This window comes from Heptranchias perlo, unplaced genomic scaffold (genome assembly GCF_035084215.1).
Source record: "Heptranchias perlo isolate sHepPer1 unplaced genomic scaffold, sHepPer1.hap1 HAP1_SCAFFOLD_49, whole genome shotgun sequence".
In the NCBI taxonomy this organism is placed as follows: Eukaryota; Metazoa; Chordata; class Chondrichthyes; order Hexanchiformes; family Hexanchidae; genus Heptranchias; species Heptranchias perlo.
The window spans coordinates 46498-608888 of record NW_027139505.1 but is presented as its reverse complement, the minus strand read 5'-3'; the positions used below and the strand labels follow the sequence as shown (position 1 = coordinate 608888).

The following is a 562391-nucleotide window of genomic DNA, read 5'->3' as shown; positions in this document are numbered from 1 at the left end:
ACAGACACATTTTAAAGCGGTGACAGGACAGAAAGCCTGAACACGAACTCTGGAGATTTACACCATCCTCGTCGAGCGGTGCCTCCACCCCATGTGAGAATTTGATATTCAGTAAACAGGGGTGGGAAACTGTCCGTTCTCACTCTGTATGCATTTATTTTTAACTGTGACACTGGCTCTTTTTACTCACTGAGTTGTTTTGTGCCCGGTACAAATTATTGAACTGATCAAAGACTGATCGAACACACAGTTAAGCTCAGGAAAGGGTTAACACATTCGCAATGGCCGATTATTGCTCTCTGCCGGGCAACTGGAAAATCAGCCCATGGTTTCCCGAGGCCGGACTGAACGTGATCCAATGACAGGATGGGAGCAAAGTAGGAGCGAACACTTATTCCTGATTAATTATAATTAATTCGTTCAATGCGAATTAGATGGGCGAATGGAGCAGGGACTTCTGTTTTCTCTAAAATATATTATTGAGGATGTTATTTGTTAAACTGGCTCAATTGAAGAAAGAAAGGCCGCTCCCTTCAGACAGAAACAAAGTTCAGGAATGTTTTAAAGGGAAACCTGTTCAGGGCTGAAACCATCTTTCACACAGATCGTTGCTTGCTGATCGTTAATCTTGGTAATTTGAAATTATTCTTTTAATATCAACAGTTAGGAGGGTCCGATCACAAAACTTTAAATTTAAAAAAAAACTAAATTTACCAGCAGTCGGTAGCCCCTTCACGAATCTTTATATAAAAAGTAACTACTGAAATTAACAACAGATAGGAGAGTCCATCAATAATCCATACTTAAAAAGTAACAACTCAATTTACCAGCAGGTAGGAGGGTCCATCACTAATCTTTATATAAAAAGTAACCAGTTACATTACCAACAGTGAGGATGGTCCATCACTAATCGGTATATAAAAAGTAATTACTTAAATTACCAACACTAATTTTTATATAAAAATGTAACTGCTGCATTTCCCAACAGGTAGAGGGTCCATCATTGATTTTTTTCCATCGAAAGTAAACACAGAAATTACCAACAGTTAGGAAGGTCCATCACTCATCTTTATATAAAAGGTAACCACTGAAATTACCAATATGGAAGAGAGTCCAACAATAAACTTTATATAAAAAGTAACCACTAAGATTACCAACAGGTAGGAGTGTCCATCAATATTTTTATACAAAAGTTACAACTGGAATTACCAATGGGAAGGAGGGTCCATTCCTAAACATTATATAAAAAGTAACGAATGAAATTACCAACATGGAGGAGGGTACGACAATAAACTTTGTTTAAAAAGTAACCACTAAGATTACCAACAGGTAGGAGTGTCCAACACTATATTTTTTTTAAAAGTAACAACTGGAATTACAAATAGGAAGGAGGGTCCATCACTAATCGTTATATAAAAAGTTACTACTGAAGTTACCAACAGGTAGGAGCATCCATCAGTTATCTTTGTACAAAAAAATAACGACTGAAAATGCCAACAGGTCGGAGTGTCCATCACTAATTTTTATATAAAAGTAACAACTGGAACTACCAATAGGAAGGAGGGACCATTACTAATCTTTATTAAAAAAATGTAACCACTAATGTTACCAACAGGTAGGAGTCTCCATCACTAATTTTTATATATAAGTAACAACGGGAATTACCAATAGGAAGGAGGGTCCATCATTAATCTTTATGTAAAAAAGTTACCACTGAAAATGCAAGCAGGTCGGAGCATCCATCACTGATCTTTATAAAAATAGTAACTAATAAAATTACCAACAGGAAGGAGGGTCCGTCACAATTTTTTATATAAAAAGTAACTACTTATATTACCAACAGGTCGAAGAGTCCATACTGATCTTTATATAAAAAGTAACAACTCAATTTACCAACTGGTATGAGGGCCCATTGCTATAATTTAAATAAAAAGTAACTACTGAAATTAACAACATGGAGGAGGGCCCATCATTAATTTTCATATGGAAATTAACCACTAAAATTATCAAAAGGGAGGAGGGTCCAACACTAACTTTTATTTCAAAGGTTGCTAGTGAGATTACCAACAAGTAGGAGGGTCCATCACTAATCTTTATATATAAAGTAGCAAGTCAAATTAACAACAGGTAGTAGGATCCATCACTATTCTTCATACAAAAAGTAACTCCTGAAATTGCTAACAAATGGTGGGGTCCATCACTAATCTTTATACAAATTTAACCACTGAAATTAACAACATGTAGGAGGTCCAACACTAATCTTTATACAAATGGTTACTACTGAAATTACCAAAAGGTAGGAGCATCAATTACTTATCTTTATATAAAAAGTAAGAAGGAAAATTACCAACAGGGAGGGGGGTCCATCACTAATCTTTATATCAAAAGTAACTGCTCAATTGCCAACACGGAGCAGGGTCCATCACTAATCTTTACATAAAATGTAACTACTGACCTTACCAAAGAGGAGGAAGGCCCATCACTAATCTTTATATAATAAGTAACAACTCAATTTAACAACCGGTAGGATGCTCAATCAGTATTTTTTTTCTAAAAAGTAACTACTGAAATTAACAACAGGTAGGGGGATCCATCACTAATCGTGATATAAAAAGTAACGACTGAAATTACCAAAACGGAGGAGGGTCCATCACTAATCTTTATATAAAAAAGTAACGACTGAAATTACCAACAGTTAGAAGAGTCCACACTAAATATATATATATAAAGTAACAATTAATTTAACAACAGGTAGGAGGGTCCATCACGAATCTTTAAATAAATAGTAAGTATTGAAATTACCAACAGGCAGAAGGGTCCATCACTAAACTTTATACAAAAAGTAACTTCCGTAATTACCACCAGGTATTGGGTGCATCACTTATCTTTAATTAAAAAGTAACTACACAAACTACCAACAAGGAGGAGGATCCATCACTTATCTTTATATGAAAAGTAACAACACAAACTACCAACAGGTAGGAGGGTCCAGCACTAATCTCCACATACAAAGCATCGACTGAAATTACCAACAGGTAGGGGCGTCCATCATTAATCTTTATATAGAAAGTAACTGTTGAAATTACCAAATGTTAGGAAGGTCCATCACTAATTTGACAAAAAGAGTAACTGCACAATTTAAAATTGTTATTACACTAGTTTCAGCGAATAACTTGAACTATAGTTTGAAGAAATTACTTACTGAGATTAATCGCTTTTACATTTCCACAGTGTGGAAAGGATAGTACAGTGACTGATAGTTTGATTAGTTGCTCTTGCCTGTGTGCACACACAGAGTGAGACACGCGCAAAAGTGGAGAACTATGATTGTAAAATAGCCGTCGAATCTACAACTTATATAATTGTGGTGCTTTCTGAGATTGTAATACCCCTAAAATAAATCCAAAAATAAATGTGCAGCACCTGTTTAAAGTTACACAATTCATAACATTATACATTGGTGTTAATATTCGAAGAACGGTTTAAAATTCCTCACCACCTACAGTGCTCATTAGTCAGGTGCTGATTCCATGAGAGATATGGTAACTATATGCAAATGGTACCACCAACCAAAACACATCTCCATGAACATACGGACAATGTCACTACCCATCGAGAGTAAAGAAATCACACCCAGCTCCATTTGGGTTTTGGAGATAGATATCAGGTGCAAAAAAATCACAGAATTTAACATCAAAACTCAACAAATCAAAAAAATTAAAAAACAAATCTGTGAGTAAAATAATACAATAGCGCCAGACTGGGTAAAACTGAATGAAGGATCATTTAATTCATCACCTCGCTCCATATCGCCCTCCAGAACATTCACTTCCTCAGGAATAAGTCTGGTGCTTGCCTGCAACGGAAGTAAATCTTCCCAATTGGTGCTCCCAGTGCAGAATCTCGGCCGTCTGGAACTGGGTTCTGGAAATCAGCGGGAGTCATTCGGTTTCACTGGGCAGCTGTCTGTGCCGCACCTGATTTGGAGAGTTGATCGTAACAGTCGGGAAATGCTCGATCCTAGAGCTAACAGCTGTTGTACTGATGGGGAAGGAGGGACTTGATATCACATTTAACAAGGCAACGTTCCTCCCTCTCATTTTAATATTTCAGTCTAACCCTCCTATTAATATACTTATTACAGAGCATCACAATCTTGGAACGCCTGTCACCACCATGGCTGAAGGTCCAAACAGGGGAGAAGAACCAACATCTTCAACAAGAATGAAAATAGACACCGGTAGGTTCAGAACAATCTTTAAAATATCAATTGTGTCCTGATAAACGGTCCAGATCATGAACAAGTTCCTGTTGCTCAAACAGGAAGAAGAAACCGAGCATATAGAGTGCAGATAAAACAAAGTGAGTGACCATCTACGGGGCCAGTGAAGTCACAGTTGGAGGGATCTCAGTACTGGAACTGTCCAATAGACACCTGATGTTATGGACTGTAAGGCGGACAGAAACAATGACTCAGATTGGTCTTCCTGAGTAACAGTTTGAAACCAGGGAGCAGTGGGAGGCAGCCCGAGAGGTGAGAGGCAGGTGGGGCACAGGAATAGGAGAGCGAGAGTAGTGCGAGATTCTATAGTCAGGGGAATAGACAGACTCTTCTGCAGACCTGAGTAGGTCCAAATGGTAAGTGGCCGCCCGGGTGCCAGAGGGATGAATTTCCTGAAACAGGTGGGACCATCTCTGGAAAGGAAAGGAGAGCGGAAAATAGTCATGGTCGGAACCAATGACACGGTTGGAATTCCGTTTATAAAGGGAACATTAAAATTTGAGCTCCAGACTAAAAACCAAGGCCTCAGGGTGGTGATCTCAGAATTGTTTTGCACTGGGCCCTCACTGAGGACAATATGAGGCAGGTGAATGTGCGGCAGCAGGGCTGGAGCAGCGGGGAAGGGTTCATGCATATGGTGAGTTCAGGGAGAAAGGAAGGGACGGTTACGATCTGAACCAACCAGCAAAAACGATTTGACAGACTGGGTATATGGAGCAGTGGGAGGGTTTCACCTGATAAAACTGGAGCGTGTGAAATATCCGGATCAGAGACTAGAGAGTGGAAATAATAAAACTGTTGGAGCAGGAACAGAAGATTTATGAATTCATGAAAGGTTATTCGCAAGACAAAAGGAAGGAGGCTTTTGAAGTAGTGACAGAAGATGTAACTTGATATCTAAAAATAAAAAACAACGAGAACGTGTCAACATTCCAATGAATTGGAGTTCAGATTGTGTGTTGTGTCAGTGAATCTACAAATCATCCAAACACGTTTGGAAAGTCAGACTCATGAGCGATGTGATCCAGTATGTATAAGACAGGGCTGGATTGCATGAACTTTTTTGGGAGATGCAATATTTCCTTCAATTTCTAAAATTGATGGCAGATGTGAAAATTTTGGTTTCAAAGAATCAAAGTATCACAGTATCAAACTATCTACAGTAAACGTATTCCATACAAAGGTGTCGATACAGCATCTTCAGCGAGACTGAGGAGGATGTGGAGCCATATTTCGAGACAACTGTGGAGAAGGATTTGGCTCTGAATTTAATAGCCGAGGTGGATTATTCACTGAGCTCAGAGAAAACGCACCCGAGGCTGTTAAAGGAAGTCAGAGAGCAGATCGGAGGGACTCTGACCACCATTTTTCAAAACGCACAATTTTTAGAACACAATTGTTAATGAAAATATCCAGGTGGACTAAAAGAGTCCAAGTAATGTCTGTGTTAAAACAGGGAGAATGTTGCAGTCAGATAAATTGAGACCAATTAGACAACGTCATTTGTGTCAAACTTCTCGAAACTGAAATTTCACATCGAATTATGTATGATTCAGTCAAGGCTGGAACGGATTAACTGTAGATATTTGACATTGTATTTGACCAATTTGATACAGCCTTATTGAGACGTGACTATATCGATCAATGGATTGTAAAACCTGCGGTATATATGGGTTTTCAGAAGGGATTTGATAACGTCGCTCACAGGAGGCGGCAACCGTTTGGTGTAAGAGGAAATGTAACCGCCCGGAAGGAAGGTCGATCATGTTTTTAGTTTTCTCCATTGTTGTTCACAGACCGAACACTGCGATCACTGAGGCCTTGACAAAGTTTGACGGTTACCAACTGTTCCAGTTGACGAAATTCTATCGGGACAGACCAGAACAGGCAGTTGAAGAAGGGGTGGACGGAGTCAGCTCGTTGTCAACATACGAGAGGCATTTCAGTGGACAAGAACATCGGGTAAGTGGGAGGGGATCGGGATGAGTTTGGATTATTTAAACATCACAGAACTGACAGGATATCAGAACTTCGAATCATAGAAGGTAACAGAAGAGAATGGATCAAACTGCAATTATTGGGAATCTGAAGCAATGAAAGGCAGTGGTGAAAATACCCAGCGGATCGGTCAGTATCGGTACAAAGGACAGGGTAATTGTTCGGATACAACTCTTGAGTGGACCGAAAACAAAGTAAAACAGTTTTAGTGGAACTGGGAAAAGGGCAGATCGGAGGCGATAAACAGGCCTTAGAGGGAATTTCATGAGTTGACTGAACTGGAATCCAGTTCAGGAAATTAAGGAACTAGGAGGTGACATGAAAATGTCTGCGGAGTAAATGAGAGACATTTCAAGATCAAAAATGTTAAAATGCCTAAGACCCGAACAGGGAAAATAACCAAACAAACTGTGGAGAGCGCGAATCCGATGCCGTGCAGGGTTTTGTTCTCACCCATTCATCACCGGGGGTTAATTCTCCCTTCAGCGGACTCACAATCCGGACAGTAGAACTTGCGGTGGAGCGTCACTCCCCGGGAGAGCACTTTAGGAAATTGCATGCCATTAGCCCATAATATTTGGTCAATTACTTTTAATTGAATCGAGGTGAATGGAAGTGAAAATGTGTCAGGGTTGCAATGGAAGGTCGAACTAACACCACCTGCTGAAGGTGGAAATCGTGGCAATCGAGTCATAGAATCATAGTAAAGAGGAGCAGGAGTAGGCCATTCGGCCCTTCGAGCGTACTCCGCCATTCAATAGGATCATAGCTGGTCCTCTATCTCAATACCATATTCCCGCTTGTAGAAGTTTTTACAGTCCGCTTTTATGTTCCTTGCAAGTTCACTCTCATACTCTATTTTACCCTCTTAATCAATCTCTTGGCTCGTTTTTGCTCAATTCTAAACAGCTCCCAATCCTCAAGCTTGCTACATTTTATGGCAAATTTATGTGACTCCTCTTTGGATCTCATCCTATCCTTATTTTCGTTGTTAGCCATGGTTGGGCCCCTTCTCCTTTTGTGTTTTTGTGCCAGAACGGAATGTATAACTGTTGCAATTCATGCATTCGTTCCTTAAATGTTAGCCATTGCCTATCCACCGTCATGCCTTTTAATGGAGGTCCCAAATCTATCATATCCAACTCACTCCTCATTCCTTCGTAGTTTCCTTTGTTTAGATTTAGTACCCGAGTTTCGGATTGCTCCACTTCACTTTCGATCTTAATGAAGAATTCTATTCTGTTGTGGTCACTCTTCCCTAAAGCACCCCGCACAATAAGATTATTAATTAACCGCTTCACAGTGCACAATACCCAATCTAGGATAGCCTGTTCCCGAATTGGCTCCTCAACATACTAATCTAAAAAAAAACATCTCGCACATACTCTAGGAATTAATGCTCCAAAGTATTATTGCTAATTTGGTTTGGCCAGTATATATGTAGATGAAAGTCACCCATGATTAAGTGGGGATTGAGGGATATGGCGCCTTGTTGTCTATAGGTGCTTGAGGGATAAGGGAGGTAGTTTTGGAATGAGGGATTTTTTGTGAGCATGGGTAGGTTGGGTTGAGTGACATGGGGAGAAGGTGTAGAGGTGGGGATTGAGGGAATTGGGTAGAATGTGGGTAGGTGGGGATTGGGTGCGTTGGGTGCGTTTGTGTGATCTGTGGAGATGGTGATTCGGTGCGTTTGTGGGATACAGAGGGAAGGTGGTTGGGGGGGGGGGGATTGTGGACGATGCTGAGAAGTTGCGCAGATGAGATTGAGGGATATGGGGTTAAGGTGCGTTGTGTTGCTTGAGGGATATGGGGATGTGGTTAGTTGGGATTGACTGACTTGGTGAGAAGTTCGGTGGATGGGATTGAGCGATATGGTGAGAAATTGGACAGGTGGGATTGAGGAATAAGGAGATAATGTCGGTAGGAGGGGATTGAAGGAAATGTTGTGAAGGTGGGTAAGTGGGGTTGTGAGATATGGTGAGACATTGGTTAGGTGGGGATTGAGAGTTTAGGGGAGAAGGTGGGTAGGTGGGGATTGAGGGATAAGTGGGGAAGTTGGGTAGGTCGGGTTTGAAGGATGTTGTGAGAAGGTGAGTCGGTGGCATTGAGGGATATGCGTAGAATGTGCTTTGGTGGGGATTGAGTGATATGTGGGGAAGGTGGGAAGGCGGGGATTGAGGGATATTGTGAGAATATGGATAGATGGGGTTGATTCATGTGGCGAGAAGGTATATAGGTGGCTTGGTGCGATTGAGGGATATGGTGAGTGTTTGGGTAGATGAGGATTGAGGGCTATGGGAGGTAGATAGGATGGATTGAGTAACCTGGCCAGACGATGGATGGTGTGGATTGAGCAATATGGGGAGAAGATAGGTAGGTGTGAGTGAAGGTTATGAGGAGAAGGTCATTAGTTTTGGATTGAGGGATATAGTTTGAAGGTGTGTAGATGGGGATTGAGGGATGTTTTGATGATATGGGTATGTGGTTTTGAGTGTTATGGGGAAAAGGTGTGTAGTTGTGGTTTTGAGGGATATGGGGTGGTGGTCAGATGGTATTTAGGGATATGGTGAGAGGTTGGGTTGCTGGGGTTTGAGGGATATGGTGTGAAGTTGTTTAGGTGGGATTGAGAAATAAGGAGAGAATGTGGGTAGGTAGGGATTGAGGGATATGTGGGACGATAGGTAGTTGGGAATTGAGGTATATGCGTAGGTGGGGATGAGTGATATGGGGAGAAATTCGTTCGGTAGGGTTGATGGATATGGTGAGAAGGTGGTAAGTTTAGTTGAGGGATATTTTGCGAAGGTTTGGGTGGTTGTGTTGACTGATGTGGGGAGAAGATCGGTCGGTGGGTGTATCTCCCTTTTTCCCTGTCCCCCTCCCTCTACCCCTCTTTCTCTCTGTGTGACTCACTCTCCTCGCTCTCTACTCGTGCACTCCCTCTACTCGCTCTCTCGCCCCTTTCTCTCTCCCTATCTCTCTCTAGGCCTCTCTCTCTGTTTCTGTCTCACTCTCCTCGATCTCAAATCGCTCTCACCCTCTGCTCCCTGTCTCTCTCTCTCCAGTCTTTGACCCATCCCCAACTCTCAATCTTTGTCTTCCGTTTCTCTGTCCCCCCCAGTTTGCCTCTCTTTCTGTCTGTTTCTTTATCTGTCTGTCTCTTTCTTTCTCCCTCAACCCCACTATATCCCTGTTTGTATTATTCAGACTCTCAAAGTTTGTCTCTCTGTCTCTCTGTCATTACACCGCCCCCCCCCCCCCCCCCATCCTCATTTTCCATCTCGGTGTCTCTTTGCCTCTGCTCTGTGTCTCCATCTTCCGTTCTTCACTCTCCCCCCTCACTCTCCCCCTCTACGCTCTATCTCTCTCCCTCTCCACCTGCACTCACCACTTCTCTCATCAACTAACTCTCTCCCTTTCTCTATTTCTTACCTTCAATTTCACGCTTCCCCTTTACTCTTTCTCTTTGCCTCTGCCACTGCACTCTGTGCCACTGCACTCTCTGCCATTATACTCTGTCCCATTACAATCTGTGCCACTACACTCTGTGCTACTACATTCTGTGCCACTACAATCTCTGACCCATCCCCATCTCTCTCTCTCTGTCTTGCTTGTTTCTCTGTCTCCCTTGTTTCTCTCTCACTATCTGCCTGTTTCTTCCTCTGTCTGTCTCTTTCTTTTTCCCTCACCCACACTATTTCTTTGTCTCTATTATGCTTACCCTTATAATCTGCCTGTCTCTCTGCCACTCTCCATGTCGTCATTCTCCTATCTCTCTGTGTCTGTCTCCCTGTCTGCCTCCCTCTAATCTGTCTCTCCTTCTCCACTTTCCATCTGCACTCTCCACCTCCACTCTCCGTCTCCACTGTTCTTCTCTGACATATCCTCGCCTTTCCCTTCCTCCCTCCGCCCTCTCTGTCTGTCTGTTTCTCCCTCTGTTTCTGTCTTTCATTCTTTCTCCCCCAACATCTGTCTGTCTCTATAATTACATCTCTCTCGCTGTCTCTCTCTCTCTCTCTACTGATTCTCTGCCTCTCCATCCCTATCTCTCTGTCCACCTCCCCATCGCTCTCTCTCCCATCCCCACCTCCGTCTCTCTCTCTCTCTCCCACTCCGCCTCACTCTGCGTCTCTCTCTCTCTCTCCGTCTCTCTCTCTTTCCCTCAGCAATCTCTCCCTCTATCCCCGTCTCTCCTTCTCTGTCTGTCTCTCGTTCTGCCTCCCCTATTTATCTCTATCTCTTGCTGTCTCCTCTCTCTCTTTGTCCCCTGTCTGTCTCTCTCGTTCTCTCTCCCCAACTATCTGTCTCTGTCTTTATTTCTCTCTCTCGCTCCCTCTCACCATTTCTGACCCTTTTTGCGGATGTCTTTCTTTCTCTTGCCCCTTTCCATGTCTCTCTGCTCTGTCACTGCTGGTTAGCAGCGCCGCCTGCTGGAGGTTGTGGTCGGTGATGACATTGATCAGGAACGAAGGAACAGGATTGGCGATTGAGCCCCTCAAGCCTCTTACGCCATTCAATTGGATCATGGCGGATCTCTGAATTAAGTTCATTTGCCCGTCTTCACCCCATAATCCCTGAACACAGGGTTAATAAACCTCAGATTAAAAATTAACAATTGAGCTAACATCAACTTCCGTTTTCAGAAGAGTGTTCCAAACATCTACCACCCTTTGCGTGTAGAAGTGTTTCCGAACTTCACTGTGAAAGTCCTGGCTCCAGTTTTCAGGCTGTGTCCCCTCGTCCTCGATTCCCCAACCAGCGACATAGTTTCTCTTTATCTACCCTATTAGTTCCTCTTAATATCTTGAAAACTTCGATCAAATCGCCCCTTAATTATCGAACTTCCAGAGAATACAACCGTAGTTTGTGTAATCTCTCGTCATAATTTAAACCTTGAAGTCCAGGTATCATTTTAGTAAATAAAAGGTCCAAACTGAGTTTTAACAGCTCGGTAAGTTTTAATGACTGCCGAACAAGTAAAGATAAACTTTTAAAAACGACGACTCTAATATTTTTCCTTATTTTATTAGTTTTTGGTTATTGAAGAAGAATTAAAATTGCAATATTATTTTTTAAAACTTTTCCCTTCTGTCTCTTCAATTTAATTCAATTATTTCTTTGGTTTTTTTTATATGTACAATGCCATACAGAATGCTAACTTGAAAGGAATGAAGTCTGCTTGTTTGTTTGAGCAATGCAGCCTGATTCTGTGGGCGGGACTTCTGGTCCTTACCGATTTTGTGGGCGTGTCTTCTCCTCACATACCTTTCCAGCTTCGCAGCAAATCACGCTGCTCAGAGGCTGGGTTGAAAGTTTTTGTAAAGTTCAAATTCAAGTAATTCATCGCCACAGAGCCTACAGTCAGCATTTTTGTTAATTTAATTCGCAGGAGCTGCAGTGAGCGTTGCCTCACCGCTCGCAGCGATTTCTGGCCCAATGTCTCCTGCCGCTCTGCCAATTTCCGAACCAGGTCAATCATTTCCCATCACTTCCATCAGCTTCAACTTTAGCTCACAGTCTCTTCTGAGGGACTTTATCGAATGCCTTTTGGAGGTCCATATAAACAACATCCATAGACATTCCGCTGTACACTACTTTCGTTACCTCATCAAAACAAAATCCATGCTGGCTCTTACTGATCAGCTAAAAATGTTGAACGTGTTCAGCCACTATCCTTAATTATAGACCCGAGTACTTTCTCAAATAACAGATGTTTGGCGAACTGGTCTATAATTCCCTGGTTTCCTTCTGTCACCTTTCTTAAATAGTGGAGTAACATGTGCAGTTTTTTCAATTTAGATAAATATTCATGCACCGTTCGGCTGTTAATTAAATCTGACTCATTACTCATTATTAATTCCAGTATGGCCTGCCCCATTGTTGGTCCTCGGACATATTATTGCAGAAAGCTTTCCTGAACATACTCAAGAAATTCGTTACCTTTCTGACATGAGCTGGTCTGTTTTTTTTCCCAATCTATATGAAAGTTAAAATCTTTCCCCATGAAAACCACTCTGCCTTAGACTTAGCTACATGCTTGTCTAATCTCCGCATTTATACATTCTGCCGCTTCACAGCTGCTTAACGGGGGTCTATACACAACTCCCACTTTGGGCTTAAATCCTTTTCGATTTCCGAATTCTACCCATAAAGTTTTCACTGCCTGTTACCTCTCGTCACCTCCTCTCTTATCAATGAAGCAAATTCAACCTTAATCACTCTGAATACTCCTCCCTCTCTGCCAGTTTTCCTATCATTCCTGTGGATCTTATAACCTGGTTTGTTCAGTTCCCATTCCTGACTGTTGTGCAGCCATGCCTCAGTAATGGCTACCATGTTGTATCCTGTAGGTTGAATTTGTGCCCGCATTTCATTCAATTTGTTATTTATACTGCATGCGTTTGTATAAATAACGCTTATTTGGGCCACACACCCCACCCATATTGTAATATTGTATTTCTCACACATTCCTTATTTCTCTCTTCCGATTTAATTACTTTACATCTTTCAGTTTTTCATTCACCTGCAGTGCCTAAAGCAAAATTTCTGACTATCACTCTACTCTCTTCCTTTTTGTTCCAGAATTATTATTTATATTGCTTTTCCAAATGATCTCAACCCCGCCATTTACTAGTTTAAAGCCCGATTCATCCTTAGCGTTGGGACCCTGGTCCCAGCCCGGGTCAGGTGGAGCCGGTCCCAACGGTACAATTCCTTCCTGTCCAAGTACAGGTGCCAGTGTCCCACGAAATGGAACCTCTGCTTCTCACACCACACCTTCATCCATGTGTTCACCGCCCTAATCTGCTTATCGTTGCGACTATTTGCACGTGGCTCAGATAATAATGCAGATATTCTAAACCTTGAGTGCCTGTATTTTTAAAATTTTGCTCCTGATACTCTCAATGTCTGGACTGTGATCTCCTCTCTCATCGCTGGACTGTGATCCCTTCTCTCAGTTTCTGGACATTTATCTCTCTCAGTGTCTGGACTGTGCTATCCTCTTAGTGTTTGGACTTTGATCACCTCTCTCGGATTCTGGACTGTGATCACCTCTCTGAGTGTCTGGACTGTGATCTCCTCTCTCAATGTCTTTACTGATCTCCTCCCTCAGAGACTGGACTGTGTTTTGATCTCTCAATGTCTGGACAACGATCTACTATCTCTGCATCTGCACGATGATGGGGCCTGGAAATGATGCCACCCATGATACAATAGCCGCACTCAGCATTGATCTGTGAAGGAACTGCTCGAGTAACCAAACACCAATGAGAGACAGAACCTTCCGGTGTGAACAGAAAGAATTTTGTAATAACATTACTGACCAACATAAATACTGTCACGGAATTCATGCTTTGGAAAAGAGGCATGGGAAATAACCAACCACCTCAGTTTAAACTGTTCCTAGAACAGGTATAAAATGGGTTAGATATCGAGTAACGCTCCCTCTGCACTGTCACATCAAACACTCAAAGGGCAGGTGAAGTAGGAGTTAGATACAGAGTAAAGTTCCATCTACACTGTTCCATCAAACAGTCCCATTGCAAGTACAACGCATGTTAGATAAGAGTAAAAGACCCTCTTCACTCTCCCATGCTCTGTGTGTGGGTCTCAATCCCAACCCGGGTGATATCTACTGACGGAGAGCGAGATGGAGCCTGGGCCTTTTCCAGAGATCACTGTCTTCCGCAATTCGAGGCATTCTCCCGTCCATCGATGCTCTGCTCCAGTCTCTCAGTCCGATTGGTGTTAAGATACAAATTGAGGTTTTTGTCGTCATTCTTCCTGGAACAAATCCGCTGAAATAGCAACAAGTGGCTGTTTTTTAGCTGCGAACAGCTGACAGGCATTTCAAAAACATCTCCTTGTGGCTCTATTTACTTATCCCTCCTCTCTTTCTCGATATTCTGTTCCTCAAACTCTATTTCGTTCTCTGTCTGTCTCGCTCTGTCTCTCCCTCTGCTCTCTCTTTCTCCCTTTACCTCTCTCTCTCTCCAGCTCTTACCTTCTACAGCACAGAAACAAGCCATTCGTCCCAAACGGTCCATGCCGTTGCTTATGCTGCAGATGATCCTCCTTTCACCCTTCCTCATGCAACCTAATCAACATATCCTTCTATTCCCTTTTCCCTCGCCGGTTTATCGAGCTTCCCCTTAAAAGCATCTTTGCTCGTCGCCTCGACTCGCTTGTGGTAGCGAGCTGCTCACTCTCACCACTCCCTGGGTAGTTTCTCCTGAATTAATATTGGATTTATTAGTGACTATCTTAGATTTATAACTCCTAGTTCTGCTCTCCCCCGCTGGTGAAATCAACTTCTCGCCGTCTACCCCATCAAACCCGTCTTTAAACTTAAAGACTTCGACCTGGTCACTCCTCAGTCTTCTCTTTTCCAGAGAAAAGACCTCTAGCTTGTTCTATCTTTCGTGATAGTTATAACCTCTCAGTTCTATGATATTGTCCCAGTACATTGTCCTAGATGCACTCGAGAAATGTATTGCTTTTATGCCCCAGTCAATAGGAAAATTAAAATCTCCCTTCATAACTGCTTTGCTTTAGCGGCAGGCTCCTCTTATCTCTGTATTTCTGTCTGTGCTCAGTACTGCACGTTTGAAATATTTGTTTCAATAATTGAAAGCTTTTCCTGCCCCAGTTCACCTCAGTGGGTTGTGATCTCCAGTGCGACCGAACCGTCTACGTGTTCAGGCTCTGGACAGCAATTTGAGTCTATGATCCAAGACTGAGAGCACGCTACTTTTAAACAGGCACAGAATGATCCGGGACTGACAGCACACCCCTCTTAATCAGATACAGAATGATATGGGACTGACAGCAAATCCTTTTTAAAAAGACACAGAATGATCCGGGACTGACAACACACCCCTTTTAAACAGACACAGAATGATCCGGGACTGACAGCTCCAACATGAAAATACTTCTCCGATGCGCTGTTCTCAGTGTATTTGCTTCCAACTTTTGCATTTCCCATTCGATCAGTCAAAAATAAAGAGCATAATCTGCGCTCTTCAAAACATGAACGCTCATGACCCTGAGGGGGATCGAACCCGCCACTTTTGCAACATTAATATCATGTTTTGCCCAACTGAGCTAATTGGCCACTGTCAAGATATAGCTTTTGTGTTTTTATTTTACTTTGCGTTGATGGCGTTCGCGGGAAACAAATCCCCTTTAGCTGCCAATCAAACAAACCGTTGGAGGGAACTTGCTGCATCGAACCAACCACAAGCCGTCTGCACCTGTCAATCAATCCCCCCTCCTCCCCAGAGTCACTGTCTGCAGTCTGGTCTGCAGTTCTCAATCAACCCACACCTCCCCACGGAGACTGCCTGCGGTCAGCAGTCTGCAACTGTTAATCAATCCACCTCCTCCCCAGAGACACTGTCTGTGGTCTGCAGCTGTCAATCATCCAGTCACCTATCCACTCCATCAAGTCCCGTCATAATTTTATATTCCTCAATTAAATCTCTTCTCAGCTTCCTTTGTTCCATAGAAAACAACCCGAGCCTATCCAATTCTTTCTCATAGCTAAAATTCTCCAGCCCTGGCGATATCCTCGTTAATGTCCCCTTTACCCTCTCCAGTGCAATCACAGATATATGGCAATGTGATGATTCCCCCTCCCTTGAATGCTCTGAACTCTCTCTCTCTCTCTCTCATTCTACTCTCTCTCTCTCTGACAAGTTTATATCACTCGCTTTGTCTCTCCTGTATATATCTCTATCTCTCTGTCTGTTTCTCTCTCCATCTCTGGCCCTCTATCGGTCTCTTTCCCTCTCACCTTGTCTTTCACTGTCTTCCCCTCGGTCTCTGTTTCTCTTCTTGTGCTCAACTTCTCTCTCTCTTGCCCCTGTCTCATCCTCTCTTCTCTCTATCGATTTCTCTCTACTCTCTCTCTCTCTTTCTTACCTTATTCTCTCTCTGTACTCTCTCTGTCTCTCTCCACTCTCTCTTTCTCATGCCCTTTATTCTCTCTCTCTCTCTGTCTGACCTCTCTGTGATAATGAAATAATTGGCAAAAGATCTCCAGGGGAAATGTGGACACATTTTTTCAAAGAGGTTTGTTATGACATGGAATGCATTTCCTGAAAGAGTGGCGGAACCACATTCCATCGGCATTTTCAAAAGGCAATTGGGCATTTCCTTGAAGAGGACTAATTTGCAGGCTTATGGGAAAAAAAGCTGTGCTGTATGACTAAACTTTCAAAGAGCAAGCACAGGCATGACGGGGCGAATGTATGCTAAGATTCCAGACATACTTTGACTGTGCAGCTGAGAAACAGGCCATTCCGCCCCTCATGCCGGTGTTTATGCTGCACAACAGCCCCCTCCCACCCGACTTCATCCAACCACATCAACATATCCTATTCCGTTCTCATCTCATAGAAACATATAGTATTCTGAGGGGACTTGACAGGATAGATGGTGACTCCACTGATTGGCAATCGAGAACAATGGGGAATAGTCATTCTCCATTCACCAGATAAGTGGTCGGCCATTTAAGACTGAGATGAAGGCACTTGGTTGAACAACTCATCCAAATGACAGCAATTCAGAGAGTGCAGCACTCACTCAGTAGTGACCCTCCAGCATTGCAGAGCTCTCTCAGGACTGGCCCTCCCACAATGCAGCACTCCCTCAGTACCGAGCATCCGACAGTGCAGCAGTCCCACTGTATTGACCATCATTCAGTGCAGCACTCCCTCAGTATTGACCCCCCAACAGTGCAGCACTCCCTCAATACCGACCTGCGACAGTGCAGCACACCCTCAGTACTGACCCTATGAGCATGTCGCGCTCCCACAGTGTTGGTACCGGGAAGTGTCGGACTCTGATTAAGAGGCTAAATTCTCTGGAGTGTGTTGGGCTTGAGCGCACGACCTTCTGACTATGAGGCCAGAGAGCGACCAACTGAGCATCGGCTCGTAATGACCATGTCAGGCTATTGCTTGACTCGTCTGTGGGTCAGATCTCCCAACTTTGGCCCCAGTTCACACATGTCAGTGAGAAGGACTATGCAGGCCCGTCTGAGCTGGGTGTACCTGTCTGATGCCGAGGCCGTATTTCAGAGGGCAGTTACGTCAACCAGAGTGGTGTGGGATTGCGGTCAGAGTTTAAAGGAAAGGATGAGTGTTCGGATCAAAATGCTCCGAACAGCTCTTTATACCCCTGGAGAAACTGGAATACTCCTGGGAATGAGTCTGAGTATCCAAACTCTCCTTAATGACAGGAGTATCTTCTGAACTCCAGAGAAGATTGGGAGGTGGAAATGAGGGACATGGGGAGAAGTTCGTTATTTAGGAGTGAGGGAAAAGTGGAGCAGTTGATTAGGTCGGATTGAGGGATATGACGAGAAGGTGGGTAAGTGGGAGTGAGGAATATGGGGGAAAGGGGGTAGGCGAGGATTGAGTGATATGGTGGGAAGGGGCTACGTGGGGATTGAGGGATATGTTGATACGGTGGGTAGATGGGGTTGAGCGATACGGGGAGAAGATTGGTAGGTGGGAATTGAGGGACATGTGGAGAAGGCGAGTCGGTGGGGTTCAGTGATATGGGGAGAAGTTGGGTAGGTGGGGATAGAGGGGGATCGTGAGAAGGTGCCTTTTATGGAGCGTCATAAAGGAGGAGAGTGAAGCAGAGAGTTTAGGAAGGGATTTGCAGAGCTTCGGGAGCAGACAACTGAAGGCACGGCCTCAAATGTTTGAGTGCAGGAAATCGGGGATGCGCAAGAGGCCAGAAAGGGAGGAGTGCAGAGATCTCGGTGGGGGTTGATGGGGTTGTAGGTTTGGAAGAGGTTACAGAAATAGGGGGAGCAATGGCCGTGGAAGGATTGGAACATAACGATGAGAATTTTAATATCGAGGCGTTCAAGGACCTGCAGCCAATGGAGCACAGGGGTGATGATTGAACGGAACTTGTTGCGAGTTAGGATATGGGCCAGCAGAATTTTGGATTCGCTGAAGTTAATGGAGTATGGAAAATCGGAGGTCGGCCAGGCGAGCATTGGAATAGATGAGTCTCGATGTAACAAAGGCTCGGACGAGGGTTTCAGAAACAGATGAGATGAGGCAGGTGCGGAGACGGGCGATGTTACGGAGGTGGAACGAGGCGGACTTGGTGATGGAGAGAATATGTGGTCGGAATCTCAGCTCAGGGTCAAATTGGACGTCAAGGGTTGTGAATGGTCTATTTCAGCATCAGACGGTGGCCAGGGAGAGGGATGGAGTTCGTGGGTTGGGCCTGTTATGGGTCACATGACGTGGACTGGCAGTGATATACCCCATGGTACAATAACCACACTCAGCACTGACCCGTGGGTCATCTACCCGTGGAACACGGATCCATGCGAGAGGTAGAAACTTCTGAGGTGAACAGAGAGAGTTTTATAATAACAGGGCGGAGAAACATAAAACATTGTCACGATGTTTAATACTTCGGAATGTGAGGAATGAGGAATATCAACAAACTCTGTCTCAACTGTTCACATGTTAGAAACAGCAGGGGTTAGATACAGAGTAAAGCCCCCTCTGCACTGTCCCGTCAAACACTCCCAGGCATGTGCAGCACGGGTTAGATATCGTGTAAAGCTCCCTCGACACTGTCCCATTGAATATTCCCAGGGTAGGTGCAACAGTGGTTAGATATTGAGCAAAGCTCCCTCTACATTGCCCCTTCATACTTTCGCAGGGCAGGAACAACAGAGTTTAGATACAGAGTAAGGATCCCTCTACACTCGCCCATGCTCTGTGTGTGGGTGTCAACCAAACACCGGGTGAGATTTACTAACCGAGAGCGGGATGAAGCCTGGGCCCTCCGCAGAGAGCACTGCCTCTCCCCATTGTCGGTGATTCAACCTCCCTGTGCTGTGATCCTGATTGTTCCTCTCTCTCGTTCTCTCTCTCTCTCTCACTCATTCACTCTACTCTCTCTCTCTCTGACCAGTCTCTATCAATCGCTCTGTCCACGTCTCTCCCTCTCTCTGTCTATCTCTTCCCTGTTTCCCCCCTGTCTGTTTCTCTCCCTTTCCCTGTCCTTCTGTCGGTATCTCTCAATCTACCCTTGTCTTTCTCTGTCTTCCCCTTTGTGTCTTGTTCTCTTCTTGTGCTCTCCTTCTCTCCCTCTTGCCTCTGTATCATCCTCTCTTCCTCTCACTCTGTCCGCCTACCCTCTCTGTCTCCTTCTACTCACTCTCTTTCTCTCTTCCTCACCCCACTCCTCTCTCTCTCCCTGTCTCTCGCCCACCTACTGTCTCTGTCTGTACCCTTTCTGTCTCATTCTACTCTCTCTCTCTTTCTCATCCTTATCTCCACTCTCTCTTTCCTCTTGTCTCTGTCTGTACCCTCTCTGTCATCATCTGCTCTCTCCCTTTCTCACCCTACTCCCCTCACTCTCTATCTCTCTCGTAATCTGTCTGTAGTCTATTAGTCTTCTTCTAATCTCTCTCTCTCTCACTCACTCTCTCTCTCCCTATCACTCCTCTCTTAGACAATAACATAATTTGCAAAATGTCTCGATTGTAAATGAGGAAACATTTATTCACTGAGTTTTGTTTTGTTAAAGAATGAAATTCCTGAAAGAGCGGTGGAACCACATTCCATAGGCACTTTCAAAAGGCTTGTCCTTGAAAAGGACTAATTTGAAGGGTTATGGGTTAAACGCTGGGTTGCAGGACTACATTTGGCAGTTCTTTCAACAAGATAGCACAAGCATGCCGTGCCGAATTTGCAGTAACTTTCCTGAATTCCGTAGACTGCACAGTTCAGAAACAGGCCGTTCAGCCCAACAGGTCCATGCCGGTGTTTATGCTCAAAACGAGCCCACTCAAACCCTTCTTCATCTAACCACATCAACATGTCCTTCTATTTCTTTCTCATCTCATTGAAACATATAAACTAGAATATAAGATTCTGCGGGGACTTGAAAGGATAGATGCTGAGAGATTGTTTCTCCTGGCTGGCGAGTCCAGAACAAGGATTGTCGTCTTCAGATCAGGGCTCGGCCATTTAAGACTGAGATGAGTAGGAATTTATTCAATCAGAGGTTTGTGAATCTTTTGAATTCTCCACCCAGAAGGCTGTGGATGCTCCGTCGTTGCGTGTATTCAAGGCTGAGATTGATAGATTATTGGACTCTTGGGAATCGAGGGATGTGGGGAACCGGCGGGAAAGTGGAGTTGAGGTGGACGATCAACCATGATCTGATTGAATGGCGGTGGAGGCTCGAGGGGCCGGATGGGCTACTCCTGTATATTCTTATATTCTTGTGTTCTTTCTCTCTCATGTGTTGAACTAGCTACCCCTTGAATGCATCGTTGCCATTCGTCTCAACTACTCTTGGTGGCAGCGAGCTTTACATTCTCACCAGTCTCTGGGTAAAGATGTTTTTATTGAATTCATTGATCGATTCAATTCGATTTATTCGTGACTATCTTATAATAATGATCCCTGGTTCTGGTCTCCCCTGCAAGTGGAAACATCTTCTCTACGTCTACCCTATTAAGCACATCAATTAAATTAAATAGTTCTATCAGGTCACTCCTCAGTCTTCTCTTTTCCGGATAAAAGAGCCTCAGCTTGTTCTCCCTTTCCTGACATGTGTAACCTCTCAGTTCTATGACATTGTTTCAGAAAACTGCCCTAGATGCACTCTGGAAATTTATTGCCTTTATGTCCCAATCCATTTGAATATTAAAATATCCCTGCTTAGCTGCTTTGCCTTAGCAACAGGCTCGTCTGATATCCATATTTCTGTGTCGGGTCAATACTTCCTGTTGGAAGTACCTGATTCATGTGATGCCCCAGTTCATCACAGTTGGTTGTGATCTCCAATGTGATCGAGCCGTCTATGGGTTCAGGCTCTGAACAGAAACTTGATCCTCTGATACGTGACTGACGGCACACCAATTACAAAGAGACACAGAATGAACTGGGACTAACAGCACATCTCTTTTAAACAGACACAGAATGATCCGGGAGTGACAGTTCATCCCTTTTAAACAGACACAGAATGTTTGGCTAATTGATCTACAATTCAATGGTTTCCTTCTTTCACCTTTCTTAAATAGTCGGGTAACATGTGCAGTTTTTCAATTTAGATAAATGTTCATGCACCGTTAGGCTGTCAATTAAATCTGACTCATTGCTCATTATTAATTCTAATATGGCCTGCCCCATTGTTGATCCTGGGACATATTATTGCAGAAAGCTTTCCTGAACATACTCAAGCAATTCGTTACCTTTCTGACATGAGCTGGTCTGTTTTTCCCAATCAATGTGAAAGTGAAAATCTATCCCCATTAACACCACTCTGCCTTAGTGCATGCTTGTCTAATCTCCAAATTTATACATTCTGCCGCTCCACAGCTGCTACAAGGAGGTCTATACACAACTCCCACTTTGGGCTTAAATCCTTTTCTATTTCCTAATTTTACCCATTAAGATTTCACTGCCTGTTTCCTCTCGTTATATCCTCTCTTATCAATGAAGTAATTTCAACCTTAATCACTCAGGATACTCCTCTCTCTCTGCCAGTTTTCCTATCGTTCCTGTAGACCTTACAACTTGGTTTATTCAGTTCCCATTCCTGACAGTTGTGCAGCCATGCCTCAGTAATGGCTACCATGTCGTACCCTGTAGGTTGAATTTGTGCCCGCATTTCATTCAATTTGTTGCTTATACTCCATGCATTTGTATAATTAACGCTTATTTGGGCCACAGACCCGAACCATATTTAAAATTGTATTTCTCACACATTCCTTATTTCCCTCTTCCGATTTAATTGCATTACATCTTTCACTTTTTCATTTACCTGTAGTGCCTAAAGCATAATTTCTGACTATCACTCTACTCTCTTCCTTTTTGTTCTAGAATTGTCATTTATATTACTTTTCCAAATGAGCCCGACCCCCCATTTACGAGTTTAAAGCCCGATTGATCCTTAGCGCTAGGACCCAGATCCCAGCTCAGGTCAGGTGGAGCCGGTCCCAACGGTAGAATTCCTTCCTGACCTAGTGCAGGTGCAAGTGTCCCACGAAATGGAACCGCTGCTTCTCACACCACTCCTTCATCCATGTGTTCACCTCCTTAATCTGCTTACCCCTGCGACTATTGCACGTAACTCAGGTAATAATGGAGAGATTATAACCCTTGAGTGCCTGTATTTTTAAAATTTTGCTCCTGATACTCTCAGTGTCTGGACTGTGATCTCCTCTCTCATGGCCGGACTGTGATCTCTTCTCTCGGTGTCTGGACGTTTACCTCTCTCAGTAACTGGACTGTGATCCTCTCTCTCAGTGTCCAGCTTGTGACCTCCTCTCCCAATGTCTGGACTGTGATATCCTCTCAGTGTTTGGACTGTGATCACCTCTCTCAGATTCAGGACTGTGATCTCCTCTCTGAGTGTCTGGACTGTGATCTCCTCTCTCAATGTCTGTACTGATCTCCTCCCTCAGTGTCTGGACTACGATTTACTCTCTCTGTGTCTGAACGATGATGGGGCCTGGGAATAATGCCACCCATGATACAATAGCCTCACTCAGCATTGACCTGTGAAGAAACTGCTCGAGTAACCAAACACCAGTGAGAGACAGAACCTTCCGGTGTGAACTGAAAGATTTTTGTAAGAACAGGGCTCACCAACATAAACACTGTCACTGACTTCATGCTTTGGAATATGAGGCATGGGAAATAACCAACCATCTCAGTTGAAACTGCTCCCAGGAAAGGTATAAAATGGGTTAGATATAGAGTGAAGCTCCCAAACACTGTTACATCAAACACTCACAGGTCAGGTGAAGTAGGAGTTAGATGCAGAGTAAACTTCCATCCACACTGTTCCATCAAACAGTCCCAGGGCAACTACAACGCAGGATAGATGAGAGTATATCTCCCTTTACACTGTCCCATCAAACACTCCCAGAGCAGTTGCAACACAGGTTAGATAGAGATTAAAAGTCGCTCTGCACTCTCCCATGCACTATGTGTGGGTCACAATCACAACCAGGGGTTATATCTACTAACGGAGAGCGGGATGGAGCCTGGGCCTTTTCCAGAGATCACTGTCTTCCGCAATTCTTGGTCATTCTCCCTTCCATCGATGCTCTGCTCCAGTCTTTCAGTCTGACTAAACTTTCAAAGAGCCAGCACAGGCATGACGGGGCGAATGTATGCTAAGATTCTGGACATACTTTGACTGTGCAGCTGAGAAAAAGGCCATTCCGCCCCTCATGCCGGTGTTCATGCTGCACAACAGCCCCCTCCAACCCGACTTCATCCAACCACATCAACATATCCTGTTCCTTTCTCATCTCAGAGAAACATATAGTATTCTGATGGGACGTGACAGGATAGATGGTCAATTTGCTAAGATACAAATTGAGGTTTTTGTCTTCATTCTTCCTGGAACAAATCTGATGAAATGGCAACAAGTGGCTATTGTTTAGCTGCCAACAGCCTCACGGGGATTTCAAAAACGTCTCCTTGTGGCTCTATTTACTTATCCCTCCTCTCTTTCTCGATATTCTGTTCCTCAAACTCTATCTATTTCCCTGTCTGTCTCTCTCTGTATCTCTCGTGCTCTGTCTCTCCCTCTAGTCTCCCTTTACTCTCTCTCTCTCTTTCTCTTAACCTCTGCATAGACTGTACAGCACAGAAACACGCCATTCGTCCCAAAGCGTCCATGCCGTTGCTTATGCTGCAGATGATCCTCCTTTCACCCTTCCTCATCTAACCTATTCAACATGTCCTTCAATTCCCTTTTCCCTCTTGTGTTTATCTGGCTTCCCCTTAAAAGCATCATTGCTTGTCGCCTCGACTCGCTTGTGGTAGCGAGTTGCTCACTCTCACCACTCCCTGGGTAAAGGAGTTGCTCCAGAACTAATTATGGATTTATTAGTGACTATCTTAGATTAATAACTCCTGGTTCTGCTCTCCCCCGCGGGTGGAATCATCTTCTCTCCGTCTACCCCATCAAACCCGTCTTTGAACTTAAAGACTTCGACCAGGTCACTCCTCAGTCTTCTCTTTTCCAGAGAAAAGACCTCCAGCTTGTTCTCTCTTTCGTGATAGTTATTACCTCTCAGTTCTATGATATTGTCTCAGTAAATTGTCCTAGATGCACTCGAGAAATTTATTGCTTGCATGTCCCAGTCAATTGGAAAATTAAAATCTCCCTTCATAACTGCTTTGCCTTAGCGGCAGGCTCCTCTGATCTCTGTATTTCTGTCTGTGCTCAGTACTGCATGTTGAAATATTTGTTTCATTAATTGAAAGCATTTCCTGCCCCAGTTCACCTCAGTGGGTTGTGATCTCCAGTGTGACCAAACCGTCTACGGCTTCAGGCTCTGAACAGCAACTTGAGTCTATGATCCAGGACTGAGAGCACACTACTTTCAAACAGGCACAGAATGATCCAGGACCGAGAGCACAACCCTTTTAAATAGATACAGAATGATCCGGGACTGAGGGCGCACCCCTTTTAATCAGATACAGAATGATCCGGGACTGAAAGCAAACCCTTTATAAAAAGACACAGAATGATCCGGGACGGACAGCACACCCCTTTTAAACAGACACAGAATGATCCGGGACTGAAAGCAAACCCTTTATAAAAAGACACAGAATGATCCGGGACGGACAGCACACCCCTTTTAAACAGACACAGAATGATCCGGGACTGACAGCTCCAACATGAAAATGCTTCTCCGATGCTCTGTTCTGAGTGTATTTCCTTCCAAACTTTGCATTTCTCATTCGATCACAGTCAAAAATAAAGAGCAGAAACTGCGCTCTTCATAAAATGAACTCTTATGGCTCTTATGGGGATCGAACCCGCGACCTTAGCGTCATTAATACCATATTTTACCCAACTGAGCAAATCGGCCACTGTTAAGAGAAAGCTCTTGTGTTTTCATTTTACTTTGTATTGATGGCGTTCCCGGGAAACAAATCCTCTGTCGCTGCCAATCAAACAAACCGTTGGAGGGAACTTGCTGCATCGAACCAACCACAAGCCGTCTGCACCTGCCAATCAACCCCCCCTCCTCCCCAGAGACACTGTCTGCAGTCTGGTCTGCAGCTGTCAATCAACCCACACCTCCCCACGGAGACTGCCTGCCGTCTGCAGTCTGCAACTGTTAATCAATCCACCTCCACCCCAGAGTAACTGTCTGCAGTCTGCAGCTGTCAATCACCCAGTCACATTCATCCACTGTATCTGGTCGCGTCAGAATTTTATATTCCTCAATTAAATCTCTTCTCAGCTTCCTTTGTTCCAAAGAAAACGACCCGAGCCTATCCATTTCATTCCCATATCTAAAATTCTCCAGCCCCGGCGATATCCTCGTCAATGTCCCCTTTACCCTCTCTAGTGCAAAGACAGATTTCCGGCAATGTGATGATTCCCCCTTCCTTTAATGCTCTGATCTCTCTCTCTCTCTCACTCTCTCTCTCTCTCATTCTACTCTCTTTCTCTGACAAGTTTTTATCACTGACTTTGCTCACCGATATTTCTCTCTCTCTGTCTGTATCTCTCTCCCTCTCTGGCCCTCTGTCGGTCTCTTTTCCTCTCCCCTTGTCTTTCTCTGGCTTCCCCTCGGTCTCTGTCTCTCTTGTGCTCAACTTCTCTCTCTCTTGCCCCTGTCTCATCCTCTCCTCTCTCTGTCGATGTCTCTCTGCTCTCTCTCTCTCTCTCTTTCTTACCTTATTCTCTCTCTGTACTCTCTCTTTCTCTCTCTACTCTCTCTTTCTCTTGCCCTTTATTCTCTCTCTCTCTGTCTCACCTCTCTGTGATAATGAAATAATTGGCAAAAGATCTCTCGGGAAAATGTGGACATATTTTTTAAAGAAGTTTGTTATGACATGGAATGCATTTCCTGAAAGAGTGGCAGAACCACATTCCATCGGCATTTTCAAAAGGCAATTGGGCATGTCCTTGAAGAGGACGAATTTGCAGGGTTATGGGGAAAAAGCTGTGGTGTATGACTAAACATTCAAAGAGCCAGCACAGGCATGACGGGGCGAATTTATGCTAAGATTCGAAACATACTTTGACTGTGCAGCTGAGAATCAGGCCATTCCGCCCCTCATGCCGGTGTTCATGCTGCACAACATCCCCATCCCACCCGACTTCATCCAACCACATCAACATATCCTATTCCGTTCTCATCTCATAGAGACATTTAGTATTCTGAGAGGACTTGACAGGATAGATGGTGACTCCACTGACTGGCAATCCAGAACAATGGGGAATAGTCATTCTCCATTCCCCAGATAAGTGGTCGGCCATTTAAGACTGAGATGAAGGCACTTGGTTTAACAACTCATCCAAATGACAGCAATTCAGAAAGTGCAGCACTCACTCAGTACTGACCCTCCAGCATTGCAGAGCTCTCTCAGTACTGGCCCTCCGACAATGCAGCACTCCCTCAGTACCGACCATCCGACAGTGCAGCACTCCCACTGTATTGACCATCATTCAGTGAAGCACTCCCTCAGTATTGACCCTCCAACAATGCAGCACTCGCTCAATACTGACCTGCGACAGTGCAGCACTCCCTCAGTACTGACCCTATGAGCGTGCAGCGCTCCCACAGTATTGGCACCGGGAAGTGTCGGCCGCTGATTAAGAGGCTCAATTCTCTGGAGTGTGTGGGGCTTGAGCGCACGACCTTCTGACTATGAGGCCAGAGTGCTACCTACTGAGCATCGGCTCGTAATGACTATATCAGGCTATTGCTTGACTCGTCTGTGGGTCAGATCTCCCTACTTTGGCCCCATTTCACACATGTTAGTGAGAAGGCCCGTCTGAGCTGGGTGTACCTGTCTGATGCCGAGGCCGTATTTCAGAGGGCAGTTACGTCAACCAGAGTGGTGTGGGATTGGGGTCAGAGTTTAAGGGAAAGAATGAGTGTTAGGATCAAAATGCTCCGAACAGCTCTTCATACACCCGGAGAAACTGGAATATTCCTGGGAATGAGTCTGAGTATCCAAACTCTCCTTAATGAGTGGAATACCTTCTGAACTCCAGAGAAGATTGGAAGGTGGAAATAAGGGACATGGGGAGAAGTTCGTTCGTTGGGAGTGGGGGATATCAGGAGCAGTTGATTAAGTCGGATTGAGGTATATGACTAGAAGGTGGGTCGGTGGGTGTGAGGGATATGGGGGAAAGGGGCGAAGTGGGGATTGAGGGATATGTTGATACGTTGGGTAGATCGGGTTGACCGACAGGGGGAGAAGGTTGGTAGGTGGGAATTGAGGGATATGTGGAGAAGGCGAGTAGGTGGTGTTGAGTGATATGGGGAGAAGGTGGGTTGGTGGGGAGAAAGGGAGATCGTGAGAAGGTGCCTTTTCAGGAGCGTCATAAAGGGGGAGAGTGAAGCAGAGAGTTTAGGAAGGGAATTGCAGAGCTTTGGGAGGAGACAACTGAAGGCACGTCCTCAAATAGTGGAGTGCAAGAAATCGGGGTTGCGCAAGAGGCCAGTATGGGAGGAGTGCTGAGATCTGGGTGCGGGGGGGTGGGGTTGTAGCGTTGGAAGAGTTTACAGAAATAGAGGGAGCAATGGCTGTGGAAGGATTGGAAAAGAACGATGAGAATTTTAAAATCGAGGCGTTCCTGGACCGGCAGCCAATGGAGCACAGGGGTGATGATTGAACGGAACTTGCTGCGAGTTAGGATACGGGCCAGCAGAATTTTGGATTCGCTGAAGTTAATGGAGTATGTAAAATCGGAGGTCGGAAAGGCGAGCATTGGAATAGATGAGTCTCGATGTAACAAAGGCTCGGACGAGGGTTTCAGAAACAGATGAGATGAGGCAGGTGCGGAGACGGGCGATGTTACGGAGGTGGAACTAGGCGGACTTGGTGATGGAGAGAATATGTGGTCGGAATCTCAGCTCAGGGTCAAACAGGACGTCAAGGGTTGTGAATGGTCGATTTCAGCATCAGACGGTGGCCAGGGAGAGGGATGGAGTCGGTGGGTTGGGCCTGTTATGGTTCACATGACGTGGACTGGCAGTGATATACCCCATGGTACAATAACCACACTGAGCACTGACCCGTGGGACATCTACCCGTGGAACACGGATCCATGCGAGAGGCAGAAACTCCTGAGGTGAACAGAGAGAGTTTTATAATAACAGGGCAGAGAAACATAAAACATTGTCACGATGTTTAATACTTAGGAATGTGAGGCATGAGAAATATCTACAAACTCTGTCTCAACTGTTCACATGTTAGAAACAGCACGGGTTAGATACAGAGTAAAGCCCCCTCGACACTGTTCCATCAAACAGTCTCAGGCATGTGCAGCACGGGTTAGATATCGTGTAAAGCTCCCTCGACACTGTCCCATTGAATATTCCCAAGGTCGGTACAACAGGGGTTAGATATCGAGCAAAGCTCCCTCTATGTTGCCGCTTCATACTTTCGCAGGGCAGGAACAACAGAGTTTAGATACAGAGTAAGGATCCCTCTGCACTCGCCCATGCTCTGTGTGTGGGGGTCAACCAAACACCGGGTGAGATTTACTAACCGAGAGCGGGATGAAGCCTGGGCCCTCCGCAGAGATCACTGCCTCTCCCCATTGTCGGTGATTCAACCTCCCTGTGCTGCTGTGATCCTGATTGTTCCTCTCTCTCGTTCTCTCTCTCTCTCTCTCACTCATTCACTCTACTCTCTCTCTCTCTGACCAGTCTCTATCACTCGCTCTGTCCACGTCTCTCCCTCTCTCTGTCTAACTCTTCCCTGTTTCTCTCCCTGTCTGTTTCTCTCCATTTCCCTGTCCTTCTGTCGATATCTCTCAATCTACCCTTGTCTTTCTCTGTCTTCCCCTTTGTGTCTTGTTCTCTTCTTGTGCTCTCCTTCTCTCCCTCTTGCCTCTGTCTCATCCTCTCTTCCTCTCACTCTGTCCGCCTACCCTCTCTGTCTCCTTCTACTCACTCTCTTTCTCTCTTCATCACCCCACTCCTCTCTCTCTCCCTGTCTCTCGCCCACCTACTGTCTCTGTCTGTAGCCTTTCTGTCTCATTCTACTCTCTCTCTCTTTCTCATCCTAATCGCCACTCTCTCTTTCCTCTTGTCTCTGTCTGTACCCTCTCTGTCATCATCTGCTCTCTCCCTTTCTCACCCTACTCCCCTCACTCTCTATCTCTCTCGTAATCTGTCTGTAGTCTATTAGTCTCCTTCTAATCTCTCTCTCTCTCACTCACTCTCTCTCTCCCTATCACTCCTCTCTTAGACAATAACATAATTTGCAAAATGTCTCGATTGTAAATGAGGAAACATTTATTCACTGAGTTTTGTTTTGTTAAAGAATGAAATTCCTGAAAGAGCGGTGGAACCACATTCCATTGGCACTTTCAAAAGGCAATTTGGCTTGTCCTTGAAGAGGACTAATTTGCAGGGTTATGGGTTAAACGCTGGGTTGTAGGACTACATTTGGCCGTTCCTTCAACAAGATAGCACAAGCATGCCGTGCCGAATTTGCAGTAACTTTCCATAATTCCGTAGACTGCACAGTTCAGAAACAGGCCGTTCAGCCCAACAGGTCCATGCCGGTGTTTATGCTCAAAACGAGCCCACTCCCACCCTTCTTCATCTAACCCCATCAACATGTGCTTCTATTCCTTTCTCATCTCATTGAAACATATAAACTAGAATATAAGATTCTGAGGGGGATTGAAAGGATAGATGGTGAGAGATTGTTTCTCCTGGCTTGTGAGTCCAGAACAAGGATTGTCGTCTTCAGATCAGGGCTCGGCCATTTAAGACTGAGATGAGTAGGAATTTATTCAATCAGAGGTTTGTGAATCTTTTGAATTCTCCACCCAGAAGGCTGTGGATGCTCCGTCGTTGCGTGTATTCAAGGCTGAGATTGATAGATTATTGGACTCTCGGGGAATCAAGGGATGTGGGGAACCGGCGGGAAAGTGGAATTGAGGTGGAAGATCAATCATGATCTGATTGAAAGGCGGTGGAGGCTCGAGGGGCCGGATGGGCTACTCCTGTATATTCTTATATTCTTGTGTTCTTTCTCTCTCATGTGTTGAACTAGCTACCCCTTGAATGCATCGTTGCCATTCGTCTCAACTACTCTTGGTGGTAGCGAGCTTTACATTCGCACCAGTCTCTGGGTAAAGAAGTTTCTATTGAATTCATTCATCGATTCAATTCGATTTATTCGTGACTATCTTATAATAATGATCCCTGGTTCTGGTCTCCCCTGCAAGTGGAAACATCTTCTCTACGTCTACCCTATCAAGCACATCAATTAAATTAAATAGTTCTATCAGGTCACTCCTCAGTCTTCTCTTTTCCGGATAAAAGAGCCTCAGCTTGTTCTCTCTTTCCTGACATGTGTAACCTTTCAGTTCTATGACATTGTTTCAGAAAACCGCCCTAGATGCACTCTGGAAATGTATTGCCTTTATGTCCCAATCCATTTGAATATTAAAATCTCCCGACTTAACTGCTTTGCCTTGCTACAGGCTCCTCTGATCTCCATATTTCTGTGTCGGGTCAATACTTCCTGTTGGAAGGACCTGATTCATTTGATGCCCCAGTTCATCACAGTTGGTTGTGATCTCCAGTGTGATCGAGCCGTCTATGGGTGCAGGCTCTGAACAGAAAATTGATCCTCTGCTACGTGACTTACGGCACACCAATTACAAACAGACACAGAATGAACTGGGACTGACAGCACATCCCTTTCAAACAGACACAGAATGATCCGGGAGTGACAGTTCATCCCTTTTAAACAGACACAGAATGTTTGGCTAATTGATCTACAATTCAATGGTTTCCTTCTTTCACCTTTCTTAAATAGTCGGGTAACATGTGCAGTTTTTCAATTTAGATAAATGTTCATGCACCGTTAGGCTGTCAATTAAATCTGACTCATTACTCATTATTAATTCTAATATGGCCTGCCCCATTGTTGACACGACGACATATTATTGCAGAAATCTTTCCTGCACATACTCAAGCAATTCGTTACCTTTCTGACATGAGCTGGTCTGTTTTTCCCAATCAATGTGAAAGTGAAAATCTATCCCCATTAACACCACTCTGCCTTAGCTACATGCTTGTCTAATCTCCAAATTTATACATTCTGCCGCTCCACAGCTGCTACAAGGAGGTCTATACACAACTCCCACTTTGGGCTTAAATCCTATTCTATTTCCTAATTTTACCTATAGAGTTTTCACTGCCTGTTTCCTCTCGTTATATCCTCTCTTATCAATGAAGTAATTTCAACCTTAATCACTCAGGATACTCCTCTCCCTCTGCCAGTTTTCCTATCGTTCCTGTAGACCTTACAACTTGGTTTATTCAGTTCCCATTCCTGACAGTTGTGGAGCCATGCCTCAGTAATCGCTACCATGTCGTACCCTGTCGGTTGAATTTGTGCCCGCATTTCATTCAATTTGTTGCTTATACTCCATGCATTTGTATAATTAACGCTTATTTGGGCCACAGAACCTAACCATATTTAAAATTGTATTTCTCACACATTCCTTATTTCTCTCTTCCGATTTAATTGCATTACATCTTTCACTTTTTCATTTACCTGTCGTGCCTAAAGCATAATTTCTGACTATCACTCTACTCTCTTCCTTTTTGTTCTCGAATTGTCATTTATATTACTTTTCCAAATGAGCCCGACCCCCCATTTACTAGTTTAAAGCCCGATTCATCCTTAGCGCTAGGACCCAGATACCAGCCCACGTCAGGTGGAGCCGGTCCCAACGGTAGAATTCCTTCCTGTCCTAGTACAGGTGCAAGTGTCCCACGAAATGGAACCGCTGCTTCTCACACCACTCCTTCATCCATGTGTTCACCTCCTTAATCTACTTACCGCTGCGACTATTGCACGTGGCTCAGCTAATAATCGAGAGATTATAACCCTTGAGTGCCTGTATTTTTAAAATTTTGCTCCTGATACTCTCAGTGTCTGGACTGTGATCTCCTCTCTCATGGCTGGACTGTGATCTCTTCTCTCGGTGTCTGGACGTTTATCTCTCTCAGTATCTGGACTGTGATCCTCTATCTCAGTGTCCAGCCTGTGACCTCCTCTCCCAATGTTTGGACTGTGATATCCTCTCAGTGTTTGGACTGTGATCACCTCTCTCAGATTCTGGACTGTGATCTCCTCTCTGAGTGTCTGGACTGTGATCTCCTCTCTCAATGTCTGTACTGATCTCCTCCCTCAGTGTCTGGACTACGGTCAACTCTCTCTGTGTTTGAACGATGATGGGGCCTGGAAATAATGCCACCCATGATACAATAGCCTCACTCAGCATTGACCTGTGAAGGAACTGCTCGAGTAACCAAACACCAGTGAGAGACAGAACCTTCCGGTGTGAACTGAAAGATTTTTGTAAGAACAGGGCTCACCAACATAATCACTGTCAGTGACTTCATGCTTTGGAATATGAGGCATGGGAAATAACCAACCTTCTCAGTTGAAACTGTTCCCAGGATAGGTATAAAATGTGTTAGATATAGAGTAACGCTCCCAAACACTGTCACATCAAACACTCACAGGGCAGGTGAAGTCGGAGTTAGATACAGAGTAAAGTTCCATCCACACTGTTCCATCAAACAGTCCCAGGGCAAGTACAATGCAGCATAGATACGAGTATTTCTCCCTTTACACTGTCCCATCAAACACTCCCAGGGCAGTTGCAACACAGGTTAGATAGAGAGTAAAATTCCCTCTGCACTCTCCCATGCACTGTGTGTGTAGGTCTTAATCCAAACCCGGGTGATATCTACGAACGGAGAGCGAGATGGAGCCTGGGCCTTTTCCAGAGATCACTGCCTTGGGCAATTCTTGGTCATTCTCACTTCCATCAATGCTCTGCTCCAGTCTTTCATTCCGATTGGTGTTAAGATACAAATTGAGGTTTTTGTCTTCATTCTTCCTGGAACAAATCCGCTGAAATAGCAACAAGTGTCTATTGTTTCGCTGCCGACAGCTCACAGGCATTTCAAAAACGTCTCCTTGTGGCTCTATTTACTTATCCCTCCTCTCATTCTCGATATTCTGTTCCTCAAACTCGATCCATTGGCCTGTCTGTCTCTCTGTGTATCTCTCGTGCTCTGTCTCTCCCTCGAGTCTCTCTTTCTCCCTTTGCTCTGTCTCTCTCTTTCTCTTAACCTCTGCAGAGACTATACAGCACAGAAACAAGCCATTCGTCCCAAAGCGTCCATGCCGTTGCTTATGCTGCAGATGATCCTCCTTTCCCCCTTCCTCATCCAACCCAATCAACATATCCTTCTGTTCCCTTTTCCCTCGTGTGTTTATCTAGCTTCCCCTTAAAAGCATCTTTGCGCATCGCTTCGACTCGCTTGTGGTGGCGAGTTTTTCACTCTCACCACTCCCTGGGTAAAGGAGTTTCTCCTGAATTAATATTGGATTTATTAGTGACTATCTTAGATTCATAACTCCTAGTTCTGCTCTCCCCCGCGGGTGGAATCATCTTCTCTCCGTCTACCCCATCAAACCCGTCTTTAAACAAAAGGACTTCGACAAGGTCACTCCTCAGTCTTCTCTTTTCCAGAGCAAAGACCTCTAGCTTGTTCTCTCTTTCGTGATAGTTATATCCTCTCATTTCTATGAGATTGTCTCAGTAAATTGTCCTGGATGCTCTCGTGAAATTTATTGCTTGTATCACCCAATCAATGGGGAAATTAAAATCTCCCTTCATAACTGCTTTGCCTTAGCGGCAGGCTCCTCTGATCTCTGTATTTATGTCTGTGCTCAGTACTGCATGTTGAAATATTTGTTTCATTAATTGAAAGCTTTTCCTGCCCCAGTTCACCACAGTGGGTTGTGAACTCCAGTGTGACCGAACCGTCGACGGGTTCAGGCTCTGAACAGCAACTTGAGTCTATGATCCAGGACTGAGAGCACACTACTTTTAAACAGGCACAGAATGATCCAGGACCGAGAGCACACCCCTTTTAAATAGATACAGAATGATCCGTGACTGACAGCACACCCCTTTCAAACAGACATAGAAAGATCCGGGACTGACAGCACACCCCTTTTAAACGGACACAGAATGATCCGGGACTGACAGCTCCAACATGAAAATACTTCTCCGATGCTCTGTTCTGAGTGTATTTCCTTCCAAACTTTGCATTTCTCATTCGATCACAGTCAAAAATAAAGAGCAGAAACTGCGCTCTTCAATAAAATGAACGCTTATGGTTCGTATTGGGATCGAACCTGCGACCTTTGCATCATTAACACCATATTTTGCCCAACTGAGCTAATCGACCACTGTCAAAAAATACCTCTTGTGTTTTCATTTGACTTTGTATTGATGGCGTTCCCGGGAAACAAATCGTCTGTCGCTGCCAATCAAACAAACCGTTGGAGGGAACTTGCTGCATCTCACCAACCACAAGCCGTCTGCACCTGCCAATCAATCCCCCCTCCTCCCCAGAGACACTGTCTGCAGTCTGGTCTGCAGTTATCAATCAACCCACACCTCCCCACGGAGACTGCCTGCGGTCTGTCGTCTGCAACTGTTAATCAATCCACCTCCTCCCCAGAGAGACTGTCTGCAGTCTGCAGCTGTCAATCACCCAGTCACTTTCATCCACTCTATCTGGTCCCGTCAGAATTTTATATTCCTCAATTAAATCTCTTCTCAGCTTCCTTTGTTCCAAAGAAAACGACCCGAGCCGATCCAATACTTTCTTATAGCTAAAATTCTCCAGCCCCGGCGATATCCTCTTCAATGTCCTCTTTACCCTCTCCAGTGCAATCACAGATTTCCGGCAATGTAATGATTCCCCCTCCCTTTAATGCACTGATATCTCTCTCTCTCTCTAATTCTACACTCTTTCTCTGAAAAGTTTTTATCACTGACGTTGCTCACCTATATTTCTCTGTCTGTCTGTATCTCTTTCCCTCTCTGGCCCTCTGTCGGTCCCTTTTCCTCTCCCCTTGTCTTTCTCTGTCTTCCCCTCGGTCTCTGTTTCGCTTCTTGTGCTCAACTTCTCTCTCTCTTGCCCCTGTCTCATCGTCTCCTCTCCCTGTCATCGAATCATAGAATCATAGAAGTTACAACATGGAAACAGGCCCTTCGGACAACATGTCCATGTCGCCCAGTTTATACCACTAAGCTAGTCCCAATTGCCTGCACTTGGCCCATATCCCTCTGTACCCATCTTACCCATGTAACTGTCCAAATGCTTTTATAAGACAAAATTGTACCGGCCACTACTACTGCCTCTGGCAGCTCGTTCCAGACACACACCACCCTTTGAGTGAAAAAACTGCCCCTCTGGACCCTTTTGTATCTCTCCACTCTCACCTTAAATCTATGCCCCCTCGTTATCGACTCCCCTACCTTTGGGAAAAGATTTTGACTAACTACCTTATCTATGCCCCTCATTATTTTATAGACTTCTGTAAGATCACCCCTTAACCTCCAACTCTCTCGGGAAAAAAGTCCCATTCTGTCTAACCTCTCCCTATAAGTCAAACCATCAAGTCCCGGTAGCATCCTAGTAAATCTTTTCTGCACTCTTTCTAGTTTAATAATATCCTTTCTATAATAGGGTGACCAGAACTGCACACAGTACTCCAAGTGTGGCCTCACCAATGCCCTGTACAACTTCAACAAGACATCCCAACTCCTGCATTCAATGTTCTGACCAATGAAACCAAGCATGCCGAATGCCTTCTTCGCCACCAGATCCACCTGTGACTACATTTTCACGAGATCTCTTTGTTCTATAGCTCTCCCCAACGCCCTACCATTAACGGAGTCGTTTCTGGCCCGATTCGATATCCCAAAATGCATCACCTCACATTTATCTAAATTAAACTCCATCTGCCATTCATCGGCCCACTGGCCCAATTTATCAAGATCCCGTTGCAATCCTAGATAACCTTCTTCACTGTCCACAATGCCACCAATCTTGATGTCATCTGCAAACTTACTAACCATGCCTCCTAAATTCTCATCCAAATCATTAATATAAATAACAAATAACAGCAGACCCAGCACCGATCCCTGAGGCACACCGCTGGACACAGTCATCCAGTTTGAAAAACAACCCTCTAAACCACCCTCTGTCTTCTGTCGTCAAGCTAATGTTGTATCCAATTGGCTACCTCACCTTGGATCCCATCAGATTTAACCTTATGTAACAACCTACCATGCGGTACCTTGTCAAAGGCTTTGCTGAAGTCCATGTAGACCACGTCTACTGCACAGCCCTCATCTATCTTCTTGGTTACACCTTCAAAAAACTCAATCAAATTCGTGAGACATGATTTTCCTCTCACAAAACCATGCTGACTGTTCCTAATTAGTCCCTGCCTCTCCAAATGCCTGTAGATCATGTCCCTCAGAATACCCTCTAACAACTTAACCACTACAGATGTCAGGCTCACCGGTCTGTAGTTCCCAGGCTTTTCCCTGCCGCGCTTCTTAAACAAAGGCACAACATTTGCTACCCTCCAATCTTCAGGCACCTCACCTGTAGCGGTGGATGATTCAAATATCTCTGCTAGGGGACCCGCAATTTCCTCCCTAACCTCCCATAACGTCCTGGGATACATTTCATCAGGTCCCGGAGATTTTTATACCTTGATGCGCGTAAAGACTTCCAGCACCTCCCCCTCTGTAATATGTACACTCCTCAAGACATCACTATTTGTTTCCCCAAGTTCCCTAACATCCATGACTTTCTCAACCGTAAATACCGATGTGAAATATACATTCAGGATCTCACCCATCTCTTGTGGTTCCGCACATAGATGACCTTGTTGATCCTTATGAGGCCCTACTCTCTCCCTAGTTACTCTTTTGCCCTTTATGTATTTGTAGAAGCTCTTTGGATTCTCCTTTGCCTTATCTGCCAAAGCAATCTCATGTCCCCTTTTTGCCCTCCTGATTTCTCTCTTAACTCTACTCCGGCAATCTCTATACTCTTCAAGGGATCCACTTGACCCCAGCTGCCTATGCATGTCATATGCCTCCTTCTTCTTTTTGACTAGGGCCTCAATCTCCCGAGTCATCCAAGGTTCCCTACTTCTACCAGCCTTGCCCTTCACTTTATAAGGAATGTGCTTACCCTGAACCCTGGTTAACACACTTTTGAAAGCCTCCCATTTACCAGACGTCCATTTGCCTGCCAACAGACTCTCCCAATCAACTTGTGAAAGTTCCTGTCTAATACCATCAAAATTGGCCTTTCCCCAATTTAGAATTTTAACGTTTGGGCCAGACCGATCCTTCTCAATAGCTGTCTTAAAACGAATGGAATTATGATCACTGGTCCCAAAGTGATCCCTCACTAACACTTCTGTCACCTGCCATTCCTTATTTCCCAAGAGGAGGTCAAGTTTTGCCCCCTCTCGAGTCGGGCCATCCACATACTGAATGAGAAATTCCTCCTGAACACACTCAACAAATTTCTCTCCATCCAGGCCCCTAATGCTATGGCTGTCCCAGTCAATGTTGGGAAAGTTAAAGTCCCCTACTATTACCACCCTATTTTTCTTGCAGCTGTCTGTAATCTCCTCACATATTTGCTCCTCAATTTCCCGTTGACTATTTGGGGGTCTGTAGTACAATCCTATCAACGTGATCTCTCCCTTCTTATTTTTCAGTTCTACCCATATAGACTCAGTGGGCGAACCCTCGGATATATCCCCTCTCACTACTGCCGTGATGTTCTCCCTAATCAAGAACGCAACTCCCCCTCCTCTCTTACCTCCTGCTCTATCTTTCCTATAGCATCTGTACCCTGGAACATTGAGCTGCCAGTCCTGCCCCTCCCTTAGCCATGTTTCAGTAATAGCTATAACATCCCAGTCCCATGTACCCATCCATGCCCTGAGTTCATCTGCCTTGCCCATCAGACTTCTTGCATTGAAATAAATGCAGTTTAATCTAGACTTCCCTTGTTCTTTGCCCTGCTTTCTCAGACCATCTGTCCGGTCATGTTTTGTACACTCTCCCTTGCTGCCTTTTGTTTCTGTCACCACTTTATTTCCCACTGACTTCCTGCATCGTTTCCCATCCCCCTGCCATGTTAGTTTAAACCCTCCCCAACAGCACTAGCAAACACTCCCCCTACGACATTGGTTCCATTCCTGCCTAGATGCAGACCGTGCAATTTGTACTGGTCCCACCTCCCCCAGAACCGGTTCCAATGGCCCAGGAAGTTGAATCCCTCCCTCTTGCACCATCTCTCAAGCCACGTATTCATCCTAGCTATCCTGTCATTCCTGCTCTGACTAGCCCGTGGCACTGGTAGCAATCCTGAGATTACTACCCTTGAGGTCCTACATTTTAGTTTAACTCCTAACTCCCTAAATTCAGTTTGTAGGACCTCATCCTGTTTTTTACCTATATCGTTGGTGCCTATATGCACCACGACAACTGGCTGTTCACCCTCCCCCTCCTGAATGTCCTGCAGCCGCTCCGAGACATCCTTGACCCTTGCACCAGGGAGGCAACATACCATCCTGGAGTCTCGGTTGCGTCCGCAGAAACGCCTGTCTATTCCCCTTACAATCGAGTCCCCTATCACTATAGCTCTGCCACTCTTTTTCCTGCCCTCCTGTGCAGCAGAGCCAGCCACGGTGCCATGAACCTGGCCACTGCCACCTTCCACTGGTGAGCCATCTCCCCCAACAGTATCCAAAACGGTATACCTGTTTTGGCGGGAGATGACCGCAGGGGACCTCTGCACTGCCTTCCGACTCTTCCTCTGTCTGTTGGTCATCCATTCACTATCTCCTTCAGTAATTTTTATCTGCGGTGTGACCAACTCACTGAACGTGCTATCCACGACTTTCTCAGCATCGCGGATGCTTCAAAGTGAGTCCATCCGCAGCTCCAGAGCCGTCAAGCGGTCAAACAATAGCTGCAGCTGGACACACTTCCCGCAGGTGAAGGAATCAGGGATACAGGAAGGATCACTGAATTCCCACATCCCACAAGAGGAACATGACACGGCTGTGGGATCTCCTGCCATGACTAAACCCTTAAGTTAGCTTAACAACAACTGCAATGTCAAGAGAAAAAAAAGGAAAGAAAAATTACTTAACACTCCCTTTAAGGAGTTTACTCCTTTAAATTGTTCTTAATTTAGAGAATGTTAACTACACTCGGGACCTCGATGTCTCTCCATTCTCTCTCTCTCTCTCTCTTTCTTACCTTATTCTCTCTCTGTGCTCTTTCTGTCTCTCTCCACTCTCTCTTTCTCTTGCCCATTATTCTCTCTCTCTCTCTCTCTCTCTCTCTGTCTCACCTCTCTGTGATAATGAAATATTTGTCAAAAGATCTCTCGTGGAAATGTGGACATATTTTTGAAAGACGTTTGTTATGACATGGAATGCATTTCCTGAAAGAGTGGCGGAACCACATTCCATCGGCATTTTCAAAAGGCAATTGGGCATGTCCTTGAAGAGGACTAATTTGCAGGCTTATGGGAAAAAGCTGTGGTTTTAAGACTAAACTTTCAATGATCCAGCACAGGCATGACGGGGAGAATGTATGGTAAGATTCTAGACATACTTTGACTGTGCAGCTGAGAAACAGGTCATTCCGCCCCTCATGCCGGTGTTTATGCTGCACAACAGACCCCTCCCACCCGACTTCATCCAAACACATCAACAGATCCTATTCCTTTCTCATCTCATAGAAACATATAATATTCTGAGAGGACTTGAAAGGATAGATGGTGACTCCACTGACTGGCAATCTAGAACAATGGGGAATAGTCATTCTCCATTCCCCAGATAAGTGGTCGGCCATTTAAGACGGAGATGAAGGCACTTGGTTTAACATCTAATTCAAATGACGGCAATTCCGAGAGTGCAGCACTCACTCAGTACTGACCCTCCAGCATCGCAGCGCTCTCTCAGTACTGGCCCTCCGACAATGCAGCACTCCCTCTGTACTGATCATCCGACAGTGCAGCACTCCCTCAATAGTGACCTGCAACAGTGCAGCACTCCCTCAGTACTGAACCTATGCGCGTGCAGAGCTCCCACAGTATTGGCACCGGGAAGTGTCGGCCTCTGATTAAGAGGCTCAATTCACTGGAGTGTGTGGGGCTTGAGCGCACGACCTTCTGACTATGAGGCCAGAGAGCGACCTACTGAGCATCGGCTCGTAATAACAATGTCAGGCTATTGTTGACTCGTCTGTGGGTCAGATCTCCCTACTTTGGCCCCAGTTCACACATGTTAGTGAGAAGGACGATGCAGACCCGTCTGAGCTGGTTGTACCTGTCTGATACCGAGGCCGTATTTCAGAGGGCAGTTACGTCAACCAGTGTGGTGTGGGATTGGGGTCAGAGTTTAAGGGAAAGGATGAGTGTTAGGATCAAAATGCTCCGAACAGCTCTTAAAACCCCTGGAGAAACTGGAATACTCCTGGGAATGAGTCTGAGTATCGAAACTCTCCTTAATGAGAGGAATATCTTCTGAACTCCAGAGAAGATTGGTAGGTGGAAATGAGGGACATGGGGAGAACTTCGTTAATTAGGAGGGAGGGATATGTGGAGCAGTTGATTAGGTCGGATTGAGCGATATGACGAGAAGCTGGGTCGGTGGGATTGAGGGATATGGTGGGAACGGGCTCAGTGGGGAGTGAGGGATATGTTGATACGGTGGGGAGAAAGGGTTGACCAATAGGGGGAGAAGGTTGGTAGGTGGGAATTGATGGATCTGTGGAGATGGCGAGTAGGCGTGGTTGAGTGATATGGGGAGAAGGTGGGTAGGTGGGGATAGAGGGAGATCGTGAGAAGGTGCCTATTTTGTAGCGTCATAAAGGAGGACAGTGAATCAGAGAGTTTAGGAAGGGAATTGCAGAGCTTCTGGAGTAGACAACTGAAGGCACGGACTCAAATGGTGGAGTGAAGGAAATCGGGGATGCGCAAAATGGCAGAATGGGAGGAGTGCAGAGATCTGGGTCGGGGGGGATGGGGTTGTAGGGTTGGAAGAGGTTACAGAAATAGGGGGAGCAATGGCCGTGGAAGGATTGGAACATAACGATGAGAATTTTAAAATCGAGGCGTTCCGGGACCGGCAGCCAATGTAGCTCAGGGGTGATGATTGAACGGAACTTGTTGCGAGTTAGGATACGGGCCAGCAGAATTTTGGATTCGCTGAAGTTAATGGAGTATTGAAAATCGGAGGTCTGCCAGGCGAGCATTGGAATAGATGAGTCTCGAGGTAACAAAGGCTCGGACGAGGGTTTCAGAAACAGATGAGATGAGGCAGGTGCGGAGACAGGCGATGTGACTGAGGTGGAAGTCGGCGGACTTGGTGACGGAGAGAATATGTGGTCGGAATCTCAGCTCAGGGTCAAATTGGACGTCAAGGGTTGTGAATGGTCTATTTCAGCATCAGACGGTGGCCATGGAGAGGGATATAGTCGGTGGGTTGGATCTGTTATGGGTCACATGACGTGGACTGGCAGTGATATACCCCATGGTACAATAACCACACTGAGCACTGACCCGTGGGACATCTACCCGTGGAACACGGATCCATGCGAGAGGCAGAAACGTCAGAGGTGAACAGAGAGAGTTTTATAATAACAGGGCGGAGAAACATAAAACATTGTCACGGAGTTTAATACTTAGGAATGTGAGGCATGAGGAATATCAACAACCTCATTCTCAACTGTTCACACGTTAGAAACAGCACAGGTTAGATACAGAGTAAAGCCGCCTCTGCACTGTCCCATCAAACACTCCCAGGGCAGGTACAGCACGGGTTGGATACAGAGTAAAAACCACTCCACAGTGTCTGATCAAACATTCCCAGGGCAGGTACAGCACAGGTTAGATACAGAGTAAAGCCCCCTCGATATTGTTCCATCAAACAGTCCCAGGCATGTGCAGCACGGGTGAGATATCGTGTAAAGCTCCCTCGACACTGTCCCATTGAATATTCCCAGGGTAGGTACAACAGTGGTTAGATATAGAGCAAAGCTCCCTCTACATTGCCCCTTCATACTTTCGCAGGGCAGGAACAACAGAGTTTACATACAGAGTAAGGATCCCTCTACACTCGCCCATGCTCTTTGTGTGGGTGTCAACCAAACACCGGGTGAGATTTACTAACCGAGAGCGGGATGAAGCCTGGGCACTCCGCAGAGATCACTGCCTCTCCCCATTGTCGGTGATTCAACCTCCCTGTGCTGTGATCCTGATTGTCCCTCTCTCTCGTTCTCTCTCTCTCTCTCACTCATTCACTCTACTCTCTCTCTCTGACCAGTCTCTATCACTCGCTCTGTGCCCGTCTCTCCCTCTCTCTGTCTATTTCTTCCCTGTTTCTATCCCTGTCTGTTTCTCTCCCTTTCCCTGTCCCTCTGTCGGTATCACTCAATCTACCCTTGTCTTTCTCTGTCTTCCCCTTTGTGTCCTGTTCTCTTCTTGTGCTCTCCTTCTCTCCCTATTGCCTCTGTCTCATTCCTCTCTTCCTCTCTCTCTGTCCGCCTTCCCTCTCTGTCTCCTTATACTCACTCTCTTTCTCTCTTCCTCACCCCACTCCTCTGTCTCTCTGTCTCTCGCCCTCCTACTGTCTCTGTCTGTACCCTCTCTGTCTCATTCTACTCTCTCTCTCTTTCTCATCATAATCTCCACTCTCTCTCTCTCCTCTTGTCTCTGTCTGTACCCTCTCTGTCATCATCTACTCTCTCTCTTTCTCACCCTGCTCCTCTCACTCTCTTTCTCTCTCGTAATCTGTCCGTAGTCCATCAGTCTCCTTCTAATCTCTCTCTCTTACTCACCCTCTCTCTCCCTGTCACTCCTCTCTTGGACAATAATATAATTAGCAAAATGTCTCGATCGGAAATGAGGACACATTTTTTCACTGAGTTTTGTTTTGTTTTCGAATGAAATTCCTGAAAGAGCGGTGGAACCACATTCCATCGGCACTTTCAAAAGGCAATTGGAGATGTCCTTGAAGAGGACTAATTTGCAGGGTTATGGGTTAAATGCTGGGTTGTCGGACTACATTTGGCAGTTCTTTCAACAAGATAGCACAGCCATGCCGTGCCGAATGTGCAGTAAGTTTCCAGAATTCCGTAGACTGCACAGTTCAGAAACAGGCCATTCAGCCCAACAGGTCCATGCCGGTGTTTATGCTCAAAACGAGCCCACTCCCACCCTTCTTCATCTAACCCCATCAACATGTCCTTCTATTCCTTTCTCATCTCATTGAAACATGTAAACTGGAATATAAGGTTCTAAGGGGGATTGAAAGGATAGATGCTGAGAGATTGTTTCTCCTGGCTGGCGAGTCCAGAACAAGGGTTGTCGCCTTCAGATCAGGGCTCGGCCATTTAAGACTGAGATGAGTAGGAATTTATTCAATCAGAGGTATTTGAATCTTTTGAATTCTCCACCCAGAAGGCTGTGGATGCTCCGTCGTTGCGTGTATTCAAGGCTGAGATTGATAGATTATTGGACTCTCGGGGAATCAAGGGATGTGGGGAACCGGCGGGAAAGTGGAGTTGAGGTGGAAGATCAACCGTGATCTGATTGAATGGCGGTGTAGGCTCGAGGGGCCGGATGGGCTACTCCTGTATATTCTTATATTCTTGTGTTCTTTCTCTCTCATATGTTTATCTAGCTACCCCTTGAATGCATCTTTGCTATTCGTCTCATCTACTCTTTGTGGTAGCGAGTTTTACATTCTCACCAATCTCTTGGGAAAGACGTTTCGACTGAATTCTTTATTCGATTCAATTCGATTTATTCGTGACTATCTTATAATAATGACCCCTGGTTTTCTGTTCTCCCCTGCAAGTGGAAAAATCTTATCTACGTCTACCCTATCAAACACATCAATTAAATTAAATAGTTCTATGAGGTCACTCCTCAGTCTTCTCTTTTCCAGTTAAAAGAGGCCCAGCTTGTTCTCTCTTTCCTGACATCTGTAACCTCTCAGTTCTATGACATTGTTTCAGAAAACTGTCCTAGATGCACTCTGGAAATGTATTGCCTTTATGTCCCAATCCATGTGAGTATTAAAATCTCCCTTCTTAACTGCTTTGCCTTAGCTACAAGCTCCTCTGATCTCCATATTTCTGTGTCGGGTCAATACTTCCTGTTGGAAGTACCTGATTCATTTCATGCCCCAGTTCAACACAGTTTGTTGTGATCTCCAGTGTGATCGAGCCGTCTACAGGTTCAGGCTCTGAACAGAAACTTGATTCTCTGATACGTGACTGACGGCACAACAATTACAAACAGAATGAACTGGTACTGACAGCACATCCCTTTTAAACAGACACAGAATGATCCGCGGGTGACAGTTCATCCCTTTTAAACAGACACAAAATGATCCGGGAGTGACAGCACATCCCTTTTGAACAGACACAGAATGATCCGGGAGTGACAGCACATCCCTTTTGAACAGACACAGAATGATCCGGGAGTGACAGCACATCCCTTTTGAACAGACACAGAATGATCCGGTAGTGACAGCACATCCCTTCTCAACAGACACAGAATGACCCGGGACTACCATGGCCAACATGAAAATGCTTTTTCAATGTTCCATCCAACTAAGCTAACCGGCCACTTCCGAGAAGATTTGCTGGCACTTTCAGTTTACTTTGCAACGTTGACGTTCCCGGGAAACAAATCATTTGCAGCTGCCTATAAAAGGAACAGCTGGAGGGTAGAACTGAATGAAAATGTACAAGAAAGTTCTGAACATCTCTAAACTCTGTAACATTGTATAACATGAATCTGAAACATCTCTAAACTCTGCAACATTGTATAACACATTCCTGAAACATCTCTAAACTCTGTTACATTGCATAACATCGGCCTGTAACATCTCTAAACTATGTAACATTGTATAACATAGGACTGAAACATCATTAAATTCTGTAACATTGTATAACACAGGCCTGAAACATCTCTGAACTCTGTAAAATTGCATAACATCGGCCTGAAACATCTGTAAACTCTGTAACAGTGTATTATATATCCCTGAAACTTCTCTAAACTGTAACATTGTCCAGCATAGACATGAAACATCTCTTATCTCTGTAACATTGCATAACGTAGACCTGAAACAACTCGAAACTCTGTAACAATGTATAGCACAGGCCTGAAACATCTCTAAACTCTTGACATTGTATAGCATCGGCATGAAACACCTATTATCTCTGCAACATTGTATAACACAGTCCTGAAACATCTCCCAACTCTGTAGCATTGTATAACATAGACCTGAAACATGTCTAAACTCTGTTACATTGTATAACATAGACCTGAAACATCTCTAAACTCTGTAACATTGTATGACATGGACTTGAAACATCTCGAAACCCTGTAACAATGTATAACACAGGCCTGAAACATCTCTAAACTCCGTAACATTGTATAACATAGACCTGAAACATCTCTAAATTCTGTTACATTGTATAACATAGACCTGAAACATCTCTCAACCCTGTAACATTGTACAACACAGGCCTGAAACATCTCTAACCTTGATGCTGCTCTAAATCTGACCTGTCTCTCCTGCTCGCTGCTCGACACTTTAATATCCCACTCGTCCAGTTTCTATTCCACCCGCCCCTCTCGGGCAGTCAGCACCAGCGCTCGAAATACCGAGAGCAGCACTTTCACCACACACAAACATTACAGGCACATGCACACACATACAAACATATACATGCACATGCATTCATATAAATGCACACACACGCACACACATACAGGCACATACACATGTACACACGCATATACACACATAGAAAGGCACAGACACACACATAAGTGCACAAACACAAACATACACATATACACATAAAGTCGCATACATACACTTGCACACAAACATGCACTCAAACAGGCACATATACACACATAAAGGCACATACACACAAACGGGCTCATACACACATATACACATACATAAAGCCACATATACACATACACATACAAACACATAAAGGGACATACACACACGTACACATACATACACATACAGACAAATACACACATAAAGGCACATACACACATAAAGGCACATACACATACATCAAGGCACATTTGCAGACAAACACAAACACAAACATAAAGGTATAGAATCATAGAAAGTTAAAGCACAGAAGGAGGCTATTCGGCCCATTGTGCCTGTGCCGGGCGGTAAAGAGATATCCAGCTTAATCCCACGTTCTAGCAGTTGGTCCATAGCCCTGTAGGTTGCGGCACTTCAAGTGCTCATCTAAGTGATGTGATTTAAAATGAGTTGAGAGTTTCTGCCTCTACCACCGTTTCAGACAGTGAGGTCCAGATCCCCACCACCCTCTCGGTGAAGTCTTTTGTCCTCAACTCCCATCCAATCCTTCCACCAATTGCTTTAAATCTATGTCTCCTGGCACTGACATCTCTGCTGATGGAAATAAGTAATCTCCATCCAGTCTATCTAGTCCCATCATTATATTATATACCTCAATTAAAACTCCCCTCAGCCTCCTTTGTTCCAAAGAAAACAATCCCAGTCGATCCAATCTTTTCTCATGACTAAAATTTTCAAGCCATGTCAATGTCCTCATAAATCTCCTTTGTACCCTCTCTAGTGCAATCACATCTTTCCTGTAATGTGTGACCTGAACTGTATGCAGTATTCAAGCTGTGGCCTAATCAATGATTGATACATTCTATTATAACGTCCCTGATCTAATATTCTATGCCTCTGCTAATAAAGAAATGTATTCCATATGCCTTCTTAACCACCTAATCAACCAGTCCTGATACCTTCAGGGATCTTTGGATATGCACTCCAAGGTCCCTTTGTTCCCCTAAGACTCTCAGTATCCTCCCATTTATTGTTTATTCCCTTGGTATGTTTGCCTTCCCCAAATGCATTATTTCACACTTCGCTGCATTGAATTCAATTTGCCACTTTTCTGCCCACCTTAACAGTCCATTGATATCTTCCTGCACTCTAAAGCTTTTCTCCTCATTGACAACTACATTTTTTTTATCACCTGCAAACTTCGTGATCAAGCCCCCCACATTCAAGTCCAAACCATTACCATATACTACAAAAAGCAACGGACCTATTACTGAGCCTTGCGGAACACCACTGGAAACAGCCTCCCCGCAGCAAAAACACCCGTCCACCATGACCCTCCACTTCCTGCTGCCGAGCGAATTGTGGATCCAATCAATCACTCTCCATGGGATCACATGGGTTTTTACTTTTTTGACCAGTCTGCCATGTGGGACTTGGTGAAAAGCTTTGCTAAAATCCATGTACACGAGATCAAACGTGTTACCCTCATCGACCCTTCTTTTTAACTGCTCAAAAAATTCAATCAAGTTAGTCAGACACGTCCCTACCTCAACAAATCCATGCTGAATGCCCTTCATTAACCCATGCCTTTCTAAATGACGGTTTATGTTAGCCCTCAGAATCGATTCCAATAATTTGCCCATCACCGATGTTAGACTGACTGGATATATAATTCTCTCTATCTCTTTCTCCCTTTTTAAACAATGGTACAGCGTTAGCAGTCCTCCAATCCTCTGGCACACACCTGTTGCCAGGGACGATTGGAAAATGATGGTTCGAACCTCCGCTATTGCCTCCCTTGTTTCTCTTAACATCCTGGGATCTATTTCATCCGAGCCTAGTGATTTATCTACTTTCAAAGATGTCACTCTCCTGAATATTTCCTCTCTCACTATGTTTATCCCATCCAATATTTCACACTCCTCCTCCTTAACTTCAATTCCTGCATCGTTCCTCTCCTTTGTGAAGACACAAGCAATGTCTTCATTAAGAACCAGACCCACATTTTCCACCTCCACACAGAGGGTACCTTTTTGATCTCCAATAGCCCGTACTTTTTCCTTAGTTATCCTCTTGCTCTTTATGCATTTGTAAAATATTATTGGGTTTTCCTTAATTTTAATTGCCGCTATTTTTCTTTGCTTTCCAAATTTCCTTTTTAATTTCACCTATTTAATTTCATTTCACTTTCTATATTCCTCTATTCTTTCTGCATTATTGAGCTCTTGGTGTCTAACATAAGCTTCCCTTTTTTGCTTTATCTTACCCTGTATGCTCTTTGTCATCCAGGAGGCTCTAGATTTGACAGTCCCACCCTTTATCTTTGTGGCGACACATTTAATCTGAAACCCTTGCATCTCCCCTTTTATTGTCTCCGACTGCTCTGACACTAATTTACCTTCAGCTAGCTGTTTCCATTCCACTTTAGCTAAATCACTTCTCAGCTTAGTAAAATTGGCCTTAACCCAATTTGAAACTTTAACTCCTGTTCTATCTCTCCTCCACCCTGCTTCATCCAACCCTATCAGCATACCCTTCTATTCATTTCTCCCTCGTGTGCTTATATATGGATTTTAAAGTGATTTGGGTGTCCTTGTAGATGAATCACAGAAAGTCAGCATGCAGGTACGACAATCAATTAGGAAGGCAAATGAAATGTTAGCCTTTATTGCAAGGGGGTGGATTAAAATAGTATGGAGGACTTGCTGCAATTGTAAAGGGCTCTGGTGAGATCACACCTGGAGTACTATGTACAGTTTTGGTCTCCTTACCTAAGGAAATATACACATGCCTTGGAGGAGGTGCAATTAAGGATGAGTCGGTTAATTCCTGCTCCCTTGATTCATCTCTGTTTGTGGAAATACGCTTCGCAGAACAGCAGGTCGTGTTTGCCAGCTGTTCAAAAATTTCAAATTCGAAAATGAATAAATAGATTCAGTTACAGAGTCAAGCAGTCAAAAATAAGGAAAAAAAAAGGTCCAGAAGATTTACAGAGAGAAGCAAATCAGAGGCACGGATAATTCATGGATAAAGAAGAGTGCGTATATGTCACTTGAAGATGGAATGCAATAAAATTAGTTCAGGAATCGAGGCGGCATGAGATGTGGAGGCAGAGGTGCAGCAGAAGTTAGAACCAAAAGCAGGCTTCCCTCTCGAGCAACGGCACAATCTTGCAAGTCTCCAGCCCACTGGTGGGCCTTGCACATCCTGAGCAGCTCATTTGCGAACTAGGTTTGCAGAAACTGTGATCAGCTCATGAAAAGTACAGGCTGGGCTCAGTGCGAATGTGTTTGTGTTGGGATAGTCTTGTTGCATCAGGGATCTTAACTTAGAATGAAGACATGGACAGAGAGAGAAAGTGGGTAAGTGACAGACAGACAGGAAACAGTGACAGGTGGAAATAATTGAGAGAGAGAGAGACAATTAGAGAGAGAGAAGAGAGGGTAGGAGAGAGAGAATGAGGCAGAGTGATAAAAAGAAGGGAGGGAAGGTATAGCAGCATAGATGGAAAGGAAAATAATGAGGGAGACAGAGAAAGAGGAGTGAGAGACAGGAAAGCGGCATTGGTGGTGAGAGACAAAGAGGCAGAGAGAAGAGAGAGGAGCGATACAGATTGAGTGAGGGGGAATGAAAGCTAGGCAAAAAGGGGGAACGAGTGATGGAGAAGAGAGGAAGGCAGGAAGTGTTAGAGAGACCAGTCAGAGTGAAATAAGCGAGAGGTAGAGAGAGAGAGAGATTGAGAGTAAGAAAAGAGAGATCCTGTAAAGGTGAATGAAAGAGAGAGAACGAGGCAGGGAGTGACAGGGCCAGAGATAAATAAACAGAGGCAGAGAAATCAGAGGCAGATAAATCAGAGGCAGAGAAAGATGAATTTGTCAAAGAGAGAAATAGTGAGAGAAAACGATACTTAGGGATTAGGCAGAGGCAGAGAGAGAGACAGAAGGTGGAACATGTTTTATCCCTGCTTCCCGACACAGTTAAATATTTCTTATATTTTCTTTATTCTTCTATAATAAGAGCGATGTTTGGATCATAATCACAGATTTTGAACCGAAAGAATTTTGTTCAGTAAGTACTGATTTTGAGACAGTTACTAATGCCAGAGCAGGTTCATCCAGCAGCATCGAATTATACTGCCAGCTTCACATGGGTCTCTGGTCAATCGACATCTGCACTGTCCAATCAAAATCTCCCAGGGCAGTTACAGCAAGGGTTAGATGGAGAGTGAAGCTCCCTCTACACTGTCCCCAACAAATAATCCCAGGGCAGGAACAGGACGGATTAGATACAGAGCAAAGGTTCCACTAGACTGTCCCATCAAACATTCCCAGGGCAGGTACAGCATGGGTTTGATTCAGATAAAGCTCCCGCTTCAATGTCCGATCAAGCAATCTGATGGGCCTGATGTAATGTGTGTCTCCTTCCAATCTGCCTGAAAAAACCCGATCAAGTGAGATATCTTCAACACTGAACGGTGAGAGTGCTGAAACTCTGGGACAAGTAACTTTCTGAATGTGGTATCAAGCACCTTCTGAGATTCCCTACTGTGGTCTCCTCTTCCCATTACCTACGATTCCCACATCTTCCCGCAGCTTCATTATAACCCCGAACACCCTATCCTCGGACTCAATGGTCTTAAATTGAAACAAGACACGATATGAAGCAGTGATCAATGCAGTGAGTTTTATTTCTGAGTGCAGCCCATTATTCAGACAGCAGTAATACAGGGTCAGGGGGTTATGGGATCGACACAATCCAACAGAGCCTGCTTCCCGTGAACGATGGTTTCATTCAGTGAGAACTTGGAGAGCTCGGGCTGATGAGATTCCATCATGGATCTTTCACTACTTCGGTCTGCAACATTGGAACCCATCCGGGCAGAATCTCCGCAGTGTCTCCTCGTTTGTGTTACAGGGGCCCTCATGACACTTGTCTCCAAGATCGCTGCAGGAGAAGTAGGATACTAAAACCAAAAATGAAGAGTTAATTAATTGAACGTTCTGGACAGAGAGGGAGGAAGAACAATGAGAAAACATGAAGATGAGACTGTCTGTGTTACTGGGACTGACTCTGGACCACACGTGAACCTCAGCTCATTTGTACTTCATTAAACCTCACACTGACCCCTCCCCCGCCTGCAGAGTCTCAATATTTGTTCTCAAGGGCAGCCCAATAGGTTTTCCACAGAATGAAGCCCACCATTCCCGCTATCTGAGATGAGAGACGAAGAAAACAAATATCTGACATTTATATGCAGCCTTTCCCGTCAACGAAAGGGCCCAAAGTGTTTCACAGACAAATAATTATTTCTCCAGTGCCGACACTGTTTTGTAGCCAAATTGCACACAGCAAAGTCCCACAAACAGCAAATGAGACTTGAGACTGTGCGGGGATTCTCGTTGTGTTAGTCGAGAGAGTGATGTTGGTCCAAGACACCAGGAGAACTCCCAGCTCTTCAAATAATTCCACCAAATGTTTCCTGCTCCATGAACAGGGAGGCAGGGTCTCCGTTTCACGATTCATCCAAAAGTTGACACCTCCAACAGTGCAGCACTCCCCCAGTGCTGGGCTGCATGTACTGCAGTGGGACATCAACCCAAAACTTGTTCACTCAACTCCCAACTGAGGGAAACTGAAACCCAGCTATTGAAAATTGATCGTTTCAACGCTTGACTCCTCTACTTAGTTCTTGTCCTCATATTCAGATCTCTATGAAGGCTGCAGAATTATTAGGATTCAGAAACCTGTTTTGAAACCCTTTTGATCCAATCCCCTCTCCTCTTGTTATGACAATCTGACTCATGTCTCAGGACCGGTTCCACAGACGCCTCCAGTATCGCTCCCAATTCACCATTCTTCATCTGTGGGTCTGAGCAGTGGGTGTGGGAGAAAGGGGCTGAAGCAGTTCCTGATCCCGTTCGCACGCTCACACTTTGTAGCAGGGAGCACTGATCGGGAGCAGGAAATGTGAGTTTCCCCTTCCGTGGTACCTGATTCTGAGGCCAAATACAGATTCTCCCAAACAGGCCAAAGCGCCGGCTGTGATCCACTAACTCGACACCGGCCAGTAATTTGTGTTTTAATTCCTGGTCTGTTTAGATCATTACACAACACCCACCATTCCCAATACCTGCTCAGGTGCGTCCTAAACAATCGATGGATTTAACTATCCAACTGGTTCAGATTAAATTCTTCAATCATTCTAACAATAATATTCATTTAACCAATCAAACCGTGAGCTCCAGTCAGAGAATAAAATAGTTTAAACAAAACTTGGTGCTGAGAGATCAGAGAAACTTACGTCGGGAAGCTACGCCACTTCCGCCAACTCTAATGAGCAACGGTAGAGCAGTGATGGACTGAGTCAACACCAGTAATCCCAATACCAAGAGCAGGACTTTCATCATCTTCCGCTGAGTTCCTCAGAGTCAGGATCAGACAGCTGGAGTACACAAGTTCTGTATCTGGACACAGCGAGTTTGCTGTATTTATAATCACGTACACGGGGAGGGACTCTATGAAAATATAAGCAGAAAACGAATTTCCCTTCTGTGCGTCTGTGAATCAGTTGGCAGTTCTCTATCTTTCAGATCAAAAGTTTGTGTTTTTGGCCCCACTTCAGGTTTTAAAACATGAGCTCATCTGACAGGATGTGCCACGCACACAAGCAGGACATTTAACCCTTAACTCCACCCGAAGTCCCTGAAAATATCCTGAGAAAAGTTGTTTGCTTTCTCTGTGACTGTTGATCAGTTGGCAGCTGGACTAAGTTGGCAGTTCTCTATCTACCAGATCACAAGGTTGTGAGCTGTGGCCCAACTCATCGGCTTAACATGTGAGTTCAGGTGACAGAATGTGACAGGTACACGAACAGGACATTTAACCCATCAACTCCAACTACAATATTCTCTCCATCTGAATTCTAGAGATAACCCGTCGCTCCTGCTCGCTCCCCTTGCTCGATTATATTTCGCAGTCTGATCTAGGTTCCACCGGTGAATAGACACAGAATGTTCCTGGACTGACTGCACATCGCTTTTAAACGGACACAGAATGTCCCGGGACTGACAAAACACCACTTTTAAACAGACGCAGAATGATCCGGGACTGATAGCACATCCCTTTGAAATAGACATTGAATGATCCGGGACTGACAGCACATCCCTTTTAAATCGACACAGAATGATTCGGGACTAACTGCCCACACCTTTTAAACAGACACAAATGATCCGGAACTGACAGCACATCCCTTTTAAATAGACACAGAATAGTTCGGGACTGACTGCACACACCTTTTAAACAGACACAGAATGATCCAGGACTGACAGCACACACCTTTTAAATGGACACTGAATGATCCGGGATTGAATTTAAGGAGGAGTGTGAAATATTGAATTTTATAAATATAGTGAGAGAGGAAGTATTCAGGGGATTAGCATCTTTAAAACTGGATAAATCACCACGGCCGGATGAAATGTATCCCAGGCTGTTAAAAGAAACCTGGGAGGAAATAGCGGAGGCTTTAACAATCATTTTCCAAACGCTACTGGATACGGGCGTCGTGCTGGAGAATTGGAGGACTGCTAACGTTGTACCGCTGTTTAAAAGGGAGCGAGGGATAGACCGATTATTATAGGCCAATCAGCCTAACCTCAATGGTTGGCAAATTATTGGTATCAATTCTGAGGGACGTGATAAACTGTCACTTCTAAAGGCATGGATTAATCAAGGAGAGTCAGCATGGATTTGTTCAGGGGAGGTCGTGTCTGACTAACTTGATGGAATGTTTCGATGAGGTGACAAGGAGGATCGATGAGAGTAGCGCGATTGATGTCGTCTACATGGATTTGATCAATGCTTTTGACAAGGTCCCACATGGCAGATTGGTCAAAAAAGTAAAGGCCCATGGGATCAAAGGGAATATGGGAAATTGAATCCAAAATTCACTCAGTGGCAGGAAGCCAAGTGTAATGATCGACAGGTGTTTTTGCGACTTTAAGGCTGTTTCCAGCGTGGTGCCGTCGGGCCCGGTACTGGGCCCTTTGCTTTGTGTCGAATTCATTAACGATTTGGACTTGAACGTAGGGGTCATGATTAAGAAATTTGCGGATGACACAAAGATCGGCTGTATAGTTGATAGTGAGGAGGAAAGCTGTAGAGTGCAGGAAGATATCAGTGTTCTATTCAGGTGGGCAGAAACGTGGCAAATGGAATTCAATCTGGACAAGTGTGAGGTAATGCATTTGGGGAGAGCAAACAATGCAAGGGAATAGAGAAATAATGAAAGGATACTGAGAGGTATAGAGGAAGTCAGGGAACTTGGAGTGCATGTCCACAGATCCCTGAAGGGAGCAGGACAGGTAGATAAGTTGGTTAAGAAGGCATACGGGATACTTTCCTTTATCAGCCGAAGCATAGAATATAAAAGCAGGGATGTTATGCTGGAACTGTAAACACACAAGTTAGGCCACAGCTTGAGTACTGCGCACAATTCTGGTCACCACATTACAGGAAGGATGGAATTGCACTGGAGAGGATCCAGAGGAGATTTACGAGAAAGTTGCTAGGACTCGGGAATTTTAGCTATGATGACAGATTGGATAGGCTGGGGTTGTTTTCATTGGAACAGAGGAGGCTGGGCAGTGCTTGCCCCCATTTTGTCCGGGCCGGACTCCCCGCTGGCCTCCATTTCGTCCAAGCCGGCTGCCGTAACTGCAGCCGTGTTGCCCCTGTGCAAATACACTTAAAAATATATAAATACATCATAAATATATAGGTAAAATATATATATATTATAAATACAAGTTGTTGTTGATGGTGGTGGTGATGGTCTGAAGATAAAGACCGCCACTCTGGCATCACTTTGGCATGACTGGATGCAACTTGGGAACCCTGGCTGCACCCTGGCATCATTCTGGGTTCACTGAAGGATCACTGGGGACACTCTGTTGGATACTTGCCGCCATCTGACCAAGATGGTGTCGGCGCACCCGCATTTTTTCCAAAATGTTGTCCGCGCTGTCCTCCATTGTGTCCAAGGTGGTGGCCACGCTGGCCTCCATTCTGTCCAAGATTGTGGCTATGCTGGTCTCCATTTTGTCCGGCATGGCAGCCGCGCCAGCGGCGCTTTTTCCAAAATGGTGGTCGCGCTTGCCTCCATTTTGACCGGGCCGGACTACCTGCTGGACTCCATTTCGTCCAAGCCGGCTGCCGTACCTGCAGCCGTGCTGCCCCATTGCAAATATACATCAAAATATATAAATACATCATAAATATATAGGTAATATATATATATTATAAATACAAGTTGTTGTTGTTGGTGGTGGTGATGTTCTGAAGATAAAGACCACCACTCTGGCATCACTCTGGCATGGCTGGCTGTAACTGGGAACCCTTGCTGCAAACTGGCATCATTCTGGGTTCACTGCAGGATCACTGGGGACATTCGGTTGCCAGTTGCCGCCATCTGACCAAGATGGTGGCGGCGCAGCCGCCTTTTTTCCAACATGTTGGCTGCGCTGTCCTCCATTTTGTCCAAGGTGCTGGCCAAGTTGTCCGTCATTCTGTCCAAGATGGGAGCTATGCTGCCTTCCTTTTCGTCGGGCATGGCAGCCGCGGCAGCGGCGCTGTTTCCAAAATGGTGTTCGCGCTTGCTCCCATTTTGTCCGGGCCGGACTTCCTGCTGGCCTCCATTTCGTCCATGCCGGCTGACATAACTGCAGCCGCGCTGCCCCTGTGCAAATACACTTCAAAATATATAAATACATCATAAATATGTCGGAAATATATATATATATATATATATATATTATAAATGCAAGTTGTTTTTGTTGTTTTGGGTGGTGGTGATGGTCTCAAGATAAAGACCGCCAATCTGGCATCACTCTGGCATGACTGGGTGCAACCTGGGAACCCTGGCTGCACTCTGGCATCATTCTGGGTTCACTGCGGGATCACTGTGGACACTCTGTTGGCTGCTTGCCGCCATCTGACCAAGATGGCGGCGGCGCAGCAGCCTTTTTTCCAAAATGTTGGCCGCGCTGTCCTCCATTTTGTCCAAGGTAGTGGCCAAGCTGTCCGCCATTTTGTCAAAGGTGGCGGCCAAGCTGGCCTCCATTTTGTCCAAGGTGGCGGCCAAGCTGGCCTCCATTTTGTCAAAGGTGGTGGCCAAGCTGGCCTCCATTTTGTCCAAGATGGTGGCTACGCTGACCTCCATTTCGTCCGGCATGGCAATCGCTGCCGGTGCTTTTTCCAAAATGGTGGTCGCGCTTGCCCCCATTTTGTCCGGGCCGGACTCCCCGCTGGCCTCCATTTCGTACAAGCCGGCTGCCGGACCTGCAGCCGTGCTGCCCCTCTGCAAATACACTTCAAAATAGAAAGAAATATCATAAATATATAGATAATATATATATATTACAATTACAACTTGTTGTTGTTGTTGGTGGTGGTGATGTGATGATGAGGACCGCCACTCTGGCATCACTCTGGCATTTCTGTGTGCAACCTGGGAACCCTGGCTGCAACGTGGCACCATTCTGGGTTCACTGCCGGATCACTGTGGACACTCTGTTGGCTACTTGCCGCCATCTGACCAAGATGGCGGCGGCTCAGCCGCCTTCTTTCCAAAATGTTGGCCGCGCTGTCCACCATTTTGTCCAAGGTGGTGGCCAAGCTGTCCTCCATTTTGTCCAAGGTTTTGGCCAAGCTGGCCGGCATTTTGTCCAAGGTGTTGGCCAAGCTGGCCTCCATTTTTTCCAAGATGGTGGCTACTCTGGCCTCCATTTCGTCCGGCATGGCAACCGCGCCAACGGCGCTTTTTCAAAAATGGTGGTCGCAATTGCCCCCATTATGTCCGGGCCGGACTACCCGCTGGCCTCCATTTCGACCAAGCCTGCGGCCATACCTGCAGCCGTGCTGCCCCTCTGCAAATACACTTCAAAATATATAAATACATCATAAATATATAGGCAATATATATCTATATATATATCATAAATACAAGTTGTTGTTGTCGGTGGTGGTGGTGGTCTGAAGATAAAGACCGCCACTCTGGCATGACAGGGTGCAACCTGGGAACCCTGGCTACACCCAGGCATCATTCTGGGTTCACTGCGGGGTAACTGTGGACACTCTTTTGGCTACTTGCCGCCATCTGACCAAGATGGCGGCAGCGCAGCCGCCTTTTTTCCTAATTGTTGGCCGCACTGACCTCCATTTTGTCCAAGGTGGTGGCCAAGCTGTCCTCCATTTTGTCCAAGGTTTTGTCCAAGCTGGCCGGCATTTTGTCCAAGGTGTTGGCCAAGCTGGCCTCCATTTCGTCCGGCATGGCAACCGCGCCAACGGCGCTTTTTCAAAAATGGTGGTCGCGCTTGCCCCCATTTTGTCCGGGCCGGACTCCCGCTGGCCTCCATTTTGTCCAAACCGGCTGCCGTACCTGAAGCCGTGCTGCCCCTGTGCAAATGCACTTCAAAATATATAAATACATCATAAATATAGAGGTAATATATAAATATTATAAATACAAGTTGTTGTTGGTGGTGGTGGTCTGATGATAAAGACCACCACTCTGGCATCACTCTGGCATGACTGGGTGCAACCTTGGAACCCTGACTGCACCCTGGCATCATTCTGGGTTCACAGCGGGATCACTGGGGACACTCGTTTGGCGACTTGCCACCATCTGACCAAGATGGCGGCGGCGCAGCACCCTTTTTTCCAAAATGTTGGTCATGCTGTCCTCGATTTTGTCAAGGTGGTGGACAAGCTGGTCTGCATTCTATCCAAGGTTGTGGCCAAGCTGGCCTCCATTTTGTCCAAGATGGTGGCTAACCTGTCCTCCATTTCGTCCGGCATGGGAGCAGCGGCAGCGGTGCTTTTTCCAAAATGGTAGTCGCGCTTGACTGCATTTTGTCCGGGCCGGACTCCCCGCTGGCTTCCATTTCGTCCAAGCCGGCTGCCCTACCTGCAGCCGTGCTGCCCCTGTGCAAATACAACTCAAAATATATAAATACCTCATAAATATATAGGTAATATATATTTATATATACATATATATTTTAAATACAAGTTGTTGGTGCTGGTGGTCTGAAGATAAAGACCGCCACTCTGCCAACACTCTGGCATGACTGGGTGCATCCTGGGAACCCTGGCTGCACCCTGGCATCATTTTGGGTTCACTGCGGGATCACTGGAGTCAATCTGTTGGCGACTTGCCGCCATCTGACTAAGATGGTGGCGGCGCAACCGTCATTTTACCAAAATGTTAGCCGCGCTGTCCTCCATTTTGTCCAAGGTGGTGGCCAAGCTGGCCTCCGTTTTGTCCAAGTTGGTGGCAACGCTGGCCTCCCTTTCGTCCTGCATGGCAGCCACGCCAGCGGCGCTTTTTCAAAAATAGTTTTCGGGCTTGCCAACATTTTGTCCGGGCTGGACACCCCGCTGCCCTCCATTTCGTCAAAGCCGGCTACCGTACCTGCAGCCGAGCTGCCCCTGTGCAAATACACTTCAAAATATGTAAGTACATCATAAATATATAGGTAATATATATATGATATAAATACAAGATGTTGGTGGTGGAGGTGGTCTGAAGATAAAGACCGCCACTCTGGCATCACTCTGGCATGACTGGGTGCAACCTGGGAACCCTGGCTGCACCCTGGCATCATAGTGGGTTCTCTGCGGGATGACTGGGGACACTCTTTTGGCTCCTTGCCGCCATCTGACCAAGATGGTGGCGGCGCAGACGCCTTTTTTTCCAAAATGTTGACCGCGCTGTCCTCCATTTTGTCCAAGGTGGTGGCCATGCTGGCCTCCATTTTGTCCAAGGTGGTGGCCAAGCTGGCCTCCATTTTGTCCAAGGTGGTGGCCAAGCTGGCCTCCATTTTGTCCAAGGTGGTGGCCAAGCTGGCCTCCATTTTGTCCAAGATGGTTGCTGCGCTCGCCTCCATTGTGTCCGGCATGGCAACCGCGCCAGCGGCGCTTTTATAAAAGGTCTTCGCGCTTTCCCCATTTTGTCCGGTCCGGACTCCACGCTGGCCTCCATTTCGTCCAAGCCGGCTGCCGTACCTGCAGCCATGCTGCCTCTGTGCAAATACACTTCAAAATATATAAATACATCACAAATATGCAGGTAATATATACATATATATATTTTATAAACACAAGTTGTTGTTGTTGGTGGTGGCATTCTGATGGTAATGACCGCCAATCTGGCATCACTCTGACATGACTGGATGCAACCTGGGAACCCTGGCTGCACCCTGGCATCATGCTGGGTTCACTTCAGGATCACTGGAGACACTCTGTTGGCTGCTTGCCGCCATCTGACCAAGATGGTGGCGGCGCAGACGCATTTTTTCCAAAATTTTGTCCGCGCTGTCCTCCATTTTGTCCAAGGTGGTGGCCAAGCTGTCCTCCATTTTGTCCAAGGTGTTGGCCAAGCTGGCCTCCATTTTGTCCAAGATGGTGGCTACGCTCGCCTCCATTTTGTCCGGCATTTCAGCCGCGCCAGCGGCGCTTTTTCCAAAATGGAGGTCGAGCTTGCCCCCGTTTTTTCCGTGCCGGACTCCCAGCTCGCATCCAATTCGTCCAAGCCGGCTTCCGTACCTGCAGCCGTGCTGCCCCTGTGTAAATGCACTTCAAAATATATAAATACATGATAAATATATAGGTAATATATGTATATTATAAATACAAGTTGTTGGTGGTTGTGGTGGTGGTCTGAAGATAAAGACCGCCACTCTGGCATCACTCTGGCATGACTGGGTGCAACCTGGGAACTCGGGCTGCACCCTGCCATCATTCTGGGTACAATGCAGGATCACTGGGGACACGCTGTTGGCTACTTGCCGCCATCTGACCAAGATGATAGCGGCGCAGATGGCTTTTTTCCAAAATGTTGACCGCGCTGTCCTCCAATTTGTCCAAGGTGGTGGCCAAGCTGGCCGACATTTTGTCCAAGATGGTGGCCAAGCTGGCCTACATTTTGTCCAAGATGGTGGCAACGCTGGCCTCCATTTGGTCCGGCATGGCAGCCGCGCCAGCGGCGCTTTTTCCAAAATGGTGGTCGAGCTTGCCCCCATTTTGTCCGGGCCGGACTCCCAGCTGGCCTCCATTTCGTCCAAGCCGGCTGCCAGACCTGCAGCCGTGCTGCCCCTGTGCAAATACACTTCAAAATATATAAATACATAATAAATATACAGGTAATATATGTATATTATAAACACAAGGTGTTGTACAATACAAGGTGGGGTGGACTCAGGACATATCTTATATTACATTCTGTATAATACAAGTTGGGCTTGACTCAGTACAAATCTAAAATTACTTTCTGTACAATACAAGGTGGGGTGGACTCAGTACATATCTCATTTTACATTCTGTACAATACAAGGTGGGTTGGACTCAATGCATATCTGATATAACATTCTGAATAGTACAAGGTGGGGTGGACTCAGTACATATCTTATATTACATTCTGTACATTACAAGGTGGGGTGGACTCAGTCCATATGTAACATAACATTCTGTATAAAACAAGGTGAGGTGGACACAGTCCATATCTTATATTACATTCTGAACAATACAAGGTGGTTTGGACCCCGAACATATCTTATATTACATTCTGTACATTGCAAGGTGGTGTGTTCTCAGCACATATCTTGTGTTACATTCTGTACAATACAAGGTTGGGTGTATTCCGTACATATCTTATATTACATTCTGTACAATACAAGGTGAGATGGACTCAGTCCATATCTTAAATTACATTCTGTGCACTACAAGGTGAGGTGGACACAGTACATATCTTATTTTACATTCTGTACATTACAAGGAGGGGAGGACTCAGTGCATATATTATATTACATTTTGTGCAATACAAGGTGGGGTGTAATCAGTACATGTCTATTGTTACATTCTGTATATTACACGGAGGGTTCGACTCAGTACATATGTTATATTACATTCTGTACAATAGAAGGAGGGGTGTACTCAGTACACATCTAGATTATATTCTGTACAATACAAGCTGGGGTGGACTCCTGACATATATTATATTACATTCTGTAGAATACAAGTTGGGGTGTACTCATTACATATCTTATTTGACATTCCGTACAATACAAGGTGGGGTGGACTCAGTACATATCTTATATTACATTCTGTACTTTACAAGGTGGGGTGAACTCATTACATATCTTACATTACATTCTGTATAATGCAAGGTGGGGTGGACTCAGTACATATCTTATTTCACATTCTGTACAATACAAGGTGTGGTGCACTCAGTACATATCTTATATTACATTCTGTACAATAGAAAATGGGGTGGATTCGAAACATATCTTATATTACATTCTGTATAATACAAGCTGGGGTGGACTCAGAATATATGTAAAATTGCATTCTGTACATTACAAGGTGGTGTGTACTCATTGCATATCTTATATTAAATTCTGTACAATACAAGCTGGGGTGTACTGATTACAAATCTCATATAACATTCTGTACAATGCAAGGTGGGTTGGACTCCGTACATATCTTATATTAAATTATGTACATTGCAAGGAGCTGTGTTCTCAGCACATATCTTATATTACATTCTGCACAGAATAAGGTGGGGTGGACTCAGTATATATCTTATTTCACATTTTGTACAATACAAGGTGGGGTGTACTCAGTACATATCTTACATTACATTGTGCACAATACAAGGAGGGTTGGACCTCGTACATATCTTTATTACATTCTGTATAGTATAAGGTGAGCTGGACACTGTACATATCTTATATTACATTCTGTACATTACAAGGTGGGGTGGACCCAGTTCATATCTTATATTACATGCTGTACAATGCAAGGTGGGGCGGACTCAGTACACATATAATATACCATTCTGTAAAATACAAGGCCAGTTGGACTCAGTACATATTATATTATGCAATCTGTACATTACAAGTTATGGTGGACTCAGTACATATCTTATGTTGCATTCTGAAAAATATAAGGTCAGGTGGACTCAGCACATATCTTATATTACGTCCTGTACAATACAAAATACAAGTTGGTGTGGACTCAGCACATATCTTATGTTACGTTCTGTATAATACAAGGTTGGGTGGACTCATTACATATCTTATCTTGCATTCTGTACATTACAAGGTGGGGTGGACTCAATCCATATCTTATATTACATTCTGTGCAATACAAGGTGAGGTGGACTCAGTGCATATCTTACATTACATTCAGTATCAGACAAGGTGAGATAGACTCAGTCCATATCTTATATTACATTCTGTAAAGTACAAGGTGAGGTGGACACGGTACATATCTCATATTACATTTTGTACAATAGAAGGTGGAGTGGGCTCAGTACATATCTTATATTACATTCTGTATATTACAAGGAGTGTTGGAATCAGTACACATCTTCTTTTACATTCTGTACATTACAAGGTGGGGTGGACTCAGTACATATCTTATGTTACGTTCTGTATAATACAAGGTGGGGTGGACTCAGAACATATCTTATATTGAATTCCGTATAATACAAGGTGGGGTGGACTCAGTACATATCTAAAATTACATTCTGTACAATACAAGGTGGGGTGGACTCAGTATATACCTCATGTTACATTTTGTACAATACAAGGCAGGGTGTACTCATTGCATATCATGTGTTACATTCTGTACAATACAAGCTGGGGTGGACTCAGTGCATATCTTGTATTACATTGTGCACAATGCAAGGTGGGTTGGTCTCCGTACATATCTTATGTTACATTCTGGACATTTCAATTTGATGTGTACTTAGTACATATCTTATATTACATTCTGCATAGTACAAGGTGAGGTGGACACCGTACAGATCTTTTATTACATTCTGGTCAGTACAAGGTGAAGTGGACCCAGTACATATCTGATGTTACATTCTGCACATTACAAGGTGGGGTGGACTCAGTACATATCTTATATTACATTCTGTATAATATAAGGTGAGGTGGACTCAGTCCATCTCTTGTATTACATTTTTTTATTTCAAGGTGTGGTGGACATGATGCATATCTGCTGTTACGTTAGAAACATTACAAGACGTGGTGGACTCAGTCCATATCTTAAATTACATTCTGTACAATACAAGGTGAGGTGGACTCCGTTCATATCTTATGTTACGTTCTTTAAATTATAAGGTGGGGTGGACTCTGTACAAATCTTATATTACATTCTGTACATTACAGGGTGGGTTGAACTCCGGACTTATCTTATGTTACATGCTGTACATTGCAAGGTGGTGTGTTCTCACTCCATATCTTATATTACATTCTGCACATTACAAGGTGGGCTGGACTCAGTGCATATCTTAGATTAAATTTTGTACATTACAAGGTGAGGTGGACTCAGTACATATCTTATATTACAATGTGTGCATTACAAGGTGGGTTGGACTCTGCACATATCTTACATTGCATTCTGCGCAATATAAGGTGAGATGGACACAGTCCATATCTGAAATCACTTTCTGTACATTACAAGGTGGGGTGAACTCAGAACATATCTTATATCACATTCTGTACAATACAAGGTGTGATGCACTCATGTTTAATCTAAAATTACATTCTGTACAATCCAAGGTGGTGTGAACTCAGTACATATCTCATGTTAAATTATGCACAATACACGGTGGGGTGTACTCATTGCATATCTTACATTACATTCTGTACAATACAAGCTGGGGTGGACTGCTCACATATCTGATCTTATATTCTGTACAATACAAGTTGGGGTGGACTCAGAACTTTTCTTATATTACATTGTGCACAATACAAGGTGGGATGGCCTCAGTACATATCTTATATTACATTCTGTACAAAACAAGGTGAGGTGGACTCAGTCCATATCTTATATTACATTCTGTATAGTACAAGCTGAGGTGGGCACTGTACATATCTTATATTACGTTCTGTACATTACAAGGAGGAGTGGACTCAGTACACATCTTATCTTACATTATGTACATTACAAGGTGGGGTGGACTCAGTACATATCTTACATTACAGTCTGTATAATACAAGGTGAGGTGGAAACCGGATATAACTTATCTTTCATTCTGTACAGTAAAAGGTGGGGTGGACTCAGTGCACACCATTATGTGCAATGCAAGCTGGGGTGGACTCCTGACAGATCCTATTTTACCTTTTGTATTAGTCAAGGCGAGTTGGAATCAGTACATACCTTCGATTACATCCTGTACAATACAACTTTGGGTGGACTCAGTACATGTCTAATGTTACGTTCTGCATAACACAAGCTGAGTGGACTCTGCACAAATCTTATATTACATTCTGTACATTACAAGGTGGGGTGGACTCAGTACATATATTATTTTACATTCTCAACAATACAAGGTGAGGTGTACTCATTACATATCATATATTACATTCTGTACAATACAAACTGGGGTGGACTGCTTACGTATCATATATTACATTCTGTACAATACAAACTGGGGTGGACTGCTTACATGTCTCATATTACATTGTGTGCAATACAAGGTGGGTTGGATTCCGTACATATCTTATATTACATTCTGTACATTTCAAGGTAGTTTGTACCCAATACAAATCTTATTTTACATTCTGTACAGTACAAGGTGAGGTAGACTCAGTAAATATCTTATATTACATTCTGTAAAGTACCAGGTGAGGTGGAATCAGTACATATCTTATCTTACATTCTGTAACATACAAGGTGAAGTGAACACAGTCCATCTCTTACATTACATTCTGCATAGTACATGGTGAGGTGGACATGTACATATCTTATGTTACATTCTGTACATTACAAGGAGGAGTGGACTCAGTGCACATCTTATCTTACATTCTGTACATTACAAGGTGGGGTGGACTCAGTACATATCTTACATTACAGTCTGTATAATACAAGGTGGGGTGGACTCAGCACATATCTCATTTTATATTCTGTGCAATACAAGTTGGGCTGGACTCAGTTCATAACTTATATTATATTGTGCACAATGCAAGGTGGGTTGGTCTCCGTTCATATCTTATCTTACATTCTGTACAATTCAAGGTGGTGTGTACTCAGTACATATCTTATATTACATTCTGTATAGGACAAGGTGAGTTGGACACCGGATATAACTTATCTTTCATTCTGTACAGTAGAAGGTGGGTTGGACTCAGTGCACAACATTATGTGCAATGCAAGCTGGGGTGGACTCCTGACAGATCCTAATTTACATTCTGTATTATTCAAGGCGAGTTGGAATCAGTACATACCTTCGATTACATTCTGTACATTACAAGGTGGGGTGGACTCAGTACATATCTTATGTTACATTCTGTACATTTCAAGGTGGTTTGTACCCAGTACAAATCTTATTTTACATTCTGAACAGTACAAGGTGAGGTAGACTCAGTAAATATCTTATATTACATTCTGTAAAGTACAAGGTGAGGTGGAATCAGTACATTACTTATCTTATATTCTGTAACATACAAGGTGAAGTGAACACAGTCCATCTATTATATTACATTCTGCATAGTACAAGGTGAGGTGGACATGTACATATCTTATGTTACATTCTGTACATTACAAGAAGTGGTGGACTCAGCACGTATCTTCTACTTCGTTCTTTACAAAAAAAGGTGGGGTGGACTCAGTGCACATCTTATATTACATTCTGTACATTACAAGGTGGGTTGGACTCAGTAGATATCTTACATTACATTCTGCACAATACAAGGTTGGGTGGACTCAGTACATATCTTATGTTACGTTCTGTATAACACAAGGTGAGTGGACTCTGCACAAATCTTATATTACATTCTGTGCATTACAAGGTGGGGTGGACTCAGTACATATATTATTTTACATTCTGAACAATACAGGTGAGGTGTACTCATTGCAGATCATATATTACATTCTGTAGAATAAAACTGGGGTGGACTGCTTACATATCATATATTACATTCTGTACAATATAAACTGGGGTGGACTGCTTACATATCTCATATTACATTGTGCTCAATACTAGGTGGGTTGGATTCCGTACATATCTTATATTACATTCTGTACATTTCAAGGTGGTTTGTACCCAGTACAAATCTTATTTTACATTCTGTACATTGCAAGGTGGTGTGTTCTCAGTCCATATCTTATATTACATTCTGCACATTACAAGGTGTGCTGGACGCAGTGCATATCTTATATTACAATGTGTGCATTACAAGGTGGGTTGTACTCAGTACATATCTTATATTACAATGTGTGCATTACAAGGTGGGTTGGACTCAGTACATATCTTACATTGCATTCTGCGCAATATAAGGTGAGATGGACACAGTCCATATCTGAAATTACTTTCTGTTCATTTCAAGGTGGGGTGAACTCAGAACATATCTTATATTACATTCTGTATAATGCATGGTGGGTTGGACGCAGTACATATCTTATTTCACATTCTGTACAATACAAGGTGTGGTGCACTCAGTATAATCTAAAATTACATTCTGTCCAATCCAAGGTGATTTGAACTCAGTACATACCTCATGTTAAATTCTGCACAACACAAGGTGTTGTGTACTCATTGCATATCTTATATTACAATCTGTACGATACAAGCTGGGGTGGACTGCTTACATATCTCATATTACATTCTGTACAATACAAGTTGGGGTGGACTCAGTACATATCTGATATTACATTGTGCACAATACAATGTGGGATGGACTCCGTACATATTTTATATTAGATTCTGTATAAAACATGGTGAGGTGGACTGCTTACATATCTCATATTACATTATGTACATTACAAGGTGGGGTGGACTCAGTACATATCTTACATTACATTCTGTTTAATACAAGGTGGGTTGGACTCAGCACATATCTCATTTTATATTCTGTACAATACAATTTTGGCTGGACTCAGTTCATAACTTATATTATATTGTGCACAATGCAAGGTGGGTTGGTCTCCGTACATATCTTATGTTACATTCTGTACATTTCAAGGTTTTGTGTATTCAGTACATATCTTATGTTACGTTCTGTATAACACAAGGTGAGTGGACTCTGCACACATCTTATATTACATTCTGTACATTAAAAGGTGGGGTGGACTCGGTACATATATTATTTTACATTCTGAACAATACAAGGTGAGGTGTACTCATTACATATCATATATTACATTCTGTACAATACAAACTGGGGTGGACTGCTTACATATCATATATTACATTCTGTACAATACAAACTGGGGTGGACTGCTAACATATCTCTTTTTACATTGTGCGCAATACAAGGTGGGTTGGATTCCGTACATAACTTACATTACATTCTGTACATTTCAAGGTGGTTTGTACCCAGTACAAATCTTATTTTACATTCTGTACAGTACAAGGTGAGGTAGACTCAGTACATATCTTATATTATATTCTGTAAAGTACAAGGTGAGGTGGAATCAGTACATATCTTATCTTACATTCTGTAACATACAAGGTGAAGTGAACACAGTCCATCTCTTACATTACATTCTGCATAGTACATGGTGAGGTGGACATGTACACATCTTATGTTACATTCTGTACATTACAAGAAGTGGTGGACTCAGCACCTATCTTCTATTTCGTTCTGTACAAAAAAAGGTGGGGTGCACTCAGTACATATCTTATATTACATTCTGTACATTACCAGGTGGGTTGGACTCAGCACATATCTTATATTACATTCTGTACATTAGAAGGTAAGGTGGACTCAGTGCATATCATATATTACATTCTGTATAATATAAGGTGAAGTGGATTCAGCACATATCTTATCTTATATTCTGTCCAATACAAGGTGGGGTGCACTCAGTACATATCTTATATTACATTCTGTGTCATAGAAGATGAGGTGGACTCAGTCCATATCATAAATTACATTCTGTACGATACGAGGTGGGCTGCACTCAGTACATATCTTATGTTACGTTCTGTATAATACAAGGTGGGGTGGACTCAGTACATACCTTATATTGCATTTTGTACATTACAAGGTGGGGTGGACTCAGTAGATATATTATATGACATTCTGTACAATACAAGGTGGTTTGGACTCAGTACATATCTAAAATTACTTTCCATACAATACAATGTGGGGTGGACTCTGTACCTATCTCATATTACATCCTGTACAATTCAACGAGGGGTGTACTCATTACATATCTTGTAGTACATTCTGTACATTACAAGTTGGAGTGGGCTCAGTCCATATCTTATGTTGCATTTTGCACAATACCAGGTGGGGTGGACTCAGTACATAACTTTTAATTACATTCTGTACAATACAAGGTGGGGTGGATTCAGTACATATCTTATATTACATTCTGTACATTACAAGGTGGGGTGGACTCAGTCCATATCTTATATTACATTCTGTACGTTGCAAGGAGGGGTGGACTCAGTCAATATCTTGTATTATATTCTGTGCATTTCAAGGTGGGGTGCACTCAGCACATATCTGAAATTACATTCTGTACATTACAAGGTGGGTTGGACTCAGTACATATCTTTGATTACATTCTGTGCAATACTCGGTGGGTTGGACTCAGTGCATATCTAAAATTACATTCTATGCAATACAAGGTGGGGTGGACTTACAACCTATCTCATATTACATCCTGTACAATAGAAGGATGGGTGTACTCAGTTCATATCTTATATTATATTCTGTATAATACAAGTTGACGTGGACTCAGTCCATCTCTTATATTACATTCTGTATAGTACAAGGTGGGGTGGACTCAGTACATGTGATATATTACATTCTGAGCATTACAAGGTGGGGTGGACTCAGTACATCTCTTATATTACATTCTGTACAATACAAACTGGGGTGGACTGCTTACATATCTCTTTTTACATTGTGCGCAATACAAGGTGGGTTGGATTCCGTACATATCTTATATTACATTCTGTACATTTCAAGATGGTTTGTACCCAGTACAAATCTTTTTTTTACATTCTGTACAGTACAAGGTGAGGTGGACTCAGTACATATCTTATATTACATTCTGTACAGTACAAGGTGAGGTGGAATCAGTACATATCTTATCTTACATTCTGTAACATACAAGGTGAAGTGAACACAGTCCATCTCTTATATTACATTCTGCATAGTACAAGGTGAGGTGGACATGTACATATCTTATGTTACATTCTCTACATTGCAAGGAGCGGTGGATTCAGTACATATCTTACATTAAATTCTGTACATTACAAGAAGTGGTGGACTCAGCACATATCTTCTATTTCGTTCTGTACAAAAAAGGTGGGGTGGACTCAGTGCAAATCTTATATTACATTATGTACAATACAAGTTGGGGTGGACTCCTGACATATCTTATTTTACATTCTGTACAATACAAGGCAGGGTGCACTCAGTACATATCTTATATTACATTCGGTACATTACAAGGTGGGTTGGACTCAGTAGATATCTTACATTACATTCTGTACATTACCAGGTGGGGTGGACACAGTACATATCTTGGGTTAGATTCTGTACAATACAAGGTGGGGTGGACTCAGCACCTATCTTATATTACATTCTGTGCAATACAAGGTGGGGTGTACTCAGTATAAATCTAACATTACATCCTGTACAATACAAGGTGGGGTCGACTCAGTGCATATCTTATGTTACATTCTGTACATTACAAGGTGGGGTGGACTCAGTACATATCTTATATTACATTCTGTATAATACAAGATGAGGTGGACTCAGTCCGTATCTTAAATTACATTCTGTACAATACGAGGTGGGCTGTACTCAGTACATATCTTATGTTACATTCTGTATAATACAAGGTGGGGTGGACTCAGTCCATACCTTATATTGCATTCTGTACATTACAAGGTGGGGTGGACTCAGTAGATATATTATATTACATGCTGTACAATACAACGTGAGGTGGATTCAGTACATAGCTTCTAATACATTCTGTATAATACAAGGTGGTTTGGACTCAGTACATATCTAAAATTACATTCTGTACAATACAATGTAGGGTGGAGTCAGTACCTATCTCATATTGCATCCTGTACAATTCAAGGAGGTGTGTACTCATTACATATCTTATAGTACATTCTGTCCAATGCAAGGTGGCGTGGACTCAGTCCATATCTTATATTACATTCTGTACATTACAAGTTGGAGTGGGCTCAGTCCATATCTTCTGTTACATTTTGCACAATACCAGGTGGGGTGGACTCAGTACATAACTTTTATTACATTCTGTACAATACAAGGTGGGGTGGATTCAGTACATATCTTACATTACATTCTGTACGTTACAATGAGTGGTGGACTCAGTCCATATCTTGTATTAAATTCTGTGCATTACAAGGTGGGGTGCACTCAGCACATATCTTATATTACATTTTGTACATTACAAGGTGGGTTGGACTCAGTTAATATCTTTGATGACATTCCATAGAATACAAGGTGGGGTGGACTGAGAACCTATCACATATTACATCCTGTACAATAGAAGGAGGGGTGTACTCAGTTCATATCTTATATTAAATTCTGTATAATACAAGGTGACGTGGACTCAGTCCATCTCTTATATTACATTCTGTTTTGTACAAGGTGGGGTGGACTCAGTACATGTGACATATTACATTCTGAACATTACAAGGTGGGGTGGACTCAGTGCATCTCTTATATTATATTCTGTACAATACAAGGTGGTGTGGACTCAGTGCATATCTTATGTTGCATTCTATACATTACAAGTTGGGGTGGACTCAGTCCATATCTTATATTACATTATGTACAATACAAGGTGGGTTGGACTCATTACACATCTTATATTACATAATGTACATTAAAAGGTGGGGTGGACACAGTACGTATCATATGTTACGTTCCGTAAATTATAAGGTGGGGTGGACTCAGTACATATCTTATATTACATTCTGAACAATACAAGGTGAGGTGTACTCATTACATATCATTATTTACATTCTGTAAAATACAAGCTGGGTTGGACTGCTTACATATCTCATATTTCATTCTGTACAATACAAGGTGGGGTGGACTCAGTACATATCTTTTATTACATTCTGTACAATACAAGGTGGGGTGGACTCAGTACACATCTTATATTACATTCTGTACAGTACAAGCTGGGGTTGACTGCTTACATATCTTATGTTACATTCTGTACAATACAAGTTGTGGTGGAGTCAATACATATCTTATATTACATTCTGTGCATTAAAAGGTGCTGTATGCTCAGTACATATCTTACATTACATTCTGCATAGTACATGGTGAGGTGGACACTGTCCATATCTTATATTACATTCTGTACATTACAAGTTGGAGAGGACTGCTGACATATCTTATGTTACATTCTGTACTGTACAAGATGGGGTGGACTCAGTAAATGTCTTATATTACATTGTGCACAATACAAGGTGGGTTGGACTCCGTGCATATCTTATTTTACATTCTGTACATTGCAAGGTGGTGTGTTCTCAGCACATATCTTTTATGATATTCTGCACAATACAAGGTGGAATGGACTCAGGACATATCTTATATTACATTCTGTAGAATACAAGGTGGGGTGGACTCAGTACATATCTTATATTACATTGAGTATAATACAAGGGGGGTGGACTCAGTCCATATCTTACATTACATTCTGTACAATACAAGGTGGGGTGGACTCAGCATATATCGTCTATTACATTCGGTATAATACAACGTGGGGTGGACTCAGTACATATCTAAAATTACATTCTGTGCAATACAAGGTTTGATGGACTGCTTAAATATCTTATATTACATTCTGTTCTATATAAGATGGGGTGGACTCGATACATATCTTATGTTACATTCCGTACAATACAAGGTGGGATGGACTGCTTACATATCTTGTATTACATTCTGTACAATACAAGGTGGGGTGGACTCAGTACATATCTAAAATTACATTCTGCTCAATCCAAGTTGGGTTGTACTCATTACATATCTGACATTATATTCTGTACAATGCAAGCTGGGTTGGACTGATTACATGTATCATCTTACATTCTGTACAATACAAGGTGGGGAGGACTCAGTACATATCTCATATTACATTCTGTATAAAACAAGGTGGGGTGACTCATCACATATCTTACATTACATTCTACCAATACGAGGTGGGGTGGACTCAGTACATATCTTAGATTACATTCTCTCCAATACAAGGTGAGGTGGACTCAGTACATTTCTTATATTACATACTGTACAATACAAGGTGAGGTGGACTCAGTACATATCTCATATTGCATTCTGTACAATACAAGGTGGGGTGTACTCATTGCATAGCTAATGTTACATTCTGTACAATACAAGGTGGGCTGTACTCAGTACATAACTAAAATTACATTCTGTACAATACAAGCTGGGGTGGACTCCTGACATATCTTAAATTACATTCTGCCAATACGAAGTGGGGTGGACTCAGAACATATCTTATGTTACATTCTGAACAATACAAGCTGGGGTGGACACCTGACATATCTTATTTTACATTCTGTACAGTACAAGGCTGGGTGTTTTCAGTACATATCTTAAATTACATTCTGCCAATACGAGGTGGGGTGGACTCGGAACATATCTTATGTTACATTCTGTACATTACAAGATGGGGTGGACTCAGTACATGTCTTACATTACATTGCGCACAATGCAAGGTGGGTTGGACTCCGTGCATATCTTATATTACATTCTGTGCATTACAAGGTGGGGTGGACTCAGGACATATCTTACATTACATTCTGTACATTACAAGGTTGGGTGGACTGAGTACATATCTTACATTACATTCTGTACAATACAAGGTGGGGTGGACTCCTGACATATCTTATTTTACATTCTGTACAATACAAGGTGGGTGGACTCAGTAAATATCTTATATTACATTCTGTACATTACAAGGTGGGGTGGACTCAGTACATATCTTATATTACATTATGTACATTACAAGGTGGGGTGGACTCAGTACATATCTTATATTACATTCTGTACATTACAAGGTGGGGTGGACTCAGTACATTTCTTAGATTACATTCTGTACAATACAAGGTGGGGTGGACTCAGTACATATCTTATATTACATTCTGTACATTATAATTTGGGGTGGACTCAGCACATATCTTATGTTACGTTCTGTTTCATACAAGGTGGGGTGGACTCAGTGCATATCTTATGTTATATTCTGCACATTATAAGGTGGGGTGGACTCAGTCCATATCTTATATTACATTCTGTACTATACAAGGTGGGGTGGACTCAGTGCATATCTCATGTTACATTCGGTACTTACCAAGGTGGTATGTGCTCAGTACTTATCTTACATTACATTCTGCATAGTACAAGGTGAGGTGGACACTGTAGATATCTTATATTACATTCTGTACATTACAAGGAGGGGTGGACTCAGTTCATATCTTATATTACATTCTGTACATTGCATACAGGTGTGGACTCAGCCCATATCTTATTTTACATTCTGTACAATACAACGTGGTGTGGAGTCAGTATACATCTGCTATTACATTCTGTCCAATGCAAGCTGGGGTGGACCCCTGACAGACCTCATTATACATTCTGTACAATACAAGTCGAGGTGTTCTCAGTACATATCTGATATTACATTCTGCCAATACTAGGTGGGGTGGACTCACTAAATATCTTATGTTCCATTCTGTATAATACAAGGCGAGGTGGACTCAGTACACATCTTATATTACATTCTGTACATTACAAGGTCGGGTGGACTCAGTACATACCTTGGATTTCATTCTGTACAATAAAAGGTGGGGTTGGCTCAGTAAATATCTTATATTACATCCTGTACAATACAAGGTGGGGTGGACGCAGTACATATCTTATGTTACGTTCTTTATATTACAAGGTGGGTTGGACTGCTTGCATATCTTATTTTACATTCTGTACAATACAAGATGGGGTGGACTCAGAACATGACTTATATTACATTGTGCACAATACAAGGTGAGTTGGACTCCGTGCATATCTTAGATTCCATTCTGTGCATTACAAGGTGCGGTGGACTCAGAACATATCTTATATTACATTCTGTGCAATACAAGGTGGGGTGGACTCAGTACATATCTTATATTACATTCTGTCTGATACAAGGTGGCGTGGGCTCAGCACATATCTAAAATTACATTCTGTACAATACAAGGTGGGGTGAACTCAGTACATATCTCATATTACATTCTGTATGAAACAAGGTGGGGTGTACTCATCACATATCTTATATTACATTCTGCACATTACAAGGATGTGTGTTGTCAATACATATCTTATATCACATTCAGTATCGTACAAGGTGAGGAGGACACTGTACATATCTTATATTACATTCTGTACATTACAAGGAGGAGTGGAATCAGTACATATCTTATATTGCATTCTGCACAATACAAGGTGGGGTGGACTCAGTACATATCTTATGTTACATTCTGCACATTACAAGTTGGGGTGGACTCAATACACATCTTATATTACATTATGTACAGTACAAGCTGGGGTTGACTGCTTACATATCTTATATTTAATTCTGTACAATACAAGTTGGGGTGGACTCAGTACATATCTTATATTACATTCTGTACATTACAAGTTGGGGTGGACTCAGTACATATCTTATATTACATTCTGTACATTACAAGGAGGTGTGGACTCAGTACATATCTTATATTACATTCTGTACAATACAAGGTGGGGTGGACTCACTACATAGCTTACATTTCATTTTTGATAGTACAAGGTGGGGTGGACACTGTACATATCTTATATTACATTCTGTACAATACAAGGTGGGGTGGTCTCAGTATACATCTGATATTACATTATGTACAATACAAGGTGGGGTGGATTCAGTACTTGTCTTATATTACATTGTGCACAATACATGGTGGTTTGGACTCAGTACATATCTTATATTACATTCTGTACAATACAAGGTGGGGTGGACTCAGTACATATCTTCTATTACATTCTGTATAATATAAGGTGGGGTGGACTCAGTACATATCTTATGTTATATTCTGTACATTACAAGTTGAGTTGGACTCAGTACACATCTTTTCTTACATTCTGTACAGTACAAGCTGGGGTTGACTGCTTTCATATCTTATATTTCATTCTGTACAATACAAGTTGGGTTGGACTCAGTACATATCTTATATTACATTCTGTACAATACAAGGTGGGGTGGACTCAGCACATATCTTCTATTACATTCTGAATAATACAACGTGGGGTGGACTCAGTATATATCTAAAATTACATTCTGTGCAATACAAGGTTGGATGGACTGCTTACATATCTTATATTACATTCTGTTCTATATAAGATGGGGTGGACTCGGTACATATCTTAAGTTACATTCTGTACAATACAAGGTGGGGTGGACTCAGTACATATCTCATATTACATTCTTACAATACAAGATGGGGTGGACTCGGTACATATCTTAAGTTACATTCTGTACAATACAAGGTGGGATGGATTCAGTACCTATCTAAAATTACATTCTTACAATACAAGGTGGGGTGGACTCAGTACATATCTCATATTACATTCTGCACAATACAAGGTGGGATGTACTCATTACATATCTTACATTACATTCTGTAAAATACAAGCTGGGTTGGATTGCTTACATATCTCATATTTCATTCTGTACAATACAAGGTGGGGTGGACTCAGTACATATCTTTTATTACATTCTGTACAATACAAGGTGGGGTGGACTCAGTACACATCTTATATTACATTCTGTACAGTACAAGCTGGGGTTGACTGCTTACCTATCTTATGTTACGTTCTGTAAATACAAGTTGTGGTGGAGTCAGTACATATCTTATATTACATTCTTTGCATTACAAGGTGCTGTATGCTCAGTACATATCTTACATTACATTCTGCATAGTACATGGTGAGGTGGACACTGTCCATATCTTATATTACATTCTGTACATTACAAGTTGGGGAGGACTGCTTACATATCTTATGTTACATTCTGTACTGTACAAGATGGGGTGGACTCAGTAAATGTCTTATATTACATTGTGCACAATGCAAGGTGGGTTTGACTCCGTGCATATCTTATTTTACATTCTGTACATTGCAAGGTGGTGTGATCTCAGCACATATCTTTTATGATATTCTGCACAATACAAGGTGGAATGGACTCAGGCATTTCTTATATTACATTGTGTATAATACAAGGGGGGTGGACTCAGTCCATATCTTACATTACATTCTGTACAATACAAGGTGGGGTGGACTCAGCACATATCTTCTATTACATTCGGTATAATACAACGTGGGGTGGACTCAGTACATATCTAAAATTACATTCTGTGCAATACAAGGTTGGATGGACTGCTTACATATCTGATATTTCATTCTGTTCTATATAAGATGGGGTGGACTCGGTTCATATCTTATGTTACATTCTGTACAATACAAGGTGGGATGGACTCAGTACCTATCTAAAATTACATTCATACAATACAAGGTGGGGTGGACTCAGTTCATATCTCATATTACATTCTGCACAATACAAGGTGGGATGTACTCATTACATATCTTACATTACATTTTGTAAAATACAAGCTGGGTTGGATGGCTTAAATATCTTATATTTCATTCTGTACAATACAAGTTGGGGTGGAATCAGGACATATCTTATATTACATCCTGTACATTACAAGGTGGTGTGTACTCAGTACATATCTTACATTTCATTCTTTATAGTATAAGGATGTGGACACTGTAAATATCTTATATTACATTCTGTACATAACATGGAGGGATGGACTCAGTACATATCTTAAATTACATTCTGTACATTACAAGGAGGTGTGGACTCAGTACATAACTTATATTACATTCTGTACAATACAAGGAGGTGTGGACTCAGTACATATCTTATATTACATTCTGTACAATACAAGGTGGGGTGGACACACTACATAGCTTACATTTCATTTTTGATAGTACAAGGTGGGGTGGACTCTGTACATATCTTATATTACATTCTGTACATTACATGGAGGGGTGGACTCAGTACATATCTTACATTACATTCTGTACATTACAAGGAGGTGTGGACTCAGTACATATCTTATATTACATTCTGTATAATATAAGGTGGGGTGGACTCAGTACATATCTTATGTTATATTCTGTACATTACAAGTTGAGTTGGACTCAGTACACATCTTTTCTTACATTCTGTACAGTACAAGCTGGGGTTGACTGCTTACATATCTTATATTTAATTCTGTACAATACAAGTTGGGTTGGACTCAGTACATATCTTATATTACATTCTGTACAATACAAGGTGGGGTGGACTCAGCACATATCTTCTTTTGCATTCTGTATAATACAACGTGGGGTGAACTCAGTATATATCTAAAATTACATTCTGTGCAATACAAGGTTGGATGGACTGCTTACATATCTTATATTACATTCTGTTCTATATAAGATGGGGTGGACTCGGTACATATCTTAAGTTACATTCTGTACAATACAAGGTGCGGTGGACTCAGTACATATCTCATATTACATTCTTACAATACAAGATGGGGTGGACTCGGTACATATCTTAAGTTACATTCTGTACAATACAAGGTGGGATGGATTCAGTACCTATCTAAAATTACATTCTGTACAATACAAGGTGGGGTGGACTCAGTACATATCTTTTATTACATTCTGTACAATACAAGGTGGGGTGGACTCAGTACACATCTTATATTACATTCTGTACAGTACAAGCTGGGGTTGACTGCTTACCTATCTTATGTTACGTTCTGTAAATACAAGTTGTGGTGGAGTCAGTACATATCTTATATTACATTCTTTGCATTACAAGGTGTTGTATGCTCAGTACATATCTTACATTACATTCTGCATAGTACATGGTGAGGTGGACACTGTCCATATCTTATATTACATTCTGTACATTACAAGTTGGGGAGGACTGCTTACATATCTTATGTTACATTCTGTACTGTACAAGATGGGGTGGACTCAGTAAATGTCTTATATTACATTGTGCACAATGCAAGGTGGGTTTGACTCCGTGCATATCTTATTTTACATTCTGTACATTGCAAGGTGGTGTGTTCTCAGCACATATCTTTTATGATATTCTGCACAATACAAGGTGGAATGGACTCAGGACATTTCTTATATTACATTGTGTATAATACAAGGGGGGTGGACTCAGTCCATATCTTACATTACATTCTGTACAATACAAGGTGGGGTGGACTCAGCACATATCTTCTATTACATTCGGTATAATACAACGTGGGGTGGACTCAGTACATATCTAAAATTACATTCTGTGCAATACAAGGTTGGATGGACTGCTTACATATCTTATATTACATTCTGTTCTATATAAGATGGGGTGGACTCGGTTTATATCTTATGTTACATTCTGTACAATACAAGGTGGGATGGACTATGTACCTATCTAAAATTACATTCATACAATACAAGGTGGGGTGGACTCAGTTCATATCTCATATTACATTCTGCACCATACAAGGTGGGATGTACTCATTACATATCTTACATTACATTCTGTAAAATACAAGCTGGGTTGGATGGCTTAAATATCTTATATTTCATTCTGTACAATACAAGTTGGGGTGGAATCAGGACATATCTTATATTACATCCTGTACATTACAAGGTGGTGTGTACTCAGTACATATCTTACATTTCATTCTTTATAGTACAAGGATGTGGACACTGTAAATATCTTATATTACATTCTGTACATAACATGGAGGGATGGACTCAGTACATATCTTAAATTACATTCTGTACATTACAAGGAGGTGTGGACTCAGTACATAACTTATATTACATTCTGTACAATACAAGGTGGGGTGGACTCAGTATACATCTGATCTTACATTCTGTACAATACAAGGTGGCTTGGATTCAGTACTTCTCTTATGTTACATTGTGCACAATACAAGGTTGGTTGGACTCAGTACATATCTTATATTACATTCTGTACAATACAAGGTGGGGTGCACTCAGCACATATCTTCTATTACATTCTGTATAATACAACGTGGGGTGGACTTAGTACATATCTAAAATTACATTCTGTGCAATACAAGGTTGGATGGACTGCTTACATATCTTATATTACATTCTGTTCTATATAAGATGTGGTGGACTCGGTACATATCTTAAGTTACCTTCTGTACAATACAAGGTGGGATGGACTCAGTACCTATCTAAAATTACATTCTTACAATACAAGGTGTGGTGGACTCAGTACATATCTCATATTACATTCTGCACAATACAAGGTGGGATGTACTCATTACATATCTTACATTACATTCTGTAAAATACAAGCTGGGTTGGACTGCTTACATATCTCATATTTCATTCTGTACAATACAAGTTGGGGTGGACTCAGTTATATCTTTTATTACATTCTGTACAATACAAGGTGGGGTGGAATCAGTACACATCTTATATTACATTCTGTACAGTAAAAGCTGGGGTTGACTGCTTACATATCTTATGTTACATTCTGTACAATACAAGTTGGGGTGGAGTCAGTACATATCTTATATTACATTCTGTGCATTGCAAGGTGCTGTATGCTCAGTACATATCTTACATTACATTCTGCATAGTACATGGTGAGGTGGACACTGTCCATATCTTATATCACATTCTGTACATTACAAGTTGGGGAGGACTGCTTACATATCTTATGTTACATTCTGTACTGTACAAGATGGGGTGGACTCAGTAAATGTCTTATATTACATTGTGCACAATACAAGGTGGGTTAGACTCCGTGCATATCTTATTTTACATTCTGTGCATTGCAAGGTGGTGTGTTCTCAGCACATATCTTTTATGATATTCAGCACAATACAAGGTGGAATGGACTCAGGACATTTCTTATATTACATTCTGTAGAATACAAGGTGGGGTGGACTCAGTACATATATTATATTACATTGTGTATAATACAAGGGGGGTGGACTCAGTACATATCTAATATTACATTCTGTACAATGCAAGCTGGGTTGGACTGATAACATGTCTCATCTTACATTCTGTACAATACAAGGTGGGGTCGACTCAGTACATATCTTACATTTCATTCTTTATAGTACAAGGTGGGGTGGATACATGGAGGGGTGGACTCAGTGCATATCTTATATTACATTCTGTACATTACAAGTTGAGTTGGACTCAGTACACATCTTTTCTTACATTCCGTACAGTACAAGCTGGGGTTGACTGCTTACATATCTTATATTTCATTCTGTACAATACAAGTTGGGGTGGAATCAGGACATATCTTATATTACATTCTGTACATTACAAGGTGGTGTGTACTCAGTACATATCTTACATTTCATTCTTTATAGTACAAGGTGAGGTGGACACTGTACATATCTTATATTACATTCTGTACATAACATGGAGGGATGGACTCAGTACATATCTTAAATTACATTCTGTACATTACAAGGAGGTGTGGACTCAGTACATATCTTATATTACATTCTGTACAATACAAGGTGGGGTGGACTCAGTATACATCTGATCTTACATTCTGTACAATACAAGGTGGCTTGGATTCAGTACTTGTCTTATATTACATTGTGCACAATACAAGGTGAGTTGGACTCAGTACATATCTTATATTAGATTCTGTACAATACAAGGTGGGGTGGTCTCAGCACATATCTTCTATTACATTCTGTATAATACAACGTGGGGTGGACTGAGTACATATCTAAAATTACATTCTATGCAATACAAGGTTGGATGGACTGCTTACATATCTTATATTACATTCTGTTCTATATAAGATGGGGTGGACTCGGTACATATCTTATGTTACATTCTGCACAATACAAGGTGGGATGGACTCAGTACCTATCTAAAATTACATTCTTACAATACAAGTTGGGATGTACTCATTACATATCTTATATTACATTCTGTAAAATACAAGCTGGGTTGGACTGCTTACATATCTCATATTTCATTCTGTACAATACAACGTGGGGTGGACTCAGTCCATATCTTTTATTACATTCTGTACAATACAAGGTGGGGTGGACTCAGTATAAATCTGACATTACATTCTGTACAATACAAGGTGGGTGGACTCAGTGCATGTCTTGTATTATATTGTGCACAATACAAGATGGGTTGGACTCCGTGGATATATTATATTACATTCTGTACATTGCAAGGTGATTTGTTCTCAGTACATATCTTATATTATATTCTGTACGATGCAAGATGGAATGGACTCAGTACATATGTTATATTACATTCCTTGCATTACAAGGTGTGGTTGTCTCAGGACATATCTTATATTACATTCTGTACATTACAAGGTTGGGTGGACTCAGTACATATCTTATATTACATTCTGTACAATACAAGGTGGGGTGGACTCAGTACATATCTAAAATTACTTTCTGTACAATACAAGGTGGGATAGACTCAGTGCATATCTCATATTACATTCTGTATAAAACATGGTGGGGTGTGCTCAACAAATATCTTATATTACGTTCTGTACAATACAAGCTGGGTTGGACTGCTTACATTTCTCATTTTACATTCTGTACAATACAAGGTGGGGTGGACACATTGCACATCTTATATTACATTCTGTACAATACAAGCTGTGGTGGACTGCTTACATATCTTACATTACATTCTGTACAATACAAGTTGGGGTGGACTCAGTACATGTCTTATATTACATTGTGCACATTACAAGGTGGGTTGGACTCCGTACATATCTTATATTACATTCTTTACATTACAAGGTGGTGTGTACTCAGTACATATCTTATTTTGTATTCTGTATCATGCAAGGTGAGGTGGCCACTGTACATATCTTATATTACATTCTGTACATTACAAGAAGGATTGGAATCAGTACATATCTTATATTACATTCTGTACAATACAAGGTGGGGTGAACTCAGAATGGGCGACTATTACACAGGGGGGGAATATTACACAGAGGGGAATATTACACAGAGTGTGGGAGAAATTGAACAGGGAGGGGGAGAGATTGTACAGGGAGGGGGAGAGATTGAACAGGGCGGGGCGAGCTGCTAATTCAATCAAGAGAAAACAGTTAAGGGATAAGCTGTTGACATTTCGCTCACAGCAACTGACAGAACATAAGTTGCAAAATGTCCAGAGCAGGTGTGTGCGGGCCCAGGGACAGGAGAGAAAACAAACCCAGGGGAGGTTTGGAGCCTGCAACAAACACCGAGCAGCGCAGACAGATAGTGCGTCACAGGTTCGAGGCATTCAGAGGAAAGGCAGGGGTGAAACAAGCTGCAGACTTGGATTAGGGAGAGATTCTGTGCAACTGGGGGAGTGTGAGAGAGGGGGAGAGAGAGGGAGGGAGAGAGAGGGAGGGAGAGAGAGGGAGGGAAAGAGAGGGAGGGAGAGAGAGGGAGAGAGAAAGGGGGAGAGAGAAAGGGGGAGAGAGAGAGAGGGCGGGGGAGAGAGGGAGAGAGCGGCGGGGGAGAGAGGGAGAGAGAGGGCGGGGGAGAGAGAGAGAGGGAGAGAGAGGGCGGGGGAGAGAGAGAGAGGGAGAGAGAGAGGGGGTTGAGAGAGAGTGGGGGGAGAGAGAGGGGGGTGAGAGAGAGGGGGGAGAGGGAGGTAAAAAGAGAGAGTGAGAGAGGGAGTGGGAGGGAGGGAGTTCTGGGCTCTTGCTGTGCCTTTTTAATCCCTTACATTTGTATTTTAATCAATTCTCTCTCTCTCTCTCTCCCCTCAGGAATCTTTTTGATGAAATGCTGCAAGGAGAAGATCCAGAAAGAGACATTTTGTGAGGAAGAGTAGGAGTGGGAAAAATCCTGGGCCAAGAATAGTTCTCTCCGCTGCGGACTGACTGACTGAGACCTTCACCGCAGCCTGGACCCGATGGGGGGCACGTGAGTGATGTCTGGCTTACTCTGGGGTCACTGGGTGCACACTGGGATCACTGGGATATTCAGGGGACACTGGGGGGATCACTGGGACATTCAACGGACACTCGTGGGGGTGGTCACTGGGACATTGTTGTGCCAGTTCTTGTTGTTGTGTTTGTGGTCTGAACATCAAGACCACCACTCTGGCATCACTCTGGGCTGACTGGGTGCACCCTGACATGATTCTGGGTTCACTGCGGGATCACTGGGGACACTCTGTTTGCTACTTGCCGCCATCTGACGAAGGTGGTAACCACACTGTCCATTTAACAGTGTATTTAATGATATATAAACCCACCATTTACCCACACTGTCCATTTAACTGTGTATTTAATGATAAATAAACCTACCATTTACCCACGTTGTCCAATTAAAAGTGTAATTAATTACATATAAACACTCCATTGACCCACACGATCCATTTAACAGTGTATTTAATGATATATAAACCCACCATTTACCCACACTGTCTATTTAACAGTGTATTTAATGATATATAAACCCACCATTTACCCACACTCTCCATTTAACAGTGTATTTAATGATATATAAACCCACCATTTACCCACACTCTCCATTTAACAGTGTATTTAATGATATAAAACCCACCATTGACCCAAATTGTCCAATTACCAGTATATTTAATTATATGAATCATTCGTCTGAAGGTTTTTGTTAGAATGAATAAAACTCCGCTTCAATCAGCGATAGATTGAAACAAGCTGTGGAGGGAGAGTTCACATGAAGATAAATGTTCGGGATTGTTTGTTTCCGCCGCTTCAGGCTGTGTCTCCGGCCCGAATGAATCCTCAATCCTGGTCAAAAAACAAGCGGGGAATTAGTGAGAAAGGGGGAAATATCGCAATCTATCCCCGGGATTGATCACAACAATCCGTCCCTCGGAATTATCACCACAATCTATCCCCGGGATTGATCACAGCAATCCGTCCCTCGGAATTATCACCACAATCTGTCCCTGGGATTGATCACAGCAATCCGTCCCTCGGAATTATCACCACAATCTGTCCCTGGGATTGATCACAGCAATCCGTCCCTCGGAATTATCACCACAATCTGTCCCTGGGATTGATCACAACAATCCGTCCCTCGGAATTATCACCACAATCTGTCCCTGGGATTGATCACAGCAATCCGTCCCTCGGAATTATCACCACAATCTGTCCCTGGGATTGATCACAACAATCCGTCCCTCGGAATCATCATCACAATCTGTCCTCAAACACTTTCTCTCTTCGGAAACTTTCCACCCGGGGAGGGGCTATGTATTACCGTCTGTGAACCTCCTCAAAATGTGAGCAATCCAATCTTCATATCAGGAATGATCCATTCCGGATTTAACAATGTAACTGGTGAATCTGCTGAATATTTACTATGATATTAAGCGGAACGGATAGGGTGGTTAGAGAGAAACTCTTTTCGCTGGTTGGGGATTTTAGGAGTCGGGGGCACAGTCTAAAAATTAGATCCAGACCTTTCAGGAGCGAGATTAGGAAACATTTCTACACACAAAGGGTTGTCGAAGTTTGGAGCGCTCTTCAGCAAATGGCAATTGATACTAGCTCAATTGCTAAATTTAAATCTGAGATAGATAGCTTTTTGGCAACCAAAGGTATTAAGGGATATGGGCCAAAGGCAGGTATGTGGAGTTAGATCAAAGATCAGCCATGATCTTATCAAATGGCGGAGTAGGCACGAGGGGCTTGATGGCCAACTCCTGTTTCTCTGTTCCTTTGCTCCTAAATGTAACTTTGGAAAGTCAGTACTGATTCTCCCACTGATTGAGGTGATTGATGCTCAGCGGTAGTTTAATTCGGCGGTTAAATGGTTAATGTCCTCACCGACAGACACAGCCTCTCCTCAGCTCACTGACGAAACACTGGCTATTGGCCCCTGGGTTGAAGCGCAAACATTAGAAAATCGATGGGTCTTCAGTAAACAATGTCCCTGAAGCAAATGTAACAATTTATTTCGAACCAAATATCTGTTTTACTGAACTGCCCTGGAACAAGAAGAGAAAAGGTAAAATGTACAACTGACTTTGTTCACAATTGACTTGGCAGCGAATTGTCAACCCGGTTCGATTTGATTCCACCAGAAGGGCCGCTCCCTGTTCTGAAACAAATGAGGAATGTTTGTGTTGAAATCCATCCTGATGTTTGGCAGCAGCTTTCATGGAGGGCGGAGCTCTGAATCTCACATAAGAAGGAGCAGATCAAACTCCCTAGTTTTGAACTGTTAAAATAAAGCAAATAACTTGTACTCGATTGATTACAATGAAATAACAAGGATATAATTTGCAAAATCTGCACGGATATTGAGGACGGAAAATCCTTGCGGGATCAAGGTAAGGTTAATGTGGTGTCAATGTCTTTTTTAATTAACTTTTTCTGCCTCTTCCTCTTTTCCAAAGCCAATTTCCCGCGGTCAGATATGTTCCCCTGGCGGACGGAGCTCTCTAATCCTCGCGGATGGAAATATTCACGAATTGTTCGCTCAGACACTGACTGAAGGCCCGCTATTTCACACAGCGAATTTGAGGGCTTATCCCTTTATGGACTCCTCCAATCTCCCCACAGACACATTTTAAAGCGGTTACAGGACAGAAAGCAGGAACACGAACTCTGGAGATTTACACCTTACTTGTCCAGCGGTGCCTACTTCCCATGTCAGGTGTGGGAAACTGTCCGTTTTCACTCCATATGCATTTATTTTTAACTGTGACACTGGCTCTTCTTACTCACTGAGCCGTTTTGTGCCTGGTACAATATATTGATTTGATCAAAGACTGATCGAACACACAGTTCAGCTCAGGAAAGCGTTAACACATTCGCAATGGCCGAATATTGCGCTCTGCTGGTCACCTGGAAAATCAGCCCATGGTTACCCGAGGCCGGACTGAAGGTGATCCAATCGCAGGATAGGAGCAAAGTAGGAGATAAATCTTGTTCCTGATTAATTATAATTAATTCGTGTCATGCGAATTAGATGGGGAGAATGGAGCAGGGACTACTGTTTTCTCTAAAATACGTTGTTGAGGATGTTATTTGTTAAACTGGCTCAACTGAAGAAAGAGAGGCCGCTCCCTTCAGACAGAAACAAACTTCAGGAATGTTTTAACGGGAAACTTGCTCCGGGCGGAAACCATCTTTCACACAGATCGGTGCTTCCTGATCGATAACCTTGGTAATTTGAGAAGTTACTTTTAACATCAACAGGTATCTTTACAAAAAAAGTAACAATCCAATTTACCAACAGTAGGTAGACCCATCACTAATCTTTATATGAAAAATAACAACTCAATTTACCAACAGTTGGTAGTCCCTTCGCTAATCTTTATATAAAAAATAACTACTGAAATTACCAACAGGCAGGAGGGTCCATCAATTATCTTTATATAAAAAGTAACGATTGAAATTACGAACAGGGAGTAGAGCCCATCACTAATCTTTATACAAAATGTAACTACTGAATTACCAACAAGTAGAAGAGTCCATACAATAATTATATAAAATGTAACAACTCGATTTAACAAGTGGTAGGAGTGTCCATCACTAATCTTTATACAAAAAGTAACGACTGAAGTTATCAACAGGGAGGTGTGTCCATCATTAATCTTCATATGGAAAGTAACAACTCAATTTACCAACTGAAAGGAGGGTCCTTCACTAATCTTTATATGAAAAGTAACTACTGAAAATGCCAAAAGGTCGGAGCATTCATCCCTGATCTTTATATAAATAGCAACGACTGAAATTACCAACAGGTAGCAGAGGCCATACAAACCTTAAAATAAAAATAACAACTCAATTTACCAACTGGTAGGAGGGTCCATCACTAATCTTTATATAAAAAGTAACCACTGAAATTAACAACAGGTAGAAGAGTCCATCACTCATCTTTACATAAAAAGTAACGACTGAAATCACCAACAGGGAGGAGGCTCCATCACTAAACTTTATATAAAATGTAACGACTGAAATTACCAACAGATTGGAGGCTCCATCACTAATCTTTATCGAAAAATTAACCACTGAAATTAACAACAGGGAGGAGAGTCCATCACTAATCTTTATATAAAAACGAACAACACAATTTACGATCCGGTCGGAGGGTCCATCATTAATCTTTTATAAAAAGTAACCACTGAAATTGACAACAGGGAGGAGGGTCCATCACTAATCGTTATATAGAACGTAACTATTGAATTATCAACAAGTAGAAGAGACCATACTAATCTTTTGTTGAATATTAACAACTCAATTTACCATCTGGTAGGAGGGTCCATCACTAATATTTATATAACACGTAACAACTGAAATTACGAAAAGGTAGGAGGGTCCATCACTAATCTTTATGTATAAAGTAACAGTTGAAATTACCAACAGGTATGAAGGTCCATCACAAATTAAATATAAAAAGTAACTACTGAAATTTACAACATAGAGAAGGGTCGATCAATAATCTTTATATAAAACGTATCAACTCAATTTACCAACAGTTAGGAGGGTCCATCATATTTTTTGTCAAAAGAGTAACCACTGAAATTATCAACAGGTAGGAGGGTCCATCACAAATATTTTTGTAAAAAGCAACAATTGAAATTACCAAAAGGCAGGAGGACCCATCACTAATCTTTATATAACACGTAACAACTGAAATTGCGAAGAGGTGGGAGGTTCCATCACTAATCTTTATGTATAAAGTAACGGTTGAAATTACCAATAGGTATCAAGGTCCATCACCAATCTTAATATCAAAAGTAACTACTGAAATTAACCACAGGGTGGAGGGTCCATCACTAATCTTTCTATAGAATGTAACCACTGAAACTGCCAACAGGTAGGAGCATCCATCACTGATCTTTATATAAATAGTAACTACTGAAATTGCCATGCGGGAGGAGGGTCCATTACTTATCTTTATATAAAAAGTTACTACTGAAATTACCAATAGGTAGATGAGTCTATACTAATCATTATATAAAAATTAACAACTCATTTTACCAACTGGTAGGAGGGTCCATCACTAATCTTTATATAATACGTAACAACTGAAATTACGAAGAGGTAGGAAGTTCCATCACTAATCTTTATGTAAAAGGAACGATTGAAATTACCAATAGGTATCAAGGTCCATCACTAATCTTTATATAAAAAGTAACTAGTGAAATTTACAACAGAGAGGAGGGTCGATCATTAATCTTTATATAAAACGTATCAACTCAATTTTCCAACAGGTAGGAGGGTCCACCATATTTTTGTATGAAGAGTAACTACTGAAATTATCAACAGGTAGGAAGGTCCATCACGAATCTTATTGTAAAAAGCAACAACTGAAAATACCAAAAGGGAGGAGGGCCCATCACTAATCTTTATTTAAGAAGTGACAACTCACATTTCCAACGTGTAGCAGGGTCAATCACTCATCTTCATATGAAAAGTAACTACTGAAATTAACAACAGGATGGAGGGTCCTTCACTAATATTTCTATAGAATGTAACCACTGAAATTGCCGACCGGTAGGAGGGTCCAACACCAATCTTTAGATAAAGAGTAACTATTGAAAATGCAAACAGGTCGGATCATCCATCACTGATCTTTACATAAATAGTAACTACTGAAATTACGAACAGGGAGGAGGGTCCATTACTTATCTTTATATAAAAAGTAACGACTGAAATTACCAACAGGTAGAAGAGTCCATACTAATCTTCATATAAAAAGTAACAACTCGATTTACCATCTGGGAGGAGTGTCCATCACTAATCTTTATACAAAAAGTAACTGCTCAAATTACCAATAGGTAGAAGAGTCCATCACTAATCTTTACATAAAAAGTAACTACTGAAATCACCAAAAGGGACAAGGCTCCATCATTCAACTTTATATAAAATGTAACTGCTGAAATTGCCAACAGATTGGAGGCTCCATCACTAATCTTTATATAAAACGTAACTACTGAAATTACCAACAGGAATCAGGGTCCATCACTAATCTTGATATAAAAAGTAACCACTGAAATTAACGAAAGGGAGGAGAGTCCAGCACTCATCTTTTTCTAAAAAATAACAACGCAATTTGCCATCTGGTAGGAGGATACATCATTCATCTTTATATAAAAAGTAACCACTGAAATTAACGACAGCGAGGAGGGTCCATCACTAATCTTAATATAAAAAGTAACGACTGAAATTAGCAACAGGGAGGAGGATCCATCACTAATCTTTATATAGAATGAAACTACTGAATTATCAACAAGTGGAAGTGTCCATACTAATCTTTTGTTAAAAAATAACAACTCAATTTGCCATCTGGTATGAGGGTCCATCATTAAACTTCAAATAAAAACTGAAATTAACAACAGAGAGGAGCGTGCATCATTTATCTATACAAAGCATGTAAACAATGAAATTACCAGGAGGCAGGAGGGTCCATCACTAATCTTTATATAACACGTAATAACTGAAATTACGAAGAGGTAGGAGGCTCCATCACTAATCGTTATGTGTAAAGTAACTGCTGAAATTACCAACAGGTATGAAGGTCCATCACTAATCATTATATAAAAAGTAACAACTCAATTTACCAACTGGTAGGAGGGTCCATGACTAATCTTTATGTATAAAGTAACTGCTGAAATTACCAACAGGTATCAAGGTCCATCACTAATCTTTATGTAAAAAGTAACTACTGAAATTTACAACAGGGAGGAGGGTCGATCCTTAATCTTTACATAAAACTCATCAACTCAATTTACTAACAGGTAGGAGGGTCCATCATATTTTTTGTACAAAGAGTAACCACTGAAATTATCAACAGGTAGGAGGGTCCATCACGAATCTTTTTATAAAACGTAACAACTGAAATTACCAAAAGGCCTGAGGGCACATCACTAATCTTTATTTAAAAAGTGGCAACTCACATTTCCAACGGGCAGCAGGGTCCATCACTAATCTTTATATCAAAAGTAACTGCTGAAAGTAACAACAGGGTGGAGGGTCCATCACTAATATTTCTATAGAATGTAACCACTGAAATTACCAACAGGTAGGAGGGTCCAACACCAATCTTTATATAAAAAGTTACTACTGAAAATGCCAACAGGTCGGAGCATCCATCACTGATCTTTATATAAAAATTAACGACTGAAATTAACAACAGGTTGGAGAGTCCATCACTAATCTTTACATAAAAAGTAACTACTGAAATCACCAACAGGGAGGAGGGTCCATCACTAAACATTATATAAAATGTAACTACTGAAATTACCAACAGATTGGAGGCTCTATCACTAATCTTTATATAAGAAGTAATCACTGAAATTAACAACAGGAAGGAGGGTCCATCACTCATCTTCTTTAAAAGTAACGAATGAAATTAGCAACATGGAGGAGGGACCATCACTAATCTTTATATAGAATGTAATTACTGAATTATCAACAAGTAGAAGAATCCAAACTAATCTTTTATTAAAAACTAACAACTCAATTTACCATCTGGTAGGAGAGTCCATAATTAATGTTTAAATAAAAACTGAAATTAATAACAGAGTGGAGCATGCATCATTTATCTCTAGAAAGCATGGAAACAATGAAATTACCAAGAGGTAGGAGGGTCCATCCCAAATCTTTATATAACACGGAACAACTGAAATCACGAAGAGGTAGGAAGGTCCATCACTAATCTTTATGTCCAAACTAACTGCTGAAATTACCAACAGGTATGAAGGTCCATCACTAATCTTTATATTAAAATTAACCACAGAAATTACCAAAAGGGAAGAGTGTCCAACACTAATCCTTATATAAGAAGTTACTACTCAAGTAACCAAGAGGTAGGAGGGTCCATCACTACTTTCCATATCGGAAGCAACCACTGCATTACCAAGAGGTAGGAGTGTCAATCACTCGTCTTGATATGAAACGTAACAACTCAAATTACCAACACGGAGGAGGGTCCATCATTAATTATTGAATAAAAAGTAGCAACTGAAATTACCTACAGGTTGGAGGGTCCATCACTAATCCTTATATAAAAAGTAGCTACTCAAATTTCCAACAGGAAGTAGGGACCATTATTAATCGTTTTATGAAAAGTAACTATTGAAATTACCAACAGGCAGAAGGGTCCATCACTTATCTTTATATAAAAAGTAACTACTGAAATTGCCAGCAGGGAGTAGGGTTCATCATTAATCTTTATAAGAAACGTAACTACTGAAATTACGAACAGGGAGTGGAGTCCATCACGAATCTTTATATAAAATGTAACGACTGAATGACCAACAAGTAGAAGAGTCCATACAATCATTATATGAAAAGTAACAACTCAATTTACCAAGTGGTAGGAGGGTCTATCACTAATCCTTATATAAAAAGTAACTACTGAAATTTACAACAGGGAGGAGGGTCGATCATTAATCTTTATATAAAACGTATCAACTCAATTTTCCAACAGGTAGGAGGGTCCATCATATTTTTTTATATAAAGAGTAACTGAAATTACCAAAAGGCAGGAGGGCCCATCACTAATCTTTATTTAAAAAGTGACAACTCACATTTCCAACGGGGAGCAGGGTCCATCACCAATCTTTATATAAAAAGTATCTGCTGAAATTAACAACAGGGTGGTGGGTCCAGCCCTAATATTTCTATAGAATGTAACCACTGAAATTACCAACAGGTAGGAGGGTCCAACAACAATCTTTATATAAAACGTTACTACTGAAAATGCCAAAAGTTCGGAGCATCCATCACTGATCTTTATATAAAAATTAACTACTGAAATTAACAACAGATAGGAGGGTCCATCACTAATCTTTATATAAAAAGTAACTAATCAAATTGCCAATAGGTAGAAGAGTCCATCACTAATCTGTACATAAAAAAATAACTACTGAAATCACCAACAGGGAGGAGGGTCCATCACTAATCTTCATATGAAAATCAACGACTGAAATTACCAACATGTCGGTGGGTCCATCACTCATCTTTATATAAGAAGAAACTACTGAATTTACAAACAAGGAAGAGGGTCCATCACTAATCTTTATTTTAAAAAACATCGACTGAAATTACCACCTTGCAGGTGGGTCCATCACTAATTTTCATATAAAAAGTAACTATTGAAATTATCAAAAGGGAGGAAGGTCCATCACTAATTTACATAAAGTGTAACTGCACAATTTAATCTTGTTATTATATTAGTGCCAGCGAATAACTTCAACTATAGTTTGATGAAACTACTAACTGAGATTAATCGCGTTTACATTTCCACAGTGTGGAAAGGATAATACAGTGACTGATAGTTTGATTAGTTGCTCTTGCCTGTGTGCACACACAAAAGGAGGCACACGCACACGTGGAGAATTATGATTTTAAAATTGCCGTCAAATCTACAACTTATATATTTGTGGTGTTTGCTGAGATTGTAAGACCCCTAAGAATAATCCAAAAATAAATGTGCAGCATCTGTTTAAAGTTACACAATTCATAAATTATACATTAGTGTTCAATTAGTAAAATTCCTGACCTCCTACAGTGCTCATTAGTCAGGTGCTGATACCATGAGAGATAAGGTAAATTTATTCAAAAGGAAGTACCAACCAAAACGCATCTCCCTGAACACACGGACAATGTCACTACCCATCGAGAGCAGAGAAATCACACCCAGCTCCATATTGTGTTTGTCGATAATTATCAGGTTCAAAAAATAAAAGAATTTAATATAAAAACTCAACAAATCAAAAGAATTAAAAAAACAAATCTATGAATAAAATAATACAATAGCGCCAGACTGAGTAAAACTGAGTGAAGGATCATTTAATTCATCACCTCGATCCATATCACCCTTCAGAATATTCACTACCTCAGGAATAAGTCTGGTGCTGGCCTGCACTGCAAGTAAATCTTACCAACTGGTGCTCCCAGTGCAGAATTTCGGACATCCAGAACTGGGTTGTGGAAATCAGCGGGACTCATTGAGTTTCACTGGGCAGCTGTCTGTGCCGCACCTGATGTGGAGAGTTGATCGTAACAGTCGAGAAGTGCCCGATCCAAGAGCTAACAGCTGTTGTACTGATGGGGAAGGAGGGACTTGATATCACATTTAACAAGCCAACGTTCCTCCCTCTCATTTTAATATTTCAGTCTAACCTTCCTTTAATATACTTATTACAGAGCATCACAATCTTGGAACGCCTGTCACCACCATGGCTGAAGGTCCAAACAGGGGAGAAGATCCAACATCATCAACAAGAATGAGAATAGACACCGGTAGGTTCAGAACAATCTTTCAAATATCAATTGTGTCCGGATAAAGGGTCCAGATCATGAAAAATATCCTGTTGTTCAAACAGGAAGAAGAAACCGAGCATATAGTGTGTAAATAAAAGAATGTGAGTGACCATCTACCGGACCCTGCGGTCACAGTTGGAGGGATCTCAGTATTGGAACTGCCCAATAGACAACTGATGTTATGGACTGTAAGGCGGATAGAAACAGTCACTCAGATTGGTCTTCCAGAGTAACAGTGTGAAACCAGGGAGCAGTGGGAGGCAGCCCAAGTGGGAGATAGGTGAGAGGAGGTGGGGTGCAGGAATAGGAGAGCGAGAGTGGTGCGAGATTCTATAGTCAGGGGAATAGACAGACTCTTCTGCAGACCTGAGCAGGTCCAAGTGATACGTTGCCGCCCTGGTGCCAGGGGGAAGAACTTCCTGGAACAGGTGGGACCATCTCTGGAAAGGAACGGAGAGCGGAAAATAGTCATGGTCGGAATCAATAACACGGTTCGAATTACGTTTATAAAGGGAATATTCAAATTTGAGCTCTGGACTGAAAAGCATGGCCACAGGTTGGTGATCTCCGAATTGTTGTGCACTGGGCCCTTACTGAGGACAACATGACGCTGGTGAATGTGTGGCTGGAGGGCTGGAGCAGGAGTGAAGGGTTCATGTTCTTGGGACACGAGGGAGAGTTCAGGAAGAAGGGAAGGGACGGTTACGATCTCAAGCAACCAACAAAAACGGTTTGACAGACTGGGTATATGGAGCAGTGGGAGGGTTTCACCTGATAAGACTGGAGCGTGTGAAATATCCGGAACTGAGACTAGAGAGTGGAAATAATAAAACTGTTGGAGCAGGAACAGAAGATTTATGAATTTTTGAAAAGAGATTACCAAGAAAAAAGGAAGGAGTTTTTTGAAGTAGTGACAGAAGATGTAACTTGATATCTAAAAATTAAAAAAAACGAGAACGTGTCAACATTCCAGTGAATTGGAGTTCAGATTGTGTGTTATGTCTGTGAATCTAAAAATCATTCCAAACATGTTTGGAAAGTTAGACTCTTGAGGGATGTGATATGGTATCGATCAGACAGGGCTGGATTGGATGAACTTTTGGCGAGATACAAAATATTGCCTACAGTTTCTAAAAATGATGGCAGATATGAAAATGATGGTTTCAAAGAATCAACGTATCACAGTATCAAACTATCGACAGTAAAAGTATTCCATACAAAGATGTCGATACAGCATCTTCAGCGAGAGTGAGGAGGGTGTGGAGCCATATTTCGAGACAACTGTCGAGAAGGATTTGGCTCTGAATGTAACAGCCGAAGTGGATTAGTCACTGAGCTCAGAGACAACGTACCCGAGGCTGTTAAAGGAAGTCATAGAACAGAAAGGAGGGACTCTGACCATATTTTTTCAAAACTCACAATTTTTGAACACGCAATTGTTAATGAAAATATCCAGGTGGACTGAAAGAGACCATGTAATGTCTGTGTTAAAACAGGGAGAATGTGGCAATCAGATAACCAGAGACTTATTAGACAACGTGAGAGGGGAGAGATACAAAAGGGTCCAGAGGGTCCAGAGGGGCAATTTTTTCACTCAAAGGGTGGTGAGTGTCTGGAACGAGCTGCCAGAGGCAGTAGTAGAGGCGGGTACAATTTTGTCTTTTAAAAAGCATTTGGACAGTTACATGGGTAAGATGGGTATAGAGGGATATGGGCCAAGTGCAGGCAATTGGGACAAGCTTAGTGGTATAAACTGGGCGACATGGACATGTTGGGCCGAAGGGCCTGTTTCCATGTTGTAACTTCTATGATTCTATGATTCTATGATTCTATAACGTCATTTGTGGGCAAACTTCTCGAATCTGTAATTTCACGTCGAATCATTTATGATTCAGTGAAGGCTGGAACGGATTATCTGCAGACATTTGACATTGTAGTTGACAAATTTGATACAGCCTTATTGAGACGTGACTACATAGATAAATGGATTGTAACACATGCGGTATATATGAGTTTTCAGAAGGTATTTGATAACGTGGCTCACAGGAGGCGGCACCCGTTTGGTGTAAGAGGAAATTTAACCGCCCGGATGGAAGGTCGATAATATGTTTAGTTTTCTCCATTGTTGTTCACAGACCGAACACTGCGATCACTGAGGTCTTGACAAAGTCTGCCGGTTAACAACTGTTCCAGTTGACGAAATTCTATCGGGACAGACGAGAACAGGCAGTTGAAGAAGGGGTGGACGGAGTCAGCTCGTTGTCAACACACGAGTGACATTTCAGTGGACAAGAACATCGGGTAAGTGGGAGGGGAACGTGATGAGTTTGCATTATTTAAACATTACAGAACCAACAGGATATCAGAGCTGGTTGTCGTGGTCCATATTGGTACCAACGATATAGGTAAAAAAGGGATGAGGTCTGGAAGGTGAATTTAAGGAGTTAGCCGATAAATTAAAAAGCAGGACATCAAAGTTAGTGATCTCAGGATTAGTACCGGTGCCACGTGCTATTGAGTATAGGAACAGGAGAATAGACAGGGTGAATGCGTGGCTGCAGGGATGGTGTAGGAGGGAGGGATTCCGATTCCTGCGACATTGGGACCGGTTCTTGGGAAGATGGGACCTGTACAAGCGTGACGGGTTACACCCGAGCAGGACCGGTACCAATGTCCTCGCGGGGGTTTTTGCGAGTGCTGTTGGGGAACGTTTAAACTAGAGTGGCAGGGGGATGGAAATCTGAGCGCGGAGTCAGAAGGGAATAAAATTGAGAGCAGCAAGAGAGGGGAAGACCCAGGGGAAATCTACAATACAAATAGGACAAACAGTTGTTCAAGAACAAGTGAGAGGGAAAAGCGTAGAGCAGCGGAAAGGAAGTGTACGACAGATTTATTAACAACGAGAAAGCGTATGGCGATTAACACAGCATCAAAGCTGTGGCAGGGGGTTGGGAACCTGAGCAGGGAGACAGAGGAAAGCTTGTCAGGAAGGGGCACAATGTATGGAGTAAAAGGTAAAGTGTTAAAAAAGGAAAAAGCAGGAACTACGTGTCACAAAACATATTTGAAAGTTCTTTATCTGAAAGCACGTAGCATTCGTAACAAAATGGACGAGTTAACGGCACAAATAACTACGTATGGGTATGATCTTGTGGCTATTACAGAAACATGGCTGCACGGTGACAACGACTGGGAATTAAATATGCCAGGGTATTTAACAATCCGGAAGGACAGGCAGGAAGGAAGGGGATGTGGGGTGGCTATGATAATAAAGGAAGGAATCACTGTAATACAGAGAAATGATATTGGAACAAAGGATCAGGACAATGAAACAGTTTGGGTGGAGATAAGGAATAATAAGGGGAAAAGAACACTAGAGGGCGTAGTATATAGGCCTCCAAATGGTAGCAACTCTGCTGGAAGAAGTATTAATCAGGAAATAGTCGGGGCATGTAACAAGGGAACAGCTATAAGTATGGGGTATTTTAACTATCATATTAACTGGACAAATCAAATTGGGCAGGGCAGCCTTGAGGAAGAGTTTATTGAGTGTATTAGGGATGGATTTCTTGAGCAGTCTGTAACTGAACCTACAAGGGGACAAGCAACCTTGGACCAATCCTGTGTAATGAACCAGGATTAATTAATAATGTCCTAGTGAAGGATCCCCTTGGAATGAGTGACCATAACATGGTTACATTCCATATCCAAGTAGAGAGTGAGAAGATTGGTTCTCAAACAAGCGGACTGAGCTTGAATAAAGGAGACTATGATGGTATGAGAGCGGAATTGATTAAAGTGGACAGGGAAAATAGATTAAAGTGTAAGGCGGTACATGAGCAATGGTGTTCATTCAAGGAGTTACTTTACAACTTTCAAAAAAATATATATTCCACTGAGGAAAAAAGGGTGTAAAAAAAATGATAGCCATCCGTGGCGAAGTAAAGAAATTAAGGGTAGTATCCGACTAAAAGCAAGGACATATAAGGTAGACAAACTTAGTGGGAGGATAGAAGATTGGGAAGTCTTCAAAAGACAGCAAAAAGTTACTAAAGGTTTGATTAAGAAAGGGAAGATAGATTATGAAAATAATTTAGCTAAAAAATATAAAAACCGATAGCAAGAGACTCTATTGTTATATCAAGAGAAAAAGGGTGGCTAAGGCAAACGGGGGTCCCTTAGAGGATGAGACCGGGAAATTAATGGTGGGAAACATGGAGATGGCAAAAATGCTGAACAAATATTTTGTTTCAGTCTTTACGGTAGAGGACACTAAGAATATCACAACACTGGACCAACCGGCGGCTCGAGGCGGGGAGGAGCGAAATACGATTAAAGTCACCAAGGAATTGGTACTCAGTAAATTATTGGGACTCAACGCGGATAAATCCCCTGGACCTGATGGCTTACATCGGAGGGTCTTGAGGGAAGTGGCAGTAAGGATTGTGGATGCTTTGGTAATAATTTTCTAAAATACACTGGACTCGGAAAAGGTCCCGGAAGATTAGAAAACTGCTAATGTAACACCTTTATTTAAAAAGGGTAGTAGGCAGAAGGCTGGAAATTATAGACCAGTTCGCCAAACATCTGTGGTTGGTAAAATTTTGGAGACAGCAGCAGAACATTTGGATAAACATAATTTAAAAGGACAAAGTCAGCATGGCTTTACGAAGGGGAATTCATGTCTGACAAATTTGCTTCAGTTCTATGAGGTCATAACGTACAGGGTGGATGAAGGGGAACCAATGGACATAATGTATTTAGAATTCCAGAAGGCATTCGACAAGGTGCCAAATAAAAGATGATTGCTCAAGATAAAGAATCACTGGATTGGGGGTAATATTCTGGAATGGGTGGTGATTGGTTATCTAACAGGAAGCAGAGAGTTCGGATAAATGGTTCATTCTCGGACTGGCAACCAGTAGCCAGTGGTATTCCGCAGGGGTCGGTGCTGGGTCCCCAATTCATAACAATCTATATTAACGATTTGGAGGCTGGGACCGAGTGTAACGTATCAAAGTTTGCAGATGATACAAAGATGGGAGGGAAAGTGGAGAGTGAGGAGGACATAAAAAACCGACAGGGGGATATAGACAGGCTGGGTGAGTGGGCGGAGATTTGGCAGATGGAATACAATATTTGAAAATGTGGGGTTATACACTTTGGCAGGGAAAATCAGAGAACAAGTTATTATCTTAATGGCGAGAAACTGGAAAGTACTGCAGTACAAAGGGATCTGGGGGTCCTCGTGCAAGAAAATCAAAAAGTTCGTATGAAGGTGCAGCAGGTGATCAAGAAGGCCAACGGAATGTTGGCTTTTATTGCTAGGGGGATAGAATATAAAAACAGGGAAGTATTGCTGCAGTTATATAAGGTATTGGTGAGACTGCACCTTGAATACTGCATACAGTTTTGGTGTCCGTACTTAAGAAAAGACATACTTGCTCTTGAGGCAGTACAAAGAAGGTTCAATCGGTTAATCGCGGGGATGAGGGGGTGGACATATGAGGAGAGGTTGAGTAGATTGGGACTCTACTCATTGGAGTTCAGAAGAATGAGAGGCGACCTTATTGAAACATATAAGATTGTGAAGGGGCTTGATCGGGTGAATGCTGGAAGGATGTTCCCAAGGATGGGGGAAACTAGAACTCGGGGGCATAATCTTCGAATAAGGGGCTGCTCTTTCAAAACTGAGATGAGGAGAAACTTCTTCACTCAGAGGGTAGTTGGTCTGTGGAATTTGCTGCCCCAGGAAGCTGTGGAAGCGACATCATTGAATAAATTTTAAACAGAAATCGACAGTTTCCAAGAAGTGAAGAAATTAGGGGTTCCGGGAGGCGGGCAGGAAATTGGACATAAATTTAGATTTGAGGTTTGGATCAGATCAGCCATGATCTTATTGAATGGCGGAGCAGGCTCGAGTGGCCGATTGGCCTGCTCCTGCTCCTATTTCTTATGTTCTTCTGTTCTTATGTAACTTAGAATCATAGAAGGTAAGAGAAAAGAAACAGGCCAAACGGTAAAGAAATTGATCAAACTGCAATTATAGTGAATTTGAAACAATGAAATGCAGTGGGGAAAATACCCAGCGGATCGGTCAGTATCCACACAAAGGACAGGGTAATGGTTCGGATACAACTCTTGAGTGGACCGAAAACAAAGTAAAACAGTTTTAGTGGAACTGGGAAAAGGGCAGATCGGAGGCGACAAACAGGAGTTCGAGGGAATTTCATGAGTTGACTGAACTGGAATGTCCTTCAGGAAATTAAGGAACTGAGAGGTGACAAAAATTCCCTGCGGAGTAAATGAGAGACATTTCAAGAACAAAAATGTTAAAATGGTGAAAATGTCAAAGATCCGAACAGGGAAACTAACCAAACAAACTGTGGAGAGCGCGAAACCGAGGCAGTGGAGTGTTTTGTTCTCCCCCATTCATCACCGGGGGTTAATACTACCTTCAGCGGACTCACAATCCGGGCAGTAGAACTTGCGGTGGAGCGTCACTCCCCGGGAGAGCACTTTAGGAAATTGCATGCCATCAGCCCATAAAATGCTGTCAATTACTTTTAATGGAATCCAGGTAAATAGAAGTGAAAATGTGGCAGGGTTGGAATGGACGGACGATCTGACACCACCTGCTGAAGGTGGAAATCTCGGCAATCGAGTCACAGAGTCATGGTAAAGAGGAGCAGGAGTCGGCCATTCGGCCCTTCGAGCCTACTCCGCCATTCAATAGGATCATGGCTGGTCCTCGATCTCAATACCATATCCCCGCTTGCACAAGTTTTTACAGTCTGCTTTTTTGTTCCATGCAAGTAATCTATTTTTCCCTCTTAATCAATGTGTCTGTGCGCAATATAGCGCTGATATTACTGACTGTATCTTTGCGCAGTATAACGCTGATATTACTGACTGTATCTGTGTTGCTTGTAGAGCTGATATTACTGAAAGTGCCTGTGCTCAATATAGCGCTGATATTACTGACAGTGCTTGTACTGAATTTGGAGCTGATATTGCTGACAGTATCTATGCTGATACTATACAGCTTAATGATGACAGTATTTGTGAGAATTATAGGGTTCTCACACTGACGGTGTCTGTTTTGATTCCACAGCTGGTATTACTGACAGTATCTGTGCTTAATATAGGGCTGATATTACTGACTCTACCTCTGCTCAATTTCGCCCTGTTATTACTGACAGGACCCCTGCTCAATATAGGGCTCATGATTCTGGCACTATCTGTGATGATGAAAGAGCTGGTGTAATAAAAATATTCATTCAATTACATAGAATGTTGCAGCTCAGGAACAGCCCATTTTGCCCAACAGGTCTTTGCCTGGATTTATGCTCCACACGAGCGTTCTCCCACACTACTTCATCGCACCCGAGCAACTTATATTTCTATTGCTCGACCCCTCACGTATTTAACTGTCTTCCCTTGAAATGCATCTGCACTTTTCGCCTCAACCATTCCATGTGGTAACGAGTTGCACATTCTCACCACTCTCTGAGTAAGCTGTATCTCCTGAATACTATCTTGGATTCATCAGTAATATTTGAAATTCATGGCCTCTAGTTTTGGACTGCCCTCAAGGGGAAACATCTTCTCTAGGTCTACCCGAAGGAACCCCTTCCGAATATAAGAAAAAAATCGATCAGGTAATCGATCAGTCTTCTCCTTAATAGAGAAAATAGACACAGCCTGTTCAGTCTCTAATGATATTGTTACAGAAATAATGCATTAAACAAGTAACGACAGGAATGAAAGGAAAGCAATGCCGGACAGGAACAATCCAGGCCATAATCTTCTCCCTTAGGACCGGATTAATGCAGGCAATCTCGTCACAATAAGAACATAAGAACATAAGAAATAGGAGCAGGAGGAGACCAATCGGCCCCTCGCGCCTGCTCCGCCATTCAATAAGATCATGGCTGATCTGATCCTAACCTCAAAACTAAATTATGTCCAATTTCCCGCCCGCTCCCCGTAACCCCTAATTCCCTTTACTTCCAGGAAACTGTCTCCAAATATAGAGCACAGTTTAATTCTGACTGGACACAGGTTGGAACAGTGGGTCTGTTTACTAAACTATATTTAACAAAGTTTATCTTCGATTCTCTCGCATCGATTATCTGATCTTAACTACCCTGGAATTCTGCGAAGTTCACCACACGGACTGCAGCGCTTCAAGAAGGCGGCTCACCACCACCTTCTCAAGGGCAATTCGGGATGGGCAATAAATGCCGGCCCTGCCAGCGATGCCCACATCCCATGAACGAATAAGAAAAATAAAGAACAGATGGAGCTCAGCCTTAAATAAAACCAACCAGTCACAGCCCATTTGGTTCGGGTACAGTGCAGACACATCCGTCCGAGGAGAAAGTGAAGCCACCCAAAGCGAGACTTCCATGGATGACTAAAGGGATAGAACTTAAAATTAAACAGGAAACGGAGGCTCATGGCGAATATAAGGTTCATAATACAGTTGAGAACCAGGCTGAATACAGAAAGAAGAGATGAGATCTAAACAAAAGGTAATAAGAGGAGCAAAAAGACAGATTCAATAGTAACTTTCAAAGGGGAATTGAATAAAAAACTTGAAGGGAAAAATTTACAGGGCAATGGGGAAAGAGCAGGGGAAAGGGACTAATTGGATAGCACTTTCAAAAAGCCAGCACAGGCATCGAGGGCCGAATGGACTCTTCCTGTGCTGTAATTACTGTGATACTACGATACACACATTTAAAGGCAACGTTCAAACCATCCAGTGATGAAGCCATTGTGCAGAATTTATGGTCAACCTTCACATTCACCAAATGCCGGAATTCATAATCCAGCACATAAACGAACATAGGAACAGGAGTAGGCCATTCAGCCCCTCGATTCTGTTCTCCCATTTAATTAGATCATGGCTGCTCTGTACCTGAAATCTATTTACCTGCCCTTTATTCCATTTCGCTTGATAACCTTACCTAAAAAAATCTGCCGCTATCAGTCTTCAAAATTTCAGTTGACCCAAAATCCATAACCTATTGGAGGAAGGAATTCCACATTTCCAGTAAACTTTGTGCGAAAAAGTGCGTCACTATTTCACTCCTGAACGGCCGAGCGCTAATTTTAATATTGTGTCTCTTTGTTCTGGACTCCTCCATCAGAGGAAATGCCTTCTCTGTATCTAATGATTGTGAGGTATTATATTTTGGTTCGTAAAAAAAGGGTCACATACTGCTTGGATAATAAGTGTCTAAATAGTGTTGAGGAGCAGAGGGTTCTGGTGGTACAGATATAGAAATCACTAGCTGTAGCGATGCAGGTTAATAAGGCCACAAAAAAGCAAATCAAGCACTGAGTTTTTTCCAGACTTGTTAAGCAGAGAAGTTAAGTTTAGTTTGTAAAGAATCTCGATTAGGCCACACTTGGATTATTGTGAACAGTTCTGGCCTCCATATTATAAAAAAGGATATAGAGGCACTGGAGAAGGTGCAAAACATAATTACTTGGATGATACCAGAACTGAGAACGTATACCTGTCAGGAAAGATTGAGCAACATGGGGCTCTTTTCCATTGCAAAAGGAAGATGGAGTGGTGGCCTGTGAGAGGTCTTTAAGATGATGTAAGGGTTTGAGAGTATAGACTTAGTGAACATGTTTCCACTTGCGGGAGAAACCAGAACTCTGGACCATAAATATAAGATAGTCATAAATAAATCCAATATGGAATTCAGCAGGAATGTTGTTAACCAGAGAGTGGTTGGAATGTGGAACTCACTACCACAAGGAGTAGTTGAGGCGACTGGCATTTAATGGAAGTTAAATAAAGTCATTGTGGCGAAAGGAATAGAGGGGTATGCTGATAGGGGGAGATGAAGGGAGGAGGTTCGTGTGGAGCATGGACCTTTTCTGCCGAACGACCTGTTTCTGTGCTGTTCGTTCTTTAAAATTCTATATAATTGCTTGTGGAATCTTTTATCATTTTAGAAATTTCATTTAATGCACTCTGACTACATGTGTCTCCGGCCCGAATGAATCTTCAATCCTTGTCAACAAACATGGGCGGGGGGAGGGGGGGGATTAGAGAGAAATGGGGACATATCGCAATCTGTCCCTGGGATTGATCACGACAATACGCCCCTCGGAATTATCACCACGATCTGTCGCTGGAATTGATCACAACAATCCGTCCCTCGGAATTATCACCACAATCTGTCATCAAAATCTTTCTCTCTTCGGAAACTTCCAACCCGGGGAGGGGCTATTTATTACTGTCTGTGAAGCCCCTCAAAATGAGGGCAATCCAATCCTTATACCAGGAATGGTCCATTCCGGATTTAGCAATGTAACTGGTGTATCTGCTGAATTTTTACTGTGATCAATTTAACTGTTAAAAATCAGTACTCATTCCCACATTGAATGAGGTGATTGATGCTCAACGATAGTTTAATTCGGCGGTTAAATGGTTAATGTCCTCTCTTGCAGAAACAGCCTCTCCTCAGCTCACTGACGAAACACTGGCTCTTGGCCCCAGGGTTGAAGCGCAAACATTAGAAAATCGATGGGTCTTCAGTAAACAATGTGCCTGATGCAAATATAACAATTTTTTTCTAACAAAGTATCTGTTTTACTGAACTACCCTGGAACAAGAAGAGAAAAAGTAAAATTTACAACTGACTTTGTTCACAATTGACTTGGCAGCGAATTGTCAACCCGGTTCGATTTGATTCAACCAGAAAGGCCGCTCCTTGTTCTGAAACAAATGAGGAATGTTTGTGTTGAAATCCATCCTGTTGTCTGGAAGCAGCTTTCACGGAGGGAGAAACTCTGAATCTCACATAACAAGGATCAGATCAAATTCCGAAGTTGTGAACTGCTGAAATGAAGCAAAGAACGTGTGCTCGATTGATTACAATGAAATAACAAGGATATAATTTGCAAAATCTACACGGACATTGCGGGACGGAAATTCCTTGCGGTATCAAGGTAAGGTTAATACAGTGTCAATTTGTTTTTTAATTAACTTTATCTGCCCGTTCCTCTTTTCTAAAGCCGATTCCCCGCGGTCAGATATGTTCCCTGGCATCGGGAGCTCTCTATTCCTCGCGGATGGAACAATTCACTAATTGTTCGCTCAGACACTGAATGAAGGCCCGCTATTTCACACAGCGAATTTCAGGGCTTATCCCTTCAAGGACCCCACCAATCTCCCCACAGACACATTTTAAAGCGGTGACAGGACAGAAAGCCTGAACACGAACTCTGGAGATTTACACCATCCTCGTCGAGCGGTGCCTCCACCCCATGTTAGAATTTGATATTCAGTAAACAGGGGTGGGAAACTCTCCGTTCTCACTCTGTATGCATTTATTTTTAACTGTGACACTGGCTCTTTTTACTCACTGAGTTGTTTTGTGCCCGGTACAAATTATTGAACTGATCAAAGACTGATCGAACACACAGTTAAGCTCAGGAAAGGGTTAACACATTCGCAATGGCCGATTATTGCTCTCTGCCGGGCAACTGGAAAATCAGCCCATGGTTTCCCGAGGCCGGACTGAACGTGATCCAATGACAGGATGGGAGCAAAGTAGGAGCGAACAATTATTCCTGATTAATTATAATTAATTCTTTCAATGCGAATTAGATGGGCGAATGTAGCAGGGACTTCTGTTTTCTCTAAAATATATTATTGAGGATGTTATTTGTTAAACTGGCTCAATTGAAGAAAGAAAGGCCGCTCCCTTCAGACAGAAACAAAGTTCAGGAATGTTTTAAAGGGAAACCTGTTCAGGGCTGAAACCATCTTTCACACAGATCGTTGCTTGCTGATTGTTAATCTTGGTAATTTGAAATTATTCTTTTAATATCAACAGTTAGGAGGGTCCGATCACAAAACTTTAAATTTAAAAAAAAACTAAATTTACCAGCAGTCGGTAGCCCCTTCACGAATCTTTATATAAAAAGTAACTACTGAAATTAACAACAGATAGGAGAGTCCATCAATAATCCATACTTAAAAAGTAACAACTCAATTTACCAGCAGGTAGGAGGGTCCATCACTAATCTTTATATAAAAAGTAACCAGTTACATTACCAACAGTGAGGATGGTCCATCACTAATCGGTATATAAAAAGTAATTACTTAAATTACCAACACTAATTTTTATATAAAAAAGTAACTGCTGCATTTCCCAACAGGTAGAGGGTCCATCATTGATTTTTTTCCATCGAAAGTAAACACAGAAATTACCAACAGTTAGGAAGGTCCATCACTCATCTTTATATAAAAGGTAACCACTGAAATTACCAATATGGAAGAGAGTCCAACAATAAACTTTATATAAAAAGTAACCACTAAGATTACCAACAGGTTGGAGTGTCCATCAATATTTTTATACAAAAGTTACAACTGGAATTACCAATGGGAAGGAGGGTCCATTCCTAAACATTACATAAAAAGTAACGAATGAAATTACCAACATGGAGGAGGGTACGACAATAAACTTTGTTTAAAAAGTAACCACTAAGATTACCAACAGGTAGGAGTGTCCAACACTATTTTTTTTTAAAAAGTAACAACTGGAATTACAAATAGGAAGGAGGGTCCATCACTAATCGTTATATAAAAAGTTACTACTGAAGTTACCAACAGGTAGGAGCATCCATCACTTATCTTTGTACAAAAAAATAACGACAGAAAATGCCAACAGGTCGGAGTGTCCATCACTAATTTTTATATAAAAGTAACAACTGGAACTACCAATAGGAAGGAGGGTCCATTACTAATCTTTATAAAAAAAATGTAACCACTAATGTTACCAACAGGTAGGAGTCTCCATCACTAATTTTTATATATAAGTAACAACGGGAATTACCAATAGGAAGGAGGGTCCATCATTAATCTTTATGTAAAAAAGTTACCACTGAAAATGCCAGCAGGTCGGAGCATCCATCACTGATCTTTATAAAAATAGTAACTAATAAAATTACCAACAGGAAGGAGGGTCCGTCACAATTTTTTATATAAAAAGTAACTACTTATATTACCAACTGGTATGAGGGCCCATTGCTATAATTTAAATAAAAAGTAACTACTGAAATTAACAACATGGAGGAGGGCCCATCATTAATTTCCATATGGAAATTAACCACTAAAATTATCAAAAGGGAGGAGGGTCCAACACTAACTTTTATTTCAAAGGTTGCTAGTGAGATTACCAACAAGTAGGAGGGTCCATCACTAATCTTTATACATAAAGTAGCAAGTCAAATTAACAACAGGTAGTAGGATCCATCACTATTCTTCATACAAAAAGTAACTCCTGAAATTGCTAACAAATGGTGGGGTCCATCACTAATCTTTATACAAATTTAACCACTGAAATTAACAACATGTAGGAGGTCCAACACTAATCTTTATACAAATGGTTACTACTGAAATTACCAAAAGGTAGGAGCATCAATTACTTATCTTTATATAAAAAGTAAGAAGGAAAATTACCAACAGGGAGGGGGGTCCATCACTAATCTTTATATCAAAAGTAACTGCTCAATTGCCAACACGGAGCAGGGTCCATCACTAATCTTTACATAAAATGTAACTACTGACCTTACCAAAGAGGAGGAAGGCCCATCACTAATCTTTATATAATAAGTAACAACTCAATTTAACAACCGGTAGGATGCTCAATCAGTATTTTTTTTCTAAAAAGTAACTACTGAAATTAACAACAGGTAGGGGGATCCATCACTAATCGTCATATAAAAAGTAACGACTGAAATTACCAACACGGAGGAGGGTCCATCACTAATCTTTATATAAAAAAAGTAACGACTGAAATTACCAACAGTTAGAAGAGTCCACACTAAATATATACATATAAAGTAACAATTAATTTAACAACAGGTAGGAGGGTCCATCACGAATCTTTAAATAAATAGTAAGTATTGAAATTACCAACAGGCAGAAGGGTCAATCACTAAACTTTATACAAAAAGTAACTTCCGTAATTACCACCAGGTATTGGGTGCATCACTTATCTTTAATTAAAAAGTAACTACACAAACTACCAACAAGGAGGAGGATCCATCACTTATCTTTATATGAAAAGTAACAACACAAACTACCAACAGGTAGGAGGGTCCAGCACTAATCTCCACATACAAAGCATCGACTGAAATTACCAACAGGTAGGGGCGTCCATCATTAATCTTTATATAGAAAGTAACTGTTGAAATTACCAAATGTTAGGAAGGTCCATCACTAATTTGACAAAAAGAGTAACTGCACAATTTAAAATTGTTATTACACTAGTTTCAGCGAATAACTTGAACTATAGTTTGAAGAAATTACTTACTGAGATTAATCGCTTTTACATTTCCACAGTGTGGAAAGGATAGTACAGTGACTGATAGTTTGATTAGTTGCTCTTGCCTGTGTGAACACACAGAGTGAGACACGCGCAAAAGTGGAGAACTATGATTGTAAAATAGCCGTCGAATCTACAACTTATATCATTGTGGTGCTTTCTGAGATTGTAATACCCCTAAAATAAATCCAAAAATAAATGTGCAGCACCTGTTTAAAGTTACACAATTCATAACATTATACATTGGTGTTAATATTCGAAGAACGGTTTAAAATTCCTCACCACCTACAGTGCTCATTAGTCAGGTGCTGAATCCATGAGAGATATGGTAACTATATGCAAATGGTACCACCAACCAAAACACATCTCCATGAACATACGGACAATGTCACTACCCATCGAGAGTAAACAAATCACACCCAGCTCCATTTGGGTTTTGCAGATAGATATCAGGTGCAAAAAAATCACAGAATTTAACATCAAAACTCAACAAATCAAAAAAATTAAAAAACAAATCTGTGAGTAAAATAATACAATAGCGCCAGACTGGGTAAAACTGAATGAAGGATCATTTAATTCATCACCTCGCTCCATATCGCCCTCCAGAACATTCACTTCCTCAGGAATAAGTCTGGTGCTTGCCTGCAACGGAAGTAAATCTTCCCAATTGGTGCTCCCAGTGCAGAATCTCGGCCGTCTGGAACTGGGTTCTGGAAATCAGCGGGAGTCATTCGGTTTCACTGGGCAGCTGTCTGTGCCGCACCTGATTTGGAGAGTTGATCGTAACAGTCGGGAAATGCTCGATCCTAGAGCTAACAGCTGTTGTACTTATGGGGAAGGAGGGACTTGATATCACATTTAACAAGGCAACGTTCCTCCCTCTCATTTTAATATTTCAGTCTAACCCTCCTATTAATATACTTATTACAGAGCATCACAATCTTGGAACGCCTGTCACCACCATGGCTGAAGGTCCAAACAGGGGAGAAGAACCAACATCTTCAACAAGAATGAAAATAGACACCGGTAGGTTCAGAACAATCTTTAAAATATCAATTGTGTCCTGATAAACGGTCCAGATCATGAACAAGTTCCTGTTGCTCAAACAGGAAGAAGAAACCGAGCATATAGAGTGCAGATAAAACAAAGTGAGTGACCATCTACCGGGCCAGTGCAGTCACAGTTGGAGGGATCTCAGTACTGGAACTGTCCAATAGACACCTGATGTTATGGACTGTAAGGCGGACAGAAACAATGACTCAGATTGGTCTTCCTGAGTAACAGTTTGAAACCAGGGAGCAGTGGGAGGCAGCCCGAGTGGGAGAGAGGTGAGAGGCAGTTGGGGCACAGGAATAGGAGAGCGAGAGTAGTGCGAGATTCTATAGTCAGGGGAATAGACAGACTCTTCTGCAGACCTGAGTAGGTCCAAATGGTAAGTGGCCGCCCGGGTGCCAGAGGGATGAACTTCCTGAAACAGGTGGGACCATCTCTGGAAAGGAAAGGAGAGCGGAAAATAGTCATGGTCGGAACCAATGACACGGTTGGAATTCCGTTTATAAAGGGAACATTAAAATTTGAGCTCCAGACTAAAAACAAAGGCCTCAGGGTGGTGATCTCCGAATTGTTTTGCACTGGGCCCTCACTGAGGACAATATGAGGCAGGTGAATGTGCGGCTGCAGGGCTGGAGCAGCGGGGAAGGGTTCATGCATATGGTGAGTTCAGGGAGAAAGGAAGGGACGGTTACGATCTGAACCAACCAGCAAAAACGATTTGACAGACTGGGTATATGGAGCAGTGGGAGGGTTTCACCTGATAAAACTGGAGCGTGTGAAATATCCGGATCAGAGACTAGAGAGTGGAAATAATAAAACTGTTGGAGCAGGAACAGAAGATTTATGAATTCTTGAAAAGTTATTCGCAAGACAAAAGGAAGGAGGCTTTTGAAGTAGTGACAGAAGATGTAACTTGATATCTAAAAATAAAAAACAACGAGAACGTGTCAACATTCCAATGAATTGGAGTTCAGATTGTGTGTTGTGTCAGTGAATCTACAAATCATCCAAACACGTTTGGAAAGTCAGACTCATGAGCGATGTGATCCAGTATGTATAAGACAGGGCTGGATTGCATGAACTTTTTTGGGAGATGCAATATTTCCTTCAATTTCTAAAATTGATGGCAAATGTGAAAATGTTGGTTTCAAAGAATCAAAGTATCACAGTATCAAACTATCTACAGTAAACGTATTCCATACAAAGGTGTCGATACAGCATCTTCAGCGAGACTGAGGAGGATGTGGAGCCATATTTCGAGACAACTGTGGAGAAGGATTTGGCTCTGAATTTAATAGCCGAGGTGGATTATTCACTGAGCTCAGAGAAAACGCACCCGAGGCTGTTAAAGGAAGTCAGAGAGCAGATCGGAGGGACTCTGACCACCATTTTTCAAAACGCACAATTTTTAGAACACAATTGTTAATGAAAATATCCAGGTGGACTAAAAGAGTCCAAGTAATGTCTGTGTTAAAACAGGGAGAATGTTGCAGTCAGATAAATTGAGACCAATTAGACAACGTCATTTGTGGGCAAACTTCTCGAAACTGAAATTTCACATCGAATTATGTATGATTCAGTCAAGGCTGGAACGGATTAACTGTAGATATTTGACATTGTATTTGACCAATTTGATACAGCCTTATTGAGACGTGACTATATCGATCAATGGATTGTAAAACCTGCGGTATATATGGGTTTTCAGAAGGTATTTGATAACGTGGCTCACAGGAGGCGGCAACCGTTTGGTGTAAGAGGAAATGTAACCGCCCGGAAGGAAGGTCGATCATGTTTTTAGTTTTCTCCATTGTTGTTCACAGACCGAACACTGCGATCACTGAGGCCTTGACAAAGTGTGACGGTTACCAACTGTTTTAGTTGACGAAATTCTGTCGGGACAGACCAGAACAGGCAGTTGAAGAAGGGGTGGACGGAGTCAGCTCGTTGTCAACATACGAGAGGCATTTCAGTGGACAAGAACATCGGGTAAGTGGGAGGGGATCGGGATGAGTTTGGATTATTTAAACATCACAGAACTGACAGGATATCAGAACTTCGAATCATAGAAGGTAACAGAAGAGAATGGATCAAACTGCAATTATAGTGAATCTGAAGCAATGAAAGGCAGTGGTGAAAATACCCAGCGGATCGGTCAGTATCGGTACAAAGGACAGGGTAATGGTTCGGATACAACTCTTGAGTGGACCGAAAACAAAGTAAAACAGTTTTAGTGGAACTGGGAAAAGGGCAGATCGGAGGCGATAAACAGGCCTTAGAGGGAATTTCATGAGTTGACTGAACTGGAATCCAGTTCAGGAAATTAAGGAACTAGGAGGTGACATGAAAATGTCTGCGGAGTAAATGAGAGACATTTCAAGATCAAAAATGTTAAAATGCCTAAGACCCGAACAGGGAAAATAACCAAACAAACTGTGGAGAGCGCGAATCCGATGCCGTGCAGGGTTTTGTTCTCCCCCATTCATCACCGGGGGTTAATTCTCCCTTCAGCGGACTCACAATCCGGGCAGTAGAACTTGCGGTGGAGCGTCACTCCCCGGGAGAGCACTTTAGGAAATTGCATGCCATTAGCCCATAAAATTTGGTCAATTACTTTTAATTGAATCGAGGTGAATGGAAGTGAAAATGTGTCAGGGTTGTAATGGAAGGTCGAACTAACACCACCTGCTGAAGGTGGAAATCGTGGCAATCGAGTCATAGAATCATAGTAAAGAGGAGCAGGAGCAGGCCATTCGGCCCTTCGAGCGGACTCCGCCATTCAATAGGATCATAGCTGGTCCTCTATCTCAATACCATATTCCCGCTTGTAGAAGTTTTTACAGTCCGCTTTTATGTTCCTTGCAAGTTCACTCTCATAATCTATTTTACCCTCTTAATCAATCTCTTGGCTCGTTTTTGCTCAATTCTAAACAGCTCCCAATCCTCAAGCTTGCTACATTTTATGGCAAATTTATGTGACTCCTCTTTGGATCTCATCCTATCCTTATTTTCGTTGTTAGCCATGGTTGGGCCCCTTCTCCTTTTGTGTTTTTTGCCAGAACGGAATGTATAACTGTTGCAATTCATGCATTCGTTCCTTACATGTTAGCCATTGCCTATCCACCGTCATGCCTTTTAATGGAGGTCCCAAATCTATCATATCCAACTCACTCCTCATTCCTTCGTAGTTTCCTTTGTTTAGATTTAGTACCCGAGTTTCGGATTGCTCCACTTCACTTTCGATCTTAATGAAGAATTCTATTCTGTTGTGGTCACTCTTCCCTAAAGCACCCCGCACAATAAGATTATTAATTAACCGCTTCACAGTGCACAATACCCAATCTAGGATAGCCTGTTCCCGAATTGGCTCCTCAACATACTAATCTAAAAAAAAACATCTCGCACATACTCTAGGAATTAATGCTCCAAAGTATTATTGCTAATTTGGTTTGGCCAGTATATATGTAGATGAAAGTCACCCATGATTAAGTGGGGATTGAGGGATATGGCGCCTTGTTGTCTATCGGTGCTTGAGGGATAAGGGAGGTAGTTTTGGAATGAGGGATTTTTTGTGAGCATGGGTAGGTTGGGTTGAGTGACATGGGGAGAAGGTGTAGAGGTGGGGATTGAGGGATATGGGTAGAATGTGGGTAGGTGGGGATTGGGTGCGTTGGGTGCGTTTGTGTGATCTGTGGAGATGGTGATTCGGTGCGTTTGTGGGATGCAGAGGGAAGGTGGTTGGGGGGGGGGGGGGGTTGTGGACGATGCTGAGAAGTTGCGCAGATGAGATTGAGGGATATGGGGTTAAGGTGCGTTGTGTTGCTTGAGGGATATGGGGATGTGGTTAGTTGGGATTGACTGACTTGGTGAGAAGTTCGGTGGATGGGATTGAGCGATATGGTGAGAAGTTGGATAGGTGGGATTGAGGAATAAGGAGATAATGTCGGTAGGAGGGGATTGAAGGAAATGTTGTGAAGGTGGGTAAGTGGGGTTGTGAGATATGGTGAGACATTGGTTAGGTGGGGATTGAGAGTTTAGGGGAGAAGGTGGGTAGGTGGGGATTGAGGGATAAGTGGGGAAGTTGGGTAGGTCGGGTTTGAAGGATGTTGTGAGAAGGTGAGTCGGTGGCATTGAGGGATATGCGTAGAATGTGCTTTGGTGGGGATTGAGTGATATGTGGGGAAGGTGGGAAGGCGGGGATTGAGGGATATTGTGAGAATATGGATAGATGGGGTTGATTCATGTGGCGAGAAGGTATATAGGTGGCTTGGTGCGATTGAGGGATATGGTGAGTGTTTGGGTAGATGAGGATTGAGGGCTATGGGAGGTAGATAGGATGGATTGAGTAACCTGGCCAGACGATGGATGGTGTGGATTGAGCAATATGGGGAGAAGATAGGTAGGTGTGAGTGAAGGTTATGAGGAGAAGGTCATTAGTTTTGGATTGAGGGATATGGTTTGAAGGTGTGTAGATGGGGATTGAGGGATGTTTTGAGGATATGGGTATGTGGTTTTGAGTGTTATGGGGAAAAGGTGTGTAGTTGTGGTTTTGAGGGATATGGGGTGGTGGTCAGATGGTATTTAGGGATATGGTGAGAGGTTGGGTTGCTGGGGTTTGAGGGATATGGTGTGAAGTTGTTTAGGTGGGATTGAGAAATAAGGAGAGAATGTGGGTAGGTAGGGATTGAGGGATATGTGGGACGATAGGTAGTTGGGAATTGAGGTATATGCGTAGGTGGGGATGAGTGATATGGGGAGAAATTCGTTCGGTAGGGTTGATGGATATGGTGAGAAGGTGGTAAGTTTAGTTGAGGGATATTTTGCGAAGGTTTGGGTGGTTGTGTTGACTGATGTGGGGAGAAGATCGGTCGGTGGGTGTATCTCCCTTTTTCCCTGTCCCCCTCCCTCTACCCCTCTTTCTCTCTGTGTGACTCACTCTCCTCGCTCTCTACTCGTGCACTCCCTCTACTCGCTCTCTCGCCCCTTTCTCTCTCCCTATCTCTCTCTAGGCCTCTCTCTCTGTTTCTGTCTCACTCTCCTCGATCTCAAATCGCTCTCACCCTCTGCTCCCTGTCTCTCTCTCTCCAGTCTTTGACCCATCCCCAACTCTCAATCTTTGTCTTCCGTTTCTCTGTCCCCCCAGTTTGCCTCTCTTTCTGTCTGTTTCTTTATCTGTCTGTCTCTTTCTTTCTCCCTCAACCCCACTATATCCCTGTTTGTATTATTCAGACTCTCAAAGTTTGTCTCTCTGTCTCTCTGTCATTACACCGCCCCCCCCCCCCCATCCTCATTCTCCATCTCGGTGTCTCTTTGCCTCTGCTCTGTGTCTCCATCTTCCGTTCTTCACTCTCCCCCCTCACTCTCCCCCTCTACGCTCTATCTCTCTCCCTCTCCACCTGCACTCACCACTTCTCTCATCAACTAACTCTCTCCCTTTCTCTATTTCTTACCTTCAATTTCACGCTTCCCCTTTACTCTTTCTCTTTGCCTCTGCCACTGCACTCTGTGCCACTACACTCTCTGCCATTATACTCTGTCCCATTACAATCTGTGCCACTACACTCTGTGCTACTACATTCTGTGCCACTACAATCTCTGACCCATCCCCATCTCTCTCTCTCTGTCTTGCTTGTTTCTCTGTCTCCCTTGTTTCTCTCTCACTATCTGCCTGTTTCTTCCTCTGTCTGTCTCTTTCTTTTTCCCTCACCCACACTATTTCTTTGTCTCTATTATGCTTACCCTTACAATCTGCCTGTCTCTCTGCCACTCTCCATGTCGTCATTCTCCTATCTCTCTGTGTCTGTCTCCCTGTCTGTCTCCCTCTAATCTGTCTCTCCTTCTCCACTTTCCATCTGCACTCTCCACCTCCACTCTCCGTCTCCACTGTTCTTCTCTGACATATCCTCGCCTTTCCCTTCCTCCCTCCGCCCTCTCTGTCTGTCTGTTTCTCCCTCTGTTTCTGTCTTTCATTCTTTCTCCCCCAACATCTGTCTGTCTCTATAATTACATCTCTCTCGCTGTCTCTCTCTCTCTCTCTACTGATTCTCTGCCTCTCCATCCCTATCTCTCTGTCCACCTCCCCATCGCTCTCTCTCCCATCCCCACCTCCGTCTCTCTCTCTCTCTCCCACTCCGCCTCACTCTGCGTCTCTCTCTCTCTCTCTCCGTCTCTCTCTCTTTCCCTCAGCAATCTCTCCCTCTATCCCCGTCTCTCCTTCTCTGTCTGTCTCTCGTTCTGCCTCCCCTATTTATCTCTATCTCTTGCTGTCTCCTCTCTCTCTTTGTCCCCTGTCTGTCTCTCTCGTTCTCTCTCCCCAACTATCTGTCTCTGTCTTTATTTCTCTCTCTCGCTCCCTCTCACCATTTCTGACCCTTTTTGCGGATGTCTTTCTTTCTCTTGCCCCTTTCCATGTCTCTCTGCTCTGTCACTCCTGGTTAGCAGCGCCGCCTGCTGGAGGTTGTGGTCGGTGATGACATTGATCAGGAACGAAGGAACAGGATTGGCGATTGAGCCCCTCAAGCCTCTTCCGCCATTCAATTGGATCATGGCGGATCTCTGAATTAAGTTCATTTGCCCGTCTTAACCCCATAATCCCTGAACACAGGGTTAATAAACCTCAGATTGAAAAGTAACAATTGAGCTAACATCAACTTCCGTTTTCAGAAGAGTGTTCCAAACATCTACCACCCTTTGCGTGTAGAAGTGTTTCCGAACTTCACTGTGAAAGTCCTGGCTCCAGTTTTCAGGCTGTGTCCCCTCGTCCTCGATTCCCCAACCAGCGACATAGTTTCTCTTTATCTACCCTATTAGTTCCTCTTAATATCTTGAAAACTTCGATCAAATCGCCCCTTAATTATCGAACTTCCAGAGAATACAACCGTAGTTTGTGTAATCTCTCGTCATAATTTAAACCTTGAAGTCCAGGTATCATTTTAGTAAATAAAAGGTCCAAACTGAGTTTTAACAGCTCGGTAAGTTTTAATGACTGCCGAACAAGTAAAGATAAACTTTTAAAAACGACGACTCTAATATTTTTCCTTATTTTATTAGTTTTTGGTGATTGAAGAAGAATTAAAATTGCAATATTATTTTTTAAAACTTTTCCCTTCTGTCTCTTCAATTTAATTCAATTATTTCTTTGGTTTTTTTTATATGTACAATGCCATACAGAATGCTAACTTGAAAGGAATGAAGTCTGCTTGTTTGTTTGAGCAATGCAGCCTGATTCTGTGGGCGGGACTTCTGGTCCTTACCGATTTTGTGGGCGTGTCTTCTCCTCACATACCTTTCCAGCTGCGCAGCAAATCACGCTGCTCAGAGGCTGGGTTGAAAGTTTTTGTAAAGTTCAAATTCAAGTAATTCATCGCCACAGAGCCTACAGTCAGCATTTTTGTTAATTTAATTCGCAGGAGCTGCAGTGAGCGTTGCCTCGCCGCTCGCAGCGATTTCTGGCCCAATGTCTCCTGCCGCTCTGCCAATTTCCGAACCAGGTCAATCATTTCCCATCACTTCCATCAGCTTCAACTTTAGCTCACAGTCTCTTCTGAGGGACTTTATCGAATGCCTTTTGGAGGTCCATATAAACAACATCCATAGACATTCCGCTGTACACTACTTTCGTTACCTCATCAAAACAAAATCCATGCTGGCTCTTACTGATCAGCTAAAAATGTTCAACGTGTTCAGCCACTATCCTTAATTATAGACCCGAGTACTTTCTCAAATAACAGATGTTTGGCGAACTGGTCTATAATTCCCTGGTTTCCTTCTGTCACCTTTCTTAAATAGTGGAGTAACATGTGCAGTTTTTTCAATTCAGATAAATATTCATGCACCGTTCGGCTGTTAATTAAATCTGACTCATTACTCATTATTAATTCCAGTATGGCCTGCCCCATTGTTGGTCCTCGGACATATTATTGCAGAAAGCTTTCCTGAACATACTCAAGAAATTCGTTACCTTTCTGACATGAGCTGGTCTGTTTTTTTTCCCAATCTATATGAAAGTTAAAATCTTTCCCCATGAAAACCACTCTGCCTTAGACTTAGCTACATGCTTGTCTAATCTCCGCATTTATACATTCTGCCGCTTCACAGCTGCTTAACGGGGGTCTATACACAACTCCCACTTTGGGCTTAAATCCTTTTCGATTTCCGAATTCTACCCATAAAGTTTTCACTGCCTGTTACCTCTCGTCACCTCCTCTCTTATCAATGAAGCAAATTCAACCTTAATCACTCTGAATACTCCTCCCTCTCTGCCAGTTTTCCTATAATTCCTGTGGATCTTATAACCTGGTTTGTTCAGTTCCCATTCCTGACTGTTGTGCAGCCATGCCTCAGTAATGGCTACCATGTTGTATCCTGCAGGTTGAATTTGTGCCCGCATTTCATTCAATTTGTTATTTATACTGCATGCGTTTGTATAAATAACGCTTATTTGGGCCACACACCCCACCCATATTTTAATATTGTATTTCTCACACATTCCTTATTTCTCTCTTCCGATTTAATTACTTTACATCTTTCAGTTTTTCATTCACCTGCAGTGCCTAAAGCATAATTTCTGACTATCACTCTACTCTCTTCCTTTTTGTTCCAGAATTGTTATTTATATTGCTTTTCCAAATGATCTCAACCCCGCCATTTACTAGTCTAAAGCCCGATTCATCCTTAGCGTTGGGACCCTGGTCCCAGCCCGGGTCAGGTGGAGCCGGTCCCAACGGTACAATTCCTTCCTGTCCAAGTACAGGTGCCAGTGTCCCACGAAATGGAACCTCTGCTTCTCACACCACACCTTCATCCATGTGTTCACCGCCCTAATCTGCTTATCGTTGCGACTATTTGCACGTGGCTCAGATAATAATGCAGATATTCTAAACCTTGAGTGCCTGTATTTTTAAAATTTTGCTCCTGATACTCTCAATGTCTGGACTGTGATCTCCTCTCTCATGGCTGGACTGTGATCTCTTCTCTCAGTTTCTGGACATTTATCTCTCTCAGTGTCTTGACTGTGATCCTCTCTCTCAGTGTCCAGCCTGTGATCTCCTCTCTCATTGTCTGGACTGTGCTATCCTCTTAGTGTTTGGACTTTGATCACCTCTCTCAGATTCTGGAATGTGATCTCCTCTCTGAGTGTCTGGACTGTGATCTCCTCTCTCAATGTCTTTACTGATCTCCTCCCTCAGAGACTGGACTGTGTTTTGATCTCTCAATGTCTGGACAACGATCTACTATCTCTGCATCTGCACGATGATGGGGCCTGGAAATGAGGCCACCCATGATACAATAGCCGCACTCAGCATTGATCTGTGAAGGAACTGCTCGAGTAACCAAACACCAATGAGAGACAGAACCTTCAGGTGTGAACAGAAAGAATTTAGTAATAACATTACTGACCAACATAAATACTGTCACGGAATTCATGCTTTCGAAAAGAGGCATGGGAAATAACCAACCACCTCAATTTAAACTGTTCCCAGAACAGGTATAAAATGGGTTAGATATCGAGTAACGCTCCCTCTGCACTGTCACATCAAACACTCAAAGGGCAGGTGAAGTAGGAGTTAGATACAGAGTAAAGTTCCATCTACACTGTTCCATCAAACAGTCCCAGTGCAAGTGCAACGCAGGTTAGATAAGAGTAAAAGTCCCTCTTCACTCTCCCATGCTCTGTGTGTGGGTCTCAATCCCAACCCGGGTGATATCTGCTGACGGAGAGCGGGAAGGAGCCCTGGGCCTTTTCCAGAGATCACTGCCTTCCGCAATTCGAGGCATTCTCCCGTCCATCGATGCTCTGCTCCAGTCTCTCAGTCCGATTGGTGTTAAGATACAGATTGAGGTTTTTGTCGTCATTCTTCCTGGAACAAATCCGCTGAAATAGCAACAAGTGGCTATTGTTTAGCTGCGAACAGCTGAACAGGCATTTCAAAAACATCTCCTTGTGGCTCTATTTACTTATCCCTCCTCTCTTTCTCGATATTCTGTTCCTCAAACTCTATTTCTTTCTCTGTCTGTCTCGCTCTGTATCTCCCTCTGCTCTCTCTTTCTCCCTTTACCTCTCTCTCTCTCTAGCTCTTACCTTCTACAGCACAGAAACAAGCCATTCGTCCCAAACGGTCCATGCCGTTGTTAATGCTGCAGATGATCCTCCTTTCACCCTTCCTCATGCAACCTAATCAACATATCCTTCTATTCCCTTTTCCCTCGCCGGTTTATCGAGCTTCCCCTTAAAAGCATCTTTGCTCGTCGCCTCGACTCGCTTGTGGTAGCGAGCTGCTCAATCTCACCACTCCCTGGGTAGTTTCTCCTGAATTAATATTGGATTTATTAGTGACTATCTTAGATTTATAACTCCTAGTTCTGCTCTCCCCCGCTGGTGAAATCAACTTCTCGCCGTCTACCCCATCAAACCCGTCTTTAAACTTAAAGACTTCGACCTGGTCACTCCTCAGTCTTCTCTTTTCCAGAGAAAAGACCTCTAGCTTGTTCTATCTTTCGTGATAGTTATAACCTCTCAGTTCTATGATATTGTCCCAGTACATTGTCCTAGATGCACTCGAGAAATGTATTGCTTTTATGCCCCAGTCATTAGGAAAATTAAAATCTCCCTTCATAACTGCTTTGCTTTAGCGGCAGGCTCCTCTGATATCTGTATTTCTGTCTGTGCTCAGTACTGCACGTTTGAAATATTTGTTTCAATAATTGAAAGCTTTTCCTGCCCCAGTTCACCTCAGTGGGTTGTGATCTCCAGTGCGACCGAACCGTCTACGTGTTCAGGCTCTGGACAGCAATTTGAGTCTATGATCCAAGACTGAGAGCACGCTACTTTTAAACAGGCACAGAATGATCCGGGACTGACAGCACACCCCTCTTAATCAGATACAGAATGATATGGGACTGACAGCAAATCCTTTTTAAAAAGACACAGAATGATCCGGGACTGACAACACACCCCTTTTAAACAGACACAGAATGATCCGGGACTGACAGCTCCAACATGAAAATACTTCTCCGATGCGCTGTTCTCAGTGTATTTGCTTCCAACTTTTGCATTTCCCATTCGATCACAGTCAAAAATAAAGAGCATAATCTGCGCTCTTCATAACATGAACGCTCATGACCCTGGGGGGATCGAACCCGCCACTTTTGCAACATTAATATCATGTTTTGCCCAACTGAGCTAATTGGCCACTGTCAAGATATAGCTTTTGTGTTTTTATTTTACTTTGCGTTGATGGCGTTCGCGGGAAACAAATCCCCTTTAGCTGCCAATCAAACAAACCGTTGGAGGGAACTTGCTGCATCCAACCAACCACAAGCCGTCTGCACCTGTCAATCAAACCCCCCTCCTCCCCAGAGTCACTGTCTGCAGTCTGGTCTGCAGTTATCAATCAACCCACACCTCCCCAAGGAGACTGCCTGCGGTCTGCAGTCTGCAACTGTTAATCAATCCACCTCCTCCCCAGAGACACTGTCTGTGGTCTGCAGCTGTCAAACATCCAGTCACCTATCCACTCCATCAAGTTCCGTCATAATTTTATATTCCTCAATTAAATCTCTTCTCAGCTTCCTTTGTTCCATAGAAAACAAACCGAGCCTGTCCAATTCTTTCTCATAGCTAAAATTCTCCAGCCCTGGCGATATCCTCGTTAATGTCCCCTTTACCCTCTCCAGTGCAATCACAGATATATGGCAATGTGATGATTCCCCCTCCCTTGAATGCTCTGAACTCTCTCTCTCTCTCTCTCATTCTACTCTCTCTCTCTCTGACAAGTTTATATCACTCGCTTTGTCTCTCCTGTATATCTCTCTCTCTGTCTGTTTCTCTCTCCATCTCTGGCCCTCTATCGGTCTCTTTCCCTCTCACCTTGTCTTTCACTGTCTTCCCCTCGGTCTCTGTTTCTCTTCTTGTGCTCAACTTCTCTCTCTCTTGCCCCTGTCTCATCCTCTCTTCTCTCTATCGATTTCTCTCTACTCTCTCTCTCTCTTTCTTACCTTATTCTCTCTCTGTACTCTCTCTGTCTCTCTCCACTCTCTCTTTCTCATGCCCTTTATTCTCTCTCTCTCTCTGTCTGACCTCTCTGTGATAATGAAATAATTGGCAAAAGATCTCCAGGGGAAATGTGGACACATTTTTTCAAAGAGGTTTGTTATGACATGGAATGCATTTCCTGAAAGAGTGGCGGAACCACATTCCATCGGCATTTTCAAAAGGCAATTGGGCATTTCCTTGAAGAGGACTAATTTGCAGGCTTATGGGAAAAAAAGCTGTGCTGTATGACTAAACTTTCAAAGAGCAAGCACAGGCATGACGGGGCGAATTTATGCTAAGATTCCAGACATACTTTGACTGTGCAGCTGAGAAACAGGCCATTCCGCCCCTCATGCCGGTGTTTATGCTGCACAACAGCCCCCTCCCACCCGACTTCATCCAACCACATCAACATATCCTATTCCGTTCTCATCTCATAGAAACATATAGTATTCTGAGGGGACTTGACAGGATAGATGGTGACTCCACTGATTGGCAATCTAGAACAATGGGGAATAGTCATTCTCCATTCACCAGATAAGTGGTCGGCCATTTAAGACTGAGATGAAGGCACTTGGTTGAACAACTCATCCAAATGACAGCAATTCAGAGAGTGCAGCACTCACTCAGTACTGACCCTCCAGCATTGCAGAGCTCTCTCAGGACTGGCCCTCCCACAATGCAGCACTCCCTCAGTACCGAGCATCCGACAGTGCAGCAGTCCCACTGTATTGACCATCATTCAGTGCAGCACTCCCTCAGTATTGACCCCCCAACAGTGCAGCACTCCCTCAATACCGACCTGCGACAGTGCAGCACACCCTCAGTACTGACCCTATGAGCGTGTCGCGCTCCCACAGTGTTGGCACCGGGAAGTGTCGGACTCTGATTAAGAGGCTAAATTCTCTGGAGTGTGTTGGGCTTGAGCGCACGACCTTCTGACTATGAGGCCAGAGAGCGACCAACTGAGCATCGGCTCGTAATGACCATGTCAGGCTATTGCTTGACTCGTCTGTGGGTCAGATCTCCCAACTTTGGCCCCAGTTCACACATGTCAGTGAGAAGGACTATGCAGGCCCGTCTGAGCTGGGTGTACCTGTCTGATGCCGAGGCCGTATTTCAGAGGGCAGTTACGTCAACCAGAGTGGTGTGGGATTGCGGTCAGAGTTTAAAGGAAAGGATGAGTGTTCGGATCAAAATGCTCCGAACAGCTCTTTATACCCCTGGAGAAACTGGAATACTCCTGGGAATGAGTCTGAGTATCCAAACTCTCCTTAATGACAGGAGTATCTTCTGAACTCCAGAGAAGATTGGGAGGTGGAAATGAGGGACATGGGGAGAAGTTCGTTATTTAGGAGTGAGGGAAAAGTGGAGCAGTTGATTAGGTCGGATTGAGGGATATGACGAGAAGGTGGGTAAGTGGGAGTGAGGAATATGGGGGAAAGGGGGTAGGCGAGGATTGAGTGATATGGTGGGAAGGGGCTACGTGGGGATTGAGGGATATGTTGATACGGTGGGTAGATGGGGTTGAGCGATACGGGGAGAAGATTGGTAGGTGGGAATTGAGGGACATGTGGAGAAGGCGAGTCGGTGGGGTTCAGTGATATGGGGAGAAGTTGGGTAGGTGGGGATAGAGGGGGATCGTGAGAAGGTGCCTTTTATGGAGCGTCATAAAGGAGGAGAGTGAAGCAGAGAGTTTAGGAAGGGATTTGCAGAGCTTCGGGAGCAGACAACTGAAGGCATGGCCTCAAATGTTTGAGTGCAGGAAATCGGGGATGCGCAAGAGGCCAGAAAGGGAGGAGTGCAGAGATCTCGGTGGGGGTTGATGGGGTTGTAGGTTTGGAAGAGGTTACAGAAATAGGGGGAGCAATGGCCGTGGAAGGATTGGAACATAACGATGAGAATTTTAAAATCGAGGCGTTCCGGGACCTGCAGCCAATGGAGCACAGGGGTGATGATTGAACGGAACTTGTTGCGAGTTAGGATACGGGCCAGCAGAATTTTGGATTCGCTGAAGTTAATGGAGTATGGAAAATCGGAGTTCGGCCAGGCGAGCATTGGAACAGATGAGTCTCGATGTAACAAAAGCTCGGACGAGGGTTTCAGAAACAGATGAGATGAGGCAGGTGCGGAGACGGGCGATGTTACGGAGGTGGAACGAGGCGGACTTGGTGATGGAGAGAATATGTGGTCGGAATCTCAGCTCAGGGTCAAATTGGACGTCAAGGGTTGTGAATGGTCTGTTTCAGCATCAGACGGTGGCCAGGGAGAGGGATGGAGTTCGTGGGTTGGGCCTGTTATGGGTCACATGACGTGGACTGGCAGTGATATACCCCATGGTACAATAACCACACTCAGCACTGACCCGTGGGACATCTACCAGTGTAGAACACGGATCCATGCGAGAGGTAGAAACTTCTGAGGTGAACAGAGAGAGTTTTATAATAACAGGGCGGAGAAACATAAAACATTGTCACGATGTTTAATACTTCGGAATGTGAGGAATGAGGAATATCAACAAACTCTGTCTCAACTGTTCACATATTAGAAACAGCAGGGGTTAGATACAGAGTAAAGCCCCCTCTGCACTGTCCCGTCAAACACTCCCAGGCATGTGCAGCACGGGTTAGATATCGTGTAAAGCTCCCTCGACACTGTCCCATTGAATATTCCCAGGGTAGGTGCAACAGTGGTTAGATATTGAGCAAAGCTCCCTCTACATTGCCCCTTCATACTTTCGCAGGGCAGGAACAACAGAGTTTAGATACAGAGTAAGGATCCCTCTACACTCGCCCATGCTCTGTGTGTGGGTGTCAACCAAACACCGGGTGAGATTTACTAACCGAGAGCGGGATGAAGCCTGGGCCCTCCGCAGAGAGCACTGCCTCTCCCCATTGTCGGTGATTCAACCTCCCTGTGCTGTGATCCTGATTGTTCCTCTCTTTCGTTCTCTCTCTCTCTCTCACTCATTCACTCTACTCTCTCTCTCTCTGACCAGTCTCTATCAATCGCTCTGTCCACGTCTCTCCCTCTCTCTGTCTATCTCTTCCCTGTTTCCCCCCTGTCTGTTTCTCTCCCTTTCCCTGTCCTTCTGTCGGTATCTCTCAATCTACCCTTGTCTTTCTCTGTCTTCCCCTTTGTGTCTTGTTCTCTTCTTGTGCTCTCCTTCTATCCCTCTTGCCTCTGTATCATCCTCTCTTCCTCTCACTCTGTCCGCCTACCCTCTCTGTCTCCTTCTATTCACTCTCTTTCTCTCTTCCTCACCCCACTCCTCTCTCTCTCCCTGTCTCTCGCCCACCTACTCTCTCTGTCTGTACCCTTTCTGTCTCATTCTACGCTCTCTCTCTTTCTCATCCTAATCGCCACTCTCTCTTTACTCTTGTCTCTGTCTGTACCCTCTCTGTCATCATCTGCTCTCTCTCTTTCTCACCCTACTCCCCTCACTCTCTATCTCTCTCGTAATCTGTCTGTAGTCTATTAGTCTCCTTCTAATCTCTCTCTCTCTCACTCACTCTCTCTCTCCCTATCACTCCTCTCTTTCAACAAGATAGCACAAGCATGCCGTGCCGAATTTGCAGTAACTTTCCTGAATTCCGTAGACTGCACAGTTCAGAAACAGGCCGTTCAGCCCAACAGGTCCATGCCGGTGTTTATGCTCAAAACGAGCCCACTCAAACCCTTCTTCATCTAACCCCATCAACATGTGCTTCTATTTCTTTCTCATCTCATTGAAACATATAAACTAGAATATAAGATTCTGCGGGGACTTGAAAGGATAGATGCTGAGAGATTGTTTCTCCTGGCTGGCGAGTCCAGAACAAGGATTGTCGTCTTCAGATCAGGGCTCGGCCATTTAAGACTGAGATGAGTTGGAATTTGTTCAATCAGAGGTTTGTGAATCTTTTGAATTCTCCACCCAGAAGTCTGTGGATGCTCCGTCGTTGCGTGTATTCAAGGCTGAGATTGATAGATTATTGGACTCTCGGGAATCGAGGGATGTGGGGAACCGGCGGGAAAGTGGAGTTGAGGTGGAAGATCAACCATGATCTGATTGACTGGCGGTGGAGGCTCGAGGGGCCGGATGGGCTACTCCTGTATATTCTTATATTCTTGTGTTCTTTCTCTCTCATGTGTTGAACTAGCTACCCCTTGAATGCATCGTTGCCATTCGTCTCAACTACTCTTGGTGGCAGCGAGCTTTACATTCTCACCAGTCTCTGGGTAAAGATGTTTTTATTGAATTCATTGATCGATTCAATTCGATTTATTCGTGACTATCTTATAATAATGATCCCTGGTTCTGGTCTCCCCTGCAAGTGGAAACATCTTCTCTACGTCTCCCCTATCAAGCACATCAATTAAATTAAATAGTTCTATCAGGTCACTCCTCAGTCTTCTCTTTTCCGGATAAAAGAGCCTCAGCTTGTTCTCCCTTTCCTGACATGTGTAACCTCTCAGTTCTATGACATTGTTTCAGAAAACTGCCCTAGATGCACTCTGGAAATTTATTGCCTTTATGTCCCAATCCATTTGAATATTAAAATATCCCTGCTTAGCTGCTTTGCCTTAGCAACAGGCTCCTCTGATCTCCATATTTCTGTGTCGGGTCAATACTTCCTGTTGGAAGTACCTGATTCATGTGATGCCCCAGTTCATCACAGTTGGTTGTGATCTCCAGTGTGATCGAGCCGTCTATGGGTTGAGGCTCTGAACAGAAACTTGATCCTCTGATACGTGACTGACGGCACACCAATTACAAAGAGACACAGAATGAACTGGGACTAACAGCACATCTCTTTTAAACAGACACAGAATGATCCGGGAGTGACAGTTCATCCCTTTTAAACAGACACAGAATGTTTGGCTAATTGATCTACATTTCAATGGTTTCCTTCTTTCACCTTTCTTAAATAGTGGGGTAACATGTGCAGTTTTTCAATTTAGATAAATGTTCATGCACCGTTAGGCTGTCAATTAAATCTGACTCATTACTCATTATTAATTCTAATATGGCCTGCCCCATTGTTGATCCTGGGACATATTATTGCAGAAAGCTTTCCTGAACATACTCAAGCAATTCGTTACCTTTCTGACATGAGCTGGTCTGTTTTTCCCAATCAATGTGAAAGTGAAAATCTATCCCCATTAACACCACTCTGCCTTAGTGCATGCTTGTCTAATCTCCAAATTTATACATTCTGCCGCTCCACAGCTGCTACAAGGAGGTCTATACACAACTCCCACTTTGGGCTTAAATCCTTTTCTATTTCCTAATTTTACCCATAAAGATTTCACTGCCTGTTTCCTCTCGTTATATCCACTCTTATCAATGAAGTAATTTCAACCTTAATCACTCAGGATACTCCTCTCCCTCTGCCAGTTTTCCTATCGTTCCTGTAGACCTTACAACTTGGTTCATTCAGTTCCCATTCCTGACAGTTGTGCAGCCATGCCTCAGTAATCGCTACCATGTCGTACCCTGTAGGTTGAATTTGTGCCCGCATTTCATTCAATTTGTTGCTTATACTCCATGCATTTGTATAATTAACGCGTATTTGGGCCACAGACCCTAACCATATTTAAAATTGTATTTCTCACACAATCCTTATTTCCCTCTTCCGATTTAATTGCATTACATCTTTCACTTTTTCATTTACCTGTAGTGCCTAAAGCATAATTTCTGACTATCACTCTACTCTCTTCCTTTTTGTTCTAGAATTGTCATTTATATTACTTTTCCAAATGAGCTCTACCTCCCATTTACGAGTTTAAAGCCCGATTGATCCTTAGCGCTAGGACCCAGATCCCAGCTCAGGTCAGGTGGAGCCGGTCCCAACGGTAGAATTCCTTCCTGACCTAGTGCAGGTGCAAGTGTCCCACGAAATGGAACCGCTGCTTCTCACACCACTCCTTCATCCATGTGTTCACCTCCTTAATCTCCTTACCCCTGCGACTATTGCACGTAACTCAGGTAATAATGGAGAGATTATAACCCTTGAGTGCCTGTATTTTTAAAATTTTGCTCCTGATACTCTCAGTGTCTGGACTGTGATCTCCTCTCTCATGGCCTGACTGTGATCTCTTCTCTCGGTGTCTGGACGTTTACCTCTCTCAGTATCTGGACTGTGATCCTCTCTCTCAGTGTCCAGCCTGTGACCTCCTCTCCCAATGTCTGGACTGTGATATCCTCTCAGTATTTGGACTGTGATCACCTCTCTCAGATTCAGGACTGTGATCTCCTCTCTGAGTGTCTGGACTGTGATCTCCTCTCTCAATGTCTGTACTGATCTCCTCCCTCAGTGTCTGGACTACGATTTACTCTCTCTGTGTCTGAACGATGATGGGGCCTTGGAATAATGCCACCCATGATACAATAGCCTCACTCAGCATTGACCTGTGAAGGAACTGCTCGAGTAACCAAACACCAGTGAGAGACAGAACCTTCCGGTGTGAACTGAAAGATTTTTGTAAGAACAGGGCTCACCAACATAAACACTGTCATTGACTTCATGCTGTGGAATATGAGGCATGGGAAATAACCAACCATCTCAGTTGAAACTGCTCCCAGGAAAGGTATAAAATGGGTTAGATATCGAGTAAAGCTCCCAAACACTGTTACATCAAACACTCACAGGTCGGGTGAAGTAGGAGTTAGATGCAGAGTATAGTTCCATCCACACTGTTCCATCAAACAGTCCCAGGGCAACTACAACGCAGGATAGATGAGAGTATATCTCCCTTTACACTGTCCCATCAAACATTCCCAGAGCAGTTGCAACACAGGTTAGATAGAGAGTAAAAGTCGCTCTGCACTCTCCCATGCACTATGTGTGGGTCTCAATCACAACCAGGGGTTATATCTACTAACGGAGAGCGGGATGGAGCCTGGGCCTTTTCCAGAGATCACTGTCTTCCGCAATTCTTGGTCATTCTCCCTTCCATCGATGCTCTGCTCCAGTCTTTCAGTCTGACTAAACTTTCAAAGAGCCAGCACAGGCATGACGGGGCGAATGTATGCTAAGATTCTAGACATACTTTGACTGTGCAGCTGAGAAACAGGCCATTCCGCCCCTCATGCCGGTGTTCATGCTGCACAACAGCCCCCTCCAACCCGACTTCATCCAACCACATCAACATATCCTGTTCCTTTCTCATCTCAGAGAAACATATAGTATTCTGATGGGACGTGACAGGATAGATGGTCAATTTGCTAAGATACAAATTGAGGTTTTTGTCTTCATTCTTCCTGGAACAAATCTGATGAAATGGCAACAAGTGGCTATTGTTTAGCTGCCAACAGCCTCACGGGGATTTCAAAAACGTCTCCTTGTGGCTCTATTTACTTATCCCTCCTCTCTTGCTCGATATTCTGTTCCTCAAACTCTGTCTATTTCCCTGTCTGTCTCTCTCTGTATCTCTCGTGCTCTGTCTCTCCCTCTAGTCTCCCTTTACTCTCTCTCTCTCTTTCTCTTAACCTCTGCATAGACTGTACAGCACAGAAACACGCCATTCGTCCCAAAGCGTCCATGCCGTTGCTTATGTGCAGATGATCCTCCTTTCACCCTTCCTCATCTAACCTATTCAACATATCCTTCAATTCCCTTTTCCCTCTTGTGTTTATCTGGCTTCCCCTTAAAAGCATCTTTGCTTGTCGCCTCGACTCGCTTGTGGTAGCGAGTTGCTCACTCTCACCACTCCCTGGGTAAAGGAGTTGCTCCAGAACGAATTATGGATTTATTAGTGACTATCTTAGATTAATAACTCCTGGTTCTGCTCTCCCCCGCGGGTGGAATCATCTTCTCTCCGTCTACCCCATCAAACCCGTCTTTGAACTTAAAGACTTCGACCAGGTCACTCCTCAGTCTTCTCTTTTCCAGAGAAAAGACCTCTAGCTTGTTCTCTCTTTCGTGATAGTTATTACCTCTCAGTTCTATGATATTGTCTCAGTAAATTGTCCCAGATGCACTCGAGAAATTTATTGCTTGCATGTCCCAGTCAATTGGAAAATTAAAATCTCCCTTCATAACTGCTTTGCCTTAGCGGCAGGCTCCTCTGATCTCTGTATTTCTGTCTGTGCTCAGTACTGCATGTTGAAATATTTGTTTCATTAATTGAAAGCATTTCCTGCCCCAGTTCACCTCAGTGGGTTGTGATCTCCAGTGTGACCAAACCGTCTACGGGTTCAGGCTCTGAACAGCAACTTGAGTCTATGATCCAGGACTGAGAGCACACTACTTTCAAACAGGCACAGAATGATCCAGGACCGAGAGCACACCCCTTTTAAATAGATACAGAATGATCCGGGACTGAGGGCGCACCCCTTTTAATCAGATACAGAATGATCTGGGACTGACAGCAAACCCCTTTTAAACAGACACAGAATGATCCGGGACTGAAAGCAAACCCTTTATAAAAAGACACAGAATGATCCGGGACGGACAGCACACCCCTTTTAAACAGACACAGAATGATCCGGGACTGACAGCTCCAACATGAAAATGCTTCTCCGATGCTCTGTTCTGAGTGTATTTCCTTCCAAACTTTGCATTTCTCATTCGATCACAGTCAAAAATAAAGAGCAGAAACTGCGCTCTTCATAAAATGAACTCTTATGGCTCTTATGGGGATCGAACCCGCGACCTTAGCGTCATTAATACCATATTTTACCCAACTGAGCAAATCGGCCACTGTCAAGAGAAAGCTCTTGTGTTTTCATTTTACTTTGTATTGATGGCGTTCCCGGGAAACAAATCCTCTGTCGCTGCCAGTCAAACAAACCGTTGGAGGGAACTTGCTGCATCGAACCAACCACAAGCCGTCTGCACCTGCCAATCAATCCCCCCTCCTCCCCAGAGACACTATCTGCAGTCTGGTCTGCAGCTGTCAATCAACCCACACCTCCCCACGGAGACTGCCTGCCGTCTGCAGTCTGCAACTGTTAATCAATCCACCTCCACCCCAGAGTAACTGTCTGCCGTCTGCAGCTGTCAATCACCCAGTCACATTCATCCACTGTATCTGGTCGCGTCAGAATTTTATATTCCTCAATTAAATCTCTTCTCAGCTTCCTTTGTTCCAAAGTAAACGACCCGAGCCTATCCAATTCATTCCCATATCTAAAATTCTCCAGCCCCGGCGATATCCTCGTCAATGTCCCCTTTACCCTCTCTAGTGCAATGACAGATTTCCGGCAATGTGATGATTCCCCCTCCCTTTAATGCTCTGATCTCTCTCTCTCTCTCACTCTCTCTCTCTCATTCTACTCTCTTTCTCTGACAAGTTTTTATCACTGACTTTGCTCACCGATATTTCTCTCTCTCTGTCTGTATCTCTCTCCCTCTCTGGCCCTCTGTCGGTCTCTTTTCCTCTCCCCTTGTCTTTCTCTGGCTTCCCCTCGGTCTCTGTCTCTCTTCTTGTGCTCAACTTCTCTCTCTCTCTTGCCCCTGTCTCATCCTCTCCTCTCTCTGTCGATGTCTCTCTGCTCTCTCTCTCTTTCTTACCTTATTCTCTCTCTGTACTCTCTCTGTCTCTCTCTACTCTCTCTTTCTCTTGCCCTTTATTCTCTCTCTCTCTGTCTCACCTCTCTGCGATAATGAAATAATTGGCAAAAGATCTCTCGGGAAAATGTGGACATATTTTTTAAAGAAGTTTGTTATGACATGGAATGCATTTCCTGAAAGAGTGGCGGAACCACATTCCATCGGCATTTTCAAAAGGCAATTGGGCATGTCCTTGAAGAGGACGAATTTGCAGGGTTATGGGGAAAAAGCTGGGGTGTGTGACTAAACTTTCAAAGAGCCAGCACAGGCATGACGGGCGAATATATGCTAAGATTCGAAACATACTTTGACTGTGCAGCTGAGAATCAGGCCATTCCGCCCCTCATGCCGGTGTTCATGCTGCACAACATCCCCATCCCACCCGACTTCATCCAACCACATCAACATATCCTATTCCGTTCTCATCTCATAGAGACATTTAGTATTCTGAGAGGACTTGACAGGATAGATGGTGACTCCACTGACTGGCAATCCAGAACAATGGGGAATAGTCATTCTCCATTCCCCAGATAAGTGGTCGGCCATTTAAGACTGAAATGAAGGCACTTGGTTTAACAACTCATCCAAATGACAGCAATTCAGAGAGTGCAGCACTCACTCAGTACTGACCCTCCAGCATTGCAGAGCTCTCTCAGTACTGGCCCTCCGACAATGCAGCACTCCCTCAGTACCGACCATCCGACAGTGCAGCACTCCCACTGTATTGACCATCATTCAGTGAAGCACTCCCTCAGTATTGACCCTCCAACAATGCAGCACTCGCTCAATACTGACCTGCGACAGTGCAGCACTCCCTCAGTACTGACCCTATGAGCGTGCAGTGCTCCCACAGTATTGGCACCGGGAAGTGTCGGCCGCTGATTAAGAGGCTCAATTCTCTGGAGTGTGTGGGGCTTGAGCGCACGACCTTCTGACTATGAGGCCAGAGTGCTACCAACTGAGCATCGGCTCGTAATGACTATATCAGGCTATTGCTTGACTCGTCTGTGGGTCAGATCTCCCTACTTTGGCCCCATTTCACACATGTTAGTGAGAAGGCCCGTCTGAGCTGGGTGTACCTGTCTGATGCCGAGGCCGTATTTCAGAGGGCAGTTACGTCAACCAGAGTGGTGTGGGATTGGGGTCAGAGTTTAAGGGAAAGAATGAGTGTTAGGATCAAAATGCTCCGAACAGCTCTTCATACACCTGGAGAAACTGGAATACTCCTGGGAATGAGTCTGAGTATCCAAACTCTCCTTAATGAGTGGAATACCTTCTGAACTCCAGAGAAGATTGGAAGGTGGAAATAAGGGACATGGGGAGAAGTTCGTTCGTTGGGAGTGGGGGATATGTGGAGCAGTTGATTAAGTCGGATTGAGGTATATGACTAGAAGGTGGGTCGGTGGGTGTGAGGGATATGGGGGAAAGGGGCTAAGTGGGGATTGAGGGATATGTTGATACGTTGGGTAGATCGGGTTGACCGACAGGGGGAGAAGGTTGGTAGGTGGGAATTGAGGGATATGTGGAGAAGGCGAGTAGGTGGTGTTGAGTGATATGGGGAGAAGGTGGGTAGGTGGGGAGAAAGGGAGATCGTGAGAAGGTGCCTTTTCAGGAGCGTCATAAAGGGGGAGAGTGAAGCAGAGAGTTTAGGAAGGGAATTGCAGAGCTTTGGGAGGAGACAACTGAAGGCACGTCCTCAAATAGTGGAGTGCAAGAAATCGGGGTTGCGCAAGAGGCCAGTATGGGAGGAGTGCTGAGATCTGGGTGCGGGGGGATGTGGTTGTAGCGTTGGAAGAGTTTACAGAAATAGGGGGAGCAATGGCTGTGGAAGGATTGGAAAAGAACGATGAGAATTTTAAAATCGAGGCGTTCCTGGACCGGCAGCCAATGGAGCACAGGGGTGATGATTGAACGGAACTTGCTGCGAGTTAGGATACGGGCCAGCAGAATTTTGGATTCGCTGAAGTTAATGGAGTATGGAAAATCGGAGGTCGGCCAGGCGAGCATTGGAATAGATGAGTCTCGATGTAACAAAGGCTCGGACGAGGGTTTCAGAAACAGATGAGATGAGGCAGGTGCGGAGACGGGCGATGTGACGGAGGTGGAAGGAGGCGGACTTGGTGATGGAGAGAATATGTGGTCGGAATCTCAGCTCAGGGTCAAACAGGACGTCAAGGGTTGTGAATGGTCTATTTCAGCATCAGACGGTGGCCAGGGAGAGGGATGGAGTCGGTGGGTTGGGCCTGTTATGGGTCACATGACGTGGACTGGCAGTGATATCCCCCATGGTACAATAACCACACTGAGCACTGACCCGTGGGACATCTACCCGTGGAACACGGATCCATGCGAGAGGCAGAAACTCCTGAGGTGAACAGAGAGAGTTTTATAATAACAGGGCAGAGAAACATAAAACATTGTCACGATGTTTAATACTTAGGAATGTGAGGCATGAGAAATATCAACAAACTCTGTCTCAACTGTTCACATGTTAGAAACAGCACGGGTTAGATACAGAGTAAAGCCCCCTCTGCACTGTCCCATCAAATACTCCCAGGGCAGGTGCAGCACAGGTTAGATACAGAGTAAAGCCCCCTCGACACTGTTCCATCAAACAGTCCCAGGCATGTGCAGCACGGGTTAGATATCGTGTAAAGCTCCCTCGACACTGTCCCATTGAATATTCCCAAGGTAGGTACAACAGAGGTTAGATATAGAGCAAAGCTCCCTCTATGTTGCCGCTTCATACTTTCGCAGGGAAGGAACAACAGAGTTTAGATACAGAGTAAGGATCCCTCTGCACTCGCCCATGCTCTGTGTGTGGGGATCAACCAAACACCGGGTGAGATTTACTAACCGAGAGCGGGATGAAGCCTGGGCCCTCCACAGAGATCACTGCCTCTCCCCATTGTCGGTGATTCAACCTCCCTGTGCTGCTGTGATCCTGATTGTTCCTCTCTCTCGTTCTCTCTCTCTCTCTCTCACACACTCATTCACTCTACTCTCTCTCTCTCTGACCAGTCTCTATCACTCGCTCTGTCCACGTCTCTCCCTCTCTCTGTCTAACTCTTCCCTGTTTCTCTCCCTGTCTGTTTCTCTCCATTTCCCTGTCTTTCTGTCGATATCTCTCAATCTACCCTTGTCTTTCTCTGTCTTCCCCTTTGTGTCCTGTTCTCTTCTTGTGCTCTCCTTCTCTCCCTCTTGCCTCTGTCTCATCCTCTCTTCCTCTCACTCTGTCCGCCTACCCTCTCTGTCTCCTTCTACTCACTCTCTTTCTCGCTTCCTCAACCCACTCCTCTCTCTCTCCCTGTCTCTCGCCCACCTACTGTCTCTCTCTGTACCCTTTCTGTCTCATTCTACTCTCTCTCTCTTTCTCATCCTAATCGCCACTCTCTCTTTCCTCTTGTCTCTGTCTGTACCCTCTCTGTCATCATCTGCTCTCTCCCTTTCTCACCCTACTCCCCTCACTCTCTATCTCTCTCGTAATCTGTCTGTAGTCTATTAGTCTCCTTCTAATCTCTCTCTCTCTCACTCACTCTCTCTCTCCCTATCACTCCTCTCTTAGACAATAACATGATTTCCAAAATGTCTCGATTGTAAATGAGGCAACATTTATTCACTGAGTTTTGTTTTGTTAAAGAATGAAATTCCTGAAAGAGCGGTGGAACCACATTCCATTGGCACTTTCAAAAGGCAATTTGGCTTGTCCTTGAAGAGGACTAATTTGCAGGGTTATGGGTTAAACGCTGGGTTGTAGGACTACATTTGGCAGTTCCTTCAACAAGATAGCACAAGCATGCCGTGCCGAATTTGCAGTAACTTTCCATAATTCCGTAGACTGCACAGTTCAGAAACAGGCCGTTCAGCCCAACAGGTCCATGCCGGTGTTTATGCTCAAAACGAGCCCACTCCCACCCTTCTTCATCTAACCCCATCAACATGTGCTTCTATTCCTTTCTCATCTCATTGAAACATATAAACTAGAATATAAGATTCTGAGGGGGATTGAAAGGATAGATGGTGAGAGATTGTTTCTCCTGGCTTGTGAGTCCAGAACAAGGATTGTCGTCTTCAGATCAGGGCTCGGCCATGTAAGACTGAGATGAGTAGGAATTTATTCAATCAGAGGTTTGTGAATCTTTTGAATTCTCCACCCAGAAGGCTGTGGATGCTCCGTCGTTGCGTGTATTCAAGGCTGAGATTGATAGATGATTGGACTCTCGGGAATCAAGGGATGTGGGGAACCGGCGGGAAAGTGGAATTGAGGTGGAAGATCAATCATGATCTGATTGAATGGCGGTGGAGGCTCGAGGGGCCGGATGGGCTACTCCTGTATATTCTTATATTCTTGTGTTATTTCTCTCTCATGTGTTGAACTAGCTACCACTTGAATGCATCGTTGCCATTCATCTCAACTACTCTTGGTGGTAGCGAGCTTTACATTCGCACCAGTCTCTGGGTAAAGAAGTTTCTACTTAATTCATTCATCGATTCAATTCGATTTATTCGTGACTATCTTATAATAATGATCCCTGGTTCTGGTCTCCCCTGCAAGTGGAAACATCTTCTCTACGTCTACCCTATTAAGCACATCAATTAAATTCAATAGTTCTATCAGGTCACTCCTCAGTCTTCTCTTTTCCGGATAAAAGAGCCTCAGCTTGTTCTCTCTTTCCTGACATGTGTAACCTTTCAGTTCTATGACATTGTTTCAGAAAACCGCCCTAGATGCACTCTGGAAATGTATTGCCTTTATGTCCCAATCCATTTGAATATTAAAATCTCCCGACTTAACTGCTTTGCCTTTCTGCAGGCTCCTCTGATCTCCATATTTCTGTGTCGGGTCAATACTTCCTGTTGGAAGGACCTGATTCATTTGATGCCCCAGTTCATCACAGTTGGTTGTGATCTCCAGTGTGATCGAGCCGTCTGTGGGTTCAGGCTCTGAACAGAAAATTGATCCTCTGATACGTGACTTACGGCACACCAATTACAAACAGACACAGAATGAACTGGGACTGACAGCACATCCCTTTCAAATAGACACAGAATGATCCGGGAGTGACAGTTCATCCCTTTTAAACAGACACAGAATGTTTGGCTAATTGATCTACAATTCAATGGTTTCCTTCTTTCACCTTTCTTAAATAGTCGGGTAACATGTGCAGTTTTTCAATTTAGATAAATGTTCATGCACCGTTAGGCTGTCAATTAAATCTGACTCATTACTCATTATTAATTCTAATATGGCCTGCCCCATTGTTGACACGACGACATATTATTGCAGAAATCTTTCCTGCACATACTCAAGCAATTCGTTACCTTTCTGACATGAGCTGGTCTGTTTTTCCCAATCAATGTGAAAGTGAAAATCTATCCCCATTAACACCACTCTGCCTTAGCTACATGCTTGTCTAATCTCCAAATTTATACATTCTGCCGCTCCACAGCTGCTACAAGGAGGTCTATACACAACTCCCACTTTGGGCTTAAATCCTATTCTATTTCCTAATTTTACCTATAAAGATTTCACTGCCTGTTTCCTCTCGTTATATCCTCTCTTATCAATGAAGTAATTTCAACCTTAATCACTCAGGATACTCCTCTCCCTCTGCCAGTTTTCCTATCGTTCCTGTAGACCTTACAACTTGGTTTATTCAGTTCCCATTCCTGACAGTTGTGCAGCCATGCCTCAGTAATCGCTACCATGTCGTACCCTGTCGGTTGAATTTGTGCCCGCATTTCATTCAATTTGTTGCTTATACTCCATGCATTTGTATAATTAACGCTTATTTGGCCCACAGAACCGAACCATATTTAAAATTGTATTTCTCACACATTCCTTATTTCTCTCTTCCGATTTAATTGCATTACATCTTTCACTTTTTCATTTACCTGTCGTGCCTAAAGCATAATTTCTGACTATCACTCTACTCTCTTCCTTTTTGTTCTAGAATTGTCATTTATATTACTTTTCCAAATGAGCCCGACCCCCCATTTACTAGTTTAAAGCCCGATTCATCCTTAGCGCTAGGACCCAGATCCCAGCCCACGTCAGGTGGAGCCGGTCCCAACGGTAGAATTCCTTCCTGTCCTAGTACAGGTGCAAATGTCCCACGAAATGGAACCGCTGCTTCTCACACCACTCCTTCCTCCATGTGTTCACCTCCTTAATCTACTTACCGCTGCGACTATTGCACGTGGCTCAGCTAATAATCGAGAGATTATAACCCTTGAGTGCCTGTATTTTTAAAATTTTGCTCCTGATACTCTCAGTGTCTGGACTGTGATCTCCTCTCTCATGGCTGGACTGTGATCTCTTCTCTCGGTGTCTGGACGTTTATCTCTCTCAGTATCTGGACTGTGATCCTCTATCTCAGTGTCCAGCCTGTGACCTCCTCTCCCAATGTCTGGACTGTGATATCCTCTCAGTGTTTGGACTGTGATCACCTCTCTCAGATTCTGGACTGTGATCTCCTCTCTGAGTGTCTGGACTGTGATCTCCTCTCTCAATGTCTGTACTGATCTCCTCCCTCAGTGTCTGGACTACGGTCAACTCTCTCTGTGTTTGAACGATGATGGGGCCTGGAAATAATGCCACCCATGATACAATAGCCTCACTCAGCATTGACCTGTGAAGGAACTGCTCGAGTAACCAAACACCAGTGAGAGACAGAACCTTCCGGTGTGAACTGAAAGATTTTTGTAAGAACAGGGCTCACCAACATAATCACTGTCAGTGACTTCATGCTTTGGAATATGAGGCATGGGAAATAACCAACCTTCTCAGTTGAAACTGTTCCCAGGACAGGTATAAAATGGGTTAGATAGAGAGTAACGCTCCCAAACACTGTCACATCAAACACTCACAGGGCAGGTGAAGTCGGAGTTAGATACATAGTAAAGTTCCATCCACACTGTTCCATCAAACAGTCCCAGGGCAAGTACAATGCAGCATAGATACGAGTATTTCTCCCTTTACACTGTCCCATCAAACACTCCCAGGGCAGTTGCAACACAGGTTAGATAGAGAGTAAAATTCCCTCTGCACTCTCCCATGCACTGTGTGTGTAGGTCTTAATCCAAACCCGGGTGATATCTACGAACGGAGAGCGAGATGGAGCCTGGGCCTTTTCCAGAGATCACTGCCTTGGGCAATTCTTGGTCATTCTCACTTCCATCAATGCTCTGCTCCAGTCTTTCATTCCGATTGGTGTTAAGATACAAATTGAGGTTTTTGTCTTCATTCTTCCTGGAACAAATCCGCTGAAATAGCAACAAGTGGCTATTGTTTCGCTGCCGACAGCTCACAGGCATTTCAAAAACGTCTCCTTGTGGCTCTATTTACTTATCCCTCCTCTCATTCTCGATATTCTGTTCCTCAAACTCGATCCATTGGCCTGTCTGTCTCTCTGTGTATCTCTCGTGCTCTGTCTCTCCCACTAGTCTCTCTTTCTCCCTTTGCTCTGTCTCTCTCTTTCTCTTAACCTCTGCAGAGACTATACAGCACAGAAACAAGCCATTCGTCCCAAAGCGTCCATGCCGTTGCTTATGCTGCAGATGATCCTCCTTTCCCCCTTCCTCATCCAACCCAATCAACATATCCTTCTGTTCCCTTTTCCCTCGTGTGTTTATCTAGCTTCCCCTTAAAAGCATCTTTGCGCATCGCTTCGACTCGCTTGTGGTGGCGAGTTTTTCACTCTCACCACTCCCTGGGTAAAGGAGTTTCTCCTGAATTAATATTGGATTTATTAGTGACTATCTTAGATTCATAACTCCTCGTTCTGCTCTCCCCCGCGGGTGGAATCATCTTCTCTCCGTCTACCCCATCAAACCCGTCTTTAAACATAAGGACTTCGACAAGGTCACTCCTCAGTCTTCTCTTTTCCAGAGCAAAGACCTCTAGCTTGTTCTCTCTTTCGTGATAGTTATATCCTCTCATTTCTATGAGATTGTCTCAGTAAATTGTCCTGGATGCTCTCGTGAAATTTATTGCTTGTATCACCCAATCAATGGGGAAATTAAAATCTCCCTTCATAACTGCATTGCCTTAGCGGCAGGCTCCTCTGATCTCTGTATTTATGTCTGTGCTCAGTACTGCATGTTGAAATATTTGTTTCATTAATTGAAAGCTTTTCCTGCCCCAGTTCACCACAGTGGGTTGTGAACTCCAGTGTGACCGAACCGTCGACGGGTTCAGGCTCTGAACAGCAACTTGAGTCTATGATTCAGGACTGAGAGCACACTACTTTTAAACAGGCACAGAATGATCCAGGACCGAGAGCACACCCCTTTTAAATAGATACAGAATGATCCGTGACTGACAGCACACCCCTTTCAAACAGACATAGAAAGATCCGGGACTGACAGCACACCCCTTTTAAACGGACACAGAATGATCCGGGACTGACAGCTCCAACATGAAAATACTTCTCCGATGCTCTGTTCTGAGTGTATTTCCTTCCAAACTTTGCATTTCTCATTCGATCACAGTCAAAAATAAAGAGCAGAAACTGCGCTCTTCAATAAAATGAACGCTTATGGTTCGTATTGGGATCGAACCTGCGACCTTTGCATCATTAACACCATATTTTGCCCAACTGAGCTAATCGACCACTGTCAAAAAATACCTCTTGTGTTTTCATTTGACTTTGTATTGATGGCGTTCCCGGGAAACAAATCGTCTGTCGCTGCCAATCAAACAAACCGTTGGAGGGAACTTGCTGCATCTCACCAACCACAAGCCGTCTGCACCTGCCAATCAATCCCCCCTCCTCCCCAGAGACACTGTCTGCAGTCTGGTCTGCAGTTATCAATCAACCCACACCTCCCCACGGAGACTGCCTGCGGTCTGTCGTCTGCAACTGTTAATCAATCCACCTCCTCCCCAGAGAGACTGTCTGCAGTCTGCAGCTGTCAATCACCCAGTCACTTTCATCCACTCTATCTGGTCCCGTCAGAATTTTATATTCCTCAATTAAATCTCTTCTCAGCTTCCTTTGTTCCAAAGAAAACGACCCGAGCCGATCCAATACTTTCTTATAGCTAAAATTCTCCAGCCCCGGCGATATCCTCTTCAATGTCCTCTTTACCCTCTCCAGTGCAATCACAGATTTCCGGCAATGTAATGATTCCCCCTCCCTTTAATGCACTGATATCTCTCTCTCTCTCTCTAATTCTACACTCTTTCTCTGAAAAGTTTTTATCACTGACGTTGCTCACCTATATTTCTCTGTCTGTCTGTATCTCTTTCCCTCTCTGGCCCTCTGTCGGTCCCTTTTCCTCTCCCCTTGTCTTTCTCTGTCTTCCCCTCGGTCTCTGTTTCTCTTCTTGTGCTCAACTTCTCTCTCTCTTGCCCCTGTCTCATCGTCTCCTCTCCCTGTCATCGAATCATAGAATCATAGAAGTTACAACATGGAAACAGGCCCTTCGGACAACATGTCCATGTCGCCCAGTTTATACCACTAAGCTAGTCCCAATTGCCTGCACTTGGCCCATATCCCTCTGTACCCATCTTACCCATGTAACTGTCCAAATGCTTTTATAAGACAAAATTGTACCGGCCACTACTACTGCCTCTGGCAGCTCGTTCCAGACACACACCACCCTTTGAGTGAAAAAATTGCCCCTCTGGACCCTTTTGTATCTCTCCACTCTCACCTTAAATCTATGCCCCCTCGTTATCGACTCCCCTACCTTTGGGAAAAGATTTTGACTAACTACCTTATCTATGCCCCTCATTATTTTATAGACTTCTGTAAGATCACCACTTAACCTCCAACTCTCTCGGGAAAAAAGTCCCATTCTGTCTAACCTCTCCCTATAAGTCAAACCATCAAGTCCCGGTAGCATCCTAGTAAATCTTTTCTGCACTCTTTCTAGTTTAATAATATCCTTTCTATAATAGGGTGACCAGAACTGCACACAGTACTCCAAGTGTGGCCTCACCAATGCCCTGTACAACTTCAACAAGACATCCCAACTCCTGCATTCAATGTTCTGACCAATGAAACCAAGCATGCCGAATGCCTTCTTCGCCACCAGATCCACCTGTGACTACATTTTCACGAGATCTCTTTGTTCTATAGCTCTCCCCAACGCCCTACCATTAACGGAGTCGTTTCTGGCCCGATTCGATATCCCAAAATGCATCACCTCACATTTATCTAAATTAAACTCCATCTGCCATTCATCGGCCCACTGGCCCAATTTATCAAGATCCCGTTGCAATCCTAGATAACCTTCTTCACTGTCCACAATGCCACCAATCTTGATGTCATCTGCAAACTTACTAACCATGCCTCCTAAATTCTCATCCAAATCATTAATATAAATAACAAATAACAGCAGACCCAGCACCGATCCCTGAGGCACACCGCTGGACACAGTCATCCAGTTTGAAAAACAACTCTCTAAACCACCCTCTGTCTTCTGTCGTCAAGCTAATGTTGTATCCAATTGGCTACCTCACCTTGGATCCCATCAGATTTAACCTTATGTAACAACCTACCATGCGGTACCTTGTCAAAGGCTTTGCTGAAGTCCATGTAGACCACGTCTACTGCACAGCCCTCATCTATCTTCTTGGTTACACCTTCAAAAAACTCAATCAAATTCGTGAGACATGATTTTCCTCTCACAAAACCATGCTGACTGTTCCTAATTAGTCCCTGCCTCTCCAAATGCCTGTAGATCATGTCCCTCAGAATACCCTCTAACAACTTAACCACTACAGATGTCAGGCTCACCGGTCTGTAGTTCCCAGGCTTTTCCCTGCCGCGCTTCTTAAACAAAGGAACAACATTTGCTACGCTCCAATCTTCAGGCACCTCACCTGCAGCGGTGGATGATTCAAATATCTCTGCTAGGGGACCCGCAATTTCCTCCCTAACCTCCCATAACGTCCTGGGATACATTTCATCAGGTCCCGGAGATTTTTATACCTTGATGCGCGTAAAGACTTCCAGCACCTCCCCCTCTGTAATATGTACACTCCTCAAGACATCACTATTTGTTTCCCCAAGTTCCCTAACATCCATGACTTTCTCCGTGGATATACATTCAGGATCTCACCCATCTCTTGTGGTTCCGCACATAGATGACCTTGTTGATCCTTATGAGGCCCTACTCTCTCCCTAGTTACTCTTTTGCCCTTTATGTATTTGTAGAAGCTCTTTGGATTCTCCTTTGCCTTATCTGCCAAAGCAATCTCATGTCCCCTTTTTGCCCTCCTGATTTCTCTCTTAACTCTACTCCGGCAATCTCTATACTCTTCAAGGGATCCACTTGACCCCAGCTGCCTATGCATGTCATATGCCTCCTTCTTCTTTTTGACTAGGGCCTCAATCTCCCGAGTCATCCAAGGTTCCCTACTTCTACCAGCCTTGCCCTTCACTTTATAAGGAATGTGCTTACCCTGAACCCTGGTTAACACACTTTTGAAAGCCTCCCATTTACCAGACGTCCATTTGCCTGCCAACAGACTCTCCCAATCAACTTGTGAAAGTTCCTGTCTAATACCATCAAAATTGGCCTTTCCCCAATTTAGAATTTTAACGTTTGGGCCAGACCGATCCTTCTCAATAGCTGTCTTAAAACGAATGGAATTATGATCACTGGTCCCAAAGTGATCCCTCACTAACACTTCTGTCACCTGCCATTCCTTATTTCCCAAGAGGAGGTCAAGTTTTGCCCCCTCTCGAGTCGGGCCATCCACATACTGAATGAGAAATTCCTCCTGAACACACTCAACAAATTTCTCTCCATCCAGGCCCCTAATGCTATGGCTGTCCCAGTCAATGTTGGGAAAGTTAAAGAGTTAAAGTCCCCTACTATTACCACCCTATTTTTCTTGCAGCTGTCTGTAATCTCCTCACATATTTGCTCCTCAATTTCCCGTTGACTATTTGGGGGTCTGTAGTACAATCCTATCAACGTGATCTCTCCCTTCTTATTTTTCAGTTCTACCCATATAGACTCAGTGGGCGAACCCTCGGATATATCCCCTCTCACTACTGCCGTGATGTTCTCCCTAATCAAGAACGCAACTCCCCCTCCTCTCTTACCTCCTGCTCTATCTTTCCTATAGCATCTGTACCCTGGAACATTGAGCTGCCAGTCCTGCCCCTCCCTTAGCCATGTTTCAGTAATAGCTATAACATCCCAGTCCCATGTACCCATCCATGCCCTGAGTTCATCTGCCTTGCCCATCAGACTTCTTGCATTGAAATAAATGCAGTTTATTCTAGACTTCCCTTGTTCTTTGCCCTGCTTTCTCAGACCATCTGTCCGGTCATGTTTTGTACACTCTCCCTTGCTGCCTTTTGTTTCTGTCACCACTTTATTTCCCACTGACTTCCTGCATCGTTTCCCATCCCCCTGCCATGTTAGTTTAAACCCTCCCCAACAGCACTAGCAAACACTCCCCCTACGACATTGGTTCCATTCCTGCCTAGATGCAGACCGTGCAATTTGTACTGGTCCCACCTCCCCCAGAACCGGTTCCAATGGCCCAGGAAGTTGAATCCCTCCCTCTTGCACCATCTCTCAAGCCACGTATTCATCCTAGCTATCCTGTCATTCCTGCTCTGACTAGCCCGTGGCACTGGTAGCAATCCTGAGATTACTACCCTTGAGGTCCTACATTTTAGTTTAACTCCTAACTCCCTAAATTCAGCTTGTAGGACCTCATCCTGTTTTTTACCTATATCGTTGGTGCCTATATGCACCACGACAACTGGCTGTTCACCCTCCCCCTCCTGAATGTCCTGCAGCCGCTCCGAGACATCCTTGACCCTTGCACCAGGGAGGCAACATACCATCCTGGAGTCTCGGTTGCGTCCGCAGAAACGCCTGTCTATTCCCCTTACAATCGAGTCCCCTATCACTATAGCTCTGCCACTCTTTTTCCTGCCCTCCTGTGCAGCAGAGCCAGCCACGGTGCCATGAACCTGGCCACTGCCACCTTCCACTGGTGAGCCATCTCCCCCAACAGTATCCAAAACGGTATACCTGTTTTGGCGGGAGATGACCGCAGGGGACCTCTGCACTGCCTTCCGACTCTTCCTCTGTCTGTTGGTCATCCATTCACTATCTCCTTCAGTAATTTTTATCTGCGGTGTGACCAACTCACTGAACGTGCTATCCACGACTTTCTCAGCATCGCGGATGCTTCAAAGTGAGTCCATCCGCAGCTCCAGAGCCGTCAAGCGGTCAAACAATAGCTGCAGCTGGACACACTTCCCGCAGGTGAAGGAATCAGGGATACAGGAAGGATCACTGAATTCCCACATCCCACAAGAGGAACATGACACGGCTGTGGGATCTCCTGCCATGACTAAACCCTTAAGTTAGCTTAACAACAACTACAATGTCAAGAGAAAAAAAAGGAAAGAAAAATTACTTAACACTCCCTTTAAGGAGTTTACTCCTTTAAATTGTTCTTAATTTCGAGAATGTTAACTACACTCGGGACCTCGATGTCTCTCCATTCTCTCTCTCTCTCTCTCTTTCTTACCTTATTCTCTCTCTGTGCTCTTTCTGTCTCTCTCCACTCTCTCTTTCTCTTGCCCATTATTCTCTCTCTCTCTCTCTCTGTCTCACCTCTCTGTGATAATGAAATATTTGGCAAAAGATCTCTCGTGGAAATGTGGACATATTTTTGAAAGACGTTTGTTATGACATGGAATGCATTTCCTGAAAGAGTGGCGGAACCACATTCCATCGGCATTTTCAAAAGGCAATTGGGCATGTCCTTCAAGAGGACGAATTTGCAGGCTTATGGGAAAAAGCTGTGGTTTTAAGACTAAACTTTCAATGATCCAGCACAGGCATGACGGGGAGAATGTATGGTAAGATTCTAGACGTACTTTGACTGTGCAGCTGAGAAACAGGTCATTCCGCCCCTCATGCCGGTGTTTATGCTGCACAACAGACCCCTCCCACGCGACTTCATCCAAACACATCAACATATCCTATTCCTTTCTCATCTCATAGAAACATATAATATTCTGAGAGGACTTGAAAGGATAGATGGTGACTCCACTGACTGGCAATCTAGAACAATGGGGAATAGTCATTCTCCATTCCCCAGATAAGTGGTCGGCCATTTAAGACGGAGATGAAGGCACTTGTTTTAACATCTAATTCAAATGACGGCAATTCCGAGAGTGCAGCACTCACTCAGTACTGACCCTCCAGCATCGCAGCGCTCTCTCAGTACTGGCCCTCCGACAATGCAGCACTCCCTCAGTACTGATCATCCGACAGTGCAGCACTCCCTCAATAGTGACCTGCAACAGTGCAGCACTCCCTCAGTACTGAACCTATGCGCGTGCAGCGCTCCCACAGTATTGGCACCGGGAAGTGTCGGCCGCTGATTAAGAGGCTCAATTCACTGGAGTGTGTGGGGCTTGAGCGCACGACCTTCTGACTATGAGGCCAGAGAGCGACCTACTGAGCATCGGCTCGTAATAACAATGTCAGGCTATTGTTGACTCGTCTGTGGGTCAGATCTCCCTACTTTGGCCCCAGTTCACACATGTTAGTGAGAAGGACGATGCAGACCCGTCTGAGCTGGTTGTCCCTGTCTGATGCCGAGGCCGTATTTCAGAGGGCAGTTACGTCAACCAGTGTGGTGTGGGATTGGGGTCAGAGTTTAAGGGAAAGGATGAGTGTTAGGATCAAAATGCTCCGAACAGCTCTTTATACCCCTGGAGAAACTGGAATACTCCTGGGAATGAGTCTGAGTAACGAAACTCTCCTTAATGAGAGGAATATCTTCTGAACTCCAGAGGAGATTGGTAGGTGGAAATGAGGGACATGGGGAGAAGTTCGTTAATTAGGAGGGAGGGATATGTGGAGCAGTTGATTAGGTCGGATTGAGCGATATGACGAGAAGCTGGGTAGGTGGGATTGAGGGATATGTTGGGAACGGGCTCAGTGGGGAGTGAGGGATATGTTGATACGGTGGGGAGAAAGGGTTGACCAATAGGGGGAGAAGGTTGGTAGGTGGGAATTGAGGGATCTGTGGAGATGGCGAGTAGGCGTGGTTGAGTGATATGGGGAGAAGGTGGGTAGGTGGGGATAGAGGGAGATCGTGAGAAGGTGCCTATTTTGTAGCGTCATAAAGGAGGACAGTGAATCAGAGAGTTTAGGAAGGGAATTGCAGAGCTTCTGGAGTAGACAACTGAAGGCACGGACTCAAATGGTGGAGTGAAGGAAATCGGGGATGCGCAAAATGGCAGAATGGGAGGAGTGCAGAGATCTGGGTCGGGGGGGGATGGGGTTGTAGTGTTGGAAGAGGTTACAGAAATAGTGGGAGCAATGGCCGTGGAAGGATTGGAACATAACGATGAGAATTTTAAAATCGAGGCGTTCCGGGAACGGCAGCCAATGTAGCCCAGGGGTGATGATTGAACGGAACTTGGAGCGAGTTTGGATACGGGCCAGCAGAATTTTGGATTCGCTGAAGTTAATGGAGTATTGAAAATCGGAGGTCGGCCAGGCGAGCATTGGAATAGATGAGTCTCGAGGTAACAAAGGCTCGGACGAGGGTTTCAGAAACAGATGAGATGAGGCAGGTGCGGAGACGGGCGATGTGACTGAGGTGGAAGTCGGCGGACTTGGTGACGGAGAGAATATGTGGTCGGAATCTCAGCTCAGGGTCAAATTGGACGTCAAGGGTTGTGAATAGTCTATTTCAGCATCAGACGGTGTCCATGGAGAGGGATGGAGTCGGTGGGTTGGATCTGTTATGGGTCACATGACGTGGACTGGCAGTGATATCCCCCATGGTACAATAACCACACTGAGCACTGACCCGTGGGACATCTACCCGTGGAACACGGATCCATGCGAGAGGCAGAAACGTCAGAGGTGAACAGAGAGAGTTTTATAATAACAGGGCGGAGAAACATAAAACATTGTCACGGAGTTTAATACTTAGGAATGTGAGGCATGAGGAATATCAACAACCTCAGTCTCAACTGTTCACACGTTAGAAACAGCACAGGTTAGATACAGAGTAAAGCCGCCTCTGCACTGTCCCATCAAACACTCCCAGGGCAGGTACAGCACGGGTTGGATACAGAGTAAAAACCACTCCACAGTGTCTGATCAAACATTCCCAGGGCAGGTACAGCACAGGTTAGATACAGAGTAAAGCCCCCTCGATATTGTTCCATCAAACAGTCCCAGGCATGTGCAGCACGGGTGAGATATCGTGTAAAGCTCCCTCGACACTGTCCCATTGAATATTCCCAGGGTAGGTACAACAGTGGTTAGATATAGAGCAAAGCTCCCTCTACATTGCCCCTTCATACTTTCGCAGGGCAGGAACAACAGAGTTTACATACAGAGTAAGGATCCCTCTGCACTCGCCCATGCTCTTTGTGTGGGTGTCAACCAAACACCGGGTGAGATTTACTCACCGAGAGCGGGATGAAGCCTGGGCACTCCGCAGAGATCACTGCCTCTCCCCATTGTCGGTGATTCAACCTCCCTGTGCTGTGATCCTGATTGTTCCTCTCTCTCGTTCTCTCTCTCTCTCTCTCTCACTCATTCACTCTACTCTCTCTCTCTGACCAGTCTCTATCACTCGCTCTGTGCCCGTCTCTCCCTCTCTCTGTCTATCTCTTCCCTGTTTCTATCCCTGTCTGTTTCTCTCCCTTTCCCTGTCCCTCTGTCGGTATCACTCAATCTACCCTTGTCTTTCTCTGTCTTCCCCTTTGTGTCCTGTTCTCTTCTTGTGCTCTCCTTCTCTCCCTATTGCCTCTGTCTCATCCTCTCTTCCTCTCTCTCTGTCCGCCTACCCTCTCTGTCTCCTTATACTCACTCTCTTTCTCTCTTCCTCACCCCACTCCTCTGTCTCTCTGTCTCTCGCCTTCCTACTGTCTCTGTCTGTACCCTCTCTGTCTCATTCTACTCTCTCTCTCTTTTCATCATAATCTCCACTCTCTCTCTCTCCTCTTGTCTCTGTCTGTACCCTCTCTGTCATCATCTACTCTCTCTCTTTCTCACCCTGCTCCCCTCACTCTCTTTCTCTCTCGTAATCTGTCCGTAGTCCATCAGTCTCCTTCTAATCTCTCTCTCTTACTCACCCTCTCTCTCCCTGTCACTCCTCTCTTGGACAATAATATAATTAGCAAAATGTCTCGATCGGAAATGAGGACACATTTTTTCACTGAGTTTTGTTTTGTTTTCGAATGAAATTCCTGAAAGAGCGGTTGAACCACATTCCATCGGCACTTTCAAAAGGCAATTGGAGATGTCCTTGAAGAGGACTAATTTGCAGGGTTATGGGTTAAATGCTGGGTTGTCGGACTACATTTGGCAGTTCTTTCAACAAGATAGCACAGCCATGCCGTGCCGAATGTGCAGTAAGTTTCCAGAATTCCGTAGACTGTACAGTTCAGAAACAGGCCATTCAGCCCAACAGGTCCATGCCGGTGTTTATGCTCAAAACGAGCCCACTCCCACCCTTCTTCATCTAACCCCATCAACATGTCCTTCTATTCCTTTCTCATCTCATTGAAACATGTAAACTGGAATATAAGGTTCTAAGGGGGATTGAAAGGATAGATGCTGAGAGATTGTTTCTCCTGGCTGGCGAGTCCAGAACAAGGGTTGTCGCCTTCAGATCAGGGCTCGGCCATTTAAGACTGAGATGAGTAGGAATTTATTCAATCAGAGGTATTTGAATCTTTTGAATTCTCCACCCAGAAGGCTGTGGATGCTCAGTCGTTACGTGTATTCAAGGCTGAGATTGATAGATTATTGGACTCTCGGGAATCGAGGGATGTGGGGAACCGGCGGGAAAGTGGAGTTGAGGTGGAAGATCAACCGTGATCTGATTGAATGGCGGTGTAGGCTCGAGGGGCCGGATGGGCTACTCCTGTATATTCTTATATTCTTGTGTTCTTTCTCTCTCATGTGTTTATCTAGCTACCCCTTGAATGCATCTTTGCTATTCGTCTCATCTACTCTTTGTGGTAGCGAGTTTTACATTCTCACCAATCTCTTGGGAAAGACGTTTCGACTGAATTCTTTATTCGATTCAATTCGATTTATTCGTGACTATCTTATAATATTGACCCCTGGTTTTCTGTTCTCCCCTGCAAGTCGAAAAATCTTATCTACGTCTACCCTATCAAACACATCAATTAAATTAAATAGTTCTATGAGGTCACTCCTCAGTCTTCTCTTTTCCAGTTAAAAGAGGCCCAGCTTGTTCTCTCTTTCCTGACATCTGTAACCTCTCAGTTCTATGACATTGTTTCAGAAAACTGTCCTAGATGCACTCTGGAAATGTATTGCCTTTATGTCCCAATCCATGTGAGTATTAAAATCTCCCTTCTTAACTGCTTTGCCTTAGCTACAAGCTCCTCTGATCTCCATATTTCTGTGTCTGGTCAATACTTCCTGTTGGAAGTACCTGATTCATTTCATGCCCCAGTTCAACACAGTTTGTTGTGATCTCCAGTGTGATCGAGCCGTCTACAGGTTCAGGCTCTGAACAGAAACTTGATTCTCTGATACGTGACTGACGGCACAACAATTACAAACAGAATGAACTGGGACTGACAGCACATCCCTTTTAAACAGACACAGAATGATCCGGGAGTGACAGCACATCCCTTTTAAACAGACACAAAATGATCCGGGAGTGACAGCACATCCCTTTTGAACAAACACAGAATGATCCGGGAGTGACAGCACATCCCTTTTGAACAGACACAGAATGATCCGGTAGTGACAGCACATCCCTTTTCAACAGACACCGAATGACCCGGGACTACCATGGCCAACATGAAGATGCTTTTTCAATGTTCCATCCAACTAAGCTAACCGGCCACTTCCGAGAAGAGTTGCTGGCACTTTCAGTTTACTTTGCAACGTTGACGTTCCCGGGAAACAAATCATTTGCAGCTGCCTATAAAAGGAACAGCTGGAGGGTAGAACTGAATGAAAATGTACAAGAAAGTTCTGAACATCTCTAAACTCTGTAACATTGTATAACATGAATCTGAAACATCTCTAAACTCTGCAACATTGTATAACACAGTCCTGAAACATCTCTAAACTCTGTTACATTGCATAACATCGGCCTGTAACATCTCTAAACTATGTAACATTGTATAACATAGGACTGAAACATCATTAAATTCTGTAACATTGTATAACACAGGCCTGAAACATCTCTGAACTCTGTAAAATTGCATAACATCGGCCTGAAACATCTGTAAACTCTGTAACAGTGTATTATATATCCCTGAAACATCTCTAAACTGTAACATTGTCCAGCATAGACATGAAACATCTCTTATCTCTGTAACATTGCATAACGTAGACCTGAAACAACTCGAAACTCTGTAACAATGTATAGCACAGGCCTGAAACATCTCTAAACTCTTAACATTGTATAGCATCGGCATGAAACACCTATTATCTCTGCAACATTGTATAACACAGTCCTGAAACATCTCCCAACTCTGTAGCATTGTATAACATAGACCTGAAACATGTCTAAACTCTGTTACATTGTATAACATAGACCTGAAACATCTCTAAACTCTGTAACATTGTATGACATGGACTTGAAACATCTCTAAACCCTGTAACAATGTATAACACAGGCCTGAAACATCTCTAAACTCCGTAACATTGTATAACATAGACCTGAAACATCTCTAAATTCTGTTACATTGTATAACATAGACCTGAAACATCTCTCAAGCCTGTAACATTGTACAACACAGGCCTGAAACATCTCTAAACTCCGTAACATTGTATAACATAGACCTGAAACATCTCTAAACTCTGTAACATTGTATAACACAGTCCTGAAACATCTCTAACCTTGATGCTGCTCTAAATCTGACCTGTCTCTCCTGCTCGCTGCTCGACACTTTAATATCCCACTCGTCCAGTTTCTATTCCACCCGCCCCTCTCGGGCAGTCAGCACCAGCGCTCTAAATACCGAGAGCAGCACTTTCACCACACACAAACATCACAGGCACATGCACACACATACAAACACATACATGCATATGCATACATATCAATGCACACACACGCATACACATACAGGCACATACACATGTACACACGCATATACACACATAGAAAGGCACAGACACACACATAAGTGCACAAACACAAACATACACATATACACATAAAGTCGCATACATACACTTGCACACAAACATGCACTCACACAGGCACATATACACACATAAAGGCACATACACACAAACGGGCTCATACACACATATACACATACATAAAGCCACATATACACATACACATACAAACACATAAAGGGACATACACACACGTACACATACATACACATACAGACAAATACACACATAAAGGCACATACACACATAAAGGCACATACACATACATCAAGGCACATTTGCAGACAAACACAAACACAAACATAAAGGTATAGAATCATAGAAAGTTAAAGCACAGAAGGAGGCTATTCGGCCCATTGTGCCTGTGCCGGGCGGTAAAGAGATATCCAGCTTAATCCCACGTTCTAGCAGTTGGTCCATAGCCCTGTAGGTTGCGGCACTTCAAGTGCTCATCTAAGTGATGTGATTTAAAATGAGTTGAGAGTTTCTGCCTCTACCACCGTTTCAGGCAGTGAGGTCCAGATCCCTACCACCCTCTCGGTGAAGTCTTTTGTCCTCAACTCCCATCCAATCCTTCCACCAATTGCTTTAAATCTATGTCTCCTGGCACTGACATCTCTGCTGATGGAAATAAGTAATCTCCATCCAGTCCATCTAGTCCCATCATTATATTATATACCTCAATTAAAACTCCCCTCAGCCTCCTTTGTTCCAAAGAAAACAATCCCAGTCGATCCAATCTTTTCTCATGACTAAAATTTTCAAGCCATGTCAATGTCCTCATAAATCTCCTTTGTACCCTCTCTAGTGCAATCACATCTTTCCTGTAATGTTTGACCTGAACTGTATGCAGTATTCAAGCTGTGGCCTAATCAATGATTGATACATTCTATTATAACGTCCCTGATCTAATATTCTATGCCTCTGCTAATAAAGAAATGTATTCCATATGCCTTCTTAACCACCTAATCAACCAGTCCTGATACCTTCAGGGATCTTTGGATATGCACTCCAAGGTCCCTTTGTTCCCCTAAGACTCTCAGTATCCTCCCATTTATTGTTTATTCCCTTGGTATGTTTGCCTTCCCCAAATGCATTATTTCACACTTCGCTGCATTGAATTCAATTTGCCACTTTTCTGCCCACCTTAACAGTCCATTGATATCTTCCTGCACTCTAAAGCTTTTCTCCTCATTGACAACTACATTTTTTTTATCACCTGCAAACTTCGTGATCAAGCCCCCCACATTCAAGTCCAAACCATTACCATATACTACAAAAAGCAACGGACCTATTACTGAGCCTTGCGGAACACCACTGGAAACAGCCTCCCCGCAGCAAAAACACCCGTCCACCATGACCCTCCACTTCCTGCTGCCGAGCGAATTGTGGATCCAATCAATCACTCTCCATGGGATCACATGGGTTTTTACTTTTTTGACCAGTCTGCCATGTGGGACTTGGTGAAAAGCTTTGCTAAAATCCATGTACACGAGATCAAACGTGTTACCCTCATCGACCCTTCTTTTTACCTGCTCAAAAAATTCAATCAAGTTAGTCAGACACGACCCTACCTTAACAAATACATGCTGAATGCCCTTCATTAACCCATGCCTTTCTAAATGACGGTTCATGTTAGCCCTCAGAATCGATTCCAATAATTTGCCCATCACCGATGTTGGACTGACTGGATATATTATTCTCCCTATCTCTTTCTCCCTTTTTAAACAATGGTACAGCGTTAGCAGTCCTCCAATCCTCTGGCACACACCTGTTGCCAGGGACGATTGGAAAATGATGGTTCGAACCTCCGCTATTGCCTCCCTTGTTTCTCTTAACAGACTGGGATACAATTCATCTGGGTCTAGTGATTATCTACTTTCAAAGATGTCACTCTCCTGAATATTTCCTCTCTCACTATGTTTATCCCATCCAATATTTCACACTCCTCCTCCTTAACTTCAATTCCTGCATCATTCCTCTCCTTTGTGAAGACAGGAGCAAAGTATTCATTAAGAACCAGTCCCACATTTTCCACCTCCACACAAAGGGTACCTTTTTGATCTCGAGTAGCCCGTACTTTTTCCTTCGTTATCCTCTTGCTCTTTATGCATTTGTAAAATATTATTGGGTTTTCCTTAATTTTAATTGCCGCTATTTTTCTTTGCTTTCCGAATTTCCTTTCTAATTTCACCTATTTAATTTCATTTTACTTTCTATACTCCTCTGGGCTTTCTGCAGTATTGAGGTCTTGGTGTCTGACATAAGCTTCCCTTTTTGCTTTATCTTACCCTGTATGCTCCTTGTCATCCAGGAGGCTCTTGATTTGGCAGTCCCACCCTTTATCTTTGTGGCGACACATTTAATCTGAAACCCTTGAATCTCCCCTTTTATTGTCTCCGACTGCTCTGACACTGATTTACCTTCAATTAGCTGTTTCCATTCCACTTTTGCTAAATCACTTCTCAGCTTAGTAAAATTGGCCTTAACCCAATTTTAAACTTTAACTCCTGTTCTATCTCTCCTCCACCCTGCTTCATCTAACCCGATCAGCATACACTTCTATTCATTTCTCCCTCGTGTGCTTATATAGGCATTTAAAAGTGATTTGGGTGTCCTTGTAGGTGAATCATAGAAAGTAAGCATGCAGGTACGACTATCAATTAGGAGGGCAAATGATATGTTAGCCTTTATTGCAAGGGGGATGGATTAAAATAGTATGGAGGACTTGCTGCTATTGTAAAGGGCTCTGGCGAGATCACACCTGGAGTACTATGTGTAGTTTTGGTCTCCTTACCTCAGGAAATATACACATGCCTTGGAGGAGGTGCAATGAACGATGAGTAGGTTAATTCCTGCTCCCTTGATTCATCTCTGTTTGTGGAAATACGCTTCGCAGAACAGCAGGTATTGTTTGCGAGCTGTTCAAAAAATTCAAATTCGAAAATGAATAAACAGATTCAGTTACAGAGACAAGCAGTCAAAAATAAGGAAAAAAAAGGTCCAGAAGATTTACAGAGAGAAGCAAATCAGAGGCATGGATAATTCATGGATAAAGAAGAGTGTGTATATGTCACTTGAAAATGGAAGGCAATAAAAATAGTTCAGGAATCGAGGCGGCATGAGATGTGGAGGCAGAGGTGCAGCAGAAGTTAGAACCAAAAGCAGGCTTCCCTCTCGAGCAACGGCACAATCTTGCAAGTTTCCAGCCCACTGGTGGGCCTTGCACATCCTGAGCAGCTCATTTGCGAACTAGGTTTGCAGAAACTGTGATCAGCTCATGAAAAGTACAGGCTGGGCTCAGTGCGAAAGTGTTTGTGTTGGGATAGTCTTGTTGCATCAGGGATCTTAACTTAGAATGAAGACATGGACAGAGAGAGAAAGTGGGTAAGTGACAGACAGATTGGAAACAGTGACAGGTGGAAATAAGTGAGAGAGAGAGAGACTTCGAGAGAGAGAGAGAAGAGAGGGTAGGAGAGAGAGAATGAGGCAGAGTGATAAAAAGAAGGGAGGGAAGGTATTGCAGCAGAGATGGAAAGGAAAAGAATGAGGCAGAGAGAGAAAGAGGAGTGAGAGACAGGAAAGCGGCATAGGTGGTGAGAGGCAAAGAGGCAGAGAGAAGAGAGAGGAGCGATACAGATGGAGTGAGGGGGAATAAAAGCTAGGCAAAAAGGGGGAATGGGTGATGGAGAAGAGAGGAAGGCAGGAAGTGTTGGAGAGACCAGGCAGAGTGAAATAAGCGAGAGGTAGAGAGAGAGAGAGATTGAGAGAAAGAAAAGAGAGATCCTGTAAAGGTGAATGAAAGAGAGAGAACGAGGCAGGGAGTGACAGGGCCAGAGATAAATAAACAGAGGCAGAGAATTCAGAGGCAGAGAAATCAGAGGCAGAGAAAGATGAATTTGTCAAAGAGAGAAATAGTGAGAGAAAACGATACTTCGGGATGAGGCAGAGGCAGAGAGAGAGACAGAAGGTGGAACATGTTTTATCACTGCTTCCCGACACAGTTAATTATTTCTTATATTGTTTTTATTCTTCTATAATAAGAGCGATGTTTGGATTATAATCACAGATTTTGAACCGAAACAATTTTGTTCAGTAAGTACTGATTTTGAGACAGTTACTAATGCCAGAGCAGGTTCATCCAGCAACATCGAATTATACTGCCAGCTTCACATGGGTCTCTGGTCAATCGACCTCTGCACTGTCCCATCAAACTCTCCCAGGGCAGTTACAGCAAGGTTTAGATGGAGAGTAAAGCTCCCTCTACACTGTCACCAACAAATAATCCCAGGGCAGGAGCAGGACGGATTGGATGCAGAGTAAAGGTTCCACTAGACTGTCCCATCAAACATTCCCAGGGCAGGAACAGCATGGGTTTGATTCAGATAAAGCTCCCGCTTCAATGTCCGATCCAGCAATCTGATGGGCCTGATGTAATGTGTGTCTCCTTCCAATCTGCCTGAAAAAAACCCGTTCAATTGAGATATCTTCAACACTGAACGGTGAGAGTGCTGAAACTCTGGGACAAGTAACTTTCTGAATGTGGTATCAAGCACCTTCTGAGATTCCCTGCTGTGGTCTCCTCTTCCCATTACCTACGATTCCCACATCTTCCCGCAGCTTCATTATAACCCTGAACACCCTATCCTCGGACTCAATGGTCTTAAATAGAAACAAGACACGATATGAAGCAATGATCAATGCAGTGAGTTTTATTTCTGAGTACAGCCCATTATTCAGACAGCAGTAATACAGGGTCAGGGGGTTATGGGATCGACACAATCAAACAGAGTCTGCTTCCCGTGAACGATGGTTTCATTCAGTGAGAACTTGGAGAGCTCGGGCTGATGAGATTCCATCATGGATCTTTCACTACTTCGGTCTGCAACATTGGAACCCATCCGGCAAGAATCTCCGCAGTGTCTCCTCGTTTGTGTTACAGGGGCCCTCATGCCACTTTCCTCCAGGATATCTGCAGTAGAAGATCAAATCTAAAACCCAAAATGAAGAGTTAATTAATTGAACGTTCAGGACAGAGAGGGAGGAAGAACAATGAGAAAACATGAAGATGAGACTGTCTGTGTTACTGGGACTGACTCTGGACCACACGTGAACCTCAGCTCATTTGTACTTCATTAAACCTCACACTGACCCCTCCCCCGCCTGCAGAGTCTCAATCTTTGTTCTCAAGCGCAGCCCAATAGGTTTTCCACAGAATGAAGCCCACCATTCCCGCTATCTGAGATGAGAGACGAAGAAAACAAATATCTGACATTTATATGCAGCCTGTCCCGTCAACGGAAGGGCCCAAAGAGTTTCACAGACAAAGGATTATTTCTCAAGTGCCGACACTGTTTTGTAGACAAATTGAACACAGCAAAGTCCCACAAACAGCAAATGAGATTTGAGACTGTGCGGGGATTCTCGTTATATTAGTCGAGAGAGTGATGTTGGTCCAAGACACCAGGAGAACTCCCAACTCTTCAAATAATGCCACCAAATGTTTCCTGCTCCACGAACAGGTGGACAGGGTATCCGTTCAACGATTCATCCAAAAGTTGACACCTCCAACAGTGCAGCACTCCCCCAGTGCATGGATGTATGTACTGCAGTGGGACATCAACCCAAAACTTGTTCACTCAACTCCCAACTGAGGCAAACTTACACCCGGCGACTGAAAATTGATAGTTTCACCGATTGACTCCTCTACTTAGTTCTTGTCCTCATATTCAGATCACTATGAACGCTGCAGAATTATTAGGATTCAGAAACCTGTTTTGAAACCCTTTTGATCCAATCCCCTCCCCTCTTGTTATGAAAATCTGACTCATGTCTGAGGACCGGTTCCACAGACGCCTCCAGTATCGCTCCCAATTCACCATTCTTCATCTGTGGGTCTGAGCAGTGAGTGTGGGAGAAATGGGCTGAAGCAGTTCCTGATCCCGTTCGCACGCTCACACTTTGTAGCAGGTAGCACTGATCGGGAGCAGCAAATGTGAGTTTCCCCTTCCGTAGTAGCTGGGTACTGAGGCCAAATACAGATTCTCCCAAACAGGCCAAAGCGCCGGCTGAGATCCACTAACTCGGCACCGGCCAGTAATTTGTGTTTTAATTCCTGGTCTGTTAAGATCATCACACAACACCCACCATTCCCAATACCTGCTCAGGTGCGTTGGAAACAATCGGTGGATTTAAATATGCAACTGGTTCAGGTTAAATTCTTCAATCATTCTTACAATAAAATTCAATTAACCAATCAAACCGTGAGCTTCAGTCAGAGAATAAAATAATTTAAACAAAACTTGGTGCTGAGAGATCAGAGAAACTTACATTGGTTAGTTCCGAGACTATTGTAAACTCTGATGGACCTCTGTTCAGCATTGATGGACTGAGTCAACACCAGGACTCCAAATACCAAGAGCAGGACTTTCATCATCTTCCGCTGAGTTCCTCAGAGTCAGGATCAGACAACTGGAGTGCACAAGTTCTGTATCTCGACTCAGAGAGTTTGCTGCATTTATTATCACATACACAGGGAGGGGCTCTGAAAATATACGGACAAAACGAATTTCCCTTCTGTGCGACTGTGAATCAGTTGGCAGCTTGCCTCAGTTGGCAGTTCTCTATCTTTCAGATCACAAGGATGTGTTTTTGTCACCACTTCAGGTTTTAAAACATGAGCTCATCTGACAGGATGTGCCACGCACACAAGCAGGACATTTAACCCTTAACTCCACCCGAAGTCTCTGAAAATATCCTGGGAAAAGTTGTTTGCTTTCTGTGTGACTGTTGATCAGTTGGCAGCTGGACTAAGTTGGCAGTTCTCTATCTACCAGATCACAAGGTTGTGAGCTGTGGCCCAACTAATAGGCTTAACATTTGAGATCAGGTGACAGAATGTGACAGGTACACGAACAGCACATTTAACCCATCAACTCCAACTACAATATTCTCTCCATCTGAATTCTAGAGATAACCCGTCGCTCCTGCTCGCTCCCCTTGCTCGATTATATTTCGCAGTCTGATCTCGGTTCCACCGGTGAATAGACACAGAATGTTCCTGGACTGACTGCACATCGCTTTTAAACGGACACAGAATGTCCCGGGACTGACAAAACACCACTATTAAACAGACACAGAATGATCCGGGACTGACAGCACATCCCTTTTAAATAGACACAGAATGATCCGGGACTGACAGCACATCACTTTTAAATAGACATTGAATGATCCGGGACTGACAGCACACACCTTTTAAACATACACAGAATGATCCGGGACTGACAGCACATCCCTTTTAAACATACACAGAATGATCCGGGACTGACAGCACATCCCTTTTAAACATACACAGAATGATCCGGGGCTGACAGCACATCCCTTTTAAACAGACACAGAATGATTCGGGACTGACAGCACATCCCTTTTAAACAGACACAGAATGATTCGGGACTGACAGCACATCCCTTTTAAACATACACAGAATGATCCGGGACTGACAGCACATCCCTTTTAAACATACACAGAATGATCCGGGACTGACAGCACATCCCTTTTAAACATACACAGAATGATCCGGGACTGACAGCACATCCCTTTTAAACAGACACAGAATGATTCGGGACTGACAGCACATCCCTTTTAAACAGACACAGAATGATTCGGGACTGACAGCACATCCCTTTTAAACAGACACAGAATGATCCGGGACTGACAGCACATCCCTTTTAAACAGACACAGAATGATTCGGGACTGACAGCACATCCCTTTTAAACAGACACAGAATGATCCGGGACTGACAGCACATCCCTTTTAAACAGACACAGAATGATCCGGGACTGACAGCACATCCCTTTTAAACAGACACAGAATGATTCGGGACTGACAGCACATCCCTTTTAAACAGACACAGAATGATTCGGGACTGACAGCACATCCCTTTTAAACAGACACAGAATGATCCGGAACTGACAGCACATTCCATTTAAACAGACACAGAATGATGCAGGACTGATAGCACACCACTTTTAAACAGACACAGAATGATCCGGGACTGATCGCACACCACTTTTAAACAGACACAGAATGATCCGGGACTGACAGCACATCCCTTTTAAATCGACACAGAATGATTCGGGACTAACTGCACACACCTTTCAAACAGACACAAATGATCCGGAACTGACAGCACATCCCTTTTAAATAGACACAGAATAGTTCGGGACTGACTGCACACACCTTTTAAACAGACACAGAATGATCCAGGACTGACAGCACACACCTTTTAAATGGACACTGAATGATCCGGGATTGAATTTCAGGAGGAGTGTGAAATATTGAATTTTATAAATGTAGTGAGAGAGGAAGTATTCAGGGGATTAGCATCTTTAAAACTGGATAAATCACCAGGGCCGGATGAAATGTATCCCAGGCTGTGAAAAGAAACCTGGGAGGAAATAGCGGAGGCTTTAACAATCATTTTCCAAACTAGACTGGATACGGGCGTCGTGCGGGAGTATTTGAGGACTGCTAACGTTGTACCGCTGTTTAAAAGGGAGCGAGGGATAGACCGATTATTACAGGCCAATCAGCCTAACCTCAGTGGTTGGCAAATTATTGGTATCAATTCTGAGGGACGTGATAAACTGTCACTTCGAAAGGCATGGATTAATCAAGGAGAGTCAGCATTGATTTGTTCAGGGGAGGTCGTGTCTGACTAACTTGATGGATTGTTTCGATGAGGTGACAAGGAGGGTCGATGAGACCAGCGCAATTGATGTCGTCCACATGGATTTGATCAAGGCTTTTGACAAGGTCCCACATGGCAGATTGGTCAAAAAAGTAAAGGCCCATGGGATCAAAGGGAAATTGAATCCAAAATTCACTCAGTGGCAGGAAGCCAAGTGTAATGATCGACAGGTGTTTTTGCGACTTTAAGGCTGTTTCCAGCGTGGTGCCGTCGGGCCCGGTACTGGGCCCTTTGCTTTGTGTCGAATTCATTAACGATTTGGACTTGAACGTAGGGGTCATGATTAAGAAATTTGCGGATGACACAAAGATCGGCTGTATGGTTGACAGTGAGGAGGAAAGCTGTTGACTGCAGGAAGATATCAGTGTACTATTCAGGTGGGCAGAAAAGTGGCAAATGGAATTCAATCTGGACAAGTGTGAGGTAATGCATTTGGGGAGAGCAAACAATGCAAGGGAATAGAGAAATAATGAAAGGATACTGAGAGGTTTCGAGGAAGTCAGGGAACTTGGAGTGCATGTCCACAGATCCCTGAAGGGAGCAGGACAGGTAGATAAGTTGGTTAAGAAGGCATACGGGATACTTTCCTTTATCAGCCGAAGCATAGAATATAAAAGCAGGGATGTTATGCTGGAACTGTAAACACACAAGTTAGGCCACAGCTTGAGTACTGCGCACAATTCTGGTCACCACATTACAGGAAGGATGTAATTGCACTGGAGAGGTTCCAGAGGAGATTTACGAGAAAGTTGCTAGGACTCGGGAATTTTAGCTATGATGACAGATTGGATAGGCTGGGGTTGTTTTCATTGGAACAGAGGAGGCTGGGCAGTGCTTGCCCCCATTTTGTCCGGGCCGGACTCCCCGCTGGCCTCCATTTCGTCCAAGCCGGCTGCCGTAACTGCAGCCGTGCTGCCCCTGTGCAAATACACTTAAAAATATATAAATACATCATAAATATATAGGTAAAATATATATATATTATAAATACAAGTTGTTGTTGATGGTGGTGGTGATGTTCTGAAGATGAAGACCGCCACTCTGGCATCATTTTGGCATGACTGGATGCAACTTGGGAACCCTGGCTGCACCATGGCATCATTCTGGGTTCACTGAGGGATCACTGGGGACACTCTGTTGGATACTTGCCGCCATCTGACCAAGATGGTGGCGGCGCACCCGCCTTTTTTCCAAAATGTTGTCCGCGCTGTCCTCCATTGTGTCCAAGGTGGTGGCCAAGCTGGCCTCCATTCTGTCCAAGATTGTGGCTATGCTGGTCTCCATTTTGTGCGGCATGGCAGCCGCGCCAGCGGCGCTTTTTCCAAAATGGTGGTCGCGCTTGCCTCCATTTTGACCGGGCCGGACTACCTGCTGGACTCCATTTCGTCCAAGCCGGCTGCCGGACCTGCAGCCGTGCTGCCCCTGTGCAAATACACATCAAAATATATAAATACATCATAAATATATAGGTAATATATATATATATTATAAATACAAGTTGTTGTTGTTGGTGGTGGTGGTGATGTTCTGAAGATAAAGACCAGCACTCTGGCATCACTCTGGCATGGCTGGCTGTAACTGGGAACCCTTGCTGCAAACTGGCATCATTCTGGGTTCACTGCAGGATCACTGGGCCATTCGGTTGGCCAGTTGCCGCCATCTGACCAAGATGGTGGCGGCGCTGCCGCCTTTTTTCCAACATGTTGGCTGCGCTGTCCTCGATTTTGTCCAAGGTGCTGGCCAAGCTGTCCGTCATTCTGTCCAAGATGGTGGCTACCCTGCCTTCCTTTTCGTCGGGCAAGGCAGCCGCGGCAGCGGCGCTGTTTCCAAAATGGTGTTCGCGCATGCTCCCATTTTTTCCGGGCCGGACTTCCTGCTGGCCTCCATTTCGTCTATGCCGGCTGACATACCTGCAGCCGCGCTGCCCCTGTGCAAATACACTTCAAAATATATAAATACATCATAAATATGTAGGAAATATATATATATATATATATATTATAAATACAAGTTGTTTTTGTTGTTTTGGGTGGTGGTGATGGTCTGAAGATAAAGACCGCCAATCTGGCATCACTCTGGCATGACTGGGTGCATCCTGGGAACCCTGGCTGCACCCTGGCATCATTCTGGGTTCACTGCGGGATCACTGTGGACACTCTGTTGGATGCTTGCCGCCATCTGACCAAGATGGCGGCGGCGCAGCAGCCTTTTTTCCAAAATGTTGGCCGCGCTGTCCTCCATTTTGTCCAAGGTAGTGGCCAAGCTGTCCGCCATTTTGTCCAAGGTGGCGGCCAAGCTGGCCTCCATTTTGTCCAAGGTGACGGCCAAGCTGGCCTCCATTTTGTCAAAGGTGGTGGCCAAGCTGGCCTCCATTTTGTCCAAGATGGTGGCTACGCTGACCTCCATTTCGTCCGGCATGGCAATCGCTGCCGGTGCTTTTTCCAAAATGGTGGTCGCGCTTGCCCCCATTTTGTCCGGGCCGGACTCCCCGCTGGCCTCCATTTCGTACAAGCCGGCTGCCGGACCTGCAGCCGTGCTGCCCCTCTGCAAATACACTTCAAAATAGAAAGAAATATCATAAATATATAGATAATATATATATATTACAATTACAACTTGTTGTTGTTGGTGGTGGTGATGTGATGATGAGGACCGCCACTCTGGCATCACTCTGGCATGTCTGTGTGCAACCTGGGAACCCTGGCTGCAACCTGGCACCATTCAGGGTTCACTGCCGGATCACTGGGGACACTCTGTTGGCTACTTGCCGCCATCTGACCAAGATGGCGGCGGCTCAGCCGCCTTCTTTCCAAAATGTTGGCCGCGCTGTCCACCATTTTGTCCAAGGTGGTGGCCAAGCTGTCCTCCATTTTGTCCAAGGTTTTGGCCAAGCTGGCCGGCATTTTGTCCAAGGTGTTGGCCAAGCTGGCCTCCATTTTTTCCAAGATGGTGGCTACGCTGGCCTCCATTTCGTCCGGCATGGCAACCGCGCCAACGGCGCTTTTTCAAAAATGGTGGTCGCGCTTGCCCCCATTATGTCCGGGCCGGACTACCCGCTGGCCTCCATTTCGACCAAGCCTGCGGCCATACCTGCAGCCGTGCTGCCCCTCTGCAAATACACTTCAAAATATATAAATACATCATAAATATATAGGCAATATATATATATATATATCATAAATACAAGTTGTTGTTGTCGGTGGTGGTGGTGGTCTGAAGATAAAGACCGCCACTCTGGCATGACAGGGTGCAACCTGGGAACCCTGGCTACACCCAGGCATCATTCTGGGTTCACTGCGGGGTAACTGTGGACACTCTTTTGGCTACTTGCCGCCATCTGACCAAGATGGCGGCAGCGCAGCCGCCTTTTTTCCTAATTGTTGGCCGCACTGACCTCCATTTTGTCCAAGGTGGTGGCCAAGCTGTCCTCCATTTTGTCCAAGGTTTTGGCCAAGCTGGCCTCCATTTTTTCCAAGATGGTGGCTACACTGGCCTCCATTTCGTCCGGCATGGCAACCGCGCCAACGGCGCTTTTTCAAAAATGGTGGTCGCGCTTGCCCCCATTTTGTCCGGGCCGGACTCCCGCTGGCCTCCATTTTGTCCAAACCGGCTGCCGTACCTGAAGCCGTGCTGCCCCTGTGCAAATGCACTTCAAAATATATAAATACATCATAAATATAGAGGTAATATATAAATATTATAAATACAAGTTGTTGTTGGTGGTGGTGGTCTGATGATAAAGACCGCCACTCTGGCATCACTCTGGCATGACTGGGTGCAACCTTGGAACCCTGGCTGCAACCTGGCATCATTCTGGGTTCACAGCGGGATCACTGGGGACACTCGGTTGGCGACTTGCCACCATCTGACCAAGATGGCGGCGGCGCAGCACCCTTTTTTCCAAAATGTTGGTCATGCTGTCCTCGATTTTGTCAAGGTGGTGGACAAGCTGGTCTGCATTCTATCCAAGGTTGTGGCCAAGCTGGCCTCCATTTTGTCCAAGATGGTGGCTAACCTGTCCTCCATTTCGTCCGGCATGGGAGCAGCGGCAGCGGTGCTTTTTCCAAAATGGTAGTCGCGCTTGACCGCATTTTGTCCGGGCCGGACTCCCCGCTGGCTTCCATTTCGTCCAAGCCGGCTGCCCTACCTGCAGCCGTGCTGCCCCTGTGCAAATACAACTCAAAATATATAAATACCTCATAAATATATAGGTAATATATATTTATATATACATATATATTTTAAATACAAGTTGTTGGTGCTGGTGGTCTGAAGATAAAGACCGCCACTCTGCCAACACTCTGGCATGACTGGGTGCATCCTGGGAACCCTGGCTGCACCCTGGCATCATTTTGGGTTCACTGTGGGATCACTGGAGTCAATCTGTTGGCGACTTGCCGCCATCTGACTAAGATGGTGGCGGCGCAACCGTCATTTTACCAAAATGTTAGCCGCGCTGTCCTCCATTTTGTCCAAGGTGGTGGCCAAGCTGGCCTCCGTTTTGTCCAAGTTGGTGGCAACGCTGGCCTCCCTTTCGTCCTGCATGGCAACCACGCCAGCGGCGCTTTTTCAAAAATAGTTGTCGGGCTTGCCAACATTTTGTCCGGGCTGGACACCCCGCTGCCCTCCATTTCGTCAAAGCCGGCTGTCGTACCTGCAGCCGAGCTGCCCCTGTGCAAATACACTTCAAAATATGTAAGTACATCATAAATATATAGGTAATATATATATGATATAAATACAAGTTGTTGTTGGTGCTGATGGTCTGAAGATAAAGTCCGCCACTCAGGCATCACTCTGGCATGACTGGGTGCAACCTGGGAACCCTGGCTGCACCCTGGCATCATACTGGGTTCTCTGCGGGATCACTGGGGACAATCTTTTGGCTCCTTGCCGCCATCTGACCAAGATGGTGGCGGCGCAGACGCCTTTTTTTCCAAAATGTTGGCCGCGCTGTCCTCCATTTTGTCCAAGGTGGCGGCAAAGCTGGCCTCCATTTTGTCCAAGGTGGTGGCCAAGCTGGCCTCCATTTTGTCCAAGGTGGTGGCCAAGCTGGCCTCCGTTTTGTCCAAGTTGGTGGCAACGCTGGCCTCCCTTTCGTCCTGCATGGCAGCCACGCCAGCGGCGCTTTTTCAAAAATAGTTGTCGGGCTTGCCAACATTTTGTCCGGGCTGGACACCCCGCTGCCCTCCATTTCGTCAAAGCCGGCTGTCGTACCTGCAGCCGAGCTGCCCCTGTGCAAATACACTTCAAAATATGTAAGTACATCATAAATATATAGGTAATATATATATGATATAAATACAAGATGTTGGTGGTGGAGGTGGTCTGAAGATAAAGACCGCCACTCTGGCATCACTCTGGCAAGACTGGGTGCAACCTGAGAACCATGGCTGCACCCGAGCATCATTCTGGGTTCACTGCAGGATCACTGGGGACACTCTGTTGGATACTTGCCGCCATCTGACCAAGATGGTGGCGGCTCAGCCGCCTTTTTTCCAAAATGTTGGCCAAGCTGGCCTCCATTTTGTCCAAGGTGGTGGCCAAGCTGGCCTCCATTTTGTCCAAGGTGGTGGCCAAGCTGGCCTCCATTTTGTCCAAGGTGGTGGCCAAGCTGCCCTCCATTTTGTCCAAGATGGTGGCTACGCTGGCCTCCATTGTGTCCGGCATGGCAGCCGCGCCAGCGGCGCTTTTATAAAAGGTCTTCGCGCTTTCCCCATTTTGTCCGGTCCGGAATCCACGCTGGCCTCCATTTCGTCCAAGCCGGCTGCCGTACCTGCAGCCATGCTGCCTCTGTGAAAATACACTTCAAAATATATAAATACATCACAAATATGCAGGTAATATATATATATATATATTTTATAAACACAAGTTGTTGTTGTTGGTGGTGGCATTCTGATGGTAATGACCGCCACTCTGGCATCACTCTGGCATAACTGGATGCAACCTGGGAACCCTGGCTGCACCCTGGCATCATGTTGGGTTCACTGCAGGATAACTGGAGACACTCTGTTGGCTGCTTGCCGCCATCTGACCAAGATGGTGGCGGCGCAGACGCATTTTTTCCAAAATTTTGTCCGCGCTGTCCTCCATTTTATCCAAGGTGGTGGCCAAGCTGTCCTCCATTTTGTCCAAGGTGGTGGCCAAGCTGCCCTCCATTTTGTCCAAGGTGGTGGCCAAGCTGGCCTCCATTTTGTCCAAGGTGGTGGCCAAGCTGGCCTCAATTTTGTCCAAGGTGTTGGCCAAGCTGGCCTCCATTTTGTCCAAGATGGTGGCTACGCTCGCCTCCATTTTGTCTGGCATGGCAGCCGCGCCAGCGGCGCTTTTTCCAAAATGGAAGTCGAGCTTGCCCCCGTTTTTTCCGTGCCGGACTCCCAGCTCGCATCCAATTCGTCCAAGCCGGCTTCCGTACCTGCAGCCGTGCTGCCCCTGTGTAAATGCACTTCAAAATATATAAATACATGATAAATATATAGGTAATATATGTATATTATAAATACAAGTTGTTGGTGGTTGTGGTGGTGGTCTGAAGATAAAGACCGCCACTCTGGCATCACTCTGGCATGACTGGGTGCAACCTGGGAACTCGGGCTGCACCCTGCCATCATTCTGGGTACAATGCAGGATCACTGGGGACACGCTGTTGTCTACTTGCCGCCATCTGACCAAGATGATAGCGGCGCAGATGGCTTTTTTCCAAAATGTTGACCGCGCTGTCCTCCAATTTGTCCAAGGTGGTGGCCAAGCTGTCCTCCATTTTGTCCAAGATGGTGGCCAAGCTGGCCTACATTTTGTCCAAGATGGTGGCAACGCTGGCCTCCATTTGGTCCGGCATGGCAGCCGCGCCAGCGGCGCTTTTTCCAAAATGGTGGTCGAGCTTGCCCCCATTTTGTCCGGGCCGGACTCCCAGCTGGCCTCCATTTCGTCCAAGCCGGCTGCCAGACCTGCAGCCGTGCTGCCCCTGTGCAAATACACTTCAAAATATATAAATACATAATAAATATATAGGTAATATATGTACATTATAAACACAAGGTGTTGTACAATACAAGGTGGGGTGGACTCAGGACATATCTTATAATACATTCTGTATAATACAAGTTGGGCTGGACTCAGTACAAATCTAAAATTACTTTCTGTACAATACAAGGTGGGGTGGACTCAGTACATATCTCATTTTACATTCTGTACAATACAAGGTGGGGTGGACTCAGTACATATCTCATTTTACATTCTGTACAATACAAGGTGGGTTGGACTCAATGCATATCAGATATAACATTCTGAATAGTACAAGGTGGGGTGGACTCAGTACATATCTTATATTACATTCTGTACATTACAAGGTGGGGTGGACTCAGTCCATATGTAACATAACATTCTGTATAAAACAAGGTGAGGTGGACACAGTCCATATCTTATATTACATTCTGAACAATACAAGGTGGTTTGGACCCCGAACATATCTTATATTACATTCTGTACATTGCAAGGTGGTGTGTTCTCAGCACATATCTTGTGTTACATTCTGTACAATACAAGGTTGGGTGTATTCCGTACATATCTTATATTACATTCTGTACAATACAAGGTGAGATGGACTCAGTCCATATCTTAAATTACATTCTGTGCACTACAAGGTGAGGTGGACACAGTACATATCTTATTTTACATTCTGTACATTACAAGGAGGGGAGGACTCAGTGCATATATTATATTACATTTTGTACAATACAAGGTGGGGTGTAATCAGTACATGTCTATTGTTACATTCTGTATATTACAAGGAGGGTTCGACTCAGTACATATGTTATATTACATTCTGTACAATAGAAGGAGGGGTGTACTCAGTACACATCTAGATTATATTCTGTACAATACAAGCTGGGGTGGACTCCTGACATATATTATATTACATTCTGTAGAATACAAGTTGGGGTGTACTCATTACATATCTTATTTGACATTCCGTACAATGCAAGGTGGGGTGTACTCATTACATATCTTATTTGACATTCCGTACAATACAAGGTGGGGTGGACTCAGTACATATCTTATTTCACATTCTGTACAATACAAGGTGGGGTGGATTCGATACATATCTTATATTACATTCTGTATAAGACAAGCTGGGGTAGACTCATAATATATGTAAAATTGCATTCTATACATTACAAAGGTGGTGCGCACTCATTGCATATCTTATATTAAATTCTGTACAATACAAGCTCGGATGGACTGCTTACATATCTCATATTACATTCTGTACAATGCAAGGTGGGTTGGACTCCGTACATATCTTATATTAAATTATGTACATTGCAAGGAGGTGTGTTCTCAGCACATATCTTATATTACATTCTGTATAAGACAAGCTGGGGTAGACTCATAATATATGTAAAATTGCATTCTGTACATTACAAGGTGGTGTGTACTCATTGCATATCTCATATTACATTCTGTAAAATGCAAAGTGGGTTGGACTCCGTACATATCTTATATTAAAAATTATGTACATTGCAAGGAGGTGTGTTCTCAGCACATATCTTATATTACATTCTGTACAGAATAAGGTGGGGTGGACTCAGTGCATATCTTATTTAACATTTTGTACAGTACAAGGTTGGATGTACTCAGTACATATCTTATATTACATTGTGCACAATAAAAGGAGGGTTGGAATCCATACATATCTTATATTACATTCTGTATAGTACAAGGTGAGCTGGACACTGTACATATCTTAAATTACATTCTGTACATTACAAGGAGGGGTGGACTCACAACATATCTTATATTACATTCTGTACATTACAAGGTGGGGTGGACTCAGTTCATATCTTATATTACATTCTGTATAATGCAAGGTGGGGCGGACTCATTACACATATAATATACAATTCTGTATAATACAAGGCCAGTTGGACTCACTACATATTATATAATGCATTCTGTACATTACAAGTTATGGTGGACTCAATACATATCGTATATTACATTCTGAAAAATATAAGGTCAGGTGGACTCAGCACATATCTTATATTACATCCTGTACAATACAAAATACAAGTTGGTGTGGACTCAGCACATATCTTATCTTACGTTCAGTATAATACAAGTTTGGGTGGACTCATTACATATCTTATGCTGCATTCAGAACATTACAAGGTGCGGTGGACTGAGTATATATCTTACAATACATATTGTACAATACAAGGTGGGGTGGACTCAGTACATACCTTATGTTACGTTCTGTTCCATTCAAGGTTGGGTGGACTCATTTCTTATCTTATCTTGCATTCTGTACATTACAAGGTGGGGTGGACTCAATCCATATCTTATATTACATTCTGTATAATACAAGGTGAGGTGGACTCAGTACATATCTTACATTACATTCAGTATCAGACAAGGTGAGGTGGACTCAGTCCATATCTTATATTACATTCTGTAAAGTACAAGGTGAGGTGGACACGGTACATATCTCATATTACATTTTGTACAATAGAAGGTGGAGTGGACTCAGTACATATCTTTTATTTCATTCTGTACAATACAAGGTGCGGTGGACTCAGTAGATAGCTTATATTACATTCTGTATAATATTTGGAGGGGTGAACTCAATACATATCTTGTATTACATTCTGTGCATTACAAGGTGGGGTGGACTCAGTACATATCTTATATTACGTTCTCTATAATAGAAAGTGGGGTGGGCTCAGTACATATCTTAAGTACCATTCTGTTCAATACAAGGTTGGGTGGACTCAGAACATATCTTTTATTACAATCGGTACAATACAAGGTGGGGTGGGATAAGTACATATCTTACATTGCATTCTGTATGATACAAGGTGGGGTGGACTCATTACATATCATATACTTCATTCTGTACATTACAATTTATGGTGGACTCAATATATATCTTATATTACATTCTGTAAAATACAAGGTGGGATGGACTCAGCACATATCTTATATTACATTCTGTATAATACAAGGTGAGGTAGACTCAGGACATATCTTAAATTACATTCTGTACAATACAAGGTGGGGTGTACTCAGTATATATCTTATAATACATACTGTACAATACAAGGTGGGGTGGACTCAGTATATATCTTATGTTGCATTCAGTACATTGCAAGGTGGGGTGGACTCAGTCCATATCTTACATTACATTCTGTACAAAACAAGGTGGGGTGGACTCAGCACATATCTCATATTAAATACTGTACAATACATGGTGGGGTGTACTCATTGCGTATCTCATATTACATTCTGTACAATACAAGCTGGGTGGACTGCTTACATATCTCTTGTTATATTCTGTACAGTAAAGTTCGGGTGTACTCAGTACATATCATATATTACATTCTGTACAATACAAGGTGAGGTGGACTCAGTCCATATGTTATATTACATTCTGTATAGTACAAGGTGAGGTGGGCACTGTACATATCTAACATTACATTCTGTACATTACAAGGAGGGGTGGACTCAGTACACATCTTAGATTATATACTGTACAATACGAGGTGGTGTGGACTCAGTGCATATCTTATATTACATTCTGCATAATACAAGGTGGGGTGGACTCAGTGCATATCTTATATTGCATTCTGTACAATACAAGGTGGGGTGTACTCATTGCATATCTTTTTTTACATTCTGTACAATACAAGCAGGGGTGGACTCAGTTCATACCTTAAATTATATTGTGCAAAATACAAGGTGGGTTGGACTCCGTACTGATTTTATGTTACATTCTTTATATAACAAGGTGAGGTGGACTCAGTCCATATCTTATATTACGTTCTGTATAATACAAGGTGGGGTGGACTCAGCACATATCTAATATACCATTCTGAACAATACAAGGTGGGGTGGAATCAGCACATATCTTGTATTACATTATGTACATTACAAGGTGGGGTGGACTCAGTACATATCTTATATTACATTCTGTGTCATACAAGGTGGGGTGGACTCAGTACATATCTTGTGTACCATTCTGTATAATACAAGGCCAGTGGGACTCAGTACATATCATATATTGCATTCTGTACATTACAAGTTATGGTGGACTCAGTGCATAACTTTTCTTTCATTCTGTACAATACATGGTGAGGTGGGCTCAGTACATTTCTTATATTACATTATGTATATTACAAGGAGGGTTGGAATCAGTACATATCTTATTTACTTTCTGTACATTACAAGATCGGTGGACTCAGTACATATCTTATATTACGTTCTGTATAATACAAGGTGGGGTGGACTCAGCACATATCTAATATACCATTCTGAACAATACAAGGTGGGGTGGACTCAGTACATATCTTATATTGCATTCTGTATAATACAAGGTGGGGTGGACTCAGTACATATCTAAAATTACATTCTGTACAATACAAGGTGGGGTGGACTCATTGCATATCATGTATTACATTCTCTACAATACAAGCTGGGGTGGACTGCTTACATATCTCATATTACATTCTGTACAATACAAGTTGGGCGGGACTCAGTGCATATCTTGGACTACATTGTGCACAATGCAAGGTGAGGTGGACACCGTACATATCTTTTATTACATTCTGGTCCGTACAAGGTGGGGTGGACCCAATACATATCTGATGTTACATTCTGCACATTACAAGGTGGGGTGGACTCAGTACATATCTTATATTACATTCTGTATAATATAAGGTGAGGTGGACTCAGTCCATCTCTTGTATTACATTCTATATATTACAAGGTGAGGTGGACACTGTACATATCTTATATTACATTCTGTACATTACAAGGAGGGGTGGACTCAGTACATATCTTATGTTACATTCTGTGCATTACTAGGAGGGTTGGACTCAGGACATATCTTATATTTCATTCTGTGCATTAGAAGGTGGGGTGGACTCAGTACACATCTTTTATCACATAATGTACAATACAAGCTGGGGTGGACTCCTGAAATTTCCTATTTTACATTCTGTACAATACAAGGTGAGGTGGACTCAGTACATATCTTACATTACATTCTGTATAATACAAGGTGAGGTGGACATGGTGCATATCTGCTGTTACGTTCGAAACATTACAAGACGTGGTGGACTCAGTCCATATCTTAAATTACATTCTGTACAATACAAGGTGAGGTGGACTCCGTTAATATCTTATGTTACGTTCTGTAAATTCTAAGGTGGGGTGGACTCTGTACAAATCTCATATTACATTCTGTACATTACAGGGTGAGTTGGACTCCGGACATATCTTATATTACATTCTGTACATTGCAAGGTGGTGTGTTCTCAGTCCATATCTTCTATTACATTCTGCACATTACAAGGTGGGCTGGACTCAGTAAATATCTTATATTACAATGTGTGCATTACAAGGTGGGTTGGACTCAGTACATATCTTACATTGCATTCTGCGCAATATAAGGTGAGATGGACACAGTCCATATCTGAAAATAATTTTTGTACATTACAAGGTGGGTGGACTCAGTACATATCTTATTTCACATTCTGTACAATACAAGGTGTGATGCACTCAGTATAATCTAAAATTACATTCTGTACAATCAAAGGTGGTGTGAACTCAGTACATATCTCCTGTTAAATTCTGCACAATACAAGCTGGGGTGGACTGCTTACATATCTCATCTTACATTCTGTACAATACAAGTTGGGGTGGACTCAGAACATTTCTTATATTACATTGTGCACAATACAAGGTGGGATGTACTCAGTACATATCTCATATTACATTCAGTACAAAACAAGGTGAGGTGGACTCAGTCCATATCTTATATTACATTCTGTATAGTACAAGCTGAGGTGGGCACTGTACATATCTTATATTACATTCTGTACATTACAAGGAGGAGTGGACTCAGTACACATCTTATCTTGCATTCTGTACATTACAGGGGGCGGTGGACTCAGTACATATCTTACATTACAGTCTGTATAATACAAGGTGGGGTGGACTCAGCACATATCTCATTTTATATTCTGTGCAATACAAGTTGGGCTGGACTCAGTTCATAACTTATATTACATTGTGCACAATGCAAGGTGGTGTGTACTCAGTACATATCTTATATTACATTCTGTACAGTACAAGGTGAGGTGGACACCGGACATAACTTATCTTTCATTCTGTACAATGAAAGGTGGTGTGTACTCAGTGCATATATTATATCACATTTTGTACAATACAAGGTGGGGTGTAATCAGTACATATCTAATATTACATTCTGTATATTACAAGGAGGGTTCGATTCAGTACATATGTTATATTACATTCTGTACAATACAAGGAGGGGTGTACTCAGTACACATCTAGATTATATTCTGTGCAATACAAGCTGGGGTGGACTCCTGACATATATTATATTACATTCTGTAGAATACAAGTTGGGGTGTACTCATTACATATCTTATTTAACATTCCGTACAATACAAGGTGGGGTGGACTCAGTACATATCTTATATTACATTCTGTACTTTACAAGGTGGGGTGAACTCAGTACATATCTTAAATTACATTCTGTATAATGCAAGGTGTGGTGGACTCAGTACATATCTTATATTACATTCTGTACAATACAAGGTGTGGTGCACTCACTACATATCTTATATTACATTCTGTACAATAGAAAATGGAGTGGATTCGATACATATCTTATATTACATTCTGTATAATACAAGCTGGGGTAGACTCAGAATATATGTAAAATTGCATTCTGTACATTACAAGGTGGTGTGTACTCATTGCATATCTCATATTACATTCTGTAAAATGCAAAGTGGGTTGGACTCCGTACATATCTTATATTAAAAATTATGTACATTGCAAGGAGGTGTGTTCTCAGCACTTATCTTATATTACATTCTGTACAGAATCAGGTGGGGTGGACTCAGTACATATCTTATTTAAAATTTTGTACAATACAAGGTGGGGTGTACTCAGTACATATCTTACATTACATTGTGCACAATACCAGGAGGGTTGGACCTCGTACATATCTTATATTACATTCTGTATAGTACAAGGTGAGCTGGACACTGTACATATCTTATATTACATTCTGTTCATTACAAGGAGGGGTGGACTCACAACATATCTTATTTTACATTCTGTACATTACAAGGAGGGGTGGACTCAGTTCATATCTTATATTACATTCTGTATAATGCAAGGTGGGGCGGACTCAGTACATATATAATATACCATTCTGTAAAATACAAGGCTAGTTGGACTCAGGACATATTATATAATGCATTCTGTACATTACAAGTTATGGTGGACTCAGTACATATCTTATGTTACATTCTGAAAAATATAAGGTCAGGTGGACTCAGCACATATCTTATATTACGTCCTGTACAATACAAAATACAAGTTGGTGTGGACTCAGCACATATCTTATCTTACGTCCTGTATAATACAAGGTTGGGTGGACTTATTACATATCTTATGCTGCATTCAGAACATTACAAGGTGCGGTGGACTTAGTATATATCTTATAATAAATATTGTACAATACAAGGTGGGGTGGATTCAGTACATACCTTATGTTACGTTCTGTTCCATTCAAGGTTGGGTGGACTCATTACTTATCTTATCTTGCGTTCTGTACATGACAAGGTGGGGTGGACTCAATCCATATCTTATGTTACATTCTGTACAATACAAGGTGAGGTGGACTCAGTACATATCTTACATTACATTCAGCATCAGACAAGGTGAGATGGACTCAGTCCATATCTTATATTACATTCTGTAAAGTACAAGGTGAGGTGGACACGGTACATATCTCACATTACATTTTGTACAATAGAAGGTGGAGTGGACTCAGTACATATCTTTTATTTCATTCTGTGCAATACAAGGTGATGTGGACTCAGTACATAGCTTATATTATATTCTGTATAATATTTGGAGGGGTGAACTCAATACATATCTTATATTACATTCTGTACATTACAAGGTGGGGTGGACTCAGTACAAATCTTATATTACATTCTTTATAATAGAAAGTGGGTTGGGCTCAGTACATATCTTATGTACCATTCTGTACAATACAAGGTTGGGTGGACTCAGAACATATCTTTTATTACAATCGGTACAATACAAGGTGGGATGGACTCAGCACATATCTTATATTACATTCTGTATAATACAAGGTGAAGTGGGCACTGTAAATATCTAACATTACATTCTGCACAATACAAGGTGGGGTGTACTCATTGCATATCTTATATTACATTCTGTACAATACAAGCTGGGGTGGACTGCTTAAAGATCTCATTTACATTCTGTACAATACAAGTTGGGGTGGACTCAGAACATTTCTTATATTACATTGTGCACAATACAAGGTGGGATGGACTCAGTACATATCTTATATTACATTCTGTACAAAACAAGGTGAGGTGGACTCAGTCCATATCTTATATTACATTCTGTACAGTACAAGCTGAGGTGGGCACTGTACATATCTTATATTACATTCTGTACATTACAAGGAGGAGTGGACTCAGTACACATCTTATCTTACATTCTGTACATTACAAGGTGGGGTGGACTCAGTACATTTCTTACATTACAGTCTGTATAATACAAGGTGGGGTGGACTCAGCACATATCTCATTTTATATTCTGTGCGATACAAGTTGGGCTGGACTCAGTTCATAACTTATATTACATTGTGCACAATGCAAGGTGGGTTGGTCTCCCTACATATCTTATATTACATTCTGTACAATAGAAAATGGAGTGGATTCGATACATATCTTATATGACATTCTGTATAATACAAGCTGGGGTAGACTCAGAATATATGTAAAATTGCATTCTGTACATTACAAGGTGGTGTGTACTCATTGCATATCTCATATTACATTCTGTAAAATGCAAAGTGGGTTGGACTCCGTACATATCTTATATTAAAAAATTATGTACATTGCAAGGAGGTGTGTTCTCAGCACATATCTTATATTACATTTTGTACAGAATCAGGTTGGGTGGACTCAGTACATATCTTATTTAAAATTTTGTACAATACAAGGTGGGGTGTACTCAGTACATATCTTACATTACATTGTGCACAATACAAGGAGGGTTGGACCTCGTACATATCTTATATTACATTCTGTATAGTACAAGGTGAGCTGGACACTGTACATATCTTATATTACATTCTGTTCATTACAAGGAGGGGTGGACTCACAACATATCTTATTTTACATTCTGTACATTACAAGGAGGGGTGGACTCAGTTCATATCTTATATTACATTCTGTATAATGCAAGGTGGGGCGGACTCAGTACATATATAATATACCATTCTGTAAAATACAAGGCTAGTTGGACTCAGGACATATTATATAATGCATTCTGTACATTACAAGTTATGGTGGACTCAGTACATATCTTATGTTACATTCTGAAAAATATAAGGTCAGGTGGACTCAGCACATATCTTATATTACGTCCTGTACAATACAAAATACAAGTTGGTGTGGACTCAGTACATACCTTATGTTACGTTCTGTTCCATTCAAGGTTGGGTGGACTCATTACTTATCTTATCTTGCGTTCTGTACGTGACAAGGTGGGGTGGACTCAATCCATATCTTATGTTACATTCTGTACAATACAAGGTGAGGTGGACTCAGTGCATATCTTACATTACATTCAGCATCAGACCAGGTGAGATGGACTCAGTTCATATCTTATATTACATTCTGTAAAGTACAAGGTGAGGTGGACACGGTACATATCTCACATTACATTTTGTACAATAGAAGGTGGAGTGGACTCAGTACATATCTTTTATTTCATTCTGTGCAATACAAGGTGAGGTGGACTCAGTACATAGCTTATATTACATTTTGTATAATATTTGGAGGGGTGAACTCAATACATATCTTATATTACATTCTGTACATTACAAGGTGGGGTGGACTCAGTACAAATCTTATATTACATGCTTTATAATAGAAAGTGGGTTGGGCTCAGTACATATCTTATGTACCATTCTGTACAATACAAGGTTGGGTGGACTCAGAACATATCTTTTATTACAATCGGTACAATACAAGGTGGGATGGACTCAGCACATATCTTATATTACATTCTGTACAATACAAGGTGAAGTGGACTCAGTATATATCTTATGTTGCATTCTGTACATTTCAAGTTGGTGTGGACTCAGTACATATCTCATATTAAATACTGTACAATACAAGGTGAGGTGGGCACTGTACATATCTAACATTACATTCTGTACATTACAAGGAGGGGTGGACTCAGTACATATCTTATATTACATTCTGCATAATACAAGGTGGGGTGGACTCAGTGCATATCTTTTATTACATTCTGTACAATACAACCGGGGTGGACTGCTTACATATCTCATATTACATTCTGTACAATACAAGTTGGGGTGGACTCAGTTCATACCTGATATTATATTGTGCACAATACAAGGTGGGTTGGACGACGTACTTATCTTATGTTACATTCTTTATAAAACAAGGTGTGGTGGACTCAGTCCATATCTTATATTATATTCTGTACATTACAAGGAGGGGTGGACTCAGCACATATCTTATATTTCATTCTGTACATTACAAGGTGGGGTGGACTCAGTACATATCTTATATTACATTCTGTGGAATACAAGGTGGGGTGGACTCAGTGCATATCTTAGATTAAATTCTGTACATTACAAGGTGAGGTGGACTCAGTACATATCTTGTATTACAATGTGTGCATTACAAGGTGGGTTGGACTCAGTACATATCTTACATTGCATTCTGCGCAATATAAGGTGAGATGGACACAGTCCATATCTGAAATTACTTTCTGTACATTACAAGGTGGGGTGAACTCAGAACATATCTTATATTACATTCTGTATAATGGAAGGTGGGTGGACTCAGTACATATCTTATATCACATTCTGTACAATGCAAGGTGTGATGCACTCAGTATAATCTAAAATTACATTCTGTACAATCCAAGGTGGTGTGAACTCAGTACATATCTCATGTTAAATTGTGCACAATACAAGGTGGGGTGTACTCATTGCATATCTTATATTACATTCTGTATAATACAAGCTGGGGTGGACTGCTTACAGATCTCATTTACATTCTGTACAATACAAGTTGGGGTGGACTCAGAACATTTCTTATATTACATTGTGCACAATACAAGGTGGGATGGACTCAGTACTTATCTTATATTACATTCTGTACAAAACAAGGTGAGGTGGACTCAGTCCATATCTTATATTACATTCTGTACAGTACAAGCTGAGGTGGGCACTGTACATATCTTATATTACATTCTGTACATTACAAGGTGGGGTGGACTCAGTACATTTCTTATATTACAGTCTGTATAATACAAGGTGGGGTGGACTCAGCACATATCTCATTTTATATTCTGTGCGATACAAGTTGGGCTGGACTCAGTTCATAACTTATATTACATTGTGCACAATGCAAGGTGGGTTGGTCTCCCTACATATCTTATCTTACATTCTGTACAATTCAAGGTGGTGTGTACTCAGTACATATCTTATAGTACATTCTGTATAGTACAAGTTGAGGTGGAGACCGGACATAACTTATCTTTCATTCTGTACAATAAAAGGTGGGGTGGACTCAGTGCATATATTATATTACATTTTGTACAATACAAGGTGGGGTGTAATCAGTACATATCTAATATTACATTCTGTATATTACAAGGTGGGGTGAATTCAGTACATATCTTATATTACATTCTGTACTTTACAAGGTGGGGTGAACTCAGTACATATCTTACATTACATTCTGTATAATGCAAGGTGGGGTGGACTCAGTACATATCTTATTTCACATTCTGTACAATACAAGGTGTGGTGCACTCAGTACATATCTTATATTACATTCTGTACAATAGAAAATGGGGTGGATTCGAAACATATCTTATAATACAATCTGTATAATACAAGCTGGGGTGGACTCAGAATATATGTAAAATTGCATTCTGTACATTACAAGGTGGTGTGTACTCATTGCATATCTTATATTAAATTCTGTACAATACAAGCTGGGGTGGACTGCTTACATATCTCATATAACATTCTGTACAATGAAAGGTGGGTTGGACTCCGTACATATCTTATATTAAATTATGTACATTGCAAGGAGGTGTGTTCTCAGCACATATCTTATATTACATTCTGTACAGAATAAGGTGGGGTGGACACAGTATATATCTTATTTCACATTTTGTACAATACAAGGTGGGGTGTACTCAGTACATATCTTACATTGCATTGTGCACAATACAAGGAGGGTTGGACCTCGTACATATCTTATATTACATTCTGTATAGTACAAGGTGAGCTGGACACTGTACATATCTTATATTACATTCTGTACATTACAAGGTGGGGTGGACCCAGTTCATATCTTATATTACATTCAGTACAATGCAAGGTGGGGCGGACTCAGTACACATATAATATACCATTCTGTAAAATACAAGGCCAGTTGGACTCAGTACATATTATATTATGCAATCTGTACATTACAAGTTATGGTGGACTCAGTACATATCTTATGTTGCATTCTGAAAAATATAAGGTCAGGTGGACTCAGCACATATCTTATATTACGTCCTGTACAATACAAAATACAAGTTGGTGTGGACTCAGCACATATTTTATGTTACGTTCTGTATAATACAAGGTTGGGTGGACTCAATACATATCTTATCTTGCATTCTGTACATTACAAGGTGGGGTGGACTCAATCCATATCTTATATTACATTCTGTGCAATACAAGGTGAGGTGGACTCAGTGCATATCTTTCATTACATTCAGTATCAGACAAGGTCAGATAGACTCAGTCCATATCTTATATTACATTCTTTAAAGTACAAGGTGAGGTGGACACGGTACATATCTCATATTACATTTTGTACAATAGAAGGTGGAGTGGACTCAGTACATATCTTTTATTTCATTCTGTACAATACAAGGTGAGGTGGACTCAGTACATAGCTTATATTACATTCTGTATAATATTTGGAGGGATGAACTCAATACATATCTTGTATTACATTCTGTATATTACATGGAGGGTTGGACTCAGTACATATCTTATGTTACATTCTGTACATTACAAGGTGGGGTGGACTCAGTCCATATCTTACATTACATTCTGTACATTACAAGGTGGGGTGGACTCAGTGTATATCTTATGTTGCATTCTGTACATTGCAAGTTGGGGTGGACTCAGTCCATATCTTACATTACATTCTGTACAAAACAAGGTGGGGTGGACTCAGTACATATGTAAAATTTCATTCTGTACAATACAAGCTGGGTGGACGGCTTACATATCTCATATTACATTCTGTACAATAAAGTTGGGGTGGACTCAGTACATATCATATATTACATTCTGTACAAGACAAGGTGGGGTGGACTAAGTCCAAATGTTAAATTTCATTCTGTATAGTACAAGGTGAGGTGGGCACTGTACATATCTAACATTACATTCTGTACATTACAAGGAGGGGTGGACTCAGTACACATCTTAGATTATATACTGTACAATACGAGGTGGGGTGGACTCATTGCATATCTTTTATTGCATTCTGCATAATACAAGGTGGGGTGGATTCAGTACATATCTTATATTGCATTCTGTACAATGCAAGGTGGGTTGTACTCATTGCATATATTTTATTACATTCTGTACAATACAAGCTGGGGTGGACTGCTTACATATCTCATCTTACATTCTGTACAATACAATTTGGGGTGGACTCAGTTCATACCTGATATTATATTGTGCACAATACAAGGTGGGTTGGACTACGTACTTATCTTATATTACTTTCTACGTACTTATCTTATGTTACATTCTTTATAAAACAAGGTGAGCTGGACTCAGTCCATATCTTATATTACTTTCTGTACATTACAAGGAGGGTTGGACTCAGCACATATCTTATATTACATTCTGTACAATACAAGTTGGGGTGGACTCAGTTCATACCTGATATTACATTGTGCACAATACAAGGTGGGTTGGACTACGTACTTATCTTATGTTACATTCTTTATAAAACAAGGTGAGCTGGACTCAGTCCATATCTTATATTATATTCTGTACATTACAAGGAGGGGTGGACTCAGCACATATCTTATATTTCATTCTGTACATTACAAGGTGGGGTGGACTCAGTACATATCTTATATTACATTCTGTGGAATACAAGGTGGGGTGGACTCAGTGCATATCTTAGATTAAATTCTGTACATTACAAGGTGAGGTGGACTCAGTACATATCTTGTATTACAATGTGTGCATTACAAGGTGGGTTGGACTCAGTACATATCTTACATTGCATTCTGCGCAATATAAGGTGAGATGGACACAGTCCATATCTGAAATTACTTTCTGTACATTACAAGGTGGGGTGAACTCAGAACATATCTTATATTACATTCTGTATAATGTAAGGTGGGTGGACTCAGTACATATCTTATATCACATTCTGTACAATACAAGGTGTGATGCACTCAGTATAATCTAAAATTACATTCTGTACAATCCAAGGTGGTGTGAACTCAGTACATATCTCATGTTAAATTGTGCACAATACAAGGTGGGGTGTACTCATTGCATATCTTATATTACATTCTGTATAATACAAGCTGGGGTGGACTGCTTACAGATCTCATTTACATTCTGTACAATACAAGTTGGGGTGGACTCAGAACATTTCTTATATTACATTGTGCACAATACAAGGTGGGATGGACTCAGTACTTATCTTATATTACATTCTGTACAAAACAAGGTGAGGTGGACTCAGTCCATATCTTATATTACATTCTGTACAGTACAAGCTGAGGTGGGCACTGTACATATCTTATATTACATTCTGTACATTACAAGGTGGGGTGGACTCAGTACATTTCTTATATTACAGTCTGTATAATACAAGGTGGGGTGGACTCAGCACATATCTCATTTTATATTCTGTGCGATACAAGTTGGGCTGGACTCAGTTCATAACTTATATTACATTGTGCACAATGCAAGGTGGGTTGGTCTCCCTACATATCTTATCTTACATTCTGTACAATTCAAGGTGGTGTGTACTCAGTACATATCTTATAGTACATTCTGTATAGTACAAGTTGAGGTGGAGACCGGACATAACTTATCTTTCATTCTGTACAATAAAAGGTGGGGTGGACTCAGTGCATATATTATATTACATTTTGTACAATACAAGGTGGGGTGTAATCAGTACATATCTAATATTACATTCTGTATATTACAAGGTGGGGTGAATTCAGTACATATCTTATATTACATTCTGTACTTTACAAGGTGGGGTGAACTCAGTACATATCTTACATTACATTCTGTATAATGCAAGGTGGGGTGGACTCAGTACATATCTTATTTCACATTCTGTACAATACAAGGTGTGGTGCACTCAGTACATATCTTATATTACATTCTGTACAATAGAAAATGGGGTGGATTCGAAACATATCTTATAATACAATCTGTATAATACAAGCTGGGGTGGACTCAGAATATATGTAAAATTGCATTCTGTACATTACAAGGTGGTGTGTACTCATTGCATATCTTATATTAAATTCTGTACAATACAAGCTGGGGTGGACTGCTTACATATCTCATATAACATTCTGTACAATGAAAGGTGGGTTGGACTCCGTACATATCTTATATTAAATTATGTACATTGCAAGGAGGTGTGTTCTCAGCACATATCTTATATTACATTCTGTACAGAATAAGGTGGGGTGGACACAGTATATATCTTATTTCACATTTTGTACAATACAAGGTGGGGTGTACTCAGTACATATCTTACATTGCATTGTGCACAATACAAGGAGGGTTGGACCTCGTACATATCTTATATTACATTCTGTATAGTACAAGGTGAGCTGGACACTGTACATATCTTATATTACATTCTGTACATTACAAGGTGGGGTGGACCCAGTTCATATCTTATATTACATTCAGTACAATGCAAGGTGGGGCGGACTCAGTACACATATAATATACCATTCTGTAAAATACAAGGCCAGTTGGACTCAGTACATATTATATTATGCAATCTGTACATTACAAGTTATGGTGGACTCAGTACATATCTTATGTTGCATTCTGAAAAATATAAGGTCAGGTGGACTCAGCACATATCTTATATTACGTCCTGTACAATACAAAATACAAGTTGGTGTGGACTCAGCACATATTTTATGTTACGTTCTGTATAATACAAGGTTGGGTGGACTCAATACATATCTTATCTTGCATTCTGTACATTACAAGGTGGGGTGGACTCAATCCATATCTTATATTACATTCTGTGCAATACAAGGTGAGGTGGACTCAGTGCATATCTTTCATTACATTCAGTATCAGACAAGGTCAGATAGACTCAGTCCATATCTTATATTACATTCTGTAAAGTACAAGGTGAGGTGGACACGGTACATATCTCATATTACATTTTGTACAATAGAAGGTGGAGTGGACTCAGTACATATCTTTTATTTCATTCTGTACAATACAAGGTGAGGTGGACTCAGTACATAGCTTATATTACATTCTGTATAATATTTGGAGGGATGAACTCAATACATATCTTGTATTACATTCTGTATATTACATGGAGGGTTGGACTCAGTACATATCTTATGTTACATTCTGTACATTACAAGGTGGGGTGGACTCAGTCCATATCTTACATTACATTCTGTACATTACAAGGTGGGGTGGACTCAGTGTATATCTTATGTTGCATTCTGTACATTGCAAGTTGGGGTGGACTCAGTCCATATCTTACATTACATTCTGTACAAAACAAGGTGGGGTGGACTCAGTACATATGTAAAATTTCATTCTGTACAATACAAGCTGGGTGGACGGCTTACATATCTCATATTACATTCTGTACAATAAAGTTGGGGTGGACTCAGTACATATCATATATTACATTCTGTACAAGACAAGGTGGGGTGGACTCATTGCATATCTTTTATTGCATTCTGCATAATACAAGGTGGGGTGGATTCAGTACATATCTTATATTGCATTCTGTACAATACAAGGTGGGTTGTACTCATTGCATATATTTTATTACATTCTGTACAATACAAGCTGGGGTGGACTGCTTACATATCTCATCTTACATTCTGTACAATACAATTTGGGGTGGACTCAGTTCATACCTGATATTATATTGTGCACAATACAAGGTGGGTTGGACTACGTACTTATCTTATATTACTTTCTACGTACTTATCTTATGTTACATTCTTTATAAAACAAGGTGAGCTGGACTCAGTCCATATCTTATATTACTTTCTGTACATTACAAGGAGGGTTGGACTCAGCACATATCTTATATTACATTCTGTACAATACAAGTTGGGGTGGACTCAGTTCATACCTGATATTACATTGTGCACAATACAAGGTGGGTTGGACTACGTACTTATCTTATGTTACATTCTTTATAAAACAAGGTGAGCTGGACTCAGTCCATATCTTATGTTACTTTCTGTACATTACAAGGAGGGTTGGACTCAGCACATATCTTATATTACATTCTGTACATTACAAGTTGGGGTGGACTCAGTACATATCTAATATTACATTCTTTATAATACAAGGCCAGTTGGACTCAGTACATATCATATATTGCATTCTGTACATTACAAGTTATGGTGGACTCAGTGCATAACTTTTATTGCATTCTGTACAATACAAGGTGAGGTGGGCTCAGTACATATCTTATATTACATTCTGTATACTACAAGGAGGGTTGGAATCAGTGCACATCTTATTTTACATTCTGTACTTTACAAGGTGGGGTGGACTCAGTACATATCTTATATTACATTCTGTGGAATACAAGGTGGGGTGGACTCAGTCCATATCTTGTGTACCATTCTGTATAATACAAGACCAGTTGGACTCAGTACATATCATATATTGCATTCTGTACATTACAAGTTATGGTGGACTCAGTGCATAACTTTTATTTCATTCTGTACAATACAAGGTGATGTGGGCTCAGTACATATCTTATATTACATTCTGTATATTACAAGGAGGGTTGGAATCAGTACACATCTTATTTTACATTCTGTACATTACAAGATGGGGTGGACTCAGTACATATCTTATATTACGTTCTGTATAATACAAGGTGGGGTGGACTCATTGCATATCAAATATTACATTCTGTACAATACAAGCTGGGGTGGACTTCTTACATATCTCTTATTACATTCTGTACAATACAAGTTGGGCTGGACTCAGTGCATATCTTGTGTTACATTGTGCACAATGCAAGGTGGGTTGGTCTCCGTACATATCTTATGTTACATTTTGTACATTTCAATGTGGTGTGTACTTAGTACATTTCTTATATTACATTCTGTATGGTACAAGGTGAGGTGGACACCGTACATATCTTTTATTACATTCTGGTCAGTACAAGGTGGGGTGGACTCAGTACATATCTGATGTTACATTCTGCACATTACAAGGAGGGGTGGACTCAGTACATATCTTATATTACATTCTGTATAATATAAGGTGAGGTGGACTCAGTCCATCTCTTGTATTACATTCTATATATTACATGGTGAGGTGGACACTGTACATATCTTATATTACATTCTGTAAATTACAAGGAGGGGTGGACTCAGTACATATCTTATGTTACATTCTGTGCATTACTAGGAGGGTTGGACTCACGACATATCTTATATTTCATTCTGCACAATACAAGGTGGGGTGGAATCAGTACACATCTTATATTACATAATGTACAATACAAGCTGGGGTGGACTCCTGACATTTCCTATTTTACATTCTGTACAATACAAGGTGAGGTGGACTCAGTACATATCTTATATTACATTCTGTATCTTATAAGGTGATGTTGAATCAGTACATATCTTACATTACATTCTGTACAATACAAGGTGAGGTGGACATGGTGCATATCTGCTGTTACGTTCGAAGCATTACAAGACGTGGTGGACTCAGTCCATATCTTATATTACATTCTGTACAATACAAGGTGAGGTGGACTCCGTTCATACCTTATGTTACGTTCTGTAAATTATAAGGTGGGGTGGACTCTGTACAAATCATATATTACTTTCTGTACATTGCAAGGTGGTGTGTTCTCAGTCCATATCTTATATTACATTCTGCACATTACAAGGTGGGCTGGACTCAGTGCATATCTTAGATTAAATTCTGTACATTACAAGGTGAGGTGGACTCAGTACATATCTTGTATTACAATGTGTGCATTACAAGGTGGGTTGGACTCAGTACATATCTTACATTGCATTCTGCGCAATATAAGGTGAGATGGACACAGTCCATATCTGAAATTACTTTCTGTACATTACAAGGTGGGGTGAACTCAGAACATATCTTACATTACATTCTGTATAATGCAAGGTGGGTGGCATTATACAGAATGTAATATAAGATATGTATATTTTATATACATATCTTACATCACATTCTGTACAATACAAGGTGTGATGCACTCAGTATAATCTAAAATTACATTCTGTACAATCCAAGGTGGTGTGAACTCAGTACATATCTCATGTTAAATTCTGCACAATACAAGGTGGGGTGTACTCATTGCATATCTTATATTACATTCTGTACAATACAAGCTGGGGTGGACTGCTTACATATCTCATCTTACATTCTGTACAATACAAGTTGGGGTGGACTCAGAACATTTCTTATATTACATTGTGCACAATACAAGGTGGGATGGACTCAGTACATATCTTATATTACATTCTGTACAAAACAAGGTGAGGTGGACTCAGTCCGTATCTTATATTACATTCTGTACAGTACAAGCTGAGGTGGGCACTGTACATATCTTATATTACATTCTGTACATTACAAGGAGGAGTGGACTCAGTACACATCTTATCTTACATTCTGTACATTACAAGGTGGGGTGGACTCAGTACATTTCTTACATTACAGTCTGTATTATACAAGGTGGGGTGGACTCAGCACATATCTCATTTTATATTCTGTGCGATACAAGTTGGGCTGGACTCAGTTCATAACTTATATTGCATTATGCACAATGCAAGGTAGGTTGGTCTCCGTACATATCTTATCTTACATTCTGTACAATTCAAGGTGGTGTGTACTCAGCACATATCTTATAGTACATTCTGTATAGTACAAGGTGAGGTGGACACCAGACATAACTTATCTTTCATTCTGTACAATAAAAGGTGGGGTGGACTCAGTGCATATATTATATTACATTTTGTACAATACAAGGTGGGGCGTAATCAGTACATATCTAATATTACATTCTGTATATTACACAGAGGGTTCGATTCAGTACATATGTTATAATACATTCTGTACAATACAAGGAGGGGTGTACTCAGTACACATCTAGATTATATTCTGTACAATACAAGCTGGGGTGGACTCCTGACATATATTATATTACATTCTGTAGAATACAAGTTGGGGTGTACTCATTACATATCTTATTTGACATTCCGTACAATACAAGGTGGGGTGGACTCAGTACATATCTTATATTACATTCTGTACTTTACAAGGTGTGGTGAACTCATTACATATCTTACATTACATTCTGTATAATGCAAGGTGGGGTGGACTCAGTACATATCTTATTTCACATTCTGTACAATACAAGGTGTGGTGCACTCAGTACATATCTTATATTACATTCTGTACAATAGAAAATGGGGTGGATTCGAAACATATCTTATATTACATTCTGTATAATACAAGCTGGGGTGGACTCAGAATATATGTAAAATTGCATTCTGTACATTACAAGGTGGTGTGTACTCATTGCATATCTTATATTAAATTCTGTACAATAGAAGCTGGGGTGTACTGATTACATATCTCATATAACATTCTGTACAATGCAAGGTGGGTTGGACTCCGTACATATCTTATATTAAATTATGTACATTGCAAGGAGCTGTGTTCTCAGCACATATCTTATATTACATTCTGCACAGAATAAGGTGGGGTGGACTCTATATATCTCATTTCACATTTTGTACAATACAAGGTGGGGTGTACTCAGTACATATCTTACATTACATTGTGCACAATACAAGGAGGGTTGGACCTCGTACATATCTTTATTACATTCTGTATAGTACAAGGTGAGCTGGACACTGTACATATCTTATATTACATTCTGTACATTACAAGGTGGGGTGGACCCAGTTCATATCTTATATTACATTCTGTATAATGCAAGGTGGGGCGGACTCAGTACACATATAATATACCATTCTGTAAAATACAAGGCCAGTTGGACTCAGTACATATTATATTATGCAATCTGTACATTACAAGTTATGGTGGACTCAGTACATATCTTATGTTGCATTCTGATAAATATAAGGTCAGGTGGACTCAGCACATATCTTATATTACGTCCTGTACAATACAAAATACAAGTTGGTGTGGACTCAGCACATATCTTATGTTACGTTCTGTATAATACAAGGTTGGGTGGACTCATTACATATCTTATCTTGCATTCTGTACATTACAAGGTGGGGTGGACTCAATCCATATCTTATATTACATTCTGTGCAATACAAGGTGAGGTGGACTCAGTGCATATCTTACATTACATTCAGTATCAGACCAGGTGAGATAGACTCAGTCCATATCTTATATTACATTCTGTAAAGTACAAGGTGAGGTGGACACGGTACATATCTCATATTACATTTTGTACAATAGAAGGTGGAGTGGGCTCAGTACATATCTTATATTACATTCTGTATATTACAAGGAGGGTTGGAATCAGTACACATCTTATTTTACATTCTGTACATTACAAGGTGGGGTGGACTCAGTACATATCTTATATTACGTTCTGTATAATACAATGTGGGGTGGACTCAGAACATATCTTTTATTACATTCGGTACAATACAAGGTGGGGTGGACTCAGCACATATCTTATATTACATTCTGCACAGAATAAGGTGGGGTGGACTCTATATATCTTATTTCACATTTTGTACAATACAAGGTGGGGTGTACTCAGTACATATCTTACATTACATTGTGCACAATACAAGGAGGGTTGGACCTCGTACATATCTTTATTACATTCTGTATAGTACAAGGTGAGCTGGACACTGTACATATCTTATATTACATTCTGTACATTACAAGGTGGGGTGGACCCAGTTCATATCTTATATTACATTCAGTATAATGCAAGGTGGGGCGGACTCAGTACACATATAATATACCATTCTGTAAAATACAAGGCCAGTTGGACTCAGTACATATTATATTATGCAATCTGTACATTACAAGTTATGGTGGACTCAGTACATATCTTATGTTGCATTCTGATAAATATAAGGTCAGGTGGACTCAGCACATATCTTATATTACGTCCTGTACAATACAAAATACAAGTTGGTGTGGACTCAGCACATATCTTATGTTACGTTCTGTATAATACAAGGTTGGGTGGACTCATTACATATCTTATCTTGCATTCTGTACATTACAAGGTGGGGTGGACTCAATCCATATCTTATATAACATTCTGTGCAATACAAGGTGAGGTGGACTCAGTGCATATCTTACATTACATTCAGTATCAGACAAGGTGGGATAGACTCAGTCCATATCTTATATTACATTCTGTAAAGTACAAGGTGAGGTGGACACGGTACATATCTCATATTACATTTTGTACAATAGAAGGTGGAGTGGGCTCAGTACATATCTTATATTACTTTCTGTATATTACAAGGAGGGTTGGAATCAGTGCACATCTTATTTTACATTCTGTACATTACAAGGTGGGGTGGACTCAGTACATATCTTATATTACGTTCTGTATAATACAATGTGGGGTGGACTCAGAACATATCTTTTATTACATTCGGTACAATACAAGGTGGGGTGGACTCAGTACATATCTTATATTGCATTCTGTATAATACAAGGTGGGGTGGACTCAGTACATATCTAAAATTACATTCTGTACAATACAAGGTGGGGTGGACTCAGTGTACACCTCATGTTACATTTTGTACAATACAAGGCAGGGTGTACTCATTGCATGTCATGTATTACATTCTGTACAATACAAGCTGGGGTGGACTGCTTGCATATCTCATATTACATTCTGTACAATACAAGTTGGGCTGGACTCAGTGCATATATTGTATTACATTGTGCACAATGCAAGGTGGGTTGGTCTCCGTACATATCTTATGTTACATTCTGGACATTTCAATTTGATGTGTACTTAGTACATATCTTATATTACATTCTGTATAGTACAAGGTGAGGTGGACACCGTACAGATCTTTTCTTACATTCTGGTCAGTACAAGGTGAAGTGGACCCAGTACATATCTGATGTTACATTCTGCACATTACAAGGTGGGGTGGACTCAGTACATATCTTATATTACATTCTGTATAATATAAGGTGAGGTGGACTCAGTCCATCTCTTGTATTACATTCTATATATTTCAAGGTGAGGTGGACATGGTGCATATCTGCTGTTACGTTAGAAACATTACAAGACGTGGTGGACTCAGTCCATATCTTAAATTACATTCTGTACAATACAAGGTGAGGTGGACTCCGGACTTATCTTATGTTACATTCTGTACATTGCAAGGTGGTGTGTTCTCAGTCCATATCTTATATTACATTCTGCACATTACAAGGTGGGCTGGACTCAGTGCATATCTTAGATTAAATTCTGTACATTACAAGGTGAGGTGGACTCAGTACATATCTTATATTACAATGTGTGCATTCCAAGGTGGGTTGGACTCTGCACATATCTTACATTGCATTCTGCGCAATATAAGGTGAGATGGGCACAGTCCATATCTGAAATCACTTTCTGTACATTACAAGGTGGGGTGAACTCAGAACATATCTTATATCACATTCTGTACAATACAAGGTGTGATGCACTCATGTTTAATCTAAAATTACATTCTGTACAATCCAAGGTGGTGTGAACTCAGTACATATCTCATGTTAAATTATGCACAATACACGGTGGGGTGTACTCATTGCATATCTTACATTACATTCTGTACAATACAAGCTGGGGTGGACTGCTCACATATCTGATCTTATATTCTGTACAATACAAGTTGGGGTGGACTCAGAACTTTTCTTATATTACATTGTGCACAATACAAGGTGGGATGGCCTCAGTACATATCTTATATTGCATTCTGTACAAAACAAGGTGAGGTGGACTCAGTCCATATCTTATATTACATTCTGTATAGTACAAGCTGAGGTGGGCACTGTACATATCTTATATTACATTCTGTACATTACAAGGAGGAGTGGACTCAGTACACATCTTATCTTACATTATGTACATTACAAGGTGGGGTGGACTCAGCACATATCTTACATTACAGTCTGTATAATACAAGGTGGGGTGGACTCAGCACATATCTCATTTTATATTCTGTGCAATACAAGTTTGGCTGGACTCAGTTCATAACTTATATTACATTGTGCACATGCAAGGTGGGTTGGTCTCCGTGCATATCTTATCCTACATTCTGTACAATTCAAGGTGGTGTGTACTCAGTACATATCTTATATTACATTCTGTATAGTACAAGGTGAGGTGGAAACCGGATATAACTTATCTTTCATTCTGTACAGTAAAAGGTGGGGTGGACTCAGTGCACACCATTATGTGCAATGCAAGCTGGGGTGGACTCCTGACAGATCCTATTTTACCTTTTGTATTAGTCCAGGCGAGTTGGAATCAGTACATACCTTCGATTACATCCTGTACAATACAACTTTGGGTGGACTCAGTACATGTCTAATGTTACGTTCTGCATAACACAAGTTGAGTGGACTCTGCACAAATCGTATATTACATTCTGTACATTACAAGGTGGGGTGGACTCAGTACATATATTATTTTACATTCTCAACAATACAAGGTGAGGTGTACTCATTACATATCATATATTACATTCTGTACAATACAAACTGGGTTGGACTGCTTACGTATCATATATTACATTCTGTACAATACAAACTGGGGTGGACTGCTTACATGTCTCATATTACATTGTGCGCAATACAAGGTGGGTTGGATTCCGTACATATCTTATATTACATTCTGTACATTTCAAGGTAGTTTGTACCCAGTACAAATCTTATTTTACATTCTGTACAGTACAAGGTGAGGTAGACTCAGTAAATATCTTATATTACATTCTGTAAAGTACCAGGTGAGGTGGAATCAGTACATATCTTATCTTACATTCTGTAACATACAAGGTGAAGTGAACACAGTCCATCTCTTACATTACATTCTGCATAGTACAAGGTGAGGTGGACATGTACATATCTTATGTTACATTCTGTACATTACAAGGAGGAGTGGACTCAGTACACATCTTATCTTACATTCTGTACATTACAAGGTGGGGTGGACTCAGTACATATCTTACATTACAGTCTGTATAATACAAGGTGGGGTGGACTCAGCACATATCTCATTTTATATTCTGTGCAATACAAGTTGGGCTGGACTCAGTTCATAACTTATATTATATTGTGCACAATGCAAGGTTGGGTTGGTCTCCGTTCATATCTTATCTTACATTCTGTACAATTCAAGGTGGTGTGTACTCAGTACATGTCTTATATTACATTCTGTTTAGGACAAGGTGAGTTGGACACCGGATATAACTTATCTTTCATTCTGTACAGTAGAAGGTGGGGTGGACTCAGTGCACAACATTATGTCAATGCAAGCTGGGGTGGACTCCTGACAGATCCTATTTTACATTCTGTATTATTCAAGGCGAGTTGGAATCAGTACATACCTTCGATTACATTCTGTACATTACAAGGTGGGGTGGAGTCAGTACATATCATATGTTACATTCTGTACATTTCAAGGTGGTTTGTACCCAGTACAAATCTTATTTTACATTCTGAACAGTACAAGGTGAGGGAGACTCAGTAAATATCTTATATTACATTCTGTAAAGTACTAGGTGAGGTGGAATCAGTACATTACTTATCTTACATTCTGTAACATACAAGGTGAAGTGAACACAGTCCATCTCTTATATTACATTCTGCATAGTACAAGGTGAGGTGGACATGTACATATCTTATGTTACATTTTGTACATTACAAGAAGTGGTGGACTCAGCACGTATCTTCTATTTCGTTCTTTACAAAAAAAGGTGGGGTGGACTCAGTGCACATCTCATATTACATTCTGTACATTACAAGGTGGGTTGGACTCAGTAGATATCTTACATTACATTCTGCACAATACAAGGTTGGGTGGACTCAGTACATATCTTATGTTACGTTCTGTATAACACAAGGTGAGTGGACTCTGCACAAATCTTATATTACATTCTGTGCATTGCAAGGTGGGGTGGACTCAATACATATATTATTTTACATTCTGAACAATACAAGGTGAGGTGTACTCATTGCAGATCATATATTACATTCTGTAGAATAAAACTGGGGTGGACTGCGTACATATCATATATTACATTCTGTACAATACAAACTGGGGTGGACTGCTTACATATCTCATATTACATTGTGCTCAATACAAGGTGGGTTGGATTCCGTACATATCTTATATTACATTCTGTACATTTCAAGGTGGTTTGTACCCAGTACAAATCTTATGTTACATTCTGTACATTGCAAGGTGGTGTGTTCTCAGTCCATATCTTATATTACATTCTGCACATTACAAGGTGTGCTGGACTCAGTGCATATCTTATATTACAATGTGTGCATTACAAGGTGGGTTGGACTCAGTACATATCTTATATTACAATGTGTGCATTACAAAGTGGGTTGGACTCAGTACATATCTTACAATGCATTCTGCGCAATATAAGGTGAGATGGACACAGTCCATATCTGAAATTACTTTCTGTTCATTTCAAGGTGGGGTGAACTCAGAACATATCTTATATTACATTCTGTATAATGCAATGGTGGTTGGACGCAGTACATATCTTATTTCACATTCTGTACAATACAAGGTGTGGTGCACTCAGTATAATCTAAAATTACATTCTGTCCAATCCAAGGTGATTTGAACTCAGTACATACCTCATGTTAAATTCTGCACAACACAAGGTATTGTGTACTCATTGCATATCTTATATTACATTCTGTACGATACAAGCTGGGGTGGACTGCTTACATATCTCATATTACATTCTGTACAATACAAGTTGGGGTGGACTCAGTACATATCTGATATTACATTGTGCACAATACAATGTGGGATGGACTCCGTACATATTTTATATTAGATTCTGCATAAAACATGGTGAGGTGGACTGCTTACATATCTCATATTACATTCTGTACATTACAAGGTGGGGTGGACTCAGTACATATCTTACATTACATTCTGTTTAATACAAGGTGGGTTGGACTCAGCACATATCTCATTTTATATTCTGTACAATACAATTTTGGCTGGACTCAGTTCATAACTTATATTATATTGTGCACAATGCAAGGTGGGTTGGTCTCCGTACATATCTTATGTTACATTCTGTACATTTCAATGTTTTGTGTACTCAGTACATATCTTATGTTACGTTCTGTATAACACAAGGTGAGTGGACTCTGCACACATCTTATATTACATTCTGTACATTACAAGGTGGGGTGGACTCGGTACATATATTATTTTACATTCTGAACAATACAAGGTGAGGTGTACTCATTACATATCATATATTACATTCTGTACAATACAAACTGGGGTGGACTGCTTACATATCATATATTACATTCTGTACAATACAAACTGGGGTGGACTGCTTACATATCTCATATTACATTGTGCGCAATACAAGGTGGGTTGGATTCCGTACATAACTTACATTACATTCTGTACATTTCAAGGTGGTTTGTACCCAGTACAAATCTTATTTTACATTCTGTACAGTACAAGGTGAGGTGGACTCAGTACATATCTTATATTATATTCTGTAAAGTAAAAGGTGAGGTGGAATCAGTACATATCTTATCTTACATTCTGTAACATACAAGGTGAAGTGAACACAATCCATCTCTTACATTACATTCTGCATAGTACATGGTGAGGTGGACATGTACATATCTTATGTTACATTCTGTACATTACAAGAAGTGGTGGACTCAGCACCTATCTTCTATTTCGTTCTGTACAAAAAAGGTGGGGTGCACTCAGTATATATCTTATATTACATTCTGTACATTAGAAGGTGGGGTGGACTCAGTGCATATCATATATTACATTCTGTATAATACAAGGTGAAGTGGATTCAGCACATATCTTATCTTATATTCTGTCCAATACAAGGTGGGGTGCACTCAGTACATATCTTATATTACATTCTGTGTCATAGAAGATGAGGTGGACTCAGTCCGTATCATAAATTACATTCTGTACGATACGAGGTGGGCTGCACTCAGTACATATCTTATGTTACGTTCTGTATAATACAAGGTGGGGTGGACTCATTACATACGTTATATTGCATTTTGTACATTACAAGGTGGGGTGGACTCAGTAGATATATTATATGACATTCTGTACAATACAATTGTAAACAATTTTACAACACCAAGTTATAGTCCAGCAATTTTATTTTAAATTCACAAGCTTTCGGAGATTTTCTCCTTCCTCAGGCAAATGTTTCAAGATCTCCTTGAAGCCTACGCATTTATACATATTGAACAATACATGGTGTTTACAGACTGCCCCTGCAACTGCCCGTTGCCAAGGCAATCACCGTGTTCAGACAGAGAGGTGTTACCTGCAGAACCTCCGAATACACATTCAACAAAAAAACAAACAGGGAAAAAAAACAGAGAAAAAAAAACACAGAGAGAGGCAGAAACATCCGGAAGGCAGAGAGAGCCAGCAAATGACCCATTATATTAAAAACAGATAACATTTGTTCGCTGGTGGGGTAACGTGTAGCGTGACATGAACCCAAGATCCCGGTTGAGGCCGTCCTCATGGGTGCGGAACTTGGCTATCAATTTCTGCTCGACGATTTTGCGTTGTCGTGTGTCTCGAAGGCCGCCTTGGAGTACGCTTACCCGAAGGTCGGTGGATGAATGTCCATGACTGCTGAAGTGTTCCCCGACTGGGAGGGAACCCTCCTGTTTGGCGATTGTTGCGCGGTGTCCGTTCATCCGTTGTCGCAGCGTCTGCATGGTCTCGCCAATGTACCATGCTCTGGGGCATCCTTTCCTGCAACGTATGAGGTAGACAACGTTGGCTGAGTCACAGGAGTATGAACCATGCACCTGGTGGGTGGTGTCATCTCGTGTGATGGTGGTATCTGTGTCGATGATCTGGCATGTCTTGCAGAGGTTACCGTGGCAGGGTTGTGTGGCGTCGTGGACGCTGTTCTCTTGAAAGCTAGGTAGTTTGCTGCGAACGATGGTCTGTTTGAGGTTGGGTGGCTGTTTAAAGGCGAGTAGTGGAGGTGTGGGGATGGCCATAGCGAGGTGTTTGTCCTCATTGATGACATGTTGAAGGCTGCGGAGAACATGGCGTAGTTTCTCCGCTCCGGGGAAGTACTGGACGACAAAGGGTACTCTGTTGGTTGCTTCCCGTGTTAGTCTCCTGAGGAGGTCTATGCGATTTTTTGCTGTGGCCCGTCGGAACTGTCGATCGATGAGTCGAGCGTCATATCCCGTTCTTACTCGGGCGTCTTTCAGCGTCTGTCGGTGTCCATCGCGTTCCTCCTCGTCTGAGCAGACCCTGTGTATTCGCAGGGCCTGTCCATAGGGGATGGCCTCTTTGACGTGGTTAGGGTGGAAGCTGGAAAAGTGGAGCATCGTGAGGTTGTCCGTGGGCTTGCGGTAGAGTGAGGTGCTGAGGTGCCCGTCTTTGATGGAGATTCGTGTGTCCAAGAAAGAAACTGATTCTGAGGAGTAGTCCATGGTGAGCTTGATGGTGGGATGGAACTTGTTGATGTTATCGTGTAGTCTCTTTAGTGATTCCTTGCCGTGGGTCCATAGAAAGAAAATGTCGTCGATGTATCTGGTGTATAGTGTTGGTTGGAGGTCTTGTGCAGTGAAGAAGTCCTGCTCGAACTTGTGCATGAAAATGTTGGCGTATTGGGGTGCGAATTTGGTCCCCATGGCTGTTCCGAGTGTTTGGGTAAAGAACTGGTTATCGAAGGTGAAGACATTGTGATCCAGGATGAAGCGGATGAGTTGTAGGATGGCTTCCGGAGATTGGCTGTTGTTGGTGTTGAGTATTGATGCTGTCGCAGCGATGCCGTCATCGTGGGGGATACTGGTGTATAGTGCCGAGACGTCCATCGTGGTGAGAAGTGTTCCTGGTTCAACTGGTCCGTGGGTACTGAGTTTTTGTAGGAAGTCTGTAGTGTCACCTTGTACAATACAAGGTGGTTTGGACTCAGTAAATATCTAAAATTACTTTCCATACAATACAATGTGGGGTGGACTCTGTACCTATCTCATATTACATCCTGTACAATTCAACGAGGGGTGTACTCATTACATATCTTATAGTACATTCTGTACATTACAAGTTGGAGTGGGCTCAGTCCATATCTTATGTTACATTTTGCACAATACCAGGTGGGGTGGACTCAGTACATAACTTTTAATTACATTCTGTACAATACAAGGTGGGGTGGATTCAGTACATATCTTATATTACATTCTGTACATTACAAGGTGGGGTGGACTCAGTCATATCTTATATTACATTCTGTACGTTGCAAGGAGGGGTGGACTCAGTCAATATCTTGTATTATATTCTGTGCAATTCAAGGTAGGGTGCACTCAGCACATATCTGAAATTACATTCTGTACATTACAAGGTGGGTTGGACTCAGTACATATCTTTGATTACATTCTGTGCAATACTCGGTGGGTTGTGCTCAGTGCATATCTAAAATTACATTCTATGCAATACAAGGTGGGGTGGACTTACAACCTATCTCATATTACATCCTGTACAATAGAAGGAGGGGTGTACTCAGTTCATATCTTATATTATATTCTGTATAATACAAGTTCACGTGGACTCAGTCCATCTCTTATATTACATTCTGTATAGTCCAAGGTGGGGTGGACTCAGTACATGTGATATATTACATTCTGAGCATTACAAGGTGGGGTGGACTCAGTACATCTCTTATATTACATTCTGTACAATACAAACTGGGGTGGACTGCTTACATATCTCTTTTTACATTGTGCGCAATACAAGGTGGGTTGGATTCCGTACATATCTTATATTAAATTCTGTACATTTCAAGATGGTTTGTACCCAGTACAAATCTTTTTTTTACATTCTGTACAGTACAAGGTGAGGTGGACTCAGTACATATCTTATATTACATTCTGTACAGTACAAGGTGAGGTGGAATCAGTACATATCTTATCTTACATTCTGTAACATACAAGGTGAAGTGAACACAGTCCATCTCTTATATTACATTCTGCATAGTACAAGGTGAGGTGGACATGTACATATCTTATGTTACATTCTCTACATTGCAAGGAGCGGTGGATTCAGTACATATCTTACATTAAATTCTGTACATTACAAGAAGTGGTGGACTCAGCACATATCTTCTATTTCGTTCTGTACAAAAAAGGTGGGGTGGACTCAGTGCAAATCTTATATTACATTATGTACAATACAAGTTGGGGTGGACTCCTGACATATCTTATTTTACATTCTGTACAATACAAGGCAGGGTGCACTCAGTACATATCTTATATTACATTCGGTACATTACAAGGTGGGTTGGACTCAGTAGATATCTTACATTACATTCTGTACATTACCAGGTGGGGTGGACACAGTACATATCTTGGGTTAGATTCTGTACAATACAAGGTGGGGTGGACTCAGCACCTATCTTATATTACATTCTGTGCAATACAAGGTGGGGTGTACTCAGTATAAATCTAACATTACATCCTGTACAATACAAGGTGGGGTCGACTCAGTGCATATCTTATGTTGCATTCTGTACATTACATGGTGGGGTGGACTCAGTACATATCTTATATTACATTCTGTATAATACAAGATGAGGTGGACTCAGTCCGTATCTTAAATTACATTCTGTACAATACGAGGTGGGCTGTACTCAGTACATATCTTATGTTACATTCTGTATAATACAAGGTGGGGTGGACTCAGTACATACCTTATATTGCATTCTGTACATTACAAGGTGGGGTGGACTCAGTAGATATATTATATTACATGCTGTACAATACAACGTGAGGTGGATTCAGTACATAGCTTCTAATACATTCTGTATAATACAAGGTGGTTTGGACTCAGTACATATCAAAAATTACATTCTGTACAATACAATGTAGGGTGGAGTCGGTACCTATCTCATATTACATCCTGTACAATTCAAGGAGGTGTGTACTCATTACATATCTTATAGTACATTCTGTCCAATGCAAGGTGGCGTGGACTCAGTCCATATCTTATATTACGTTCTGTACATTACAAGTTGGAGTGGGCTCAGTCCATATCTTCTGTTACATTTTGCACAATACCAGGTGGGGTGGACTCAGTACATAACTTTTATTACATTCTGTACAATACAAGGTGGGGTGGATTCAGTACATATCTTACATTACATTCTGTACGTTACAAGGAGTGGTGGACTCAGTCCATATCTTTTATTAAATTCTGTGCATTACAAGGTGGGGTGCACTCAGCACATATCTTATATTACATTTTGTACATTACAAGGTGGGTTGGACTCAGTTAATATCTTTGATTACATTCCATAGAATACAAGGTGGGGTGGACTGAGAACCTATCACATATTACATCCTGTACACTAGAAGGAGGGGTGTACTCAGTTCATATCTTATATTAAATTCTGTATAATACAAGGTGACGTGGACTCAGTCCATCTCTTATATTACATTCTGTTTTGTACAAGGTGGGGTGGACTCAGTACATGTGACATATTACATTCTGAACATTACAAGGTGGGGTGGACTCAGTGCATCTCTTATATTATATTCTGTACAATACAAGGTGGTGTGGACTCAGTGCATATCTTATGTTGCATTCTATACATTACAAGTTGCGGTGGACTCAGTCCATATCTTATATTACATTATGTACAATACAAGGTGGGGTGGACTCATTACACATCTTATATTACATAATCTACATTAAAAGTTGGGGTGGACACAGTACGTATCATATGTTACGTTCCGTAAATTAGAAGGTGGGGTGGACTCAGTGCATATCTTATATTACATTCTGAACAATACAAGGTGAGGTTTACTCATTACATATCATATTTTACATTCTGTAAAATACAAGCTGGGCTGGACTGCTTACATATCTCATATTTCATTCTGTACAATACAAGGTGGGGTGGACTCAGTACATATCTATTATTACATTCTGTACAATACAAGGTGGGGTGGACTCAGTACACATCTTATATTACATTCTGTACAGTACAAGCTGGGGTCGACTGCTTACATATCTTATGTTACATTCTGTACAATACAAGTTGTGGTGGAGTCAGTACATATCTTATATTACATTATGTGCATTAAAAGGTGCTGTATGCTCAGTACATATCTTACATTACATTCTGCATAGTGCATGGTGAGGTGGACACTGTCCATATCTTATATTACATTCTGTACATTACAAGTTGGAGAGGACTGCTGACATATCTTATGTTACATTCTGTACTGTACAAGATGGGGTGGACTCAGTAAATGTCTTATATTACATTGTGCACAATACAAGGTGGGTTGGACTCCGTGCATATCTTATTTTACATTCTGTACAAAACAAGGTGAGGTGGACTCAGTCCATATCTTATATTACATTCTGTACAGTACAAGCTGAGGTGGGCACTGTACATATCTTATATTACATTCTGTACATTACAAGGAGGAGTGTTCTCAGCACATATCTTTTATGATATTCTGCACAATACAAGGTGGAATGGACTCAGGACATATCTTATATTACATTCTGTAGAATACAAGGTGGGGTGGACTCAGTACATATCTTATATTACATTGTGTATAATACAAGGGGGGTGGACTCAGTCCATATCTTACATTACATTCTGTACAATACAAGGTGGGGTGGACTCAGCACATATCTTCTATTACATTCGGTATAATACAACGTGGGGTGGACTCAGTACATATCTTATATTACATTCTGTGTAATACAAGGTTGGATGGACTGCTTAAATATCTTATATTACATTCTGTTCTATATAAGATGGGGTGGACTCGGTACATATCTTATGTTACATTCTGTACAATACAAGGTGGGATGGACTGCTTACATATCTTGTATTACATTCTGTACAATACAAGGTGGGGTGGACTCAGTACATATCTTAAATTACATTCTGCTCAATACAAGTTGGGTTGTACTCATTACATATCTGACATTATATTCTGTACAATACAAGCTGGGTTCGACTGCTTACATATCTCATATTTCATTCTGTACAATACAAGGTGGGGTGGACTCAGTACACATCTTATATTACATTCTGTACAGTACAAGATGGGGTTGACTGCTTACATATCTTATGTTACATTCTGTACAATACAAGTTGGGGTGGAGTCAGTACATATCTTATATTACATTCTGTGCATTACAAGGTGCTGTATGCTCAGAACATATCTTACATTACATTCTGCATAGTACATGGTGAGGTGGACACTGTCCATATCTTATATTACATTCTGTACATTACAAGGTGGGGAGGACTGCTTACATATCTTATGTTACATTCTGTACTGTACAAGATGGGGTGGACTCAGTAAATGTCTTATATTACATTGTGCACAATACAAGGTGGGTTGGACTCCGTGCATATCTTATTTTACATTCTGTACATTGCAAGGTGGTGTGTTCTCAGCACATATCTTTTATGATATTCTGCACAATACAAGGTGGGGAGGACTCAGTACATATCTCATATTACATTCTGTATAAAACAAGGTGGGGTGACTCATCACATATCTTACATTACATTCTACCAATACGAGGTGGGGTGGACTCAGTACATATCTTAGATTACATTCTCTCCAATACAAGGTGAGGTGGACTCAGTACATTTCGTATATTACATACTGTACAATACAAGGTGAGGTGGACTCAGTACATATCTCATATTGCATTCTGTACAATACAAGGTGGGGTGTACTCATTGCATAGCTAATGTTACATTCTGTACAATAAAAGGTGGGGTGTACTCAGTACATAACTAAAATTACATTCTGTACAATACAAGCTGGGGTGGACTCCTGACATATCTTATTTTACATTCTGTACAACACAAGGCGGGGTGTTTTCAGTACATATCTTAAATTACATTCTGCCAATACGAGGTGGGGTGGACTCAGAACATATCTTATGTTACATTCTGAACAATACAAGCTGGGGTGGACTCCTGACATATCTTATTTTACATTCTGTACAGTACAAGGCTGGGTGTTTTCAGTACATATCTTAAATTACATTCTGCCAATACGAGGTGGGGTGGACTCGGAACATATCTTATGTTACATTCTGTACATTACAAGATGGGGTGGACTCAGTACATGTCTTACATTACATTGTGCACAATGCAAGGTGGGTTGGACTCCGTGCATATCTTATATTACATTCTGTGCATTACAAGGTGGGGTGGACTCAGGACATATCTTACATTACATTCTGTACATTATAAGGTTGGGTGGACTGAGTACATATCTTACATTACATTCTGTACAATACAAGGTGGGGTGGACTCCTGACATATCTTATTTTACATTCTGTACAATACAAGGTGGGTGGACTCAGTCAATATCTTATGTTCCATTCTGTATAATACAAGGCGAGGTGGACTCAGTTCATATCTCATATTACATTCTGTACATTACAAGGTGGGGTGGACTCAGTACATATCTTAGATTACATTCTGTACATTATAATTTGGGGTGGACTCAGAACATATCTTATGTTACGTTCTGTTTCATACAAGGTGGGGTGGACTCAGTGCATATCTTATGTTATATTCTGCACATTATAAGGTGGGGTGGACTTAGTCCATATCTTATGTTACATTCGGTACTTACCAAGGTGGTATGTGCTCAGTACTTATCTTACATTACATTCTGCATAGTACAAGGTGAGGTGGACACTGTAGATATCTTATATTACATTCTGTACATTACAAGGAGGGGTGGACTCAGTAAATATCATATATTACATTCTGTACATTACATACAGGTGTGGACTCAGCCCATATCTTATTTTACATTCTGTACAATACAACGTGGTGTGGAGTCAGTATACATCTGCTATTACATTCTGTCCAATGCAAGCTGGGGTGGACTCCTGACAGACCTCATTTTACATTCTGTACAATACAAGGCGAGGTGTTCTCAGTACTTATCTGATATTACATTCTGCCAATACTAGGTGGGGTGGTCTCACTAAATATCTTATGTTCCATTCTGTATAATACAAGTTCAGGTGAACTCAGTACACATCTTATATTACATTCTGTACATTACAAGGTCGGGTGGACTCAGTACATACCTTGGATTACATTCTGTACAATAAAAGGTGGGGTTGGCTCAGTAAATATCTTATATTACATCCTGTACAATACAAGGTGGGGTGGACTCAGTACATATCTTATGTTACGTTCTTTATATTATAAGGTGGGTTGGACTGCTTGCATATCTTATTTTACATTCTGTACAATACAAGATGGGGTGGACTCAGAACATGTCTTATATTACATTGTGCACAATACAAGGTGAGTTGGACTCCGTGCATATCATCGATTACATGATGTGCATTACAAGGTGCGGTGGACTCAGGACATACCTTATATTACATTCTGTACATTAATAGGTTTAGTGGACTCAGAACATATCTTATATTACATTCTGTACAATACAAGTTGGGGTGGACTCAGTAAATATCTTATATTACATTCTGTTTGATACAAGGTGGCTTGGGCTCAGTACATATCTAAAATTACATTCTGTACAATACAAGGTGGGGTGAACTCAGTACATATCTCATATTACATTCTGTATTAAAAACGGTGGGGTGTACTCATCACATATCTTATATTACATTCAGTATCGTACAAGGTGAGGAGGACACTGTACATATCTTATATTACATTCTGTACATTACAAGGAGGAGTGGAATCAGTACATATCTTATGTTACATTCTGCACATTACAAGTTGGGGTGGACTCAGTACACATCTTATATTACATGCTGTACAGTACAAGCTGGGGTTGACTGCTTACATATCTTATATTTCATTCTGTACAATACAAGTTGGGATGGACTCAGTACATATCTTATATTACATTCTGTACATTACAAGATGGGGTGGACTCAGTACATGTCTTACATTACATTGTGCACAATGCAAGGTGGGTTGGACTCCGTGCATATCTTATATTACATTCTGTGCATTACAATGTGGGGTGGACTCAGGACATATCTTACATTACATTCTGTACATTACAAGGTTGGGTGGACTGAGTACATATCTTACATTACATTCTGTACAACACAAGGTGGGGTGGACTCCTGACATATCTTATATTACATTCTGTACATTACAAGGTGGGGTGGACTCAGTACATATCTTACATTTTATTCTTTATAGTACAAGGTGGGGTGGACACTGTACATATCTTATATTACTTTCTGTACATTACATGGAGGGGTGGACTCAGTACATATCTTATATTACATTCTGTACATTACAAGGAGGTGTGGACACAGTACATATCTTTTATTACATTCTGCACAATACAAGGTGGGGTGGACTCAGTATACATCTGATATTACATTCTGTACAATAGAAGGTGGGGTGGACTCCGTACATATCTTACATTTCATTCTTTATAGTACAAGGTGGGGTGGACACTGTACATATCTTATATTACTTTCTGTACATTACATGGAGGGGTGGACTCAGTACATATCTTATATTACATTCTGTACATTACAAGGAGGTGTGGACTCAGTACATATCTTATATTACATTCTGCACAATACAAGGTGTGGTGGACTCAGTACTTGTCTTATATTACATTGTGCACAATACATGGTGGTTTGGACTCAGTACATATCTTCTATTACATTCTGTATAATAAAAGGTGGGGTGGACTCAGTACATATCTTATGTTACATTCTGTACATTACAAGTTGAGTTGGACTCAGTACACAACTTTTCTTACATTCTGTACAGTACAAGCTGGGGTTGACTGCTTACATATCTTATATTTCATTCTGTACAATACAAGTTGGGGTGGAATCAGGACATATCTTATATTACATTCTGTACATTACAAGGTAGTGTGTACTCAGTACATATCTTACATTTCATTCTTTATAGTACAAGGTGAGGTGGACACTGTACATATCTTATATTACATTCTGTACATAACATGGAGGGATGGACTCAGTACATTTCTTAAATTACATTCTGTACTTTACAAGGAGGTGTGGACTCAGTACATATCTTATATTACATTCTGTACAATACAAGGTGGGGTGGACTCAGTATACATCTGATATTACATTCTGTACAATACAAGGTGGCTTGGATTCAGTACTTGTCTTGTATTACATTGTGCACAATACAAGGTGGGTTGGACTCAGTACATATCTAAAATTACATTCTGTGCAATACAAGGTTGGATGGACTGCTTACATATCTTATATTACATTCTGTTCTGTATAAGATGGGGTGGACTCGGTACATATCTTAAGTTACATTCTGTACAATACAAGGTGGGATGGACTCAGTACCTATCTAAAATTACATTCTTACAATAGAAGGTGGGATGTACTCATTACATATCTTATATTACATTCTGTAAAATACAAGCTGGGTTGGACTGCTTAAATATCTCATATTTCATTCTGTACAATACAAGGTGGGGTGGACTCAGTACATATATTTTATTACGTTCTGTACAATACAAGGTGGGGTGGACTCAGTATAAATCTGACATTACATTCTGTACAATACAAGGTGGGTGGACTCAGTGCATGTCTTGTATTATATTGTGCACAATACAAGGTGGGTTGGACTCCGTTGATATCTTATATTACATTCTGTACATTGCAAGGTGATTTGTTCTCAGTACATATCTTATATCATATTCTGTACGATACAAGGTGGAATGGACTCAGTACATATGTTATATTACATTCCTTGCATTACAAGGTGTGGTTGTCTCAGGACATATCTTATATTACATTCTGTACATTACAAGGTTGAGTGGACTCAGTACATATCTTATATTACATTCTGTACAATACAAGGTGGGGTGGACTCAGTACTTATCTAAAATTACTTTCTGGACAATACAAGGTGGGATAGACTCAGTGCATATCTCATATTACATTCTGTATAAAACATGGTGGGGTGTCCTCATCAAATATCTTATATTACGTTCTGTACAATACAAGCTGGGTTGGACTGCTTACATTTCTCATTTTACATTCTGTACAATACAAGGTGGGGTGGACACATTGCACATCTTATATTACATTCTGTACAATACAAGCTGTGGTGGACTCAGTACATATCTTATATTACATTGTGAACATTACAAGGTGGGTTGGACTCCGTACATATCTTATATTACATTCTTTACATTACAAGGTGGTGTGTACTCAGTACATATCTTATATTGCATTCTGTATCATGCAAGGTGAGGTGGCCACTGTACATATCTTATATTACATTCTGTACATTACAAGAAGGATTGGAATCAGTACATATCTTATATTACATTCTGTACAATACAAGGTGGGGTGAACTCAGAATGGGCGACTATTACACGGAGAGGGAATATTACACAGAGGGCAATATTACAGAGTGTGGAATATTGCAGAGAGTGGGAATATTTCACAGATGGTAACATTACACAGGGGGGGAATATTACACAGAGGGGAATATTACACAGAGTGTGGGAGAAATTGAACAGGGAGGGGGAGAGATTGTACAGGGAGGGGGAGAGATTGAACAGGTCGGGGCGAGCTGCTAATTCAATCAAGAGAAAACAGTTAAGGGATAAGCTGTTGACATTTCGCTCACAGCAACTGACAGAACATAAGTTGCAAAATGTCCAGAGCAGGTGTGTGCGGGCCCAGGGACAGGAGAGAAAACAAACCCAGGGGAGGTTTGGAGCCTGCAACAAACACCGAGCAGCGCAGACAGATAGTGCGTCACCGGTTCGAGGCATTCAGAGGAAAGGCAGGGGTGAAACAAGCTGCAGACTTGGATTAGGGAGAGATTCTGTGCAACTGGGGGAGTGTGAGAGAGGGGGAGAGAGAGGGAGGGAGAGAGAGGGAGGGAAAGAGAGGGAGGGAGAGAGAGGGAGGGAGAGAGAGGGGGGAGAGAGAGGGAGGGAGAGAGAGGGGGGAGAGAGGGGGAGAGAGGGCGGGGGAGAGAGGGAGAGAGAGGGCGGGGGAGAGAGAGAGAGGGAGAGAGAGAGGGGGTTGAGAGAGAGTGGGGGGAGAGAGAGGGGGTGAGAGAGAGGGGGAGAGGGAGGGAGGTAAAAAGAGAGAGTGAGAGAGGGAGTGGGAGGGAGGGAGTTCTGGGCTCTTGCTGTGCCTTTTTAATCCCTTACATTTGTATTTTAATCAATTCTCTCTCTCTCTCTCTCCCCACAGGAATATTTTTGATGAAATGCTGCAAGGGGATGATCCAGAAAGAGACATTTTGTGAGGAAGAGTAGGAGTGGGAAAAATCCTGGGCCAAGAATAGTTCTCTCCGCTGCGGACTGACTGACTGAGACCTTCACCGCAGCCTGGACCCGATGGGGGGCACGTGAGTGATGTCTGGCTTACTCTGGGGTCACTGGGTGCACACTGGGATCACTGGGATATTCAGGGGACACTGGGGGGATCACTGGGACATTCAACGGACACTCGTGGGGGTGGTCACTGGGACATTGTTGTGCCAGTTCTTGTTGTTGTGTTTGTGGTCTGAACATCAAGACCACCACTCTGGCATCACTCTGGGCTGACTGGGTGCACCCTGACATGATTCTGGGTTCACTGCGGGATCACTGGGGACACTCTGTTTGCTACTTGCCGCCATCTGACGAAGGTGGTAACCACACTGTCCATTTAACAGTGTATTTAATTATATATAAACCCACCATTTACCCACACTGTCCATTTAACTGTGTATTTAATGATAAATAAACCTACCATTTACCCACGTTGTCCAATTAAAAGTGTAATTAATTACATATAAACACTCCATTGACCCACACGATCCATTTAACAGTGTATTTAATGATATATAAAACCACCATTTACCCACACTGTCTATTTAACAGTGTATTTAATGATATATAAACCCACCATTTACACAACCTGTCCATTTAACAGTGTATTTAATGATATATAAACCCACCATTTACCCACACTCTCCATTTAACAGTGTATTTAATGATATATGAACCCACCATTTCCCCACACTGTCCACTTAACAGTGTATTTAATGATATTTCAACCCACCATTGACCCAAATTGTCCAATTACCAGTATATTTAATTATATGAATCATTCGTCTGAAGTTTTTGGTTTCGAATGAATAAAACTCCGCTTCAATCAGCGATAGATTGAAACAAGCTGTGGAGGGAGAGTTCACATGAAGATAAATGTTGGGGATTGTTTGTTGCCGCCGCTTCAGGCTGTGTCTCCGGCCCGAATGAATCCTCAATCCTGGTCAAAAAACAAGCGGGGAATTAGTGAGAAAGTGGGAAATATCGCAATCTATCCCAGGGATTGATTACAACAATCCCCCCCTCGGAATTATCAACACAATCTATCTCCGGGATTGATCACAGCAATCCGTCCCTCGGAATTATCACCACAATCTGTCCTTGGGATTGATCACAACAATCCGTCCCTCGGAATTATCACCACAATCTGTCCCTGGGATTGATCACAACAATCCGTCCCTCGGAATTACCATCACAATCTGTCCTCAAACACTTTCTCTCTTCGGAAACTTTCAACCCGGGGAGGGGCTATGTATTACCGTCTGTGAACCTCCTCAAAATGTGAGCAATCCAATCTTCATATCAGGAATGATCCATTCCGGATTTAACAATGTAACTGGTGAATCTGCTGAATATTCACTATGATATTAAGAGGAACGGATAGGGTGGATAGAGAGAAACTCTTTTCGCTGGTTGGGGATTTTCGGAGTCGGGGGCACAGTCTAAAAATTAGAGCCAGACCTTTCAGGAGCGAGATTAGGGAACATTTCCACACACAAAGGGTTGTCGAAGTTTGGAGCGCTCTTCAGCAAATGGCAATTGATACTAGCTCAATTGCTAAATTTAAATCTGAGATAGATAGCTTTTTGGCAACCAAAGGTATTAAGGGATATGGGCCAAAGACAGGTATGTGGAGTTAGATCACAGATCAGCCATGATCTTATCAAATGGCGGAGTATGCACGAGGGGCTTGATGTCCAACTCCTGTTTCTCTGTACTTTGCTCCTAAATGTAACTTTGGAACGTCAGAACTGATTCTCCCACTGATTGAGGTGATTGATGCTCAGCGGTAGTTTAATTCGGCGGTTAAATGGTTAATGTCCTCACCGACAGATACAGCCTCTCCTCAGCTCACTGACGAAACACTGGCGATTGGCCCAGGGTTGAAGCGCAAACATTAGAAAATCGATGGGTCTTCAGTAAACAATGTCCCTGAAGCAAATGTAACAATTTATTTCGAACCAAATATCTGTTTTACTGAACTGCCCTGGAACAAGAAGAGAAAAGGTAAAATGTGCAACTGACTTTGTTCACAATTGACTTGGCAGCGAATTGTCAACCCGGTTCGATTTGATTCCACCAGAAGGGCCGCTCCCTGTTCTGAAACAAATGAGGAATGTTTGTGTTGAAATCCATCCTGATGTTTGGCAGTAGCTTTCATGGAGGGCGGAGCTCTGAATCTCACATAAGAAGGAGCAGATCAAACTCCCTAGTTTTGAACTGTTAAAATAAAGCAAAGAACTTGTACTCGATTAATTACAATGAAATAACAAGGATATAATTTGCAAAATCTGCACGGACATTGCGGGACGGAAAATCCTTGCGGAATCAAGGTAAGGTTAATGTGGTGTCAATGTCTTTTTAATTAACTTTTTCTGCCTCTTCCTCTTTTCCAAAGCCAATTTCCCGCGGTCAGATATGTTCCCCTGGCGGAGGGAGCTCTCTAATCCTCGCGGATGGAAAAATTCACTAATTGTTCGCTCAGACACTGACTGAAGGCCCGCTATTTCACACAGCGAATTTCAGGGCTTATCCCTTTATGGACTCCACCAATCTCCCCACAGACACATTTTAAAGCGGTTACAGGGCAGAAAGCAGGAACACGAACTCTGGAGATTTACACCTTCCTTGTCCAGCGGTGCCTACTTCCCATGTCATGTGTGGGAAACTGTCCGTTTTCACTCCATATGCATTTATTATTAACTGTGACACTGGCTCTTCTTACTCACTGAGCCGTTTCGTGCCTGGTACAATATATTGATTTGATCAAAGACTGATCGAACACACAGTTCAGCTCTGGAAAGGGTTAACACATTCGCAATGGCCGAATATTGCTCTCTGCCGGGCACCTGGAAAATCAGCCCATGTTTACCCGAGGCCGGACTGAAGGTGATCCAATCACAGGATAGGAGCAAAGTAGGAGATAAATCTTGTTCCTGATTAATTATAATTAATTCGTGTCATGCGAATTAGATGGGAGAATGGAGCAGGGACTACTGTTTTCTCTAAAATATGTTATTGAGGATGTTATTTGTTAAACTGGCTCAACTGAAGAAAGAGAGGCCGCTCCCTTCAGACAGAAACAAACTTCAGGAATGTTTTAACGGGAAACTTGTTCCGGGCTGAAACCATCTTTCACACAGATCGGTGCTTCCTGATCGATAACCTTGGTAATTTGAGAAGTTACTTTTAACATCAACAGGTAGGAGGGTCCGGTCACTAATCTTTACAATAAAAGTAACAATTCAATTAACCAACAGTAGGTAGACCCATCACTAATCTTTATATGAAAAATAACAACTCAATTTACCAACAGTTGGTAGTCCCTTCGCTAATCTTTATATAAAAAATTACTACTGAAATTACCAACAGGTAGGAGGGTCCATCACTAAACTATATATAAAAAATAAACAACGGAATTACCAACAGGTAGGATGATCAATCATAATGTAAAAAGTAACGAGTCAAATTAACATGTTGAAGAGTCCATCACTAATCTTTAAAGAAAAACTAACAACTCAATTTACCAACAGCGGGAAGACCCATCACTAATCATAATATAAAAAGTAACGACTGAAATTACCAACAGTTAGCAGGGTCCATCACCAATTATTTATGTAAAAAGTAACCACTGAAGTTACCAAGAGGGTGGAGGGTCCATCATTAACCTTTAAATATAAAGTTACATCTGAATTTAACAACAGGTGAGTGGGTCCATCATCAATCTTTATATAAGAAGTAGCTACTGAAAAGATCAACAGGTTGGAGCGTCCATCACGACTCTTTGTATAAAAAGCAACGAATGAAATTACCAACAGGTATGAGTGTGCATCACTAATCTTTATTAAAAAGTAACTACTGAAATTACCAACACGTAGCAGGGTCCATCACTAATTTTTATATAAAAAGTAACAACTGAAATGATCAACAGGGAGGATTCCATCAATAATCTTGATACAGAAAATAGCGACGCAAGTTACGAACAGGTAGCAGTGTCAATCACTAATCTTTGAATGAAAATCAACTAATGAAATTACCAACATGAAGGAGTGTCCATCGCTAATCTTTATTAAAAAGTAACTACTGAAATTACAAACTGGTAGGGGGATCCATCACTAATCTTTATATGAAAAGCAACTACTCAAATTACCGATAGGTGGAAGATTCCATCACTAAACTTTACATAAAAAGTAACGACTGAAATTACCAACAGGTTGGAAGCTCCATCACTAATATTTATATGAAAAGTAACTACTCAAATTACAAACAGGAATGAGGGTCCATCATTAATCTTTATAGAAAAAGTCGGAGGGTCCAACACCAATCTTGATAGAAAAATATACTACTGAAAATGCCAACAGGTCGGAGCATCCATCACTGATATTTATATAAATAGTAACTACTGAAATTACAAACAGGGAGGAGGGTCCATTACTTATCTTTATATAAAAAGAAACTACTGAAATTACCAACAGGTAGAAGAGTACATACAAATAATTATATAAAAAGTAACAACTCAATTTGCCAACAGGTAGGAGGGTCCATCACTAATCTTTATATAAAAAGTAACAACTGAAATTAACAACAGGGGGGAGGGTCCATCATTAATCTTCATAAGGAAAGTAACAACTCCAATTACAAAAAGGTAGGAGGGTCCAACAACAATCTTTATATCAAAAGTTACTACTGAAAATGCCAACAGGTCGGAGCATCCATCACTGATCTTTATACAAATAGTAACTACTGAAATTACCAAGAGGGAGGAGGGTCCATTACTTATCCTTTTCTAAAAAGAAACTACTGAAATTACCAACAGGTAGAAGAGTCCATATAAATCTTTATATAAAAAGTAACAACTCAATTTACTAACGGGTAGGAGGGTCCATCACTAATCTTTATATAAAAAGTAACCACTGAAATTAACAACAGGTAGGAGGGTCCATCAATAATCTTTATATAAAAAGTAACTGTTCAAATTACCAATAGGTAGAAGAGTCCATCACGAATCTTCACATAGAAGGTAACTACTGAAATCACCAAAAGGGAGGAGGCTCCATCACTAAACTTTATACAGAATGTAACCACCGAAATTACCAACAGGAATGAGGGTCCATCACTAATCTTGATATAAAAAGTAACCACTGAAATTACGAACAGTTAGAAGAGTCCATAGAAATCTTGATATAATAAAGTAACAACTCAATTTACCAACTGGTAGGAGGGTCCATCACTAATCTTTATATAAAAAGTATCCACTGAAATTAACAACAGGTAGGAGGGTCCATCACTAATCTTTATTTACAAAGTAACTGCTGAAATTACCAACAGGCAGGAGGGTCCATCAATTATCTTTATATAAAAAGTAACGATTGAAATTACGAACAGGGAGTAGAGCCCATCACTAATCTTTATACAAAATGTAACTACTGAATTACCAACAAGTAGAAGAGTCCATACAATAATTATATAAAATGTAACAACTCGATTTAACAAGTGGTAGGAGGGTCCATCACTAATCTTTATACAAAAAGTAACGACTGAAGTTATCAACAGGGAGGTGTGTCCATCATTAATCTTCATATGGAAAGTAACAACTCAATTTACCAACTGAAAGGAGGGTCCATCACTAATCTTTATATGAAAAGTAACTACTGAAAATGCCAAAAGTTCGGAGCATTCATTCCTGATCTTTATATAAATAGTAACGACTGAAATTACCAACAGGTAGCAGAGGCCATACAAACCTTTATATAAAACGTAACAACTCAATTTACCAACTGGTAGGAGGGTCCATCACTATTCTTTGTATAAAAAGTAACCACTGAAATTAACAACAGGTAGAAGAGTCCATCACTAATCTTTACATAAAAAGTAACGACTGAAATCACCAACAGGGAGGAGGGTCCATCACTAAACGTTATATAAAATGTAACGACTGAAATTACCAACAGATTGGAGGCTCCATCACTAATCTTTATCGAAAAATTAACCAATGAAATTAACAACAGGGAGGAGAGTCCATCACTAATCTTTATATAAAAACGAACAACACAATTTACCATCCGGTCGGAGGGTCCATCACTAATCTTTTATAAAAAGTAACCACTGAAATTGACAACAGGGAGGAGGGTCCATCACTAATCGTTATATAGAACGTAACTATTGAATTATCAACAAGTAGAAGAGACCATACTAATCTTTTGTTGAATATTAACAACTCAATTTACCATCTGGTAGGAGGGTCCATCACTAATCTTTATATAACACGTAACAACTGAAATTACGAAAAGGTAGGAGGGTCCATCACTAATCTTTATGTATAAAGTAACAGCTGAAATTACCAACAGGTATGAAGGTCCATCACAAATTAAATATAAAAAGTAACTACTGAAATTTACAACATAGAGAAGGGTCGATCAATAATCTTTATATAAAACGTATCAACTCAATTTACCAACAGTTAGGAGGGTCCATCATATTTTTTGTCAAAAGTGTAACCACTGAAATTATCAACAGGTAGGAGGGTCCATCACAAATCTTTTTGTAAAAAGCAACAACTGAAATTACCAAAAGGCAGGAGGACCCATCACTAATCTTTATATAACACGTAACAACTGAAATTGCGAAGAGGTGGGAGGTTCCATCACTAATCTTTATGTATAAAGTAACGGTTGAAATTACCAACAGGTATCAAGGTCCATCACCAATCTTAATATCAAAAGTAACTACTGAAATTAACAACAGGGTGGAGGGTCCATCACTAATCTTTCTATAGAATGTAACCACTGAAATTGCCAACAGGTAGGAGCATCCATCACTGATCTTTATATAAATAGTAACTACTGAAATTGCCATGCGGGAGCAGGGTCCATTACTTATCTTTATATAAAAAGTTACTACTGAAATTACCAACAGGTAGATGAGTCTATACTAATCATTATATAAAAATTAACAACTCATTTAACCAACTGGTAGGAGGGTCCATCACTAATCTTTATATAATACGTAACAACTGAAATTACGAAGAGGTAGGAGGTTCCATCACTAATCTTTATGTAAAAGGAACGATTGAAATTACCAATAGGTATCAAGGTCCATCACTAATCTTTATATAAAAAGTAACTAGTGAAATTTACAACAGAGAGGAGGGTCGATCATTAATCTTTATATAAAACGTATCAACTCAATTTTCCAACAGGTAGGAGGGTCCACCATATTTTTGTATGAAGAGTAACTACTGAAATTATCAACAGGTAGGAAGGTCCATCACGAATCTTATTGTAAAAAGCAACAACTGAAAATACCAAAAGGGAGGAGGGCCCATCACTAATCTATATTTAAGAAGTGACAACTCACATTTCCAACGTGTAGCAGGGTCAATTACTCATCTTTATATGAAAAGTAACTACTGAAATTACCAACAGGGAGGAGGGTCCATTACTTATCTTTATATGAAAAGTAACGACTGAAATTACCAACAGGTAGAAGAGTCCATACTAATCTTCATATAAAAAGTTACAACTCGATTTACCATCTGGGAGGAGTGTCCATCACTAATCTTTATACAAAAAGTAACTGCTCAAATTACCAATAGGTAGAAGAGTCCATCACTAATCTTTACATAAAAAGTAACTACTGAAATCACCAAAAGGGACAAGGCTCCATCATTCAACTTTATATAAAATGTAACTGCTGAAATTGCCAACAGATTTGAGGCTACATCACTAATCTTTATATAAAACGTAACTACTGAAATTACCAACAGGAATCAGGGTTCATCACTAATCTTGATATAAAAAGTAACCACTGAAATTAACGAAAGGGAGGAGAGTCCAGCACTCATCTTTTTCTAAAAAAAATAACAACGCAATTTGCCGTCTGGTAGGAGGATACATCATTCATCTTTATATAAAAAGTAACCACTGAAATTAACGACAGCGAGGAGGGTCCATCACTAATCTTAATATAAAAAGTAACGACTGAAATTAGCAACAGGGAGGAGGGTCCATCACTAATCTTTATATAGAATGAAACTACTGAATTATCAACAAGTGGAAGTGTCCATACTAATCTTTTGTTAAAAAATAACAACTCAATTTGCCATCTGGTATGAGGGTCCATCATTAAACTTCAAATAAAAACTGAAATTAACAACAGAGAGGAGCGTGCATCATTTATCTATACAAAGCATGTAAACAATGAAATTACCAGGAGGCAGGAGGGTCCATCACTAATCTTTATATAACACGTAATAACTGAAATTACGAAGAGGTAGGAGGCTCCATCACTAATCGTTATGTGTAAAGTAACTGCTGAAATTACCAACAGGTATGTAGGTCCATCACTAATCATTATATAAAAAGTAACAACTCAATTTACCAACTGGTAGGAGGGTCCATGACTAATCTTTATGTATAAAGTAACTGCTGAAATTACCAACAGGTATCAAGGTCCATCACTAATCTTTATGTAAAAAGTAACTACAGACATTTACAACAGGGAGGAGGGTCGATCCTTAATCTTTACATAAAACTCATCAACTCAATTTACTAACAGGTAGGAGGGTCCATCATATTTTTGTACAAAGAGTAACCACTGAAATTATCAACAGGTAGGAGGGTCCATCACGAATCTTTTTATAAAACGTAACAACTGAAATTACCAAAAGGCCTGAGGGCACATCACTAATCTTTATTTAAAAAGTGGCAACTCACATTTCCAACGGGTAGCAGGGTCCATCACTAATCTTTATATAAAAATTAACGACTGAAATTAACAACAGGTTGGAGAGTCCATCACTAATATTTACATAAAAAGTAACTACTGAAATCACCAACAGGGAGGAGGGTCCATCACTAAACATTATATAAAATGTAACTACTGAAATTACCAACAGATTGGAGGCTCTATCACTAATCTTTATATAAAAAGTAACCACTGAAATTAACAACAGGAAGGAGGGTCCACCACTAATCTTCTTTAAAAGTAACGAATGAAATTAGCAACATGGAGGAGGGACCATCACTAATCTTGATATAGAATGTAATTACTGAATTATCAACAAGTAGAAGAGTCCAAACTAATCTTTTATTAAAAACTAACAACTCAATTTACCATCTGGTAGGAGAGTCCATAATTAATGTTTAAATAAAAACTGAAATTAAAACAGAGTGGAGCATGCATCATTTATCTCTATAAAGCATGGAAACAATGAAATTACCAAGAGGTAGGAGGGTCCATCCCAAATCTTTATATAACACGTAACAACTGAAATCACGAAGAGGTAGGAAGGTCCATCACTAATCTTTATGACCAAACTAACTGCTGAAATTACCAACAGGTATGAAGGTCCATCACTAATCTTTATATTAAAATTAACCACAGAAATTACCAAAAGGGAAGAGTGTCCAACACTAATCCTTATATAAGAAGTAACTACTCAAGTAAACAAGAGGTCGGAGGGTCCATCACTACTTTCCATATCGGAAGTAACCACTGCATTACCAAGAGGTAGGAGTGTCAATCACTCGTCTTGATATGAAACGTAACAACTCAAATTACCAACACGGAGGAGGGTCCATCATTAATTATTGAATAAAAAGTAGCAACTGAAATTACCTACAGGTTGGAGGGTCCATCACTTATCTTTATATAAAAAGTAGCTACTCAAATTTCCAACAGGAAGTAGGGACCATTATAAATCGTTTTATGAAAAGTAACTATTGAAATTACCAACAGGCAGAAGGGTCCATCACTTATCTTTATATAAAAAGTAACTACTGAAATTGCCAGCAGGGAGTAGGGGCCATCATTAATCTTTATAAGAAAAGTAACTACTGAAATTACGAACAGGGAGTGGAGTCCATCACGAATCTTTATATAAAATGTAACGACTGAATGACCAACAAGTAGAAGAGTCCATACAATCATTATATGAAAAGTAACAACTCAATTTACCAAGTGGTAGGAGGGTCTATCACTAATCCTTATATAAAAAGTAACTACTGAAATTTACAACAGGGAGGAGGGTCGATCATTAATCTTTATATAAAACGTATCAACTCAATTTTCCTACAGGTAGGAGGGTCCATCATATTTTTTATATAAAGAGTAACTGAAATTACCAAAAGGCAGGAGGGCCCATCACTAATCTTTATTTAAAAAGTGAAAACTCACATTTCCAACGGGGAGCAGGGTCCATCACCAATCTTTAATTAAAAAGTATCTGCTGAAATTAACAACAGGGTGGTGGGTCCAGCCCTAATATTTCTATAGAATGTAACCACTGAAATTACCAACAGGTAGGAGGGTCCAACACCAATCTTTATATAAAACGTTACTACTGAAAATGCCAAAAGTTCGGAGCATCCATCACTGATCTTTATATAAAAATTAACTACTGAAATTAACAACAGATAGGAGGGTCCATCACTAAATCTTTATATAAAAAGTAACTAATCAAATTGCCAATAGGTAGAAGAGTCCATCACTAATCTGTACATAAAAAATAACTACTGAAATCACGAACAGGGAGGAGGGTCCATCACTAAACTTTATATAAGAAACTACTGAATTTACAAACAAGGAAGAGGGTCCATCACTAATCTTTATTTTAAAAAACATCTACTGAAATTAACACCTTGCAGGTGGGTCCATCACAAATTTTCATATAAAAAGTAACTATTGAAATTATCAAAAGGGAGGAAGGTCCATCACTAATTTACATAAAGTGTAACTGCACAATTTAATCTTGTCATTATTTTAGTGCCAGCGAATAACTTCAACTATAGTTTGATGAAACTACTAACTGAGATCAATCGCGTTTACATTTCCACAGTGTGGAAAGGATAATACAGTGACTGATAGTTTGATTGGTTGCTCTTGCCTGTATGCACACACAGAAGGAGGCACACGCACACGTGGAGAATTATGATTTTAAAATTGCCGTCAAATCTACAACTTATATATTTGTGGTGTTTGCTGAGATTGTAAGACCCCTAAGAATAATCCAAAAATAAATGTGCAGCACCTGTTTAAAGTTACACAATTCATAAATTATACATTAGTGTTCAATTAGTAAAATTCCTGACCTCCTACAGTGCTCATTAGTCAGGTGCTGATACCATGAGAGATAAGGTAAATATATTCAAAAGGAAGTACCAACCAAAACGCATCTCCCTGAACACACGGACAATGTACTACCCATCGAGAGCAGAGAAATCACACCCAGCTCCATATTGTGTTTGTCGATAATTATCAGGTTCACAAAATAAAAGAATTTAATATAAAAACTCAACAAATCAAAAGAATTAAAAAAACAAATCTGTGAATAAAATAATACAATAGCGCCAGACTGAGTAAAACTGAGTGAAGGATCATTTAATTAATCACCTCGATCCATATCACCCTTTAGAATATTCACTACCTCAGGAATAAGTATGGTGCTGGCCTGCACTGCAAGTAAATCTTACCAACTGGTGCTCCCAGTGCAGAATTTCGGACATCCAGAACTGGGTTGTGGAAATCAGCGGGACTCATTGAGTTTCACTGGGCACCTGTCTGTGCCGCACCTGATGTGGAGAGTTGATCGTAACAGTCGAGAAGTGCCCGATCCAAGAGCTAACAGCTGTTGTACTGATGGGGAAGGAGGGACTTGATATCACATTTAACAAGCCAACGTTCCTCCCTCTCATTTTAATATTTCAGTCTAACCTTCCTTTAATATACTTATTACAGAGCATCACAATCTTGGAACGCCTGTCACCACCATGGCTGAAGGTCCAAACAGGGGAGAAGATCCAACATCATCAAGAAGAATGAGAATAGACACCGGTAGGTTCAGAACAATCTTTCAAATATCAATTGTGTCCGGATAAAGGGTCCAGATCATGAAAAATATCCTGTTGTTCAAACAGGAAGAAGAAACCGAGCATATAGTGTGTAGATAAAAGAATGTGAGTGACCATCTACCGGACCCTGCGGTCACAGTTGGAGGGATCTCAGTATTGGAACTGTCCAATAGACAACTGATGTTATGGACTGTAAGGCGGATAGAAACAGTCACTCAGATTGGTATTCCTGAGTAACAGTGTGAAACCAGGGAGCAGTGGGAGGCAGCCCGAGTGGGAGATAGGTGAGAGGAGGTGGGGTACAGGAATAGGAGAGCGAGAGTGGTGCGAGATTCTATAGTCAGGGGAATAGACAGACTCTTCTGCAGACCTGAGCAGGTCCAAGTGATACGTTGCCGCCCTGGTGCCAGGGGGAAGAACTTCCTGGAACAGGTGGGACCATCTCTGGAAAGGAACGGAGAGCGGAAAATAGTCATGGTCGGAATCAATAACACGGTTCGAATTACGTTTATAAAGGGAATATTAAAATTTGAGCTCTGGACTGAAAAGCATGGCCACAGGTTGGTGATCTCCGAATTGTTGTGCACTGGGCCCTTACTGAGGACAACATGACGCTGGTGAATGTGTGGCTGGAGGGCTGGAGCAGGTGTGAAGGATTCATGTTCTTGGGACACGAGGGAGAGTTCAGGAAGAAGGGAACGGACGGTTACGATCTCAAGCAACCAACAAAAACGGTTTGACAGACTGGGTATATGGAGCAGTGGGAGGGTTTCACCTGATTAGACTGGAGCGTGTGAAATATCCGGAACTGAGACTAGAGAGTGGAAATAATAAAACTGTTGGAGCAGGAACGGAAGATTTATGAATTTTTGAAAAGAGATTACCAAGAAAAAAGGAAGGAGTTTTTTGAAGTAGTGACAGAAGATGTAACTTGATATCTAAAAATTAAAAAAAACGAGAACGTGTCAACATTCCAGTGAATTGGAGTTCAGATTGTGTGTTATGTCTGTGAATCTAAAAATCATTCCAAACACGTTTGGAAAGTTAGACTCTTGAGGGATGTGATATGGTATCGATCAGACAGGGCTGGATTGAATGAACTTTTGGCGAGATACAAAATATTGCCTACAGTTTCTAAAAATGATGGCAGATATGAAAATGATGGTTTCAAAGAATCAACGTATCACAGTATCAAACTATCGACAGTAAAAGTATTCCATACAAAGATGTCGATACAGCATCTTCAGCGAGAGTGAGGAGGGTGTGGAGCCATATTTCGAGACAACTGTCGAGAAGGATTTGGCTCTGAATGTAATAGCCGAGGTGGATTAGTCACTGAGCTCAGAGACAACGTACCCGAGGCTGTTAAAGGAAGTCAGAGAACAGATAGGAGGGACTCTGACCATATTTTTTCAAAACTCACAATTTTTGAACACACAATTGTTAATGAAAATATCCAGGTGGACTGAAAGAGACCATGTAATGTCTGTGTTAAAACAGGGAGAATGTGGCAATCAGATAACCAGCGACTTATTAGACAACGTGAGAGGGGAGAGATACAAAAGGGTCCAGAGGGTCCAGAGGGGCATTTTTTTCACTCAAAGGGTGGTGAGTGTCTGGAACGAGCTGCCAGAGGCAGTAGTAGAGGCGGGTACAATTTTGTCTTTTAAAAAGCATTTGGACAGTTACATGGGTAAGATGGGTATCGAGGGATATGGGCCAAGTGCAGGCAATTGGGACAAGCTTAGTGGTATAAACTGGGCGACATGGACATGTTGGGCCGAAGGGCCTGTTTCCATGTTGTAACTTCTATGATTCTATGATTCTATAACGTCATTTGTGGGCAAACTTCTAGAATCTGTAATTTCACGTCGAATCATTTATGATTCAGTGAAGGCTGGAACGGATTATCTGCAGACATTTGACATTGTAGTTGACAAATTTGATACAGCCTTATTGAGACGTGACTATATAGATAAATGGATTGTAACACATGCGGTATATATGAGTTTTCAGAAGGTATTTGATAACGTGGCTCACAGGAGGCGGCACCCGTTTGGTGTAAGAGGAAATTTAACCGCCCGGATGGAAGGTCGATAATATGTTTAGTTTTCTCCATTGTTGTTCACAGACCGAACACTGCGATCACTGAGGTCTTGACAAAGTCTGCCGGTTAACAACTGTTCCAGTTGACGAAATTCTATCGGGACAGACGAGAACAGGCAGTTGAAGAAGGGATGGACGGAGTTAGCTCATTGTCAACAAACGACTGACATTTCAGTGGACAAGAACATCGGGTAAGTGGGAGGGGAACGTGATGAGTTAGCATTATTTAAACATTACAGAACCAACAGTATATCAGAACTGGTTGTCGTGGTCCATATTGGTACCAACGATATAGGTAAAAAAGGGATGAGGTCTGGAAGGTGAATTTAAGGAGTTAGCCGATAAATTAAAAAGCAGGACTTCAAAGTTAGTGATCTCAGGATTAGTACCGTTGCCACGTGCTATTGAGTATAGGAACAGGAGAATAGACAGGGTGAATGCGTGGCTGCAGGGATGGTGTAGGAGGGAGGGATTCCGATTCCTGCGACATTGGGACCGGTTCTTGGGAAGGTGGGACCTGTACAAGCGTGACGGGTTCCACCCGAGCAGTACCGGGACCAATGTCCTCGCGGGGGTTTTTGCGAGTGCTGTTGGGGAAGGTTTAAACTAGAGTTGCAGGGGGATGGAAATCTGAGCGCGGAGTCAGAAGGGAATAAAATTGAGAGCAGCAAGAGAGGGGAAGACCCAGGGGAAATCTACAATACAAATAGGACAAACAGTTGTTCAAGAACAAGTGAGAGGGAAAAGCGTAGAGCAGCGGAAAGGAAGTGTACGACAGATTTATTAACAACGAGAAAGCGTATGGCGATTAACACAGCATCAAAGCTGTGGCAGGGGGTTGGGAACCTGAGCAGGGAGACAGAGGAAAGCTTGTCAGGAAGGGGCACAATGTATGGAGTAAAAGGTAAAGTGTTAAAAAAGGAAAAAGCAGGAACTACGTGTCACAAAACATATTTGAAAGTTCTTTATCTGAAAGCACGTAGCATTCGTAACAAAATGGACGAGTTAACGGCACAAATAACTACGTATGGGTATGATCTTGTGGCTATTACAGAAACATGGCTGCACGGTGACAACGACTGGGAATTAAATATGCCAGGGTATTTAACAATCCGGAAGGACAGGCAGGAAGGAAGGGGATGTGGGGTGGCTATGATAATAAAGGAAGGAATCACTGTAATACAGAGAAATGATATTGGAACAAAGGATCAGGATAATGAAACAGTTTGGGTGGAGATAAGGAATAATAAGGGGAAAAGAACACTGGAGGGCGTAGTATATAGGCCTCCAAATGGTAGCAACTCTGCTGGAAGAAGTATTAATCAGGAAATAGTCGGGGCATGTAACAAGGGAACAGCTATAAGTATGGGGTATTTTAACTATCATATTAACTGGACAAATCAAATTGGGAGGGCAGCCTTGAGGAAGAGTTTATTGAGTGTATTAGGGATGGATTTCTTGAGCAGTCTGTAACTGAACCTACAAGGGGACAAGCAACCTTGGACCAATCCTGTGTAATGAACCAGGATTAATTAATAATGTCCTAGTGAAGGATCCCCTTGGAATGAGTGACCATAACATGGTTACATTCCATATCCAAGTAGAGAGTGAGAAGATTGGTTCTCAAACAAGCGGACTGAGCTTGAATAAAGGAGACTATGATGGTATGAGAGCGGAATTGATTAAAGTGGACAGGGAAAATAGATTAAAGTGTAAGGCGGTACATGAGCAATGGTGTTCATTCAAGGAGTTACTTTACAACTTTCAAAAAAATATGTATTCCACTGAGGAAAAAAGGGTGTAAAAAAAATGATAGCCATCCGTGGCGAAGTAAAGAAATTAAGGGTAGTATCCGACTAAAAGCAAGGACATATAAGGTAGCCAAACTTAGTGGGAGGATAGAAGATTGGGAAGTCTTCAAAAGACAGCAAAAAGTTACTAAAGGTTTGATTAAGAAAGGGAAGATAGATTATGAAAATAATTTAGCTAAAAAATATAAAAACCGATAGCAAGAGACTCTATTGTTATATCAAGAGAAAAAGGGTGGCTAAGGCAAACGGGGGTCCCTTAGAGGATGAGACCGGGAAATTAATGGTGGGAAACATGGAGATGGCAAAAATGCTGAACAAATATTTTGTTTCAGTCTTTACGGTAGAGGACACTAAGAATATCACAACACTGGACAAACCGGCGGCTCAAGGCGGGGAGGAGCGAAATACGATTAAAGTCACCAAGGAATTGGTACTCAGTAAATTAATGGGACTCAACGCGGATAAATCCCCTGGACCTGATGGCTGACATCGGAGGGTCTTGAGGGAAGTGGCAGTAAGGATTGTGGATGCTTTGGTAATAATTTTCTAAAATACACTGGACTCGGAAAAGGTCCCGGAAGATTGGAAAACTGCTAATGTAACACCTTTATTTAAAAAGGGTAGTAGGCAGAAGGCTGGAAATTATAGACCAGTTCGCCAAACATCTGTGGTTGGTAAAATTTTGGAGACAGCAGCAGAACATTTGGATAAACATAATTTAAAAGGACAAAGTCAGCATGGCTTTACGAAGGGGAATTCATGTCTGACAAATTTGCTTCAGTTCTTTGAGGTCATAACGTACAGGGTGGATGAAGGGGAACCAATGGACATAATGTATTTAGAATTCCAGAAGGCATTCGACAAGGTGCCAAATAAAAGATGATTGCTCAAGATAAAGAATCACTGGATTGGGGGTAATATTCTGGAATGGGTGGTGATTGGTTATCTAACAGGAAGCAGAGAGTTCGGATAAATGGTTCATTCTCGGACTGGCAACCAGTAGCCAGTGGTGTTCCGCAGGGGTCGGTGCTGGGTCCCCAATTCATAACAATCTATATTAACGATTTGGAGGCTGGGACCGAGTGTAACGTATCAAAGTTTGCAGATGATACAAAGATGGGAGGGAAAGTGGAGAGTGAGGAGGACATAAAAAACCGACAGGGGGATATAGACAGGCTGGGTGAGTGGGCGGAGATTTGGCAGATGGAATACAATATTTGAAAATGTGGGGTTATACACTTTGGCAGGGAAAATCAGAGAACAAGTTATTATCTTAATGGCGAGAAACTGGAAAGTACTGCAGTACAAAGGGATCTGGGGGTCCTCGTGCAAGAAAATCAAAAAGTTCGTATGAAGGTGCAGCAGGTGATCAAGAAGGCCAACGGAATGTTGGCTTTTATTGCTAGGGGGATAGAATATAAAAACAGGGAAGTATTGCTGCAGTTATATAAGGTATTGGTGAGACTGCACCTTGAATACTGCATACAGTTTTGGTGTCCGTACTTAAGAAAAGACATACTTGCTCTTGAGGCAGTACAAAGAAGGTTCAATCGGTTAATCGCGGGGATGAGGGGGTGGACATATGAGGAGAGGTTGAGTAGATTGGGACTCTACTCATTGGAGTTCAGAAGAATGAGAGGCGACCTTATTGAAACATAAAAGATTGTGAAGGGTCTTGATCGGGTGAATGCTGGAAGGATGTTCCCAAGGATGGGTGAAACTAGAACTAGGGGGCATAATCTTCGAATAAGGGGCTGCTCTTTCAAAACTGAGATGAGGAGAAACTTCTTCACTCAGAGGGTAGTTGGTCTGTGGAATTTGCTGCCCCAGGAAGCTGTGGAAGCGACATCATTGAATAAATTTAAAACAGAAATCGACAGTTTCCAAGAAGTGAAGAAATTAGGGGTTCCGGGAAGCGGGCAGGAAATTGGACATAAATTTAGATTTGAGGTTTGGATCAGATCAGCCATGATCTTATTGAATGGCGGAGCAGGCTCGAGTGGCCGATTGGCCTGCTCCTGCTCCTATTTCTTATGTTCTTATGTTCTTATGTAACTTAGAATCATAGAAGGTAAGAGAAAAGAAACAGGCCAAACGGTAAAGAAATTGATCAAACTGCAATTATAGTGAATTTGAAACAATGAAAGGCAGTGGGGAAAATACCCAGCGGATCGGTCAGTATCCACACAAAGGACAGGGTAATGGTTCGGATACAACTCTTGAGTGGACCGAAAACAAAGTAAAACAGTTTTAGTGGAACTGGGAAAAGGGCAGATCGGAGGCGACAAACAGGAGTTCGAGGGAATTTCATGAGTTGACTGAACTGGAATGTCCTTCAGGAAATTAAGGAACTGAGAGGTGACAAAAATTCCCTGCGGAGTAAATGAGAGACATTTCAAGAACAAAAATGCTAAAATGGTGAAAATGTCAAAGATCCGAACAGGGAAACTAACCAAACAAACTGTGGAGAGCGCGAAACCGAGGCAGTGGAGTGTTTTGTTCTCCCCCATTCATCACCGGGGGTTAATACTACCTTCAGCGGACTCACAATCCGGGCAGTAGAACTTGCGGTGGAGCGTCACTCCCCGGGAGAGCACTTTAGGAAATTGCATGCCATCAGCCAATAAAATGCTGTCAATTACTTTTAATGGAATCCAGGTAAATAGAAGTGAAAATGTGGCAGGGTTGGAATGGACGGGCGATCTGACACCACCTGCTGAAGGTGGAAATCTCGGCAATCGAGTCACAGAGTCATGGTAAAGAGGAGCAGGAGTCGGCCATTCGGCCCTTCGAGCCTACTCCGCCATTCAATAGGATCATGGCTGGTCCTCGATCTCAATACCATATCCCCGCTTGCACAAGTTTTTACAGTCTGCTTTTTTGTTCCATGCAAGTAATCTATTTTTCCCTCTTAATCAATGTGTCTGTGCGCAATATAGCGCTGATATTACTGACTGTATCTTTGCGCAGTATAACGCTGATATTACTGACTGTATCTGTGTTGCTTGCAGAGCTGATATTACTGAAAGTGCCTGTGCTCAATATAGCGCTGATATTACTGACAGTGCTTGTACTGAATTTGGAGCTGATATTGCTGACAGTATCTATGCTGATACTATACAGCTTAATGATGACAGTATTTGTGAGAATTATAGGGTTCTCACACTGACGGTGTCTGTTTTGATTCCACAGCTGGTATTACTGACAGTATCTGTGCTTAATATAGGGCTGATATTACTGACTCTACCTCTGCTCAATTTCGCCCTGTTATTACTGACAGGACCCCTGCTCAAGATAGGGCTCATGATTCTGGCACTATCTGTGATGATGAAAGAGCTGGTGTAATAAAAATATTCATTCAATTACATAGAATGTTGCAGCTCAGGAACAGCCCATTTTGCCCAACATGTCTTTGCCTGGATTTATGCTCCACACGAGCGTTCTCCCACATACTTCCTCGCACCCTATCAACTGATATTTCTATTGCTCGCCCCCTCACGTATTTATCTGTCTTCCCCTGAAATGCATCTGCACTTTTCGCCTCAACCATTCCATGTGGTAACGAGTTGCACATTCTCACCACTCTCTGAGTAAGCTGTATCTCCTGAATACTATCTTGGATTCATCAGTAATATTTGAAATTCATGGCCTCTAGTTTTGGACTGCCCTCAAGGGGAAACATCTTCTCTAGGTCTACCCGAAGGAACCCCTTCCGAATATAAAAAAAAATCAGGTAATCGATCAGTCTTCTCCTTAATAGAGAAAATAGACACAGCCTGTTCAGTCTCCGATGATATTGTTACAGAAATAATGCATTAAACAAGTAACGACAGGAATGAAAGGAACGCAATGCCGGACAGGAACAATCCAGGCCATAATCTTCTCCCTTAGGACCGGATTAATTCAGGCAATCTCGGCACAATAAGAACATAAGAACATAAGAAATAGGAGCAGGAGGAGACCAATCGGCCCCTCGCGCCTGCTCCGCCATTCAATAAGATCATGGCTGATCTGATCCTAACCTCAAATCTAAATTATGTCCAATTTCCTGCCCGCTCCCCGTAACCCCTAATTCCCTTTACTTCCAGGAAACTGTCTCCAAATATAGAGCACAGTTTAATTCTGACTGGACACAGGTTGGAACAGTGGGTCTGTTTACTAAACTATATTTAACAAAGTTTATCTTCGATTCTCTCGCATCGATTATCTGATCTTAACTACCCTGGAATTCTGCGAAGTTCACCACACGGACTGCAGCGCTTCAAGAAGGCGGCTCACCACCACCTTCTCAAGGGCAATTCGGGATGGGCAATAAATGCCGGCCCTGCCAGCGATGCCCACATCCCATGAACGAATAAGAAAAATAAAGAACAGATGGAGCTCAGCCTTAAATAAAACCAACCAGTCACAGCCCATTTGGTTCGGGTACAGTGCAGACACATCCGTCCGAGGAGAAAGTGAAGCCACCCAAAGCGAGACTTCCATGGATGACTAAAGGGATAGAACTTAAAATTAAACAGGAAACGGAGGCTCATGGCGAATATAAGGTTCATAATACAGTTGAGAACCAGGCTGAATACAGAAAGAAGAGATGAGATCTAAACAAAAGTTAATAAGAGGAGCAAAAAGACAGATTCAATAGTAAATTTCAAAGGGGAATTGAATAAAAAACTTGAAGGGAAAAATTTACAGGGCAATGGGGAAAGAGCAGGGGAAAGTTACTAATTGGATAGCACTTTCAAAAAGCCAGCACAGGCATCGAGGGCCGAATTGAATTTTCCTGTGCTGTAATTACTGTGATACTACGATACACCCATTTAAAGGCAACGTTCAAACCATCCAGTGATGAAGCCATTGTGCAGAATTTATGGTTAACCTTCACATTCACCAAATGCCGGAATTCATAATCCAGCACATAAACGAACATAGGAACAGGAGTAGGCCATTCAGCCCCTCGATTCTGTTCTCCCATTTAATTAGATCATGGCTGCTCTGTACCTGAAATCTATTTACCTGCCCTTTATCCATTTCGCTTGATAACCTTACCTAAAAAAAACTGCCGCTTTCAGTCTTCAAAATTTCAGTTGACCCAAAATCCATAACCTATTGGCGGAATGAATTCCACATTTCCAGTAAACTTTGTGCGAAAAAGTGCGTCACTGTTTCACTCCTGAACGGCCGAGCGCTAATTTTAATATTGTTCCTCTTTGTCCTGGACTCCTCCATCAGAGGAAATGCCTTCTCTGTATCTAATGATTGTGAGGTATTATATTTTGGTTCGTAAAAAAAGGGTCACATACTGCTTGGATAATAAGTGTCTAAATAGGGTTGAGGAGCAGAGGGTTCTGGTGGTACATATATAGAAATCACTAGCTGTAGCGATGCAGGTTAATAAGGCCACAAAAAAGCAAATCAAGCACTGAGTTTTTTCTAGACTTGTTAAGCAGAGAAGTTAAGTTAATTTTGTACAGAACCTCGATTAGGCCACACTTGGATTATTGTGAACAGTTCTGGCCTCCATATTATAAAAAAAGGATATAGAGGCACTGGAGAAGGTGCAAAACATAATTACTTGGATGATACCAGAACTGAGAACGTATACCTGTCAGGAAAGATTGAGCAACATGGGGCTCTTTTCCATTGCAAAAGGAAGATGGAGTGGTGGCCTGTGAGAGGTCTTTAAGATGATGTAAGGGTTTGAGAGTATAGACTTAGTGAACATGTTTCCACTTGCGGGAGAAACCAGAACTCTGGACCATGAATATAAGATAGTCATAAATAAATCCAATATGGAATTCAGCAGGAATGTTGTTAACCAGAGAGTGGTTGGAATGTGGAACTCACTACCACAATGAGTAGTTGAGGCGAGTGGCATTTAATGGAAGTTAAATAAAGTCATTGTGGCGAAAGGAATAGAGGGGTATGCTGATAGGGGGAGATGAAGGGAGGAGGTTCGTGTGGAGCATGGACCTTTTCTGCCGAACGACCTGTTTCTGTGCTGTTCGTTCTTTAAAATTCTATATAATTGCTTGTGGAATCTTTTATCATTTTAGAAATTTCATTTAATGCACTCTGACTACATGTGTCTCCGGCCCGAATGAATCTTCAATCCTTGTCAACAAACATGGGCGGGGGGAGGGGGGGGATTAGAGAGAAATGGGGACATATCGCAATCTGTCCCTGGGATTGATCACGACAATACGCCCCTCGGAATTATCACCACGATCTGTCATCAAAATCTTTCTCTCTTCGGAAACTTCCAACCCGGGGAGGGGCTATTTATTACTGTCTGTGAAGCCCCTCAAAATGAGGGCAATCCAATCTTTATACCAGGAATGGTCCATTCCGGATTTAGTAATGTAACTGGTGTATCTGCTGAATTTTTACTGTGATCAATTTAACTGTTAAAAATCAGTACTCATTCCCACATTGAATGAGGTGATTGATGCTCAACGATAGTTTAATTCGGCGGTTAAATGGTTAATGTCCTCTCTTGCAGAAACAGCCTCTCCTCAGCTCACTGACGAAACACTGGCTCTTGGCCCCAGGGTTGAAGCGCAAACATTAGAAAATCGATGGGTCTTCAGTAAACAATGTGCCTGATGCAAATATAACAATTTATTTCTAACAAAGTATCTGTTTTACTGAACTTCCCTGGAACAAGAAGAGAAAAAGTAAAATTTACAACTGACTTTGTTCACAATTGACTTGGCAGCGAATTGTCAACCCGGTTCGATTTGATTCAACCAGAAAGGCCGCTCCCTGTTCTGAAACAAATGAGGAATGTTTGTGTTGAAATCCATCCTGTTGTCTGGAAGCAGCTTTCACGGAGGGAGAAACTCTGAATCTCACATAACAAGGATCAGATCAAATTCCGAAGTTGTGAACTGCTGAAATGAAGCAAAGAACGTGTGCTCGATTGATTACAATGAAATAACAAGGATATAATTTGAAAATCTACACGGACATTGCGGGACGGAAATTCCTTGCGGTATCAAGGTAAGGTTAATACAGTGTCAATTTGTTTTTTAATTAACTTTATCTGCCCGTTCCTCTTTTCTAAAGCCGATTTCCCGCGGTCAGATATGTTCCCTGGCATCGGGAGCTCTCTATTCCTCGCGGATGGAACAATTCACTAATTGTTCGCTCAGACACTGAATGAAGGCCCGCTATTTCACACAGTGAATTTCAGGCCTTATCCCTTCATGGACCCCACCAATCTCTCCACAGACACATTTTAAAGCGGTGACAGGACAGAAAGCCTGAACACGAACTCTGGAGATTTACACCATCCTCGTCGAGCGGTGCCTCCACCCCATGTTAGAATTTGATATTCAGTAAACAGGGGTGGGAAACTGTCCGTTCTCACTCTGTATGCATTTATTTTTAACTGTGACACTGGCTCTTTTTACTCACTGAGTTGTTTTGTGCCCGGTACAAATTATTGAACTGATCAAAGACTGATCGAACACACAGTTCAGCTCAGGAAAGGGTTAACACATTCGCAATGGCCGATTATTGCTCTCTGCCGGGCAACTGGAAAATCAGCCCATGGTTTCCCGAGGCCGGACTGAACGTGATCCAATGACAGGATGGGAGCAAAGTAGGAGCGAACAATTATTCCTGATTAATTATAATTAATTCGTTCAATGCGAATTAGATGGGCGAATGGAGCAGGGACTTCTGTTTTCTCTAAAATATATTATTGAGGATGTTATTTGTTAAACTGGCTCAATTGAAGAAAGAAAGGCCGCTCCCTTCAGACAGAAACAAAGTTCAGGAATGTTTTAAAGGGAAACCTGTTCAGGGCTGAAACCATCTTTCACACAGATCGTTGCTTGCTGATCGTTAATCTTGGTAATTTGAAATTATTCTTTTAATATCAACAGTTAGGAGGGTCCGATCACAAAACTTTAAATTTAAAAAAAAACTAAATTTACCAGCAGTCGGTAGCCCCTTCACGAATCTTTATATAAAAAGTAACTACTGAAATTAACAACAGATAGGAGAGTCCATCAATAATCCATACTTAAAAAAGTAACAACTCAATTTACCAGCAGGTAAGGAGGGTCCATTAGTAATCTTTATATAAAAAGTAACCAGTTACATTACCAACAGTGAGGATGGTCCATCACTAATCGGTATATAAAAAGTAATTACTTAAATTACCAACACTAATTTTTATATAAAAAAGTAACTGCTGCATTTCCCAACAGGTAGAGGGTCCATCATTGATTTTTTTCCATCGAAAGTAAACACAGAAATTACCAACAGTTAGGAAGGTCCATCACTCATCTTTATATAAAAGGTAACCACTGAAATTACCAATATGGAAGAGAGTCCAACAATAAACTTTATATAAAAAGTAACCACTAAGATTACCAACAGGTAGGAGTGTCCATCAATATTTTTATACAAAAGTTACAACTGGAATTACCAATGGGAAGGAGGGTCCATTCCTAAACATTATATAAAAAGTAACGAATGAAATTACCAACATGGAGGAGGGTACGACAATAAACTTTGTTTAAAAAGTAACCACTAAGATTACCAACAGGTAGGAGTGTCCAACACTATTTTTTTTTAAAAAGTAACAACTGGAATTACAAATAGGAAGGAGGGTCCATCACTAATCGTTATATAAAAAGTTACTACTGAAGTTACCAACAGGTAGGAGCATCCATCACTTATCTTTGTACAAAAAAATAACGACTGAAAATGCCAAAAGGTCGGAGTGTCCATCACTAATTTTTATATAAAAGTAACAACTGGAACTACCAATAGGAAGGAGGGTCCATTACTAATCTTTATTAAAAAAATGTAACCACTAATGTTACCAACAGGTAGGAGTCTCCATCACTATTTTTTTATATATAAGTAACAACTGGAATTACCAATAGGAAGTAGGGTCCATCATTAATCTTTATGTAAAAAAGTTACCACTGAAAATGCCAGCAGGTCGGAGCATCCATCACTGATCTTAATAAAAATAGTAACTAATAAAATTACCAACAGGAAGGAGGGTCCGTCACAATTTTTTATATAAAAAGTAACTACTTATATTACCAACAGGTCGAAGAGTCCATACTGATCTTTATATAAAAAGTAACAACTCAATTTACCAACTGGTATGAGGGCCCATTGCTATAATTTAAATAAAAAGTAACTACTGAAATTAACAACATGGAGGAGGGCCCATCATTAATTTTCATATGGAAATTAACCACTAAAATTATCAAAAGGGAGGAGGGTCCAACACTAACTTTTATTTCAAAGGTTGCTAGTGAGATTACCAACAAGTAGGAGGGTCCATCACTAATCTTTATATATAAAGTAGCAAGTCAAATTAACAACAGGTAGTAGGATCCATCACTATTCTTCATACAAAAAGTAACTCCTGAAATTGCTAACAAATGGTGGGGTCCATCACTAATCTTTATACAAATTTAACCACTGAAATTAACAACATGTAGGAGGTCCAACACTAATCTTTATACAAATGGTTACTACTGAAATTACCAAAAGGTAGGAGCATCAATTACTTATCTTTATATAAAAAGTAAGAAGGAAAATTACCAACAGGGAGGGGGGTCCATCACTAATCTTTATATCAAAAGTAACTTCTCAATTGCCAACACGGAGCAGGGTCCATCACTAATCTTTACATAAAATGTAACAACTGACCTTACCAAAGAGGAGGAAGGCCCATCACTAATCTTTATATCATAAGTAACAACTCAATTTAACAACCGGTAGGATGCTCATTCAGTATTTTTTTTCTAAAAAGTAACTACTGAAATTAACAACAGGTAGGGGGATCCATCACTAATCGTGATATAAAAAGTAACGACTGAAATTACCAACACGGAGGAGGGTCCATCACTAATCTTTATATAAAAAAAGTAACGACTGAAATTACCAACAGTTAGAAGAGTCCACACTAAATATATACATATAAAGTAACAATTAATTTAACAACAGGTAGGAGGGTCCATCACGAATCTTTAAATAAATAGTAAGTATTGAAATTACCAACAGGCAGAAGGGTCCATCACTAAACTTTATACAAAAAGTAACTTCCGTAATTACCACCAGGTATTGGGTGCATCACTTATCTTTAATTAAAAAGTAACTACACAAACTACCAACAAGGAGGAGGATCCATCACTTATCTTTATATGAAAAGTAACAACACAAACTACCAACAGGTAGGAGGGTCCAGCACTAATCTCCACATACAAAGCATCGACTGAAATTACCAACAGGTAGGGGCGTCCATCATTAATCTTTATATAGAAAGTAACTGTTGAAATTACCAAATGTTAGGAAGGTCCATCACTAATTTGACAAAAAGAGTAACTGCACAATTTAAAATTGTTATTACACTAGTTTCAGCGAATAACTTGAACTATCGTTTGAAGAAATTACTGACTGAGATTAATCGCTTTTACATTTCCACAGTGTGGAAAGGATAGTACAGTGACTGATAGTTTGATTAGTTGCTCTTGCCTGTGTGCACACACAGAGTGAGACACGCGCAAAAGTGGAGAACTATGATTGTAAAATAGCCGTCGAATCTACAACTTATATAATTGTGGTGCTTTCTGAGATTGTAATACCCCTAAAATAAATCCAAAAATCAATGTGCAGCACCTGTTTAAAGTTACACAATTCATAACATTATACATTGGTGTTAATATTCGAAGAACGGTTTAAAATTCCTCACCACCTACAGTGCTCATTAGTCAGGTGCTGATACCATGAGAGATATGGTAAATATATGCAAATGGTACCACCAACCAAAACACATCTCCATGAACATACGGACAATGTCACTACCCATCGAGAGTAAAGAAATCACACCCAGCTCCATTTGGGTTTTGCAGATAGATATCAGGTGCAAAATAATCACAGAATTTAACATCAAAACTCAACAAATCAAAAAAATTAAAAAACAAATCTGTGAGTAAAATAATACAATAGCGCCAGACTGGGTAAAACTGAGTGAAGGATCACTTAATTCATCACCTCGCTCCATATCGCCCTTCAGAACATTCACTTCCTCAGGAATAAGTCTGGTGCTTGCCTGCAACGGAAGTAAATCTTCCCAATTGGTGCTCCCAGTGCAGAATCTCGGCCGTCTGGAACTGGGTTCTGGAAATCAGCGGGACTCATTCGGTTTCACTGGGCAGCTGCCTGTGCCGCACCTGATGTGGAGAGTTGATCGTAACAGTCGGGAAATGCTCGATCCTAGAGCTAACAGCTGTTGTACTTATGGGGAAGGAGGGACTTGATATCACATTTAACAAGGCAACGTTCCTCCCTCTCATTTTAATATTTCAGTCTAACCCTCCTGTTAATATACTTATTACAGAGCATCACAATCTTGGAACGCCTGTCACCACCATGGCTGAAGGTCCAAACAGGGGAGAAGAACCAACATCTTCAACAAGAATGAAAATAGACACCGGTAGGTTCAGAACAATCTTTAAAATATCAATTGTGTCCTGATAAACGGTCCAGATCATGAACAAGTTCCTGTTGCTCAAACAGGAAGAAGAAACCGAGCATATAGAGTGCAGATAAAACAAAGTGAGTGACCATCTACCGGGCCAGTGCAGTCACAGTTGGAGGGATCTCAGTACTGGAACTGTCCAATAGACACCTGATGTTATGGACTGTAAGGCTGATAGAAACAATGACTCAGATTGGTCTTCCTGAGTAACAGTTTGAAACCAGGGAGCAGTGGGAGGCAGCCCGAGTGGGAGAGGGGTGAGAGGTAGGTGGGGCACAGGAATAGGAGAGCGAGAGTGGTGCGAGATTCTATAGTCAGGGGAATAGACAGACGCTTCTGCAGACCTGAGTAGGTCCAAATGGTAAGTGGCCGCCCGGGTGCCAGAGGGATGAACTTCCTGAAACAGGTGGGACCATCTCTAGAAAGGAAAGGAGAGCGGAAAATAGTCATGGTCGGAACCAATGACACGGTTGGAATTCCGTTTATAAAGGGAACATTAAAATTTGAGCTCCAGACTAAAAACCAAGGCCTCAGGGTGGTGATCTCCGAATTGTTTTGCACTGGGCCCTCACTGAGGACAATATGAGGCAGGTGAATGTGTGGCTGCAGGGCTGGAGCAGCGGGGAAGGGTTCATGCACTTGGGACAATATGGTGAGTTCAGGGAGAAAGGAAGGGACGGTTACGATCTGAACCAACCAGCAAAAACGATTTGACAGACTGGGTATATGGAGCAGTGGGAGGGTTTCACCTGATAAAACTGGAGCGTGTGAAATATCCGGATCAGAGACTGGAGAGTGGAAATAATAAAACTGTTGGAGCAGGAACAGAAGATTTATGAATTCGTGAAAAGTTATTCGCAAGACAAAAGGAAGGAGGCTTTTGAAGTAGTGACAGAAGATGTAACTTGATATCTAAAAATAAAAAACAACGAGAACGTGTCAACATTCCAATGAATTGGAGTTCAGATTGTGTGTTGTGTCAGTGAATCTACCAATCATCCAAACACGTTTGGAAAGTCAGACTCATGAGAGATGTGATCCAGTATGTATAAGACAGGGCTGGATTGCATGAACTTTTTTGGGAGATGCAATATTTCCTTCAGTTTCTAAAAATGATGGCAGATGTGAAAATGTTGGTTTCAAAGAATCAAAGTATCACAGTATCAAACTATCTACAGTAAAAGTATTCCATACAAAGGTGTCGATACAGCATCTTCAGCGAGACTGAGGAGGATGTGGAGCCATATTTCGAGACAACTGTGGAGAAGGATTTGGCTCTGAATTTAATAGCCGAGGTGGATTAGTCACTGAGCTCAGAGATAACGCACCCGAGGTTGTTAAATGAAGTCAGAGAGCAGATCGGAGCGAGTCTGACCACAATTTTTCAAAACGCACAATTTTTAGAACACAATTGTTAATGAAAATATCCAGGTGGACTAAAAGAGTCCAAGTAATGTCTGTGTCAAAACAGGGAGAATGTTGCAGTCAGATAAATTGAGACCAATTAGACAACGTTATTTGTGGGCAAACTTCTCGAAACTGAAATTTCACATCGAATTATGCATGATTCAGTCAAGGCTGGAACGGATTAACTGTAGATATTTGTCATTGTATTTGACCAATTTGATACAGTCTTATTGAGACGTGACTATATCGATCAATGGATTGTAAAACCTGCGGTATATATGGGTTTTCAGAAGGTATTTGATAACGTGGCTCACAGGAGGCGGCACCCGTTTGGTGTAACCGCCCGGAAGGAAGGTCGATCATGTTTTTAGTTTTCTCCATTGTTGTTCACAGACCGAACACTGCGATCACTGAGGCCTTGACAAAGTGGGACGGTTACCAACTGTTTCAGTTGACGAAATTCTGTCGGGACAGACTAGAACAGGCAGTTGAAGAAGGGGTGGACGGAGTCAGCTCGTTGTCAACATACGAGAGGCATTTCAGTGGACAAGAACATCGGGTAAGTGGGAGGGGATCGGGATGAGTTTGGATTATTTAAACATCACAGAACTAACAGGATATCAGAACTTAGAATCATAGAAGGTAACAGAAGAGAATGGATCAAACTGAAATTATAGTGAATCTGAAGCAATGAAAGGCAGTGGTGAAAATACCCAGCGGATCGGTCAGTTTCGGTAAAAAGGACAGGGTAATGGTTCGGATACAACTCTTGAGTGGACCGAAAACAAAGTAAAACCGTTTGAGTGGAACTGGGAAAAGGGCAGATCGGAGGCGACAACCAAGAGTTGGAGGGAATTTCATGAGTTGACTGAACTGGAATCCAGTTCAGGAAATTAAGGAACTGAGAGGTGACATGAAAACGTCTGCGGAGTAAATGAGAGACATTTCAAGATCAAAAATGTTAAAATGTCTAAGACCCGATCAGGGAAAATAACCAAACAAACTGTGGAGAGCGCGAATCCGAGGCCGTGCAGGGTTTTGTTCTCCCCCATTCATCACCGGGGGTTAATTCTACCTTCAGCGGACTCACAATCCGGGCAGTAGAACTTGCGGTGGAGCGTCACTCCCCGGGAGAGCACTTTAGGAAATTGCATGCCATTAGCCCATAATATTTGGTCAATTACTTTTAATGGAATCGAGGTGAATGGAAGTGAAAATGTGTCAGGGTTGTAATGGACGGTCGAACTAACACCACCTGCTGAAGGTGGAAATCGTGGCAATCGAGTCATAGAATCATAGTAAAGAGGAGCAGGAGTAGGCCATTCGGCCCTTCGAGCATACTCCGCCATTCAATAGGATCATGGCTGGTCCTCTATCTCAATACCATATTCCCGCTTGTCGAAGTTTTTATAGTCCGCTTTTATGTTCCTTGCAAGTTCCCTCTCATAATCTATTTTACCCTCTTAATCAATCTCTTGGCTCGTTTTTGCTCAATTCTAAACAGCTCCCAATCCTCAAGCTTGCTACATTTTCTGGCAAATTTATGTGACTCCTCTTTGGATCTCATCCTATCCTTATTTTCGTTGTTAGCCATGGTTGGGCCCCTTCTCCTTTTGTGTTTTTGTGCCAGAATGCAATGTATAACTGTTGCAATTCATGCATTCGTTGCAATTCATGCATTCGTTCCTTAAATGTTAGCCATTGCCTATCCACCGTCATGCCTTTTAATGGAGGTCCCAAATCTATCATATCCAACTCACTCCTCATTCCTTCGTAGTTTCCTTTGTTTAGATTTAGTTCCCGAGTTTCGGATTGCTCCACTTCACTTTCTATCTTAATGAAGGAATGACAGGATAGCTAAGATGAATACGTGGCTTGAGAGATGGTGCAAGCTGGAGGGATTCAAATTCCTGGGCCATTGGAACCGGTTCTGGGGGAGGTGGGACCAGTACAAATTGGACGGTCTGCATCTGGGCGGACTGGAACCAATGTCCTAGGGGGAGTGTTTGCCAGTGCTGTTGGGGAGGGTTTAAACTAATGTGGCAGGGGGATGGGAACCGATGCAGGAAGTCAGTGGGAAATAAAGTGGTGACAGAAACAAAACGCAGAAAGGGAGAGTGTGCAGAACATGACCGGACAGATGGTCTGAGAAAGCAGGGCAAAGACCAAGGGAAGTCTAGATTAAACTGCATTTATTTCAATTCAAGAAGTCTGATGGGCAAGGCAGATGAACTCAGGGCATGGATGGGTACATGGGACTGGGATGTTATAGCTATTACTGAAACATGGCTAAGGGAGGGGCAGGACTGGCAGCTCAATGTTCCAGGGTACAGATGCTATAGGAAAGATAGAGCAGGAGGTAAGAGAGGAGGGGGAGTTGCGTTCTTGATTCGGGAGAACATCACGGCAGTAGTGAGAGGGGATATATCCGAGGGTTCGCCCACTGAGTCCATATGGGTAGAACTGAAAAATAAGAAGGGAGAGATCACTTTGATAGGATTGTACTACAGACACCCAAATAGTCAACGGGAAATTGAGGAGCAAATATGTAAGGAGATTACAGACAGCTGCAAGAAAAATAGGGCGGTAATAGTAGGGGACTTTAACTTTCCCAACATTGACTGGGACAGCCATAGCATTAGGGGCTTGGATGGAGAGAAATGTGTTGAGTGTATTCAGGAGGAATTTCTCATTCAGTATGTGGATGGCCCGACTAGAGAGGGGGCAAAACTTGACCTCCTCTTGGGAAATAAGGAAGGGCAGGTGACAGAAGTGTTAGTGAGGGATCACTTTGGGACCAGTGATCATAATTCCATTAGTTTTAAGATAGCTATGGAGAAGGATAGGTCTGGCCCAAAAGTTAAAATTCTAAATTGGGGAAAGGCCAATTTTGATGGTATTAGACAGGAACTTTCAGAAGTTGATTGGGAGAGTCTGTTGGCAGGCAAAGGGACGTCTGGTAAGTGGGAGGCTTTCAAAAGTGTGTTAACCAGGGTTCAGGGTAAGCACATTCCTTATAAAGTGAAGGGCAAGGCTGGTAGAAGTAGGGAACCTTGGATGACTCGGGAGATTGAGGCACTAGTCCAAAAGAAGAAGGAGGCATATGACATGCATAGGCAGCTGGGATCAAGTGGATCCCTTGAAGAGTACAGAGATTGCCGGAGTAGAGTTAAGAGAGAAATCAGGAGGGCAAAAAGGGGATATGAGATTGCTTTGGCAGATCAGGCAAAGGTGAATCCAAAGAGCTTCTACAAATACATAAAGGGCAAAAGGGTAACTAGGGAGAGAGTAGGGCCTCTTAAGGATCAACAAGGTCATCTATGTGCGGAACCACAAGAGATGGGTGAGATCCTGAATGAATATTTCACATCGGTATTTACGGTTGAGAAAGGCATGGATGTTAGGGAACTTGGGGAAATAAATAGTGATGTCTTGAGGAGTGTACATATTACAGAGAGGGAGGTGCTGGAAGTCTTAACGCGCATCAAGGTAGATAAATCTCCGGGACCTGATGAAATGTATCCTAGGACGTTATGGGAGGTTAGGGAGGAAATTGCGGGTCCCCTAGCAGAGATATTTGAATCATCCACCGCTGCAGGTGAGGTGCCTGAAGATTGGAGGGTAACAAATGTTGTGCCTTTGTTTAAGAAGGGCGGCAGGGAAAAGCCTGGGAACTACAGACCAGTGAGCCTGACATCTGTAGTGGGTAAGTTGTTCGAGGGTATTCTGAGGGACAGGATCTACAGACATTTGGAGAGGCAGGGACTAATTAGGAACAGTCAGCATGGTTTTGTGAGAGGAAAATCATGTCTCACGAATTTGATTGAGTTTTTTGAAGGGGTAACCAAGAAGATAGATGAGGGCTGTGCAGTAGACGTGGTCTACATGGACTTCAGCAAAGCATTTGACAAGGTACCGCATGGTAGGTTGTTACATAAGGTTAAATCTGATGGGATCCAAGGTGAGGTAGCCAATTGGATACAAAATTGGCTTGACGACAGAAGACAGAGGTGGTTGTCGAGGGTTGTTTTTCAAACTGGATGCCTGTGTCGAGCGGTGTGCCTCAGGGATCGGTGCTGGGTCCGCTGTTATTTGTTATTTATATTAATGATTTGGATGAGAATTTAGGAGGCATGGTTAGTAAGTTTGCAGATGACACCAAGATTGGTGGCATTGTGGACAGTGAAGAAGGTTATCTAGGATTGCAACGGGATCTTGATAAATTGGGCCAGTGGGCCGATGAATGGCAGATGTAGTTTAATTTAGATAAATGTGAGGTGATGCATTTTGTTAGATCGAATCGGGCCAGGACCTACTCCGTTAATGGTAGGGCGTTGGGGAGAGTTATAGAACAAAGATATCTAGGAGTACACATTCATAGCTCCTTGAAAGTGGAGTCACAGGTGGATAGGGTGGTGAAGAAGGCATTCAGCATGCTTGGTTTCATTGGTCAGAACATTGAATGCAGGAGTTGGGATGTCTTGTTGAAGTTGTACAGGGCATTGGTTTGGCCACACTTGGAGTACTGTGTACAGTTCTGGTCACCCTATTATAGAAAGGATATTATTAAACTAGAAAGAGTGCAGAAAAGATTTACTAGGATGCTACCGGGACTTGATGGTTTGACTTACAGGGAGAGGTTAGACAGACTGGGACTTTTTTCCCTGGAGAGTAGGAGGTTAAGGGGTGATCTTATAGAAGTCTATAAAATAATGAGGGGCATAGATAAGGTCGATAGTCAAAATCTTTTCCCAAAGGTAGGGGAGTCTATAACGAGGGGGCACAGATTTAAGGAGAGAGGGGAGAGATACAAAAGGATCCAGAGGGGCAATTTTTTTCACTCAAAGGGTGGTGAGTGTCTGGAACGAGCTGCCAGAGGCAGTAGTAGAGGCGGGTACAATTTTGTCTTTTTAAAAGCATTTGGACAGTTACATGGGGAAGATGGGTATCGAGGGATATGGGCCAAGTGCAGGCAATTGGGACTAGCTTAGTGGTATAAACTGGGCGACATGGACATGTTGGGCCGAAGGGCCTGTTTCCATGTTGTAACTTCTATGATTCTATGATTCTATGATTCTATGATTCTATTCTGTTGTGGTCACTCTTCCCTAAAGCACCCCGCACAATAAGATTATTAATTAACCGCTTCACAATGCACAATACCCAATCTAGGATAGCCTGTTCCCGAATTGGCTCCTCAACATACGAATCAAAAAAAAAAACATCTCGCACATACTCTCGGAATTAATGCGCCAAAGTATTATTGCTAATTTAGTTTGGCCAGTATATATGTAGATGAAAGTCACCCATGATTAAGTGGGGATTGGGGGATATGGCGCCTTGTTGTCTATAGGTGCTTGAGGGATAAGGGAGGTAGTTTTGGAATGAGGGATTTTTTTGTGAGCATGGGTAGGTTGGGTTGAGTGACATGGGGAGAAGGTTTAGAGGTGGGGATTGAGGGACATGGGTAGAATGTGGGTCGGTGGGGATTGGGTGCGTTGGGAGCGTTTGTGTGATCTGTGGAGATGGTGATTCGGTGCGTTTGTGGGATACAGAGGGAAGGTGGTTGGGGGGGATTGTGGACGATGCTGAGAAGTTGCGCAGATGAGATTGAGGGATATGGGGTTAAGGTGCGTTGTGTTGCTTGAGGGATATGGGGATGTGGTTAGTTGGGATTGACTGACTTGGTGAGAAGTTCGGTGGATGGGATTGAGCGATATGGTGAGAAGTTGGATAGGTGGGATTGAGGAATAAGGAGATAATGTCGGTAGGAGGGGATTGAAGGAAATGTTGTGAAGGTGGGTAAGTGGGGTTGTGAGATATGGTGAGACATTGGTTCGGTGGGGATTGAGAGTGTAGGGGAGAAGGTGGGTAGGTGGGGATTGAGGGATAAGTGGGGAAGTTGTGTAGGTCGGGTTTGAAGGATGTTGTGAGAAGGTGAGTCGGTGGCATTGAGGGATATGCGTATAATGTGCTTTGGTGGGGATTGAGTGATATGTGGGGAAGGTGGGAAGGCGGGGATTGAGGGATATTGTGAGAATATGGATAGATGGGGTTGATTCATGTGGCGAGAAGGTATATAGGTGGCTTGGTGCGATTGAGGGATATGGTGAGTGTTTGGGTAGATGAGGATTGAGGGCTATGGGAGGTAGATAGGATGGATTGAGTAACCTGGCCAGACGATGGATGGTGTGGATTGAGCAATATGGGGAGAAGATAGGTAGGTGTGAGTGAAGGTTATGAGGAGAAGGTCATTAGTTTTGGATTGAGTGATATGGTTTGAAGGTGTGTAGATGGGGATTGAGGGATGTTTTGAGGATATGGGTATGTGGTTTTGAGTGTTATGGGGAAAAGGTGTGTAGTTGTGGTTTTGAGGGATATGGGGTGGTGGTCAGATGGTATTTAGGGATATGGTGAGAGGTTGGGTTGCTGGGGTTTGAGGGATATGGTGTGAAGTTGTGTAGGTGGGATTGAGAAATAAGGAGAGAATGTGGGTAGGTCGGGATTGAGGGATATGTGGGACGATAGGTAGTTGGGAATTGAGGTATATGCGTAGGTGGGGATGAGTGATATGGGGAGAAATTCGTTCGGTTGGGTTGATGGATATGGTGAGAAGGTGGTAAGTTTAGTTGAGGGATATTTTGCGAAGGTTTGGGTGGTTGTGTTGACTGATGTGGGGATAAGATCGGTCGGTGGGAGTATCTCCCTTTTTCCCTGTCCCCCTCCCTCTACCCCTCTTTCTCTCTGTGTGACTCACTCTCCTCGCTCTCTACTCGTGCACTCCCTCTACTCGCTCTCTCGCCCCTTTCTCTCTCCCTATCTCTCTCTAGGCCTCTCTCTCCGTTTCTGTCTCACTCTCCTCGATCTCAAATCGCTCTCACCCTCTGCTCCCTGTCTCTCTCTCTCCAGTCTTTGACCCATCCCCAACTCTCAATCTTTGTCTTCCGTTTCTCTGTCCCCCCAGTTTGCCTCTCTTTCTGTCTGTTTCTTTATCTGTCTGTCTCTTTCTTTCTCCCTCAACCCCACTATATCCCTGTTTGTATTATTCAGACTCTCAAAGTTTGTCTCTCTGTCTCTCTGTCATTACACCGCCCCCCCCCCCCATCCTCATTCTCCATCTCGGTGTCTCTTTGCCTCTGCTCTGTGTCTCCATCTTCCGTTCTTCACTCTCCCCCCTCACTCTCCCCCTCTACGCTCTATCTCTCTCCCTCTCCACCTGCACTCACCACCTCTCTCATCAACTAACTCTCTCCCTTTCTCTATTTCTTACCTTCAATTTCACGCTTCCCCTTTACTCTTTCTCTTTGCCTCTGCCACTGCACTCTGTGCCACTACACTCTCTGCCATTATACTCTGTCCCATTACAATCTGTGCCACTACACTCTGTGCCTCTACATTCTGTGCCACTACAATCTCTGACCCATCCCCATCTCTCTCTCTCTGTCTTGCTTGTTTCTCTGTCTCCCTTGTTTCTCTCTCACTATCTGCCTGTTTCTTCCTCTGTCTGTCTCTTTCTTTTTCCCTCACCCACACTATTTCTTTGTCTCTATTATGCTTACCCTTACAATCTGCCTGTCTCTCTGCCACTCTCCATGTCGTCATTCTCCTATCTCTCTGTGTCTGTCTCCCTGTCTCTCTCCCTCTAATCTGTCTCTCCTTCTCCACTTTCCATCTGCACTCTCCACCTCCACTCTCCGTCTCCACTGTTCTTCTCTGACATATCCTCGCCTTTCCCTTCCTCCCTCCGCCCTCTCTGTCTGTCTGTTTCTCCCTCTGTTTCTGTCTTTCATTCTTTCTCCCCCAACATCTGTCTGTCTCTATAATTACATCTCTCTCGCTGTCTCTCTCTCTCTCTCTACTGATTCTCTGCCTCTCTATCCCTATCTCTCTGTCCACCTCCCCATCGCTCTCTCTCCCATCCCCACCTCCGTCTCTCTCTCTCTCTCCCACTCCGCCTCACTCTGCGTCTCTCTCTCTCTCTCCGTCTCTCTCTCTTTCCCTCAGCAATCTCTCCCTCTATCCCCGTCTCTCCTTCTCTGTCTGTCTCTCGTTCTGCCTCCCCTATTTATCTCTATCTCTTGCTGTCTCCTCTCTCTCTTTGTCCTCTGTCTGTCTCTCTCGTTCTCTCTCCCCAACTATCTGTCTCTGTCTTTATTTCTCTCTCTCGCTCCCTCTCACCATTTCTGACCCTTTTTGCTGATGTCTTTCTTTCTCTTGCCCCTTTCCATGTCTCTCTGCTCTGTCACTCCTGGTTAGCAGCGCCGCCTGCTGGAGGTTGTGGTCGGTGATGACATTGATCAGGAACGAAGGAACAGGATTGGCGATTGAGCCCCTCCAGCCTCTTACGCCATTCAATTGGATCATGGCGGATCTCTGAATTAAGTTCATTTGCCCGTCTTCACCCCATAATCCCTGAACACAGGGTTAATAAACCTCAGATTGAAAATTAACAATTGAGCTAACATCAACTTCCGTTTTCAGAAGACTGTTCCAAACATCTACCACCCTTTGCGTTTAGAAGTGTTTCCGAACTTCACTGTGAATGTCCTGGCTCCAGTTTTCAGGCTGTGTCCCCTCGTCCTCGATTCCCCAACCAGCGACATAGTTTCTCTTTATCTACCCTATTAGTTCCTCTTAATATCTTGAAAACTTCGATCAAATCGCCCCTTAATTATCGAACTTCCAGAGAATACAACCGTAGTTTGTGTAATCTCTCGTCATAATTTAAACCTTGAAGTCCAGGTATCATTTCAGTAAATAAAAGGTCCAAACTGAGTTTTAACAGCTCGGTAAGTTTTAATGACTGCCGAACAAGTAAAGATAAACTTTTAAAAACGACGACTCTAATATTTTTCCTTATTTTATTAGTTTTTGGTTATTGAAGAAGAATTAAAATTGCAATATTATTTTTTAAAACTTTTCCCTTCTGTCTCTTCAATTTAATTCAATTATTTCTTTGTTTTTTTTTATATTTACAATGCCATACAGAATGCTAACTTGAAAGGAATGAAGTCTGCTTGTTTGTTTGAGCAATGCAGCCTGATTCTGTGGGCGGGACTTCTGGTCCTTACCGATTTTGTGGGCGTGTCTTCTCCTCACACACCTTTCCAGCTGCGCAGCAAATCACGCTGCTCAGAGGCTGGGTTGAAAGTTTTTGTAAAGTTCAAATTCAAGTAATTCATCGCCACAGAGCCTACAGTCAGTATTTTTGTTAATTTAATTCGCAGGAGCTGCAGTGAGCGTTGCCTCGCCGCTCGCAGCGATTTCTGGCCCAATGTCTCCTGCCGCTCTGCCAATTTCCGAACCAGGTCAATCATTTCCCATCACTTCCATCAGCTTTAACTTTAGCTCACAGTCTCTTCTGAGGGACTTTATCGAATGCCTTTTGGAGGTCCATATAAACAACATCCATAGACATTCCGCTGTACACTACTTTCGTTACCTCATCAAAACAAAATCCATGCTGGCTCTTACTGATCAGCTAAAAATGTTCAACGTGTTCAGCCACTATCCTTAATTATAGACCCGAGTACTTTCTCAAAAAACAGATGTTTGGCGAACTGGTCTATAATTCCCTGGTTTCCTTCTGTCACCTTTCTTAAATAGTGGAGTAACATGTGCAGTTTTTTCAATTTAGATAAATATTCATGCACCGTTCGGCTGTTAATTAAATCTGACTCATTACTCATTATTAATTCCAGTATGGCCTGCCCCATTGTTGGTCCTCGGACATATTATAGCAGAAAGCTTTCCTGAACATACTCAAGAAATTCGTCACCTTTCTGACATGAGCTGGTCTGTTTTTTTTCCCAATCTATATGAAAGTTAAAATCTTTCCCCATGAAAACCACTCTGCCTTAGACTTAGCTACATGCTTGTCTAATCTCCGCATTTATACATTCTGCCGCTTCACAGCTGCTTAACGGGGGTCTATACACAACTCCCACTTTGGGCTTAAATCCTTTTCGATTTCCGAATTCTACCCATAAAGTTTTCACTGCCTGTTACCTCTCGTCACCTCCTCTCTTATCAATGAAGCAAATTCAACCTTAATCACTCTGAATACTCCTCCCTCTCTGCCAGTTTTCCTATCATTCCTGTGGATCTTATAACCTGGTTTGTTCAGTTCCCATTCCTGACTGTTGTGCAGCCATGCCTCAGTAATGGCTACCATGTTGTATCCTGTAGGTTGAATTTGTGCCCGCATTTCATTCAATTTGTTATTTATACTGCATGCGTTTGTATAAATAACGCTTATTTGGGCCACACACCCCACCCATATTGTAATATTGTATTTCTCACACATTCCTTATTTCTCTCTTCCGATTTAATTACTTTACATCTTTCAGTTTTTCATTCACCTGCAGTGCCTAAAGCATAATTTCTGACTATCACTCTACTCTCTTCCTTTTTGTTCCAGAATTGTTATTTATATTGCTTTTCCAAATGATCTCAACCCCGCCATTTACTAGTTTAAAGCCCGATTCATCCTTAGCGTTGGGACCCTGGTCCCAGCCCGGGTCAGGTGGAGCCGGTCCCAACGGTACAATTCCTTCCTGTCCAAGTACAGGTGCCAGTGTCCCACGAAATGGAACCTCTGCTTCTCACACCACACCTTCATCCATGTGTTCACCGCCCTAATCTGCTTATCGTTGCGACTATTTGCACGTGGCTCAGATAATAATGCAGATATTGTAAACCTTGAGTGCCTGTATTTTTAAAATTTTGCTCCTGATACTCTCAATGTCTGGACTGTGATCTCCTCTCTCATGGCTGGACTGTGATCTCTTCTCTCAGTTTCTGGACATTTATCTCTCTCAGTGTCTTGACTGTGATCCTCTCTCTCAGTGTCCAGCCTGTGATCTCCTCTCTCATTGTCTGGACTGTGCTATCCTCTTAGTGTTTGGACTTTGATCACCTCTCTCAGATTCTGGAATGTGATCTCCTCTCTGAGTGTCTGGACTGTGATCTCCTCTCTCAATGTCTTTACTGATCTCCTCCCTCAGAGACTGGACTGTGTTTTGATCTCTCAATGTCTGGACAACGATCTACTATCTCTGCATCTGCACGATGATGGGGCCTGGAAATGAGGCCACCCATGATACAATAGCCGCACTCAGCATTGATCTGTGAAGGAACTGCTCGAGTAACCAAACACCAATGAGAGACAGAACCTTCAGGTGTGAACAGAAAGAATTTAGTAATAACATTACTGACCAACATAAATACTGTCACGGAATTCATGCTTTGGAAAAGAGGCATGGGAAATAACCAACCACCTCAATTTAAACTGTTCCCAGAACAGGTATAAAATGGGTTAGATATCGAGTAACGCTCCCTCTGCACTGTCACATCAAACACTCAAAGGGCAGGTGAAGTAGGAGTTAGATACAGAGTAAAGTTCCATCTACACTGTTCCATCAAACAGTCCCAGTGCAAGTACAACGCAGATTAGATAAGAGTAAAGGTCCCTCTTCACTCTCCCATGCTCTGTGTGTGGGTCTCAATCCCAACCCGGGTGATATCTGCTGACGGAGAGCGGGATGGAGCCCTGGGCCTTTTCCAGAGATCACTGCCTTCCGCAATTCGAGGCATTCTCCCGTCCATCGATGCTCTGCTCCAGTCTCTCAGTCCGATTGGTGTTAAGATACAGATTGAGGTTTTTGTCGTCATTCTTCCTGGAACAAATCCGCTGAAATAGCAACAAGTGGCTGTTGTTTAGCTGCGAACAGCTGAACAGGCATTTCAAAAACATCTCCTTGTGGCTCTATTTACTTATCCCTCCTCTCTTTCTCGATATTCTGTTCCTCAAACTCTATTTCTTTCTCTGTCTGTCTCGCTCTGTCTCTCCCTCTGCTCTCTCTTTCTCCCTTTACCTCTCTCTCTCTCTAGCTCTTACCTTCTACAGCACAGAAACAAGCCATTCGTCCCAAACGGTCCATGCCGTTGCTTATGCTGCAGATGATCCTCCTTTCACCCTTCCTCATGCAACCTAATCAACATATCCTTCTATTCCCTTTTCCCTCGCCGGTTTATCGAGCTTCCCCTTAAAAGCATCTTTGCTCGTCGCCTCGACTCGCTTGTGGTAGCGAGCTGCTCACTCTCACCACTCCCTGGGTAGTTTCTCCTGAATTAATATTGGATTTATTAGTGACTATCTTAGATTTATAACTCCTAGTTCTGCTCTCCCCCGCTGGTGAAATCAACTTCTCGCCGTCTACCCCATCAAACCCGTCTTTAAACTTAAAACTTCGACCAGGTCACTCCTCAGTCTTCTCTTTTCCAGAGAAAAGACCTCTAGCTTGTTCTATCTTTCGTGATAGTTATAACCTCTCAGTTCTATGATATTGTCCCAGTACATTGTCCTAGATGCACTCGAGAAATGTATTGCTTTTATGCCCCAGTCAATAGGAAAATTAAAATCTCCCTTCATAACTGCTTTGCTTTAGCGGCAGGCTCCTCTGATCTCTGTATTTCTGTCTGTGCTCAGTACTGCATGTTTGAAATATTTGTTTCAATAATTGAAAGCTTTTCCTGCCCCAGTTCACCTCAGTGGGTTGTGATCTCCAGTGCGACCGAACCGTCTACGGGTTCAGGCTCTGGACAGCAATTTGAGTCTATGATCCAAGACTGAGAGCACGCTACTTTTAAACAGGCACAGAATGATCCGGGACTGACAGCACACCCCTCTTAATCAGATACAGAATGATATGGGACTGACAGCAAATCCTTTTTAAAAAGACACAGAATGATCCGGGACTGACAGCTCCAACATGAAAATACTTCTCCGATGCGCTGTTCTCAGTGTATTTGCTTCCAACTTTTGCATTTCCCATTCGATCAGTCAAAAATAAAGAGCATAATCTGCGCTCTTCATAACATGAACGCTCATGACCCTGAGGGGGATCGAACCCGCCACTTTTGCAACATTAATATCATGTTTTGCCCAACTGAGCTAATTGGCCACTGTCAAGATATAGCTTTTGTGTTTTTATTTTACTTTGCGTTGATGGCGTTCGCGGGAAACAAATCCCCTTTAGCTGCCAATCAAACAAACCGTTGGAGGGAACTTGCTGCATCCAACCAACCACAAGCCGTCTGCACCTGTCAATCAAACCCCCCTCCTCCCCAGAGTCACTGTCTGCAGTCTGGTCTGCAGTTATCAATCAACCCACACCTCCCCACGGAGACTGCCTGCGGTCTGCAGTCTGCAACTGTTAATCAATCCACCTCCTCCCCAGAGACACTGTCTGTGGTCTGCAGCTGTCAAACATCCAATCACCTATCCACTCCATCAAGTTCCGTCATAATTTTATATTCCTCAATTAAATCTCTTCTCAGCTTCCTTTGTTCCATAGAAAACAATCCGAGCTGATCCAATTCTTTCTCATAGCTAAAATTCTCCAGCCCTGGCGATATCCTCGTTAATGTCCCCTTTACCCTCTCCAGTGCAATCACAGATATATGGCAATGTGATGATTCCCCCTCCCTTGAATGCTCTGATCTCTCTCTCTCTCTCTCTCTCTCTCTCTCATTCTACTCTCTCTCTCTGACAAGTTTATATCACTCGCTTTGTCTCTCCTGTATATATCTCTCTCTCTGTCTGTTTCTCTCTCCATCTCTGGCCCTCTATCGGTCTCTTTCCCTCTCAGCTTGTCTTTCACTGTCTTCCCCTCGGTCTCTGTTTCTCTTCTTGTGCTCAACTTCTCTCTCTCTTGCCCCTGTCTCATCCTCTCTTCTCTCTATCGATTTCTCTCTACTCTCTCTCTCTCTTTCTTACCTTATTCTCTCTCTGTACTCGCTCTGTCTCTCTCCACTCTCTCTTTCTCATGCCCTTTATTCTCTCTCTCTCTCTGTCTGACCTCTCTGTGATAATGAAATAATTGGCAAAAGATCTCCAGGGGAAATGTGGACACATTTTTTCAAAGAGGTTTGTTATGACATGGAATGCATTTCCTGAAAGAGTGGCGGAACCACATTCCATCGGCATTTTCAAAAGGCAATTGGGCATTTCCTTGAAGAGGACTAATTTGCAGGCTTATGGGAAAAAAGCTGTGCTGTATGACTAAACTTTCAAAGAGCAAGCACAGGCATGACGGGGCGAATGTATGCTAAGATTCCAGACATACTTTGACTGTGCAGCTGAGAAACAGGCCATTCCGCCCCTCATGCCGGTGTTTATGCTGCACAACAGCCCCGTCCCACCCGACTTCATCCAACCACATCAACATATCCTATTCCGTTCTCATCTCATAGAAACATTTAGTATTCTGAGAGGACTTGACAGGATAGATGGTGACTCCACTGATTGGAATCTAGAACAATGGGGAATAGTCAGTCTCCATTCACCAGATAAGTGGTCGGCCATTTAAGACTGAGATGAAGGCACTTGGTTGAACAACTCATCCAAATGACAGCAATTCAGAGAGTGCAGCACTCACTCAGGACTGACCCTCCAGCATTGCAGAGCTCTCTCAGGACTGGCCCTCCCACAATGCAGCACTCCCTCAGTACCGAGCATCCGACAGTGCAGCAGTCCCACTGTATTGACCATCATTCAGTGCAGCACTCCCTCAGTATTGACCCCCCAACAGTGCAGCACTCCCTCAATACCGATCTGCGACAGTGCAGCACACCCTCAGTACTGACCCTATGAGCGTGTCGCGCTCCCACAGTGTTGGCACCGGGAAGTGTCGGACTCTGATTAAGAGGCTAAATTCTCTGGAGTGTGTTGGGCTTGAGCGCACGACCTTCTGACTATGAGGCCAGAGAGCGACCAACTGAGCATCGGCTCGTAATGACCATGTCAGGCTATTGCTTGACTCGTCTGTGGGTCAGATCTCCCAACTTTGGCCCCAGTTCACACATGTCAGTGAGAAGGACTATGCAGGCCCGTCTGAGCTGGGTGTACCTGTCTGATGCCGAGGCCGTATTTCAGAGGGCAGTTACGTCAACCAGAGTGGTGTGGGATTGCGGTCAGAGTTTAAAGGAAAGGATGAGTGTTCGGATCAAAATGCTCCGAACAGCTCTTTATACCCCTGGAGAAACTGGAATACTCCTGGGAATGAGTCTGAGTATCCAAACTCTCCTTAATGACAGGAGTATCTTCTGAACTCCAGAGAAGATTGGGAGGTGGTAATGAGGGACATGGGGAGAAGTTCGTTATTTAGGAGTGAGGGAAAAGTGGAGCAGTTGATTAGGTCGGATTGAGGGATATGACGAGAAGGTGGGTAAGTGGGAGTGAGGAATATGGGGGAAAGGGGGTAGGCGAGGATTGAGTGATATGTTGGGAAGGGGCTACGTGGGGATTGAGGGATATGTTGATACGGTGGGTAGATGGGGTTGAGCGATACGGGGAGAAGATTGGTAGGTGGGAATTGAGGGACATGTGGAGAAGGCGAGTCGGTGGGGTTCAGTGATATGGGGAGAAGTTGGGTAGGTGGGGATAGAGGGGGATCGTGAGAAGGTGCCTTTTATGAAGCGTCATAAAGGAGGAGAGTGAAGCAGAGAGTTTAGGAAGGGATTTGCAGAGCTTCGGGAGCAGACAACTGAAGGCACGGCCTCAAATGTTTGAGTGCAGGAAATCGAGGATGCGCAAGAGGCCAGAAAGGGAGGAGTGCAGAGATCTCGTTGGGGGTTGATGGGGTTGTAGGTTTGGAAGAGGTTACAGAAATAGGGGGAGCAATGGCCGTGGAAGGATTGGAACATAACGATGAGAATTTTAAAATCGAGGCGTTCCGGGACCTGCAGCCAATGGAGCACAGGGGTGATAATTGAACGGAACTTGTTGCGAGTTAGGATATGGGCCAGCAGAATTTTGGATTCGCTGAAGTTAATGGAGTATGGAAAATCGGAGGTCGGCCAGGCGAGCATTGGAATAGATGAGTCTCGAGGTAACAAAGGCTCGGACGAGGGTTTCAGAAACAGATGAGATGAGGCAGGTGCGGAGACGGGCGATGTTACGGAGGTGGAAGGAGGCGGACTTGGTGATGGAGAGAATATGTGGTCGGAATCTCAGCTCAGGGTCAAATTGGACGTCAAGGGTTGTGAATGGTCTATTTCAGCATCAGACGGTGGCCAGGGAGAGGGATGGAGTTCGTGGGTTGGGCCTGTTATGGGTCACATGACGTGGACTGGCAGTGATATAACCCATGGTACAATAACCACACTCAGCACTGACCCGTGGGACATCTACCCGTGGAACACGGATCCATGCGAGAGGTAGAAACTTCTGAGGTGAACAGAGAGAGTTTTATAATAACAGGCCGGAGAAACATAAAACATTGTCACGGAGTTTAATACTTAGGAATGTGAGGCATGAGGAATATCAACAAACTCTGTCTCAACTGTTCACATGTTAGAAACAGCAGGGGTTAGATACAGAGTAAAGCCACCTCTGCACTGTCCCGTCAAACACTCCCAGGCATGTGCAGCACGGGTTAGATATCGTGTAAAGCTCCCTCGACACTGTCCCATTGAATATTCCCAGGGTAGGTGCAACAGTGGTTAGATATTGAGCAAAGCTCCCTCTACATTGCCCCTTCATACTTTCGCAGGGCAGGAACAACAGAGTTTAGATACAGAGTAAGGATCCCTCTACACTCGCCCATGCTCTGTGTGTGGGTGTCAACCAAACACCGGGTGAGATTTACTAACCGAGAGCGGGATGAAGCCTGGGCCCTCCGCAGAGAGCACTGCCTCTCCCCATTGTCGGTGATTCAACCTCCCTGTGCTGTGATCCTGATTGTTCCTCTCTCTCGTTCTCTCTCTCTCTCTCACTCATTCACTCTACTCTCTCTCTCTCTGACCAGTCTCTATCAATCGTTCTGTCCCCGTCTCTCCCTCTCTCTGTCTATCTCTTCCCTGTTTCCCCCCTGTCTGTTTCTCTCCCTTTCCCTGTCCTTCTGTCGGTATCTCTCAATCTACCCTTGTCTTTCTCTGTCTTCCCCTTTGTGTCTTGTTCTCTTCTTGTGCTCTCCTTCTCTCCCTCTTGCCTCTGTATCATCCTCTCTTCCTCTCACTCTGTCCGCCTACCCTCTCTGTCTCCTTCTACTCACTCTCTTTCTCTCTTCCTCACCCCACTCCTCTCTCTCTCCCTGTCTCTCGCCCACCTACTCTCTCTGTCTGTACCCTTTCTGTCTCATTCTACTCTCTCTCTCTTTCTCATCCTATTCGCCACTCTCTCTTTCCTCTTGTCTCTGTCTGTACCCTCTCTGTCATCATCTGCTCTCTCTCTTTCTCACCCTACTCCCCTCACTCTCTATCTGTCTCGTAATCTGTCTGTAGTCTATTAGTCTTCTTCTGATCTCTCTCCCTCTCACTCACTCTCTCTCTCCCTATCACTCCTCTCTTAGACAATAACATAATTTGCAAAATGTCTCGATTGTAAATGAGGAAACATTTATTCACTGAGTTTTGTTTTGTTAAAGAATGAAATTCCTGAAAGCGCGGTGGAACCACATTCCATAGGCACTTTCAAAAGGCTTGTCCTTGAAAAGGACTAATTTGAAGGGTTATGGGTTAAACGCTGGGTTGCAGGACTACATTTGGCAGTTCTTTCAACAAGATAGCACAAGCATGCCGTGCCGAATTTGCAGTAACTTTCCTGAATTCCGTAGACTGCACAGTTCAGAAACAGGCCGTTCAGCCCAACAGGTCCATGCCGGTGTTTATGCTCAAAACGAGCCCACTCAAACCCTTCTTCATCTAACCCCATCAACATGTCCTTCTATTTCTTTCTCATCTCATTGAAACATATAAACTAGAATATAAGATTCTGCGGGGACTTGAAAGGATAGATGCTGAGAGATTGTTTCTCCTGGCTGGCGAGTCCAGAACAAGGATTGTCGTCTTCAGATCAGGGCTCGGCCATTTAAGACTGAGATGAGTAGGAATCTATTCAATCAGAGGTTTGTGAATCTTTTGAATTCTCCACCCAGAAGGCTGTGGATGCTCCGTCGTTACGTGTATTCAAGGCTGAGATTGATAGATTATTGGACTCTCGGGAATCGAGGGATGTGGGGAACCGGCGGGAAAGTGGAGTTGAGGTGGAAGATCAACCATGATCTGATTGAATGGCGGTGGAGGCTCGAGGGGCCGGATGGGCTACTCCTGTATATTCTTATATTCTTGTGTTCTTTCTCTCTCATGTGTTGAACTAGCTACCCCTTGAATGCATCGTTGCCATTCGTCTCAACTACTCTTGGTGGCAGCGACCTTTACATTCTCACCAGTCTCTGGGTAAAGATGTTTTTATTGAATTCATTGATCGATTCAATTCGATTTATTCGTGACTATCTTATAATAATGATCCCTGGTTCTGGTCTCCCCTGCAAGTGGAAACATCTTCTCCACGTCTACCCTATCAAGCACATCAATTAAATTAAATAGTTTTATCAGGTCACTCCTCAGTCTTCTCTTTTCCGGATAAAAGAGCCTCAGCTTGTTCTCCCTTTCCTGACATGTGTAACCTCTCAGTTCTATGACATTGTTTCAGAAAACTGCCCTAGATGCACTCTGGAAATTTATTGCGTTTATGTCCCAATCCATTTGAATATTAAAATCTCCCTGCTTAGCTGCTTTGCCTTAGCAACAGGCTCGTCTGATATCCATATTTCTGTGTCGGGTCAATACTTCCTGTTGGAAGTACCTGATTCATGTGATGCCCCAGATCATCACAGTTGGTTGTGATCTCCAGTGTGATCGAGCCGTCTATGGGTTCAGGCTCTGAACAGAAACTTGATCCTCTGATACGTGACTGACGGCACACCAATTACAAAGAGACACAGAATGAACTGGGACTAACAGCACATCTCTTTTAAACAGACACAGAATGATCCGGGAGTGACAGTTCATCCCTTTTAAACAGACACAGAATGTTTGGCTAATTGATCTACAATTCAATGGTTTCCTTCTTTCACCTTTCTTAAATAGTGGGGTAACATGTGCAGTTTTTCAATTTAGATAAATGTTCATGCACCGTTAGGCTGTCAATTAAATCTGACTCATTACTCATTATTAATTCTAATATGGCCTGCCCCATTGTTGATCCTGGGACATATTATTGCAGAAAGCTTTCCTGAGCATACTCAAGCAATTCGTTACCTTTCTGACATGAGCTGGTCTGTTTTTCCCAATCAATGTGAAAGTGAAAATCTATCCCCATTAACACCACTCTGCCTTAGTGCATGCTTGTCTAATCTCCAAATTTATACATTCTGCCGCTCCACAGCTGCTACAAGGAGGTCGATACACAACTCCCACTTTGGGCTTAAATCCTTTTCTATTTCCTAATTTTACCCATAAAGATTTCACTGCCTGTTTCCTCTCGTTATATCCTCTCTTATCAATGAAGTAATTTCAACCTTAATCACTCAGGATACTCCTCTCCCTCTGCCAGTTTTCCTATCGTTCCTGTAGACCTTACAACTTGGTTTATTCAGTTCCCATTCCTGACAGTTGTGCAGCCATGCCTCAGTAATCACTACCATGTCGTACCCTGTAGGTTGAATTTGTGCCCGCATTTCATTCAATTTGTTGCTTATACTCCATGCATTTGTATAATTAACGCTTATTTGGGCCACAGACCCTAACCATATTTAAAATTGTATTTCTCACACATTCCTTATTTCCGTCTTCCGATTTAATTGCATTACATCTTTCACTTTTTCATTTACCTGTCGTGCCTAAAGCATAATTTCTGACTATCACTCTGCTCTCTTCCTTTTTGTTCTAGAATTGTCATTTATATTACTTTTCCAAATGAGCCCTACCCCCATTTACGAGTTTAAAGCCCGATTGATCCTTAGCGCTCGGACCCAGATCCCAGCTCAGGTCAGGTGGAGCCGGTCCCAACGGTAGAATTCCTTCCTGACCTAGTGCAGGTGCAAGTGTCCCACGAAATGGAACCGCTGCTTCTCACACCACTCCTTCATCCATGTGTTCACCTCCTTAATCTCCTTACCCCTGCGACTATTGCACGTAACTCAGGTAATAATGGAGAGATTATAACCCTTGAGTGCCTGTATTTTTAAAATTTTGCTCCTGATACTCTCAGTGTCTGGACTGTGATCTCCTCTCTCATGGCCGGACTGTGATCTCTTCTCTCGGTGTCTGGACGTTTACCTCTCTCAGTATCTGGACTGTGATCCTCTCTCTCAGTGTCCAGCCTGTGACCTCCTCTCCCAATGTCTGGACTGTGATATCCTCTCAGTGTTTGGACTGTGATCACCTCTCTCAGATTCAGGACTGTGATCTCCTCTCTGAGTGTCTGGACTGTGATCTCCTCTCTCAATGTCTGTACTGATCTCCTCCCTCAGTGTCTGGACTAGGATTTACTCTCTCTGTGTCTGAACGATGATGGGGCCTGGGAATAATGCCACCCATGATACAATAGCCTCACTCAGCATTGACCTGTGAAGGAACTGCTCGAGTAACCAAACACCAGTGAGAGACAGAACGTTCCGGTGTGAACTGAAAGATTTTTGTAAGAACAGGGCTCACCAACATAAACACTGTCACTGACTTCATGCTTTGGAATATGAGGCATGGGAAATAACCAACCATCTCAGTTGAAACTGCTCCCAGGAAAGGTATAAAATGGGTTAGATATAGAGTAAAGCTCCCAAACACTGTTACATCAAACACTCACAGGTCAGCTGAAGTAGGAGTTAGATGCAGAGTAAAGTTCCATCCACACTGTTCCATCAAACAGTCCCAGGGCAACTACAACGCAGGATAGATGAGAGTATATCTCCCTTTACACTGTCCCATCAAACACTCCCAGAGCAGTTGCAACACAGGTTAGATAGAGAGTAAAAGTCGCTCTGCACTCTCCCATGCACTATGTGTGGGTCTCAATCACAACAAGGGGTTATATCTACTAACGGAGAGCGGGATGGAGCCTGGGCCTTTTCCAGAGATCACTGTCTTCCGCAATTCTTGGTCATTCTCCCTTCCATCGATGCTCTGCTCCAGGCTTTCAGTCTGACTAAACTTTCAAAGAGCCAGCACAGGCATGACGGGGCGAATGTATGCTAAGATTCTAGACATACTTTGACTGTGCAGCTGAGAAACAGGCCATTCCGCCCCTCATTCCGGTGTTCATGCTGCACAACAGCCCCCTCCAACCCGACTTCATCCAACCACATCAACATATCCTGTTCCTTTCTCATCTCAGAGAAACATATAGTATTCTGAGGGGACGTGACAGGATAGATGGTCAATTTGCTAAGATACAAATTGAGGTTTTTGTCTTCATTCTTCCTGGAACAAATCTGATGAAATGGCAACAAGTGGCTATTGTTTAGCTGCCAACAGCCTCACGGGGATTTCAAAAACGTCTCCTTGTGGCTCTATTTACTTATCCCTCCTCTCTTTCTCGATATTCTGTTCCTCAAACTCTGTCTATTTCCCTGTCTGTCTCTCTCTGTATCTCTCGTGCTCTGTCTCTCCCTCTAGTCTCCCTTTACTCTCTCTCTCTCTTTCTCTTAACCTCTGCATAGACTGTACAGCACAGAAACACGCCATTCGTCCCAAAGCGTCCATGCCGTTGCTTATGCTGCAGATGATCCTCCTTTCACCCTTCCTCATCTAACCTATTCAACATATCCTTCAATTCCCTTTTCCCTCTTGTGTTTATCTGGCTTCCCCTTAAAAGCATCTTTGCTTGTCGCCTCGACTCGCTTGTGGTAGCGAGTTGCTCACTCTCACCACTCCCTCGGTAAAGGAGTTGCTCCAGAACTAATTATGGATTTATTAGTGACTATCTTAGATTAATAACTCCTGGTTCTGCTCTCCACCGCGGGTGGAATCATCTTCTCTCCGTCTACCCCATCAAACCCGTCTTTAAACTTAAAGACTTCGACCAGGTCACTCCTCAGTCTTCTCTTTTCCAGAGAAAAGACCTCTAGCTTGTTCTCTCTTTCGTGATAGTTATTACCTCTCAGTTCTATGATATTGTCTCAGTAAATTGTCCTAGATGCACTCGAGAAATTTATTGCTTGCATGTCCCAGTCAATTGGAAAATTAAAATCTCCCTTCATAACTGCTTTGCCTGAGCGGCAGGCTCCTCTGATCTCTGTATTTCTGTCTGTGCTCAGTACTGCATGTTGAAATATTTGTTTCATTAATTGAAAGCATTTCCTGCCCCAGTTCACCTCAGTGGGTTGTGATCTCCAGTGTGACCAAACCGTCTACGGGTTCAGGCTCTGAACAGCAACTTGAGTCTATGATCCAGGACTGAGAGCACACTACTTTCAAACAGGCACAGAATGATCCAGGACCGAGAGCACACCCCTTTTAAATAGATACAGAATGATCCGGGACTGAGGGCGCACCCCTTTTAATCAGATACAAAATGATCTGGGACTGACAGCAAACCCCTTTTAAACAGACACAGAATGATCCGGGACTGAAAGCAAACCCTTTATAAAAAGACACAGAATGATCCGGGACGGACAGCACACCCCTTTTAAACAGACACAGAATGATCCGGGACTGACAGCTCCAACATTAAAATGCTTCTCCGATGCTCTGTTCTGAGTGTATTTCCTTCCAAACTTTGCATTTCTCATTCGATCACAGTCAAAAATAAAGAGCAGAAACTGCGCTCTTCATAAAATGAACTCTTATGGCTCTTATGGGGATCGAACCCGCGACCTTAGCGTCATTAATACCATATTTTACCCAACTGAGCAAATCGGCCACTGTCAAGAGAAAGCCCTTGTGTTTTCATTTTACTTTGTATTGATGGCGTTCCCGGGAAACAAATCCTCTGTCGCTGCCAATCAAACAAACCGTTGGAGGGAACTTGCTGCATCGAACCAACCACAAGCCGTCTGCACCTGCCAATCAATCCCCCCTCCTCCCCAGAGACACTGTCAGCAGTCTGGTCTGCAGCTGTCAATCAACCCACACCTCCCCACGGAGACTGCCTGCCGTCTGCAGTCTGCAACTGTTAATCAATCCACCTCCACCCCAGAGTAACTGTCTGCAGTCTGCAGCTGTCAATCACCCAGTCACATTCATCCACTGTATCTGGTCGCGTCAGAATTTTATATTCCTCAATTAAATCTCTTCTCAGCTTCCTTTGTTCCAAAGAAAACGACCCGAGCCTATCCAATTCATTCCCATATCTAAAATTCTCCAGCCCCGGCGATATCCTCGTCAATGTCCCCTTTACCCTCTCTAGTGCAATGACAGATTTCCGGCAATGTGATGATTCCCCCTCCCTTTAATGCTCTGATCTCTCTCTCTCTCTCACTCTCTCTCTCTCATTCTACTCTCTTTCTCTGACAAGTTTTTATCACTGACTTTGCTCACCGATATTTCTCTCTCTCTGTCTGTATCTCTCTCCCTCTCTGGCCCTCTGTCGGTCTCTTTTCCTCTCCCCTTGTCTTTCTCTGGCTTCCCCTCGGTCTCTGTCTCTCTTCTTGTGCTCAACTTCTCTCTCTCTTGCCCCTGTCTCATCCTCTCCTCTCTCTGTCGATGTCTCTCTGCTCTCTCTCTCTCTCTCTTTCTTACCTTATTCTCTCTCTGTACTCTCTCTTTCTCTCTCTACTCTCTCTTTCTCTTGCCCTTTATTCTCTCTCTCTCTGTCTCACCTCTCTGTGATAATGAAATAATTGGCAAAAGATCTCTCGGGAAAATGTGGACATATTTTTTAAAGAAGTTTGTTATGACATGGAATGCATTTCCTGAAAGAGTGGCAGAACCACATTCCATCGGCATTTTCAAAAGGCAATTGGGCATGTCCTTGAAGAGGACGAATTTGCAGGGTTATGGGGAAAAAGCTGGGGTGTGTGACTAAACTTTCAAAGAGCCAGCACAGGCATGACGGGGCGAATTTATGCTAAGATTCGAAACATACTTTGACTGTGCAGCTGAGAATCAGGCCATTCCGCCCCTCATGCCGGTGTTCATGCTGCACAACATCCCCATCCCACCCGACTTCATCCAACCACATCAACATATCCTATTCCGTTCTCATCTCATAGAGACATTTAGTGTTCTGAGAGGACTTGACAGGATAGATGGTGACTCCACTGACTGGCAATCCAGAACAATGGGGAATAGTCATTCTCCATTCCCCAGATAAGTGGTCGGCCATTTAAGACTGAGATGAAGGCACTTGGTTTAACAACTCATCCAAATGACAGCAATTCAGAGAGTGCAGCACTCACTCAGTACTGACCCTCCAGCATTGCAGAGCTCTCTCAGTACTGGCCCTCCGACAATGCAGCACTCCCTCAGTACCGACCATCCGACAGTGCAGCACTCCCACTGTATTGACCATCATTCAGTGAAGCACTCCCTCAGTATTGACCCTCCAACAATGCAGCACTCGCTCAATACTGACCTGCGACAGTGCAGCACTCCCTCAGTACTGACCCTATGAGCGTGCAGTGCTCCCACAGTATTGGCACCGGGAAGTGTCGGCCGCTGATTAAGAGGCTCAATTCTCTGGAGTGTGTGGGGCTTGAGCGCACGACCTTCTGACTATGAGGCCAGAGTGCTACCAACTGAGCATCGGCTCGTAATGACTATATCAGGCTATTGCTTGACTCGTCTGTGGGTCAGATCTCCCGACTTTGGCCCCATTTCACACATGTTAGTGAGAAGGCCCGTCTGAGCTGGGTGTACCTGTCTGATGCCGAGGCCGTATTTCAGAGGGCAGTTACGTCAACCAGAGTGGTGTGGGATTGGGGTCAGAGTTTAAGGGAAAAAATGAGTGTTAGGATCAAAATGCTCCGAACAGCTCTTCATACACCTGGAGAAACTGGAATACTCCTGGGAATGAGTCTGAGTATCCAAACTCTCCTTAATGAGTGGAATACCTTCTGAACTCCAGAGAAGATTGGAAGGTGGAAATAAGGGACATGGGGAGAAGTTCGTTCGTTGGGAGTGGGGGATATGTGGAGCAGTTGATTAAGTCGGATTGAGGTATATGACTGGAAGGTGGGTCGGTGGGTGTGAGGGATATGGGGGAAAGGGGCTAAGTGGGGATTGAGGGATATGTTGATACGTTGGGTAGATCGGGTTGACCGACAGGGGGAGAAGGTTGGTAGGTGGGAATTGAGGGATATGTGGAGAAGGCGAGTAGGTGGTGTTGAGTGATATGGGGAGAAGGTGGGTAGGTGGGGAGAAAGGGAGATCGTGAGAAGGTGCCTTTTCAGGAGCGTCATAAAGGGGGAGAGTGAAGCAGAGAGTTTAGGAAGGGAATTGCAGAGCTTTGGGAGGAGACAACTGAAGGCACGTCCTCAAAAAGTGGAGTGCAAGAAATCGGGGTTGCGCAAGAGGCCAGTATGGGAGGAGTGCTGAGATCTGGGTGCGGGGGGATGTGGTTGTAGCGTTGGAAGAGTTTACAGAAATAGGGGGAGCAATGGCTGTGGAAGGATTGGAAAAGAACGATGAGAATTTTAAAATCGAGGCGTTCCTGGACCGGCAGCCAATGGAGCACAGGGGTGATGATTGAACGGAACTTGCTGCGAGTTAGGATACGGGCCAGCAGAATTTTGGATTCGCTGAAGTTAATGGAGTATGGAAAATCGGAGGTCGGCCAGGCGAGCATTGTAATAGATGAGTCTCGATGTAACAAAGGCTCGGACGAGGGTTTCAGAAACAGATGAGATGAGGCAGGTGCGGAGACGGGCGATGTGACGGAGGTGGAAGGAGGCGGACTTGGTGATGGAGAGAATATGTGGTCGGAATCTCAGCTCAGGGTCAAACAGGACGTCAAGGGTTGTGAATAGTCTATTTCAGCATCAGACGGTGGCCAGGGAGAGGGATGGAGTCGGTGGGTTGGGCCTGTTATGGGTCACATGACGTGGACTGGCAGTGATATCCCCCATGGTACAATAACCACACTCAGCACTGACCCGTGGGACATCTACCCGTGGAACACGGATCCATGCGAGAGGCAGAAACTCCTGAGGTGAACAGAGAGAGTTTTATAATAACAGGGCAGAGAAACATAAAACATTGTCACGATGTTTAATACTTAGGAATGTGAGGCATGAGAAATATCAACAAACTCTGTCTCAACTGTTCACATGTTAGAAACAGCACGGGTTAGATACAGAGTAAAGCCCCCTCTGCACTGTCCCATCAAATACTCCCAGGGCAGGTGCAGCACAGGTTAGATACAGAGTAAAGCCCCCTCGACACTGTTCCATCAAACAGTCCCAGGCATGTGCAGCACGGGTTAGATACCGTGTAAAGCTCCCTCGACACTGTCCCATTGAATATTCCCAAGGTAGGTACAACAGGGGTTAGATATAGAGCAAAGCTCCCTCTATGTTGCCGCTTCATACTTTCGCAGGGCAGGAACAACAGACTTTAGATACAGAGTAAGGATCCCTCTGCACTCGCCCATGCTCTGTGTGTGGGGGTCAACCAAACACCGGGTGAGATTTACTAACCGAGAGCGGGATGAAGCCTGGGCCCTCCGCAGAGATCACTGCCTCTCCCCATTGTCGGTGATTCAACCTCCCTGTGCTGCTGTGATCCTGATTGTTCCTCTCTCTCGTTCTCTCTCTCTCTCTCTCACTCATTCACTCTACTCTCTCTCTCTCTGACCAGTCTCTATCACTCGCTCTGTCCACGTCTCTCCCTCTCTCTGTCTAACTCTTCCCTGTTTCTCTCCCTGTCTGTTTCTCTCCATTTCCCTGTCTTTCTGTCGATATCTCTCAATCTACCCTTGTCTTTCTCTGTCTTCCCCTTTGTGTCTTGTTCTCTTCTTGTGCTCTCCTTCTCTCCCTCTTGCCTCTGTCTCATCCTCTCTTCCTCTCACTCTGTCCGCCTACCCTCTCTGTCTGCTTCTACTCACTCTCTTTCTCTCTTCCTCAACCCACTCCTCTCTCTCTCCCTGTCTCTCGCCCACCTACTCTCTCTGTCTGTACCCTTTCTGTCTCATTCTACTCTCTCTCTCTTTCTCATCCTAATCGCCACTCTCTCTTTCCTCTTGTCTCTGTCTGTACCCTCTCTGTCATCATCTGCTCTCTCTCTTTCTCACCCTACTCCCCTCACTCTCTATCTCTCTCGTAATCTGTCTGTAGTCTATTAGTCTCCTTCTAATCTCTCTCTCTCTCACTCACTCTCTCTCTCCCTATCACTCCTCTCTTAGACAATAACATAATTTGCAAAATGTCTCGATTGTAAATGAGGAAACATTTATTCACTGAGTTTTGTTTTGTTAAAGAATGAAATTCCTGAAAGAGCGGTGGAACCACATTCCATTGGCACTTTCAAAAGGCAATTTGGCTTGTCCTTGAAGAGGACTAATTTGCAGGGTTATGGGTTAAACGCTGGGTTGTAGGACTACATTTGGCAGTTCCTTCAACAAGATAGCACAAGCATGCCGTGCCGAATTTGCAGTAACTTTCCATAATTCCGTAGACTGCACAGTTCAGAAACAGGCCGTTCAGCCCAACAGGTCCATGCCGGTGTTTATGCTCAAAACGAGCCCACTCCCACCCTTCTTCATCTAACCCCATCAACATGTGCTTCTATTCCTTTCTCATCTCATTGAAACATATAAACTAGAATATAAGATTCTGAGGGGGATTGAAAGGATAGATGGTGAGAGATTGTTTCTCCTGGCTTGTGAGTCCAGAACAAGGATTGTCGTCTTCAGATCAGGGCTCGGCCATTTAAGACTGAGATGAGTAGGAATTTATTCAATCAGAGGTTTGTGAATCTTTTGAATTCTCCACCCAGAAGGCTGTGGATGCTCCGTCGTTGCGTGTATTCAAGGCTGAGATTGATAGATTATTGGACTCTCGGGGAATCAAGGGATGTGGGGAACCGGCGGGAAAGTGGAGTTGAGGTGGAAGATCAATCATGATCTGATTGAATGGCGGTGGAGACTCGAGGGGCCGGATGGGCTACTCCTGTATATTCTTATATTCTTGTGTTCTTTCTCTCTCATGTGTTGAACTAGCTACCACTTGAATGCATCGTTGCCATTCCTCTCAACTACTCTTGGTGGTAGCGAGCTTTACATTCGCACCAGTCTCTGGGTAAAGAAGTTTCTACTGAATTCATTCATCGATTCAATTCGATTTATTCGTGACTATCTTATAATAATGATCCCTGGTTCTGGTCTCCCCTGCAAGTGGAAACATCTTCTCTACGTCTACCCTATTAAGCACATCAATTAAATTCAATAGTTCTATCAGGTCACTCCTCAGTCTTCTCTTTTCCGGATAAAAGAGCCTCAGCTTGTTCTCTCTTTCCTGACATGTGTAACCTCTCAGTTCTCTGACATTGTTTCAGAAAACCGCCCTAGATGCACTCTGGAAATGTATTGCCTTTATGTCCCAATCCATTTGAATATTAAAATCTCCCGACTTAACTGCTTTGCCTTGCTACAGGCTCCTCTGATCTCCATATTTCTGTGTCGTGTCAATACTTCCTGTTGGAAGGACCTGATTCATTTGATGCCCCAGTTCATCACAGTTGGTTGTGATCTCCAGTGTGATCGAGCCGTCTATGGGTTCAGGCTCTGAACAGAAAATTGATCCTCTGATACGTGACTTACGGCACACCAATTACAAACAGACACAGAATGAACTGGGACTGACAGCACATCCCTTTCAAATAGACACAGAATGATCCGGGAGTGACAGTTCATCCCTTTTAAACAGACACAGAATGTTTGGCTAATTGATCTACAATTCAATGGTTTCCTTCTTTCACCTTTCTTAAATAGTCGGGTAACATGTGCAGTTTTTCAATTTAGATAAATGTTCATGCACCGTTAGGCTGTCAATTAAATCTGACTCATTACTCATTATTAATTCTAATATGGCCTGCCCCATTGTTGACACGACGACATATTATTGCAGAAATCTTTCCTGCACATACTCAAGCAATTCGTTACCTTTCTGACATGAGCTGGTCTGTTTTTCCCAATCAATGTGAAAGTGAAAATCTATCCCCATTAACACCACTCTGCCTTAGCTACATGCTTGTCTAATCTCCAAATTTATACATTCTGCCGCTCCACAGCTGCTACAAGGAGGTCTATACACAACTCCCACTTTGGGCTTAAATCCTATTCTATTTCCTAATTTTACCTATAAAGATTTCACTGCCTGTTTCCTCTCGTTATATCCTCTCTTATCAATGAAGTAATTTCAACCTTAATCACTCAGGATACTCCTCTCCCTCTGCCAGTTTTCCTATCGTTCCTGTAGACCTTACAACTTGGTTTATTCAGTTCCCATTCCTGACAGTTGTGCAGCCATGCCTCAGTAATCGCTACCATGTCGTACCCTGTCGGTTGAATTTGTGCCCGCATTTCATTCAATTTGTTGCTTATACTCCATGCATTTGTATAATTAACGCTTATTTGGGCCACAGAACCTAACCATATTTAAAATTGTATTTCTCACACATTCCTTATTTCTCTCTTCCGATTTAATTGCATTACATCTTTCACTTTTTCATTTACCTGTCGTGCCTAAAGCATAATTTCTGACTATCACTCTACTCTCTTCCTTTTTGTTCTCGAATTGTCATTTATATTACTTTTCCAAATGAGCCCGACCCCCCATTTACTAGTTTAAAGCCCGATTCATCCTTAGCGCTAGGACCCAGATACCAGCCCACGTCAGGTGGAGCCGGTCCCAACGGTAGAATTCCTTCCTGTCCTAGTACAGGTGCAAGTGTCCCACGAAATGGAACCGCTGCTTCTCACACCACTCCTTCATCCATGTGTTCACCTCCTTAATCTACTTACCGCTGCGACTATTGCACGTGGCTCAGCTAATAATCGAGAGATTATAACCCTTGAGTGCCTGTATTTTTAAAATTTTGCTCCTGATACTCTCAGTGTCTGGACTGTGATCTCCTCTCTCATGGCTGGACTGTGATCTCTTCTCTCGGTGTCTGGACGTTTATCTCTCTCAGTATCTGGACTGTGATCCTCTATCTCAGTGTCCAGCCTGTGACCTCCTCTCCCAATGTCTGGACTGTGATATCCTCTCAGTGTTTGGACTGTGATCACCTCTCTCAGATTCTGGACTGTGATCTCCTCTCTGAGTGTCTGGACTGTGATCTCCTCTCTCAATGTCTGTACTGATCTCCTCCCTCAGTGTCTGGACTACGGTCAACTCTCTCTGTGTTTGAACGATGATGGGGCCTGGAAATAATGCCACCCATGATACAATAGCCTCACTCAGCATTGACCTGTGAAGGAACTGCTCGAGTAACCAAACACCAGTGAGAGACAGAACCTTCCGGTGTGAACTGAAAGATTTTTGTAAGAACAGGGCTCACCAACATAATCACTGTCAGTGACTTCATGCTTTGGAATATGAGGCATGGGAAATAACCAACCTTCTCAGTTGAAACTGTTCCCAGGATAGGTATAAAATGTGTTAGATATAGAGTAACGCTCCCAAACACTGTCACATCAAACACTCACAGGGCAGGTGAAGTCGGAGTTAGATACAGAGTAAAGTTCCATCCACACTGTTCCATCAAACAGTCCCAGGGCAAGTACAATGCAGCATAGATACGAGTATTTCTCCCTTTACACTGTCCCATCAAACACTCCCAGGGCAGTTGCAACACAGGTTAGATAGAGAGTAAAATTCCCTCTGCACTCTCCCATGCACTGTGTGTGTAGGTCTTAATCCAAACCCGGGTGATATCTACGAACGGAGAGCGAGATGGAGCCTGGGCCTTTTCCAGAGATCACTGCCTTGGGCAATTCTTGGTCATTCTCCCTTCCATCAATGCTCTGCTCCAGTCTTTCATTCCGATTGGTGTTAAGATACAAATTGAGGTTTTTGTCTTCATTCTTCCTGGAACAAATCCGCTGAAATAGCAACAAGTGGCTATTGTTTCGCTGCCGACAGCTCACAGGCATTTCAAAAACGTCTCCTTGTGGCTCTATTTACTTATCCCTCCTCTCATTCTCGATATTCTGTTCCTCAAACTCGATCCATTGGCCTGTCTGTCTCTCTGTGTATCTCTCGTGCTCTGTCTCTCCCACTAGTCTCTCTTTCTCCCTTTGCTCTGTCTCTCTCTTTCTCTTAACCTCTGCAGAGACTATACAGCACAGAAACAAGCCATTCGTCCCAAAGCGTCCATGCCGTTGCTTATGCTGCAGATGATCCTCCTTTCCCCCTTCCTCATCCAACCCAATCAACATATCCTTCTGTTCCCTTTTCCCTCGTGTGTTTATCTAGCTTCCCCTTAAAAGCATCTTTGCGCATCGCTTCGACTCGCTTGTGGTGGCGAGTTTTTCACTCTCACCACTCCCTGGGTAAAGGAGTTTCTCCTGAATTAATATTGGATTTATTAGTGACTATCTTAGATTCATAACTCCTAGTTCTGCTCTCCCCCGCGGGTGGAATCATCTTCTCTCCGTCTACCCCATCAAACCCGTCTTTAAACATAAGGACTTCGACAAGGTCACTCCTCAGTCTTCTCTTTTCCAGAGCAAAGACCTCTAGCTTGTTCTCTCTTTCGTGATAGTTATATCCTCTCATTTCTATGAGATTGTCTCAGTAAATTGTCCTGGATGCTCTCGTGAAATTTATTGCTTGTATCACCCAATCAATGGGGAAATTAAAATCTCCCTTCATAACTGCATTGCCTTAGCGGCAGGCTCCTCTGATCTCTGTATTTATGTCTGTGCTCAGTACTGCATGTTGAAATATTTGTTTCATTAACTAAAAGCTTTTCCTGCCCCAGTTCACCACAGTGGGTTGTGAACTCCAGTGTGACCGAACCGTCGACGGGTTCAGGCTCTGAACAGCAACTTGAGTCCATGATCCAGGACAGAGAGCACACTACTTTTAAACAGGCACAGAATGATCCAGGACCGAGAGCACACCCCTTTTAAATAGATACAGAATGATCCGTGACTGACAGCACACCCCTTTCAAACAGACATAGAAAGATCCGGGACTGACAGCACACCCCTTTTGAACGGACACAGAATGATCCGGGACTGACAGCTCCAACATGAAAATACTTCTCCGATGCTCTGTTCTGAGTGTATTTCCTTCCAAACTTTGCATTTCTCATTCGATCACAGTCAAAAATAAAGAGCAGAAACTGCGCTCTTCAATAAAATGAACGCTTATGGTTCGTATTGGGATCGAACCTGCGACCTTTGCATCATTAACACCATATTTTGCCCAACTGAGCTAATCGACCACTGTAAAAAAATACCTCTTGTGTTTTCATTTGACTTTGTATTGATGGCGTTCCCGGGAAACAAATCGTCTGTCGCTGCCAATCAAACAAACCGTTGGAGGGAACTTGCTGCATCTCACCAACCACAAGCCGTCTGCACCTGCCAATCAATCCCCCCTCCTCCCCAGAGACACTGTCTGCAGTCTGGTTTGCAGTTATCAATCAACCCACACCTCCCCACGGAGACTGCCTGCGGTCTGTCGTCTGCAACTGTTAATCAATCCACCTCCTCCCCAGAGAGACTGTCTGCAGTCTGCAGCTGTCAATCACCCAGTCACTTTCATCCACACTATCTGGTCCCGTCAGAATTTTATATTCCTCAATTAAATCTCTTCTCAGCTTCCTTTGTTCCAAAGAAAACGACCCGAGCCGATCCAATACTTTCTTATAGCTAAAATTCTCCAGCCCCGGCGATATCCTCTTCAATGTCCTCTTTACCCTTTCCAGTGCAATCACAGATTTCCGGCAATGTAATGATTCCCCCTCCCTTTAATGCACTGATATCTCTCTCTCTCTCTCTCATTCTACACTCTTTCTCTGAAAAGTTTTTATCACTGACGTTGCTCACCTATATTTCTCTGTCTGTCTGTATCTCTTTCCCTCTCTGGCCCTCTGTCGGTCCCTTTTCCTCTCCCCTTGTCTTTCTCTGTCTTCCCCTCGGTCTCTGTTTCTCTTCTTGTGCTCAACTTCTCTCTCTCTTGCCCCTGTCTCATCGTCTCCTCTCCCTGTCATCGAATCATAGAATCATAGAAGTTACAACATGGAAACAGGCCCTTCGGACAACATGTCCATGTCGCCCAGTTTATACCACTAAGCTAGTCCCAATTGCCTGCACTTGGCCCATATCCCTCTGTACCCATCTTACCCATGTAACTGTCCAAATGCTTTTATAAGACAAAATTGTACCGGCCACTACTACTGCCTCTGGCAGCTCGTTCCAGACACACACCACCCTTTGAGTGAAAAAATTGCCCCTCTGGACCCTTTTGTATCTCTCCACTCTCACCTTAAATCTATGCCCCCTCGTTATCGACTCCCCTACCTTTGGGAAAAGATTTTGACTATCTACCTTATCTATGCCCCTCATTATTTTATAGACTTCTGTAAGATCACCCCTTAACCTCCAACTCTCTCGGGAAAAAAGTCCCATTCTGTCTAACCTCTCCCTATAAGTCAAACCATCAAGTCCCGGTAGCATCCTAGTAAATCTTTTCTGCACTCTTTCTAGTTTAATAATATCCTTTCTATAATAGGGTGACCAGAACTGCACACAGTACTCCAAGTGTGGCCTCACCAATGCCCTGTACAACTTCAACAAGACATCCCAACTCCTGCATTCAATGTTCTGACCAATGAAACCAAGCATGCCGAATGCCTTCTTCGCCACCAGATCCACCTGTGACTCCACTTTCACGAGATCTCTTTGTTCTATAGCTCTCCCCAACGCCCTACCATTAACGGAGTCGTTTCTGGCCCGATTCGATATCCCAAAATGCATCACCTCACATTTATCTAAATTAAACTCCATCTGCCATTCATCGGCCCACTGGCCCAATTTATCAAGATCCCGTTGCAATCCTAGATAACCTTCTTCACTGTCCACAATGCCACCAATCTTGATGTCATCTGCAAACTTACTAACCATGCCTCCTAAATTCTCATCCAAATCATTAATATAAATAACAAATAACAGCAGACCCAGCACCGATCCCTGAGGCACACCGCTGGACACAGTCATCCAGTTTGAAAAACAACCCTCTAAACCACCCTCTGTCTTCTGTCGTCAAGCTAATGTTGTATCCAATTGGCTACCTCACCTTGGATCCCATCAGATTTAACCTTATGTAACAACCTACCATGCGGTACCTTGTCAAAGGCTTTGCTGAAGTCCATGTAGACCACGTCTACTGCACAGCCCTCATCTATCTTCTTGGTTACACCTTCAAAAAACTCAATCAAATTCGTGAGACATGATTTTCCTCTCACAAAACCATGCTGACTGTTCCTAATTAGTCCCTGCCTCTCCAAATGCCTGTAGATCATGTCCCTCAGAATACCCTCTAACAACTTAACCACTACAGATGTCAGGCTCACCGGTCTGTAGTTCCCAAGCTCCTCCCTGCCGCCCTTCTTAAACAAAGGCACAACATTTGCTACCCTCCAATCTTCAGGCACCTCACCTGTAGCGGTGGATGATTCAAATATCTCTGCTAGGGGACCCGCAATTTCCTCCCTAACCTCTCATAACGTCCTGGGATACATTTCATCAGGTCCCGGAGATTTTTATACCTTGATGCGCGTAAAGACTTCCAGCACCTCCCCCTCTGTAATATGTACACTCCTCAAGACATCACTATTTGTTTCCCCAAGTTCCCTAACATCCATGACTTTCTCAACCGTAAATACCGATGTGAAATATACATTCAGGATCTCACCCATCTCTTGTGGTTCCGCACATAGATGACCTTGTTGATCCTTATGAGGCCCTACTCTCTCCCTAGTTACTCTTTTGCCCTTTATGTATTTGTAGAAGCTCTTTGGATTCTCCTTTGCCTTATCTGCCAAAGCAATCTCATGTCCCCTTTTTGCCCTCCTGATTTCTCTCTTAACTCTACTCCGGCAATCTCTATACTCTTCAAGGGATCCACTTGACCCCAGCTGCCTATGCATGTCATATGCCTCCTTCTTCTTTTTGACTAGGGCCTCAATCTCCCGAGTCATCCAAGGTTCCCTACTTCTACCAGCCTTGCCCTTCACTTTATAAGGAATGTGCTTACCCTGAACCCTGGTTAACACACTTTTGAAAGCCTCCCATTTACCAGACGTCCATTTGCCTGCCAACAGACTCTCCCAATCAACTTGTGAAAGTTCCTGTCTAATACCATCAAAATTGGCCTTTCCCCAATTTAGAATTTTAACGTTTGGGCCAGACCGATCCTTCTCAATAGCTGTCTTAAAACGAATGGAATTATGATCACTGGTCCCAAAGTGATCCCTCACTAACACTTCTGTCACCTGCCATTCCTTATTTCCCAAGAGGAGGTCAAGTTTTGCCCCCTCTCGAGTCGGGCCATCCACATACTGAATGAGAAATTCCTCCTGAACACACTCAACAAATTTCTCTCCATCCAGGCCCCTAATGCTATGGCTGTCCCAGTCAATGTTGGGAAAGTTAAAGTCCCCTACTATTACCACCCTATTTTTCTTGCAGCTGTCTGTAATCTCCTCACATATTTGCTCCTCAATTTCCCGTTGACTATTTGGGGGTCTGTAGTACAATCCTATCAACGTGATCTCTCCCTTCTTATTTTTCAGTTCTACCCATATAGACTCAGTGGGCGAACCCTCGGATATATCCCCTCTCACTACTGCCGTGATGTTCTCCCTAATCAAGAACGCAACTCCCCCTCCTCTCTTACCTCCTGCTCTATCTTTCCTATAGCATCTGTACCCTGGAACATTGAGCTGCCAGTCCTGCCCCTCCCTTAGCCATGTTTCAGTAATAGCTATAACATCCCAGTCCCATGTACCCATCCATGCCCTGAGTTCATCTGCCTTGCCCATCAGACTTCTTGCATTGAAATAAATGCAGTTTAATCTAGACTTCCCTTGTTCTTTGCCCTGCTTTCTCAGACCATCTGTCCGGTCATGTTTTGTACACTCTCCCTTGCTGCCTTTTGTTTCTGTCACCACTTTATTTCCCACTGACTTCCTGCATCGTTTCCCATCCCCCTGCCATGTTAGTTTAAACCCTCCCCAACAGCACTAGCAAACACTCCCCCTACGACATTGGTTCCATTCCTGCCTAGATGCAGACCGTGCAATTTGTACTGGTCCCACCTCCCCCAGAACCGGTTCCAATGGCCCAGGAAGTTGAATCCCTCCCTCTTGCACCATCTCTCAAGCCACGTATTCATCCTAGCTATCCTGTCATTCCTGCTCTGACTAGCCCGTGGCACTGGTAGCAATCCTGAGATTACTACCCTTGAGGTCCTACATTTTAGTTTAACTCCTAACTCCCTAAATTCAGCTTGTAGGACCTCATCCTGTTTTTTACCTATATCGTTGGTGCCTATATGCACCACGACAACTGGCTGTTCACCCTCCCCCTCCTGAATGTCCTGCAGCCGCTCCGAGACATCCTTGACCCTTGCACCAGGGAGGCAACATACCATCCTGGAGTCTCGGTTGCGTCCGCAGAAACGCCTGTCTATTCCCCTTACAATCGAGTCCCCTATCACTATAGCTCTGCCACTCTTTTTCCTGCCCTCCTGTGCAGCAGAGCCAGCCACGGTGCCATGAACCTGGCCACTGCCACCTTCCACTGGTGAGCCATCTCCCCCAACAGTATCCAAAACGGTATACCTGTTTTGGCGGGAGATGACCGCAGGGGACCTCTGCACTGCCTTCCGACTCTTCCTCTGTCTGTTGGTCATCCATTCACTATCTCCTTCAGTAATTTTTATCTGCGGTGTGACCAACTCACTGAACGTGCTATCCACGACTTTCTCAGCATCGCGGATGCTTCAAAGTGAGTCCATCCGCAGCTCCAGAGCCGTCAAGCGGTCAAACAATAGCTGCAGCTGGACACACTTCCCGCAGGTGAAGGAATCAGGGATACAGGAAGGATCACTGAATTCCCACATCCCACAAGAGGAACATGACACGGCTGTGGGATCTCCTGCCATGACTAAACCCTTAAGTTAGCTTAACAACAACTACAATGTCTAGAGAAAAAAAAGGAAAGAAAAATTACTTAACACTCCCTTTAAGGAGTTTACTCCTTTAAATTGTTCTTAATTTAGAGAATGTTAACTACACTCGGGACCTCGATGTCTCTCCATTCTCTCTCTCTCTCTCTCTCTTTCTTCCCTTATTCTCTCTCTGTGCTCTTTCTGTCTCTCATCACTCTCTCTTTCTCTTGCCCATTATTCTCTCTCTCTCTCTCTCTCTCTGTCTCACCTCTCTGTGATAATGAAATATTTGTCAAAAGATCTCTCGTGGAAATGTGGACATATTTTTGAAAGACGTTTGTTATGACATGGAATGCATTTCCTGAAAGAGTGGCGGAACCACATTCCATCGGCATTTTCAAAAGGCAATTGGGCATGTCCTTCAAGAGGACTAATTTGCAGGCTTATGGGAAAAAGCTGTGGTTTTAAGACTAAACTTTCAATGATCCAGCACAGGCATGACGGGGAGAATGTATGGTAAGATTCTAGAAGTACTTTGACTGTGCAGCTGAGAAACAGGTCATTCCGCCCCTCATGCCGGTGTTTATGCTGCACAACAGACCCCTCCCACGCGACTTCATCCAAACACATCAACATATCCTATTCCTTTCTCATCTCATAGAAACATATAATATTCTGAGAGGACTTGACAGGATAGATGGTGACTCCACTGACTGGCAATCTAGAACAATGGGGAATAGTCATTCTCCATTCCCCAGATAAGTGGTCGGCCATTTAAGACGGAGATGAAGGCACTTGGTTTAACATCTAATTCAAATGACGGCAATTCCGAGAGTGCAGCACTCACTCAGTACTGACCCTCCAGCATCGCAGCGCTCTCTCAGTACTGGCCCTCCGACAATGCAGCACTCCCTCAGTACTGATCATCCGACAGTGCAGCACTCCCTCAATAGTGACCTGCAACAGTGCAGCACTCCCTCAGTACTGAACCTATGCGCGTGCAGCGCTCCCACAGTATTGGCACCGGGAAATGTCGGCCTCTGATTAAGAGGCTCAATTCACTGGAGTGTGTGGGGCTTGAGCGCACGACCTTCTGACTATGAGGCCAGAGAGCGACCTACTGAGCATCGGCTCGTAATAACAATGTCAGGCTATTGTTGACTCGTCTGTGGGTCAGATCTCCCTACTTTGGCCCCAGTTCACACATGTTAGTGAGAAGGACGATGCAGACCCGTCTGAGCTGGTTGTCCCTGTCTGATGCCGAGGCCGTATTTCAGAGGGCAGTTACGTCAACCAGTGTGGTGTGGGATTGGGGTCAGAGTTTAAGGGAAAGGATGAGTGTTAGGATCAAAATGCTCCGAACAGCTCTTTATACCCCTGGAGAAACTGGAATACTCCTGGGAATGAGTCTGAGTATCGAAACTCTCCTTAATGAGAGGAATATCTTCTGAACTCCAGAGAAGATTGGTAGGTGGAAATGAGGGACATGGGGAGAAGTTCGTTAATTAGGAGGGAGGGATATGTGGAGCAGTTGATTAGGTCGGATTGAGCGATATGACGAGAAGCTGGGTAGGTGGGATTGAGGGATATGGTGGGAACGGGCTCAGTGGGGAGTGAGGGATATGTTGATACGGTGTGGAGAAAGGGTTGACCAATAGGGGGAGAAGGTTGGTAGGTGGGAATTGAGGGATCTGTGGAGATGGCGAGTAGGCGTGGTTGAGTGATATGGGGAGAAGGTGGGTAGGTGGGGATAGAGGGAGATCGTGAGAAGGTGCCTATTTTGTAGCGTCATAAAGGAGGACAGTGAATCAGAGAGTTTAGGAAGGGAATTGCAGAGCTTCTGGAGTAGACAACTGAAGGCACGGACTCAAATGGTGGAGTGAAGGAAATCGGGGATGCGCAAAATGGCAGAATGGGAGGAGTGCAGAGATCTGGGTCGGGGGGGATGGGGTTGTAGGGTTGGAAGAGGTTACAGAAATAGGGGGAGCAATGGCCGTGGAAGGATTGGAACATAACGATGAGAATTTTAAAATCGAGGCGTTCCGGGACCGGCAGCCAATGTAGCCCAGGGGTGATGATTGAACGGAACTTGTTGCGAGTTAGGATACGGGCCAGCAGAATTTTGGATTCGCTGAAGTTAATGGAGTATTGAAAATCGGAGGTCTGCCAGGCGAGCATTGGAATAGATGAGTCTCGAGGTAACAAAGGCTCGGACGAGGGTTTCAGAAACAGATGAGATGAGGCAGGTGCGGAGACGGGCGATGTGACTGAGGTGGAAGTCGGCGGACTTGGTGACGGAGAGAATATGTGGTCGGAATCTCAGCTCAGGGTCAAATTGGACGTCAAGGGTTGTGAATGGTCTATTTCAGCATCAGACGGTGGCCATGGAGAGGGATGGAGTCGGTGGGTTGGGCCTGTTATGGGTCACATGACGTGGACTGGCAGTGATATACCCCATGGTACAATAACCACACTGAGCACTGACCCGTGGGACATCTACCCGTGGAACACGGATCCATGCGAGAGGCAGAAACGTCAGAGGTGAACAGAGAGAGTTTTATAATAACAGGGCGGAGAAACATAAAACATTGTCACGGAGTTTAATACTTAGGAATGTGAGGCATGAGGAATATCAACAACCTCAGTCTCAACTGTTCACACGTTAGAAACAGCACAGGTTAGATACAGAGTAAAGCCGCCTCTGCACTGTCCCATCAAACACTCCCAGAGCAGGTACAGCACGGGTTGGATACAGAGTAAAAACCACTCCACAGTGTCTGATCAAACATTCCCAGGGCAGGTACAGCACAGGTTAGATACAGAGTAAAGCCCCCTCGATATTGTTCCATCAAACAGTCCCAGGCATGTGCAGCACGGGTGAGATATCGTGTAAAGCTCCCTCGACACTGTCCCATTGAATATTCCCTGGGTAGGTACAACAGTGGTTAGATATAGAGCAAAGCTCCCTCTACATTGCCCCTTCATACTTTCGCAGGGCAGGAACAACAGAGTTTACATACAGAGTAAGGATCCCTCTACACTCGCCCATGCTCTTTGTGTGGGTGTCAACCAAACACCGGGTGAGATTTACTCACCGAGAGCGGGATGAAGCCTGGGCACTCCGCAGAGATCACTGCCTCTCCCCATTGTCGGTGATTCAACCTCCCTGTGCTGTGATCCTGATTGTCCCTCTCTCTCGTTCTCTCTCTCTCTCTCTCTCACTCATTCACTCTACTCTCTCTCTCTGACCAGTCTCTATCACTCGCTCTGTGCCCGTCTCTCCCTCTCTCTGTCTATCTCTTCCCTGTTTCTATCCCTGTCTGTTTCTCTCCCTTTCCCTGTCCCTCTGTCGGTATCACTCAATCTACCCTTGTCTTTCTCTGTCTTCCCCTTTGTGTCCTGTTCTCTTCTTGTGCTCTCCTTCTCTCCCTATTGCCTCAGTCTCATCCTCTCTTCCTCTCTCTCTGTCCGCCTTCGCTCTCTGTCTCCTTCTACTCACTCTCTTTCTCTCTTCCTCACCCCACTCCTCTGTCTCTCTGTCTCTCGCCCTCCTACTGTCTCTGTCTGTACCCTCTCTGTCTCATTCTACTCTCTCTCTCTTTTCATCATAATCTCCACTCTCTCTCTCTCCTCTTATCTCTGTCTGTACCCTCTCTGTCATCATCTACTCTCTCTCTTTCTCACCCTGCTCCCCTCACTCTCTTTCTCTCTCGTAATCTGTCCGTAGTCCATCAGTCTCCTTCTAATCTCTCTCTCTTACTCACCCTCTCTCTCCCTGTCACTCCTCTCTTGGACAATAATATAAGTAGCAAAATGTCTCGATCGGAAATGAGGACACATTTTTTCACTGAGTTTTGTTTTGTTTTCGAATGAAATTCCTGAAAGAGCGGTGGAACCACATTCCATCGGCACTTTCAAAAGGCAATTGGAGATGTCCTTGAAGAGGACTAATTTGCAGGGTTATGGGTTAAATGCTGGGTTGTCGGACTACATTTGGCAGTTCTTTCAACAAGATAGCACAGCCATGCCGTGCCGAATGTGCAGTAAGTTTCCAGAATTCCGCAGACTGTACAGTTCAGAAACAGGCCATTCAGCCCAACAGGTCCATGCCGGTGTTTATGCTCAAAACGAGCCCACTCCCACCCTTCTTCATCTAACCCCATCAACATGTCCTTCTATTCCTTTCTCATCTCATTGAAACATGTAAACTGGAATATAAGGTTCTAAGGGGGATTGAAAGGATAGATGCTGAGAGATTGTTTCTCCTGGCTGGCGAGTCCAGAACAAGGGTTGTCGCCTTCAGATCAGGGCTCGGCCATTTAAGACTGAGATGAGTAGGAATTTATTCAATCAGAGGTATTTGAATCTTTTGAATTCTCCACCCAGAAGGCTGTGGATGCTCAGTCGTTACGTGTATTCAAGGCTGAGATTGATAGATTATTGGACTCTCGGGGAATCAAGGGATGTGGGGAACCAGCGGGAAAGTGGAGTTGAGGTGGAAGATCAACCGTGATCTGATTGAATGGCGGTGTAGGCTCGAGGGGCCGGATGGGCTACTCCTGTATATTCTTATATTCTTGTGTTCTTTCTCTCTCATGTGTTTATCTAGCTACCCCTTGAATGCATCTTTGCCATTCGTCTCAACTACTCTTTGTGGTAGCGAGTTTTACATTCTCACCAATCTCTTGGGAAAGACGTTTCGACTAAATTCTTTATTCGATTCAATTCGATTTATTCGTGACTATCTTATAATATTGACCGCTGGTTTTCTGTTCTCCCCTGCAAGTGGAAAAATCTTATCTACGTCTACCCTATCAAACACATCAATTAAATTAAATAGTTCTATGAGGTCACTCCTCAGTCTTCTCTTTTCCAGTTAAAAGAGGCCCAGCTTGTTCTCTCTTTCCTGACATCTGTAACCTCTCAGTTCTATGACATTGTTTCAGAAAACTGTCCTAGATGCACTCTGGAAATGTATTGCCTTTATGACCCAATCCATGTGAGTATTAAAATCTCCCTTGTTAACTGCTTTGCCTTAGCTACAAGCTCCTCTGATCTCCATATTTCTGTGTCGGGTCAATACTTCCTGTTGGAAGTACCTGATTCATTTCATGCCCCAGTTCAACACAGTTGGTTGTGATCTCCAGTGTGATCGAGCCGTCTACAGGTTCAGGCTCTGAACAGAAACTTGATTCTCTGATACGTGACTGACGGCACAACAATTACAAACAGAATGAACTGGGACTGACAGCACATCCCTTTTAAACAGACACAGAATGATCCGCGGGTGACAGTTCATCCCTTTTAAACAGACACAAAATGATCCGGGAGTGACAGCACATCCCTTTTGAACAGACACAGAATGATCCGGTAGTGACAGCACATCCCTTTTCAACAGACACAGAATGACCCGGGACTACCATGGCCAACATGAAAATGCTTTTTCAATGTTCCATCCAACTAAGCTAACCGGCCACTTCCGAGAAGAGTTGCTGGCACTTTCAGTTTACTTTGCAACGTTGACGTTCCCGGGAAACAAATCATTTGCAGCTGCCTATAAAAGGAACAGCTGGAGGGAAGAACTGAATGAAAATGTACAAGAAAGTTCTGAACATCTCTAAACTCTGTAACATTGTATAACATAGGACTGAAACATCATTAAATTCTGTAACATTGTATAACACAGGCCTGAAACATCTCTGAACTCTGTAAAATTGCATAACATCGGCCTGAAACATCTGTAAACTCTGTAACAGTGTATTATATATCCCTGAAACATCTCTAAACTGTAACATTGTCCAGCATAGACATGAAACATCTCTTATCTCTGTAACATTGCATAACGTAGACCTGAAACAACTCGAAACTCTGTAACAATGTATAGCACAGGCCTGAAACATCTCTAAACTCTTAACATTGTATAGCATCGGCATGAAACACCTATTATCTCTGCAACATTGTATAACACAGTCCTGAAACATCTCCCAACTCTGTAGCATTGTATAACATAAACCTGAAACATGTCTAAACTCTGTTACATTGTATAACATAGACCTGAAACATCTCTAAACTCTGTAACATTGTATGACATGGACTTGAAACATCTCGAAACCCTGTAACAATGTATAACACAGGCCTGAAACATCTCTAAACTCCGTAACATTGTATAACATAGACCTGAAACATCTCTAAATTCTGTTACATTGTATAACATAGGACTGAAACATCTCTCAACCCTGTAACATTGTACAACACAGGCCTGAAACATCTCTAACCTTGATGCTGCTCTAAATCTGACCTGTCTCTCCTGCTCGCTGCTCGACACTTTAATATCCCACTCGTCCATTTTCTATTCCACCCGCCCCTCTCGGGCAGTCAGCACCAGCGCTCTAAATACCGAGAGCAGCACTTTCACCACACACAAACATTACAGGCACATGCACACACATACAAACACATACATGCATATGCATACATATCAATGCACACACACGCACACACATACAGGCAAATACACATGTACACACGCATATACACACATAGAAAGGCACAGACACACACATAAGTGCACAAACACAAACATACACATATACACATAAAGTCGCATACATACACTTGCACACAAACATGCACTCACACAGGCACATATACACACATAAAGGCACATACACACAAACGGGCTCATACACACATATACACATACATAAAGCCACATATACACATACACATACAAACACATAAAGGGACATACACACACGTACACATACATACACATACAGACAAATACACACATAAAGGCACATACACACATAAAGGCACATACACATACATCAAGGCACATTTGCAGACAAACACAAACACAAACATAAAGGTATAGAATCATAGAAAGTTAAAGCACAGAAGGAGGATATTCGGCCCATTGTGCCTGTGCCGGGCGGTAAAGAGATATCCAGCTTAATCCCACGTTCTAGCAGTTGGTCCATAGCCCTGTAGGTTGCGGCACTTCAAGTGCTCATCCAAGTGATGTGATTTAAAATGAGTTGAGAGTTTCTGCCTCTACCACCGTTTCAGGCAGTGAGGTCCAGATCCCTACCACCCTCTCGGTGAAGTCTTTTGTCCTCAATTCCCATCCAATCCTTCCACCAATTGCTTTAAATCTATGTCTCCTGGCACTGACATCTCTGCTGATGGAAATAAGTAATCTCCATCCAGTCTATCTAGTCCCATCATTATATTATATACCTCAATTAAAACTCCCCTCAGCCTCCTTTGTTCCAAAGAAAACAATCCCAGTCGATCCAATCTTTTCTCATGACTAAAATTTTCAAGCCATGTCAATGTCCTCATAAATCTCCTTTGTACCCTCTCTAGTGCAATCACATCTTTCCTGTAATGTGTGACCTGAACTGTATGCAGTATTCAAGCTGTGGCCTAATCAATGATTGATACATTCTATTATAAGGTCCCTGATCTAATATTCTATGCCTCTGCTAATAAAGAAATGTATTCCATATGCCTTCTTAACCACCTAATCAACCAGTCCTGATACCTTCAGGGATCTTTGGATATGCACTCCAAGGTCCCTTTGTTCCCCTAAGACTCTCAGTATCCTCCCATTTATTGTTTATTCCCTTGGTATGTTTGCCTTCCCCAAATGCATTATTTCACACTTCGCTGCATTGAATTCAATTTGCCACTTTTCTGCCCACCTTAACAGTCCATTGATATCTTCCTGCACTCTAAAGCTTTTCTCCTCATTGACAACTACATTTTTTTTATCACCTGCAAACTTCGTGATCAAGCCCCCCACATTCAAGTCCAAACCATTACCATATACTACAAAAAGCAACGGACCTATTACTGAGCCTTGCGGAACACCACTGGAAACAGCCTCCCCGCAGCAAAAACACCCGTCCACCATGACCCTCCACTTCCTGCTGCCGAGCGAATTGTGGATCCAATCAATCACTCTCCATGGGATCACATGGGTTTTTACTTTTTTGACCAGTCTGCCATGTGGGACTTGGTGAAAAGCTTTGCTAAAATCCATGTACACGAGATCAAACGTGTTACCCTCATCGACCCTTCTTTTTACCTGCTCAAAAAATTCAATCAAGTTAGTCAGACACGTCCCTACCTCAACAAATCCATGCTGAATGCCCTTCATTAACCCATGCCTTTCTAAATGACGGTTTATGTTAGCCCTCAGAATCGATTCCAATAATTTGCCCATCACCGATGTTAGACTGACTGGATATATTATTCTCCCTATCTCTTTCTCCCTTTTTAAACAATGGTACAGCGTTAGCAGTCCTCCAATCCTCTGGCACACACCTGTTGCCAGGGACGATTGGAAAATGATGGTTCGAACCTCCGCTATTGCCTCCCTTGTTTCTCTTAACATCCTGGGATCTATTTCATCCGAGCCTAGTGATTTATCTACTTTCAAAGATGTCACTCTCCTGAATATTTCCTCTCTCACTATGTTTATCCCATCCAATATTTCACACTCCTCCGCCTTAACTTCAATTCCTGCATCATTCCTCTCCTTTGTGAAGACACAAGCAATGTATTCATTAAGAACCAGACCCACATTTTCCACCTCCACACATAGGGTACCTTTTTGATCTCGAATAGCCCGTACTTTTTCCTTAGTTATCCTCTTGCTCTTTATGCATTTGTAAAATATTATTGGGTTTTCCTTAATTTTAATTGCCGCTATTTTTCTTTGCTTTCCAAATTTCCTTTTTAATTTCACCTATTTAATTTCATTTCACTTTCTATATTCCTCTATTCTTTCTGCAGTATTGAGCTCTTGGTGTCTGACATAAGCTTCCCTTTTTTGCTTTATCTTACCCTGTATGCTCCTTGTCATCCAGGAGGCTCTAGATTTGACAGTCCCACCCTTTATCTTTGTGGCGACACATTTAATCTGAAACCCTTGAATCTCCCCTTTTATTGTCTCCGACTGCTCTGACACTAATTTACCTTCAGCTAGCTGTTTCCATTCCACTTTAGCTAAATCACTTCTCAGCTTAGTAAAATTGGCCTTAACCCAATTTGAAACTTTAACTCCTGTTCTATCTCTCCTCCACCCTGCTTCATCCAACCCTATCAGCATACCCTTGTATTCATTTCTCCCTCGTGTGCTTATATATGGATTTTAAAGTGATTTGGGTGTCCTTGTAGATGAATCACAGAAAGTCAGCATGCAGGTACGACAATCAATTAGGAAGGCAAATGATATGTTAGCCTTTATTGCAAGGGGGATGGATTAAAATAGTATGGAGGACTTGCTGCAATTGTAAAGGGCTCTGGTGAGATCACACCTGGAGTACTATGTACAGTTTTGGTCTCCTTACCTAAGGAAATATACACATGCCTTGGAGGAGGTGCAATGAAGGATGAGTAGGTTAATTCCTGCTCCCTTGATTCATCTCTGTTTGTGGAAATACGCTTCGCAGAACAGCAGGTCGTGTTTGCCAGCTGTTCAAAAATTTCAAATTCGAAAATGAATAAATAGATTCAGTTACAGAGTCAAGCAGTCAAAAATAAGGAAAAAAAAGGTCCAGAAGATTTACAGAGAGAAGCAAATCAGAGGCACGGATAATTCATGGATAAAGAAGAGTGCGTATATGTCACTTGAAGATGGAATGCAATAAAATTAGTTCAGGAATCGAGGCGGCATGAGATGTGGAGGCAGAGGTGCAGCAGAAGTTAGAACCAAAAGCAGGCTTCCCTCTCGAGCAACGGCACAATCTTGCAAGTCTCCAGCCCACTGGTGGGCCTTGCACATCCTGAGCAGCTCATTTGCGAACTAGGTTTGCAGAAACTGTGATCAGCTCATGAAAAGTACAGGCTGGGCTCAGTGCGAATGTGTTTGTGTTGGGATAGTCTTGTTGCATCAGGGATCTTAACTTAGAATGAAGACATGGACAGAGAGAGAAAGTGGGTAAGTGACAGACAGACAGGAAACAGTGACAGGTGGAAATAATTGAGAGAGAGAGAGACAATTAGAGAGAGAGAAGAGAGGGTAGGAGAGAGAGAATGAGGCAGAGTGATAAAAAGAAGGGAGGGAAGGTATAGCAGCATAGATGGAAAGGAAAATAATGAGGGAGACAGAGAAAGAGGAGTGAGAGACAGGAAAGCGCCATTGGTGGTGAGAGACAAAGAGGCAGAGAGAAGAGAGAGGAGCGATACAGATTGAGTGAGGGGGAATGAAAGCTAGGCAAAAAGGGGGAACGAGTGATGGAGAAGAGAGGAAGGCAGGAAGTGTTAGAGAGACCAGTCAGAGTGAAATAAGCGAGAGGTAGAGAGAGAGATTGAGAGTAAGAAAAGAGAGATCCTGTAAAGGTGAATGAAAGAGAGAGAACGAGGCAGGGAGTGACAGGGCCAGAGATAAATAAACAGAGGCAGAGAAATCAGAGGCAGATAAATCAGAGGCAGAGAAAGATGAATTTGTCAAAGAGAGAAATAGTGAGAGAAAACGATACTTAGGGATTAGGCAGAGGCAGAGAGAGAGACAGAAGGTGGAACATGTTTTATCCCTGCTTCCCGACACAGTTAAATATTTCTTATATTTTTTTTATTCTTCTATAATAAGAGCGATGTTTGGATCATAATCACAGATTTTGAACCGAAAGAATTTTGTTCAGTAAGTACTGATTTTGAGACAGTTACTAATGCCAGAGCAGGTTCATCCAGCAGCATCGAATTATACTGCCAGCTTCACATGGGTCTCTGGTCAATCGACATCTGCACTGTCCAATCAAAATCTCCCAGGGCAGTTACAGCAAGGGTTAGATGGAGAGTGAAGCTCCCTCTACACTGTCCCCAACAAATAATCCCAGGGCAGGAACAGGACGGATTAGATACAGAGTAAAGGTTCCACTAGACTGTCCCATCAAACATTCCCAGGGCAGGTACAGCATGGGTTTGATTCAGATAAAGCTCCCGCTTCAATGTCCGATCAAGCAATCTTTAATGGCCTGATGTAATGTGTGTCTCCTTCCAATCTGCCTGAAAAAACCCGATCAAGTGAGATATCTTCAACACTGAACGGTGAGAGTGCTGAAACTCTGGGACAAGTAACTTTCTGAATGTGGTATCAAGCACCTTCTGAGATTCCCTACTGTGGTCTCCTCTTCCCATTACCTACGATTCCCACATCTTCCCGCAGCTTCATTATAACCCTGAACACCCTATCCTCGGACTCAATGGTCTTAAATTGAAACAAGACACGATATGAAGCAGTGATCAATGCAATGAGTTTTATTTCTGAGTGCAGCCCATTATTCAGACAGCAGTAATACAGGGTCAGGGGGTTATGGGATCGACACAATCAAACAGAGCCTGCTTCCCGTGAACGATGGTTTCATTCAGTGAGAACTTGGAGAGCTCGGGCTGATGAGATTCCATCATGGATCTTTCACTACTTCGGTCTGCAACATTGGAACCCATACGGGCACAATCTCCGCAGTGTCTCCTCGTTTGTGTTACAGGGGCCCTCATGACACTTGTCTCCAAGATCGCTGCAGGACAAGAAGGATACTAAAACCAAAAATGAAGAGTTAATTAATTGAACTTTCTGGACAGAGACGGAGGAAGAACAATGAGAAAACATGAAGATGAGACTGTCTGTGTTACTGGGACTGACTCTGGACCACACGTGAACCTCAGCTCATTTGTACTTCATTAAACCTCACACTGACCCCTCCCCCGCCTGCAGAGTCTCAATATTTGTTCTCAAGGGCAGCCCAATAGGTTTTCCACAGAATGAAGCCCACCATTCCCGCTATCTGAGATGAGAGACGAAGAAAACAAATATCTGACATTTATATGCAGCCTTTCCCGTCAACGAAAGGGCCCAAAGTGTTTCACAGACAAATAATTATTTCTCCAGTGCCGACACTGTTTTGTAGCCAAATTGCACACAGCAAAGTCCCACAAACAGCAAATGAGACTTGAGACTGTGCGGGGATTCTCGTTGTGTTAGTCGAGAGAGTGATGTTGGTCCAAGACACCTGGAGAACTCCCAGCTCTTCAAATAATTCCACCAAATGTTTCCTGCTCCATGAACAGGTCGGCAGGGTCTCCGTTTCACGATTCATCCAAAAGTTGACACCTCCAACAGTGCAGCACTCCCCCAGTGCTGGGCTGCATGTACTGCAGTGGGACATCAACCCAAAACTTGTTCACTCAACTCCCAACTGAGGCAAACTGAAACCCAGCTATTGAAAATTGATCGTTTCAACGCTTGACTCCTCTACTTAGTTCTTGTCCTCATATTCAGATCTCTATGAAGGCTGCAGAATTATTAGGATTCAGAAACCTGTTTTGAAACCCTTTTGATCCAATCCCCTCTCCTCTTGTTATGACAATCTGACTCATGTCTCAGGACCGGTTCCACAGACGCCTCCAGTATCGCTCCCAATTCCCCATTCTTCATCTGTGGGTCTGAGCAGTGGGTGTGGGAGAAAGGGGCTGAAGCAGTTCCTGATCCCGTTCGCACGCTCACACTTTGTAGCAGGTAGCACTGATCGGGAGCAGGAAATGTGAGTTTCCCCTTCCGTGGTACCTGGGTACTGAGGCCAAATACAGATTCTCCCAAACAGGCCAAAGCGCCGGCTGAGATCCACTAACTCGGCACCGGCCAGTAATTTGTGTTTTAATTCCTGGTCTGTTTAGATCATTACACAAAACCCACCATTCCCAATACCTGCTCAGTTGCGTCCTAAACAATCGATGGATTTAAGTATCCAACTGGTTCAGATTAAATTCTTCAATCATTCTAACAATAATATTCATTTAACCAATCAAACCGTGAGCTCCAGTCAGAGAATAAAATAGTTTAAACAAAACTTGTTGCTGAGAGATCAGAGAAACTTACGTCGGGAAGCTACGCCACTTCCGCCAACTCGAATGAGCAACGGTAGAGCAGTGATGGACTGAGTCAACACCAGGATTCCCAATACCAAGAGCAGGACTTTCATCATCTTCAGCTGAGTTCCTCAGAGTCAGGATCAGACAGCTGGAGTACACAAGTTCTGTATCTGGACACAGAGAGTTTGCTGTATTTATAATCACGTACACGGGGATGGACTCTATGAAAATATAAGGAGAAAACGAATTTCCCTTCTGTGCGACTGTGAATCAGTTGGCAGTTCTCTATCTTTCAGATCAAAAGTTTGTGTTTTTGGCCCCACTTCAGGTTTTAAAACATGAGCTCATCTGACAGGATGTGCCACGCACACAAGCAGGACATTTAACCCTTAACTCCACCCGAGGTCTCTGAAAATATCCTGAGAAAAGTTGTTTGCTTTCTCTGTGACTGTTGATCAGTTGGCAGCTGGACTAAGTTGGCAGTTCTCTATCTGCCAGATCACAAGGTTGTGAGCTGTGGCACAACTAATAGGCTTAACATGTGAGTTCAGGTGACAGAATGTGACAGGTACACGAACAGGACATTTAACCCATCAACTCCAACTACAATATTCTCTCCATCTGAATTCTAGAGATAACCCGTCGCTCCTGCTCGGTCCCCTTGCTCGATTATATTTCGCAGTCTGATCTCGGTTCCACCGGTGAATAGACACAGGATGTTCCTGGACTGACTGCACATCGCTTTTAAACGGACACAGAATGCCCCGGGACTGACAAAACACCACTTTTAAACAGACACAGAATGATCCGGGACTGACAGCACATCCCTTTGAAATAGACATTGAATGATCCGGGACTGACAGCACATCCCTTTTAAATCGACACAGAATGATTCGGGACTGACTGCCCACACCTTTTAAACAGACACAAATGATCCGGAACTGACAGCACATCCCTTTTAAATAGACACAGAATAGTTCGGGACTGACTGCACACACCTTTTAAACAGACACAGAATGATCCAGGACTGACAGCACACACCTTTTAAATGGACACTGAATGATCCGGGATTGAATTTAAGGAGGAGTGTGAAATATTGAATTTTATAAATATAGTGAGAGAGGAAGTATTCAGGGGATTAACATCTTTAAAACTGGATAAATCACCACGGCCGGATGAAATGTATCCCAGGCTGTTAAAAGAAACCTGGGAGGAAATAGCGGAGGCTTTAACAATCATTTTCCAAACGCTACTGGATACGGGCGTCGTGCCGGAGAATTGGAGGACTGCTAACGTTGTACCGCTGTTTAAAAGGGAGCGAGGGATAGACCGATTATTACAGGCCAATCAGCCTAACCTCAGTGGTTGGCAAATTATTGGTATCAATTCTGAGGGACGGGATAAACTGTCACTTCGAAAGGCATGGACTAATCAAGGAGAGTCAGCATGGATTTGTTCAGGGGAGGTCGTGTCTGACTAACTTGATGGAATGTTTCGATGAGGTGACAAGGAGGATCGATGAGATTAGCGCAATTGATGTCGTCCACATGGATTTGATCAAGGCTTTTGACAAGGTCCCACATGGCAGATTGGTCAAAAAAGTAAAGGCCCATGGGTTCAAAGGGAATGTGGGAAATTGAATCCAAAATTCACTCAGTGGCAGGAAGCCAAGTGTAATGATCGACAGGTGTTTTTGCGACTTTAAAGCTGTTTCCAGCGTGGTGCCGTCGGGCCCGGTACTGGGCCCTTTGCTTTGTGTCGAATTCATTAACGATTTGGACTTGAACGTAGGGGTCATGATTAAGAAATTTGCGGATGACACAAAGATCGGCTGTATGGTTGATAGTGAGGAGGAAAGCTGTAGAGTGCAGGAAGATATCAGTTTTCTATTCAGGTGGGCAGAAACGTGGCAAATGGAATTCAATCTGGACAAGTGTGAGGTAATGCATTTGGGGAGAGCAAACAATGCAAGGGAATAGAGAAATAATGAAACGATACTGAGAGGTTTTGAGGAAGTCAGGGAACTTGGAGTGCATGTCCACAGATCCCTGAAGGGAGCAGGACAGGTAGATAAGTTGGTTAAGAAGGCATACGGGATACTTTCCTTTATCAGCCGAAGCATAGAATATAAAAGCAGGGATGTTATGCTGGAACTGTAAACACACAAGTTAGGCCACAGCTTGAGTACTGCGCACAATTCTGGTCACCACATTACAGGAAGGATGTAATTGCACTGGAGAGCTTCCAGAGGAGATTTACGAGAAAGTTGCTAGGACTCGGGAATTTTAGCTATGATGACAGATTGGATAGGCTAGGGTTGTTTTCATTGGAACAGAGGAGGCTGGGCAGTGCTTGCCCCCATTTTGTCCGGGCCGGACTCCCCGCTGGCCTCCATTTCGTCCAAGCCGGCTGCCGTAACTGCAGCCGTGCTGCCCCTGTGCAAATACACATAAAAATATATAAATACATCATAAATATATAGGTAAAATATATATATATATTATAAATACAAGTTGTTGTTGATGGTGGTGGTGATGGTCTGAAGATAAAGACCGCAACTCTGGCATCACTTTGGCATGACTGGATGCAACTTGGGAACCCTGGCTGCACCCTGGCATCATTCTGGGTTCACTGAGGGATCACTGGGGACACTCTGTTGGATACTTGCCGCCATCTGACCAAGATGGTGTCGGCGCACCCGCCTTTTTTCCAAAATGTTGTCCGCGCTGTCCTCCATTGTGTCCAAGGTGGTGGCCACGCTGGCCTCCATTCTGTCCAAGATTGTGGCTATGCTGGTCTCCATTTTTTCCGGCATTGCAGCCGCGCCAGCGGCGCTTTTTCCAAAATGGTGGTCGCGCTTGCCTCCATTTTGACCGGGCCGGACTACCTGCTGGACTCCATTTCGTCCAAGCCGGCTCCCGTACCTGCAGCCGTGCTGCCCCTGTGCAAATACACATCAACATATATAAATACATCATAAATATATAGGTAATATATATATATTATAAATACAAGTTGTTGTTGTTGGTGGTGGTGATGTTCTGAAGATAAAGACCACCACTCTGGCATCACTCTGGCATGGCTGGCTGTAACTGGGAAACCTTGCTGCAAACTGGCATCATTCTGGGTTCACTGCAGGATCACTGGGGACATTCGGTTGGCCAGTTGCCGCCATCTGACCAAGATGGTGGCGGCGCAGCCGCCTTTTTTCCAACATGTTGGCTGCGCTGTCCTCCATTTTGTCCAAGGTGCTGGCCAAGCTGTCCGTCATTCTGTCCAAGATGGTGGCTACGCTGCCTTCCTTTTCGTCGGGCATGGCAGCCGCGGCAGCGGCGCTGTTTCCAAAATGGTGTTCGCGCTTGCTCCCATTTTGTCCGGGCCGGACTTCCTGCTGGCCTCCATTTCTTCCATGCCGGCTGACATACCTGCAGCCGCGCTGCCCCTGTGCAAATACACTTCAAAATATATAAATACATCATAAATATGTAGGAAATATATATTAATATATATATTATAAATACAAGTTGTTTTTGTTGTTTTGGGTGGTGGTGATGGTCTGAAGATAAAGACCGCCAATCTGGCATCACTCTTGAATGACTGGGTGCAACCTGGGAACCCTGACTGCACCCTGGCATCATTCTGGGTTCACTGCGGGATCACTGTGGACACTCTGTTGGATGCTTGCCGCCATCTGACCAAGATGGCGGCGGCGCAGCAGCCTTTTTTCCAAAATGTTGGCCGCGCTGTCCTCCATTTTGTCCAAGGTAGTGGCCAAGCTGTCCGCCATTTTGTCCAAGGTGGCGGCCAAGCTGGCCTCCATTTTGTCCAAGGTGACGGCCAAGCTGGCCTCCATTTTGTCAAAGGTGGTGGCCAAGCTGGCCTCCATTTTGTCCAAGATGGTGGCTACGCTGACCTCCATTTCGTCCGGCATGGCAATCGCTGCCGGTGCTTTTTCCAAAATGGTGGTCGCGCTTGCCCCCATTTTGTCCGGGCCGGACTCCCCGCTGGCCTCCATTTCGTACAATCCGGCTGCCGGACCTGCAGCCGTGCTGCCCCTCTGCAAATACACTTCAAAATAGAAAGAAATATCATAAATATATCGATAATATATATATATTACAATTACAACTTGTTGTTGTTGTTGGTGGTGGTGATGTGATGATGAGCACCGCCACTCTGGCATCACTCTGGCATGTCTGTGTGCAACCTGGGAACCCTGGCTGCAACCTGGCACCATTCAGGGTTCACTGCCGGATCACTGGGGACACTCTGTTGGCTACTTGCCGCCATCTGACCAAGATGGCGGCGGCTCAGCCGCCTTCTTTCCAAAATGTTGGCCGCGCTGTCCACCATTTTGTCCAAGGTGGTGGCCAAGCTGTCCTCCATTTTGTCCAAGGTGTTGGCCAAGCTGGCCGGCATTTTGTCCAAGGTGATGGCCAAGCTGGCCTCCATTTTTTCCAAGATGGTGGCTACGCTGGCCTCCATTTCGTCCGGCATGGCAACCGCGCCAACGGCGCTTTTTCAAAAATGGTGGTCGCGCTTGCCCACATTATGTCCGGGCCGGACTACCCGCTGGCCTCCATTTCGACCAAGCCTGCGGCCATACCTGCAGCCGTGCTGCCCCTCTGCAAATACACTTCAAAATATATAAATACATCATAAATATATAGGCAATATATATAGATATATCATAAATACAAGTTGTTGTTGTCGGTGGTGGTGGTGGTCTGAAGATAAAGACCGCCACTCTGGCATGACTGGGTGCAACCTGGGAACCCTGGCTACACCCAGGCATCATTCTGGGTTCACTGCGGGATAACTGTGGACACTCTTTTGGCTACTTGCCGCCATCGGACCAAGATGGCGGCAGCGCAGCCGCCTTTTTTCCTAATTGTTGGCCGCACTGACCTCCATTTTGTCCAAGGTGGTGGCCAAGCTGTCCTCCATTTTGTCCAAGGTGTTGGCCAAGCTGGCCTCCATTTCGTCCGGCATGGCAACCGAGCCAACGGCGCTTTTTCCAAAATGGTGGTCGCGCTTGCCCCCATTTTGTCCGGGCCGGACTCCCGCTGGCCTCCATTTTGTCCAAACCGGCTGCCGTACCTGCAGCCGTGCTGCCCCTGTGCAAATGCACTTCAAAATATATAAATACATCATAAATATAGAGGTAATATATAAATATCATAAATACAAGTTGTTGTTGGTGGTGGTGGTCTGATGATGAAGACCACCACTCTGGCATCACTCTGGCATGACTGGGTGCAACCTTGGAACCCTGACTGCACCCTGGCATCATTCTGGGTTCACAGCGGGATCACTGGGGACCCTCGGTTGGCGACTTGCCACCATCTGACCAAGATGGCGGCGGCGCAGCACCCTTTTTTCCAAAATGTTGGTCATGCTGTCCTCGATTTTGTCAAGGTGGTGGACAAGCTGGTCTGCATTCTATCCAAGGTTGTGGCTAAGCTGGCCTCCATTTTGTCCAAGATGGTGGCTAACCTGTCCTCCATTTCGTCCGGCATGGGAGCAGCGGCAGCGGTGCTTTTTCCAAAATGGTAGTCGCGCTTGACCGCATTTTGTCCGGGCCGGACTCCCCGCTGGCTTCCATTTCGTCCAAGCCGGCTGCCCTACCTGCAGCCGTGCTGCCCCTGTGCAAATACACTTCAAAATATATAAATACCTCATAAATATATCGGTAATATATATTTATATATACATATATATTATCAATACAAGTTGTTGGTGCTGGTGGTCTGAAGATAAAGACCGCCACTCTGCCAACACTCTGGCATGACTGGGTGCATCCTGGGAACCCTGGCTGCACCCTGGCATCATTTTGGGTTCACTGCGGGATCACTGGAGTCAATCTGTTGGCGACTTGCCGCCATCTGACTAAGATGGTGGCGGCGCAACCGTCATTTTACCAAAATGTTAGCCGCGCTGTCCTCCATTTTGTCCAAGGTGGTGGCCAAGCTGGCCTCCGTTTTGTCCAAGTTGGTGGCAACGCTGGCCTCCCTTTCGTCCTGCATGGCAGCCACGCCAGCGGCGCTTTTTCAAAAATAGTTGTCGGGCTTGCCAACATTTTGTCCGGGCTGGACACCCCGCTGCCCTCCATTTCGTCAAAGCCGGCTACCGTACCTGCAGCCGAGCTGCCCCTGTGCAAATACACTTCAAAATATGTAAGTACATCATAAATATATAGGTAATATATATATGATATAAATACAAGATGTTGGTGGTGGAGGTGGTCTGAAGATAAAGACCGCCACTCTGGCATCACTCTGGCATGACTGGGTGCAACCTGGGAACCCTGGCTGCACCCTGGCATCATAGTGGGTTCTCTGCGGGATGACTGGGGACACTCTTTTGGCTCCTTGCCGCCATCTGACCAAGATGGTGGCGGCGCAGACGCCTTTTTTTCCAAAATGTTGACCGCGCTGTCCTCCATTTTGTCCAAGGTGGTGGCCATGCTGGCCTCCATTTTGTCCAAGGTGGTGGCCAAGCTGGCCTCCATTTTGTCCAAGGTGGTGGCCAAGCTGGCCTCCATTTTGTCCAAGGTGGTGGCCAAGCTGGCCTCCATTTTGTCCAAGGTGGTGGCCAAGCTGGCCTCCATTTTGTCCAAGATGGTGGCTACGCTCGCCTCCATTTTGTCCGGCATTTCAGCCGCGCCAGCGGCGCTTTTTCCAAAATGGAGGTCGAGCTTGCCCCCGTTTTTTCCGTGCCGGACTCCCAGCTCGCATCCAATTCGTCCAAGCCGGCTTCCGTACCTGCAGCCGTGCTGCCCCCGTGTAAATGCACTTCAAAATATATAAATACATGATAAATATATAGGTAATATATGTATATTATAAATACAAGTTGTTGGTGGTTGTGGTGGTGGTCTGAAGAAAAAGACCGCCACTCTGGCATCACTCTGGCATGACTGGGTGCAACCTGGGAACTCGGGCTGCACCCTGCCATCATTCTGGGTACAATGCAGCATCACTGGGGACACGCTGTTGGCTACTTGCCGCCATCTGACCAAGATGATAGCGGCGCAGATGGCTTTTTTCCAAAATGTTGACCGCGCTGTCCTCCAATTTGTCCAAGGTGGTGGCCAAGCTGGCCTACATTTTGTCCAAGATGGTGGCCAAGCTGGCCTACATTTTGTCCAAGATGGTGGCAACGCTGGCCTCCATTTGGTCCGGCATGGCAGCCGCGCCAGCGGCGCTTTTTCCAAAATGGTGGTCGAGCTTGCCCCCATTTTGTCCGGGCCGGACTCCCAGCTGGCCTCCATTTCGTCCAAGCCGGCTGCCAGACCTGCAGCCGTGCTGCCCCTGTGCAAATACACTTCAAAATATATAAATACATAATAAATATACAGGTAATATATGTATATTATAAACACAAGGTGTTGTACAATACAAGGTGGGGTGGACTCAGGACATATCTTATATTACATTCTGTATAATACAAGTTGGGCTTGACTCAGTACAAATCTAAAATTACTTTCTGTACAATACAAGGTGGGGTGGACTCAGTACATATCTCATTTTACATTCTGTACAATACAAGGTGGGTTGGACTCAATGCATATCTGATATAACATTCTGAATAGTACAAGGTGGGGTGGACTCAGTACATATCTTATATTACATTCTGTACATTACAAGGTGGGGTGGACTCAGTCCATATGTAACATAACATTCTGTATAAAACAAGGTGAGGTGGACACAGTCCATATCTTATATTACATTCTGAACAATACAAGGTGGTTTGGACCCCGAACATATCTTATATTACATTCTGTACATTGCAAGGTGGTGTGTTCTCAGCACATATCTTGTGTTACATTCTGTACAATACAAGGTTGGGTGTATTCCGTACATATCTTATATTACATTCTGTACAATACAAGGTGAGATGGACTCAGTCCATATCTTAAATTACATTCTGTGCACTACAAGGTGAGGTGGACACAGTACATATCTTATTTTACATTCTGTACATTACAAGGAGGGGAGGACTCAGTGCATATATTATATTACATTTTGTGCAATACAAGGTGGGGTGTAATCAGTACATGTCTATTGTTACATTCTGTATATTACACGGAGGGTTCGACTCAGTACATATGTTATATTACATTCTGTACAATAGAAGGAGGGGTGTACTCAGTACACATCTAGATTATATTCTGTACAATACAAGCTGGGGTGGACTCCTGACATATATTATATTACATTCTGTAGAATACAAGTTGGGGTGTACTCATTACATATCTTATTTGACATTCCGTACAATACAAGGTGGGGTGGACTCAGTACATATCTTATATTACATTCTGTACTTTACAAGGTGGGGTGAACTCATTACATATCTTACATTACATTCTGTATAATGCAAGGTGGGGTGCACTCAGTACATATCTTATATTACATTCTGTACAATAGAAAATGGGGTGGATTCGAAACATATCTTATATTACATTCTGTATAATACAAGCTGGGGTGGACTCAGAATATATGTAAAATTGCATTCTGTACATTACAAGGTGGTGTGTACTCATTGCATATCTTATATTAAATTCTGTACAATACAAGCTGGGGTGTACTGATTACAAATCTCATATAACATTCTGTACAATGCAAGGTGGGTTGGACTCCGTACATATCTTATATTAAATTATGTACATTGCAAGGAGCTGTGTTCTCAGCACATATCTTATATTACATTCTGCACAGAATAAGGTGGGGTGGACTCTATATATCTTATTTCACATTTTGTACAATACAAGGTGGGGTGTACTCAGTACATATCTTACATTACATTGTGCACAATACAAGGAGGGTTGGACCTCGTACATATCTTTATTACATTCTGTATAGTACAAGGTGAGCTGGACACTGTACATATCTTATATTACATTCTGTACATTACAAGGTGGGGTGGACCCAGTTCATATCTTATATTACATGCTGTACAATGCAAGGTGGGGCGGACTCAGTACACATATAATATACCATTCTGTAAAATACAAGGCCAGTTGGACTCAGTACATATTATATTATGCAATCTGTACATTACAAGTTATGGTGGACTCAGTACATATCTTATGTTGCATTCTGAAAAATATAAGGTCAGGTGGACTCAGCACATATCTTATATTACGTCCTGTACAATACAAAATACAAGTTGGTGTGGACTCAGCACATATCTTATGTTACGTTCTGTATAATACAAGGTTGGGTGGACTCATTACATATCTTATCTTGCATTCTGTACATTACAAGGTGGGGTGGACTCAATCCATAACTTATATTACATTCTGTGCAATACAAGGTGAGGTGGACTCAGTGCATATCTTACATTACATTCAGTATCAGACAAGGTGAGATAGACTCAGTCCATATCTTATATTACATTCTGTAAAGTACAAGGTGAGGTGGACACGGTACATATCTCATATTACATTTTGTACAATAGAAGGTGGAGTGGGCTCAGTACATATCTTATATTACATTCTGTATATTACAAGGAGTGTTGGAATCAGTACACATCTTCTTTTACATTCTGTACATTACAAGGTGGGGTGGACTCAGTACATATCTTATGTTACGTTCTGTATAATACAAGGTGGGGTGGACTCAGAACATATCTTTTATTACATTCGGTACAATACAAGGTGGGGTGGACTCAGTACATATCTTATATTGAATTCCGTATAATACATGGTGGGGTGGACTCAGTACATATCTAAAATTACATTCTGTACAATACAAGGTGGGGTGGACTCAGTATATACCTCATGTTACATTTTGTACAATACAAGGCAGGGTGTACTCATTGCATATCATGTGTTACATTCTGTACAATACAAGCTGGGGTGGACTCAGTGCATATCTTGTATTACATTGTGCACAATGCAAGGTGGGTTGGTCTCCGTACATATCTTATGTTACATTCTGGACATTTCAATTTGATGTGTACTTAGTACATATCTTATATTACATTCTGCATAGTACAAGGTGAGGTGGACACCGTACAGATCTTTTATTACATTCTGGTCCGTACAAGGTGAAGTGGACCCAGTACATATCTGATGTTACATTCTGCACATTACAAGGTGAGGTGGACTCAGTCCATCTCTTGTATTACATTTTTTTATTTCAAGGTGTGGTGGACATGATGCATATCTGCTGTTACGTTAGAAACATTACAAGACGTGGTGGACTCAGTCCATATCTTAAATTACATTCTGTACAATACAAGGTGAGGTGGACTCCGTTCATATCTTATGTTACGTTCTTTAAATTATAAGGTGGGGTGGACTCTGTACAAATCTTATATTACATTCTGTACATTACAGGGTGGGTTGAACTCCGGACTTATCTTATGTTACATGCTGTACATTGCAAGGTGGTGTGTTCTCACTCCATATCTTATATTACATTCTGCACATTACAAGGTGGGCTGGACTCAGTGCATATCTTAGATTAAATTCTGTACATTACAAGGTGAGGTGGACTCAGTACATATCTTATATTACAATGTGTGCATTACAAGGTGGGTTGGACTCTGCACATATCTTACATTGCATTCTGCGCAATATAAGGTGAGATGGACACAGTCCATATCTGAAATCACTTTCTGTACATTACAAGGTGGGGTGAACTCAGAACATATCTTATATCACATTCTGTACAATACAAGGTGTGATGCACTCATGTTTAATCTAAAATTACATTCTGTACAATCCAAGGTGGTGTGAACTCAGTACATATCTCATGTTAAATTATGCACAATACACGGTGGGGTGTACTCATTGCATATCTTACATTACATTCTGTACAATACAAGCTGGGGTGGACTGCTCACATATCTGATCTTATATTCTGTACAATACAAGTTGGGGTGGACTCAGAACTTTTCTTATATTACATTGTGCACAATACAAGGTTGGATGGCCTCAGTACATATCTTATATTGCATTCTGTACAAAACAAGGTGAGGTGGACTCAGTCCATATCTTATATTACATTCTGTATAGTACAAGCTGAGGTGGGCACTGTACATATATTATATTACATTCTGTACATTACAAGGAGGAGTGGACTCAGTACACATCTTATCTTACATTATGTACATTACAAGGTGGGGTGGACTCAGTACATATCTTACATTACAGTCTGTATAATACAAGGTGAGGTGGAAACCGGATATAACTTATCTTTCATTCTGTACAGTAAAAGGTGGGGTGGACTCAGTGCACACCATTATGTGCAATGCAAGCTGGGGTGGACTCCTGACAGATCCTATTTTACCTTTTGTATTAGTCAAGGCGAGTTGGAATCAGTACATACCTTCGATTACATCCTGTACAATACAACTTTGGGTGGACTCAGTACATGTCTAATGTTACGTTCTGCATAACACAAGCTGAGTGGACTCTGCACAAATCTTATATTACATTCTGTACATTACAAGGTGGGGTGGACTCAGTACATATATTATTTTACATTCTCAACAATACAAGGTGAGGTGTACTCATTACATATCATATATTACATTCTGTACAATACAAACTGGGGTGGACTGCTTACGTATCATATATTACATTCTGTACAATACAAACTGGGGTGGACTGCTTACATGTCTCATATTACATTGTTTGCAATACAAGGTGGGTTGGATTCCGTACATATCTTATATTACATTCTGTACATTTCAAGGTAGTTTGTACCCAGTACAAATCTTATTTTACATTCTGTACAGTACAAGGTGAGGTAGACTCAGTAAATATCTTATATTACATTCTGTAAAGTACCAGGTGAGGTGGAATCAGTACATATCTTATCTTACATTCTGTAACATACAAGGTGAAGTGAACACAGTCCATCTCTTACATTACATTCTGCATAGTACAAGGTGAGGTGGACATGTACATATCTTATGTTACATTCTGTACATTACAAGGAGGAGTGGACTCAGTGCACATCTTATCTTACATTCTGTACATTACAAGGTGGGGTGGACTCAGTACATATCTTACATTACAGTCTGTATAATACAAGGTGGGGTGGACTCAGCACATATCTCATTTTATATTCTGTGCAATACAAGTTGGGCTGGACTCAGTTCATAACTTATATTATATTGTGCACAATGCAAGGTGGGTTGGTCTCCGTTCATATCTTATCTTACATTCTGTACAATTCAAGGTGGTGTGTACTCAGTACATATCTTATATTACATTCTGTATAGGACAAGGTGAGTTGGACACCGGATATAACTTATCTTTCATTCTGTACAGTAGAAGGTGGGTTGGACTCAGTGCACAACATTATGTGCAATGCAAGCTGGGGTGGACTCCTGACAGATCCTAATTTACATTCTGTATTATTCAAGGCGAGTTGGAATCAGTACATACCTTCGATTACATTCTGTACATTACAAGGTGGGGTGGACTCAGTACATATCTTATGTTACATTCTGTACATTTCAAGGTGGTTTGTACCCAGTACAAATCTTATTTTACATTCTGAACAGTACAAGGTGAGGTAGACTCAGTAAATATCTTATATTACATTCTGTAAAGTACCAGGTGAGGTGGAATCAGTACATATCTTATCTTACATTCTGTAACATACAAGGTGAAGTGAACACAGTCCATCTCTTACATTACATTCTGCATAGTACAAGGTGAGGTGGACATGTACATATCTTATGTTACATTCTGTACATTACAAGGAGGAGTGGACTCAGTGCACATCTTATCTTACATTCTGTACATTACAAGGTGGGGTGGACTCAGTACATATCTTACATTACAGTCTGTATAATACAAGGTGGGGTGGACTCAGCACATATCTCATTTTATATTCTGTGCAATACAAGTTGGGCTGGACTCAGTTCATAACTTATATTATATTGTGCACAATGCAAGGTGGGTTGGTCTCCGTTCATATCTTATCTTACATTCTGTACAATTCAAGGTGGTGTGTACTCAGTACATATCTTATATTACATTCTGTATAGGACAAGGTGAGTTGGACACCGGATATAACTTATCTTTCATTCTGTACAGTAGAAGGTGGGTTGGACTCAGTGCACAACATTATGTGCAATGCAAGCTGGGGTGGACTCCTGACAGATCCTAATTTACATTCTGTATTATTCAAGGCGAGTTGGAATCAGTACATACCTTCGATTACATTCTGTACATTACAAGGTGGGGTGGACTCAGTACATATCTTATGTTACATTCTGTACATTTCAAGGTGGTTTGTACCCAGTACAAATCTTATTTTACATTCTGAACAGTACAAGGTGAGGTAGACTCAGTAAATATCTTATATTACATTCTGTAAAGTACAAGGTGAGGTGGAATCAGTACATTACTTATCTTATATTCTGTAACATACAAGGTGAAGTGAACACAGTCCATCTATTATATTACATTCTGCATAGTACAAGGTGAGGTGGACATGTACATATCTTATGTTACATTCTGTACATTACAAGAAGTGGTGGACTCAGCACGTATCTTCTACTTCGTTCTTTACAAAAAAAGGTGGGGTGGACTCAGTGCACATCTTATATTACATTCTGTACATTACAAGGTGGGTTGGACTCAGTAGATATCTTACATTACATTCTGCACAATACAAGGTTGGGTGGACTCAGTACATATCTTATGTTACGTTCTGTATAACACAAGGTGAGTGGACTCTGCACAAATCTTATATTACATTCTGTGCATTACAAGGTGGGGTGGACTCAGTACATATATTATTTTACATTCTGAACAATACAGGTGAGGTGTACTCATTGCAGATCATATATTACATTCTGTAGAATAAAACTGGGGTGGACTGCTTACATATCATATATTACATTCTGTACAATATAAACTGGGGTGGACTGCTTACATATCTCATATTACATTGTGCTCAATACAAGGTGGGTTGGATTCCGTACATATCTTATATTACATTCTGTACATTTCAAGGTGGTTTGTACCCAGTACAAATCTTATTTTACATTCTGTACATTGCAAGGTGGTGTGTTCTCAGTCCATATCTTATATTACATTCTGCACATTACAAGGTGTGCTGGACTCAGTGCATATCTTATATTACAATGTGTGCATTACAAGGTGGGTTGTACTCAGTACATATCTTATATTACAATGTGTGCATTACAAGGTGGGTTGGACTCAGTACATATCTTACATTGCATTCTGCGCAATATAAGGTGAGATGGACACAGTCCATATCTGAAATTACTTTCTGTTCATTTCAAGGTGGGGTGAACTCAGAACATATCTTATATTACATTCTGTATAATGCATGGTGGGTTGGACGCAGTACATATCTTATTTCACATTCTGTACAATACAAGGTGTGGTGCACTCAGTATAATCTAAAATTACATTCTGTCCAATCCAAGGTGATTTGAACTCAGTACATACCTCATGTTAAATTCTGCACAACACAAGGTGTTGTGTACTCATTGCATATCTTATATTACAATCTGTACGATACAAGCTGGGGTGGACTGCTTACATATCTCATATTACATTCTGTACAATACAAGTTGGGGTGGACTCAGTACATATCTGATATTACATTGTGCACAATACAATGTGGGATGGACTCCGTACATATTTTATATTAGATTCTGTATAAAACATGGTGAGGTGGACTGCTTACATATCTCATATTACATTATGTACATTACAAGGTGGGGTGGACTCAGTACATATCTTACATTACATTCTGTTTAATACAAGGTGGGTTGGACTCAGCACATATCTCATTTTATATTCTGTACAATACAATTTTGGCTGGACTCAGTTCATAACTTATATTATATTGTGCACAATGCAAGGTGGGTTGGTCTCCGTACATATCTTATGTTACATTCTGTACATTTCAAGGTTTTGTGTACTCAGTACATATCTTATGTTACGTTCTGTATAACACAAGGTGAGTGGACTCTGCACACATCTTATATTACATTCTGTACATTAAAAGGTGGGGTGGACTCGGTACATATATTATTTTACATTCTGAACAATACAAGGTGAGGTGTACTCATTACATATCATATATTACATTCTGTACAATACAAACTGGGGTGGACTGCTTACATATCATATATTACATTCTGTACAATACAAACTGGGGTGGACTGCTTACATATCTCTTTTTACATTGTGCGCAATACAAGGTGGGTTGGATTCCGTACATAACTTACATTACATTCTGTACATTTCAAGGTGGTTTGTACCCAGTACAAATCTTATTTTACATTCTGTACAGTACAAGGTGAGGTAGACTCAGTACATATCTTATATTATATTCTGTAAAGTACAAGGTGAGGTGGAATCAGTACATATCTTATCTTACATTCTGTAACATACAAGGTGAAGTGAACACAGTCCATCTCTTACATTACATTCTGCATAGTACATGGTGAGGTGGACATGTACATATCTTATGTTACATTCTGTACATTACAAGAAGTGGTGGACTCAGCACCTATCTTCTATTTCGTTCTGTACAAAAAAAGGTGGGGTGCACTCAGTACATATCTTATATTACATTCTGTACATTACCAGGTGGGTTGGACTCAGCACATATCTTATATTACATTCTGTACATTAGAAGGTAAGGTGGACTCAGTGCATATCATATATTACATTCTGTATAATACAAGGTGAAGTGGATTCAGCACATATCTTATCTTTTATTCTGTCCAATACAAGGTGGGGTGCACTCAGTACATATCTTATATTACATTCTGTGTCATGGAAGATGAGGTGGACTCAGTCCGTATCATAAATTACATTCTGTACGATACGAGGTGTGCTGCACTCAGTACATATCTTATATCACGTTCTGTATAATACAAGGTGGGGTGGACTCAGTACATACCTTATATTGCATTTTGTACATTACAAGGTGGGGTGGACTCAGTAGATATATTATATGACATTCTGTACAATACAAGGTGGTTTGGACTCAGTACATATCTAAAATTACTTTCCATACAATACAATGTGGGGTGGACTCTGTACCTATCTCATATTACATCCTGTACAATTCAACGAGGGGTGTACTCATTACATATCTTATAGTACATTCTGTACATTACAAGTTGGAGTGGGCTCAGTCCATATCTTATGTTACATTTTGCACAATACCAGGTGGGGTGGACTCAGTACATAACTTTTAATTACATTCTGTACAATACAAGGTGGGGTGGATTCAGTACATATCTTATATTACATTCTGTACATTACAAGGTGGGGTGGACTCAGTCCATATCTTATATTACATTCTGTACGTTGCAAGGAGGGGTGGACTCAGTCAATATCTTGTATTATATTCTGTGCATTTCAAGGTGGGGTGCACTCAGCACATATCTGAAATTACATTCTGTACATTACAAGGTGGGTTGGACTCAGTACATATCTTTGATTACATTCTGTGCAATACTCGGTGGGTTGGACTCAGTGCATATCTAAAATTACATTCTATGCAATACAAGGTGGGGTGGACTTACAACCTATCTCATATTACATCCTGTACAATAGAAGGAGGGGTGTACTCAGTTCATATCTTATATTATATTCTGTATAATACAAGTTGACGTGGACTCAGTCCATCTCTTATATTACATTCTGTATAGTACAAGGTGGGGTGGACTCAGTACATGTGATATATTACATTCTGAGCATTACAAGGTGGGGTGGACTCAGTACATCTCTTATATTACATTCTGTACAATACAAACTGGGGTGGACTGCTTACATATCTCTTTTTACATTGTGCGCAATACAAGGTGGGTTGGATTCCGTACATATCTTATATTACATTCTGTACATTTCAAGATGGTTTGTACCCAGTACAAATCTTTTTTTTACATTCTGTACAGTACAAGGTGAGGTGGACTCAGTACATATCTTATATTACATTCTGTGCAGTACAAGGTGAGGTGGAATCAGTACATATCTTATCTTACATTCTGTAACATACAAGGTGAAGTGAACACAGTCCATCTCTTATATTACATTCTGCATAGTACAAGGTGAGGTGGACATGTACATATCTTATGTTACATTCTCTACATTGCAAGGAGCGGTGGATTCAGTACATATCTTACATTAAATTCTGTACATTACAAGAAGTGGTGGACTCAGCACATATCTTCTATTTCGTTCTGTACAAAAAAGGTGGGGTGGACTCAGTGCAAATCTTATATTACATTATGTACAATACAAGTTGGGGTGGACTCCTGACATATCTTATTTTACATTCTGTACAATACAAGGCAGGGTGCACTCAGTACATATCTTATATTACATTCGGTACATTACAAGGTGGGTTGGACTCAGTAGATATCTTACATTACATTCTGTACATTACCAGGTGGGGTGGACACAGTACATATCTTGGGTTAGATTCTGTACAATACAAGGTGGGGTGGACTCAGCGCCTATCTTATATTACATTCTGTGCAATACAAGGTGGGGTGTACTCAGTATAAATCTAACATTACATCCTGTACAATACAAGGTGGGGTCGACTCAGTGCGTATCTTATGTTACATTCTGTACATTACAAGGTGGGGTGGACTCAGTACATATCTTATATTACATTCTGTATAATACAAGATGAGGTGGACTCAGTCCGTATCGTAAATTACATTCTGTACAATACGAGGTGGGCTGTACTCATTACATATCTTATGTTACATTCTGTATAATACAAGGTGGGGTGGACTCAGTACATACCTTATATTGCATTCTGTACATTACAAGGTGGGGTGGACTCAGTAGATATATTATATTACATGCTGTACAATACAACGTGAGGTGGATTCAGTACATAGCTTCTAATACATTCTGTATAATACAAGGTGGTTTGGACTCAGTACATATCTAAAATTACATTCTGTACAATACAATGTAGGGTGGAGTCAGTACCTATCTCATATTACATCCTGTACAATTCAAGGAGGTGTGTACTCATTACATATCTTATAGTACATTCTGTCCAATGCAAGGTGGCGTGGACTCAGTCCATATCTTATATTACATTCTGTACATTACAAGTTGGAGTGGGCTCAGTCCATATCTTCTGTTACATTTTGCACAATACCAGGTGGGGTGGACTCAGTACATAACTTTTATTACATTCTGTACAATACAAGGTGGGGTGGATTCAGTACATATCTTACATTACATTCTGTACGTTACAAGGAGTGGTGGACTCAGTCCATATCTTGTATTAAATTCTGTGCATTACAAGGTGGGGTGCACTCAGCACATATCTTATATTACATTTTGTACATTACTAGGTGGGTTGGACTCAGTTAATATCTTTGATTGCATTCCATAGAATACAAGGTGGGGTGGACTGAGAACCTATCACATATTACATCCTGTACAATAGAAGGAGGGGTGTACTCAGTTCATATCTTATATTAAATTCTGTATAATACAAGGTGACGTGGACTCAGTCCATCTCTTATATTACATTCTGTTTTGTACAAGGTGGGGTGGACTCAGTACATGTGACATATTAATTCTGAACATTACAAGGTGGGGTGGACTCAGTGCATCTCTTATATTATATTCTGTACAATACAAGGTGCTGTGGACTCAGTGCATATCTTATGTTGCATTCTATACATTACAAGTTGGGGTGGACTCAGTCCATATCTTATATTACATTATGTACAATACAAGGTGGGGTGGACTCATTACACATCTTATATTACATAATGTACATTAAAAGGTGGGGTGGACACAGTACGTATCATATGTTACGTTCCGTAAATTATAAGGTGGGGTGGACTCAGTACATATCTTATATTACATTCTGAACAATACAAGGTGAGGTGTACTCATTACATATCATATTTTACATTCTGTAAAATACAAGCTGGGTTGGACTGCTTACATATCTCATATTTCATTCTGTACAATACAAGGTGGGGTGGACTCAGTACATATCTTTTATTACATTCTGTACAATACAAGGTGGGTGGACTCAGTACACATCTTATATTACATTCTGTACAGTACAAGCTGGGGTTGACTGCTTACATATCTTATGTTACATTCTGTACAATACAAGTTGTGGTGGAGTCAGTACATATCTTATATTACATTCTGTGCATTAAAAGGTGCTGTATGCTCAGTACATATCTTACATTACATTCTGCATAGTACAAGGTGAGGTGGACACTGTCCATATCTTATATTACATTCTGTACATTACAAGTTGGAGAGGACTGCTGACATATCTTATGTTACATTCTGTACTGTACAAGATGGGGTGGACTCAGTAAATGTCTTATATTACATTGTGCACAATACAAGGTGGGTTGGACTCCGTGCATATCTTATTTTACATTCTGTACATTGCAAGGTGGTGTGTTCTCAGCACATATCTTTTATGATATTCTGCACAATACAAGGTGGAATGGACTCAGGACATATCTTATATTACATTGTGTATAATACAAGGGGGGTGGACTCAGTCCATATCTTACATTACATTCTGTACAATACAAGGTGGGGTGGACTCAGCACATATCTTCTATTACATTCGGTATAATACAACGTGGGGTGGACTCAGTACATATCTAAAATTACATTCTGTGCAATACAAGGTTGGATGGACTGCTTAAATATCTTATATTACATTCTGTTCTATATAAGATGGGGTGGACTCGGTACATATCTTATGTTACATTCTGTACAATACAAGGTGGGATGGACTGCTTACATATCTTGTATTACATTCTGTAGAATACAAGGTGGGGTGGACTCAGTACATATCTTATATTACATTGTGTATAATACAAGGGGGGTGGACTCAGTCCATATCTTACATTACATTCTGTACAATACAAGGTGGGGTGGACTCAGCACATATCTAAAATTACATTCTGCTCAATACAAGTTGGGTTGTACTCATTACAGATCTGACATTATATTCTGTACAATACAAGCTGGGTTGGACTGCTTACATATCTCATATTTCATTCTGTACAATACAAGGTGGGGTGGACTCAGTACACATCTTATATTACAATCTGTACAGTACAAGCTGGGGTTGACTGCTTACATATCTTATGTTACATTCTGTACAATACAAGTTGGGGTGGAGTCAGTACATATCTTATATTACATTCTGTGCATTACAAGGTGCTGTATGCTCAGAACATATCTTACATTACATTCTGCATAGTACATGGTGAGGTGGACACTGTCCATATCTTATATTACATTCTGTACATTACAAGGTGGGGAGGACTGCTTACATATCTTATGTTACATTCTGTACTGTACAAGATGGGGTGGACTCAGTAAATGTCTTATATTACATTGTGCACAATACAAGGTGGGTTGGACTCCGTGCATATCTTATTTTACATTCTGTACATTGCAAGGTGGTGTGTTCTCAGCACATATCTTTTATGATATTCTGCACAATACAAGGTGGAATGGACTCAGGACATATCTTATATTACATTCTGTAGAATACAAGGTGGGGTGGACTCAGTACATATCTTATATTACATTGTGTATAATACAAGGGGGGTGGACTCAGTACATATCTTATATTACATTCTGTACAATGCAAGCTGGGTTGGACTGATTACATGTCTCATCTTACATTCTGTACAATACAAGGTGGGGAGGACTCAGTACATATCTCATATTACATTCTGTATAAAACAAGGTGGGGTGAATCATCACATATCTTACATTACATTCTACCAATACGAGGTGGGGTGGACTCAGTACATATCTTAGATTACATTCTCTCCAATACAAGGTGAGGTGGACTCAGTACATTTCTTATATTACATACTGTACAATACAAGGTGAGGTGGACTCAGTACATATCTCATATTGCATTCTGTACAATACAAGGTGGGGTGTTCTCATTGCATAGCTAATGTTACATTCTGTACAATACAAGGTGGGGTGTACTCAGTACATAACTAAAATTACATTCTGTACAATACAAGCTGGGGTGGACTCCTGACATATCTTATTTTACATTCTGTACAACACAAGGCGGGGTGTTTTCAGTACATATCTTAAATTACATTCTGCCAATACGAGGTGGGGTGGACTCAGAACATATCTTATCTTACATTCTGAACAATACAAGCTGGGGTGGACTCCTGACATATCTTATTTTACATTCTGTACAGTACAAGGCTGGGTGTTTTCAGTACATATCTTAAATTACATTCTGCCAATACGAGGTGGGGTGGACTCGGAACATATCTTATGTTACATTCTGTACATTACAAGATGGGGTGGACTCAGTACATGTATTACATTACATTGTGCACAATGCAAGGTGGGTTGGACTCCGTGCATATCTTATATTACATTCTGTGCATTACAAGGTGGGGTGGACTCAGGACATATCTTACATTACATTCTGTACATTACAAGGTTGGGTGGACTGAGTACATATCTTACATTACATTCTGTACAATACAAGGTGGGGTGGACTCCTGACATATCTTATTTTACATTCTGTACAATACAAGGTGGGTGCACTCAGTCAATATCTTATGTTCCATTCTGTATAATACAAGGCGACGTGGACTCAGTTCATATCTTATATTACATTCTGTACATTACAAGGTGGGGTGGACTCAGCACATATCTTATATTACATTCTGTACATTACAAGGTGGGGTGGACTCAGTACATTTCTTAGATTACATTCTGTACAATACAAGGTGGGGTGGACTCAGTACATATCTTATATTACATTCTGTACATTATAATTTGGGGTGGACTCAGCACATATCTTATGTTACGTTCTGTTTCATACAAGGTGGGGTGGACTCAGTGCATATCTTATGTTATATTCTGCACATTATAAGGTGGGGTGGACTCAGTCCATATCTTATATTACATTCTGTACTATACAAGGTGGGGTGGACTCAGTGCATATCTCATGTTACATTCGGTACTTACCAAGGTGGTATGTGCTCAGGTGGGGTGGACTCAGTCCATATCTTACATTACATTCTGCATAGTACAAGGTGAGGTGGACACTGTAGATATCTTATATTACATTCTGTACATTACAAGGAGGGGTGGACTCAGTTCATATCTTATATTACATTCTGTACATTGCATACAGGTGTGGACTCAGCCCATATCTTATTTTACATTCTGTACAATACAACGTGGTGTGGAGTCAGTATACATCTGCTATTACATTCTGTCCAATGCAAGCTGGGGTGGACTCCTGACAGACCTCATTATACATTCTGTACAATACAAGGCGAGGTGTTCTCAGTACATATCTGATATTACATTCTGCCAATACCAGGTGGGGTGGACTCACTAAATATCTTATGTTCCATTCTGTATAATACAAGGCGAGGTGGACTCAGTACACATCTTATATTACAATCTGTACATTACAAGGTCGGGTGGACTCAGTACATACCTTGGATTTCATTCTGTACAATAAAAGGTGGGGTTGGCTCAGTAAATATCTTATATTACATCCTGTACAATACAAGGTGGGGTGGACGCAGTACATATCTTATGTTACGTTCTTTATATTACAAGGTGGGTTGGACTGCTTGCATATCTTATTTTACATTCTGTACAATACAAGATGGGGTGGACTCAGAACATGACTTATATTACATTGTGCACAATACAAGGTGAGTTGGACTCCGTGCATATCTTAGATTCCATTCTGTGCATTACAAGGTGCGGTGGACTCAGAACATATATTATATTACATTCTGTGCAATACAAGGTGGGGTGGACTCAGTACATATCTTATATTACATTCTGTCTGATACAAGGTGGCGTGGGCTCAGCACATATCTAAAATTACATTCTGTACAATACAAGGTGGGGTGAACTCAGTACATATCTCATATTACATTCTGTATTAAACAAGGTGGGGTGTACTCATCACATATCTTATATTACATTCTGCACATTACAAGGATGTGTGTTGTCAATACATATCTTATATCACATTCAGTATCGTACAAGGTGAGGAGGACACTGCACATATCTTATATTACATTCTGTACCTTACAAGGAGGAGTGGAATCAGTACATATCTTATATTGCATTCTGCACAATACAAGGTGGGGTGGACTCAGTACATATCTTATGTTACATTCTGCACATTACAAGTTGGGGTGGACTCAATACACATCTTATATTACATTATGTACAGTACAAGCTGGGGTTGACTGCTTACATATCTTATATTTAATTATGTACAATACAAGTTGGGGTGGACTCAGTACATATCTTATATTACATTCTGTACATTACAAGGTGGGGTGGACTCAGTACATATCTTATATTACATTCTGTACATTACAAGGAGGTGTGGACTCAGTACATATCTTATATTACATTCTGTACAATACAAGGTGGGGTGGACTCACTACATAGCTTACATTTCATTTTTGATAGTACAAGGTGGGGTGGACACTGTACATATCTTATATTACATTCTGTACATTACATGGAGGGGTGGACTCAGTACATATCTTATATTACATTCTGTACATTACAAGGAGGTGTGGACTCAGTACATATCTTATATTACATTCTGTACAATACAAGGTGGGGTGGTCTCAGTATACATCTGATATTACATTATGTACAATACAAGGTGGGGTGGATTCAGTACTTGTCTTATATTACATTGTGCACAATACATGGTGGTTTGGACTCAGTACATATCTTATATTACATTCTGTACAATACAAGGTGGGGTGGACTCAGTACATATCTTCTATTACATTCTGTATAATATAAGGTGGGGTGGACTCAGTACATATCTTATGTTATATTCTGTACATTACAAGTTGAGTTGGACTCAGTACACATCTTTTGTTACATTCTGTACAGTACAAGCTGGGGTTGACTGCTTTCATATCTTATATTTCATTCTGTACAATACAAGTTGGGTTGGACTCAGTACATATCTTATATTACATTCTGTACAATACAAGGTGGGGTGGACTCAGCACATATCTTCTATTACATTCTGTATAATACAACGTGGGGTGGACTCAGTATATATCTAAAATTACATTCTGTGCAATACAAGGTTGGATGGACTGCTTACATATCTTATATTACATTCTGTTCTATATAAGATGGGGTGGACTCGGTACATATCTTAAGTTACATTCTGTACAATACAAGGTGGGATGGATTCAGTACATATCTAAAATTACATTCTTACAATACAAGGTGGGGTGGACTCAGTACATATCTCATATTACATTCTGCACAATACAAGGTGGGATGTACTCATTACAGATCTTACATTACATTCTGTAAAATACAAGCTGGGTTGGATTGCTTACATATCTCATATTTCATTCTATAGAATACAAGGTGGGGTGGACTCAGTACATATATTTCATTACATTCTGTACAATACAAGGTGGGGTGGACTCAGTACACATCTTATATTACATTCTGTACAGTACAAGCTGGGGTTGACTGCTTACCTATCTTATGTTACGTTCTGTAAATACAACTTGTGGTGGAGTCAGTACATATCTTATATTACATTCTTTGCATTACAAGGTGCTGTATGCTCAGTACATATCTTACATTACATTCTGCATAGTACATGGTGAGGTGGACACTGTCCATATCTTATATTACATTCTGTACATTACAAGTTGGGGAGGACTGCTTACATATCTTATGTAACATTCTGTACTGTACAAGATGGGATGGACTCAGTAAATGTCTTGTATTACATTGTGCACAATGCAAGGTGGGTTTGACTCCGTGCATATCTTATTTTACATTCTGTACATTGCAAGGTGGTGTGTTCTCAGCACATATCTTTTATGATATTCTGCACAATACAAGGTGGAATGGACTCAGGACATTTCTTATATTACATTGTGTATAATACAAGGGGGGTGGACTCAGTCCATATCTTACATTACATTCTGTACAATACAAGGTGGGGTGGACTCAGCACATATCTTCTATTACATTCGGTATAATACAACGTGGGGTGGACTCAGTACATATCTAAAATTACATTCTGTGCAATACAAGGTTGGATGGACTGCTTACATATCTTATATTACATTCTGTTCTATATAAGATGGGGTGGACTCGGTTCATATCTTATGTTACATTCTGTACAATACAAGGTGGGATGGACTCAGTACCTATCTAAAATTACATTCATACAATACAAGGTGGGGTGGACTCAGTTCATATCTCATATTACATTCTGCACAATACAAGGTGGGATGTACTCATTACATATCTTACATTACATTCTGTAAAATACAAGCTGGGTTGGATGGCTTACATATCTTATATTTCATTCTGTACAATACAAGTTGGGGTGGAATCAGGACATATCTTATATTACATCCTGTACATTACAAGGTGGTGTGTACTCAGTAAATATCTTACATTTCATTCTTTATAGTATAAGGATGTGGACACTGTAAATATCTTATATTACATTCTGTACATAACATGGAGGGATGGACTCAGTACATATCTTAAATTACATTCTGTACATTACAAGTAGGTGTGGACTCAGTACATAACTTTTATTACATTCTGTACAATACAAGGTGGGGTGGACTCAGTACATATCTTATATTACATTCTGTACATTACAAGGAGGTGTGGACTCAGTACATATCTTATATTACATTCTGTACAATACAAGGTGGGGTGGACTCACTACATAGCTTACATTTCATTTTTGATAGTACAAGGTGGGTGGACACTGTACATATCTTATATTACATTCTGTACATTACATGGAGGGGTGGACTCAGTACATATCTTATATTACATTCTGTTCATTACAAGGAGGTGTGGACTCAGTACATATCTTATATTACATTCTGTACAATACAAGGTGGGATGGTCTCAGTACATATCTTATATTACATTCTGTATAATATAAGGTGGGGTGGACTCAGTACATATCTTATGTTATATTCTGTACATTACAAGTTGAGTTGGACTCAGTACACATCTTTTCTTACATTCTGTACAGTACAAGCTGGGGTTGACTGCTTACATATCTTATATTTCATTCTGTACAATACAAGTTGGGTTGGACTCAGTACATATCTTATATTACATTCTGTGCAATACAAGGTGGGGTGGACTCAGCACATATCTTCTATTACATTCTGTATAATACAACGTGGGGTGGACTCAGTATATATCTAAAATTACATTCTGTGCAATACAATGTTGGATGGACTGCTTACAAATCTTATATTACATTCTGTTCTATGTAAGATGGGGTGGACTCGGTACATATCTTAAGTTACATTCTGTACAATCCAAGGTGGGGTGGACTCAGTACATATCTCATATTACATTCTTACAATACAAGATGGGGTGGACTCGGTACATATCTTAAGTTACATTCTGTACAATACAAGGTGGGATGGATTCAGTACCTATCTAAAATTACATTCTTACAATACAAGGTGGGGTGGACTCAGTACATATCTCTTATTACATTCTGCACAATACAAGGTGGGATGTACTCATTACATATCTTACATTACATTCTGTAAAATACAAGCTGGGTTGGATTGCTTACATATCTCATATTTCATTCTGTACAATACAAGGTGGGGTGGACTCAGTACATATCTTCTATTACATTCTGTACAATACAAGGTGGGGTGGACTCAGTACACATCTTATATTACATTCTGTACAGTACAAGCTGGGGTTGACTGCTTACCTATCTTATGTTACGTTCTGTAAATACAACTTGTGGTGGAGTCAGTACATATCTTATATTACATTCTTTGCATTACAAGGTGCTCTATGCTCAGTACATATCTTACATTACATTCTGCATAGTACATGGTGAGGTGGACACTGTCCATATCTTATATTACATTCTGTACATTACAAGTTGGGGAGGACTGCTTACATATCTTATGTTACATTCTGTACTGTACAAGATGGGGTGGACTCAGTAAATGTCTTATATTACATTGTGCACAATGCAAGGTGGGTTTGACTCCGTGCATATCTTATTTTACATTCTGTACATTGCAAGGTGGTGTGTTCTCAGCACATATCTTTTATGATATTCTGCACAATACAATGTGGAATGGACTCAGGACATTTCTTATATTACATTGTGTATAATACAAGGGGGGTGGACTCAGTCCATATCTTACATTACATTCTGTACAATACAAGGTGGGGTGGACTCAGCACATATCTTCTATTACATTCGGTATAATACAACGTGGGGTGGACTCAGTACATATCTAAAATTACATTCTGTGCAATACAAGGTTGGATGGACTGCTTACATATCTTATATTACATTCTGTTCTATATAAGATGGGGTGGACTCGGTTCATATCTTATGTTACATTCTGTACAATACAAGGTGGGATGGACTCAGTACCTATCTAAAATTACATTCATACAATACAAGGTGGGGTGGACTCAGTTCATATCTCATATTACATTCTGCACAATACAAGGTGGGATGTACTCATTACATATCTTACATTACATTCTGTAAAATACAAGCTGGGTTGGATGGCTTACATATCTTATATTTCATTCTGTACAATACAAGTTGGGGTGGAATCAGGACATATCTTATATTACATCCTGTACATTACAAGGTGGTGTGTACTCAGTACATATCTTACATTTCATTCTTTATAGTACAAGGATGTGGACACTGTAAATATCTTATATTACATTCTGTACATAACATGGAGGGATGGACTCAGTACATATCTTAAATTACATTCTGTACATTACAAGGAGGTGTGGACTCAGTACATAACTTATATTACATTCTGTACAATACAAGGTGGGGTGGACTCAGTATACATCTGATCTTACATTCTGTACAATACAAGGTGGCTTGGATTCAGTACTTCTCTTATGTTACATTGGCACAATACAAGGTTGGTTGGACTCAGTACATATCTTATATTACATTCTGTACAATACAAGGTGGGGTGCACTCAGCACATATCTTCTATTACATTCTGTATAATACAACGTGGGGTGGACTTAGTACATATCTAAAATTACATTCTGTGCAATACAAGGTTGGATGGACTGCTTACATATCTTATATTACATTCTGTTCTATATAAGATGGGGTGGACTCGGTACATATCTTAAGTTACCTTCTGTACAATACAAGGTGGGATGGACTCAGTCCCTATCTAAAATTACATTCTTACAATACAAGGTGTGGTGGACTCAGTACATATCTCATATTACATTCTGCACAATACAAGGTGAGATGTACTCATTACATATCTTACATTACATTCTGTAAAATACAAGCTGGGTTGGACTGCTTACATATCTCATATTTCATTATGTACAATACAAGTTGGGGTGGACTCAGTTATATCTTTTATTACATTCTGTACAATACAAGGTGGGGTGGACTCAGTACACATCTTATATTACATTCTGTACAGTACAAGCTGGGGTTGACTGCTTACATATCTTATATTACATTCTGTGCATTGCAAGGTGCTGTATGCTCAGTACATATCTTACATTACATTCTGCATAGTACATGGTGAGGTGGACACTGTCCATATCTTATATCACATACTGTACATTACAAGTTGGGGAGGACTGCTTACATATCTTATGTTACATTCTGTACTGTACAAGATGGGGTGGACTCAGTAAATGTCTTATATTACATTGTGCACAATACAAGGTGGGTTAGACTCCGTGCATATCTTATTTTACATTCTGTGCATTGCAAGGTGGTGTGTTCTCAGCACATATCTTTTATGATATTCTGCACAATACAAGGTGGAATGGACTCTGGACATTTCTTATATTACATTCTGTAGAATACAAGGTGGGGTGGACTCAGTACATATCTTATATTACATTGTGTATAATACAAGGGGGGTGGACTCAGTACATATCTAATATTACATTCTGTACAATGCAAGCTGGGTTGGACTGATAACATGTCTCATCTTACATTCTGTACAATACAAGGTGGGGTGGACTCAGTACATATCTTACATTTCATTCTTTATAGTACAAGGTGGGGTGGATACATGGAGGGGTGGACTCAGTACATATCTTATATTACATTCTGTACATTACAAGTTGAGTTGGACTCAGTACACATCTTTTCTTACATTCCGTACAGTACAAGCTGGGGTTGACTGCTTACATATCTTATATTTCATTCTGTACAATACAAGTTGGGGTGGAATCAGGACATATCTTATATTACATTCTGTACATTACAAGGTGGTGTGTACTCAGTACATATCTTACATAAGAACATAAGAACATAAGAAATTGGAGCAGGAGTAGGCCAATCGGCCCCTCGAGCCTGCTCCGCCATTCAATAAGATCATGGCTGATCTGATCCCAACCACAAATCTAAAGAACACAAGAAGTCGGAGCAGGACCCGGCCACATAGCCCCTGGGCCCTCTCCGCCACCCACAGGACATTGACCGATCCGAACTCAGCTTCATGTCCAATTTCCTGCCCGCTCCCCATAACCCCTAATTCCCTTTACTTCTAGGAAACTGTCTATTTCTGTTTTAAATTTATCTAATGATGTAGCTTCCACAGCTTCCTGGGGCAGCAAATTCCACAGACCTACCACCCTTTGAGTGAAGAAGTTTCTCCTCATCTCAGTTTTGAAAGAGCAGCCCCTTATTCTAAGATTATGCCCCCTAGTTCTAGTTTCACCCATCTTTGGGAACATCCTTACTGCATCCACCCGATCAAGACCCTTCACAATCTTACATGTTTCAATAAGATCGCCTCTCATTCTTCTGAACTCCAATGAGTAGAGTCCCAATCTACTCAAACTCTCCTCATATGTCCGCCCCCTCATCCCCGGGATTAACCGAGTGAACCTTCTTTGTACTGCCTCGAGAGCAAGTATGTCTTTTCTTAAGTATGGAGACCAAAACTGTATGCAGTATTCCAGGTGCGGTCTCACCAATACCTTATATAACTGCAGCAATACCTCCTTGTTTTTATATTCTATCCCCCTAGCAATAAAAGCCAACATTCCGTTGGCTTTCTTGATCACCTGCTGCACCTGCATACCAACTTTTTGATTTTCTTGCACTAGGACCCCCAGATCCCTTTGTACTGCAGTACTTTCCAGTCTCTCGCCATTAAGAAAATAACTTGCTCTCTGATTTTTCCTGCCAAAGTGCATAACCTCACATTTTCCAATATTATATTGCATCTGCCAAATCTCCGCCCACTCACCCAGCCTGTCTATATCCCCTTGCAGGTTTTTTATGTCCTCCTCACTCTCTACTTTCCCTCCCATCTTTGTATCATCTGCAAATTTTGATATGTTGCACTCGGTCCCCTCCTCCAAATCGTTAATATAGATTGTAAAGAGTAGGGGACCCAGCACCGACCCCTGTGGAACACCACTGGTTACTGGTTGCCAGTCCGAAAATGAACCATTTATCCCAACTCTCTGCTTCCTGTTTGATAACCAATCCTCCACCCATGCCAGAATATTACCCCCAATCCCGTGATTTTTTATCATAAGTAATAATCTTTTATGTGGCACCTTGTCGAATGCCTTCTGGAAGTCTAAATACACTACGTCCACTGGTTCCCCTTTATCCACCCTATACGTTATATCCTCCTTAATAATAGACTCCAAAATTTTACCCACCACAGATGTTAAGCTAACTGGCCTATAATTTCCAGCCTTCTGCCTACTACCCTTTTTAAATAACGGTGTTACATTAGCAGTTTTCCAATCTGCCGGGACCTCTCCTGAGTCCAGGGAATTTTGGAAAACTATCACCAAAGCATCCACAATCCCTACTGCCACTTCCCTCAAGACCCTAGGATGGAAGCCATCAGGTCCAGGGGATTTATCCGCCTTGAGTCCCATTATTTTACTGAGTACCATCTCTTGAGTGATTTTAATCGTATTTAGCTCCTCCCCCCCGAGAGTCCCCTGTTTGTCCAGTGTTGGGATATTCTTAGTGTCCTCTACTGTAAAGACTGAAACAAAATATTTGTTCAGCATTTTTGCCATCTCCATGTTTCCCACCATTAATTTCCCGGTCTCATCCTCTAAGGGACCTATGTTTGCCTTAGCCACCCTTTTTCTTTTTATATAACTATAGAAACTCTTGCTATCTGTTTTTATATTTTTTGCTAATTTCTTTTCATAATCTAACTTCCCTTTCTTAATCAATCCTTTAGTTACTTTTTGCTGTCTTTTGAAGAATTCCCAATCTTCTATCCTCCCACTAAGTTTGGCTACCTTATATGTCCTTGTTTTTAGTCGGATACTATCCTTGATTTCTTTACTTAGCCACGGGTGGCTGTCATTTCTTTTACACCCTTTTTTCCTCAGTGGAATATATTTATTTTGAAAGTTGTAAAATAACTCCCTAAATGAACACCACTGCTCATGTACCGTCTTACCCTTTAATCTATTTTCCCAGTCCACTTTAATCAATTCCGCTCTCATACCATCATAGTCTCCTTTATTCAAGCTCAGTACGCTTGTTTGAGAATCAACCTTCTCACCCTCTAATTGGATATGGAATTCAACCATGTTGTGGTCGCTCGTTCCAAGGGGATCCTTAACTAGGACATTATTAATTAATCCTGACTCATTACACAGGACCAGGTCCAAGGTTGCCTGCCTCCTTGTAGAATCAGTTACATACTGCTCAAGAAATCCATCCCTGATGCACTCAATGAACTCGTCCTCAAGGCTGCTCTGCCCAATTTGATTTGTCCAGTTAATATGATAATTAAAATCCCCCATAATTATGGCTGTTCCCTTATTACATGCCCCGACTATCTCCTGATTAATACTTCTTCCAGCAGAGTTGCAACTATTAGGAGGCCTATATACTACGCCCACTAATGTTTTTTTTTTCCCTTATTATTCCTTATCTCCACCCAAACTGTTTCATTATCTTGATGCTTTGTCCCAATATCATTTCTCTGTATTACAGTGATTCCTTCCTTTATTAACATAGCCACCCCACCTCCCCTTCCTTCCTGCCTGTCCTTCCTAATTGTTACATACCCTGGCATATTTAATTCCCAGTCGTTGTCACCCTGCAGCCATGTTTCTGTAATGGCCACAAGATCATACCCATACTTAGTTATTTGTGGCGTTAACTCGTCCATTTTATTACGAATGCTACGTGCATTCAGATAAAGAACTTTCAAATCTGTGTTGTGACGCTTAGTTCCTGCTTTTTACATTTCATTCTTTATAGTAGAAGGTGAGGTGGACACTGTACATATCTTATATTATATTCTGTACATAACATGGAGGGTTGACTCAGTACATATCTTAAATTACATTCTGTACATTACAAGGAGGTGTGGACTCAGTACATATCTTATATTACATTCTGTACAATACAAGGTGGGGTGGACTCAGTATACATCTGATCTTACATTCTGTACAATACAAGGTGGCTTGGATTCAGTACTTGTCTTATATTACATTGTGCACAATACAAGGTGAGTTCGACTCAGTACATATCTTCTATTACATTCTGTATAATACAACGTGGGGTGGACTGAGTACATATCTAAAATTACATTCTGTGCAATACAAGGTTGGATGGACTGCTTACATATCTTATATTACATTCTGTTCTATATAAGATGGGGTGGACTCGGTACATATCTTATGTTACATTCTGCACAATACAAGGTGGGATGGACTCAGTACCTATCTAAAATTACATTCTTACAATACAAGTTGGGATGTACTCATTACATATCTTATATTACATTCTGTAAAATACAAGCTGGGTTGGACTGCTTACATATCTCATATTTCATTATGTACAATACAACGTGGGGTGGACTCAGTACATATCTTTGATTACATTCTGTACAATACAAGGTGGGGTGGACTCAGTGCATGTCTTGTATTATATTGTGCACAATACAAGATGGGTTGGACTCCGTGGATATCTTATATTACATTCTGTACATTGCAAGGTGATTTGTTCTCAGTACATATCTTATATTATATTCTGTACGATGCAAGATGGAATGGACTCAGTACATATGTTATGTTACATTCCTTGCATTACAAGGTGTGGTTGTCTCAGGACATATCTTATATTACATTCTGTACATTACAAGGTTGGGTGGACTCAGTACATATCTTATATTACATTCTGTACAATACAAGGTGGGGTGGACTCAGTACATATCTAAAATTAATTTCTGTACAATACAAGGTGGGATAGACTCAGTGCATATCTCATATTACATTCTGTATAAAACATGGTGGGGTGTACTCATCAAATATCTTATATTACGTTCTGTACAATACAAACTGGGTTGGACTGCTTACATTTCTCATTTTACATTCTGTACAATACAAGGTGGGGTGGACACATTGCACATCTTATATTACATTCTGTACAATACAAGCTGTGGTGGACTGCTTACATATCTTATATTACATTCTGTACAATACAAGTTGGGGTGGACTCAGTACATGTCTTATATTACATTGTGCACATTACAAGGTGGGTTGGACTCCGTACATATCTTATATTACATTCTTTACATTACAAGGTGGTGTGTACTCTGTACATATCTTATTTTGTATTCTGTATCATGCAAGGTGAGGTGGCCACTGTACATATCTTATATTACATTCTGTACATTACAAGAAGGATTGGAATCAGTACATATCTTATATTACATTCTGTACAATACAAGGTGGGGTGAACTCAGAATGGGCGACTATTACACGGAGAGGGAATATTACACAGAGGGCAATATTACAGAGTGGGGAATATTGCAGAGAGGAGGAATATTTCACAGATGGTAACATTACACAGGGGGGGAATATTACACAGAGGGGAATATTACACAGAGTGTGGGAGAAATTGAACAGGGAGGGGGAGAGATTGTACAGGGAGGGGGAGAGATTGAACAGGGCGGGGCGAGCTGCTAATTCAATCAAGAGAAAACAGTTAAGGGATAAGCTGTTGACATTTCGCTCACAGCAACTGACAGAACATAAGTTGCAAAATGTCCAGAGCAGGTGTGTGCGGGCCCAGGGACAGGAGAGAAAACAAACCCAGGGGAGGTTTGGAGCCTGCAACAAACACCGAGCAGCGCAGACAGATAGTGCGTCACAGGTTCGAGGCATTCAGAGGAAAGGCAGGGGTGAAACAAGCTGCAGACTTGGATTAGGGAGAGATTCTGTGCAACTGGGGGAGTGTGAGAGAGGGGGAGAGAGAGGGAGGGAGAGAGAGGGAGGGAGAGAGAGGGAGGGAAAGAGAGGGAGGGAGAGAGAGGGAGAGAGAAAGGGGGAGAGAGAGAGAGGGCGGGGGAGAGAGGGAGAGAGAGGGCGGGGGAGAGAGAGAGAGAGGGAGAGAGAGGGCGGGGGAGAGAGAGAGAGGGAGAGAGAGAGGGGGTTGAGAGAGAGTGGGGGGAGAGAGAGGGGGGTGAGAGAGAGGGGGGAGAGGGAGGTAAAAAGAGAGAGTGAGAGAGGGAGTGGGAGGGAGGGAGTTCTGGGCTCTTGCTGTGCCTTTTTAATCCCTTACATTTGTATTTTAATCAATTCTCTCTCTCTCTCTCTCCCCTCAGGAATCTTTTTGATGAAATGCTGCAAGGAGAAGATCCAGAAAGAGACATTTTGTGAGGAAGAGTAGGAGTGGGAAAAATCCTGGGCCAAGAATAGTTCTCTCCGCTGCGGACTGACTGACTGAGACCTTCACCGCAGCCTGGACCCGATGGGGGGCACGTGAGTGATGTCTGGCTTACTCTGGGGTCACTGGGTGCACACTGGGATCACTGGGATATTCAGGGGACACTGGGGGGATCACTGGGACATTCAACGGACACTCGTGGGGTTGGTCACTGGGACATTGTTGTGCCAGTTCTTGTTGTTGTGTTTGTGGTCTGAACATCAAGACCACCACTCTAGCATCACTCTGGGCTGACTGGGTGCACCCTGACATCATTCTGGGTTCACTGCGGGATCACTGGGGACACTCTGTTTGCTACTTGCCGCCATCTGACGAAGGTGGTAACCACACTATCCATTTAACAGTGTATTTAATGATAAATAAACCTACCATTTACCCACGTTGTCCAATTAAAAGTGTAATTAATTATATATAAACACTCCATTGACCCACACGGTCCATTTAACAGTGTATTTAATGATATATAAAACCACCATTTACCCACACTGTCTATTTAACAGCGAATTTAATGATATATAAACCCACCATTTACCCACACTCTCCATTTAACATTGTATTTAATGATATATGAACCCACCATTTACCCACACTGTCCACTTAACAGTGTATTTAATGATATTTCAACCCACCATTGACCCAAATTGTCCAATTAACAGTATATTTAATTATATGAATCATTCGTCTGAAGGTTTTGGTTTGAATGAATAAAACTCCGCTTCAATCAGCGATAGATTGAAACAAGCTGTGGAGGGAGAGTTCACATGAAGATAAATGTTGGGGATTGTTTGTTGCCGCCGCTTCAGGCTGTGTCTCTGGCCCGAATGAATCCTCAATCCTGGTCAAAAAACAAGCGGGGAATTAGTGAGAAAGGGGGAAATATCGCAATCTATCCCAGGGATTGATTACAACAATCCCCCCCTCAGAATTATCAACACAATCTATCCCCGGGATTGATCACAGCAATCCGTCCCTCGGAATTATCACCACAATCTGTCCCTGGGATTGATCACAACAATCCGTCCCTCGGAATTATCACCACAATCTGTCCCTGGGATTGATCACAACAATCCTTCCCTCGGAATTATCATCACAATCTGTCCTCAAACACTTTCTCTCTTCGGAAACTTTCAACCCGGAGAGGGGCTATGTATTACCGTCTGTGAACCTCCTCAAAATGTGAGCAATCCAATCTTCATATCAGGAATGATCCATTCCGGATTTAACAATGTAACTGGTGAATCTGCTGAATATTTACTATGATATTAAGCGGAACGGATAGGGTGGATAGAGAGAAACTCTTTTCGCTGGTTGGGGATTTTAGGAGTCGGGGGCACAGTCTAAAAATTAGAGCCAGACCTTTCAGGAGCGAGATTAGGAAACATTTCTGCACACAAAGGGTTGTCGAAGTTTGGAGCGCTCTTCAGCAAATGGCAATTGATACTAGCTCAATTGCTAAATTTAAATCTGCGATAGATAGCTTTTTGGCAACCAAAGGTATTAAGGGATATGGGCCAAAGGCAGGTATGTGGAGTTAGATCACAGATCAGCCATGATCTTATCAAATGGCGGAGTAGGCACGAGGGGCTTGATGGCCAACTCCTGTTTCTCTGTACTTTGCTCCTAAATGTAACTTTGGAAAGTCAGTACTGATTCTCCCACTGATTGAGGTGATTGATGCTCAGCGGTAGTTTAATTCGGCGGTTAAATGGTTAATGTCCTCACCGACAGACACAGCCTCTCCTCAGCTCACTGACGAAACACTGGCTATTGGCCCAGGGTTGAAGCGCAAACATTAGAAAATCGATGGGTCTTCAGTAAACAATGTCCCTGAAGCAAATGTAACAATTTATTTCGAACCAGATATCTGTTTTACTGAACTGCCCTGGAACAAGAAGAGAAAAGATAAAATGTACAACTGACTTTGTTCACAATTGACTTGGCAGCGAATTGTCAACCCGGTTCGATTTGATTCCACCAGAAGGGCCGCTCCCTGTTCTGAAACAAATGAGGAATGTTTGTGTTGAAATCCATCCTGATGTTTGGCAGCAGCTTTCATGGGGGGCGGAGCTCTGAATCTCACATAAGAAGGAGCAGATCAAACTCCCTAGTTTTGAACTGTTAAAATAAAGCAAAGAACTTGTACTCGATTGATTACAATCAAATAACAAGGATATAATTTGCAAAATCTGCACGGATATTGAGGACGGAAAATCCTTGCGGGATCAAGGTAAGGTTAATGTGGTGTCAATGTCTTTTTTAATTAACTTTTTCTGCCTCTTCCTCTTTTCCAAAGCCAATTTCCCGCGGTCAGATATGTTCCCCTGGCGGACGGAGCTCTCTAATCCTCGCGGATGGAAATATTCACTAATTGTTCGCTCAGACACTGACTGAAGGCCCGCTATTTCACACAGCGAATTTGAGGGCTTATCCCTTTATGGACTCCTCCAATCTCCCCACAGACACATTTTAAAGCGGTTACAGGACAGAAAGCAGGAACACGAACTCTGGAGATTTACACCTTCCTTGTCCAGCGGTGCCTACTTCCCATGTCAGGTGTGGGAAACTGTCCGTTTTCACTCCATATGCATTTATTTTTAACTGTGACACTGGCTCTTCTTACTCACTGAGCCGTTTTGTGCCTGGTACAATATATTGATTTGATCAAAGACTGATCGAACACACAGTTCAGCTCAGGAAAGGGTTAACACATTCGCAATGGCCGAATATTGCGCTCTGCTGGTCACCTGGAAAATCAGCCCATGGTTCCCCGAGGCCGGACTGAAGGTGATCCAATCGCAGGATAGGAGCAAAGTAGGAGATAAATCTTGTTCCTGATTAATTATAATTAATTCGTGTCATGATGGGGAGAATGGAGCAGGGACTACTGTTTTCTCTAAAATATGTTGTTGAGGATGTTATTTGTTAAACTGGCTCAACTGAAGAAAGAGAGGCCGCTCCCTTCAGACAGAAACAAACTTCAGGAATGTTTTAACGGGAAACTTGTTCCGGGCTGAAACCATCTTTCACACAGATCGGTGCTTCCTGATCGATAACCTTGGTAATTTGAGAAGTTACTTTTAACATCAACAGGTAGGAGGGTCCGTTCACTAATCTTTACAAAAAAAGTAACAATTCAATTTACCAACAGTAGGTAGACCCATCACTAATCTTTATATGAAAAATAACAACTCAATTTACCAACAGTTGGTAGTCCCTTCGCTAATCTTTATATAAAAAATAACGACTGAAATTACCAACAGGCAGGAGGGTCCATCAATTATCTTTATATAAAAAGTAACGATTGAAATTACGAACAGGGAGTAGAGCCCATCACTAATCTTTATACAAAATGTAACTACTGAATTACCAACAAGTAGAAGAGTCCATACAATAATTATATAAAATGTAACAACTCGATTTAACAAGTGGTAGGAGTGTCCATCACTAATCTTTATACAAAAAGTAACGACTGAAGTTATCAACAGGGAGGTGTGTCCATCATTAATCTTCATATGGAAAGTAACAACTCAATTTACCAACTGAAAGGAGGGTCCATCACTAATCTTTATATGAAAAGTAACTACTGAAAATGCCAAAAGGTCGGAGCATTCATCCCTGATCTTTATATAAATAGTAACGACTGAAATTACCAACAGGTAGCAGAGGCCATACAAACCTTAAAATAAAAATAACAACTCAATTTACCAACTGGTAGGAGGGTCCATCACTAATCTTTATATAAAAAGTAACCACTGAAATTAACAACAGGTAGAAGAGTCCATCACTAATCTTTACATAAAAAGTAACGACTGAAATCACCAACAGGGAGGAGGCTCCATCACTAAACTTTATATAAAATGTAACGACTGAAATTACCAACAGATTGGAGGCTCCATCACTAATCTTTATCGAAAAATTAACCACTGAAATTAACAACAGGGAGGAGAGTCCATCACTAATCTTTATATAAAAACGAACAACACAATTTACGATCCGGTCGGAGGGTCCATCACTAATCTTTTATAAAAAGTAACCACTGAAATTGACAACAGGGAGGAGGGTCCATCACTAATCGTTATATAGAACGTAACTATTGAATTATCAACAAGTAGAATAGACCATACTAATCTTTTGTTGAATATTAACAACTCAATTTACCATCTGGTAGGAGGGTCCATCACTAATCTTTATATAACACGTAACAACTGAAATTACGAAAAGGTAGGAGGGTCCATCACTAATCTTTATGTATAAAGTAACAGTTGAAATTACCAACAGGTATGAAGGTCCATCACAAATTAAATATAAAAAGTAACTACTGAAATTTACAACATAGAGAAGGGTCGATCAATAATCTTTATATAAAACGTATCAACTCAATTTACCAACAGTTAGGAGGGTCCATCATATTTTTTGTCAAAAGAGTAACCACTGAAATTATCAACAGGTAGGAGGGTCCATCACAAATATTTTTGTAAAAAGCAACAATTGAAATTACCAAAAGGCAGGAGGACCCATCACTAATCTTTATATAACACGTAACAACTGAAATTGCGAAGAGGTGGGAAGTTCCATCACTAATCTTTATGTATAAAGTAACGGTTGAAATTACCAATAGGTATCAAGGTCCATCACCAATCTTAATATCAAAAGTAACTACTGAAATTAACCACAGGGTGGAGGGTCCATCACTAATCTTTCTATAGAATGTAACCACTGAAACTGCCAACAGGTAGGAGCATCCATCACTGATCTTTATATAAATAGTAACTACTGAAATTGCCATGCGGGAGGAGGGTCCATTACTTATCTTTATATAAAAAGTTACTACTGAAATTACCAATAGGTAGATGAGTCTATACTAATCATTATATAAAAATTAACAACTCATTTTACCAACTGGTAGGAGGGTCCATCACTAATCTTTATATAATACGTAACAACTGAAATTACGAAGAGGTAGGAAGTTCCATCACTAATCTTTATGTAAAAGGAACGATTGAAATTACCAATAGGTATCAAGGTCCATCACTAATCTTTATATAAAAAGTAACTAGTGAAATTTACAACAGAGAGGAGGGTCGATCATTAATCTTTATATAAAACGTATCAACTCAATTTTCCAACAGGGAGGAGGGTCCACCATATTTTTGTATGAAGAGTAACTACTGAAATTATCAACAGGTAGGAAGGTCCATCACGAATCTTATTGTAAAAAGCAACAACTGAAAATACCAAAAGGGAGGAGGGCCCATCACTAATCTTTATTTAAGAAGTGACAACTCACATTTCCAACGTGTAGCAGGGTCAATCACTCATCTTCATATGAAAAGTAACTACTGAAATTAACAACAGGATGGAGGGTCCTTCACTAATATTTCTATAGAATGTAACCACTGAAATTGCCGACCGGTAGGAGGGTCCAACACCAATCTTTAGATAAAGAGTAACTATTGAAAATGCAAACAGGTCGGATCATCCATCACTGATCTTTACATAAATAGTAACTACTGAAATTACGAACAGGGAGGAGGGTCCATTACTTATCTTCATATAAAAAGTAACGACTGAAATTACCAACAGGTAGAAGAGTCCATACTAATCTTCATATAAAAAGTAACAACTCGATTTACCATCTGGGAGGAGTGTCCATCACTAATCTTTATACAAAAAGTAACTGCTCAAATTACCAATAGGTAGAAGAGTCCATCACGAATCTTTACATAAAAAGTAACTACTGAAATCACCAAAAGGGACAAGGCTCCATCATTCAACTTTATATAAAATGTAACTGCTGAAATTGCCAACAGATTGGAGGCTCCATCACTAATCTTTATATAAAACGTAACTACTGAAATTACCAACAGGAATCAGGGTCCATCACTAATCTTGATATAAAAAGTAACCACTGAAATTAACGAAAGGGAGGAGAGTCCAGCACTCATCTTTTTCTAAAAAATAACAACGCAATTTGCCATCTGGTAGGAGGATACATCATTCATCTTTATATAAAAAGTAACCACTGAAATTAACGACAGCGAGGAGGGTCCATCACTAATCTTAATATAAAAAGTAACGACTGAAATTAGCAACAGGGAGGAGGGTCCATCACTAATCTTTATATAGAATGAAACTACTGAATTATCAACAAGTGGAAGTGTCCATACTAATCTTTTGTTAAAAAATAACAACTCAATTTGCCATCTGGTATGAGGGTCCATCATTAAACTTCAAATAAAAACTGAAATTAACAACAGAGAGGAGCGTGCATCATTTATCTATACAAAGCATGTAAACAATGAAATTACCAGGAGGCAGGAGGGTCCATCACTAATCTTTATATAACACGTAATAACTGAAATTACGAAGAGGTAGGAGGCTCCATCACTAATCGTTATGTGTAAAGTAACTGCTGAAATTACCAACAGGTATGAAGGTCCATCACTAATCATTATATAAAAAGTAACAACTCAATTTACCAACTGGTAGGAGGGTCCATGACTAATCTTTATGTATAAAGTAACTGCTGAAATTGCCAACAGGTATCAAGGTCCATCACTAATCTTTATGTAAAAAGTAACTACAGAAATTTACAACAGGGAGGAGGGTCGATCCTTAATCTTTTCATAAAACTCATCAACTCAATTTACTAACAGGTAGGAGGGTCCATCATATTTTTTGTACAAAGAGTAACCACTGAAATTATCAACAGGTAGGAGGGTCCATCACGAATCTTTTTATAAAACGTAACAACTGAAATTACCAAAAGGCCTGAGGGCACATCACTAATCTTTATTTAAAAAGTGGCAACTCACATTTCCAATGGGTAGCAGGGTCCATCACTAATCTTTATATAAAAAGTAACTGCTGAAAGTAACAACAGGGTGGAGGGTCCATCACTAATATTTCTATAGAATGTAACCACTGAAATTACCAACAGGTAGGAGGGTCCAACACCAATCTTTATATAAAAAGTTACTACTGAAAATGCCAACAGGTCGGAGCATCCATCACTGATCTTTATATAAAAATTAACGACTGAAATTAACAACAGGTTGGAGAGTCCATCACTAATCTTTACATAAAAAGTAACTACTGAAATCACCAACAGAGAGGAGGGTCCATCACTAAACATTATATAAAATGTAACTACTGAAATTACCAACAGATTGGAGGCTCTATCACTAATCTTTATATAAAAAGTAATCACTGAAATTAACAACAGGAAGGAGGGTCCATCACTAATCTTCTTTAAAAGTAACGAATGAAATTAGCAACATGGAGGAGGGACCATCACTAATCTTTATATAGAATGTAATTACTGAATTATCAACAAGTAGAAGAGTCCAAACTAATCTTTTATTAAAAACTAACAACTCAATTTACCATCTGGTAGGAGAGTCCATAATTAATGTTTAAATAAAAACTGAAATTAACAACAGAGTGGAGCATGCATCATTTATCTCTAGAAAGCATGGAAACAATGAAATTACCAAGAGGTAGGAGGGTCCATCCCAAATCTTTATATAACACGTAACAACTGAAATCACGAAGAGGTAGGAAGGTCCATCACTAATCTTTATGTCCAAACTAACTGCTGAAATTACCAACAGGTATGAAGGTCCATCACTAATCTTTATATTAAAATTAACCACAGAAATTACCAAAAGGGAAGAGTGTCCAACACTAATCCTTATATAAGAAGTTACTACTCAAGTAACCAAGAGGTAGGAGGGTCCATCACTACTTTCCATATCGGAAGTAACCACTGCATTACCAAGAGGTAGGAGTGTCAATCACTCGTCTTGATATGAAACGTAACAACTCAAATTACCAACACGGAGGAGGGTCCATCATTAATTATTGAATAAAAAGTAGCAACTGAAATTACCTACAGGTTGGAGGGTCCATCACTAATCCTTATATAAAAAGTAGCTACTCAAATTTCCAACAGGAAGTAGGGACCATTATTAATCGTTTTATGAAAAGTAACTATTGAAATTACCAACAGGCAGAAGGGTCCATCACTTATCTTTATATAAAAAGTAACTACTGAAATTGCCAGCAGGGAGTAGGGTCCATCATTAATCTTTATAAGAAACGTAACTACTGAAATTACGAACAGGGAGTGGAGTCCATCACGAATCTTTATATAAAATGTAACGACTGAATGACCAACAAGTAGAAGAGTCCATACAATCATTATATGAAAAGTAACAACTCAATTTACCAAGTGGTAGGAGGGTCTATCACTAATCCTTATATAAAAAGTAACTACTGAAATTTACAACAGGGAGGAGGGTCGATCATTAATCTTTATATAAAACGTATCAACTCAATTTTCCAACAGGTAGGAGGGTCCATCATATTTTTTTATATAAAGAGTAACTGAAATTACCAAAAGGCAGGAGGGCCCATCACTAATCTTTATTTAAAAAGTGACAACTCACATTTCCAACGGGGAGCAGGGTCCATCACCAATCTTTATATAAAAAGTATCTGCTGAAATTAACAACAGGGTGGTGGGTCCAGCCCTAATATTTCTATAGAATGTAACCACTGAAATTACCAACAGGTAGGAGGGTCCAACACCAATCTTTATATAAAACGTTACTACTGAAAATGCCAAAAGTTTGGAGCATCCATCACTGATCTTTATATAAAAATTAACTACTGAAATTAACAACAGATAGGAGGGTCCATCACTAAACTTTATATAAAAAGTAACTAATCAAATTGCCAATAGGTAGAAGAGTCCATCACTAATCTGTACATAAAAAAATAACTACTGAAATCACCAACAGGGAGGAGGGTCCATCACTAATCTTCATATGAAAATCAACGACTGAAATTACCAACATGTCGGTGGGTCCATCACTCATCTTTATATAAGAAGAAACTACTGAATTTACAAACAAGGAAGAGGGTCCATCACTAATCTTTATTTTAAAAAACATCGACTGAAATTACCACCTTGCAGGTGGGTCCATCACTAATTTTCATATAAAAAGTAACGATTGAAATTATCAAAAGGGAGGAAGGTCCATCACTAATTTACATAAAGTGTAACTGCACAATTTAATCTTGTTATTATATTAGTGCCAGCGAATAACTTCAACTATAGTTTGATGAAACTACTAACTGAGATTAATCGCGTTTACATTTCCACAGTGTGGAAAGGATAATACAGTGACTGATAGTTTGATTAGTTGCTCTTGCCTGTGTGCACACACAGAAGGAGGCACACGCACACGTGGAGAATTATGATTTTAAAATTGCCGTCAAATCTACAACTTATATATTTGTGGTGTTTGCTGAGATTGTAAGACCCCTAAGAATAATCCAAAAATAAATGTGCAGCATCTGTTTAAAGTTACACAATTCATAAATTATACATTAGTGTTCAATTAGTAAAATTCCTGACCTCCTACAGTGCTCATTAGTCAGGTGCTGATACCATGAGAGATAAGGTAAATATATTCAAAAGGAAGTACCAACCAAAACGCATCTCCCTGAACACACGGACAATGTCACTACCCTTCGAGAGCAGAGAAATCACACCCAGCTCCATATTGTGTTTGTCGATAATTATCAGGTTCAAAAAATAAAAGAATTTAATATAAAAACTCAACAAATCAAAAGAATTAAAAAAACAAATCTATGAATAAAATAATACAATAGCGCCAGACTGAGTAAAACTGAGTGAAGGATCATTTAATTCATCACCTCGATCCATATCACCCTTCAGAATATTCACTACCTCAGGAATAAGTATGGTGCTGGCCTGCACTGCAAGTAAATCTTACCAACTGGTGCTCCCAGTGCAGAATTTCGGACATCCAGAACTGGGTTGTGGAAATCAGCGGGACTCATTGAGTTTCACTGGGCAGCTGTCTGTGCCGCACCTGATGTGGAGAGTTGATCGTAACAGTCGAGAAGTGCCCGATCCAAGAGCTAACAGCTGTTGTACTGATGGGGAAGGAGGGACTTGATATCACATTTAACAAGCCAACGTTCCTCCCTCTCATTTTAATATTTCAGTCTAACCTTCCTTTAATATACTTATTACAGAGCATCACAATCTTGGAACGCCTGTCACCACCATGGCTGAAGGTCCAAACAGGGGAGAAGATCCAACATCATCAACAAGAATGAGAATAGACACCGGTCGGTTCAGAACAATCTTTCAAATATCAATTGTGTCCGGATAAAGGGTCCAGATCATGAAAAATATCCTGTTGTTCAAACAGGAAGAAGAAACCGAGCATATAGTGTGTAGATAAAAGAATGTGAGTGACCATCTACCGGACCCTGCGGTCACAGTTGGAGGGATCTCAGTATTGGAACTGTCCAATAGACAACTGATGTTATGGACTGTAAGGCGGATAGAAACAGTCACTCAGATTGGTCTTCCTGAGTAACAGTGTGAAACCAGGGAGCAGTGGGAGGCAGCCCGAGTGGGAGATAGGTGAGAGGAGGTGGGACACAGGAATAGGAGAGCGAGAGTGGTGCGAGATTCTATAGTCAGGGGAATAGACAGACTCTTCTGCAGACCTGAGCAGGTCCAAGTGATACGTTGCCGCCCTGGTGCCAGGGGGAAGAACTTCCTGGAACCGGTGGGACCATCTCTGGAAAGGAACGGAGAGCGGAAAATAGTCATGGTCGGAATCAATAACACGGTTCGAATTACGTTTATAAAGGGAATATTAAAATTTGAGCTCTGGACTGAAAAGCATGGCCACAGGTTGGTGATCTCCGAATTGTGGTGCACTGGGCCCTTACTGAGGACAACATGACGCTGGTGAATGTGTAGCTGGAGGGCTGGAGCAGGAGTGAAGGGTTCATGTTCTTGGGACACGAGGGAGAGTTCAGGAAGAAGGGAACGGACGGTTACGATCTCAAGCAACCAACAAAAACGGTTTGACAGACTGGGTGTATGGAGCAGTGGGAGGGTTTCACCTGATTAGACTGGAGCGTGTGAAATATCCGGAACTGAGACTAGAGAGTGGAAATAATAAAACTGTTGGAGCAGGAACAGAAGATTTATGAATTTTTGAAAAGAGATTACCAAGAAAAAAGGAAGGAGTTTTTTGAAGTAGTGACAGAAGATGTAACTTGATATCTAAAAATTAAAAAAAATGAGACCGTGTCAACATTCCAGTGAATTGGAGTTCAGATTGTGTGTTATGTCTGTGAATCGAAAAATCATTCCAAACACGTTTGGAAAGTTAGACTCTTGAGGGATGTGATATGGTATCGATCAGACAGGGCTGGATTGGATGAACTTTTGGCGAGATACAAAATATTGCCTACAGTTTCTAAAAATGATGGCAGATATGAAAATGATGGTTTCAAAGAATCAACGTATCACAGTATCAAACTATCGACAGTAAAAGTATTCCATACAAAGATGTCGATACAGCATCTTCAGCGAGAGTGAGGAGGGTGTGGAGCCATATTTCGAGACAACTGTCGAGAAGGATTTGGCTCTGAATGTAATAGCCGAGGTGGATTAGTCACTGAGCTCAGAGACAACGTACCCGAGGCTGTTAAAGGAAGTCAGAGAACAGATAGGAGGGACTCTGACCATATTTTTCCAAAACTCACAATTTTTGAACACGCAATTGTTAATGAAAATATCCAGGTGGACTGAAAGAGACCAAGTAATGTCTGTGTTAAAACAGGGAGAATGTGGCAATCAGATAACCAGAGACTTATTAGACAACGTGAGAGGGGAGAGATACAAAAGGGTCCAGAGGGTCCAGAGGGGCAATTTTTTCACTCAAAGGGTGGTGAGTGTCTGGAACGAGCTGCCAGAGGCAGTAGTAGAGGCGGGTACAATGTTGTCTTTTAAAAAGCATTTGGACAGTTACATGGGTAAGATGGGTATAGAGGGATATGGGCCAAGTGCAGGCAATTGGGACTAGCTTAGTGGTATAAACTGGGCGACATGGACATATTGGGCCGAAGGGCCTGTTTCCATGTTGTAACTTCTATGATTCTATGATTCTATGATTCTATAACGTTATTTGTGGGCAAACTTCTCGAATCTGTAATTTCACGTCGAATCATTTATGATTCAGTGAAGGCTGGAACAGATTATCTGCAGACATTTGACATTGTAGTTGACAAATTTGATACAGCCTTATTGAGACGTGACTATATAGATCAATGGATTGTAACACATGCGGTATATATGAGTTTTCAGAAGGCATTTGATAACGTGGCTCACAGGAGGCGGCACCCGTTTGGTGTAAGAGGAAATTTAACCGCCCGGATGGAAGGTCGATAATATGTTTAGTTTTCTCCATTGTTGTTCACAGACCGAACACTGCGATCACTGAGGTCTTGACAAAGTCTGACGGTTAACAACTGTTGCAGTTGACGAAATTCTATCGGGACAGACGAGAACAGGCAGTTGAAGAAGGGATGGACGGAGTTAGCTCATTGTCAACACACGAGTGACATTTCAGTGGACAAGCACATCGGGTAAGTGGGAGGGGAACGTGATGAGTTTGCATTATTTAAACATTACAGAACCAACAGGATATCAGAACTGGTTGTCGTGGTCCATATTGGTACCAACGATATAGGTAAAAAAGGAATGAGGTCTGGAAGGTGAATTTAAGGAGTTAGCCGATAAATTAAAAAGCAGGACATCAAAGTTAGTGATCTCAGGATTAGTACCGGTGCCACGTGCTATTGAGTATAGGAACAGGAGAATAGACAGGGTGAATGCGTGGCTGCAGGGATGGTGTAGGAGGGAGGGATTCCGATTCCTGCGACATTGGGACCGGTTCTTGGGAAGATGGGACCTGTACAAGCGTGACGGGTTACACCCGAGCAGGACCGGGACCAATGTCCTCGCGGGGGTTTTTGCGAGTGCTGTTGGGGAAGGTTTAAACTAGAGTTGCAGGGGGATGGAAATCTGAGCGCGGAGTCAGAAGAGAATAAAATTGAGAGCAGCAAGAGAGGGGAAGACCCAGGGGAAATCTACAATACAAATAGGACAAACAGTTGTTCAAGAACAAGTGAGAGGGAAAAGCGTAGAGCAGCGGAAAGGAAGTGTACGACAGATTAATTAACAACGAGAAAGCGTATGGCGATTAACACAGCATCAAAGCTGTGGCAGGGGGTTGGGAACCTGAGCAGGGAGACAGAGGAAAGCTTGTCAGGAAGGGGCACAATGTATGGAGTAAAAGGTAAAGTGTTAAAAAAGGAAAAAGCAGGAACTACGTGTCACAAAACATATTTGAAAGTTCTTTATCTGAAAGCACGTAGCATTCGTAACAAAATGGACGAGTTAACGGCACAAATAACTACGTATGGGTATGATCTTGTGGCTATTACAGAAACATGGCTGCACGGTGACAACGACTGGGAATTAAATATGCCAGGGTATTTAACAATCCGGAAGGACAGGCAGGAAGGAAGGGGATGTGGGGTGGCTATGATAATAAAGGAAGGAATCACTGTAATACAGAGAAATGATATTGGAACAAAGGATCAGGATAATGAAACAGTTTGGGTGGAGATGAGGAATAATAAGGGGAAAAGAACACTAGAGGGCGTAGTATATAGGCCTCCAAATGGTAGCAACTCTGCTGGAAGAAGTATTAATCAGGAAATAGTCGGGGCATGTAACAAGGGAACAGCTATAAGTATGGGGTATTTTAACTATCATATTAACTGGACAAATCAAATTGGGCAGGGCAGCCTTGAGGAAGAGTTTATTGAGTGTATTAGGGATGGATTTCTTGAGCAGTCTGTAACTGAACCTACAAGTGGGCAAGCAACCTTGGACCAATCCTGTGCAATGAACCAGGATTAATTAATAATGTCCTAGTGAAGGATCCCCTTGGAATGAGTGACCATAACATGGTTACATTCCATATCCAAGTAGAGAGTGAGAAGATTGGTTCTCAAACAAGCGGACTGAGCTTGAATAAAGGAGACTATGATGGTATGAGAGCGGAATTGATTAAAGTGGACAGGGAAAATAGATTAAAGTGTAAGGCGGTACATGAGCAATGGTGTTCATTCAAGGAGTTACTTTACAACTTTCAAAAAAATATATATTCCACTGAGGAAAAAAGGGTGTAAAAAAAATGATAGCCATCCGTGGCGAAGTAAAGAAATTAAGGGTAGTATCCGACTAAAAGCAAGGACATATAAGGTAGCCAAACTTAGTGGGAGGATAGAAGATTGGGAAGTCTTCAAAAGACAGCAAAAAGTAACTAAAGGATTGATTAAGAAAGGGAAGATAGATTATGAAAATAATTTAGCTAAAAAATATAAAAACCGATAGCAAGAGATTCTATTGTTATATCAAGAGAAAAAGGGTGGCTAAGGCAAACGGGGGTCCCTTAGAGGATGAGACCGGGAAATTAATGGTGGGAAACATGGAGATGGCAAAAATGCTGAACAAATATTTTGTTTCAGTCTTTACGGTAGAGGACACTAAGAATATCCCAACACTGGACAAACCGGCGGCTCGAGGCGGGGAGGAGCGAAATAGATTAAAGGCACCAAGGAATTGGTACTCAGTAAATTAATGGGACTCAAGGCTGATAAATCCCCTGGACCTGATGGCTTACATCGGAGGGTCTTGAGGGAAGTGGCAGTAAGGATTGTGGATGCTTTGGTAATAATTTTCTAAAATACACTGGACTCGGAAAAGGTCCCGGAAGATTGGAAAACTGCTAATGTTACACCCTTATTTAAAAAGGGTAGTAGGCAGAAGGCTGGAAATTATAGACCAGTTAGCCAAACATCTGTGGTAGGTAACATTTTGGAGACAGTAGCAGAACATTTGGATAAACATAATTTAATAGGACAAAGTCAGAATGGCTTTACGAAGGGGAATTCATGTCTGACAAATTTGCTTCAGTACTTTGAGGTCATAACGTACAGGGTGGATGAAGGGGAACCAATGGACATAATGTATTTAGACTTCCAGAAGGCATTCGAAAAGGTGCCACAAATAAGATTATTCCTCGAGATGAAGAATCACTGAATTGGGGGTAATATTCTGGAATGGGTGGTGATTGGTTATCTAACAGGAAGCAGAGAGTTGGGATAAATGGTTCATTCTCGGACTGGCAACCAGTAGCCAGTGGTGTTCCGCAGGGGTCGGTGCTGGGTCCCCAATTCTTTACAATCTATATTAACGATTTGGAGGATGGGACCGAGTGTAACGTATCAAAGTTTGCAGATGATACAAAGATGGGAGGGAAAGTGGAGAGTGAGGAGGACATAAAAAACCGACAGGGGGATATAGACAGGCTGGGTGAGTGGGCGGAGATTTGGCAGATGGAATACAATATTGGAAAATGTGAGGTTATGCACTTTGGCAGGAAAAATCAGAGAACAAGTTATTATCTTAATGGCGAGAAACTGGAAAGTACTGCAGTACAAAGGGATCTGGGGGTCCTCGTGCAAGGAAATAAAAAAGTTCGTATGAAGGTGCAGCAGGTGATCAAGAAGGCCAACGGAATGTTGGCTTTTATTGCTAGGGGGATAGAATATAAAAACAGGGAAGTATTGCTGCAGTTATATAAGGTATTGGTGAGACCGCACCTGGAACACTGCATACAGATTTGGTGTCCAGACTTAAGAAAAGACATACTTGCTCTCGAGGCAGTACATAGAAGGTTCATTCGGTTAATCCCGGGGATGAGGGGGTGGACATATGAGGAGTGGTTGAGTAGATTGGGACTCTGCTCATTGGATTTCAGAAGAATGAGAGGCCATCTTATTGAAACATATAAGATTGTGAAGGGTCTTGATCGGGTGGATGCTGGAAGGATGTTCCCAAGTATGGGTGAAACTAGAACTAGGGGGCATAATCTTTGAATAAGGGGCTGCTCTTTCAAAACTGAGATGAGGAGAAACTTCTTCACTCAGAGGGTAGTAGGTCTGTGGAATTTGCAGCCCCAGGAAGCTGTGGAAGCTGCATCATTGAATAAATTTAAAACAGAAATCGACAGTTTCCAAGAAGTAAAGAAATTAGGGGTTCCGGGAAGCGGGCAGGAAATTGGACATGAATTTAGATTTGAGGTTTGGATCAGATCAGCCATAATCTTATTGAATGGCGGAGAAGGCTCGAGTGGCCGATTGGCCTACTCCTGCTCCTATTTCTTATGTTCTTATGTAACTTAGAATCATAGAAGGTAACAGAAGAGAAACAGGCCAAACGGTAAAAAAATGGATCAAACTGCAATTATAGTGAATTTGAAACAATGAAAGGCAGTGGTGAAAATACCCAGCGGATCGGTCAGTATCCACACAAAGGACAGGGTAATGGTTCGGGTACAACTCTTGAGTGGACCGAAAACAAAGGAAAACAGTTTTAGTGGAACTGGGAAAAGGGCAGATCGGAGGCGACAAACAGGAGTTCGAGGGAATTTCATGAGTTGACTGAACTGGAATGTCCTTCAGGAAATTAAGGAACTGAGAGGTGACAAAAATTCCCTGCGGAGTAAATGAGAGACATTTCAAGAACAAAAATGTTAAAATGGTGAAAATGTCAAAGAGCCGAACAGGGAAACGAACCAAACAAACTGTGGAGAGCGCGAAACCGAAGCCGTGGAGGGTTTTATTCTCCCCCATTCATCACCGGGGGTTAATACTACCTTCAGCGGACTCACAATCCGGGCAGTAGAACTTGCGGAGGAGCGTCACTCCCCGGGAGAGCACTTTAGGAAATTGCATGCCATCAGCCCATAAAATGCTGTCAATTACTTTTAATGGAATCCAGGTAAATAGAAGTGAAAATGTGGCAGGGTTGGAATGGACGGGCGATCTGACACCACCTGCTGAAGGTGGAAATCTCGGCAATCGAGTCACAGAGTCATGGTAAAGAGGAGCAGGAGTAGGCCATTCGGCCCTTCGAGCCTACTCCGCCATTCAATAGGATCATGGCTGGTCCTCGATCTCAATACCATATTCCCGCTTTTAGAAGTTTTTACAGTCTGCTTTTTTGTTCCATGCAAGTAATCTATATTTCCCTCTTAATCAATGTGTCTGTGCGCAATATAGCGCTGATATTACTGACTGTATCTGTGCGCAGTATAACGCTGATATTACTGACTGTATCTGTGTTGCTTGTCGAGCTGATATTACTGAAAGTGTCTGTGCTCAATATAGCGCTGATATTACTGACAGTGCTTGTCCTGAATTTGGAGCTGATGTTACTGACAGTATCTATGGTGATACTATACAGCTTAATGATGACAGTATTTGTGAGAATTATAGGGTTCTTACACTGACGGTGTCTGTTTTGATTCCATAGCTGGTATTACTGACAGTATCTGTGCTTAATATAGGGCTGATATTACTGACTCTACCTCTGCTCAATTTCGCCCTGTTATTACTGACAGGACCCCTGCTCAATATAGGGCTCATGATTCTGGCACTATCTGTGATGATGAAAGAGCTGGTGTAATAAAAATATTCATTCAATTACATAGATTGTTGCAGCTCAGGAACAGCCCACTTTGCCCAACAGGTCTTTGCCTGGATTTATGCTCCACACGAGCGTTCTCCCACACTACTTCCTCGCACCCTATCAACTGATATTTCTATTGCTCGCCCCCTCACGTATTTATCTGTCTTCCCCTGAAATGCATCTGCACTTTTCGCCTCAACCATTCCATGTGGTAACGAGTTGCACATTCTCACCACTCTCTGAGTAAGCTGTATCTCCTGAATACTATCTTGGATTCATCAGTAATATTTGAAATTCATGGCCTCTAGTTTTGGACTGCCCTCAAGGGGAAACATCTTCTCTCGGTCGACCCGAAGGAACCCCTTCCGAATATAAAAAAAAATCGATCAGGTAATCGATCAGTCTTCTCCTTAACAGAGAAAATAGACACAGCCTGTTCAGTCTCTAATGATATTGTTACAGAAATAATGCATTAAACAAGTAACGACAGGAATGAAAGGAAAGCAATGCCGGACAGGAACAATCCAGGCCATAATCTTCTCCCTTAGGACCGGATTAATGCAGGCAATCTCGGCACAATAAGAACATAAGAACATAAGAAATAGGAGCAGGAGGAGACCAATCGGCCCCTCGCGCCTGCTCCGCCATTCAATAAGATCATGGCTGATCTGATCCTAACCTCAAATCTAAATTATGTCCAATTTCCTGCCCGCTCCCCGTAACCCCTAATTCCCTTTACTTCCAGGAAACTGTCTCCAAATATAGAGCACAGTTTAATTCTGACTGGACACAGGTTGGAACAGTGGGTCTGTTTACTAAACTATATTTAACAAAGTTTATCTTCGATTCTCTCGCGTCGATTATCTGATCTTAACTACCCTGGAATTCTGCGAAGTTCACCACACGGACTGCAGCGCTTCAAGAAGGCGGCTCACCACCACCTTCTCAAGGGCAATTCGGGATGGGCAATAAATGCCGGCCCTGCCAGCGATGCCCACATCCCATGAACGAATAAGAAAAATAAAGAACAGATGGAGCTCAGCCTTAAATAAAACCAACCAGTCACAGCCCATTTGGTTCGGGTACAGTGCAGACACATCCGTCCGAGGAGAAAGTGAAGCCACCCAAAGCGAGACTTCCATGGATGACTAAAGGGATAGAACTTAAAATTAAACAGGAAACGGAGGCTCATGGCGAATATAAGGTTCATAATACAGTTGAGAACCAGGCTGAATACAGAAAGAAGAGATGAGATCTAAACAAAAGGTAATAAGAGGAGCAAAAAGACATATTCAATAGTAAATTTCAAAGGGGAATTGAATAAAAAACTTGAAGGGAAAAATTTACAGGGCAATGGGGAAAGAGCAGGGGAAAGGGACTAATTGGATAGCACTTTCAAAAAGCCAGCACAGGCATCGAGGGCCGAATTGAATCTTCCTGTGCTGTAATTACTGTGATACTACGATACACCCATTTAAAGGCAACGTTCAAACCATCCAGTGATGAAGCCATTGTGCAGAATTTATGGTTAACCTTCACATTCACCAAATGCCGGAATTCATAATCCAGCACATAAATGAACATAGGAACAGGAGTAGGCCATTCAGCCCCTCGATTCTGTTCTCCCATTTAATTAGATCATGGCTGCTCTGTACCTGAAATCTATTTACCTGCCCTTTATCCATTTCGCTTGATAACCTTACCTAAAAAAAACTGCCGCTTTCAGTCTTCAAAATTTCAGTTGACCCAAAATCCATAACCTATTGGAGGATGGAATTCCACATTTCCAGTAAACTTTGTGCGAAAAAGTGCGTCACTATTTCACTCCTGAACGGCCGAGCGCTAATTTTAATATTGTGCCTCTTTGTTCGGGACTCCTCCATCAGAGGAAATGCCTTCTCTGTATCGAATGAGTGTGAGGTATTATATTTTGGTTCGTAAAAAAGGGCCACATGCTGCTTGGATAATAAGTGTCTAAATAGGGTTGAGGAGCAGAGGGTTCTGGTGGTACAGATATAGAAATCACTAGCTGTAGCGATGCAGGTTAATAAGGCCACAAAAAAGCAAATCAAGCACTGAGTTTTTTCTAGACTTGTTAAGCAGAGAAGTTAAGTTAAGTTTGTACAGAACCTCGATTAGGCCACACTTGGATTATTGTGAACAGTTCTGGCCTCCATATTATAAAAAAGGATATAGAGGCACTGGAGAAGGTGCAAAACATAATTACTTGGATGATACCAGAACTGAGAACGTATACCTGTGAGGAAAGATTGAGCAACATGGGGCTCTTTTCCATTGCAAAAGGAAGATGGAGTGGTGGCCTGTGAGAGGTCTTTAAGATGATGTAAGGGTTTGAGAGTATAGACTTAGTGAACATGTTTCCACTTGCGGGAGAAACCAGAACTCTGGACCATAAATATAAGATAGTCATAAATAAATCCAATATGGAATTCAGCAGGAATGTTGTTAACCAGAGAGTGGTTGGAATATGGAACTCACTACCACAAGGAGTAGTTGAGGCGACTGGCATTTAATGGAAGTTAAATAAAGTCATTGTGGCGAAAGGAATAGAGGGGTATGCTGATAGGGGGAGATGAAGGGAGGAGGTTCGTGTGGAGCATGGACCTTTTCTGCCGAACGACCTGTTTCTGTGCTGTTCGTTCTTTAAAATTCTATATAATTGCTTGTGGAATCTTTTATCATTTTAGAAATTTCATTTAATGCACTCTGACTACATGTGTCTCCGGCCCGAATGAATCTTCAATCCTTGTCAACAAACATGGGCGGGGGGGCGGGGGGATTAGAGAGAAATGGGGACATATCGCAATCTGTCCCTGGGATTGATCACGACAATACGCCCCTCGGAATTATCACCACGATCTGTCGCTGGAATTGATCACAACAATCCGTCCCTCGGAATTATCACCACAATCTGTCATCAAAATCTTTCTCTCATCGGAAACTTCCAACCCGGGGAGGGGCTATTTATTACTGTCTGTGAAGCCCCTCAAAATGAGGGCAATCCAATCTTTATACCAGGAATGGTCCATTCCGGATTTAGCAATGTAACTGGTGTATCTGCTGAATTTTTACTGTGATCAATTTAACTGTTAAAAATCAGTACTCATTCCCACATTGAATGAGATGAGAGTTTAATTCGGCGGTTAAATGGTTAATGTCCTCTCTTGCAGAAACAGCCTCTCCTCAGCTCACTGACGAAACACCGGCTCTTGGCCCCAGGGTTGAAGCGCAAACATTAGAAAATCGATGGGTCTTCAGTAAACAATGTGCCTGATGCAAATATAACAATTTATTTCTAACAAAGTATCTGTTTTACTGAACTTCCCTGGAACAAAAAGAGAAAAAGTAAAATTTACAACTGACTTTGTTCACAATTGACTTGGCAGCGAATTGTCAACCCGGTTCGATTTGATTCAACCAGAAAGGCCGCTCCCTGTTCTGAAACAAATGAGGAATGTTTGTGTTGAAATCCATCCTGTTGTCTGGAAGCAGCTTTCACGGAGGGAGAAACTCTGAATCTCACATAACAAGGATCAGATCAAATTCCGAAGTTGTGAACTGCTGAAATGAAGCAAAGAACGTGTGCTCGATTGATTACAATGAAATAACAAGGATATAATTTGCAAAATCTACACGGACATTGCGGGACGGAAATTCCTTGCGGTATCAAGGTAAGGTTAATACAGTGTCAATTTGTTTTTTAATTAACTTTATCTGCCCGTTCCTCTTTTCTAAAGCCGATTTCCCGCGGTCAGATATGTTCCCTGGCATCGGGAGCTCTCTATTCCTCGCGGATGGAACAATTCACTAATTGTTCGCTCAGACACTGAATGAAGGCCCGCTATTTCACATAGCGAATTTCAGGGCTTATCCCTTCAAGGACCCCACCAATCTCCCCACAGACACATTTTAAAGCGGTGACAGGACAGAAAGCCTGAACACGAACTCTGGAGATTTACACCATCCTCGTCGAGCGGTGCCTCCACCCCATGTTAGAATTTGATATTCAGCAAACAGGGGTGGGAAACTGTCCGTTCTCACTCTGTATGCATTTATTTTTAACTGTGACACTGGCTCTTTTTACTCACTGAGTTGTTTTGTGCCCGGTACAAATTATTGAACTGATCAAAGACTGATCGAACACACAGTTCAGCTCAGGAAAGGGTTAACACATTCGCAATGGCCGATTGTTGCTCTCTGCCGGGCAACTGGAAAATCAGCCCATGGTTTCCCGAGGCCGGACTGAACGTGATCCAATGACAGGATGGGAGCAAAGTCGGAGCGAACAATTATTCCTGATTAATTATAATTAATTCGTTCAATGCGAATTAGATGGGCGAATGGAGCAGGGACTTCTGTTTTCTCTAAAATATATTATTGAGGATGTTATTTGTTAAACTGGCTCAATTGAAGAAAGAAAGGCCGCTCCCTTCAGACAGAAACAAAGTTCAGGAATGTTTTAAAGGGAAACCTGTTCAGGGCTGAAACCATCTTTCACACAGATCGTTGCTTGCTGATCGTTAATCTTGGTAATTTGAAATTATTCTTTTAATATCAACAGTTAGGAGGGTCCGATCACAAAACTTTAAATTAAAAAAAAAACTAAATTTACCAGCAGTCGGTAGCCCCTTCACGAATCTTTATATAAAAAGTAACTACTGAAATTAACAATAGATAGGAGAGTCCATCAATAATCCATACTTAAAAAGTAACAACTCAATTTACCAGCAGGTAGGAGGGTCCATCACTAATCTTTATATAAAGAGTAACCAGTTACATTACCAACAGTGAGGATGGTCCATCACTAATCGGTATATAAAAAGTAATTACTTAAATTACCAACACTAATTTTTATATAAAAAAGTAACTGCTGCATTTCCCAACAGGTAGAGGGTCCATCATTGATTTTTTTCCATCGAAAGTAAACACAGAAATTACCAACAGTTAGGAAGGTCCATCACTCATCTTTATATAAAAGGTAACCACTGAAATTACCAATATGGAAGAGAGTCCAACAATAAACTTTATATAAAAAGTAACCACTAAGATTACCAACAGGTAGGAGTGTCCATCAATATTTTTATACAAAAGTTACAACTGGAATTACCAATGGGAAGGAGGGTCCATTCCTAAACATTATATAAAAAGTAACGAATGAAATTACCAACATGGAGGAGGGTACGACAATAAACTTTGTTTAAAAAGTAACCACTAAGATTACCAACAGGTAGGAGTGTCCAACACTATTTTTTTTTAAAAAGTAACAACTGGAATTACAAATAGGAAGGAGGGTCCATCACTAATCGTTATATAAAAAGTTACTACTGAAATTACCAACAGGTAGGAGCATCCATCACTTATCTTTGTACAAAAAAATAACGACTGAAAATGCCAACAGGTCGGAGTGTCCATCACTAATTTTTATATAAAAGTAACAACTGGAACTACCAATAGGAAGGAGGGTCCATTACTAATCTTTATTAAAAAAATGTAACCACTAATGTTACCAACAGGTAGGAGTCTCCATCACTAATTTTTATATATAAGTAACAACGGGAATTACAAATAGGAAGGAGGGTCCATCATTAATCTTTATGTAAAAAAGTTACCACTGAAAATGCCAGCAGGTCGGAGCATCCATCACTGATCTTTATAAAAATAGTAACTAATAAAATTACCAACAGGAAGGAGGGTCCGTCACAATTTTTTATATAAAAAGTAACTACTTATATTACCAACAGGTCGAAGAGTCCATACTGATCTTTATATAAAAAGTAACAACTCAATTTACCAACTGGTATGAGGGCCCATTGCTATAATTTAAATAAAAAGTAACTACTGAAATTAACAACATGGAGGAGGGCCCATCATTAATTTTCATATGGAAATTAACCACTAAAATTATCAAAAGGGAGGAGGGTCCAACACTAACTTTTATTTCAAAGGTTGCTAGTGAGATTACCAACAAGTAGGAGGGTCCATCACTAATCTTTATATATAAAGTAGCAAGTCAAATTAACAACAGGTAGTAGGATCCATCACTATTCTTCATACAAAAAGTAACTCCTGAAATTGCTAACAAATGGTGGGGTCCATCACTAATCTTTATACAAATTTAACCACTGAAATTAACAACATGTAGGAGGTCCAACACTAATCTTTATACAAATGGTTACTACTGAAATTACCAAAAGGTAGGAGCATCAATTACTTATCTTTATATAAAAAGTAAGAAGGAAAATTACCAACAGGGAGGGGGGTCCATCACTAATCTTTATATCAAAAGTAACTGCTCAATTGCCAACACGGAGCAGGGTCCATCACTAATCTTTACATAAAATGTAACTACTGACCTTACCAAAGAGGAGGAAGGCCCATCACTAATCTTTATATAATAAGTAACAACTCAATTTAACAACCGGTAGGATGCTCAATCAGTATTTTTTTTCTAAAAAGTAACTACTGAAATTAACAACAGGTCGGGGGATCCATCACTAATCGTGATATAAAAAGTAACGACTGAAATTACCAACACGGAGGAGGGTCCATCACTAATCTTTATATAAAAAAAGTAACGACTGAAATTACCAACAGTTAGAAGAGTCCACACTAAATATATACATATAAAGTAACAATTAATTTAACAACAGGTAGGAGGGTCCATCACGAATCTTTAAATAAATAGTAAGTATTGAAATTACCAACAGGCAGAAGGGTCCATCACTAAACTTTATACAAAAAGTAACTTCCGTAATTACCACCAGGTATTGGGTGCATCACTTATCTTTAATTAAAAAGTAACTACACAAACTACCAACAAGGAGGAGGATCCATCACTTATCTTTATATGAAAAGTAACAACACAAACTACCAACAGGTGGGAGGGTCCAGCACTAATCTCCACATACAAAGCATCGACTGAAATTACCAACAGGTAGGGGCGTCCATCATTAATCTTTATATAGAAAGTAACTGTTGAAATTACCAAATGTTAGGAAGGTCCATCACTAATTTGACAAAAAGAGTAACTGCACAATTTAAAATTGTTATTACACTAGTTTCAGCGAATAACTTGAACTATAGTTTGAAGAAATTACTTACTGAGATTAATCGCTTTTACATTTCCACAGTGTGGAAAGGATAGTACAGTGACTGATAGTTTGATTAGTTGCTCTTGCCTGTGTGCACACACAGAGGGAGGCACACGCAAAAGTGGAGAACTATGATTGTAAAATAGCCGTCGAATCTACAACTTATATAATTGTGGTGCTTTATGAGATTGTAATACCCCTAAAATAAATCCAAAAATAAATGTGCAGCACCTGTTTAAAGTTACACAATTCATAACATTATACATTGGTGTTAATATTCGAAGAACGGTTTAAAATTCCTCACCACCTACAGTGCTCATTAGTCAGGTGCTGATACCATGAGAGATATGGTAACTATATGCAAATGGTACCACCAACCAAAACACATCTCCATGAACATACGGACAATGTCACTACCCATCGAGAGTAAATAAATCACACCCAGCTCCATTTGGGTTTTGGAGATAGATATCAGGTGCAAAAAAATCACAGAATTTAACATCAAAACTCAACAAATCAAAAAAATTAAAAAACAAATCTGTGAGTAAAATAATACAATAGCGCCAGACTGGGTAAAACTGAATGAAGGATCATTTAATTCATCACCTCGCTCCATATCGCCCTCCAGAACATTCACTTCCTCAGGAATAAGTCTGGTGCTTGCCTGCAACGGAAGTAAATCTTCCCAATTGGTGCTCCCAGTGCAGAATCTCGGCCGTCTGGAACTGGGTTCTGGAAATCAGCGGGAGTCATTCGGTTTCACTGGGCAGCTGTCTGTGCCGCACCTGATTTGGAGAGTTGATCGTAACAGTCGGGAAATGCTCGATCCTAGAGCTAACAGCTGTTGTACTTATGGGGAAGGAGGGACTTGATATCACATTTAACAAGGCAACGTTCCTCCCTCTCATTTTAATATTTCAGTCTAACCCTCCTATTAATATACTTATTACAGAGCATCACAATCTTGGAACGCCTGTCACCACCATGGCTGAAGGTCCAAACAGGGGAGAAGAACCAACATCTTCAACAAGAATGAAAATAGACACCGGTAGGTTGAGAACAATCTTTAAAATATCAATTGTGTCCTGATAAACGGTCCAGATCATGAACAAGTTCCTGTTGCTCAAACAGGAAGAAGAAACCGAGCATATAGAGTGCAGATAAAACAAAGTGAGTGACCATCTACCGGGCCAGTGCAGTCACAGTTGGAGGGATCTCAGTACTGGAACTGTCCAATAGACACCTGGTGTTATGGACTGTAAGGCGGACAGAAACAATGACTCAGATTGGTCTTCCTGAGTAACAGTTTGAAACCAGGGAGCAGTGGGAGGCAGCCCGAGTGGGAGAGAGGTGAGAGGCAGGTGGGGCACAGGAATAGGAGAGCGAGAGTAGTGCGAGATTCTATAGTCAGGGGAATAGACAGACTCTTCTGCAGACCTGAGTAGGTCCAAATGGTAAGTGGCCGCCCGGGTGCCAGAGGGATGAACTTCCTGAAACAGGTGGGACCATCTCTGGAAAGGAAAGGAGAGCGGAAAATAGTCATGGTCGGAACCAATGAAACGGTTGGAATTCCGTTTATAAAGGGAACATTAAAATTTGAGCTCCAGACTAAAAACCAAGGCCTCAGGGTGGTGATCTCCGAATTGTTTTGCACTGGGCCCTCACTGAGGACAATATGAGGCAGGTGAATGTGCGGCTGCAGGGCTGGAGCAGCGGGGAAGGGTTCATGCATATGGTGAGTTCAGGGAGAAAGGAAGGGACGGTTACGATCTGAACCAACCAGCAAAAACGATTTGACAGACTGGGTATATGGAGCAGTGGGAGGGTTTCACCTGATAAAACTGGAGCGTGTGAAATATCCGGATCAGAGACTAGAGAGTGGAAATAATAAAACTGGAGCAGGAACAGAAGATTTATGAATTCTTGAAAAGTTATTCGCAAGACAAAAGGAAGGAGGCTTTTGAAGTAGTGACAGAAGATGTAACTTGATATCTAAAAATAAAAAACAACGAGAACGTGTCAACATTCCAATGAATTGGAGTTCAGATTGTGTGTTGTGTCAGTGAATCTACAAATCATCCAAACACGTTTGGAAAGTCAGACTCATGAGCGATGTGATCCAGTATGTATAAGACAGGGCTGGATTGCATGAACTTTTTTGGGAGATGCAATATTTCCTTCAATTTCTAAAATTGATGGCAGATGTGAAAATGTTGGTTTCAAAGAATCAAAGTATCACAGTATCAAACTATCTACAGTAAACGTATTCCATACAAAGGTGTCGATACAGCATCTTCAGCGAGACTGAGGAGGATGTGGAGCCATATTTCGAGACAACTGTGGAGAAGGATTTGGCTCTGAATTTAATAGCCGAGGTGGATTATTCACTGAGCTCAGAGAAAACGCACCCGAGGCTGTTAAAGGAAGTCAGAGAGCAGATCGGAGGGACTCTGACCACCATTTTTCAAAACGCACAATTTTTAGAACACAATTGTTAATGAAAATATCCAGGTGGACTAAAAGAGTCCAAGTAATGTCTGTGTTAAAACAGGGAGAATGTTGCAGTCAGATAAATTGAGACCAATTAGACAACGTCATTTGTGGGCAAACTTCTCGAAACTGAAATTTCACATCGAATTATGTATGATTCAGTCAAGGCTGGAACGGATTAACTGTAGATATTTGACATTGTATTTGACCAATTTGATACAGCCTTATTGAGACGTGACTATATCGATCAATAAAACCTGCGGTATATATGGGTTTTCAGAAGGTATTTGATAACGTCGCTCACAGGAGGCGGCAACCGTTTGGTGTAAGAGGTAATGTAACCGCCCGGAAGGAAGGTCGATCATGTTTTTAGTTTTCTCCATTGTTGTTCACAGACCGAACACTGCGATCACTGAGGCCTTGACAAAGTTTGACGGTTACCAACTGTTTTAGTTGACGAAATTCTATCGGGACAGACCAGAACAGGCAGTTGAAGAAGGGGTGGACGGAGTCAGCTCGTTGTCAACATACGAGAGGCATTTCAGTGGACAAGAACATCGGGTAAGTGGGAGGGGATCGGGATGAGTTTGGATTATTTAAACATCACAGAACTGACAGGATATCAGAACTTCGAATCATAGAAGGTAACAGAAGAGAATGGATCAAACTGCAATTATTGTGAATCTGAAGCAATGAAAGGCAGTGGTGAAAATACCCAGCGGATCGGTCAGTATCGGTACAAAGGACAGGGTAATGGTTCGGATACAACTCTTGAGTGGACCGAAAATAAAGTAAAACAGTTTTAGTGGAACTGGGAAAAGGGCAGATCGGAGGCGATAAACAGGAGTTAGAGGGAATTTCATGAGTTGACTGAACTGGAATCCAGTTCAGTAAATTAAGGAACTAGGAGGTGACATGAAAATGTCTGCGGAGTAAATGAGAGACATTTCAAGATCAAAAATGTTAAAATGCCTAAGACCCGAACAGGGAAAATAACCAAACAAACTGTGGAGAGCGCGAATCCGATGCCGTGCAGGGTTTTGTTCTCACTCATTCATCACCGGGGGTTAATTCTCCCTTCAGCGGACTCACAATCCGGGCAGTAGAACTTGCGGTGGAGCGTCACTCCCCGGGAGAGCACTTTAGGAAATTGCATGCCATTAGCCCATAATATTTGGTCAATTACTTTTAATTGAATCGAGGTGAATGGAAGTGAAAATGTGTCAGGGTTGTAATGGAAGGTCGAACTAACACCACCTGCTGAAGGTGGAAATCGTGGCAATCGAGTCATAGAATCATAGTAAAGAGGAGCAGGAGTAGGCCATTCGGCCCTTCGAGCGTACTCCGCCATTCAATAGGATCATAGCTGGTCCTCTATCTCAATACCATATTCCCGCTTGTAGAAGTTTTTACAGTCCGCTTTTATGTTCCTTGCAAGTTCACTCTCATAATCTATTTTACCCTCTTAATCAATCTCTTGGCTCGTTTTTGCTCAATTCTAAACAGCTCCCAATCCTCAAGCTTGCTACATTTTATGGCAAATTTATGTGACTCCTCTTTGGATCTCATCCTATCCTTATTTTCGTTGTTAGCCATGGTTGGGCCCCTTCTCCTTTTGTGTTTTTGTGCCAGAACGGAATGTATAACTGTTGCAATTCATGCATTCGTTCCTTAAATGTTAGCCATTGCCTATCCACCGTCATGCCTTTTAATGGAGGTCCCAAATCTATCATATCCAACTCACTCCTCATTCCTTCGTAGTTTCCTTTGTTTAGATTTAGTACCCGAGTTTCGGATTGCTCCACTTCACTTTCGATCTTAATGAAGAATTCTATTCTGTTGTGGTCACTCTTCCCTAAAGCACCCCGCACAATAAGATTATTAATTAACCGCTTCACAGTGCACAATACCCAATCTAGGATAGCCTGTTCCCGAATTGGCTCCTCAACATACTAATCTAAAAAAAAAACATCTCGCACATACTCTAGGAATTAATGCTCCAAAGTATTATTGCTAATTTGGTTTGGCCAGTATATATGTAGATGAAAGTCACCCATGATTAAGTGGGGATTGAGGGATATGGCGCCTTGTTGTCTATATGTGCTTGAGGGATAAGGGAGGTAGTTTTGGAATGAGGGATTTTTTGTGAGCATGGGTAGGTTGGGTTGAGTGACATGGGGAGAAGGTGTAGAGGTGGGGATTGAGGGATATGGGTAGAATGTGGGTAGGTGGGGATTGGGTGCGTTGGGTGCGTTTGTGTGATCTGTGGAGATGGTGATTCGGTGCGTTTGTGGGATACAGAGGGAAGGTGGTTGGGGGGGGGGGATTGTGGACGATGCTGAGAAGTTGCGCAGATGAGATTGAGGGATATGGGGTTAAGGTGCGTTGTGTTGCTTGAGGGATATGGGGATGTGGTTAGTTGGGATTGACTGACTTGGTGAGAAGTTCGGTGGATGGGATTGAGCGATATGGTGAGAAGTTGGATAGGTGGGATTGAGGAATAAGGAGATAATGTCGGTAGGAGGGGATTGAAGGAAATGTTGTGAAGGTGGGTAAGTGGGGTTGTGAGATATGGTGAGACATTGGTTAGGTGGGGATTGAGAGTTTAGGGGAGAAGGTGGGTAGGTGGGGATTGAGGGATAAGTGGGGAAGTTGGGTAGGTCGGGTTTGAAGGATGTTGTGAGAAGGTGAGTCGGTGGCATTGAGGGATATGCGTAGAATGTGCTTTGGTGGGGATTGAGTGATATGTGGGGGAGGTGGGAAGGCGGGGATTGAGGGATATTGTGAGAATATGGATAGATGGGGTTGATTCATGTGGCGAGAAGGTATATAGGTGGCTTGGTGCGATTGAGGGATATGGTGAGTGTTTGGGTAGATGAGGATTGAGGGCTATGGGAGGTAGATAGGATGGATTGAGTAACCTGGCCAGACGATGGATGGTGTGGATTGAGCAATATGGGGAGAAGATAGGTAGGTGTGAGTGTAGGTTATGAGGAGAAGGTCATTAATTTTGGATTGAGGGATATGGTTTGAAGGTGTGTAGATGGGGATTGAGGGATGTTTTGAGGATATGTGTATGTGGTTTTGAGTGTTATGGGGAAAAGGTGTGTAGTTGTGGTTTTGAGGGATATGGGGTGGTGGTCAGATGGTATTTAGGGATATGGTGAGAGGTTGGGTTGCTGGGGTTTGAGGGATATGGTGTGAAGTTGTTTAGGTGGGATTGAGAAATAAGGAGAGAATGTGGGTTGGTAGGGATTGAGGGATATGTGGGACGATAGGTAGTTGGGAATTGAGGTATATGCGTAGGTGGGGATGAGTGATATGGGGAGAAATTCGTTCGGTAGGGTTGATGGATATGGTGAGAAGGTGGTAAGTTTAGTTGAGGGATATTTTGCGAAGGTTTGGGTGGTTGTGTTGACTGATGTGGGGAGAAGATCGGTCGGTGGGAGTATCTCCCTTTTTCCCTGTCCCCCTCCCTCTACCCCTCTTTCTCTCTGTGTGACTCACTCTCCTCGCTCTCTACTCGTGCACTCCCTCTACTCGCTCTCTCGCCCCTTTCTCTCTCCCTATCTCTCTCTAGGCCTCTATCTCTGTTTCTGTCTCACTCTCCTCGATCTCAAATCGCTCTCACCCTCTGCTCCCTGTCTCTCTCTCTCCAGTCTTTGACCCATCCCCAACTCTCAATCTTTGTCTTCCGTTTCTCTGTCCCCCCAGTTTGCCTCTCTTTCTGTCTGTTTCTTTATCTGTCTGTCTCTTTCTTTCTCCCTCAACCCCACTATATCCCTCTTTGTATTATTCAGACTCTCAAAGTTTGTCTCTCTGTCTCTCTGTCATTACACCGCCCCCCCCCCCCCCCCATCCTCATTCTCCATCTCGGTGTCTCTTTGCCTCTGCTCTGTGTCTCCATCTTCCGTTCTTCACTCTCCCCCCTCACTCTCCCCCTCTACGCTCTATCTCTCTCCCTCTCCACCTGCACTCACCACCTCTCTCATCAACTAACTCTCTCCCTTTCTCTATTTCTTACCTTCAATTTCACGCTTCCCCTTTACTCTTTCTCTTTGCCTCTGCCACTGCACTCTGTGCCACTACACTCTCTGCCATTATACTCTGTCCCATTACAATCTGTGCCACTACACTCTGTGCTACTACATTCTGTGCCACTACAATCTCTGACCCATCCCCATCTCTCTCTCTCTGTCTTGCTTGTTTCTCTGTCTCCCTTGTTTCTCTCTCACTATCTGCCTGTTTCTTCCTCTGTCTGTCTCTTTCTTTTTCCCTCACCCACACTATTTCTTTGTCTCTATTATGCTTACCCTTACAATCTGCCTGTCTCTCTGCCACTCTCCATGTCGTCATTCTCCTATCTCTCTGTGTCTGTCTCCCTGTCTGTCTCCCTCTAATCTGTCTCTCCTTCTCCACTTTCCATCTGCACTCTCCACCTCCACTCTCCGTCTCCACTGTTCTTCTCTGACATATCCTCGCCTTTCCCTTCCTCCCTCCGCCCTCTCTGTCTGTCTGTTTCTCCCTCTGTTTCTGTCTTTCATTCTTTCTCCCCCAACATCTGTCTGTCTCTATAATTACATCTCTCTCGCTGTCTCTCTCTCTCTCTCTACTGATTCTCTGCCTCTCCATCCCTATCTCTCTGTCCACCTCCCCATCGCTCTCTCTCCCATCCCCACCTCCGTCTCTCTCTCTCTCTCCCACTCCGCCTCACTCTGCGTCTCTCTCTCTCTCTCCGTCTCTCTCTCTTTCCCTCAGCAATCTCTCCCTCTATCCCCGTCTCTCCTTCTCTGTCTGTCTCTCGTTCTGCCTCCCCTATTTATCTCTATCTCTTGCTGTCTCCTCTCTCTCTTTGTCCCCTGTCTGTCTCTCTCGTTCTCTCTCCCCAACTATCTGTCTCTGTCTTTATTTCTCTCTCTCGCTCCCTCTCACCATTTCTGACCCTTTTTGCGGATGTCTTTCTTTCTCTTGCCCCTTTCCATGTCTCTCTGCTCTGTCACTCCTGGTTAGCAGCGCCGCCTGCTGGAGGTTGTGGTCGGTGATGACATTGATCAGGAACGAAGGAACAGGATTGGCGATTGAGCCCCTCAAGCCTCTTACGCCATTCAATTGGATCATGGCGGATCTCTGAATTAAGTTCATTTGCCCGTTTTAACCCCATAATCCCTGAACACAGGATTAATAAACCTCAGATTGAAAATTAACAATTGAGCTAACATCAACTTCCGTTTTCAGAAGAGTGTTCCAAACATCTACCACCCTTTGCGTGTAGAAGTGTTTCCGAACTTCACTGTGAAAGTCCTGGCTCCAGTTTTCAGGCTGTGTCCCCTCGTCCTCGATTTCCCAACCAGCGACATAGTTTCTCTTTATCTACCCTATTAGTTCCTCTTAATATCTTGAAAACTTCGATCAAATCGCCCCTTAATTATCGAACTTCCAGAGTATACAACCGTAGTTTGTGTAATCTCTCGTCATAATTTAAACCTTGAAGTCCAGGTATCATTTTAGTAAATAAAAGGTCCAAACTGAGTTTTAACAGCTCGGTAAGTTTTAATGACTGCCGAACAAGTAAAGATAAACTTTTAAAAACGACGACTCTAATATTTTTCCTTATTTTATTAGTTTTTGGTTATTGAAGAAGAATTAAAATTGCAATATTATTTTTAAAAACTTTTCCCTTCTGTCTCTTCAATTTAATTCAATTATTTCTTTGGTTTTTTTTATATTTACAATGCCATACAGAATGCTAACTTGAAAGGAATGAAGTCTGCTTGTTTGTTTGAGCAATGCAGCCTGATTCTGTGGGCGGGACTTCTCGTCCTTACCGATTTTGTGGGCGTGTCTTCTCCTCACACACCTTTCCAGCTGCGCAGCAAATCACGCTGCTCAGAGGCTGGGTTGAAAGTTTTTGTAAAGTTCAAATTCAAGTAATTCATCGCCACAGAGCCTACAGTCAGTATTTTTGTTAATTTATTTCGCAGGAGCTGCAGTGAGCGTTGCCTCGCCGCTCGCAGCGATTTCTGGCCCAATGTCTCCTGCCGCTCTGCCAATTTCCGAACCAGGTCAATCATTTCCCATCACTTCCATCAGCTTCAACTTTAGCTCACAGTCTCTTCTGAGGGACTTTATCGAATGCCTTTTGGAGGTCCATATAAACAACATCCATAGACATTCCGCTGTACACTACTTTCGTTACATCATCAAAACAAAATCCATGCTGGCTCTTACTGATCAGCTAAAAATGTTCAACGTGTTCAGCCACTATCCTTAATTATAGACCCGAGTACTTTCTCAAAAAACAGATGTTTGGCGAACTGGTCTATAATTCCCTGGTTTCCTTCTGTCACCTTTCTTAAATAGTGGAGTAACATGTGCAGTTTTTTTCAATTTAGATAAATATTCATGCACCGTTCGGCTGTTAATTAAATCTGACTCATTACTCATTATTAATTCCAGTATGGCCTGCCCCATTGTTGGTCCTCGGACATATTATTGCAGAAAGCTTTCCTGAACATACTCAAGAAATTCGTTACCTTTCTGACATGAGCTGGTCTGTTTTTTTTCCCAATCTATATGAAAGTTAAAATCTTTCCCCATGAAAACCACTCTGCCTTAGACTTAGCTACATGCTTGTCTAATCTCCGCATTTATACATTCTGCCGCTTCACAGCTGCTTAACGGGGGTCTATACACAACTCCCACTTTGGGCTTAAATCCTTTTCGATTTCCGAATTCTACCCATAAAGTTTCCACTGCCTGTTACCTCTCGTCACCTCCTCTCTTATCAATGAAGCAAATTCAACCTTTATCACTCTGAATACTCCTCCCTCTCTGCCAGTTTTCCTATCATTCCTGTGGATCTTATAACCTGGTTTGTTCAGTTCCCATTCCTGACTGTTGTGCAGCCATGCCTCAGTAATGGCTACCATGTTGTATCCTGTAGGTTGAATTTGTGCCCGCATTTCATTCAATTTGTTATTTATACTGCATGCGTTTGTATAAATAACGCTTATTTGGGCCACACACCCCACCCATATTGTAATATTGTATTTCTCACACATTCCTTATTTCTCTCTTCCGATTTAATTACTTTACATCTTTCAGTTTTTCATTCACCTGCAGTGCCTAAAGCATAATTTCTGACTATCACTCTACTCTCTTCCTTTTTGTTCCAGAATTGTTATTTATATTACTTTTCCAAATGATCTCAACCCCGCCATTTACTAGTTTAAAGCCCGATTCATCCTTAGCGTTGGGACCCTGGTCCCAGCCCGGGTCAGGTGGAGCCGGTCCCAACGGTACAATTCCTTCCTGTCCAAGTACAGGTGCCAGTGTCCCACGAAATGGAACCTCTGCTTCTCACACCACACCTTCATCCATGTGTTCCCCGCCCTAATCTGCTTATCGTTGCGACTATTTGCACGTGGCTCAGATAATAATGCAGATATTCTAAACCTTGAGTGCCTGTATTTTTAAAATTTTGCTCCTGATACTCTCAATGTCTGGACTGTGATCTCCTCTCTCATGGCTGGACTGTGATCTCTTCTCTCAGTTTCTGGACATTTATCTCTCTCAGTGTCTTGACTGTGATCCTCTCTCTCAGTGTCCAGCCTGTGATCTCCTCTCTCATTGTCTGGACTGTGCTATCCTCTTAGTGTTTGGACTTTGATCACCTCTCTCAGATTCTGGAATGTGATCTCCTCTCTGAGTGTCTGGACTGTGATCTCCTCTCTCAATGTCTTTACTGATCTCCTCCCTCAGAGACTGGACTGTGTTTTGATCTCTCAATGTCTGGACAACGATCTACTATCTCTGCATCTGCACGATGATGGGGCCTGGAAATGAGGCCACCCATGATACAATAGCCGCACTCAGCATTGATATGTGAAGGAACTGCTCGAGTAACCAAACACCAATGAGAGACAGAACCTTCAGGTGTGAACAGAAAGAATTTAGTAATAACATTACTGACCAACATAAATACTGTCACGGAATTCATGCTTTGGAAAAGAGGCATGGGAAATAACCAACCACCTCAATTTAAACTGTTCCCAGAACAGGTATAAAATGGGTTAGATATCGAGTAACGCTCCCTCTGCACTGTCACATCAAACACTCAAAGGGCAGGTGAAGTAGGAGTTAGATACAGAGTAAAGTTCCATCTACACTGTTCCATCAAACAGTCCCAGTGCAAGTACAACGCAGGTTAGATAAGAGTAAAAGTCCCTCTTCACTCTCCCATGCTCTGTGTGTGGGTCTCAATCCCAACCCGGGTGATATCTGCTGACGGAGAGCGGGATGGAGCCCTGGGCCTTTTCCAGAGATCACTGCCTTCCGCAATTCGAGGCATTCTCCCGTCCATCGATGCTCTGCTCCAGTCTCTCAGTCCGATTGGTGTTAAGATACAGATTGAGGTTTTTGTCGTCATTCTTCCTGGAACAAATCCGCTGAAATAGCAACAAGTGGCTGTTGTTTCGCTGCGAACAGCTGAACAGGCATTTCAAAAACATCTCCTTGTGGCTCTATTTACTTATCCCTCCTCTCTTTCTCGATATTCTGTTCCTCAAACTCTATTTCTTTCTCTGTCTGTCTCGCTCCGTCTCTCCCTCTGCTCTCTCTTTCTCCCTTTACCTCTCTCTCTCTCTAGCTCTTACCTTCTACAGCACAGAAACAAGCCATTCGTCCCAAACGGTCCATGCCGTTGCTTATGCTGCAGATGATCCTCCTTTCACCCTTCCTCATGCAACCTAATCAACATATCCTTCTATTCCCTTTTCCCTCGCCGGTTTATCGAGCTTCCCCTTAAAAGCATCTTTGCTCGTCGCCTCGACTCGCTTGTGGTAGCGAGCTGCTCACTCTCACCACTCCCTGGGTAGTTTCTCCTGAATTAATATTGGATTTATTAGTGACTATCTTAGATTTATAACTCCTAGTTCTGCTCTCCCCCGCTGGTGAAATCAACTTCTCGCCGTCTATCCCATCAAACCCGTCTTTAAACTTAAAGACTTCGACCTGGTCACTCCTCAGTCTTCTCTTTTCCAGAGAAAAGACCTCTAGCTTGTTCTATCTTTCGTGATAGTTATAACCTCTCAGTTCTATGATATTGTCCCAGTACATTGTCCTAGATGCACTCGAGAAATGTATTGCTTTTATGCCCCAGTCATTAGGAAAATTAAAATCTCCCTTCATAACTGCTTTGCTTTAGCGGCAGGCTCCTCTGATATCTGTATTTCTGTCTGTGCTCAGTACTGCACGTTTGAAATATTTGTTTCAATAATTGAAAGCTTTTCCTGCCCCAGTTCACCTCAGTGGGTTGTGATCTCCAGTGCGACCGAACCGTCTACGTGTTCAGGCTCTGGACAGCAATTTGAGTCTATGATCCAAGACTGAGAGCACGTTACTTTTAAACAGGCACAGAATGATCCGGGACTGACAGCACACCCCTCTTAATCAGATACAGAATGATATGGGACTGACAGCAAATCCTTTTTAAAAAGACACAGAATGATCCGGGACTGACAACACACCCCTTTTAAACAGACACAGAATGATCCGGGACTGACAGCTCCAACATGAAAATACTTCTCCGATGCGCTGTTCTCAGTGTATTTGCTTCCAACTTTTGCATTTCCCATTCGATCACAGTCAAAAATAAAGAGCATAATCTGCGCTCTTCATAACATGAACGCTCATGACCCTGAGGGGGATCGAACCCGCCACTTTTGCAACATTAATATCATGTTTTGCCCAACTGAGCTAATTGGCCACTGTCAAGATATAGCTTTTGTGTTTTTATTTTACTTTGCATTGATGGCGTTCCCGGGAAACAAATCCCCTTTAGCTGCCAATCAAACAAACCGTTGGAGGGAACTTGCTGCATCCAACCAACCACAAGCCGTCTGCACCTGTCAATCAAACCCCCCTCCTCCCCAGAGTCACTGTCTACAGTCTGGTCTGCAGTTATCAATCAACCCACACCTCCCCACGGAGACTGCCTGCGGTCTGCAGTCTGCAACTGTTAATCAATCCACCTCCTCCCCAGAGACACTGTCTGTGGTCTGCAGCTGTCAAACATCCAATCACCTATCCACTCCATCAAGTTCCGTCATAATTTTATATTCCTCAATTAAATCTCTTCTCAGCTTCCTTTGTTCCATAGAAAACAACCCGAGCCTATCCAATTCTTTCTCATAGCTAAAATTCTCCAGCCCTGGCGATATCCTCGTTAATGTCCCCTTTACCCACTCCAGTGCAATCACAGATATATGGCAATGTGATGATTCCCCCTCCCTTGAATGCTCTGAACTCTCTCTCTCTCTCTCTCATTCTACTCTCTCTCTGTCTGACAAGTTTATATCACTCGCTTTGTCTCTCCTGTATATATCTCTCTCTCTGTCTGTTTCTCTCTCCATCTCTGGCCCTCTATCGGTCTCTTTCCCTCTCACCTTGTCTTTCACTGTCTTCCCCTCGGTCTCTGTTTCTCTTCTTGTGCTCAACTTCTCTCTCTCTTGCCCCTGTCTCATCCTCTCTTCTCTCTATCGATTTCTCTCTACTCTCTCTCTCTCTTTCTTACCTTATTCTCTCTCTGTACTCTCTCTCTTTCTCTCCACTCTCTCTTTCTCATGCCCTTTATTCTCTCTCTCTCTCTGTCTGACCTCTCTGTGATAATGAAATAATTGGCAAAAGATCTCCAGGGGAAATGTGGACACATTTTTTCAAAGAGGTTTGTTATGACATGGAATGCATTTCCTGAAAGAGTGGCGGAACCACATTCCATTGGCATTTTCAAAAGGCAATTGGGCATTTCCTTGAAGAGGACTAATTTGCAGGCTTATGGGAAAAAAGCTGTGCTGTATGACTAAACTTTCAAAGAGCAAGCACAGGCATGACGGGGCGAATGTATGCTAAGATTCCAGACATACTTTGACTGTGCAGCTGAGAAACAGGCCATTCCGCCCCTCATGCCGGTGTTTATGCTGCACAACAGCCCCGTCCCACCCGACTTCATTCAACCACATCAAAATATCCTATTCCGTTCTCATCTCATAGAAACATATAGTATTCTGAGGGGACTTGACAGGATAGATGGTGACTCCACTGATTGGCAATCTAGAACAATGGGGAATAGTCATTCTCCATTCACCAGATAAGTGGTCGGCCATTTAAGACTGAGATGAAGGCACTTGGTTGAACAACTCATCCAAATGACAGCAATTCAGAGAGTGCAGCACTCACTCAGGACTGACCCTCCAGCATTGCAGAGCTCTCTCAGGACTGGCCCTCCCACAATGCAGCACTCCCTCAGTACCGAGCATCCGACAGTGCAGCAGTCCCACTGTATTGACCATCATTCAGTGCAGCACTCCCTCAGTATTGACCCCCCAACAGTGCAGCACTCCCTCAATACCGATCTGCGACAGTGCAGCACACCCTCAGTACTGACCCTATGAGCGTGTCGCGCTCCCACAGTGTTGGCACCGGGAAGTGTCGGACTCTGATTAAGAGGCTAAATTCTCTGGAGTGTGTTGGGCTTGAGCGCACGACCTTCTGACTATGAGGCCAGAGAGCGACCAACTGAGCATCGGCTCGTAATGACCATGTCAGGCTATTGCTTGACTCGTCTGTGGGTCAGATCTCCCAACTTTGGCCCCAGTTCACACATGTCAGTGAGAAGGACTATGCAGGCCCGTCTGAGCTGGGTGTACCTGTCTGATGCCGAGGCCGTATTTCAGAGGGCAGTTACGTCAACCAGAGTGGTGTGGGATTGCGGTCAGAGTTTAAAGGAAAGGATGAGTGTTCGGATCAAAATGCTCCGAACAGCTCTTTATACCCCTGGAGAAACTGGAATACTCCTGGGAATGAGTCTGAGTATCCAAACTCTCCTTAATGACAGGAGTATCTTCTGAACTCCAGAGAAGATTGGGAGGTGGTAATGAGGGACATGGGGAGAAGTTCGTTATTTAGGAGTGAGGGAAAAGTGGAGCAGTTGATTAGGTCGGATTGAGGGATATGACGAGAAGGTGGGTAAGTGGGAGTGAGGAATATGGGGGAAAGGGGGTAGGCGAGGATTGAGTGATATGGTGGGAAGGGGCTACGTGGGGATTGAGGGATATGTTGATACGGTGGGTAGATGGGGTTGAGCGATACGGGGAGAAGATTGGTAGGTGGGAATTGAGGGACATGTGGAGAAGGCGAGTCGGTGGGGTTCAGTGATATGGGGAGAAGTTGGGTAGGTGGGGATAGAGGGGGATCGTGAGAAGGTGCCTTTTATGGAGCGTCATAAAGGAGGAGAGTGAAGCAGAGAGTTTAGGAAGGGATTTGCAGAGCTTCGGGAGCAGACAACTGAAGGCACGGCCTCAAATGTTTGAGTGCAGGAAATCGGGGATGCGCAAGAGGCCAGAAAGGGAGGAGTGCAGAGATCTCGGTGGGGGTTGATGGGGTTGTAGGTTTGGAAGAGGTTACAGAAATAGGGGGAGCAATGGCCGTGGAAGGATTGGAACATAACGATGAGAATTTTAAAATCGAGGCGTTCCGGGACCTGCAGCCAATGGAGCACAGGGGTGATGATTGAACGGAACTTGTTGCGAGTTAGGATATGGGCCAGCAGAATTTTGGATTCGCTGAAGTTAATGGAGTATGGAAAATCGGAGTTCGGCCAGGCGAGCATTGGAAGAGATGAGTCTCGATGTAACAAAGGCTCGGACGAGGGTTTCAGAAACAGATGAGATGAGGCAGGTGCGGAGACGGGCGATGTTACGGAGGTGGAACGAGGCGGACTTGGTGATGGAGAGAATATGTGGTCGGAATCTCAGCTCAGGGTCAAATTGGACGTCAAGGGTTGTGAATGGTCTATTTCAGCATCAGACGGTGGCCAGGGAGAGGGATGGAGTTCGTGGGTTGGGCCTGTTATGGGTCACATGACGTGGACTGGCAGTGATATAACCCATGGTACAATAACCACACTCAGCACTGACCCGTGGGACATCTACCCGTGGAACACGGATCCATGCGAGAGGTAGAAACTTCTGAGGTGAACAGAGAGAGTTTTATAATAACAGGGCGGAGAAACATAAAACATTGTCACGATGTTTAATACTTCGGAATGTGAGGAATGAGGAATATCAACAAACTCTGTCTCAACTGTTCACATGTTAGAAACAGCAGGGGTTAGATACAGAGTAAAGCCCCCTCTGCAATGTCCCGTCAAACACTCCCAGGCATGTGCAGCACGGGTTAGATATCGTGTAAAGCTCCCTCGACACTGTCCCATTGAATATTCCCAGGGTAGGTGCAACAGTGGTTAGATATTGAGCAAAGCTCCCTCTACATTGCCCCTTCATACTTTCGCAGGGCAGGAACAACAGAGTTTAGATACAGAGTAAGGATCCCTCTACACTCGCCCATGCTCTGTGTGTGGGTGTCAACCAAACACCGGGTGAGATTTACTAACCGAGAGCGGGATGAAGCCTGGGCCCTCCGCAGAGAGCACTGCCTCTCCCCATTGTCGGTGATTCAACCTCCCTGTGCTGTGATCCTGATTGTTCCTCTCTCTCGTTCTCTCTCTCTCTCTCACTCATTCACTCTACTCTCTCTCTCTCTGACCAGTCTCTATCAATCGCTCTGTCCACGTCTCTCCCTCTCTCTGTCTATCTCTTCCCTGTTTCCCCCCTGTCTGTTTCTCTCCCTTTCCCTGTCCTTCTGTCGGTATCTCTCAATCTACCCTTGTCTTTCTCTGTCTTCCCCTTTGTGTCTTGTTCTCTTCTTGTGCTCTCCTTCTCTCCCTCTTGCCTCTGTATCATCCTCTCTTCCTCTCACTCTGTCCGCCTACCCTCTCTGTCTCCTTCTACTCACTCTCTTTCTCTCTTCCTCACCCCACTCCTCTCTCTCTCCTGTCTCTCGCCCACCTACTCTCTCTGTCTGTACCCTTTCTGTCTCATTCTACTCTCGCTCTCTCTTTCTCATCCTAATCGCCACTCTCTCTTTCCTCTTGTCTCTGTCTGTACCCTCTCTGTCATCATCTGCTCTCTCTCTTTCTCACCCTACTCCCCTCACTCTCTATCTCTCTCGTAATCTGTCTGTAGTCTATTAGTCTTCTTCTGATCTCTCTCCCTCTCACTCACTCTCTCTCTCCCTATCACTCCTCTCTTAGACAATAACATAATTTGCAAAATGTCTCGATTGTAAATGAGGAAACATTTATTCACTGAGTTTTGTTTTGTTATAGAATGAAATTCCTGAAAGAGCGGTGGAACCACATTCCATAGGCACTTTCAAAAGGCTTGTCCTTGAAAAGGACTAATTTGAAGGGTTATGGGTTAAACGCTGGGTTGCAGGACTGCATTTGGCAGTTCTTTCAACAAGATAGCACAAGCATGCCGTGCCGAATTTGCAGTAACTTTCCTGAATTCCGTAGACTGCACAGTTCAGAAACAGGCCGTTCAGCCCAACAGGTCCATGCCGGTGTTTATGCTCAAAACGAGCCCACTCAAACCCTTCTTCATCTAACCCCATCAACATGTCCTTCTATTTCTTTCTCATCTCATTGAAACATATAAACTAGAATATAAGATTCTGCGGGGACTTGAAAGGATAGATGCTGAGAGATTGTTTCTCCTGGCTGGCGAGTCCAGAACAAGGATTGTCGTCTTCAGATCAGGGCTCGGCCATTTAAGACTGAGATGAGTAGGAATTTATTCAATCAGAGGTTTGTGAATCTTTTGAATTCTCCACCCAGAAGGCTGTGGATGCTCCGTCGTTGCGTGTATTCAAGGCTGAGATTGATAGATTATTGGACTCTCGGGAATCGAGGGATGTGGGGAACCGGCGGGAAAGTGGAGTTGAGGTGGAAGATCAACCATGATCTGATTGAATGGCGGTGGAGGCTCGAGGGGCCGGATGGGCTACTCCTGTATATTCTTATATTCTTGTGTTCTTTCTCTCTCATGTGTTGAACTAGCTACCCCTTGAATGCATCGTTGCCATTCGTCTCAACTACTCTTGGTGGCAGCGAGCTTTACATTCTCACCAGTCTCTGGGTAAAGATGTTTTTATTGAATTCATTGATCGATTCAATTCGATTTATTCGTGACTATCTTATAATAATGATCCCTGGTTCTGGTCTCCCCTGCAAGTGGAAACATCTTCTCTACGTCTACCCTATCAAGCACATCAATTAAATTAAATAGTTCTATCAGGTCACTCCTCAGTCTTCTCTTTTCCGGATAAAAGAGCCTCAGCTTGTTCTCCCTTTCCTGACATGTGTAACCTCTCAGTTCTATGACATTGTTTCAGAAAACTGCCCTAGATGCACTCTGGAAATTTATTGCCTTTATGTCCCAATCCATTTGAATATTAAAATATCCCTGCTTAGCTGCTTTGCCTTAGCAACAGGCTCGTCTGATATCCATATTTCTGTGTCGGGTTAATACTTCCTGTTGGAAGTACCTGATTCATGTGATGCCCCAGTTCATCACAGTTGGTTGTGATCTCCAGTGTGATCGAGCCGTCCATGGGTTCAGGCTCTGAACAGAAAATTGATCCTCTGATACGTGACTGACGGCACACCAATTACAAAGAGACACAGAATGAACTGGGACTAACAGCACATCTCTTTTAAACAGACACAGAATGATCCGGGAGTGACAGTTCATCCCTTTTAACAGACACAGAATGTTTGGCTAATTCATCTACAATTCAATGGTTTCCTTCTTTCACCTTTCTTAAATAGTGGGGTAACATGTGCAGTTTTTCAATTTAGATAAATGTTCATGCACCGTTAGGCTGTCAATTAAATCTGACTCATTGCTCATTATTAATTCTAATATGGCCTGCCCCATTGTTGATCCTGGGACATATTATTGCAGAAAGCTTTCCTGAACATACTCAAGCAATTCGTTACCTTTCTGACATGAGCTGGTCTGTTTTTCCCAATCAATGTGAAAGTGAAAATCTATCCCCATTAAAACCACTCTGCCTTAGTGCATGCTTGTCTAATCTCCAAATTTATACATTCTGCCGCTCCACAGCTGCTACAAGGAGGTCTATACACAACTCCCACTTTGGGCTTAAATCCTTTTCTATTTCCTAATTTTACCCATAAAGATTTCACTGCCTGTTTCCTCTCGTTATATTCTCTCTTATCAATGAAGTAATTTCAACCTTAATCACTCAGGATACTCCTCTCCCTCTGCCAGTTTTCCTATCGTTCCTGTAGACCTTACAACTTGGTTTATTCAGTTCCCATTCCTGACAGTTGTGCAGCCATGCCTCAGTAACCGCTACCATGTCGTACCCTGTAGGTTGAATTTGTGCCCGCATTTCATTCAATTTGTTGCTTATACTCCATGCATTTGTATAATTAACGCTTATTTGGGCCACAGACCCTAACCATATTTAAAATTGTATTTCTCACACATTCCTTATTTCCCTCTTCCGATTTAATTGCATTACATCTTTCACTTTTTCATTTACCTGTAGTGCCTAAAGCATAATTTCTGACTATCACTCTACTCTCTTCCTTTTTGTTCTAGAATTGTCAATTATATTACTTTTCCAAATGAGCCCTACCCCCCATTTACGAGTTTAAAGCCCGATTGATCCTAAGCGCTAGGACCCAGATCCCAGCTCAGGTCATGTGGAGCCGGTCCCAACGGTAGAATTCCTTCCTGACCTAGTGCAGGTGCAAGTGTCCCACGAAATGGAACCGCTGCTTCTCACACCACTCCTTCATCCATGTGTTCACCTCCTTAATCTCCTTACCCCTGCGACTATTGCACGTAACTCAGGTAATAATGGAGAGATTATAACCCTTGAGTGCCTGTATTTTTAAAATTTTGCTCCTGATACTCTCAGTGTCTGGACTGTGATCTCCTCTCTCATGGCCGGACTGTGATCTCTTCTCTCGGTGTCTGGACGTTTACCTCTCTCAGTATCTGGACTGTGATCCTCTCTCTCAGTGTCCAGCTTGTGACCTCCTCTCCCAATGTCTGGACTGTGATATCCTCTCAGTGTTTGGACTGTGATCACCTCTCTCAGATTCAGGACTGTGATCTCCTCTCTGAGTGTCTGGACTGTGATCTCCTCTCTCAATGTCTGTACTGATCTCCTCCCTCAGTGTCTGGACTACGATTTACTAACTCTGTGTCTGAACGATGATGGGGCCTGGGAATAATGCCACCCATGATACAATAGCCTCACTCAGCATTGACCTGTGAAGGAACTGCTCGAGTAACCAAACACCAGTGAGAGACAGAACCTTCCGGTGTGAACTGAAAGATTTTTGTAAGAACAGGGCTCACCAACATAAACACTGTCACTGACTTCATGCTTTGGAATATGAGGCATGGGAAATAACCAACCATCTCAGTTGAAACTGCTCCCAGGAAAGGTATAAAATGGGTTAGATATAGAGTAAAGCTCCCAAACACTGTTACATCAAACACTCACAGGTCAGCTGAAGTAGGAGTTAGATGCAGAGTAAAGTTCCATCCACACTGTTCCATCAAACAGTCCCAGGGCAACTACAACGCAGGATAGATGAGAGTATATCTCCCTTTACACTGTCCCATCAAACACTCCCAGAGCAGTTGCAACACAGGTTAGATAGAGAGTAAAAGTCGCTCTGCACTCTCCCATGCACTATGTGTGCGTCTCAATCACAACCAGGGGTTATATCTACTAACGGAGAGCGGGATGGAGCCTGGGCCTTTTCCAGAGATCACTGTCTTCCGCAATTCTTGGTCATTCTCCCTTCCATCGATGCTCTGCTCCAGTCTTTCAGTCTGACTAAACTTTCAAAGAGCCAGCACAGGCATGACGGGGCGAATGTATGCTAAGATTCTAGACATACTTTGACTGTGCAGCTGAGAAACAGGCCATTCCGCCCCTCATGCCGGTGTTCATGCTGCACAACAGCCCCCTCCAACCCGACTTCATCCAACCACATCAACATATCCTGTTCCTTTCTCATCTCAGAGAAACATATAGTATTCTGATGGGACGTGACAGGATAGATGGTCAATTTGCTAAGATACAAATTGAGGTTTTTGTCTTCATTCTTCCTGGAACAAATCTGATGAAATGGCAACAAGTGGCTATTGTTTAGCTGCCAACAGCCTCACGGGGATTTCAAAAACGTCTCCTTGTGGCTCTATTTACTTATCCCTCCTCTCTTTCTCGATATTCTGTTCCTCAAACTCTATCTATTTCCCTGTCTGTCTCTCTCTGTATCTCTCGTGCTCTGTCTCTCCCTCTAGTCTCCCTTTACTCTCTCTCCTCTCTCTTTCTCTTAACCTCTGCATAGACTGTACAGCACAGAAACACGCCATTCGTCCCAAAGCGTCCATGCCGTTGCTTATGCTGCAGATGATCCTCCTTTCACCATTCCTCATCTAACCTATTCAACATATCCTTCAATTCCCTTTTCCTTCTTGTGTTTATCTGGCTTCCCCTTAAAAGCATCTTTGCTTGTCGCCTCGACTCGCTTGTGGTAGCGAGTTGCTCACTCTCACCACTCCCTGGGTAAAGGAGTTTCTCCAGAACTAATTATGGATTTATTAGTGACTATCTTAGATTAATAACTCCTGGTTCTGCTCTCCCCCGCGGGTGGAATCATCTTCTCTCCGTCTACCCCATCAAACCCGTCTTTGAACTTAAAAACTTCGACCAGGTCACTCCTCAGTCTTCTCTTTTCCAGAGAAAAGACCTCTAGCTTGTTCTCTCTTTCGTGATAGTTATTATCTCTCAGTTCTATGATATTGTCTCAGTAAATTGTCCTAGATGCACTCGAGAAATTTATTGCTTGCATGACCCAGTCAATAGGAAAATTAAAATCTCCCTTCATAACTGCTTTGCCTTAGCGGCAGGCTCCTCTGATCTCTGTATTTCTGTCTGTGCTCAGTACTGCATGTTGAAATATTTGTTTCATTAATTGAAAGCATTTCCTGCCCCAGTTCACCTCAGTGGGTTGTGATCTCCAGTGTGACCAAACCGTCTACGGGTTCAGGCTCTGAACAGCAACTTGAGTCTATGATCCAGGACTGAGAGCACACTACTTTCAAACAGGCACAGAATGATCCAGGACCGAGAGCACAACCCTTTTAAATAGATACAGAATGATCCGGGACTGAGCGCGCACCCCTTTTAATCAGATACAGAATGATCTGGGACTGACAGCAAACCCCTTTTAAACAGACACAGAATGATCCGGGACTGAAAGCAAACCCTTTATAAAAAGACACAGAATGATCCGGGACGGACAGCACACCCCTTTTAAACAGGCACAGAATGATCCGGGACGGACAGCTCCAACATGAAAATGCTTCTCCGATGCTCTGTTCTGAGTGTATTTCCTTCCAAACTTTGCATTTCTCATTCGATCACAGTCAAAAATAAAGAGCAGAAACTGCGCTCTTCATAAAATGAACTCTTACGGCTCTTATGGGGATCGAACCCGCGACCTTAGCGTCATTAATACCATATTTTACCCAACTGAGCAAATCGGCCACTGTCAAGAGAAAGCTCTTGTGTTTTCATTTTACTTTGTATTGATGGCGTTCCCGGGAAACAAATCCTCTGTCGCTGCCAATCAAACAAACCGTTGGTTGGAGGGAACTTGCTGCATCGAACCAACCACAAGCCGTCTGCACCTGCCAATCAATCCCCCCTCCTCCCCAGAGTAACTGTCTGCAGTCTGCAGCTGTCAATCACCCAGTCACATTCATCCACTGTACCTGGTCGCGTCAGAATTTTATATTCCTCAATTAAATATCTTTTCAGCTTCCTTTGTTCCAAAGAAAACGACCCGAGCCTATCCAATTCATTCCCATATCTAAAATTCTCCAGCCCCGGCGATATCCTCGTCAATGTCCCCTTTACCCTCTCCAGTGCAATCACAGATTTCCGGCAATGTGATGATTCCCCCTCCCTTTCATGCTCTGATCTCTCTCTCTCTCTCACTCTCTCTCTCTCATTCTACTCTCTTTCGCTGACAAGTTTTTATCACTGACTTTGCTCACCGATATTTCTCTCTCTCTGTCTCTATCTCTCTCCCTCTCTGGCCCTCTGTCGGTATCTTTTCCTCTCCCCTTCTCTTTCTCTGTCTTCCCCTCGGTCTCTGTTTCTCTTCTTGTGCTCAACTTCTCTCTCTCTTCCCCCTGTCTCATCCTCTCCTCTCTCTGTCGATGTCTCTCTGCTCTCTCTCTCTCTCTCTTTCTTACCTTATTCTCTCTCTGTACTCTCTCTTTCTCTCTCTACTCTCTCTTTCTCTTGCCCTTTATTCTCTCTCTCTCTGTCTCACCTCTCTGTGATAATGAAATAATTGGCAAAAGATCTCTCGGGAAAATGTGGACATATTTTTTAAAGAAGTTTGTTATGACATGGAATGCATTTCCTGAAAGAGTGGCAGAACCACATTCCATCGGCATTTTCAAAAGGCAATTGGGCATGTCCTTGAAGAGGACGAATTTGCAGGGTTATGGGGAAAAAGCTGTGGTGTATGACTAAACATTCAAAGAGCCAGCACAGGCATGACGGGGCGAATTTATGCTAAGATTCGAATCATACTTTGACTGTGCAGCTGAGAATCAGGCCATTCCGCCCCTCATGCCGGTGTTCATGCTGCACAACATCCCCATCCCACCCGACTTCATCCAACCACATCAACATATCCTATTCCGTTCTCATCTCATAGAGACATTTAGTATTCTGAGAGGACTTGACAGGATAGATGGTGACTCCACTGACTGGCAATCTAGAACAATGGGGAATAGTCATTCTCCATTCCCCAGATAAGTGGTCGGCCATTTAAGACTGAGATGAAGGCACTTGGTTGAACAACTCATCCAAATGACAGCAATTCAGAGAGTGCAGCACTCACTCAGTACTGACCCTCCAGCATTGCAGAGCTCTCTCAGTACTGGCCCTCCGACAATGCAGCACTCCCTCAGTACCGAGCATCCGACAGTGCAGCAGTCCCACTGTATTGACCATCATTCAGTGAAGCACTCCCTCAGTATTGACCCTCCAACAATGCAGCACTCGCTCAATACTGACCTGCGACAGTGCAGCACTCCCTCAGTACTGACCCTATGAGCGTGCAGCGCTCCCACAGTATTGGCACCGGGAAGTGTCGGCCGCTGATTAAGAGGCTCAATTCTCTGGAGTGTGTGGGGCTTGAGCGCACGACCTTCTGACTATGAGGCCAGAGTGCTACCTACTGAGCATCGGCTCGTAATGACTATATCAGGCTATTGCTTGACTCGTCTGTGGGTCAGATCTCCCTACTTTGGCCCCATTTCACACATGTTAGTGAGAAGGCCCGTCTGAGCTGGGTGTACCTGTCTGATGCCGAGGCCGTATTTCAGAGGGCAGTTACGTCAACCAGAGTGGTGTGGGATTGGGGTCAGAGTTTAAGGGAAAGAATGAGTGTTAGGATCAAAATGCTCCGAACAGCTCTTCATACACCTGGAGAAACTGGAATATTCCTGGGAATGAGTCTGAGTATCCAAACTCTCCTTAATGAGTGGAATACCTTCTGAACTCCAGAGAAGATTGGAAGGTGGAAATAAGGGACATGGGGAGAAGTTCGTTCGTTGGGAGTGGGGGATATCAGGAGCAGTTGATTAAGTCGGATTGAGGTATATGACTAGAAGGTGGGTCGGTGGGTGTGAGGGATATGGGGGAAAGGGGCGAAGTGGGGATTGAGGGATATGTTGATACGTTGGGTAGATCGGGTTGACCGACAGGGGGAGAAGGTTGGTAGGTGGGAATTGAGGGATATGTGGAGAAGGCGAGTAGGTGGTGTTGAGTGATATGGGGAGAAGGTGGGTTGGTGGGGAGAAAGGGAGATCGTGAGAAGGTGCCTTTTCAGGAGCGTCATAAAGGGGGAGAGTGAAGCAGAGAGTTTAGGAAGGGAATTGCAGAGCTTTGGGAGGAGACAACTGAAGGCACGTCCTCAAATAGTGGAGTGCAAGAAATCGGGGTTGCGCAAGAGGCCAGTATGGGAGGAGTGCTGAGATCTGGGTGCGGGGGGGTGGGGTTGTAGCGTTGGAAGAGTTTACAGAAATAGGGGGAGCAATGGCTGTGGAAGGATTGGAAAAGAACGATGAGAATTTTAAAATCGAGGCGTTCCTGGACCGGCAGCTAATGGAGCACAGGGGTGATGATTGAACGGAACTTGCTGCGAGTTAGGATACGGGCCAGCAGAATTTTGGATTCGCTGAAGTTAATGGAGTATGGAAAATCGGAGGTCGGAAAGGCGAGCATTGGAATAGATGAGTCTCGATGTAACAAAGGCTCGGACGAGGGTTTCAGAAACAGATGAGATGAGGCAGGTGCGGAGACGGGCGATGTTACGGAGGTGGAAGGAGGCGGACTTGGTGATGGAGAGAATATGTGGTCGGAATCTCAGCTCAGGGTCAAACAGGACGTCAAGGGTTGTGAATGGTCGATTTCAGCATCAGACGGTGGCCAGGGAGAGGGATGGAGTCGGTGGGTTGGACCTGTTATGGGTCACATGACGTGGACTGGCAGTGATATACCCCATGGTACAATAACCACACTGAGCACTGACCCGTGGGACATCTACCCGTGGAACACGGATCCATGCGAGAGGCAGAAACTCCTGAGGTGAACAGAGAGAGTTTTATAATAACAGGGCAGAGAAACATAAAACATTGTCACGATGTTTAATACTTAGGAATGTGAGGCATGAGAAATATCAACAAACTCTGTCTCAACTGTTCACATGTTAGAAACAGCACGGGTTAGATACAGAGTAAAGCCCCCTCGACACTGTTCCATCAAACAGTCCCAGGCATGTGCAGCACGGGTTAGATATCGTGTAAAGCTCCCTCGACACTGTCCCATTGAATATTCCCAAGGTCGGTACAACAGGGGTTAGATATCGAGCAAAGCTCCCTCTATGTTGCCGCTTTATACTTTCGCAGGGCAGGAACAACAGAGTTTAGATACAGAGTAAGGATCCCTCTGCACTCGCCCATGCTCTGTGTGTGGGGGTCAACCAAACACCGGGTGAGATTTACTAACCGAGAGCGGGATGAAGCCTGGGCCCTCCGCAGAGATCACTGCCTCTCCCCATTGTCGGTGATTCAACCTCCCTGTGCTGCTGTGATCCTGATTGTTCCTCTCTCTCGTTCTCTCTCTCTCTCTCTCACTCATTCACTCTACTCTCTCTCTCTCTGACCAGTCTCTATCACTCGCTCTGTCCACGTCTCTCCCTCTCTCTGTCTAACTCTTCCCTGTATCTCTCCCTGTCTGTTTCTCTCCATTTCCCTGTCTTTCTGTCGATATCTCTCAATCTACCCTTGTCTTTCTCTGTCTTCCCCTTTGTGTCTTGTTCTCTTCTTGTGCTCTCCTTCTCTCCCTCTTGCCTCTGTCTCATCCTCTCTTCCTCTCACTCTGTCCGCCTACCCTCTCTGTCTCCTTCTACTCACTCTCTTTCTCTCTTCCTCAACCCACTCCTCTCTCTCTCCCTGTCTCTCGCCCACCTACTGTCTCTGTCTGTACCCTTTCTGTCTCATTCTACTCTCTCTCTCTTTCTCATCCTAATCGCCACTCTCTCTTTCCTCTTGTCTCTGTCTGTACCCTCTCTGTCATCATCTGTTCTCTCTCTTTCTCACCCTACTCCCCTCACTCTCTATCTCTCTCGTAATCTGTCTGTAGTCTATTAGTCTCCTTCTAATCTCTCTCTCTCTCACTCACTCTCTCTCTCCCTATCACTCCTCTCTTAGACAATAACATAATTTGCAAAATGTCTCGATTGTAAATGAGGAAACATTTATTCACTGAGTTTTGTTTTGTTAAAGAATGAAATTCCTGAAAGAGCGGTGGAACCACATTCCATTGGCACTTTCAAAAGACAATTTGGCTTGTCCTTGAAGAGGACTAATTTGCAGGGTTATGGGTTCAACGCTGGGTTGTAGGACTACATTTGGCAGTTCCTTCAACAAGATAGCACAAGCATGCCGTGCCGAATTTGCAGTAACTTTCCATAATTCCGTAGACTGCACAGTTCAGAAACAGGCCGTTCAGCCCAACAGGTCCATGCCGGTGTTTATGCTCAAAACGAGCCCACTCCCACCCTTCTTCATCTAACCCCATCAACATGTGCTTCTATTCCTTTCTCATCTCATTGAAACATATAAACTAGAATATAAGATTCTGAGGGGGATTGAAAGGATAGATGGTGAGAGATTGTTTCTCCTGGCTTGTGAGTCCAGAACAAGGATTGTCGTCTTCAGATCAGGGCTCGGCCATTTAAGACCGAGATGAGTAGGAATTTATTCAATCAGAGGTTTGTGAATCTTTTGAATTCTCCACCCAGAAGGCTGTGGATGCTCCGTCGTTGCGTGTATTCAAGGCTGAGATTGATAGATTATTGGACTCTCGGGGAATCAAGGGATGTGGGGAACCGGCGGGAAAGTGGAGTTGAGGTGGAAGATCAATCATGATCTGATTGAATGGCGGTGGAGGCTCGAGGGGCCGGATGGGCTACTCCTGTATATTCTGATATTCTTGTGTTCTTTCTCTCTCATGTGTTGAACTAGCTACTCCTTGAATGCATCGTTGCCATTCGTCTCAACTACTCTTGGTGGTAGCGAGCTTTACATTCTCACCAGTCTCTGGGTAAAGAAGTTTCAACTGAATTCATTGATCGATTCAATTCGATTTATTCGTGACTATCTTGCAATAATGATCCCTGGTTCTGGTCTCCCCTGCAAGTGGAAACATCTTCTCTACGTCTACCCTATCAAGCACATCAATTAAATTAAATAGTTCTATCAGGTCACTCCTCAGTCTTCTCTTTTCCGGATAAAAGAGCCTCAGCTTGTTCTCTCTTTCCTGACATGTGTAACCTCTCAGTTCTATGACATTGTTTCAGAAAACTGCCCTAGATGCACTCTGGAAATGTATTGCCTTTATGTCCCAATCCATTTGAATATTAAAATCTCCCTACGAAGCTGCTTTGCCTTAGCAACAGGCTCCTCTGATCTCCATATTTCTGTGTCGGGTCAATACTTCCTGTTGGAAGGACCTGATTCATTTGATGCCCCAGTTCATCAAAGTTGGTTGTGATCTCCAGTGTGATCGAGCCGTCTATGGGTTCAGGCTCTGAACAGAAACTTGATCCTCTGATGCGTGACTGACGGCACACCAATTACAAACAGACACAGAATGAACTGGGACTGACAGCACATCCCTTTAAAACAGACACAGAATGATCCGGGAGTGACAGTTCATGCCTTTTAAACAGACACAGAATGTTTGGCTAATTGATCTACAATTCAATGGTTTCCTTCTTTCACCTTTCTTAAATAGTAGGGTAACATGTGCAGTTTTTCAATTGAGGTAAATGTTCATGCACCGTTAGGCTGTCAATTAAATCTGACTCATTACTCATTATTAATTCCAGTATGGCCTGCCCCATTGTTGATCCTGGGACATATTATTGCAGAAAGCTTTCCTGAACATACTCAAGCAATTCGTTACCTTTCTGACATGAGCTGGTCTGTTTTTCCCAATCAATGTGAAAGTGAAAATCTATCCCCATTAACACCACTCTGCCTTAGCTGCATGCTTGTCTAATCTCCAAATTTATACATTCTGCTGCTCCACAGCTGCTACAAGGAGGTCTATACACAACTCCCACTTTGGGCTTAAATCCTTTTCTATTTCCTAATTTTACCCATAAAGATTTCACTGCCTGTTTCCTCTCGTTATATCCTCTCTTATCAATGAAGTAATTTCAACCTTAAGCACTCAGTATACTTCTCTCCCTCTGCCAGTTTTCCTGTCGTTCCTGTAGACCTTACAACTTGGTTTATTCAGTTCCCATTCCTGACAGTTGTGCAGCCATGCCTCAGTAATCGCTACCATGTCGTACCCTGTAGGTTGAATTTGTGCCCGCATTTCATTCAATTTGTTGCTTATACTCCATGCATTTGTATAATTAACGCTTATTTGGGCCACAGACCCTAACCATATTTAAAATTGTATTTCTCACACATTCCTTATTTCTCTCTTCCGATTTAATTGCATTACATCTTTCACTTTTTCATTTACCTGTAGTGCCTAAAGCATAATTTCTGACTATCACTCTACTCTCTTCCTTTTTGTTCTAGAATTGTCATTTATATTACTTTTCCAAATGAGCCCTACCCCCCATTTACTAGTTTAAAGCCCGATTGATCCTTAGCGCTCGGACCCAGATCCCAGCTCAGGTCAGGTGGAGCCGGTCCCAACGGTAGAATTCCTTCCTGTCCTAGTACAGGTGCAAGTGTCCCACGAAATGGAACCGCTGCTTCTCACACCACTCCTTCATCCATGTGTTCACCGCCTTAATCTGCTTACCCCTGCGACTATTGCACGTGGCTCAGGTAATAATCGAGAGATTATAACCCTTGAGTGCCTGTATTTTTAAAATTTTGCTCCTGATACTCTCAGTGTCTGGACTGTGATCTCCTCTCTCATGTCTGGACTGTGATCTCTTCTCTCGTTGTCTGGACGTTTACCTCTCTCAGTATCTGGACTGTGATCCTCTCTCTCAGTGTCCAGCCTGTGACCTCCTCTCCCAATGTCTGGACTGTGATATCCTGTCAGTGTTTGGACTGTAATCACCTCTCTCAGATTCTGGACTGTGATCTCCTCTCTGAGTGTCTGGACTGTGATCTCCTCTCTCAATGTCTGTACTGATCTCCTCCCTCAGTGTCTGGACTACGATTTACTCTCTCTGTGTCTGAACGATGATGGGGCCTGGGAATAATGCCACCCATGATAAAATAGCCTCACTCAGCATTGACCTGTGAAGGAACTGCTCGAGTAACCAAACACCAGGGAGAGACAGAACCTTCCGGTGTGATCTGAAAGATTTTTGTAAGAACAGGGCTCACCAACATAAACACTGTCACTGACTTCATGCTTTGGAATATGAGGCATGGGAAATAACCAACCATCTCAGTTGAAACTGCTCCCAGGAAAGGTATAAAATGGGTTAGATATAGAGTAAAGCTCCCAAACACTGTTACATCAAACACTCACAGGTCAGGTGAAGTAGGAGTTAGATGCAGAGTAAAGTTCCATCCACACTGTTCCATCAAACAGTCCCAGGGCAACTACAACGCAGGATAGATGAGAGTATATCTCCCATTACACTGTCCCATCAAACACTCCCAGAGCAGTTGCAACACAGGTTAGATAGAGAGTAAAAGTCGCTCTGCACTCTCCCATGCACTATGTGTGGGTCTCAATCACAACCAGGGGTTATATCTACTAACGGAGAGCGGGATGGAGCCTGGGCCTTTTCCAGAGATCACTGTCTTCCGCAATTCTTGGTCATTCTCCCTTCCATCGATGCTCTGCTCCAGTCTTTCAGTCTGACTAAACTTTCAAAGAGCCAGCACAGGCATGACGGGGCGAATGTATGCTAAGATTCTAGACATACTTTGACTGTGCAGCTGAGAAACAGGCCATTCCGCCCCTCATGCCGGTGTTCATGCTGCACAACAGCCCCCTCCAACCCGACTTCATCCAACCACATCAACATATCCTGTTCCTTTCTCATCTCAGAGAAACATATCGTATTCTGAGGGGACGTTACAGGATAGATGGTCAATTTGCTAAGATACAAATTGAGGTTTTTGTCTTCATTCTTCCTGGAACAAATCTGATGAAATGGCAACAAGTGGCTATTGTTTAGCTGCCAACAGCCTCACAGGCATTTCAAAAACGTCTCCTTGTGGCTCTATTTACTTATCCCTCCTCTCTTTCTCGATATTCTGTTCCTCAAACTCTATCTATTTCCCTGTCTGTCTCTCTCTGTATCTCTCGTGCTCTGTCTCTCCCTCTCGTCTCCTTTTACTCTCTCTCTCTCTTTCTCTTAACCTCTGCATAGACTGTACAGCACAGAAACACGCCATTCGTCCCAAAGCGTCCATGCCGTTGCTTATGCTGCAGATGATCCTCCTTTCACCCTTCCTCATCTAACCTAATCAACATATCCTTCAATTCCCTTTTCCCTCTTGTGTTTATCTGGCTTCCCCTTAAAAGCATCTTTGCTTGTCGCCTCGACTCGCTTGTGGTAGCGAATTGCTCACTGTCACCACTCCCTGGGTAAAGGAGTTTCTCCAGAACTAATTATGGATTTATTAGTGACTATCTTAGATTAATAACTCCTGGTTCTGCTCTGCCCCGCGGGTGGAATCATCTTCTCTCCGTCTACCCCATCAAACCCGTCTTTAAACTTAAAGACTTCGACCAGGTCACTCCTCAGTCTTCTCTTTTCCAGAGAAAAGACCTCCAGCTTGTTCTCCTTTCGTGATAGTTATTACCTCTCAGTTCTATGATATTGTCTCAGTAAATTGTCCTGGATGCACTCGAGAAATTTATTGCTTGCATGTCCCAGTCAATAGGAAAATTAAAATCTCCCTTCATAACTGCTTTGCCTTAACGGCAGGCTCCTCTGATCTCTGTATTTCTGTCTGTGCTCAGTACTGCATGTTGAAATATTTGTTTCATTAATTGAAAGCATTTCCTGCCCCAGTTCACCTCAGTGGGTTGTGATCTCCAGTGTGACCAAACCGTCTACGGGTTCAGGCTCTGAACAGCAACTTGAGTCTATGATCCAGGACTGAGAGCACACTACTTTCAAACAGGCACAGAATGATCCAGGACCGAGAGCACACCCCTTTTAAATAGATACAGAATGATCCGGGACTGAGGGCGCACCCCTTTTAATCAGATACAGAATGATCTGGGACTGACAGCAAACCCCTTTTAAACAGACACAGAATGATCCGGGACTGAAAGCAAACCCTTTATAAAAAGACACAGAATGATCCGGGACGGACAGCACACCCCTTTTAAACAGACACAGAATGATCCGGGACTGACAGCTCCAACATGAAAATGCTTCTCCGATGCTCTGTTCTGAGTGTATTTCCTTCCAAACTTTGCATTTCTCATTCGATCACAGTCAAAAATAAAGAGCAGAAACTGCGCTCTTCATAAAATGAACTCTTATGGCTCTTATGGGGATCGAACCCGCGACCTTAGCGTCATTAATACCATATTTTACCCAACTGAGCAAATCGGCCACTGTCAAGAGAAAGCTCTTGTGTTTTCATTTTACTTTGTATTGATGGCGTTCCTGGGAAACAAATCCTCTGTCGCTGCCAATCAAACAAACCGTTGGAGGGAACTTGCTGCATCGAACCAACCACAAGCCGTCTGCACCTGCCAATCAATCCCCCCTCCTCCCCAGAGACACTGTCTGCAGTCTGGTCTGCAGCTGTCAATCAACCCACACCTCCCCACGGAGACTGCCTGCCGTCTGCAGTCTGCAACTGTTAATCAATCCACCTCCACCCCAGAGTAACTGTCTGCAGTCTGCAGCTGTCAATCACCCAGTCACATTCATCCACTGTATCTGGTCGCGTCAGAATTTTATATTCCTCAATTAAATCTCTTCTCAGCTTCCTTTGTTCCAAAGAAAACGACCCGAGCCTATCCAATTCATTCCCATATCTAAAATTCTCCAGCCCCGGCGATATCCTCGTCAATGTCCCCTTTACCCTCTCTAGTGCAATGACAGATTTCCGGCAATGTGATGATTCCCCCTCCCTTTAATGCTCTGATCTCTCTCTCTCTCTCACTCTCTCTCTCTCATTCTACTCTCTTTCTCTGACAAGTTTTTATCACTGACTTTGCTCACCGATATTTCTCTCTCTCTGTCTGTATCTCTCTCCCTCTCTGGCCCTCTGTCGGTCTCTTTTCCTCTCCCCTTGTCTTTCTCTGGCTTCCCCTCGGTCTCTGTCTCTCTTCTTGTGCTCAACTTCTCTCTCTCTTGCCCCTGTCTCATCCTCTCCTCTCTCTGTCGATGTCTCTCTGCTCTCTCTCTCTCTCTCTTTCTTACCTTATTCTATCTCTGTACTCTCTCTGTCTCTCTCTGCTCTCTCTTTCTCTTGCCCTTTATTCTCTCTCTCTCTGTCTCACCTCTCTGTGATAATGAAATAATTGGCAAAAGATCTCTCGGGAAAATGTGGACATATTTTTTAAAGAAGTTTGTTATGACATGGAATGCATTTCCTGAAAGAGTGGCGGAACCACATTCCATCGGCATTTTCAAAAGGCAATTGGGCATGTCCTTGAAGAGGACGAATTTGCAGGGTTATGGGGAAAAAGCTGGGGTGTATGACTAAACTTTCAAAGAGCCAGCACAGGCATGACGGGGCGAATTTATGCTAAGAATCGAAACATACTTTGTGCAGCTGAGAATCAGGCCATTCCGCCCCTCATGCCGGTGTTCATGCTGCACAACATCTCCATCCCACCCGACTTCATCCAATCACATCAACATATCCTATTCCGTTCTCATCTCATAGAAACATTTAGTATTCTGAGAGGACTTGACAGGATAGATGGTGACTCCACTGACTGGCAATCCAGAACAATGGGGAATAGTCATTCTCCATTCCCCAGATAAGTGGTCGGCCATTTAAGACTGAGATGAAGGCACTTGGTTTAAAAACTCATCCAAATGACAGCAATTCAGAGAGTGCAGCACTCACTCAGTACTGACCCTCCAGCATTGCAGAGCTCTCTCAGTACTGGCCCTCCGACAATGCAGCACTCCCTCAGTACCGACCATCCGACAGTGCAGCACTCCCACTGTATTGACCATCATTCAGTGAAGCACTCCCTCAGTATTGACCCTCCAACAATGCAGCACTCGCTCAATACTGACCTGCGACAGTGCAGCACTCCCTCAGTACTGACCCTATGAGCGTGCAGCGCTCCCACAGTATTGGCACCGGGAAGTGTCGGCCGCTGATTAAGAGGCTCAATTCTCTGGAGTGTGTGGGGCTTGAGCGCACGACCTTCTGACTATGAGGCCAGAGTGCTAACTACTGAGCATCGGCTCGTAATGACTATATCAGGCTATTGCTTGACTCGTCTGTGGGTCAGATCTCCCTACTTTGGCCCCATTTCACACATGTTAGTGAGAAGGCCCGTCTGAGCTGGGTGTACCTGTCTGATGCCGAGGCCGTATTTCAGAGGGCAGTTACGTCAACCAGAGTGGTGTGGGATTGGGGTCAGAGTTTAAGGGAAAGAATGAGTGTTAGGATCAAAATGCTCCGAACAGCTCTTCATACACCTGGAGAAACTGGAATATTCCTGGGAATGAGTCTGAGTATCCAAACTCTCCTTAATGAGTGGAATACCTTCTGAACTCCAGAGAAGATTGGAAGGTGGAAATAAGGGACATGGGTAGAAGTTCGTTCGTTGGTAGTGGGGGATATCAGGAGCAGTTGATTAAGTCGGATTGAGGTATATGACTAGAAGGTGGGTCGGTGGGTGTGAGGGATATGGGGGAAAGGGGCGAAGTGGGGATTGAGGGATATGTTGATACGTTGGGTAGATCGGGTTGACCGACAGGGGGAGAAGGTTGGTAGGTGGGAATTGAGGGATATGTGGAGAAGGCGAGTAGGTGGTGTTGAGTGATATGGGGAGAAGGTGGGTTGGTGGGGAGAAAGGGAGATCGTGAGAAGGTGCCTTTTCAGGAGCGTCATAAAGGGGGAGAGTGAAGCAGAGAGTTTAGGAAGGGAATTGCAGAGCTTTGGGAGGAGACAACTGAAGGCACGTCCTCAAATAGTGGAGTGCAAGAAATCGGGGTTGCGCAAGAGGCCAGTATGGGAGGAGTGCTGAGATCTGGGTGCGGGGGGGTGGGGTTGTAGCGTTGGAAGAGTTTACAGAAATAGGGGGAGCAATGGCTGTGGAAGGATTGGAAAAGAACGATGAGAATTTTAAAATCGAGGCGTTCCTGGACCGGCAGCCAATGGAGCACAGGGGTGATGATTGAACGGAACTTGCTGCGAGTTAGGATACGGGCCAGCAGAATTTTGGATTCGCTGAAGTTAATGGAGTATGGAAAATCGGAGGTCGGAAAGGCGAGCATTGGAATAGATGAGTCTCGATGTAACAAAGGCTCGGACGAGGGTTTCAGAAACGGATGAGATGAGGCAGGTGCGGAGACGGGCGATGTTACGGAGGTGGAACTAGGCGGACTTGGTGATGGAGAGAATATGTGGTCGGAATCTCAGCTCAGGGTCAAACAGGACGTCAAGGGTTGTGAATGGTCGATTTCAGCATCAGACGGTGGCCAGGGAGAGGGATGGAGTTCGTGGGTTGGACCTGTTATGGGTCACATGACGTGGACTGGCAGTGATATACCCCATGGTACAATAACCACACTGAGCACTGACCCGTGGGACATCTACCCGTGGAACACGGATCCATGCGAGAGGCAGAAACTCCTGAGGTGAACAGAGAGAGTTTTATAATAACAGGGCAGAGAAACATAAAACATTGTCACGATGTTTAATACTTAGGAATGTGAGGCATGAGAAATATCAACAAACTCTGTCTCAACTGTTCACATGTTAGAAACAGCACGGGTTAGATACAGAGTAAAGCCCCCTCGACACTGTTCCATCAAACAGTCCCAGGCATGTGCAGCACGGGTTAGATATCGTGTAAAGCTCCCTCGACACTGTCCCATTGAATATTCCCAAGGTCGGTACAACAGGGGTTAGATATCGAGCAAAGCTCCCTCTATGTTGCCGCTTCATACTTTCGCAGGGCAGGAACAACAGAGTTTAGATACAGAGTAAGGATCCCTCTGCACTCGCCCATGCTCTGTGTGTGGCGGTCAACCAAACACCGGGTGAGATTTACTAACCGAGAGCGGGATGAAGCCTGGGCCCTCCGCAGAGATCACTGCCTCTCCCCATTGTCGGTGATTCAACCTCCCTGTGCTGCTGTGATCCTGATTGTTCCTCTCTCTCGTTCTCTCTCTCTCTCTCTCACTCATTCACTCTACTCTCTCTCTCTCTGACCAGTCTCTATCACTCGCTCTGTCCACGTCTCTCCCTCTCTCTGTCTAACTCTTCCCTGTTTCTCTCCCTGTCTGTTTCTCTCCATTTCCCTGTCCTTCTGTCGATATCTCTCAATCTACCCTTGTCTTTCTCTGTCTTCCCCTTTGTGTCTTGTTCTCTTCTTGTGCTCTCCTTCTCTCCCTCTTGCCTCTGTCTCATCCTCTCTTCCTCTCACTCTGTCCACCTACCCTCTCTGTCTCCTTCTACTCACTCTCTTTCTCTCTTCCTCACCCCACTCCTCTCTCTCTCCCTGTCTCTCGCCCACCTACTGTCTCTGTCTGTACCCTTTCTGTCTCATTCTACTCTCTCTCTCTTTCTCATCCTAATCGCCACTCTCTCTTTCCTCTTGTCTCTGTCTGTACCCTCTCTGTCATCATCTGCTCTCTCCCTTTCTCACCCTCCTCCCCTCACTCTCTATCTCTCTCGTAATCTGTCTGTAGTCTATTAGTCTCCTTCTAATCTCTCTCTCTCTCACTCACTCTCTCTCTCCCTATCACTCCTCTCTTAGACAATAACATAATTTGCAAAATGTCTCGATTGTAAATGAGGAAACATTTATTCACTGAGTTTTGTTTTGTTAAAGAATGAAATTCCTGAAAGAGCGGTGGAACCACATTCCATTGGCACTTTCAAAAGGCAATTTGGCTTGTCCTTGAAGAGGACTAATTTGCAGGGTTATGGGTTAAACGCTGGGTTGTAGGACTACATTTGGCAGTTCCTTCAACAAGATAGCACAAGCAAGCCGTGCCGAATTTGCAGTAACTTTTCATAATTCCGTAGACTGCACAGTTCAGAAACAGGCCGTTCAGCCCAACAGGTCCATGCCGGTGTTTATGCTCAAAACGAGCCCACTCCCACCCTTCTTCATCTAACCCCATCAACATGTGCTTCTATTCCTTTCTCATCTCATTGAAACATATAAACTAGAATATAAGATTCTGAGGGGGATTGAAAGGATAGATGGTGAGAGATTGTTTCTCCTGGCTTATGAGTCCAGAACAAGGATTGTCGTCTTCAGATCAGGGCTCGGCCATTTAAGACTGAGATGAGTAGGAATTTATTCAATCAGAGGTTTGTGAATCTTTTGAATTCTCCACCCAGAAGGCTGTGGATGCTCCGTCGTTGCGTGTATTCAAGGCTGAGATTGATAGATTATTGGACTCTCGGGGAATCAAGGGATGTGGGGAACCGGCGGGAAAGTGGAGTTGAGGTGGAAGATCAATCATGATCTGATTGAATGGCGGTGGTGGCTCGAGGGGCCGGATGGGCTACTCCTGTATATTCTTATATTCTTGTGTTCTTTCTCTCTCATGTGTTGAACTAGCTACCCCTTGAATGCATCGTTGCCATTCGTCTCAACTACTCTTGGTGGTAGCGAGCTTTACATTCGCACCAGTCTCTGGGTAAAGAAGTTTCCACTGAATTCATTCATCGATTCAATTCGATTTATTCGTGACTATCTTATAATAATGATCCCTGGTTCTGGTCTCCCCTGCAAGTGGAAACATCTTCTCTCCGTCTACCCTATTAAGCACATCAATTAAATTAAATAGTTCTATCAGGTCACTCCTCAGTCTTCTCTTTTCCGGATAAAAGAGTCTCAGCTTGTTCTCTCTTTCCTGACATGTGTAACCTTTCAGTTCGATGACATTGTTTCAGAAAACTGCCCTAGATGCACTCTGGAAATGTATTGCCTTTATGTCCCAATCCATTTGAATATTAAAATCTCCCGACTTAACTGCTTTGCCTTGCTACAGGCTCCTCTGATCTCCATATTTCTGTGTCGGGTCAATACTTCCTGTTGGAAGGACCTGATTCATTTGATGCCCCAGTTCATCACAGTTGGTTGTGATCTCCAGTGTGATCGAGCCGTCTATGGGTTCAGGCTCTGAACAGAAAATTGATCCTCTGATACGTGACTTACGGCACACCAATGACAAACAGACACAGAATGAACTGCGACTGACAGCACATCCCTTTCAAACAGACACAGAATGATCCGGGAGTGACAGTTCATCCCTTTTAAACAGACACAGAATGTTTGGCTAATTGATCTACAATTCAATGGTTTCCTTCTTTCACCTTTCTTAAATAGTCGGGTAACATGTGCAGTTTTTCAATTTAGATAAATGTTCATGCACCGTTAGGCTGTCAATTAAATCTGACTCATTACTCATTATTAATTCTAATATGGCCTGCCCCATTGTTGACACGACGACATATTATTGCAGAAATCTTTCCTGCACATACTCAAGCAATTCGTTACCTTTCTGACATGAGCTGGTCTGTTTTTCCCAATCAATGTGAAAGTTAAAATCTATCCCCATTAACACCACTCTGCCTTAGCTACATGCTTGTCTAATCTCCAAATTTATACATTCTGCCGCTCCACAGCTGCTACAAGGAGGTCTATACACAACTCCCACTTTGGGCTTAAATCCTATTCTATTTCCTAATTTTACCTATAAAGTTTTCACTGCCTGTTTCCTCTCGTTATATCCTCTCTTATCAATGAAGTAATTTCAACCTTAATCACTCAGGATACTCCTCTCCCTCTGCCAGTTTTCCTATCGTTCCTGTAGACCTTACAACTTGGTTTATTCAGTTCCCATTCCTGACAGTTGTGCAGCCATGCCTCAGTAATCGCTACCATGTCGTACCCTGTAGGTTGAATTTGTGCCCGCATTTCATTCAATTTGTTGCTTATACTCCATGCATTTGTATAATTAACGCTTATTTGGGCCACAGAACCTAACCATATTTAAAATTGTATTTCTCACACATTCCTTATTTCTCTCTTCCGATTTAATTGCATTACATCTTTCACTTTTTCATTTACCTGTCGTGCCTAAAGCATAATTTCTGACTATCACTCTACTCTCTTCCTTTTTGTTCTAGAATTGTCATTTATATTACTTTTCCAAATGAGCCCGACCCCCCATTTACGAGTTTAAAGCCCGATTGATCCTTAGCGCTAGGACCCAGATCCCAGCTCAGGTCAGGTGGAGCCGGTCCCAACGGTAGAATTCCTTCCTGTCCTAGTACAGGTGCAAGTGTCCCACGAGATGGAACCGCTGCTTCTCACACCACTCCTTCATCCATGTGTTCACCTCCTTAATCTACTTACCGCTGCGACTATTGCACGTGGCTCAGCTAATAATCGAGAGATTATAACCCTTGAGTGCCTGTATTTTTAAAATTTTGCTCCTGATACTCTCAGTGTCTGGACTGTGATCTCCTCTCTCATGGCTGGACTGTGATCTCTTCTCTCGGTGTCTGGACGTTTATCTCTCTCAGTATCTGGACTGTGATCCTCTATCTCAGTGTCCAGCCTGTGACCTCCTCTCCCAATGTCTGGACTGTGATATCCTCTCAGTGTTTGGACTGTGATCACCTCTCTCAGATTCTGGACTGTGATCTCCTCTCTGAGTGTCTGGACTGTGATCTCCTCTCTCAATGTCTGTACTGATCTCCTCCCTCAGTGTCTGGACTACGGTCAACTCTCTCTGTGTTTGAACGATGATGGGGCCTGGGAATAATGCCACCCATGATACAATAGCCTCACTCAGCATTGACCTGTGAAGGAACTGCTCGAGTAACCAAACACCAGTGAGAGACAGAACCTTCCGGTGTGAACGGAAAGATTTTTGTAAGAACAGGGCTCACCAACATAATCACTGTCAGTGACTTCATGCTTTGGAATATGAGGCATGGGAAATAACCAACCTTCTCAGTTGAAACTGTTCCCAGGATAGGTATAAAATGTGTTAGATATAGAGTAACGCTCCCAAACACTGTCACATCAAACACTCACAGGGCAGGTGAAGTCGGAGTTAGATACAGAGTAAAGTTCCATCCACACTGTTCCATCAAACAGTCCCAGGGCAAGTACAATGCAGGATAGATACGAGTATTTCTCCCTTTACACTGTCCCATCAAACACTCCCAGGGCAGTTGCAACACAGGTTAGATAGAGAGTAAAATTCCCTCTGCACTCTCCCATGCACTGTGTGTAGGTCTTAATCCAAACCCGGGTGATATCTCCGAACGGAGAGCGAGATGGAGCCTGGGCCTTTTCCAGAGATCACTGCCTTGGGCAATTCTTGGTCATTCTCACTTCCATCAATGCTCTGCTCCAGTCTTTCATTCCGATTGGTGTTAAGATACAAATTGAGGTTTTTGTCTTCATTCTTCCTGGAACAAATCCGCTGAAATAGCAACAAGTGGCTATTGTTTCGCTGCCGACAGCTCACAGGCATTTCAAAAACGTCTCCTTGTGGCTCTATTTACTTATCCCTCCTCTCATTCTCGATATTCTGTTCCTCAAACTCGATCCATTGGCCTGTCTGTCTCTCTGTGTATCTCTCGTGCTCTGTCTCTCCCACTAGTCTCTCTTTCTCCCTTTGCTCTGTCTCTCTCTTTCTCTTAACCTCTGCAGAGACTATACAGCACAGAAACAAGCCATTCGTCCCAAAGCGTCCATGCCGTTGCTTATGCTGCAGATGATCCTCCTTTCCCCCTTCCTCATCCAACCCAATCAACATATCCTTCTGTTCCCTTTTCCCTCGTGTGTTTATCTAGCTTCCCCTTAAAAGCATCTTTGCGCATCGCTTCGACTCGCTTGTGGTGGCGAGTTTTTCACTCTCACCACTCCCTGGGTAAAGGAGTTTCTCCTGAATTAATATTGGATTTATTAGTGACTATCTTAGATTCATAACTCCTAGTTCTGCTCTCCCCCGCGGGTGGAATCATCTTCTCTCCGTCTACCCCATCAAACCCGTCTTTAAACATAAGGACTTCGACAAGGTCACTCCTCAGTCTTCTCTTTTCCAGAGCAAAGACCTCTAGCTTGTTCTCTCTTTCGTGATAGTTATATCCTCTCATTTCTATGAGATTGTCTCAGTAAATTGTCCTGGATGCTCTCGTGAAATTTATTGCTTGTATCACCCAATCAATGGGGAAATTAAAATCTCCCTTCATAACTGCATTGCCTTAGCGGCAGGCTCCTCTGATCTCTGTATTTATGTCTGTGCTCAGTACTGCATGTTGAAATATTTGTTTCATTAATTGAAAGCTTTTCCTGCCCCAGTTCACCACAGTGGGTTGTGAACTCCAGTGTGACCGAACCGTCGACGGGTTCAGGCTCTGAACAGCAACTTGAGTCTATGATCCAGGACTGAGAGCACACTACTTTTAAACAGGCACAGAATGATCCAGGACCGAGAGCACACCCCTTTTAAATAGATACAGAATGATCCGTGACTGACAGCACACCCCTTTCAAACAGACATAGAAAGATCCGGGACTGACAGCACACCCCTTTTAAACAGACACAGAATGATCCGGGACTGACAGCTCCAACATGAAAATACTTCTCCGATGCTCTGTTCTGAGTGTAATTCCTTCCAAACTTTGCATTTCTCATTCGATCACAGTCAAAAATAAAGAGCAGAAACTGCGCTCTTCAATAAAATGAACGCTTATGGTTCGTATTGGGATCGAACCTGCGACCTTTGCATCATTAACACCATATTTTGCCCAACTGAGCTAATCGACCACTGTCAAAACATACCTCTTGTGTTTTCATTTGACTTTGTATTGATGGCGTTCCCGGGAAACAAATCGTCTGTCGCTGCCAATCAAACAAACCGTTGGAGGGAACTTGCTGCATCTAACCAACCACAAGCCGTCTGCACCTGCCAATCAATCCCCCCTCCTCCCCAGAGACTCTGTCTGCAGTCTGGTCTGCAGTTATCAATCAACCCACACCTCCCCACGGAGACTGCCTGCGGTCTGTCCTCTGCAACTGTTAATCAATCCACCTCCTCCCCAGAGAGACTGTCTGCAGTCTGCAGCTGTCAATCACCCAGTCACTTTCATCCACTCTATCTGGTCCCGTCAGAATTTTATATTCCTCAATTAAATCTCTTCTCAGCTTCCTTTGTTCCAAAGAAAACGACCCGAGCCGATCCAATACTTTCTTATAGCTAAAATTCTCCAGCCCCGGCGATATCCTCTTCAATGTCCTCTTTACCCTCTCCAGTGCAATCACAGATTTCCGGCAATGTAATGATTCCCCCTCCCTTTAATGCACTGTTATCTCTCTCTCTCTCTCTCTCATTCTACACTCTTTCCCTGAAAAGTTTTTATCACTGACGTTGCTCACCTATATTTCTCTGTCTGTCTGTATCTCTTTCCCTCTCTGGCCCTCTGTCGGTCCCTTTTCCTCTCCCCTTGTCTTTCTCTGTCTTCCCCTCGGTCTCTGTTTCTCTTCTTGTGCTCAACTTCTCTCTCTCTTGCCCCTGTCTCATCGTCTCCTCTCCCTGTCATCGAATCATAGAATCATAGAAGTTACAACATGGAAACAGGCCCTTCGGACAACATGTCCATGTCGCCCAGTTTATACCACTAAGCTAGTCCCAATTGCCTGCACTTGGCCCATATCCCTCTGGACCCATCTTACCCATGTAACTGTCCAAATGCTTTTATAAGACAAAATTGTACCCGCCACTACTACTGCCTCTGGCAGCTCGTTCCAGACACACACCACCCTTTGAGTGTAAAAATTGCCCCTCTGGACCCTTTTGTATCTCTCCACTCTCACCTTAAATCTATGCCCCCTCGTTATAGACTCCCCAACCTTTGGGAAAAGATTTTGACTATCTACCTTATCTATGCCCCTCATTATTTTATAGACTTCTGTAAGATCACCCCTTAACCTCCAACTCTCTAGGGAAAAAAGTCCCAGTCTGTCTAACCTCTCCCTATAAGTCAAACCATCAAGTCCCGGTAGCATCCTAGTAAATCTTTTCTGCACTCTTTCTAGTTTAATAATATCCTTTCTATAATAGGGTGACCAGAACTGCACACAGTACTCCAAGTGTGGCCTCACCAATGCCCTGTACAACTTCAACAAGACATCCCAACTCCTGCATTCAATGTTCTGACCAATGAAACCAAGCATGCCGAATGCCTTCTTCGCCACCAGATCCACCTGTGACTCCACTTTCACGAGATCTCTTTGTTCTATAACTCTCCCCAACGCCCTACCATTAACGGAGTCGTTTCTGGCCCGATTCGATATCCCAAAATGCATCACCTCACATTTATCTAAATTAAACTCCATCTGCCATTCATCGGCCCACTGGCCCAATTTATCAAGATCCCGTTGCAATCCTAGATAACCTTCTTCACTGTCCACAATGCCACCAATCTTGATGTCATCTGCAAACTTACTAACCATGCCTCCTAAATTCTCATCCAAATCATTAATATAAATAACAAATAACAGCAGACCCAGCACCGATCCCTGAGGCACACCGCTGGACACAGTCATCCAGTTTGAAAAACAACCCTCTAAACCACCCTCTGTCTTCTGTCGTCAAGCTAATGTTGTATCCAATTGGCTACCTCACCTTGGATCCCATCAGATTTAACCTTATGTAACAACCTACCATGCGGTACCTTGTCAAAGGCTTTGCTGAAGTCCATGTAGACCACGTCTACTGCACAGCCCTCATCGATCTTCTTGGTTACACCTTCAAAAAACTCAATCAAATTCGTGAGACATGATTTTCCTCTCACAAAACCATGCTGACTGTTCCTAATTAGTCCCTGCCTCTCCAAATGCCTGTAGATCATGTCCCTCAGAATACCCTCTAACAACTTAACCACTACAGATGTCAGGCTCACCGGTCTGTAGTTACCAGGCTTTTCCCTGCCGCGCTTCTTAAACAAAGGCACAACATTTGCTACCCTCCAATCTTCAGGCACCTCACCTGTAGCGGTGGATGATTCAAATATCTCTGCTAGGGGACCCGCAATTTCCTCCCTAACCTCCCATAACGTCCTGGGATACATTTCATCAGGTCCCGGAGATTTTTATACCTTGATGCGCGTAAAGACTTCCAGCACCTCCCCCTCTGTAATATGTACACTCCTCAAGACATCACTATTTGTTTCCCCAAGTTCCCTAACATCCATGACTTTCTCAACCGTAAATACCGATGTGAAATATACATTCAGGATCTCACCCATCTCTTGTGGTTCCGCACATAGATGACCTTGTTGATCCTTATGAGGCCCTACTCTCTCCCTAGTTACTCTTTTGCCCTTTATGTATTTGTAGATGCTCTTTGGATTCTCCTTTGCCTTATCTGCCAAAGCAATCTCATGTCCCCTTTTTGCCCTCCTGATTTCTCTCTTAACTCTACTCCGGCAATCTCTATACTCTTCAAGGGATCCACTTGACCCCAGCTGCCTATGCATGTCATATGCCTCCTTCTTCTTTTTGACTAGGGCCTCAATCTCCCGAGTCATCCAAGGTTCCCTACTTCTACCAGCCTTGCCCTTCACTTTATAAGGAATGTGCTTACCCTGAACCCTGGTTAACACACTTTTGAAAGCCTCCCACTTACCAGACGTCCATTTGCCTGCCAACAGACTCTCCCAATCAACTTGTGAAAGTTCCTGTCTAATACCATCAAAATTGGCCTTTCCCCAATTTAGAATTTTAACGTTTGGGCCAGACCGATCCTTCTCAATAGCTGTCTTAAAACGAATGGAATTATGATCACTGGTCCCAAAGTGATCCCTCACTAACACTTCTGTCACCTGCCATTCCTTATTTCCCAAGAGGAGGTCAAGTTTTGCCCCCTCTCTAGTCGGGCCATCCACATACTGAATGAGAAATTCCTCCTGAATACACTCAACAAATTTCTCTCCATCCAGGCCCCTAATGCTATGGCTGTCCCAGTCAATGTTGGGAAAGTTAAAGTCCCCTACTATTACCACCCTATTTTTCTTGCAGCTGTCTGTAATCTCCTTACATATTTGCTCCTCAATTTCCCGTTGACTATTTGGGGGTTTGTAGTACAATCCTATCAACGTGATCTCTCCCTTCTTATTTTTCAGTTCTACCCATATAGACTCAGTGGGCGAACCCTCGGATATATCCCCTCTCACTACTGCCGTGATGTTCTCCCTAATCAAGAACGCAACTCCCCCTCCTCTCTTACCTCCTGCTCTATCTTTCCTATAGCATCTGTACCCTGGAACATTGAGCTGCCAGTCCTGCCCCTCCCTTAGCCATGTTTCAGTAATAGCTATAACATCCCAGTCCCATGTACCCATCCATGCCCTGAGTTCATCTGCCTTGCCCATCAGACTTCTTGCATTGAAATAAATGCAGTTTAATCTAGACTTCCCTTGTTCTTTGCCCTGCTTTCTCAAACCATCTGTCCGGTCATGTTTTGTACACTCTCCCTTGCTGCCTTTTGTTTCTGTCACCACTTTATTTCCCACTGACTTCCTGCATCGTTTCCCATCCCCCTGCCATGTTAGTTTAATACCCTCCCCAACAGCACTAGCAAACACTCCCCCTAGGACATTGGTTCCATTCCTGCCTAGATGCAGACCGTGCAATTTGTACTGGTAACACCTCCCCCAGAACCGGTTCCAATGGCCCAGTAAGTTGAATCCCTCCCTCTTGCACCATCTCTCAAGCCACGTATTCATCCTAGCTATCCTGTCATTCCTGCTCTGACTAGCCCGTGGCACTGGTAGCAATCCTGAGATTACGACCCTTGAGGTCCTACATTTTAGTTTAACTCCTAACTCCCTAAATTCAGCTTGTAGGACCTCATCCTGTTTTTTACCTATATCGTTGGTGCCTATATGCACCACGACAACTGGCTGTTCACCCTCCCCCTCCAGAATGTCCTGCAGCCGCTCCGAGACATCCTTGACCCTTGCACCAGGGAGGCAACATACCATCCTGGAGTCTCGGTTGCGTCCGCAGAAACGCCTGTCTATTCCCCTTACAATCGAGTCGCCTATCACTATCGCTCTGCCACTCTTTTTCCTGCCCTCCTGTGCAGCAGAGCCAGCCACGGTGCCATGAACCTGGCCACTGCCACCTTCCCCTGGTGAGCCATCTCCCCCAACAGTATCCAAAACGGTATACCTGTTTTGGCGGGAGATGACCGCAGGGGACCTCTGCACTGCCTTCCTACTCTCCCTCTGTCTGTTGGTCATCCATTCACTATCTCCTTCAGTAATTTTTATCTGCGGTGTGACCAACTCACTGAACGTGCTATCCACGACTTTCTCAGCATCGCGGATGCTTCAAAGTGAGTCCATCCGCAGCTCCAGAGCCGTCAAGCGGTCAAACAATAGCTGCAGCTGGACACACTTCCCGCAGGTGAAGGAATCAGGGATACAGGAAGGATCACTGAATTCCCACATCCCACAAGAGGAACATGACACGGCTGTGGGATCTCCTGCCATGACTAAACCCTTAAGTTAGCTTAACAACAACTACAATGTCAAGAGAAAAAAAAGGAAATAAAAATTACTTAACACTCCCTTTAAGGAGTTTACTCCTTTAAATTGTTCTTAATTTAGAGAATGTTAACTACACTCGGGACCTCGATGTCCCTCCATTCTCTCTCTCTCTCTCTCTCTCTTTCTTACCTTATTCTCTCTCTGTGCTCTTTCTGTCTCTCTCCACTCTCTCTTTCTCTTGCCCATTATTCTCTCTCTCTCTCTCTCTCTCTGTCTCACCTCTCTGTGATAATGAAATATTTGTCAAAAGATCTCTCGTGGAAATGTGGACATATTTTTGAAAGACGTTTGTTATGACATGGAATGCATTTCCTGAAAGAGTGGCGGAACCACATTCCATCGGCATTTTCAAAAGGCAAATGGGCATGTCCTTCAAGAGGACTAATTTGCAGGCTTATGGGAAAAAGCTGTGGTTTTAAGACTAAACTTTCAATGATCCAGCACAGGCATGACGGGGAGAATGTATGGTAAGATTCTAGACATACTTTGACTGTGCAGCTGAGAAACAGGCCATTCCGCCCCTCATGCCGGTGTTTATGCTGCACAACAGACCCCTCCCACGCGACTTCATCCAAACACATCAACATATCCTATTCCTTTCTCATCTCATAGAAACATATAATATTCTGAGAGGACTTGAAAGGATAGATGGTGACTCCACTGACTGGCAATCTAGAAAAATGGGGAATAGTCATTCTCCATTCCCCAGATAAGTGGTCGGCCATTTAAGACGGAGATGAAGGCACTTGGTTTAACATCTAATTCAAATGACGGCAATTCCGAGAGTGCAGCACTCACTCAGTACTGACCCTCCAGCATCGCAGCGCTCTCTCAGTACTGGCCCTCCGACAATGCAGCACTCCCTCAGTACTGATCATCCGACAGTGCAGCACTCCCTCAATAGTGACCTGCAACAGTGCAGCACTCCCTCAGTACTGAACCTATGCGCGTGCAGCGCTCCCACAGTATTGGCACCGGGAAGTGTCGGCCTCTGATTAAGAGGCTCAATTCACTGGAGTGTGTGGGGCTTGAGCGCACGGCCTTCTGACTATGAGGCCAGAGAGCGACCTACTGAGCATCGGCTCGTAATAACAATGTCAGGCTATTGTTGACTCGTCTGTGGGTCAGATCTCCCTACTTTGGCCCCAGTTCACACATGTTAGTGAGAAGGACGATGCAGACCCGTCTGAGCTGGTTGTCCCTGTCTGATGCCGAGGCCGTATTTCAGAGGGCAGTTACGTCAACCAGTGTGGTGTGGGATTGGGGTCAGAGTTTAAGGGAAAGGATGAGTGTTAGGATCAAAATGCTCCGAACAGCTCTTTATACCCCTGGAGAAACTGGAATACTCCTGGGAATGAGTCTGAGTAACGAAACTCTCCTTAATGAGAGGAATATCTTCTGAACTCCAGAGAAGATTGGTAGGTGGAAATGAGGGACATGGGGAGAAGTTCGTTAATTAGGAGGGAGGGATATGTGGAGCAGTTGATTAGGTCGGATTGAGCGATATGACGAGAAGCTGGGTAGGTGGGATTGAGGGATATGGTGGGAACGGGCTCAGTGGGGAGTGAGGGATATGTTGATACGGTGGGGAGAGAGGGTTGACCAATAGGGGGAGAAGGTTGGTAGGTGGGAATTGAGGGATCTGTGGAGATGGCGAGTAGGCGTGGTTGAGTGATATGGGGAGAAGGTGGGTAGGTGGGGATAGAGGGAGATCGTGAGAAGGTGCCTATTTTGTAGCGTCATAAAGGAGGACAGTGAATCAGAGAGTTTAGGAAGGGAATTGCAGAGCTTCTGGAGTAGACAACTGAAGGCACGGACTCAAATGGTGGAGTGAAGGAAATCGGGGATGCGCAAAATGGCAGAATGGGAGGAGTGCAGAGATCTGGGTCGGGGGGGATGGGGTTGTAGGGTTGGAAGAGGTTACAGAAATAGGGGGAGCAATGGCCGTGGAACGATTGGAACATAACGATGAGAATTTTAAAATCGAGGCGTTCCGGGAACGGCAGCCAATGTAGCCCAGGGGTGATGATTGAACGGAAACTGGTGCGAGTTAGGATACGGGCCAGCAGAATTTTGGATTCGCTGAAGTTAATGGAGTATGGAAAATCGGAGGTCGGCCAGGCGAGCATTGTAATAGATGAGTCTCGAGGTAACAAAGGCTCGGACGAGTGTTTCAGAAACAGATGAGATGAGGCAGGTGCGGAGACAGGCGATGTGACGGAGGTGGAAGTAGGCGGACTTGGTGATGGAGAGAATATGTGGTCGGAATCTCAGCTCTGGGTCAAATTGGACGTCAAGGGTTGTGATAAGTCTATTTCAGCATCAGACGGTGGCCATGGAGAGGGATGGAGTCGGTGGGTTGGACCTGTTATGGGTCACATGACGTGGACTGGCAGTGATATCCCCCATGGTACAATAACCACACTTCGCACTGACCCGTGGGACACTACCCGTGGAACCGGATCCATGCGAGAGGCAGAAACGTCAGAGGTGAACAGAGAGAGTTTTATCATAACAGGGCGGAGAAACATAAAACATTGTCACGGAGTTTAATACTTAGGAATGTGAGGCATGAGGAATATCAACAACCTCAGTCTCAACTGTTCACACGTTAGAAACAGCACGGGTTAGATACAGAGTAAAGCCCCCTCTGCACTGTCCCATCAAACACTCGCAGGGCAGGTACAGCACGGGTTGGATACAGAGTAAAAACCACTCCACAGTGTCTGATCAAACACTCCCAGGGCAGGTACAGCACAGGTTAGATACAGAGTAAAGCCCCCTCGATATTGTTCCATCAAACAGTCCCAGGCATGTGCAGCACGGGTAAGATATCGTGTAAAGCTCCCTCGACACTGTCCCATTGAATATTCCCAGGGCAGGTACAACAGTGGTTAGATATAGAGCAAAGCTCCCTCTATATTGCCCCTTCAAACTCTCGCAGGGCAGGAACAACAGAGTTTAGATACAGATTAAGGATCCCTCTACACTCTCCCATGCTCTGTGTGTGGGTGTCAACCAAACACCGGGTGAGATCTACTAACCGAGAGCGGGATGAAGCCTGCGCCCTCCGCAGAGATCACTGCCTCTCCCCATTGTCGGTGATTGAACCTCCCTCTGCTGCTGTGATCCTGATTGTCCCTCTCTCTCGTTCTCTCTCTCTCTCTCTCTCACACTCATTCACTCTACTCTCTCTCTCTGACCAGTCTCTATCACTCGCTCTGTGCCCGTCTCTCCCTCTCTCTATCTATCTCTTCCCTGTTTCTATCCCTGTCTGTTTCTCTCCCTTTCCCTGTCCCTCTGTCGGTATCACTCAATCTACCCTTGTCTTTCTCTGTCTTCCCCTTTGTGTCCTGTTCTCTTCTTGTGCTCTCCTTCTCTCCCTCTTGCCTCTGTCTCATCCTCTCTTCCTCTCTCTCTGTCCGCCAACCCTCTCTGTCTCCTTCTACTCACTCTCTTTCTCTCTTCCTCACCCCACTCCTCTCTCTCTCTGTCTCTCGCCCTCCTACTGTCTCTGTCTGTACCCTCTCTGTCTCATTCTACTCTCTCTCTCTTTCTCATCAAAATCTCCACTCTCTCTCTCTCCTCTTGTCTCTGTCTGTACCCTCTCTGTCATCATCTACTCTCTCTCTTTCTCACCCTGCTCCCCTCACTCTCTTTCTCTCTCGTAATCTGTCCGTAGTCCATCAGTCTCACTCTAATCTCTCTCTCTTACTCACCCTCTCTCTCCCTGTCACTCCTCTCTTGGACAATAATATAATTAGCAAAATGTCTCGAACTGAAATGAGGACACATTTTTTCACTGAGTTTTGTTTTGTTTTCGAATGAAATTCCTGAAAGAGCGGTGGAACCACATTCCATAGGCACTTTCAAAAGGCAATTGGACATGTCCTTGAAGAGGACTAATTTGCAGGGTTATTGGTTAAACGCTGGGTTGTCGGACTGCATTTGGCAGTTCTTTCAACAAGATAGCACAGCCATGCCGTGCCGAATGTGCAGTAAGTTTCCAGAATTCCGTAGACTGTACAGTTCAGAAACAGGCCATTCAGCCAAACAGGTCCATGCCGGTGTTTATGCTCAAAACGAGCCCACTGACACCCTTCTTCATCTCACCACGTCAACATGTCCTTCTATTCCTTTCTCATCTCATTGAAACATGTAAACTAGAATATAAGATCCTGAGGGGGATTGAAAGGATAGATGCTGAGAGATTGTTTCTCCTGGCTTGCGAGTCCAGAACAATGATTGTCGTCTTCAGATCAGGGCTCGGCCGTTTAAGACTGAGATGAGTCGGAATTTATTCAATCAGAGGTTTGTGAATCTTTTGAATTCTCCACCCGAAGGCTGTGGATGCTCAGTCGTTGCGTGTATTCAAGGCTGAGATTGATAGATTATTGGACTCTCGGGGAATCAAGGGATGTGGGGAACCGGCGGGAAAGTGGAGTTGAGGTGGAAGATCAACCGTGATCTGATTGAACGGCGGTGCAGGCTCGAGGGGCCGGATGGGCTACTCCTGTATATTCTTATATTCTTGTGTTCTTTATCTCTCATGTGTTTATCTAGCTACCCCTTAAATGCATCTTTGCTATTCGTCTCAACTACTCTTTGTGGTAGCGAGTTTTACATTCTCACCAATCTCTTGGGGAAAGACGTTTCGACTGAATTCTTTATTCGATTCAATTCGATTTATTCGTGACTATCTTATAATAATGACCCCTGGTTTTCTGTTCTCCCCTGCAAGTCGAATAATCTTATCTACGTCTACCCTATCAAACACATCAATTAAATTTAATAGTTCTATGAGTTCACTCCTCAGTCTTCTCTTTTCCAGTTAAAAGAGGCCCAGCTTGTTCTCTCTTTCCTGACATGTGTAACCTCTCAGTTCTATGACATTGTTTCAGAAAACTGTCCTAGATGCACTCTGGAAATGTATTGCCTTTATGTCCCAATCCATGTGAGCATTAAAATCTCCCTTCTTAACTGCTTTGCCTTAGCTACAAGCTCCTCTGATCTCCATATTTCTGTGTCGGGTCAATACTTCCTGTTGGAAGTACCTGATTCATTTCATGCCCCAGTTCAACACAGTTGGTTGTGATCTCCAGTGTGATCGAGCCGTCTACAGGTTCAGGCTCTGAACAGAAACTTGATTCTCTGATACGTGACTGACGGCACACCAATTACAAACAGAATGAACTGGGACTGACAGCAAATCCCTTTTAAACAGACACAGAATGATCCGGGAGTGACAGTTCATCCCTTTTAAACAGACACAGAATGATCCGGGAGTGACAGCACATCCCTTTTAAACAGACACAGAATGATCCGGGTGTGATTCCACATCCCTTTTAAACAGACACAGAATGATCCGGGAGTGACAGTTCATCCCTTTTAAACAGGCACAGAATGATCCGGGAGTGACAGCACATCCCTTTTAAACAGACACAGAATGATCCGGGAGTGACAGTTCATCCCTTTTAAACAGACACAGAATGATCCGGGAGTGACAGCACATCCCTTTTCAACAGACACAGAATGATCCGGGAGTGACAGCACATCCCTTTTGAACAGACACAGAATGATCCGGGAGTGACAGCACATCCCTTTTCAACAGACACAGAATGATCCGGGAGTGACAGCACATCCCTTTTCAACAGACACAGAATGATCCGGGAGTGACAGCACATCCCTTTTCAACAGACACAGAATGATCCGGGAGTGACAGCACATCCCTTTTCAACAGACACAGAATGATCCGGGAGTGACAGCACATCCCTTTTCAACAGACACAGAATGACCCGGGACTACCATGGCCAACATGAAAATGCTTTTTCAATGTTCCATCCAACTAAGCTAACCGGCCACTTCCTGTAAGAGTTGCTGGCACTTTCAGCTTACTTTGCAACGTTGACGTTCCCGGGAAACAAATCATTTGCAGCTGCCTATGAAAGGAACAGCTGGAGGGTAGAACTCAATGAAAATGTACAAGAAAGTTCTGTAACATTGTATAACACAGTCCTGAAACATCTCTAAACTCTGTTACAGTGCATAACATCGGCCTGTAACATCTCTAAACTATGTAACATTGTACAACATAGGACTGAAACATCATTAAATTCTGTAACATTGTATAACACAGGCCTGAAACATCTCTGAACTCTGTAAAATTGCATAACATCGGCCTGAAACATCTGTAAACTCTGTAACAGTGTATTATATATCCCTGAAACATCTCTAAACTGTAACATTGTCCAGCATAGACATGAAACATCTCTTATCTCTGTAACATTGCATAACGTAGACCTGAAACAACTCGAAACTCTGTAACAATGTATAGCACAGGCCTGAAACATCTCTAAGCTCTTAACATTGTATAGCATCGGCATGAAACACCTATTATCTCTGCAACATTGTATAACACAGTCCTGAAACATCTCCCAACTCTGTAGCATTGTATAACATAGACCTGAAACATCTCTAAACTCCGTAACATTGTATAACATAGACCTGAAACATCTCTAAATTCTGTTACATTGTATAACATAGGACTGAAACATCTCTCAACCCTGTAACATTGTACAACACAGGCCTGAAACATCTCTAACCTTGATGCTGCTCTAAATCTGACCTGTCTCTCCTGCTCGCTGCTCGACACTTTAATATCCCACTCGTCCAGTTTCTATTCCACCCGCCCCTCTCGGGCAGTCAGCACCAGCGCTCGAAATACCGAGAGCAGCACTTTCACCACACACAAACATTACAGGCACATGCACACACATACAAACACATACATGCATATGCATACATATCAATGCACACACACGCACACACATACAGGCACATACACATGTACACACGCATATACACACATAGAAAGGCACAGACACACACATAAGTGCACAAACACAAACATACACATATACACATAAAGTCGCATACATACACTTGCACACAAACATGCACTCACACAGGCACATATACACACATAAAGGCAAATACACACAAACAGGCTCATACACACATATACACATACATAAAGCCACATATACACATACACATACAAACACATAAAGGGAGATACACACACGTACACATACATACACATACAGACAAATACACACATAAAGGCACATACACACATAAAGGCACATACACATACATCAAGGCACATTTGCAGACAAACACAAACACAAACATAAAGGTATAGAATCATAGAAAGTTAAAGCACAGAAGGAGGCTATTCGGCCCATTGTGCCTGTGCCGGGCGGTAAAGAGATATTTAGCAGTTGGTCCATAGCCCTGTAGGTTGCGGCACTTCAAGTGCTCATCTAAGTGATGTGATTTAAAATGAGTTGAGAGTTTCTGCCTCTCCCACCGTTTCAGGCAGTGAGGTCCAGATCCCTACCACCCTCTCGGTGAAGTCTTTTGTCCTCAACTCCCATCCAATCCTTCCACCAATTGCTTTAAATCTATGTCTCCTGGCACTGACATCTCTGCTGATGGAAATAAGTAATCTCCATCCAGTCTATCTAGTCCCATCATTATATTATATACCTCAATTAAAACTCCCCTCAGCCTCCTTTGTTCCAAAGAAAACAATCCCAGTCGATCCAATCTTTTCTCATGACTAAAATTTTCAAGCCATGTCAATGTCCTCATAAATCTCCTTTGTACCCTCTCTAGTGCAATCACATCTTTCCTGTAATGTGTGACCTGAACTGTATGCAGTATTCAAGCTGTGGCCTAATCAATGATTGATACATTCTATTATAACGTCCCTGATCTAATATTCTATGCCTCTGCTAATAAAGAAATGTATTCCATATGCCTTCTTAACCACCTAATCAACCAGTCCTGATACCTTCAGGGATCTTTGGATATGCACTCCAAGGTCCCTTTGTTCCCCTAAGACTCTCAGTATCCTCCCATTTATTGTTTATTCCCTTGGTATGTTTGCCTTCCCCAAATGCATTATTTCACACTTCGCTGCATTGAATTCAATTTGCCACTTTTCTGCCCACCTTAACAGTCCATTGATATCTTCCTGCACTCTAAAGCTTTTCTCCTCATTGACAACTACATTTTTTTATCACCTGCAAACTTCGTGATCAAGCCCCCCACATTCAAGTCCAAACCATTACCATATACTACAAAAAGCAACGGACCTATTACTGAGCCTTGCGGAACACCACTGGAAACAGCCTCCCCGCAGCAAAAACACCCGTCCACCATGACCCTCCACTTCCTGCTGCAGAGCGAATTGTGGATCCAGTCAATCACTCTCCATGGGATCACATGGGTTTTTACTTTTTTGACCAGTCTGCCATGTGGGACTTGGTGAAAAGCTTTGCTAAAATCCATGTACACGAGATCAAACGTGTTACCCTCATCGACCCTTCTTTTTACCTGCTCAAAAAATTCAATCAAGTTAGTCAGACACGTCCCTACCTCAACAAATCCATGCTGAATGCCCTTCATTAACCCATGCCTTTCTAAATGACGGTTTATGTTAGCCCTCAGAATCGATTCCAATAATTTGCCCATCACCGATGTTAGACTGACTGGATATATTATTCTCCCTATCTCTTTCTCCCTTTTTAAACAATGGTACAGCGTTAGCAGTCCTCCAATCCTCTGGCACACACCTGTTGCCAGGGACGATTGGAAAATGATGGTTCGAACCTCCGCTATTGCCTCCCTTGTTTCTCTTAACATCCTGGGATCTATTTCATCGGAGCCTAGTGATTTATCTACTTTCAAAGATGTCACTCTCCTGAATATTTCCTCTCTCACTATGTTTATCCCATCCAATATTTCACACTCCTCCTCCTTAACTTCAATTCCTGCATCATTCCTCTCCTTTGTGAAGACACAAGCAATGTCTTCATTAAGAACCAGACCCACATTTTCCACCTCCACACAGAGGGTACCTTTTTGATCTCCAATAGCCCGTACTTTTTCCTTAGTTATCCTCTTGCTCTTTATGCATTTGTAAAATATTATTGGGTTTTCCTTAATTTTAATTGCCGCTATTTTTCTTTGCTTTCCAAATTTCCTTTTTAATTTCACCTATTTAATTTCATTTCACTTTCTACATTCCTCTATTCTTTCTGCAGTATTGAGCTCTTGGTGTCTGACATAAGCTTCCCTTTTTTGCTTTATCTTACCCTGTATGCTCTTTGTCATCCAGGAGGCTCTAGATTTGACAGTCCCACCCTTTATCTTTGTGGCGACACATTTAATCTGAAACCCTTGAATCTCCCCTTTTATTGTCTCCGACTGCTCTGACACTAATTTACCTTCAGCTAGCTGTTTCCATTCCACTTTAGCTAAATCACTTCTCAGCTTAGTAAAATTGGCCTTAACCCAATTTGAAACTTTAACTCCTGTTCTATCTCTCCTCCACCCTGCTTCATCCAACCCTATCAGCATACCCTTCTATTCATTTCTCCCTCGTGTGCTTATATATGGATTTTAAAGTGATTTGGGTGTCCTTGTAGATGAATCACAGAAAGTCAGCATGCAGGTACGACAATCAATTAGGAAGGCAAATGATATGTTAGCCTTTATTGCAAGGGGGTGGATTAAAATAGTATGGAGGACTTGCTGCAATTGTAAAGGGCTCTGGTGAGATCACACCTGGAGTACTATGTACAGTTTTGGTCTCCTTACCTCAGGAAATATACACATGCCTTAGAGGAGGTGCAATGAACGATGAGTAGGTTAATTCCTGCTCCCTTGATTCATCTCTGTTTGTGGAAATACGCTTCGCAGAACAGCAGGTATTGTTTGCCAGCTGTTCAAAAATTTCAAATTCGAAAATGAATAAATAGATTCAGTTACAGAGTCAAGCAGTCAAAAATAAGGAAAAAAAAGGTCCAGAAGATTTACAGAGAGAAGCAAATCAGAGGCACGGATAATTCATGGATAAAGAAGAGTGCGTATATGTCACTTGAAGATGGAATGCAATAAAATTAGTTCAGGAATCGAGGCGGCATGAGATGTGGAGGCAGAGGTGCAGCAGAAGTTAGAACCAAAAGCAGGCTTCCCTCTCGAGCAACGGCACAATCTTGCAAGTCTCCAGCCCACTGGTGGGCCTTGCACATCCTGAGCAGCTCATTTGCGAACTAGGTTTGCAGAAACTGTGATCAGCTCATGAAAAGTACAGGCTGGGCTCAGTGCGAATGTGTTTGTGTTGGGATAGTCTTGTTGCATCAGGGATCTTAACTTAGAATGAAGACATGGACAGAGAGAGAAAGTGGGTAAGTGACAGACAGACAGGAAACAGTGACAGGTGGAAATAATTGAGAGAGAGAGAGACAATTAGAGAGAGAGAAGAGAGGGTAGGAGAGAGAGAATGAGGCAGAGTGATAAAAAGAAGGGAGGGAAGGTATAGCAGCATAGATGGAAAGGAAAATAATGAGGGAGACAGAGAAAGAGGAGTGAGAGACAGGAAAGCGGCATTGGTGGTGAGAGACAAAGAGGCAGAGAGAAGAGAGAGGAGCGATACAGATTGAGTGAGGGGGAATGAAAGCTAGGCAAAAAGGGGGAACGAGTGATGGAGAAGAGAGGAAGGCAGGAAGTGTTAGAGAGACCAGTCAGAGTGAAATAAGCGAGAGGTAGAGAGAGAGAGAGATTGAGAGTAAGAAAAGAGAGCTCCTGTAAAGGTGAATGAAAGAGAGAGAACGAGGCAGGGAGTGACAGGGCCAGAGATAAATAAACAGAGGCAGAGAAATCAGAGGCAGATAAATCAGAGGCAGAGAAAGAGGAATTTGTCAAAGAGAGAAATAGTGAGAGAAAACGATACTTAGGGATTAGGCAGAGGCAGAGAGAGAGACAGAAGGTGGAACATGTTTTATCCCTGCTTCCCGACACAGTTAAATATTTCTTATATTTTCTTTATTCTTCTATAATAAGAGCGATGTTTGGATCATAATCACAGATTTTGAACCGAAAGAATTTTGTTCAGTAAGTACTGATTTTGAGACAGTTACTAATGCCAGAGCAGGTTCATCCAGCAGCATCGAATTATACTGCCAGCTTCACATGGGTCTCTGGTCAATCGACATCTGCACTGTCCAATCAAAATCTCCCAGGGCAGTTACAGCAAGGGTTAGATGGAGAGTGAAGCTCCCTCTACACTGTCCCCAACAAATAATCCCAGGGCAGGAACAGGACGGATTAGATACAGAGTAAAGGTTCCACTAGACTGTCCCATCAAACATTCCCAGGGCAGGTACAGCATGGGTTTGATTCAGATAAAGCTCCCGCTTCAATGTCCGATCAAGCAATCTTTAATGGCCTGATGTAATGTGTGTCTCCTTCCAATCTGCCTGAAAAAACCCGATCAAGTGAGATATCTTCAACACTGAACGGTGAGAGTGCTGAAACTCTGGGACAAGTAACTTTCTGAATGTGGTATCAAGCACCTTCTGAGATTCCCTACTGTGGTCTCCTCTTCCCATTACCTACGATTCCCACATCTTCCCGCAGCTTCATTATAACCCTGAACACCCTATCCTCGGACTCAATGGTCTTAAATTGAAACAAGACACGATATGAAGCAGTGATCAATGCAGTGAGTTTTATTTCTGAGTGCAGCCCATTATTCAGACAGCAGTAATACAGGGTCAGGGGGTTATGGGATCGACACAATCAAACAGAGCCTGCTTCCCGTGAACGATGGTTTCATTCAGTGAGAACTTGGAGAGCTCGGGCTGATGAGATTCCATCATGGATCTTTCACTACTTCGGTCTGCAACATTGGAACCCATACGGGCACAATCTCCGCAGTGTCTCCTCGTTTGTGTTACAGGGGCCCTCATGACACTTGTCTCCAAGATCGCTGCAGGACAAGAAGAATACTAAAACCAAAAATGAAGAGTTAATTAATTGAACGTTCTGGACAGAGACGGAGGAAGAACAATGAGAAAACATGAAGATGAGACTGTCTGTGTTACCGGGACTGACTCTGGACCACACGTGAACCTCAGCTCATTTGTACTTCATTAAACCTCACACTGACCCCTCCCCCGGCCTGCAGAGTCTCAATATTTGTTCTCAAGGGCAGCCCAATAGGTTTTCCACAGAATGAAGCCCACCATTCACGCTATCTGAGATGAGAGACGAAGAAAACAAATATCTGACATTTATATGCAGCCTTTCCCGTCAACGAAAGGGCCCAAAGTGTTTCACAGACAAATAATTATTTCTCCAGTGCCGACACTGTTTTGTAGCCAAATTGCAGAAAGCAAAGTCCCACAAACAGCAAATGAGACTTGAGACTGTGCGGGGATTCTCGTTGTGTTAGTCGAGAGAGTGATGTTGGTCCAAGACACCAGGAGAACTCCCAGCTCTTCAAATAATTCCACCAAATGTTTCCTGCTCCATGAACAGGCAGGCAGGGTCTCCGTTTCACGATTCATCCAAAAGTTGACACCTCCAACAGTGCAGCACTCCCCCAGTGCTGGGCTGTATGTACTGCAGTGGGACATCCACCCAAAACTTGTTCACTCAACTCCCAACTGAGGGAAACTGAAACCCAGCTATTGAAAATTGATCGTTTCAACGCTTGACTCCTCTACTTAGTTCTTGTCCTCATATTCAGATCTCTATGAAGGCTGCAGAATTATTAGGATTCAGAAACCTGTTTTGAAACCCTTTTGATCCAATCCCCTCTCCTCTTGTTATGACAATTTGACTCATGTCTTAGGACCGGTTCCACAGACGCCTCCAGTATCGCTCCCAATTCACCATTCTTCACCTGTGGGTCTGAGCAGTGGGTGTGGGAGAAAGGGGCTGAAGGAGTTCCTGATCCCGTTCGCACGCTCACACTTTGTAGCAGGTAGCACTGATCGGGAGCAGGAAATGTGAGTTTCCCCTTCCGTGGTACCTGGGTACTGAGGCCAAATACAGATTCTCCCAAACAGGCCAAAGCGCCGGCTGAGATCCACGAACTCGGCACCGGCCAGTAATTTGTGTTTTAATTCCTGGTCTGTTTAGATCATTACACAACACCCACCATTCCCAATACCTGCTCAGGTGCGTCCTAAACAATCGATGGATTTAACTATCCAACTGGTTCAGATTAAATTCTTCAATCATTCTAACAATAATATTCATTTAACCAATCAAACCGTGAGCTCCAGTCAGAGAATAAAATAGTTTAAACAAAACTTGGTGCTGAGAGATCAGAGAAACTTACGTAGGGAAGCTCCGCCACTTCCGCGAGCTCCAATGGACATCGGTCGAGCAGTGATGGACTGAGTCAACACCAGGACTCCCAATACCAAGAGCAGGGCTTTCATCATCTTCAGCTGAGTTCCTCAGAGTCAGGATCAGACAGCTGGAGTACATAAGTTCTGTATCTGGACACAGAGAGTTTACTGTATTTATAATCACGTACACGGGGAGGGACTCTCTGAAAAAATACGGAGAAAACGAATTTCCCTTCTGTCCGACTGTGAATCAGTTGGCAGTTCTCTATCTTTCAGATCAAAAGTTTGTGTTTTTGGCCCCACTTCAGGTTTGAAAATATGAGATCATCTGACAGGATGTGCTACGCACACAAGCAGGACATTTAACCCTTAACTCCACCCGAAGTCTCTGAAAATATCCTGAGAAAAGTTGTTTGCTTTCTCTGTGACTGTTGATCAGCTGGCAGCTGGACTAAGTTGGCAGTTCTCTATCAACCAGATCACAAGGTTGTGAGCTGTGGCCCAACTAATAGGCTTAACATGTGAGTTCAGGTGACAGAATGTGACAGGTACACGAACAGGACATTTAACCCATCAACTCCAACGACAGTATTCTCTCCATTTGAAGTCCATATATAACCCGTCGCTCCTGCTCGCTCCACTTGCTCTATAATATTTCGCAGTCTGATCTCTGTTCCACCGGTAAACAGACACAGAATGTTCCGGGACTGACTGCACATCGCTTTTAAACGGACACAGAAAGACCCGGGACTGAAAAAATATCACTTTTAAACAGACACAGAATTATCCGGGACTCACTGCGCATCCCTTTTAAACAGGGATAGAATGATGCGGGACTGACAGCACACCCCTTTTAAACAGAGACAGAATGATCCGGGACTGACAGCACACCCCTTTTTAGCCGGCACTGAATGATCCGGGACTGACAGCACAACCCTTTCAAGCAGGGATAGAATGATGCGGGACTGACAGCACACCCCTTTTAAACAGGGACAGAATGATCCGGGACTGACAGCACACCCCTTTTAAACAGGGACAGAATGATCCGGGACTGACAGCACACCCCTTTTAAACAGGGACAGAATGATTCGGGATTGACAGCAAACCCATTTTAAACAGACACAGAATGATCCAGGACTGACAGCACATCCCTTTAAATAGGCACGGAATGATCCGGGACTGACAGCACATCAATTTTAAACAGACACAGAATGATCCGGGACTGACAGCACATCGATTTTAAACAGACACAGCATGATCCGGGACTGACAGCACATCGATTTTAAACAGACACAGAATGATCCGGGACTGACAGCACATCGATTTTAAACAGACACAGAATGATCCGGGACTGACAGCACATCGATTTTAAACAGACACAGCATGATCCGGGACTGACTGCGCATACCTTTGAAACAGACACGGAATGGTTCGAGACTGACGACGCACCCCTTTTAAGCCGGCGCTGAAGGATCGGGACTGAGAGCACAACTCTTTCAAACAGGGACAGAATGATCCGGGACTGACAGCACACCACTTTTTAAACGGGGACAGAATGATCCGGGACTGACAGCACACCCCTTTAAATAGACAAGGAATGATTCGGGACTGACTGCACATCCCTTTCAAAAAGACACAGAATGATCCGGGACTGATAGCACATCCAGTTTAAACAGACACGGAATGATCCGGGACTGACAGCACACCTCTTTTAAATGGACACAGAATGATCCGGGACTGACTGGTCACGACTTTTAAACAGACACTGAATGATCCGGGACTGACTGTTCACCACCTTTAAACAGACACTGAATGATCCGGGACTGACAGCACATCCCTTTTAAATGGACACGGAATGATCCGGGACTGACAGCACATCCTTTTTAAATGGACATTGAATGATTCGGGAGTGACATCACACACCTTTTAAAAAGACACTGAATGATTCGGGATTGAAGTTAAGGGGGAGTGTGAAATATTGAATTGGATAAATATAGTGAGAGAGGAAGTATTCAGGGGATAAGTATCTTTGAAACTGGATAAATCACCAGGGCCGGATGAAATGTATCCCAGTCTGTTATAAGAAACCCGTGAGGAAATATCGGAGACTTTAACAATCATTTTCCAAACTTTACTGGATCCAGGCCGAGGGCCGGAGTATTGGAGGACTGCTAACATTGTCCCGTTGCTTAAAAATTGAGCGATGGATAGACCGATTATTATAGGCCAATCAGCCTAACCTCAATGGTTGGCAAATTATTGGTATCAATTCTGAGGGACGGGATAAACTGTCACTTCGAAAGGCATGGACTAATTAAGAACAGTCAGCATGGATTTGTTAAGGGGAGGTCGTGTCTGACTAACTTGATGGAATGTTTCGATGAGGTGACAAGGAGTATCGATGAGAGTAGCACAATTGATGTAGTCCACATGGATTTGAGCAAGGCTTTTGACAAGGTGCCACATGACAGGTTGGTCAAAAAAGTAAAGGGCCATGTGATGAAAGGGAATGTGGCAAATTGGATCCAAAGTTGGCTCAGTGGCAGGAAGCAAAGTGACATGATCGACGGGTATTTTTGCGACTTGAACGCTGTTTCCAATGTGGTGCCACAGGGCTCGGTACTCGGCCCTTTGCTTTTGGTAGTATAAATGAACGATTTGGACTTAAACGTAGGGGGCATGGCTAAGGAATTTGCGGATGACATAAAGGTATGCCGTGTGGATGATGGTGAGGAGGAAAGCTGTTGACTGCAGACAGATATCAGTGTACTGGACAGGTGGGCAGAAAAGTGGCAAATGGAATTCAATCTGGAGAAGAGTGAGGTAATGCATTTGGGGAGAGCAAACAAGGCAAGGGAATAAACAATTAATGAAAGGATACTGAGAGGGAAAGAGGAAGTGAGGGACCTTGGAGTGCATGTCTACAGATCCCTGAAGGCAGCAGGCCATGTAGATAAGGTGGTTAAGAAGGCATACGGGATACTTTATTTATTAGCCGAAGCATAGAATATAAAAGCAGGGATTTTATGCAGGAACTTTATAAAACAGAAGTTGGGCCACAGCTTGATTACTGCGCACAATTCTGGTCACCACATTATAGGAAGATGTAATTGCACTGGAGAGGGTGTAAAGGAGATTTACGAGGATGTTGCCAGGACTGGAGAATTTTAGCTGTGATGACAGATTGCACAGGCTGTGGTTGTTTTCCTTGGAACAGAGGAGACGGAGGAGTGATTTGATTGAGGTGTCCAAAATTATGAGGGTCCTCGATAAAGTGGGTGGGAGGACCTATTTCCCTTAGTGGATGGGTCAAAGACTGGAGAGAGCGAGAGAGAGAGAGAGAGAGAAAGGGGAGAGACAGGGAGTGGAGGGTGAGAGCGAGTAGAGATCGAATAGAGTGCGACAGACACAGAGAGAGGCCGAGAGAGTGATAGGGAGAGAGAAAGGGGCGAGAGAGCGAGTAGAGGGAGAGCACGAGTAGAGAGCGAAGAGAGTGAGACACACATAGAGAAAGTGGGGTTGAGGGAGGGGGACAGGGAAAGAGGGAGAGACTCCCACTGACCGATCCTCACCCCATCTCAGCCAACACAACCAACCAAACCTGCTCACAATATCCCTCAACAAAACTTACCACCTTCTCACCATATCCATCAAACCCACCTACCGAATTTCTCCCCATGTCACTCATCCCCACATAAACACATTCAAAAAATATCCATCAATCCCCAGCGACCCACATTTTCCACATTTCCCTCAAACTCGAACTAATCACCTTCTCCACATATACCTCAGACACGGCAACTCAACTTCTCCCTATATCTCTCACTCCCTCCTACCCAACTTCTCCCAGGATCACTCAAGCCCACCTAACCACCTTCACAAAATATCTCTCAGTCATAACCTACCCACCTAAGTAACATTTCCCACAATCACACTTACCCAACTCCTCACCATATTCGTCCGACACACCCATCCACCGTCTCCACATATCCATCAATCACCATCTTCATACCTTCTCCCCATATCACTCAACCGCATCTACCCACCGTCACACAAAATCCCTCAATTGCCAAATACATACCTTCCTCCCATATCCCTCAATCTCCACCTACGCACCTGACCCACATATCCCTCAATCCCCATCTACCCACGTTCTCTCCTTATTCCTCAATCCCACCTAAACAACTTCTCACCCTATCCCCCAAACCCCAGCTACCCAACTTCTCACCATATCCCTAAATACCATCTAACCACCACACCATGTCGCTCAAAACACAGCTACACACCTTCTCCCCATGACACTCCAACCCAGCTACTCATATTCTCAAAACATCCATCAATCCCCATCCACACACCTTCCCACCATATCCCTCAATCCCAAACTAACGACCTTCTACTCATCACCCTCACTCACACCTACCTATCTTCTCCCCATATTCCTCAATCCACAACTACCATCGTCTGACCAGATTCCTCAATCCCTCCAATCCACCTCACCATAGCCCTCAATCCTCACCTGCCCAAACTCTCACCATATCCCTCAATCGCACCTAGCCACATGTACACGTTCTCGCCACATGACTCAACCCCATCTATCCATATTCTCACAATATCCCTCAATCCCCACAGACCCACCTTCCCCACATATCACTCAATCGCCACCTAAGCACCTTCTATGCATATCCCTCAATGCCACCTACTCACCTTCACACAACATCCTTCAAATCACAACTACCCACCTTCCCCACTTATCCCTCAATCCCCACCTACCAACCTTCTCCCCTTAGCTCTCAATCCCCACCTAACCAATTTCTCACCATATCTCTCAAGCCCACTTACCCAACTTCACAACATTTCCTTCAATCCCCACCTACCTTCATTATCTCTTTATTCCTCAATCCCACCTATCCAACTTCTCACCATATCTCTCAATCCCGTCTACCCAACTTCTCACCATGTCTGTCAATCCCAACGAAACACATCCCCATGTCCCTCAAGCAACACGACGCACCATTGCCCCACATCCCTCAATCCCACAAGCGCAACTTCTCAGCATAGTCCTCAACCCCCACAAACGCACCTATGCACCATCTCATAGATCACTCAAACGCACCCAACGAACCCAATCCCCACCTACCCACATTCTACCCATATCCCTCAATCCCCACCTACACAACTTCTCCCCATGCCACTAAACCCCTCCTACCCACCTTCACAAAAAATCCCTCAATCCAAAACTACCTCTGTTATCCCTCAAGCACCTATAGATATCTTTGCGCCATATCCTCCAATCTCCACTTAATCATGGGTGACTTTCATCTACATATATACTGGCCAAACCAAATTAGCAATAATACTTTGGAGCATTAATTCCTGGATTGTGTGCGAGATGGTTTTTTAGACTCGTATGTTGAGGAGGCAATTCGGGAACAAAAATCCCAGATTAGGCATGGTGCATTGTGATGCGGTGAATTAATGATCTTTGTTGTGCGGGGTGCTTTAGGGAAGAGTGACCGTAACATGATAGAATTCTTCATGAAGATAGAAAGTGAAGTAGAGCAATCCGAAACAAAGGAAACCACGAAGGTATGATGAGTGAGTTGGCTATGATAGATTGGGGACCTTCATTAAAAGGCATGACGTTGGATAGGCAATGGCTTACATTTAAGGAACGAATGCATGAATTGCAACAGTTATACATTCCATTCTGGCACAAAAACACAAAAGGAAAAGAGGCCCAACCATGGATAATAACGAAAATAAGGACAGGATGAGATCCAAAGAGGAGTCACATAAATTTGCCAGAAAATGTAACAAGCCTGAGGATTGGGAGCTGTTTAGAATTGAGCAAAATCGAGCCAAGACATTGATTAAGCGGGTAAATTAGATTATGAGAGAGTACTTACAAGGAACATAAAAGCGGATTGTAAAAACTTCGACAAGCGGGAATATGGTATTGAGATAATGGACCAGCCATGATCCGATTGAATGGCGGAGCAGGCTCCAAGGGCCGAATGGCCGACTCCTGCTCCTCTTTACCATGACTCTGTTACTCGGTTGCCGAGATTTCCACCTTCAGCAGGTGGTGTCAGATCGACCGTCCATTCCAACCCTGCCACATTTTCAATTCAATTCACCTCGATTCTATTAAAAGTAATTGACAGAATTTTATGGGCCGATGGCATGCAATTTCCTAAAGTGCTCTCCCGGGGAGTGACGCTCCACCGCAAGTTCTACTGCCCGGATTGTGAGTCCGCTGAAGGTAGTATTAACCCCCGGTGATGAATGGGGGAGAACAAAACCCTCCACGGCCTCGGTTTCGCGCTCTCCACAGTTTGTTTGGTTCGTTTCCCTGTTCGAATCTTAGACATTTTAACCATTTTAACATTTTTGTTCTTGAAATGTCTCTCATTTACTCCACAGGGAATTTTTGTCACCTCTCAGTTCATGAATTTCCTGAAGTACATTCCAGTTCAGTCAACTCATGAAATTCCCTCTGAATCCCGTTTGTCGCCTCCGATCTGCCCTTTTCCCAGTTCCACTAAAACTGTTTCACTTTGTTTTCGGTCCACTCAAGAGTTGTATCCGAACCATTACCCTGTCCTTTGTACAGACACTGACCGATCCGCTGGGTATTTTCATCACTGCCTTTCATTGTTTCAGATTCACTATAATTGCAGTTTGATCCATTTCTTTACCGTTTGGCCTGTTTCTCTTCTGTTACCTTCTATGATTCTAAGTTCTGATATCCAGATAGTTCTGTGATGTTTAAATAATTCGAACTCATCCCGTCCTCCTCCCCCTTACCTGATGTTCTTGTCCACTGAAATGCCTCTCGTGAGTTGAGAACGAGCTGATTCCGTCCTCCCCTCCTTCAGCTGCCTGTTCCAGACTGTCCCGGTAGAATTTCGTCAACTGGAACAGTTGGTAACCGTCATACTTTGTCAAGACCTCAGTGATCGCAGTGTTCGGTCTGTGAACAACAATGGAGAAAACTAAACACATTATCGACCTTCCATCCGGACGGTTACATTTCCTCTTACACCAAACGGGTGCCGCCTCCTGTGAGCCACGTTATCAAATACCTTCTGAAAACCCAGATATACTGCATGTGTTACAATCCATTGATCTATATAGTCACGTCTCAATAAGGCTGTATCAAATTTGTCAACGACAATGTCAAATGTCTACAGATAATCCGTTCCAGCCTTCACTGAATCTTAAATGATTCGACGTGAAATTACAAATTCGAGAAGTTTGCCCACAAATGACGTTGTCTAATTGGTCTCCAGTTATCTGATTGACACATTCTCCCTGTTTTAACACAGACATTACTTGGTCTCTTTAAGTCCACCTGGATATTTTCATTAACAATTGTGTTCTCAAAAATTGTGAGTTTTGAAAAATTGTGGTCAGAGTCCCTCCTATCTGCTCTCTGACTTCCTTTAACAGCCTCGGGTGCGTTATCTCTGAGCTCAGTGACGAATCCACCTCGGCTATTAAATTCAGAGCCAAATCCATATCCCCAGTTGTCTCGAAATATGGCTCCACATCCTCCTCAGTCTCGCTGAAGATGCTGTATCGACATCTTTGTATGGAATACATTTACTGCAGATAGTTTGATACTGTGAGACTTTGATTCTTTGAAACCAACATTTGCACATCTGCCATCATTTTTAGAAACTGAAGGAAATATTTGGTATCGCCCCAAATGTTCAACCAATCCAGCCCTTTCTTATAGATACCAGATCACATCTCTCATGAGTCTGACTTTCCAAACGTGTTTGGAATGATTTTAGGTTCACAGACATAACACACAATCTGAACTCCAATTCACTGGAATGTTGACACGTTTTCGGTTTTCTTCAGATATCAAGTTACATCTTCTGTCACTACTTCAAAAACCTCCTTCCTTTTTTCTTGCTAATAACTTTTCACTATTTCATAAATGATCTGTTCCTGCTCCAACAGTTTTATTATTTCCACTCTCCAGTCTCAGATCCGGATATTTCACACGATCCATTCTTATCAGGTGAAACCCTCCCACTGCTCCATATGCGCAGTCTGTCAAACCGTTTATGCTGGTTGGTTCAGATCGGAACCTTCACTTCCCTTCTTCCTGAACTCACCCTAGTGTCCCAATAGCATGAACCCTTCCCTGCTGAACCAGCCCTGCTGCCACACATTCACCTGCCTCATATTGTCCTCAGTGAGGGCCCAGTGCAAAACAATTGGGAGATCACCACGCTGTGGCGTTGTTTTTCAGTCTGAAGCTCAAATTTTAATCTTCCCTTTATAAACGTAATTCTAACCGTGTTATTGGTTCCGACCATGACTATTTTCCGCTCTCCTTTCCTTTCTCGAGATGGTCCCACCTGTTCCAGGAAGTTCTTCCCTCTGGCACCAGGGCGGCAACTTACCATTTCGACCTGCTCACGGCTGCAGAAGAATCTGTCTATTCCCCTGACTATAGAATCTCGCACCACTCTCGCTCTCCTATTCCTGTGCCCCACCTGCCTCTCACCCCTCTCCCACTCGGGCTGCCTCCCATTGCTCCCTGATTTCACACTGTTACTCAGGAAGACCAAACTGAGTGACTGTTTCTATCCGCCTGACAGTCCATAACATCAGGTGTCTATTGGACAGTTCCAATAATGAGATCCCTCCAACTGTGACTGCACTGGCCCGGTAGATGGTCACTCACTTTCGTTTATCTACACACAATATGCTCGGTTTCTTCTTCCTGTTTGAGCAACAGGATCTTGTTCATGATCTGGAAACTTTATCAGGACACAATTGATATATTAAAGATTGTTCTGAACCTACCGGTGTCTATTTTCATTCTTGTTGAAGATGTTGGATCTTCTCCCCTGTTTGGAAATTCAGCCATGGTGGTGACAGGCGTTCCAAGATTGTGATGCTCTGTAATAAGTATACTAATAGGAGGGTTGGACTGAAATATTAAAATGAGAGGGAGGAACGTTGCCTTGCTAAATGTGATATCAAGTCCCTCCTTCCCCATAAGTACAACAGCTGTTAGCTCTGGGATCGAGCATTTCCCGACTGTTACGATCAACTCTCCACATCAGGTGCGGCACAGACAGCTGCCCAGTGAACCCAATGAGTCCCGCTGATCTCCACAACCCAGTTACAGGCGGCCGAGATTCTGCACTGGGAGCACCAATTAGTAAGATTTCCTTCCGGTGCAGGCCAGCACCAGACTTATTCCTGAGGTAGTGAATATTCTGGAGGGCGATATGGAGCGAGGTGATGAATTAAATGATCCTTCACTCAGTTTTACCCAGTCTAGCGCTATTGTATTATTTTATTCACAGATGTGTTTTGTTATTTTTGATTTGTTGAGTTTTGATATTAAATTCTGTTATTTTATGAACCTGATATCTATCTACACACTCAAATGGAGCTGGGTGTGATTACTCTGCTCTCGATGGGTACTGACATTGTCCGTTTGTTCATGGAGATGTGTTTTGGTTGGTGGTTCCATTTGGATATATTTACCATATCTCTCATGGTATCAGGACCTGACTAATGAGCACTGTAGGAGGTGAGGAATTTTACACCGTTCTACGAAGATTAACACTAATGTATAATGTTATGAATTGTGTAACTTTAAACAGGTGCTGCACATTTATTTTTGGATTATTTGTAGGGGTCTTACAATCTCAGAAAACACCACAAATATATAAGTTGTCGATTCGACGGCTATTTTACAATCATAATTCTCCACTTGTGCGTGTGCCTCCCTCTGTGTGTGCACACAGGCAAGAGCAACTAATCAAACTATCAGTCACTGTACTATCCTTTCCACACTGTGGAAATGTAAAAGCGATTAATCTCTGTCAGTAATTTATTCAAACTATAGTTGAAGTTATTCGCTGACACTAAGGTAATAACAAGATTAAATTGTGCAGTTACTCTTTTTTCAAATTAGTGATGAACCTTCCGAACTTTTGGTAATTTCAATAGTTACTTTTTATATAAAGATTAATGATGGACGCTCCTACCTGTTGGTAATTTCAGTCGATGCTTTGTATATAGAGATTAGTGATGGACACTCCTAGCTGTTGGTAATTTGAGTAGTTACTTTTTATATAAAGATTAGTGATGGACCCTCCAACCTGTTGGTAATCTTTGTGGTTACTTTTTGTATAAAGTTTATTGTCGGACCCTCCCCCATATTGGTAATTTCAGAAGTAACTTTTTATATAAAGATTAGTGATGGACGCTCCTACCTGTTGGTAATTTTACTTCTTACCTTTTATATAATGATTAGTAATTGGTGCTCCTACCTTTTGGTAATTTCAGTGGTAACGTTTTATAAAAAGATTAGTTTTGGACCCTCCTACCTGTTGTTAATTTCAGCAGTTACATTTATATAAAGATTAGTGATGGACCCCACTATTTGTTGGCAATTTCATTAGTTACGTTTTATATAAAGAATAGTGATGGATCCTACTACCTGTTGGTAAATTGAGTAGTTACTTTGTATATAAATATTAGTGACGGACACTCCTCCCTGTTGGTAATTTCAGTAGTTACTTTCTTTATAAAGATTAGTGATGGATGCTCCGACCTGTTGGTAATCATTGTGCTTACTTTTTGTATAAAGTTTATTGTTGGACTCTCCTCCATATTGGTAATTTCAGAAGTTACTTTTTATATAACTTTAAATTTAGCAATTGAGCTGGTATCAATTGCCATTTGCGGAAGAGAGTTCCAAACTTCTACCACCCTTTGTGTGCAGAAATGTTTTCTAATTTCGCTCCTGAAAAGTCTGGCTCTAATTTTTAGACTGTGCCCCCTACTCCTAAAATCCCCAAACAGCGGAAATAGTTTCTCTCTATCCACCCTATCCGTTCCGCTTAATATCATAGTAAATATTCAGCAGATTCACCAGTTACATTGTTAAATCCGGAAAGGAACATTCCTGATATAAAGATTGGATTGCCCTCATTTTGAGGAGGTTCACTGACGGTAATCAATAGCCCCTGCCCGGGTTGAAAGTTTCTGAAGAGAGAAAGTGTTTGAGGACAGATTGTGGTGATAATTCCGAGCGACGGATTGTTGTGATCAATCCCAGGGACAGATTGTGGTGATAATTCCGAGGGACGGATTGTTGTGATCAATCCCAGGGACAGATTGTGGTGATAATTCCGAGGGACGGATTGTTGTGATCAATCCCAGGGACAGATTGTGGTGATAATTCCGAGGGACGGATTGCTGTGATCAATCCCAGGGACAGATTGTGGTGATAATTCCGAGGGACGGATTGTTGTGATCAATCCCAGGAATTGATTGCGATATTTCCCCTTTTCTCTCTAGTTCCCCCCTTGTTTGTTGACCAGGATTGAGGATTCATTCGGGCCGGAGACACTGCCTGAAGCGGCGGAAACAAACAATCCCCAACATTTATCTTCATGTGAACTCTCCCTCCACAGCTTGTTTCAATCTATCGCTGATTTAAGCGGAGTTTTATTCATTCAAACCAAAACCTTCAAACGTAAGATTCATATAACTAAATACACTGTTAAATGGGCAATTGGGGTCACTGGTTGTTTTGTATATCATTAAATATGCTGTTAAATAGACAGTGTGGGTAAATGGTGGGATTATATATCATTAAATCCACTGTTAAGTGGATAGTGTGGGTAAATGGTGGGTTTATATATCATTAAATACATTGTTAAGTGGACAGTGTGGGTAAATGGTGGGTTTATATATCATTAAATACACTGTTAAATGGACAGTGTGGGTAAATGGTAGGTTATATATATTTAAATACACTATTAAATGGACAGTGTGGGTAAGTGGTGGGTTTGCATGGTGTCAGAGTGCATTAAATGAAATTTCTAAAATGATAAAAGGATTCCATATGCAATTACATAGAACGTACAGCAGAGAAACAGGTCATTCGGCCCAAAAGGTCCATGCTCCACACGAACCTCCTCCCTTCATCTCCCCCTATCAGCATACCCCTCTATTCCTTTTGCCACAATGACTTTATTTAACTTCCATTAAATTCCAGTCGCCTCAACTACTCCTTGTGGTAGTGAGCTCCACATTCCAACCACTCTCTGGTTAACGACATTCCTGCTGAATTCCATATTGGATTTATTTATGACTATCTTATATTTATGGTCCAGAGTTCTGGTTTCTCCCGCAAGTGGAAACATCTTCTCTACGTCTACCCTCTCAAACCCTTACACACTCTTAAAGACCTCGAACAGGCCACCACTCCATCTTCCTTTTGCAAGGGAAAAGAGCCTCATGTTGCTCAATCTTTCCTGATAGGTATAACTTCTCAGTTCTGGTATCATCCGAGTAATTATTTTTTGTTCAAACTTAACTTAACTTCTCTGCTTTACAAGTCTATCCATCTAGAAAAAACCTCAGTGCTTAATTTGTTTTTTACGACCTTATTAACCTGCATCGCTACATTTAGACCTGCATCGCTACATATCTGTACCCCCAGACCCCTCTGCTCCTCTACCCTATTTAGACATTTATTATCCAAGCAGTATGTGGCTCTTTTTTACCAACCAAAATATAATACCTCACACTCATTAGATACAGAGAAGGCATTTCCTCTGATGGAGGAGTCCAGGACAAAGAGACACAATATTAAAATTAGCGCTCGGCCGTTCAGGAGTGAAATAATGACGCACTTTTTCGCACAAAGTTTACTTGAAATGTGGAATTCATTCCTCCGATAGGTTATGGATTCTGGGTCAACTGAAATTGTGAAGACTGAAAGCGGCAGATTTTTTTAGGTCCGGTTTTAATGGGAAATGGAGAAAGGACAGGTAAATAGAATTCAGGTACAGAGCAGCCATGATCTAATTAAATGGGAGAACAGATTCGAGGGGCTGAATGGCCTACTCCTGTTCCTTTGTTACTATATGTGCTGGATTATGAATTCTGGCATTGGCTGAACATGAAGGTTAACCATAGATTCTGTCCAATGGCATCAACACTGGATGGTTTGTCCGTTGCCTTTAAATGGGTTTATCGGAGTATCATAGCAGGTACAGCACAGGAGGAGCCCATTCGGCACATGATGCCTGTGCTGGTTCTTTGAAAGAGCTGTCCAATTAGACCCTTTCCCCTGCTCTTTCCCCATAGCCCTGTAAATTTTTCCCTTCAAGTTTTTATCCAATTCCCCTTTGAAAGTTATTATTGAATCTCTCTTTTTGCCCCTCTTATTCCCTTTTCTTTAGATCTCCTCTGTTCTTTCTGTATTCAGCCTGGTTCTCAACTGTATTATGAACCTTACATTCGTCATGATCCTCCGTTTCCTGTTTCATTATAACCTCTATCACTTTGGACATCCAGGGAGGTCTAGCCTTGGAGTGGCTTTCCTTTCTCCTTGGAGGGATGTGTCTACACTGCACCAGAACCAAATGGGCTGTGACTGGCTGGTTTTATTTAAGGCTGAGCTCCATCTGTTCGTATTTTTTCTTATTCGTTCATGGGCTGTGGGCGTCGCTGGCAGGGCCGGCATTTATTTTCCATCCCGAATTGCCCTTGAGAAGGTGGTGGTGAGCCGCCTTCTTGAAATGCTGCAGTCCGTGTGGTGAACTTCGCAGAATTCCAGGGGAGTAAAGATCAGATAATCGTTGCGAGAGAATCGAAGGTAAAGTTTGTTAAATATAGTTTGGTAAACACACCCACTGTTCCACCCTAAGTCCAGTCAGAATTAAACAGTGAAGCCCTGAATCCAATCTCCGATTTTATTTCGGGAATGGTTAAAAGTTCAGTACAAGAGATTCTGTATCTCCAGATTTTAAATACTAAATTCCTGAATATGATGGTTTTTGTATCTGCCGCGATGCTAACCTGATGTGTCCAGGATTCTGGATCGCAATTCACCACCAAAACCAACCCCCCACACCGTGCCCCCGAAAAATCACGTTATCATATTAATGTTGTTCAGTCGATAAACAATGAGACAGGTCAGGACATCGCACTCTCTGGCGCCGTTTCGGAGTCTCCGCCTCTGCCGGGCGAGTCACAGCAGTTCTCCCGCATCCACCTGGCAGGACAAGGCAACACTTGTACAGAAGGTTGTTTTTATTAATATGTGAGTTTAACAGTGCAGTCCTTCTAACTGATCTGTTTTAACCGCAGCAATACACAAACACAGCCTGCCGGCACCGGGCATTTTATTAGTGCAGTTTTAAGTACCCCTTCTACCGGATTGTGCCGAGATTGCCTGCATTAATCTGGTCCTGAGGCAGAAGATTATGGCCTGGATTGTTCCTGTCCAGCATTAATTTCCATTCATTCCTGGCGTCACTTGGTTATGCATTATTTATGTAACAATATCAGGAGAGACTGAACAGGCTGTGGCTCTTTTCTCGATTGGGGAGAAGACTGATAGATGACCTGATAGATGTTTTTTATATTCGGAAGGGGTTCCTTAGGGTAGACCGAGAGAGCATGTTTCACCTCGAGGGCAGTCCAAAACTAGAGGCCATGAATTTCAAATAGTTACTGATGAAACCAAGGTTGGATTCAGGAGAGACATCTTACTCAGAGAGTGGTGAGAATGTGCAACTCGCTAGCACATGGAACGGTTGAGGCGAAAAGTGCAGATGCATTGAAGGGGAAGGTTGATAAATACATGAGGGGGCTAACAATAGAAATATAAGTTGATAGGGTGCGATAAAGTAGTGTGGGAGAACGCTCGTGTGGAGCATAAATCCAGGCAAAGGCCTGTTGGGTAAAATGGGCTGTTCCTGAGCTGTACAATTCTATGTAATTGAATGAATATTTTTATTACACCAGCTCTTCCATCAACGCAGATAGTGTCAGTAATATTAACCCTATATTGAGCAGAGATACTGTCAGTAATATCAACCCTATATTGAGCCCGGATGCAGTCAGTAATATCAGCGCTATAATCAGTACAGATACTGTCAGTAATATCAGCTCCATAATCAGTAAAGATACTGTCAGCAATATCAGCTCGATAATCAGTAAAGATACTGTCAGTAATATCAGCTCCATAATCAGTACAAATACTGTCAGTAATATCAGCTCTATAATCAGTGCAGATACTGTCAGTAGAGCAGCTCGAAAAGCAACACAGATACGGTCAGCAATATATACTGTATAATCAGCAAAGATACTGCTATGAATGGTAGCTCTATAATCCGCCCATAAATTATAGAAATAGAAGCTCTATAATCATTACAGATAATGTCATTAGTAACAGCTCTATATTCAGTACAGATACTGTCAGTAAGAACAGCTCTGCAAGCAACAATGACACTGTCAGTCATATCAGCTGTATAATCATTGTAGATGTTGTCAGTAATATCAGCTCTGTAATCAGTGCAGATAATGCCGGTAATATCAAATCAATAATCAGTACAGATACTGTCAGTAGTATCAACAATGTAAACAATAAATCCCCGCACTTTTCTTGCAGTGTGCAGCCAGCAGCTGTCAATCATAATTTCGCCCTTACCGGAGGGAATTACCGGGGAATTCAATGCACAATCCAGAAGGCTGCTGCTTGTCCAACTGATTTATGAGAGTGCAATCTCCATTTGCTCACATTTTGTGATCGGACGTTGCTTTTCAAAGCTGCCGTTTATTTCACTGGTTGTTTGAGGATAAAGGTTTTATTGCAGCTGTATTTTATCTGAGCATTTCCTCATCTTGCAACATTTAGTAAATGCAAAATAAACACAGGGGCTTGTTCAATATCCGGTGCAGGAATCAATTGTTCGGTGCTTTGCGTAATGCGTCCAATCTTGCTCCCCGTCCACTCTCCGCCCCTCCCCGACCACCTGGAGCTGTCGGCGCAGCTTTAAATTCAGCTTCCCCGTCTGTTACAGCAAAAAGGAGACTTTCGGCGGAGCTGAGATCTGCTCCTCGGTCCGAGTCCGTTGCAAAAGAAACAGGTAGAGAAAGTCCTTAGCGCACTTTGTTTTGCTTTGAATGGGGGTTTGAAACAACAAAATCGATTCCCAGCCCAGATTCTTCCGTTTCAGACAATGAATCTCATGAACAACTGTAACCTGCTAAAAGAAAAACCACTCACCTTCAAAGCAATGACTGTTCAGAGACCTCTGCAAGTGAATGTCAAATGGAAACAACATTAACTCTGAGAGAGTAAAGTGACACAAAGTAGAACAAAAGGAAAGATGCAGTGAGACAAGGGACAGACACCAAAGAATTCTACAAAAAAGTACAACATAGGCCTAAAACATCTGTAATCTTTGCAACAATGTATAACATATGCCTGAAACATTTGTAATTTCTGTAACATGCTGTAACATAGGCCGGAAACCCCTCTAATCTCTAAAACAATGAATAACATGGGCCTAAAACGTGTCTAATCTCGACAACAATGTCGATCCGAAACATGTCTAATCTCTACCACCATGCATAAAATAGGCCTGAAGCATCTCTACCGTTTACCACATTGTATTTAGAAGAATGAGAGGTGATCTCATTGAAACATATAAGATTCTAAGAGGGTTTAACGGGGTCGATGCTGAGAGGATGTTTCCCCTGTCTGGAGTGTCCACAACCAGTGGACATCGTCTCAGGATCAGGGGTCAGACATTTAGGACTGAGATGAGGAGGAATTTCATTACTCAGGGGCTCATTAATGTTTGGAATTCTCTACCCAGAGGGCGGTGGATTCGCTGTCGCTGAACAAATGCAAGACTGAGATTGATAGATTTTTGGACTCTAAAGGAATCAAGAGATATGGGGAAAGAGCCTGAGAGGGGAGTTGCGGTAGATGATCAGCCATGATCTTATTGAACAGTGGATCAGGCTTGAGGTGCCGTTTGTCCTTCTCCTGCTCCTATTTCTTATGTAACAAACATCTGAAACATCTGTTATATCTACAACACTGCACAAATTAGGCCTGCGACATCTCTAATCTCTAAAACAATGTATAAAATAGATTTTACACTACTCCAACCTCTGCGACAATGTCTAAAATAGTCCTGAAACATCCCTAATCTGTAAAACAATGTATACTTTAGGCCTGAAACATCTCGATCCTCTGCTACGATAACTGATGTAGGCCTGAAAAATCTCTAATCTCTACAGCAATGTATAAATTTGGCCTGAAATATCTGGAACCTCTGTTACAATATCTGAAATAGGCCTGAAACATCTCAAATCGGTACAATAATGTTTAAAATAGGCCTGAAACCGATAATAGGCCTGAAATAGGCCTGGAACTCCTCGAATCTCTGCTACAATATCTAAAATAGGCAATGTCTAACAGAGACGATAAAGCGGCGGATGCAGAAAGCCCGAGAGTAGAGCGAAGGTGAGAAACAGTTGGAGTCAACTCATCACAGGCAGAAATAGAAAGTGCGACAGGTCAGCAGGTAGGTGATTGGTTGGTGAATATTACTGTTTTTTTTATTCTCTCTCTTAGGGCAGGGGATAACTAAGAACTTAAATCAATAAAGAGATAAATTAATTAGTTAATACAACTAATAATAACGAGAGATTAAAGGTACTATAAAGTATATAAATAAATTCAGGTTCGACAAGCAATGGCAGGGCAGGTGGTGTGTGGTAATTACTGCATGTGGGAGTTGTTGGAGAGCAGCATGATCCCCGGAAACCACATCTGCAGTTAATGTCTGCAGCTCGAGGAGCTTCAGCTCAGGGTTGTTGAGCTGGAGTCCGAGCTGCAGACTTTACGATGCAGCATGTAGGGAGAGAGTTACCCGAGCACTTTGATCCAGGAAGCAGTCGCACCCCATAGGTTAGATAGTAGTTTAGATTCATTCAGTGTTCAGGGAAAGATGTTGTGACTGCGAGTGAGGCAGGCATGTAGATCCAGGATCTAGTGATGGAGGAGACTCAGCCCTTTACCTTGTCTAACAGGCATGAGGTACTTGGTACATGTATGGATGAGAGCAAGGCCTGAGGGAGGATGGGCAAACTGACCACGGCACTGTGGTACAGGGGGCCATTCAAGTGGGAGGAGTAAAAAGGATTGTGGTAGTGGTAGGTGACAATTTTGTCAGGGTGATATATATTATTTCGTGCAGCCGCGACCGCGTGTCCCGAAGGCTGTGTTGCCAGCCCGGTGCCAGGGTTAAGGATATCTCCTCAAGGCTGGAAAATAACTTCGAGCATGAGGGGGAGGATCCAGTTGTCGTGATCCACGTAGCAACCAACGATATAGGTACAACTAAGGATGAGGTTCTGCTGAGGCAGTTTGAGGAGCTAGTGTCTAAATTAATAAGCAGAACCTCAAAGGTAATAATCTCTGGATTGCTACCGAAGCCACATCCAATTGGTATCGGGACAGACAGATAAGATAGTTAAATGCGTGGCTCAAAGAGAGGTGTGAGAGGAAGGGGTTTCCCTTCATTAGGCACTGGCACCAGTACTGGGGAAAGAGGGAGCTGTTCCGACGGGACGAGCGACACTTGAACTGGACTGGGACCAGCGTCCTGACGATTCGAACAACTGAGGCTGTAGATAGGGCTTTAAACTAAAAAGGGGGAGGGATCACGTCAAGGGAAATTTAGAAATCTAATTAGAAAAGTTGAGACCATCGAGATATGCTTGCAAAATGACCAAGGTTGGAAACGAAATATTCCCGGGTACATGACATTTATAAAAGACAGGCAGAATGGAAAAGGAGACGTTGTGTAGCCCTAAAATTAAAGGATGACATTAGGACAGTGGTGAGAAAAGATCTTGGCTCATAATATCAGGAAGTAAATTCAATATGCGTGGAAATTACAAATAACAAGAGGCAGAAAACCCTGGTGGGAATAGTTGATAGGCCCCCTAGTAATCTCAATACTGATGGACAGAGTATTAATCATGAAATAATGGGAGCTTGTAACAAAGGAAATGCAATCATCATGGGGGACTTCAATCTGCATATGGACTGGGCAAATCAAATAGGCAAAGGTAGTTTGGAAGACGAGTTCACGGATTGTATTCGAGATAGTTTCCGAGAGCAATACGTCATGGAACCAAGCAGGGACCAGGCTATTTTAGACTTGTATTATGTAATGCGACAGGGTTAATTTGTAATCTCACAGTAAAAGAACCTCTGGGGATGAGTGATCATTATATGATAGAATTCTATATTGAGTTTGAAAGTAACGTTCTTCAGTCAGAAACTAGAGACTTGAACTTAAATAAAGCCAATTACATAGGTATGAGGGGCGAGCTGTCAAAGTTAGATTGGGAAATTAACATAAAGGGAGCAAATAGATTATGAAATTAAACCAACAGGAAATATAAACACAGATTGTAAGAGCTTTACAAGTATGTAAAAAAGAAGAGAGTAGCAAAAGTAAATGTGGGTCCCTTAGAGGCTGCGACAGAAGAAATGAGTCAAAGAGCGAAAGATTGAGAGAAACGAGACTGAGGGATTCAGGCAGAGGCAGGGAGAGTGATACGGAAGCAAAGACATTTTTTTATTCCTGCGTCTCTATTAAGTTCAATATCTCTTGTATTATTTATTCTTCTATAATAAGAGCGCTGTTGGATTATAATCACTGACCTTCAAGCAATAACATTTTATTCAGCACGTAGTGGTTTTGAGAGAGTTACTGATGTCAGCGCAGGTTGAACCAGCAGTACCGAGTTATACTGACAGGTTCACATGGGTCACTGGTCAATCTCCCTCCACACAGTCCCTTTACACAGTCCCAGCGCAGATACAGCAAGGGTTAGATACAAAATAAAGCTCCCTCTATATTGCCCAATCAAGCACTGGCGGAGCAGTTACAGCACGGATTGTTTTCAGAGTAAAGCTCCTACTGCACTGTCCGGTCAGATACCACCAGGTCAGGCACAATACGAGTTAGATACCGACTAAAGCTCCCTCTTCACTGCCCCATCAAACATTCCCAAGGCATGTACAGCTCGTGTTAAATAGAGAGTAAAGCTCCCTCTACCCTGTCCCATCAAACATTCCCAGGGCAGGTACAACATGAGTTAGATGCAGAGAAAAGCTCTTTCTCAATTATTCCATCAAACAGTCTACTGGGCCTGATGCAAAGTAAGCCTCATTCCAATCTGCCTGAAAAAAAACCCGTTGAAGTGAGATATTTTGAACCTCGAACGGTCAGAGTGCTGACTCTCTGGGAGACCCGTCTCATCTCAGTACCTTTCTGAATGTGTTATTAGGCACTTTCAGAGAATCCCTAATATGGTCTCCTCTTCCCATAACCTGCGATTCCCACGAATTCTCCCAGCCTCATTATAGCCCTGAACATCCCATCCTGGGACACAATGATCCTAAAGAGAAAGAAGACACGGATACGAAGCAGTGATCAATGCAGCGAGTTTTATTTCTGAATACAGCCCATTATTCAGACAGCAATAATACAGGGTCAGGGGGTTATGGGACCAACACAATCAAATAGAGCCTGCTTCCCGTGAACGAAGGTTTCATTCAGTGAGAACTTGTAGATCTCGGGCAGGTGAGATTCCATTACTGGATCTTTCAATGCTTCGGAGTGCAACAATGCAACACACCGTTGCACAATCCCCGCACAGTCTCCTCGTTTGTCCTGCAGGGGCCCTCACGACACTTTGCTCCAAGCCAGATGCAGATGTCCAAGGGCGCTAAAAATCCAAAATGTAGACTGAATTGATTAATCGTAATGGACACAGAGGGAGGGAGAACAATGAGAAAACATGAAGCTGAGTCTGTCCGTGTTACTGGGACTGACCCTGGAACAAACATAAACCTCAGCTCATTTGTACTTCATTAAACCTCACACTGACCCCTCCCCGGCCTGCAGAGTCTCAATCTTTGTTCTCAAGTGCAGCCCAATAGGTTTTCCACAGAATGGAGGCCACCATTCCCACTATCTGAGACTAGAGACAAAGAAAAGAAAGATTTGACATTTATATAGGGTCCAAAGAGTTTCACAGACAAAGGATTATTTCTCAACTGCCGACACTGTTTTGTAGCCAAATTGCTCACAGCAAAGTCCGACAAACAGAAAACGAGACTTGAAACTGTGGGGAGTTTCTCGTTATGTTAGTTGAGAGAGTGATGTTTGTCCAAGACATCAGGAGCACTTCCAGCTCTTCAAATAATGCCACCAAAAGTTTCCTGCCCCATGAACAGGTAGACAGGGTCTCCGTTAAACGATTCATCCAAAAGTTGACACCTCCAAGAGTGCAGCACTCCCCCAGTGCTGGGGTGTATGTACTGCAGTGGGACATCAACCCAAAACTTGTTCACTCAACTCCCAACTGAGCCAAACTGACACCCAGCTGCTGAAAATTGATAATTTCAACGCTTGACTCCTCTACGTAGTTCTTGTCCTCATATTCAGATCTCTATGAACGCTGCAGAATTATTAGGATTCAGAAACCTGTTTTGAAACCCTTTTGATCCAATCCCCTCCCCTCTTGTTATGAAAATCTGACTCATGTCTCAGGACCGGTTCCACAGACGCCTCCAGTATCGCTCCCAATTCACCATTCTTCATCTGTGGGTCCAAGCAGTGAGTGTGGGGGAAAGGGGCTGAAGGAGTTCCTGATCCCGTTCGCACTCTCACGCTTTGTAGCAGGTAGCACTGATCGGGTGCAGGAACTGTGAGTTTCCCCTTCCGTGGTACCTGGATACTGAGGCCAAATACAGATTCTCCCAAACAGGCCAAAGCGCCGGCTGAGATTCACTAACTCGGCACCGGCCAGTAATTTGTGTTTTAATTCCTGGTCTGTTTAGATCATCACACAACACCCACCATTCCCAATCCCTGCTCAGGTGCGTCCTAAACAATCGATGGATTTAACTATCCAACTGGTTCAGATTAAATTCTTCAATCATTCTAACAATAATATTCATTTAACCAATCAAACCGTGAGCTTCAGTCAGAGAATAAAATAGTTTAAACAAAACTTGGTGCTGAGAGATCAGAGAAACTTACGTCGGTAAACTAAGCCACTTCTGCGAACTCCAAGGGGCAACGGTCGAGCAGTGATGGACTGAGTCAACACCAGGACTCCAAATACCAAGAGCAGGACTTTCATCATCTTCCGCTGAGTTCCTCAGAGTCAGGATCAGACAGCTGGAGTACACAAGTTCTGTATCTGGACACAGAGAGTTTGCTGTATTTATAATCACATACACGGGGAGGGATTCTCTGAAAATATACGGAGAAAACGAATTTCCCTTCTGTGCGACCGTGAATCAGGTGGCAGCTTGCCTCAGTTGGCAGTTCTCTATCTTTCAGATCACAAGGTTGTGTTTTTGGCCCCACTTCAGGTTTTAAAACATGAGCTCATCTGACAGGATGTGCCACGTACACAAGCAGGACATAAAACCCTTAACTCCACCCGAAGTCTCTGAAAATATCCTGGGAAAAGTTGATTCATTTCTGTGTGATTGTTGATCAGTTGGCAGCTGGACTAAGTTGGCAGTTCTCTATCTTGCAGATCACAGGTTGTTTGCTGTGGCCCAACTAATAGGCTTAACATGTGAGTTTCGGTGACAGAATGTGACAGGTACACGAACAGAACATTTAACCCATCAACTCCAACAACAGTATTCTCTCCATGTGAAGTCCATATATAACCCGTCGATCCTGCTCGCTCCCCTTGTTTTTCGGAGTCTGATCTCTGTTCCACCGGTAAACAGACACAGAATGTTCCTGGACTGACTGCACATCGCTTTTAAACGGATACAGATTGGCCCGGGACTGATCAAACACAATTTTTAAACAGACACAGAATGACCCGGGACTGACTGCGCATCTCTTTTAAGCCTGCACTGAATGATCCGGGACTGGCAGCAAACCCATTATAAACAGGTACATGGTGATCCGGGACTGACAGCACAACCCTTTTAAACAGGGACAGAATGATTCGGGACTGACAGCACACCCGTTTTTAACAGACACAGAATGATCCGGGACTGACAGCACATCCCTTTTAAATAGACATGGAATGATCCGGGACTGACAGTAAGCCACTTTTAAACAGACACATAATGATCCGGGACTGACAGCACACCACTTTTGAACAGACACAGAATGATCCGGGACTGACAGTCAGCCACTTTTAAACAGATACAGAATGATCCGGGACTGACAGTAAGCCACTTTTAAACAGACACAGAATGATCCGGGACTGACAGCACATCACTTTTAAACAGGGACAGAATGATTCGGGACTGACAGCAAACCCCTTTCAAACAGACACATAATGATCCGGGACTGACAGCACATCCCTTTTAAATAGACACGGAATGATCCGGGACTGACAGCACACCCCTTTTAAATAGACACTAAATGATTCGGGACTGACAGCACATCCCTTTTAAATAGACACTGAATGATCCGGGACTGACAGCACACCCCTTTTAAATGGACACTGAATGATTCGGGACTGACAGCACACCCCTTTTAAATAGACACTGAATGATTCGGGACTGACAGCATACCCCTTTTAAATAGACACTGAATGATTCGGGACTGACAGCACATCCCTTTTAAATAGACACTGAATGATCCTGGATTTAAGTTAATATGTAATACCAAAAGCAAAATTTGCTTTTGGTAGTATACTTTAACGATTTGGACTTAAACGTTGGGGGCATGACTAATGAATTTGCAGGTGACACAAAGATAGGCCGTGTGGTTGATAGTGAGGAGGAAAGCTGTAGACTGCAGAAAGATATCAGTGCACTGGACAGGTGGGCAGAAAATTGGCAAATGGAATTCAATCTGGAGAAGTGTGAGGTAATGCATTTGGGTAGAGCAAACAATGCAAGGGAATACACAGTTAATGAAAGGATTCTGAGTGGTATAGAGGAAGTGAGGGACCTTGGAGTACATGTCCACAGATCCCTGAAGGTAGCAGGCCATGCAGATAAGCTGGTTAAGAAGGCATACGGGATACTTTCCTTTATTAGCCGAAGCATAGAATATAAAAGCAGGGATTTGATGCTGGAACTGTATAAAACACAAGTTACGCCACAGCTTGATTACTGCGCACAATTCTGGTCACCACATTACAGGAAGGATGTAATTGCACTGGAGAGGGTGCAAAGGAGGTTTACGAGGATGTTGCCAGGACTGGGGAATTTTAGCTGTGCTGACAGATTGCACAGACTGCGGTTGTTTTCCTTGGAACAGAGGAGGCTGAGGGGTAATTTGATTGAGGTGTCCAAAATTATGAGGGTCCAAGATAAAGTGGATAGGAAGGACCTATTTCCCTCAGTGGAGGGGTGCATAACCGGGTGGCATATATTTCAAGTGATTGGTAGAAGGATTTGAGCAGAAATGAGGATTATATTTTCACCCAGAGGTTGGGGGGAATCTGGAACTCACTGCCCGAGAGGGTGAAAGAGGCAGAATCGCTCAGCTCATTTAAAAAAGACCCGGATGTGCACCTGAAGAGCCTTAACCTTCAGGGCTCCAAACCAAATGCGGAACGTGGAATTCGGCTGGGTGGCTCGTTTCTCAGACGGCGCAGACACGATGGACCGAATGGCCTCCTTCTGTGCCGCAATTTTCAATCATTCTATGATTCTATGATTCTAGACACAGAATGATCTGGGACTGACAGCACACCCCTTTTAAACAGGCACAGAATGGATTGGGACTGACAACACACCCCTTTTAAACAGACACAGAATGATCCGGGACTGACAGCGCACACCTTTTAAACAGGCACAGAATGGTTTGGGACTGACAGCACATCCCTTTTAAACAGGCACAGAATGGTTTGGGACTGACAGCACATCCCTTTTAAACAGGCACAGAATGGTTTGGGACTGACCGCACACCCCTTTTCAACAGGCCCAGAATGATCCGGGACTGATTTATATTACGAACCCGGACTTGAGTACACAGGATATAATTTGAAAGTTTGCAGAAGAGACGAAACTCGGAATCGTGGTAAACAATGTAGTGGATAGTAACAGTCTTCAGGAAGACACGACACAGACTGGTGAAATGGGTCCACCCATTGCAGATGTAATTTAACGCAGAGAAGTGTGAAGTGATAAAATTGCTAGATGAATAAGGAGAGGCAATATAAATTTTAAAGGGGGTGCAGGAACAGAAGAAATCTGTTGTTATATAGCACAGGTGGCAGGACAAGTTGAGAAGGCGTTAAACATGTGAGATCCCGGTTTTATCAATAGAGGCATTGAGTGCAAATGGAGGAAAGATATGCTAAACCTTATTAAACACAGCTTAGGCCTCAACTGGAGTATTGTGTTCAATTCTGGGTACCGCACTTTCGGAAGAATGTCAAGGCCTTGGAGAAGGTGCAGAAGAGATTTACTAGACTGGTACTAGGGATGAGGGACGTCAATTATTTGGAGAGACTGGGGAAACGGCTTTGTTCTCCTTAGAACAGAACAAGTTAAGGGGTGATTTGACAGGTATACAAAATCATTAACGGTTTTGATAGAGTAAAGAAGTAGAAACTGTTTCCAGTGACAAACGAGTCGGTAACGAGAGGTCACAGCTGAAAGATGATCGGCGAAAGAGCCAGTGAAGACATGAGGAAACATTTTTTTTCGCAGCGAGTTGTAATGATCTGGAATGTACTGCCTGAAAGGGGAAGGAAGAATATTCAATCATAACTTTCAAAAGGGAATTAGTTAAACACTTGAAGGGAAAACAAAAATAGAGGGCTATGAGGAAAGAGCAGAGGTCTGGGACTAATTGGATCGGTCTTTCAAAGAGCTGTCAAAGGCACGAAACAGCTCTAATCTTTGAAAAAAAATGTGTAACATTTGGCCTGAATCATCTCTAATGTATACAACAATGTGTGACATAGCCCTGAAACATCTCTAGTGTGCCCAACAATGTATAACATAGGCCCGAAACATCTCTAATTTATACAACAATGTGTAACATGGGCCCGAAACATCTCTGATGTATACAACAATGTGTAACATAGGCCTGAAGCATCTCTAGTATGTACAACAATCTGTATCACAGGCCTGAATCATCTCTGATGTATACAACAATGTGTAACATAGGCCTGACACATCTCTAATGTATACAACAATGTGTAACATAGCCCTGAAACATCTCTAATGTATAAAACAATCTGTATCACAGGCCTGAAACATCTATAATATATACAACAATGTGTAACATAGGCCTGAAAGATCTCTAATACATACAACAATGTGTAACATAGGCCTGACACATATCTAATGTATAAAACAATATGTATCACAGGCCTGAATCATCTCCAATATATACAACAATGTGTAACGTAGGCCTGAAACAGCTCTAATCTCTACAACAATGTATAACATACGACTGAAACGTAACTAAATTCCACAACGATGAGTAACATAGGCCCAAAACATCGCTAATGTACACAACAATGCATAACATGGGCGTGAAACAGATCTAATCTCTGCAGCAATGTATTACATAAGACTGAAACATAACTGAAGTCCACAACAATGGATAATATAAGACCGAGACATCTCTAATCTCTACATCGATATATAGAAAATGCCTGAAACATCATTAATCTTTAAAACATGGTGTTTCATATCCCAGAAAAATATATATTCTCTGTAACAATGTAAAAATAGCCTTGAAACAACTCTAATCTCAACAATAAAGTATAATATAGGCCGGAATCGTGTCTAATATTTGCAACAACATATAAAATAGAACTGAAACATTTCTAACCTCTATAACAATGTATAATACATGCCTGAAACATCTCTAATCTCTGTAACAACGTATAATACAGGCCTGAAACATCTCTAATCTCCATAGCAATGTATAATACAGGCCGGAAACATCTCTAATCTCTATAGCAATGTATAATACAGGCCTGAAATATCTCAAATCTCTGGAACAATGTATAATACAGACCTGAAACTTCTCTAATCACTACAACAATGTATAATACCGGCCTGAAACATCTATAATCTCTGGAACAATGTATAATACAGGCCTGAAAAATCTCGAATCTCTTAACAATGTATAATACAGGCCTGAAAAATCACTAATCTTTATAGAAATGTATAATACAGGCCTGAAACATCTCTAATCTCTATAGCAATGTATAATACAGGCCTGAAATTTCTCAAATCTCTATAACAATGTATAATACATTGCTATATATCGACGTAGAGATTAGAGATGTCTCGGTCTTATATTATCCATTGTTGTGGAATTCAGTTACGTTTCAGTCTTATGTTTACATTGCTGCAGATATTAGAGCTGTTTCAGGCCCATGTATAACATAAAGGGCAAAAGAGTGACAAGAGAGAGTGTAGGGCCTCTTAAGGATCAACAAGGTCATCTATGTGCGGAACGACAAGAGATGGGTGAGATCCTAAATGAATATTTCACATCGGTATTTAAGGTTGAGAAAGGCATGGATGTTAGGGAACTTGGGGAAATAAATAGTGATGTCTTGAGGAGTGTACATATTACAGAGAGGGAGGTGCTGGAAGTCTTAACCCGCATCAAGGTAGATAAATCTCCGGGACCTGATGAAATGTATCCCAGGACATTATGGGAGGTTAGGGAGGAAATTGCGGGTCCCCTAGCAGCGATATTTGAATCATCGACAGCTACAGGTGAGGTGCCTGAAGATTGGAGGGTAGAAAATGTTGTGCCTTTGTTTAAGAAGGGCGGCAGGGAAAAGCCTGGGAACCACAGACCGGTGAGCCTGACATCTGTAGTGGGTAAGTTGTTAGAGGGTGTTCTGAGAGACAGGATCTAAAGGCATTTGGAGAGGCAGGGACTGATTAGGAAGAGTTAGCATGGTTTTGTGAGAGGAAAGTCATGTCTCACGAATTCGATTGAGTTTTTTGAAGGGGTAACCAAGAAGATAGATGAGGGCTGTGCAGTAGACGTGGTCTACATGGACTTTAGCAAAGCCTTTGACAAGGTACCGCATGGTAGGTTGTTACATAAGGTTAAATCTCACGGGATCCAAAGTGAGGTAGCCAATTGGATACAAAATTGGATTGACGGCAGAAGACAGAGGGTGGTTGTCGAGGGTTGTTTTTCAAACTGGAGGCCTGTGACCAGCGGTGTGCCTCAGGGATCGGTGCTGGGTCCGCTGTTATTTGTTATTTATATTAATGATTTGGATGAGAATTTAGGAGGCATGGTTAGTAAGTTTGCAGATAACACCAAGATTGGTGGCATTGTGGACAGTGAAAAAGGTTATCTAGGATTGCAACGGGATCTTGATAAATTGGGCCAGTGGGCCGATGAATGGCAGATGGAGTTTAATTTAGATAAATGTGAGGTGATGCATTTTGGTAGATCGAATCGTGCCAGGACCTACTCCGTTAATGGCAGGGCGTTGGGGAGAGTTATAGAACAAAGAGATCTAGGAGTACAGGTTCATAGCTCCTTGAAAGTGGAGTCTCAGGTGGATAGGGTGGTGAAGAAGGCATTCAGCATGCTTGGTTTCATTGGTCAGAAAACATTGAATACAGTAGTTGGGATGTCTTGTTGACGTTGTACAAGACATTAGTAAGGCCACACTTGGAATACTGTGTACAGTTCTGGTCACCCTATTATAGAAAGGATATTATTAAACTAGAAAGAGTGCAGAAAAGATTTACTAGGATGCTACCGGGACTTGATGGTTTGACTTATAGGGTGAGGTTGGATAGACTGAGACTTTTTTCCCTGGAGAGTAGGAGGTTTAGGGGTGATCTTATAGAAGTCTATGAAATAATGAGGCGCATTGATAAGGTAGATAGTCAAAATCTTTTCCCAAAGGTAGGGGAGTCTATAACGAGGGGGCATAGATATAAGGTGAGAGGGGAAGATTCATAAGGGTCCAAAGGGGCAATTTTTTCGCTCAAAGGGTGGTGAGTGTCTGGAACGAGCTGCCAGAGGCAGTAGTAGAGGCGGGTACAATTTTGTCTTTCAAAAAGCATTTGGACAGTTACATGGGTAAGATGGGTATAGAGGGATATGGGCCAAGTGCAGGCAATTGGGACTAGCTTATTGGTATAAACTGGGCGTCATGGACATGTTGGTCCGAAGGGCCTGTTTCCATGTTGTAAACTTATATGATTCTATGAATACAGGCCAGAAACATCTCTAATCTATATAACAATGTATAATACAGGCCTGAAACATCTCTAATCTCTATAACAATGTATAATACAGGCCTGAAACATTTCTAATCTCTATAACAATGTATAATACAGGTCTGAAACATCTCTAATCTCTATAACAATGCATAATACAGGTCAGAAATATCTTTAATCTCTGGAACAATTTCTCAATAGGTCTGAAACATCTGTAACTTTTGCCAAAACTGGCAACATAGTCCTGAAACATCTTCAATCGCTACAACAATATGGAACATAGGCCTGAAACGTTGCTATTCTCTACAACAATATGTAACATAGGCCTGAAACATCTGTAATCTAAACAATAATGTATCAAATAGACCGGAAACGCCTCGAACACTTGCAACGTTACATAAAATTGACATGAACTGTCTCTAATTACGTAACAATGTACAATGTAAGCCTGAAACATCACTAAATTCTACAACAATGTAAAGATCAGACCTGGAACAACTCTGACTTCTACAACAATGAGTAACATAGGCCTGAAACATCTTTAATCTCTACAACAATGAATAACATAGGCCAGAAACATCTTTAATCTCTACAACAATGAATAACCAAGAGTTGAAATAACATAGACCTGAAACATCTGTAATTTTGCAAAAAAAGTGCAACATAGGTCTGAAACATCTGCAACTGTTGTAACAATGTATAACAGAGGACAGAAACATTTCTAATCTCTACAACAATGAGTAACATTGGCCTGAAACATCTCTAATCTCTACAACAATGAATAGCATAGGCCTGAAACATCTCTAATCTTTATAACAATGTATAACATAGGCCTCAAACATCTCTAATCTCTACAGCAATGAGTAAGATAGGCCTGAAACATCTCTGATCTCTACAGCAATGAGTGACATAGGCCTGAAACATCTCTAATCTCGACAACAACGAGTAACTTAGGCCTGAACCATCTGTAATCTTTACAGCAATGCGTAACATAGGGCTGAAACATCTCTAATCTCTCCAACAACCAAGAGTTGAAATATCACTAATCACTACAACAATCCGTAACATAGACATAAAAATAATTGTAATTTTGCAAAAAAGTGCAACATAAGTCTGAAACATCTGGAATTGTTGTAACATTGTATAACATAGGCCAGAAACATCTGCAATCGCTACAACTACTTACATAGATCTGGAATATCTGTAGTCTCTACAAAAATGTCTAACAAGGGTCTGAAATTGCTCCAATCTCTGCAACATTGTATAAAATAGGCCTGAGACACCACTAACCTCTGCAATAATGGATAACATAGGCCTGACAGATCTCGAGTATCATCAACAATCTGTTACTTATGCCAGAAAAATCCCTATACTCTTAAACAATGTAAAAATAGATTTTGATTCAAACTATCTCAACAATAATACAAAAGATAAGCCAGAAACGTCTCTAATATTTGCAATAATATATAAATTAGGCATACATTATCTCTAATCTTTGTTTCAATGTATGATATATGCCTGACAAATCTCTAATCACTACAGCAAGTTACAACATAGTCCTGAAACATCTGTAATTTTTTCCAAAACATAAAACATGGACCGGCAAGATGAGCAATCTGTCTAACAATGTATAACATGGGCCTGAAATATATCTAATCTCTGCATTAAGGTGCGACATAGACCTGAAACATTTCTATTCATTGCAATAATATGCAATTTCGGCCCAGAACATTTTAAATCTCCACACCAATTTTCAACATAGGCCTGAAATTTCCGTAATGTCTATAAACATAAGGAATCTTACAACACCAGGTTATAGTCCAACAAATTTATTTTAAAATCACAAGCTTTCGGAGATTATCCCCTTCGTCAGGTGAATGAGTGAAAAAGGTTCTCGAATCGCATATCTTATACTAGGCTGTGACAGCATCACACCAATCAAAAGGTGTCGTTGTTATTCAAACAGGCCAGTCACGGAGAACAGCACGTCCCAGTACACTGGATATACATTGTGTCAATTACACAGACAGACAGAAAGAAACCCAAATGGCAGAGAGAGAGAGAGAGAATATTAAAAACATATTTTTTTTCCTCACTCTACCGCAAGCCCATGGACAACCTCACGATGCTCCACTTTTCCAGCTTCCACCCTAACCACGTCAAAGAAGCCATCCCCTATGGACAGGCCCTGCGAATACACAGAATCTGCTCAGACGAGGAGAAACGCGATGGACACCTACAGATGCTGAAAGACGCCCTCGGAAGAACGGGATATGACACTCGACTTGTCGATCGACAGTTCCGACGGGCCACAGCGAAGAATCGCATAGAGCTCCTCAGAAGACAAACATGGGATGCAACCAACAGAGTACCCTTCGTCGTCCAGTACTTCCCCGGAGCGGAGAAAATACACCATGTTCTCCGCAGCCTTCAACATGTCATCGATGACGACAAACACCTCGCTAAGGCCATCCCCACGCCTCCACTACTCGCCTTTAAACAGCCACCCAACCTCAAACAGACCATCGTTCGCAGCAAATTACCCAGCTTTCAGGAGAACAGCGCCCACCACACCACACAACCCTGCCACGGCAACCTCTGCAAGACATGCCTGATCATCGACACAGATACCACCATCACACGAGAGGTCACCACCCACCAGGTACATGGTTCATACTCCTGTGACTCGACCAACGTTGTCTAACTCATACGTTGCAGGAAAGGATGCCCCGGAGCATGGTACATTGGCGAGACCATGCAGACACTGTGACAACGGATGAACGGACACCGCGCAACAATCGCCAGACAGGAGGGTTCCCTCCCAGTCGGGGAACACTTTAGCAGTGAAGGACATTCAGCCACCGATCTTCGGGTAAGCGTTCTCCAAGGCGGCCTTCGAGACACACGACAACGCAAAATCGTCGAGCAGAAATTGATAGCCAAGTTCCGCACCCATGAGGACGGCCTCAACCGGGATCTTGGGTTCATGTCACGCTACACGTAACCCCACCAGCAAAAAGGGAAAAAAATTATGTTTTTAATATTCTCTCTCTCTCTCTCTCTGCCATTTGGGTTTCTTTCTGCCTGCCTGTGTAAAAGACACAATGTATATCGAGTGTACTGGGACGTGCTGTTCTCCGTGACTGGCCTGTTTAAATAACAACGACACCTTTTGATTGGTGTGATGCTGTCCCAGCGAAGTATAAGTTACGCGATTTGAGAACCTTTTCACTCATTCACCTGACGAAGGGGATAATCTCCGAAAGCTTGTGATTTTAAAATACATTTGTTGGACTATAACCTGGTGTTGTAAGATTCCTTATATTTGTCCACCCCAGTCCATCACCGGCATCTCCACATCATGTCTATAAACATGTGTAACAAAGCCTGAACATCTGCTTTTTTCATATTCGTTCATGGGGTGTGGGCGTTGCTGGTGAGGCCGGCATTTATTGCCCATCCCTAATTGCCCCTTGAGAAGGTGGTGGTGAGCCGCCTTCTTGAACCGCTGCAGTCCGTGTGGTGAAGGTTCTCCCACAGTGCCGTTCGGAAGGGAGTTCCAGGATTTTGACACAGCAACGATGAAGGAACGGCCGATATATTTCCAAGTCGGGATGGTGTGTGACTTGGAGAGGAACGTGCAGGTGGTGTTCTTCCCATGTGCCTGCTGCCCTTGTCCTTCTAGGTGGTAAAGGTCGCGGGTTTGGGAGGTGCAGTCGAAGAAGCCTTGGCGAGTTGCTGCAGTGCATCCTGTGGATGGTGCACACTACAGCCACTGTGCGCCGATTTCAATGGAGTGAATGTTTAGGGTGGTGAATGGGATGCCAATCAAGCGGGCTGCTTTGTCCCGGATGGTGTCGAGCTTCTTGAGTGTTGTTGCAGCTGCACTCATCCAGGCAAGTGGAGAGTATTCGATCACACTCCTAATTTGTGCCTTATAGCAAGGCTTTGGGGAGTCAGGAGGTGAGTCACTCGCCGCAGAATATCCAGCCTCTGACCTGCTCTTGTCCCCACTGTATTAATATGGCTGATCCAGTTAAGTTTCTGGTCAATGGTGACCTCCAGGATATTGATGCTAGGGGATTCGGCGATGGTAATGCTGTTGAATGTCAAGGGGAGGTGGTTGGACTCTCTCTTGTTGGAGATGGTCATTGCGTGGCACTTGTCTGGCGCGAATGTTACTTGCCACTTATGAGCCCAAGCCTGAATGTTGTCCAGGTCTTGCGGCATGCGGGTTCGGACTGCTTCATTATCTGAGGGGTTGCGAATGGAACTGAACACTGTGCAATCATCAGAGAACATCCACATTTCTATCCTTATGATGGAAGGAAGTTCATTGATGAAGCAGCTGAAAGTGGTTTGGCCGAGTCCACTGCCCTTAGGAACTCCTGCAGCAATGTCTTGGGGCTGAGATGTTTGGCCTCCAACAACAACTACCATCTGCCATTGTGCTTGGTATGACTCCAGCCACTGGAGAGTTTTCCCCCTGATTCCCATTGTCATCAATTTTACTCGGGCTCCTTGGTGCCACACTCGGTCAAATGCTGCCTTGATGTCAAGGGCAGTCACTCTCACCTCACCTCTGGAATTCAGCTCTTTTGTCCATGTTTGGACCAAGGCTGTAATGAGCTCAGGAGCCGAGTTGTCCTGGCGGAACCTAAACTGAGCATCGGTGAGCAGGTTATTGGTGAGTAAGTGCCGCTTGATCGTACTGTCGATGACACCTTCCATCACTTTTCTGATAATTGAGAGTAAACTGATGGGGCGGTAATTGGACGGATTGAATTTGTCCTGCTTTTTTTTGTGGACAGGACAACAATATGTTACTTAAGCCTACAATATCTCTAGTCGCAACAACAATGTGTAAAATAGGCTGGAAACCTCTATAATATTTGTAACATTGCATAAAATCAGAATTAAACATCAACATTTCTAATTCTATCACCATTTAAATAAAACTCTGCCTTTCTGTTTTTCATTCCGAAGTGGATAACTTCACATTTATCCACATTATACTGCATCTGCCATGTATTTGCCCACTCTCTCAACTTGACTAAATCGCCTTGACGCCTCTTTGCATTCTCCTCACAACTCACAATCCACCTGGTTTTGTGTCGTCAGCAAACAGGGAAACATTACAATTGGTTCCCTCTCTTCCCGATTTCCATATTTGAACACTGACAGCACAATTATTAAGACGTTCGTCGAGGGTGAATCCACAGACGGAGACATTGGTCTGGGTGACATCACACCGCACATCCACGTGCCCTTGATCAGAGTACAGCAAGATAAATGGCTGACTCTTTCTCTCTCTCTCTCTCTTCCGTGCCATGCTTATGTTACTCATATTATTTGACTCCTTTGCACTCAATTGTCCCAATTTCATTGTTAGCTTAAAGGAAACCAATCCTGAATTTTAGAAATCGAAATCCAATGTCCCTCTTTTTAATTTGTCTGTTTCTCTATGGGGCATCGATTTATATCGAGTTACATACAACTATAGCACTGATACAGATCATTCTACCCAACACGTCAATGCCGGCGTTTATGCTCCACATGAGCTTCCTCCCTCCCTAATTCATCGAACCGTATCAGCATACCCTTCTATTCCTTTCTCCCTCGAGTGCTTATCCAGCTTCCACTTAAATGCATCTGTGCAATTTGCCGCAACGACTCCTTAGGGTAGCGAGTTCCACATTCTTACCATTCTTTGGGTAAATAAATTTCTGCTGAATTCCCTATTGGATTTATCACCGACTATTTTATATTCATGGCCTCTAGTTTTGGACTCTCTCATGGATACTAAGGAGCTTTTTCCCTTCGTTGAGGGTTCCATAACAAGAGGACATAGATTCAAGGTAAAAGGCGGGAGGTTTAGAGGGGATTTGAGAAAGAACTTTTTCACCCAGAGGGTACTTGGAGTCTGGAACTCACTGCCTGAAAGGGTTGTGGAGGCAGGAACCCTCACAACATTCAAGAAGCATTTGGATGAGCACTTGAAATGCCATAGCATACAAGGCTACGGACCAAATGCTGGAATATGGGATTAGAGTAGACAGGGCTGATGGCCGGCGCGGACACGATGGGCCGAAGGGCCTCTATCCGTGCTGTATGACTCTATGACTCTATGACTCTATAAGTGGAAATAGTATCTCTCCGTCTAACTATTAAACCCTCTCATTATCTTAAAGGCCTTTATCGGGTCACCCCTCAGCCTTCTCTTTTCGAGAGAAAAGAGCTCCAGCCTGATCAGCCTTTCCTGCTAATTATACCCTCTCAGTACTTTTATCATCCTTGTAAATCAATTTTGCGCCCTCCCAATGCATCTATAACCTTTCTATAATACTGAGACCAGAACTGTACACAGTACTGCAAGAGTGGCCTAATCAAGGTTCAAGACAAGTTTAACCGTACTTCTCTGCTTTTCAATTCTGTTCCTCTAGAAATAAACCACAGTGTTTGAATTGCCTTTTTATGGCCTTTTTAACCTACTTTTATTGATTTGTGTGTCTGTAACCTTCGACCACTTTGCTCCTCTATTCGATTTAGCCTTTTATTATCCAAGCAGTACCACCTCACACTTATCTATATTGAAATTAATTTGCCAATTACACGGCCTTTTTGTAAGTTTATTAATGTCATCTTGCATTTTGACGTGTTATTTCTTTGTTCACCGCCAAATTGGCAAATTTAGAAATTATACTTCCGATTCCCGAATCCACATCTTCAATGTAAATTGCGAACAACTGTGATCTGCTGACCCTGTGGACTCTGCCAGCAGATCAGCTGTCACCGCTCCTCACCGCATCTCCCTCCAGAATGTCCATTCACTTGTGAACAAGGCCCTTGCCAACCAGCAGCTTAGTGTGGATGACTGCATTGACATCATGGCCTTGACGGAAACCTAGCTGGCGGGTGATGATACCTTGCCCCTTTATGCAGCATCCCAGCCTGGATTCATCTTCCACAACTTGCCCCGGCCGGCCCGCCATGATGTTGGCGCGGCCCTTATCACTAATCACACCTTGGTCTGTCCCTCTGCTCCTCGGCAAGACGTGGTTTCACCCCTTCCACCCCTGCTTTAGCATTCTCCTTCAGTACCGCCCTCCCAAATACCAGGCCAAGTTTCTCACCGAGATTTCTTCACTGCTGCCACTTGGCTGCGCATTTTAGTTGTAAATTTGCTGCAGAATATAAGTCCTGGCTCCAGAGCGAGAAGCAAGTTTAGCGTTAAAGTTACTGGAGAAATTTCTCACAGACAATTGCGAATGTTCTGGGAATGTTCAATCTCTATTCCAGTATTATTTCAATGCACCAAATATTGGGCCGTGTCTATAACAGGCGACCGTGGAACCGAATATTGGACCGGGCCTACAACAGGTGGTGATGGAACTGAAAATGTGGCCCAGCCCATAACAGTGGGCGATGGAACCGAATATTGGAGTGGGCCTATAACAGGTAGTGATGGAGCTAAAAATGCGACCGTGCCTATAACAGGCCACAATGGGGCTTCATATTGGACCGTGCCTACAACCAGCAGCGATGAGACTGAATATTGCACCGGCCCTTTAAGAGGCGGTGTTGGGACTGAATATTGTGACGTGGCGATAACAGGTGGTGATGGTACTGAATATTGGACTGCACCTATAACAAGCGGTGATGGGACTGAAAATTGGGCTGTGCCTATAACAGGTGGTGATGGGACTGAAAATTGGGCTGTACCTATAAAAGGTGGCGATGGAACCGAAGATGGAGTCAGCACATAACAGGCAACGATGTAACCGAATATTGGACCCAGCCTATAAAAGGTGATCTTGGAACTGAAATATGGGGCCTTGCCTATAACAGGCGGCGATGGGACTGAATCGAATTGGCTGAAGACTGGCTTCTGCAATGGATACAGCAAAGGCTAAGGGCCCCGACAACATTCCGGCTGGAGTGCTGAAGACTTGTGCTCCAGAACTAGCCGAACGTCTAGACAAATTGTTCCAGTGCAGCTACAGCACTGGCATCTACCCGACAACGTGGAAAATTGCCCAAATATGTCCTGTCCACAAAAAGCATGAAAAATCTAATCCGGCTAATTACCGCCCTATCAGTCAACTCTCAATCTTCATCAAACTGATGGAAAGTGTCGTCAAACGGGCTGCTTTGTCCTGGATGGTGTCGAGCTTCTTGAGTGTTGTTGGAGCTGCACTGATCCAGGCAAGTGGAGAGTATTCCATCACACTCTTGACTTTTGCCTTGAAGATGGTGGAAAGGCTTTGGGGAGTCAGGAGGTGAGTCACTAGCCGCCGAATACCCAGCCTCTGACCTGCTCTTGTAGCCACAGTATTTATATGGCTGGTCCAGTTAAGTTTCTGGTCAAATGTGACCTCCAGGATGTTGATGGTGGTATATTCGGCGATGGTAATGCCGTTGAATGTCAAGGGGAGGTGGTTGTACACTCTCATGTTGGAGATGGTCATTGCCTGGCACTTGTCTGGCGCGAATGTTACTTGCCACTTATGAGTCCAAGCCTGGATGTTGTCCAGGTCTTGCTGCATGCGGGCTCGGAATGCTTCATTACATGAGGGGTTGCGAATGGAACTGAACACTGTGCAATCATCAGCGAACATCCACTTTTCTGACCTCATGATGGAGGAAAGGTCATTGATGATGCTGCTGGAGATGGCTGGGCCTAGGACACTGCCTTGAGGAATTCCTGCAGCAATGCCTTGTGGTTGAGATGATTGGGCTCCAACAAGCACTACCATCTTCCTTTGTGCTAGGTATGATTCCAGCCACTGGAGAGTTTTCCCCCTGATTCCCAGTCCTATTTTGTGCCACACTCGGTCAAATGCTGCCTTCATTTCAAGGGCAGTCACTTTCACCTCAACTCTGGTATTCAGCTCTTTTGTCCATGTTTGGACTAAAGCTGTAATGAGGTCTGGAGCAGAGTGGTCCAGGCAGAACCTAAACTGAGCATAGCTGAGCATGTTATTGGTGAGTAAGTGTCGCTTGATAGCACTGTCGGGGACACCTTCCATCACTTTGCTGATGATTAAGAGTAGACTGATGGGGCGGTAATTGGCCGGATTGGATTTATCCTGCTTTTTGTGGACAGGACATATCTGCGCAATTTTCCACATTGTCAGGTAGATGCCAGTATTGTGGCTGTACTGGAACAGCTTGGCTAGAGGCGCAGCTAGTTCTGAAGCACAAGCCTTCAGCACGACAACATGGATGTTTTCGGGGCCCATAACGTTTGTTCTATCCAGTGCACTCTGCCTTTCTTGATATCACGTGAAGTGAATCGGTATGCCTGAAGACTGCCTGTTGTGGTGATGGGTATATCGGGAGGAGGCCGAGATGAATCATCCACTCGGCACTTCTGGCTGACGATGGTTGCAAACGCTTCAGCCTTGTCTTTTGCACTCACGAGCTGGACTCCGCAATCATTGAGGATGGGGATGTTTACAGAGCCTCCTCCTCCCGTTAGTTTTTTTAATTGTCCACCACTATTTACGACTGGATGTGGCAGGACTGCAGCTCTTTGATCTGATCCGTTGGTTGTGGAATCGCTTAGCACTGTCTACAGCATGTTGCTTCCGCTGTTTAGCATGCATGGAGTTCTGAGTTGCCGCTTCCCCAGGTTGGCACCTCATTTTTAGGTACGCCTGGTGCTGCTCCTCGCATGCTCGTCTACACTTCTCTTTGAACCAGGGTTGATCCACTGGCTTGTTGGTAATGGTAGAGTGAGGAATATGCCGGGCCATGAGGTTACAGATTGTGCTGGAATACAAATCTGCTGCTGCTGATGGCCCACAGCACCTCATGGATGCCCAGTTTTGAGCTGCTAAATCTGTTCTGAATCTATCCAATTTAGCACGGTGGTAGTGCCACACAACACGTTGGATGATGTCCTTAGTGCGAAGACGAGACTTCGTCTCAACTAGGACAGTGCGGTGGTCACTCCTGCCAATACTGTCATGGACAGATGCATATGCGACAGGTAGATTGGTGAGGACGAGGTCAAGTAAGTTTTTCCATCATGTTGGTTCGCTCACCACCAGTCTGGCAGATACCTCCTTCAGCACTCGGCCAGCTCGGTCAGTAGTGGTGCTACCGAGCCATTCTTGGTGATGGACATTGAAGTCCCACACCCAGAGTACATTCTGTGCCCTTGCTTACCCTCAGTGACTTCCTCCAAGTGATGTACAACATGGAGGAGGGATAACCTGTTCATCAGCAGGAGGTTTCCTTGCCCATGTTTGACCTGATGCCATGAGATTACATGGGTTCCAGAGTCAATGTTGATGACTCCCAGGGCCACTCCCTCCTGACTGTATATCACTGTACCGCCACCTCTAGGTCGCTCTGTCCTGCCAGTGGGACAGGACATACCCAGAGATGGTGATGGAAGAGTCTGAGACGTTGGCTGAAAGTTATGATTCTGTGAGTATGGCTATGTCAGGATGGTGCTCGACTGTCTCTGGGACAGCTCTCCCAATTTTGGCACAAGTCCCCAGATGTTCGTGAGGAGGACCTTGCAGGGTCGACTGGGCTTGGTTTGCTTTGTCGTGTCCGGTGCCTCGTGGTCCATCCGGTTTTATTCTTATAATGAATTTTTTTAAGCGAGATTTAACAAACGAGTGGCTTGCTAGGCCATTTCAGAGGGCAGTTAAGAATCAACCACATTTCTGTGGGTCTGGAGTCACATTTAGGCCAGACCGGGTAAGAACGGCAGGTTTCATTCCCCAAAAGGACATTAGTGAACCAGATGGGTTTTTACGACAATCCGGTAATTTCATGGCCATCATTACTGAAACGAGTATTTTATTTCCAGATTTTATTTTAATTAATTGAATTTAAATTCCCCAGCTGCCGTGGTAGGATTTGAACTCATGGCTCTAGACTCCGGATTAATTAGTCCAGGCCTTCGGGATTATTAGTACCAGTAACATAACCACTATGCTACCGTACCCCTAAGTAATCAGATGCGTCCTCAGCGTGACATGGCGGTTTGACTTTAAAAGTTAATTTATGGCCTGAAAAGACAGATCCTTTAAGTGAATCAGCTCAGATCCTTCCAAGCAATTTTTTGAAGACTTCAAAGAAAGGTAGAACCAAAGTTACAAAAGTTGTTTTATGTAGTGGAACGTGCTCTAATCCGGCTTCCGGTACATCCCCTTGCCCCTCCCACCCCCGGCTTCAGCCGCCTCGCTCATTCGTCCGGTGACCAGCGGCCCGGCCCCGGTTACTCATCCATTTTCGGCCCCGGGGCCGTTCTCTCTTCGACCCGAAGGGGCGGGGCCGCAAGCTGACTCCTTGGAGGGAGGAAGCCAAAAGAAGGGGCGGGGTTCGCTCCCAGGAATAGGACATGGCACTTGTCACCACAGGAGGGCAGTGTACCCGGTCACCACGAAGTGGAGGGGTGGAAGTGTACGGGTTCACCACAGGGGGCAGTGTACCGGGTCATCACAGGAGGGCAGTGTCCAGGGTCACCACGGTGGGGGGCGGGGCGGTGGACGTGTCAGGGTTCACCACATTGAGGCAGTGTACCGCGTCACTACAGGAGGGCAGTGTATCCGGTCACCACAGGGCGTGGGGTGTACGGCTTCACCACATGGAGGCAGTGTGCCGGGTCACCACAGCAGGACACTTCACGGGGTCACCACAGGGGGTCAGTGTACCGGTTCGCCAAAGTGGGGGGCAGTGTACCAGGCGACCACAGGAGGGCAGTGTGCCGGTCACCGTAGGGGGCAGTGACCGTGTCAAACACAAGGGGGCTGATAGGGCACTATGTCACCACAGGAGGGCAGTGTATTGGGTCTGGCACAAGGGGCCGAGGAGGGCAAATTGTAACCACAGGAGAGCAGTGTACCGTGTCTGGTACAAGGGGGTGGGGATGGCACCGTGTCACCACAGGAGGCCAGTGTACCGTGTCTGTTACAAGGGGTGGGGATGACACCTAGTCACCACAGGGATGCAGTGTACCATGTCTGGCACAAGGGGTTGTGCCGGGCACTAACCTCACAGGATGCCAGTTTACGATGTGAGTGAGAGGCAGAGGTTGCGTGTGTCTATCAGTGACTGACTCTGAGTGCGTGAGAGAGAGGCACACAGTGACAGAGAAAGCTTGTGTGTATCAGTGCGTGACGCACAGTGAGTGTGTGTGTTTGTGTGTGTGAGACACAGACCAGGAGAGAGAGACAAATGATGCGTGTATGTATCAGTGAATGGCTCTGAGTGAGTGTGTTTCTTTGTGCATGTGAAAGAGTGAGACACAGAGCCAAGGAGAGAGAGAGAGACAATGATGCGTGTATGTATAAGTGAGTGACTCTGAGTGTGTGTGAGAGAGAGAGATACAGGATGCGTGTATTTATCAGTCAGTGACTCTGTGTGTGAGAGAGAGATACACAGAGGATGCGTGTATTTATCAGTGAGTGACTCTGAGTGTGCGTGTGAGAGAGATAGATAGAGGGTGCGTGTATGTATCAGTGAATGACGCTGAGTGTGTGTGAGAGAGAGAGACAATGATGCGTGCATGTATCAGTGAGTGACTCTGAGTGTGTGTGAGAGAGAGATAGATAGAGGGTGCGTGTATTTATCAGTGAGTGACTCTGAGTGTGTGTGAGAGAGATAGATAAAGGGTGCGTGTATGTATCAGTGAATGACGCTGAGTGTGTGGCTGAGAGAGACAGAGACGCAGAGTCAGAATGCGTTGGCATATCAGTCAATGTCTCTCAGTGTGTGAGGAGAGGTGGAAGGTGAATATATGTGTTTTTCAGTGAGTGAATCTGATTGTGTGTATATGTGTGCGAGAGCGAGACAGAGGATGCCTCAGTATAGCAGTGAGTGACTCTGAGAGTGTGTGTCTGTGTGTGAGAGAGAAAGAGAGGGAGAGATTAGGCGTCTGTATGTCTGTGAATGACTGAGTATGTTTGTGGGTTTTTTTGTGTGGTGAAGAAAAAAGATGAAATCTAACCTTTACCCATCGACAACTTCCAAAATCCTTTGCAGACTGGCATTTAACATGTTAAATTGCTAAAAGACGCGTGGTCACACCGAACTTTGAATCAGGCACGTTAAGTGCTGCCTACATGCAATGTAAAAAATCATCTTACTGATATCGATCCAAAGTTGGAAGAAGAGAGTTGCCGACATACGGAAACCGTTTGCTTCTGTCTCTGCAAGTTTGAGCCTTTTGATTTTAATTTGTGCAGCTCATGCGCATTAATATTGAGACGTACTCAGTTCCTCCTTTAGTTTTTTTGACAAGAACGTTCATTCAAACCCATTGTGTTTTGATTCAAGCGGCATTGGATTTGATTGCCCGCGTTAAGTTTCATCTTTAATTTTGCTCAACATCTGGTTTCCATCCAGAACCGTGTCTGTGGCGAGAGAAAGGCAACAGATCTACTTTACTTGACAGTCTCCAGATTGCAAACTGCTGTCAGCAGAAGGTAGCGATGCAACCGTTCTCGTTTCGGTTCCGAGAGGTGGCTGACAACTTACAGCCGCCAAATGCATAAAAAAGTGCTTGCAAACATGTTTCACTTCACTTATATCTGGTTTTCCTAGAACGAGAGACCTCGGGTTTATTTTACTCTTCCACAGTAACTGACTCATGTAGATTTGATGTGAGTTAAGTTTGTATTAATAGCTCAAATGATGCAAATGCTTCGACTTACAACCCCCTCACCCCCGACCCGACCTTTAAATCATAACAACATACAGCACAAAAGGAGGCCATTCGGCCCATCATGCCGGTAGTCTACTCTTTGAACATAAGAACATAAGAAATAGGAGCAGGAGTAGGCCAATCGGCCCCTCGAGCCTGCTCCGCCATTCAATAAGATCATGGCTGATCTGATCCTAACCTCAAATCTAAAGAACACAAGCAGTAGGACCAGGACCCAGCCACTCAGGCCCTGGGCCCGCTCCGCCACCCACAGGGCCTTGACCGATCCGAACTCAGCTTCATGTCCAATTTCCTGCCTGCTCCCCGTAACCCCTAATTCAATTTACTTCTAGGAAACTGTCTATTTCTGTTTTAAATTTATTTGATGATGTAGCTTCCACAGATTCCTGGGGCAGCAAATTCTACAGACCTACCACCCTCTGAGTGAAGAGGTTTCTCCTCATCTCAGTTTTGAAAGAGCAGCCCCTTATTCTAAGATCATGCCCCCTAGTTCTAGTTTCACCCATCCTTGGGAACATCCTTACCGCATCCACCCGATCAAGACCCTTCACAATCTTATATGTTTCAATAAGATCGCCTCTCATTTTTCTGAACTCCAATGAGTAGAGTCCCAATCTACTCAACCTCTCCTCATATGTCCACCCCCTCATCCCCGGGATTAACCGAGTGAACCTTCTTTGTACTGCCTCGAGAGCAAGTATGTCTTTTCTTAAGTATGGACGCCAAAACTGTATGCAGTATTCCAGGTGCGGTCTCATCAATACCTTATATAACTGCAGCAATACCTCCCTGTTTTTATATTCTATCCCCCTAGCAATAAAAACCAACATTCTGTTGGCCTTCTTGATCACCTGCTGTACCTGCATACTAACTTTTTGATTTTCTTGCACTGGGACCCCCAGATCCCTTTGTACTGCAGTACCTTTCAGTTTCTCGCCATTAAGATAATAACTTCCTCTCTGATTTTTCCTGCCAAAGTGCATACCCTCACATTTTCCAATATTGCATTGTACCTGCCAAACCTCCGCCCACTCACCCAGTCTGTCTATATCCCCTTGTAGTTTTTTTATGTCCTCCTCACTCTCTACTTTCGCTCCCATCTTTGTATCATCTGCAAACTTTGATATGTTACACTCGGTCCCCTCCTCCAAATCGTTAATATAGATTGTAAAGAGTTGGGGACCCAGCACCGACCCCTGGGGAACACCACTGGCTACTGGTTGCCAGTCCGAGAATGAACCATTTATCCCAACTCTCTGCTTCCTGTTAGATAACCAATCATCCACCCATGCCAGAATATTACCCCCAATCCAGTGATTCTTTATTTTGAGCAATAATCTTTTATGTGGCACCTTGTCGAAGCCTTCTGGAAGTCTAAATACACTACGTTCACTGGTTCCCCTTCATCCACCCTGTACGTTATGTCCTCAAAGAACTCAAGCAAATTTTTCAGGCATGACTTCCCCTTCATAAAGCCATGCTGACTTTGTCCTATTAAATTATGCGTATCCAAATGTTCCGCTATTGTCTCCTTAATAATAGACTCCAAAATTTTACCCACCACAGATGTTAGGCTAACTGGTCTATAATTTCCAGCCTTCTGCCTACTACCCTTTTTAAATAAGGGTGTTACATTAGCAGCTTTCCAATCTGCCGGGACCTTTGCCGAGTCCAGAGAATTTTGGAAAATTATTAACAAAGCATCCACAATCCCTACTGCCACTTCCCTCAACACCCTAGGATGTAAGCCATCAGGTCCAGGGGATTTATCCGCCTTGAGTCCCATTAATTTACTGAGTACCAATTCCTTAGTGATTTTAATAGTATTTAGCTCCTCCCCCCACCCCCCTAGAGCCCCCTGTTTGTCCAGTGTTGGGATATTCTTAGTGTCCTCTGCCGTAAAGAACGAGCTAGCCAATCAGACACACACACCTGCCCTTCCCCATCGCCCTGCAAAATTTCTCCTTTTCAATTATGTATCCAATTGACTTTTGATAATCACTCTGGAATCTACTTCCAACACCCTTTCAGGCAGCGTGTTCCAGATCATAGCAACTAGCTGCGGAAAAAAAATTCTCATCTCCCCCTGGCTTGTTTTTTATGAATCGTCTTCAATCTGTGTCAGCTCGTTACCGACCCTCCTGTCGGTTGAAACAATTTTTCCCTATCTACTCTTTCAAAATCCCTCATCATTTTGAACAACTTTAATAAAACTCCCCTTAACCTTCCCTGCTCGAAGGAAATCAATATCAACTTCTCTAGTCTGTCCACATAACTGAAATCCTCCCTCCCTGGTTCCATTCTGGTCAATCTTCACTGCACTGTCTCCAAGACCTTCCTAACATGTCGTGCCTAGAATTGGACACAGTACTCTAGCTGAAGCCTTACCAGTGTTTTATAAGGGTTTAGCATAGCCTCCGTGCTCTTGTACTCTATACCTCTATTTATAAAGCCAAGCATCCCGTATGCGTTTTTTAACAGACTTATTAACTTGTCATGCCACCTGCAAATCTCTATTCCTTCACCCGTATGAAAATAGAACCATTTAATTCTTATGATCTGGAATACACTGCCTGAAAGAGTAGTGGAAGCAGATTCAATAATACATTTCAGAAGGGAATGTAATATATACGTGAAAAATAAAGATTTGCGGGACTTTGGGGAAGAGCTGGGTGAGTGGGACTAATTAGATAGCTCTTTCAAAGAGCTGGCACGGCACGATGGGCTGACTGTTCTGCTTTAAAGCTGTATGATTATATGATTCTACTGTTCTATGATTCTATGACTCTATGACTCTATGATTCTTTGATTCGTTGATTCTATGTCTCTACGATTATTTGACTCTATGATTCTATGTTTCTATGACTCTATGATTCTATGACTCTATGACTCTATTAATCTATGATTCTATGATTCTTTGATTCCATGATTCGATGATTCTATGATTATATGATTCTATAATTCTATGATTCTATGATTCCATGAATCTATGATCCTATCATTCTATGACACGATGATTATATGACTCTATGACTTTATGATTTGATGATTATATGACTCTATGGCTCTATGATTATATGACTCTATTACTCTATGATTCTATGATTCTATGTCTCTATTACTCTATGATTCTGTGATTCTATGATTCAATGACGCTATGATTCTAATGATTCTATGACTATGATTCTATGACTCTATAACTCCATTACTCTACAATTCTATGATTATATGATTATATGATTATATGACTCTATGATTCTATGATTCTATTACTCTATGATTCTATGAATCTATGATTCAATGACGCTATGATTCTAATGATTCTATGACTCTATGATTCTATGACTCTATTACTCTATGATTCTATGAATCTATGATTCAATGACGCTATGATTCTAATGATTCTATGACTCTATGATTCTATGACTCTATTACTCTATGATTCTATGAATCTATGATTCAATGACGCTATGATTCTAATGATTCTATGACTCGATGATTCTATGATTCTATGACTCCATTACTCTACAATTCTATGATTATATGATTATATGATTATATGACTCTATGATTCTATTCCTCTATTCCTCTATGATTCTATGAATCTATGATTCAATGACGCTATGATTCTAATGATTCTATGACTCTATGATTCTATGACTCTATGATTCTATGATTCTATGACTATTCCTCTATGATTCTATGATTCTATAACTCCATGACTCTATGATTCTATGACTCTATTACTCTATGATTCTATGACTCTATTACTCTATGATTCTATGGCTCTATTACTCTATGATTATATGACTCGATGATTCTATGACTCAATGATTCCATGACTCTATGACTCTATGATTATGATTCTATGACTCTATGGATGAGTCTATTCCTCTTTGATTCTATTACTCTATTCCTCTCTGACTCTATGACTCTATGATTATGATTCTATGACTCTATTACTCTATGATTCAATGACTCTATGAATCCATGATTCTTTGATTCTATGACTCTCTGATTCTTTGACTCTATGACTCTCTGATTCAATGACTCTATGATTCAATGATTCTATGACTCTACGATTCGATGATTCCATGACTCTATTCCTCCATGATTCTATGATTCTATGATTCTATGACTCTATGACTCTATGACGCTATGATTCTATGACTCTATGATTCAATGATTCAATGACTCTATGATTCTATGATTCTATGACTCTATTCCTCCATGATTCTATGATTCTATGACTCTATGACTCTATGACTCTCTGATTCTATGACTCTATGACTCTATGATTCTATGACTCTATGACTCTCTGATTCTATGACTCTATGACTCTCTGATTCTATGACTCTATGATTCTCTGATTCTATGACTCTGTGACTCTCTGATTCTATGACTCTATGACTCTCTGATTCTATGACTCTATGATTCAATGATTCAATGACTCTATGATTCTTTGATTCTATGACTCTATTCCTCCATGATTCTATGATTCTATAATTCTATGACTCTATGACTCTCTGATTCTATGACTCTATGACTCTCTGATTCTATGAATCTATGACTCTCTGATTCTATGACTCTATGACGCTATGATTCTATGATTCTACGATTTTATGATTCTATAACTCCATGACCCTATTATTCTTTGATTCTATGATTTGATGGCTCTATGATTATATGATTCTATGATTCTGTGATTCTATGAATCTGTGATTATATGATTCCATGACTCTATGAATCGATGACTCTACGATTCTATGACTCTATAACTCTATGATTCTATGGCTCTATTACTCTATGATTCTATGATTCTATGGCTCTATTACTCTTTGATTCTATGACTCTATTTCTCTATGACTCAATGATTCCATGAATCTATGACTCTATTACTCTATGTATCTACGATTCTATGACTATATGATACTATGATTCTATGACTCTATTACTCTATGACTCAATGATTCCATGACTCTATGCCTCTATTACTCTATGATTCTATGACTCTATTACTCTATGTTTCTATGACTCTATTACTCAATGACTCAATGATTCTATGATTCTATTAATATATGATTCTATGACTCTATTACTCTATGATTCTATGACTCTATGACTCTATGATTCTATGACTCTATGATTCGATGATTCTATAACTCCATGACTCTATGATTCTATGATTTGATGACTCTATGATTATATGATTCCATGATTGTATGACTCTATGATTCTATGACTCTATTCCTCTATGATTCTTTGATTCTATTACTCTATGATTCTATGACTCTATTACTCTTTGATTCTATGATTCAATGACGCTATGATTCTAATGACTCTATGACTCTACGATTCTATGACTATGATTCTATGATTCAATGACTATTATTCTATGATTCGATGACTCTATGATTCTATGATTCTATGACTCTATAATTCTATGATTCTATGATTCTATGGCTCTATTACTCTTTGATTCTATGACTCTATTTCTCTATGACTCAATGATTCCTTGACTCTATGACTCTATTACTCTATGTTTCTACGATTCTATGACTATATGATGCTATGATTCTATGACTCTATTACTCTATGACTCAATGATTCCATGACTCTATGCCTCTATTACTCTATGATTCTATGACTCTATTACTCTATGTTTCTATGACTCTATTACTCAATGACTCAATGATTCTATGATTCTATTACTCTATGATTCTATGACTCTATTACTCTATGATTCTATGACTCTATGACTCTATGATTCTATGACTCTATGATTCGATGATTCTCTAACTCCATGACTCTATGATTCTATGATTTGATGACTCTATGATTATATGTTTCCATGATTGTATGACTCTATGATTCTATGACTCTATTCCTCTATGATTCTTTGATTCTATTACTCTATGATTCTATGACTCTATTACTCTTTGATTCTATGATTCAATGACGCTATGATTCTAATGACTCTATGACTCTACGATTCGATGACTCTATGATTCTACGATTCTATGACTCTATGATTCTACGATTCTATGACTCTATGATTCTATGATTCGATGACTATTATTCTATGATTCTATGAGTCTATTCCTCTATAACTCTATGACACTATGATTCTATGATGCTATGACTCTATGATTCTATGACTCTGTGATTCTATGACTCTCTGATTCTATAACTCTATTACTCTATTACTCCATGATTCTATGATTTTTTGTCTCTATGATTCTTTAACTTTGTGACTCTATGAATCTATGCTTCTATGATTCTATGATTTGATGACTATGATTCTATGACTCTATGATTCTATGACTCTGTGATACTATGACTCTATGATTCTATAACTCTATTACTCTATTACTCCATGATTCTATGACTTTTTTGTCTCTATGATTCTTTAACTTTGTGACTCTATGAATCTATGCTTCTATGATTCTATGATTTGATGACTATGATTCTATGACTCTATGATTCTATGACTCTATGACTCTACGATTCTATGATTATATTGTTCTATGATTCTATGATTCTGTGACTCTATTACTCTATGATTCTTTGACTCTTTGACTCTATTACTCTATGATTCTTTGATTCTGTGACTGTATTACTAATTGATTCTATGATTCTGTGACTCAATTACTCTATGATTCTATGACTCTATGATTCGATGATTCTCTAACTCCATGACTCTATGATTCTATGATTTGATGACTCTATGATTATATGATTCCATGATTGTATGACTCTATGATTCTATGACTATATTACTCTATGATTCTATGACTCTATAATTCTATGATTCTATGGCTCTATTACTTTTTGATCCTATGACTCTATTTCTCTATGACTCAATGATTCCATGACTCTATGACTCTATTACTCTATGTTTCTACGATTCTATGACTATATGATGCTATGATTCTATGACTCTATTACTCTATGACTCAATGATTCCATGACTCTATGCCTCTATTACTCTATGATTCTATGACTCTATTACTCTATGTTTCTATGACTCTATTACTCAATGACTCAATGATTCTATGATTCTATGACTCTATTACTCTATGATTCTATGACTCTATGACTCTATGATTCTATGACTCTATGATTCGATGATTCTATAACTCCATGACTCTATGATTCTATGATTTGATGACTCTATGATTATATGATTCCATGATTGTATGACTCTATGATTCTATGACTCTATTCCTCTATGATTCTTTGATTCTATTACTCTATGATTCTATGACTCTATCACTCTTTGATTCTATGATTCAATGACGCTATGATTCTAATGACTCTATGACTCTACGATTCGATGACTCTATGATTCTACGATTCTATGACTCTATGATTCTACGATTCTATGACTCTATGATTCTATGATTCGATGACTATTATTCTATGATTCTATGAGTCTATTCCTCTATAACTCTATGACACTATGATTCTATGATGCTATGACTCTATGATTCTATGACTCTGTGATACTATGACTCTCTGATTCTATAACTCTATTACTCTATTACTCCATGATTCTATGATTTTTTGTCTCTATGATTCTTTAACTTTGTGACTCTATGAATCTATGCTTCTATGATTCTATGATTTGATGACTATGATTCTATGACTCTATGATTCTATGACTCTGTGATACTATGACTCTATGATTCTATAACTCTATTACTCTATTACTCCATGATTCTATGACTTTTTTGTCTCTATGATTCTTTAACTTTGTGACTCTATGAATCTATGCTTCTATGATTCTATGATTTGATGACTATGATTCTATGACTCTATGATTCTATGACTCTATGACTCTACGATTCTATGATTATATTGTTCTATGATTCTATGATTCTGTGACTCTATTACTCTATGATTCTTTGACTCTTTGACTCTATTACTCTATGATTCTTTGAATCTGTGACTGTATTACTAATTGATTCTATGATTCTGTGACTCTATTACTCTATAATTCTATGATTCTGTGACTCTGTTACTCTATGATTCTATTATTCTATGACTCTATGACTCTATGATTCTCTAACTCTATGATTCTATGATTCTATGACTCTATGATTCTCTAACTCTATGATTCTATGATTCTATGACTCTATGATTCTCTAACTCTATGATTCTACGATTTGATGGCTCTATGATTCTTTGATTCTATGAGCCTGTGACTGTATGCCTCCATGCTTCTATGATTCTATGATTGTATGACTCGACGTCACTATTACTCCATGCCTCTCCGATTTTATGATTCTATGACTCTATGATTCTATGACTCGAAAATTTGACGGTTCGACGATTCTATGTTTCCCTCTGTTTGTATAAATCCGTCTTGGGCGTTTGAGCGAAGCGTTCGATAGCGAATCGCCCGCTCCTTGCTCAGTGCGCCCGATTTTGTTATTCATTAATTGTCCTGGGAACAGAATGCGGTCTTGGTGAGAGGGAGATCGATTGGCGGAACAGAGAGAAGGTGAAACCTGTATTCATGTACAGCCGAACAGCGGTGGAGAAACGTGGGCCAGCGGTTGTTGTGAGATAAATAGAGATCAGTTGACGACATCATGCACCGATGCTGAGGGACTAAGAGGAAAGAGAGTCGAGAGGGTCTCTCGAACGCCTGCGTATAGAATCAATTTGGTTATACATGTACATGCATATATCTACATATATATATATATATAAATATATATGGAGCACATATCTGTGACGTTTGCATACAATGCTCTAACTTCTCATCAATTATTTTCAGTGGATAGAAAGGCCAGTGATTGGGGTGGTCATTTTACTAATCTGAGAGATTGAAACAGAAAATCTCCACGATAATGGGGCAGAAATTGCTTGCACAATTACGGTGAGCTCAGCAGCGAACACCGTTGTTTGTGGCAAAATGGAGGAGCAAGCTTCGGCGTTCGCACATGCCCAGCTGGAAAGTAACTAATATCAGGACAAAACAGCTACGTTTACAAATACCAGGTCGAAATTAAGTTTTACTAGCGCGATAGGTCTTAATGACTACCAAAAAAACACAAATTGAATTTTGAAAATGTGGAGACTAATTACTCCTTATTATATTCGTTTTTGGTCATAAGGACATTGCACAGTGTCGCCATTGGATGGCAGTGTACTGCGTATAGCATAAGGGGGAGGGGAGGGCACCATATTATCACAGGATGGCAGTGTGCCATGTCTGGTACAAGGGGGCGGAGAGGGCACTCTGCCACAACAAGAGGGTAGTGTACTATGCCTGGTACAAGGCGGCTTGGAGGAAACTGCGCCACAACAGGAGGGCAATGTACTGTGCCTGGCACAAGGGGGCGGGGAGGGCACCATGTCACCACAGGATAACATTGCATCATTTCTGCTATAAGGGGGCGGGGAGGGCACTGTGCCACCGCAAGAGAGTAGTGTATTGTGTCTGGTACAAGGGGGCGGGGAGGTCACCGTGTCACAACAAGTTGACAATGCACCATGTCTGCCACAAGGGCGTGAGGAGGGAACCGTGCCACAACAGAGTGGCTGTGTACCGTGCCTGGCACAAGGGGGCGGGCATGGCACCGTGCCACCTCAGTTCAGCAGCGTACCGTGTCTGGTACAAGAGGTTGAGGTGGGCACTCTGGATCACCGATCCCACAGTATGGCAGTGTGCCAAATGAGTGAGAGACAGAGATTGCTTGTGTGTATCAGTGACTGACTCTTAGTTTGCGAGAGACACAGAGTCAAATAATGCGTGTGTTTATCAGTGAGTGACTCTAAGTGAGTGTTTGTTTGTGTGCGTGAGAGTGAGACACAGAGACAAGGAGGGAGAGAAAAATGATGCGTTTATGTATCAGTGAGTGACTCTGAGTGTGTGTGCGTGAGAGCGAGACAGATTGAAGATGCGTGTACGTTGCAGTGAAATACTCTGAGTGTGTGTGAGATAGATACAGATACGCAGAGACAGAATGCGTGTGTATATCAGTCAGTTAGAATGGAGTGGTTTTGATGCATGTTAAATTTTCTATTAAAAGCTCAAATTATTTAAAAGCTTCCATTTACTATAACCACACGGGCTGCTGCGGTTCAAGAAGGCGGCTCACCACCACCTCCTCAAGGGCTATTAATGGCCAATAAATGCTGGCCTCGCCAGCGACACCCACATCACATGAATGAATAAAAAAAACTCCCCCACATTGATTTGAATCATAACAACATACAGCACAGAAGGAGGCCATTCGTTCCATCGTGCCTTTACCCTGCTCTTTGAAAGAGCTATCAAATTTGTCACACTCACCTGCCCTTTCCCCTTAGCCCTGCAACATTTCTCCCTTTTCAAGGATATATCCAATTGCCTTTTGAAAGTTACTATGGACTCTGTTTCCTCCATGTTAGAGAGATAAAAAAAAGAATGTGTGCGTTTATCAGTGAGTGAATCTGATTGTGTGTATATATGTGTGCGAGAGAGAGAGAGAGAGATGATGCCTCTGTATACCAGAGTGACTCTGAGAGTGTGTGTGTGTATGTGTGTGTGAGAGAGAGAGAGAGAGATGAGGCGCCTGTATGTCTGTGAGTGACTGAGTGAGTATGTTTGTGTTCTAAGTTTGGTGGAGAAGTGGAAAGATGGTCAAATCTAACCATTGACCTTCGATAACTTCCAAAATCCTATGCAGACTGGTATTGAACAAGTTAAATTGCCAGAAGACATATCAGACTTTGAATGAAACACGATGCTGCCAATGCGCGAAGTGCAAGTTTGAGCCTTTTGATTTTACTTTGTGCAGCATTAATATTGAGACTTACTCAGTTCCTCCTTTAGTTTTATCTACAAGAACGTTCATTCAAACCCATTGTGTTTTGATTCAAATGGCATTGGGTTTGATTGCCCGCGTTAAGTTTCATCTTAAATTTTGCTCATCATCTGGTCTCCACCAAGAACCGTGTCTTTGACGAGAGAAAGGCAACAGATCTACTTTACTTGACAGTCTCCAGAATGCTAACTGCAGTCAGCAGAATCTAGCGATGCAACAGTTCCCGTTTCGGTTCCGAGAGTTTGCTGAAAACTTTCCGCTGCCAAATGCAAAAAAAATGTTGGCAAACATGTTTCACTTCACTTATATTTGGTTTTCCAAGAACCCGAGACCTCGGGTTTATTTTACTCTTCCCAGGAATTGATTCACGTGTTTTTTCGACTAAAAGCTCAATTGATGTACATGCTTCGATTTATAATACCCCCTTCCACATTGATTTCAATTATAACAATATACAGCACAAAAAGTGACCATTCCTCCCATCATGCCGGTACCCTGCTCTTTGAAAGAGCTAACCAATTAGTCACACTGACCTATCATTTCCCATAGCCCTCCAATATTTCTCCTTTTCAAGTATTCATCCAATTGACTTTTGAACATTACTATGGAATCTGCTTCGACCACCCTTTCAGGCAGCGTGTTCCAGATCAAAGCAACTCGCTGCGGAAAAAAAAATCTCATCTCCTCCTGGCTTTTTTTTAATCAATTATAGGAACATAGGAACAGGAGTAGGATATTCAGCCCCTAGTGCCTGCTCCGCCATTTCATAAGATAACGGCTGATCTGTGATCTAACTCAATATACCTGCCTTAGGCCCATATCCTTTAATGTCTTTGGTTGCCAAAAAGCTATCGATCACAGATTTAAATTTAGCAATTGAGCGAGTATCAATTGCCGTTTGCGGAAGAGAGTTCCAAACTTCTACCACCGTTTGTGTGTAGAAATGTTTTCTAATCTCGCTCCTGAAACGTCTGGCTCTAATTTTTAGACTGTGCCCCCTACTCCTAGAATCCCCAACCAGGGGAAATAGTTTCTCCCCATCCACCCTATCTGTTCCCCTTAATATCTTATAAACTTCGATCAGATCACCCTTTAACCTTCGAAACTCTAGAGAATACAACACCAATTTGTGTAATCTCTCCTCATAACTTAACCCTTGAAGTCTGGGTATCATTCCAGTAAACCTACGCTGCACTCCCTCCAAGGCCAATATGTCCTTCTGAAGACCTTCAATATTTGTCAGCTCATTACCGACCCTCCTGCCGGTTGAAACAATTTTTCCCTATCTGCTCGTTCAAAGTCTGTCAACATTTTGAACACCTCGAATAAAACTCCCCTTAACCTGCTCTAAGGAGATTAATACAACTCCTCTACTCTGTCCACATAACTGAAATCCTCCCTCCCTGGCACCATTCTGGTCAATCTCCACTGCACTCTCTCCAACGTCTTCCAACATGTACTGACCGTGATTGGACACAGTACTCTAGCTGAGGCCTTACCAGTGTTTTATAAAGGTTTCAATGAAAGTGTTAAAAATGATGAGAGATTTTGAAAGAGTAGGTAGGGAAAAAATATTTCAACCAGCAGGATGGTCGGTAACGAGCTGACACAGTTTGAAGATAATTGATAAACCTCCGTGCTCTTGTACTCTATACGTCTATTAATGATACCAAGGATCCTGTCATGCTTTTTTCAACAGCCTTATTAACTTGTCATATCACCTTCTAATATTTGTGAATGTGAATCCCCAGGTCTCTCTGTTTCTGCACCCCTATTAAATAGAACCATTTAATTCTTATCATCTGGAATACACTGCCTGAAAGCAGATTCACTAATAACTTTCAGAAGGAAATGTAACATATACGTGAAAAGGAAAGATTTGCGGGCCTATGAGTAAAGAGCTGGGAGAGTGGGAATAATTGGATAGTTCATCCAAAAACCTGGAACAGGGACGATGGGCTGACTGCTGTATGATTCTATGATTCGATGATTGTATGGTTCTATAATTTATGATTTTGAACAGCTCTATTAAAAGCCTCCTTAACCTTCCCTGCTCTGCGGAGAACAAGCCCAGCTTTTCTCGTGTCTCGACATAAAGGAAATCCCTCATCACTGGTACCATGATAGTAAATCTCCTCCGCACCTTCTCCAAGTCCTTGATATCCTTCCTAAAGTGTGGTGCCCAGAATTAGACACAATACTCCAGCTGAGGCACAACCAGTGATTTATGAAGGTTTAGCTTAAGTTATTTGCTTTTATTCTCTATGTCTCTATTTATAAATTGTAAACAATTTTACAACACCAAGTTATAGTCCAGCAATTTTATTTTAAATTCACAAGCTTTCGGAGGCTTCCTCCTTCGTCAGGTGAACGATGTGAAAATGAAATCCTCGAAATGAGGCATTTCGAGGATTTCATTTTCACATCGTTCACCTGACGAAGGAGGAAGCCTCCGAAAGCTTGTGAATTTAAAATAAAATTGCTGGACTATAACTTGGTGTTGTAAAATTGTTTACAATTGTCAACCCCAGTCCATCACCGGCATCTCCACATCTATTTATAAAGACCAGGATCCCATATGCTTTTTTAAACGCTTTCTCAACCCGCCCTGCCACCTTCAAAGATTTGTGCATGTGAACCCCCAGGTCTCTCTGTTCTGCACCCCACTATAAAATTGTACCATTTCGTTTATATTGCCTCTCCTCATTCTTCCGAGGCCCAGGATCCCGTATGCTTTTTTTTGTGAGCCTTGTCAATCTGTCCTGTCTCCCTCCCCTCATTTTAAACCCCAATTTTACGAAAACTCTTTTCAACCTCCTTTTACATAGCTTTTTCGATTTTTTTTCACCCATTTTTTTACCAATTTTAACTCTTAAAACCTAATTTTAATCTTTTTAACACCCATTTTAAACTCCGTTTGCAAGACATTTTACCTTCCTTTTTAATGCTTTTTAATCTTCTCCTTCAACCCTCTTTAACCCTCTTTTCGTACCCGTTTTAAAACTTTTCAAAGCCTAATTTAAACCAATTGTAACCCCATTTAACCCCGTCAAGCCCCTTTTTATAGGCATTTTAAATCCCTATTTAAAATCCCTCTTGGCATCTTTTATAACCTCCCTTTGAAACCCCTAGTTAAACGCCCCCTTTATACTCATTTAACGCCCTTGTTAAAAATCCCTTTCTAAACCCCTTTTACACCCATTTTAACTACCTTTTGGGAACCCAATTTTCAAACCTCCTTTTTTATTCGATTTTAACGCTCTTTCTACCCCCCTTAAAGACCCCCTTTTAAAGCCATTTGAAACAAATTTCAAGCCATTTTGCACCATTTTAGCCTCCTTTTAAACTTCCATTTTTTAGTTTTCCGTAAAACACCAACTTCCAGTCAGAGGGCGGAGATATGTCGCAATTCTTACATAACAAGAATCAGCCCCAATTACCAAACTGCGATTTGCTGGGGGAAAAAAATAGGAACAACCGCTTGATTGGCGGCAATGAGTTTATAAAGGCAGAATTTGCAGCCTCCACGAGTAAACGGAGAATCTGCAGGATCAAGGTAAGGTGAATGTAGTTTCCGAACGTATGTTCGGTGTCTGCCCTCAGTCTTCCGATTCAAAGCCGATTACTCCCGGTGAGATTAGGTTCCACGGGCCGCTGTTGCCATCATTTCCCTCGCGGATATAGTAATTCTCTAAGTGTCCGTTCAGGCAGCGACCGAGGGCGGTCTGTTTAACACCGGGGTTGCCGGCTCAACCCGCTCCTGTTCAGCACCATGCTTCTCATTTTTAAGAGCGATGGAGGGAGATAAATCAGAGTGTTACCCCATCCTAGGCAGCTCAGACAGGGTGAGACCCTGGACCCTTCTTCCTCTCTATGGATACTTACCATAGTACGCAGTGTGTTCACTCACTCTCTCTAGAGGGGACGCTTTAATTTTTGAAGCCCCCGGGGACCAAGATCATGACATCTGGCGATGTTGACCTGCCGAGTTTAGATCCGTCCACTCCCCCCACTCGACACCCAGCACCTCAGGTAATAAAAGTGCTCTCAGGTGAAATTTTAAGATGGAAATGTCGTGACTAAAGATCTGTCTATTTGACTGAACTTACTGACCAGGAAGTGATAAAGACGAGATTCCAACTAACATTGTTCACTGTTGAACCCATTGAGGTCTTTTCAAACCGTTTCGGTTCGTTTCTCTTTTACCAGAAAATGCCTCTCCTTTTTCTAAAAATTAAGGTGATTCAGATGAAAAAAACAACCTCAGAGCAGAAAGCCTCTTCCCCCAGAGGATCACACTCGCGTGTAAATACCATACAACAAGAATCAGCTCAAATGATCAAACTGTGATTTCCTCCAAAAAAAAACAGGAATTGGCTGCAATAAACTTCCAAAGGCAGAAAGTGCAGACTCTACAAGGAAACTGAGACAGTGATTCGTATATAAACGGTGGGGGGGTGGGGGGTGGGGGGAGGTGCAGTGATTATTGAAGACAAATGTAGGTCCCTTACAGTCAGAAATGGGGGGAAATTATAATGGGGAGCAAATAAATGGCAGAACAATTAAACACATACTTTGGTTCTGTCTTCACAAAGGACACAAATAATCTCCCGGAAATGTTAGGGAACAAAGGGCCTAGTGAGAGGGAGGACCTGAAGGAAACCAGTATTCGTAAAAAAATAGTGCTAGAGAAATTAACGGGGCAAAAGGCTGACAAATCCCCACGGCCTGATAATCTACATCCCAGAGTACTAAAGGAAGTGGCCCTGGAAATAGTGGATGCATTGGTGATAATCTTCCTAAATTCCATAGACTCTGGAACAGTTCCTACAGATTGGAGGGTGGCAAATGTAGCCCCACGATTTAAAAAAGGAGGGAGAGAAAAAATAGGGAATTACAGACCAGTTAGCCTAACATCAGTAGTAGGGAAAATGCTAGAGTCCGTTATAAAAATATGTGATAACAGAACACTTGGAGGGCATTAACGGGATTGGACAAAGTCAGCATGGGTTTATGAAAGGGAAATCATGCTTATCAAATCTACGGGAGTTTTTTGAGGATGTAACTAGTAGAATAGATAGGGGAGAACCAGTGGATGTGGTGTATTTGGATTTTCAGAAGGCTTTTGATAAGGCCCCACACAAGAGGTTAGTGTGCAAAATTAAAGCACATAGGAATTGGGGGGAATAAACTGGCATGGATTGAGAATTGGTTGATAGACAGGAAAAAGAAAGTAGGAATAAACGGGTCTTTTTCCGGGTGGCAGGCAGTGACTAGTGGGGTACCGTAGGGATCAGTGCTTGGCCCCCAGCTAGTCACAATATATATCAATGATTTGGATGAGGGAACTAAATGTAAAATTTCCAAGTTTGCAGAAGACACAAAGCCTGGGTGAAATGTGAGCTGTGAGCAGGATGCAAAGAGGCTCCAATGTGATTTAGACAAGTTGGGTGAGTGGGCAAGAACATGGCAGATGCAGTATAACGTGCATAAATATGAGATTATCCACTTTGGTTGTAAAAACAGAAAGGCAGATTATTATCTGAATGGTGATAGATTGGGAAAAGGGGAGGTGCAATGAGACCTGGGTGTCCTTGTACACCAGTCACTGAAAACGAGCATTCAGGTGCAGCAAGCAGTTAGGAAGGCGAATGGTTTGTTGGCCTTCATTGCAAGAGGATTTGAGTACAGGAGCAGGGATTTCTTACTGCAGTTATACAGGGCCTTGGTGAGACGACATCTGGGGTATTGTGTGCAGTTTTGGTCTCCTTATCTGAGGAAGGATGTCCTTGCCATGAAGGGAGTGCAACGAAGGTTTACCAGACTGATTCCTGGGATGGCAGGACTTACTTATGAGGAGAGATTGGGTCGACTAGGCCTATATTCACTAGAGTTTAGAAGAATGAGAGGTGATCTCATCGAAACATATAAAATTCTAACGGGACTGGACAGACTAGATGCAGGGAGGATGTTCCCGATGGCTGGGGAGTTCAGAACCAGGGGTCACAGTCTCAGGATAAGGGATATGCCATTTAGAACCAAGATGAGGAGAAATGTCTTTACTCAGAGGATGGTGAACCTGTGGAATTCTCTACCACAGAAGGCAGTGGAGGCCAAGTCATTAGATGTATTCAAGAAGGAGATAGATATATTTCTTAATGCTAAAGGGATCAAGCGATGTGAGGAGAAAGCGGGAACAGGGTACTGATTTAGACGATCAGCCCTGATCATTTAAAATGGCCGAGCAGGCCCGGAGGGCCGAATGGCCTACTCTTGCTCCTATTTTCTATGTTGCTATGTTTCTATGTAAATTGGATCACACTCATATCGAAACAAGGACGAATCTTTTCAGTTTCAGTGTTACTGAGCCGCATGTTAACTGTTCAAATTCCGCTGCACTTCTTCAGAATAAAAGGGTGGATCCTGAAGAGACACTGATCAGACGGACAGGAGTGAGTTCACCTGGACGGACGGGGAACGGAAGGCAGAAACGATGCGCTCTTTGCTTCTTACTCTGCTTATTGTCCTATGGTCTCATTGTAAGTATCTGCATTCCTCGTTCAAGCCGATGAAAAATCTCGATGTTTGAATCAAATGATCTTGATTCTGTTGATTTGATTTTTATCAAATATCCTTGTTTTTCCAACGTTGAGGTATTGAAACCAACAATTCTCATTGTATTGGAATGCAAACTCGCCGCAATGATGTAACTGATTTCTTTCCTGGACCTCACATCTGTGGAACACCTGAAAAGAATTCTGTCTTCGCCCCCTCGAGCCTGCTCTGCCATTTGATAAGATCATGGCTGATCTGATTGTGACCTCAACCCTACTTTCCCGTCTACCTACTATAAACTTTAACTCCCTCGTTAAACAGGAATCTATCTAACTCAGCCTTAAAAATATTCACTGACCCTGCCTCCACCGCTCTCTGGGGAAGGGAGTTCCACAGACTCACGACCCTCTGAGAGAAAAAAAATTCTCCTCATCTCCGTCTTAAATGGGACACCCCTTATTTTTAAACTGCAGCCCCTCGTTCTTGTCTCCCCCAAAAGGGGAAATATCCTCTCAGCATCCACCCCTACGAGTCCCCTCAGGATCTTACATTTTCAATAAGATCACCTCTCATTCTTCTAACTTCCATTGTATATAGGCCCTACATGTCCAACCTTTCCTCATAAGACAACCCCCTCTTCCCAGGAATCAGTCGAGTGAACCTTTTCTGAACCGCCTCCAAAGCAATCACGTCCTTTCTTAAATAAGGAGAACAAAACTGCACACAGTATTTTAGATGTGGTCTCACCAATGCCCTGTGCAACTTTACAAAACATCTCTACTTTTATATTCCATTCCCCTTGCAATAAATGACAACATTCCATTTGTCTTATTAATCACTTGCTGTACCGGCATACTAACTTTAAATATCCATACGACCTAGGCTTGTCATTTGCTTCCCATTTATCTCACGTTCTCCCTTCCTCTTTGCAACTTGGACGGAGCCCCGCCGTTTGGGTCATATTCTAAATGTCTATATAGAGTGTTGATGTAGATTGATCAGATTCCTGCTTTGTTTTACAGACCAAAACAATCTTGCTCTCAGCGTCAGCGAAAAGTTCGAGAAAAATGTCATCCATCTGGATATGGCACCTAACTCTGCAGCTTACATATTCACCCAGAGTCCGGAAGCGGATGAAATCGCAATAAACTACATGGAGGAAGAGAGGAAGAAAAATCAAACGTTCAATGACGTTTGGCAGTTTGCAGATAGAGAAATGAAATGCAAGATACCGAGTGAACTGAGAAGAGAGCACATGCTAGCGGTTTATGCCTATACTGTAGAAACCCCGAGGTTCTACAGCATGTTCAATGAAGCCGTTAGGCGGTACGGAGTTAATGACGCAATCTACGCGGAGAGATTCAACTTCAAAAGTTTTCATTATCTTCTATCCACTGCCCTCCAAAAACTTCGAGTCGATTCCGGCAGTAAATCATATCCCACTTTTAGAGGGTTTAATATGCAGACCGACACTAACGTGGGAGCAGAGATCCGATTTGGATACTATGCTTCTTCCTCTCTTGATGAAGAGGTGGCTCTTATCTTCATTAACATGACCGAAAAAACTAACACGATGTTGGAGATAACCACTCAGTACGGTGTCCCAATCCAAGAATGCTCGAATCAACCTGATGAAAAGGAGATTCTGATTCCACCTTACGAGAAATTTCAAGTCAGAAAGATTGTTTCCAGGGAATATGGCACCAAGATTCAACTCACGGAGGACGGGTTGAAGGGAACCAATGTGAAGGTGGAAAAGGACAAGGATGGGAAGATGGTAGTGTTGCGGAGCGGGGACGCTAGAATTTCAGCATTAGGCGGATTGTGGATTCTGGCAGCGCTGGTTTCCATCTCGGTATAAAATGTTAGTAAATTCCTGCAGCTGGCTGTAACTTGCCCTAAACTTCCATAACAATGGGTAATCGGGTTTGTTCTTCATAACAGTCGCCTCAGTCGCAAATAGGATCGACCGCAACTAATAACCCTAGAATGGATACAGCACCGAAGGAGGCCATTCGGCCCCTCCAGTCCGTGCTGGCTCTCTGCAAGAGCAATCCAGCTAGTCCCACTCCTCCACCCTTTCCTGCAGCCCTGCAATTAGTTTTCTTTCAAGTATTTATCAAGTTCCCTTTTGAAGGCCATTATTGAAGCTGCCTGCACCACCTCCTCAGGCAGTGCATTCCAGATTCTAACCACTCGCTGTGTAAAACTCTCTAACTACTCTGTCTAGACCCTTCATGATTTTGAGCACCTCTATCAAATCTCCTCTCAAACTTCTCTGCTCCAAGGAGAACAAACTCAGCTCCTCCAGTCTATCCACGTAACTGAAGTTCCTCATCCCTGGAACCATTCTAGTAAATCTCTTCTGCGCCCTCTCTAAGGCCTGGACATCCTTCCTAAAGTGCGGTGCCCAGAATTGTGCACAATATTCCAGTTGTGGCCGAACCAGTGTTTTACAAAGGTTCATCATAACCTCCTTGCTTTTGTACTCTATGCCTTTATTTATAAAGCTCAGGATCCCATATGCTTTCTTAAGCGTTTTCTCAACCTGCCCTGCCATCTTCAAAGATTTGTGCACATATACAGCAAGGTCTCTCTGTCCCAGTAACACCTTTAGAATTGTACCCTTAAGTTTAGATTGCCTCTCCTCATTCTTCCTCCCAAAATGTATCAATTCGCACTTCTCTGCATTAAATTTCATCTGGCACGTGTCCGCCCATTCCACCAGCCTGTCCGTATCCTCTTGAAGTCTATCACTATCCTCCTCACTGTTCACTACAATTTCAAGTTTTGTATCATCTGCAAATTTTGAATTTGTGCCCTGTACACCCAAGTCCAAATCATTAATATATATCAAGAAATGATGTGGAGATGCCGGAGATGGACTGGGGTTGACAATTGTAAACAATTTTACAACACCAAGTTATAGTCCAGCAATTTTATTTTAAATTCACAAGCTTTCGGAGGCTTCCTCCTTCGTCAGGTGAACGACGAAGGAGGAAGCCCATCCAGTATATCAACTACCTCCTCTTTTGCTGTGAATTTGGCAGCACCTTCTTCCTTGGTAAAGATAGATACAAAGTACTCATTTAATACCTCAGCCATCCCCTCTGCCTCCAAGATTATGTCTCCATTTTGGTCCGTAATCGGCCACACCCCTGCTCTTACTCTGAATTGTAAAGAGTTTGTTCCTTACATCGAATCTCTTTGTTTCATTATCAATTGTAAGTCACATGTATGGACAGTTCAGAAAGAGCAGAAGAAATATCAGCACAGCAAATTATAACGGGATTAGAACTTCAATTAATTCTCTAATAGCCACAATTGTACAGGAGAAACAGTCGAATTAAATTAACACGGAACGAATTTGTAATATCGAATAAACATGAATGTTTGAAAGTTGAACAACAATGTGCCATTTTCGTGTTCTTAATATTTAACTGAATGAATCAAAATGTAACAACATTGTCGTAAAATTTATTATATTCCCTTTCACAGGCGCTACTAAATACCCTATATTGAGATTATTGGCGATTTTACACGCATGATGGTAAGTGCTTACGAGCATGTGAAGCACTGAATGCCCTTTTCGATCCCTTTTACTCCAGATCCCTCGGGTTCTGCGCTTCACATTTTTGCCCAATGTGAGTTTTAGCTTCTTCCAGTCTCGGTGTTATCTTCACAGACCGTGTTATTTGGGTAAGTTTCTGATCGTAGTCCAGAAAGTAAAACTGGTCTGCTTTGCCAAAAGTGCTTCAGTCTCCGGATCTGTCAAGTATCCCGACAAGAACGTTCTGCCATCTTCGAAATGCAGACACGACTCATAAAATTAAAGCTGGTTTACCATCTCCTTTACACCAACAGATGGAGAGAGATAAAAGTGTGATTGAATACAGAGACACCAACAGAGGGAGAGAAATAAAAGTGAGACTGAATTCAGTGATGGAGAGAAACACCAACAGAGGGAGATGGAAAAAGGTGAGACTGAGTACAGTGATACGGAGGGACATCAACAGAGGGTCATTGATAAAAGTGAGACTTAGTACAGTGAGACAGAGAGACACCACCAGAGAGAGATGGATAAAGGTGAGACGGCGTACAGTGATACATGGAGACACCGAAAGGGGCAGATGGATAAAGGTGAGACTGAGTACAGTGATAGAGAGAGAGACACCAACAGAGGAATATAGTCAAAGTTGTGGTACAATGAGTGATACAGAGAGACACCAATAGAGGGAGATGGATAAAGGCGAGACTGAGAACAGTGATACTGAGAGACACGAACAGAGGGAGATAGATAAAGTTGAGACTGAGTGCAGTGATACAGAGAGACACCAACAGAGGGAGATATATAAAGTTGAGACTGAGTGCAGTGATACAGAGAGACACCGACAAATCGAGATGGATGAAGATGTGACTGAGTACATCGAGTGATACAGAGAGACACCAACAGAGGGAGATAGATAAAGGTGAGACTGAGTACAGTGATAGAGAGAGAGAGAGACACCAACAGAGGAACATAGACAAAGATGTGACTGAGTATAGTGAGTGAGACAGAGAGACACCAATAGAGGGAGATGGATAAAGGCGAGACTGAGAACAATGATAGAGAGAGACACCAACAGAGGGAGATCGATAAAGGTGAGACTGCGTACAGTGATACAGAGAGACACCAATAGAGGGAGATAGATAAAGGTGAGACTGAGGACAGTGATAGAGAGAGACACCAACAGAGGGAGATTGATAAATGTGAGACTGAGTACAGTGATAGAGAGAGACACTGACAAATCGAGATGGATAAAGATGTGACTGAGTACATCGTGTGATACAGAGAGACACCAACAGAAGGAGATAGATAAAAGTGAGACAGAGTACAGTATGTGATACTGAGAGATATCAACAGAGCGAGAAAGATAAAGGTGAGACTGAGTACAGTGATGCAGACAGACACCAACAGAGGGAGGTAGATAAAGGTGAGACTAAGTATAGTGAGTGATACAGAGAGACACCAACAGAGGGAGATTGATAAAGGTGAGACTGAGCACAGTGATCGAGAGAGAGAGACACCAACAGAGGGTAATGGATAAAGCGGATAATATGTGCAGTGATACAGAGAGACATGGGCAATGAGAGATGGATAAAATTGTTACTGTGTGCAGTGATACAGAGAAACACAAACAAAGGGAGAAGAATAAAGGTGAGACTGAGTACAGTAAGAGATACAGAGAGACACCAACAGAGGGAGATAAATAAAGGTGAGACTGAGTACAGCGAAACAGAGAGACACGAAGAGAGGGAGTTGGATAAAGGTGAGATTGAGAACAGTGTGTGATACACAGAGACACCAACAGAGAGATATCAATAAAGGTGAAACTGAGTCCAGTGATAGAGAGAGAGAGACACCAACAGAGGGAGACAGATAATGGTGACACTGAGTACAGTGATACCGAGAGACACCAACAGAGGGAGATAGATAATGGTGACACTGAGTACAGTGATACCGAGAGACACCAACAGTGGGAGATAGGGACATTTGACTTTGACTATAGTGATAGAGAGTGACACGAACAGAGAGAGATGGATCAAGGTGAAACTGAGTACGGTGATACTGAGAGGCACCAACAGAGGGAGGTCGATAAAGGTGAGACTGAGTACAGTGAGTGACACACACAGAGACACCAAAAGACGGAGATGGATAAAGGTGAGACTGAGAGACACCAATAGAGGGAGATGGACAAAGGTGAGACTGGGTTCATTGACACAGACAGACACCAACAGAGAGAACATAAGAACACAAGAAATAGGAGCAGGAGTGGGCCAATCGGCCCCTCGAGCCTGCTCCGCCATTCAATAAGATCATTGCTGATCTGATCCTAACCTCAAATTTAAATTCATGTCCAATTTCCTGGCAGCTCCCCATAACCCCTAATTCCCTTTACTTCTCGGAAACTGTCTATTTCTGATTTAAATGTATTTAATGATGTATCTTCCACAGCTTCCCGGGGCAGCAAATTCCACTGACCTACTACCATCTGATTGAAGAAGTTTCTCCTCATCTCAGTTTTGAAAGAGCAGTCCCTTATTCTAAGATTATGCCCCCTAGTTCTAGTTTCACCCATCCATGGGAACATCCTTACCGCATCCACCCGATCAAGCCCCTTCACAATCTGATATGTTTCAATAAGATCGCCTCTCATTCTTATGAACTCCAATGAGCAGAGTCCCAATCTACTCAACCTCTCCTCATATGTCCACCCCCTCATCCCCTGGATTAACCGAGTAAACCTTCTTTGTACTGCCTCGAGAAAAAGTATGTCTTTTCTTAAGTATGGACGCCAAAACTGTATGCAGTATTCCAGGTGCGGTCTCATCAATACCTTATATAACTGCAGCAATACCTCCCTGTTTTTATATTCTATCCCCCGAGCAATAAAAGCCAACATTCCGTTGGCCTTCTTGATCACCTGCTGCACCTGCATACGACATTTTTGATTTTCTTGCACGAGGACCCCCAGATCCCTTTGTAATGCAGTACTTTCCAGTTTCTCCCCATTAAGATAATAACTTGCTCTCTGATTTTTCCTGCCAAAGTGCATAACCTCATATTTTCCAATATTGTATTGCATCTGCCAAATCTCCGCCCACTCACCCAGCCTGTCTATATCCCTCTGTAGGTTTTTTATGTCCTCCTCACTCTCTACTTTCCCTCCTATCTTTGTATCATATGCAAACTTTGATATGTTACACTCGGTCCCCTCCTCCAAATCATTAATATTTATTGTAAAGAGTTGGGGATCAAATACCGACCCCTGCGGAACACCACTGGCTACTGGTTGCCAGTCCGAGAATGAACCATTTATCCCAACTCTCTGCTTCCTGTTAGATAACCAATCCTCCACCCATGCCAGAATATTACCCTCAATCCAGTGATTCTTTATCTTGAGCAATAATCTTTCATGTGGCACCTTGTCGAATGCCATCTGGAAGTCTAAATACACCACGTCCACTGGTTCCCTTTTATCCACACTGTACGTTATGTCCTCAAAGAACTCAAGCAAATTTATCAGGCATGACTTCCCCTTCATAAAGCTATACTGGCTTTGTCCTATGAAATTATGTTTATCCAAATGTTCCGCTACTGTCTCCTTAATAATAAACTCCCAAATTTTACCCACCACAGATGTTAGGCTAACTGGTTGATAATTTCCAGCCTTCTGCCAAATACCCTTTTTAAATAAGGGTGTTGCATTAGCAGTTTTCCAATCTGCCGGGACCTTTGCCGAGTCCAGTGATCTTTGGAAAATTATTACCAAAGCATCCACAATCCCTGCTGCCACTTCCCTCAAGGCACTAGGATGTCAGCCATCAGGTCCAGGGGATTTATCCGACTTGAGTCCCATTAATTTACCGAGTACCAATTCCTCAGTGATTTTATTCGTATTAAGCTCCTCCCCCTAGAGCCCCCTGTTTGTCCAGTGTTGGGATATTCTTATTGTTCTCTACCGTAAAGACTGAAACAAAATATTTGTTCAGCATTTTTGCCATCTCCATGTTTCCCACCATTAATTTCCCGATCTCATCCTCTAAAGGACCTACGTTTGCCTTAGCCCCCCCGTATAACTATAGAAACTCTTGCCATCTGTTTTTATATTTTTTGCGAATTTATTTTCATAATCCATCTTCCATTTCTTAATCAATCCTTTAGTTACTTTTTGCTGTCTTTTAAGACTTCCCAATCTTCTATCCTCCCACTAAGTTTGGCTACCTTATATGTCCTTGTTTTTAGTCGGATACTATCCTTAATTTCTTTACTTAGCCACGGATGGCTATCATTTCTTTTGCACCCTTTTTCATCAGTGGAATATTTTTTTTTTGAAAATAACTCCTTAAATGAACACCACTGCTCATGTACCGTCTTACCCTTTAATCTATTTTCCCAGTCCACCTTAATCAATTCCGCTCTCATACCATCATAGTCTCCCTTTGCAAGCTCAGTACGCTTGTTTGAGAACCAACCTTCTCACCCTCTCAATGGATGTGGAATGTAACCATGTTATGGTCACTCATTCCAAGGGGATCCTTAACTCAGACATTATTAATTAATCCTGGCTGATTACACAGGACCAGGTCCAAGGTTGCTTGCCCCCTTGCAGGATCAGTTACATACTGGTCAAGAAATCCATCCCTAATACACTCAATAAACTCTTCCTCAAGGCTGCCCTGCCAAATTTGATTTGTCCAGTTAATATGATAGTTCTAATTCCCCATAATGATAGCTGTTCCCTTATTACATGCACTGACTATTTCCTGATTAATACTTCTTCCAGCAGTGTTGCAACCATTAGGAGGCCTATATACTACGCCCACTTGTGTTTTTTCCCCTTATTATTCCTTATCTCTACCCAAACTGTTTCATTGTCCTGATCTTTTGTCCCAATATAATTTCTCTGTATTACAGTGATTCCTTCCTTTATTAACATAGCCACCCCACCTCCCGTTCCTTCCTGCCTGTCCTTCCTGATTGTTAAACACCCTGGCATATATAATTCCCAGTCGTTGTCACCCTGCAGCCACGTTTCTGTAATGGCCACAAGATCATACCCATGCGTAGTTATTTGTGCCGTTAACTCGTCCATTTTGTTACGAATGCTACGTGCATTCAAATAAAGAACTTTCAAATATGTTTTCTGACACTTAGTTCCTTCTTTTTCCTTTTTTAACACTTTACCTTTTACTCCATACCTTCTGTCCCTTCCTGACACGCTTTCCTCTGTCTCCCTGCTCAGGTTCCCAACCCCCTGCTACAGCTTTGATGCTGGGTTAATCGCCTTGCGCCTTCTAGTTTTTATTTTATCTGTCGTGCCTAAAGTACACTTTCTTTCTGCTGCTCTACGCTTTTCTCTTTCACTTGTTCTTGAACAACTGTTTGTACTATTTGTATTGTGTGGGGAAGATCAAGTTGAGACTGAGTTCAGTGAGTGATACAGAGAGACACCAACAGAGGGAGATGGATAAAGTGAAACTGGGCCCAGTGATTCAGAGAGAGGCAAACACATGAAGATGGATAAAGATGAGACTGATTACAATGAGAGAGCGACACACCAACAGAGGGAGATGGAAAAGTGATACTGAGTACATTGATACAGAGAGGAAAACACACGGAGATAGATGAAGGTGAGACTGAGTACAGTGAGTGATACAAAGAGAAACCAACAGGGGGAGATAGATAAAGGGGACGCTGAATACAGTGAGTGAGACAGAGAGATACTAACGGAGGGAGGTGGATAAAGGTGAAACTGCATATTGTGGGACAGAGACACCTACGGAGGGAGAGAGATAAACGTGAGACTGAGTACAGTGACACAGAGACACCATCAGAGGGAGATAGCTAAAGGTGAGACTGAGTACAGTGAGTGATACACATGGACACCGACAGGCAGAGATAACAAGTGTTGAGACTGAGTACAGTGAGTTAGACAGAGAGAAACCAACAGAGGGATATTGATAAACGTGAGTCTGAGTACAGTGAGGCAGAGAAACACCAACAGAGGGAGATGGATGAAGGTGAGACCGAGTACAGTGATAGAGAGAGAGACCGAGACGAAAAGAGGGAGACAGATAAAGGTGAGACTGAGTACAGTGTTAGAGAGAGACACGAAAAAAAGGGAGATGGATAAAGGTGAGACTGAGAGACACCAACAGAGGGAGATGTATAAAGCTGACACTGAGTACAGTGAGACAGATACACGAACAGAGGGCGATAGATAAAGGTGAGACTGAGTTCAGTGATACAGACGGACACCAACAGAGAGGGGTAGATAAAGGTGAGACTGAATTCAGTGAATGATACAGAGAGAAACCAACATCGGGAGATGGATAAAAGTGAGACTGAGTTCAGTGAGTTATACAGAGAGACACGAACAGAGAGAGATAGATGAAGTGAAACTGAGTACAGTGATACAGAGAGAAGTAAACACACGGCGATCGATAAAGGTGAGACTGATTACAGTAAGAGAGCGACACACCAACAGAGGGAGATAGATAAAGTGACAGTGAGCAAAGTGATACAGAGACAGACAAACACACGGAGATAGATAAAGGTGAGACTGAGTTCAGTGACACAGAGACACCATCAGAGGGAGATAGCGAAAGGTGAGTACAGTGAGCGATACACATGGACACCGACAGGGAGAGATAACAAGTGTTGAGACTGAGTACAGTGAGTTAGACAGAGAGACACCAACAGAGGGTCATTGATAAACGTGAGTCTGAGTACAGTGAGGCAGAGAAACACCAACAGAGGGAGATGGATAAAGGTGAGACCGAGTACAGTGATAGAGAGAGAGAGACCGAGACGAAAAGAGGGAGACAGATAAAGGTGAGACTGAGTACAGTGTTAGAGAGAGACACGAAAATAAGGGAGATGGATAAAGGTGAGACTGAGTACAATGATACAAAGAGAGCCACGAATAGAGGTAGATAGATAAATATGAGACTGAGTACAGTGATACAGAGAGAGACACCCACAGAGGGAGATAGATAAAGCTGAGACTGAGTTCAGTGAGTTGTACACAGAGACACCAAAAGACGGAGATGGATAAAGGTGAGACTGAGAGACACCAACAGAGGGAGATGGATAAAGCTGACACTGAGTACAGTGAGACAGATAAACGAACAGAGGGCGATAGATAAAGGTGAGACTGAGTTCAGTGATACAGACAGACACCAACAGAGAGGGGTAGATAAAGGTGAGACTGAATTCAGTGAGTGATACAGAGAGACACCAACATCGGGCGATGGATAAAGGTGAGACTGAGTTCAGTGAGTAACACAGAGAGACACCAACAGAGAGAGATAGATGAAGTGAAACTGAGTGCAGTAATACAGAGAGAAGTAAACACACGGCGATAGATAAAGGTGAGATTAATTACAGTAAGAGAGTGACACACCAACAGAGGGAGATAGATCAAGTGACAGTGAGTACAGTGATACTGAGAGAGACAAACACACGGAGATAGATAAAGGTGATACTGAGTTCAGTGACACAGAGACACCATCAGAGGGAGATAGCTAAAGGTGAGTACAGTGAACGATACACATGGACACCGACAGGGAGAGATACCAAATGTTGAGACTGAGTACAGTGAGTTAGACAGAGAGACACCAACAGAGGGTCATTGATAAACGTTAGTCTGAGTACAGCGAGACAGAGAGACACCAACAGGGGGAGATGGATAAAGGTGAGACCGAGTACAGTGATAGAGAGAGAAACACCAACAGAGGGAGATAGATAAAGGTGAGACTGAGTACAGTGTTAGAGAGAGACACGAAAAGTGGGAGATGGATAAAGGTGAGACTGAGTACAGTGATATAGAGAGAGACACCTACAGTGGAAGATAGATAAAGCTGAGACTGAGTACAGTGAAAGATAGAGACACCAACAACGGGACATAGATAAAGGTGTGACTGCGTACACTGCGTACACTGATACAGAGACACACCAAAAGGGGGAAATGGATAAAGGTGAGACTGAGTACAGTGATACAGAGAGACCCAACAGATGTGTATTGGGAGGAGCACAGTCACAAACTTGGATCACTCCGATACTGGTTGAACTGAGCAATATCCCTCTTGTAATGATGTGATTTTGTGCAGAGTTAAAGCGATCAGTCCTGTTCTGAGAATGAGAGGTTCAGTAGACTGATTCCTGGGATGGCGGGACTGACGTATGAGGAGAGATTGGGTCGACTAGGCCTATATTCACTAGAGTTTAGAAGAATGAGATGTGAACTCATCGAAACATATAAAAAGGTTAAGACGGTACATGAGCAGTGGTGTTCATTGAAGGAGTTACTTTACAAATTTCAAAAAAATATATATACCACTGAGGAAAAAAGGGTGTAAAAGAAATGACAGACATCCGTGGCGAAGTAAAGAAATTAAGGATAGTATCCGACTAAAAACAAGAACATATAAGGTAGCTAAACTTAGTGGGAGGATAGAAGATTGGGAAGACTTCAAAAGAGAGCAAAAAGTAACGAAAGGATTGATTATGAAAGGTAAGATAGGTTATGAAAATAAATGAGCAAATAAATATAAAAACAGATAGCAAGAGTTTCTATTGTTACATAAAAAAGAAACAGGGTGGCTCAGGCAAACGTAGGTCCCTTAGAGGATGAGATCGGGAAATTAATGGTGGGAAACATGGAGATGGCAAAAATGCTGAACAAGTATTTTGTTTCAGTCTTTATGGTAGAGGACACTGAGAATATCCCAACACTGGACAAACAGGGGCTCCAGGGGGGGAGGAGCTAAATGCAATTAAAATCACTAAGGAATTGGTACTCGCTAAATTAATGGGACTCAAGGCGGATAAATCCCCTGGACCTGATGGCTTACATCCTAGGGTCTTGAGGGAAGTGGCAGCAGGGATTGTGGATGCTTTGGTAATAATTTTCCAAAATTCTCTGGACTCGGCAAAGGTCCCGGCAGATTGGAAAACTGCTAATGTAACACCCTTATTTAAAAAGGGTAGTAGGCAGAAGGCTGGAAATTATAGACCAGTGAGCCTAACATCTGTGGTGGGTAAAACTTTTGAGTCTATTATTAAGGAGACAGTAGCAGAATATTTGTATCAACATAATTTAATCGGACAAAGCCAGCATGTCTTTATGAAGGGGAAGTCATGCCTGACAAATTTGCTTGAGTTGTTTGAGGACATAACGTACAGTGTGGATAAAGGGGAACCAGTGGACGTAGTGTATTTAGACTTCCAGAAGGCATTCGACAAGTTGCCACATAAAAGATTATTGCTCAAGATAAAGAATCACTGGATTGGGGGTAATATTCTGGCGTGGGTGGAGAATTGGTTATCTAACAGGAAGCAGAGAGTTCGGATAAATGGTTCATTCTCGGACTGGCAACCAGTAGCCAGTGGTGTTCCGCAGGGGTCGGTGCTGGGTTCCCAACTCTTTACAATAAATATTAACGATTTGGAGGAGGGAACCGAGTGTAACATATCAATGTTTGCAGATGATAAAAAGATGGGAGGGAAAGTAGAGAGTGAGGAGGACATAATAAATCTACAAGGGGATATAGACAGGCTGGGTGAGTGGACGGAGATTTGGCAGATGCAATACAATATTGGAAAATGTGAGGTTATGCACTTTGGCAGGAAAAATCGGAGAGCAAGTTATTATCTTAATGGTGAGAAATTGGAAAGTACTGCAGTACAAAGGGATCTGGGGGTCCTAGTGCAAGAAAATCAAAAAGTTCTTATGCAGGTGCAGCAGGTGATCAAGAAGGCCAACGGAATGTTGGCTTTTATTGCTCGGGGGATAGAATATAAAACAGGGAGGTATTGCTGCAGTTATTTAAGGTGTTGATGAGACCGCACCTGGAATACTGCATACAGTTTTGGTGTCCATACATAACAAAAGACATACTTGTTCTCGAGGCAGTACAAAGAAGGTTCACTCAGTTAATCCCGGGGATGAGGGGGTGGACATATGAGGAGAGGTTGAGTAGATTGGGACTCTGCTCATTGGAGTTCAGAAGAATGAGAGGCGATCTTATTGAAACATATAAGATTGTGAAGGGTCTTGATCGGGTGGAAGCGGTAAGGATGTTCCCAATGTTTGGGTGAAACTAGAACTAGGGGGCATAATCTTAGAATAAGGGGCTGCTCTTTAAAAACTGAGATGAGGAGAAACTTCTTCACTCAGAGGGTAGTAGGTCTGTGGAATTTGCTGCCCCAGGAAGCTGTGGAAGCTACATCATTAAATAAATTTAAAACAGAAATAGACAGTTTCAGAGAAGTAAAGTGAATTAGGGGTTACGGGGAGTGGGCAGTATATTGGACATGAATTTAGATTTGAGGTTAGGATCAGATCAGCCATGATCTTATTGAATGGCGGAGCAGGCTCGAGGGGCCGCTTGGCCTATTCTTGCTCTTATTTCTTATGTTCTTCTTCTCTTATTGTAACGGGACTGGACAGACTAGATGCAGGGAGGATGTTCCCGATGGCTGTGTAGTCCAGAACCAAGGGTCACAGTCTCAGGATAAGGGGTATGTCATTTTGAACCAAGATGAGGAGAAATTTCGTTACTCAGAGGATGGTGAACCTGTGGAATTCTCCACCACAGAAGGCAGTGGAGGCCAAGTCATTAGATGTTTTCAAGAAGGAGATAGATATATTTTTAATGCCAAATGGATCAAGGGATATGAGGAGAAAGCGGGAACAGGGTACTGGGTTAGCCGATCAGCCCTGATCATTTTAAATGGCGGATCAGGCCCGAAGGGCCGAATGGCCTACTCTTGCTCCTATTTTCTATGTTGCTATGTTTCTATGTAAATTGGATCACACTCATATCGAAACAAGGACGAATCTTTTCAGTTTCAGTGTTACTGAGCCGCATGTTAACTGTTCAAATTCCGCTGCACTTCTTCAGAATAAAAGGGTGGATCCTGAAGAGACACTGATCAGACGGACAGGAGTGAGTTCACCTGGTCGGACGGGGAACGGAAGGCAGAAACGATGCGCTCTTTGCTTCTTACTCTGCTTATTGTCCTATGGTCTCATTGTAAGTATCTGCATTCCTCGTTCAAGCCGATGAAAAATCTCGATGTTTGAATCAAATGATCTTGATTCTGTTGATTTGATTTTTATCAAATATCCTTGTTTTCCAACGTTGAGGTATTGAAACCAACAATTCTCATTGTATTGGAATGCAAACTCGCCGCAATGATGTAACTGATTTCTTTCCTGGACCTCACATCTGTGGAACACCTGAAAAGAATTCTGTCTTCGCCCCCTCGAGCCTGCTCTGCCATTTGATAAGATCACGGCTGATCTGCTTGTGACCTCAACCCTACTTTCCCGTCTACCTACTATAAACTTTAACTCCCTTGTTAAACAGGAATCTATCTAACTCAGCCTTAAAAATATTCACTGACCCTGCCTCCACCGCTCTCTGGGGAAGGGAGTTCCACAGACTCACGACCCTCTGAGAGAAAAAAAATTCTCCTCATCTCCGTCTTAAATGGGACACCCCTTATTTTTAAACTGCAGCCCCTCGTTCTTGTCTCCCCCAAAGGGGGAAATATCCTCTCAGCATCCACCCCTACGAGTCCCCTCAGGATCTTACATTTTCAATAAGATCACCTCTCATTCTTCTAAACTCCAATGTATATAGGCCCTACTTGTCCAACCTTTCCTCAGAAGACAACCCCCTCTTCCCAGGAATCAGTCGAGTGAACCTTTTCTGAACCGCCTCCAAAGCAATTATGTCCTTTCTTAAATAAGGAGAACAAAACTGCACACAGTATTTTAGATGTGGTCTCACCAATGCCCTGTGCAACTTTACAAAACATCTCTACTTTTATATTCCATTCCCCTTGCAATAAATGACAACATTCCATTTGTCTTATTAATCACTTGCTGTACCGGCATACTAACTTTAAATATCCATACGACCTAGGCTTGTCATTTGCTTCCCATTTATCTCACGTTCTCCCTTCCTCTTTGCAACTTGGACGGAGCCCCGCCGTTTGGGTCATATTCTAAATGTCTATATAGAGTGTTGATGTAGATTGATCAGATTCCTGCTTTGTTTTACAGACCAAAACAATCTTGCTCTCAGCGTCAGCGAAAAGTTCGAGAAAAATGTCATCCATCTGGATATGGCACCTAACTCTGCAGCTTACATATTCACCCAGAGTCCGGAAGCGGATGAAATCGCAATAAACTACATGGAGGAAGAGAGGAAGAAAAATCAAACGTTCAATGACGTTTGGCAGTTTGCAGATAGAGAAATGAAATGCAAGATACCGAGTGAACTGAGAAGAGAGCACATGCTAGCGGTTTATGCCTATACTGTAGAAACCCCGAGGTTCTACAGCATGTTCAATGAAGCCGTTAGGCGGTACGGAGTTAATGACGCAATCTACGCGGAGAGATTCAACTTCAAAAGTTTTCATTATCTTCTATCCACTGCCCTCCAAAAACTTCGAGTCGATTCCGGCAGTAAATCATATCCCACTTTTAGAGGGTTTAATATGCAGACCGACACTAACGTGGGAGCAGAGATCCGATTTGGATACTATGCTTCTTCCTCTCTTGATGAAGAGGTGGCTCTTATCTTCATTAACATGACCGAAAAAACTAACACGATGTTGGAGATAACCACTCAGTACGGTGTCCCAATCCAAGAATGCTCGAATCAACCTGATGAAAAGGAGATTCTGATTCCACCTTACGAGAAATTTCAAGTCAGAAAGATTGTTTCCAGGGAATATGGCACCAAGATTCAACTCACGGAGGACGGGTTGAAGGGAACCAATGTGAAGGTGGAAAAGGACAAGGATGGGAAGATGGTAGTGTTGCGGAGCGGGGACGCTAGAATTTCAGCATTAGGCGGATTGTGGATTCTGGCAGCGCTGGTTTCCATCTCGGTATAAAATGTTAGTAAATTCCTGCAGCTGGCTGTAACTTGCCCTAAACTTCCATAACAATGGGCAATCGGGTTTGTTCTTCATAACAGTCGCCTCAGTCGCAAATAGGATCGACCGCAACTAATAACCCTAGAATGGATACAGCACCGAAGGAGGCCATTCGGCCCCTCCAGTCCGTGCCGGCTCTCTGCAAGAGCAATCCAGCTAGTCCCACTCCTCCACCCTTTCCTGCAGCCCTGCAATTAGTTTTCTTTCAAGTATTTATCAAGTTCCCTTTTGAAGGCCATTATTGAAGCTGCCTGCACCAACTCCTCAGGCAGTGCATTCCAGATTCTAACCACTCGCTGTGTAAAACTCTCTAACTACTCTGTCTAGACCCTTCATGATTTTGAGCACCTCTATCAAATCTCCTCTCAAACTTCTCTGTTTCAAGGAGAACAAACTCAGCTCCTCCAGTCTATCCACGTAACTGAAGTTCCTCATCCCTGGAACCATTCCAGTAAATCTCTTCTGCGCCCTGTCTAAGGCCTGGACATCCTTCCTAAAGTGCGGTGCCCAGAATTGTGCACAATATTCCAGTTGTGGCCGAACCAGTGTTTTATAAAGGATCATCATAACGTCCTTGCTTTTGTACTCTATGCCTCTATTTATAAAGCTCAGGATCCCATATGCTTTCTTAAGCGTTTTCTCAACCTGCCCTGTCATCTTCAAAGATTTGTGCACATATACAGCAAGGTCTCTCTGTCCCAGTACCCCCTTTAGAATTGTACCCTTAAGTTTAGATTGCCTCTCCTCATTCTTCCTCCCAAAATGTATCAATTCGCACTTCTCTGCATTAAATTTCTTCTGGCACGTGTCCGCCCATTCCACCAGCCTGTCCGTATCCTCTTGAAGTCTATCACTATCCTCCTCACTGTTCACTACAATTTCAAGTTTTGTATCATCTGCAAATTTTGAATTTGTGCCCTGTACACCCAAGTCCAAATCATTAATATATATCAAGAAAAGCAGTGGTCCGAGTCCCGACCCCTGGGGAACACCACTTTGTACCTTCCTCCAATCAGAAAAACAACCGTTCACCATTACTCTCTGTTTCCTGTCACTTAGACAATTTTGTATTCATGCTGCCACTGTCCGGTTTATTCCGTGGGCTTCAACTTTGCTGATAAGCCTATTATGCGGCACTTTCTCAAACGTCTTTTGAAAGTCCATATGCAACACATCAAACGTATCATCCTTATCAACCCTCTCTGTTACCTCGTCAAAAAACTCAATCGACTCAGTTAAACACGATTTGTCTTTAACAAATCCGTGCTGGCTTTCCTTAATTAATCCGCACTTATCCAAGTGACTGTTAATTTTGTCCTGGACTATTGTTTCTAAAAGTTTCCCCACCACTGAGGTTAAACTGTCTGACCTGTAGTTGCTGGGTTTATCCTTACACCTTTTTTTGAACAAGGGTGTAACATTTGCAATTCTCCAGTCCTCTGGCACCACCCACGTATATACGGATGTTTGGAAGATTATGGCCAGTGCCTCCGCAATTTCCACGACTAATCCCTCAGCAACCGAGGATGCATCCCATCGGGACCGGGTGACTTATCGACTTTAAGTAAAGCCAGCCTTTGTAGTACCTCCTTTGTATCAATTTTTAGCCCATCCAGTATATCAACTACCTCCTCTTTTACTGTGAATTTGGCAGCATCTTCTTCCTTGGTAAAGATAGATACAAAGTACTCATTTAGTACCTCAGCCATCCCCTCTGCCTCCAAGATTATGTCTCCATTTTGGTCCGTAATCGGCCACACCCCTCCCCTCACTCTGAATTTCAAAGAGTTTGTTCCTTACACCGAATCTCTTTGTTTCATTATCAATTGTAAGTCACATGTATGGACAGTTCAGAAAGAGCAGAAGAAATATCAGCACAGCAAATTATAACGGGATTAGAACTTCAATTAATTCTCTAATAGCCACAATTGTACAGGAGAAACAGTCGAATTAAATTAACACGGAACGAATTTGTAATATCGAATAAACATGAATGTTTGAAAGTTGAACAACAACGTGCCATTTTCGTGTTCTTAATATTTAACTGAATGAATCAAAATGTAACAACATTGTCGTAAAATTTATTATATTCCCTTTCACAGGATCTACTAAATCCCCTATATTGAGATTATTGGCGATTTTTCACGCATGATGGTAAGTGCTTACGAGCATGTGAAGCACTGAATGCCCTTTTCTATCCCGTTTACTCCAGATCCCTCGGGTTCTGCACTTCACATTTTTGCCCAATGTGAGTTTTAGCTTCTTCCAGTCTCGGTGTTATCTTATCAGACCGTGTTATTTGGGTAAGTTTCTGATCGTAGTCCAGAAAGTAAAACTGGTCTGCTTTGCCAAATGTGCTTCAGTCTCCGGATATGTCAAGTATCCCGACAAGAACGTTCTGCCATCTTCGAAATGCAGACATGACTCATAAAATTAAAGCTGGTTTACCATCTCCTTTACACCAACAGAGGGAGAGAAATAAAAGTGAGACTGAATTCAGTGATGGAGAGAGACACCAACAGAGGCAGATGGAAAAAGGTGAGACTGAGTACAGCGAGTGAAAGAGAGAGACACCAATAGAGGGAGATGGATAAAGGTGAGACTGAGAACAGTGATACAGAGAGACACCAACAGAGAAACATAGACAAAGATGTGACTGAGTACAGTGAGTGATGCAGAGAGACACCAATCGAGGGAGATGGATAAAGATGAGACTGAGAACAGTGATAGAGAGAGACACCGACAGAGCGAGATCGATAAAGGTGATACTGCGTACAGTGATACAGAGAGACATCAATAGAGTGAAATAGATAAAGGCGAGACTGAGTACAGTGATAGAGGGAAACACCAACAGAGGGAGATAGATAAATTTGAGACTGAGTACAGTGATACAGAGAGACACCGACAAATAGAGATGGATAAAGATGTGACTAAGTACATCGAGTGATACAGAGAGACACCAACAGAGGGAGATAGATAAAGGTGAGACAGTGTACAGTAAGTGATACTGAGAGATACCAATGATGTGGAGATGCCGGTGATGGACTGGGGTTGACAATTGTAAACAATTTTACAACACCAAGTTATAGTCCAGCAATTTTATTTTAAATTCACAAGCTTTCGATGTTCACCTGACGAAGGAGGAAGCCTCCGAAAGCTTGTGAATTTAAAATAAAATTGCTGGACTATAACTTGGTGTTGTAAAATTGTTTACGAGAGATACCAACAGAGGGAGATAGATAAAGGTGAGACTGAGTACAGTGATGCAGACAAACACCAACAGAGGGAGGTAGATAAAGGTGAGACTAAGTATAGTGAGTGATACAGAGAGAAACCAACAGAGGGAGATAGATAAAGGTGAGACTTAGTACAGCGAAACAGAGAGACACTAAGAGAGGGAGGTGGATAAAGGTGAGATTGAGAACAGTGTGTGATACAGAGAGACACCAACAGAGGAAGATTGATAAAGGTAAAACTGAGTACAGTGAGTAATTCAGAGAGACACCAACAAACGGGGATTGGTAAATGTGAGACTGAGTACTGTGAGTCAGAGAGACACCAACAGAGGGTGACAGATAAAGGATTGATGGAGAGAAACCATCAGAGGTGAGACTGAGTACAGTGAGACAGAGAGACACCAACAGAGGGTGATAGTTGCAGGTGAGACCGAGTACAGTGAGCGATACACACAGACACCAACAGAGGGAGATGGATAAAGGTGATACAAAGTCCAGTGATACTGAGAGGCAGCAACAGAGCGAGATAGATAAATTTGAGACTGAGTACAGTGATAGAGAGAGACACCAACAGAGAGAGATGGATAAAGGTGATACTGAGTACAATGATTTATACACAGAGATACCAACAGAGGGAGACAGATAAAGGTGTGACTGATAACAGTGAGACAGAGAGATACCAACAGAGGGAAATGGATAAAAGTGAGACTGAGTGATACACAGAGACACCAACAGATGGAGGTGGATAAAGGTGATACTGTGTACGGTGACACAGAGAGACACCAACAGAGGAAGATGGATAAAATTGAGACTGAGAACAGTGATACAGAGAGACAACAACAGAGGGAGGTTGATACATTTGAGTATGACTATAGTGATAGAGAGTGACACGAACAGAGAGAGATGGATAAAGGTGAAACTGAGTGCAGTGATACTGAGAGGCACCAACATAGGGAGATCGATAAAGGTGAGACTGAGTACAGTGAGTGATACACAGAGAAACACCAAAAGACGGAGATGGATCAGGTGAGACTGAGGGACACAAATAGAGGGTGATAGATAAGGTGAGACTGAGTTCAGTGATACAGACAGACACCAACAGAGAGGGGTAGATAAAGGTGAAACTGAGTTCAGTGAGTGAAACAGAGAGATACCAACATAGGGAGATGGTTAAAGGTGAGACTGAGTTCAGTGCGTGATACAGAGAGACACCAACAGAGGGAGATAGATAAAGTGATACTGAGTACATTGATATAGAGAGAGACAAACACACGGAGATATATGAAGGTGATACTGAGCTCAGTGAGTGACACAAAGAGAAACCAACAGGGGGAGATAGATAAAGGGGAGACTGAATACAGTGAGTGAGACAGGGAGATACTAACAGAGGGAGGTGGATAAAGGTGAAACTGCGAATAGTGGGACAGAGACACCAACAGAGGGAGAGAGATAAACGTGAGACTGAGTACAGTGACACAGAGAAACCATCAGAGGGAGATGGATAAAGGTGAGACCGAGTACAGTGATAGACAGAGAGAGAGACACCAACAGAGGGAGATGGATAAACGTGAGACTGAGTACAGTGACACAGAGACACCATCAGAGGGAGATAGCTAAAGGTGAGACTGAGTACAGTGAGCGATACACATGGACAACGACAGGGAGAGATAACAAATGGTGAGACTGAGTACAGTGAGTTCGACAGAGAGACACCAAAAGAGGGACATTGATAAACGTGAGTCTGAGTACAGTGAGACAGAGAGACACCAACAGAGGGAGATGGATAAAGGTGAGACCGAGTACAGTGATAGAGAGTGAGAGAGACACCAACAGAGGGAGATGGATAAAGGTGAGACTGAGTACAATGATACAAAGAGAGCCACGAATAGACGTAGATAGATAAATATGAGACTGAGTACAGTGATACAGAGAGAGACACCCACAGAGGGAGATAGATAAAGGTGAGACTGAGTTCAGTGAGTGGCACACAGAGACACCAAAAGACGGTGATGGATACAGGTGAGACTGAGAGACACCAACTGAGGGAGATGGATAAAGCTGACACTGAGTACAGTGAGACAGATACACGAACAGAGGGCGATAGATAAAGGTGAGACTGAGTTCAGTGATACAGACAGACACCAACAGAGAGGGGTAGATAAAGGTGAGACTGAGTTCAGTGAGTGATACATAGAGACACCAACAATGGGAGATGGATAAAGGTGAGAATGAGTTCAGTGAGTAATACAGAGAGACACCAACAGATGGAGATACATAAAGTGATACTGAGTGCAGTGATACAGAGAGAGACAAACACACGGAGAAAGATAAAGGTGATACTGAGTTCAATGAGTGATACAAAGAGAAACCAATAGAGCGAGATAGATAAAGGGGAGTCTGAATACAGTGAGTGAGACAGAGAGATACGAACAGATGGAGGTGGATAAAGGTGAAACTACGAATAGTGGGACAGACACCTACAGAGGGAGAGAGATAAAGATGAGACTGAGTACAGTGACACAGAGACAACATCCGAGGGAGATAGCTAAAGGTGAGACTGAGTACAGTGAGCGATACACATGGTCACCGACAGGGAGAGATAACAAATGGTGAGACTGAGTACAGTGAGTTCGACAGAGAGACACCAACAGAGGGACATTGATAAACGTGAGTCTGAGTACAGTGAGACAGACAGACACCAACAGAGGGAGATGGATAAAGGTGAGACTGAGTACAGTGATAGAGAGAGACACGAATAGACGTAGATAGATAAATATGAGACTGAGTACAGTGATACAGAGAGAGACAACCACAGAGGGAGATAGATAAAGGTGAGACTGAATCAGTGAGTGGTGCACAGAGACATCAAAAGATGGAGATGGATAAAGGTGAGACTGAGAGACACCAACTGAGGGAGATGGATAAAGCTGACACTGAGTACAGTGAGACAGATACACGAACAGAGGGCGATAGATAAAGGTGAGACTGAGTTCAGTGATACAGACAGACACCAACAGAGAGGGGTAGATAAAGGTGAGACTGAGTTCAGTGAGTGATACCGAGAGACACCAACAGAGAGAGATAGATAAAGTGAAACTGAGTACAGTGATACAGAGAGAAGTAAACACACGGAGATAGATAAAGGTGAGACTGATTACAGTGAGAGAGCGACACACCAACAGAGGGAGATAGATAAAGGTGAGACTGAGTTCAGTGAATGATAGAAAGATAAACCAATAGAGGGAAATAGATAAAGGGGAGACAGAATACAGTGAGTGAGACAGAGAGATACTAACAGAGGGAGGTGGATAAAGGTGAAACTGCGTAGAGTGGGACAGAGACACCTACAGAGGGAGAGAGATAAACGTGAGACTGAGTACAGTGACACAGAGACACCATCAGAGGGAGATAGCTAAAGATGAGACTGAGTACAGTGAGCAATACACATGGACACCGACAGGGAGAGATACCAAATGTTGAGACTGAGTACAGTGAGTTAGACAGAGAGACACCAACAGAGGGACATTGATAAACGTTAATCTGTGTACAGTGAGACAGAGAGACACCAACAGAGGGAGATGGATGAAGGTGAGACTGAGTACAGTGATAGAGAGAGAGAAAAACCAACAGAGGGGGATATATAAAGGTGAGACTGAGTACAGTGTTCGAGAGAGACACGAAAAGAGGGAGATGGATAGATATGAGACTGAGTACAATGATAGAGAGAGAGAGACACCTACAGTGGAAGATAGATAAAGCTGAGACTGAGTACAGTGAAAGATAGAGACACCAACAGAGGGAAATAGATAAAGGTGAGACTGCGTACACCGATACAGAGAGACACCAAAAGGTGGAGATGGATAAAGGTGAGACTGAGTACAGTGATACAGAGAGAGATAGATAAAGATGTGTATTGGGAGGAGCACAGTCACAGACTTGGATCACTCCGATACTGGTTGAACTGAGCAATATCCCTCTTGTAATGATGTGATTTTGTGCAGAGTTAAAGCAATCAGTCCTGATCTGAGAATGAGAGGTTCAGTAGACTGATTCCTGGGATGGCAGGACTGACGTATGAGGAGAGATTGGGTCGACTAGGCCGATATTCACTAGAGTTTAGAAGAATGAGAGGTGATCTCATCGAAACATATAAAATTCAAACAGGACTAGGCAGACTAGATGCAGGGCGGATGTTCCCGATGGCTGGGGAGTCCAGAACCAGGGATCACAGTCTCAGGATACGGGGTATGTCATTTAGAATCGAGATGAGGAGAAATTTCTTCACTCAGAAGGTGGTGAACCTGTGGAATTCTCTACCACAGAAGGCTGTGGAGGCCAAGTCATTTGATGTATTCAAGAAGGAGATAGTTATATTTCTTAATGCTAAAGGGATATGGGGAGAAAGCGGGAACGGGTTACTGAGTTAGACGATCAGCCATGATCAATTTGAATGGTGGAGCAGGCCCGAAGGGCCGAACGGCCTACCCTTGCTCCTATTTTCTATGTTTCAATGTTTCCATTAAAAGCAGCCAATAGATAATGATTCCTCACCAACAACCCCCAACCCCCCCCCGCCCCCGTTCCCACCCCCTCCCCCCAACAGCGGGACAGACGGACACTGATCGAAGATCACTTGTATAAAGCTCAGGAGATGGACACACACACGCTGCAGAATTTACAGTGTGAGCAGGGCAAATATGGGAAATCTCAGGGTTAAAATTGGGGAACGAGGGAGAGAGAGAGAGAAAACAGCAGAGGTGGGGGCGGGGAAACCACGGGAAGAGGAAGGGAACAGAGGAAAATCAAACAAAGGAGAGGTGAGAAGCAACGAGATATCGGAGAATCAAGGCAGGAGAATGAATCCAGGCCTCAGGAACAGTGGCAAATGGCAGAACGCCCATTCTCCCCCTCCACCCCCACTCACATTGGACTCTCCCACACCTAGCGGGTGGGTTAAAATTGGAAAATCATAGAAATGTTACGGCACAGAAGGAGGCCATTCGGCCCATCGTGTCCGTGCCTGCCGAAAAGAGCTATCCAGCCCAATCCCACTATCCCGCTCTTGGTCCGTAGCCCTCTAGGTTACGGCACTTCAAGTGCATATCCAGGTACTTTTTACCGCGATGAGGGTTTCTGCCTCTACCACCCCTTTCTGGCAGTGAGTTCCAGACCCCCACCATCCTCTGGCTGAAAAACCTTCTCTTCAGCTTCCCTCTAATCCTTCTACCAATTACTTTAAAGCTATGCCCCTTGGTCACTGACCCCTCTGCTGAGGGAAATAGGGCCTCCTTATCCACTCTATCTTGTCTTGTCATAATTTTATACACCTCAATTAAATCACCTCTCAGCCTCCTCTGTTCCAATGAAAACAACCCCAGCCTATCCAATCTTTCCTCATAGCTAAAATTCTCCAGTACTGGCGACACCCTCGTAAATCTCCTCTGTACCCTTTCTACTGCCATTACATCTTTCCTGCAACGTGGTGATCAGAACTGTGCGCTGCACTCAAGCTGTGGCCTAACCAATGTTTTATACTGTTCTGTCATAACCTCCCCTCTCTTATATTCGATGCTTCGGCAAATAAAGGAAAGTATTCCATATGCCTTCTTAACCACCTTATCTAATTGTCCTGTTACCCTGAGGGATCTGTGGACATGCACTCCAAGGTCCCTCGCTTCCTCTACACCTCTCGGGACCCTCCCATTTATTGTGTACTCATTGCCTTGTTTGCCTTCCCCAAATGCAATAACTCACACTTCTATTGATTGAATTCCATTTGCCAATTTTCTGCCAACCTGACCAGTCCATTGATATCTTCCTGCAGTCTACAGCTTTCCTCCTCACTATCAACCACGCGGCCAATTTTTGCATCATCTGCAAACTTCTTGATCAAGACCCCTACCTTCAAGTCCAAATCCTTAATATATACCACAAAAAGCAAGGTGCCTAGTATTGATCCCCGCAGAACCCCACTGGAAACATTATTCCAGTCGCAAACACACCCGTCAACCATTACCCTTTGCTTCCTGCCACTGAGCCAATTTTGGATCGAACTTACCACTTTCCCTTGCATCCCATGGGCCTGTACTTTTTTGACCAGTTTGCCATGTGTGATCTTGTCAAAAGCGTTGCTAAAGTCCATGTAGACTACGTCAAATGCACTACCCTCATCGACGCTCCTTGTTACCTCCTCAAAAAAATATTCAGACACGACCTTCCATTAATAAATCAATGCTGACTGTCCTAGATTAACCCGTGCATTTCTAAATGATGATTTATCCTGTCCCTCAGAATTGATCCCAGTAAAAGCAAGTAGAGGATAGGTGAGTGGCTTTGCAGTGGGAGGAGGCGACTATTAAGTGACAAGCATGGACGAGATCGGGGAGGGAGACGGAAACACTCTCACTCTTGCTCCTGGAATGTAAAACTACTGTCAGGTTAGTGAGACCCTCTCTGTCTTTAAAGTCTATCTCAATATGCGGGTATTTATAGTATATGATGGGATGGTGCTTGCGTGTGTATATCTTTAAACTCGCTCTCTCACTGTGCGGGTATTTATAGTATATTATGGGATGGTGTGTCAGTGTGTGTATCTTTAAACTCGCTCTCTCACTGTGCGGGTATTTATAGTATATTATGGGATGGTGTGTCAGTGTGTGTATCTTTAAACTCGCTCTCTCACTGTGCGGGTATTTATAGTATATTATGGGATGGTGTGTCAGTGTGTGTATCTTTAAACTCGCTCTCTCATTGTGCGGTATTTATAGTATATTATGGGATGGTGTGTCAGTGTGTGCATCTTTAACCTCGCTCTCTCACTGTGCGGTATTTATAGTATATTATGGGATGGTGTGTCAGTGTGTGTATCTTTAAACTCGCTCTCTCACTGTATGGGTATTTATAGTATTTTATGGGATGGTGTGTCAGTGTGTGTATCTTTAAACTCGCTCTCTCACTGTATGGGTATTTATAGCATATTATGGGATGGTGTGTCAGTGTGTGTATCTTTAAACTCGCTCTCTCACTGTGCGGGTATTTATAGTATATTATGGGATGGTGTGTCAGTGTATGTATCTTTAAACTCGCTCTCTCACTGTGCGGGTATTTATAGTATATTATGGGATGGTGTGTCAGTGTGTGTATCTTTAAACTCGCTCTCTCACTGTGCGGGTATTTATAGTATATTATGGGATGGTGTGTCAGTGTGTGTATCTTAAAACTCAGTCTCTCACTGTGCGGTATTTATTGTATATGATGGGATGGTGTTTGAGTGTGTGTATCTTTAAACTCTCTCTCTCCCTCTGCGGGTATTTACAGTATATGTTGGGATGGAGTGAGTGTGACGCGGGTCTGTGGGGAGATGTGGATCAGTGCCCTGTGAGGAATGAGTATTGCACTTTTTATTTTCTCTCTCCCCTCTTTCTTTCTTTCTCCACTTTCTCTCCTCTTCTTTTCATATTTCTTTCTTATTTCTTGCCCTTCGTTGCTGCCTCCAACTCCTTTGTCATTGTTCCGTTCTACTGCCTTTCATTCCCCCTTCCTCCTCCCTTTCTATCATTTATCTCTCTCTTCATATTTTCTCATTCTCCCTTCATTCTCTTAATTTTCTTCCTCCTCTCTTCCACATCAAACCCCACTATAAACCCCCAAACCAATTTATAGACCCTCAAACCGCTTTGGAAACCCCTCAAACATGTAGAAACCCCTCAAACTACTTTATAAATCACTCAAGCCCCTTTATGAACTCTCAAACCGAGTTATAAACCCTTCAAACCCTTTCTAAACCATCAAACCTCTTTATAAATCACACAAACTCTTTGTACACCCGCAAACCACTTGAGAAGATGCTTCAAACGACTTTATAAAACCACTCAAACACCTTTATAAACCATCAAACCGTTTCATAAACCCCTCAAATCCCTTTTTAAACCCTCAAATGCATTTATATAACACTCTAACCCCTTTATAAGCCCCTCAAATCCCTTTATAAAACGATCAAACCCATTTATAATTCCGTCAAACCCCTTAATAAATCCCTCAAACCCCTTTATTATCACTCAAACCCATTTATAAGCTATCTGACACCTCTCTTCCCCTTCTCACTCTTGCCCCCTCAATCTTTCCCCCTGTGTTCACTTCCCCCCTTTGCACTTTCTCTCCCAGTGTACTCTTTCTCCCCCCGTGTGCACTTCCTCCCGTGTGCTCTTTCTCTCCCCCGGTGTGCTCTTTCTTCCCCCCCTCCCCCGCCGTGTGCGCTTTCTCTCCCCTCCCCCCCCCCCTTGGTGGTCTTCCTCTCCCTCCGTGTGCTCTCTCCCCCACCGCGTGCTCATTCTCTCCCCCCCGCCGTTGCTCTGTCTCCCACTTCGTGCTCTTTCTCTCCCCCGCGTGCTCTTTCTCTCCCTCCGCATGTTCTTTCTCTCCCCCCGTGTGCTCTTTCTCTCACCCCTGCGTGCTCTTTCTCTCCCCCCGTGTGCTCGTTCTCCCCCTGCGTGCTCTTTCTCTCCCCCCGTGTGCTCGTTCTTCCCCTGCGTGCTCTTCCTCTCCCCCCGTGTGCTCTTTCTCTCACCCCTGCGTGCTCTTTCTCTCCCCCCGTGTGCTCTTTCTCTCCCTGTGTGCTCTTTCTCTCCCCCCGTGTGCTCGTTCTCCCCCTGCGTGCTCTTCCTCTCCCCCCGTGTGCTCTTTCTCTCCCCCCGTGTGCTCTTTCTCTCCCCCGTGTGCTATTCCTCTCCCCCCGCGTGCTCATTCTCTCCCCCCGTGTGCTCTTCCTCTCCCCCCGTGTGCTATTTCTCTCCCCCCGTGTGCTCTTCCTCTCCCCCCGTGTGCACATTCTCTCCCCCCGTGTGCTCTTCCTCTCCCCCCGTGTGCTCTTCCTCTCCCCCCGTGTGCTCTTCCTCTCCCCCCGTGTCCTCATTCTCTCCCCCCGTGTGCTCTTCCTCTCCCCCCGTGTGCTCTTACTTCCCGCCCCCCCGTGTGCTCTTTCTCCTCCCCACGTGCACTTTCTCTCCCCTTAAGTGTTCTTTCTCCCCCCCAGCCCGACCCTCGCCTGCTCTATCTCTCCACGCGCCCCCCCCCCAAAGCTTGAAAAGGAGAAATTTGCAGGGATATGGGGAAAGAACAGGGGGAGTGGGACTAATTGGCGACAACTTTCGCAGAGTCAGCACAGACACGATGGGCTGAATGGAATCCGTCTGTGCTGTGTGATTCTGATTTGGGAAACAAGGGTGTTAAAAGGGGTGAAAAGAGTCTTGTCGTGGCGTCTCCTGCCTTGTCGTGGCGTCCCCTGCCTTGTCGAGGCGTTCCCCATCTTGTCAAGGCGTTCCCCATCTTGTCAAGGCGTTCCCCATCTTGTCAAGGCGTCCCCTGTCACTGTCCCTCACCCCCTCACGGTTTGACTGTGACCAACACCACCATCTGCTGGTGGAGAGGTGGCTCTGCAGGAACGGGGTGAAAGGGCAAAAGTCGAGGATGCTTCCTGTTGGCAGCATTTGCAGTTTGTGTTTGTTGGTTTTATAAAGGGGTTTCTGAAGGGGTTTTGGAGTTTATAAAGGGGTTTGGGGTTTATAGAAGGGGTTTTGGAGTTTATAAAGGGGTTTGGGAGTTTATAGAAGGGGTTTGAGCGTTTTAAAAGGGTTTCAGGGGTTTATCAAGGGTTTCAGGGGTTTATGAAGGGGTTTGAGGAATTTACAAAAGGATTTGAGGGGTTTATAAAGGGGTTTGAGGATTATGCTAAGGGGTTAGAGGGGGTTATAAAAGCGTTTGAGGGGGTTATAAAGGGGTTTTCAGGGATTAAAAAGGTGTTTGAGGGTTCATTAATGGGTTTGAGTGGTTTATAAAGGGGTTTAAGGGATTCTAAGGATGTTTGAGGGGTTTATAAAGGGTTTGAATCATTTATAAAGTGGTTTGAGTGGTTAAAAGAGGTTTGGGGGCTTTATAAATGGGTTTGATGGCTTTATAACGGGGTTTGAGGGGTTAAAAGGGGTTTGAGGGGTTTATAAATGGGTCTGAGGTTTTTATAAAGGGGTTTTAGGAGTTTATGAAGGGGTTTGAGGGGTTTATAAAGGGGTTGATGGGTTAAAAGGGGTTTGAGCAATTTATAAAGGGGTTTGAGGTTTTTATAAAGGGGTTTGAGGAATTATAAAGACATTTGAGGTGTTTCAGTTTGTGGTCAGAGGGCTCAGTACGTCTGACTGGAAGTGACCTCATCGCGCAGGGACGACACCAGTACCACCGCCCACTATGGCCCCGCCCCCTCCGTTATTTGACGGATCGTTCCAGGAAGCGACCTCACTGCCAGTGACGGCAACAAGATGGCCGCCCCCTATGGACCCGCCCCCTCTGCCATGTTGTGTCACTGGGATTGTGGGGGGGGGGGGCGAGAGTGAGGGGTCACGGGGTCACCACGCCTCAGTGATTGGTTCGCTCAACTGTCGATAACCGTGTCCGAGGGAGGCGGGGCTGACCGGGCGCGGCCGTTTGATTGGTGCCAGACCTATCAATCACCGTCTAGTGGGCGGGTCAATGTTTGCTCCTCCCGCCAATCAACTTCCTGCTTCAAGGAGCACTTCAATCTGGGACAGAACTTTTCAAATAGTGCAGAAATCCTCTTACAAACCACACAAACCACCTTACAAAACTCTTTCTAAACACCACAAACCACTTTATCAACCATCAAACCCCTTTATAAATCCTTCAAACTACTTTATAATCCCCTCAAATCCCTTTATAAACCCGTCAAATCCCATTCATAGCCCCTCACACCACTTTATAAAACCATCAAACCCCGAGATAAACCGCTCAAACCCCTTGATAAACCGCTCAAACCCCTTGATAAACCGCTCAAACCCCTTGATAAAATCCTGAAAACCCTTCATAAATCCCTCAAACCCCTTTATAAATCCATCAAAGCGCTTCATAAACCACTCAAACACCTTTATAAACCCCTCAAGCCCCTTTATAAACCCTCAAGCCCACTTTGTAAACACTCAGACCGCATAATATACCCCACAAACACTTTATATACACTCAAACACCTTTATAACAATCCAACCCCTTTAATGACACATTAAACCCCTTTATAAACGCCTCAAAACCCTTTGTGAACCACTCAGACCACTTTATAAATGCCTCAAACCTTTTTTATAAACCATCAAACAGCTTTATAAACCATCAAACCCCATTATAAACCCTCAAACCAATTTATAGACCCTCAAACCGCTATGGAAACCCCTCAAACATGTATAAACCCCTCAAACTCCTTTATAAATCACTCAAACCCCTTTATGAACTCTCAAACCCATTTATAAACCCTTCAAACCCTTTCTGAACCATCAACCCACTTTATAAATCACACAAACCCTTTGTACACCCGCAAACCACTTTATAAGAACTAGCTGCGCCTCTAGCCAAGCTGTTTCAGTACAGCTACAACACTGGCATCTACCCGACAATGTGGAAAATTGCCCAGGTATGTCCTGTCCACAAAAAGCAGGACAAATCCAATCCGGCCAATTACCGCCCCATCAGTCTACTCCCAATCATCAGCAAAGTGATGGAAAGTGTCATCAACAGTGCTATCAAGCGGCACTTACTCACCAATAACCTGCTCACCGATGCTCAGTTTGGGTTCCGCCAGGGCCACTCGGCTCCAGACCTCATTACAGCCTTGGTCCAAACATGGACAAAAGAGCTGAATTCCAGAGGTGAGGTGAGAGTGATTGCCCTTGACATCAAGGCAGCATTTGACCGAGTGTGGCACCAAGGAGCCCGATAAAAATTGAAGTCAATGGGAATCAGGGGGAAAACTCTCCACTGGCTGGAGTCATACCTAGCACAAAGGAAGATGGTAGTGGTTGTCGGTGGCCAATGATCTCAGCCCCAGGACATTGCTGCAGGAGTTCCTGAAGGCAGTGTCATAGGCCCAACCATCTTCAGCTGCTTCATCAATGACCTTTCCTCCATCATAATGTCACAAATGGGGCTGTTCGCTGATGATTGCACAGTGTTCAGTTCCATTCGCAACCCCTCAAATAAAGAAGCAGTCCGAGCCCGCGTGCAACAAGACCTGGACAACATCCAGTCTTGGGCTCATAAGTGGCAAGTAACATTCGCGCCAGATAAGTGCCAGGCAATGGCCATCTCCAACAAGAGAGAGTCTAACCACCTCCCCTTAACATTCAACGGCATTACAATCGCCGAATCCCCCACTATCAACATCCAGGGGGTTACCATTGACCAGAAACTTAACTGGACCAGCCATATAAATACTGTGGCTACGAGAGCAGGTCATAGGCTGGGTATTCTGCGGCGAGTGATTCACCTCCTGACTCCCCAAAGCCTTTCCACCATCTACAAGGCACAAGTTAGGAGTGTGATGGAATACTCTCCATTTGCCTGGATCAGTGCAGCTCCAACAACACTCAAGAAGCTCGACACCATCCAGGACAAAGCAGCCCGCTTGAATGGCACCCCATCCACCACACTAAACATTCACTCCCTTCACCACCGGCGCACTGTGGCTGCAGTGTGGACCATCCACAGGATGCACTGCAGCAACTCGCCAAGGCATCTTCGACAGCACCTCCCAACCCCGCGACCTCTACCACCTAGAAGGACAAGAGCAGCAGGTACATGGGAACAACACCACCTGCACGTTCCCCTCCAAGTCACACATCATCCCGACTTGGAAATATATCGCCGTTCTTTAATCGTTGCTGGATCAAAATCCTGGAACTCCCTTCCTAACAGCACTGAGGGAGAACCTTCACCACACGGACTGCAGCGGTTCAAGAAGGCGGCTCACCACCACCTTCTCAAGGGCAATTAGTGATGGGCAATAAATGCTGGCCTCGCCAGCGAAGCCCACATCCCATGAACGAATAAAAAAAACCTTAAACCATTTTATAGACCCTCAAACCGCTTTGGAATGCCCTCAAACCTTTATAAACCCCACAAATTCCTTTATAAATCACTCAAATCCCTTTATGAACTCTCAAACCCATTTATAAACCCCTCAAACCTTTTCTAAACCATCAAAACAATTTATAAATGCCGCAAACCCTTTCTATACCCGCAAACCACTTTATAACATGCTTCAAACAACTTTATTAAACCCCTCAAACCCCGTTTTGAACCATCAAACCCCTTTATAAGCCCCTTTATAATCCCCTCAAATCCCATTATAAACTCATCAAAACCCTTTATAAACCATCAAACCACTTTATAAACCCCACAAACCCCTTAATCCCCTTTATAAATCCCTCAAACCCCTTTATAAACACTCAAACCCATTTATAAACCCTTTAAAATCCCTTTATCAACTCAAACCACTTTTTAACATTCAAAGCACTTTATAAAACCCTCAAATCCCTTTTGAAACCATAAAACCCCATTATAAACGCACAAACGCATTTATAAACTTCTCAAAAAGCTTTTTTGACCCAAAAATCCATTTATAAACCCCTCAAACACATTATAAACCCTCACATCCCTTTATAAACCCCTCAAACCCCTTTATAAACCCCTCAAACCCTTTCTAAATCATCAAACCACTTTATAAATCCCAGAAACCCTTTGTATACCCGCAAACCACTTTATAAGACGCTTCAAACCACTTTATAAAACCCCTCCAACCCCGTTATAAACCATCAAACCCTTTTATGAATCCCTCAAACCCTTTATAATCCCTTTATAAACCAGCAAACCCCTTTTAAACCCCTTTAAAACCCCTTTTAAAACCCCTTTATAAATCCTTCAAAACCCTTTATAAACACTCAACCCCCTTTATAACCCCTTGAAATCACTTAAAAAACCCTCAAACCACTTTGTAACATTCAAAGACCTTTATAAACGTCTCAAACCCCTTTTGAAACCATTAAACTCCATTATAAACCAACTAACACCCTTATTAACCCTTCAAACCACTTTATAGAGCCAAAAATCCATTTAGAAACCCCTTAAACCCTTTATAAACCATCAAACCCGTTTTTAAACACCTCAAACCCCTTTATAAAAACACTCAAACTCATTTATAACCCCTTAAAATCGCTTTAAAAACCCTCAAACCGCTTTGTATCGTTCAAACTTCATTATAAACCCCTCAAACCCCGTTTTAAACCATCAAACCACATCACAAAATTCAAAAAACCCTTCATAAACCTCAAACCAAATTTTGGACCTAAAAACACATTTATAAACCTCTCAAACCCTTTATAAACACTTAAACCCCTTTATAAACCCTTTAAAATCCTTTAACAAACCCTCAAACCACTTTGTAACATTCAAACCCCTTTATAAACCCCACAAACCCCTTTTTAAACCATCAAACCACATCACAAAACCCACAAACACCTTTATAAGCCCCTCAAACCACTTTATAGACCCAAAAACACATTTATAAACCTCTCAAACACTTTATAAATCCTCAAATGCATTTATAAAGCACTCAAACCCTTATAAACCATCAAATCCCTTTATAAACCCCTCAAAACCCTTTATAAACATTCAAACCCCATTATAAACCCCTCAAAACCCTTTTTAAAACAACAAACCACATTACAAAACCCACAAACCCCTTTATATACACCTCAAACCAATTAACAGTCCCCAAACCTCTTTATAAACCCATCAAATCCCTTTATAAACCCCTGAAATCAATTGTATCCCCTGAAATATTTTCATAAAACCCTCAAACACCTTTACAAACCGCTCAACCCACTATATAAATCCTCAAACCCCTTTATAAACCTCAAACCCCTTTATAAACGCCTCAAATCACTTGATAGACCCTCAAAGCGCTTTGGAAACCCCTCAAACCTTTATAAACCCCTCAAACTCATTTATAAATCACTCAAATCCCTTTATGAACTCTCAAACCCACTTATAAACTCTTCAAACTCTTTCTAAACCATCAAGCCAATTCATAAATGCCACAAACCCTTTCTATACTCGCAAACCACTTTACAAGATGCTTCAAACAACTTTATAAAACCCCTCAAACCCCGTTATGAACCATCAAACCCCTTTATAAACCCCTTAAAACCCTTTATAATCCCCTAAAATCCCATTATAAACTCATCAAAACCCTTTATAAACCATCAAGCCACTTTATAAATCCCACAAACCCCTTCATAAACCCCACAAATCCCTTCATAAACCCCTTAAACCCCTTCATAAATCCCTTAAACCCCTTTATAAATCCCTTAAACCCCTTTATAAATCCCTTAAACCCCTTTATAAACAATCAAACCCCTTTATAAAACCCTCAAATCCCTTTTGAAACCATCAAACCCCATTATAAACCCACAAACCCACTTACAAACCTCTCAAACACATTATAAACCCTCACATACCTTTATAAACCCCTCAAACTCTTTATAAACCATCAAACCCCTTTATAAACACCTCAAAATAATTTATAAAACATCAAACCCCTTTATAAACCCCTGAAGTTTGATTGAATTTTTTGAAGGGGTGACTAGGCGTGTGGATGAGGGTAACGCAGTGGATGTGGTATACATGGATTTCAGTAAGGCCTTCGATAAAGTCCCCCACAGGAGACTGGTCAAGAAGGTACGAGCCCATGGAATCCAGGGTGCCTTGGCACTTTGGAAACAAAACTGGCTTAGTGGTAGAAGGCAGAGGGTGATGGTCGAAGGTTGTTTTTGTGACTGGAAGCCTGTGGCCAGTGGGGTACCACAGGGATCGGTGCTGGGTCCCTTGCTGTTTGTGGTCTACATTAATGAATTGGATATGAATGTAAAAGGTATGATCAGTAAGTTCGCTGATGATACAAAGATTGGTAGGGTGGTAAATAGCGAGGAGGATAGCCTCAGTCTGCAGGACGATATAGATGGGTTGATCAGATGGGCGGAACAGTGGCAAATGGAATTTAACCCGGAAAAGTGCGAGGTGATGCACTTTGGAGGGACTAACAAGGCAAGGGACTACACAATGAATGAGAGGACCCTAGGCAAGACAGAGGGTCAGAGGGATCTTGGTGTGCAAGTTCACAGATCCCTGAAGGCGGCGGAACAGGTAGATAAGGTGGTAAAGAAGGCATATGGGATACTTGCCTTTATTAGCCGAGGCATAGAATATAAGAGCAAGGAGGTTATGATGGAGCTGTATAAAACACTGGTTAGGCCACAGCTGGAGTACTGTGTGCAGTTCTGGTCGCCACACTACAGGAAGGATGTGATCGCTTTGGAGAGGGTGCAGAGGAGATTCACCAGAATGTTACCAGGGCTGGAGCGCTTCAGCTATGAAGAGAGACTGGGAAGATTGGGTTTGTTTTCCTTGGAGCAGAGGAGGCTGAGGGGGGACATGATTGAGGTGTATAAAATTATGAGGGGCACAGATAGGATGGATACTAAGGAGCTTTTTCCCTTCGTTGAGGTTTCTATAACAAGGGGACATAGATTCAAGGTAAAAGGCGGGAGGTTTAGAGGGGATTTTAGAAAGAACTTTTTCACCCAGAGGGTGGTTGGAGTCTGGAACTCACTGTCTGAAAGGGTTGTGGAGGCAGGAACCCTCACAACATTCAAGAAGCATTTGGATGAGCACTTGAAATGCCATAGCACACAAGGCTACGGACCAAATGCTGGAATATGGGATTAGAGTAGACAGGGCTGATGGCCGGCGCGGACACGATGGGCCGAAGGGCCTCTATCCGTGCTGTATAACTCTATGACTCTATGACTCTATAAACCCCACAATCCACTTTATAGACATTCAAACCTCTTTATAAATGCCACAAACCTCTTTATAAACCATCAAACCCAATTATTAACGCGAGAACCCATTTATAAAACCTCAAACCACTTTATAGATCCTCAAACCGCTTTGGAAACCCCTCAAGCTCCTTTATAATTCACTCAAACCCCATTATGATCTTTCAAACGCATTTATAAACCCCTCAAACCCTGCCTATACCATCAAACCACTTTATAAATGCCGCAATCCCTTTGTACACCGCAAACCACTTTATAAGACGCTTCAAACCACTTTATAAATCCCCTCAAACTCCTTTATAATCCCCTCAAATCCCTTTATAAACTCATCAAACCCCTTTATAAACCCTCAAACCACTTTATAAACCCTTTATAAACCACTCAAACCCATTTAAAAATCCCTCAAATCCCATTATAAACACTCAAACACCTTTATAACCCCTTGAAATCTCTTTAAAAACCCTCAAACCTATTTGTAACATTCAAATCCCTTCATAAACCCTCTTTTAAACCATCAAACCACGTTATAAACCCACTAACGCCTTTATTAACCCCTCAGACCACTTTATAGAGCCAAAAACCCCTTTATGAACCCCTCAAACCCTTTATAAACCACCAATCCCGATTTTAAACAACTCAAACCCCTTTATAAACTATCAAACCCCTTTCTAAACCCCTCTAATCTTTATAAACCATCAAACCCCTTTATAAATCCCACAAACCCTTAAAAACACTCAAACCCCTCAAACTCTTTATAAATCCGCAACGCCCTTTATGAACCCCTCAAACCCCAATATAAACAATCAAACCCCTTCACTAAACCCCACAAATCCCTTTAAAAACCATCAAAACCCTTTATACCCCCCTCAAACCACTTTATAAACCCCTTAAATCCTTTAATAAACCCTCAAACCACTTTGCAACATTCAAACCCCATTATAAACTCTTCAAACCCCTTTATAAACCATCAAACCACATCACAAAAGCACAAACCGCTTTATAAATCCCTCAAACCACTTTATAGGCCCGAAACAACTTTATAAACCTCTCAGACCCTTTATAAATCCTCACATCCCTTTATAAACCCATCAAACCCTTTATAAAGCATCAAACCCCATTATAAACTACTCAAACCCCTTTATAAACACTCAAACCTCTTTATAAACCCCATAAATTCCCTTTATAAAACCCCTCAAAATCCCTTTATAAAACAACAAACCCCATTACAAAACCAACAAACCCATTTATAAACACCCCAAACCACTTTATAGCCCCCAAAACACATTTATAAACCCCTCAAACCCTTTATAAACCCTCACAGCCCTTTATAAACCCTTCAAACCCTTTATAAACAATCAAACCCCTTTATAAACACCTCAAACCACTTTATAGACACTCAAACCCCTTTATAAACTCCTCAAACCCTTTATTAACCCCCCAAACGCCTTTATTAACACGCAAATCCCTTTACAAACTCCTAAAAATTTAATAAACCATCAAACCCCTTTATAACCGCTTAAAATCCATTTAAAAACACTCAAACCACTTTGTAACATTCAAACCCAATTATAAACCCACAAACCCCTTTATTAACACCTCAAAGCACTTCATAGAGCCAAAGACCCCTTTATAAAACCCTCAAACCCTTTATAAACAATCAAACCCGTTTTTAAACACCTCAAACCACTTTATAGACACTCAAACCCCTTTATTAATGCCTCAAACCCTTTATTAATCCCTCAATTCCCTTTATAAACAATCAAACCCCTTTCTAAACCACTCAAACCCTTTATAAACCAGCAAACCCCTTTAGGAAACCCTCAAATCCCAATATAAACAAACAAACACCTTTATAAACCCCTCAAACCCCTTTATAAATCCCTCAAACCCTTTTATAAACACTCAAACCCCTTTATAAACCCCTTAAAATCATTTAATAAACCCTCAAACCACGTGGTAACATTCAAACCCCTTTATAAACCCCTCAAACCCATTTTCAAACCATCAAACCGCATCATAAAACCCACAAACCCCTTCATAAATCTCTCAAACCCTTTATAAATCCTCACATCCCTTTATAAACCCCTCAAGCCCTTGATAAACCATCAAACTCTTTATAAACCCCTCAAACCACTTTATAGACCCAAAACACCTTTATAAACCTCTCAAACCCTTTATAAATCCTCACATCCCTTTATAAACCCCTCAAGCCCTTGATAAACCATCAAACTCTTTATAAACCCCTCAAACCCCTTTATAAACACTCAAACCCCTTTATAAACCCCTCAAAACCCTTTTTAAAACATCAAAACCCATTACAAACCCCACAAATCTCTTGAAAAACACCTCAAATCATTTTATGGTCCCCAAAACACCTTTCTAAACCCATCAAACCCTTTATAAACCCTCACATCCTTTTATAAATCCCTCAAACCCTTTAAAATAATCAAACTCCTTTATAAACCCCTCAAACCACTTTATAGACACTCAAACCCCTTTATAACCTGCTCAAACCCTTGATTAACCCCTCAAACGCCTTTATAAACACAAAACGCCTTTATAAACCCCTCAAAACTTTATAAACCATCAAACCCCTTTATAAATTCCACAAACCCTTTATAAACACTCATACCCCATTATAAACCATCAAAACCATTTCTAAACCCCTCAAACCCCAATATAAACCAACAAACCCCTTCATTATCCCCACAAACCCCTTTATGAACCATCAATACCCTTTATAAACTCCCAAACCCCTTTATAAACACCTCAAACACCATTATCAACCCCTCACATCCCTTCATAAACCCCCCCAAACAACTATATAAGCCCCTCAAATCCCTTTTTATCCCCTCAAATCCCTTCATAAAACCCTCAAACCCCTTTATAAACCTCTCAAACTCGTATATAAATTCTCAAATCCCTTTATAAACCCTCAAACTCCATTATAATTCCATCAAACCCCTTTATAAACTCCTCAAACCCCTTTAGAAACTGCACAAATCATTATAGAACCCCCTCAATCCATTTACAAATCCCTCAACCACCTTTAGTAACCTCTCAAACCCCTTTATAACCCCTTCAAACCCCTTTACAAATAATTAAACACATTTATAAACCCCCAAAGACCTTTATAAAGCCCTCAAACCCTTTATAAACCATGAAACACTTTTATAAACCCCTCAATCCCCTGTATAAACCTCTGAAACACCTTCATAAACCCCTCAATCTATTTATAAACGCCCTTTATGAACCACTCAAAAACAAATATAAACAACCAAACCCCTTCATTAAACCCCACAAACCCTTTTAAAAACCATCAAAACACTTTATAATCACTCAACCCCCTTTATAAACCCCTCAAACCCCTTTTTAAACCCCTCAAACCCCTTTATAAACCCCTCAAACCCCTTTATAAACCCCTTAAAATCCTTTAATAAACTCTTCAAACCCCTTTTCTAAACCATCAAACCACATCACAAAACGCACAAACCCCATTATAGACCCAAAAACACCTTTATAAACCTCTCAAACCCTTTATAAATCCTCACATCCCTTTAGAAACCCCTCAAACGCTTTATATAGCATCAAACCCCATTATAAACTACTCAACCCCATTTATAAATACTCAAACCTCATTAGAAACCCCTTAAAATCTCTTTATAAAACCCTCAAACCCCTTTTTAAAACATCGAACCCCGTTACAAAACCAACAAACCCCTTTATAAACACCTCAAACCACTTTATAGACACTCAAACCCCTTTATAAACTCCCCAAACCCTTTATTAACCCCCCAAACGCCTTTATAAACACGCAAACCCCTTTATAAACCCCTAAAAACTTAATAAACCATCAAACCCCTTTATAACCCTTTAAAATCCCTTTAAAAACCCTCAAACCCTTTATAAACAATCAAACCCCTTTATAAACACCTCAAACCACTTTATTAACCCCCCAAACATTCAAGCCCCATTATAAACCATCAAACCCCTTTACAGTACCCTGATATCCCTTTATTAACCCCTACAATCCCTCTATAAACACCTCATCTCTTTTTTAAAACCTCAAACCCCTTTATAAACTCCTCAAAAACTTTTGTAATTCCTTCAAACCCCTTTATCAACCCCCCAGATCTTTTTATGAACCTCTCAAACCCCTTTATAAACTGCTCAAACCCCATGATAAACCCTCAAACCCATTTATAAAATCCTCAAAACCCTTTATGAACCCTGAAATCCCTTTATAAACCCCTTAAACACATTTACAAGCCTCGCAAATCCCTTTATAAACCCCTCAAACCCATTTATAAACCATTAAACATTTTTCTAAACCATCAAACACCATTGTAAACCCTCAAACCCCTTTATAAAACCCTCAAGTCACTTTATTGATCCTCAAACTCCTTTATAGACCCCTCAAACCTCTTTATAAATCATCAAACCCCTTTTAAAATCAACAAACATTATAAACCCTCAAACACATTTATAAAGCCCTCAAACCATTTATAAACCATCAAACCCCTTTATAAACACCTCAAACCCCTTTATAGACACTCAAACCCATTTCTAAACTCCTCAAACCCTTTATTAATCCCTCAACTCCCTTTATAAACCACTCAAACCTTTATAAACCAGCAAATCCCTTTATAAATCCTACAAATCCTTTATAAACACTCAATCCGCTTTATAAACCATCAAACCCCTTCATTAAAACCCACAAACCCCTTTATAATCCATCAAATCCCTTTTTATCCCCTCAAGTCCTTTCAATAAATGCTCAAACCCCTTTATAAACCACTATATAAATCCTCAAACCCCTTTATAAACCCCCCAGATCCATTTATAAACCCCTCAAACCCCTTTAGAAACCACTCAAACCCATTTATAAAATCCTCAAACCCCTTTATAAGCCCCTTAAAATCCTTCAATAAACCCTCAAACCACGTGGTAACATTCAAACCCCTTTATAAACCACTCAAACCCCTTTTTAAACCAACACACCACATCACAAAACGCACAAACCCCTTCATAAACCCCTCTAACCACTTTATAGACCCAAAAACGCATTTATAAACCTCTCAAACCCTTTATTAATCCTCACATCCCTTTATAAACCCCTCAAACCCTTTATAAACCATCAAACCCCTTTATAAACCTCTCACACCCCTTTATAAACCCCTTAAACTTCCTTTATTAATCCTCAAACCACTTTGTAACATTCAAACCCCTTTATAAACCCCTCAAACCCCTTTATAGACACTCAAACCCCTTTATAGACACTCAAACCCCTTTATAGACTCCTCAAACCATTTATTAACCCCTCAAAAGCCTTTATAAGCACTCAAACCACTTTATAAACCCCTCAAAACTTTATAAACCATCAAACCCCTTTATAAACCATCAAAACCTTTTATAAACCCCCAAACCCCTTTATAAACCCCTCAAACACCTTTATAAACGCTTCAAGTCCATTCGTAAACCACCCAAACTACTTTATAAGCCCCTCAAATACGTTCTTATCCCCTCAAGTCCTCTCATAAACCCCTCAAACCACTATATAAACACCTCAGATCCCTTTATAAACCACCATATAAACCCACAAACCCCTTTATAATTACATCGAACCCTTTATTAACCATCGAACCCTTTTGTAAACCCTACACTCCCTTTATAAACCCCTACAATCACTTTATAAACCCCTACAATCCCTTTATAAACCCCTACAATCCCTTTATAAACCCCTACAATCCCTTTATAAACCCCTCAAACTCCCTTATAAACCCCTCAAACTCCCTTATAAACCCCTCAAACTCCCTTATAAACCCATCAAACCACTTTATAAACCCCTCAAATCCCTTTTCGATCCCTCAAATACATTTATAAAACAGTCAAACCCCTTTATAAGCCCCTCAAACCTTTCTATAAATCGGTCAAACCCCTTTATAGACCCCACTCACCTTTTAATAAACCCTCAAACCCCTTAATAAATCCATCAAACCACTTTAGAAATCGATCAAACCCCTTAATATATCCCTCAAACCCCTTTATTTATCGCTCAGACCCATTTATAAGCCATCAAACCCCTTTATAATTCCCTCAAACCCATTTACAATCCACGCAAACTCACTTATAATCACCTCAAACCCATTTTAAAAACTCTCAAACCCCTTCATAAACTGCTCAAACCCTTTGATAAACCCTCAAACCCCTTTATAAACACACAAACCTTGATAAAGGGGTTTGAGTGTTAACAAATGGTTTGTGGGATTTATAAGGAGGTTTGATGGTTATAAAGGTTTTGAGGGTTTTATAAAGGGATGGAGGATTTATAAAGTGTTTGAGAGGTTTATAAAGGGTTGTGTGGGCTTTGTAATATGTTTTGATGGATTATTAAAGGATTTTAAGGGGATTATAAAGGGGTTTTAGTGGTTTATAAAGTGGTTTCGGGGTTTATAAACGGTTTTGATGGTTTTTAAAGGGATTTGTGGGATTTAATGAAGGGGTTTGATTGTTTTTGCGGGTTTGAGGGGTTCATAAATGGGGTTGCGGGTTCAGAAAGGGGTTTGATAGTTTATAAAGGGGTTTCAGTGTTAATAAATGGTATGTGGGATTTACAAGGAGGTTTGATTGTTTATAAACTATCAAACCCCTTTCTAAACCCCTCATAAACTTTATGAATCCCTCAAACCCCCAAAAACAATCAAACCCCTTCATTAAACCCCACAAACACCTTTAGAAACCATCAAGAACGTATATAAACCCCGAAACCACTTTATAAACCCGTCAAACCCCTTTACAATCCCCTTAAAATCCTTTAATAATCCATCAAACTATATCACAAAACCCACAAAATCCTTTATAGACCCCCCAAGAACCCCTTTATAGACCCCCCAAGAACACCGTTATAGACCCCCCAAGAACACCTTTATAAACCCCCCAAGAACACCGTTATAGACCCCCCAAGAACACCTTTATAGACCCCCCCCCCAAGAACACCTTTATAGACCCCCGAAAAACACCTTTATAGACCCCCCCAATAACACCTTTATAGACCCCCCAAGAACACCTTTATAGACCCCCCAAGATCACATTTATAGACCCCCCAAAAACACCTTTCTAGACCCCCCAGATCCATTTATAAACCCCTCAAACCCCTTTAGAAACCACTCAAACCCATTTATAAAATCCTCAAACCCCTTTATAAGCCCCTTAAAATCCTTCAATAAACCCTCAAACCACGTGGTAACATTCAAACCCCTTTATAAACCACTCAAACCCCTTTTTAAACCAACACACCACATCACAAAACGCACAAACCCCTTCATAAACCCCTCTAACCACTTTATAGACCCAAAAACGCATTTATAAACCTCTCAAACCCTTTATTAATCCTCACATCCCTTTATAAACCCCTCAAACCCTTTATAAACCATCAAACCCCTTTATAAACCTCTCACACCCCTTTATAAACCCCTTAAACTTCCTTTATTAATCCTCAAACCACTTTGTAACATTCAAACCCCTTTATAAACCCCTCAAACCCCTTTATAGACACTCAAACCCCTTTATAGACACTCAAACCCCTTTATAGACTCCTCAAACCATTTATTAACCCCTCAAAAGCCTTTATAAGCACTCAAACCACTTTATAAACCCCTCAAAACTTTATAAACCATCAAACCCCTTTATAAACCATCAAAACCTTTTATAAACCCCCAAACCCCTTTATAAACCCCTCAAACACCTTTATAAACGCTTCAAGTCCATTCGTAAACCACCCAAACTACTTTATAAGCCCCTCAAATACGTTCTTATCCCCTCAAGTCCTCTCATAAACCCCTCAAACCACTATATAAACACCTCAGATCCCTTTATAAACCACCATATAAACCCACAAACCCCTTTATAATTACATCGAACCCTTTATTAACCATCGAACCCTTTTGTAAACCCTACACTCCCTTTATAAACCCCTACAATCACTTTATAAACCCCTACAATCCCTTTATAAACCCCTACAATCCCTTTATAAACCCCTCAAACTCCCTTATAAACCCCTCAAACTCCCTTATAAACCCCTCAAACTCCCTTATAAACCCATCAAACCACTTTATAAACCCCTCAAATCCCTTTTCGATCCCTCAAATACATTTATAAAACAGTCAAACCCCTTTATAAGCCCCTCAAACCTTTCGATAAATCGGTCAAACCCCTTTATAGACCCCACTCACCTTTTAATAAACCCTCAAACCCCTTAATAAATCCATCAAACCACTTTAGAAATCGATCAATCCCATTAATATATCCCTCAAACCCCTTTATTTATCGCTCAGACCCATTTATAAGCCATCAAACCCCTTTATAATTCCCTCAAACCCATTTACAATCCACGCAAACTCACTTATAATCACCTCAAACCCATTTTAAATACTCTCAAACCCCTTCATATATTGCTCAAACCCTTTGAAAAACCCTCAAACCTCTTTATAAACACACAAACCTTGATAAAGGGGTTTGAGTGTTAACAAATGGTTTGTGGGATTTATAAGGAGGTTTGATGGTTATAAAGGTTTTGAGGGTTTTATAAAGGGATGGAGGATTTATAAAGTGTTTGAGAGGTTTATAAAGGGTTGTGTGGGCTTTGTAATATGTTTTGATAGATTATTAAAGGATTTTAAGGGGATTATAAAGGGGTTTTAGTGGTTTATAAAGTGGTTTCGGGGTTTATAAACGGTTTTGATGGTTTTTAAAGGGATTTGTGGGATTTAATGAAGGGGTTTGATTTTTTTTGCGGGTTTGAGGGGTTCATAAATGGGGTTGCGGGTTCAGAAAGGGGTTTGATAGTTTATAAAGGGGTTTGAGTGTTAATAAATGGTATGTGGGATTTACAAGGAGGTTTGATTGTTTATAAACTATCAAACCCCTTTCTAAACCCCTCATAAACTTTATGAATCCCAAAAACAATCAAACCCCTTCATTAAACCCCACAAACACCTTTAGAAACCATCAAGAACGTATATAAACCCCGAAACCACTTTATAAACCCGTCAAACCCCTTTACAATCCCCTTAAAATCCTTTAATAATCCATCAAACGATATCACAAAACCCACAAAATCCTTTATAGACCCCCCAAGAACCCCTTTATAGACCCCCCAAGAACACCTTTATAGACCCCCCCCCCCAAGAACACCTTTATAGACCCCCCAAGAACACCTTTATAGACCCCCCAAGAACACCTTTATAGACCCCCCCAAGAACACCTTTATAAACCCCCCAAGGACACCTTTATAGACCCCCCAAGAAAACCTTTATAGACCCCCCCAAGAACACCTTTATAGACCCCCCAAGAACACCTTTATAGACCCCCCCAAGAACACATTTAAAGACCCCCCAAGAACACCTTTATAGACCCCCGCAAGAACACCTTTATAGACCCCCCAAGAACATCTTTATAAAGCCCCCAAGAACACCTTTATAGACCCCCCAAGAACACCTTTATAGACCCACCAAGAACACCTTTATAGACCCCCCCAAGAACACATTTAAAGACCCCCCAAGAACACCTTTATAGACCCCGCCCCCAAGAACACCTTTATAGACCCCACAAGAACACCTTTATAGACCCCCCAAGAACACCTTTATAGACGCCCCAAGAACACCTTTATAAACCCCCCAAGAACACCTTTATAGACCCCCCAAGAACACCTTTATAGACCCCCCAAGAACACCTTTATAAACCCCCCAAGAACAACTTTATAGACCCCCCAAGAACACCTTTATAGACCCCCCCAAGAACACCTTTATAAACCCCCAAAGAACACCTTTATAGACCCCCCAAGAACACCTTTATAGACCCCCCCAAGAACACCTTTATAGACCCCCCAAGAACACCTTTATAGACCCCCCCAAGAACACCTTTATAAACCCCCAAAGAACACCTTTATAGACCCCCCAAGAACACCTTTATAGACCCCCCCAAGAACACCTTTATAGACCCCCCAAGAACACCTTTATAGACCCCCCCAAGAACACCGTTATAGACCCCCGAAAAACACCTTTATAGACCCCCCCCCCCCAAGAACACCTTTATAGACCCCCCAAGAACACCTTTATAGACCCCCCAAGAACACCTTTATAGACCCCCCCCCCCCAAGAACACCTTTATAGACCCCCCAAGAACACCTTTATAGACCCCCCAAGAACACCTTTATAGACCCCCCCAAGAACACCTTTATAAACCCCCCAAGGACACCTTTATAGACCCCCCAAGAAAACCTTTATAGACCCCCCCAAGAACACCTTTATAGACCCCCCAAGAACACCTTTATAGACCCCCCCAAGAACACATTTAAAGACCCCCCAAGAACACCTTTATAGACCCCCGCAAGAACACCTTTATAGACCCCCCAAGAACATCTTTATAAAGCCCCCAAGAACACCTTTATAGACCCCCCAAGAACACCTTTATAGACCCCCCAAGAACACCTTTATAGACCCCCCCAAGAACACATTTAAAGACCCCCCAAGAACACCTTTATAGACCCCCCCCCCCAAGAACACCTTTATAGACCCCACAAGAACACCTTTATAGACCCCCCAAGAACACCTTTATAGACGCCCCAAGAACACCTTTATAAACCCCCCAAGAACACCTTTATAGACCCCCCAAGAACACCTTTATAAACCCCCCAAGAACAACTTTATAGACCCCCCAAGAACACCTTTATAGACCCCCCCAAGAACACCTTTATAAACCCCCAAAGAACACCTTTATAGACCCCCCAAGAACACCTTTATAGACCCCCCAAGAACACATTTAAAGACCCCCCAAGAACACCTTTATAGACCCCCCGAAGAACACATTTAAAGACCCCCCAAGAACACCTTTATAGACCCCCCAAGAACACCTTTATAGACCCCCCCAAGAACACATTTAAAGACCCCCCAAGAACAACTTTATAGACCCCCCAAAACACCTTTATAGACCCCTCAAGAACACCTTTATGGACCCCCAAGAACACCTCTATAATCCCCCAAGAACACCTTTATAGACCCCCCAAGAACACCTTTATGGACCCCCAAGAACACCTTTATAGACCCCCCCAAGAACACCTTTATGGACCCCCAAGAACACCTTTATAGACCCCCCCCAAGAACACATTTGAAGACCCCCCCAAGAACAACTTTATAGACCCCCCAAGAACACCTTTATAGACCCCCCAAGAACACCTTTATAGACCCCCCAAGAACACCTTTATAGACCCCCCAAGAACACCTTTATAGACCCCCCAAGAACACCTTTATAGACCCACGCAAGAACAACTTTATAGACCCCCCAAGAACACCTTTATAGACCCCCCAAGAACACCTTTATAGACCCCCCAAGAACACCTTTATAGACCCCCAAGAACACCTTTATAGACCCCCCAAGAACACCTTTATAGACCCCCCAAGAACACCTTTATAGACCCCCCAAGAACACCTTTATAGACCCCCCAAGAACACCTTTATAGACCCCCCAAGAACACGTTTATAAACCCCCCAAGAACACGTTTATAAACCCCCCAAGAACACCTTTATAGACCCCCCAAGAACACCTTTATAGACCCCCCAAGAACACCTTTATAGACCCCCCAAGAACACCTTTATAGACCCCCCAAGAACACCTTTATAGACCCCCCAAGAACACCTTTATAGACCCCCCAAGAACACCTTTATAGACCCCCCAAGAACACCTTTATAGACCCCCTAAGAACACCTTTATAGACCCCCCAAGAACACCTTTATAAACCCCCCAAGAACACCTTTATAGACACCCCAAGAACACCTTTATAAACCCCCCAAGAACACCTTTATAGACCCCCCAAGAACACCTTGATAGACCCCCCAAGAACACCTTTATAAACCCCCCAAGAACACCTTTATAGACCCCCCAAGAACACCTTTATGGACCCCCAAGAACACCTGTATAGACCCCCCCAACAACACCTTTATAGACCCCCCAACAACACCTTTATAGACCCCCCAAGAACACCTTTATAGACCCCCCCAAGAACACCTTTATAGACCCCCCAAGAACACCTTTATAGACCCCCCAAGAACACCTTCATAGACCCCCCCAAGAACACCTTTATAAACCCCCAAGAACACCTTTATAAACCCCCCCAAGAACACCTTTATAAACCCCCCAAGAACACCTTTATAGACCCCCCAAGAACACCTTTATAGACCCCCCAAGAACACCTTTATAGACCCCCCAAGAACACCTTTATAAACCCCCCCAAGAAAAACGTTATAGACCCCCCAAGAACACCTTTATAAACCCCCCCAAGAACACCTTTATAGACCCCCCAAGAACACCTTTATAGACCCCCCAAGAACACCTTTATAAACCCCCCCAAGAACACCTTTATAGACCCCCCAAGAACACCTTTATAGACCCCCCAAGAACACCTTTATAGACCCGCCCAAGAACACCTTTATGGACGCCCCAAGAACACCTTTACAGACCCCCCAAGAACACCTTTATAGACCCCCCCAAGAACACATTTAAAGACCCCCCAAGAACACCTTTATAGACCCCCCGAAGAACACATTTAAAGACCCCCCAAGAACACCTTTATAGACCCCCCAAGAACACCTTTATAGACCCCCCCAAGAACACATTTAAAGACCCCCCAAGAACAACTTTATAGACCCCCCAAGAACACCTTTATAGACCCCCCAAGAACACCTTTATAGACCCCCCAAGAACACCTTTATAGACCCCCCAAGAACACCTTTATAGACCCCCCAAGAACACCTTTATAGACCCCCAAAGAAAAACGTTATGGTCCCCCCAAGAACACCATTACAGACCCCCCGAGAACACCTTTATAAACCCCCCCAAGAACACCTTTATAGACCCCCCAAGAACACCTTTATAAACCCCCCAAGAACACCTTTATAAACCCCCCAAGAACACCTTTAGAGACCCCCCAAGAACACCTTGATAGACCCCCAAGAACACCTTTAGAGACCCCCCAAGAACACCTTTATAGACCCCCCAAGAACACCTTTATAGACCCCCCAAGAACACCTTTATAAACCCCCCAAGAACACCTTTATAGACCCCCACAAGAACACCTTTATAGACCCCCAAGAACACCTTTATAAACCCCCCAAGAACACCTTTATAGACCCCCCCAAGAACACCTTTGTACACCCCCCCAAGAACACCTTTATAGACCCCCAAGAACACCTTTATAGACCCCCCCAAGAACACCTTTATAGACCCCTCAAGAACACCTTCATGGACCCCCCAAGAACACCTTTATAGACCCCCCAAGAATACAATTATAGACCCCCCAAGAACACCTTTATAGACCCCCCCAAGAACACCTTTATAAACCCCCCAAGAACACCTTTATAGACCCCCCCCCCAAGAACATCTTTATAAACCCCCCAAGAACATCTTTATAAACCCCCCAAGAACATCTTTATAAACCCCCCCAAGAACATCTTTATAAACCCCCCAAGAACAACTTTATAGACCCCCCAAGAACACCTTTATAGACCCCCCAAGAACACCTTTATAGACCCCCCCAAGAACACCTTTATAGACCCCCCAAGATCACCTTTATAGACCCCCCAAGAACACCTTTATAAACCCCCCAAGAACACCTTTATAAACCCCCCAAGAACACCTTTATAAACCCCCCAAGAACACCTTTATAAACCCCCCAAGAACACCTTTATAGACCCCCCAAGAACACCTTTATAGACCCCCCAAGAACACCTTCATAGACTCCCCAAGAACACCTTTATAGACCCCCCAAGAACACCTTTATCAACCCCCCAAGTACATCTTTATAAAACCCCCCAAGAACATCTTTATAAACCCCCCAAGAACATCTTTATAAACCCCCCAAGAACATCTTTATAAACCCCCCCAAGAACATCTTTATAAACCCCCCAAGAACAACTTTATAGACCCCCCAAGAACACCTTTATAACCCCCCCCCCCCCCAAGAACACCTTTATAAACCCCCCAAGAACAACTTTATAAACCCCCCAAGAACACCTTTATAAACCCCCCAAAAACAACTTTATAAACCCCCCAAGAACACCTTTATAGACCCCCCAAGAACACCTTTATAAACCCCCCAAGAACACCTTTATAGACCCCCCAAGAACACCTTGAAAGACCCCCCAAGAACACCTTTATGGACCCCCAAGAACACCTTTATAGACCCCCCCAACAACACCTTTATAGACCCCCCAACAACACCTTTATAGACCCCCCAAGAACACCTTTATAGACCCACCCAAGAACACCTTTATAGACCCCCCAAGAACACCTTTATAGACCCCCCAAGAACACCTTTATAGACCCCCCCAAGAACACCTTTATAAACCCCCAAGAACACCTTTATAAACCCCCCCAAGAACACCTTTATAAACCCCCCAAGAACACCTTTATAGACCCCCCAAGAACACCTTTATAGACCCCCCAAGAACACCTTTATAGACCCCCCAAGAACACCTTTATAAACCCCCCCAAGAAAAACGTTATAGACCCCCCAAGAACACCTTTATAAACCCCCCCAAGAACACCTTTATAGACCCCCCAAGAACACCTTTATAGACCCCCCAAGAACACCTTTATAAACCCCCCCAAGAACACCTTTATAGACCCCCCAAGAACACCTTTATAGACCCCCCAAGAACACCTTTATAGACCCGCCCAAGAACACCTTTATAGACGCCCCAAGAACACCTTTACAGACCCCCCAAGAACACCTTTATAGACCCCCCCATAACACATTTAAAGACCCCCCAAGAACACCTTTATAGACCCCCCGAAGAACACATTTAAAGACCCCCCAAGAACACCTTTATAGACCCCCCAAGAACACCTTTATAGACCCCCCCAAGAACACATTTAAAGACCCCCCAAGAACAACTTTATAGACCCCCCAAGAACACCTTTTTGACCCCCCAAGAACACCTTTATAGACCCCCCAAGAACACCTTTATAGACCCCCCAAGAACACCTTTATAGACCCCCCAAGAACACCTTTATAGACCCCCCAAGAAAAACGTTATAGTCCCCCCAAGAACACCATTACAGACCCCCCGAGAACACCTTTATGAACCCCCCAAGAACACCTTTATAGACCCCCCAAGAACACCTTTATAAACCCCCCAAGAACACCTTTATAAACCCCCCAAGAACACCTTTAGAGACCCCCCAAGAACACCTTGATAGACCCCCAAGAACACCTTTAGAGACCCCCCAAGAACACCTTTATAGACCCCCCAAGAACACCTTTATAGACCCCCCAAGAACACCTTTATAAACCCCCCAAGAACACCTTTATAGACCCCCACAAGAACACCTTTATAGACCCCCAAGAACACCTTTATAAACCCCCCAAGAACACCTTTATAGACCCCCCAAGAACACCTTTATAGACCCCCAAGAACACCTTTATAAACCCCCCAAGAACACCTTTATAGACCCCCCCAAGAACACCTTTATAGACCCCCCCAAGAACACCTTTATAGACCCCCAAGAACACCTTTATAGACCCCCCCAAGAACACCTTTATAGACCCCTCAAGAACACCTTCATGGACCCCCCAAGAACACCTTTATAGACCCCCCAAGAATACAATTATAGACCCCCCAAGAACACCTTTATAGACCCCCCCAAGAACACCTTTATAAACCCCCCAAGAACACCTTTATAGACCCCCCCCCAAGAACATCTTTATAAACCCCCCAAGAACATCTTTATAAACCCCCCAAGAACATCTTTATAAACCCCCCCAAGAACATCTTTATAAACCCCCCAAGAACAACTTTATAGACCCCCCAAGAACACCTTTATAGACCCCCCAAGAACACCTTTATAGACCCCCCCAAGAACACCTTTATAGACCCCCCAAGATCACCTTTATAGACCCCCCAAGAACACCTTCATAGACTCCCCAAGAACACCTTTATAGACCCCCCAAGAACACCTTTATCAACCCCCCAAGTACATCTTTATAAACCCCCCCAAGAACATCTTTATAAACCCCCCAAGAACATCTTTATAAACCCCCCAAGAACATCTTTATAAACCCCCCCAAGAACATCTTTATAAACCCCCCAAGAACAAGTTTATAGACCCCCCAAGAACACCTTCATAACCCCCCCCCAAGAACACCTTTATAAACCCCCCAAGAACAACTTTATAAACCCCCCAAGAACACCTTTATAAACCCCCCAAAAACAACTTTATAAACCCCCCAAGAACACCTTTATAGACCCCCCCAAGAACACCTTTATAAACCCCCCAAGAACACCTTTATAGACCCCCCAAGAACATCTTCATAGACCCCCCAAGAACACCTTTATAGACCCCCCAAGAACACCTTTATAGACCCCCCAAGAACACCTTTATAGACCCCCCAAGAACACCTTTATAGACCCCCCAAGAACACCTTTATAGACCCCCCAAGAACACCTTTATAGACCCCCCAAGAACACCTTTATAGACCCCCCAAGAACACCTTTATGAACCCCCCAAGAACACCTTTATGAACCCCCCAAGAACACCTTTATAAACCCCCCAAGAACACCTTTATAGACCCCCCAAGAACACCTTCATAGATCCCCCAAGAACACCTTCATAGACCCCCCAAGAACACCTTTATAGACCCCCCAAGAACATCTTTATAGACCCCCCCCAAGAACATCTTTATAAACCCCCCCAAGAACATCTTTATAAACCCCCCAAGAACATCTTTATAAACCCCCCAAGAACATCTTTATAAACCCCCCCAAGAACATCTTTATAAACCCCCCAAGAACAACTTTATAGACCCCCCAAGAACATCTTTATAAACCCCCCCCAAGAACATCTTTATAAACACCCCAAGAACATCTTTATAAACCCCCCCAAGAACATCTTTATAAACCCCCCAAGAACATCTTTATAAACCCCCCAAGAACATCTTTATAAACCCCCCAAGAACATCTTTATAAACCCCCCCAAGAACATCTTTATAAACCCCCCAAGAACAACTTTATAGACCCCCCAAGAACATCTTTATAAACCCCCCCAAGAACATCTTTATAAACCCCCCAAGAACATCTTTATAAACCCCCCCAAGAACACCTTTATAGACCCCCCAATAACACCTTTATAAACCTCCCAAGAACAACTTTATCAACCCCCCAAGAACACCTTTATAGACCCCCCCAAGAACACCTTTATAAACCCCCCAAGAACACCTTTATAGACCCCCCAAGAACACTTTATAGACCCCCAAAGAACAACTTTATAAACCCCCCAAGAACACCTTTATAGACCCCCCCAAGAACACCTTTATAAACCCCCCAAGAACACCTGTATCGACCCCCCCAAGAACACCTTTATAAACCCCCCAAGAACACCTTTATAACCCCCCCCAAGAACACCTTTATAAACCCCCCAAGAACAACTTTATAAACCCCCCAAGAACACCTTTATAGACCCCCCAAGAACATCTTCATAGACCCCCCAAGAACACCTTTATAGACCCCCCAAGAACACCTTTATAGACCCCCCAAGAACAACTTTATAGACCCCCCAAGAACACCTTTATAGACCCCCCAAGAACAACTTTATAGACCCTCCAAGAACACCTTTATAGACCCCCCAAGAACACCTTTTTGACCCCCCAAGAACACCTTTATAAACCCCCCAAGTACACCTTTATAGACCCCCCAAGAACACCTTTATAGACGCCCCAAGAACACCTTTATAGACCCTCCAAGAACACCTTTATAGACCCCCCAAGAACACCTTTATAGACCCCCCAAGAACACCTTTATAGACCCCCCAAGAACACCTTTATAGACGCCCCAAGAACACCTTTATAGACCCCCCAGGAACACCTTTATAAACCCCCCCAAGAACACCTTTATAGACCCCCCAGGAACACCTTTATAGACCCCCCAGGAACACCTTTATAGACCCCCCAAGAACATCTTCATAGACCCCCCAAGAACACCTTTATAGACCCCCCAAGAACAACTTTATAAACCCCCCAAGAACAACTTTATAGACGCCCCAAGAACACCTTTATAAACCCCCCAAGAACAACTTTATAAACCCCCCAAGAACATCTTTATAGACCCCCCAAGAACACCTTTATAGACCCCCCAAGAACAACTTTATAAACCCCCCAAGAACACCTTTATAGACCCCCCAAGAACAACTTTATAAACCCCCCAAGAACACCTTTATAGACCCCCCAAGAACACCTTTATAGACCCCCCAAAACCCCTTTATATACTCCTCAAACCCCTTTATAAAACTCCTCAAAACGCTTTATAAACCCCTCAAACCCCTTTATAAACCCCTCAAACCCCTTTATAAAACCCATCAAACCCCTTTATAAAACCCCTCAATCCCCTTTATAAAACCCCTCAATCCCCTTTATAAAACCCCTCAATCCCCTTTATAAAACCCCTCAAACCTTCAAACCCCTTTATAAACAATCAAAACCATTGATAAGCACTCAAGCCCATTTATAAACCCCTCAAACCCCTTTATAAACCTCTCAAATCCCTTTTGTAAACCCCTCAAACTCTTTATAATCCCCTCAAACCCCTTTATAAACCGCTAAACACCTTTATAAATCTCTCAAACCGCTTTATACATCCGTCAAAATACTTCATAAAACCTTCAAACCTCTTTTGAAACCTCTCAAGCCCCTTTAGAAACAGCTTTATAAACCGCTCAAACACCTTTATAAACCTCTCAAACCCCTTAATAAACTCCTCAAAGCATTTCTAATCCCGCAAACCCTTTTATAAATCCTCAAACCCTTTATAGACTCTCGAATCCCTCCATAATACATCAAAACCCTTTATAAACCTTCAAACCCCTTTATAAACTCCACAAACCCTATAAAAAACCCCGCAAGCGCCTTTACAAACCCCTCAAGCCCCATTATAAACCATCAAACCCCTTTATAATTCTCTCCAATCCCTGTATAAACTCATCACCTTTATAAAACATCAAACCTCTTTATAACCCCCCCAAATACCTTTCCAATTCATCCAAGCCTCTTTCTAAATGCTCAACCCCGTTTAAAAACCCATCAAATCCCTATGTAAACCCCTCGAATCCCTTTATAAAACCCTCAAACCCCTTTATAAACCCCGCAAACACCTTTATAAACCGTTTAAGCTCTTTTTAAATCCTGCAAACCCCTTTATAAACCCGCAAAACCATTTATAAAACTTTAAACCCCTTTATAAACCATTAAAGCTCTTTACAACACGCCTCATTCCCTTCAGAAACCCTCAAACCTCTTTATAACCCTCAAACCCCTTTATAAACCAACAAAACCATTGATAAACACCCAAACCCATTTATAAACCCTCAAATCCCTTTATAACCCCCTCAAATGCCTTAACAAACCCTCAAACCAATTCATAAACCCTCAAGCCCCATTATAAACCCCTCAAACCCATTTTCAACACCTCAAATCCCATCTAAACCCCCAACCCCTTTATAATCCCCACAAACCCCTAAATAAATCCTCAAACTCCTTTCTAAACCCTTCAAACCCCTTCATAAACTCCTCAAAACTCTTTATAAAATCCTCAATGTCGTTTATAAATTCCTCAAACTCGTTATAAACCCCTCAGACTCCTTTGTAACCCACCAAACACCTTTATAAAGCCCTCAAACCCCTTTATAAACCCGTCAAATCTCATTATAAACCCTTCAAACCCTTTTATAAACCCCGCAAGCCCCTTAATAAATCCTCAAACTGCTTTATAAATCGGTCAAGCTACTTTAGAAACCTCTCAAACCGACTTAGAAACCTCTCAAACCCATTTATAAACCCCCCAAACGACTATATAAGATCCTCAAAACCCTTTATAAACCCCTCAAAGCCCTTTTTCAACCCCTCAAAGCCCTTTATAAATCCATCAAACCCATTTATAAACTATCAAACCCATTTGTAAACGATCAAACCAATTTATAAACCCCTCAAACCCATTTATAAACCATCAAACCCCTTGAGAATCATAGAATCATAGAATCAGAGAAGTTTACAACATGGAAACAGGCCCTTCGGCCCAACATGTCAATGTCGCCCAGTTTATACCACTAAGCTAGTCCCAATTGCCTGCACTTGGCCCATATCCCTCTATACCCTTCTTACCCATGTAACTGTCCAAATGCTTTTTAAAAGACAAAATTGTACCCGCCTCTACTACTGCCTCTGGCAGCTCGGTCCAGACACTCACCACCCTTTAAGTGAAAAAATTGCCCCTCTGGACCCTTTTGTATCTCTCCCCTCTCACCTTAAATCTATGATCCCTCGTTATAGACTCCCCTACCTTTGGGAAAAGATTTTGACTATCTACCTTATCTATGCCCCTCATTATTTTATAGACTTCTATAAGATCACCCCTAAACCTCCTACTCTCCAGGGAAAAAAGTCTCAGTCTATCCAACCTCTCCCTATAAGTCAAACCATCAAGTCCCAGTAGCATCCTCGTAAATCTTTTCTGCACTCTTTCTAGTTTAATAATATCCTTTCTATAATAGGGTGACCAGAACTGTACACAGTATTCCAAGTGTGGCCTTACTGATGCCTTGTACAACTTCAACAAGACATCCCAACTCCTGTATTCAATGTTCTGACCAATGAAACCAAGCATGCTGAATGCCTTCTTCACCACCCTATCCACCTGTGACTCCACTTTCAAGGAGCTATGAACCTGTACTACTGGATCTCTTTGTTCTATAACTCTCCCCAACGCCCTACCATTAACGGAGTAGGTCCTGGCCCGATTCGATCTACCAAAATGCATCACCTCACATTTATCTAAATTAAACTCCATCTGCCATTCATCGGCCCACTGGCCCAATTTATCAAGATCCCGTTGCAATCCTAGATAAACTTCTTCACTCTCCACAATGCCACCAATCTTGGTGTCATCTGCAAATTACTAACCATGCCTCCTAAATTCTCATCCAAATCATGAATATAAATAACAAATAACAGCGGACCCAGCACCGATCCCTGAGGCACACCGCTGGTCACAGGCCTCCAGTTTGAAAAACAATCCTCTACAACCACCCTCTGTCTTCTGTCGTTAATCCAATTTTGTATCCAATTGGCTACCTCACCTTGGATCCCGTGAGATTTAACCTTATGTAACAACCTACCATGCGGTACCTTGTCAAAGGCTTTGCTAAAGTCCATGTAGACCACGTCTACTGCACAGCCCTCATCTATCTTCTTGGTTACCCCTTCAAAAAACTCAATCAAATTCGTGTGACATGATTTTCCTCTCACAAAACCATGCTGACTGTTCCTAATTAGTCCCTGCCTCTCCAAATGCCTGTCGATCCTGTCTCTCAGAATACCCTCTAACAACTTACCCACTACAGATGTCAGGCTCACCGGTCTGTAGTTCCCAGGCTTTTCGCTGCCGCCCTTCTTAAACAAAGGCACAACATTTGCTACCCTCCAATCTTCAGGCAACTCACCTGTAGCTGTCGATGATTCAAATATCTCTGCTAGGGGGCCCGCAATTTCCTCCCTAACCTCCCATAACGTCCTGGGATACATTTCATCAGGTCCCGGAGATTTATCTACCTTGATGCGCGTTAAGACTTCCAGCACCTCCCTCTCTGTAATATGTACACTCCTCAAGACATCACTATTTATTTCCCCAAGTTCCCTAACATCCATGCCTTTCTCAACCGTAAATACCGATGTGAAATATTCATTCAGGATCTCACCCATTTCTTGTGGTTCCGCACATAGATGACCTTGTTGACCCTTAAGAGGCCCTACTCTCTCCCTAGTTACTCTTTTGTCCTTTATGTATTTGTCGAAGCTCTTTGGATTCTCCTTTGCCTTATCTGCCAAAGCAATCTCATGTCCCCTTTTTGCCCTCCTGATTTCTCTCTTAACTCTACTCCGGCAATCTCTATACTCTTCAAGGGATCCACTTGATCCCAGCTGCCTATGCATGTCATATGCCTCCTTCTTCTTTTTAACTGGGGCCTCAATCTCCCGAGTCATCCAAGGTTCCCTACTTCTACCAGCCTTGCCCTTCACTTTATAAGGAATGTGCTTACCCTGAACCCTGGTTAACACACTTTTGAAAGCCTCCCACTTACCAGACGTCCCTTTGCCTGCCAACAGACTCTCCCAATCAACTTCTGAAAGTTCCTGTCTAACACCATCAAAATTGGCGTTTCCCCAATTTAGAATTTTAACTTTTGGGCCAGACCTATCCTTCTCAATAGCTATCTTAAAACTAATGGAATTATGATCACTGGTCCCAAAGTGATCCCTCACTAACACTTCTGTCACCAGCCATTCCTTATTTCCCAAGAGGAGGTCAAGTTTTGCCCCCTCTCTCGTCGGGCTATCCACATACTAAATGAGAAATTCCTCCTGAATACACTCAACAAATTTCTCTCCATCCAAGCCCCGAATGCTATGGCTGTCCCAGTCAAAGTTAGGAAAGTTAAAGTCCCCTACTATTACCACCCTATTTTTCTTGCAGCTGTCTGTAATCTCCTTACATATTTGCTCCTCAATTTCCCGTTGACTATTTGGGGGTCTGTAGTACAATCCTATCAAAGTGATCTCTCCCTTCTTATTTTTCAGTTCTACCCATATAGACTCAGTGGGCGAACCCTCGGCTATATCCACTCTCACTACTGCCGTGATGTTCTCCCTAATCAAGAACGCAACTCCCCCTCCTCTCTTACCTCCTGCTCTATCTTTCCTATAGCATCTGTACCCTGGAACATTGAGCTGCCAGTCCTGCCCTCCCTTAGCCATGTTTCAGTAATAACTATAACATCCCAGTCCCATGTACCCATCCATGCCCTGAGTTCATCTACCTTGCCCATCAGACTTCTTGCATTGAAATAAATGCAGTTTAATCGAGACTTCCCTTGGTCTTTGCCCTGCTTTCTCAGACCATCTGTCCGGTCATGTTTTGTACACTCTCCCTTACTGCCTTTTGTTTCTGTCACCACTTTACTTCCCACTGACTTCCTGCATCGGTTCCCATCCCCCTGCCACATTAGTTTAAACCCTCCCCAACAGCACGAGCAAACACTCCCCCTGGGACATTGGTTCCAGTCCTGCCCAGATGCAGACCGTCCAATTTGTACTGGTCCCACCTCCCCCGGAACCGGTTCCAATAGCCCAGGAATTTGAATCCCTCCCTCTTGCACCGTCTCTCAAGCCACGTATTCATCCGAGATATCCTGTCATTCCTACTCTGACTAGCCCGTGGCAATGGTAGCGATCCTGAGATTACCACCTTTGAGGTCCTACTTTTTAGTTTAACTCCTAACTCCCTAAATTCAGCTTGTAGGACCTCATCCTGTTTTTAACCTATATCATTGGTACCTATGTTCACCCTCCCCCTCCAGAATGTCCTGCAGCCGCTCCGAGACAACCCTGACCCTTGCACCAGGGAGGCAACATACCATCCTGGAGTCTCGGTTGCGTCCGCAGAAACGCCTGTCTATTCCCCTTACAATCGAGTCCCCTATCACTATAGCTCTGCCACTCTTTTTCCTGCCCTCCTGTGCAGCAGAGCCAGCCACGGTGCCATGAACCTGGCCGCTGTCACCTTCCCCTGGTGAGCCATCTCCCCCAACAGTATACAAAACGGTATACCTGTTTTGGAGGGAGATGACCGCAGGGGACCCTTGCACTGCCTTCCTACTCTTCCTCTGTCTGTTGGTCACCTATTCATTATCTCCCTCAGTAATTTTTATCTGTGGTGTGACCAACTCACTGAACGAGCTGTCCACGACTTCCTCAGCATCGCGGATGCTCCAAAGTGAGTCCATCCGCAGCTCCAGAGCAGTCAAGCGGTCAAACAATAGCTGCAGCTGGACACACTTCCCGCAGGTGAAGGAACCAGGGACACAGGAAGGATCCCTGAATTCCCACATCCCAAAAGAGGAACATGACACAGGTCTGGGATCTCCTGCCATGACTTAACCCTTAAGTTAGCTTAACAACAACTACAATGTCAAGAAAAAAAAAGGAAAGAAAAACTACTTACCAGTCACCAGCCAATCACTTACCTGTTGGCTGTGATTTTGTGCCTCCAGCAGCTGCAGTAGCTCGATCCTCCTCCGAGTCAACTTGCTAGCCCTCCTCACAGTGCCTCCTTTTTTTTGATGTGGAGATGCCGGTGATGGACTGGGGTTGACAACTGTAAACAATTTTACAACAACCAAGTTATAGTCCAACAATTTTATTTGAAATTCACAAGCTTTCGGAGGCTTCCTCCTTCCTCAGGTGAATGTTGTGGAAATGAAATCCTCGAATCCTTCGCATTTATAAATCACAGAACAATGCCTGGTGATTATAGACAGTCTTTCCATCTGCCCGTTGCCACGGCAATCACAGTGTGCAGACAGAGAGGTGTTACCTAAAAGGCCACCGAATATACAAACCACCAAAAAAAAAACAGAGAGAGAGAGGCAGAGACATGGAAAAGACAGCAAATGACCCGTTATATTAAAAACAGTTAACTTTTGTTCGCTGGTGGGGTTACGTGTAGCGTGACATGAACCCAAGATCCCGGTTGAGGCCGTCCTCATGGGTGCGGAACTTGGCTATCAATTTCTGCTCGACGATTTTGCGTTGTCGTGTGTCTCGAAGGCCGCCTTGGAGTACGCTTACCCGAAGGTCGGTGACTGAATGTCCCTGACTGCTGAAGTGTTCCCCGACTGGGAGGGAACCCTCCTGTCTGGCGATTGTTGCGCGGTGTCCGTTCATCCGTTGTCGCAGCGTCTGCATGGTCTCGCCAATGTACCATGCTCCGGGGCATCCTTTCCTGCAACGTATGAGGTAGACAACGTTGGCCGAGTCACAGGAGTATGAACCGTGCACCTGGTGGGTGGTGTCCTCTCGTGTGATGGTGGTATCTGTGTCGATGATCTGGCATGTCTGACAGCGGTTACCGTGGCAGGGTTGTGCGATGTCGTGGACGCTGTTCTCTTGAAAGCTGGGTAATTTGCTGCGAACGATGGTCTGTTTGACGTTGGGTGGCTGTTTAAAGGCGAGTAGTGGAGGTGTGGGGATGGCCATAGCGAGGTGTTCGTCGTCATTGATGACATGTTGAAGGCTGCGGAGAACATGGCGTAGTTTCTCCGCTCCGGGGAAGTACTGGACGACGAAGGGTACTCTGTTGGTTGCGTCCCGTGTTAGTCTCCTGAGGAGGTCTATGCGATTTTTCGCTGTGGCCCGTCGGAACTGTCGATCGATGAGTCGAGCGTCATATCCCGTTCTTACTAGGGCGTCTTTCAGCGTCTGTAGGTGTCCATCGCGTTCCTCCTCGTCTGAGCAGACCCTGTGTATTCGCAGGGCCTGTCCTTAGGGGATGGCCTCTTTGACGTGGTTAGGGTGGAAGCTGGAAAAGTGGAGCATCGTGAGGTTGTCCGTGGGCTTGCGGTAGAGTGAGGTGCTGAGGTGTCCGTCTTTGATGGAGATTCGTGTGTCCAAGAAAGAAACTGATTCTGAGGAGTAGTCCATGGTGAGCTTGATGGTGGGATGGAACTTGTTGATGTTATCGTGTAGTCTCTTTAGTGATTCCTCACCGTGGGTCCATAGAAAGAAAATGTCGTCGATGTATCTGGTGTATAGTGTTGGTTGGAGGTCTTGTGCAGTGAAGAAGTCCTGCTCGAACTTGTGCATGAAAATGTTGGCGTATTGGGGTGCGAATTTGGTCCCCATGGCTGTTCCGTGTGTTTGGGTAAAGAACTGGTTATCAAAGGTGAAGACATTGTGATCCAGGATGAAGCGGATGAGTTGTAGGATGGCGTCTGGAGATTGGCTGTTGTTGGTGTTGAGTATTGATGCTGTCGCAGCGATGCCGTCATCGTGGGGGATACTGGTGTATAGTGCCGAGACGTCCATCGTGGTGAGAAGTGTTCCTGGTTCAACTGGTCCGTGGGTGCTGAGTTTTTGTAGGAAGTCTGTAGTGTCGCGACAGAAGCTGGGGGTTCCCTGTACGATGGGTTTCAGGATGCCCTCGATGTATCCAGAGAGGTTCTCACACAGGGTTCCGTTGCCTGATACGATAGGACATCCGGGTGTGTTGGCTTTGTGTATCTTTGGGAGGCAGTAGAAGTCTCCCACGCGGGGATTACGTGGGATGAGAATGCGTAGGATGCTTTGAAGGTCTGGATCGAAGGTCTTGATCAGTTTGTTGAGCTGGTGGGTGTGTTCTTTGGTCGGATCTGCGGGTAACCGTCTGTAGTGTTCCTGGTTATCCAGTTGTCGGTTTGCTTCTTTGCAATAGTCCGTTCTGTTCTGTATGACGATGGCTCCTCCTTTGTCCGCTGGTTTGATGACGATGTTGCGGTTGGTCTTCAGAGCGTTGATGGCATTGCGTTGTGCTCGGGTGACATTCTGGACTGTCTTCTGAGTGCGGCTGATGAATCTGGCTTTGACGCATTTCCTGACAGCTTGAGCATACATGTCAAGCTGAGGGCAGCGACCCTCCGGAGGAGTCCAGTTTGACTCTTTCCTCTTCGGTTGCTGTACCGCGGATCCCTCTGTCTGCTGTTCCGGATCGTCGATTGTGTCATTGGGTTCGCTGCTGAAATCTTGGGGTTTGTGGAAGTATTCCCGGAGCCTCATTCTCCTGATGAATTCCTCTGTGTCCGCCGCGAGGCTAATGGGGTCCATTTTGGTGGTGGGGCAGAAATTGAGCCCTCGGCTGAGAACTTCGATTTCGTCTGGTTGAAGGGTGTGGTCGGACAAATTGACGATAGACTTCCCTGTGGTTGCAACCGTGGTACCAGGGGAAGCTTGCTCGATGCTGGTGGTGATGCCGAGTTTCTCAAGCTCCTCGACACCAGTTCTTCTGCTACCCACTGTGCAGTGGAGGTGACTGAGCCGACATCTCCCAGAATTCCCCTCTGTCTCCTCTGCTGGATATAAACTCCTCCAATCCCAGTATCAACCAATCATTTCCTTTATAAAATCTCAAAACCCTTTACAAACCCCTCAAACCCCTTTAGAAATTACTCAAACCCATTTAAGAAACCCATCAAACCCCTTTATAAACCATTAAACCCCACAAACCGCTTTAAAAATATTCAAACTCCTTTATAAACCCCACAAACCACTTTATAAACCCTTCAAATCCCTTTATAAAACTCTCAAACCCCTTTATATAGCCCTCAAAACCCTTTATAAACACTCAAATCCCTTTATAAACCCCTCATCCTCTTTGTAAACCACTCAATCACCTTAATAAATCCCACAAACCCCTTTATAAACCCATGAATCCCCTTTATAATCTGTCAAACTCCTTTATAAGCCCCTCAAACACCATTATAAACCCCTCAAACCCCTTTATAAACCCTCAAACCGCTTTACTATCCCCTCTAACCCCTTTATAATCACTCAAACCCTTTTATAAACCCATCAAACCCCTTTATAAACCCTTCAAACCCCTTTATAAACCCCTCAAACTCTGTTATAAACCCCTCCAAACCATTTATAAACCCTCAAAACCCTTTATAAACCATTAAACACCTCTATAAACCCCTGAAACCACTTTATAAACATTGAAAGCCTTTTATAAACCAATCAAACCACTTTATAAACCCCACAAACCCGTTTATAAACACTCAAACTCCTTTATAAAACCTCAAACCCCTTTATAACCACTCAAACCCCTTTATAAATCCCTCACACCACTTTATAAACCGTCAAACCCCTTTATGATCCATTAAATCCCTTTAGAAACGTCTCACAACCCGTTATAAACCCTCAAATCCATTTATGAACCCCTCCAACCCCTTTGTAAGCCCTCAAATCCATTTGTAATCCCTCAAATCCATTTATAAACCTCTCACAACCTTTATAAACACTCAAGTCCCTTTATAAGCACTCAAACCCTTTATAAACTCCTCAAACCTCTTTATAATCCCCTCAAACCCCTTTATAAACACATGAAACACCTTTATAAACTCCTCAAACCCGCTTATAAACCAATCAAGCCACTTTATAAACCTTCAAACACTTTATAAAATCTCAAAGCCCATTATAAACACCTCAAACCCCTTTATAAACACACAACCCCCTTGATAAACAACTCAAACCACGGTATAAACCCCGCAAACCCCTTTATAAACCTAACCAACCCCTGCATGAACCCCTCAAATCCCTTTATAAACCTCTCAATTCCATTTATAAACACTCAAATCCCTTTATTAACACTCAAACCTCTTTATACACTCCCCAAACCACTTCAAAAAACCCTCAAACCCCTTTATGAACCTCACAAACTGCTTTATAAACCCTCAAACCACTTTATAAACCCTCAAACCCCTTTATGAACCCCACAAACTGCTTTATAAACCCTCAAATCACTTTATAAACCCTCAAACCCCTTTATGAACCAACAAACCCCTTGAAAATCCCTGAAACACCTTTAAAAATACCACAAAATCCTTTATTAGCTCCGCAAAAACATTTATCAACCCCTCGAACCCTTTTATAAACCCCTCAAACCCCTTTATAACCCCTCAAACCACGTTAATAACCAGCAAACCACTTTATAATCCATCAAAACTCTTCGTAATCCCCTCAAATCCTTTATAAACCATCAAACCTCTTTATAAACACTCAAAACCCTTTATAAACCTTCAAATCCCGTTATAAACCATCAAACACCTTTAGAAAGCAACAAACCCCTTTATAAACACATCAAACCACTTTATAAGCCTTCAAACCCCTTTATAAATCCCTCAAAAACATTTATCAACACTCAAATCCTTTTATGGACACCTCAAACCACTTTATGGACCCTCAGACCCCTTTATAAATCAGGCAAACCATTTATAAACCATGAAACTCCTTTAAAAACATCTCAAAACACTTTACAAACGCTCAAACCCCTTTATAAATCCCTCAAACCACTTATAAACCATCAAACCCCTTTCTAAACCCCTCAAACCCCTTTCTAAACCCCTCAAACCCCTTTCAAAATAATCAAACCCCTTTCAAAATAATCAAACCCCTCCAATCCCAGTATAAATCAATCACCTCCTTTATAAAACCTCAAACCCCTTTATAAAACTGCTCAAATCCCTTTATAAATCTTTCAAACCCCTTTCTCAACCCTCAAACCCCTTTACAAACCCCTCAAACCCCTTTAGAAATCCCTCAAACCCATTTAAGAAACCCATCAAAACACTTTATAAACCATTAAACCCATTTATATACCCCACAAACCCCTTTAAAACACTCAAACTCCCTTTTAAACCCCTCAAACCCCTATATAAACCCCACAAACCACATTATAAACCCCTCAAATCCCTTTATAAAGCCCTCAAACCCCTCGAATGACCCCTCAAACCCCTTTATAAACACTCAAACACCTTTGTAAACCCCTCATCCCCTTTGTAAACCACTCAAAACCCTTAATAAACCCCCCAAGCCCATTTATAATCACTCAAACCCCTATATAAACCCATCAAACCGCTTGATAAACCCCTCAAACACCTTTATAATCATTCAAACCGCTTTATAAACCCCTCAAACCCCTTTATAATCATGCAAACCTCTTTATAAACCCATCAAACCCGTTTATAAACACCTCAAACTCCGTTATAAACCCCTCCAAACTATTTATAAACCCTCAAAAGCATTTATAAACCATTAAACCCCTCTATAAACCCCTGAAATTACTTTATAAACATTGAAACCACTTTATAAACCAATCAAACTCCTTTATAAACCCTACAAACCTGTTTATAAACACGCAAACTCCTTTATAAAACCTCAAACCCCCTTATATACGCCTCAAACCCCTTTAAAAACACTCAAACTGCTTTACAAAACCTCAAACCCCTTCATAAACCCCTCAAACCCCGTTATAAACCCCTCAAACTCCGTTATAAACCCCTCAAACTCCGTTATAAACCCCTCCAAACCATTTATAAACCCTCAAAACCCTTTATAAACCATTAAACCCCTCTATAAACCCCTCAAACCACTTTATAAACATTGAAAGTCTTTTATAAACCAATCAAACCACTTTATAAACCCCACAAACCCGTTTATAAACACTCAAACTCCTTTATAAAACCTCAAACGCCTTTATAACCACTCAAACCCCTTTATAAATCCCTCACACCACTTTATAAACCGTCAAACCCCTTTATAATCCCTTAAATCCCTTTATGAACCTCTCACAACCCGTTATAAACCCTCAAATCTATTTATAAACCCCTCCAACCCCTTTGTAAACCTCTCACAACATTTATAAACACTCAAACCACTTTATAAATACTCAAACCCCTTTATAAACACTCAATTCCCTTTATAAGCAATCAAACCCTTTATAAGCTCCTCAAACCTCTTTATAATTCCCTCAAATCCCTTTATAAACACATCAAACCCCTTTATAAACTCCTCAAACCCGCTTATAAACCAATCAAGCCACTTTATAAACCTTCAAACACTTTATAAAATCTCAAAGCCCATTATAAACCCCTCAAACCCCTTTATAAACACACAACCCCCTTGATAAACAACTCAAACCACGGTACAAACCCCGCAAACGCCTTTATAAACCCAACCAACCCCTGCATAAACCCATCAAATCCCTTTATAAACCTCTCAAATCCCTTTATAAACACTCAACTCCCTTTATTAACACTCAAACCTCTTTATACACTCCCCAAACCATTTCATAAAACCCTCAAAACCCTTTATGAACCCCACAAACTGCTTTATAAACCCTCAAACCACTTTATAAACCCTCAAACCCCTTTATGAACCCCACAAACTGCTTTTTAAACCCTTAAACCCCTTTATGAACCAACAAACCCCTTGAAAATCCCTGAAACCACTTTATAAATACCACAAAATCCTTTATTAGCTCCGCAAAAACATTTATCAATCCCTCAAACCCTTTTATAAACCCCTCAAAGCCCTTTATAATCCCTCAAACACCTTTGTAAATCCATCAAACCGCTTTATCAACCCGTCAAACCACTTTATAAAACCGTCAATCCACTTTATAAAGCTTTAAAGCCCTTTATAAACCAACAAACCCCTTTAAAAAATCCTCAAACCCCTTTATAAACCATTCAAACTCATTTATAAACCCCCAAACCCCTTTATAAACCCCTCAAGCTCCTTAATAAATCGCCCAAACCCCTTTATAAACCACTCATTCCCCTTTATAAAACACTCAACCCCCTTTATAAACCGCTCAAACCCCGTTTATAAACACTCAAACCCCTTTAAAAACCCCTCAAACGCACTTATAACCCCTTAAACCACTTTATAAATACTCAAGCCCCTTTAGAAAACCCTCAAACCCTTTTAAAAACACCTCAAACCCCTTTATAACCCCTCAAACCACGTTAATAACCAGCAAACCACTTTATAATCCATCAATACCCTTCATAATCCCCTCAAATCCTTTATAAACCATCAAACCTCTTTATAAACACTCAAAACCCTTTATAAACCTTCAAATCCCGTTATAAACCATCAAACACCTTTAGAAAGCAACAAACCCCTTTATAAACACATCAAACCACTTTATAAGCCTTCAAACCCCTTTATAAATCCCTCAGAAATATTTATCAACACTCAAATCCTTTTATGGACACCTCAAACCACCTTATGGACCCTCAGACCCCTTTATAAATCAGGCAAACCATTTATAAACCATGAAACTCCTTTAAAAACATCCCAAAACACTTTACAAACGCTCAAACCCATTTGTAAATCCCTCAAACCGCTTATAAACCATCAAACCCCTTTCTAAACCCCTCAAACCCCTTTCTAAACCCCTCAAACCCCTTTCTAAATAATCAAACCCCTTTACAAACCCCTCCAATCCCAGTATAAATCAATCACCTCCTTTATAAAACCTCAAACCCCTTTATAAAACTGCTCAAATCCCTTTATAAATCCTTCAAACCCCTTTCTCAACCCTCAAACCCCTTTAGAAATCCCTCAAACCCATTTAAGAAACCCATCAAAACACTTTATAAACCATTAAACCCATTTATATACCCCACAAACCCCTTTAAAAACACTCAAACTCCTTTATAAACCCCTCAAACCCCTATATAAACCCCACAAACCACATTATAAACCCCTCAAATCCCTTTATAAAACACTCAAATCCCTCGAATAACCCCTCAAATCCCTTTATCTAGCCCTCAAAACCCTTTATAAACACTCAAACCCCTTTGTAAACCCCTCATCCCCTTTGTAAACCACTCAAAACCCTTAATAAACCTCTCAAACCCCTTTATAATCATTCAAACCGCTTTATAAACCTCTCAAACCCCTTTATAATCATTCAAAACCCTTTACAAACCCATCAAACCCGTTTTTAAACACCTCAAACTCCGTTACAAACCCCTCCAAACTATTTATAAACCCTCAAAAGCATTTATAAACCATTAAACCCCTCTATAAACCCCTGAAATTACTTTATAAACATTGAAACCACTTTATAAACCAATCAAACTCCTTTATAAACCCTACAAACCTGTTTATAAACACGCAAACTCCTTTATAAAACCTCAAACCCCCTTATATACGCCTCAAACCCCTTTAAAAACACTCAAACTGCTTTACAAAACCTCAAACCCCGTTCTAAACCCCTCAAACCCCGTTATAAACCCCTCAAACTCCGTTATAAACCCCTCCAAACCATTTATAAACCCTCAAAACCCTTTAAAAACCATTAAACCCCTCTATAAACCCCTCAAACCACTTTATAAACATTGAAAGCCTTTTATAAACCAATCAACCCACTTTATAAACCCCATAAACCCGTTTATAAACACTCAAACTCCTTTATAAAACCTCAAACGCCTTTATAACCCCTCAAACCCCTTTATAAGTCCCTCAAACCACTTTATAAACCGTCAAAGCCCTTTATAATCCCCTAAATCCCTTTATAAACCTCTCACAACCCGTTATAAACCCTCAAATCCATTTATAAACCCCTGCAACTCCTTTGTAAACCCTCAAATCCATTTATAATCCCTCAAATCCCTTTATAAACCTCTCACAACCTATATAAGCACTCAAACCCCTTTTTCAACACTCAAACCCTTTATAAACTCGTCAAACACCTTTATAATCCCCTCAAACCCGCTTAAAAAACAATCAAGCCACTTTTTTAACCTTCAAACACTTAATAAACTCTCAAAGCACATTATAAACCTCACAAACCCCTTTATAAACACACAACCCCCTTGATAAACAACTCAAACCGCGGTATAAACCACGCAAACCCCTTTATAAACCCAACCAATCCCTGCATGAACCCCTCAAATCGCTTTATGAACCTCTCAAAACCCTTTATAAACACATAAACCTCTTTATACACTCCCGAAACCACTTCATAAAACCCTCAAACCCCTTTATGAACCCCACAAACTGCTTTATAAACCATCAAAACACTTTATTTTTTTTATTTGTTCATGGGATGTGGGCGTCGCTGGCGAGGTCGGCATTTATTGCCCATCCCTAATTGCCCCTTGAGAAGGTGGTGGTGAGCCGTCTTCTTGAACCGCTGCAGTCCGTGTGGTGACGGTTCTCCCACAGTGCTGTTAGGAAGGGAGTTCCAGGATTTTGACCCAGCGACGATGAAGGAACGGCCGATATATTTCCAAGTCGGGATGATGTGTGACTTGGAGGGGAACGTGCAGGTGGTGTCGTTCCCATGTGTCTGCTGCTCTTGTCCTTCTAGGTGGTAGAGGTCACGGGTTTGGGAGGAGCTGTCGAAGAAGCCTTGGCAAGTTGCTGCAATGCATCCTGTAGATGGTACACTCTGCAGCCACAGTGCGCCGGTGATGAAGGGAGTGAATGTTTAGGGTGGTGGATGGGGTGCCAATCAAGCGGGCTGCTTTATCTTGGATGGTGTCGAGCTTCTTGAGTGTTGTTGGAGCTGCACTCATCCAAGCAAGTGGATAAACCCTCAAACCACTTTATAAACCCTCAAACCCCTTTATGAACCAACAAACGCCTTTATAAATACCACAAACCCTTTATTAGCTCCTCAAAAACATTTATCAATCCCTCAAACCCATTTATAAATCCCTCAAAGCCCTTAATAATCCCTCAAAGCCCTTTATAAACATCTCAAACCCCTTTATAAACCCTTCAACCCATTTATAAACCCCTCAAAACAATTTATAATCACTCAAACTCCTTTATAAACCCTTCAAACCCCTTTCTAAATCACTCAAACCCCTTTACCATCCCTTCAAACCCTTTTATAAACCCCCCAAACCCTTTATAATTCCGTCAAACCATTTTATAAGCCCCTTAAACACCTTTAGAATCCGAACAAACCCATTTATCGACCCATTAAACCCATTCATAATACGTCAATCCCCTTTATTATCTCCTCAAACCCCTTTATAAAACCCTCAAACCCATTGATAAGCTCCTCAAACCCATTGATAAACCCTTCAAACTATATTATAATCCGTCAATCCACTTTATAAACCCTTCAAACCCCTTTATAAACCATCAAACCCCTGAAATGCCGAGTGGATGATCCATCTCGGCCTCCTCCCGATATCCCCACCATCACAGAAGCCAGTCTTCAGCCAATTCGATTCACTCCACGTGATATCAAGAAACGGCTGAGTGCACTGGATACAGCAAAGGATATGGGCCCCGACAACATCCCGGCTGTAGTGCTGAGGTCTTGTGCTCCAGAACTAGCTGCGCCTCAAGCCAAGCTGTTCCAGTACAGCTACAACACTGGCATCTACCCGACAATGTGGAAAATTGCCCAGGTATGTCCTGTCCACAAAAAGCAGGACAAATCCAATCTGGCCAATTACCGCCCTATCAGTCTACTCTCAATCATCAGCAAAGTGATGGAAAGTGTCATTAACAGTGCTATCAATCGGCACTTACTCACCAATAACCTGCTCACCAATGCTCACTTTGGGTTCTGTCAGGAACACTCGGCTCCAGACCTCATTGCAGCCTTGGTCCAAACATGGGAAAAAGAGCTGAATTCCAGAGGTGAGGTGAGAGTGACTGCCCTTGACATCAAGGCAGCATTTGACCGAGTGTGACACCAAGGAGCCCTAGTAAAATTGAAATCAATGGGAATCAGGGGAAAAACTCTCCAGTGGCTGGACTCATACCTAGCACCAAGGAAGATGGTAGTAGTTGTTCGAGGCCAATCATCTCAGCCCCAGGACATTGCTGCAGGAGTTCCTCAGGGCAGTGTCCTAGGCCCAACCATCTTCAGCTGCTTCATCAATGACCTTCCCTCCATCATAAGGTCAGAAATGAGGATGTTCGCTGATGATTGCACAGTGTTATTAGTTCCAATCACAACCCCTCAAATAATGAAGCAGTCTGTGCCCGCATGCAGCAAGACCTGGACAACATTTAGGTTTGGGCTGATAAGTGGCAAGTCATATTGGCGCCAGACAAGTGCCAGGCAATGACCATCTCCAACAAGAGAGAGTCTAACCACCTCCCCTTGACATTCAACGGCATTACCATCGCCGAATCCCCCACCATCAACATCCTGGGGGTCACCATTGACCAGAAACTGAACTGGACCAGCCATATAAATACTGTGGCTACGAGAGCAGGTCAGAGGCTGGGTATTCTGCGGCGAGTGACTCACCTCCTGACTCCCCAAAGCCTTTCCACCATCGACAGGGCACATGTCAGGAGTGTGATGGAATACTCTTCACTTGCCTGGATGAATGCAGCTCCAACAACACTCGAGAAGCTCGACACCATCCAGGACAAAGCAGCCCGCTTGATTGCCACCCCATCCACCACCCCAAACATTCACTCCCTTCACCACCGGTGCACTGTGGCTGCAGTGTGGACCATCCACAGGATGCACTGCAGCAACTCGCCAAGGCTTCTTCGACAGCACCTCCCAAACCCGCGACCTCTACCACCTAGAAGGACAAGAGCAGTAGGCACATGGGAACAACACCACCTGTACGTTCCCCTCCAAGTCACACATCATCCCGACTTGGAAATATATCGCCGTTCCTTCATCGTCGCCCACATCCCATGAACGAATAATTTAAAAAAAACCTTTATGAACCTCAAACCCTTTATTAACCATCAAACCCCTTTATGAACCCCTCAATCACTTTATAAACCTCTCCAACTCCTTGATCGGAGCAATATAGGGAGGCAGTGGAAAAATGGAGCCAAGGGCAATAGAGGGCAAAGATAGGGTTAGAGGCAAGGGCAATAGAGGGGGGGAGGGCAGGGTTAGAGTCAGGGGTATTAGAGGGGGGAAGGGCACGGATAGAGCCAGGGCAATAGAGGGGGGAAGGGCAGGGATAGAGCCAGGGCAATAGAGGGGGAGGGGCAGGGTTAAGGCAGGGGCAATAGAGTGGGGAAGGGGCAGGGTTAGAGTCAGGGGTATTAGAGGGGGGAAGGGCAGGGTTAGAGACAGGGGCAATAGAGTGGGGAAGGGCAGGGTTAGAGTCAAGGGCAATAGAGGGGGGAAGGACAGGGTTAGAGACAGGGGTATTAAAGGGGGAAGGGCAGGGATAGAGCCAGGGCAATAGAGGGGGGAAGGGCAGGGTTAGAGCCAGGGCAATAGAGGGGGAGGGGCCGGGTTAGAGACAGGGGCAATAGAGTGGGGAAGGGGCAGGGTTAGAGTCAGGGGTATTAGAGGGGGGAAGGGCAGGGTTAGAGTCAGGGGTATTGGAGGGGGAAGGGCAGAGATAGAGCCAGGGCAACAGAGGGGGGAGGTTCAGGGTTAGAGACAGGGGCAATAGAGTGGGGAAGGGCGAGGTTAGAGACAGGGGCAATAGAGGGGGGAAGGGCAGGTTTAGAGACAAGGGCAACAGAGGGGGGAGGGGCAGGGTTAGAGACAAGGGCAACAGAGGGGGGAGGGGCAGGGTTAGAGACAAGGGCAATAGAGTGGGGAAGGGCAGGGTTAGAGACAGGGGTATTAGAGGGGGGAAGGGCAGGGTTAGAGATAAGGGCAATAGAGGGGGGAGGGGCAGGGTTAGAGACAGGGGTATTAGAGGGGGGAAGGGCAGGGTTAGAGACAGGGGTATTAGAGGGGGGAAGGGCAGGGTTAGAGACAGGGGTATTAGAGGGGGGAAGGGCAGGGTTAGAGACAGGGGTATTAGAGGGGGGAAGGGCAGGGATAGAGACAAGGGCAATATAGGGGGGAAGGGCAGGGTTAGAGACAAGGGCAATAGAGGGGGGAAGGGCAGGGTTAGAGACAGGGGTATTAGAGGGGGGAAGGGCAGGGTTAGAGACAGGGGTATTAGAGGGGGGGAGGGCAGGGTTAGAGACACGGGCAATAGAGGGGGGAAGGGCAGGGTTAGAGACAGGGGTATTAGAGGGGGAAGGGCAGGGTTAGAGACAGGGGTATTAGAGGGGGGAAGGGCAGGGTTAGAGACAGGGGTATTAGAGGGGGGAAGGGCAGGGATAGAGACAAGGGCAATAATGAAGGAAGGGCAGGGCTAGAGACTGGGACCATAGAGTGGAATATGGGCGAGTTTAGAGACAGGGGCAATAGAGTGGGGAAGCGCAGGGTTAGAGATAGGGGCAATAGAGGGGGGAAGGGCAGGGTTAGAGATAGGGGCAATAGAGGGGGGAAGGGCAGGGTTAGAGATAGGGGCAATAGAGGGGGGAAGGGCAGGGTTAGAGTCAAGGGCAATAGAGGGGGGAAGGGCAGGGTTAGAGATAGGGGCAATAGAGGGGGGAAGGGCAGGGTTAGAGATAGGGGCAATAGAGGGGGGAAGGGCAGGGTTAGAGACAGGCGCAATAGAGGGGGGAAGGGCAGGGTTAGAGTCAAGGGCAATAGAGGGGGGAAGGACAGGGTTAGAGATAGGGGCAATAGAGGGGGGAAGGGCAGGGTTAGAGTCAAGGGCAATAGAGGGGGGAAGGGCAGGGTTAGAGATAGGGGCAATAGAGGGGGGAAGGGCAGGGTTAGAGATAGGGGCAATAGAGGGGGGAAGGGCAGGGTTAGAGATAGGGGCAATAGAGGGGGGAAGGGCAGGGTTAGAGATAGGGGCAATAGAGGGGGGAAGGGCAGGGTTAGAGACAGGCGCAATAGAGGGGGGAAGGGCAGGGTTAGAGTCAAGGGCAATAGAGGGGGGAAGGGCAGGGTTAGAGATAGGGGCAATAGAGGGGGGAAGGGCAGGGTTAGAGATAGGGGCAATAGAGGGGGGAAGGGCAGGGTTAGAGACAGGCGCAATAGAGGGGGGAAGGGCAGGGTTAGAGTCAAGGGCAATAGAGGGGGGAAGGACAGGGTTAGAGACAGGGGTATTAAAGGGGGAAGGGCAGGGTTGGTGTCAGGGCAATCGAGGGGGGAAGGGCAGGGTTAGAGACAGGGGTATTAAAGGGGGAAGGGCAGGGATAGAGCCAGGGCAATAGAGGGGGGAAGGGCAGGGTTAGAGTCAAGGGCAATAGAGGGGGGAAGGGCAGGGTTAGAGATAGGGGCAATAGAGGGGGGAAGGGCAGGGTTAGAGTCAAGGGCAATAGAGGGGGGAAGGGCAGGGTTAGAGATAGGGGCAATAGAGGGGGGAAGGGCAGGGTTAGAGATAGGGGCAATAGAGGGGGGAAGGGCAGGGTTAGAGACAGGCGCAATAGAGGGGGGAAGGGCAGGGTTAGAGTCAAGGGCAATAGAGGGGGGAAGGACAGGGTTAGAGACAGGGGTATTAAAGGGGGAAGGGCAGGGTTGGTGTCAGGGCAATCGAGGGGGGAAGGGCAGGGTTAGAGACAGGGGTATTAAAGGGGGAAGGGCAGGGATAGAGCCAGGGCAATAGAGGGGGGAAGGGCAGGGTTAGAGTCAAGGGCAACAGAGGGGGGAGGGGCAGGGTTAGAGACAGGGGCAATAGAGGGGGGAAGGGCAGGGTTAGAGTCAAGGGCAACAGAGGGGGGAGGGGCAGGTTTAGAGACAAGGGCAATAGAGTGGGGAAGGGCAGGGTTAGAGACAGGGGTATTAGAGGGGGGAAGGGCAGGGTTAGAGACAGGGGAAATAGAGGGGGGAAGGGCAGGGTTAGAGACAAGGGCAATAGAGGGGGGAAGGGCAGGGTTAGAGACAGGGGCAACAGAGGGGGGAAGGGCAGGTTTAGAGACAGGGGTATTAGAGGGGGGAAGGGCAGGGATAGAGACAAGGGCAATATAGGGGGGAAGGGCAGGGTTAGAGACAGGGGCAATAGAGGGGGGAAGGGCAGGGTTAGAGATAGGGGCAATAGAGGGGGGAATGGCAGGGTTAGAGACAGGGGCAATGGAGGGGGGAAAAGCAGGGATAGAGACAGGGGCAATAGAGGGGGAAGGGCATGGTTAGAGACTGGGGTATTAGAGGGGGGAAGGGAAGGGTTAGAGACTGGGGTATTAGAGGGGGGAAGGGAAGGGTTAGAGACAGGGGTATTAGAGGGGGGAAGGGCAGGGTTAGAGACTGGGGTATTAGAGGGGGGAAGGGCAGGGTTAGAGACTGGGGTATTAGAGGGGGGAAGGGCAGGGTTAGAGACAGGGGTATTAGAGGGCAGAAGGGCAGGGTTAGAGACTGGGGTATTAGAGGGGGGAAGGGCAGGGTTAGAGACAGGGGTATTAGAGGGCAGAAGGGCAGGGTTAGAGACAGGGGTATTAGAGGGGGGAAGGGCAGGGTTAGAGACAGGGGTATTAGAGGGGGGAAGGGCAGGGATAGAGACTGGGACCATAGAGAGGATTAAGGGCAGGGTCAGAGATAGGGGCAATAGTGGGGGGAAGGGCAGGTTTAGAGACAGGGGCAATAGTGGGGGGAAGGGCAGGGTTAGAGACAGGGGCAATAGAAGGGTGAAGGGCAGGTATAGAGTCAAGGGCAATAGAGGGGGAACTGCAGGTTTAGAGACAGGGGCAATAGAGGGGGGAAGGGCAGGGTTAGAGACAGGGGCAATAGAGGGGGGAAGGGCAGGTTTAGAGACAGGCGCAATAGAGGGGGGAAGGGCAGGGTTAGAGACGGGGCAATAGAGGGGGGAAGGGCAGGATTAGAGACAGGGGCAATAGAGGGGTGAAGGGCGGGGTTAGAGACTAGGGTATTAGAGGGGGGAAGGGCAGGGATAGAGACAAGGGCAATAGAGGGGGGAAGGGCAGGGATAGAGCCAGGGGCAATAGAGGGAGGAAGGGCGAGTTTAGAGATCGGGGCAATAGAGTGGTGAAGGGCAGGATTAGAGACAGGGGTATTAGAGGGGGGAAGGGCAGGGTTAGAGACAGGGACCATGGTGGGGGTAAGGGTAGGGATAGAGACAAGGACAATAGTGTGGGGATGGGCGGGTTTAGAGACAGGGACCATGGTGTGTGTAAGGGTAGTGTTAGAGAGAGGGGCAATAGAGGGGGTAAGGGTAGGGTTAGAGAGAGGGGCAATAGAGGGAGTAAGGGTAGGGTTAGAGAGAGGGGAAATAGAGGGGGTAAGGGCAGGATTAGAGGCAGGGGTATTAGCGGGCTAAGGGCAGGGTTAGAGAGAGGGCCAATCGAGGGGTAAGGGCAGGGATAGAGACTGGGGCCATAGAGGGGTAAGGGCAGGGATAGGGACTGGGTCAATAGAGCGGGGGGGGGTGGTGGTATCTCACACCTTCTCATCACTGCTGGGGTACGGGTTCCATGGGCAGAAGGTGCCCTCCATAATCTCACTTAAGCTGCCGCTTCTTCACTTGTGAACCCCGAAACCGACCGTGGGCTGGACATTCGACTGTGGAGGGCATCGCACCTGGGCCTTAGCCTCAGCTGCCCCCGCACAAACCCACAGGCGCTCACGCATTCCAGCCGGCGTCACTGGGCAGTGGTCAGGAGCAGGAGCTGGGTCTCCACCCACCGCCCTACTCTCACCTCTCACCCCGGGGTGGGGGCAGAGAGAGACCTTACATCCGTGTGGTTTCAGTAACTCAACACAGGCCGGGAATAGATCATGAGGCTTTCCTGCTCTGGAATGTCAATGAGCCGGGCTCCTTTTTTTTTATACGTTCATGGGATGTGGGCGTCGCTGGCGAGGCCGGCATTTATTGCCCATCTCTAATTGCCATTGAGAAGGTGGTGGTGAGCCGCCTTCTTGAACCACTGCAGTCCGTGTGGTGAAGGTTCTCCCACAGTGCTGTTAGGAAGGGAGTTCCAGGATTTTGACCCAGCGACGATGAAGGAACGGCGATATATTTCCAAGTCGGGATGGTGTGTGACTTGGAGGGGAACGTGCAGGTGGTGCTGTTCCCATGCGCCTGCTGCTCTTGTCCTTCTAGGTGGTAGAGGTCGCGGGTTTGGGAGGTGCTGTCGAAGAAGCTTTGGCGAGTTGCTGCAGTGCATCCTGTGGATGGTACACATTGCAGCCACGGTGCGCCGGTGGTGAAGGGAGTGAATGTTTAGGGTGATGGATGGGGTGCCAATCAAGCGGGCTGCTTTGTCCTGGATGGTGTCGAGCTTCTTGAGTGTTGTTGGAGCTGCACTCATCCAAGCAAGTGGAGAGTATTCCATCACACTCCTGACTTGTGCCTTGTCGTGGGTGGAAAGGCTTTGGGGAGTCAGGAGGTGAGTCACTCGCCGCAGAATACCCAGCCTCTGACCTGCTCTTGTAGCTACAGTATTTATATGGCTGGCCCAGTTAAGTTTCTGGTCAATGGTGACCCCCAGGATGTTGATGGTGGGTGATTCGGCGATGGTAATGCCGTTGAATGTCAAGGGGAGGTGGTTAGACTCTCTCTTGTTGGAGATGGTCATTGCCTGACAATTATCTGGCGCGAATGTTACTTGCCACTTATGAGCCCAAGACTGGATGTTGTCCAGGTCTTGCTGCATGCGGGCTCGGACTGCTTCATTATGTGAGGGGTTGCGAATGGAACTGAACACTGTGCAATCATCAGCGAACATCCCCATTTCTGACCTTATGATGGAGGGAAGGTCATTGATGAAGCAGCTGAAGATGGTTGGGCCTAGGACACTGCCTTGAGGAACTCCTGCAGCAATGTCCTGGGGCTGAGATGATTGGCCTCCAACAACCACTACCATCTTCCTTTGTGCCAGGTGTGACTCCAGCCACTGGAGAGTTTTCCCCCTGATTCCCATTGTTCTCCTTGGTGCCACACTCGGTCAAATGCTGCCTTGATGTCAAGGGCAGTCACTCCTGTGGGGGATTGAGGCGGACGGCACTCTATGTTCATTGTATTTCACTCCAAAGGCCACCGAGAGCCTGGCCCAGACTCACTGCCTGTACCTTGAGAGCATCGATGTCCATGTTGATGGGCTAAAGTTTGAGGCGTTGGAACAGCTGGAGGAGGCTGGACATCCTGCACCGCACTCTCCGAATCGCCATGGTGCATCTTGCACCTGTGTTGAAGCAGCAAGTTCTGGATCATACAGGACGCTGGCCTGGATGTGTCAGTGTGTCAAGCTGTGAGGTCTGGAGTGAGACACAGAGTGAGAGAGGGAGGGAGCAAGAAAGAAGGAAAGAGAGACTTGTATTTAAAGGGCGTCTTTCACCACCTCAGGATGTCCCAAAGCATTTCGCAGCCAATGAAGTCCTTTTTGAAGTGTGGTCACTGTTGTAATGTAGGAATACCAGCAGCCAATTTACTGCACAGCAAGATCCCACAAACGGCAATGTGATAATGTCCAGATAATCTGTTTTAGTGATGTTGGTTGAGCGATAAATATTGGCCCAGGACACTGGGGAGAGAGAGAGAGAGAGAAAGACAGAGAGAGAGAGAGAGGCAGAGAGAGACAGAGAGAGAGGGAGCGAGACAGAGACAGACAGAGAGAGAGAGAGAGACAGAGAGAGAGAGACAAAAAGAGAGACACACACAAAGAGAGAGACAGAGAGAGAGGGACAGAGAGGGAGAAGCAGAGAGAGAGACAGACAGAGAGAGACAGAGAGAGACGGAGAGACAGAGACAGAGAGAGAGACAGAGAGAGAGACAGAAAGAGACACAGAGAGAGAGACAGAGAGAGAGGGACAGAGAGGGAGAGACAGAGACAGAGAGAGACGGAGAGACAGAGAGAGAGAGACAGATAGAGAGACAGAAAGAGACACAGAGAAAGAGACACACACAAAGAGTGAGACACACAAAGAGAGAGACAGAGACAGAGAGACAGAGAGGGAGAGACAGACTGAGAGAGACAGAGAGAGATAGAGACAGAGAGAGACAGACAGAGAGGGAGACAAGACACAGAGAGAGAGACACAGAAAGAGAGACACACAGAGAGAGACACACAGAGACAGAAATAGAAAGAGAGACAGAAAGAGAGAGAGATAGAGGTAGAGAGACAGAAAACGAGAGAGTGAGGGACAGAGAGAGAGAGACAGAGAACGAGAGAGTGAGGGACAGAGACAGAGAATCAGAGGGAATTAGACTGAAATACCTAGAATTTACAGCACAGAAACAGGCCATTCGGCCCAACTGCTCTGTGTCAGTGTTTATATTCCACACGAGCCTCCTCCCTCCCTACTTCATCTCACCCTATCACCATATCCTTCTATTCCTTTCTCCCTCATGTGATAATCTAGGTTCCCCTTAAATGCATCTATGCTATTCGCCTCAACTACTCCTTGTGGGAGCGAGTTCCACATTCTAATTATCTTAAAGACCTCTATCAGGTCACCCCTCAGTCTTCTCTTTTCCAGAGAAAAGAGTCCCAGCATGTTCAGTCTTTCCTGATAGGTATAACCTCTCCATTCTGATATCATCCGAGCAAATCTTTTTTTGCACCTTCTCCAATGCCTCTATAGCCTTTTTATAATATGGAGACCAGAACTGTGCACAGTGCTCCCAGTGTGATATGGAGACCAGAACTGTTCACAGTGCTCCCAGTGTGATATGGAGACCAGAACTGTGCACAGTGCTCCAAGTGTGATATGGAGACCAGAACTGTGCACAGTGCTCCAAGTGTGATATGGAGACCAGAACTGTGCACAGTGCTCCAAGTGTGATACAGAGACCAGAACTGTGCACAGTGCTCCCAGTGTGATATGGAGACCAGAACTGTGCACAGTGCTCCCAGTGTGATATGGAGACCAGAACTGTACACAGTGCTCCCAGTGTGATATGGAGACTAGAACTGTGCACAGTGCTCCAAGTGTGATATGGAGACCAGAACTGTGCACAGTGCTCCCAGTGTGATATGGAGACCAGAACTGTGCACAGTGCTCCCAGTGTGATATGGAGACCAGAACTGTGCACAGTGCTCCCAGTGTGATATGGAGACCAGAACTGTACACAGTGCTCCCAGTGTGATATGGAGACCAGAACTGTGCACAGTGCTCCCAGTGTGATATGGAGACCAGAACTGTGCACAGTGCTCCCAGTGTGATATGGAGACCAGAACTGTGCACAGTGCTCCCAGTGTGATATGGAGACCAGAACTGTGCACAGTGCTCCCAGTGTGATATGGAGACCAGAACTGTACACAGTGCTCCCAGTGTGATATGGAGACCAGAACTGTGCACAGTGCTCCCAGTGTGATATGGAGACCAGAACTGTACACAGTGCTCCAAGTGTGATATGGAGACCAGAACTGTGCACAGTGCTTCAAGTGTGATCTGGAGACCAGAACTGTGCACAGTGCTCCCAGTGTGATATGGAGACCAGAACTGTGCACAGTGCTCCAAGTGTGATACAGAGACCAGAACTGTGCACAGTGCTCCAAGTGTGATATGGAGACCAGAACTGTACACAGTGCTCCAAGTGTGATATGGAGACCAGAACTGTGCACAGTGCTCCAAGTGTGATATGGAGACCAGAACTGTGCACAGTGCTCCAAGTGTGATATGGAGACCAGAACTGTGCACAGTGCTCCAAGTGTGATACAGAGACCAGAACTGTGCACAGTGCTCCCAGTGTGATATGGAGACCAGAACTGTGCACAGTGCTCCCAGTGTGATATGGAGACCAGAACTGTACACAGTGCTCCCAGTGTGATATGGAGACTAGAACTGTGCACAGTGCTCCAAGTGTGATATGGAGACCAGAACTGTGCACAGTGCTCCCAGTGTGATATGGAGACCAGAACTGTGCACAGTGCTCCAAGTGTGATATGGAGACCAGAACTGTGCACAGTGCTCCCAGTGTGATATGGAGACCAGAACTGTGCACAGTGCTCCCAGTGTGATATGGAGACCAGAACTGTGCACAGTGCTCCCAGTGTGATATGGAGACCAGAACTGTGCACAGTGCTCCCAGTGTGATATGGAGACCAGAACTGTACACAGTGCTCCCAGTGTGATATGGAGACCAGAACTGTGCACAGTGCTCCCAGTGTGATATGGAGACCAGAACTGTGCACAGTGCTCCCAGTGTGATATGGAGACCAGAACTGTACACAGTGCTCCAAGTGTGATATGGAGACCAGAACTGTGCACAGTGCTTCAAGTGTGATCTGGAGACCAGAACTGTGCACAGTGCTCCCAGTGTGATATGGAGACCAGAACTGTGCACAGTGCTCCAAGTGTGATACAGAGACCAGAACTGTGCACAGTGCTCCAAGTGTGATATGGAGACCAGAACTGTGCACAGTGCTCCAAGTGTGATATGGAGACCAGAACTGTGCACAGTGCTCCAAGTGTGATACAGAGACCAGAACTGTACACAGTGCTCCAAGTGTGATATGGAGACCAGAACTGTGCACAGTGCTCCAAGTGTGATATGGAGACCAGAACTGTGCACAGTGCTCCAAGTGTGATATGGAGACCAGAACTGTGCACAGTGCTCCAAGTGTGATATGGAGACCAGAACTGTGCACAGTGCTCCAAGTGTGATACAGAGACCAGAACTGTGCACAGTGCTCCAAGTGTGATATGGAGACCAGAACTGTGCACAGTGCTTCAAGTGTGATATGGAGACCAGAACTGTGCACAGTGCTCCAAGTGTGATACAGAGACCAGAACTGTGCACAGTGCTCCAAGTGTGATACAGAGACCAGAACTGTGCACAGTGCTCCAAGTGTGATATGGAGACCAGAACTGTGCACAGTGCTCCAAGTGTGATATGGAGACCAGAACTGTGCACAGTGCTCCAAGTGTGATATGGAGACCAGAACTGTGCACAGTGCTCCAAGTGTGATATGGAGACCAGAACTGTGCACAGTGCTCCAAGTGTGATACAGAGACCAGAACTGTGCACAGTGCTCCAAGTGTGATATGGAGACCAGAACTGTGCACAGTGCTTCAAGTGTGATATGGAGACCAGAACTGTGCACAGTGCTCCAAGTGTGATACAGAGACCAGAACTGTGCACAGTGCTCCAAGTGTGATACAGAGACCAGAACTGTGCACAGTGCTCCAAGTGTGATATGGAGACCAGAACTTTGCACAGTGCTCCAAGTGTGATATGGAGACCAGAACTGTGCACAGTGCTTCAAGTGTGATATGGAGACCAGAACTGTGCACAGTGCTCCAAGTGTGATACAGAGACCAGAACTGTGCACAGTGCTCCAAGTGTGATATGGAGACCAGAACTGTGCGCAGTGCTCCAAGTGTGATATGTAGACCAGAACTGTGCACAGTGCTTCAAGTGTGATATGGAGACCAGAACTGTGCACAGTGCTCCCAGTGTGATATGGAGACCAGAACTGTGCACAGTGCTCCAAGTGTGATATGGAGACCAGAACTGTGCACAGTGCTCCAAGTGTGGTCTAACCAAGGTTCGATACAAGTTTAACATAACTTCTCTGCTTTTCAATTCTATCCCTCTAGAAATGAACCCCAGATCTTGATTTGCCTTTTTATGGCCTTATTAACCTGCATCGCTACTTTTAGTGATGTGTTTATCTGTACCCCTCAATCTCTTTGCTCCTCTACTCCATTTAGACTCTTATTTTCCAAGGAATTTGTGGCCTCCTTATTCTTCCTACCAAAATGCACCATGTATATTTATTGAAATTTATTAGCAAATTACATGCCCATTCTGCAAGTTTATTAATTGTCATCTTGTACTTTGTCTGTATTACTCACTAGTAACTAGTCGGTGTCATGTGCAAATTTTGAGAGAGATTTTGGGAGAGAGACAGAGAGTGAGAGAGAGATGGAGAAAGAGACAGAGAGAGAGAGAAAGAGAGACAGCGATACTGAGAAAGAGAGACAGAGGGGACAGAGAGAGAGTGAGGGAGAGTGTGAAAGAGAGAGACAGAGAAAGTGAAACATAGAAAGACAGAGAGAGGGAGACTGAGAGACAGAGAGAGAGAAAGCGTGTGAGAGAGAGAGAGATGAGGAGATTGAGGGAGACAGAGAGAGAGAGAAAGAGGTGGAGGGAGTACTGAGATGGGGGAATAATGACTGAGACACAGACAGAGTTTTTTTTTATTCGTTCACGGGTTGTGGGCGTCGCTGGCGAGGCCGGCATTTATTGCCCATCCCTAATTGCCCTCGAGAAGGTGGTGGTGAGCCGCCTTCTTGAACCGCTGCAGTCCGTGTGGTGATGGTTCTCCCACAGTGCTGTTAGGAAGGGAGTTCCAGGATTTCGACCAAGCGACGATGAAGGAACGGCGATATATTTCCAAGTCGGGATGGTGTGTGACTTGGAGGGGAACGTGCAGGTGCTGTTATTGCCATGTGCCTGCTGCTCTTGTCCTTCTAGGTGGTAGAGGTCGCGGGTTTGGGAGGTGCTGTCGAAGAAGCCTTGGCGAGTTGCTGCAGTGCATCCTGTGGATGGTACACACTGCAGCCACAGTGCGCCGGTGGTGAAGGGAGTGAATGTTTCGGGTTTTGGATGGGGTGCCAATCAAGCGGGCTGCTTTGTCCTGGATGGTGTCGAGCTTCTTGAGTGTTGTTGGAGCTGCACTCATCCAGGCAAGTGGAGAGTATTCCATCACACTCCTGACTTGTGCCTTGTAGATGGTGGAAAGGCTTTGGGGAGTCAGGAGGTGAGTCGCTCGCCGCAGAATACCCAGCCTCTGACCTGCTCTCGTAGCCGTAGAGTAACGAGATGGGGAGAGGGAGAAAGTTTAGAGAGGGAGAGAGACTGGGAGAGAAGGAAGATAGCAACAGCAATGAGGTGGGGAAGGTGGAGAAATATATTGGGAGAATAATCGGATGAGGAGAGTGAAAGAGAGAAAGAGGAAGGGAGCGAGTGAGGGCAAGAGCTAGAGATTGGTGAGAGAATGTAACAAGAGGGAGGGAGAGAGAGATTGGGTGAGTGAGAGCAACAAGAGGGAGGGAGAGAGAGATTGATGAGGGAGAGTAACAAGAGGGAGGGAGAGAGAGATTGATGAGGGAGAGTAACAAGAGGGAGGGAAGGAGAGATTGGGTGAGTGAGAGTAACAAGAGGGAGGGAGAGAGAGATTGGGTGAGTGAGAGTAACAAGAGGGAGGGAGAGAGAGATTGGGTAAGTGAGAGTAACAAGAGGGAGGGAGAGAGAGATTGAGTGAGTGAGAGTAACAAGAGGGAGGGAGAGAGAGGTTGGGTGAGTGAGATTAACAAGAGGGAGGGAGAGAGAGATTGGGTGAGTGAGAGTAACAAGAGGGAGGGAGAGAGAGGTTGGGTGAGTGAGAGTAACAAGAGGGAGGGAGAGAGAGGTTGGGTGAGTGAGAGTAACAAGAGAGAGGGAGAGAGAGATTGGGTGAGTGAGATTAACAAGAGGGAGGGAGAGAGAGATTGGGTGAGTGAGAGTAACAAGAGGGAGGGAGAGAGAGATTGGGTGAGTGAGAGTAACAAGAGAGAGGGAGAGAGAGATTGGGTGAGTGAGAGTAACAAGAGAGAGGGAGAGAGAGATTGGGTGAGTGAGAGTAACAAGTTTGGGGGAATGGAGACAGTGACTGAGTGAGAGAGCGAGAGAAACAGAACCAAAGAGAGATTGCGAGAGAGAGAGAGACAGAGAAAAAGAGGGAGAGAGAAACATCCAAATATTAAAAAGGTAATTAAAGGAAGGGTGAGGCCAATCAGGGACCATAAAGGAGATCTTCTTGTGGAGGCAGAGGGCATGGCTGAGATAAGAACATAAGAACATAAGAACATAAGAAATTGGAGCAGGAGTAGGCCAATCGGCCCCTCGAGCCTGCTCCGCCATTCAATAAGATCATGGCTGATCTGATCCCAACCACAAATCTAAAGAACACAAGAAGTCGGAGCAGGACCCGGCCACACAGCCCCTGGGCCCTCTCCGCCACCCACAGGGCATTGACCGATCCGAACTTAGCTTCATGTCCAATTTCCTGCCCGCTCCCCATAACCCCTAATTCCCTTTACTTCTAGGAAACTGTCTATTTCTGTTTTAAATTTATTTAATGATGTAGCTTCCACAGCTTCCTGGGGCAGCAAATTCCACAGACCTACTACCCTCTGAGTGAAGAAGATTCTCCTCATCTCAGTTTTGAAAGAGCAGCCCCTTATTCTAAGATTATGCCCCCTAGTTCTAGTTTCACCCATCTTTGGGAACATCCTTGCTGCATCCACCCGATCAAGACCCTTCACAATCATATATGTTTCAATAAGATCGCCTCTCATTCTTCTGAACTCCAATGAGTAGAGTCCCAATCTACTCAACCTCTCCTCATATGTCCGCCCCCTCATCCCCGGGATTAACCGAGTGAACCTTCTTTGTACTGCCTCGAGAGCAAGTATGTCTTTTCTTAAGTATGGAGACCAAAACTGTATGCAGTATTCCAGGTGCGGTCTCACCAATACCTTATATAACTGCAGCAATACCTCCCTGTTTTTATATTCTATCCCCCGAGCAATAAAAGCCAACATTCCGTTGGCTTTCTTGATCACCTGCTGCACCTGCATACCAACTTTTTGATTTTCTTGCACTAGGACCCCCAGATCCCTTTGTACTGCAGTACTTTCCAGTCTCTCGCCATTAAGAAAATAACTTGCTCTCTGATTTTTCCTGCCAAAGTGCATAACCTCACATTTTCCAATATTATATTGCATCTGCCAAATCTCCGCCCACTCACCCAGCCTGTCCATATCCCCTTGCAGGTTTTTTATGTCCTCCTCACTCTCTACTTTCCCTCCCATCTTTGTATCATCTGCAAATTTTGATATGTTGCTAAATGAATACTTTGCATCTGACTTCATTAGAGAGGAGGATGCCTCCAATGTCACAGAAATGGACGAGGTAGTTGAGAAGCTGGATAGGGCAAAATAGATAAAGAGGAGGCCCTTAAAAGGTTGCCAGTACTCAAAGTAGAAAAGTCACCCGGTCCGGATGGGATGCATCCAAGGTTACTGAGGGAAGTAAGGGTGGAAATTGCGGAGGCTCTGGCCACAATCTTCCAATCCTCCTTAGATTTGGGGAGTGCTGCCAGAGGAATGGAGGATTGCAAATGTTACACCCCTGTTCAAAAAATGATAAAGGGATAATCTCGGCAGCTGCAGGCCAGTCAACCTAATGTCAGTGGTGGGGAAACTTTTAGAGACAATAATCCAGGACAAAATTAATTGGCACTTGAAAGCCAGGATGGATTTGTTGAAGAGAAATCTTGTTTGACTAACTTGATTGAGATGAAGTAACGGAGAGGGTTGATGAGGGTAGTGTGGTTGATGTTGTGTATATGGACTTTCAAAAGGCATTTAATAAAGTACCACATAATAGACTTGTTAGCAAAATTGAAGCTCATGGGATTAAAGGGACAGTGGTAGCTTGGATGCAAAATTGGCTCAGGGGACAGAAAGCAGGGAGTAGTGGTGAACAGTTGTTTTTCGGACTGGAAGGAAGTTTGCAGTGGTGTTCCCCAGGGATTGGTGTTGGGACCACTGCTCATTTTGATACGCATTAGTGACTGGGACTTACATCGAGTCACATCGAGTCTACGGCACAGAAACAGGCCATTCGGCCCAACTGGACTCTGCCAGCGTTTAGGTTCCACACGAGCCTCCTCCCTCCCTACTTCATCTCACCCGATCACCATATCCTTCTATTCCTTTCTCCCTCATGTGTTTATCGAGCTTCCCCTTAAATCCATCTCCACTATTCTCCTCAACTACTCCTTGTGGGAGCGAGTTCCACATTCTCACCACTCTCTGGGTAAAGAAGTTTATCCTGAATTCCCAATTAGATTTATTAATGGCTATCTTATATTTTTGGCCCCCTAGTTCTGGTCTCCCCCACAAGTGGAAACATTTTCTCTACGTCTACCTTATCAAACCCTTTCATAATCTTAAACACCTCCATCAGGTCACCCCTCAGTCTTCTCTTTTCTAGAGAGAAGAGCCCCAGCCTGTTCAGCCTTTCCTGATAAGTATATCCTCGCAGTTCTGGTATCATCTTTGTGAATCCTTTTTGCACCTTCTCCAATGCCTCTATATCTTTTTTATAAAATGGAGACCAGAACTGTGCACAGTGCTCCAAGTGTGGTCTAACCAAGGTATATGGAGACCGGAACTGTGAACAATGCTCCAAGTGTGGTCCAACCAAGGTATATGGAGACCAGAACTGTGAACAATGCTCCAAGTGTGGTCTAACCAAGGTAAATGGAGACTAGAACTGTGCACAGTGCTCCAAGTGTGGTCCAACCAAGGTATATGGAGACCAGAACCGTGAACAATGCTCCAAGTGTGGTCTAACCAAGGTAAATGGAGACTAGAACTGTGCACAGTGCTCCAAGTGTGGTCTAACCAAGGTATATGGAGACTAGAACTGTGCACAGTGCTCCAAGTGTGGTCTAACCAAGGTATATGGAGACCAGAACTGTGCACAGTGCTCCAAGTGTGGTCTAACCAAGGTAAATGGAGACTAGAACTGTGCACAGTGCTCCAAGTGTGGTCTAACCCAGGTATATGGAGACCAGAACTGTGCACAGTGCTCCAAGTGTGGTCTAACCAAGGTATATGGAGACCAGAACTGTGCACAGTGCTCCAAGTGTGGTCTAACCAAGGTTCTATATAAGTTTAACATAACTTCTCTGCTTTGTGAACAACAGTGGTCCCAGTACCGATCCCTGTGGAACACCACTTCCCAACTTTTCCAGTCTGAGTAACTGCCTTTAACCCCTACTCTCTGTTTTCTGTTTTGTAGCCAGCTTGCTATCCATTCTGCTACCTGTCTCCTAACTACACAAGCTCTGACCTGAGTCATGAGTCTACAATGTGGTAACTTATCGAAGACCTTTTGAAAATCCAAATATGTAACATCTACCGCGTTACTCTTGTCCACTCTTTCTGTTACTTCTTCAAAGAATTCAATAAGGCTGGTCAAGCCAGACCTTCCCTTCTAGAATCTGTGCTGAATCTTTGAGTAAAGATTCCATTATCTTTCCTACCACTGATGTTAAGCTAACTGGTCGATAGTTCCCTGGACTTGCTCGATCTTTCTTTTAATTCGTTCATGGGATGTGGGATTCGCTGGGCGAGGCCGGCATTTATTGCCCATCCCTAATTGCCCTTGAGAAGGTGGTGGTGAGCTGTCTTCTTGAACTGCTGCAGTCCGTGTGGTGAAGGTTCTCCCACAGTGCTGTTAGAAAGGTAGTTCCAGGATTTTGACCCAGCGACGATGAAGGAACGGCGATATATTTCCAAGTCGGGATGGTGTGTGACTTGGAGGGGAACGTGCAGGTGGTGCTGTTCCCATGTGCCTGCTGCTCTTGTCCTTCTAGGTGGTAGAGGTCGCGGGTTTGGGAGGTGCTGTCGAAGAAGCCTTGGCGAGTTGCTGCAGTGCATCCTGTGGATGGTCCACACTGCAGCCACAGTCAGCCGGTGGTGAAGGGAGTGAATGTTTGGGGTGGTGGATGGGGTGCCAATCAAGTGGGCTGCTTTGTCCTGGATGGTGTCGAGCTTCTTGAGTGTTGTTGGAGCTGCACTCATCCAGGCAAGTGGAGAGTATTCCATCACACTCCTGACTTGTGACTTGTAGAGGGTGGAAATGCTTTGTGGAGTCAGGAGGTGAGTCACTCGCCGCAGAATACCCAGCCTCTGACCTGCTCTTGTAGCCACAGTATTTATATGGCTGGTCCAGTAAAGTTTCTGGTCAATCTCCCTTTTTAAATATAGGAATAACATTAGCTGTCCGCCAGTCCTCTGGCTCTATTCTCTTTTGCAATCTATATATATATACACATATATATATATATACATAATGCCTTTGCTATCTCCTCCCTAGCTTCTTTTAATATGCATGGACGTAATACAACCAAACCAGTGATTTTATCCTCTCTAAGTTTCATTAGTTTATCAATTATCACCCCACTTTCGAACTTAAATTTCTTTGTATCTTTTCTGATCTCTTCTTCTAATGTCATGCACACCTTGTTAGTCTCCCTGGTAAATGCTGAGGCAAAGTACCATAAGAACATAAGAAATAGGAGCAGGAGTAGGCCATTCGGCCCCCTCGAGCCTGCTCCGCCATTCTATCAGATCATGGCTGATCTTCGACCTCAGCTCTACTTTCCCGCCCGATCCCTTGATTCCCCGAGAGTCCAAAAATCCATCCATCTCAGCCTTGAATATACTCAACGACTGAGCATCCACAGCCCTCTGGGGTAGAGAATTCCAAAGATTCACAACCCTCTGAGTGAAGAAATTCCTCCTCATCTCAGTCTTGGATGGCCGACCCCTTATCCTGAGACTATGCCACCTGGTTCTAGACTCTCCAGCCAGGGGGAAACAGCCTCTCAGCATCTACCCTGTCAAGCTCCCTCAGAATCGTATATGTTTCAATGAGATCGCCTCTCATTCTTCGAAACTCCAGAGAGTATCGGCCCATTCTACTCAATCTCTCCTCATAGGACAACCCTCTCATCCCAGGAATTAATCTACTGAACCTTCGTTGCACCGCCTCTAAGGCAAATATATCCTTCCTCAGATAAGAAGACCAAAACTGTACACAGTACTCCAGGTGAGGTCTCACCAAAGCCCTGTACAATTGTAGTAAGACTTCCTTACTCTTGTACTCCAACCCCCTTGCAATAAAGGCCATTTGCCTTCCTGATTGCCTGTTGTTCCTGCATGCTAACTTTTTGTGTTTCTTGTGCCAGGACACCTAAGTCTCTCTGAACACCAACATTTAACAGTTTTTCACCATTAAAAAAATATTCTGTTTTTCTATTCTTCCTACCAAAGTGAATAACCTCACATTTCCCCACATTTTACTCCATCTGCCACCTTCTTGCCCACTCACTTAACCTGTCTATATCCCTTTGCAAACTCTTTGTGTCCTCTTCACAGCTTACTCTCCCACCTAGCTTTGTATCATCAGCAAACTTGGATACATTACACTCGGTCCCTTCATCCAAGTCATTGACATAGATTGTAAATAGCTGAGGCCCGAGCACTAATCCTTGTGGCACCCCACTAGTTACAGCCTGCAAAACTGAGAGGCTGTTTTCCCTGGCTGGAGAGTCTAGAAATAGGGACATAATCTCAGGATAAGGGGTCGGCCATTCAAGATAGAGATGAGGAGGAATTTCTTCACACAGAGGGTTGTGACTCTTTGGAATTCTCTCCCCCAGAGGGCTGTGGATGCTCAGTCGTTGAGTAAATTCAAGGCTGAGATGGATAGGTTTTTGACTCGAGGGGAATCAAGGGATCGGGCGGGAAAGTGGAGTTGAGGTCGAAGATCAGCCATGATCTGATTGAATGGCGGAGCAGGCTCGAGGGGCCCTATGGCCGATTCCTGCTGCTATTATGTTCTTATGGTAGCCTCGTCCCTGGGGGCGCCCTCTCTTATCACTCTTGTTGCTGGTGAGGGTGACAGGGTGAGGTGCGGGAGGGTCGGGGCCTGGAGCCCGTCTCCTGTCAATCACCCATGTAGGGGGCGGGGCCTGGAGCCCGCCTCCTGTCAATCACCCATGGAGGGGGCGGGGCCTGGAGCCCGCCTCCTGTCAATCACCCATGGAGGGGGTGGGGCCTGTAGCTTGTCTCCTGTCAATCACCGACATGAGGGGGTGGGGCCTGGGAACCAGTCTCCTGTCAATCACCCATGGAGGGGGCGGGGCCTGGAGCCCACCTCCTGTCAATCACCCGTGGAGGGGGCGGGGCCTGGAGCCCGTCTCCTGTCAATCACCCAAGTAGGGGGCGGGGCCTGGAGCCCGCCTCCTGTCAATCACCCATGGAGTGGGTGGGGCCTGGAGCTTGTCTCCTGTAAATCACCGACATGAGGGGGTGGGGCCTGGGAACCAGTCTCCTGTCAATCACCGACGGGAGGGGGCGGGGTCTGGAACCTGTCTCCTGTCAATCAGCGATGGGAGGGGGCGGGGTCTGGGAACCAGTCTCCTGTCAAACACTGATTGGAGGGGGCGGGGTCTGGAACCAGTCTCCTGTCAAACACTGATTGGAGGGGGCGGGGTCTGGAACCAGTCTCCTGTCAAACACTGATGGGAGGGGGCGGGGTCTGGGAACCAGTCTCCTGTCAATCATTGATTGGAGGGGGCGGGGTCTGGGACCAGTCTCCTGTCAATCATTGATTGGAGGGGGCGGGGTCTGGAACCAGTCTCCTGTCAATCACTAATGGGATGAGGCGGGGCCAGGAACCAGTCTCCTGTCAAACACTGATGGGAGGGGGCGGGGTCTGGGAACCAGTCTCCTGTCAATCATTGATTGGAGGGGGCGGGGTCTGGGACCAGTCTCCTGTCAAACACTGATTGGAGGGGGCGGGGTCTGGAACCAGTCTCCTGTCAAACACTGATTGGAGGGGGCGGGGTCTGGGAACCAGTCTCCTGTCAATCACTGATTGGAGGGGCGGGGCCTGGAACCAGTCTCCTGTCAATCATTGATGGGAGCGGGCGGGGTCTGGAACCAGTCTCCTGTCAATCATTGATGGGAGCGGGCGGGGTCTGGAACCAGTCTCCTGTCAATCACTGATGGGAGGGGGCGGGGTCTGGGAACCAGTCTCCTGTCAATCATTGATGGGAGGGGGTGGAGTCTGGAACCAGTCTCCTGTCAATCACTGATGGGAGGGGGCGGGGTCTGGGAACCAGTCTCCTGTCAATCATTGATGGGAGGGGGCGGGGTCTGGAACCAGTCTCCTGTCAATCACTGATGGGAGGGGGCGGGGTCTGGGAACCAGTCTCCTGTCAATCACTGATGGGAGGGGGCGGGGATTGGAACCAGTCTCCTGTCAATCACTGATGGGAGGGGGGCCGGGCCTGGAACCAGTCTCCTGTCAATCACTGATGGGAGGGGGCGGGGTCTGGAACCAGTCTCCCGACAATCACTGACGGGAGGGGGCGGGGTCTGGAACCAGTCTCCTGTCAATCACTGATGGGAGGGGGCGGGGTCTGGAACCAGTCTCCTGTCAATCATTGATGGGAGGGGGCGGGGTCTGGAACCAGTCTCCTGTCAATCACTGATGGGAGGGGGCGGGGTCTGGGAACCAGTCTCCTGTCAATCATTGATGGGAGGGGGCGGGGTCTGGGAACCAGTCTCCTGTCAATCATTGATGGGAGGGGGCGGGGCCTGGAACCAGTCTCCTGACAATCACTGTTGGGAGGGGGCGGGGCCTGGAACCAGTCTCCTGTCAATCATTGATGGGAGGGGGCGGGGTCTGGAACCAGTCTCCCGACAATCACTGACGGGAGGGGGCGGGGTCTGGGAACCAGTCTCCTGTCAATCATTGATGGGAGGGGGCGGGGTCTGGAACCAGTCTCCTGTCAATCATTGATGGGAGGGGGCGGGGTCTGGAACCAGTCTCCTGTCAATCATTGATGGGAGGGGGCGGGGTCTGGGAACCAGTCTCCTGTCAATCACTGATGGGAGGGGGCGGGGTCTGGGAACCAGTCTCCTGTCAATCATTGATGGGAGGGGGCGGGGTCTGGGAACCAGTCTCCTGTCAATCACTGATGGGAGGGGGCGGGGTCTGGGAACCAGTCTCCTGTCAATCATTGATGGGAGGGGGCGGGGTCTGGGAACCAGTCTCCTGTCAATCATTGATGGGAGGGGGCGGGGCCTGGAACCAGTCGCCTGACAATCACTGTTGGGAGGGGGCGGGGCCTGGAACCAGTCTCCTGACAATCACTGTTGGGAGGGGGCGGGGCCTGGAACGAGTCTCCTGTCAATCACCGCCGCGGGAGGGGGCGGGGCTTGGAAACCAGTCTCCTGTCAATCACCGATGGGAGGGGGCGGGGCGCTGGTCTGGGCAAGTCCGGCGAGGGCGTGGTCAAGGCGCGCCTGTCAATCACTCACCCAGCTGGCGCGGTGACGGTGTGGGCAGGGCGGGGCGCTTTCATTTGTCACTCACCCCCTGCGGTTGTCAGGGGCGACGAGTGCGCGCGCGCGTGTGAAGAGGGGGCGGGTGCTGCATTCCACGCAGGCGCAGCAGGCAGTTATCAATTGTCACTCGACAGAGGCGGTGCGTCCGAGGAGGACAAGGGTGGTGGGGGGCGGGGCTTCATTCCACGCAGGCGCAGCAGCGGGTTTTGCCCCCTCTTGTCACTCAACAGAGTCGGTCCCTGTTTGCGTGTGGAGAGAGGGGGGGCGGGGCTGCATTCCACGCAGGCGCAGCAGGCCGTTCATTCCTCGGCACTCAACAGAGGCGGTGCGCGTCTGCTGAACCGTAAGGGGCGGGGCTTCATTCCACGCAGGCGCAGCAGCGGGTTTGCCCGCTCCTGTCACTCAACAGAGTCGTTGCGTGTGTGCAAGGAGAGTGGGGGGGGGCGGGGCTGCCTTCCACGCAGGCGCAGTGTGTGGTCTTATTGCCCCTCGGCAGACAATAGAAGCGGTGCGCGCGCGCGCGGTCGAGGGCAGGGGTCCGCGCACGTACGCGTACACGCACATTCGCGCGCACGTACACGCACATTCGCGCGCACGTACACGCACACTAGCGCGCACGTACATACGTGCACGCGCGCGGCGGTTTCCCCTCCTCCCCACAGTCTGTTGTGTCCGGCGGAGGATCGGCTTAACATGGCGGCCGCTGCCAACCGGAGCGGCGGGACAGCGGCGCACTGTCACCGGGCCGGGCCCGGACCAGGACCCGGACCCGGGGATAATCGAGAGGAGGGCCAGGCCGCGCCCTGCACCGTCAAACAGGAGGAGGAGGAGGAGGAGGTGGAGGTGGAAATAGAGGAGGAGGAGGAGGAGGGGCAGCGGGCCGACAGCCCACCTTACCCGCCGGCCCCAGCCCGGGCCCCGGGCAGGAGCAGCGGCGGCGGCCGGGCCTCGGGCAGGGAGCGGCCCGGGCAGCAGGGTGAGTGCTCCCCGGGGGAGGGAGTATCAATACTGCCGGTCACCCTCAGTGTGAGGGGGGGAGAGGAGGGGGGAGTATTAATACTGCCAGTCACCCTCAGTGTGAGGGGGGAGAGGAGGGGGGAGTATTTATACTGCCAGTCACCCTCAGTGTGAGGGGGGGAGTATTAATACTGCCAGTCACCCTCAGTGTGAGGGGGGAGAGGAGGGGGGAGTATTAATACTGCCAGTCACCCTCAGTGTGAGGGGGAGAGGAGGGGGGGAGTATTAATACTGCCAGTCACCCTCAGTGTGAGGGGGGAGAGGAGGGGGGAGTATTAATACTGCCAGTCACCCTCAGTGTGAGGGGGGAGAGGAGGGGGGAGTATTTATACTGCCAGTCACCCTCAGTGTGAGGGGGGAGTATTAATACTGCCAGTCACCCTCAGTGTGAGGGGGGAGTATTAATACTGCCAGTCACCCTCAGTGTGAGGGGGAGAGGAGGGGGGAGTATTAATACTGCCAGTCACCCTCAGTGTGAGGGGGGGAGAGGAGGGGGGGAGTATTAATACTGCCAGTCACCCTCAGTGTGAGGGGGGAGTATTAATACTGCCAGTCACCCTCAGTGTGAGGGGGGGAGTATTAATACTGCCAGTCACCCTCAGTGTGAGGGGGGAGAGGAGGGGGGAGTATTAATACTGCCAGTCACCCTCAGTGTCAGGGGGAGAGGAGGGGGGGAGTATTAATACTGCCAGTCACCCTCAGTGTGAGGGGGGAGAGGAGGGGGGAGTATTAATACTGCCAGTCACCCTCAGTGTGAGGGGGGGAGAGGAGGGGGGAGTATTAATACTGCCAGTCACCCTCAGTGTGAGGGGGAGAGGAGGGGGGAGTATTAATACTGCCAGTCACCCTCAGTGTGAGGGGGGAGAGGAGGGGGGAGTATTAATACTGCCAGTCACCCTCAGTGTGAGGGGGGAGTATTAATACTGCCAGTCACCCTCAGTGTGAGGGGGGAGTATTAATACTGCCAGTCACCCTCAGTGTGAGGGGGGAGTATTAATACTGCCAGTCACCCTCAGTGTGAGGGGGGAGTATTAATACTGCCAGTCACCCTCAGTGTGAGGGGGGAGTATCAATACTGCCGATCACCCTCAGTGTGAGGGGGGAGTATTAATACTGCCAGTCACCCTCAGTGTGAGGGGGGGAGAGGAGGGGGGGAGTATTAATACTGCCAGTCACCCTCAGTGTGAGGGGGAGAGGAGGGGGGAGTATTAATACTGCCAGTCACCCTCTGTGTGAGGGGGGAGAGGAGGGGGGAGTATTAATACTGCCAGTCACCCTCAGTGTGAGGGGGAGAGGAGGGGGGAGTGTTAATACTGCCAGTCACCCTCTGTGTGAGGGGGGAGAGGAGGGGGGGAGTATTAATACTGCCAGTCACCCTCAGTGTGAGGGGGGAGAGGAGGGGGGGAGTATTAATACTGCCAGTCACCCTCAGTGTGAGGGGGGAGAGGAGGGGGAGTATTAATACTGCCAGTCACCCTCAGTGTGAGGGGGAGAGGAGGGGGGAGTATTAATACTGCTGGTCACCCTCTGTGTGAGGGGGAGAGGAGGGGGGAGTATTAATACTGCCAGTCACCCTCAGTGTGAGGGGGGAGAGGAGGGGGGAGTATTAATACTGCCAGTCACCCTCAGTGTGAGGGGGGAGAGGAGGGGGGGAGTATTAATACTGCCAGTCACCCTCAGTGTGAGGGGGGAGAGGAGGGGGGAGTATTAATACTGCCAGTCACCCTCAGTGTGAGGGGGGAGAGGAGGGGGGAGTATTAATACTGCTGGTCACCCTCTGTGTGAGGGGGGGAGAGGAGGGGGGGAGTATTAATACTGCCAGTCACCCTCAGTGTGAGGGGGGAGAGGAGGGGGGAGTATTAATACTGCCAGTCACCCTCAGTGTGAGGGGGAGAGGAGGGGGGAGTATTAATACTGCCAGTCACCCTCAGTGTGAGGGGGAGAGGAGGGAGCGAGTATTAATACTACCAGTCACCCTCAGTGTGAGGGGGGAGAGGAGGGGGGGGGGAGTATTAATACTGCCAGTCACCCTCAGTGTGAGGGGGGAGAGGAGGGGGAGTATTAATACTGCCAGTCACCCTCAGTGTCAGGGGGAGAGGAGGGGGGGAGTATTAATACTGCCAGTCACCCTCAGTGTGAGGGGGGAGAGGAGGGGGGGAGTATTAATACTGCCAGTCACCCTCAGTGTGAGGGGGGAGAGGAGGGGGGGAGTATAATACTGCCAGTCACCCTCAGTGTGAAGGGGAGAGGAGGGGGCGGAGTATTAATACTGCAGTCACCCTCAGTGTGAGAGGGGGAGAGGAGGGGGGGAGTATTAATACTGCCAGTCACCCTCTGTGTGAGGGAGGGGGGATTATTAATACTGCCAGTCACCATCAGTGTGAGAGGGGAAAGGAGAGGGGGGAGTATTAATACTGCCAGTCACCCTCAGTGTGAGGGGGAGAGGAGGGGGGGAGTATTCATACTGCCAGTCACCCTCATTGTGAGAGGGGAAAGGAGGGGCGAGTATTAATACTGCCAGTCACCCTCTGTAGGAGGGGGGAGTATTAATACTGCCAGTCACCCTCAGTGTGAGAGGGGAAAGGAGGGGGGAGTATTAATACTGCCAGTCACCCTCTGCGTGAGGGGGAGAGGAGGGGGGAGTATTAATACTGCCAGTCACCCTCAGTGTGAGAGGGGAAAGGAGGGGGGGAGTATTAATACTGCCAGTCACCCTCTGTGTGAGGGGGAGAGGAGGGGGGAGTATCAATACTGCCAGTCACCCTCAGTGTGAGAGGGGAAAGGAGGGGGGAGTATTAATACTGCCAGTCACCCTCTGTGTGAGGGGGAGAGGAGGGGGGAGTATTAATACTGCCAGTCACCCTCAGTGTGAGAAGGCAAAGGAGGGGGGAGTATTAATACTGCCAGTCACCCTCAGTGTGAGGGGGGGGGGGGAAGGAGGGGGCGTATTAATACTGCCAGTCACCCTCTGTGTGAGAGGGGAAAGGAGGGGGGAGTATTAATACTGCCAGTCACCCTCTGTGTGAGGGGGGGGAAAGGAGGGGGGAGTATTAATACTGCCAGTCACCCTCAGTGTGAGGGGGAGAGGAGGGGGGGAGTATTAATACTGCCAGTGTGAGGGGGGAAAGGATGGGGGGATTATTAATACTGCCAGCCACCCTCTGTGTGAGGGGGAGAGGGGGGGGGGAGTATTAATACTGCCAGTCACCCTCAGTATCAGTGTGAGGGGAAGGAGAGGGAGTATTAATATTGCCAGTCACCCTCAGTATCAGTGTGAGGGGAAGGAGGGGGAGTATTAATATTGCCAGTCACCCTCAGTATCAGTGTGAGGGGAAGGAGGGGGAGTATTAATACTGTCAGCGACCCTCAGTATCGGTG

At 43.4% G+C, this 562391-nt stretch overlaps 2 protein-coding genes and 4 long non-coding RNA genes across 10 annotated transcripts; 5 read left to right on the top strand and 1 right to left on the bottom strand.

Moving 5' to 3' along the window:
• The first annotated feature begins 4161 nt into the window (after positions 1 to 4161).
• On the top strand, positions 4162 to 83576 carry LOC137313899 (uncharacterized). Its single transcript, XR_010961115.1, has 3 exons — positions 4162 to 4240; positions 6079 to 6244; positions 83041 to 83576. It is a non-coding gene; the product is annotated as an uncharacterized lncRNA (long non-coding RNA).
• Positions 83577 to 104304: 20728 nt separating this feature from the next.
• On the top strand, positions 104305 to 210122 carry LOC137313898 (uncharacterized). 4 transcript variants are annotated; one of them, XR_010961111.1, is made up of 5 exons: positions 104305 to 104529; positions 108846 to 108941; positions 110789 to 110954; positions 207373 to 207529; positions 209893 to 210122. It is a non-coding gene; the product is annotated as an uncharacterized lncRNA (long non-coding RNA). The 4 variants fall into 4 exon arrangements; XR_010961114.1 differs by lacking the exon at positions 209893 to 210122 and adding an exon at positions 209543 to 209738; XR_010961113.1 differs by lacking the exon at positions 209893 to 210122 and adding an exon at positions 209328 to 209535.
• A 9144-nt stretch (positions 210123 to 219266) lies between these two features.
• Positions 219267 to 348362, top strand: LOC137313920 (uncharacterized). 2 transcript variants are annotated; one of them, XR_010961130.1, is made up of 12 exons: positions 219267 to 219326; positions 221475 to 221640; positions 229760 to 230259; positions 234635 to 234730; positions 236576 to 236741; positions 320635 to 320791; positions 323050 to 323309; positions 330828 to 331045; positions 333080 to 333245; positions 341397 to 341897; positions 346270 to 346365; positions 348203 to 348362. It is a non-coding gene; the product is annotated as an uncharacterized lncRNA (long non-coding RNA). The 2 variants fall into 2 exon arrangements; XR_010961131.1 differs by lacking the exon at positions 323050 to 323309 and adding an exon at positions 322700 to 322983.
• Positions 348363 to 424636: 76274 nt separating this feature from the next.
• On the bottom strand, positions 424637 to 446540 carry LOC137313903 (uncharacterized). The gene is made up of 3 exons (XR_010961120.1): positions 446476 to 446540; positions 426243 to 426405; positions 424637 to 424923 (listed from the first exon to the last, which is right to left on the bottom strand). It is a non-coding gene; the product is annotated as an uncharacterized lncRNA (long non-coding RNA).
• A 14824-nt stretch (positions 446541 to 461364) lies between these two features.
• On the top strand, positions 461365 to 466352 carry LOC137313860 (erythroblast NAD(P)(+)--arginine ADP-ribosyltransferase-like). Its single transcript, XM_067979603.1, has 3 exons — positions 461365 to 461429; positions 464281 to 464412; positions 465451 to 466352. Exons 2-3 carry the CDS (start codon positions 464367 to 464369, stop codon positions 466287 to 466289), a joined length of 885 nt encoding a protein of 294 aa, XP_067835704.1. The 5' UTR covers positions 461365 to 461429; positions 464281 to 464366; the 3' UTR covers positions 466290 to 466352.
• A 12562-nt stretch (positions 466353 to 478914) lies between these two features.
• LOC137313921 (erythroblast NAD(P)(+)--arginine ADP-ribosyltransferase-like) lies at positions 478915 to 481956 on the top strand. The gene is made up of 2 exons (XM_067979642.1): positions 478915 to 479011; positions 480049 to 481956. Exons 1-2 carry the CDS (start codon positions 478966 to 478968, stop codon positions 480885 to 480887), a joined length of 885 nt encoding a protein of 294 aa, XP_067835743.1. The 5' UTR covers positions 478915 to 478965; the 3' UTR covers positions 480888 to 481956.
• Positions 481957 to 562391: the final 80435 nt, after the last annotated feature.

What these genes read in the sequence shown, in the direction of transcription:
- LOC137313860 (XM_067979603.1), top strand. Translation starts at nt 464,367, where the DNA reads ATGCGCTCTTTGCTTCTTACTCTGCTTATTGTCCTATGGTCTCATT. An exon ending in TATTGTCCTATGGTCTCATT is followed by an intron (nt 464,413 to 465,450) that starts GTAAGTATCTGC and finishes TTTGTTTTACAG; the next exon opens with ACCAAAACAATCTTGCTCTC.
- LOC137313921 (XM_067979642.1), top strand. Translation starts at nt 478,966, where the DNA reads ATGCGCTCTTTGCTTCTTACTCTGCTTATTGTCCTATGGTCTCATT. An exon ending in TATTGTCCTATGGTCTCATT is followed by an intron (nt 479,012 to 480,048) that starts GTAAGTATCTGC and finishes TTTGTTTTACAG; the next exon opens with ACCAAAACAATCTTGCTCTC.